The 572,894-nt window shown below is 43.6% G+C and overlaps 7 protein-coding genes and 2 pseudogenes across 30 annotated transcripts; 7 read left to right on the forward strand and 2 right to left on the reverse strand.

The window, feature by feature from the left end:
• Positions 1–10,836: 10,836 nt before the first annotated feature.
• On the forward strand, positions 10,837–137,551 carry LATS2 (large tumor suppressor kinase 2). 5 transcript variants are annotated; one of them, XM_081045709.1, is made up of 8 exons: positions 10,837–10,943; positions 68,594–69,114; positions 125,608–125,740; positions 126,788–128,121; positions 129,034–129,616; positions 130,410–130,592; positions 132,171–132,277; positions 134,830–137,551. In XM_081045709.1, the coding sequence occupies exons 2-8, from the start codon at positions 68,794–68,796 to the stop codon at positions 135,322–135,324; spliced, it is 3,156 nt and encodes a 1,051-aa protein (XP_080901835.1). In that variant the 5' UTR covers positions 10,837–10,943; positions 68,594–68,793; the 3' UTR covers positions 135,325–137,551. The 5 variants fall into 5 exon arrangements, with proteins under 5 accessions (XP_080901835.1, XP_080901834.1, XP_080901833.1 ...); XM_081045708.1 differs by lacking the exon at positions 10,837–10,943 and adding an exon at positions 56,540–56,767; XM_081045707.1 differs by lacking the exon at positions 10,837–10,943 and adding an exon at positions 56,540–56,751.
• Positions 137,552–160,585: 23,034 nt separating this feature from the next.
• LOC308496684 (large ribosomal subunit protein eL42) lies at positions 160,586–160,947 on the forward strand (the record flags this gene model as incomplete). The annotated part of the gene is made up of 1 exon (XM_081046271.1): positions 160,586–160,947. The coding sequence occupies exon 1, from the start codon at positions 160,627–160,629 to the stop codon at positions 160,945–160,947; it is 321 nt and encodes a 106-aa protein (XP_080902397.1). The 5' UTR covers positions 160,586–160,626.
• A 5,637-nt stretch (positions 160,948–166,584) lies between these two features.
• XPO4 (exportin 4) lies at positions 166,585–257,129 on the forward strand. 3 transcript variants are annotated; one of them, XM_081045892.1, is made up of 23 exons: positions 166,585–166,684; positions 181,323–181,428; positions 186,462–186,603; positions 190,219–190,357; positions 199,396–199,512; positions 200,233–200,386; positions 211,880–211,992; positions 216,177–216,334; positions 216,576–216,750; positions 232,102–232,278; positions 232,870–233,012; positions 233,498–233,643; positions 234,453–234,630; positions 239,221–239,380; positions 239,865–240,034; positions 240,887–241,061; positions 243,773–244,066; positions 245,059–245,239; positions 247,301–247,419; positions 248,821–248,951; positions 249,505–249,622; positions 249,947–250,039; positions 251,819–257,129. In XM_081045892.1, the coding sequence occupies exons 1-23, from the start codon at positions 166,616–166,618 to the stop codon at positions 252,014–252,016; spliced, it is 3,456 nt and encodes a 1,151-aa protein (XP_080902018.1). In that variant the 5' UTR covers positions 166,585–166,615; the 3' UTR covers positions 252,017–257,129. The 3 variants fall into 3 exon arrangements, with proteins under 3 accessions (XP_080902018.1, XP_080902019.1, XP_080902020.1); XM_081045893.1 differs by having other exon boundaries at positions 239,940–240,034; XM_081045894.1 differs by lacking the exons at positions 166,585–166,684; positions 181,323–181,428 and adding an exon at positions 186,184–186,351.
• Positions 247,432–295,297, reverse strand: IL17D (interleukin 17D). Of its 3 annotated transcripts, none has more exons than XM_081045896.1 (3): positions 293,268–295,297; positions 292,437–292,723; positions 247,432–248,175 (listed from the first exon to the last, which is right to left on the reverse strand). In XM_081045896.1, exons 1-3 carry the CDS (start codon positions 293,520–293,522, stop codon positions 247,917–247,919), a joined length of 801 nt encoding a protein of 266 aa, XP_080902022.1. In that variant the 5' UTR covers positions 293,523–295,297; the 3' UTR covers positions 247,432–247,916. The 3 variants fall into 3 exon arrangements, with proteins under 3 accessions (XP_080902022.1, XP_080902021.1, XP_080902023.1); XM_081045895.1 differs by lacking the exon at positions 247,432–248,175 and adding an exon at positions 275,515–276,611; XM_081045897.1 differs by lacking the exon at positions 247,432–248,175 and adding an exon at positions 275,515–276,611 and having other exon boundaries at positions 293,013–295,297.
• Positions 260,204–274,489, forward strand: EEF1AKMT1 (EEF1A lysine methyltransferase 1). Its single transcript, XM_081045898.1, has 5 exons — positions 260,204–260,234; positions 265,048–265,206; positions 268,762–268,844; positions 270,261–270,541; positions 271,889–274,489. Exons 2-5 carry the CDS (start codon positions 265,063–265,065, stop codon positions 272,023–272,025), a joined length of 645 nt encoding a protein of 214 aa, XP_080902024.1. The 5' UTR covers positions 260,204–260,234; positions 265,048–265,062; the 3' UTR covers positions 272,026–274,489.
• Positions 295,298–295,778: 481 nt separating the features above from the next.
• On the reverse strand, positions 295,779–391,118 carry IFT88 (intraflagellar transport 88). Of its 13 annotated transcripts, XM_081047071.1 has the most exons (26): positions 390,977–391,113; positions 387,036–387,131; positions 382,980–383,042; positions 376,210–376,266; positions 374,972–375,025; positions 374,291–374,354; positions 373,523–373,592; positions 370,581–370,671; positions 369,335–369,439; positions 367,955–368,057; positions 367,126–367,240; positions 364,908–365,139; positions 363,470–363,540; positions 357,876–357,962; positions 347,789–347,888; positions 343,561–343,647; positions 342,201–342,387; positions 340,191–340,299; positions 337,870–338,020; positions 337,271–337,386; positions 331,527–331,579; positions 329,872–329,937; positions 327,514–327,620; positions 313,007–313,073; positions 296,525–296,635; positions 295,983–296,285 (listed from the first exon to the last, which is right to left on the reverse strand). In XM_081047071.1, the coding sequence occupies exons 2-26, from the start codon at positions 387,123–387,125 to the stop codon at positions 296,164–296,166; spliced, it is 2,478 nt and encodes an 825-aa protein (XP_080903197.1). In that variant the 5' UTR covers positions 387,126–387,131; positions 390,977–391,113; the 3' UTR covers positions 295,983–296,163. The 13 variants fall into 13 exon arrangements, 10 of the variants coding, with proteins under 10 accessions (XP_080903201.1, XP_080903197.1, XP_080903199.1 ...); XM_081047075.1 differs by lacking the exon at positions 296,525–296,635 and having other exon boundaries at positions 295,779–296,285; XR_013993258.1 differs by lacking the exon at positions 313,007–313,073.
• LOC308496331 (large ribosomal subunit protein uL10-like) lies at positions 351,137–352,096 on the forward strand (annotated as a pseudogene). Its single transcript has one exon. The product of its transcript is annotated as a large ribosomal subunit protein uL10-like (transcript).
• Positions 391,119–415,930: 24,812 nt separating the features above from the next.
• Positions 415,931–524,564, forward strand: CRYL1 (crystallin lambda 1). Of its 2 annotated transcripts, none has more exons than XM_081046280.1 (8): positions 415,931–416,066; positions 423,053–423,160; positions 440,696–440,822; positions 493,649–493,810; positions 500,322–500,516; positions 517,765–517,870; positions 523,677–523,783; positions 524,018–524,564. In XM_081046280.1, the coding sequence occupies exons 1-8, from the start codon at positions 416,026–416,028 to the stop codon at positions 524,192–524,194; spliced, it is 1,023 nt and encodes a 340-aa protein (XP_080902406.1). In that variant the 5' UTR covers positions 415,931–416,025; the 3' UTR covers positions 524,195–524,564. The 2 variants fall into 2 exon arrangements, with proteins under 2 accessions (XP_080902406.1, XP_080902407.1); XM_081046281.1 differs by lacking the exon at positions 415,931–416,066 and adding an exon at positions 421,405–422,218.
• A 6,247-nt stretch (positions 524,565–530,811) lies between these two features.
• LOC308496755 (high mobility group protein B2-like) lies at positions 530,812–531,429 on the forward strand (annotated as a pseudogene). The gene has a single exon. The product of its transcript is annotated as a high mobility group protein B2-like (transcript).
• Positions 531,430–572,894: the final 41,465 nt, after the last annotated feature.

A 572,894-nucleotide genomic window follows, 5' to 3' on the forward strand; every position in this document is an offset into this window, starting at 1 on the left:
AGTACTAGAAATGTGCTCTTTCTCACTAGGGGTGGGGGTAGTTTTTCATTTTCACATTGTAGCTGTACATTTTAGATACTCGTGTGATTTAGATCACTGTTAAAATTTTTTAACTATTTAGGTATAGGACCTTACATGCAGTCAATATCCAGTTGTTTACAAAAGATGATACTTAAATTTCCTTCCACTTCTATGATTCTAATATTAAACCTTTTTCAAAACCTCTATAGTATAAAAATACAGACACTTGAGGGCACTCTAACCAATAAACTAAAGGGAAACATTGAAACTGAAAATGAACCTCATGACCTCTTAGTGGTGACTGGGAGGTTTAGTTGCTTAGATAAAAGCTTTTATAATGGATCTTTCTGAGTGAGAGGCTCTCATCAAAATGGGAGTCCCGATGCCTGTGGCAGTGCAGCTGCAACTGTATTTCAGAACAATTCAGGCTGACTTTCAGCATCCCTCAGTCTACCTACTTGGCTTTCTAGGTTCAGCACTGAGCACAAACTGTAAAATTTAAGCATATGCATCCTTTCTCTTTATAGAATTTACGAACGAGAATTACACTTCTCGGTTGTTCTGAGAGCCATCTCCTTACCAGTACTTTTTAAGCCAGTGGAACAGAATGGGGGTTGCAGTTGCTTGTCATGGAGTTGAATCTCTCACATTACCCCCTATTTTAAGCATTTGAATGATTAGATTGAAATAGTTTTTAAACCAACATTTTCTTCCTCAAGAGTCTGTAGTGTCAACATATGTACACCAGAAGCAAGTTGCAGAGGGTGACTCAAAGGCGTAATCAGTGGTTAAAGTTTAGTCTTTGAAGTTAGAGAGATCTTACATTTAAACGTTAGCAAATTAACCAGCTTCTAGCTGGTTGATCTTCAATCACTTAACTGCTCTCAGTCACAGATCCCTGTTCCCTAAGCTGTCATAATAAAATACCAAATAGCCTGTTATGAGGAATAAATGCATCTAAAGTTGTTGGTTCAGGTTCTCTATATATTAAGCACTCAAATGTGAGCCATTCAAATCATCACCATCATTGTCATGTAGAGTCTGTCTTCTTTTGCAGTGAGACAAGGGGGGTAAATTAAGAGGCTAATTGCCAAAGGATTGCTGATTCCATGAAAACTATATGGGGAAAAAATAGCATTGCTATTATAATGAATTATAAATCTTTGCCAATTCATTGTCATGCACATTCAAATAAATAGGGATGTACTGATTATTTTCAGTCAGTACAAAATATTGAGAGCATGTTTATTCAATTGAAAAAAAAAGCAGCCATAGGAATAATTTGATTAGATATTTAACCATCAAATCTGTATGGGGTGCTTTTTTAGGAGACTTAAGTCACTCATGCTCTGATTCTAAGGTTGCACATGAAGAAATATCTCCAAAAACTTATTAGTTCTTTGGGATTAGGAAATGTATTTGAATAGATGTCCACCATGACATAAATAAAACTGAAGGCCCTGCTTTATACATACCTGACGCTAAAATATGTGTTAAATGATTAACAATATTTTGAAGCACCTTTCAGGCGTATATGGCATAATAATAACAGTTAATATTTATCACTGTATCATTATCTTTTTATTGCTGTGTAACTACCACCTAAAAACAGAGAAATCAAAGACACTGTTTTATTTGGGCTGGGCTCTGCTGGGCTCTTCTGGTCCACCCGCTCCCCTCCTGCAACTGTAGTTATCTGACAGCTCACCTTGGGTGTCAGGGGTGAGATGGTATATGATAACTTTACCTCCCTGTCTAATGATGGTACTGGCCATTGGCTGGACCATGTGTCTGTCACAGGCTAACCCAGGCTTCATCACATTGCAGTCGCAGAGTTCCAGGAGAGTGACAGCAAAAGCTTCAAAGCACGTTGTGAACCTGGCTCATTAGCTACACAGCTTCCCCTTTGACACCTGTGATTGGTCACAGCAAGCCAAGAAACCATGCCAAGAGTCCAGGAAGTGGAGAAGTAGACGTCACTTCTTGATCAGGATTGCAACTAATGCACACTGTGAAGGGCATGCCCACAGGGTATGGGGTTTGTAGCCATTTTTTATAATCTACATGCTAGGCACTTTGCTACATGTTTTGCTTGCATTATTTCATTTAATTCATACAATTCACCTATGAGATGTGTATATTATTTAACCTATTTACAAATGAGAAAATGGAAACACAGATGTTAAGTTAGGTAACTCAACATTTCTAATAAGGGAAATGTTTATTAAGTGTTCTTAATAAGTAAAACTATGGTAATAGGATGTTAAGTTTAAACGAAGGATAACATATTATAAATAAAGCAATTCAATTATGGTTTTTAAATATGTGTACATATACACAAAAACATTCTGGAAGGAAATATTCAAATTCCTCTGAGTTGGAAGATAATGGATAATTGTAGTTTCCATCTTTTTTGTATTTTCCACATTTTTCATAATGAGCATAAATTTACATTTAGAAATTAAAAAGTAAATCTACCAAAAGTCACACACACACAAAATATATATGATCTGAATAGACCTATATCTATTAAAGGAATTGAATCAATAATTAACCTTCCAAAACAGGAAGTACCAGGCCCACATTGGGTTCACTGCTGAATTCTACCAAACATTTAAGGAAGAAATTATACCAATTCTCTACAGTCTCTTCCAGAAAATAGAAACAGAGAGAATACTTCTTAATTCATTTTGAGGCCAAGATTACCCTAATTCCCAAACCAGACAAAGATATTACAAGAAAGGAAAACTACAGACCAATATTTCTCACGAATGTAGATGTAAATATCCTGAACAAATACTAGCAAATCAAATCTAAGAATGTATAAAAAAAAGTTCTACACCATGACTAAGTTGGATTTATTCCAATTAGGCAAGGCTGGTTTAGCAATAGAAAATTAATTAATGTAATCCATCATATCAACAGGCTAAAGAAGAAAGATAGCATGATCATATCAATAGATGCAGTAAAAGCATTTGCCAAAATCCAATAGCCACTCATGATAAAAACCCTTAGCAAAGGAGGAATAGAGGGCAAATTCCTCAATTTGATAAGGAAAATGTACAAAAAGCTACAGCTAACATCATACTTAATGGTGAGAAACTCAAAGCTTTCCCACTGAGATCAGGAATGCGGCAAGGATGTCCCCTCTCACCACTCTTATTCAACACCGTACTGGGAGTTTTAGCTAATACAATAAAACAAGAAAAGGAAATGGTAGGAATACAGGTTGAGAAGGAAGAAATAAACTGTCCTAATTTGTAGATGACATGATTGTTTATGTAGATAAATCTGAACACTGACAACAAATGCTGGCAACGACGTGGCGCAACAAGAACTCTCACTCACTGCTGGTGGGGATGCAAATGGTGCAGCCACTTGGGAAGACAGTTTTAACAGTTTCTTACAAAACTAAACATACTCTCATCATATAATGCAGCATTCGTGCTCCTTGGTATTTAAGTTGAAAACTTATGTTCTCACAAAAACCTGCACAGGTATGTTTATAGCAGCTTTATTCATAATCATCAAAACTTGGAAGCAACCAAGATGTCCTTCAGTAAGTGATGGATAAACAAACTGGTCCATCCAGATAAAGGAGTATTATTCAGCACTAAAAACAAATGACCTATTAAACCATGAAAAGCCATGGAAGAAACTTAAATGCATATTAACTGAATGAAAGAAGCCAAACTGAAAAAGCTACATATTGTATGATTTCAACTATATCCCATTCTGGAAAAGCAAAATTATGGAGACAGAAAACATTCAATGGTTACCAGGGGTTGAGAGGAGGAAGCAATGAAGAGAGATCACAAAGGATAGTCTTTCTTGGGAAGGCCTCCAGCATTCCTGTGAGCAGGTTTGCTCAGTGAGCACCAAAAATGCCCTTCATGCCCACCAGCCAAGGTGTAGGAAGATCCAAGGTCAAGGGGCAGCATGCTTTGGCCCCCAAATGTCACTGCAGTACAAGGGAGGCCAGTCCTTGTGCCCCAATTGTTCCCTTGTACTTGGTGGAACAGCTGCTTCATTTTTACTTTTCAGTCCCTCCTGGTCCCCCCACCTCCCGCCCCAAAATAAAAATGAGTCCAGGGACTGAGCTACTGTCGGACGGCTAGGAGGGGTGTCAGTCACACTGCCCTCAGGTAACCAAGACTTTCTTTTGTATTTCACCAAATCTAAGACCTATCAGATGTGAGACACATGGTTGGTCTATGTATCAGTAAAAGGGAAAACCTTGCCAACTGTAATTGTAAGATGTCATCATTTATAAGACACATCCTGACCTAGGAGTGTTAAAATGAGAAGGAAAACAAGGGTGTCTTAGAATGGGTACAGAATAGTAAATCAAGCTGCTTGAGCCTGGCACCTCTCAGAATTTCTATTTCCCAGGACATACCTTCTTTCTCACAGAAATCATCCAGCACATTCCTCCAGCTCACAAGGCGTGCCCAGACATAGCAGATTTCTGCTTCTATCAACAAGGAAGCCCTGATTTTAAAGCTTTAAAAACATGGGTAACTGTCTGTGGTCATCTTAAGCTGGAAAAATCTATAATATGGCATATAAAATACTTTATCAAAAGTATAAGAAAATGCATGGAGAAAACTGGAGACAAAAGTTCTAAGAAAAAGATAACATTGACAAAGGGTTAATATCTTAAATATGTAAAGAATTCATGAGAAAAAGATGAAAATTCCAGTAGAAAAAAACCAAAAAAAAATTAAGTTCATCTAGTCAATAAAAATGTATTGAACATTTATTGTGCTTCAGGCTCTGCGTAGGTTTTGGGAGTATTTAGTAAACCAGAAAAAAAAATTTCTGGCCCAATGAAGTTTAAAGTCTTCTGAAGGAAGACAGGCAATGTACAAGTAAATAATATATTACGTTAGAAAGTGGTCATTGCTATGCAAAAAAGTAAAACAGAGTGAAGGGATTGGTATGCTTGGGTAGGTGTGAGTGTTGCTGTTTTCCATGAGTAGATGAAAGGGAGAAGAGGGAGTGAGCCATGTGGTATCTGGAGAAGGACATTCCCAGCAGAGACAAAGGGTGGAAGGTGGAATAATGGTCCCCCAAAGGTGCCCTTGACCTCATCCCTGGATCCTGTGAATATATTATGTTACGTGGCAACAGAGACTTTTGTAGATGTAATTAAGTAAAGTCAAAAAAGAAACGACAAACCAGGAAAAAATAGTGGAAACTATACCACAGACACAGGGCTCTCTAACTTATAAAAAAATTTCTAGAAATATATAAGGGAAGGAGAATCCAAAAGAAAATTGGCAAATGACATGGACAGTTTGCAGAAGAAGAAATGCAAATGGCCTGTAAGCAAAAAAACAGGATGCCCAGCCTCTCATATAAGAAAAAAGCAAGTTAAAACTCGGTCCAAATACTACTTTTTACCTATGGGTTGGCAAAAATCCAAATGTTGAGGAACTAGGCGTTCTCATGCATGCTGGTGGGATTGCAAAATGATAAACTCTAATCTAAGGGCGCTTTTTCAATACTGTATGTGATCCAATTAACATGCATTGACTTTCAACCCCATCTCTGACTGCTGACCACTAAGATACACATGTATGCATACAAAATACTGTGTTTGTAAGATTGTAAGAAAAGACTATAAATCAAAAACCCAAAAATGATCAGTGAGGATCTGGTTAAATAAACTATGACCCATTCACAAATGGAATGTTATACAGCAGTGAAAAATGATGGCACTATTATTGTCCAGGATATATTGTTAAATGAAAGAAGATAGTCTGCACTCTGTGTGTAAAAGCAGAGGAGGGGGAGGGAGTAGGCAGGCACATTTGTATGAAAGAAAGACCCAGAGGAACTATTAAAAGTTCCCTGTGGAGACTGTATACCTTATTTTATATATTTACAGCACGAAAGCAAACAGTACACACTGAGTAAAGTGAGATTACCCTTGGGGTTTAGCTCACATTTTTTTATAGTTTGTGCTCATAAATCACCTTACACCTGAAGGGCTCCTGTGTGTTGGAGGAAAGAAAAGGACCAGAATGCATGGAGGAAACACAAAATTAGGAAAGAGAAGCCAATGCCTGCATTTGTTGGTGTCAGTTGAGTGCCTACTTCTGCAGGACACTTCACCCCCTTCCACATGTGCCCACGGAGTCTTGAATGAGCACTTTCCGAACTTTTCAAATTCTATTTCAATTATTTGTTACCACATCTGTCTATTTTTTTAATTTTAATTTTTCAATTACAGTTGACATTCAGTATTATATTAGTTTCAGGTGTACAGCATAGTGGCTAGACATTTATATAACTTACAAAGTGATCCCCCCAGTAAGTCTAGTACCCGCCTTGCACTATACATAGTTATTGCAATATTATTGACTGCATTCCCTGTGCTGTACTTTACATCCCGTGACTATTTTGTAATTGCCAGTTTGTATACATCTGGCTTTCTAACCCAATGCCGGGCACAGAGGTAACTGGCCCTTATTGCATGTTTTTTTCCTTTCTTTCTCTTGGACAGTAAAGGTCTATATTATTTTCCTTGTGTCTCAGGGTCTAGCTTATGTCTGAGATCTAACATTCAACAAATATTGGTTGAAACTGTATAAATGAGTGAGTAACTGATTGACAAATTGGTCCTACCTAATACATTTGTGAACATATGGAAAAATAAATATCAGGCAAAGGTAGTTATTTTAGGTACATCTTGAATTAGTCTTATACTAGAAAGCAAGGTAGAAAATTCCTAAAACTTTGTCCACATTACAAATTACATATACACAGAATATCATTGCTAAGGCCATGATATCATCATAACCTTATAAATCAAATGACCTCTAGTGGGAATCTCTAAGAGAGTCCATTTCAGATTTGAATTTGAATTTGAAAACACAAGTTTCTTGGACAGTGCTTGAAAGGGTAGTTACAGGAACAAGCAGTAATTACAGATATTCAGTATCACTAGACTGTCTTGACTTCAGTCCAGCGTGGCTCCCAGTGGCCTGCTGTGGAGAAAAGGCAAAGCTGAAATTCCCTGGCTGAAAATATGGCAAGGCTTAGTCACCAGGGAGCTGGGTGGGAGGGGCACTGCTTCCCAAACAGGAAGTTCGGGGGCTTGGCAGTGACAGGAAGTGCTGAGCATGGAGTTTTTCAGATCCTTAGTCTATGAATTCCCATGCTTTCATTTTCCAAATCCAAGTAATGCAAACACAAGATTTTTAGGCATTTAAATTTTGCTCCCATTCTCCATTCTTCCCAGACCATTGTGTTGACTAATAGAAACTTGAAAATATGTATCTGCTTATGATGCCTATGTAAAGGTCATTTCAGACTCTTGGTTATGTTCATTATGTGAAAATGAAAAGACATTAGTGAAAATGGAAAAAAGAAATCAGCAATGGTGATAAACACCATCATTTCTGAGTTTGCTGTGGACATCAGGTCACACCTTCCTTGTTTCTCACCTGGATAAAAAGACACAGGAGAAAGTTTCGGGTGTGACATTCAGTGGCCCTGGATTGGTACTGCGTCTTCATCACTGAGTGCTTGTATAACTTTGGGCAAATTACATGCCATCTTTGAAATAGTTTCTCTACCTATATACTGGGATTGTACAAACTCACAAAATTGTTGGGAAGATGAAAGGGAGTGAGATTTGTGACAATAGTTGTCACAAATGGTGTTGGTGTCAGCAGAGGTTATTCATCCAGAAAGTTTGCTTCCTGTCCTCTCCTTAGCTCCCCTTCCTCACTAGGACTGTATGGCATCCCAGCCTCCTCCTGGGGCTTAAATCTAGCTACTCTCCAAACAGTGTCCTTCATCTTTGAATGGTAATGTGTGTGAATCTCCTGGCGGGTTTTGTTAAAATGCAGATGTGCTTCCATGGATCTGGAGTGGAGGCTGAGGTTCCTCGAGCCCCAGGCAGTGCTGCTGTGGCTGCTGGCCACGGAGTCGCATGCCCCACTGACCTGGGCAGTGACCTGAGCGAATGCGTTTTCTTTCTAGTAACCTGTGGGGTCTGTAAGCTGCAGCACTCCACCCTGCCATACACACCCAGAGAGCATCTCCAACACAGCCCTGCTGTGGTATTCCTGCATAGGTCCCTCTGTTCTGGAGCTTTGTATTAATATCAGAGCTGGATGTTCCTTATCTCGTTTTCACCTGGCCTCAGATTTTCCTGTGATGCTTCACGTATTTCCCCCAATTTCAACCTTGGCTCTCGTTAACAATGGCTTTGGCTCAGGTACTGTCCCCAAGCCTACGCAAGTAGGAAAGGGCATTTTCTGAAGGGGATCCAGTCAGTTGCTTCAGACCACAATGTGGGCCATGGGCTGCTATCCTGTGGACACTCGTGATTGTGTCAGGACAGTGACCCATCCTGCGTCCAGGGCTGCGTGAGCACGCTACTAGGAACGCTCTGCGTTGACTGCAGCTCCACGGTGCTGTGTGTCGTTGGTTTTGTGTACATCTCCACCTGGTGAGCGTTCTTCTGGATATGAGGAAGCATACTGTAGTGACTGAGAGTGGAGGCTGAGGCCAGCCACCTGGCTTTGCTCCTGCTTCTGCCACTGACTGGCGGGTGGCCTTTGCCTTGGAAGTTGCTTAGCCTCTGTCAGCCCCCGAGTCCTCATCTGTGCCAGACAAATGTGCCAGCCTCGGGAAATGCTAAGAGGACTAACTTCAGGGAGTGGGTATTTGTAGAGCACTTACAACACAGCCTCGCCCTCAGTGAGTGTGTGTGAGTGGCCTGCGTGGCCTGGTAGCAGTGGGGAAGGACTCTCGGTGCTCATGTGAGAGCAATTTTGTGGGGGATGTTCTGGGGAGCTTGGTTTTGATTGTTTATCAGCCTTACCTGTTTGTTGATAAAAAAGATCTGCTAGCTTGCATGTTGTCCCTCTGCCTGCATAGCAGGGTTTGGGGGTCTCGGGAAGATTAATCACAGAGTAAAAACTTCCCAGACAGCAGAAAAGCCACTGCTCACAGCTGTGCACAGCAGCTCTGCACTGTTCTGTGAGCTCCATTCTCACCGTGGTGGTCTGTAACAGTACCTGAAGGTGACAGTTTTTTTGCAAGGGGCAGGAAGATGCCTGGAGAAAGGCACTTTTCTGATGAGGCTGGTGAGGGCCTTGCTGTGCTTGGGGTGTGCAGAGGCCTGACTGCCTCTGTGCCATGGCCCTGACTGCCCTCCCAGCTCCCGCCATCTTGGCAGCCCGCTGGCCACAAGGCTCAGTCCCCATGCGTACTTTGAATAAATAGGGAAGTTTACAGGAAACTTCGTCTCTCCTGTGATCTGTCACTCTGATGATCCACAGAGCAGCCCATTACAGCCATCACTGTCCCCAAGAGTAATCTGAGGTTGGGTTGGTCTCACATTCTTGCACTTTATTGCTTTTGTCAGCCTCCTCTTACAAGGGTGCTTTCTTCAGGACTCCAGTTAAAACGTATCCGCTCCATTCTGTACCCTTCACACATCTGTCATCATTAGATTTGGGTTGTTGGCTTTTTATAACGTAACAAGAATAAACCATGCCCAATGTCACATTTCTTTATGTCCTACATTCAATTAGAAACACCATATTTTGTAATTTCTAAATCGTATCAAAAATATCACATTTCTTTATTTTCTAAGCAAAAATATATCCTTAGAAATGTCCAGAATTGTATTCAGAGAGAAATTTAGAGCCTTAGTTGCATCTGTTACTAAGCATTTTGCTATACTTGCCAAACTAGCAAAAGAAATAATATTTCTTATTAACTTATTATAAAGTGTAACTGTCAGAAACTACAAAAGCATCGTACTTAATGGCAAAACAGTACAAATATTCTCATCAAAGTCAATAAGCGCAACAGGAAAACGAACAAAAGATTTTGATAAACACTGTTCAGAAGCTGTCATAAGCACATGGGAAGAGGCTCAGCATTGTTAGTCATCAAGGAAGGCAAATAAAAATGCGCACACACGTGCCCTACCACACAGCAGAGTGGTGGGATTAAAAAGACCCGACCCGAAGGACTGGCGAGGACGTGGACTGCTGGAAGGGGGATGAAATGACAACCACTTTGGAGAGCAACTTGGCAGCCTTTTATCAAGTTTGTTTATAAGAATCTCACTATTAGGTATGTACCTGAGAGAAGTGACAACATATGTCCACACAAGACTCATCCATAGAGGTTCATAACCCTAAATTATAAAGACCCCAAATATTTATTGACAGGTGAAGACGAGCTGGTAGCTGATGGAGTGTACTCAGATGCACGAAAGAACATGGATGAGTATTTTACAGAATGAAGAAACCAGGAACCAAAGAGTACATGTCGTTTAACTGATTCATAATAAATTCTAAAACAAGGTATTCGTAACCTCTAATGACAGAACACAGGTCGGTGGCTGTGGGGCTGGGGGAATGGAGAGGTCAGCTGACAGGGAGTCACGAAGACCTTTGAGGTGTGGGAGAAACGCTCCTGACTGATTGGAGTGTACACTTAAATGGGTGCATGTCATTGCATGTAAGTCATATCTCAAAAAAGTGGACTCTAAAAAGTGTCCTAGGCTTTTAGATTGGATTTTCAGTCCTTTGCGTTTTCTTTGACTTTTTACTTTTGCCAAGGAGGAAGGCGTTCAGCCTGTCAGTGAATCGTGAGGCTGCTGCAGGTCCGTCTGTGGGCCTCTGCCTGCCTGGCCTCAGTTCCGTCCAGCAGGGTCTCAGCTGCATCCTGTGTCAGGGTGGCCTCTGTACTAGGTGTCATGTTCGCTTCTTCTGGGTGAACCCAGCGCTCCCTCGGCAAGTTTATCCATACACTTTGGGCTTTTCTCTGTTTGCCTAGGTGGGGAGGATCCCTGCTCCGGCAGCTAGGAAGCCAGCCCTGCTCTGGTTTGCTTAGCCCCGAGGAGGCCCAGCCAGCAGTCCCGGGAGGAACAGAATGTCCACCAGGTAGGGTGGGCTCTGCTCGTGCTGGCTGCATGTGGCAAGGTCTGGAAGCCAGGGAGGGCTTCACTGCCTGGGGAGTGTGTTCACAGTGGTACCTGAAGGGGCTGGTTGTGTATGTCCTGTGTCACACTCAGTCCTGAGCTCACCACCTCCCTTAGCCCTGCCGTGCAGCCCGCTGAGTGAAGGGAGAGCCGGCTTCTGCTCTAGCTGTTCTTGCTCTTTGTACTGAACTGCAGCCTCAGCCTCAGGCACAGCTGCTGTCACCCACACTCAGTGGAAGAAGGGCCCAGGTCCACCCCCAGTGGACTGCACGCAGTGAGGACCCGCAGTCCTGACTTGCTGGTGCCCTGAAAAGCACAGCGAGCGGACTGGTGTTGGTGTCAGAAAGCTGGGTCGCGGGGTGAAGGAGGCGCCGTGATAGCTGGGATTGCTTTAGTCTTGGGTGCATCCCAGGAGCGGGACTGTCCTGGCATCCCAAGGGGGAGGCCAGGGCCAGACTGCCAAGTTCCCTGAATAGAGCGGACAACTGAAACAGTGCAGGGGGGTGGGCATGGAAGGGTGGGGAGGGGCGAGGTGTGTCTGCGCTCATGAAATCAGAGGATGTTAGCGCAGGAGAGGGTTGGTAGAGATGACGATGTGGTGCGGCTGTTCCGTTTGATAGGTGGACAGATGTGGCCCGAGGAATCTGAGAGCTCCCCAGTCTCACTGGTTAGTAACTGACTGAAGAAGAATTCTGGTGTCCTCCCGGTGAGCTTAGTCATTTCCACCATCAGACCAGGCTGCCAACTTGTGTTCATTTTTATCCTTAGCTTCTTGATTGCTTTTACAGACTCATGTATCTGTCTGATCCCACCCGAATGCAAGCTGACCTCCTCAACAACTTCTAAAATAAATTGTCAAGGAATATGCTTCTGTAAAAACACTATGTCTGATTCAAACTGCAATTAACTAATTGAAGAAATTGGAAGGAAATGCATGTGAAGAAATGCAATAAACCAAATATAGCCAGGCTCCCCATAGAAAACAAGGTCCTACTATGGTACCACAGCATAACACAGGACAGTGGGGGCTACTGTGCCACTGACTCAAAAAGGGACACATTTGTACAGCTTCATCCTGCCTTCTTTTTCTATCCTTTAAGAACTGCCCCTCTGCCCAGCTCTTCCTGTTGAAGCCTAGGACGCGGATACTATTGTGTGGACATTGTTGTTTGTAGCTGTACCAAGAGGCACTGGGATATTTTGTCAGTTGGCAAATCATACTCCATCTCTTTCCATATGAGTGATACTAATTGAGAACAACTTTATAATTTAAAGTGAAAGTCTTGAAAAACTAAGAACATTGCTGTGTTTTTCAAAGCTGCTGAAATAGTAACTTTCACTCCAATTCATTATTTTGAATTTCTATGCTATATTTGATTGTTTTTTAAAAAAATACAAAGTTTGAGATTTCATGTAAACAGCAGAGAAAGAGAGATAACATAAACAGTAACTGAACTTCTTCACCAAGTGCACAACTGAGGGAGCATTATGATGGTGACTAGACTGGCTCGGTCATCTATTCTGGAAATTTCAGACAGCCCTGGCTGTGAGAGGGTGGAGGAACTAATATTAGCTCAAGTATGATTATTAATTAGTCCACAAGGGAATTAAGAATTAATAATTAGGTATCTGGGTTTTTCTTTTAATTGTAAAAAAAGAAACCGCACTTAACATACAATTTACCATCTTAACCATTTTTAAGTGTACAGTTTCAATACTATGAAGTACAGTAACATGGTTGTGCAACATATCTCCACCAATTTTTTATCTTGCAAAACTGAAACTGTCCCCATTAAATAACTCCTCATGCCCCTCCCCCAGCTCCATCCCCCACACCCACTCTGTCCCTATTATCTGACTGTTCCAGGGCCTCATACAAGTAGGATCACACAGCGCTTGTCCTGTGACTGACTATTTCACTGAGCATAATGTCCTCAGGGTTCACGGATGACGTAGGGTGTGTCAGGATTCCTACCCTCTTAAGGCTGAATGACATCCACTGTATGGATGGACTTTTGTTTATCCATCATCCATCCATGGATCTTTGGGTTGTTTCTATCTTTTGACTGTTGTGAACAGTGCTGCACAGAACATGAGGGTACAACTATCTGAGTCTCTGCTGTCAGTTATTTTGGGTCTGTCCCCAGAAGTAGAGTTGCTGGGTCAGATATAGTTGTATTTTTAACTTTTGGAGAAACTACCAGACTGTTTGCCACAGTGACTGCACCTTTTACCCTCATCCCAGCGGTGTGCAGGCTTCCAGGTCTTCACATCCTCACCATGCTTGTCATTTTCTGGGATATTTTTCTGTGTGTGTGTGTGTGTGTGTGTGTGTGTGTGTGTGTGTTTGGGAAATGGTTGGATCCTCTCCCTCGAAGTGTGTGTGTGTGTGTTTACATATAGTACATATATGCATACTAATTGAACGTTACTATTTTATCAAAGTATTTATGAGTATTATTATTATTATTTACCTTTTGACCCTCTTCACCTATTTCTCCCACCCTATTGTCCCCCCCTCTGGCAACCACTAATCTGTCCTCTGTGATGCTGCTGCCAGCTTTAGTGGGTTTTTGAGAAAATGGAGTATGTGTGTAAGGCAGTTTGTGAACTGCAAGAAAGCAATATACTGGCACTGTCAGTCCTTCTACTTGGGAGGGTCTGCAGCGTGTCCCCATCCAAAACGCCCTTCCACCAGTGCCCGTGTTCATTTCTCCTTCTTAAGTTGCCTGGCAGCTTCTCCAAATGCTCTCTCTAAAGGGCTCTCAAACCTCATTCCTAAAGTACATTCGCTTGGACCAGTGAAAATACGGCTGCGGAAGGTGAATTGCTAGAATGGGCACAGGCATTGAAACCTGTCAAGAGGGCGACTCTGGGCGGACTCTCTGAATGGCCATTATGGAGTATTTATAAAACATGACAAACTGGGAAGAATTTTAATACAAAACTAGTTAAGTAAATTATGGAACATCCATAAAATGGAATACTGTCCAAAAAAATATAAATAAATTTGTAAGTCTACAAGGTGTGATCAAACAATACAGTGACTGTTTAAATAAAAAAAAAACATATATTACAGCAAAAGACACATTGCCATTAACCTCCATCAAAATACTCCCCCTCACTTTGAACACACTTATCCCATCGTTCTTGCCACTTTCTGAAGCAGTTCTGGAAGTCCTCTTTTCTGAATGTCTTTTGTTGTGCTGTCATGGCTGCCTCGATGTCCTGAATCATTTTGACTTTGGGGAAGAGCCAGAAGTCGCACAGTGCCAGATCCAGTGAATAAGATGGCCAAGGACACACTGTAATGTTTTTATTTGACAGAAATTGCCGTACCAGAAGCGATGTGTGACACGGAGCATTGTCATGATGGAGGAGGATTTACGGCACACTTTAAAACACACCTTCTCTCAACCGTAGCTCACACCCGACTGACTGCACCAAACAAGTTGAAACTTGTCACACACTGTTACTAAGGTTCGACGCATTGCTTCCCATATTGAAGATCCTGCCTTTCCGTTGGATGACACTCGGCAGCAGCATTCACCGCATTTTGTGATCACAACAGAAAGGCTCCATGTCATACATTGCTTCTGGTACTGCAACTTCTGTCAGATAAAAACATGACAGTGTGTCCTCATCCACCTTATTCACCATCTGGCACGATGCGACTTCTAGCCCTTCCCCAAAGTCAAAATGGTTCAGGACATCGAGGCAGCCATGACAGCACAACTAAAGACGCTCATGAAAGAGGACTTCAAATCACCTCAAAAAGTGGCAAGAATGATGGGATAAGTGTATTTAAAGCAAGGGGGAGTATTTTGAGGGGGATTAATGACAATGTATCTTTTACTGTAATAAATTTTTTTATTTAAACATTCACCGTATTTTTTATCACAACTTGTATATTGATTGACATAGAGACATATTCCTAAATTTATTTGTTTTTATTATTGGGGAAGGAGAACAGGACTTTATTGGGGAACAGTGGGTACTTCGAGGCCTTTTTTCCAAGTCAATTGTTGTCCTTTCAATCTTAGTTGTGGAGAGTGCCGTTCAGCTTCAAGTTGTTGTCCTTTCAGTCTTAGTTGTGGAGGACGCAACTCAGCTCCAGGACTAGTTGCCGTTGTTAGTTGCAGGGGGCGCAGCCCACCATTCCTTTCGGGCGTCTAACCGGCAACCTTGTGGTTGAGAGGACCGCTGCAACCAACTGAACCACCTGGGAGCTTAGTGGCAGCTCAGCTCAGGGTGCTGTGTTCAATCTTAGTTGCAGGGGGCAGAGCCCACCATCCCTTACGGGACTCGAGGAATTGAACTGGCAGCGGTTGAGAACCCACTGGCCCATGTGGGGATCGAACCGGCAGCCTTCAGGGTTAGGAGCATGGAGCTCTAACCGCCTGAGCCACCAGGCCGGCCCCATATTCCTAAATTTAAACTAAAAGAAACAGCAGGCCAAAATGGAGTCACTTTTGCTAAGTCACATCACCAAACAAAAATTTACTACCAAAACTGATTGAAGTTTTGGCCCCTCCCAGGAGTAGAATTTTAAGCCAATAGGTCTGGAATTCCCTGGTCAGCACTAGTGAGGTCATCTGTCTGATGAGCCCCCCTGCCTTCCCCCAAGGGGTGGTGACCTTCTTGAAATAATGCACTCTTTCTTGTCCCACCCTCTCTCTGCCTACAAAAACCTTTCATTTTTACAACCCAGAGCGCCCTTCTAGCTTTGATGTGGGATGCTGCCCGATTCATGAATTGCTTAATAAAGCCAATTAGATCTGCAAATTTACTGAGTGGAATTTTGTTCTTTATCAAAACAGAAAAGTGGGGAAGGAACAGGAAGGAATTGGCTCCTGCTAGAAATATGGAATGCCTTGATCTGGTGACTGAATACACGTAAAACTTCATTAAGTTGCACACTCAAGATTTAGGTGCTTTACTGTGTATACGTTTTACCTTAATAAATGAGAGAGAGAGAGAGAGAGAGAGAGAGAGAGAGAGAGAGAGAGAGAGAAAAGGTCATCAGAAGCAAGTGCAGGCTCACCAAAATAAAAAACAAACCGTGTAACAAAAATATGCACTTCTAGGACACTATTGCACTTCTAGGACACTATTTGTTTACCAAACATTAAAGTAGTAAGGGTGCCCCCCACTAAACACATTATCACGCTTTGCCTGTGTGTGAACGTTGCGGGCATCTCATCTGGATTATTACAAGAGCTCTCGGCAGGACTCGGGGCCCCCATATCCCTTCCAGTCTGTTCTCTACAAGCAGCCACAGAGAACCTTGGCAGCTGGGACCCCTCAGTCCATTTGTCACACGCTAGTGATGTCCCATCTCACACACAGTAACTTGTGACCCGTCTTTGTCTCTCCCCTCCCTCTGTTCTTCCCAGCCAGGAGCTCTGCTGTTCTTTTACCAGGCCCGGCATGTCTTCACACTTGGGGTTTTCTCTAATAGTCACATGGTTCATCCTCTCCTCCCCTTCACATTTCTCCTTTCAAATATTAGTTCCTCAGAGAAACCTTTCCAAACTTCTGGCACTGAGCCCTCCTGCCCTTATCCCACCACTTGCTCCATCCGTGCCTCACTTGCCGCCCAGCCTTCCCTGTCCCTGGCTTTGACTGCTCTCCTGCCTACTCCTCCCCAGTCCCCGAGTGCCTAGCACAGCACCTGCTGTGTCAGCGAGGACAGTGAGTAAATGAAGGAAGACAGGAAAACGGGACAAATCTCTGCTGCTAGGGTCCCTATAGACATTGATTTTCCTTCCTGGTACCTTGTTCATCTTCTGAAGTGTTTTACCATGGGCATATGTTACCACTACAATTAAGAAAAAAACTGTAAGTTTGTGTTAGTTTCCTAGGGCTGCGGTAACAAAATGGCATCGTCACAAACAGGGTGGCTTAAACAACAGAAGTGTGTCGTCTCCCAGGTCTGGAGGCTGGACGTCTGAGGTCCAGGTCTCGGCTGCTGGTTCTCCCTGAGGCTGCGGGGGAGCCTTGCCAGCCTCCGCCCAGCTTCTGGTGGTCTGCGGGCGGCTTCCATGTTCCTCCTTGTCATCACCCCATCTCTGCCTTCATCTTGACGGGACATTCTCCACGTCTGTGTCCAAATGTCCCCTTTGTAAGGGCACCAGTCACACTGGAATAGGGATGTATCCTAATGACCTCTTTGTCACCTCGGTAATGACCCTGTTTCCTAGTTAGTCACATCCTGAGGTCCTGTGGGGACACAGTAACACATAACAAAAGTATTTCCTTAAACAAAGAAAAAAATGATTAATTTCTGAAATTTGAATGTCAGAAATGTGTGGAGTTTTAAGCCTCCTGTCCAGTGCCAGCATCATGATGTCCCACAGGCTGAATCTGCGCCACATCCTCCTGACAGTGTAGGAGGAGGGCCTCCCTTGGATGTGCTGTTTGATCTCATTAATGCTTTGGAGAGTCTTTTTCCTTCTTTAAGGCTTATTTTTTGTGTCCTGCTGTTAAATGAAATGCAGCCTCCCTCTCTGCATGGCAGAAGGGTTTGTTTTTTTCATCAGCAAACCTAGACTCTTTCTGGCAATTAGCTGGACATGGCTTAGTTCTTCTCACACAGTTCTCTCCTGTTCTCAGGCTTGTTTTGTCCTGAGCTAATTCCAGGCCTTGGCACCACGTGGGGTGCAGGTGGGCTGGGCTTAGCCAGCTCCTGGCTGTGAGAGGAGTGTGGGGGTTCCCCGTTCTCTGCGCCCAGCTCTGTTGCCCCCCCCCACTGCCTGCCCTGCCCAGGGGGCCAATGCGGCCTGGAAGCATGAGCCCTTTGCCCATCTTCATTCTAACCTGCAGGCGAATCCTGCCAAAGAGGACGGGGCACGAAACAGAGCAAAGCTAGACTGAGGGTGGATGCGAGAGCCTGCTGGGCAGCTCTGCAGGCTACTGAGCCGGGTTTCATTGCGAGCCTCGGAGGAGAGGGGGCGGGAAGCTGCGGGGACAGAGCCCAGGTGTGGGCTGCCTGCTCACACTCTCTCCCACCCAATGTGTTCACACATCTCTGTTTTATTCATTTGTTCACCAGTAACAGCTTTCCGCAGCAGTCCCAGAACCATTAAGCACAGCGTGGAGTTTTCTCTGAGGTGTCATGCCCACAAAACTTCGCCACGCAGGACCACTGTGCTTCCCTTTTTTCAGGCGAGGAGACTGGCCAGGCTGACTCCTCCGTGGGGCACAGGGTAACAGAGCACAGGGCCCGGCTGTCGCCCTGGGGCATGGCTTCACTAGGAACCTTTGGCAACGCAGCCCCTCACGCAGCGGGGCCCCGGGGGCTCACCGACCAGGCCATGCTGAACCCCCAAGGCGTGTGTATTAGGCACTTGCCAGAAGCCAGAGCCACCCTAAAACACTCTTTCCTTTGGCCTTTAAAAGATGCTTTCACTTTCTAGACAATACACCCCCACCGACGCCCCCACCACATACCCAGATGTTCCCTCAACTTGCCCATCTGTGCACCTTAGCTCTGTCCACCTAAACAGAGAAAACGGGTCTGCGAGCAGATCCAGCTCTTCATTAATCAACACTTTGCTTGCATCACCCCTCAGGTTTTAGATGTGCTCTCGGCATCCCTGGGTTTTCATGTCAGATAAACTGGAGGTGGCTCCCACTCACTTACTTACCTGTGGCCCCTGCAGGCTCCACGTGAAGCCTCGGTGCCTCCCTCACAGCAAAGTGCCTGTCTTCTGCTCAGTGCCAGGGGACAGAGCTCCCTGAAGGCACTCCCTGACCCAACTTCCCCATTCACAGCAGTCGTGCTGGGGTACTAAGCACGAATGGGGTTCATGTGTACCCCAAGTGGGAAACCTCCCAAATGTCATTTCCCAAGACCTCATGTAGAGAATGAAACGATTACTAGTTGGACTTAACTTTCAAGACCTCTCCTTATGATTAATTATTTACTTATTAATACAACATACATCAGTTGTACGAAATGCAGAAAAAAACATCAAGGTAAAAGAAGAGAATTTTGAATTATCTATAACCCAGTTAGGCTGTGATTACCACTGTGAATATTTTGGTGTTTTTCAGTCATTTTATGAGGATACATATAAATACGTGTAGAGGTGGAATGACATTTGTTTGGTGGACAGAGGCTTCCTTTTGAAAACTTTTCATTGAAGTATAACATACTACAGAAAAAATACCCAAGTCTAATCACCTCCTTGTTCATGCATCTAGAACAACCCCCCATGTTACTAAATCCTCTGCAGCTCAGTACCCCACTGTATGACCAGGCCACCCCCTGAGACTACCTGAGTGCAAACAACTTTCTGACGTGACTTTCAGCTTGTGAGCAGGACTCTTACTTAAGGGCCTGCATGTTCTTCTAGACCATCTGTGGGAACTCGTGGACCATAAGGCCACCTGTATCCTCATGTCCTGGGGCTCTGGATAAAATCCTTGCATTCCCACTGCAGCCTTACTGAAAAGACTGTCAGGGTTTGGGGCCCAGACATCTTCTTGTTAAATAATGCCATCTGGGAAATTCTCTGCGAGTCACTGTCCAGAAGGACTGAGGAGGCAACCGCTTGCTTTCATGTTCCTCATGACACCTAGATTGTAGGGTCTCTGCTTTGTGGGCGGTTGTGTGGGATGACATGCCGATGGGGGCCAGGCCAGGCTGCTGTACCACCTCCTCACTGAGTGTTGCTGGGCAAGCCACTTGCACCACGAGGAGCCTTCATTTTCTCATTGTGGAATGATGGTGGTGAAAATAATTGTCTCAGAGTGCTGCTACAGGGCTGCATGAGATAATGTCTGTGGAAGTGTTTGCAAACCCAAACCTGCTGTAACATATTATTGTTATTATTACTGTTATTATCCTGAATTCTTTCCCCTCTCAGCCACAGGGTCCTAGTTAATGGTTACTTCTGTATCTATGATGTCCAATACAGTAGCTGCTTGCCACACAGATGGACAGGTGGATGGTTGATGGATGGATGATGGATGGATGGATGGATGGATACGATGGATAGATGGAAGGATGAGTGGATGGATGGATGGAAGGATGGATAGATGGATAGAAGGAAGGATGCATAGATGGATGCATAGATGGATGGATGGATGGAGGAATGGATGGATGATGGATAGATGAATGGATGGATAGATATGTGATAAGGTAAATATAGCAAAATACTAATGGTAGAACCAAGGTCTGTGGTTTTTTCAAGTGAGGTGCAGGAACCAGCAATATCAGCACCACCTAGAAACTTGTTTGAAATGCACATTTTCAGGCCAGATCCTGGAATTAGAAACTATGGGTGTGAAGCCCACACGTGTTTGAACAGGTCCAGGTGGTGATTCTGATACACTCTGAAACAGAGCAATCTGTGGAGATGTACGCATATATGGGTGTCATTGTACAGTTCTGTCAAGTTTGCTGTATGTCTGAACATTTTCATAGTAAAATGTTGCAGCAGAGTGAGTGGTCAGCGAGCATTCTATCAGGATGGCTGTCATGGTCCTGCTGCGACCCGTGTCTCCTTCAACACTTGAGGCTTTTCTGGTGAGCATACTGGCTATTGCAAGGGGCTTTGACTGGTAAAAGTTGTGTCTTGTTATTTAGCATGATAAATGTCCTAGATGGGGTCCTGTTGGTAAAATTAAAGGCACTCGTGTATGAATTGGCTAAAACAGCTTAGGCAAGAGCAAGGTCTGAGAATTTGGAGGGTTCCAGCCTGTGACCTCCAGGTTGGGCCCCTTGGGCCATGGCATCTTAAGAATGCTGCATCCATGGTGTCTGAAAGACCGCTGGGACTTCTTTGAGCTTCCAGAACTGATTGTCTGAGCTGTTTTGTGCTTGCTCTGCTAATAAATGTCTTAAGAAATGCCTGTGTGTATCTGGATTCGGCCTGAGGCCCGCTTTCCTTATACTCTGGGGGGGAGCCATGGAGGGCAGCTCACCTGACCATTTCTATGCAAGTTACCATTCCCTGGCCAGGTAAAAACTGAGGAGTTGTACCTGATAACTTAACTCAGGTCACTTAGAGCAGCAGTGAAATCGTAGGGTTCTCTGCTTTTTCTGTCTGACTTATTTCGCTTAGCATTATACTCTCAAGATCCATCCATGTTGTCACAAATGTTCCTATATCATCTTTCCTTAACGCCGAATAGTATTCCATTCTGTATATATACCACAACTTCTTTATCCATTCATCTATCGAAGGACATTTTGGTTGTTTCCATGTCTTGGCCACCGTAAACAAAGCTGCAATGAACATTGGAGCACACGTGTCTTTATGTATAAATGATTTCAAATTCTTTGGGTAGATACCCAGGAGAGGGATTGCTGGGTCATATGGTAACTCTATTCTTAATTTTTTCAGGAACCTCCACACTGCCTTCCATAGCGGCTGCACCAGTCTGCATTCCCACCAACAGTGTATAAGAGTTCCTTTTTCTCCACAGCCTCTCCAACACTTGTTACTATTTGTCTTATTGATGATAGCCATTCTGACTGGGGTGAGGTGATATCTCATTGTGGTTTTTATTTGCATTTCTCTGATGATTAGTGATGTTGAGCATTTTTTCATATGTCTATTTGCCATTTGTAAGTCCTCTTTGGAGAAATGTCTCTTCAGGTCCTCTGTCCATTTTTCAATTGGGTTGTTTGTTTTTTTGTTGTTGAGTTGCATGAGTTCCTTATATATTTTGGATATTAGACCCTTATCGGAGGAACTGTTTGCAAAAATCTTCTCCCATTCGGGTGGTTGCCTCTTTATTTTGTCGATGGTTTCTTTTGCTGTGCAGAAACTTTTAAGTTTCATATACTCCCATTTGTTTATTTTAGCTTTTACTTCCATTGTTTTTGGAGTCAAATTCATAAAATGCTCTTTGAACCCAAGGTCCATAAGTTTAGTACCTATGTTTTCTTCTATGCAGTTTATTGTGTCAGGTCTTATGCTTAAGTCTTTGATCCATTTTGAATTAATTTTGGTACATGGTGACAGATAGCAGTCCAGTTTCATTCTTTTGCACGTGGCTATCCAATTCTGCCAGCACCATTTATTGAAGAGGCTGTCTTTCCTCCATTGTATGTTTTTAGCTTCTTTGTCAAAAATTATCTGTCCATATTTATGTGGTTTTATTTCTGGGTTCTCAATTCTATTCCATTGGTCTATATGTCTGTTTTTCTGCCAATACCATGCTGTTTTGATTATTGTAGCCCTGTAGTACAAGCTAAAGTCAGGGAGTGTGATACCTCCAGTATTGTTCTTTTTTCTTAGGATTGCTTTGGCTATTCAGGGTCTTTTCTGGTTCCAAACAAATCTGATGATATTTTCTTCTATTTCTTTTAAAAATGCCATTGGGATTTTGATGGGGATTGCATTAAATCTGTATATTGCTTTGGGTCATATGGCCATTTTAACTATGTTGATTCTTCCAATCCATGAGCATGGAATGTGTTTCCATTTCTTTGTGTCTTCTTCAATTTCTTTCAAAAATGTCTTATAGTTTTCAGCATATAAATCCTTCACATCCTTGGTTAAGTTTATTCTTAGGTATTTTATTCTTTTTGCTGCAATTGCAAAGAGAATTGTTTTTTGTATTTCTTTTTCTGAGATTTCATTGTTAGTATATAGGAATGCAATGGACTTTTGTACGTTGATTTTGTAGCCAGCAACTTTACTGTATTCATTGATTGTTTCTAACAGCTTTTTGGTGGAGTAGTTAAGGTTTTCTATATATAGCATCATGTCATCTGTAAAGAGTGACATTTTAACTTCTTCATTCCCAGTTTGGATGCCTTTTATTTCTTTCACTTCCCTGATAGCGCTGGCAAGGACTTCCAACACTATGTTGAAAAGCAGAGGTGATAGGGAACAGCCCTGTCGTGTTCCTGAATGTAGAGCAAAGGGCTTCAGTTTTTCACCATTAATTATGAGATTAGCTGAGGGCTTGTCATAGATGGCCTTTATTATTTTCCTTCTATACCTATTTAATTAAGTGTTTTAATCATAAATGGATGTTGTATCTTGTCAAATGCTTTTTCTGCACCAATTGATATAATCATCTGATTTTTGTCCTTATTTTGTTTATGTGATGTATCAATCACATTGATGAATTTGTGGATGTTGAACCATCCTTGTTCCCCAGGGATGAACCCAACTTAGTCATGATGAATAATCTTTTTAAAGCATTGTTGTATTCAGTTTGCTAAAATTTTGTTTAGGATTTTTGCATCAGTATTCATCAGAGATATAGGTCTGTAGTTTTCTTTTTTTTGTGTTGTCCTTACCAGGTTTTGGTATCAGGGTAATGTTGACCTCATAAAATGAGTTAGGGAGTACTGACTCTTCTTCAATTTTTTAGAAGAGTTTGAGTAGGATTGGTATTAGATCCTCTTTGAAGGTTTGGTAGAATTCACTAGTAAAGAAGTCAGATCCCAGACTTTTGATTTTGGGAAGGTTTTGGATGACTGATTCAATTTCTTTACTGGTGATTGGTCTGTTTAGATTTTCCAGTTCTTCATGGTTCAGCCTTGGAAGGCTATATGTTTCTAAGAACTTGTCCATTTCTTCTAGGTTATTGAATTTGGTGGCATATAGTCCTTCATAGTATTCTTGAAAGATCCTTTGTGTTTCTGTGGTGTCCGTGATAACTTCCCCTTTTTCATTTCTGATTTTGTTAATTAGTGTCCTCTCTCTTTTTATCTTAGTGAGTCTAGCCAAGGGTTTGTCGATTTTATTAATTTTTTCAAAGAACCAGTTCTTTGTCACATTAATATTTTCTATTATCTTTTTGTTCTCTATTTCATTGAGCTCTGCTCTGATTTTTGTTATTTCCTTTCTTCTGCTGACCTTCGGTTTCACTTGTTCTTCTTTTTCTAGTTCTTTGAGGTGTACCATGAGGTTATTTATTTGGGATTTTTCTTGTTTCTTGAGATAGCCCTGTAATGATATAAGTTTCTCTCTTAAAACTGCTTTCGCGGCATCACAAAAATTTTGGTAGGATGTATTTTCATTGGCATTTGTTTCTATGTATCTTTTGATCTCTCCTCTAATTTCTTCTTTGACCCAGTCGTTCTTTAAAAGTATGTTGTCTAATCTTCATGTATTTCTGTTTTTTCCTGCTTTTTTTCGCAGTTGATATCCAATTTCAAAGCCTTGTGATCAGAGAATATGCTTGGTATGATTTCAATCTTCTTAAATTTGCTGAGGCTGCTTTTATGCCCCAATAAATGGTCTATCCTTGAGAATCTTCCATGTACACTTGAAAAGCATGTGTAGTCTGATGTTTTAGGATGAAGTGCTCTATATATATCAATGATGTCCATTTCATCTAATGTGTCATTTAGGGCTGCTATTTTTTTATTTATTTTCTGTTTGGATCATCTATCCATAGCTGTCAATGATGTATTTAAGTTCCCTAGTATAATTGTGTTTTGGTCAATTTCTCCTTTTAGTTCTGTTAGTAGTTGCTTGGTATATTTTGGTGCTCCCTGATTGGGGGCATAAATATTGATGACTGTTATGTCTTCTTGTTGTATAGTCCCCTTTACCATTATGAAATGTCCATCTTTGTCTCTTGTTATCTTTTTCACCCTGAAGTCTGTTTCATCTGATATCATTATGGCTACACCTGATTTTCTCTGGGTACCATTTGCTTGGAGTGCCAATTTCCACCCTTTCACTTTGAGTCTATGCTTGTCCTTGTAGCTGAGATGTGTCTCTTGGAAACAGCATGTGGTTGGGTTTAATTTTTGATCCAATCTCTACTCTGTGCCTTTTTATTGGTGAGTTCGGTCCATTTACATTTAAAGTGATTATTGATATGTGAGGATTTCCTATCATTCTATCTTTAGTTTTCTGGTAAGGCTGTGTCTCCATTGTTTCTTTGCCCTTTTGTTGTTGTCTGTTATTTCTGTGTGGTAGTATTCCATGATGTTTCCCTCTGTTTCTTCTTTTATTACAGTATATATTTCAGTTCTGGATTTTCTTTTTGAGTGGTTACCCTTAAGATTATGTAGAAGAAAGTTTGATATTTAGAGTATTCCATTTTCTTCAGCACGCTTACTTTCTCCATTCCCAAATTCCAGTTCAGGACTTTACGCTCCCCCTTTTTATGTTTCGGTTGCCACAAATTGTCCCTGTTGATGGTGGTCGAATAGCCTCCTTTAGTATTTCATGTAGTGCAGGTCGTGTATTAGAAAATTCCCTCAGCTTCTGTATGTCTGGAAAGGTCTTTATTCGTCCTTCATATCAAAGGGATATCTTTGCTGGATATATTATTCTTGGCTCATGATTTCTCTTTTTCAGTAGTTTGAATATTTGGTTTCAGTCCCTCCTGGCTTGTAGAGTTTCTGCTGAAAAAATCAAGATAATCTAATGGGCTTTCTTTTGTAGGTTACCGTCTTCTTTTCCTTGGCTGCCTTGAGGATTCTTTCTTTGGTGTTAATTTTAGACAGCTTCAATACAATGTGCCTTGGAGAAGGCCTTGTAGGATTGGGGTAATGAGGTGTTCTATTTGCTTCTTAGATTCGAGGATCCAGTTCTGTCCACAAATTTGGGAAGTTCTCATTAACAATTTCTTTGAATATATTCTCTGTTCCCTCCCTCTTTCTTCTCCTTCTGGTATGCCCATTATTCTTATATTGCTCTTTCTGATGGAGTCAGAAAGTTCTTGTAGAGTTCTTTCATTTCTTTTAAGTCTCAAGTCTCTTTCTTCTTCCATCTGTGTAATTTCCAGGTTTCTATCTTCGATGTCACTGATTCTTTCCTCCATCTTGTCAACTCTACTACCTAAGCTGGTTATTTCATTCTTAATTTCTTCTATTGAGTTCTTAATCTCCAGGAATTCCATTTGGTTCTTTTTTAAAATTTCGATCTCTTTCGTAAAATGCTCATGTTGTTCTTTGATTGCTTTTCTGAGTTCATTAAATTGCCTTTCTGTGTTTTCTTGCATCTCTTTGAGGGTTTTCAGAACTGCAATCTTGAACTCTCTATCATTTAAGTCACATATTTCCATATCTTTAAGTTCCATTTCTGGAGACTTTTCACTTTCTTTCTGAGCTGTCTTGTTGCCTTGGTTATTCATGGCAATTACGATTTATTATTTCTCTTCCTAGACACCTACAGGAGTGGCTTCTGCAACAGGTTGATAGGAAGAGGTCTTTCTTTTGTTTTCCAATACTTGTTGGTTGAATGTTTTATTTTCTCTCTACTGCAGCCTTTTTTTTCTCTCTCTGACACAGTAGTGCTATGTTTTCTCTGCACTATTCCAGCTTCTCACACAATGGGGGGATTCCCTGGGAGACGGGCCTCTCCTCTGTTAACAGTTTGCCTGGGTCATAGGGCGCCATGTCCCTGTGGGGATGCGGAGAGCTTTTGAAGTTCCAAAGCTCTTTCTGCACCAGATTCAGAGCCCGTATGTTTCAGCAGTTCTGTTTACTCCTGCAGGGATCTGCCCAGATAGGTGGGTCCAGGGGCGGGGTGAGTTGTGAGAGGTGGCCCAGAGCAATGGCGGCGACTACCACCACAGCTGGTCCTGCTTCCACAGCTCCCACCCCTTTGCCCGAACTAGTTGGGCTGCGAATCTGTGTCTGCGGTCCACAGTTCTCAGAACAGCAAATATCCTGTCGTTTTGATCTGACACTGCTACTTTATCGCTTCTAGCGCTGGGCAGTTGGGGGCGGGGCGAGCTCTGGGAGGTTAGGGAGGGGGCGGCTAGTCTCAGTGCCTAAGGCTTCCATTCTTGCTCAGCAGTGAGGGCTTAAACCACCGTTTTCAGCCTTCTTCCCTCAGTCTTTTCTCCGAGGTCTTTGCCGTGAGCATTGGGTGCAGCCGTGTTATATGCTGCCCCCTCAGCCCTATGGGCCATTAGCGGAGCCCTAGCAGTCCGAGTTCTTCCCTCTCCTGCAGCTGCGGTAGTTCCGGGATGCAGCGAGCTTGGAGCACTGAGCCAGGTCTGCGTCCTGTGCCTGTGAGGCTCCGTTCCACAGTTCTCCCTTCCCGCCTTCCCCACTCGCGCGATTCACCCACCTGGAGGTGAATTGAGTAGTGGGCCTCTTCGTCTTGCCTGTCTGCTGTGCAGGGAGTCCTTTGTGGAGTTATTGTTGTCCGATTGGTTGTAAATTCCAGGGGAGCTTTACAGAGGCTCACCTCACACCGCCATTTTGATCGTAGCATAATCATACATATTTTATGCATTAGAAAATATTCTGAGAACGGGTACACAGGCATCCCCCAACTGTTAAAGAGATTCATGGCTTGAAAAAGATTAAAAAACCCTCCTTAGCGAGTCTGAGGGCGGTTCCACCAAAACTCCGAAGGGTTGGAAGCCCCCAGGGGCTCTGCCAGCCAGACCTCAGCAACTGGTCTGAATTTGGAGGGCTGGAACGAGGCCAGCGGAAAGGGCACTTGCTGAGGACGCAGGCTGGGAAGGGGGCTGCCTCAAGCCCTTTTCTGTGCCTCCCCTCCAGGACCCGTGTTCCCCTCCCCCCCCCTGGACCCAGGACTGTCTTGTATGCTGTCATTACGGTGACAGCCTTTGCTATTACAAAGAGTCATCCTCAGATTCCTCACTTTTGGTGTGAGCCTCAGTGTTTGCAGTGGATTTATTGCAAATGTATCACATAGTTTTCAGTGAAGCTCAGCCTTGGCCCGATGCACAGAAATGCCTGATAACTGCCCCTGCTCTGCCGGCTGGAACCCAACTGGAAGCTGTTCCAAGCTCTGGACGAACACAGTATGTTTAATAAAAGGGGGGCGGGGCGGGGAGAGACCCTGTGCCTTTATTAGAGCCACCGGCCTGAAAGGTGCTTGCTGACTGGCGTCCTCTGGTCTGTGTTAATGGCGATGGAATTGCAGCTCACTTAGCGAATGGTAGCAATGGAGTTAGATCTGGGTCTGAAACCTGGTTTAGCTACTTACCAGCTATGAGACTGCAGGCAAATTAAAGTCTGAGCCTCATTTTCTTCACTGTGAAAGAGACTTTGTCAGAGTAGCTCTCTCGTGGGGTTTCTCGGAGGGTCTGATGAAAGCAGCTCTGGAAAGGGTTCAGCCCAGGGCTCACCAGAGGTGAGCACGTCTCAACCAGGCTCCCTGCTGGCTGCAGGGAGAGACACCGGCTCCCCTGCTCTTATGTTATTTTGATGAAATTTACATCACATTCTCCATTGTACCATTTTTAGGCGCACAGTTCAGTGGATGAAGCACATTGACATTGTTGTCCCACCATCACCACCTCCATCTCCAGAGCTTTTTCATCTTCCTAACAGAAACTCTGTCCCCTTAAATCACTAACTCTCCCCTGGGAGTTTCCAGATAATGTCTGGCCCCAGCCCAGACTCAGTGAAGCAGGCCTCTGCGCAAGGACCCAGCGCTGGCGTTTTAAAGAGCCGCAGCCACAGTGCGAGCCACCAGACTTGTTTGCTGTCTACCATCACTAACCTAAAAATAAAGCCCTTCAAAGTGAGAGGCAAGAGCCCTTATTTGAGATCAAAGAATAGCTACTGGGACACACTGGTTCAGGCAGAAGCCTAAGTAGTGATCCGAGCAGGAGACAAAGGCAATGGTATTTATGTGAAGGGGAAGGGCGACAGTGACATCAACAGAAGGGAGGCACTGCTATTGGTGCAGATAACGTGACACAGTGATGCTAATTCTAAACAACGTTTTCACCTTGCAGTCTGGCAGTCATAATATCTGCTTTCTTGTTACGTTTGCAAACAGTTCTTTGGGACACATGCATGCTGCCTTAGGCCCAGTGCTGAGGTCACTTTGCCCTGTTTTAACATCAAGGTTTGAGGCCTAAGATATGCCAGGCCGTTCCTCTGGGATGGCAATGCCAGCTCCATTTTAAACTGGCTTCATTTATATATATTTTTGACACCATTAAACATACAAGGTCCCACTCAAGTGGTTTTGCAGTTCTCCAGCCCTTTCCTGCCACCACCACTTCTGTGAACGTATTAGGATGGCTGAGGATGAGGACAATCAGCCTAGATGTCACAACTGGGCCCACGCAGCCCTCCAGCCTGAACTGCCAGCCCCTTCACGTGGCCTTTTCCAGTTTTCCAAAACAAGAGTTTATTGTTGTTTTATGATCATATAAGCATCATTAAAATATCAGGGAAGCAAAAAATAAAAATTCAGTTACCATTTTAAAAACATTCCTATTGCATTTCCTGATTCCTTAGCCCCCGGAGCGCTTCCTGCCAACTGGCTGCCATCTGCTCGTATTTCCCGAGTCCAGACTGCACCGTCCTCTGTGGCTCTTAGCCTGTGTGCACTGCTTCTTGGAACAGTTTTTACAGAGCTGAGGGTTTCTTTCCTGTCTCATTGATTTCACATACTGCACCTGGCTTTCCTCTTTCTTATTTAATTTACTTCAGCAACATGAATGCAGTGTCTGTATACATACATGGTGAAAGGTACTGCTGACTGGATCATTTTAGCTGTTTTCAGAGAAAAATTTGATTGGCTTAGATGCTTTTTATAATGAACGCACTTCCTTACAAAGGGCAAAGCAAAAATCAGTAGTGATCACAAAGCTGGAGTTAAGAACTGTGGGGTTCCTCCCCTGGGGATGGTCTGATTAGGGGCAGGGGGAAGGGGTGGTCATGATCCTTCAGGAACACCAAGGTGCTAGCTCCTGTTCTTGTGAGGGAGGAGGAAGTAGGGCTGAGTCTAGGGAGGGTTGTTTGAGCCAGTGCCTCGAAATACAATGGAATTTTTTACATTGCTCTGTTATCCTTTTCCTTAGCTGAACAAACTTACTAGATCTAATAATGTGTGTGTGTGTGTGTGTGTGTGTGTGTATTTTTTAGGTTTTCTATATTTAAGACCATCTCATTTACAAAACGTAGGTAATTGTACTTCTTCCTTTCTAATCTGAATGCCTTTTACTGTTTTTCAAGTGTCTTTATCTTTCAGAGGTAAATACTGAAATATTTACAGAAAACAATTATGTATGGGATTTGCTTCAGAACACCATGGGCAGGGGCAGGGGGGTATAGGTAAAAAAACACAGGCCTTGACTTGAAGCTGATAGTAATCTCTTTACTTTTATAAACATTTTGAAATTTCCAAAATAAGAACCAAAATGAATATGCTTGGAGCTCTTGCAGACTTTTGGACTCAGAACCTCCGGGAAAAGTGAGTAGGACTGTGCTGTTTAGCAATCTCCCTGGATTGGGCCTGTGGGCAACACTGTGGGAGGGTTTCTGCCCCAGCCTGTGGATTAGAAATGCGCTCAGTGGCTCTCCGGAGCCAGGGCCACTCCAGCTTTCAATCTTGTTGGTGCTTTGCCAACGAGGGTCTGCGTCGAGAAGCCACAACGAAGGATGGCCCGTCACTGTCACAAAACCGTGAATTACTGCCATGTCATTTATAGTATATTGACCGTGTATGTTGTGCTTGAGAATGTTGAATTTCATTATGTACCACTCAGATAGACCACTTCCAGCAAAAGAAGGACTGTGAAGCCAAGCATAAATGGTTGAAGCCTACTTTGTTTGTTTATTAATTTATTGGGGTGACATTTGTTAGTAAAATTACACAGATTTCAGGTGTACAATTCTGTATTACATCATCTATAAACCCCATTGTGTGTTCACCACCCAGTGTCAGTTCTCCTTCCATCACCATATATTTGATCCCCCTTACCCTCATCTCCCTCCCCCGACCCCCTTACCCTCTGGTAACCACTAAACTATTGTCTGTGTCTATGAGTTTTTGTTTCTTATTTGTTTGTCTTGTTCTTTTGTTGCTTTTGGTTTATATACCACATATCAGTGAAATCATAGGGTTCTCTGCTTTTTCTGTCTGACTTATTTCGCTTAACATCATACTCTCAAGATCCATCCATGTTGTCACAAATGCTCCTATATCATCTTTCCTTAACGCCGAATAGTATTCCATTGTGGATATGTACCACAACTTCTTTATCCATTCATCTATCGAAGGACTTTTTGGTTGTTTCCATGTCTTGGCCACCGTAAACAAAGCTGCAATGAACATTGGAGTACACGTGTCTCTATAGAGAAATGCTTTCAGATTTTTTGGGTAGATACCCAGGAGAGCGATTGCTGGGTCGTATGGTAATTCTATTCGTAATTTCTTGAGGAACCTCCACACTGCCTTCCATAGTGGCTGCACCAGTCTGCATTCCCACCAACAGTGTATGAGAGTTCCTTTTTCTCCACAGCCTCTCCAACACTTGTTACTATTTGTCTTGTTGATGAAAGCCATTCTGACTGGGGTGAGGTGATATCTCATTGTGGTTTTCATTTGCATTTCTCTGATGATTAGCTATGTTGAGCATTTTTTCATATGTCTATTTGCCATTTGTAAGTCCTCTTTGGAGAAATGTCTCTTCAGGTCCTCTGTCCATTTTTCAATTGGGTTGTTTGTTTTTTTGTTGTTGAGTTTCATGAGTTCCTTGTATATTTTGGATATTAGCCCCTTATCAGAGGAACTGTTTGCGAAAATCTTCTCCCATTCAGTTGGTTGCCTCATTATTTTGTCAATAGTTTCTTTTGCTGTGCAGAAGCTTTTCAGTTTCATATAATCCCATTCGTTTATTTCAGTTTTTACTTCCATTGCTTTTGGAGTCAAATTCATAAAATGCTCTTTGAACCGAAGGTCCATAAGTTTAGTACCTATGTTTTCTTCAATGCAGTTTATTGTGTCAGGTCTTATGCTTAAGTCTTTGATCCATTTTGAATTAATTTTGGAAGACGGTGACAGATAGTAGTCCAGTTTCATTCTTTTGCACGTAGCCACCCAATTCTGCCAGCACCATTGTATATTTTTAGCTTCTTTGTCAACAAATTATCTGTCCATATTTATGTGGTTTTATTTCTGGGTTATCAATTCTATTCCATTGGTCTATGTGTCTGTTTTTCCGCCAATACCAAGCTGTTTTGATTATTGTAGCCCTGTAGTACAACCAAAAATCAGGGAGTGTGATACCTCTAGTACGGTTCTTTTTTTTTAATATTGCTTTGGCTATTCGGGGTCTTTTGTGGTTCCAAACAAATCTGATGATTTTTTGTTCTATTTCTTTAAAAAATGCCATTGGGATTTTGATGGGGATTGCATTAAATCTGTATATGGCTTTGGGTAATATGGCCATTTTAACTATGTTGATTCTTCCAATCCATGAGCACGGAATGTCTTTCCATTTCTTTGTGTCTTCTTCAATTTCTTTCAAAAATTTCTTATAGTTTTCAGCATATAAATCCTTCACATCCTTGGTTAAGTTTATTCCTAGATATTTTATTCTTTTTGCTGCAATTGCAAAAGGAATTGTTTTTTCTATCTCTTTTTCTGAGATTTCATTGTTGGTATATAGGAAAGCAATGGACTTGGGTACGTTGATTTTGTAGCCAGCAACTTTACTGTATTCATTGATTGTTTCTAATAGCTTTTTGGTGGAGTCTTTAGGGTTTTCTATGTATAGCATCATGTCATCTGCAAAGAGTGACAATTTAACTTCTTCATTCCCAATTTGGATGCCTTTTATTTCTTTCACTTCCCTGATAGCGCTGGCAAGGACTTCCAACACTATGTTGAAAAGCAGAGGTGATAGGGGACAACCTTGTCGTGTTCCTGAACGTAGAGCAAAGGGCTTCAGCTTTTCACCATTAATTATGAGATTAGCTGAGGGCTTGTCGTATATGGCCTTTATTATGTTGACGTATTTTCCTTCTATACCAATTTTAGTAAGTGTTTTAATCATAAATGGATGTTGCATCTTATCAAATGCTTTTTCTGTATCAATTGATAGAATCGTATGATTTTTGTCCTTTATTTTGTTTATGTGATGTATCACATTGATGGATTTGCGAATGTTGAACCATCCTTGTGCCCCGGGGATGAACCCCACTTGGTCGTGATGTATAATCTTTTTAATGCATTGTTGTATTCAGTTTGCTAAAATTTTGTTTAGGATTTTAGCATCTGTATTCATCAGAGATGTAGGTCTGTAGTTTTCTTTTTTTGTGTTGTCCTTACCAGGTTTTGGTATCAGGGTAATGTTGGCCTCGTAATATGAGTTAGGGAGTACTGACTCTTCTTCAATTTTTTGGAAGAGTTTGAGCAGGATTGGTATTAGATCCTCTTTAAAGGTTTGGTAGAATTCACTGGTGAAGCCATCTGGTCCAGGACTTTTGATTTTGGGAAGGTTTTTGATGACTGATTCAATTTCGTTATTGGTGATCGGCCTGTTTAGATTTTCCAGTTCTTCATGATTCAGCCTTGGAAGGCTATATGTTTCTAAGAACTTGTCCGTTTCTTCTAAGTTATTAAATTTGGTGGCATATAGTCCTTCATAGTATTCTTGGATAATCCTTTGTATTTCTGTGTTGTCCGTGATAACTTCCCCTTTTTCATTTCTGATTTTGTTAATTAATGTCTTCTCTTTTTTTATCTTAGTTAGTCTAGCCAAGGGTTTGTCAATTTTGTTAATCTTTTCAAGAACCAGCTCTTTGTCACATTAATTTTTTCTATTGTCTTTTTGTTCTCTATTTCATTGAGCTCTGCTCTGATTTTTGTTACTTCCTTTCTTCTGCTGACCTTGGGTTTTGCTTGTTCTTGTTTTTCTAGTTCTTTGATGTGTAACGTGAGGTTATTTATTTGGGGTTTTTCTTGTTTCTTGAGATAAGCCTGTAATGATATAAATTTCCCTCTTAAAACTGCTTTCGCGGCATCCCAAAAATTTTGGTAGTATGTATTTTCAGAGTCATTTGTTTCTATGTATCTTTTGAGCTCTCCTCTAATTTCTTCTTTAACCCAGTCTTTTTTTAAAAGTACATTGTTTAATCTCCATGTATTTGTGTTTTTTCCTGTTTTCTTTTTGCAGTTGATATCCAATTTCAAAGCTTTGTGATCACAGAATATGCTTGGTATGATTTCAATCTTCTTAAATTTGCTGAGGCTGATTTTATGTCCCAATATATGGTCTATCCTTGAGAATGTTTCATGTACACTAGAAAAGAATGTATAGTCTGATGTTTTAGGATGAAGTGCTCTATATATGTCAATTATGTCCATTTCATCTAATGTGTCATTTAGGGCTGCTATTTCGTTATTTATCTTCTGTTTGGATGATCTATCCATAGCTGTCGATGATGTATTTAAGTTCCCTAGTATAATTGTGTTTTGGCAATTTACTACAAATCTAAAAATGGCAATAACTATGTACCTATCAATAATCACTTTAAATGTAAATGGATTAAACGCTCCAATCAAGAGACATAGGGTGGCTGAGTGGATAAGGAAACAAGACCCTTGTATATGCTGTATACAAGAGACTCATTTCAGATCAAAAGACACACACAGGCTGAAAGTGAAGGGTTGTAGTAACATATTTCATGCAAATGGAAGCAAAAAAAAAGCTGGAGTTGCAATACTTATATCTGACAAAATAGACTTTAAAATGAAAAACATATTAAAAGACAAAGATGGGCACTATATAATAATAAAGGGATCAATCCGACAAGAGGACATAACCCTAGTAAACATCTATGCACCTAACATAGGAGCACCTAAATATATAAAACAGGTACTGATGGACATAAAGACAGAGATCAACAGCAACACTATCATAGTAGGGGACTTCAACACACCTCTGACAACAAGGGACAGGTCCTCCAGACAGAAAATCAATATGGAAACAACAGCCTTAAATGATACTTTGGAGCAGTTGGATTTAATTGATATTTTCAGAGCATTTCACCCCAATGCTGCAGAATACACGTTCTTCTCAAGTGCACATGGAACATTTTCTAAGATAGATCATATGTTAGGACACAAGACAAGCCTCGATAAATTTAAGAAAATTGAAATCATACCAACTGTCTTCTCTGACCACAGTGCTATGAAATTAGAAATGAACTACAGGGGAAAAAAACCAGGAAGATACACCAATTCATGGAGGCTGAATAACATGTTGCTAAATAATGAATGGGTCAAGCAGCAGATCAAAGAAGAAATCAAAAGATATCTTGAGACAAATGAGAATGAGAACACGATGACCCAAAATCTATGGGATGCTGCGAAAGCAGTCCTAAGAGGGAAGTTCATAGCACTGCAGGCCTACCTAAAGAAACAAGAAACATCACTAATTGACAGTTTATCTTCACACTTAAGGGATCTGGAAAAAGAACAGCAAAATAAACCCAAAGGGAGCACAAGGAAGGAGATAATAAGGATCAGAGCAGAAATAAATGAAATAGAAACCAGAAAAACAATACAAAAGATCAATGAATCCAAGAGTTGGTTCTTAGAGAAGATAAACAAAATTGACAAACCTTTAGCCAGACTCATTAAAAAAAGGAGAGAGAGGACCCAAATTAATAAAATCAGAAATGAAAGAGGAGAAGTGACAACAGACACCACAGAAATACAAAAAATTGTAAGAAATTACTATGAGCAACTATATGCCAACAAATTTGACAACCTTGAAGAAATGGACAATTTTCTAGAGGCGCACAACCTTCCAAGGCTAACTCAAGAAGAAACAGAAAGCCTGAACAGTCTGATTACCACCAGGAAAATGAATCAGTAATCAATAATCTCCCAACAAACAAAAGCCCTGGACCAGATGGCTTTACAGGTGAATTTTTCAAAACGTTCAAAAAAGAATTATCACCTATTCTCCTCAAGCTCTTCCAAAAAATCCAGAAGGAAGGAAGACTCCCAAACACTTTTTACGAAGCCACTATCACCCTGATCCCAAAACCAGACAAAGACACCACAAAGAAAGAAAACTACAGGCAGATATCTCTAATGAACATAGATGCAAAAATTCTCAACAAATTATTAGCAAACAGAATTCAGCAATACATTAAAAAGATCATACACCATGATCAAGTGGGATTCATCCCTGGTATGCAGGGGTGGTTCAACATCCGCAAATCAATTAATGTGATACACCACATTAACAAAATGAAAAATAAAAATCACATGATCGTATCAATAGATGCAGAAAAAGCATTTGATAAAATACAGCAACCTTTTATGATAAAAACCCTTAAGAAAGTGGGAATAGAGGGATCATAACTTAACATAATAAAGGCCATATATGACAAACCCACAGCTAACATCATACTCAATGGGGAAAAGCTAAAACCATTCCCCCTAAGATCAGGAACAAGACAAGGTTGCCCACTTTCTCCACTTCTATTCAACATAGTACTGGAAGTTCTAGCCACAGCAATCAGACAAGAGAAAGAAATAAAAGGCATCCAAATTGGTAAGGAGGAAGTAAAATTATCATTATATGCAGATGATATGATACTATATATAGAGAACCCTAAAGACTCCACCAAGAAACTATTAGAACTGATAGATGAATTTAGTAAAGTAGCAGGATATAAAATTAATATTCGGAAATCAGTTGCATTTGTATATACCAATGATAAAATAGCAGAAGGAGAAATTAAAAAAACAATTCCATTTACAATTGCTCCAAAGACTATAAAATATCTGGGAATAAATCTAACCAAAGATGTAAAGGATCTGTACTCAGAAAATTATACAACACTGAAGAAAGAAATGAAAGAAGACATAAATAGATGGAAACACATTCCATGTTCATGGATAGGAAGAATTAATATAGTTAAAATGTCCATACTGCCTAAGGCAATATACATATTCAACGCAATTCCTATCAAACTGCCAACGACGTTTTTCACAGAAATAGAACATATAATCCTAAAATTTATATGGGACCATAAAAGACCCCGGATAGCCTCAGCAATCTTGAGAAATAAGAACAAAGTGGGAGGTATAACAATACCTGATTTCAAACTATACTACAAGGCTACAGTAATCAAAACAACATGGTACTGGCATAAAAATAGATACATAGATCAATGGAACAGAATAGAGAGTCCAGACGTAAATCCATGCCTATATGCCCATCTAATCTACGACAATGGAAGCAAGAATGTACGATGGGGTAAAGACAGTCTGTTCAATAAGTGGTGTTGGGAAACCTGGACAGACACATGCAAGAAAATGAAGCTGGACCACCTCCTTACACCATATACAAAAACAAATTCAAAATGGCTTAAAGACTTAAATGTAAGATCTGAAACCATAAAATATCTAGAAGAAAATATAGGAAGAAACTTCATGGACATTACCCGGAGTAAGATTTTCACTGATATATCCCCTCGCGCGAGGGAAGTAAGAGAAAAAATAAACATGTGGGATTACATCAAACTAAAAAGTTTCTTCACAGCAAAGGAAACCATCAATAAAACAAAAAGGGATCCTACTGTATGGGAAAAGATATTTGCCAATGATATATCTGATAAGGGATTAATATCACAAATCTATAAAAAACTTACTTAACTCAACTCCAAAAAAACAAACAACCCAATTAAAAAATGGGCAGAGGACTTGGGGAGACATTTCTCTAAAAAGGACATACAGAAGGCAAGAAGACATATGAAGAAATGCTCAACCTCACTAACCATCAGAGAAATGCAAATAAAAACCACAATGAGATACCACCTCACTCCAGTCAAAATGGCTATTATCAATAAATCAACAAACAACAAATGCTGGCGCGGATGTGGAGAAAAGGGAAAGCTAGTGCACTGTTGGTGGGACTGCAGATTAGTGCAGCCACTATGGGAAACAATATGGAGGTATCTCAGGAATCTGAAAATGGAACTACCCTATGATCCAGTAATTCCACTCCTAGGCATCTACCCGGAGAATTCCAAAACTCCAATTCAAAAATCTGTATGCACTCCTATGTTTATTGCAGCACTTTACACAATAGCCAAGATATGGAAACAACCGAAATGCCCATCGGTAGATGACTGGATTAAGAAGCTGTGGTACATTTATACAATGGAGTATTACGCAGCCATAAAGAAGAAAGAAATCTTATCATTTGCAGCAACATGGATGGATCTAGAGAACATTATGTTAAGTGAAATAAGTCAGAAAGAGAAAGACAAGTACCATATGATCTCACTTATATATGGAATCTAAAGAAAAGACTATGTGAATGAACTAATCAGAGACAGTTTTGGGGACGCAGAGAAAAAACCGAGAGTTGTTAGATGGGTGTGTGGGAGGGGGTTGGGGATAAGGGGAAAGGTGAAGGGATTTGGAAGCAGCTGGTAACCACAAGATGGCCTCAGGGTTTTTTTGAAAATTAATTTGGGGAAGGTATTCTGTAATGTTGTAAAGATTTTGTTGGGTATCCGATGGACATGCGTCCTATTTGGGAGACCACCTCAGGGATACTGTGGATACCTGATCATGGCATTGTACACCAGAAGCTAAACATTAATGAATGCCAACTATAATTTTATATATATAATGTGATGGTTCAGTGTGAGGTCGGAGGGATAGTGGATGGGGGGAGGGGGTTCACAGTATGAGGGATATAAATGATGAACGTCTAAGTATTACCTTGTTTTGTACACCTGAAACTAATAAATAAATTAATTAATTAAAAAATAAAAATAAAAATAAATAAAAAAAAAATAATAATTGTGTTTTGGTCAATTTCTCCCTTTAGTTCTGTTAGTAGTTGCTTGGTATATTTCGGTGCTCCCTGATTGGGGGTATAAATATTGATGACTGTTATGTCTTCTTGTTGTATAGTCCCCTTTACCATTATGAAATGTCCATCTTTGTCTCTTGTTATCTTTTTCACCCTGAAGTCTGTTTCATCTGATATCATTATGGCTACACCTGATTTTTCTGGTACCATTTGCTTGGAGTGCCAATTTCCACCCTTTCACTTTGAGTCTATGCTTGTCCTTGTAGCTGAGATGTGTCTCTTGGAAACAGCATATGGTTGGGTTTAATTTTTTGATCCAATCTTCTACTCTGTGCCTTTTTATTGGTGAGTTCAGTCCATTTACATTTAGGGTGATTATTGATACGTGAGGATTTCCTATCATTCTATCTTTAGTTTTCTGGTAAGGCTGTGTCTCCATTGTTTCTTTGCCCTTTTGTTGTTGTCTGTTATTTCTGTGTGGTAGTATTCTATGATGTTTCCCTCTGTTTCTTCTTTTATTACAGTATATATTTCAGTTCTGGATTTTCTTTTTTAGTGGTTACCCTTAAGTTTATGTAAAAGAAAGTTTGATATTTAGAGTTTACATTTTCTTCAGCACGCTTACTTTCTCCATTCCCAAATTCCAGTTCACGCCTTTACTCTCCCTCTTTTTATGTTGCCACAAATTGTCCCTGTTGATGGTGGTCGAATAGCCTCCTTTAGTATTTCATGTAGTGCAGGTCGTGTATTAGAAAATTTCCTCAGCTTCTGTATGTCTGGAAAGGTCTTTATTCGTCCTTCATATCAAAAGGATATATTTGCTGGATATATTATTCTTGGCTCATGATTTCTCTTTTTCAGTAGTTTGAATATTTGGTTCCAGTCCCTCCTGGCTTGTAGAGTATCTGGTGAAAAATCTGATGATAATCTAATGGGCTTTCCTTTGTAGGTTACCGTCTTCTTTTCCCTGGCTGCCTTGAGGATTCTTTCTTTGTCGTTGATTTCAGACAGCTTCAATACAATGTGCCTTGGAGAAGGCCTTGTAGGATTGGGGTAATGAGGTGTTCTATTTGCTTCTTAGATTCGAGGATCCAGTTCTGTCCACAAATTTGGGAAGTTCTCATCCACAATTTGAATATATTATCTGTTCCCTTCTCTCTTTCTTCTCCTTCTGGTATGCCCATTATTCTTATGTTGCTCTTTCTGTTAGAGTCAGAAAGTTCTTGTAGAGTTCTTTCATTTCTTTTAAGTCTCAAGTCTCTTTCTTCTTCCATCTGTGTAATTTCCAGGTTTCTATCTTCGATGTCACTGATTCTTTCCTCCATCTTGTCAACTCTACTACCTAAGCTGGTTATTTCATTCTTAATTTCTTCTATTGAGTTCTTAATCTCCAGAAATTCCATTATGGTTCCTTTTTAAAAATTTCGATCTCTTTCGTAAAATGCTCATGTTGTTCTTTGATTGCATTTCTGAGTTCATTAAATTGCCTTTCTGTGTTTCTTGCATCTTGTTGAGTTTTTTCAGAACAACAATCTTGAATTCTCTGTCATTTAAGTCACATATTTCCATACCTTTATGTTCCTTTTCTGGAGACTTTTCACTTTCTTTCTGAGCTGTCTTGTTGCCTTGGTTGTTCATGGCAATTACTGATTTATTATTTCTCTTCCTAGACATCTACAGGAGTGGCTTCTGCAACAGGTTGATAGGAAGAGGTCTTTCTTTTATTTTCCAATACTTGTTCGTAGAATGTTTTATTTTCTCTTCGACTGCAGCCTTTTTTTTTCTTTCTCACACAGTAGTCCTATGTTTTCTCTGCACTATTCCAGTTTCTCACACAATGGGGGGATTCCCTGGGAAAGGGGTTTCTCCTCTGTTAGCAGTTCGCCTGGGTCATAGGGCGCCACGTCCCTGTGGGCTGCAGAGAGCTTTTGAAGTTCCAAAGCTCTTTCTGCACCAGATTCCGAGCCCATATGTTTCAGCAGTTCTGTTTACTCCCACAGGGATCCGCCCAGATAGGTAGGGCTAGGGGTGGGATGAGTTGTGAGAAGTGGCCCAGAGCAAAGGCGACGACCACCACAGCCTGTCCTGCTTCCACAGCTCCCTCCCCTTTGTGGGAACTAGTTGGGCTGCGAATCTGTGTCTGCAGTCCACAGTTCTCAGAACAGCAAATATTCTGGTTTTTTTGATCTGACACTTCTACCGTTCTGCTTCTAGCACCAGGAAGGTGGGGGCATGGCGAGCTCTGGGAAGGTAGGGTTGAGGCGGCTAGTCTCAGTGCCTAAGGCTTCCTTTCTCTGCTTGGCAGTGAGGGCTTCAACCATCGTTTTCAGCCTTCTTCCCTCAGTCTTTTCTCCGAGGTCTCTGCCATGAGCGTTGGGTTCAGCCATGTTATATGCTGCCCCCTCAGCCCTGTGGGCCACAAGTGGAGCCCTAGCAGTCCGAGTCCTTCCCTCTCCTGCAGCTGCGGAAGTTCCGGGATGCAGCGAGCTCGGAGCACTGAGCCAGGTCTGCGTCCTGTGCCCGCGCAGCTCCGTCCCCGCACTTCTCCCTTCCCTCCTCCCCCGCTCGCGTGATTCACCCACCTGGAGGTGAATTCATTAGTGGGCCTCTTCGTCTTGCCTGTCTGCTGTGCAGGGAGTCCTTTGTGGAGTTATTGTTGTTCAATTAGTTGTAAATTCCAGGGGAGCTTTACAGAAGCTCACCTCATGCTGCCATTTTGATGACATCTGGAATCCAAGTATTTAAATTAATGTTCCACTGGTCTATTCCTTTTGTCTTATCACTGTCAAGCACCACAGGTTTCAGTGTAAATTGTCTTCAAACCAATTGTCCATTAACTGTGCAGAATCCGCAATTGATTTTCTGATTTTCGCATGAGAATGATTAGCAGTTCAGTAGAAGCAGACAGCTTTTTTTTCTTTTAGATACATTAAAACAAACGAAAAATTAACTCTGCCTTCTAGATTTTGGGGGTGAGATGATGCCTTCTGAGCCTAATGTGGGACACTATTTTAAAATCCCGTTTAAGGCCACAGACTGTGAAGCACACAGGCCGCCCCAGAGCTGCCCCCTGGGAGCCTCATCTATGCGTCCCATGGTGCCCTCACTGGGATTCTAGCTGAGCCAGAGTTTCTGTTTGATCCCTCTGAGCACTGCGGCCCTGGTTTTGCAGTGTGTCACTTGGACCTTTTGATGTCGCTCCACAGAAAGCAACCTGTCTTTTCTCTTCTGTGTGGCGTCTCTCTACAGTCCTTTCTGTTCATTCTCTTCACGGTCCCAGGCACAGAAGTGCTCCCTGGGAGTTGCCACTGACACCTGGTCCTCTCCCCTCAGAGCAGTGCGCATTGCAGGGACGGGCATTTCGGAGAATGTGGTGCGTGTACTCCACCCACACAGATGGGTCTGTGCTCAGCACTGAGCAGCGCAGTGACGACACACCTTCCAACGTGACATGTTTTCAGCAGACAAGGACTCATTTGTCACACACATCAGTGTTGTACCAGTTGTGCTTTTGTGTGGGACTTACATGTAATGACTTCCTTGCAAATTCACAGCCTGCCCTGCCAGGAATGTCAGGGCTGAGCCCCTCGCCTGGCGCTTGTCCTCCATTTGTCCTCGGTCGACCCTCTTGGCATTTGACACAGTGCCCATCAGATAGGGGACATGTTTCCTGGAAGTGACAGAGCAAATTCCTGCAAGCACTCTTCACAGTGTGAGTGGCTGCTTCTCTCAAGGAAGGAACTGGAATCACATGACCATCACCCTTCACCCATAGTCTCAATTTCCTGATACCTGAAGGCTTTGCAGTGACACTTTCCTCTGGGTGTGTGGACTGACCAAACAGGGTTGCCTCAGAGTGTGCTGGCGGTAGCTGCTCGTCTGTGACTGTCACCCTTGTTTCCAGACGAGACGAAGGGCATCTGTGTGTGGGGTGTGTGTGTGTGCATGCGCGTGTGTGTAGTTTGTGTGTGCCTGTGTTTTTGTACATCCATGTATATGTGTGTGTTTGCATTTGTGCGTGTGTTTGTGTTTTCTTGACAAAGGATAGGGCTTTACTTTGATCAATTCAGCTAATTATGTGATGAATATAAAAACAAACGTTTAGAAAATGGTGAAGTGGTGACATGACACCATGGGATGTGAACAAGTTCAAAGTCATCTTTGTATATTTCCAGTCTAACCTGTAAATCCTATGTTTCTTCTCTGTATAATAGCATGAAAGGAAACTAGGATTATCCCTGAACCAGAAGTCCAAATGTCAGATCCTGCAAAACACATGGCTCTGCTCTTGCCAAACAAAATACTTGTCAGGCCTTAAAATGGCTTAGCATTAATTCCACAGCTGGCAGTTATGATCTCCGACTTGTGGCATTCCTTCCTAAGGTTAGGGAAATTCCATTCAAGGTCCCCAAGTTCTTTTAGTGTTTTCAGCATGTGCAGCATGTAGAATTTAATAGAGCTAAATAATTTTATAGAAAGCAATTCAGTGTCCACAGGAAGTTGGTCACAACTGTGCCTTACTTAAGAATCATCATAAATGGCTTTTTCAGATTTTCTGTTCATGAGTCCTAAGAATGCACAGCTCTGGGCTGTAATTGGTAGCCTATGGTACTATTACCTTTTGTAGAAATTCATTGTCGTTAATAATGTGATTCAGTAGCTTTTGCCTCACGGGGCAAAAGTCACGGGGCCATGACTAGCTTTTGCCTCCCTTCTAGGATGTTCTGTTCACTCTTTTGATAACTTTGTAAGCCCCGCTCTTCACAATGTCTCCTTGGATAAAAACTTTATTTACTCAACAAACATCTACCATGTGCTAGAAACCTCACATGCGTGGTCTCATTTGATCCTCATGACACTATGAGACAGATATAAAGCCCTGCTTCATAAGTGAGGAAACCAGGACTCTGAAAAGTTTTAAGAAACTTGGTCAAGATCTCATAACTAACCAGATCTGTTGGCTCCAAAGGCTGGGTCTTTCCAGCACACTTAGCTACCTCCGAGAGCAGAGGTCCCCGGTCAATGAAAGCCTCTGGAGGTGGTGGCAGGTTGGGGGGCTGTTTTAAGATGAGAGATGGGGGTTTTCAGAGCAGTGAGCTGGGAAAAGTATTAAGGCTCAAACCCATATGGAAGATAAATAGAAATACAGCATATTGCAGCCTTCCCGGGCACCTGAAATCACACGTTAGAAAGGAAGTGGTTTCAGTCGTCCTGTCACATCTGTCCATCATTTTCTATGTACCAGTTTTTATTCCAGGTGCTGAGCGCGGAGCTATGGCTGAAGTAATCCCCGTCATAGCACTGTTGGCCTCAGTGGGATAAGGCCTCTCCTTCCGTCCCACCTCTACTTCTAGTTCACTCATACCTCCCTCTTCCTGGACCCTCAGAAGAGTTCCATGAGACCAGGCTGAAGCCTGGAGCGACCCGGCAGCAGGGCTGTGCATGTGTGTCGGCGCCCACGGGGTCTGTCAGTCTGGAGCCTGGTTTCCAGCTCAGCCGGGCAGAGGCACACACAGGCAGGCAGAGGCTGAGTGTTGCTGGGAGACAGCCCACATACCTCTGCATGGCCTCCAGGTCCCTTTGTCTGAGCCTATGTTCAGCCTGGTGGTGTGGTCCTCGCCTGGCCTTCCTTACGCCAGCACCTGCAGCCCTGCTGCACTTACCTCACCAGCATGAGCCCCCTCAGCTCCTGTCCGTCTCCCTCAGCTCACCCAGGCCACTGCGGGCCAAGTCCGCTAGCCCTGTGTAGGATGGAGGCAGAAGTGGGCCTGGGGAGGGAGGGACTCAGAGGAGGTCCCTGGCAAGTGCTGAGGGTGAAAAACGGGGTCCCAGTGTCATGGGACCCAGAGGTGGACAACTGACTGGGCTTTCACCCACGTGCTGCTCTATCTCTCTCCACCTTTCTCCCCACTGGCTTCCACCATCAGCCTCCTAAGTCAGTAGGAGTTGTGAATCAGAAGGTTGGCCTGACTTTGGTTTCCAGCTGTGTGTTGTTTCACCAGCAAAGTGTTCTCAGAAAAACTGACTTAGTCAACTTTTAGGCAAGGCACGCCTCCCTCCCCTGCCCAGATTGTCTTTGTTTTGTATGTGGGTCCACACTCACGTTCATCTTACTCGCCTGGTTGGTCCCCGTAGGCATTTGCAGGTCGTGGGCTTTATGGTAGTTGAGGGGGCCTAGAAGCTGCAGCCACTGGCATCTCCCTTTTGGCAGCCCTGCCCGACCTGACACTCTGCTCTGGTGCTCGCCTCCTGCCAGCATCAGCTTTGCCTCACCCGCTGCTGAGGCTTAAGAGCCAGCGTCGGGCGAGCTCCTGTGAAGGCCCAGCTGTGAGGTGGGCAGAAGCAGCCCTGGAGACAGTCGGTGAGGCTGGTGGCTGTGTACAAGGAGGGCTGTGTTCACAGACACTGACATATACACGCATATGACTGTCCCGAAGCATAAATTCTATTGTTCTGATTTTGTCCCCAACCCTTAAAAAATGTAAACATCATTCCTAGCTCACGGACCACAAAAAACAGGTGGTAGGCCAGATGTGGTCCATGAGCCACACAAGTTTGCTGACCCCTTGTTGTGGATTGCGTCAAGTCCCTGAAAAATTGATGTGACAGAGTCCTAACCCCCACCTGAGAATGTGACCTGACTTGGAGAGGAGTCAAGTTGAAATAAGGTCGTTAGGGTGGGTCCTAACGCAGGATAGTTATGTGTCCTCAAAAAAAGAGGAAGTTTGAATACAGACACATCAGAGGAAGATGGTCTGAAACTATGGAGAGCACGGCCACCAATGAGGCAGCAGTGGGGCACCCGGAGTGAGGGAAGAAGCCTGGACCAGAGTCTCCCTCACAGCCCGCAGAAGGAACCAGCCCTGCCCACCTTGACCTTGGATTTCTTCCTCCAGAATTGGGAGACAGTCAGTTTCTGCTTGTGGTATGTTGTGAGGCAGCCCCAGCAAATTCATACCACCTTGCCCCGACAGGGCTCTATCACCTCTTGTCCCACTTCTGTGCTGGCCCTCTCCCACCGGCCCCACCGTCCACACTCCACAGCGGCCAGCATGGTCTTTTTGAAATCAGGTCCCCCCTCAGCTTAGAACTTCTCAGTGACTTCCGATTGCTCTGCAGTCATCCTCCTCTTATTTTTGACCCCCTCGTAGGGCCACTAGTAAAAAGGACCTGGGTTTGGGAATCTATGTGATCCTACACTATTTTTATTTTCCTTAGTCGTTATAAATTAATCTGGACAAGAGAACTGAGAAATCTGCCAAGAACAGCTCTGTAGCCCCAGGGTGGGCACTGGCCTGTGGCAGGAGCACCAGCGCTCGGAGTATTTGTGCTGGAGCCCAGCTCCCTTTCACAGCCTGTCCTGTCTCCTGAGCCTCTGCGCCAGCTGCACTGCTTGTCTCTTGCTCTGTTTTCCTGCCACTTTCTCCCTCCCAGCCAGATTTTATCTAAAGTTTCTCTAGATTTCTGTAGCTGACTGCCCTACGGCTGAGTACTTGCACATTTGTTACAGAGGCCTTCAGCTCACATTCATTGTGAAAAATAAGCAGTGCTAAGTGAAAGGCATACTGAGTGGGTGCGTGGAAGCTGAGGACCAGCAAGAGCCCTGGAGAAACAAACCCATCATCCTGCCCTCTCTGTTGGAAATCAGTCCATTAGCTCTGCTCTGGGTTATGATTTTTAGTGTAGTTTCAGCTATTTAAAATGTGTTTGCCTTTGGTCTTGACTTCTTAAATTTCTAATCCTGGAGTCTGGGAAATTCATTCCTCCATAGTCAGGGGAGCAATGGTGTCTAATGTTTGAATCTTGCTTTCTGCTTTCACAGGGATTATGTGAACACTGTAGCTTTAGGTCTCTGGGTTTTAGTGCATAATTGTACTGTCCGTCTTGCTATTATCACTATGACATTTGTTCAGTAGCGATGGACATAAGTAATCCTCTTGATTTGGGGGAATCTCATTTTTTTTCTCTTTCTAAGTCTAAATACAACTTCTCTTCACCATTGTTTTTTTACCTCTATCACAATTCCATCCTGGGAGAGAAACATTCAAATACAGACTCAGTCTTCTTGAATAAGCCAAGTCCTGTTTGTTGTAAATGTAACTTATTAAGAAAAATACCTTGGTTGTCAGCAAACATTTACAGATAAAAGTGTCTTTTTATCCATTTTTATTTATTATTACTCCCCTAATGTCCCAAGGGCCACTTCTGAGGAAAGGCTTGAAATGTAACTGATTAAAATTGATTATGCAACAAGGATACTATTTCCTTGTTCCTTGACAGGAAACATTTCAGCGGTTTTATCATCTTTCATGATGGTAGTGAAGGAATAGCTTCTAATTGCAAAGTGAGGATAATGATACCCACTCTGAGGGGAAAGAGAAGAGAAAAGGCGTGCGTACTTTGGGCATTGTGTTTCTGCCATCTTTGTGGGGACTTCGTTTGTTCATTCTATTATGTAAAAACTAACTGGGCATCCACGTGCTAGGCAGGGGCCTGACACTGTGGCAGCTGCCACCCACCTAAGCCTACGCCCTGACGTCGAGGAGCCAAAGTCTGACAGGAGAAGGACAAGTCTGCAAGGTGGTGACATCAGGCCACCTCTGCAGGCGTTGCTGCTGGGGGAGCGTTGTGGAGACACTGCGTGAGAGCCAGGCCGCGGAGGGGGGTGTAGTGTCTCCTGTTGCTGCCATAACAAATTCCACAAACTCAGTGACTCAAAGCAACACAGATTTATCAACGTACAGTTCTGCAGGCCGGAAGTCCCACACGGATGTCACTGGGCCAAAGCTAAGATGCTGGCAGGGCTGCCTTCCTCTCTGGAGACTTGAAGGGAGAGTTGGCTTCCTGCCCCTTTGGGTGTCAGTGGAATTTAGCTCTTTGGGATTGTAAGAATGGGGTCCCTGTTTTCTTGCTGCTTGTAAATTGAGGGCTTTTCAAAGTTTCGAGAGGCTACTACATTTCTTGAATTGTGGCCCATTCTTCCATCTTCAAGTCAGCAGCAGGTCAGGTCCTTCTCAAGATGTCATCTGTCTAGCCTCCCCTTCTGTCGTCTTCTCCCCTTTAAAGGACCCTTTAGACCACATTAAGCCTCACCTGAATAATACAAAACAGTTTCCCCATCTTAATGTCTGTAACCTGAATCACATCTGCAGTATCCCTTTTACCCTTTGAAGTCACATATCTGCAGGCTCCAGGCGTTAAGGCGTGGATGTCGGGGAGGCCGGCGTTCTGCCCACCGCATGTGAGTAGTATTCCAGCCAGCAGAGAAGTTAGGGAGAGGACGCCCATGCCTGGAAAGGCATGAGCAGGATGTGAGGACAGATCCCACGCAGGAAACAGTCGTTTCGTGTGACTGGGAGGCTGGGACACACACGCCTCCACAGAGCGCAAGAAAATGCCAGAAAAACATCTTTCCCACTTATATGGAGGATGTCGGCTGTCCTCAGAGGCCGTGGGGAGTCCTGAAGGTTCTAGCCGGGTGTGCATCTGGAAAATGAGCCTGGCTTAGGGTTGTATTGAATGGGTGGGAAAGGAGGAACTGAAAGAGGGGGCCAGTCTGAAAATGAAAGGGGTTGTGATCCTGTGGCCTCCTGTCCAAGGCCAGCTCTTCTGGTCGATGGTGTCTTCTGCCCCTCAGGGTGTGGGGGAGGAAACGCAGGTATCCTTCAGTCATGGTTTCTGTGGTAATTTGTCTCAGCAATGATAGAATGACATCACCCACTGAAAACGAGGCCTCTGACCCCTCACTCTCCTCTTGCTGCAACGTCACCGATTCCCTCCCCTTTCCAACTACATCTCAGTCTTTTTGTTTTTTTGTGACCTTATTCATCACAAAGCTGTCTCATCTGTTAGCTTCCATTCTTTGCTAAGGTTCCAGTGACTGCCAGGTTTTGAAGTCCAGCTGATGCTTTCCAGCTACCACTTGACTTTTCAGCACTATGTCTCTTTGTTGGCCCCTCTCTCCTTGCAGCACTGTGTTTCTGTGAAGCCACGTTGTCCCCTGGCTCCTGTGCAGCTCACCCTCCTCTACCTTGTCATTAAATGCTGCATTTCTTCAGCGTTGAGGCCCACTGCCCGTTCCTCTGCTCTGTCCACCCTGGCAGGTTCCTCCACAGCCTCAGCACCAGTGCTTATGCACAGCATGGCAGGTGTAGCTCCTGAGCTACCATCGTGCTTGCAGGTGTTCCCGACTGCCTTTGAGCACTCCATCGCCTGCACTCCATCTCAGAGGGCACCGCCAAACACAGACTGATGACCTCAGTCCAGCAGATGGCACCCTCACAACGTACGGAGCAGAAACCCTGGGGCCCTTCCTTCCCCCTGGGCCATACAGCTAGCCTGTCCCATCGCTGGGGTCTGAGTTTTACCACTGCTGTCTCCCCATTTCATCTTCTCTCCATGCCCGTCACCACCACCCTGGCCCCAGGTGCATCGCCTCTCTCCTCAATACTACAATATTCTGGTCGCCATCTTTCCTCCCTCCTGTCAGCTCCCACTCACTCGCCACATAGCAGCCAAAGTCATCGTTTGGAAACACATCAGGTGGTGTCATTCCTCTATTTATGACCCTTCCTGGACTTCCCATGTTCCAAGTGGAGACACTACCATGTTTACAATGAACCCTGAGGCCGTCTCTGGCCTCACCCCCTCTTTCTCCATCCCCATCACAGTGATCTCTTTTAGTGTCTGAAACGGGTCCTGCCCCAGAGCCTTTCACACGGACTTCTCACACTTGTAATACTCCCCTCTTCGTCTTATTAATTTCTTCTCATCTTTTAAGCATCTCAGCTCAAATGCTTCTTTGTTTCATAGATTAGGTCACATCCCCTCTTGTATCAGCTTTCACGGACAGTGTGTCTTTCCTTTATAGTATTATTCCATCCAGAATTTCTGTTGGTTTATGGCACTCTCTAACTATGACTTACGTCTCCCACTAGACTCGTAAGCTCCATTTTCACTATTTTGTCCCCAGTGTCTGGGTGCCTGATGTGTAGAATAGATTAGGCCCTGATGGAGAGGCTGACATGCCGGGCACATAGTAAGTGCTCAGTAAATATTTATTGAGTGAATGTGTGCATTCCATTGTCGGTCATCTTGACTTTGAAAGATTGTCAAGACACAATAAAAGTAAAAATGTCTAGTGAGCGGTTGGAAGTGTGGAAATGAAAATACAGGATTTTGTGATGCAAATTATAACTTTCATTACCTGTGAACACACCAAAAATTCCTGTTCATACACAATACCAGAGAAAAGGGGTAGGCTGACCAAGGCAAACTCGAGCTTGTTTTTGCTTTGGGTCGCCTTTCAGGGGAGAAACAGCCGTGCCCCATCCTGTCCTGTGAACTCTGAGCACTCGGGTGCTTCTAAGCACAGCGCGGTCCTCGCTCCTGGCTCTACGCCAGATCGCTTAAATTTTCTCTCGCTTTCTGTAACATCTCCCACATACTTTCCAGTTCTTCTGTTCCTCGAGTATTAATGGGAAGTACACAGTCACAGAGCTGTTCCATCTCCTCTGCCCAACTCCGCTGTTTCTTCCACGTGCCATTTCTCTGACATCCTCCAGCAGGCCTGAAATACCAGCCTTCCACCCTTCCAAGTATCTTCACTTCAAACTTGGGTTCTTCTCTCACTTCTGTCTTTCTGAAGGCTCTTAGCTCTTCGGCATTTTCCAAGTTCCAACCTCAAACCCAGAAACTCTTCTTGTCCTGGGGTTACCGATTATCAGCTGTGATCTGCTTGACTGCTTCCTGACTTTTATAGATTTCCCTTTGCTCTTTGACATTTGGCAGGCTTTCTGCCGCTGGCCTCTTTCCACTTCTACATGTGAAATCGCCTTATCGTAATCTCATCATGGTTTTCCTTATCAAAACCCACTTATCATGCTTCTGAATATGACACACTCATTTTTTTCAGAGGTGGTTGATAAAGCAAAATACGTGGTCTGAAAAGCAAGTGTTCAGTAACAACCAAAACAACAGTAAGCAGTTTAATTTTAAATTAAGTTAAAAATAGACTGTGGAAGTGTTTCTTTTACAGTCAGACAGTGAAATATTATCAATTTAAATTAGCTCAGATGTTTTCCTTTGGAAATTTTTTTTATTAAAGATTTTTTTATTGGGGAAGGGGAACAGGACTTTATTGGGGAACAGTGTGTACTTCCAGGACTTTTTTTCCAAGTCAAGTTATTGTCCTTTCAATCTTAGCTGTGGAGGGCGCAGCTCAGCTCCAGGTCCAGTTGCCATTGTCAGTTGCAGGGGCACAGCCCACCATCCTTTGTGGGAGTTGAACCGGCAACCTTGTGATTGAGAACCAGGGCTCCAACCAACTGAGCCATCTGGGAGCTCAGTGGCAGCTCAGCTCAAGGTGCCGTGTTCAATCTTAGTTGCAGGGGGCGCTGCCCACCATCCCTTACGGGAGTCGAGGAGTCTCAACCTTGTGGTTGAGAGGATGCGCTCTAACCAACTGAGCCATCTGGGAGCTCAGCGGCAGCTCACTGACTTCAGTCTAGTTGCAGGGGGCACAGCTCACTGGGCCATGTGGGAATCGAACCGGCAGCCCCGTTGCTCAGAGCTCATGCTCTAACCAACTGAGCCACCGGTCTGCCCCAGCCACCCGTCCGCCCCTCCTTTGGAAATTTTAATTTTGTTATAGAAATTGATTTTCTTGAGACAAGAGTTCAAGCCTTACCCTTTTTGTTCTTCCTAAAGCAAGTTTTACCAATTTTAACTGCAAAAGATTAGATTAAATCTTTGAATGAAAGATTTTAGAGCATGTAGGAGCATATAGACCTTTATGGTGAAATTTTTCTTTCAGTTACAGACACAACAACATCCCGCTCATGTCTACAAATGAAATAGCAGTTGTAGCCAAATATAAATGTAATGAGAAATAAGTAAACAGTTTGGTGTTGCTGTCATAGCTCACTCAGCATAAAAAGTAAGCTAACAGAGGATGTGGTAAGAAAAGAAAATTTATTTTAGCAATTCATCTCTTAATAATGTAAAGTGTCAACATAAAATTCTTTAAATGTAGAATGTGATCTTTATCTTGACAGGGTTTCTTTGAGGTCTTCTGGGAACAAATCTTCTTAAATTATTGAGCAACTCTGACTTATGCAATCACATGCTTCATTACTCATCTCAGAGGCAGAGTAGCTATTCAGAGAATGAAACCGAGCTGTTGGAGGTGGCTGGAAGGGCAGGTCTGCAGAGCCGACAAGGTGGCCGCCCCTTAAGGCTTGCTGGAGCCGGGGCCTTCCCCTAAAAGTGCACCAGAAGCTTTTACCAAAATTTCTAGGAGGTTCTATTTTACAAATGGCTAAAAGCAAAGCAAGTAGAAATAAATTGAAATCAGCGGAAAGTTTACTCTGTCATGCTTTTAATTTTAGAAAACACAATAAATATAAGAATTGAAATTTAATACTGGGGACCTTTTCCCTCTGGTATCAAAATTGTTTTCCTTATTATAAAAAATTAGTGTACATTTAAAGATGGTTAAGATGGTAAATTTTATGTTATGTGTATTTTACCACAATTAAAAAGTGAAATAAAATAATTTTTAGAAGAATCCTAGTGGTGGAACCTATTAAATAAAAGCTTTTAAAAAGTACAAGATATAAAACGTTTCTGTTTATTCATCTATTAATCTATTACTCTCTGAAAAACAACACTAAACCACTTTTCCCTAAGTCTGACCTCCAGTAATATGAACTTTTTGGGAAATGTCCAGGAACCAAAGAAGCAAAGGGTCTTTTACTGGTTGGAATCAGCGGTGCTGGTGAGCAGGTCCCCTGGGGCGGCCCAGCCTGTGCTCTGCTCTGGCTGATGTTCCAGACAGTCTCTGAGCCTCCCTCTTCCTCACCTTACTTTCCTTATTTATAAGTACATTATAATCATGAGTTTTTAAGATTCCTGAAGAATGCTTAGTAATTCAGTGTTTCAAAGCTCTGGAGTTTTGTAGACCAGGGTTCAAACCCCAGCTCTTTGATCTGGGAGTGGCAGTGTTTCAAGGTCCTTTTCTATAAAACGGGATTAATCATACTGGAGGATTAAGTGAGATCATACACAAGTTTGGGGCAACACCTGGGATGGGGTAAGAACACACACACACACACAAACATACACACACACACACACAAACACACCACTTGGGATAGAATAAGGACACACACACACACACACACACCTGTGATGGAGTAAGGAGACACACACACACTTGCGATGGAGTAAGGGCATACAGAACACACACACACACATACAGACAACAGCTGTGATGGAGTAAGGACACATACAAACACACAACACTTGGATTGGAGTAAAGACACACAGGACACACACACACACGCAAAACACCTGGGATGGAGTAAGGACACACACACACATACACACACCACCTGGAATGGAGTAAAAACACAGAACACATGCACAGACACACACATTCAACACCTGCGATGGAGTGAGGACACACACAACACCTGGGATCGAGTAAGGACACACACACACACACACCATGTGGGATAAAGTAAGGACACACAGAACACACACATACACCTGCAATGGGTAAAGACACAAACACACACACATATAACACTTGAGATGGAGTAAGGATGTACAGAACACACACAGACATACACATAAGATCTGGGATGGAGTAAGGACACACACACACACACACATACAACACCTGTTCATTCCAGAGCAACCCTGGAGTGTGAGATATTGAAATACACCGCAGATTCCGTAAAAGCAATCCCCCCGTTAAGAAAGTGTCATGACCTCACGGGTCATGAGGGACTCGTGCTCATGATAAAGTAGCCAAGCGATAGAGATTTTTGTTAAAGTCCATCATCCCAACCCATTATTGACAGACGGTAGAAGGCAAAGGTGGGATAGAGGGGAAGTGGGGATAAAGGGTGGGATGACTGGTGAAGCCGACATTCCAAAATCCTTTTTCTTGGTTTTATTCCACTTATTCCATCAAGGTTTTAAATATCTGTGTACTGGGCTGCAAACAGGACATCCAAGGTGATTGGGGTTGAGTCTAGGTTTACTTATTTAAATGGCATTGGTTCTGCCTGCAGCCTTTCACCCACAGCTGCCGATATCGGGATCCATCTTCTCTCGTCGTGGGAAATATTTCAGAGGAGCTCACAGGATTCTGTCCGCTGAGCGCCTTCATGTCCCAGGCGTCCATTTGTACCCAGAGAAATGAGCTGTACCCCGTGTTGGGAGCCGGGATCACCCCCTTCTTTCCCTGGGACCCTCACAGACATTACTCCGCCGTCATTAAAATTTCAGGAGACAGGTCCCCTTGCTTTCTTCCACTGATCGAGTAACAATACACACACAGACACACACACAACACTTAGGATGGATAAGGACACACAGAACATACACACACACACACACACACACACACACAGAGACATACAACACCTGCGATGGAGTAAGGACACATAAACACACACAACACCTGTGATGGAGTAAGGACACACACACACACCACCTGGGATGGAGTAAGGACACACACACACACCACCTGGGATGGAGTAAGGACACACACACACACCACCTGGGATGGAGTAAGGACACACACACACACACAGCACCTGGGATGGAGTAAGGACACGCACACACACACACACACCACCTGAAATGGAGTAAGGACACACACACACACACACACACCACCTGGGATGGAGTAAGGACACACACACATACACACCACCTGGGATGGAGTAAGGACATGCACACACACACCCACACACGTGTGCGTGCATTCATGAAGTGTTAATTTATACACTGCAACATTGCCCCTACTGTAGGCTGTGGGCTCAGCTGCCCTTGTGTTATCTCTTTTTTCTTCCCTTCTTAGCTGGCTTATATGGATGTACTTATTTAGCTGATTATTTATTTAAACATAAACTTTGTTAATTATTGTGTGGTAGAAGTATCAGGAATTATAAGACAAAAATCACCCAGAATTACCACATTCAGAGGCTATCATTTTTAACCTTAGCCTGCAGATTTTTCTGGACTGAAAAATACATATGCATTATATATATGTGTATATGTATACATGTATGCTTGTACACAAAATTAGATACTGCCACTTGTTTTTTTCTTGAACACATCTACAGGACTGTGAGCTCTACCAGGGGCTAAATCATATGTGCTTTTACAATATGGTTTAGCTCATGGCTCACAGCAGGTACTCAAAAATTAAAAACCAAAAGTCCAAAGGAATGAATGCCTCCATGTCAATAAACACATACCAACAGCCTCATTAATCATAATTTTCTCTATATAGGTGTGTCACAGTTTCTCCAAGCAAGCCTCTATTTGGAAACTAACTTGTTTCCAATTTGTTTCATGTATACATTTGACAATTTTAAGGGTTTTTTTCTAAAGGCACAAAGAATAACGCAGCACTGGTTATTAAATCACCCAGAATCAACAAATTTTAAGATTTTTGACAGTTTTGCTTCACTTTTTGTTAATAAAAGAAAGCATTGCAGATAAAGTTGAAGTCTGCATTTTTCTCTCAGTCTAATTTACCTCCTTCCTTCTACCTGGACAATGCATTTGGTGTGTACTCTTTCAGTCCGTGATGATACTTTCATAAATACATGGTTCGTATAGGTTCTGCAGGATTTTGTTTATAAATATAGTGTGTATATAGTTCTGCCATTTGCTTTTTTCCACTCTACAGTGATTTTGAATTCTATCTACAATCATTTATCCTTTGAAAAGAGTTATTTTATATATTTCATCATTTGAACATCTACTTTTTATTTTCTTACTCTTCCCTATTGATGGACATTTAGGTTCTTCCTGATTTTTCTCTATTGCAAACCATGCTACAATGCTTATTGTAATTACATTTTATTCAGTGTTTTACACATAAATTGTAAAATCTATTAAGTTCCTTTTATTTACAATATTTCATTTGACAATTGTTTTTAAAAATTATGTTTACATCTTGAAGACAGAACAAGGGCAGGACATTTAAACACACACAAAGGAAGGCTGGCAGCGGCCCCGTGGCCTATGGCCTAGGTGGAGACAGGATGCTCAGTGTGTGAGTGAAAATGTACACAGGTGAGTGCAAGGGGCGCTCCTTCACAGAATATTCCCTGGAGGCTGCTTCTGCTCCCAGTAGGGTGCCGAATGCGTGGGTCCAGTACAAGAAAAGACTGGAAAATGAAATTGAGTTCCCAGCTGCACAATAGAAGTCTAATAATCAGCTCCCAGGAGAGAGAACACAGAGGGAGGGGTGAGGAGGCTCCCGGGAAGAGCTAAGGCAGAGGCAGGGCTGAAAGCCCAGCTGGGGCTCAGCTAGGAAGGGGGACAGGGTGGCATATCGAGCTGGAAATGGTGTTAAAGTCATCTAGAGACGACCTTCATTATTGTTTCTTTGGAGATTAAAACTTGAAAATTTCATGAGAGTTGATTAATGGGCCATAGACAGTAGGTGGTAGGAAGTATGACACAGGAGAGCCAGCAGTAGGTGGAGCATTTGGCTGCCAGTGTTACTTCTGCTCTACATGGCAGCACAGTCCCTGCACATGTCCTGGTACCAAATCCATGGCCCCAAATGCAGAGAGTGTGCAGCGGCGGACAAGTCACTTGCTGGCAAATATCAGTACACTGTATGTATATCACACAACACTCTACACACCACGTACACAACACTGGGTGTGAGTCCATCTGGGTGTATCTGACATCCTTCTCTGTGACTTGATTCCATGGCCAGCCAGCCGTGTGTCCGTCTCTGCCCTCACTTTTGGTGGCTGACACCGACCTGGTAACTTAAGGGTCCTCCAGGCCTGTTAACTTACTGTCTGCACACAGGCTGGCGTGAGCCGTCCGAGAAAAGATGGTTTTAGGAACCGTGAACAACTTGCAATGAGTGCCATGGGGGCAGCGTGCAGCGGGGCGGTGACAGCAGCCCGGGCCGCAGGTGGCGGCGGGACCAGGAAGCGGCGGGAGGGGCGGGCCGAGCGCCGGGCGGGTCGGCGGCCGAGCGTGACGCGGCGGCGGTCACGTGATACCCGTGGAATGCCAACAATGTAGCGAATGTCCCACTTGGGTCTGCGCGTCGGAGCGGCGGCGCGAGCGCCCGGGAAGATGGAGCCGCCGCCGTCCGCGCCGCCGCCCGGGACGCCCCAGTCCCCGCGGGGCCAGCAACCACTGCCACCACCGGCGCCCGGTCCCCCGGTGCGCGAGGCCCCGGAGCCGCGGGCCAGGGCGGCCCCAAGGCGGTAAGACGGCGCCGAGGTGAGGAGGGCGGGTCGGAGACTGGCCGGGAAGTTGGTACGCAGGGGCCCGCTCGCAGCCGCCGAGTCGGAGGCGTCGTGGTCGCAGTCCCGGGCCGTGAGTCGGTGACGGGTGGGGAGGTCGGGCGGGCGGCGCCGCTTTGTTGCGCGGGGCGGCGGGCGGGCGGCTTCGGCGGGTGGGCAGGGGCGCCGCGGGCCGGGCCGGGCCGGGGGCGGGGATCTCGCGGGGCCCCGCCTCCCCTGGAGCCCCGGAGGGTCCCGCTCAGGGCCCCGCCGTCGCATGTCCCCTCTCTCCTCAGGGCCCCGCCGTCGCATGTCCCGTCTCTCCTCAGGGCCCCGCCGTCGCATGTCCCGTCTCTCCTCAGGGCCCCGCCGTCGCATGTCCCCCCTCTCCTCAGGGCCCCGCCGTCGCATGTCCCCTCTCTCCTCAGGGCCCCGCCGTCGCATGTCCCGTCTCTCCTCAGGGCCCCGCCGTCGCATGTCCCGTCTCACCTCAGGACCGTGCCGTCGTATGTCCCGTCTCTCCTCAGGGCCCCGCCGTCGCATGTCCCCCCTCTCCTCAGGGCCCCGCCGTCGCATGTCCCGTCTCTCCTCAGGGCCCCGCCGTCGCATGTCCCGTTTCACCTCAGGGCCCCGCCGTCGCATGTCCCCTCTCTCCTCAGGGCCCCGCCGTCGCATGTCCCCCCTCTCCTCTGGACCGCGCCGTCACATGTCCCGTCTCTCCTCAGGGCCCCGCCGTCGCATGTCCCCCCTCTCCTCTGGACCGCGCCGTCACATGTCCCGTCTCTCCTCAGGGCCCCGCCGTCGCATGTCCCCTCTCTCCTCAGGACCGTGCCGTCACATGTCCCGTCTCTCCTCAGGGCCCCCCGTCGCATGTCCCGTCTCTCCTCAGGGCCCCGCCGTCGCATGTCCCGTCTCTCCTCAGGGCCCCGCCGTCGCATGTCCCCCCTCTCCTCAGGGCCCCGCGGTCTCATGTCCCGTCTCACCTCAGGACCGCGCCGTCACATGTCCCGTCTCTCCTCAGGGCCCCCCGTCGCATGTCCCGTCTCTCCTCAGGACCGCGCCGTCACATGTCCCCTTTCTCCTCAGGACCGCGCCGTCGCATGTCCCGTCTCACCTCAGGGCCCCGCCGTCGCATGTCCCCTCTCTCCTCAGGGCCCCGCCGTCGCATGTCCCCCCTCTCCTCTGGACCGCGCCGTCACATGTCCCGTCTCTCCTCAGGGCCCCGCCGTCGCATGTCCCCCCTCTCCTCTGGACCGCGCCGTCACATGTCCCGTCTCTCCTCAGGGCCCCGCCGTCGCATGTCCCGTCTCTCCTCAGGGCCCCGCCGTCGCATGTCCCCTCTCTCCTCAGGACCGTGCCGTCACATGTCCCGTCTCTCCTCAGGGCCCCCCGTCGCATGTCCCGTCTCTCCTCAGGGCCCCGCCGTCGCATGTCCCGTCTCTCCTCAGGACCGCGCCGTCACATGTCCCCTTTCTCCTCAGGACCGCGCCGTCGCATGTCCCGTCTCTCCTCAGGGCCCCGCCGTCGCATGTCCCCTCTCTCCTCAGGACCGCGCCGTCGCATGTCCCGTCTCTCCTCAGGGCCCCGCCGTCGCATGTCCCCTCTCTCCTCAGGACCGCGCCGTCGCATGTCCCGTCTCTCCTCAGGACCGCGCCGTCGCATGTCCCGTCTCTCCTCAGGACCGCGCCGTCGCATGTCCCGTCTCTCCTCAGGACCGCGCCGTCGCATGTCCCCTCTCTCCTCAGGACCGCGCCGTCGCATGTCCCCTCTCTCCTCAGGACCGCGCCGTCGCATGTCCCGTCTCTCCTCAGGACCGCGCCGTCGCATGTCCCCTCTCTCAGGACCGCGCCGTCGCATGTCCCCTCTCTCCTCAGGACCGCGCCGTCGCATGTCCCCTCTCTCCTCAGGACCGCGCCGTCGCATGTCCCCTCTCTCCTCAGGACCGCGCCGTCGCATGTCCCGTCTCTCCTCAGGACCGCGCCGTCGCATGTCCCCTCTCTCAGGACCGCGCCGTCGCATGTCCCCTCTCTCCTCAGGACCGCGCCGTCGCATGTCCCCCCTCTCTCCTCAGGACCGCGCCGTCGCATGTCCCCCACCCAGGACCCCGCCGTCGCACGGCCCCTAGTACCGCGTGGAGCCTTCGCGCGTTGTGGTTCTCACGGCCTCCCCCTCTCGGTCCCGGGACTGGGCGGGCTGCGCCCCCGCAGTGCTCGCGCCTTCCCCGCTGCCCGCGAGGGCCTGGCCTGCCTGCTGGTCCCGGGCCCTGGTGCTCAGGCCTGCCGCTGCGCTCCCAGCCCTCTTTTGCGGGTACACTTTATGGGCAGATTTGCTCATGTTGACACGATTGTAAGCGAGAACTTGGACATTTACGCATTCCTGCGGGGTAAGTGAGGTGTTTTAAGTGTGCGGGCGACCTAGACCTAAGTGACAGCCGCCAGGGCTCTTCGCAGACTGCTCTGCCAAATACATGCACAATGTCGGGGAAGTCAGCCCACGCCTTAACCAGGAGCTTGAGTGTGCCGGAAGGAGAGTGGGAAGTCACAGGACGTGCGTGACCTCGGTACAAGTGTCCTGTTGAAGTTTCCCTCAGTAGCTGAGGGGTCCCCTTTGGTAATGGAGAAGGTAACTGGTGCCTGCTTATTCAGGAATTTGTACCAAGTAGACCTGGCTCCACACTGCAGTGGGACCTCACCTTGATCCCTGCTGATGGCTCACTGTTTTTGATGCCACATTAGGAGACTAGGCTGCTTTGTATCGTGTACTTTTTTTTTTCTTTAGCAAGAAAGATCCTTACCATCCTTATTGGTGTAATAAGGTAGTAATAGAAAAATCTTCCAAAGTAAGAACGCAGAGACTGTTTAAGAAAGTCTGTTTTAAATTATAATTAACAAGACACTATGTTATTCAGCTTCTCATAAAATTTAGTCTCATTATCCAGGCGTATAGGATACACCAGCGTTCCTTTGAAATTAAAATTGCTGAGTATTTAATCTTAAAATGTCAAGCAATTTAAAGTGGTATCTGAGCAGAAGACGTCAAGCAAAATGATAATGGTGAGTTAGTAGAATCAGAGCATTGTAGAACCGGGAAGGATTCTTACAGCTTCTGCATCCAGTTTGAAATAGTTTTCACTTAAGGGTAAGCTGGAACTGTACATACTTCTTTCTCAGCAAATCACAGGGCTGGTGGGAGGGACTTTCTTCTGATGGGAGGGGACTGTTTTTACAATGAGATGCCTTGTTTTAAATGCTGTGTTGTAAGTAGCCAGCCCTAGGCTCCTAGATCCCACTGTGTGCGTGGAGGTGGGGGAAGTGCTGATGCTGATAAATGCGCAGTAAACACACAGGCAGGGTTTGGGGAAGCTTTGGGGTGTGTTCTGCTCTGTGCTGGAAAACCAGACATACACTGTTTTTGAAAAGCTGCTTTTATATCTTATTTCATGGTTACAATAATGTGAAACTTTGAAAAAAATTCCTTACGGACTTTTTAAAAACAGGCTTGAAAAACAGAAGATGAATTCTGTGAATTTATTTGGTCTTGACTGTAAATCTGCTCTAACGAGGAGCAAAATATCCTGAACAACAGAATGAAGTGACTGACTTCTAGCTCCAGAAGTTCTCTGAATCTCTTTCCTTTTTAAAAAGCTTCAGAGAAAAGCTTAGCTGTTTCACTCAACAGAACTGGGCCTCCAAATTGAACCAGTCCTGGGGTTACCATTCCCACTGTGGGCTGGATGCCTCTCTGAAGTGGGGCTGTGTTACGCAGAGCACCTTTAAGTGGCTCCCTGCTCGGGCCCTGAGTTTCACTCCTAGTCAGCTTTAAGGGCAGTGTTATCTGATGGATAGGTTCATTCTGGAAGTATTATTAAAACGAGGTGATGTTGGAAATAATGGTTATCATGCTAAAGTTAGGATGGAAATTTGGCATTGCTTATTGCTTGCCATTCACTGAATGAAAACTTTGTCGCATGCCATCTACATCATGTTGACCTAAGTGTGACAAGCAGCTTCTTTTAAGTTAATTAAATACTTTTTGTTTCTGTGCCAATGTTTGACATTCATGGGAATTTTTCTGGAGGAAAATGAAAAATCTCATAGTTAGTAGCAGTGGTTTGTATGGACTGTTATGGCTGTTGCAGTACTGAGGCCCCTAGATTAGCTGGGATGGGAAGGGTCTTCTTAAACTGTAAGTCTGCTTTCGAAGGCAGTGGGCCTCCATGTGGAGTAGCGGCCTCACCACCTCCAGGTGGTTACCTGGAGCAGGCATGTTAGGGACAGCCTGTTCCTTCAGTAATTAACTCCGCTCTGTCTCCTGAGTCTCCAGTGTTTTCGTTAAATGCACCCAGAGAGGACCTGCCCCTCCCCAACACTGTCTGCCTGTTCATCTTTCCCCTCTACGTTTGAGTCTTTTCACAGGAAGTTCCAGACTCCAAGAATAGCTTCACACTTCCTCCATCAAATCACATCCCTTAGCCTTTCCAACTTTGGTGGGACACTCCTTTCACTGGGAGGTTTTCTCCAAACAGGCACGAGCACTGGGATTCTTTGGCCACCACAGATATACCTCTGTGCGTAGCAGTGACTTCTCATGTGGACTGGGCATTCTGACTCCTGGGTTGGGGTACACCCGGAACTTGGAGGGAAGGAGGTGGGGCAGAGGAGTCTGGGCTTTCTGAAAGATTGAAACCCCTGCTGGGGTATGAACTTGAATTTAATCTCGTGTAATCCCGCCCTATATCCTGTATCACACAGCTATCATGTACCAAGCTAATAGAGAATGTGCTGGTTTCCTTTTCTCCTAGATTGTAGGTGTTATTTAGGGGTGACACCCTGTTTCGCCTGGGTGAGACCATATAAGGTCCAGCTCAGTATTTGGCACACTTGTAGCACCTTTAACCGCATTGAAACCTTGTGTCGATGCTGTTGATTGGAGAGTGTTCCTGGACCGCCAGAGGGAGGTAATCACTAGGTCCTTGGACACCCTCATTCTGAGGAGTAGCCCCTGCCCTGTGGGTCCCTGGACAGCGCTGGGAGGCATGTCAGCCTGGCGGGCTATTGTGACTCTGACACTCCGGCATCTGGCTGGAGGCCTGGCCCATCTGCCTGGTTTAGTTTCATCTTTGCTAGTTAATTATAGTAAGTATATGATTTGAATAATAACTGGAATTTTAGGTCCAAGAAATTCTGTTTTTAAAAATGCCATCATGTGTTATTAGTGGAGGCCCCACGAGACGTGGGTTTGGTGGGTTCTTTGGTTGGTGCTTGATGTGTGTTTGGCAGCCAGTCTAGGTTCATGAAGCACTAGGAGAAATTAGAATAAAAATTCTTGAACATCTGATAGTGTTTTCCAGGATTGGATCAAGAATTGGAATTGGGTTTGGTACAGCCAAATTAAGCAGTGCTTACAAGATTGCTCTCACGTTAAGTTTTTACACGAGCCACCCATACTGAGTGTAGGATTTAGTACCTATCTCAGCTCCAGATTTGGAAATGAGCTGTTTTTGTTTTGCGAGTTGTTAGTTTTAAAATTGCAGTGCCTTGTAGTTTCTTTTAACGTATATTTAAGATAACTGATGATGCCAAAGAAACTTACAAAGGTAGATTTATTTTGCTTGTGTCCCCATTTTTTAAAGTTCACATCCATGAGGCCTTACGTCTTATTTATAAAACTCATGATGAAAGAACATTTCTCATATGTTAACTTATTAAAATGATATAGTAGTGTGTCAGGATACCTCATTTCCAGCTGCAATCTTAATTTGACTGATGAGTATTCTCATGAAAAATTCTTTCAGAACTTCATACTTTGACCATGAAATCTGTCTTTAAAGTAAAGCCTAAAATACAAACTCTCAAGCTGAGAAAATACAGAGGGTGCCAAAAAACTGTATATACATTTTAAGAAAGGAAAACTTTTAAAATTGTAATACTCAATATATACCCATAACAAAAGAGGAATACAAGTCACGTTTGACTTCTGCAATTACAAGAGGTGCTCAAAGTGGTTCCCATCAGCGTCCAGACACTTCTGATTACTGCGAATTACTGCTTGAGCAACATTGACCAAAGTGTCTACTTGTATACATGTTTTTGGCACTCCTGGTACTTTCATTCTTTATGAGACTGAAGGAAAGTTTGATCCTTTCCAGATTATTCAGGAAGAGCATAGTTTGCCCATAGGTGCTATTTTACATACTCACTTAAGACAGGGACAGTACCTCTGGTGATCCTAGGGCCAGTGCTTCCTGGGAGACTGGAGTGGGATGGAAGCAAGTGACCACTGTGAGAAGTGGCTTTGTGGAGACAGAGCCAGGAGAGCAGTTTCCAGGCTCTCGGCCTCACGTGGAAAGGTGCTGGCTCGGGTAGTAGATGGTCATCAGCTGTGACTGGTTGGCCGTCGCTGTAACCGGTTAGCCATTGGCCACTAATATAACTGCCATGGCTACGCTAGGGGGTTGGCTGGTTGGCAGAGAAGCGGATGGCAGATTGAGGCTAGCAAGTGAGGTTAGCAAGCGGATTACATTGCGGATCGTGTGGATCCTACTTCCTGTGTCTCGCCCGGCCGCCAGCGAGACTGGGGTGCAGGAAGACCCCTCACTGGGGTACCGGCGGATGTTTGCTTTTGTGTCTCGACCAGCCACCAGCGAGAATGTAGTGGTGTGACTTCCCTACCTACGGCTCCGTGGGTGTTCCTTTTTGGCCTCATCATGTCCTGTGTTCTTGTGTGGGGAGCGGGAGCTGAGACCCACATGACAGGCCTCTTTCTCCCTCCATACCAGGGAGCCCTCCTGGTGGTGGGGTTTGGGGTGTCACTGAATAATTCTTTCAATCTTTTTGTATGTTAGAAAATTTTCATAATAAACTGTTGAGGGGAATAAAGAAAAAAAGGAAAGCAGGACCTGTGGACTGGAGTCTGTGTGCGTGCATCTCCTTGGTATTTCTTAGCTCAGCATAAACGCAGACGTGAGAACAGGAAGACCTGCCTGGTGTCCATGGCCCTGGCGGCTTTATAACTGGAACATTTTGGGACACACAGGTGCTTAAAACTCACAGTATCTCCGCGAGTGGGCCCAGAGGAAACCGCTCCCCACTGTGTGTTCCAGTGTCCCTGGCAGGGAGGTGACAGTGCGCCTGCTGCTCAGGCTGCATTCGGCCAGGGGACTTTGCTCTGCCAGCACCCAGCCCCAAGGTCAAGTCTGTTTATTGTGTAGCTATGGTTAGAAAGGGGCCCGTTGTCCAAACACTGGGTAGCTAGAGGGGAATAGTTAGGTGACCTTTTCCCCATTTTTTAATCAAGGTGAAATGTACATGATGCTTATCTTTTAACCACTCACACGTGTGCAGTTCATGGACCGACATACACTCGTATTGTGCTGTCATCGGCCACACACTACACTCAGAACTCGCATCATCCGAGACACAAGCTCTGTACCCAGAAACAGTGCTCCCCATGCCGCAGCCCTGGCGCCGCCTGCTCCGCCTTCGCCTCTGCCTCTGCCTGCTCCAGCTGCCTCACAGAAGTGGTGTCTCGCTGAGCTCAGTGTCCTCCAGGTCCCCATGTTGTAGCATCCTGGCTCAGAGACTTTATAATAGTATCTGTAAGCTTCACTCGGGGACATTTTGCTGGCGCCTGAATTTACAGGTCCGGAGAGAGCACCCTGCCACCTACCCGTGCCCGCACGTGCACAGCCTGCGGCTCTCCCAATGGCCTGCCTTACTCCGCCCGCACTCCTGCCCGTGCCCTGCTTGCGGTTCCGGAGACTGACGAGGAGCCAGGCACGTCAGCCCCCCACACTGTCGGTGCTGCGGCCCAGAGGTGACGTGGTGGCCTCGGGAACTCTCCTTGGTGGGGAATTCCAGGTGGGGAAGTGACTTGCCCGGGAGGACATTTGTCGTGGTGCATAGAGTGGCCTTGCCAAGTTCCAGAGGTCAGGGCGAATACGGTGCCTTGACTAGCCCAGGGTCGCCCAGATGGGAGCTGGTTCGGTCGTCTGGGAGGCAGGCAGCTCAGTGAAGCTCAGGCCTGCTGGGAATGGAGCACCTTCAGACTGCACTGCTCGTGACTTCAGCTTTCCTCTGTGCTTTTCTCTCTTTCAAGTTAAAAGAAGGTACTTGAACTTTTTAAGTGTGGTTATCAAGTACTCACATAAGAGGGGTCACTTGGAGTGAGTGTGAAATCCTGTTTGTGCATTCACTTTGGTGCCTTCCCACTGAGCACACCTGCGTTTTGCCCCGGTCTTGTCTCCTGATGTGATTGAAGCCTTTGGTCTGATCTGAGTCCTGAACTTACTGGGAATCCTAATCATTGGCCAGTGCGCCATGTGTTACAGATGGCAGTGGTCTCACACATAGTGTCACCCTAGCACATAGCCAGAGCAAGGCTTCTTGGCAGGCGGGAAACGGGGGCTCGGAGAGGTGCAGTGCCAGCCAGGCCCCTTCCGCTGCTTCAGGTTTTGCACAGACACAGCCTTCCCAGCCTCGTCCTTGCCTCCCCACAGCTGCCTCCTCCCTCACACAGGCTGCTCTCTCAACTGGCCCCACTGTCCAGGTGGCTGTCCTGGCTCCGAGAAGTCGCCGCCATCGGCTCTGGTTCCTAAACCGCGGGCTCCATCTTGCAGCAGCCTGTCTAGTGCACGTGACCGGCTGCTGTGGGCCCTGCTTGTAGGCACCACTGACTCCACCTTCTTCTCTGTCCTCCAGCTACTACTCTGTTTCAGATCCCTTAATTCTTAGGGGAAACTTTTATTGTCACATGTATTATAACGTATTTCAATGGTTAGTGATGGCTGCTCCTCTGAGGGACGCCACTTGGGAGGGGCAGGAGCTGGCCTCCCTCCACCTGACCCCTCTGTCTTGTGGCTGCGTAGGAAGGTCAAGCTGGGTAAATGTCTCACTGCTGCTGGCTCTCCATCTCTGTCGGGCCAAGGTGTGACTAGCTCCTAAAAGCACTGGGGTTGCTGCATCTCACCCAGGTTTTCTCATCCAGCTGGAATGCTGAGTTGTCCCTTCCAGGCCACCTTCCAGTGGCTTCCAGATTGAACTCCCTAAAGGGCACTGGCCATGTCACTCTAGGTCAGGGGTGTCCAAACTTTTTTGAACGTTTTTCACCAAGGGCCATATGCGGTAAAATATACAAACAGCCGGGCCACTCACTCGAGGTGAAGTACGTATCGTCTCACCTGGTTTGTTTAAGTAAACTAAATATGTTTTTGGAATTTGCTGCGGGCCAATTAAGAATGGATCATGGGCCGTAGTTTGGACAGCCCTGCTCTAGGTCAACTGCATACTGCGGCTCCTCATCCTCTTCACTGAGTCAGACAGGCAGGGTGGCCTTGGACGGTCTTCCCAGTCCCGTGCCTGTGAGCCTCTGCATCTCACCCATGCCCTCCAGGAAGAGCCTGCCCATCTGCTCCTGCATGTGCTGCTCCCTCTGCCTGGAAACCCATCCCTCCATACCCCCAGTTTTGCTTATCTCTACTTCACAGCTTTTGCTGACTTTCTCCTTTATTCTCTCATCTGTTAGGTGACTTTCACCTCCTCTTGGAAGTCTCTTTTTCTTTAAAGCTGTTTATTTTCAGGCATCCTCACCTCTCACTTGACTGTGAACTTGCTGAAGGCAGGGTCTGGCTCTTTTTTGTGTATCCTAGCGGTGCCTGAGACTGACGCATTTGATAAATGTTTGCAAGGTGGACATGTGGGTGGGGGAGAGGGGGAATGAATACAGTTTGACAAGCAATCCTCCCTGCATATTGTCAGGCCCTCCTCATTGTTTACTGTGAAGATAGTATGATTTCTCTCTTCACGATTGGAAACAGGTGATTCGTGTGAGCCCCTAGGAGAAGCCGCACTTTCTGCCTCAGTCCTCAGACAGCCACTCATGATCCTCATGCGTGAAGCATGTCCTTCAGAACGTCTCCGTCTTGTTGGAATGTGAACTCACGGTTCAGAGAGTGAGGTATTTCACACACATGCTGAGGGCATGAAGCCACCGAGAATGAGTGTGGTTGCAGTGTGCCCCACTGTTCAGCAGTGGGGCTGAGCGCCAGGCTCCCGGGCTACAGCAGGCAGCCTGCCACGTCCGCACAGCCTTCCCAAGTCCTTTCCGCACCTTCAGTGCAGTTGAGGGGCACTGAAATATGATTGCATGTGGAGAAATTTAGTCTGGTTCTTTATTTCTAAATGCAGTCTTCTCTCAGGTAGAGAAAGCGCATGGTCATGACCCTGCATCCTCCCACCTCTAAGAAAAGAATACTACCGTGTTTCCCCGAAAATAAGACCTAGCCGGACCATCAGCTCTAATGCGTCTTTTGGAGCAAAAATTAATGTAAGAGTCCTGGTCTTACATCTTACATTAATTTTTGCTCCAAAAGACGCATTAGAGCTGATGGTCCGGCTAGGTCTTATTTTCGGGGAAACATGGTAGTATTAACATCATCCTTTGGGCTTGCTCTTTTTTATGCTTACATGATACATCTATGTAAGTTAATTCATACAACACTCTTGCAGCAAGCCTGGCATGTAGTAAATACTGGCTGTCTGGTATCTATCCTTTCCCACCCGAGGATGTCTATGAAGCAGAGTTCCCTGTCACTTTCTGAAGTCCCTTACTGAAACAAAGCCCAGCCCCTTTTGTCCACCCCCTGGAAAGGACGCTCTTTGATGGGTCCGTTTTCTACAGAGGCTGGGCAGGCCCTTGCCTTCTCCACCAGTGGGCCTCAGTGCTGGACTTTGGCAGCTGATTATGTAAATGATAATGACCTTGTCCCAAGGTTAAGTCCTTGTCCCAAGGACTGCTGAGCACTGTCTCATTCCATATTCCCCACCACCCTGTTACCAAGTGTTGTCATCTGCTCTACAAAGGGCGGGTGTGGGAAGGCAGATGACTGGCCCAAGGTCACCCAGATAAGTGACTTGCACTAGATACCTCACTGGCTGCTAAGGGCACTGTCAGATTTCGTTTTTTTGAGCTTCATTTCATTTCTGGATGCAAGAATAACAGAGTATCCAAGCATAGCCTGGAGTAGGTCTAATCACTGTTGGAAAATGCTGAGGTCCTAGCTGGTCTATGCAGATAACTTACCTTGTCACAGTGTTCTCTAAGAAACACGTCACCCACATACCTGACAGTCCCCTTCCATGGAAGTGTCAGTCTGTACAAGAAAGATATTTTTATTTTGGTAGTTAGGTCAAAATGCTGATAAGTTGACCAGTTTACAAAAGATCAAGGAAGCAGTTGCCTTGAACGTCTCCTGATGCACTGGGACTACTTTCAGTTGCAATATAGGACACCTTCAGTGTGACGTGTTTTGTGGTAGCTGTTAGGAAATTTAGGAGGGTTTTATGAGGAAAAATTTCCAAAGAGATGGAAGAAGCATAGCGTCAGGTCGGGGAGAGGTGGGTGAGGCCCCAGATAAGGGACAGCGGAGAGGATCAGGAGCTGGTTTATTAGGAACAACCAGAAACCCGAGACCCCGTGCGAGAAAGTTCGGCTCTGAATACTCCAGCTGTGGATTTCAAAATAAAACTGTTCAAACAAAGTACCTTCCATGAGCCGTCAGTGGTTAACACTGCTGTTCTCGCCTGCGTTGACTTTGAAGCCACTCTCAGCAGCTGTGGAGATGTGCTCTGCCGCGCGTCACTCCGTATGGGTGGGAAACATCTTCGGACAGTCGTGGATGTCATGTATTCATGTCATTTCTGAGAGGTGACGTGTTCTTTCCTAATCTTTCCAAGTGGAATATTTTCAAGATCACTGTCCAGTTCTGAAAAGTGTTCTGAACTGTGTGTGCAAACCACCAATGAACGCTTCTTCCCATCTTTTTCAGGTACTGATGATCTTCAAAATGAAGGCTCTGGAAAATTTCGGGTTTTCTATAGGAACTACGAAAATTGAAGGAAAGAAAACTTTTAAAATGAGATTGTTTTGAAAGTATGTTTACAACTAACTGATACTGTTGCCAGTTTTTTAAAGCAATAAAACCCTTGAAGAAGGTTGTATTTATGGTGAGAGGGAACTGGACCCACCATGAGGCCAAAGACCTTTCCCGCCACCACTTACTCTGGAAATAGCCGGCAGCGCCTGCAGGAGATCCGCGAGGGGCTGAAGCAGCCACCCAAGTTTCCCACTCAGGGCCCACCCGTGGGACCAAAGGACGCCTCCCTGGGGGGCAAGGATGCTGCACGGCCGCAGCAGCTGAGAGCCGCCCCGAAGTTCGGGCCGTACCAGAAAGCCCTGAGGGAGATCCGGTACTCCCTGCTGCCCTTCGCCAACGAGTCGGGCACGCAGGCCGCAGCCGAAGTGAACCGGCAGATGCTGCAGGAGCTGGTGAGCGCAGGCTGCGACCAGGTGGGTGAGCGCCCCGCCCACATGGCGGCCTCCCGGGGAGTCCTGCAACGCGGCTTCTGAGTGGGTTACTGCTCAGAGAAGGCGTCGAGGTTAACAAGCCCCGGCCCTTCCCGTGGGTCAATGCCCTCTTCTCCACCTTCTCTCCAAAAGGGTCTTTTTAGCTTCTTTTCTGCTGGCCACATCCAGGAGTGTCTCAGTGCCCCTGAATTGTGCCACCTGTACGTCTTGTCCTTGTGAAGGTCTCTCACACGAGTCCTTTCCAGAGGGTTTAGTTGGGCTTACTCTGACCTGTCATAGGACAGACTGGCTTCCCTTATCTTGTTTTTGGTTTGTGCATTTTTTACTTAGTTAAGGGGAAGGTTAACACCAATGGCTCTTCCTTGACTGTTTTCTTTCTCCTATTAAAAAAAAAAGTCAGGGGGATCAAATATATGGTGATGGAAGGAGAACTGTCTCTGGGTGGTGAACACACAGTGGGATTTATAGATGATGTAATACAGAATTGTACACCTGAAATTATGTAATTTTACTAACGATTGTCACCCCAATAAATTTAAAAAAAAAGTCGATATGCTGTTATAGGAGATGTAAATATATTAAGGAAATGAGAGAGACTAGAAAAATCATCAAAATGTTGGCAACAGTCTACCTTCTCAATTGCTCAAGAATAAAGGGCACATTAATGGAAGTGGCACTAATCATACATAAATACACAATGTGTGGCTATGCCTTGATGGTCCCATAGCTATTCACAAAGCTGAATAAAATCCAGGTTGGGGCAGGGCCATATAAAACGGAAACCATGGAACTAGTGTCCAGCCAAGGTAAAAATGTGATTAGTAAAATATACGTTGCCTTATCAAATGACCTCTGAAAGCCAGTGTTTTGTTACCAGCTATCATCTTAAAAGTCACAATTGCATGAAAATGGAAATGTGAAGTATTTTTACTGCCTTGGAAAATTAGTAAGATTTCATGCTCAAAGCACATCAGGATGGCTTGAGCACTTTTAATTTCTTAGAAATAACCTAACTGTGCACTCCTGGCGTCATGGTCACAGAAAAGGCTAACTGTGCCCTCCTTTCTCTCCCTCTTGTTTGTTAGCACAGAACTTAAGTGGAGAATTTACATGCCTCGGATGAGATATTTGTAGGGCCTTCCTTGCTGCTGTGGGACATACAGGGACTGACTCGTGTGTAGTGAACATTGCTTAGGAAGCCCAGGGCCATGAATGAGGCGGCATGGAGTGTTCCAGCAGTGGAAGCTGACAGCACAGCCATGGCCTTTCTCAGCGTGGGCATATGAGGTCGAGTGTGGTGCCAGGTGCTGCCAGCCTGGCAGAGCTGGATGGTCTGAACATAGGAAGGGGCCGTCCTGGGGAAACGCTGCAGTGACACTGCTGAGCCTCGCAGCCCAGCAGCAAAGCTAACAATCCCTGTAAATCACTTTGCCAACAAAAGAGGTCATCAGAGCCAGAGTGTTGTTTGCGTTTGTGTTTCAGCTGTGACAGAAAGAAACAAATCAAGCAGATGATCCAAAATACAGGTGGGGTCTCGTTATGGTAAAATCCATTCGTGATAATTATAGTGCTTGGAACAGGTGCTGTTTCTGATACAGTATAATGCAGGATGACGACACCAAGAGAGTTCTCATCAATATTTATTTATGTTAATTGCTAGCAGAAAGGACTCCATTTGCCATAGTTAATACTCCTGAAACAATTGAGTCAGGTTGGTGTACAGCGTTCCTTTCTGACTTACAACAGCTCTGCCTTCCGCCTTCACCCTCCAACTCAGATGTTTCTGGGCTGAATAAAGGGTATGTTTGCTTTCAGAGAATTCTATTCAGAAAGTCACTATGTGAGTCCCGATAATGTGTGAGAAAAAGATCAGCCGTACCTATAATAGGTGTATGTGTCTTGAGTAAAGCAGATTATTCGAATTACAATAAAATAGCTGGAGAGAATTCCTATTTTTGCAGGTTTTCCCCCTTTGTTTTCTATTGTATTGCCCTTTAATTTAGGTTCAATTCTGTTCTCTTATGTTTTGAGGCTAATCGCCCTTTTTAACCCTATATTCATCAGAATGGCACTATACTCCATGTTTTCCTGAGGTCTTACAGGAGCTTAGTGGTGACCCCCTTTTATATGCACTGTTTTATCGTACGTGCACACACACGCTTTTTCCATTTTATTTGGATTAAGACTCATTGAAAATATTTACTTGAATGTTTGTAAATGAATGAGTGCTTATTTTAAACTTTTTGTTAAAATAAAATTCATAAAAGAAAAGTACGTAATTCCTAAATGTACAGCTCAGTGACTTTTACCCAAGGAATTTTACCCATGTAACTAGCACATATGGGTATGTTTTTAATTAAAATAGTTTGAAATAGAAATTTCTGGAAAAGTAAAGGACTTTAAGTATTTTCTCCGTAATGATATAATGTATATGTCAAATGATACGATGTTCATAAATTTTTGCACATAAATTACTAAAGACATGAAAATGCCTATAGGAAAAAAACAAGGCCAAAATATTACTATTCCTTAAGGAAGGAGCTGTTCTTTAAATATAGATGTAAGGAATTGGGAAGGTCGGTGTTTTGGTTATGAGTGTCATATTTTGTATCACTGGATATTCTTATTACTGGAATAAGTAATAATTTAAATTTAGCTTTTACTATTTATAACGTTTGGCTTCACTTTTTCTTTTAATCTTTATGGTTTCAAATACCCATACTTCCAGGTTTTCCCTCTTTTTCTTCCTGATAGTGTTTTAGAAACCACTCATTTGGTTTTGCAGTGACATTGATAGGTATGACATTTCTGCTTCTCAGAAGCATGTGACTCGTCTTCTCACCGGTCGAGGTGGGCTGATGGGTACAGATGCTTGCTGGGGACCTGGGAGAGCCCACAACTGATTGCAGCAGCCCCCAGACCCTTAGAATAACGAAGCACTTTCCTGTGTGTCCTAGAGGAAGACAGGTGACAAATCTCCTTCAGATGTGGTACTAGGAGGTGTTTGTGCTTCCCTTTGAGCAGCTGGCACCCTGCCCTCTGCTGAGGGAGCCAGGTGTGTGGCAGCTTTGCAGACACTTCAGGACTCCGGACTGGCGTGCTACGTTCCTCTGGTCCTGAATTTCCCTGTTAGTGTGACTTTCCTAATCCTGATTTAAGCCTGTTTTTCCTAGCCTTATTGTATGTGTTTAAGTGAAATCAATCTTTAATGGAATGAGGGTAGGAAGGAATGTAAACAGACAAATCGACGTATTATGCCACGCTCAGCATAAGAAGAAAGCCAGCAGTCGGGCTGTGTATTCACAGGCAGGCTTCCTGAGAAAATGATGGCAGCACCGAATACGTCAAGCGTGAACTGGTTAATAGGAAAAGGGAATGAATTCTTTGCATTCGCAAGCCAAAAAGTGCAAGAACTCAAGTTTCTCAACCCATCCTACATGTTACGCCCCCCACCCAGGTTCCTTTGCCAAACGAGAGCCCGCTGGGGCCCGTGGATGCCCTGGGGATGCCCCGGGGAGGACACCTGTGGTTCACAGCGGCCCACAGCCAGGTACTGCCCCAGTGTACCTGGTGGCCGCAGTGTCACTGAAACATTACAGCAGTCATTTGAGATGGACCCCAGTGGTTTTCCCTGTGTTGTAGAAGAAGCTGTGGCTTCGGTATCATGCAGGTGGTTGGAGCCCCCCCCCCCCGCAGCTCTTACAGCAGGTATGAGGTAGACATGCTTGTCACACGCATGTAAGAGGAAGGACGGCAGTGCTCCCTCAGTGTGGCCCGAGGGTGCTGGTTGTGTCCTCAGGCTGTGGCCACTGTCCCCTCTGGGTTTGCTGATAATGTGTCTTGTCCTGTGACTTCCTCCTGTTCTCTCCCCCATGTCCAGCGAGGAGCCATCCCATGTCCTCTCACTTCTGTGGGCAGCACTTGCTCAGCTTGTCCAGCCCTCGTGCCCCACTCACAGCTGGCCCTCTGCAGGTCACCATGCTGGCCGTCCTGGGAGCTCCATCCTTCTTCTGTGTGCGACCGGTTCCCCCCCCCCCACCGCCTCAGATTGTGTGTGGCCTGCTCCCAGACACCTCTCCCCCCGGTCTGTGTGGGGCTCTTTCCACGTTTCGTTGTGCTGCCTGGTAATGTCGTGTCCAGTGTCCTGTGTCTGGACTTTGGCATCTGGGTTCAGCGTGAATTCTTTTTTTACCACAGGACCTTCCTGATCCTTCCAGCTGCCCGTGAGCTTGCTCCTGTTCAGACTCCCACGGTCATTTATTTCTAACTCCTCGGGTACTGGGTGCACTGGGCCTGTGCCAAGTGGCAGACTGCGGTGCCCTTCCCGCATCCCCCATTGCAAGGCCTGCCTCCCGCAGGGCATGCGGGAGGGTGTGCCCAGGGGGAGGGGAAGAGGGGACCAGCTCCTTGTCACAGGCCGGGAAACAACTCTGCCTCACGCTATTCATGTTCAGCCCTAACAAGGTGCACCATCAGGAAAGCTGTAGAGACACCCAGACAAATGCTGACACCAAGCTGCTGTCCCTCGTTTCAGTGGCGAGGTCCTGCCTCAGGATTATTTACTGTAATAGAGGCATTTTGCTAACAAAAAAGATAAAAGGAATTTAGATAACATGTACATTTCCTCCTCCCTTCCTCTGAAAAGGAAAGACTTCTCTGTGTTATTGGGCACTGAGAATGGCCCTGAAATATTAATAAGATGAGAAAGAAAAAACGAAACACTTAGCTTTAGGAATGTCAGTAATGTTACAGGATATGGTATTACAATGGATTTCCGGTGTAGCAGTTCCTTGCCTCCCCCCACCCCCTTTTCTTTTTCTTTTTGACTTTCAAATTAAATTTGGCCCTGCCACAAGATAAACTGTGTACGTTTTTAAAGTAGGTTTACTTTAAAATACTTTGACAAGAAACATGCAAATCATACCTTTGTGTCATCCCCCCGGCTCCCCTCTAGTTATTTCCAAACTTATACAGTGAATACATATGTGTTCACTGTATAAATTTGGAAAACATAGAAAAGTATAAAAAGAAAATAGAAATTGCCTATAATTCTATTAGCTCAGATATGACCACTCCGAACATTTTGGTAAAAGTGTCCAGAATTTTTCAAATTAAAGGAAATGAAGGAAAGCGAGGAGGGACGTGCCAAGGGTGACAGGTGGAAGAGTCGATACTGTATATACAGTATGATTCCAATTCTGTTTCCAAGTACCTGTGTGTGTGGTGTGTCGTCCCGTGCCCCCCCCCCCCCCCCCCCCCCCCCCCGCTCTGCTTTGCTTATCTCAGGCACCGCCCGGCCGCTCAGCCTGTTCTCGGCCCCTCCCTCTGCCCCACCCCCAGCCTCACCTTGGCTCACCGGATTGGAGTGTTTCCTGACTGCTCCTCCTGTTCCCTGCACAGAGCAGTCTGAGTGATTCTGAAATGGAAAAGATTCTGTCATTTCCCTTCTGGAAACTTTTCCCACTGTACTTGGGATGGAGTTCTTGGCCTCGTAGGCAGGGCCCACCCTGCGGCCTCCGGTCACCGCTTTTCCTGCTGGTGCTCTGGCCGGCCAGCTTTCTGGCCTTTTCCCAGACTTCCTGACACTGGCCCCTGCCTGGGTAGAGCCCACTCCTGCTGGAAGGCCTGCCTGGTGTCTTGTGGTGGATTGAGAAAGCCTTTCTGAGCCTTTGGTCTAAATCACATCCCTCTGTTTTCTTCTCTCTCAATACATTGTAAGCTCCCTGCATAGATAGCCTTTATCAGTTTGTTACTAAGTAGTTGTGTGTCTTATTTAATATTCTTCTCTTCGTTTAGATTTCAAGCTCCAAGAGACAGTGGCTTTGTTCTCACCCTTTTCTAGGACCTAGAACTGTGCAAACTCTCAAAAATATCTGATGAATAAGTGAAGAGATAAACATTTTATTACACACATTCTCATTTTTCACGTCTGTATTGTATCCAATGTTCAAGTAGGTGTTCTATACTTTATTGACAATAACCAGTGTTAAAAGGTAAACTGGGACATACTGATTTTAAGAATTTATTTGAGCAAAAATTGATTAGAATTGGGCAGCACCAAACGGGAAGCTCCGACAGGAGCTGGAGAGAGACTTATAGAGAAGAGGTGGAAGCAAGGCAAGAGGATCATCTGATTGGCTGTAGCTTAAGCCATTGCCTTATTTGGGAAAGCCAAGTCAGCTGTGATTGGTTGTCCTTAGGTTTTGATGTCTTAACCGTGAGGCATTTATATGCTTAGGTTTGAGTTTGCTTACATACGCTCCTAAGGCATTAGAACCACCTCATTCTAATGGCCTTCTCTTTTAATTTAACACTCGTAATGAACAGCTTTCTACATAAATCTGTATGGATATCACTGATTTCCTTAGAATAAATTTTAGAAATGGAATTACTAGAGCAAATGATAAGAACATTTTTACAGTTTTTATTTGTATCACCAAGTTTCTTTTTAAAAATTATTAAATTGCCCTTATATTTCCAACCCTGCCAACAATGAATACTACTACTACTAAAAAATAAAAATAAACCAAAAGAACAAAAAAGCAAGTGTTTGTCAATTTTTTCCTGTATTTTTTAAAAATTGTATAATTGACAAAAAACATATTAGTTTCAGCTGTACAACGTAATGATGCCATATTTGTATATATTGTGAAATGGTGACCACAGTAAGTCTGTTAACATCCACCACCTCACCTAGTTACACAATTTTTTTCCTTGTGATGAGAACTTTTAAGGTCTACTCTCAGCAACTTTCAAATGTGCAGTACAGCTTTAACTGTAGTCACCGTGCTGTACATTACGTCCCCAGGACTCATTTATTTTATAGCAGTAAGTTTGTACCTTCTGACCCCCTTCAACCATTTCACCCCGCCCCCGACCCCCAATCTGTTCTCTGTATCTATGGGCTTGGGTGCATGTGTGTGTGTATCACATTTTCTTTATCCAGTCATCCATTGATGGACACTTAGGTTGCTTCCATATCTTGGCTATTGTAAGTAGCGGTGCAGTGAAAATGGGGGCACAGATATCTTTTCGAATTAGTGTTTTCATTTTCTTCGGATAAATGTCCAGAAGTGGAATTGCTGGGTCATAAGGTCGTTCTATTTTTATTTTTTTGAGGAACCTCCACACTGTTTTCCATAGTGGCTGCATCAATTTACATTCCAACCAACAGGAAACTAGGGTTCTCTTTTCTCCACATTCTCACCAATGCTTATTATCTCTTGTCTTTTTGATGATAGTCATTTTGACAGGTGTGAAGTGATAGCTCATGGTGGTTTTGATTTGCATTTCCCTAGTGACATTGAGCATCTTTTCATAAGTCTGTTGCCCGTCTGTGTGTCCTCTTTGGAGAAATGTCTGTTCAGGTCCTCTGCCCATTTTTTAATTGGATTTTTTTCTTTGCTGTTGAGTTGTATGAGTTCTTTATACATTTGGGATATTATCCCCTTATCAGATGTATGATTTGCCAATATATTCCCCCATTCTGTAGATTGCTTTTTCATTTTGCTGATGATTTGTTCTGTATTCTTAATTGTGGTGATTGGTATGTGATAGTAAAAAGAAAATGGTAATCGTTCTTTAATTTAAGTAGCAGAAAACTCATATTGTGAGGGGGCTCTTACTATATGTCTGAGATTGGCTCCATTTTCCTGTTGAAATGAGATGTAAAGTCTAGGACATTGAGACCAAAACACATCTTTTGAGGAAATATCTTTTCTGAGTGACTGACACTTGCATGTGGTACAGGTCCTAGGCTGACTCAGGAGTCTGCCATCCTGGTGGATATGCCAGGGACAGGGCACTGGCAGACCATGGGCAAGGCCTGCTCCTGGGGAGAAGGACAGGCGGCGGGAAGCGGGAGCAGCGTCTGACAGCCTGCTGGGCTTGCTGCAGCAGACTGTTCTGTGCGCGCAGCACCACTTCCGGGGTGGTGTTTAGGAATAATGGGCACAGGTTTGCGAACGAGTTGGGCCCTGCTGTCGTGGGGAGTTGGGTCCCCGCCTCCACCCCCTGCCTTTATGCTGGCATACAGCATTTCCTCCAAGTGCCAAACGTGAAAACTGTTGGGAGATCACCAGTATTATTTGCTTACCACCAGCTGTATGTCATGCCAAGCAGTTTCCTACATGGAAGATTGTTTATGTTATGTGGTCATGGCCCATTTGATGGGTCCTGTCGTCCTCGTGGGTGATGGATGGTCATTTTCTTCTGTAGCATCGTGATTTAGGCCTTACCAAGTGCTGCACAGGCAGACATTGTAATGGTGGTGCGTAGTGTTGCACAGGCCACCACCCCAGGGACTGAATGCAGTCAGTGAGGTGTGGGCCCCGGGAGGGGGGGATTCTGACATATGGCCTGAACCTTGCTCTGTGTCGAATGGACTGGGTCCAGGGTGAGAGGCTCCGAGTCCTGCGTCTCCTGTTCGCACTCAGCTGTTTGGAGCCCCTTCTTACGCGCCTTCATACATTGCCAATCCATTTATGAGTGTGAAGAGACTGGGAAAAACCCAATAAGGAAATTCCATTTTTAAATGTCATTTAATAATAATCTCTTTTAGAACTATTTTTAATAGTGTAATTGAATTTCAGACTTAAGAACAAAAAGAAGCCACACCCATTATAGTCACTACCAGCTTCTCCTTATTTTGTTAAAATCCACTTACCCACTCGGGTGGGTGGCGCACACCTGGAGTCCCAGTTCCTCCGGGGCTGAGGCTGGAGGACGGCTTGAGTCCACTTCTGTGCTGCAGGACGCTGTGCTGATCGGGTGTCCGGACGCTGAGTCCGGCCTCAGTGTGGTGACCACCACGTTGCCTGAGGAGGGGTGAGGTGGCCCAGGTGGGAAACAGCAGTGAAAGTTCCCGTGCAGGTCAGTAATGGGGTTGCATCTGGGAAGGCCACTGCACTCTGGCCTGGGCAGCAGAGCGAGAGGTCCCTTTTGAACCCCTCCCTGATTGATCAGAATCCTGTGTCTCTCAAATAAATAATAAAAGTCTGCCCCTTTCCAGATTTATTTTTTTAATCCAGTTACCAGAAGTTCACGTTTATCAAGTTTAAAGTGAACTACATTCACTATGCAATTTTTATATGTTAGGTTTTACCCATCTTGGATTTCCTTATTTTTCTTATTTTTTAAAATTATTTTATAATTCATTATTTTGAAGGGAGATGGCTTTCATAATTATACTTTTCCAATTTGTAATTTTACATAATTAACTTCTTCAGTGCGACAATTTGAATCTTTATGTGTTCTTGATATTGCTCCCATAGTCGTTGGAAACTACAGGAACCTTCTCTGCCTTTAGTCCCACTCTCCCACCCCTCACCGTTACCCCCAGCATAGACCTGGGTCAAGAGTGCTCAGCAGGTGACAGATCAGACAGAATCTGTACTTAGATTCTCACTGAGCTTGCTCTGAGTGTGATTTGGATTGAATTAAGCTGCTGGTAGCAGGTCCCCATACCTACATGTGGAGTGAAAAGGAAGGTGTGAGGCTGGCAAGGTGTGGCCAGCAGGTGGTTCTGTGGTGTCGCCAAGGCCCCAAGCTCCTCCTCTTCCTCTCTGCCAGCCTCAGGAGAGGCTTCCACCTTCTGGTGGTACCTGTGCCATCAGCATTCCAGGCCAGAGGCGAGGAGGGGGAGCCAGAATGGGCTGTCCTCTTCCTTCAGGAGCCCACACCTCACTGGGCAGAACGAGTCACTTGGTCACAGTAAGGGAAAGCAGCGTTGGAAATGTGCACTTTCGTTGGGCACACTGCTGCCCCTAACAATACCGGGCTCTGTTAGAAAGGAAGAAAGGGAAGGTGGGTCTTGGTTACGAGATTGGCTGTGTCACGGGGGGCTAACAGTTGACCTTCCTGAGCCTCCAGGTTCTTCATCTCCTGTGCATTTAGATAACAACTACTCAGCCTCATGGGTAGTGCTGCAGACCAGAAAGAATGTTTCTAAGTGCCTGGCACAGGGCAGACATGAAAGGGATGGTGGTTAAACCACAGTGCTATGTATCATCTGTCTCGAAAATTTGTGAGTGGCTAGAGAGCTGGGCTTCAGGTGCTTCATGGTGAGATTGTCACCTCTCTGCAGTCTCGTAGCTGCAGGTCCTCTTTCCCCAGTAACCACATGGAAGAGATTCACTCTAACCCATGCAGTGTGTTCCTGTACTTGGCTGGTTATGACATTAGAAGAGTTGTTCATCATGTGGCAGAAATAAAGGCTGTTTTGTACAAAAGTAAATGATTAACCGTGACAAAAGCTCCCCAGCCAACAAGAAAACGTGCAATGTGAATTGAAAGCAATTTCATTTGCTTTATAAAAACTTTTATTCAGCAGAGCCATTGTGAAGCTGGTGGCATTTGGCATCTTGGATGCCCAAGAATGTGGCCGAGCACACTGGAGCTAATCAGCCTCTGTGCCAGCTGTCACCCTCAAGAAGAAGCTGCATGCATGTGTCCGTCCTGTCACTTCCCCTTTCCGCTTCATGCCTAATGGCTTCATTCAACTCTGCTGTTTTGGCATTCTCACTGTCTTTTGGTGTTTTGTGCTAGAAATGTTAGCACAGGAGGCCCTAACCTGTAGCTGGGGATCTGTTAGTAAATTTCCATATGCTTGTATTCAATGTGCCATATTTGTGTCACTTCTTTTTGGGCTAAGGTTTCTGAGATCCCCAGGAGAAGGATTGAGGCAGCTGAGGCTCTGCCTACCCCTCAGGATTTCACTGGTAGGTTCAGACTTCACCGACCCTTCAGGATTTCATTGGTAGGTTCAGAGTTCGCCCACCCTTGTTTCAGGATTTCACTGGGTAGGTTCAGAAGTCCTTTGTGCAACATGAAGGTGTATGCTCTCTGACTCTCTAGCTCTCCCTTTCCTCTCTCTAACTCTCTGTCTCAAGAAAGGCTGAGAGCAGTTCCCCAGAAAAGGTTGAGACCTCTGTCTTAGACTTGTCTTTGACTATAGTCTCTACGTAAGTCATTATAATGAGGACTTTCCTCAGTAACTGCTATTTTTTTCTCCTAAGTAGCTTTCAAATCTATGTCTTTTCAATGCTAACACCCTCTACACCCGGATTCTTCTTTGTAGTCTCCCTGACTCAGTATTACTTCCTGTGAACTTTTCCTAGAATGTGACCATCAGCCACTCTCTTGGTAACCACTGACCTTCTGCTATCATCTGCTCCCCACTTATCATACTTCATTATTTCTCTCTTTACTAGTCCAGCCCTTTGGCTCCAGCTGTATCTATCTCTTCACACACCATCTGCCATCAAGCTGTGTCACTTTCTCCACACTGGCTTCACTCATGCTATTTACCCTACCTGGAATGTACCCCCCCAGCCTGCCACATTCCACCCACTCGAGGCCCACTTCTTCCATGATTCATTCTGTGGCCTTCTCCAGCTATTCATTCCAGCACAAGCTGAATTCTTCCTTTTCTGAATTCCTGTTTTCATCACAATCATCCAGGCAACTGTGGTTGGCCTACACAGGGTCTTTTCACAAGTGAAATACCTGAGACCCAGCAAGACGATGTGGTCAGTTTGAGACCATACAGCAAGTGTGTGTGGGGTGGCGGGCAGAGCTGAAGCTACAGGCCACTCAGTCTGCTCCATGAGACTTGAAAGAGAGAGAAAGAGAAACAGTTGTTCCCCATTTATAAAAATAAGATATTTTCTTACAGTAAAATTATCCATCAACTGACTGATCTGGAGATAATCACTGTTATTTGGCCATACATATATTTGTTTTTGTTAACTTTCTAGTTTGGAAAATTTTTTAAAAAGCAAACCAGCCCAGAGAAAACCCCACGTATCCATCAACATTGATCAGCATTCTTCCTTGTTTCATCTGTTTCTGAAGTAATTTTTAAAATAAACATTTAATTGAAGTGTAATATCTAGGATATTTTGAAAACAAATACCAGGCATCATATCATTTATCACCCATATATACTTCAATATATTTCTAACAGACAACAAAAGATTAAAAAAACACAAAAGACAAAATAAAAACATAATCACAATACTGTTATCACATTCAATAAAATAGACATATATATAATTTCAATATAATTTAATAACTACTTGGTTGACATTTTACAACTTACTATGTAAATGCAATAATTATTTTTTTGAACAATCGCTATGGGACTGTCATTCTCCCAAGAAGCCCATGAAGAAAGTTCTACCATTGTCAACATTTTACAGATGAAAAAACCGAATCATAGGTTAACTTACTCAAGGTAAATAGTGTAGGTAGTGGAACTAAGTAGTGGAACTAAAAATCAGATCCAGACCTGGCTGTTTCTTGTTTTGTATCCTGCATTCTTTTTCCTCAAATTAATAATATACAGAGCTGTCAGGCAGGGTCTCTGGTCCCACTCCCCTAACAAGAACGCAGGACATGGTGAGGCCAAAAAGGAACACCCACGGAGCCATAGGTAGGGGAATCATACCATGATAGTCTTGCTGGCAGCTGGGTTGGAGACACAGGAAGCAGGAGCCACATGATCTGCAACCCGTCGTCCACTTCTCTGCGCACCAACCAACTCCCTAGCTTAACCACAGCAGTTATATCAGTGGCCAATGGCTAACCGGTTACAGCTGATGGCCAACTAGTCACAGGTGATGACCATCAACTACCCGAGCCAGCACCTTTCCATGTGAGGCCGAGAGCCTGGAAACTGCTCTCTGGAATTCTGTCCCCACAAGAGCATTTCTTCATATCCATTAAAACATTATTCTAAAATGTGTTACGTTCTGTGGGAACAGAGTCCCAGAGAGCAGTTTCTAGGCTCTCGGCCTCACGTGGAAGGGTGCTGGCTCAGGTAGTAGATGGCCATCAGCTGTGACTAGTTGGCCGTCAGCTGTAACCGGTTAGCCATTGGCCACTGATATAACTGCCATGGTTACGCTGGTTGGTTGGTTGGTTGGCAGAGACAGCAGATTGTGGCTAGCAAGTGGGGTTAGCAAGCGTGGATGGTGGATTGCGGATCGTGTGGATCCTACTTCCTGTGTCTCACCCGGCCGCCAGCGAGACTGGGGTGCAGGAAGACCATTGTTGGGGTACTGGTGGATGTTTGCTTTTGTGTCTCGCCTGGCCTCCAGCGAGAACATAGTCGTATGACTCCCCTACTTATGGCTCCGTGGGTGTTCCTTTTTGGCCTCACCACATCCTGCGTTCTTATGTGGGAAGCGAGACCAGAGACCCCGCATGACACGTGTCATCATGGTAGTCCATCTGCCAGAATTTAACAGTTCTCCTATTTTTAGACAATGAGCTTGTTTCCAGTTTTGTACTATATAAACAATGCTACAGTGAACATGTTTGTTCATAAGTTTTGGAAGACATTATTACTTTCCTTAGGTCAGATTTTTGGAAGTAAAATTACTCCAGGAACCTCATTCTGTAATTGTGTTGTGCAAGTTTTGCCTAGAGGTTGAGTAACCTTGAATAGTAGTAGATCACGCATGCAGCAGTCAGTGATTGGTGAAGCAGGAGTAAACCCAAGTCATATTTTTGTCATTCTTGCAGCTTGTGTTTATTGAACACCTACTAGGTGCGTGTACTATGCTAAACACTGAGGATACAGAGATGGCTGAGGCCAGACAACCTTCCTTTTGATGCCTGGTTGGTTCCGACTCTTTCTCATTTACCAGTTAAACTCTCCTGGAAGTGTTTCCACTAATACTAGGGAAGTTAAGTGGTGGCAGGCACCCTCATTCTATAGCAGTTATAAACACTGGATTTTAAAAGTTAAACATTTAACAACACTGGAAATTATCCAAAAACAGACACACTACAGGAGAGGTTTAATCTCCAAAAACTAATGGGAAACGGTAACAACTGGGAATTTGTGCCTTTCCAGCCCAAAGGTCTCGTCTAACGCTGCAGAAAAGGGGACAGAGGAGGAAGTAAACGTCAGCCTTCCTGATTGGATGCAGAGACCACAATCCAGGCAGAGTCCCCAGAATGTAAAGGGGACATCTAGGCAGTGGGGAAGTACCGAGGGCTGAGCTCAGATTCTGAGTGCAAACTCTCCCAGACCCCTGGCAGCAGTTCACCTGTCCATGTGTGGGGACAGTCCAGAGGAGCAGTCAGAAAGCAAGTAAAGACCAGGAAGGAATACATCCTGGGAGAGGAGCTGTGTACGGTCACTGTCATGAGCTTGCTGCATTTTTAAACCAAGTGCATCCCTCAGCCACGTGCTGTGTAGGTGGTGGAAAGTCAACCATTCTAGGCCAGAAGCTTCAGAGCACAGAGCAGCTGGAAATTAGTGGTGAGGGGATGGAATTCCCAGAAGCAAGAAAATCACAGACAGGCTGAGCCTCAGCTCTCCCCATAGCCTTTGCTGACAACCAAATGACGTGGGCACAGCAGAGCCCCCCCACAAGGGTGACAGGTTAAAACATTGGGGGAACACAAGAACAGAGCAGAGATACCAGTTTCTGTGTGCTGCAGATTGAATCCAGTCAAGCTGCTGCCTATGACAACAAAACCACTAACCTCAGAACCCAGCAGATGCAGTATTGCTGTGAGCTATTACCCAGTGTCCAGTTTTTAACATGCAAACAAAACAAAACAAAACAAAAAAACAAAATAACAGGAAGTGAGACCCTTACTCAGGAAGTAAGGCAGTCAATAGTAACTGATTTCAGGTGAAACGAGATGTCGGCTTTAGCAGAAAACTTTTTAAGAGCTGTTTTTAAATGGTTAAAATGGCATTTTATGTGCTTTTAAAACCACAGTTTTTTAAAAAGCTATTAAAAATATGTCCAAAGAATGAAGGGAAAACATCAGAATTAATGTAGTATTAATAAATGCACAGACAGAAAATCTCCACTGAAAAATGGAAACCACAAAAACAAATCCTCATCTGCAAAGTAAAATGAATAAAATTTAAAAATTGACTAAATAGGCTCAACATAAGATTAGGTACAGCAATAGAAAGAATCAGTGAACTCAGTTAGATGTATAAATCTGTAGACATCTCCCAGCCAAACATATAGAAAAAGTTGAAGAGGCAGTAGTTTGCAGTAGTTTCCAGCAGACTCTGCCCAGCCGACATTCTTCTTACTTTAATAAGTCTTCCTTCTATATTAAAAAAAAGAAGAAGAAGAAAAAGAAAACGTTGAAGAGAAGTAAACAGAATCTCAGAGACCTGGGGTCTCTGTCAGGTGGTCCAGTATGTGTGAAATTGGAACCACTAAAGGAGAAGAACAATGGGAAGGGGTAGAAAAATGTTTGAAGCAGTAATAGCTGAAAACTACCCAAATTGTGGAAAAACTTCTAGGTACTTCAAGAAGCTCAGTGAACCCAAAGCAGGATGAACACAGAGAAAACAGTTCCTAGACTTACCATATTTAAACTGGTGAAAGCCAAAGATAAAGTCAAAATCTTGAAAGCCCCCAGAGAAAAACTATGTGTTCCTCACAGAGTAATGTATATAGGTTAACAACTGACTTCTCCTCAAAAAGTATAAAAGCTGAACATATTGGAATGACAAGTTCAGAGTGCTGAATGGGGAAAGAAATCTATCCACTGAGAAGTCTATGTCTAGCAAACTGTCCTTCGGAAATGAAAGTGAAGATATTTCCAGAGAAACAGAAATCTACGAAAATTTGTCACCAGGGAACCAGTAGGAAAAGAAATGCTGAAGGATATACAGGAAGGGATGAAGGGCACTAGGATGGTATGTATCAGTGAATATGAAAGATGGATTTATTCCTTTCTCTTAATTTCTTTAAAAGATATGTCAGTATTTAAAGCAAAACAACACTCTATTAATGGGTTTATCATGCGGATAGATGGCACACAGAATACTAAGGATAGGGGGTTAAATGGAGTTATATGCAAAGTTCCTATATTTTCTGACATAATTAGTAATTAGCATTTAAGTAGATTATGATAAGTTAAAAATGTATATTGCAGTCTTTAAAGCAACCATTAAGATGTAATTTGTAGAGCTAGAGCTGGAAAGCCAACTGAGGAATTAAAATGGAATATTAAGAAAAATTGATTGACATGAAAGGAGGCAGGGAACGGGGAGATCAAAGGAACGAAAATCAGATGAGATCAATAGGAACGGCAGACCTAAATAAAACCATATCAATAATTACATTCGCTGTGAAGGGATTAGCACTCCACTCAAAAGACAGATTGTCATACTGAGTAAAAAAAGCAAGTTCCAACTGTGTTCTGTCTACAGGACACACTTCTGAAATACAAGGACACAGACAGACTGAAAGTCAAAGTCTGGAAACAGATATGTCATGCAAACAGTAAACATAAAATAGACGCACTGGCGTCTATTAATATCAGACTACTCTTCATGATGAGAGCTACTTGAGACAAAGAGGGACACTTCATAATGGAAGGGTCAGCACACCGGAAGATGTTGTCATGAGGATACCCCTAAAAACACAACTTCCAACTACGTGAAGTGAAGCATGTGAGAGGCAAGAGTTAAGAGGAGAAACGGTAAACCCATGGTCACACGCGGAGACTGTAGCTGCCTCTCAATAACTGATGGAACAATAGGCCACAATATGTGTAAGGGACAGGAGATTTGAACATTCCCAACCACTTCAACTTAATTGGCATCCATAAACACCCCACTCAGTAACTGCAGGGTACACATTCTTCCCCACCGATGTTCATAAAGCTAGGCCATCTGTTAAGACAGAGTCTTAGTAGCTTTTCAAAGACTGAAATCTTACAGAATGTGTTCTGTAACCAGGAAATTAAATTAGAAAAATTAAATTAGAAAAAAAGTGAAAATCTTTAAAAGCCCCACATACCTGGATCTTAAACAACTAACTTCTAAACAACTCATGACTCACAAAAGAAATCATAAAGGAAATTATTAAATATTTGATCTGAATAATAATTATAAAACAATATATCAAAATTTGTGAGATTTTACTAAAGCAATACCTAGAGGGAAGTTTATAGTTTTAAGTGTTTATTTTAGAAAAGAAGAAAAGTCTAAGATCAATTATCTAAGTTTCTCCCTTGGGAGGCTAGAAAAACACAAACTGAAGTTAAGTCAAAGAAAGGAAACAATAAAGAGGACAAACAATAGGAACAGAAAGTACAGAAAACCAATGAAGGCAAAAGCTGGTTCTTTAAAAAGATTAATAAGATTGATAAGTCTCCAGCTAAACTTACCCCAAAATGTAAATAAAGAACTAGATAAATGAGAAATTTAAAAGGCATAGACAAAACAAATGACGAATTTCGGGAGTGAATGAAGGCATACTGCTATGGCTCCTATAGACATTAAAAAGACTTAAGGAAATATATAAATAATAAATGTGTTATCTGATGAATGTGACTTAGATGAAATGGATAGACTAATTTTTTAAAAGACAAAATACCCAAATTGACACAAGAAGTAGAAAAATCTGAATAGCTCAATATCTATTAAAGAAATTCATAATTAGGGGCTGGCCCGGTGGCTCAGGCGGTTAGAGCTCCATGCTCCTAACTCCGAAGGCTGCCGGTTCGATTCCCACATGGGCCAGTGGGCTCTCAACCACAAGGTTGCCGGTTCAATTCCTCGAGTCCCACAAGGCATGGTGGGCTGTGCCCCCTGCAACTAAAGATTGAACACGGCACCTTGAGCTGAGCTGCCACTGAGCTCCCAGATGGCTCAGTTGGTTGGAGCGTGTCCTCTCAACCACAAAGGTTGCCGGTTCGACTCCCGCAAGGGATAGTGGGCTGCGCCCCCTGCAACTAGAAAAATGGCAACTGGACCTGGAGCTGAACTGCGCCCTCCACAACTAAGACTAAAAGGACAACAACTTGAAGATGAATGGCACCCTCCACCACTAAGATTGAAAGGACAACAACTTGACTTGGAAAAAAAGGCCTAGAAGTACACACTGTTCCCCAATAAAGTCCTGTTCCCCTTCCCCAATAAAATCTTTTTTAAAAAATTATAAAAAAAAAAAAGAAATTCATAATTAAAATCCTTCCTACGAAGAAAACTGCAGGCTCAGATGCTTTACTGGTGGTGAGTGCTATTAAACAATTAAGGAAGAAATAACAGTCCTAGCTTAATTCTTTCAGAAAATAAAGGAGAGAATAGTCCCCCACTAATTTTAGAGACCAGTATCACTCTGATATCCAAACTTGACAAAGCCACTGTAGGCATAGAAAACTACAGACCAATATTCCAATATCTGTTATAAATGCTATTTAAATCCGAACATCCTAATTGAAACAGTAGCAGGTGGATACAGTAAGAAGATAATATGTCAGGACCAAGTGGAATCTATCCCAGACATGCAGGGTTGGTTTGACATTAATCAATATATTCACCCTATCAATACGGTGAAGAGGAAAGCCACGCAAATAAGAGTAAAGCTCTTATCAATAGATGCAGAAAAAGAATTTTACAAAATTCAGCAGCCATTCATAACAAAAACTCTCACCAAACTGAGCAAAAAAGGGAAGCTGCCTCAATTTGCTGAAGGGCGTCTGTGTAAAATCTGCAGTTAACATCACATTTAATGGTGAAAAACTGAATACTTTGCCTCTAAGATTGGTAGTAAAGCATGGATGTCCATTTTCATTTTCTGTGGAGGTCCTGGCCAGTGCATTCAGGAGAGTAAAAGAAATAGAAGTACACATTGGGAAAGAAGTACAATTGTCTTTATTTGCATTTGACATGTTCTTTTTTGTAAAAAAATCCTACAGAATCTATTAAAAAGCTACCAGAACTAGTTATTTCCTATATAACAATTTAGCACGGTCAACATGCAGAAATCAATAGTTTTTCTATATACTAGTAATGACCACTTAGAAACTGAAATTTAAAATGTGATTTCACTTACAATAGCACTTAAAAATATGAAATACTTAGTGATATGTTTAGCAATATCTGTATACTTAAAACTACAAAACATTACGGAATGAGTTAAAGAGATCTAAATAAGTGGGACAATATACTGTGTTCATGGATTGGAAGACTTAAGATGGCATTTCTCCCCAAACTCATCTATAGATTCAACACAATCCCAATAAAGCTACAGCAGGCTTTTTTAAAAAAAAAAATTGAAATTAACAAACTGATTCTAAATTCATATGTTACTGCAAAGGACCTAGAATAGCAAAAGGAATTTTTAAAAGAACACAGGTGGAATACTTAAATTACCTAATTTCAAGACTTATACTAATCAAAACTTTAGGCTATAATTGAGTAGACTCTAGAGCTGCAGTAATCAAGATAGTGTGGTATTGGCATAGGATAGACACACAGATAAGTGGGATGGAACACAGATTGCAGAAATAGCCTCCATTTATACAGTCAATTGATTTTCATCAAGGTATAAAGGAAATTCAATTTGGAAGGTTAGGGTTTTTTGTTTGTTTTTGTTTTTTTTAGCAAATGGTGCTGGGATAACTGGATATCCTGATGGACAGAAATTGACATTTACTCTTACACCATTCACAATAATTAAGTCAAAATGGATTATGGACCTAAATACAAAACTATAAAAACGTTGAGAGTAAAGCATAGGAGAAAATCTTTGTGATCACAACAAAGGCAGATATTTTTTTTAAGATTTTTAAATTAAAATACAGTTACCATACAATATATTAGTTTCAGGTGTACATCATAGTTATTCAACAGTACCCACCTGGCACTATACAGTGTTATTACCACATTATTGATTTTATTCCCTATGCTAAAGAAGTGATCACCATAAGTCCAGCAACCATCTGACACTGTAACACGCTATCACAATATTATTGATCTTTTCCCCCCATTTTAAAATTTTCAATTACAGTTGACATTGAATATTATTTTATATTAGTTTCAAGTGTACAGCATAGTGGTTGGACATTTATATAATTTAGGAAGTGATTCCCCTAACTAGTACTACCTGGCACTATATATAGTTATTACCATATTGGTTATATTCTTTATACTTTACATCCCCATAACTATTTTATAACTACCAATTTGTATTTCTTAATACCTTTTTCACCTTGCCCCCAACCCCATTCCCATCTATCACCCTGATCTAATACTTATCTGGTACCATACATAATTATTATAATATTATTGACTATATTCCTTATGCTATATCCTACATCCCCATGACTACTGTGTAACAACCAATTTGTACTTCTTAATCCTTTCTCCCTTTCACCCATCCCTAACCCCCCTCCCATCTTAAAGAAGTCCCTCTAAGATTCCTTATAATACTGGTTTGGTGATAATGAATTCCTTTAGCTCTTTCTTCTCTGGGAAGCTCTTTATCTGTCCTTCAATTCAAAATGATACCTTCACTGGGTAGAGTAATCTTGGTTGTAGGTCCTTGCTTTGCATCACTTTGAGTATTTCCTGCCACTCCCTTCTGGCCTGCAAAGTTTCTGTTGAGAAATCAGCTGACAGTCTTATGGGAGCTCCCTTGTAGCTTACTAACTGCATTTTTCTCTTTCTACTTTTAAGATTCTCAATTTGTTTTTAACCTTTGGCATTTTAATTATGATGTGTTTTGGTGGGACATCTTTGGGTTCATCTTGTTTGGGACTCTCTGTGCTTCCTGGGCTTGTATATCTATTTCCTTCACCAGGTTTGGGAAGTTTTCTGTCATTATTTCTCTAATAGGTTTTCAATTCCTTGCTGTCTCTCTTCTCCTTCTGGTACCCCTATAATGTGAATGTTGGTACACTTGAGATTGTCCCGAAGTCCCATTAAACTCTCCTCAATTTTTTGGATCCTTTTTTCTTTTTGCTGTTTTGGTTGAGTGTTTTCTGCTACCTTATTTATTTTTCTTTTAATTTATTGGGATGACAATTGTTAGTGAAAATTACATAGATTGCAGGTGTACAATTCTTTATTACATCATCTATATATCCCTCTGTGTGTTCACCACCCAGAGTCAGTTCTCCTTCCATCACCATATATTTGATTCCCCTTACCCTCATCTCCCTCTAACCACTAAACTATTGTCTGTGTCTATGAGTTTTTGTTTCTCATTTGTTTGTCTTGTTCTTTTGTTGTTTTTGGTTATGTACCACATGTCAGTGAAATCATAGGGTTCTCTGCTTTCTCTGTCTGACTTATTTCGCTTAGCATTCTACTCTCAAGATCCATCTATGTTGTCACAAATGTGCCTATATCATCTTTTCTTACCGCCGAATAGTATTCCATTGTGTATATGTACCACAACTTCTTTATCCATTCATCTATCGAAGGACTTTTTGGTTGTTTCCATGTCTTGGCCACCATAAACAAAGCTGCAATGAACATTGGAGCACACGTGTCTTTATGTATAAATGTTTTCAAATTTTTGGGGTAAATACCCAGGAGAGGGATTGCTGGGTCATATGGTAATTCTATTCGTAATTTTTTGAGGAAACTCCCCAGTGCCTTCCACAACGGCTGCACCAGTCTGCATTCCCACCAAGAGTGTGTGAGGGTTCCTTTTTCTCTACAGCCTCTCCAACACTTGGTACTATTTGTCTTCTTGATGATAGCCATTCTGACTGGGGGGAGGTGATATCTCATTGTGGTTTTTATTTGCATTTCTCTGATGATTAGTGATGTTGAGCATTTTGTCATATGTTATTTGCCATTTGTATGTCCTCTTTCGAGAAATGTCTCTTCAGGCCCTCTGCCCATTTTTTCACTTGGGTTGCTTGTTTCTTTGTTGTTGAGCTTCATGAGTTCCTTGTATATTTTGGATATTAGCTGCTTATCGGAGGCACTGTTTGCAAAAATCTTCTCCCATTCAGTTGGTTGCCTCTTTATTTTGTCGATGGTTTCTTTTGCTGTATAGTAGCTTTTAAGTTTCATATAGTCCCATTTGTTTATTTTAGCTTTTACTTCCATTGCCTTTGGAGTCAAATTCATAAAATGCTCTTTGAACCCAAGGTCTATAAGTTTAGTACCTATGTTTTCTTCTATGCAGTTTATTGTTTCAGTTCTTATGCTTAAGTCTTTGATCCATTTTGAATTAATTTTGGTACATGGTGACAGATAGCAGTCCAGTTTCATTCTTTTGCACGTGGCTATCCAATTCTGCCAGCACCATTTATTGAAGAGGCTGTCTTTCCTCCATTGTATGTTTTTAGCTTCTTTGTCAAAAATTATCTGTCCATATTTATGTGGTTTTATTTCTGGGTTCTCAATTCTATTCCATTGGTCTATGTGTCTGTTTTTCTGCCAATACCATGCTGTTTTGATTATTGTAGCCCTGTAGTACATGCTAAAGTCAGGGAGTGCGATACCTCCAGTATTGTTCTTTTTTCTTAAGATTGCTTTGGTTATTCGGGGTCTTTTGTGCTTCCAAACAAATCTGGTGATTTTTTGTTCTGTTTGTTTAAAAAATGCCATTGGGATTTTGATGGGGATTGCATTAAATCTGCATGTTGCTTTGGGTAGTATGGCCATTTTAACTATGTTGATTAACATGAGGTTATTTATTTGGGATTTTTCTTGTTTCTTGAGATAGCCCTGTAATGATATAAATTTCCCTCTTAAAACTGCTTTCGCTGCATCCCAAAAATTTTGGTAGGATGTATTTTCATTGTCATTTGTTTCTATGTATCTTTTGATCTCTCCTCTAATTTCTTCTTTGACCCAGTTGTTCTTTAAAAGTATGTTGTTTAATCTCCATGTATTTCTGTTTTTTCCTGTTTTCTTTTCGCAGTTGATATCCAATTTCAAAGCCTTGTGATCAGAGAATAGGCTTGGTATGATTTCAATCTTCTTAAATTTGCTGAGGCTGATTTTATGTCCCAATATATGGTCTATCCTTGAGAATGATCCATGTACACTCGAAAAGAATGTATAGTTTGATGTTTTAGGATGAAGTGCTCTATATATGTCAATTATGTCCATTTCATCTAATGTGTCATTTAGGGCTGCTATTTTCGTTATTTATTTTCTGTTTGGATGATCTATCGATGGCTGTCAATGATGTATTTAAGTCCCCCAGTATAATTGTGTTTTGGTCAATTTCTCCCTTTAGTTCTGTTAGTAGTTGCTTGGTATATTTTGGTGCTCCCTGATTGGGGGCATAAATATTGATGACTGTTATGTCTTCTTGTTGTATAGTCCCCTTTACCATTATGAAATGTCCATCTTTGTCTCTTGTTATCTTTTTCACCCTGAAGTCTGTTTCATCTGATATCATTATGGCTACACCTGATTTTCTCTGGTACCATTTGCTTGGAGTGTCTATTTCCACCCTTTCACTTTGAGTCTATGCTTGTCCTTGTAGCTGACATGTGTCTCTTGGAGACAGCATATGGTTGGGTTTAGTTTTTTGATCCAATCTGCTACTCTGTGCCTTTTTATTGATGATTTCAGTCCATTTACATTTAGGGTGATTATTGATACGTGAGGATTTCCTGTCATTCTATCTTTAGTTTTCTGGTAAGGCTGTGTCTCCATTGTTTCTTTGCCCTTTTGTTGTTGTCTGTTATTTCTGTGTGGTAGTATTCCATGATGTTTCCCTCTGTTTCTTCTTTTATTACAGTATATATTTCAGTTCTGGATTTTCTTTTTTAGTGGTTACCCTTAAGTTTATGTAAAATAAAGTTTGATATTTAGAGTATTCCACTTTCTTCAGCACGCTTACTTTCTCCATTCCTATATTCCAGTTCAGGCCATTACTCTCCCCCTTTTTATGTTGCCAGAAATTGTCCCTGTTGATGGTGGTCGAATAGCCTCCTTTAGTATTTCTTGTAGTGCAGGTTGTGTATTAGAAAATTCCCTCAGCTTCCGTATGTCTGGAAAGGTCTTTATTCGTCCTTCATATCTAAAGGATATCTTTGCTGGATATATTATTCTTGGCTCATAATTTCTCTCTTTCAATAGTTTGAATATTTGGTTCCAGTACCTCCTGGCTTGTAGAGTATCTGCTGAAAAATCTGATGATAATCTAATGGGCTTTCCTTTGTAGGTTACCGTCTTCTTTTCCCTGGCTGCCTTGAGGATTCTTTCTTTGTCGTTGATTTTAGACAGCTTCAATACAATGTGCCTTGGAGAAGGCCTGCTGGGATTGAGGTACTTAGGTGTTCTATTTGCTTCTTGGATTCAAGGATCCAGTTCTGTCCACAAGTTTGGGAAGTTCTCATCGACAGTTTGTTTGAATATATTCCCTTCTCTCTTTTTTCTCCTTCTGGTATGCCCATTATTCTTATGTTGCTCTTTCTGATGGAGTCAGAAAGTTCTTGTAGAGTTCTTTCATTTCTTTTAAGTCTCAAGTCTCTTTCTTCTTCCATCTGTGTAATTTCCAGGTTTCTATCTTCGATGTCACTGATTCTTTCCTCCGTATGGTCAACTCTACTACCTAAGCTGGTTATTTCATTCTTAATTTCTTCTGTTGAGTTCTTAATCTCCAGAAATTCCATTTCGTTCCTTTTTAAAATTTTGATCTCTTTCGTAAAACGCTCATGTTGTTCTTTGATTGCGTTTCTGAGTTCATTAAATTGCCTTTCTGTGTGTCTTGCATCTCTTTGAGTTTTTTCAAAACAACAAACTTGAATTCTCTGTCATTTAAGTGACATATTTCTATATCTTTAAGTTTTATTTCTGGAGACTTTTCACTTTCTTTCTGAGCTGTCTTGTTGCCTTGGTTATTCATGGCAATTACTGATTTATTATTTCTCTTCCTAGACATCTACAGGAGTGGCTTCTGCAACAGGTTGATAGGAAGAGGTCTTTCTTTTATTTTCCAATACTTGTTGGTAGAATGTTTTATTTTCTCTCTGACTGCAGCCTTTTTTTGCCTCACACAGTAGTGCTATGTTTTCTCTGCACTATTCCAGCTTCTCACATAATGGGGGGATTCCCTGGGAAACGGGCTTCTCCTCTGTTAACAGTTCGCCTGGGTCGTATGGTGCCACGTCCCTGTGGGGATGCAGAGAGCTTTTGAAGTTCCAAAGCTCTTTCTGCACCAGATTAAGAGCCTGTATGTTTCAGCAGTTTTGTTTACTCCTGCAGGGATCTGCCCAGATAGGTGGGGCCAGGGGCGGGGTGAGTTGTGAGAATTGGCCCAGAGCAAAGGCAGCAACCACCACAGCCTGTCCAGCTTCCACAGCTCCCTCCCTTTTGCCAGAACTAGTTGGGCTGCAAATCTTTGTCTGCAGTCCACAGTTCTCAGAACAGCAAATATTCTGTTCTTTTGATCTGACACTGCTACTCTTCTGTTTCTAGCACTGGGCAGGTGGGGTCGGGGCGAGCTCTGGGAGGGTAAAGGGGGGGCGGCTAGTCTCCGTGCCTAAGGCTTTCGTTCTCTGCTCGGCAGTGAGGGCTTAAACCACTGTTTTCAGCCTTCTTCCCTCAGTCTTTGCTCCGAGGTCTCTGCCGTGAGCGTTGGGTTCAGCCGTGTTATATGCTGCCCTCTGAGCCCTGTGGGCCGTAAGCGGAGCCCTAGCAGTCCGAGTCCTTCCCTCTCCCGCAGCTGTGGAAGATCCGGGAGCAGCGGGCTCCGATCACTGAGCTAGGTCTGTGTCCTGCGCCCGCGTGGCTCCGTCTCCGCACTTCTCCTCTCCCTCCTCCCCCGCTCACGCGATTCACCCACCTGGAGGTGAATTCAGTAGTCGGCCTCTTCGTCTTGCCTGTCTGCTGTGCAGGGAGTCCTTTGTGGAGTTATTGTTGTCGATTCGTTGTAAATTCCAGGGGAGCGTTAGAGAGGCTCACCTCACGCCGCCATTTTGATGACGTCTCGCTACCTTATTTTCTACATCACTGGTTTGATCTTCAGATTCATCTAATCTATTGTTGATTCCCTGTACTGTATTCTTCACTTCTTTTATTGTATTTTTTTTTACTTCTGACTGGTTCTTTTTTATGTTTTCTATCTCCATTTTTATGTTTCCTATCTCTTTGTTGAAGTTCTCCCTGAGATCATTGAGCATCCTTATAACCAGTGCTTGGAACTCTGCTTCTGATAGATTGCTTGCCTCCATTTTATTTAGTTCTTTTTTGTAGCTTTGTTCTGTTCTTTTATTTGAGACATGTGTCTTTGTCTCCCTATTTGGCTGCCTCCCTGTGTTTGTTTCTATGTATTAAGTAGGGCTGCTATGTCTTCTGGTCTTAGTAGTGTGGTGTTAGATAGTAGGTGTCCTGGGATGGGGAGAAGCGGCTCAGTAGCACAGTCTTTCTGATCACCTGAGCCACTCCAGGTATGTTCCTTGTGTGGGTTGTGTGTGCCCTCTTGTTGTAGTTGAGCCTTGGTTGATAATTGTACTTCAATGGGAGGGACTGATCCTTGGCCTCACTGGTTGTGAGGACTGGCCTTGACTACAGTGGAAGAGTTGTTGTTCAGGGGCTGACCCTACAGAGCAGGATCTGCCTCAGCAGGGCTCTGGTGTCTGCCCAGAGTGCCCCATGGGTGTGTTGTACTTGGAGGCAGCTGGGTGATGCCCTAGCTCCTTTTGAAGCTGGCCACTGGGGACGCAAGCCCCAGAACCATCTTGGAGAGAATCCACTATAGGTCAAGTTCAGCCACAGCCCGTGCCCCACCCAGGCCACCATGCAGGAGCCACAAAGAAACCCATGGTTGGCTGTCATCTGTGCTGTGCTTGGAAGCACCTTGAGGGGCCAAACCGTGAACTAAGGCCGGCTGCTGCTAGTGCGGGCTTAGGGCTGCTCAGCCAGAGGCACAGGACACGCTCAAGTCAAATGCTGCTTGTCTGGGTTCTGCAAATCTTTGAGAGACACAAGGAAAGTCTGCAGTGTGAGCTAAGGCAGGTGGTTTGTATGAAAAAACCACTGGAAGTGGCTTGGGTGTGACCGAAAGTTGGGCAGGGCCAGGTCTCAAATCGCCAGGGCATGGCGAATGAACTGGGGAGACTCAGATATGGCGGCCACCTGCATCTGCATGCAGGGGAGAGGGAGGACTCAGTGAAGAAATAATGGCCTCCCCCAGATCCCCATCCAGGAGAAAGCCACCTCTCCAGCGCCCATCCCAAGCCAGATAACTCAGTTCCCCACCACATGTCCCTGCCGCCTTTCCAGCTGCTGCCCCAGCGCTGGAGCCCAGAGCGATTCCGTTGGTGGGTAAGTCCATGTGCTGTCCCTTTAAGAGGAGCACCTGTGAGTGCAGCCGCCCTCAGTCTCAGTCACAATCTTTCCTGGTTTCACAGCCAGAAATTATGGGGACTTCTCTTCCTGGCATTGGAAGCCTGGGCTGGGGTGAGGCTGGGACCTCTCACTCCCCTGGGGGGTAAAGGGGACCTCCACAGCTGAAATATCCCTCCTAATTTTTAATGGTCACAAGTGGGTGTGGGACTAGCCCATTATGCATCTCTGCCCCTCCTACCAGTCTTGAGGTAGCTTCTTCTGCATGTCTATAGTTGTAGAGCTTTGGTTCAGCAAGATTTTAAGTGATTCTCAATGACAGTTGTTCTGTAGTTTAGTTGTAATTTTGATGTGGTCGTGAGAGAAGGTAAGCACAGTGTTTACCTACTGCACCATCTTAGTGTCTCCCAAGGCAGAGATTTCTTAGATTCAGCATAATATGCATTGACCATAAAAGTAAAGTTGATAAATTTGACTTTTCCAAACTTAAAAAAACTTTGCTCTTCAAAAGACATCATTAAAACAACAAAAAGTCAATCCATGGAATAAGAAAAAAATATTCCCAATACATGCATTGGACAACAGACTTGTTTCTTGAATACATAAAGAATTTCTACAATTCGGTAGTAAAATGACAAACATTTTAAAAGGGTAGAAGTTTTGAGCCGACACTTCACAAAAGAATATATAAGAATGGCTAATAAGCACATACATGAAAAATTATTGAACATCACTAGTCATCAGGGAAATGCAAATTAAAACCACAGTGGGGCGGCGCAAGCAGTTGGAGCTCCATGCTCCTAACTCCAAAGGTTGCCGGTTCTATTCCCACATGGTCCAGTGGGCTCTCAACCACAAGGTTGCCGGTTCAATTCCTCGAGTCCCGCAAGGCATGGTGGGCTGCGCCCCCTGCAACTAGCAACAGCAACTAGACCTGGAGCTGAGCTGCGTCCTCCACAACTAAGACTGAAAGGACAACAATTTGAAGCTGAACGGCGCCCTCCACAACTAAAATCGAAAGGACAACAACTTGACTTGGAAAAAAGGCCTGGAAGTACACACTGTTCTCCAATAAAGTCCTGTTCCTCTTCCCCAATAAAATCTTTAAAAAAAAAATCACAGTGAGATACCACTACATACTTATTAGAAAGGATAAAATTTTAAAGTCTGGTAATACCAAGTGTTGGTGAGGATGTGTAGCAACTAGAATTTTCTTACCCTTCTGGTGGAAATGTAAAACAGCTTCTTAAGTTAAATGTGTGCTAACTGTACATCTCAGTCCTTCTTTTCCTATGTATTTATCAAAGAGAAATGAAAACGTACTCTACAAAGCACTTGTGCATAAACATTCATGGCAGATTTACTTGTAATAGCCCAAACTAGAACCTCTCCAGTGTCCATCAACGGGTGAATGATAAGTAAACCTTGGCACAGCCATACAATGGCATACTACTCACCCATTAAAAGGAACAGCACAGATGAATTTCAGAATCACGCTGCATGCAAAATGCTAAACACAAAGTAGCATTACGTAGGATTTTCATTGTATAATATTTTAGAAAGTGTAAACTAACTTCAAGTGACAGAAAATAGATCAGTGGTTGACAGGTGGGTATAGGAGGGAGTGTTGCAGAGGGGCACTAAGAAAATTTCGGGAGTGATGCGAACCCTATCTTTTGTGATGGTGGTTTACTCGTGTACCTGCCCATCACACTCCTTGAGCTCTCTCATTAAGTGAATGCAAATAGTTTGTTTCCATCTCCCCCTCCTATGACCTAGAGGAGGATGGCACATCAGGTGAAGTTCCAGAGACTGTTACTGACCTCACGGGCAACGCTTCCTATGGCCAGTTCTTTCAGAAGTGGCTTAGGGATGAGCTGGCCAGATCTTGGTGGGGGGCGGGTTGGGAAGAGAGATAATCTCTTCCAAACTGTCAGACAAAATCAAAGCCAAAAGCAAGCTGTACTTGAAGAAGTCAAATGACGGGGCCCTAAACTGGTCTTTGTCAGAACGCCAAGATTCATCTCCAGGCCACATGGCCATCAGTGCCTGTGTCCACAGCCTGCATCGCTCTAGCCTGGAGCATTACGTGAGGGGTCATGGTGGAAACTGCACTTCTTCCTCTGTCCGGGGCTGGGAGACCCCACCATCTGTGAGTCATCTATGGACCATTCTAGATGATGATGTGGATATCATCTGGGTCAGTAATTTCGAGCTCATGGAAAGCAGACAGTTTCGTGTGATGCCAGCTCACATGTCATGAACAGAGATAAACACCTACATAATCCTTTCTGCAGGAAGACACTGGAAGTAGAGTTACTGTACACCTACATAATCCTCTCAAGAAACCCTCCACAGGTGCTCCTGCAAATGTGTGCTACCCATGCCTCCACAGAGGCCAACCAGAACCTCTCCATCAATGCGCAGAAGTGACACGTCACTAAAAGTGTAAAACTCCCTCGGAGTAGAAGATAGTGGGTTAGACATTCGGGAATGTCAGTGTAATTGGTGATAACTGGTCATGACCAAATCGGACAGACTGTTATGTGGGAAACCCATGTCTGCTGGCTCTGTGCAAGTGTGAGTGGCTCAAGGGCACGTCAGTGTTCTCTGGGCCACACTGCTCCACCCAAGCCACCGTGGGAGTTGTCTGAGTTGAGGTGTGTTCTGGGGGTCCATAAGCTACACCTGGTCTGGGAGAGTCCATGCACAAAAGAGAACATAAACTATCTCAGTGTTTTTAATATCAGTTACATGTTGAAAAGATATATTGGGTTAAATAATACAGAAGGTGCTAAAAAAATGTATACACATTTTAAGAAAGGAAAAAAGTATTAAAATTCTAACACTATATACCAATAACAAAAGTCATGCTTGACTTCTGCAATTACAAGAGGTGCTCAAAATGGTTCCCATCAGTGTCCAGACACTTCTGATATGGTGAACTACTGCTTGAGCAACGTTGACCAAAGTGTCCACTTGTATACATTGTTTTGGGACCCCCGGTATATACAGAGGGTGCCAAAAAATGCATACACATTTTAAGAAAGGAAAAAAACTATTAAAATTGTAATACAGTGAATAACGCTAGCATTCATTTAACACCATCTTTTGAGCCAACATCATATGACACACTGCTACGGTAATTCAATTCAACTTTGAAAAGTAATACATAGATAACATCTCTTAAAACGTGCACATTTTTTGGCACCCCCAGTTTTAACATTAGTTCCACTTTTTCTTTTCTTGAATGTGGCTAAAGGAAATTGGAAATTATTGAGGCTCATGTTATGTTTGTATGAGAAGGTGCTGTCCTCACCGGTGGTCACAGGAAAGCTGAGAGCAGCAGGCTGTCTCCTGCTCAGGCAGAGCTCCCGCTGGCACTGAAACTTCCTCACTAAAGGTGTCACCAGCTAGGGTAATTTTTGTCATTTCATTGTTCCTTATTATTGTTACTTTTAAATGGTAATGTGTACTCATTGTAGAAAACTTGAGGCAGTGCAGATGAAGAAAACATGCATTTGACCTCTGAAAGAAAACCGCTAGTAAGATTACATTTTTTAACATTCATATTTTAATAAGTATACCTTCAGCCTTTTGCCTTTTTGTATATATGCATTGTATAAGAAAACAAACTAGGGGCCGGCCCGGTGGCTCAGGCGGTTAGAGCTCCGTGCTCCTAACTCCGAAGGCTGCCGGTTCGATTCCCACATGGGCCAGTGGGCTCTCAACCAAAAAAAAAAAAAAAAAGAAAACAAACTAGAATCACACTTTTGTAATCTCACCAGCTTTCTGATTTTTACTAAAGGTTTTATAAAGGTTTATCATTTTATGAATTTCTTATTTCCTTATTGCACGTCTTTTTTCTTGTGTTTAAACCCATTCATGTTGTTTTTCAAATTGATGTTTTATTTCACAGTTAAATATTTTACTTTTCTCTGTGAAGCGCTATAAACTGTCTGTGGGGACCGCCTGCACAGGAGGCCAGGAGGCCAGCTTTATGTTTTCCCAAAGCCCCCTGATGTTTTTCTTACCCAGAGCACGAAGTGTGTCATTAATTGGGCCTCCTTGCTATCTTTCTGGAATTCTGAGATCTCGTGTCCCTGCTGACCCTGGGTCTCAGAAGCGGGAACCTGGGCGTTGCGGTGACGGACGCGGGGCCCCCTCCGCGCCCCCCACCCCACCCCGCGGAGCGGCCACACCAGGCCCGCGCCTCTGTTTCTCCTCAGCTCCGTTTTCTTCTGCCCCACACGTGTCCCAACTTGGAAAAGCCAGGACTTTTCACCTTAAAATTTGGGGTTTTACTTCCCCTTGGAAAGTAGAAGCCGTGGGCCTTCGCCGGCTTCCTGTCGTCCTTGTCGCCGCTGCTGCCCAGGCTGCGGCCGGAGCGCCCGTGGTCGCCGTCGCCGTCGGCCTCCCGTCCCCGGGGTCCGCAGCGCCGCCCGCCCAGAGCCGTGTCCTCGTCCCCCGGCACTGTGCGCGTCGTGGGCGTCGCGCAGCCCCCGTGATGCGGCCGGCGGGGGTCCTGGGTGACGGAGAGTCCCCGCGGGTGGCTCGGACCCGCCCCGCCAGCCGCCCAGCTGCCCAGCGTCCCGGGAGTCAGCAGCCTGGCACCTCAGTCAAAGACTCCAAAGTAGACGTGAACGGTTTCAACCAGTTGAACAGTCACAACGAAAAGCAGCTGGGGACGATGCTCAGTGTGCGCTGGACACACGACGGTCCTGCAGGGCCCGAAGGGGCAGCCACTCTCGTAGCTGCGTGCCCCCGTGTGCCCAGAGCGTCCCGGGGAGGCGGGGAGCAGGGCCCGGCAGCCTCCGCTCCTCTGTCCTGGTCTGGGTGTGTGGACAGGTTCCTGACCTTCCCAGGAAGGCAGACCAGGCCGGAGGCCGGCGCACATGTCTGGGTAACTAAGCAGCCCACAGACAACAGCTGAACTCTGGCTTCCCCAGTCACTTTGCTGTGCAAAAACACCCCACCAAAAACATCTTTGTTTGTTTTCATCCCAAATCAAATATCAGCTCACCCACAGCTGCCTGTCTGGGAAGCGTGGGCTCAGTGCTGTTCATGTTCTTACCTGTGTCCGTCTGTGGTACAGTGAGTTTGGGGGTGGCGTCTTCAAAACCAGCAGAGAAAGATAAACAAGGACCTGCTGTCCCCCTCCCCCTGAGCTGTTTGTCCTTGGGAACAGAGTCCTTTGCACCCCTCTGGTAGCACCACCCTGTGACACTGTTTTGAGGTCCTTCCCCTCCATCCTTTGGGAGGAATGTCTTGTCTTTGGTGTCATCTTCCCATCCCTTTACATTTGAATTCTCCCTGAGCAGGGAGTGGCGGGTAAGCAGCTGTGCTTCACTCCTGTTCCTGCCTGGCTGCTTGCAGCCCTCTTGTGCTCTGAGCACCCAGGGGACCTCACTGCTCCCAGAGCAGGTCTGTGCCAAGTGATGGGGCACTTGGGACGAGGCTGATCCCGGTATTCAGTGTATGGTCCTGAAAATGAGCATGGGAGAGCATTGAACTATTTGAGTGCCCAGTCTCGGTGACCATTGTTTTTCAGTCCCATGAGCATTGTGACATTTGTTGTCTCAGATTGCAGTGTTTTATGTTTTGAGTTTAAAGTTGACTTTCAGAATACTCTTAGAAAAGAACTAAATTTTTTTCGTTTGTGGATCTGCTTTTTTTGGCGACTGACGTAAATAAGCATAGGCTTAAAATGTGTTACTCCCCATTTTCTTACCTTTCTTCCTCCCCTCCCCACCCTCTGTTGGCCCTCCTGCCTCCGGTCCTCCCTCCGCCCCTCCCTCCGCCCCTCCCTCTCTACTTCCGTTTTCTCTGCCAGGCCGTTTTTTCAAATATACATTAAAGATACCCAGGTGTTGGTATCTGATAATCTCTGTCACTTCTCTTATCTGAGGAGTGACCTTTTATTTTTAAGATGACTACAGACCTATTTTTAGACATGTTTTCAGTAAATTTTGAACAGCAACTTTTTAATCACACATCTTCCAGTGTTAGGAAGGCAAGGAATGTCCATAGGCGAGCCTACTGTTCCATGTCACCATCCTTTATCTCCTGTGGTCCCTCATGAGCTTTCATTCTCCCTCTAGTTTGGGTGTGCATGTTCAGCATTTGTAGTGGGTGGTTTGTAAAACTGGGCCATTCTTCTTGCCCTGGGTTATTCATGAAAGCCTCCTTCTTCTCCCTTCCGCTTTGCCCAGTCATCCCCCTTCCTCCCCAGCTGCTCTCCTGACTATGGACTGGCACAGTAATCCCGGAGGAGCCACTCCTCTCTTAGGAAGACTAATGCCTCGGTCCCCTCCTGGAAAGACAAGTAAAGTGGCCACTGGTGTCCTTGGAGTTCTGGTTGCATTTGGTGCCTTGAGCCCTCTTTCTGAGGGTCACATCCCAAGGTGGGAGGAACCGGCTAGTTAGCAGAGAAAGCAAGCTGTTTTCCTTTTGAACTCTCAAAAGACCCTGATTGCAAACACATTTTAGACAAAAGAGAGAAAGGATGTCTTAGGACCTTTGTTGTGTTTTGTGCTACAAAATGTGAATAGTTCAGAGTGAAACCTTTTGTGATGGTTAGTGTCGCTCAGGAATAAGCCAGACTTCCAAGGTTTGGAGATGCTTTCAGTCTGAAAAATTGATGATCAGAAATGGATATTTTGTTCTGTTTTAATTAAACCCCACATTTTGCTTTAGAAAAAAAATAGAAGCCATGACTTCGTGACTCGTCCCTCTCGCCTAGAAGTGGTCGCAGGGCTCCTGGGTGACTTCTGAGCCCCCTGTTGCCACCGTGGTCGGTGCTGACACAGGAGAAGCATGGGCTGGGGGACTGAACACCAGCCCAGAGAAGGGAGGAGGGCTGGCTCGGGACACTGGCTGGAGGGGCCCCGAACCTCGTCCCCTCCGGAAACTGCCTGCTCCTTCCTCTGCGTGGCTAGGAGTGAATCCTGGCGCCCTGCTCCTGCCTTTGCTACAGAAGAAGATCAAGTGCTTAGGCCCAGGGTATAAGACACCAGCCACTGGGAAAGTGGCGAGCCAAAGAGGGGACAGGAGGATGTTTAGTGTTTGCCTGCCTACGGTCAAGGTGATAGCCGTGTCCCAAAAAGGTGATTATTTCTATGAAAGCAGGGCATTGTGGCTTTTTTCTCCCCCAGAGATTATCTGGAAAATCCCTTTGTGAGCATAATAAGAATCTTTTATTCTCTCTCAGGGCGAATAGCTCTGTTTACATCAGCTTCAGTTTCTCAAAAACACATAACTGAACCCTCCACTTCATGTCTATATGACTTTGTGTTCGTTTCTGATGCCCTTCGTCTCCATCCTGCTTGCTTGACTTTTCAGTTTCTCTGACTCACGTGGTAAACACAGGATTCCTAAAATCTCCTTGACAACGAAATCAAAAGCTTGACTGTGACTTTCATGTAGCTCACTCCGTCCTTTCAGACATTTGGAAAGGGGACCAGATTTACTCTGTATGGTTAGAACTCCGGCGATGGGAGCAAGGTCCGTGTGGGCCCACCTACAAATGACACAGCAAGAGCTTTCTGAAGAGACGTCAGGGAGGTTGGGCTCCACGGCCAGTGGGGGTGAGGGTTGTCAGGGCTGTGCTGAGGACATCTAATGAGTCAGGTCACGTGCAGGCCTGAGCACACATTAGACTCAGCGAGGGGCTCTGGAACATCAGTGAGCAAACGTGCACATTCACACACATACATGCACTCACATACACGCATTCACACACACACACACACACACACACATACACTCACCATACTCACACTCATACACACACATACATCCACACACTCATGTGACTCATACGCACACATACATACACTTTCATACAAACACACCACACTCACACGTGCACTTACACAACTTGCATGCACAAGCCTGGGCACCAGCCCCCGAGGCTCCGATTTCGTTGGTCTTGATGGGCTCTTCTGGTACCTAACAGCCTCCTCAGCAGGCGTGAGCACCCCTGACTGGTCTCATCTCTGCCTCTTTCCTTTTTGCTCGGGCTGCCACCCGTTACCGCATGCACTTTTGTGTCACAAATGACGTCGGCTCTTGTGATTTGAGGGTGAGAGTATAGAGCAGTCCAAGTGCAGGTTTCTGCTATTGCTTGTCACGGGTTTGTAGAAGTGGGGAGGCTGAGGAGTTTCACTTGGCTGCTTGATGACACTAGTCTCCTGATTCTGCAGAAGGCGCGCTGGAGCTCTGTCAGAGGAGGCCAAGTGACAGATGTGCCAGAGCGTGTGCAGTGACGGCCTGAGCAGCCTGCACCCACAGCAGAGCGCCAGGGCTCCTGGGACAGGCGGGGAGTTTCAGTGAGTACAACAGGAAAACTGCACATCAGAACGGTGTTAAAGTGAAGTACGTGGAAGGCAGGGCTTGGAAAGGGTTTTGTTTTCTCTGGAACCTTAAATGTGCAAATCAGAAATGCCTCTGAAAGCACTTTTCGTTATGGAAAACTTAACATGTCAGAAGTAGACAGAATGAAATAAGGAGCCCTTTTGTACTCATTGCCCAGCTTTAACGATGACCTGTCCCCTCGCCGCACCTCCTCCCAGACTCCCTGCAAAGAAATCCTGGACATCACACCTAGAAGTACCTTTCTATGGGTGTGGACAACCAAGGACATCTCCCCAACATTGTTGTGTAGCTTGAAGAGAGAACACACAAGCTAAGTGACTTGCATGCTGTGGGCTAGCGGACTGTGCACACTGGTATGACACCTGTGGTGTTCATGCTGGTGACAGGAATGCGGGATGGCGTGTCTGTGGAAGGTGTGCCTGTGCCAAAGGATGTGGTGTGGTGCAGACACTTCTCCTGGCGGACAGAGGAGAAGTGCCGACGGTGGCAGGAATGTCACTGGGCCTGTCAGTGCCAGTCAGATGTGCCTGTTCCATGCAGGGGGACAGCAAGCCAGGTCTGTGAGTACCCCTAGTACTCTGTTGTAAGCAGGAGCAAGGTCTTGTGAACTGGAAATGCCATTTTATGTCTGGAGCATGGCTTCCACACATGCATTTCCTGAGGCACTGCCTGGGCAAATGGCCTGGGCCCAGAAGCCAAGCCTGAGCACTCAGTTTTCCTTGTGCTGAAGACTTGGGTGGCAGCTCGGAGACAAGCAGCCAGGCCCAGAGCTGACAGTCACTGGGTGCAGACACAGCAGGCAGTGGGAGTGCTATAGGAATACGAGCTCTGATAATTAAGTTTGTGAACTCGTCCTAGAAAAAGTGCTACATACCTCATTGCTGAATATCACTCTGGTCACCTTCGAAGTCCTCCCCTTGGGAAGCTATGCACCGAAGCCAGCACCTACTCCACCCTTCAAAGCAGTTTTGGAACTCTTTTTCTGGAATGGCCATCAAAGCTGTCATCATATTACCCTTGATGTCCTGAATGTCATCAAAATGTCTTCCTTTCAATATTTCCTTTATCTTTGGGTAAAGAAAGAAGTCATCGGGGCCAGATCAGGTGAGTAGGGAGGGTGTTCGAATACAGTTATCTGTTTCCTGGCTAAAATCTCCCTCATAGACAGTGCCGTGTGAGCTGGTGCATTGTCGTGATGCAAGAGCCATGAATTGTTGGCCAAAAGTTCAGGTTGTCTAACTTTTTCATGCAGCCTTTTCAGCACTTGCAAACTGTTTGTCCAGTTGGCACAAATTCATAATGAATAATCCCTCTGAAATCCAAAAAGATTAGCAAAATCATTTTGACTCTTGATTTGGACGGAACTTTTTTGGTTGTGGAGAACTGGCTGACCTCCACTGTGCACTTTGATGCTTTATTTCAGGGTCGTATTGGTACACCCATGTTTCATCACCAGTGATAACACGGCCCAAAACATCGTCTTGCCTCTCCAAAAGGTCTTGGTAAACTTTGACTCTCCTTTGCTTTTGTTCATCGGTGAGCTCCTTCAGGACCATTTTGTACACCATTTTGTATCTTTCTCAGGCCAAGATTTTCAGTTAAGATTTTCCTAACTGCTTCTCTATCGATGTTTACTTGTCTGCTATGCTTCTCACAGTCAGTCGATGATTTTGACACACAATTTGACAAATTTTTGCACTGTTATCATCAGTTCTGCTCGTTACTGGCCACCCTGACCTTTCTTCATCAGTGATACGTTCTCTTCCCTTAGAAAAACATTTACTCCATTTGTACACTGCCATTTTTTTCATGTCATTATCCCCATAAGCTTAGACTAACATGTCCATGATTTCACTTCCACTCTTGCCAAGTTTAACAAAAAATTTAATGTTTGTTCGTTGCTCTAACTCAAGCTCAGACATTCTCACAACAGCACACAAAAACACGCAACAACAATAATGAACGCCACTCAGCAAGACACCGCCACATGTAGACACGAACACAGCTGTGAGACACTGATATACCAGAGTTATGAGACCTTACCGAGCTGCTTGTACAGCGCTGCCAGTGTAAGAGCATGGGGGCAAGTTCAGGAACTTCATTGTCAGTCCTCGTATAGAGGTAGGTGTGACTTACACCTGAGAGACTGAGGAAGGCCCTTTACACTCTCAGACGGCCTCAGGCTCATCCGTGGTTCAAACCTGGCATGTCTGGCCCCTGCTTACACAACCTGCCACTTTACAGACCTGGCTGGGTAAGAGGGTGGCTGTGGAAGAAAAATAAGCCAGAAAAAGGGACTCCGTGCCTCTCTGGGAGTGTTGGTGTGGAACAGCCTGTCCGTCTTGGGCTCTGGTGACAGTATCAGAACAGTCTTCCTGGCCTGCTACTTGCTGCCCAGGGTGATTCCTGCCCTTCGGTCACGGAAGCCCAGGTGGTCCTGCTGCAGCCGTCCAGTCCCCTGTGAGCCCTCGCCCCCGCACGGCCTTCGTCTGCCCTGTGCCACAGTTTTGCTGTTGGTGACACCGCCTTATCGCCTCACAGCAGTCAATTCCTGCAGTATCATTGCACACCTACCCCGATGCCCACGCGAAACAAATGCTATGGGTAGGATCGTCCCAATCAGGAAGGAATTTGTTTCCTTAAATAGTATTTTTAAAATAAATCTTTACTGTCTCGTTGAACCCTAAATACACATGCCTGAGGGAATGTGTTCAGGTTTAATGACCTTTTTGACTGAACCGTCATTTACATATCTATTATGAACTAGCTGGTGAGCCTCTGAGTAGGAAAAAGGATCTGAGGACTGAAGCTAATAAGTTACAACTTCCCCGTCTCCATGGCACCTTCAAATACAAAGGGTCTAAAGAGGCTCGTGGCACCTAATTGAAGGAACAAATGAGTTACCTGTTTGGGGAAGGTGTTGGTTGCTGACAGCTCCCACCCTTCCAGCAGTGTTTTTCCCACACGGCAGACTGAACTCCTGGACTGGATCCAATGATCTGTTCGGGTTGTGAGTAACAATGCAGAGTCACATCACATGTAAATAGGATAACTGCTGTTTTTATAAATTGTGAGTCAGTATAAACAAAACAGTGACACACAGCTCCAGATAGAGGGATTTTCCTGCACGGGAGGACACCGGCATTGTGCTGGTCGCATTGGAGTACCAGGCACTTTGCTACAGCTGATGGTGTCATCACCTGTCACTATTTGTGAGGCATCACGTTCATTAGAAACTTGGCAGGTGCAATGAAACGAGGATGGATTTGTTTCCAGTTTTCTGTATTTTCCTCTGTAAGACAAGTTCTTTGTCAGGTGTAATTTGGTGCCTGACTAGTCTTCCTTCCATCCAAGAACAAACACAGGGCCGAGGCTTGTGCACAGCGTTCCCCTTCGTCCTGATCTCCCTCAATGCAGGGAGCTGGACCTGACAAGATGGGCGGTCATGGCCTCTGCCATGGCGGTGGTGCGGTGCTTTCCGTCAGGAGGAGCTCTGTGAGTGACAGGCTCCTGCCAGTTTCTCCCTGTGGAATTAGCAAACTAGTCGCTTGTTGGCCATGTAGAGAAGCACTTGGTTTTCACTCCATCACATACGAGGCAGCATTCAGTGGTATTTGCAATACGTTGAGGATGTTTCCAGAGTGTAGGACAAGGGTGAAAGGCAAAGATTTTTCCCCTACTTTTAAAGGAATAAACTGGCATAAAAAGGGAAATGGAGCCTTTTTTTTTTTTTAAAGGGTCAGTTTTTTTTTTGGTTTTTTTTTTAAATTGGGGAAGGGCAACAGGACTTTATTGGGGAACAGTGTGTACTTCCAGGACTTTTTTTTCCAAGTCAAGTTGTTGTCCTTTCAGTCTTAGTTGTGGAGGACGCAGCTCAGCTCCAGGTCCAGTTGCCGTTGCTAGTTGCAGGGGGCACAGCCCACCATTCCTTGCAGGAGTCGAACCGACAATGTTGTGGTTGAGAGCCCACTGGCCCATGTGGGAATGGAACCGGCAGCCTTCGGAGTTAGGAACATGGAGCTCCAACCGCCTGAGCCACCGGGCCAGCCCCTAGCTTCTTGCAAACTGCTGGTTATAGAACATTAATTTCACAATGCTTGAATTCTCTTTATTAACACCTATCTGGTAAAATTTTAAAAGTTGAGCATTAGTGAAGCCAAAGATATTTTTCTTATTACAGAAGGTGGGAGTAAGTTGTATTGGGGTTTTAGATGAGTTAATGTGTGTAGTATGGCTTAATACAATATATACTGTTACTTACGTTAGATATTTTTAGTTATGTGTGGATGTTACTTTCAACACATCTGAGAAATTGTACCCAGAAGGGTACAACTTCTAACCCTGCCCGAGTCTTGGCCTCGTGGGATCTGAGCCACGCGCTTCTCGGCAGGCCCCGGGCAGGAACAAGACAGCAGAAAGCAAAACCCCAGCCGACTTGAGCAGGAGCTTCCGCTGCCTCGGCCAGTCCTCTGCTTGGCTGTCCCTTTACCTGTTCGGCCAGCAGCTGGTGTCTGAATTCCTCAGAGTGACGGATTTGGTTTGGAAGAAGAAAAGTGTTACTAAACCATTCTTGCCAAAGTGCAGTACAGTTGACCTTGAGCAACACGGTGTGAACTGCACGGGTCTACACTTACACAAGTGTTTGCAGTAATATGTAAGTGTATTTTCTCTTCCTTATGATTTTCTTAATAACATTTTCTTTTCTCTAGCTAACTTTATTGTAAGAATACAGTATGTAATACATGTAACATACAAAATATGTGTGAATCAACTATTTATGTTATCAGTGAGGCTTCTGGTCAACAGTAGGCCGTTAGTAGTTAAGTTTTGGGGTGTCAGAAGTTATATGTGGATTTTTGACTGCCCGAGGGAGTCAGCATCCCCAACCCCTGCATTGTTCAAGGGTCAACTGTAAGCTCATTTGAGTAGTCATCTGAATATTACTGGACCAGGAGAGTTTGCAGTTTGACCTGGAACACCATACATTTGTCACTCAAAGGAATTCTGAGTGGCATTGACTCAGCACACACATTACGGGGTGCCAGCTGTGTGCCAGGTTCCGTGTTAGACCCGGAGGCGCAATAACGAACATAAGGCCCTGATGGACCCTCTTGGACTTTACAACCAGCCAGCAAATACACTTCAGTACCTTTTCTCTAAACTAACTTGTCATAAAACAGACATCTTAAGACTAGTTTAGATTACCCCGCTGAAAAAAGAATTATTACGTGTTATTTGTGAATTTCTGAGAAAGGAGTTTCACTTAGTTGAATCTGTAAAGTTAAACCACTCAACTTATTTTTTTTAATCATTTTTCTTTTTTCCTTGGCCCTGTGATATTTATTGTTATTGCTCAAATTGGACTTCACGGCTGATAGCAGTGTGCTGGCTGCAGGAACAGAGTTTTTACCCAGTTCCTGAGATCAGCAAAACTGAGTTGCTAAGCTGATGGCCTTTCTGACTCAGTGACTAAGGCCTCCATGTGCTGTGTCATCACCCCCACGCACCACCGTCTTGGCACCTGCAGACCTCCTGGGCACTATTCTCAGAGCCTCCTTCACGCTCCCACCCCGCCCCCATGTGATTGGTAAACAAGCAGCATGCCCTCCCGGGTCAGAAATCCCTCCTTCACAGCTGGCCTCAGAACAGGTGTGCTGTCTGCACGCGGTGCTCCCCTAAACCATCTTGTCTGCAGAAACCTGGACTCTTTCAGGGATTCTAGAATTAGAAAGAAAGCACTGGTTTTTGTTTTTATCAGGTATAATAATGTGTTCCCTCAATCACATTGCTCAGTCTAAGAAATGTGGGTCATTAAGCATCAAGCCAGGACAGCTGTCCAGGTGCCACTGGCACTGATGCCGTGAGCTGGCGAGCAGTGCTGGTCACCCGGAAAGCAGCCGGCGGGGTTGACAGACAGAGGGACGCGCAGGGGGCACTGTTACTGCAGGAGCACGCTGTGCCTCTAGAGCAGGGGTGTCCAAACTGCGGCCCGCGGGCAAACTGCGGTCCGCAATCCATTGTTAATTGGCTCGCAGCAAATTCCAAAAATATATTTTGTTTACCAGGTGAGGTAAACGTGCTTAATAAACCAGGTGAGGCAATACGTGCTTCACCTCGAGTGAGTGGCCCGGCTGTTTGTGTATTTTACCGCATATGGCCCTTGGTGAAAACCGTTGAAAAAAGTTTGGACACCCCTGCTCTAGAGTGTGGCCCCCACACAGAGGAACTGTCTGCTTCTGTCACTGCTGCGTCCCCAGTACTGGGAACAGGGCCTCACACTGTTTGATTGTGTAGTGACTGGAGTGCATGAGCGACTGCAAGTGAGAGCACACATTCCTGACTTGAACAAGGTCTTTGTCAGCGAACTAGTTGCTTTGTCATGGAGACAACCACGGTCATCTCCTGTCCTTACCCTGCCCCCCTCCGTCCATGTCATCTTTGGGACTTTGGGTAAATTGCCAACTTGCCCTGGTCTCAGTTCTTCCATCTTTGAAACGTGGCTGGTAAGGCTTGTTTCATAGGGTGAGTGTGGATTGACAGCAGACGATTTAGGTCAAGAGCCTGGCACAGCATTAGGCTCCTTATCACACTGTTCCTTCCATTGTCCTCTCAGACGTCCTGTTTCCTTTACACATCCGCCTGCAGCTGACCTTTGTGGCCTATCCGATGGCGGCGTGGTGGCACTTTCTGAGAACATAATCCTAAGGTGGGCACCCACTCAGTAGGGTATATTTGACTAGAAAGCTTCCTAGTGGAGGAGTTGAAGCTTTTGGCAAATAGTAATGAATGAAACATTGTGTCATTCTGGAAATCTGTGGACTCCCCAACAGCCAGCTGGCATTTTGGCCCCAGATTTTCCAGAGTTGAGCAAGAAGCACGACAGATTATTTATTTCCAGGACTGAGGCAGGGGCCCCACAGCCGCGGGTGGGAGCACGGTTCGCCCTCTTCTCGGAGAACAGTAAGGGTCCCGCCGAGCTATACAGCGTGAGTTCTGATTTTCAGTTGATGGGCTCTCTGCCCCTCCTGGGGTCGGTGACCAGGTTACAAGCACAGGTCACCACATCATGAGAAGCACTCGTCCAGCCAGTCATGTGCAGAAAGTGTCAGAGTGCTTACTCCTCGGTGTCTGGGACCCGGGGAGGGTGCAGAGCGATATAGATTCTGACTCTGCACTGAAGTTGACGCTTACCATTCTAGAAGCTCCAGTCTTTGGTAAGGCCAAGGGAAGGGAAACTTTTCCAGCTGGCAGGCAAAGAAGGAGTGGGAGGAGTTGAGAGGGGCCGTGGGTTGTGGCGTAGAGGACCTGCTGGTGACGAGGTGTGCGTTTCTAGAACACGGCCATGCCCTCCTGTGAGGTAGCCACCAGGAACACATTGGGAGACGCTGTGCTTGAATTGGACAAAGGCAGGGCATATTGTGTGAACTGTTCGGCTTGTTGCTTTTGGCTTTGTGTTGGAAAACACTCTCAAGCATCAGTGCATTTTGGCCGTTGGTGCATATGTGGGAGTGATATACCTAAATGCAGGTTGAAAGGACTGTGGGTGGGGCCTGTGGATTGGGGTGTCGTGGTAGGGTGGGTGATCAGGTGGCCAGGCAGACCCACAGATTGTCCACATCTGCAGGCTTGTGTCAAGGGCCCTTTGGTTTTCCAAAGGATTCTCAATTCTGGGGGGGGCAGTGCAGTCGCAGAGAGCAGAGCCAGAGGGCCTATGGTCGAACAGCATGGCCACTCGCATCTAGGCCCTGTGCCTTACTGCTCTTCTTCCTGTTTGCCCCCTCGCAGTGCCACGTCCCTGATGCCAGACTTGTGGTTCAGTGTCGCCAGGGGAGGGGACTGGGCAGGGTAGGGACCTACCAAGCCAGGTGCTTGGCCACAGACCTTCAGTCAGGCGCCCTCTTCCGGCCCAGTCCATCCTCTGCCCTGCGGGCTCACAGCACCCCGAGGGTGTCATTCTCTGTGCTAAGGGGCAGCAGCTGCCCCTCCATCTGTTTCATGTTCTGAAAGGCACTGAGCTCCCTTCTCACCGTGATGTCATGTAAGAGCTATGGTGACATGGTAAGCAGAGTAACGAGATAGGATTAGGAGTGGCTAGTGCACACGTATGAGCCAAAGTCCCACACGGTGCAAGTTAATGAGACCCACTTTGCTCACTGGTTTTTACTTAACAGTATATTGTAAACATCTCCCCGTGCCATTCACTTGTATTCTCTAGCACAGTTGTTTAGAAAACAGTGTTGAGTTCCACTGAATGGATGAGATAGACCTTAGTTTACGTTGGGAATCAGGTCTGCAGTTTTTCACTCAGAAACCACACCCAGGTGGATATAAATTCCTTGCTGGGCATGACTCGCTAGCCAGAGTTGGCAGAGAGTTGGCACTGTTTGACACCAATTGTCCGACAGAGGATTTGAACCAATTGCAAGAGGGGTTTTTGGGTAGTTGCCTGAGAGGGGAAGGTGGGGAGACAGGAGCAGGTGCAAAGGAAGAAGGTCTCCAGGGCACCGAATCTGATGTGAAATGGTGCTGTTCCTGCCTTCTGAGAGCTTAAGGGGTGGAGGGGAAACTGAGGCATGAGGGGGCTGTGCTCTTGCGCATTTGCTCACTGTTTGTTCGTTGCTCACGAGCATGACCCAGCAGCTCCAGTTGGCCAGGCACAGGGGACCAGATGTGAGCACAACTCAGCCCCCTGCCCAGCGCGCTTCCAGGACAGGAGGCAAGCTGTGAGGAAAGGGCAGGGGCCAGGGGACCCACAGAACCCGGGCCTGGTTTTACTGTTAAATATGTGTGGTGCTGATTGCTGATGTCCTATTTCAACATTTGTAAAAGTAGAGAGAATAATGTAGCATTTTCCACATTTGTTTCGGAGAAATACTGTGTTGCACACTGTTCCTGCACCTCCCTGCCTCACTCCCTCCTGAGCGGCAGCCACTATCCTAGTAATTTTGTCACCTCCATTTACATTGTATACTTTTACTGCTGTCCCATACATACGAAAAGGACACAACATGACTTTGTAACTTGCTTTTTTCATTGGACATTATGTTGCTGAGATTTATCCCTGTTGATAGATGAGCTCTATTTCTTTTTAACTGCTGAGTTATATTGTGTTGTATCATTATAGCGCCACTTACCGGTTCCTTATCCTGTTCAGGGCGTTTCGATTGTTTCAGTTCCTTTGCAGATAGATGGCAGCGGCAGCGGGGCTTCTGCATGAGCTCTTGTGGATGTGGGAGTCTCTCTCGAGTGTATTCCTAGAAGTGGAATTTCAGGATCATAGAATTTGAGCATCTTTACGTGACTGGATATTGTCCAAGTGTTGCCCATGTGGTGAGAGCAGCTTCCGCCTGTCCTCAGTTTATCCTTGCCAACTGGGTGTGTCAGACATTTTCCGTATCTGTCAGTGTAATGAGGGCAATGGTCCCTTGTTTTAAAATGCACTTCTGTGAGTAAGGAGGACTTCTTTGGCTTCTCTGTGTCTTAGATTCTGACTTCCTGCTCACTGTGTGAACTTGGGGAATGAGTCCTCATGCTGAGCCTGTCTCCTGATATCCATAAGCCACGATACCTACATTTAGTTCTTATGAGAACCAGAGACCCTTGCATGTTCCTGGTCACTTGTGTCTCGGTCTCCAGTCATTCTACCAGCAGTACCCGGAACGCTGCCCCTGCCCCATGGAGAAGACCCCCTTCCCCGTCCAGCCATGGTCTCGCACCCACAGCTGGCTGTGTGCTGTGGGGAAGGGTTCTGCAGTGTCCACAGAACAGCCACATCACGTCGTGTGCTCCAGACCCTCCAGGGGCTTCCTGTTTCACTAAGGGGAAGCACCCATCATGGTCCCCTCGATTACTTTTCCCACTGTGCTTTGTCACCCATTTAAATCCTGAAATCAGTTGACAAACCAGGAAGTGAAGTAGGGTAGGCCAGGGCGGCACTGAGCAAGTATCGGGTAGTTGGCTGAGTTCTGTGCGTGGGCACAGTCTCCCATGTCCTACAGCCACACGAGCGGCCCCTTACCCCCACCCATCCAAGCTGCTCAGCCAGGGAAGTCCCTCAGTCCCTGGGACACTGCGGGCTTTTGCAGCTGCTACTCGCACCCCTGTACAAATTTTCCGGGCTCAGCCCCTCCCTTCCTCCAGGTGGCTGCTCATGTGTTCTGCTTTCAAATGTCCTTTACAAAATAGCAAGCCCGGGCCCAACACACACACACCCCATCACCCTGATTTGACTTTCTTCTTCATAACACCTGTCGCCATCTCAACATCCTAGGTATTTATTTCGTTTTTGTTTGTTACGAGCCCTGTGAAAATATGAGCTCCTCAGTTTCATTCACCCCTGCCATCCGCCAGCACACGTGGGCCCTCAGTAATGCATCTGTTTGTAAATGTTACCACCGCCCGCAGGAAGATAGTACGTAAACCAGTAAGTACCACACAGTGGCGTGAGTTCACTGATGGTGTGAATGCCAAGTGCAGTGTCAGTTCTGCTGGGTTGCTTGCTGGGTGTGGATGGGGCGTCAGGAAAGGCTCATTGGTGGACATAAGGCTGGCGTTGACTACTGAAGTGTGGCATTGGTCACACAGGAGCTAGGAGTGGGTCGACATCCAGCCTAGGAAGCAGTGTGGGCAGAGGCGCTAGGATGTGAAGCCACACGACAGATTCTATGATGCATTTCAGAGAGGCTGCCATTCAGTGCAGCCCAGTGGTAGGGTACAGCTGGAGCTGCAGAGGCCACAAAAGGCAACACTGTGGAGGTGGCCATGTGGGGGGCTCTAAACAGTCAGAAAGCCCAGGAAAAGAGGGGCAGACCTGAATTCCGGCAGTAGCGGACTGGAGTGTTTGTGTATATGCATGATGCATTTTTACTGAGGCTTCATTTTCTGCACATAGGAGCAATGCAAACTCATTATAGATTTGGAAAACATGGGGAAAGTGTAAGAATATAAAATTCCCATGTAATCCTACCACGCAGCGATGATGGCAGTGCTAGCATCTCAGGCTATTTCCTTCACTGCCTGTTGCATTCTTAGTCCTCATTAATAACAATCATTTTTTTTCCAATTATGAAGTTTGTCAGATGTTAGGTTGGGAGCCCTGTAGGAACTGAGAGCTCTTCGTGACAGTTGCTGGCATGGAGAATGCTGGCCACAGAGCCCCACATTCTTGACTCTTATTGTAAGTTCAGCCTTTTCCCAAATAAGGAAATTACATAGATTTGGGGCCTCTTATTTCTGAGCCCATGACCAGTTTGTCTCCGCCTCCCCACCTCTCCCGCACACCTACACGCACACCCCGTCCCCTGTCCAGGGCGGCTGGGCTGGGCCTGGCCTGCAGAGGGGCGTCACATGCCTGGGGTCGCTCCCTGCACTCTCAGAAATGGCATTGATAACTTTCTCCTTCCTGGGAAAACTTCAGGGCAGAGAGCGGTGTGTTTACCACCTCAATTTGGCAAAAGCTGTTATTGTCCTGTTGGGCACACCCACATTTAAATGTGGTGTCCCACGTAATAGTAAATATATTAAAATAAATGCACACGGATTTTTTTCACATAAAATTCATACCCCTGGCAGTGCATGTTCTGAGATTTCACCGTCAGCAACATAGAATTAAAAACCGTTTCCAACTGGTCTTCACAGCCAAGTATCAAACAATTGGATTTTAAAGCACTGTTAGAAAATGGAAACTGTTACAGAGATTCTGAGCCTTGTGTGATACGAATTAAAAGTTAAACCCCCATATGTATCCCTTTCAAAGTTACATGGTAACTTTTTCTGAAAAATACATAAAAATGTAACTAATAGCCAGGGAATTTCAGTTTTCACTACCATGTTTTATAAGTACAATGTTTACATGTGAATAAATTCCGTTGCTTAATAATAAAGTACCCTGTATCTTTCAAGGGTACCACTGAAAGTGCGGAGCAGATTTCTGTCTTCCTTCGTAGATGAGCCTCTAGATTCCAAGATTGTCCTATTAACTTGATAACATTTGACAAATAACCGCAGGGGAGAGAGGTCTGTGTGATCTGCATCCAAGTATTCCCTCCCTTTGATGCGATGGGTCGGCTTTCCCCAGCAGAGTGAGACAGAGGTTGCACTGAGAGCCACAGAACACAGGAAAACCACACTGCCGCTCAACAAAATTCAAAGGAGAAAGTTTGGGGACTGGGACAGACCTCACTTGAGTGACGTAGGCCCGTGTGCAGTTTGGGGTGGGGGTGTTCATGGTCCAGCCTGCAGGCTCATTTGTCTGGAAGGAAGAGCAGCTAGCCTTCCCACACATTCAGCCCGCTCGGTTTCGGGAGCCAGGCTTGGCTGGTAGCCCAACAGGACACATCTGTTCTTCCAGAAGCTCGTCCACGCTGTCCGTACTTGACAACTCTGGTTCGTCCTTTCGCGGTCTAGTGCTCAGTCACAGCACAGGTTTGCCCCTTGGAAACTCAGTCTCATCGCAGCTCGCGGCCGAGGTGTGAACGGCCTTCATAGAGCTGACCCGTGTCCTCGTGCCCTTTTCCAGGATGTGCACACCTGGGGTCATGGGGACCAGGCTTGGGCACCTTTGCCTTCCACGGCCACGCACACACCTCCGGTCAGAGTTCTGCTCACCAACGGCAGGTTGCCCTGCCTCGCTCACCCTTGGCCTGTCACCTTTCTTGCTACGATTTTTCATTCTCAAGCATCATGGACTGAGGCAGAAACTGAGTCCTGTCCTTTATGAAGCCCTTTTCCTCTGAAGGTAGCATTTCCAACAAGAGTGAATTCAAGTTCCAAATTTATTTCCTTCTTCATTCGGCTCCTTACCTCCAGGCACTGGAAGACAAGGGCAGTGGCCTTTTGTCTTACCTTACCTTTCCTAGTTTGTCTCTGTCCCTGTCAGGACAGCATTGGAAGTGCAGAATTAAGTTTGCAGCACGCCCAAGCTTGGCAAGCCCTACCGTCTGGACATGTCCTGACCTCTGAACCTCCTTGAAAGAGAGAGAAAGTCAGTGCTGTCCTGGCCAGCCTGCGCCCTGTCCCTGGGGAGCAAAGGCTGACTGTGGGTCTCTTGGCCTCTGGCCAGTGTAGCCCACACGCTGTCAAGATCAGTTGTGTTCTTTCTGAGCTTTCTCTGTCTGCAGTCTTTCCTTATCTACCAGAAAGTCTGTTGAGCTGTCTTCTGAATCCTGCCCACCCCCAACGCCACTCTCCTACAGCATCCCTTAGTTCAGTCTCTCAAAGTCCCAGTCTTTCTAACGTAGTATTTGATTTTCTTCTGTGTTGGGAAAACGTGGACCTCTGCCTACTCGTGACGTCACCCCGTCTGGCGGGTGCTTCCCTAGAGTTGTCTTTTCTGTGGAACCAGCGTCACCCCTTCCTGAGCCCTGCCCCGCCAGCGCACCACTCCTGTGCTGTCTGCTGAAGGCACCCCACCTCCTGGAGTGAACGCGCAGAGCACGGTATGTCTGCCTCCAGGAGTGACCATCTGGATTTCCTAGTGACTTTTTTAAGACCTTGTGAAAGGGAGGCACATGAGAACTCCACATGCTTTTGTGTGCTTATTTTCCTGGTGAATTGTACAACCCCAATTTTAGAGCACCTGCTGTCCTGCTTAAAAATAGGAGGGATGTCCTGGTGGGGGAGCTGCCTTGGGGGGCCAGAGCAGACTGTCTGTGAAGCGCGTGTGCAGTCTTCCTTGGGTCAGGCTGCTGCCGGATGGTCTTCTGGTGCAGTGGGAGCCGCAGGCTGCCTGCAGGTTGGAGGCTGGGCTGGGGAAGCAGTGCAGTGAGCCCCAGCAGTTGGCTGACTGTGTGCACGTGCAAATTCATGCCTACACACAGGTACTCAGGACACTGGACAGCACCTTCCCCTCCATCCCCGAAGAAGTGTAAAGTGTTTTTGTATGTTATATTCTATTTTCCTATTGATTTTTGTGATTTCTCAAAAAGAAATTGGACCCAAGTCATCATGATGATAGCCATACCCAAGAGTTTAGTATTTCTTTAAGAGCGAAAACATTTAAAGATATAATAATAATTTTTTAGTCAGATGTTAACCTAACCAAATTTTATTTGAGGGTCTGCAAAGTTGCAAGACTGTCAGAAGGCAGTGCTTACCGCTGAACATGCAGCCAAATTATGATAAGTAAATGCAAAGTGGGTGTTTTATTATTGGGGTCATAATAGGAAAACAAGAACAGCTTAATGGAATATACTGGAATAAAAATGTTTGTTTAGGTTCTCAAACATCACTAATCATAGCACAGTCACTGTTGGAATAATCTTCCAATTTTCTGATGAAATACTTTTTCTTGGCAGTCTCACAGATTCAGAGAACAAACTGATGGTTGCCAGATGGGAGGGGGATTGGGGGACAGGGTGAGAAAGGGGAAGGGTGTAAGAAGTACAAATTGGCAGTTGCAGAAATAATCATGGGAATGTAAAGTACAGCATAGAGAATATAGTCAATAATATTGTACTAACTGTGTGTGGTGCCAGGTAGAGACTAGACTACGTGTAATCGGGGGGTGGGGGTCACTTCATAAATGATATCAGTGTCTGACCACTACGCTGCACAGCTAAACTGGTATAATAGTGAATGTCAATCAGAACTGAAAAATAAAAGTAGTTCAATTATTTTTAAAAATTAGATACCCTTGAACAGTGACTACTATTAAATGCTAGCTCACTACAATTTATTTCACTTAGTTTTTGGTAACATTTTGTTTTTCTGAATAAAAATGTGAACTATAGAAAATAGCATAAAGTAAAATATTAGTTATCCCTTATCCTGTAAACATAACCTTATTAAAATCCTTTGATTTCCCCCCTCTGTATGTGTCTAGATATAAAGACTGGGATCGTATATGCACAAGGTTTTGTCATGTGTTTTTTTATTCACCCAACAGTATATGATGAGCATTTTCCTATGTCATTAAATATATTCACAACATCAAAATATTCCATTACATGAATGTACCATTTTTAATTTACTAATACTTATTGAGAGACATTAGATTGTTCCTAAATCTTGCTCTTATATCTAAATAATTCTGAGATGAACTTCCCTGTATACAAATAAGACAAATGTAAATATTTCTTAAAGATTGACTTCTGGAACTTGAATTACTAGGTCAAAGGATGTGAATGTGTTTATGTTTTGTGATACACAACAACAAACTGATCACTAAAAATGTCACCATCAAAGAGCTCCCACCTGGACCTTGTAAAGTTACAAGGATGACATTTTCTTTAAGGAGCAAGGCTGCTGCCAACCTACGCTCTCCTCATCAGGGTGTCTTCTTGAGCGTACAGTAGGCCCAATTAAAAGGCTCGCTCTTTTCATTTGACAGTGCATCTTTGTGAGCCTTGTGACCTTGAAATGGTAAATATGTCCAGAATTAGCTCAGGGTCCCTCAGAAGGTACACAAGTGCGTCCCCTGGCCTCTCAAGGAAATAAGAGAAGTTTTAGTCGTTCTGTCTTCTACTTTTCTGTAAAAACGTGTGTAAAATTCTGTCCAAACTTCGCACTTTTTTCTTGTAGTGCTACCTTACATGCATGCAAGTCTGATAATTACCCAATATTAAAATTACATTCACTCTTTCTTAAAAAATAAGAAAAGAAAGATTGTTTCTTGGCATTTTATTAAACCTAATAATAGTAATAATCTTACATATCTGTAAATGTATTCAGAAAACTTTCTGATCTTTACAGAAATTGGGTATATTTGGGCAAAAGTTTTGGAGATCAAACTGTTCAAAGTGTAACATTAAACAAACAGGTAGACATACTTTCCAGATTATATATTGCAAAAAAACAAGAAGAGTTAATTATCAATGATCTATTGTGTAACAAACCATCCCAGGACTTTTAGTGGCTGAAAAGTAACAATTTATTACGTATTACGACCCTCTGGGTTGGCTGGGCTCCACTGGGCGATTCTTCTGCTCCATGTGGTCTCTGCTGGGGTTCTGGGTGGACCATTGCACCGTGACTCAGCTGGCTGTGAACATCCAGCACACACAGCATCACTCACATGTCAGAAGAGCAGCGGGCCTGGGGTCTGTCTCAGAGCTGGCTGGGTCTCTCTTTTGGCCACTCAGGGATCCTCGAGGAAAAGTGAAAGCAGCCAGGTCTCTTGAGGGCTGGGCTCAGGACAGCACAAGTCAGTCTGCTCACATTGCACTGGAGCAAGTCCCAGGCCAGCTGTGATTCAGGGGAGAGGAGACGGATGCCATGTCCCAACGGGAGCTGCAGCCCATGCAGATGGGGATGGAGTTGGCGGTGCTCATTGTTGGACACAGTTAGGGACACAGGGATTGACATACAGGATCCAGGACCCCTGAAAGTGTGTGTGTGTGTGTGTGTGTGTGTGTGTGTGTGTCTGTGTCAGAGAAAACTAATAGGGATTTTGGTATATTAAGTTCCATCGAGTGTGTCATACCTCTGTTCACTTGTCTTGATAGTGGCCAAAGTAAAATCTCTAAACTTTTGTCAAACATCCCTGAAAACCATGGAACTTTAGGGTTGGCAAGAACTTTGGGATGACCTTGTGAAACCTTGCTCTGTCACTGGAGTCAGCTGTGACCTGGAGAATTTTTGTCATCTGTCCACAATTCTGTAACGAGACAATATAGGCAGTTTTATTATTATGGAATTTGACACATGTGTAAGTATTCTTGTCTTACCCTCTTTAATAAAATCATTGTGTATTTCAACATTAAACCAAATTAAGTCAAATTTTATATTTCTCATGTTCCACTGAAACCCTTGTTCATAGATATGATTAATTTGTACACAGCTTTGATACTAAGAGACATAAATTTTATACATGAGTATTTTTCATGTTTACACTGTTGAAAGTTGCATGTTTTGTTCACGGCTGCATACTCAGTGTCGAGAACAGTAGTAGGTGCTCAGAAAATATTTGTCAGGTAAAGAATTGTGGCCATAAATGCAATGTTCTGGCTGCATCAAGTGCAGTGAAGTGTAATTCATTATAATTTACATAACCATTCTGTCATCGGATATTTAAGCTCTTCCTAACTCCACCTCTCCCGTTTATATTTGAGGGACAGATTTACTATGCCTAATTCTGAAGACATCCTTATACAAATTGACTTTGAAATGGAATTTACTTACACCCTGAGAATAAGTTTCAAGGAGTAAAATTAATGACTCAGGGCCCACATTTAATTACTTTTAATACTTATTAACAAATATTCGCCTCAGAAGAGTTTTATGATTTATGTTGGCACCAAAAATACGAGACTGAAGAGTTTCATTAGCCCGTTTATCTTTAAATGATTTATTTTATTTTGGTGCTAACAGTAGTTATAAAAGGTTGCTTTATTAGAGTGTCTTTGATCATAGGCAAGGTTGAAATTTTTTCGTTTAATTTTAGGCCAAATTTCTTCTTCACTCCCTATGTTTATTCATATATTTTATATGTAAATATATGTAATATATATTTATCTACTTTACATATATGTATATGTATATATCTTATGTATAATTATATACATAAGTCACATATTTTATATACACCTATATGCATATGTATACCTATCCGCCCGCAGTGCCCCGCCGCTGGCTGTGTAGTCCTGTAGGATGGAGGGCTGCAACCAGGGTTGAAGTCCCCGTAGGCGCACTGCTGGGAAGCAGTGGTTTCTTTTCTTTTCGTGTACACATTTACAATTCAAATGGGACTTCGTTTTTCCTTCGCTTTATTTTCCCACCATCGTTTGAGCACACACAGGACAAGGCGCCTGAAGAAGTCCAGGTGGACCTCCGCGTGTGCCTTTTGGGAAGCGCAGCCCGCGCTGCTGCCTGCGGCCTCCGTGCCCGCGCGCCGCGGGGCGGGGGGGGGGGTGCCGTACGTGCGCGCGCCGCGAGGGGGCCGTACGTGCGCGCGCCGCGGGGGGGTGCCGTACGTGCGCGCGCCGCGAGGGGGCCGTACGTGCGCGCGCCGCGGGGGGGTGCCGTACGTGCGCGCGCCGCGGGGGGGTCGTACGTGCGCGCGCCGCGGGGGGCCGTACGTGCGCGCGCCGCGGGCAACCCGGCTCCCTCGCTCGCAGTGTCCTCTGTCCTCAACAACCTAGGCTCGGGGGTCAGATTCCTTTCTAAGGAGAAGACAGGAGGACCACCCCGGTGTCCGAGCCGCCTGTGCCGCCTGCCTTGTCCTTGACGAGCGGAGGATGTGCCCGTTTCTTTGGGGTTTCTTTGGGGGCACAGCGTGCGAGGGCCTCAGAAGCTACTGAAACTATTACCCCCCAGGACAGCAGCGCCCAGCTGGCCATGGCGTCGCAGCCTCTTCAGCGAGCCATGGCCAGCGACGCCTTTCCTCCACTTAAACTTTGCGCGTGACTGGGTAGCGTGGTGAGGAAGATGGGCCCGCAGACCCAACAAGGCTGACGACGCTCATCTCCTTTTCTGGCCCAGACTCCTCGCTGGAATGTTAAAATGGTGGCACACAACTTTGCTCACATTTGAAAAACGCTTCCTTACCCGGAAGGTGGGGCAGGGGGGCGGAGCTCTGTAGGAAATTCTTTTCTTCGTTCATAATAGCTTCTCACTGAATACTTGAGCTGCAGGGTGTGTGAACCCACTGTCTTCCTGTGAGTGAGGGTCAAAATGGTGGAACGTGGCAGGTTCCCCACAGCTCTTACCTGTTCTCGGGTGACACGTCGGGGGCGCACACCTGGCCAGCCGGCAACCTTTACGTCCCTCTGCTGGCCGCGGACTGCCTGCTCTGAGCGGCTGGTGAGGCAGGCCTGTTGGACCCGCGGCAGCTGGGCAGCTGGGCGCTGCTCAAGGCTGCTGGGCACATGCTCGCCGACGGCAGAACTTACTGTTGTGTGTCACGTGCCCTGGACCCCGTCATGCTTTAGACGTGCGCCCGCAGGGTCTGCTGACCTCGCTGGAGGCCACCGCCCACCATACCCCTCACTTTGCACCTCTCTGAGCGCGGTCACCTTCTTATGGTGACACCCCAAGCTGCTGGCTTGGTGACAGAGCCTGAGTGTGGCACAGCCACACACAGGAAGCAGGTTGTGCCGTTCGATGGGGTCAGGGCTCAGTGACATGTGGCTCCAGCCACGAGTAGCCACGGCAGCCAGTGAGCTACACATGCCGGGTGCATTTGGGCGGCTTCTGCCCTCCCTTCAGCTTTGGCAGCATGGCTGTGAGTACATGTACAGGGGGCCCCTGAGGTTTCACACTCTAACTCCCTTTGCTCAGTGAGGGCAGTGACAGACCAGGCCAGAGCTAGCACACTCAACGTGTTCAAAGGTTTTATCTGATCAAAAACGTTGAAGTGCTGAGGTTTATGGTTTGAAACGTCCCTGTGAGCACGAGTCATTATTTGTGGTAGCCTCATGTTGATTCTTGCCTAAATTCCTAGACTTGCAGCACAGCAAATGTACAAGTCCTGAAGGGAGCCCGGTTATCAGGGAGAGAGTTGACCCATCCATGCACACTTGGCTTAGCGAACACCTGGCGCGGAGCAGGTCTGGAGTTATAACATGCCTGGCAGTTCACGCTGCACACAGGCCGTGGCCACGTTTCACACGGAGCAGCACGGGCAATTTGTCTAGTTGAAGGGTTTGTGGTTAGGGTCCACTCCTAATGGCACATTTTACAAATGGGCACCAGGAGCTCCAGGGTGACCCTGGTGAGAGGTGGTCTCCCACGTCTTTCTCCAAGCGGTGGAGACGCCTTTGCAGACGCAACCCATCGCATCACAGAGCATGAAGCAGGGTGGGGGCTGTACTCTGCTCTCTCTCAGCAGCTCTTCCAGATTTTCCAGATTTTGTACACTTGCCCTTTCTGTCGATCCAAATGCTGCTTTTGAAACACAGCTCTGTCTTTATGACCACCTCCCAGTCTGCCTAGTAAACTGTCACCCCGTCCCCTCTCCCTCCCTGTCCCTGCAGCCCCTCCTATCCCGTCATCACCCCCTTGCTCCTTGCTCACCAGCTGGCCCCTGGACCTCAGGACGCTCCAGGTTCTCTTCCGTGGAACCTAGAACGCCTCTGCCTGCTCCATGCCTGCACCCAGTAGGCCAGCCTGTGTGGTCATCCTGCCCTCTCCCTGTCTTTCCTGTTGGCCCACAGCTCTGCAGAGCTGACCCTAAGGCTCCAGGGCCACAGCCCTCACAGCCCTGTCCTCTCCTGCCTGCTTGATCTTCCCCACCAGACAGCGCCCCCAGCTGGCCAGTCATCCCTCTGCCCAAGATCAGTCTTCTCTTTGACCCACAGCGCTGTTGAAAGCTTCTGCAACTGCCTTCAATCAGGGCAAAGTCCCGGGGCCCTCCGCTGAGGGCAGTACCCCCGCCTCCCCACCAGGCCACTGCTCTGACTGTTCCAAGAATACCTTTTCTTTACTGGGCTCCCACCTGCCCAAATTTTGTCTGTGCTGGAGGAGCCAGCTGCGCGCCACTTCCTCCATGGGCAGTCCCTAGGGCCCCTCCCTGTCTGCTGTGACCCTCATCCACGCTACCTGCATCTTCCCGGGTACGCACCAGTGTCTGTGACGTAGCTGTTCTGAGGGCCTGTCCTGGGCCGGGCATGGCTCCGCAGGCTCCTTAGCCTGTGCTTGCCCTGTCCCGCTAGACCAGGACCCTTAGCGCAAGTCCCCTGCTGCTATAGGCAGCACAAGGCATTGGAAACAGTAGGCCTTCGGGATGCTTTTTATAAATGACTCTTTGACAAAACCTCCACCCCTTGGGGCAGGTCACCTGCGCCCCACACCCCTCTCAGATTGAGCCTGGGTGTGAACTGGGTCAAAGCAAGGTCTTCCTGGCACACTGTTCTATTTTCAGGTTTTCCCCCAAACCAGAACATACCAGCTGGACCACACACATTTTCTATGAAGCGGAAACTCAGGTCCCTTCAGGTCTCCCACCCAAATTTCTGTATGTTCTTGACACTCGCTGAACAGACTGTGGTTTAGTGTGGGTCAGACTCTGTCATTCTGAGACTCCAGCCAGCACAGAGAGGCGAGTATCACAGCAGTCCGGTGCGGGCGATGGGAGTCCCTGGTGGCTTTGTTGATGATGGCACGTGTGCTTCCCACAGGAGATGGCTGGCCGAGCGCTCAAGCAGACGGGCAGCAGGAGCATCGAGGCCGCGCTGGACTACATCAGCAAGATGGGCTACCTGGACCCCAGGAACGAGCAGATCGTGCGTGTCATCAAGCAGACCTCCCCAGGTGAGTGCAGACCTGCCCTGGGAGCCAGGACACTGGCAATTTTCACAACGCACAAGGGAGGCCCAGCGAGGCCATCCTCACATCCGCTCTCGGCACTCTGCCACGTACTGTACCTGTCGTGGGTGAGCCGGGCCAGCCCTGCTCTGACATTCAGGACCGAAGGCGGTCACAGCTGGGACTTTCCTGGGTGCCTCCCTTCTGAAATGATCTGTGCTACTTCCTACCTGGGGAAAGTGCTTGTTTTGTTTTATGAAAGATACAAAAATTCACTGGACACCAAAATTAGGCAACCCAACAGATTGAGAATAAAAACGTTTGACTTTCTCTTGGGCCTGTGGAGGGGTCTTTGAAAAGGGAGGCTTATTTCCTGGGTTCTAGAACACTCCTGTTCTCCCACTGTAGCCTGTAGGAAGGCCAGGGGTCCAGCACCTAACACTGCCCCACTGGCTGCCGACAGTGAACGGTGTCCTTCGAGGACGGAGCCGACTGCACTATCGTCTGGTGCCTGAGACCCCTGCGTGTGACAAGGGACTCAGGATACTTAGCAAAAGGCGTCCTGCGCCTTGTGGAAGGCCTCGGAGAAACCCACACCATTGTTGTGGGGATTGCACGGGCTGTTTGTTCAGAGGAGAGCCTGTTTTCCTCTTGGCAGTGCCCGGGCCTTGCCCGGCTCCCACGGCTCCCAGGCCGCAGGCCTGTGCTCTGCCACATTCTCTTCTGCGTTTGCCTGTGCTGTGTGCTCAGTGCTACATCTTCTGAGTTGAGGACAGTGATGTTTGGCTGTGACTTCTGCCTGGCGTGGTGGCTGTAGGGGGTCTCGGCTCTGCCAGGCATCCCTGAGAGGGGTGTCTGTGGGCAGGGCAGAGCCTGCGGACTGCGCAGGCAGCCTGGATGTGCCCATAGCAGGGTCCTGCCCTGCCAGAGGCCTTCAGCCGTGGAGCGGGTCAGCATGCTGAGGTGAGCGGGAGCCTGAAAGTGCCAGAACCCACTGCACAGAGGTGAAGTGCCAGACCCCTCTAATGGCGCGTCCTTTCCTTTCCTCTGCAGGAAAGGGCCTCGCGCCCACCTCTTTGCCTCGGAGGCCCAGCTTCGAGGGAGCAGGCGACCCTTTCCCCCCCTACCATCAGATGAGCGTTGCCTATGAGGGCTGCGGCACGCTGGAGGAGGTGCCCCGGCAGTACGTGGAGTTCCTCTTCGCCGGGGCCAGCCCCCACGGCGCGCCGGGCGGCCCCCAGCACCAGCCCAAAGGCTATTCCTCGAGCATGGAGGCGGCCGGGCTGACTTTCCCAGGGGTCGGACCTGGGGGCCACAGCCTCCCGCTGCAGGCCCCGCACTACAGGACGCACCTGCTGGTGTCCGGGGAGCCCCTGGGCTACGGCGTCCAGCGCAGCCCCTCCTTCCAGAACAAGGCGCCGCCAGACGCGGGTGGGTACGCCAACCTAGCTGCCAAGGGCCCGTCCGGGCAGCCCGGGGTCGGCCACGCGTTTCAGCCCGCGGGAGCCGCGGCGGCGGGGCTGTACGTGCCGCACCCGCACCACAAACAGGCCCCCCAGGCGCACGTGATGGGCCCCCAGCAGAGCCTGCTGGCGCCCTCCAGGACCAGCCTCGGTGCGGACCTGTACGAGGCGGGCAGCACGCCGGTGCAGCCCTGGCCGGCGCCCGGCCTGGCCCGCCGGGACTCTCTGCAGAAGCCGGGCCTGGAGGCGCCGACGCGCCCGCACGTGGCCTTCCTGCCGGAGGGCCCGGTGCCCAGCAGAACCAGCTCCTTTAACAGCCACCAGCAGCAAGTGGCGGTGGCCTCCCCCAACACTATCACGGCCGTCACGGCCGCGCACATCCTGCACCCGGTGAAGAGTGTGCGCGTGCTCAGGCCCGAGCCCCAGACTGCCGTGGGGCCCTCCCACCCGGCCTGGGTGCCGCCCCCCGCCCCCAGCCCGGAGGGGCCCGAGTCCGCCGACGAGCACCCCCCACCCTTAGGAGGCGCCGGCACCTTCCCTCGGGAGGTGGACGTGAGGTGCCCGCCCCCACCGTACCCCCAGCACCTGCTGTTGCGGGGCGCAGCCGAGCAGGTGGACGTGGACAGCCTGTGCACCGAGGTGGAGCAGCGGCTGCGGGGTGCACAGGCCCAGACCCCGGACCGGGCCGACCAGGGCCCCAAAGGCGCCAAGGCCAACCGAGCCGGGAAAGATAAGAAGCAGATCCAGACGTCTCCCGTCCCGGTCCGCAAAAACAGCAGAGACGAGGAGAAAAGAGAGTCTCGGATCAAGAGCTACTCGCCCTACGCGTTCAAGTTCTTCATGGAGCAGCACGTGGAGAATGTCATCAAGACCTACCAGCAGAAGGTCACCCGCAGGCTGCAGCTGGAGCAGGAGATGGCCAGAGTAATGTCTCGTTTCCTTCCTACCGCTGTCCGTGCCCGCTGCCCGCCGTAACGGGTGGATGGCAGCAGATGCCTTCCGCTTCCGCTTCTCGTCCCCTTAGGTGCAAACCCCTCATCTCCCGGCGGTGGCCTGGGCATAGCGGAGGGACCTGGAGCAGTGACAGGTGTCGCAGCCACCCTTCCCCTGTCACCCTGACGACAGGGTGCCAACAGGAAAACTACCAAATGGATTGTTAGGATGTGTCCTCATTCCTTAACAAAATTCATCAGATTTTACTAACTAGTAGTAAAACAGTTTGGGAAAAGTAGGAGTTAAGTTTGAGGTTTTAATGAATTGAAATTGTGGAATATATAAAGAAAAATATAGTAGCGATTCATTTATTTTTTCTTTAAGTGGATACTTAACAAGTAATGTTTTAAATATACTTTACTTGACACTAAACATCTAGAGAAGATAATTGATGAAATTATTTAAATGAAATGTTAATATAAATTGAAATCACATAACCAATAATTTCAAATTCTAAAAATTTGTGGGTTTTGTGCTCTCCCATTTTCATTGACTTTTTCTTTTCTGTTTTCCTATTTTCCGTGAGCTATTAAAATAGTAGATTGCTCTTAGAGTTCCAGGAATTTTATGGTCCCCTTTCCCACAGATTTTTATTAGTAGGCATTTCCTTTAGTTTTTAGAGCTTAAAGCCACCTCGAGAGAGAGCTGTCTACTTTGTCTTCATTTAGGTTTCAGGTTTGTGTCTGCCTGTGGTACAAAGAACAGAACCGAGTGTTCTCTTACTTGGGGCCTGTCGGACCCATTCTTGCCTCCTGTCATTCCTGTAGATCCAGGCGGGGTCCGGTCAGTCCTAGGGCGTTTCTCCAGGGCCCCTGTGACGTGACTTTGTCTTCTTCCGCGCAGGCGGGGCTCTGCGAGGCTGAGCAGGAGCAGATGCGGAAGATCCTCTACCAGAAGGAGTCCAACTACAACAGGCTGAAGAGGGCCAAGATGGACAAGTCCATGTTTGTGAAAATCAAAACCCTGGGCATCGGCGCCTTTGGGGAGGTGTGCCTGGCGTGCAAGGTGGACACTCATGCCCTGTACGCCATGAAGACCCTGAGGAAAAAGGACGTCCTGAACCGGAACCAGGTGGCACATGTCAAGGCCGAGCGGGACATCCTGGCCGAGGCGGACAACGAGTGGGTGGTGAAGCTGTACTACTCCTTCCAGGACAAGGACAGCCTGTACTTCGTGATGGACTACATCCCGGGCGGGGACATGATGAGCCTGCTGATCCGCATGGAGGTGTTCCCCGAACACCTGGCCCGCTTCTACGTCGCCGAGCTGACCTTGGCCATCGAGAGTGTCCACAAGATGGGCTTCATCCACCGGGACATCAAGCCGGACAACATTTTGATAGATCTTGATGGTCACATCAAACTGACAGACTTTGGCCTCTGCACTGGCTTCAGGTGGACCCACAACTCCAAGTACTACCAGAAAGGTACTGTCGCAGGCCCGGGCACCCACCCCGCCCTGAAGGGCAGCTGCGGCTCACCCTGGCAGCTGCTCAGCCTGGCGAAATTGTCTGTCACTCCATTATTTTAGTTTGGTGTGACGTCCTTTCCTCCCTACAGACAAAGTGACATGTGTGGGGGTTTTTAAGTTGGTGGATTTCAGTTTTACTCTGATATTTTTGGGATAGTAGGCAATGGGGTGTCGTGGGCCTTTGTGAGAAACCATCACTCTGTCCTACTAAAACAAGCCTTAAAAAGGAAGTGTCAGGACCCCGAGGAACCGTCTGTGCGGCCAGCTGAGTCTCCTGCAGTGTCTGGGTGTACGTGTAGATGCAGCGTGGTGTCATCCATGTCCTATAGTTGTGCCGTACGGGGAGGTCAAAAACAGCAGGCCCTTATCTTGTTCATGGCTCTTATTTTGACACCATAGCTTAGGCTTTCCTAAGTCATTCCCATTTTATGGCACTTAAGTCAGTTTCGGCCTTTTTCAGTCCTCTGACGCTTTTCCATGGTCACCTTAAAACACGTCTTGCATGCTCATTGCGGTGGCACATGTGCAGAGCGCGTCTTGCCGTGGGGGTGGGCTCTCGGGGCTGGCCTGCAGGTCCCTCAGGTCCCTCAGGTGCTCCCTGCGGCCCCACGCAGTGTCTCTGCTCCGGGCCACCTGTCAGGGTGCCAGCAACTGGGCCGTGTGAGCTGTCGTCTGTTGTGATGTTCAATGCTGACAATTCACTTCGTTTTGTATTCTCTTCTTTCGCTGCCATGATTCCTGGGTGGAAGGGAGCCACATCAGGCAGGACAGCATGGAGCCCAGTGACCTCTGGGATGACGTGTCGAATTGTCGGTGTGGAGACAGACTGAAGACCTTGGAGCAGAGAGCCAGGAAGCAGCACCAGAGGTGCCTGGCCCACTCCCTGGTTGGGACCCCAAATTACATCGCGCCTGAAGTGCTGCTCCGGAAAGGTGGGTACCTGGCTGCTCGCGTCCAGTGTCCACACTCCTGCCGCCCAGCGGGGGGCGGTCTTCACGCAAGTCCTTTCACTGTCTTCCTGGCTCCAGCTTGCTAAGACCCACCCCACCACGTTCCCATTGGAAGCGTGCGTCACTTCTGTTCGGGGATGGAAGTCACCACTGGGCAGTCTCTGCTCACTCCTTCCTTTGGGTGGGGTGCGTGCTTCCTCCTGTGACCCGAGGGGGTCCCTCGACAACGGTTCTGCCAGCCATGTGAGGAAGACAACTCTGAAGGTCACCGGGACACTACTCAGCCTGCCGTCTCCAGCTGGTCATTGAGTGTGACAGTCCAAACGTTTCCCCTGGTTTCCCTGCTAGTCCTTACAGGAGAGGTTTGGGGACAGTAGTGTGCAGAGAATTACTAGTGCTCAGTTTGGAGGGGTGTCCAGATGTGACATCTGACTGACACCCAGAGGAGCCCGTCAGGGACCCGTCACGTGGCCCTCGCAGCACTGGTGTGTTGCGTTAGTTTGTGCAGTGGTCCGGCGTGGATGGCCTTCTCTGCTCGTGTGCTGTTCCGAGTCGTTGCAGCAGCCAGCTTCGGATCAGGTGTCAGTTTCCTTTGTTCGCTGTCAGAGCCACGTCTGACAGGAACCACGCTGAGAGGCGTTGGGAATAGTAACCTTAGAGTAGGCGGAGGGGGCCCGGGCTGTCCCCCAGCACCCCACCCTGTGCACAGGCCCACAACCGGGGGGTGGAATTATTCTGTGACCTGCAGTGCCACCTGGGCAGGAGCTAGACTGGCAGTCCTGCCAGCAGGTCTTATGTCCCAGGTCACACCTAGCCAGGGTTACGTGACATCAAGACTGGAGCCTGGCTCGGACTGGACCTTAGGGCTCTGGAGGAGAAGTGGGAGAGTGTCAGAGAGAAACGTGTGCCCTGTCTTCAGCCTCTGGAGCCCCTGATCCAGCCGCGGTGACCCACCTCGGCTCTGTCTGGGAGCTCTGTGACCAAGAGCCAGCTAGCTAGTTCCTCGCATAGACGCTGTCTTTGGTGACACTTGTGCCCTTTATCAAAGTGCCCCCTTCTCTCCTCCCCTCCTCCATTTCCATCAACTTCCTCCAGACCCTCCCAGAAAAGCCTCTCCGGGAAGCACCCGTCACTGCACACACCTGTCTATTGACATGTCTTAGCACTTTCTGTGTTGTGCTTTCTACTGTTTTAATTTGTGTCTGTTGCTATGTCCTTAAAGAACTTAACACTCTGGTTGGCATTGTCACTAACAACAAGTAATCTTTTCACACTAAGAAGCCTTTTCCTATTGCAAAAGCATCCTGTGTTTATCACAGACTAATGACTGAAAATAAGAAAAGGCAAGTGACCATCCTCTTCCCCACATGAAGACTGTCACCGGCCCACAGGTGCCCTTTCCAGCCTTTATTCTGAGCTACTCGTGCAAGGAGACACGTTGGTGTAGGTCGGTTTTCTTCTGCATAACACGCATGCTCCTGGGCCGTGCTTCCCGCGGGGCCGTCGGTGAGTCCCTACGGCTTCGGGCAGGTCTCTGAGGGGTGCATGCCTGTCTTCCAGGGTACACTCAGCTCTGTGACTGGTGGAGCGTCGGCGTGATTCTCTTCGAGATGCTCGTGGGGCAGCCCCCCTTCTTGGCCCCCACCCCCACAGAGACCCAGCTGAAGGTAACGGAAGAGGAAACGTGTCTGTTTGCGGCAAACACACATGGTCTTGTGACCTGTAATTCTTAATGTAGGAATATCAGTTGTATATATTGGGTTTTTTCAAGCATTATTGTTATTACCTATTTTGAAAATTTTTATTTTAATAAGTAAAGCCACAGAGTTGGACCTGAAAGTTAATATATACGCGTGTATGCAATTTTCCTTGAATCCTTGGTCACCTGCCATCTTGGTGTTCCCAAGTGAGAGCAGTGAGAAGCAGTGCTCAGGTCTGGGCTCTGCTGCCACCGTGCCTGCTGCTTATAAACAGACAGAAAACTCTAAGTAACCTAAAGAAATCACTTGGTGTATTTGGAGGTTATATCGTTCCTGTCTGAAAACTATCAGCTGTATCAGGCTGGTTGCGCATACTTCTAATATTACTTTGAAGTAATTAAATAATTATTTTATCAATCATTTAATGCTAACTAATTAGTTTTAGAATGATGGCCATTTAATCTGGAATAAATGATTTGGTTACTTGAGAAGGATTGAATTGAGAATCTGATGAAATCTTTGGAACTCCTCAGAAGAGTGCACTCACCCACTGACACACGTGCTCACCAGCAATTCTGGGGAGTATTCATGTGCCCCGAAGTTCGTGGTAGATCCTAAATTAATAGCCCCTTAATCAGAGGAACCCTACGTTAAGGCCAGGCTTCACTCCAGTGACGGTGAATTAGAATTCAGCATCCTCTATGTCCTAGTTGAGTAGCTAAACCACTCACTAATTTGTCTAAGTGATGATGACCCTGTATCCGGTGGGATAAACTTGACCATTTTAACCTTTGTCAACTACAGTTCGGTGGCAGTAAGTACATTCACAGGGTGCGCACCTGTCATCACTGTCTATTTCCAAACACTTCCATCGTCCCAAACAGAAAGTGTCCCAGGTAAACACTCAGTCCCCATTCTTCCCTCCCTCCAGCCCCTGCGACCTCTCTTCCACTCTCGGTCCCTGTGATCTGTCTGCTCCGGGGCCTCATATGAGTGGCATCACACAGTGCTTGTCCTCCGGTGATTTATTTCACTCAGCAGATGAAATAAATCTTCAGGGCCCACCCATGTGTTGTCACAGGGGACAGGATTTCCTTCCTTTTTAAGGCGGAATAATATTCCCGTGTATGTGTGTGTCACGTTGTGTTTGCCCACCATCTGGCAAGTGGACACATGAGTTGTCCCCACCTTACGTGCCCCCAACTTACGCTATTGTGAATGGCACTGCTGTGAGCATGTGCACACAGGTGTGCACACAGGTTCGAGCCCCACTTTCCATTCTTCTCAGTGTGTCCCCACAAGTGGGATCGCTGGGTCACGTGGTAGTTCTGTATTTATTCTTTTGATGACCCTCCACACTGTTTCCCACAGTGGCTGCACCAATCTGCAATCCAGCAGTGCACGAGGGTTCCTTTTTCTCCACATCCTCACCAACACTTATTTTACTCCTTTTTTAAATAGCAGCCATCCCAGTGGTGACTTCATCCCAGTGAGCTGGTGTCTCACTTGGTTCTGATTGCGTTTCCCTGATGATGAGTGATGTTGAGTCTCTTTTCTTTCGTGTGCTTACTGGACATTGGTGTCTTCTTTGGAGAAAGGTCTGCTCAAGTCCTTTGCCCATTTTAAATCAGGTTGTTTGTTTTGTTGTTGAGTTACAGTTCTTTGTATATTCTGGATGTTAACCCCTTATCAGATGGATGTTTTGCAAATATGTTATCCCATTCTGTGGGTTACCTTTTATTCTGTCAATAGTGCCCTTTGGTGACCAGAAGTTTTAAATTTTGATGCAGTCCAATGGTACATTTTTCTTTTGTTGCCTATGCTTTTGGTATCATGTCCAAGAAGTCATTGCCAAATCCAATGTTATGAAGATTCTGCCCATGTTTTCTTCTATGAGTTTTATAGCTCTAAAAACAACTGCTCAGGTTCAAAGCAGCCGTCCACCCACACCCCGCCTGCCTCCTCTGAGGCCCATCTCCCCGCCCGCAGCCAGTTACGCTGCCGTGTTCTCTCCTTATTTGAAGTACGAACATTGAAGTCCTTAGGTTTTCTCCTCACGGTGGGCACATGTGACATACGTATTTACTGGTCATGCAGACGGCTGGTCTGTGTGGTTCAGCATCAGGAATACGAGGTCAAGGTGGTAGGTCAGTCAGCTTTATTCTTGGTTCAACAGAAATCTGTTGCCATAGCTAAAGAAATAAATGACTCACAGAGGACCAGTCTCTTCATTTTGTGGAGAGCGCAAAATTCTTTTGCCTAAACAGCCTCTAATGGAAGACAGTCGTCGCTTGGTCTGTGTGTGGCCTCAGCACCCAGAACTCAGGCCGTGTGTCCCCTTCTAGACCCCCACTGACCTATCGCTGCCAGGTTCTCAACTGTGGCTTCTGTGTCTGTCCTGACTTTCCTTCCATCATGCAGTAAAATTGCGTAAATCACATCATCACGTACTGTCCCAGAGCTGCCCATATTGGCCTTGGGATGTGGAGAAACTAAAACTGGTTCTGTTGTGTCTTGAGGTGATAAACTGGGAGAACACGCTGCACATCCCAGCCCAGGCCCAGCTGAGCACCGAGGCCCGGGACCTCATCACCAAACTGTGCTGTGCCGCAGACCAGCGCCTCGGCAGGAACGGCGCCAATGACCTGAAGGCCCACCCGTTCTTCTCCGCCATGGATTTCTCCAGTGACATCCGGAGGCAGCCCGCCCCCTATGTCCCCCAAATCAGCCACCCCATGGACACCTCAAACTTCGACCCCGTAGATGAAGAAAGCCCTTGGGGCGATGCCAGTGAGGATAGCAGCAGGGCCTGGGACACGCTCGCCTCCCCAAACAACAGGCATCCTGAACACGCCTTCTACGAGTTCACCTTCCGCAGGTTCTTTGACGACAATGGCTACCCCTTCCGGCGCCCAAAGCCTTCAGGGCCCGAGGCTCCGCGGGCCGGCACCCCTGTGCTGGAAAGCGCTGACCTGGTGGGGCAGGCTGAAGGCTGCCAGCCAGTGTACGTGTAGGCAGGGACCGGCCCCCACCCGCTGCCTCGGGCCTGGCGTGCGCGTAGCTGCTCCGTCACAGGCCTGAGGGAAAGTTCGGGTCGGCTTTGTGTTCTGTTCCACCAATGATTAATTCACTTGAAATTCTGGTCTTCACCAAAATTACACCAAACAAACAAAAAAGCTTTTTAAAAAAGGACTCAAGTGTAGCATATCTTCATTTCTAGATTCTGGTTGAGTGGGATGGGTGTCGACATTGCTTTGAACTAGCTTTTGAGAAACATCCTGCATTAAAACATTATTTCTGAAAATTTAGTACAGTTTAAAAAGAGCACTTATTTTGTTTATAGCCATTTTTCCTACTAAATTATAGGGATTAACTTTGACAAATCTTGCTGCTGTTATTTTATACCTTTGTATTTTGTCCACAGCACTTACTCACACTTAGGAAAAGACAGTACAACTGAAGAACATGTAATAAGAAATCTCTGTGCAATAACATAAGAAGAAAGATAACACTGTTCTGATGTTACTAATACCATTTTATTCACACAATGTTTTTTGTTTCATATTTTCCCCACATTTCAAAATTGTGATATAATGTTAAAAGCTGCTTTTTTTTTTTTTTTTTTGCTTTTTGCTTTTTGCATATTATAGTATCATAGAAAGTGTGAGCAAGGTGACTGGGTGTGATTTCCGATATCTGGTGTGTACAGAGGACCGCATGAGCAGGGTTTTCTATTATAAAATGACCGTATCTTGCCATTCACAGCGGGTTCTGTGAAGACGTTTTTACCGAGAATCTATAAAAGAGACGCTCTAGACAGTGCGCGATGACGTGTCGTGTGGGTGATTTGGCTGTGACTGTGCCCTGACTGTTCTGGTGGAGAGATGTCGGTGTGTAACTGACAGGACTTTCTGTGTGTGTCTTGGGTATGATTGGGTTCTTTGGGGGGTAAACGTAAGCATTTGTCATATACTAAACTTGTGTGCATCAAAAGGGATTAAGTTAGCTATGCCAAAAAGTTCTAAGTTAATCGTAGAACTCTGTCCATGGCACTGGTCAGTCTGCTCTCTCGTTCCTGGAGTAGCTGACGTGTGGAATCTAAACGCCACCGTGCTGCCAACAGAAGGCCACTGAGAGGCCTGCCCCAGGCCATGCTTGTCTGAGGCAGCGGCGGTGTGACGGGCTGGAGTTCAGTAACCGAGGCAGGCGCCCGCTCACATTTTGTTCTCGGTGTGCTTTGAAGTATCAATCTTAACTTGGTTTTAAAAATACATGTTTCTCGTCTTTGTAAAACAGCAAGGATTACTCAAAGTGACATTGAAATACAAAAAAAGTAAGCCATACATATTTTATTAGAAGTGTAGATGTATATATAACTACATAGCTAAACATACAAAATATTCCTTATTTCAAATTAGTATGATTCCTATTTAAAGTGATTTATATTTGAGTAAAAAGTTCAATTTTGTTTTGCTTTTTAAAAACCTGATGCATCGTGTTTTTCATTACATTATTCCACGTATTTTTCCTTGAAGTTTTTAGCATAATGTATTCATTATTTAGTATATATCTAGGCAGCAACATTTAAGCATTTATCAATGTCTAAACTAAAAACAAAAAATGATTCCCGTGTACTGGTTTACATTGTGTATGAATGGCCGATTCTGAAGTCTGCTGTGCTTGTATCGTGACTGTCAGTATTTTCGCTATTTTTCAGTAATGCCATGTTGTTATTTACAACGCTCTGACACACTTTTATGTGGTAGGTTCTTTCTCAGGAACTCAATTTAACTATTATTTATTGATATATCATTGCCTTTGAAGAGCTTCTACTGGCACAATTTATTATTAAAATTTTGAATCCAAACTCCTTGGTGTCATGTTTTTTTGGAATTTGTAAGTTCTTGCTTTTGTCAGTGAGTCGTATGAGACAGTTAAAATTAGTTTTTTGTGTATCCTTAGAGAAATGAAACTTTATGCATGTACAGCACAAGAAAATATGTATACTTTTTTGCCTCTTTGACACAAGTAGGAGAATTATGCATATTTTTCTGCATCTGTTTTCTTTACTTGGAAGTGTATACCAGCACATAAATTCTTCATGCTTTATTATTACCGTGTAACAGTCCATCATGAGGGTCTGTTATAATCAGACCAATCCTGTATCAGTGGATATTTCACTTGTTTCTGGACTTTTTCTCCTATAAACCATGTTGGAATAAATAACCTCTTATGGTCATCATTTTGTGCCTGTGCAAGTAAATGTGTAGGATAGATTCCTAGAGGTGGTATTTCTAGGCCAAAAGTTCAGTGTATGTGCGATTTTTATTGCAAAATAGCTCTGAGTGATGTTGGGAGGGAGCCCTGCATGGTTGTGTCCTACACGTCCTGCCAGCTGGCCAAGAAGGCACAGCCCTGACCACTTCTCAACACTGAGTTTGCTGTGGGCACTTTTAGGGGTGCGGCAGTGTCTTCTTCCAGGATAAAAACAGCCAGCTTGCTTACTGCTTGCTGTAACAGGGCTGATCTTCCTCCAGCTCAGGGAGCCTCCGCAGAACCCATCTGGGCCCCCTGTGCTTCATCCAGAGACTTGGGGCAGCGAGAACTCGTGCAGACACGCTGGTGCCGTGCTGTGCTAACAAAGTCCTTTGTCTCTGATCCAGGAATCTCTTGTCTGAGTCCAGCATTTATGAGGGAGTAACAGGCTCACGTATTTCCTTGCAAGTGGGGTAAAGTCAACTCTTCCACCTGACATAATACAACAGGTATTGTGTCGATATATACATTCCCAGTAGAGTGTTTACTTAGTCTTGCCAGACACACAGTGTAGTAACCTTTCCAATCTTTGCCCCTGACTGAAAAACAATCTTGGTGTACTTGTACTTGGCATTCCTCTTACTTTGAAAGGAGTTGAGCATCTCTGTAGGCTTGATCATCTGTTTGAATACCCTTACAATGTGGTGCTCCTGATTTTATGCATTATTTGAGTTTGGTGCCTGCGGCCTTCCTCAAAGACTCCCAAACTATTCCCATTCCCTTCTCACTTCTCGTCTCCTCTTCCTGCCCAGCTGAAGAGAATAGTTTAACTGGGCTAGTGGCCAGACAACAGGCTATGGAGAAGAGACTCTGTCCGTGTTTTTGACAGATCCCATAGGAGATGAATGCCTGCCCAGAGGCTGGGCAGGCACAGCCTGGCTTCCCTGGGATTTGGTCATTGTTGGGTGTGATTGGAGTTTGTGGAGGGAGGAAAAAGCTTATTGTGTTCTTTCCAAGTTTCCTTCTTCACACTTGCATGTTACGTGTCCCCTGATGTAGCTAAATGCAAATTATGAAATGCAAATAGTCGCCAGCACAACCAGCGTGCCCTGAGCCTCCTGGGGTCCAGGCCATTTTTCAGTTACAAACTTTTGAAATGGAGTTTGCTTCTTCCAGATCTGGCTTATAAACCAAGTTTAGAGCCCCCGAACTTCACTAATATTTTATTGCCACTGGTGAAACTCAGCATAACCAAGATGATCTTTGCTATGTGTGCGTATTTATAGGTAGTACTATGCACACGTTATTAACTCTTACATCCTTTCCCATCAGTAAAGAACCTCTTCCTTACAGGAGAATTTTCCATTTTAAAAAGTGGCAGCTTAAATTTAGTGGATAAAATGTGCTTATTCACTGTAGAAAGGGAGAAAAATTTTATGGTTATTGGATGCTGGAATAAAATACATACGGCCTAGATGAGAAAAAGTAGTCCAATGGCAACATTATTCTTTTGAAATTCACATCAGACAGTGTTAAAATTTTTGTTTCAACCAACAAACATACTTTAGAAAATTCAAGAGGGAAAGGAATGCCTATTGTATTTACTGATAGTTTTGCTGTGTTCTTTCTTCCTGAGGGTCTAAGGCTTTTTTTTTTTTTTTTACTTTTTTTTTTTTGCCTTTGTGTGTGTGTGTGTGTATGTGTGTGTTGAGAGCCCACTGGCCCATGTGGGAATCGAACCGGCAGCCCTCGGAGCCAGGAGCATGGAGCTCCAACCTCCTGAGCCACCGGGCCGGCCCTCTTTCCTTCTTTTTAGAAGACGTCCTTTAGCCATTCTTTTAGCAGAGGTCAACTGGGGATAAATTATCTTCATTATCCTTCTTCTAAAAATGTCTTCATTTCCTCTATGTCTTGACAGATATTTTAGGTGTACTGTTTGGGGTAGAGGGCTCTGGGTTGACTTTTCTTTCTGTGGTTGAAGCAATACTGTGCCACTTCCTTCTAGCCTCCATGGTCTCTGATGAGAATCTGCCATCATTCTCATTGTTCCCACCCCCACCCCCAAGGTAAGGTGTTATGTTTCTCTGGCTTTCAAGGTTTCTTCTTTGATTACTTTTTAGAAGTGTAGTTATCGTATGGATTGGATTTCTTGGCTTGGATTTCTTTGGGTCCTACCCTATTTGTGGTTCACTCAGCTTCTTGAATCTATAGGTTTATTTCTTTTGCTAAATCTCGCCTCCTGTGAAGGCCTCAACTCTCACGTATTTCTTTCCACTTCCCCCAGTTCCCATACCAATGTGATCAAATTTTGAGAAAATTTGAAAATTTGATCAAATTTTCTGAAAAGTTTTCAGAAAACCACAAGTTTCCTGTGCTAAAACTGAATTGGCATTAACTGATACATCTGTCCCTTTTTAAATTCCTGAAGTAGGAGTCCTGGGCAGGAATTCAGGGGCCTTGATTGTAAGCCCAGCTTTGTATAGTTTAGGGTATGAACTTCTGTTAGATTGATTAGTTGTCCCTTCCCGCCCGAGGAGGGTTGTGGGGAGCGAGGAGGGCAGTGCAGGGTTAAGAAAAGACAGTAGCCATGAATAGTGTTTAAGGGGGTGGGGGGCAAGGGACGTGCAACCTCAAGGACTGAGCACAACTAATCAGCCTAGCATTTAGCTTTTATTAGGTGGGAATAAGCTTGTCAATCTCAAGATCTGTGAATTCCATACACCATAATAGGAAACTGATTCAAGCCAATCACCCTTGCCTGCAGGCAGCTGGACTGTAAATCTCAGGATGTTTGTACTTCCCCAAGGGACAAAACCTACATGTATATGAATAGATAGAGAGCACATCATTGAATCTCTTCCCCTGCAGGTTGTGGGAAGGAATGCAGCCACAGAGGCAGAGGCTTTCCTTAGCCTGGGGAAGGTGGGGGGCTGTGCCCACCTCTATCAACCCCATGGGTTCTCCTGTTGGTCCCCACTCCACTGCGCCTGGGTTGGGTTGTCGCGCCCCGCCCCCTGCCCCCCCCCACCTGGGGTATCTTAGTCGTCATTGGCTGACCAGCCATCTTTTTGGGACCAAACAGGGAGACATAAGGTGCAAACACAAAGGTGAAGCAAAGTCCCTGAAAGGATCCGTCTCACAGACTCTCCTTTCTTAGGGGCAGGTACAAGGAGACAGACGGGTAGGCTGCTGGGGAGCGACATTTAGTTATGTGTGTCATAGAGAGTTTGAATCAGCAGTTTTTAAATTATTCTTCAGAATTAGTGCCTTCTGCCCTCTCCATCCATCAGATTAGCTGTGCTTTTAGTCTGCTGAATAATTTGGGGGGAAAAAAAGCATTCTAACAAAAAAACTTGAAGACCACTGGGTTTTTAAATTTTATCTATTTACTTAAAATGTATCTTTCAATTACAGTTGACATACAATATTATATTAGTTTCAGGTATACAACATAGTGATTAAACATTTGTATACCTTACAAAGTTACAACCACTAGTTTAATTGTTGATAATGTCTTTTTAAGCTAATTTTTAATTTTATAAGCGTAATAAATGTACCTAGTTTTTGAAGAGTTATATTAATAAAAAAAAAGTAGTCGCTGTCCACTTCCTGCTACTTCCTGCTTCCCAAGCACAACCACTCTCGTGCTTTCTAAGTTATCTCTCTGGCATTTCCATTATAATTACTAATAGCTTTTCATGATATTTCTGACTTTAAATATTTTCTATCAGCTACATATTATGGTAATTCTCGTATATTCCCCTCCCCAACCTCTGTTTCCCAATATACTTCTATCACAATTTTCAGTTAAATAAGTTGTCCGTGTAAATATTATTAAGATTACCCTATGTGGTCTTTGAGGCAAATAGTATATTGTGGCTGTTCCCTTTCTTGCGCAACTTTTTTTCCTCTTGGACTTAGTAATTTACTTATTTTTTCATTTGTTTTCTTCGAGCCTGCGAGTACCTCCCTCCTTCCTTTGTTCCTACCTTCCTCCCCAGTTGCTGCAGTGGATCCAGCAAATGGCAACCTATCGTCCTGGAGCACAGAGGCTTTGTGTACCTCCCCGTGCAGTCTGGACGGGCTGTTCTCCCAGCCTGCCAAACAGGTGTCATCTTGGGAATGCCTTTTGTCACTTTCCTGTATGAATCTCATTTCTGCCACATACCTGAAAGCGTCATTTTTTACTGATTGAAAATATGGGTAGACACAAAATTCTAGGATGAAAAGTGACTTTGAAGGCATAAGTCCTTTGTTCCCCTGCTTCTGGTGTCACTGTTTGCAGTCTAAGGGCATTCTGATACTCAGACCTGTATGGTGGGTCTGTCTGCCTCTCTAGAAGGATTTAGGATAGTGTCTGTATGCCCAGGGTCCTGCATTTCATGATTGTGTTTCTTGATAAAGGGTGAACACTCTTGGTACTTTCAACTTAGAGACTTGTGCCCTTCAGCTCTGGGAAATTTTATTGCATTATCTCTTTGAGCTTTATTCCCTCTGTTCTCTAACTCATCTAGATTGGATCTCCTCAATTGATTCTCTGATTTTCTTATGTTTATGTCCTGTGATCCATGTCTTTTTTTATTCCACTTTCTGGAAGATCTCATTGACTTTATCTTTCAGATTTTATATTAAAACATTTTTGAGGACAGACATCTTTTTAACTCCTATGAGCTCATTCTTATTCTCTAATCAGTATTATCATTTTATATTTTTAATCTTTGTGTTTATTATTTCTCTTATTATGTCAAGGGTCTGATTTTTCTCTACTTCTCCAAGTGTCCTTGTGTCCTCAGAGGTCCTGTTTGTTGTCATTTTGCTATTTGTTTCTTTGCTTTGTCTTTTCTCTTTCATGTTGGAGACTTTTACTTTAAAAACTCTGATCACCTTTTTTTGTTTTAAAGGTAGATTTATCGAGATATAATTCACATAAATCCACAGTATTCACGCATTTAAAGTGTACTATTCAACAGTTTTTAGTATATTCTCAGAATTGCACAAATATCACCACCATCAATTTTGGAACATTTTCATCACCCCAGAAGAAGCCCTCTCTTCCCTTTGGCAGTCGGTCCCATTTCTTATCCCCACCTCAACTTCCCACCTTAGACAACCATTACTCTACTTTCTGTCTATCTGAGTTCCACTGCGTGTTGCAGACATTTCATATAAATGGAATCATACAATATGTGACCTTTGGTGACTGGCTTTTTTCATAATGTTTTAAAGGTTTATCCGTGTTGTAGCATATAGCAGTATGTCATTACTTCTTATTGTCAAATAATGTCGCATGATGTAGACTTACCCCAATTTATTTAATAATATAGGCCTACTCGGATCGTCTTTTACTTCTTGTGTGAGTTTTGGCAGATTGTGTCTCAAAGAACTGGTACATTTCATCTAGATCATCAAATTTGTGGATGTAGAGTTGTTCACAGTATTCCTTGATTATTCTTTTAGTGTCCATGTGGTAATCCCTCTTTCATTTCTGATACCATCAATTTATCTTCTCCCTCTTCCCCCGTCCCCCCCCCTTATTAGTCTGGTTGGAAGTGTATTGATTTTATTGATCTTTTCAAAGAACCGCTTTGCTTTTGATTTTTTCTTCTAATTTTCCATTTACAGTTTCAATGATTTCTGCTCTAATGTTCATCGTTTCTTTTCTTCTGCTGACTTTGAATTTAATTGCTCTTCTTTTTCTAGCTTCCTAAGGTGGAAGGAAGGTTAGATTAATGATTTTATGTTTTTCTCCTTTTCTAATATATGCATCCATACTATACATTTCCCTCTAAGCACTGCTTTTGCTGCATTCTACAAATTTTCATAAGTTGTTTTTTCATCTTCATTTAGTTCAAAATATTAACATTTCTTGAGATTTCTCCTTTGACCTAGTGTTACGTGGAAGTCTGTTGCTTAGTATTTTGGCATTTTCCAGCTACCTTCCTAAGAGCTATGATTTCTAGTCTCTTAAATGTATAAAAATGTATATAGAATGTGTTCTATCTGGATTGGTGCTCTATGCTGAAAAGGATTGGTTGAAAGTCTGGCTTAGAAGTTACCCAGATCATCTTCCCAACTCTGGCCAGACAAGTGGCTGCCCTTCCTCCAACTGGAAAAAAATAGGAAAGTTATTTGCTGAGGATGATAAACTAGAGGGTTGCTGAAGTTGTGAGGCCTGTTTTGGAGAGAACTATGGGAATATCAGAAAGGATGGCGTGAATATGCACACTGAATCTGTTGCGGAAAAACGACGAGGACCGAGAGACTCAAGCTGCACGCAGAGATCAGGGACAACACAGCTTTATTACACCCGCGGGATCAGCAGGATTGTTCCCAAAGACTGAGCACTTACTGGGGTATGACCCTGTTTTGTAGGGTTAGGCATCCGGGTTGGGGGGAAATCTGGCCGGGGTGTTTTTTTTCCTGCGGAACCCGGTCGGAGTTCCATCCCGCTCCTCCTCCGATACCTTATTATCGGAGCTGTCTGTCTGGGGGGGGGGGCCGCTAGCACCTGCATCCCCCCCTCCGCCTCCTCCGAAACCTTATTAGAGGGGCTGTCTTTGGGGGGCCCCTTTAGGAGCTCCATTCCCCTGCTCCTCCGATACCTTATTATCGGAGCTGTCTGTCTGGGGGGGGGGGCCGCTAGCACCTGCATCCCCCCCTCCGCCTCCTCCGATACCTTATTAGAGGGGCTGTCTTTGGGGGGCCCCTTTAGGAGCTCCATTCCCCTGCTCCTCCGATACCTTATTATCAGGACTGTCTGGGGGGGGGGCGCTAGGAGCTCCATCCCCCTCCTCTTCCTCCTCTGATACCTTAATATAGGTGCTGTGACAGGGTGGGGGGCCGCTAGGAGCTCCATCCCCCTCCTCCTCCGATAACTTATCGGGGCTGTGGGGGGGGGGCCCTAGGAGCTCCATCCCCCTCCTCCTCCGATAACTTATCGGGGCTGTTTGGGGGGGGACGTTAGGAGCTCCATCCCCCTCCTCCTGGGATATCTTATTATCGGGGCTGTCTGTGGGGGGCCGCTAGGAGTTCCATTTCCTCCTCCTGGGATACCTTATTATCAGGGCTGTCTGGGGGGGGGGGCGCTAGGAGCTCCATGCCCCTCCTCCTCCTCCTCCGATACTTTGTTTCAGGGGCTGTCTCCGGGGGGCATCATAGTTAGAGGCCTCCCGGTCAAAACAATGTTGGGTGACCACAGCTGCTAGGGAAGGAGCTCCCCGGCACCCCGGCCAGATTTCCCCCCACCCGGGGGCCTAATCCTATAAAACAAATCGCCGGACCCCAGTAAGTGCTCAGTCTTTGGGAACAAGCCCACTGAGCCCTCCCGCGTAAGAAACCTGTGTTCTCCCTGATCTCTGCGGGCCGCTTGAGTCTCTCGGTCCTCGGGGTTTTCCGCAACACATCCTTTAGCCGTTTTCCCACTCGGCTCTCAGAATACCAGCCACAGGCTGTCGTGCCCGGGGCAGGAGGCTGGTGGTCTTCTCAGGGGCCTCTGAAGCGTCTGGGAGGACAGACTTGGAGACACTGACCTCAGGGCTCAGCAGCCAGAGGACCCCGTACAGGGAGACTTCCCACACACTCAGTCTCCATTGGGCACTGCAGTGTCCAGCTCTCAGTTGGGAACCTCCGAAGTCTAGATGAACCTGCGGAAAGCCTCTAACATGCAAGGTGCAGACAAAAACACAGACAATGAGCCGCCTAAGTGAACCTGGCTGTGCCAGGAGAGGATAGCTTCAACAAACCACTGTTCATGTTTCGGGGATGATGAGGTGTCAACACCTTGAAACAAGAACAGGACACTGTGAAAAAGATATTCTGAGAATAAGAGAGATCTTGGAAATTAAAAAACAAAAAAATCACAATAGCAAAAATGAAATACTTAGTAGAAAGTTTAGGCAGTAAAGTTACGGAACTCTCTCAGGGGGCATAAAAAGCCAAAACATGAAGAAATGGAAAATAAGAGAGAGAGACATAAGGAAATTATGAGATAAGTCTATGTCTTCTGTCTGAATCATAGACGTCTCAAAGGAAAAAATGTTTGAATGGAGTTGAAATCCTCAATGCAATAATTCAGGAAAATTGTTCAGCTAAAGGGTGTATTTCTAAATCAAAAGGGCCTGCAGTGCCCAGAACACTGGATAAAAGAGACCATATACAAAATTTCAGAATATTTGGAACAAAGAAAATCCTGCAAGCTTCCAGAGGAATAAAACAGTTCATATATACGTTGTTTCCAACTTAAAGTCTTTACCCAGACACGTCATTAATCGAGTGTGAGGGTAGAATAAAGGCATCAGAGAATCAAGAATTCAGAGTATCCTGTTTTCCCGAAAATACGACCTAGCTGGACAATCAGTTCTAATGCGTCTTTTGGAGCAAAATTTAATACTGTACCTGGTCTTATATATATATTATGTAAGACCTGGTCTTATAGTAAAATAAGACCCAGTATCTTATATTATATTGTATTGTATTATATATTATATATTACATTATATTATATTATATTATAAATATATATTATAGTAAAATAAGATAGGCCTTATATTAATTTTTGCTCCAAAAGATGCATTGGAGCTGATTGTCCGGCTAGGTCTTATTTTCAGGGAAACACGGTATTTCTTTTCCATACTCTTCCTTAGGAAGCTCTCAAGAGATGCACTCCACCAAAAGAAGCGAGAGGAGGATGTGGAGTCCAGAAGACCCACAAAGGAGGGCAGAGAAGGGTGTCGTGGGGACGTTGCTGAGGCACCGGACAACTGTGGTGCTGCACGTCACCTGGGACAGGTCAGGCCTCTGGGACTGAGTCCAGGGGAGTCTCACCTGTTTTGAAAGGAACTGGAGTACTTAGTGGAGAGTTTGGGATTGGATCCAAGAGCATGGACAACTAGCCAGTGGTGGATTGATTCTAGGGAAAACTAACGGTTGTGTAGGAAAGTAAAAGTGGTTATTGTTTCCCTACGGTTTCTTCAGAGAAGGCATTGACATAGTTGGAATAATAAGATGCTAAATCCTTCACCAAAGTTACGACAGTACTATGTCAGGAAGATGGGGGGGACTGGAAGGGCATGCACGGGTGCCAGGGGCAGAGGTCTTAAAAAGACTTAAATTCTCATCTTCCATGCTGGGAAATTATGACATCCTGCTAACATGGAAAGCTCAGGATGTTGTCTTATAAGGAGGCCATTTGGATACATTTGTTTTTTCTTTAGTCGTGGGTACATATTGAGGATGCTTACCCCATTTCCATAATGGGGTCTGTTAAAGAGCACAAGGTTTTAATTTTAATGAAGCCCTATTTACTATTTTTCCTTTTATGGTTAGTGCTTTTAGAGTTTTGTTGAAGAAATCTTTTCCTTCCCCAACATCATGATGACATTCTCCTATGTTTTCTTCTGGAAGTTTTTAAAGTTTAGCTTTTACAGATCTAGGATCCATGTCAAAGCATTTTTTATGTTGAGTGATTTTAGTTAAAGATGTCTCACTCCCCCATCGACTTGCTGTGCGTAGCACACAGTAGGCACTCATGTTTTTTGTTAAATGCACATATTCACCTATAAGCTCCTTCAGAGCAGGGCCTGTATGTGACAGTCATTTGTTTTCTGCTTACTCTATACTGTCACCCGGAGCTCGACACACTGTTTCCAGGATATTAACACTCAGTAACTGGGAGTCCACAGGAGCTGTGCTTCCGCTGTGCCCACAGAGCTGGGACTGGGGCTGGCAAGTGTGTCCCCGCAGACAAAGGGAAGCGACTGGGCACACTGCACGCTGGCAGCTGGGGGGCATGGACGGGCCCCTCTGGTCCTACCTTCCTGGGGTTTTGCCTTCTGCCCAGGTACGTGTGGCTAGGCTTTGGTTTGCTGGCGCTGGATTTTAAAGACAGGCCATTTCTCTTCGCCCTGGGAACTCTTTGATCTTATACCTTATCTCATGGAAGCATGACATCTTTTCAAAACAAACCACCGGCTTTGGGAGTACACACAGCCAGTGTTAGTACATTGATGACGCTTAGATACCCACAGTGTTTTACTTTCATCTACCCGAATACAAGGTGAAAAATCAACCACGTGACACAGCCAGCTGCTTCCTGCTGTGAAGAACCCGTGTCCACAGGCTCAGTCTCAGCACTGCAGGGACGGGGTTGGAGGGACGCTGGAGGACGACAGGAGACAGGTGGTACCATCCCCTGATCTCCTGTGACACTGGCAGCCTCGAATTCGGGCGGGGCTTCCAAACCACACGGTGTTCTTGTTTGGTTTCTCTTCTTTTTCTCCTGCAAGGAGTGACGTGAGGAGCCCAGGGTGTGAGGGCTGAGGGAGGCCCTGGGTGGTGCGCCCACCTCCCCACCGCCTGGGTACCCCAGAAGTCAGTTCCTGTGCCCCCCCGGGGTGCCTGATATGGTTAGATCATCTGCCTAATAAAACAGCTTCCCTGGGTCCACTGCTGATGAGGTCCAGCGGTGGTCCAGCGTTGGCGGCTCTCGGCACCACTCTAGGTCCCTCCCTGGTGGCAGGATGGGACCCTCGGAAGCTTTGGTGTCAGGCAGACCTGAATTTAAGCTCCTCGCCTGTCTGAAGCTGTGCACTTTTCTTAACACCTCTGAGGCAAAATGTGCTTGATTCCTTGATGTAAAATGAAGATCGTGGGTGGCACTGGGAGATCTAACTGCAAGGCCCACAACGGACTCGCGCCTGCGTACACGCTCCCCGCGCAGGGACTCAGTCCCCTCCCTCTGGCTCCCCGCCCTTCTCCACTCACCTGTGGCGCCTCTCACGGGTCCTGGAAGGCACATGGGCCTCCGGGCTTCCGCTGCCTCTGCGTACATGTCCCTCACGTGCAGTGCTGTTCCCGCCAGGCTTTCACCTGAAAACCCCCCAGCTCCAGGGCCGTGTCCACGATAATGGCCCCGTCCACCCCGGACATTGTTCTCTGCTCCAGACCCCACAGCACGTGTGCAGACCGCCATCACGCTGACTGCGGACATTTGTTTACGAGCGCTGCTCTCAGGCTCCGGGAGCTTGGGACCAAGTCCTAATCCGTCCCAATCATCTGCCTGCCTAGGGCCTGGCACCGTGTAGCGGAGACTTGAGACATGTTTGCTGAATAAATGAATGAAAATGCATCATTGTTCATCGAGCTTCTGCCCTAGAGTCAGAGGACTGTAGCCCCCGTCAGACGTGCCCGCAATCTCTCTGCATCTCAGCTTTGTTATCTGCAAATGGCAGTAATACCGGTGTCTATTTCACAGCTGTAGTGGTGAAGAGGAAAGAAGCACTGTAGGGCGCGTACCCAGCCAAGTATCTGGCTCTGGCTCGTTCTTCTCCTTCTTCAGGATTAGTGACCGTGAGCAGGAAGTCATGCGGCCTTGGGTAAGTCAGAACTGCCTTCACCCCAGAGCACAGTCTGTAAAAGCGCAGAGCAGGGCCCAGTTATTTCTAAAGCTGTTGTACCTCTCAAGCACTCCTGTTGTAAGATCCTGTAACAACCCCCTCCTCAATCAAAGTTAATGTCAAACGTGCTCATGGGATTCTGAAAGGGTTTATCTGCAATGAGCCCCTTTTCACAGTAAGAAATCTACCACTCAGGGTCATGGGAACATGGGGTAGTGTCACAGTCTGTCTTAGTAAAAAATAAATACATCCGAGAAGTGATTTTTAGGGAATCTTTTTTATAAAAGCTACATATTAAATGTTTACATAAAATAGAAAAACTGCTTTCCAGCTATGGACCTGACCTGACTGTTGACCAGTGTTTCTTGCAGGAAACTCGAAACCTGCATGTATTGTGACGTGAACACCACAAGACCCTACTTCCCATGGGTCACGAGAGTTGGTCACAAAAACAGTAGTGGTTTACTCGAGATGGTGCTTTTCAGCTTAAGAATATTTTCATGCCCATGATCTCACTTAATGTTTGCCACAAATGTAAAGATGGCAATTCATTTTGCAAGGATTATCTCACAGAACTAACACTTGTCGCCTGTGTCCTCAGAACCAAACCTTCAGATTTCTGGGTCCTTGTTAAAAATTTTGTTCAGAAAAGGCAAATAAATGCATTGTTGTTCAAAGTCAATAATCCTGAGATGGTTGGTTTTGTGTGTCAGTGGGACTGCCCCCTGGGCACTCAGATTAAACATGATCCCATCCCAGGAATGTCTGTGAGGGTGTTTCTGGAGGTCAGCTTTGACTCAGTGCGTGCCTCATCTAGTCCATGGAGGGTACGAGTAGAGCAAAAGGTGGAGGAAGAAGAAACGTGCCCCTTTTCTCCTTCCACTGCTCAAGCTGAGACTTCTGTCTCCTCTCCTGCCCTTGGCTCTCAGGCCTGCACACTCGCAGTGAACAAAAACCCAGGCTCTTGGGGACAGGTCGTGGGACTTCTCAGCTGCCATAACCCGGTGAGCCAACTCCTCATGCTAAATCTCTCTTTTTCCATACATATGAGAACAGATCTAATTGGCTTTGTTAAGCAATTCACGAATCGGGCAGCATCCCACCTCAAAGCTAGAAGGCGCTCTGGGTTGTAAAAATGAAAGGTTTTTGTAGGCAAAGAGAGGGCGGGACAAGAAAGAGTGCATTATTTCAAGAAGGTCAACACCCCTTGGGGGAAGGCAGGGGGGCTCATCAGACAGATGACCTCACTAGTGCTGACCAGGGAATTCCAGACCTGTTGGCTTAAAATTCTACTCCTGGGAGGGGCCAAAACTTCAATCAGTTTTGGTAGTAAGTTTTGGTTTGGTGATGTGACTCAGCAAAAGTGACTCCATTTTAGCCTGCTGTTTCTTTTTTAGAAATACATAGTTTATTGGTTCTGTTTCTCTGGAGAACAGTAACTAATATAAATCCTTTGCTCACAGCAGCATTATTCACAAAAACCAAAAAGTGCAAGCAACTCAAATGTCCATCAGTGTATGAAGGGGTGAACACAATGGGGTCCAACCATATACTGGACCATTACCCAGCCCTAAAAAGGAAGGAAATCTTGTCACCTGCTAAGTCATGGGTGAAACTGGAGGACATTGTATTCAGTGAGATAAGCCAGACACCAAAAAACATACTGTATGATTCCACTTACATGAGGCCCTCAGAGTTTTCAAACTTAAAGAGACAGACAGTAGAATAGTGGGTGCTGGGGCTGGGAAGAGGCAGGGGGAGTTAGTGCAAAATGGGGACAGTTTCTTTCCCATGACGAAAAGCTCTGGAGACGGGTGGCAGAGACAGCCGACAGCAATGTGAGTGTATTTCACAGCACTGAACTGTACACCTACAAATAGTCAAGAAATGGGAACTTTTAAGTTACGTGTTGTTTGCCACAATTAGAAATAAAATGAATAAGTAATCCCCTGGGGGGCCCTGGGGTGGGGGGGCGGCCTGCAGTCTGCGGAGGAGGCATCATGGTGGCCTGTTGTGGGCTGCAGGCCACAGGATCCTTCAGGGAGAACCCACTACCTGGGCTTTGCTGTCAGCGTTGCCGGATGCCAACGTGCAGCACCGGAGGTGTCTGTCTGGCTTGCCCTGTTGTGTACCAGGCCCTGCAGAAGCCGCGGATGGCGTTTGTGCAGCAGCAGCGTAGGGGGCCCTCCCAGTAGCACTAAGGGGACGAGCTGTCCAGTCTCACTGGTGTTCCCTGATAGCAGGAGGCGGAGCAGGCTGACCAGACGTCCGAGGCCCGCGCGCGCCTCACACTCACGCGGAGGGGAGCCGGCCTGGGCGTCTTCCTGGGTGGCCGCTGCCCGGAGGCCTCCCTTCGTCCTCATTTGGATCTTGTTAGAATCTCCTGTTCAGCTCCCCTTCCTCGTCTTTCTGTATCCTCGAGGGTGGACCTCTCTGTCTGTAGCAGTCTGTGCTGTGGGTGTTGGGAGACAAGTTACTGAGGCTGTGCCTGGTGGAGAAGAGGGCATTCCCTCTTCCAAACACTATTATTGTGAGCCGTGGGAATCAGGACAGGTCAGTTCAAAGTTCAAATCTGAGACCTTTAGACAGGTCACCCCATTATCAAATTGCTATTAGCATCTTTATTTTGTTGAGCTTTCTGCTCAGTTCACCAAGTGTTTAATGAACGCCTGCTGTGTGACTGGCACTATCCAAGGGAACGTGTTCTCCCTTCTTTCCCTCACGCGTCCAGTAATGTGTGCGTGTGCGTGTGTGTGTGTGTGTACATGCGTGCACGCGCGTCTGCCTGCTGTGTGGCGATATCCCTGAAGAAGGCAGACACACTTTCTGTCTCCTAGGACTCTCAGCGCAGCGGGACAGCACCACACAGTCGGCTAACGGGTGTGCTGGGGAAGCGGAGGTGAGGGCAGCACCTCAGCGCGTCCCCGCCTGACTGGAGAGGTCAGAGAGGGCAGCCCAGAGGCAGTGACACTGCTCGGAGTCCAGTGACAGATCAGCTTGCAGCCTGGGGGCTTCTGGGGACTGCAGGAGACAGAAGGCTGGACCAAGAAGGGCCTCATGAGTCATGTTGAGGAAACTGGGCAAGGTTCACCGTGGTTGGTTTCTGCCATTGGCAACCAAGGAACTCTACCAGACTCAAGTCGCATCCTAGGTTCTTCCACCTCAAATTTGGGCAGAAGCGTCAGCCATGATCTGACTTGGAACTAAGCCTTGGACAGAGAAGGTATACTTAGCCCTATTTTATAGATGAAATGGCTCACTCAGGCTGAGGGAACACAGGAGACCATCCAGTGTCACAATGAGTAAAGCAAGACTCAGGCCTCCTGTCTGTCGGGATGGAGTGGCTTGCCCACGGCCACCACGTGCTGACCACACGTGCTTGCTGGTAGAGTGCCTCACATTGGGGGGGATCATTTTAGTAGTGATGGGAACATAGAATTTAAGCACATCAGTTAAAGGCAGTAAGGGAAGGAGAAAGCCTCATTAGCTGGTAAGAGAGCAAAAGTGCCAAATGGTGCTTCTCCCTGTGTTTGGGACAACTCTTCGGAATTTAACCCCCATGTTTAAATATAGTTTAAATCTTTCTTGACTTCCTTTTCCTGAATTAATTGTCCCCTCACCCAACTGACTGGTCTTGTGGTGAAAGAAACCAAGTCGCCCCTGGTGACCTCCGCAGCTTGTGCCCCCTAGGAATGAGGAGCCCTGGACCAATCCATCTGGAAAAGGCCGGGGGTGGGGGGCACGTGGAATGGCTGTGCAGGTCAGGATGCTGGAGGAGGCCAGTGCCTTTGCTTTGGAGAAGGAACAGGCTGTGTGGCTGAAGTATTTTTCAAAGTAATAACATGCAAATGTGACTTATAGCAACTCCCAGGAAACCCTTTTCAAAGTTTGTGTCTGGTCTCTGTGCAGCGCCAACCTGACAGCTTCCAGCTGAGCACTGCCCGTAGGATTGCAGAGACCTCGGCTCAGTCCGGAGAAGCAGTTCTCAAAATTCTCAAAGTGTGTCCCGCAAACTTTAGGGGCCACGAGGTCCCCTTTCCCAACCACACACGTGGGCGAAGCTGGACTCTCTCCACCCTCTTCAACCAAAACAAGTCTCAACACACTGAATATGGAGGCAGAAATGGGAAACCGGAAATTCTAGAGATTCAGCCTATTCCATCATCACAACCTGTGTTTTGTTCTGGAAAAGAGTTATTTTGCATAAAACATGTATGTGAACAGGTAACAATCTGATTAAATTTGTTCAATAAATAAGTATATTTAAATTTTCTTAGTTTTAATTTCTAATATGGTAAGTATTGATAGGTATAATCCTTTTCCACCCCTTCACTCCTCACACACAAAGTTCCTTGGGATCCTCGATAATTTTTAAGACTGTAAAGCGTTCCTGAGTTCAAGGTGTGAGACCCTCCAGCCTAGATCAGTGTCATCACGAGTGTTCAAAACTCCACAGAACAGGGACACCCCGCGTGGGTGCTCTGCGCCTCTGCGTCCCTGGCAGGGTCCCGTGTGACGATGGAGAGTCGCTGTCTCCACAGCCTCCGCTCTAAGGCCCACGTCCCCACTCGCATTGTTGCCCGAGTGACACCCCATGTGCTGCTCCAGGCCCCAGGTCTTGCCCGTCACTGTGTCTGGCGCCCTTGTCAATCAAAATTAATTTTAGACTGTAATGAAAAATAAAAAGCATTTATTTGAGCAAAAGGAGTTGCAACCAAGGGGGTGGGGGGTGGGTGATGAGGGTAAAGGGGATCAAATATATGGTGATGGAAGGAGAACTGACTCTGGGTGGTGAACACACAATGGGATTTATAGACGATGTAATACAGAATTGTACACCTGAAATCTATGTAAATTTACTAACAATTGTCACCCCAATAAAATTAATTAAAAAAAAAAAAAAAGGAGTTGCAACCCAGGAGAAGCAGATTTTGGTAGCAACTGAACTGTATGCTAGAGAAACCAAAGGAAGCAGAGTGTCTGAAGGCCAGAGCCATGCACAGAACTACTAATTCTAGCACATTCATGGCAGGATTTTAAAAACAATGACACTCCCAATGATATGAGACAATTAAAAGCATTATGGTATAACTATGCTGTAGTGCCCTTTCGTAAATCTTTAGAAATCACTATATAATGTTAGGTTGAAAAGTGGAGGGTACAAACTATGTATAGTATGATCTCAATTATGGAATGTAGAGCAAAGATCAAATTATTAAATATCTGGAAAAAAAAGTGTTAAAAGTAATGGTTGCCTCTTCTGGGTGGAACGATTATGGGTGATTTTTTTTTTTTCCTCCATCATATTTTCTACTATGAAACTGTGACCTTTTATATAATAATTATAGGAGGAAAAAGCAGGGTTGGGCTCTAGAATCTCCAGGGCCACCTTTAAGTCTACAATTCTACATGATTCACAGTACATTTGTATCACTAGGGTTTGGGACCCTTCACTGATAATGGCAGGATGCAAGACAGCTGTGCTAATAGCAGTGCTGCTTTGACGTGTTGACGTAGGATCTGCCCGCAGTTCCTGAGTGTGGGCCGGGAGCGTGTCTCAGGAAGCCAAAGAATGGAAACACGGACCAGGGAGAGGCAAAAAGTTTTAAAAAGAGGATAGTTTATTAGAGGCAGAAGAGGTTGCAGCTCCCGAGCGGGAGGGGGTCCTGAATGGGGGGTGTCCCATGACTGACGCAAAAGCTCTTACTTTTATACCTTTCCTTGCCAGCTTGGGGAAGGGGAGTTGTTTGGAGAAGGGAACTTGTTTGGAGAAGGAAACTTGTTTGAAGAAGGGAACTGGCGCCTTCTAATGAAATTCGTCTACCAGGTTTGTTCTGCTTGCTCATCCCGAAGGAATCAGCAAAGCAACCCACTCTTATCTATCAGATCTGTTCCGTTTGTCAGGCCAACATGAATTTTATGATTCACCTCAAGGCCTTGTTACGTTATGTCCTGGAGCAAAGGAGTGATTTCAAAACCTGAAGTTTTGGGATATGGCTGTCTTTGTTTATTCCACCAGGGACCTCCCTGTCTACCTAGCGACACGCTAATTCTCCTGTATCAATCCCCCCCTGAAGATGAAACCCTAACTACTGTTAGGGGATAGGGGCCTGGACCGCTCTGGCTGCTTCAGGCTGAGGCGGGACGTAGAGACCAGCAGCTAGGGCTTGCCCAGAGGTCTCTCTAAGGGTCCCCGGTAGATGAGCACATCCAGATGAGAAGTTTGTTGCTTTGGAGGCCGTCGTAGCCAGCTAGTGAGTGGTCCACAAGCAGAGGTACACCGTAGGCAGCAGCAAGAGATGATTCCTATAATCATGAATAACAGAAATATGAGAACGACTTCTTTAAGTCCTGTTACGCTAGGAAGCCAGGAAGTAAGGAAGGATAACTCTAAGAGCCTGTGACTCTTATTAGCATTTAAAAGCCCTTGAATGTGGTGTGAGGCAAAAAACGAAAATGGTTAAGTCTAGACCCATTGAGAGCTTGGTGGCTTTGGGAACTAGGACGGCAGCTGTAAGCTATGGCCTGGAGGCAAGCTGGTCAGCCGCGTGCTAAGATGTCTAGTTTCTTACTAAATAGTTTTCGAGTCCTTTTTAAGTTTAATTTTGTTTATTTTATATTTTCTTTAAGGTATAGCCCAATGATAAGAAACAGGCTGAGTAAAATGAGCCCAAATCTGGGGGCTGTCTTTCTGTTTAAAACCAAAGCAGTTTTCAGAGGAAAAACGTCCAGAGTGAGCAGTTGAGACAAAATAAATGGCTTCTGTATCAATTAGGAAATTAATAGGCTTACCGCGTCCGTGTCACCCACAGTTTTACCCCCTGTGATGAGAACAGCTTAGGAGCCACTGGGACCTTCAGGCCCAACAGTGATGACAGCCATTTTTGGGGAAGGAGCTGGTCCTTGCTCCCTTCAGAACAAGGCATACTCTCTCGTGTAGTGCCCTTTAGTCTGTACAGGGGGAACGGCTGTTTTGGAGGATTAGGAATCCAGTGATCTGGGCTTATATATCCAGAGTAGGTTCTTTTATCTGGACCTTTTTCTCTGGGGCTTTTGGAGTGCCCTGAGGTGGCTTCAGCCCTGGGTTGTCTATAACTGTGGCCAGAAGTCTGGCCTGTCTCTGGTCTTATGCTCTGGTCTCACTGTTCTTTTATTCCTCGTTCTTCTGTCTTGGCTGTTAAAGACAAGATCTGAGCCTCTTAATCAGGGATGTAACGGTGGGTCAGAACCACTAGAATTCCCTGCCAGTTAGGGCAAAACATAAGGCTAAGCTTCCTTATGTTGGCCTATAGCTGATACTGAGGAAAGTACATGAACTTTAGCAGTTTTACAATATAAAAGTTTACTTAACTATTAGCAAAACTTAGATTTTAGATTTAATTTAGAGTAACCAAGGATCTGAGAAAATATAAAACATAGAAAATTATTGTGGTGACATGTGTACTGACAACTGAAAGCAAGCAATTAGCACTTCTACTGGCAAACCCAGGAATATATATGGCAACCTGTAGAAGCATAGGTTTTAGTAATAAAACATAAGATACATTTATTAACAGATCTTAATTTCTCTCTTAACATTCGTGTGACAAGAAGTTAGAAATAGATGAACTTATGATGTACCTAATAATTAACACATCAGTATTTTGTTATTTTGAAATACCTAGATATTTAAGCTATTTTCTTGACAAATTCTGTGACAGAGATATCATGACTTTAGTATTCTGGGACTCCAATCTAAAGGCTATTTCCCTTATAATGAATCTCACTGTGGGTGGTCGCTGTAGGACTTAGAGCAGCAGAGTAAGGGCACTGGCTTGAGGTTTGGTTTTTAAAAGTGCCACTTTTTTCCTTCAGTTACTTCAGCCTCAGGCATTCCTGTTTATAGGTGGGTGAGGAGATGGGTGTTTGTTGAAGGGTCCTCCTCAGGAGAGGAGGATCCCGCGGGAGTTCTCTTGGAGGAGTCTCTTCAGGAGGGGTCTCCCTAGGGAGAGTCTCCTTAGAAGGAGTCCCCCTGGCGGGAGTCCCCCAGGAGGAGTCCCTCGGAGGAGTCCCCTTAAAAAGGGACTCATTGGGGGAAGGGAGGCAAGAGATCGCAGCCAAAACAGCCAGGTCAACTTTACATTTTTTACAGAGACCTGGGTTATCCCTCAGGGCAAAAAAGGCCTGAACAAATGTAACTTCTGACCATTTGCCCTCTTTTCTGCAAAACAGGTCTAGTTGCATTATAGTATTATAATTAATACTTCCCTCAGAAGGCCAAGTCTCCCCATCTTCTAATGGGTATTTAGGCTAAACCTCTGAACAAAAGAAAATCAGGCGCTGTTTCTTCAAAGTCTGAGGGTCAAATTTGTCCCAATATTTCAAGATGCAGTTCAGGGGGGTGTAGGAGATGCAATTCAGGGGGGTGTAGGCACATGAGGGCTAATTGCCCATCGGAAAGGGAGGAAGAAGAGAAAGGCGTCCCTTCGCAATTCATCTCCCACAATCTGCTCTGAGGCGTCCCCCAGAAGCGTGGGCCACGAACATCACGCGACCGGTTCTGAGGCGGGTGGGGAGACACTGTGCGCCAGGATTATTCACGCTTACGCTTATCTGAGTGGCCTGGCCTGTGCCTCCAGGTGGGCTCCCACCCTGGCCCCCCTGAATGTTGGGCATTGGCCTACAGGCCAATAAAGGCTATAGCCTATAATGGGATGCTTTAAAGTAGTGGGGTGTATACGCGACTCTGGGCATCACAGAAATTGACTGCACGATTAACATAATTGTGGCCTTCTAAATAAAGGTGTTTAAGGACAGAGTACATACTCAAGGCTTGGAGCTTGGGTATGTAGCCCGTGCAGAAAGGCAAGTGGGGACGTTCTGATTCCCAACGGGTAAGAGAGTGCAAAAAGAGAAAACGGAAGCCCCAAAAACCTTCAGATAAAGTTTCCTCCTTAAGGTAAAGTGAGTCTGGAATATGTTGGTCCTCCTTAAAAACTTTTCCTGGCAGTGGCTGAGGTGGCCTGGCGGGTGGTGCTCTGGAGGAGCTGCCCTTTTGTGGCCTTTCCCCCTCTGGGCTGTTGCTGCAGCCCAGCTGAGCTGGGGGCGGAGCCAGGCAGCAGAGATGCTGCTTTGGTCCCCGGAGTACAGTGAGATCACGGAAGAGCAGGGGATGATTTGAGAGGGAGTGTTAAATGCCAGTAAATCTTATCCCGAGTGACAAGAGAAGTCCTATACAGGCAGAGGTTCACGTTCTTACCTTAAGATGTCTTGGTGTCTGCAGGGAGTGTTGAGAAGGTCCCGCAGGGAAGGGACCCTAGACCAGAGTCTCAAAAGTTGAGGTGAGATAGTGACAGGATGAAAAAACAGCAAAGACAAAGGAGTCGTCTTGCTAGCGCCCTTACGGGCAGTCGGGCTGGGAGGGAACCTCAGGAACCTTTGGAAATTTGCCTCAGAGTGGCCATGGCCGAAATTCTCTCAGTTGTCAGCAAAGGCCCACAGTGCTGGCTGAGTGCCAGTATTCAGTCTCCTCATGGAAAGAGAGATGAGAAAGCAGTAGGGAGGGGGAGCGACGCTCCGAACGGCTCCCTTACAGGCAGTCGGGCTGAGGGAAGACTCATGGAGCCTTTGGGACACATCACAGAGTCCCCACGATCAGAGTCCCGCAAATGCTGCCAAGGGCATTCACCTCAACCACGCGCCGTCTTTGGGCTTTACTCCACCGGAGAGAGAAAGCAAGAGAGAAGGCAATTAGACTGTGGCCGACATTCCTCAGTTCTGTGCCTGAGGGGATCAATCAGAGTCCTTCGGCAAGACCTGCCCTCCTACTCTTAAGAGTAGCAGCTGCGCTTTTCGCATTCAAATGACTGATGGAGACCTACTGTTGCATGATAGAGTAAAGGAGACAAAAAAATGATGAAGGCCCGTAGGGTGGGCAAGTAGAAAGGCACAGATAATATTTCCCTCTCCTTCAATCCAGAGCAAGCCCCCAAATGATGGAGGTGATGTTGGATCTGCTAGCAGTTTCTGGGTGTGGGCCGGAATCTTGTCTCATGAAGCTGAAGAATGGAAATACGGACCAGGGAGAGGCAAAAAGTTTTAAAAAGAGGATAGTTTAGTAGAGGCAGGAGAAGAGGTTCCCGCATCTGGCAGCTCCCGAGCGGGAGGGGGTCCTGAATGGGGGGTGTCCCATGACTGAGGCAAAAGCTCCTACTTTTATACCTTCCCTTGCCAGCTTGGGGAAGGGGAGTTGTTTGGAGAAGGGAACTTGTTTGAAGAAGGGAACTGGCACCTTCTAATGAAATTCGTCTACCAGGTTTGTTCTGCTTGCCCATCCTAAAGGAATCAGCAAAGCAACCCACTCTTATCTATCAGATCTGTTCCGTTTGTCAGGCCAACATGAATTTTATGATTAATCTCAAAGCCTTATTACATTATGTCCTGGAGCAAAGGAGTGATTTCAAAACCTGAAGTTTTGGGATATGGCTGTCTTTGTTTATTCCACCAGGGATCTCCCTGTCTACCTAGGGGCATGTTAACTCTCCTGTATCAGTGTCACTGCCTGAGATTTCTAAATCTTGGACAAGACTTCAGTGTCGTCTGTAGAACTTAAGTGCATGGCTGTGATTATTCACGGTTTGTCAATGCTGCCCCAAGACTGAAGGTCAACACAAGGATGCAGATAGACGATAAAAAGTGTAACTTGTAGGCACACAACAGCCTAGCCAACTGTCCCTTCATGTCTTTCCTTAAGGAAAGAAGAGTTTGTGAGATTGTGCCTTTCTGGGACTCTGTTCCATCCTTGTGTTTACACCTTATGTCTCTCTGTCTGGTCCCCAAAAGATGGTTTGCAGCCAAAGACAGGTAAGATTAGGTTGTATCTCACAGGAGATACAACCTAAGCCAGGTGGAACCGAGTGGGGACCCCTAATGAGCTGCCTTAGACAAATATGGGAAAAGGCCTTGCCTCCCCTTCCCCCTGCTTGGGAAAGTCTGTTGCCAGCTCTGGCTTTTCCCTTGCACCTGTTTCCACTTCTCTCAACGGAGTTGTTACAATGTGAAAGACTTGATCTTGAAAAGGTACATACTTTAAGTAAAAACATCCTGGGACCTTGTGCTTCAGCTGTTTACAGACAAAGGGTGATTGGAATAAACATTTTTCTGTTATGAAGTCTAAGCCTCACAGGCCGCGTAAGAAACATGTTACTTTCTTGTAGTTGCAGACCTATTAATAAAAGCCTCCAGCCTGCTTTGTTCTGGGCCCCAGTCCTGTGAGACTGAGACCCCTGGCCTTCGGAGAGAGTTAACTGCATTAAGTCTCTGTTGGTTTCTTTCTTAAAAACTTAACCCAAACCGCCCCTTCTCGCATCCTCACTGCCCTTGTTGCACGGGACGTGACAGTAACTTGTAAATGTGACGTTTTTATTTTGCTGCATTGTTGTAACACTTCTACTAGTTTCTTTAAGACAAGGAGATAAGCCCAGTATACCCGGAATGGTAACAAAACAGATATAAAGTGATGCGTTTGAGAGTATGGCCTCATGCCTGCCACTCCCAAGTTTTTGTCCTTTGTCCCCGCTGGGAAGAATGTGAGCAGAGCTTTTCCTGTTAGGCGCGAGCGGAGATAGGCGAGGAACGTGTACGCTGTTTCCCGCCAGTTTCCATCGTGTGGACATCTCTACCGTAAAGATGGTCAATGTGCCCAAAACCCGAAGGACCTTCTGTAAGAAGTGCGGAAAGCATCAGCCTCACAAAGTGACCCAGTATAAGAAGGGCAAGGATTCCCTGTATGCCCAGGGAAAGAGGCGCTATGATCGGAAGCAGAGTGGCTACGGTGGGCAGACAAAGCCGATTTTCCGAAAGAAGGCTAAAACCACAAAGAAGATCGTGCTGAGGCTTGAATGTGTTGAGCCGAACTGCCGATCCAAGAGGATGCTGGCCATTAAGAGATGCAAGCATTTTGAACTGGGAGGAGATAAGAAGAGAAAGGGCCAAGTGATCCAGTTCTAAGCTTTGAGATTGTTATTTTTGAGAAATATGTTGAAGGTTTAGAAAAACACCTGTACGAAAATAAATGCAGTGATATTCTTAAAAAAAAAAAAAAAAAAAAGAATGTGAGCAGAAGTGGGCATGGAGTGTGTCATGCAGGGTGTCATGCGGGATCTCTGGTCCCGCTCCCCACGTAAGAACACAGGACATGGTGAGGCCAAAAAGGAACACCCACGGAGCCATAGATAGGGGAGTCAGACCACTGTATTCTCGCTGGCGGCTGGGTTGGAGACACAGGAAACAGGAGCCACACGATGCGCAATCCGCCATCCGCTTCTCTGCCAACCTACTAACCAACCCCTTGCTAACTGCAATCTACTGCGCTAACTGCAATCCCCACTTGCCAGCCACCATCCACTGCTAGCATAGCCACGGCAGTTATGTTAGTGGCCAATGGCTCACTGGTTACAGCTGACGGCCAACTAGCCACAGCTGATGGCCATTCAATCACAGTTGATGGCCATTTACTACCTGAGCCAGCACCTTTCCATATGAGTCCGAGAGCCTGGAAACTGCACTCCTGGCTCTGTCCCCACAGGGTGTCTTAGGCCCGGGCCTCCAGGCTGCTCGACAGATGGGGTAGGAAGTCCCCACAGCTGCCCAGGGGTCTGTGCTGGCAGCCCCTGGCAGCCAGCTACAGAGTGGGCTTGGCCTTCTTTGAGCCACTGTGGGAGGAAGAATGCCCAGGCTGCCCTTAGCCTAGCTCTTGCCCAAGTCAAAGCCAGCCATTCAGCCCCTGATGTGTTTCAGGCCCCAAACCCCTTGGGTTCACTGACTATTGCCCCACCCCGTGGTGGGGCAGTGCAGGCCCTTGTGGGACAACTCTCCTGGATTAGTTCCCAGGTCTTTGGTAACCCAACCCAGTGATTCCTGACTTGCTGCTCCTCTATCTGCCCCAACTTTGTCCCTGTACCCAAAGCCCCTTTCTCTTCTCTTCTTCCCCAACAGACCTTAGAGAATCTCTTAAAACCTGAACCCAAATCTTTAGCTCTCTGTCGTGAGGGAGACCCTGCTCGCTGCACCATTTGTCATGCAAGGCGGCCTGTGGGGCCTTTGCTCCCGCTCCCCACATAAGAATGCAGGATGTGGCTAGGCCAAAAAGGAACACCCACGGAGCCATAGATGGGGCAGTCATACCACTATAGTCTCACTGGAGGCTGGATCTACACAATCTGCAACCTGCTGTCTGCTTCTCTGCGTGCCAACCAACCGACTAACTCCCCGACCAATGCAGCCACAGCAGTGATATCGGTGGCCAGTAGCTTACTGGTCACAGCTGACGGCCAACTAGTCACAGCTGATGACCATTCACTACCTGAGCCAGCACCTTTCCACGTGAGGCCAAGAGCCTGGAAACTGCTCTCTGGGACTCTGTCCCCACACTGTCCAACCCCCTAAAATTGTTCCTCTCTCCTGAGCAAGGAGGACGCTGTCTGGTGGGTGCGTCACTTCCTTTGTCATGGGTTGGTGCTTACAGCTACTCAACCCAAGGTCACAGGCTGGTATGAAGGTGAGCAGTTGTCCTTGTGCCCAGTCAGCCACACCCACTGCTCAGGCCACTGAGGGGCGGGGCACAGCCACTGCGTGGTCGTAAGCTGTTCTTCCACAGACTGTTAACAGAACAAGGAAGTAAGTTTGATGGGAAATAAACAGTTTCTAAAAAAAGTGCACATCTTTGTACACAAATCTTTTTCTGCTTCTCTAATTACATCCTTAAGAGCATTTTTAAGCCTCTTGTTACATTTTTCTAAATTGATTTCCTGGAAGGCTTTTGCCAATTCATACCCCCACGAGAGCATTAATTTCATAATACTTGTGAATGTTGTCTTTATTCTTTAAATATTGCACTTCTGTGTTTAGAGTAAATGTGTAACATGGCTTTTCTTTCATTCCAGAATCATGGCTGAGGCCCAAAGCCAGGGATCAAAGATGTTAAGAATTCACATTCTGGGAACCCTTGGGCTTACCTAGGAATGCGGGGGTGGGGGGGAGAACAGCCCACTCCATCCTGCTGCTCTCTAAGCCCTCTTACCTCTCCTGTCGCTAATCAGGAACCAAGTGCCACCAAGCAAGGGAAGAAAACTGGGAAAAGTCGGCTTGAGAGAGGGGAGGTGGGGAGCGCACAGTTGATTGTTTGGCTGGGCTGCTCCCCTGAAGTAAGATTGTGTCTCTTGAGTGGACTCTGTGAGTGATAACTGGACCCGAGGCAGCCAACTCAGAAGGCTGCCCCACTGGGCCGGGGTGGGGGTCTGCGGGACCAACGGAGGCAGAGGCTGTGCAAGAGGGCACACTGGGGCCAGACCCCTCATCTTGGCGGACTGTGCAGATTCACCCCTCATGGAGCCTCCACAGGCCCCTTCCCGAGGGAAGCTCCAGGTTTGGGGCCGCCTCACAAAACCCAGTCAGCATTAGCCAAAGGGGCAGGGATGACTGACAAGAGTGGGAGCCTATCATGAGGTAATGAAGTTGAAGCCCCAGAGCCCCTCACCCGCACGAGCCCATTTCCATTTTAATACTCCTCCTGAACAGTTTATCAATTTTTGTAGCTTCAGGTCTGGATCTGCACCTGATAGATGGTCACATAGGCGATCTCTGTCTCCCACACTCTTCTTTCTCTGATGCCAAAGATGCCTGAGGCTCACGTTCAAGAATCTGCCTAAAATGTCTGTAAGGAACTGGCCACCCAGTGGGAAAGGGCAGTTTGATTTGGGAAAAAGTTATTGGGGGATATTTATACTTTATGTTATGTTTCAATGGATTGACTCAACTAGATTCAAAAGTTACAAAAAGGTATACAGCTGTGGCTCCCAAACCGTATGCTGAGAAGCCTGGCACTCAGCACCTCACAGGGCTGACGGGCATTTCCGACTTCCCAGGACAGAATGCCGTCTGTCAGCACTCTAGCTACTCACTCAAGGCAGCTCAGCTTCAGCATTAGATCATACCACACTGTCTGCGAAGACACAGATTTTTGCAAAGCTGGGGTTCTGTGGGTGTGTGGTAAAAAGCAAGTAAGCACCGTGTGTATTTTCATTTCAAAAGTATTAAGATTCCATAACCTCCAAGTTCTCTTCTAATTTTAAAATATTATCTGTGATCCACAATTGGCTTTTTCTATGCACCAGTGGAGATAATCAGTAACTATACTTTTGCTTAACAAATATTTCCCGAGAGCCACTAACTTAGAAAAGACAAAATTTAGTAAAGTTGACTATAAAACAGACCCCACCAAAAAAAGAAAAAAAAATATCAGAAAGCACCCAGAAAACAAACTTTTGTGTCCAAGAAAAAGTACATTGCATAGTCACTTTTGGTGAAGGATAAGTAGGAATAATTTTGAAGCCCACGACATTGTTAAATAAAAACCTTCACAGCCCAAAGCTTTTTCCAAAGGAAGCATTTATGGAGCCATGTGCTAGCCAGAAAGGCTGGTCCTGGGGTGTGCAGTCTAAGCTACCAGCCACAGGGCTGGATAGAAAAGACCAACACGTCTGCAGTCCTGGGCGCTTTCATATATTATGTTTCAGGGAAGAAAGGTGTTAGTTTTGTTGAAAGAATTTACATTGGCTACACACAAGGGGGCTGGGAATAGGTGAAGGGCCTGTGGCAGTTGTGGGGACAGGGCCAGGAGTGCAGTTTCCAGGCTCTCGCCCTCAGGTGGAAAGGGGCTCACTCGGGTAGTAAATGGCCGTCCACTGTGATTGGATGGCCGTCAGCTGTGGCTAGTTGGCCGTCAGCTGTAAGCAGTGAGCATTTGGCCACTAATATAACTGCTGTGACTATGGTAGCAGAAAATGGGGGCTAGCAAGAAGATGGTGGCTGGGCTGGCAAGCGGCGGAGTGCGGGTTGTAGACAGTGTGGCTCCTGTGTCTCCAACCTAGCCGCCAGCGAGACTACAGTGGTATGACTCCCCTACCTATGGCTCCGTGGGTGTTCCTTTTTGGCCTCAGCATGTCCTGCGTTCTTATGTGGGGCATGAGAGCCAGACCCTGCATGACCCCCTGCGTGACAGCAGTTTTATAATAAGTGGGCGGTCTGAAAGGGAGAAACATTTACTACTTTTGACTGGTTATAGGCAACAGTCCTGTAAGTTCATGCACAAGAGGAACGAGGTGGCCTCTGGTGGTCTTTAACCCAAGCTCCAGCAGGCATCCAGGAATTGTGAGCAACCTATTGTTGCAGTGACATAAAAAAATAATAAAACCTCAAAAGTGTGACTTACTTATAACCAGGAAGAGGAAATGAATACAAAGATTTCAACAGCGGAAACTTAAAAACACTGAAATGAATTTGACTTCCTGTTGTTAAGCAAACTCAAAAAGTCTGGGGGCTTTGCTAGGAATAAATGACGAGGATTTATTCAAGGGTTCTAGGGTTTGCAAACCTGGTACACAGCTAGGCAAAAAACCAGAGTGTTTCAAAGGAAAAACTTGAGTTCTGATAGTACAAAGTCATTGTTGAGAATTATCTGTCCTGCTTTCTAAGCCCTAGGATGGGTCTAGGACGGTTCTCAGTCAGATGTGAGGCGCCTGAACGAGGGGCACCCGGAGGTCTGGTCAGGTCTAGTGGTCTGGACGATGGATGTCAGATAGGCTGGATGCGAGTCCTTCGGGGGGGAAGCGGGGTTATCTGGAGGTCTGGTTATGTTCGGCATTGACACAGGGCGGGAAAGTTCGAAAAGTTGAAGTTCCCGGAATACTTAAGAGAAACAGGGTCTTTCCTCATGCCACAACCTTCATGTTAATGTTGATAACTTTAAGCCGTTAAATGATAAAAATGTTAATGACTTCAGCAGCCTGGTTAAAGGGACTCCATTTTATGCACTCTCTTCACTTTCCTCACTGTGTAGTCCCAGGAAGCTGAGTAACACCGAAAGGCAGACGTTACAGGAGTGGGTGTCGGCTCACAACGAAACACACGTCTCATCCACACAAATGTGTCGAGTTAGAGCCCGAGTGAGCGCTGCGACGACGGCTGCGCAGGGCCACCTGCCCGCACGGGGAGTCACGAGGGGAGGCACTCGGCCGGCCGGCCGGCCCACACGGGCCCACCCGCGCTCCACCACGCAGCCGGCAGCCTCGCGGGCTCGCTGGTCAAGGGCCGCCCCGTTTCCCCGGTGGGAGGCAGCCTTGGCAAGGGAACATTGGCCTTCCCGCCGGGGTCGCAGGGCCTGCTGTCCCAGTCCGCCTGGCCACCTCTCGCAGGAAAAGGAGCGTTCCATTCGGAATGCGCTCTTTTGTGGCCAAGAGGGACGGAGGCTGGGACGCAAGACGCAAGCCTTCTGGAAGGCCGATCCGAGGACTCGCTCGCAAGGTGGTCCCCCACGCGGGGCGGAGCGTGGATCCCATAACGGAGGACAGCTCCGGCGTCCGGGTGGGGCCGGGGCGCATGGTCACCCGCCCCCGAAAACCCCAGGCCGGCAGCACGCATGCGCAGTCCTCGCCGCCAACCCGCCCGCTCCCTCCCTCCGGGTCCCCCGCACCACGCCGCCCAACGCCCCTCCCCGGCCCCGCCCCCACGCCGACCGCCAGAGCCACTCGGGAGCGCGTTGGCCTTCCAGGCGCGCTGATTGGCCGGCCGAGGCGCCTCTCCCAGAATGCAGCGCATGGCGCGTCATTGAAGAGAGACCATGATGGCGGCGGCGCTGGGCCCCCCTGAAGTGATCGCTCAGCTGGAGAACGCGGCCAAAGTTCTGATGGTGAGCGCGCCGCACCCTCTCCTGCCTCCGCGGCCTCCCGGCCCCGCCGTGCTCACCTCGCCGCCCGCTGGGCCTCCCCGGAGCCGCCGAGGAGAGGCGGCGCTGTGGCGCGGGGGTCTCCATCCTGCTCTCTTGCCGCGTCCTCTTCCTGGGGCTGCGCCTTCCGTGCTTGTGCGGCTGGGGGCACAGGGTCTCCTGGGCCGCCGTGTCCACCCGCATCTGCCCGCAGCCTGGGTATAGAGCCGGGGGCGGGCGCGGGGCCCTGCGCGTGCCGCTGGACCAGGTGCCCGGAGCGAGGGCCGGCCCGGCGGGAGCTGTGAGCAGCCTTCAAGTCCCCAAGCGCTTTCACCGGCTTCGGGGTCACCGCGGCGGCGGCACGTGGAGGGACAGCAGCCGGAGGGAGGGCAGTCTTTGGGACCAAGGTCATTGGGGCCACCCTTTGTCCGGTACTCCCCGTGGTCTCGCGTTCACTTCATTCTGGCCCCAACAGCTCTGAGAGGAGGTTCTTGACGCAGGGAGTTCGGGAAGGATGGAGGATAAAAGGCTTCCTCGCAGGGGCTGCCGTCGGGATAGGCTGGACTCAGCTACTTGTGAACTGTGTGTGTTTTCTGGCTCGGTTTTGCAGTTTGAATTGACTTCCGTATTTGTAGATTCTTTTTTTGGGGATTTCGAGGCTCATGTGAGTCCTTGAATTGATCCAGTCTTTGTAAGAATTGAATGCAGCCAGGTTTGTTACCTTTTTGGACTTTTTTCTTTACCTTTTGGTTCGAACATCACACTTGAAAATATTTGAACTGATTCTAGCACAGCTTGTAGTTCATTTATCTGGTGTTTTCCCACACAACACCAGACAGGCCATGAAATTCAGCTCATGGAATTGACGTGGCTAATAAAAAGGATTTAGGAGCGGCTGCATGGCTCAGTTGGTTAGATGGCTCAGTTGGTTAGAGCGGGAGCTCTGAACAACAAGGTTGCCCGTTCGATTACCACATGGGCCAGTGAGCTGCGCCCTCCACAACTAAATTGAAGACAAGCTGGATGGCACAGTTGGTTAGAGTGTGAGCTCTCAGCGACAAGGTTGAGGGTTCAATTCCCACATGGGATGGTGGGCTGTGCCCCCTGCAACTAAGACTGAAAATGGTGACTGGGCTTGGAGCTGTGCTGCGCCAGCCGTCCACAACTAGATTGAGGGACAACGACTTGGAGTTGATGGGCCCTGGAGAGACACACAGTTTCCCAATATTCTGCAATAATTTTTTTTTTAAAGGGGGTATTAAAAAAAAAAGGATTTACTTGCTTCATTATAACCAAAGTTAAGTGAAACATTTTGTCACAAAACTGAATAGACAAGTTTTCAGTCTTGCAAATTAAGTCCACAAAAAACTGTGTAGCTAGTATCCCCCTTAATACAAAGTTCTTAAGATCCCTGGCAGGGCATTTCCTGAAATACCTGAAAATTTTCTAGGAGCCCCATTTTCATTAGACTCTGGAAGGAGTATGTGACCCAAACCGCACTGCTTTAGTTCTTACATTGATAAGAGAAAATCAGTGTCCATTATTGGCCTGAATATTACGATTTATGCTTGCCAGTGCCTCCTTCTTCCCTGGGAAAGCTAATTTTATCATCTGTAAGGGAATAGCTGAGAGGAATAGGAGTAAATACTGTTTATTGAGTGCATACTGTACGCCAGACCTTGTGCTTGGTGCTTTGCATACTTTAGTACTCCTTGCAACAGCTTACAAGTTTGAGAGAGAGAATTTAAATCACCTGAGTGGCTGAATTAGGTCTAGAACTCAGATCTGCCTGGCCTTTTAAAGCTGGATCACTTTCAATCTCGTCTCACCACCGCTCAAATATGTTGTGTAGGTATCTGTTTACAACTTTCAAATCTTTCCAGAGAAGAGTATTGGGAAAGATGTAATGTTATTAAACATAGGAAATTCTTATTTTTAGAAATTACTACTTAACATTTAAAAATGTTTACCAAAACTGTGTAAGAGGAGCAGTTACTGCATCATTTCCCAGTATGAAATCTGCATTCCAATTTGTTAGTGATGATCGCTTGCTGATTAAGTGCTGACTTTCTGAGAGGCACTGTACCTCTTTAATCCTCTGACTGTGAGGCCTCCATTCTCATTTGATAGGCTAAGGGATGGAGAGGCTAAGTAATTAACCCAAATTTTCCAGGAAACTGGCATAGTGGGGTCTCCAAGTCAGGTCTGTGTGTTACCAGTCTGTCATCCCTAATCTATAGAGTAGGGGACTAGGAAGCAGGAAAATGAATTCATTTGGGGTAGTTACAATTGTTAAATCTTCTTTACTTATGAAGCATTAAAATATTTTTTTAAAAATGGGTGATTTTATCATAAATCCATCTGTGGGTCATATGGCTGTCCATCTGATGGAAATTTTGTTTATAGAAAATTGCTATATATTTTAACTGTGAACATGTTTTGGGATTCAGAGTAATTAGTGATGTTCAGAATTATTTTTTGCTTAGTTTTTCCATTTGGTAGTCCATATATTTCATGAAACTAAGCACAAGAGTTTTAGTGTATACAACAATCTCAGAGATCTTTTAGTACAGATTTTAGGGAGTCCATGATGGATGTCAGAGGGAAATTGAAAGCAAATTTTGGGGTGGAAACATACGTTTTTTGGTAATGGGGCCTATAGCTTTTTATCAGGTTCTCTCAGGAAATAGCCTGAAAAATAAGAACCTAGTCTAAGCATTCTCCCTTCCATTCTACACATGGGGAAGCTGAAGTTTAGAAAGGTCAGAGTGACTTGTCAAAGGTAGGTCACAGAGATAAGTTAGAGATAAGAGAGATAAGTTAGAGATAAGACTGTATCAGATTTCCATTTCAGAATCATGTTGCTTCTCAGAGTCCACATATTATAATACTGTAAATGTTACATTTTTTACACTGATAGGAAGTTTTGAAATGTGTTTTCAGATGTTGCAGTTGCTTCACTGTGGACATGTTCACAGTGAAATAACATAAATTCAATGTTATTTAGGTTATCGGATGAGCTGTGAAATAAAGTAGTATGTCAGCCCTTTAGAATATTTATGGGTTTTATAGGTCTCCGCATAGTGACCCCCCTCTCCCAAGTAGTAAGGGAATATATTCTGTAGGTGCCTGTAAATACTGCTTAACTTTCTGATTCAAGACAGTGAGGTTACTTGCTAGAAAATAAATTTGAAGGAGAACAGACTAGAATGAAGAAGGACTTTTATAAATTAATAATGTATGCAGTGAAATGATCTAGTCTGAAAACATTGTGTAAATAGAGCATTTTAAAAATGCAGCCTGAAAATTTCGTTTCCAAAAAGATTCAGTTGTTGGCTTTTGCTTAAGATGCCTCACCCTACATTTTTGAGAGGATGTTACACATACCAGTCAGTCAAGCTGGCCGCACATCTGTGCTAACATTCTCAGCAGTGAGACCCTCTGTGAGAACGTAGCGGGTTACATTTACAGACCTGAAAATTTGTAGATACATTTTGTGCTATTTAAAAAATCGTAACAGCAATACTAGAACATGTTATTTATGTTTTAAAAATTTATTGGGGTGACAATTGTTAGTAAAATTACATCGATTTCAGAGGTACAATTCTGTATTACATCATCTATAAATCCCACTGTGTGTTCACCACCCAGAGTCAGTTCTCCTTCCATCACCATATATTTGATCCTCCTTACCTTCATCTTCCACCCCCCACACCGGAACATGTTATTTTAAAGCATGTCAATAACACAAATATACAGAATAAAAAGTGAGTCTCCCCCATCTCCCTTTCCCTTCTTCCTCAGTAATTCATACTGAATTTGAATATACTTCAACCTTTTTTTCTATGCTTTTACAATATATATGATTTTCTTTTTGCATAAATGACATACTATAAATATTATCCTTGATTTAAGAAAAACAATCTTAGAGATTCTTTTCTGAATAGTAAGAAATTTAGGCTGTGCAGAAAGGTGTATAGGGGAAAGTAAAAGTTTCCTGAGCTCCGATTCCCTCCTAAGAGGTGACTTTGTTCCGTATCCATATTAAGAATCTCTAAGCACCCATACATGATGTTTTCAAATGTACTTTTTTACATAAATGAGGTTTATGTAAAAGATCCATGTCGTCCTGTACTTTTCTTTGCTCACCTTATTGTGGGTGAATTTTGAAGGAAGCTTGTTTTCATTTTTTTTTTTTTTTGGTGACTAGAATGTAGGATGTGTTTTGATTTTAGAGACACCATGATGGCAAAGTTTGGTATTCCTCCAGTATTAATATTGCATCCGTTTAAACTGTAAACCCAAAAGGTGCTCTATTTCTTTGCCTTGAGTTTCCTTGGTTTTGTTTCCCTGGTACCCGTGGGCTGTTCGGGATTGCCCTCAGTGAGTGATGATAGAAGATAGTGCAGAGCACATCTGTTAACTAATACTTTGTAGGAAAGTAATTGCATGTATTGGTTTTAAAACTGGAATGGACTGGTTTTCATGGTTTTTACTGTAGTGGAATTTGGTTAATGTTTTGAAAGCACCTGCAAAGCTGTAGTGCTGTACAAAAATTCTTACCGCTTTTTTTGATTCTCACACCAGTCCTGTGAAGTAAGTAGGAGAAATATTCTTAAACTTTGTAAATGAGAAAATCTGAAAGTCAGAGATGGTTAGAGATTTGCATGTGGTTATATAGCTGGTTTGGATCTGGAATTCAGTCTTTGGCCATTCCTTCATTCTAGAGCATTTCTTCTGTATGTGTATGGGAGGTACACAGCTGTGTATGCTGAGACAAGAGAAAGACCTTGTTTGCAAGGAGGGAGAAAGGCGAAACTGTATGCAATTGTTAGGTAAAGTTTAGAAGAGAAGTATATCTTGGTGTTCTGTGAGAGTGCAGAGGTGGGACGTCTATCTCAGGATGAGGTGGGCAATTAGAAAGGGCTTGAAACAGGTGAGCCTTGAGCTGAGAGCCAGGAAGGACAAATTGGAGCTTTCCAGTTGGATGGGGTATCGCGGCAACGGGCCCTGTCGGTACCAAGACCTAGGAGAGCCAGTGTGTTTGGGAACATTGGAGCATTTACTTAGTAGGTATTTACTGAGCTCCTCTATGTATGAGGTACAATGCTTTCATTTTTTTTGTAATCAGCAATGCACATGTCATAAAATTAAGAGTTTTGATTATAGCATTTACTTATTGGAAAAACGCATTATATTCAGTAAGCATTTTTATTTCAACGTTGTCTTTTAGTCTCTGCTGTAACACTGGATATTAGAAAACTGGCACTAACAGAATTCTTTTTCTCAAAAAACTAATTAGCGGGAAGTTTCTATTTAAAATTCAATTATGTGTATTCTGCAGTTGATCTTGTGTCAAACTCAGCTAATTGGAACATAGCCAGTGGTCCAGAGAAGAAATGTGAAAAGACCTTTGAAATCATCCATAGTTACCTAAACGGCAGTTCATAAAATTTAACAGCACTTTGTGATTAAAAATTCAGTAAACTAGGAATTGATAAAAATACAAAGAAACCCCAAAAAACACCAGTTCTTCGAAACCACTAGTAAGTGGTGATATTCTTGAGTAAAGGAAGTCCTAATGTAAGGATTATTTAACACCTCTGGAGGTCCTAGCTTATAACAGCAAGAAAAGAAAAAGGAGTAAGTGCAAATATTGGAAAGAAAAGTAACAAAAGATGTTTCTTTGCAGGTGATATTCAGAAAACAAGTCAAGGGAAATTAACAAAAACTTTCAGAACCAACAGTTGTTTGGTAAGGTGGCTGAATAAACCATTTGCAAAATTTCCTTTATTCCAATAATGATCAGTTTAAGAATGGAAAAGAGCTCTCAACATTAGGAATAAAATCTGTTAGGAATAAATTATAGGACCCTATTGAATAAGGAACATTTTTTTTTTAAAGAAAACTAGCCAGTTAACAAAGAAAAACAACAACAAATAAAAACCAAAAGAGAAAAACAACAGTCCAGCTTATTTGAAGAATATAGAAGATCAGAATTAAATGAAGTCCATGTTTCTTTGTCCAAAGATTCAGTCTGGTTAAGGTGGCAGTTCCACCCTCATTAATGTAGAGATTGAATGTGACATCATTCAGAATTCCTCTTACCTTCTCACCCTTTTTTTTTTTTTCTTCTCACCCTTTTTTGAGGTGGGAAAAAAACTTGACTAATTAATTAGAAAATATATCTGGAAGAATAATTGGATGAGAATAACAAAATTAAAAAGAAAAATGAAGGGTTTGGAGGACTTGGTGTACCAATTATTGAAATGTACTCAAAGGCTACAGTAGTTGAAACATTGTAGTACTGTCATTGGAAAAGAATAGAAAGCTGGAACAGAATAATCCAGAAACTGATTAAAATGATGTTTCAAACTGTAAAGGTGTGGGGAAACAGACGGTGCTAGTGGAAGTATACAAAGGTGCAAGTTTTTGTTCGGTAGTTTGGCACTAAATTACCAAAACCTTAAAAATCTCCATGTCTTTGGTCCCATCTGTTTGTTTCACCTCTTGCCTTACTCAGTCTCTGGAAATACTTGCACGTACACTAAAATGTTTACTGTAGTATATATGCCTTCCAGTAGCAAAGAACTGAAACAATGTGAATATCTAGTTGGAAGAAATTTTTAAATTGTGGTATTATGAAATTTTATGGAACTCTCAAGAAGTGTGGATCGAATATGGAGTAGTATTTTTTCCTAATAGAAAGATCTGAATGGACATAGAATGATGCTCAAAATAAATGAGGAAAAAGTACAGGATGCACGATCTGTTGTTTTCCAAATTAAAAGAAAAATCTCGTATATATTTGTATATGCATAGAAACATAATGGGAAGATATAGTATACTAAACTTTTAAGAATAGCTGTATAGGGATTGGAAGTGGCAAGAGTCCTCAATTTTAAAGTTTTAATATAGTTTGAATTTTTCACAATACAAAACATTGAATCACAAATAACAAAATTTTGATAAAATTGAATGTTACATGTGTTTTTAAAATCTATGGCTACTTTCTTGAATGCTATAATTTTTATCTCAAAGAAAATGAAAAGCTGTATCATAGCTCAGACTGAGTAAAGACTAGATTTGTGGTTTTGTGTTTGAGTTAGGTTGTTCTTTATTCTACAAATCGTTTCATCACTGCTAGTTAGGCACAACCTTGCTAGCAAAGAAAGGGAAAAAAAATGTCTTTTGAGAAGGAGCTACTATGTTTCCCTGAAAATAAGACCTAGCTGGACAATCAGCTCTAATGCATCTTTTGGAGCAAAAATTAATATAAGACCCGGTCTTATTTTACTATATAGTATAATATAAGACCAGGTATAATTAATATGATATATTATGACATAATATGACATAATATAATGTAATACGGATCTTATATTAATTTTTGCTCCAAAAGACTCATTAGAGCTGATTGTCTGGCTAGGTCTTATTTTTGGGGAAACAGGGTATTAGAAAACCAGTAAACTTTATTCTGAAGAAGAGATGGCCAAGCTTTATTCACTTATAATTGTGGGAAAAATTAGGCCCACTATAAAGTGACAAAGAGATTATTCGAGAGTAGGGGCATAATCGTTCTTGGTGGTTGTTATAACTGCAGACTCCTCTGTCCTAACTAATGGTTCTGACTTACTAGGCCGAGTCTCACCTCACTCTGACAGCTTTCTGATTTTCTAGGGAGGTTCTGAGAGCTCAGCAGAGTTCCTGGCTGCACCCCAAAGTCCAGCCCGCGGGGTTCTTATTGCTGTCTCTGTGTCCCAGCCAGGCTGGCCACATAATTTGCAGTGCCCCTTATTCAAAAAGCAGGAAAAGTTTCAGAGGTTTTAAAGTAGAAAGCTTTTTCCTTAAAAATTTCCTTAAAAATATTTTATTACTTACAATATTAATAGGAGTAATATGCTTTCTAAGTAACAAACTTACCAATTTCAAAAGTAATATTTTGGTATCATAATTTTGTACAACACAAAAATAATGCCTTGTGTGATGTATTGATTGATTGGAAGATATTTTTGGCTTGCTTTTATACAAATGCATTAGGCCATGAAAATTTTTACTTGTAGCAAGTTTATTCTCAGTGTAATTAGCAGTGATGTCAGTTGCTCTTGGCAAACGCAAGACTGCGCATTGTTTCTGGTACTTTTTTATTTGGAGGAGGGTCTTCCTTGGATGCAGCTGTTACTAACTAGAGCAGCTGTATTTTATAGGCTGGGAAGATGTTGGGATACATTTTTGATCGATTATTTACAAATAGAAATTTTAGTACATTTAGAGCTGATGATTCTTTCAGAACATTTTTTTTCTAAAAAGATTTAACTCTTGTATGAGTTTGAATTTAATTTTAGGTGTATATTTATTGCTTCTGAGAACTCTTGTTACTTGGACAAGTCATACAGGAAACCCAAAGTAGCTTAAATGATTTGCATGTCATTAGAAATGCCTGCTTATGTTGTTGACATCCTGCCATTGCATCAATTATAAGAAAAAAGTAAAATTGTCTTCCTTGTTAATAAATGGCACGTCCAGAGCTTTATATTAAAATAGCATTCTTTTTCATAGAATGTGACGACCTTTCAATTTAAGTTCTATTTCTACGCCTGTAGATACTTGCTTTGCTGTAGCAGCTTTGGAAACCAGAGACTCTCAACTCCTTGAAGAATTCTAACTTCCTGAAATACTTTATCGTGCTGCCCCGGGCGCACTTCTTGTTTTTAATTTTCGGACAGAGTTGACTGCTTGAGTTCCTGTCAGGCTGGACTTAGTCCTTGTTCAGGAACCTCGGGGACCTACTGCATGGGGACATGCCAGCTGCTCCCACTGTGGGTCCTGGTGGCTGCCAGTGCGGCCCCACTGTCACCTTGGAGGTCAGTGCACCTGCGCCTGGCCACCAGCCTGTCTTCACGGCTTCCACAGGCTCCATTGTTCCATTGGGCTTCACTTACAAATCACAAGTGCAAGGGGAAAATCATTGAGAATTTCAGGGTGGGACAGCAGAGTGTGAGACCAAGCATGGGGCCTTCTAAGAGCTGGGCCTGATGCAGCTGCACAGGCCACACTGATGAATGGCTGGCCGTGGGCTCTGGTCTGTCGCATTTGGTCCCCTCCTGCAGAACCTTACAGGCAGGGATTCCCTTGGCTCGGAACACACTGCTCCCTGTTTGGCCTAGTTAACATTTAAGTCTTCAGATCGCAATGCTGTGGTTCACTTCGTCAAAAAAAAAAAAAAAAAAAAAAAGCCCGACCACTCTGAACTAGGTAATTCTTTTTCATAGCACCATTGGCTTTGGTACCTGCATGACACCTGCACCTTTGTGCTGTTTGTTTGATTCTGTGATTGACTCCTCTGCTGGGTAGTAAGCCCTGAGGACAGGGCTTCTGTTTGTTTCTGCTTGTTGACTCACTGTGTGTCTGCAGCGTGGAGCACATTGCCGGCACATGGGGAGCCTTTGATAGTAATTTGTGGGCCCCAGTGTCTGAGCAGACTGCCGCGGGGGACGCATATAGTGCGGTGGTGGGTTCAGAGACCCATCCCCGGGTCTGAGTCGGGGTTCTGGGACTGCTTTTGTGGTGAGGCTGTGGGTAAGTGTTTATCTTTCCAGTGTGTTAGAACCTTCCGCAGTCACCTTTTCTCTGCGTCAGCCGCACCGTCTCTCATCCCTCCCCTGTGCTGTCACAGGGCCCTGCACGTGCTAGGCCCTCTGCCTGCAGTGCCCTTCGTCACGTTCACCTAACCCTCTGGGAAGCCTGCACATGTGCCCTGAAAGGTGAAACTCACCTGTCCTGCACTTAGAGGGCTATGTGGCTGTCACCTACCACATTTGGAATTTTACTTTTATTTGTGTGATTATTTAATGGGTCCTGGTCTCCCTTGCTAGACTCTAATGTGTATTAGTTAAGGATCTTGTTTGCACGTAGTAGTTCCTCAGTGATATTTGTTGACTGAAAAAAAATGAATAAATGAGGAAGGCAGGGGTATGAGATGAGCCTAGGGCGACATGCAGGCTGCCTTATCCTAAGGCCTCAGGTGCTGTGATAATCATCTGGATTCCCCCAGTAGTGTAACTGGTCAGACCTGCGCTTTCCGCGTGACAGCAGCAGGGGGAAAACCTGATCCAGGGGAAGCAAAATCAGTTAGGAGGCTCTTGACCTGGTTCAAAAGGAGATGATGAAGTTCTGAATAAAGCCAGGGTAGGAGGGCATATCTTAATATTCTCAAACAATTTTTAATGCCAAAGTGACTCTTATAGTAGAGGGAATACATATATGTGGGGGAAGCTGGGGAGTCCCCCCAACAGCTTGTATAAGCTCAGAATTTCCCAACTTCTGTCATAAAAAATAATAGAAATTTCATTCTAATCTATAATATATCCATGTTTTAATATAAGATTATTTGGCCCCAATCCAAATAAGATTAATAATTTTGGAAAGCTGGTCTGTCTTATTTTGTGGTTTGGGGGCAGGGGTTAGAGAACAAGTCTGTGGAGTGACAGTGACCTAATCAGATGTGATACTAGAACACTCACCCTGTTGGCTGCGCTAGGAAGCGCACGTGGAGAGTGGAAAGAAATGTCAGGCCTGAAAGGCAGTGCTCCACGGAGGGTCTGGAGCCAGCCGGCCTGCGACTGGCCGGGTAGCATTTGGCAGGTCATTTAACCTGCGTGTCTGTTTCTTCCTCTCTAAAATAGGAAGATACAGTTAATGTGAAGATTAAATGATTTCATTTACGTTGAAAGGGAAGTGTTTAGTATAATGCCTGGCACAAAGTAAATACTCTATAAATGCTGTTGTTTTGTACTTTAATGTATCTGGGAACATTGCATCAAAGCCTGTAAATTAAGGTAACCTTATAGTAAGCGCTCACCAACTACTTGTTGTGTTAAGCAAATGTCGCCTAGAGGAGTAGCTGACAGAGCTTCTGCGGAGAGGGAGCTTTCTGTGTCTTCACTCTCCATCGTGGTAGCCAGGAGCCACATCTCACTGAAGCATTGGAAATGTGGTGTGAGCACTGGAGGAGCTCCCCACTGCAGCCACAGGTGGGGAGTGGCGGCCACACTGGGCAGCACAGCTCAGAGTGTGACTGCCTGTCTCTGCGTTCATCTTCAGGTTTGTAAATAATGATTCCAGATTTCAAGTCATCCTCGTAGCTTCTGTCATTCCTTCTGCTTGGTGCTTTCCCACTGTCAAAATGAATACTGATCCGAGATAGCAGACGCACCTTTAGGAGCTTCTTTCTTATTGTGCTGATTCCGTTCCTTGCATTAGAATCATCACAAGACAATACTTTTGAAAACATTGATGACACATATATTGATGAAAATAGCCATATTTTTTGCTTCATAATTATGTCATTTTTATTTTTAGATTTATAAATTCTAAATAGAATGATTAAAACAATGAATTTTTCATCACCTTCATATATACACCTACCTTTAACATTTGTCCACTTATGAACTGTATCATCAAAGTGTGTTACAGACATAAAGGAATACAGAATACTGTCAAATGTCCTTTTAGCAAAACAAGTTGGATCAGGTTCTTGTCACAGAATACAGTAGTACCTTGGCTTTCGGATGTCTCCGTTGACGAACATTTCAGTTTATGAATGCAGTAAATCCGAAAGTAAGTGCTTTGGGTTTTCGAACACACCTCACGCGGCTTCCACTGAGTGCAAGATCCTGAGGCCTAGGCTGTTTTCGAACGTTTCAGATCTCCAACGGTCTTCCGAATGGCTTATGTTCGAAAACCGAGGTACCATTGTAGTGGGTAATGAATAATGAAGTATCTCTCCCCCCGCCCTGCCCCCTTTCCTCCCCTCCCCCTCCCCCCTTTCCCCTCCCGCTCCCCTCCCCCCTTTTCCCCTCCCGCTCCCCTCCCCCCTTTTCCCCTCCGGCTCCCCTCCCCTCCTTTCCCCTCCCGCTTCCCTCCCCCCTTTTCCCCTCCCGCTCCCCTCCCCCCTTTCCCCTCCCGCTCCCCTCCCCCCCTTTCCCCTCCCGCTCCCCCCCTTTCCCCTCCCGCTCCCCTCCCCCCCTTTCCCCTCCCGCTCCCCTCCCCCTGAACTCCAGTTCAAGCCATCGTTTCTCAGTCTGGTGGTGTAGGACCCAGCTCCCTGACTCATTCTGGTATTATGAGCCTTGCACCCCCCTCTGGCTGAGGCTGTCCATCGCCTGTCATCTGCTCACAGCAGCACAAGGAATCTCTCCCCAACCTCCGGCTGCTCACGGCAGCCCAGCTCCAGGGAGAGCTGCTGTTCACAGTCTTAACTGTAGAGGGCGCAGCTCACTGGCCCGTGTGGGAATCCAACCGGCGATCTTGGCGTTAGGAGCACGGTGCTCCAAAGACCTGAGCCACCGGGCTGGACCCATGAAGTAATTCTTGTGTAATGATCCCAATTTGTTTTTTTCTTAAATAGTTTGCCCTTAACACTGAGGGTCCCAGATTTATGTGGAGGGACGCCCGCCTTAGGGCCCGGCTATATCTCCTGCACTGTGGGCAGCTGTCATGATGGAGACCCCAGGTCACTCAGGGTTCACAGGTATCTTAGGGTGTATGCCTGTGTGCTTGCTTTCATCTTGGGATGCCTTCTTTTGCTTCCCGTTTAGGTTCTGAGGATTCCTTAATTTCTTGTAAGCTCAGCAAAGCATTAACTTTTTTTTGAAATATTCACTATTTTTATTTGGTTTTAGCAGAAGAGTTGTTCAAGGTGTCTAGTCAGCAGTACCACTGGCATTGGAAGGCCCACTCATTTAAAAAGTAACGCAGTGTATCCTTCAGCATTTACATTTAGATAGGAGCTCCAGAGGTTTAAGGAGAGGTTATAGATAGAAAACTGAAAATTGAGCAAAATCTTATTATTAACTTAAAATATTTCATGAATGAATCAGACTATCAGTAAACATGTTTTCGGCTGGTACAAGTTTCCTCATCTGTAGAATGGGTATTACAGTCTCTACCCCATAGGGTTGTTGTGAGGGGTAGTGAGATCCTTTCTTTTCTTTCTCTCTATGTATCTGTCTTTTACATTATACCTCATTGTTTATGAAATCTGATATTTTATAAATGGACTACCACTCTTTGTTATATCAAAATTATGTTCAGAGCCGTACTTTATTAAGTGTGTGCATATCAGGGTGTCCAAAGACAGTTTGCTTTAGGGACTATTTTGTATAAGTAGCATATTAGTTTGCAAAATTCTGCCTGTGTAGTGCTTTTCACGGGTGGTGAGAGGAAAGAATGTGTAACTCAGAAATTCCCTGGGTAGCCAGTAGCTGATTTGCATTCCCAGCAGTGTTACCTGAGGTAGTGTTTACTAGCATGTGGTGTGTTCAGGTATAGTCAACAGGTATTTGTGACAAAATATCTTGTAGAAACACAAACGTGAGTTGTTGAATTAGAGGAAATGGTGGGAATGAAGAATTTGCATGGAAGGATAAGTATATTTGTATTTAGCATAGTTAGCTGTTCACAGTATGTTATTAATAAAGCCTTTAAAATATTCAGTAACAATTCTTTTTTGGAAATGTTTGTATTTTTATCTAGAGAGCTGTAGAGGGCGCTCTATCATTAAGAATAGTACTGTGAACTGGCTTTAACTAATGAGAATTCCTTTAGGCCAGAGCATCAAAGTTAGTTAATTTCTCTTGGATGCACATCTTTCTTTTGCTATTTTAAAAGAAATTAGAATGACTAATGTTGCATAATTGACATAGTTTATAATGAATATTGATCTAATGTACTTGGTTGCAAATGTTTTTCATCTTCCAGATTCTTCGAATATAGTTGAAATTATGATTTTCCTACTTTATTTTGGTTACAATCACAAAGGTTTATTTTCCTCCCATCTGCCTTCTCTCTCCCCTCCCAAACTGAGAATTTTGATATTTTGATTGGTAGGCTTTACCAGCAGCCTCTTCTCTTCAGGTAGGTCAAAGACAACCGAGCCACGTTAGGGGACTGTGTACAAAGGTAGGTCTAGTTCGGAGGGCGTTCTCTCTAGAGGGAAGATCGTTAGAACAGAATGGAATTTAAAAACCTGACCAGACTTCAGAAGTTGTTTTGTTAAGACATGTCTGGCCTTTTTACTGATTATTATTCAGAGAGGAGTTCTGTAAAGTCCAGGCTTTACTGTTCACTAATTTTTCTGGTTTAGTGGTGATTTTAGAAAACTTGAGAAGAATTATCTGATAATACTTCTATCTTAAAAGGACTGCTTTTAGAAATCAATTTTTAGTAACTTTGGATTCACCAGTGCTAAATAATTTCAAAATTATTTGAACCAGTCAAGTTAGATGGAGTGGTATATTTTAGAATAAAAGACAGTAAATTAGCTGTGTTTTTCAAAAGTACAAAAAATAGTTAGGGAAGTATCATTTCTAAAATGTAGGCAACTGAAGAGGATTCTGACCCAAACCTTGCCAGGAATTTCTTCCTTTTTCCTGAAACTGTTTTTATATTTGTGATGAAGTTTTATATTATAGTTCCTAAAAAAATGTAAGTAAGAATTTCTCCCGTTGCCCCCCAAAAGTGCCGGTATTTTCTCTTGTGGGTAGAAGGATTGCTGCTGTTCATGCTTTCTCATTAAACAAGTGTGCTCTGTTCTTTTGTTTGTTTCGTTTTAACTGTCAAGGCACCACCTTCCATGGTCAACAATGAGCAGCGTCAACACGCAGAGCACATATTCTTATCGTTTAGGAAATCAAAATCGCCATTTGCCGTTTGCAAGCATATTTTGGGTAAGTATTCACTTTACAGACATTTCTGTGTAATCAAACCTAGTTTTTCTGTCTTTAAAGTTAGATATTTTAAATTTCTTTTAAAGTAAGCAGGTTTGTACAGTTACAAGTTTTCATTAATGATCATTCTCCTGAAGTGGCTTTAAAGATAGTCCATATAGCCAGACAGAAAACTTTTCCTTTGGATTTTCCTCCCCTGAATATAATATCCAATAACTTGTTTTATTATTAACTGTAGCATGAAAGCTGTTAAGAATGGAGAAAAAAAATCTGATGTTTTTTCAGTTGTTTTCAAGTGTGATATCATTTATTTTAGGAAATTTACTGTATCTCATCCCACTATTTTAAAATTAAGATTGTTTTTGGAAATTTCTACATTTTCTTTTTTTTTCAATTGTTTTCCTTCTCCCCATAGATTTTCTTTTTTTTAACCATACAGTTTGTACTCAACTTGCTCAGTAAATATTCGTTTTATGTAGGTTATCACTGTATATCCTAAAATGAAGCATTGCTTTTTACTTTTGTAAAAAATGTTTTATAAGTACCTTATATGTGACATACGTACAGAAATGATCTCTTTCCAAAGATGGTATTTTCTAAGATACACATATATATAGTCTCCTGCCTTTAGATATTTTTCAATAATAAAAGTGAGAGAGATTCCATTGGTTATTGTTGTTTTATAACCTGATTATTATTGGCTGTTTTTCTTAATTGGAGCCATTTTTTTGTAACCCTATTTAAGGCTCTGAATGGCTGAGGTCTCCATGACCACAGAATTGGTTAGTTGAGTATTAGGAACTAAAACATCTGCCCTTTTATTCTTGTGCTTTTATTAAAACTTACCAGTACTCGGTTTGGTCTCCAGTTTGAGATTACCTACACTTCAAGTTGTCTGTTACAAATGCTCTGTGGAAGGGCTTGTCAGTGAGAATTCTCAGGTGGAGTTGCAGGAGCTGTTGTAGGGACTGTGACATTGGCTTAGGTTCCTCTTCTCACCTGTGAGGTGGGAATAATGATGCCATTGTCCATAATGGCTTCAGTTGTTGTGAGGTGCAAATGTAGGAACAAATAAACCACTTTGTAAACAGTCAGGTGAATGCCATGACCCCATTACGTCATTTCTCATGGTCTTTTAAAACTATGATAAGCTTCAAAACATGCTGTTTTCTGTTATCAAGAAGCTAGCAGTGGTGCAGAGCAGTCTGCCTCACTCAGGAGTTAGATCTCACCTTTAGAGGAACAGTTTCAATAACCACCTTTTAAATTCTAAATGAGGATTTAAAAAAATTTTTTTTTTGAGTGGTCAGTTTTTATACTTGGGTGAATTTGTTTCTGGCATTAAGAAAATTTGTTACATTGTGGAGAATACTTAACTTAGCATTAAATTAAGACAAGTAAAACTAAACATTAGGAACCTCAGTGTTACGGATTTAGGGAGGCTTGCTTCATCCTTACTGCCTGGAAATTGCTCAGCAAATAGATTTAGAAAACCATTGTGTTAAACTAGTCACTTAGTCTGGTTTTCATGGCGTTTGTTAAGTTCATTAGCTAGCGTTCCCGTCCGACTGTCTATTGTAATTCAGTTGTCACCCTGTACTAGTTGGGAAGTAGTCGACCTAAGTTATAAATACTGTAGAGTGTATTTGTATTCAGAGTGTATTTGTTTATGCCACTCTTTCCTTTTTTGAGTGTATACATTTTGTGAAGTACTGTTGCTTTGTTATGATTTGAGCTTGTTTGGAAAACTTGTTTTCTTGATAAAATTTCAAAAACCAGTATTGCTGGTTCCAGCCATGTGTTTGAAATTAGTTGGGTTTCGAAACACTAACTGTGTAAGAGGTTGAGGGCATGTGTTATGAGCATAATGGTTGATGTACTGCCCAGCCTGTGTTATGCTGATGCTGATTCTGAACTTCACAGACAATCTCTTACCTCCGTGCTCAGTTGCCACCAGCACAGAAGGTTGATTCCTCTAAGAAGACTTCTCATGCAGGTGGCAGTCAATCGCAATTCAGAATTTTCACATTCTTAGCCAGGGATTATATGTCATTTTCTAGAATGTCTGGGTAATGCATTCTAGCAAAGGGGAGACTTTCTCTCTGATGCTTCCCTTTCCTGGTCTTACATGTCTTCCTCCCTCACTTCTTTCTCTTCTTATCCTTTTGTTTTCCTTCTGGCTTTACTCTTTCCTGTGTGCACTTTTGTCACCAGAGCACTTTTGGACCCTTCACTTCCGACGTCTTTGGCACTTGCGGACATTCTCAGTTGGCAGGGTCAGCTGCGTCCCCCTCTCATTAAGGAGCTGCTGCCCTGCCATGAGGGCCGGTTTGGCTCTCAGAACTAGCTTCATGGCATTCTTTTGCCTTTCTCTCAGGGAGAGACAGGTTTCTTTCACTTCCTGTTTCAGAAGTAGATCACGCCGATGAAACAGGAGCTACCCTGGAGGTGGTGTGACTGCAGCCGTCACTAGGCGGCTCTGGGGCTTCTGGCACCTGTGTGTAATGCAGAGGGGGGACTCCTCGCTCACAGGGGGGCTTGCCTGCGGGGGCTTTGTTTTTCTATTAAAAGTTTTTTCTGATCAGAACGCAGTGAGTGCTTTTCCTTTCTTACTTCACTTTAACTCTTGTTTTCATGGCTCTGTGTAGTTTCAGATGGCTGACAAGATAGAAATGAATTTTATTTACATGATTATTAAAGAAGTTGCTATGGTAGGAAGTGAAAACATCCTGCTAAAGTGGTCATCTAGACTGTGCCCCAGTCCGTGGAAAATCATCCTGAAAGCATTAGAAATTCTGCATGAGTGGAATCCTCTGAAGACCTGACCATTTCTAGCATTCCTACCGCTGGGAGCAAGAGTAAGTCTCACGTGTGCTGCCAGGCCTGTCTCCTGCTGGTGGGCTGCTAGAGGTCCTTCAAGCATCTTTTGCACATTCATATTATGTGTGCGTGCAGTTGAAGGATAAGAGCAGTTTTCATGAAGCAGTGTAATTTATTAGGTTAGGAAAATCCCTTGTTTTAAATTTGGAATTTGGCTTTCTTTTTTCCAGATTCCTCCATTCGTAGAGACAGGTTCTTATGGGAGCAGTAGTATAGACATCTTCATTTGACACCAAACAGAGGTATCTAAGGAAGAGAGTTACCTGGAAAACTATGGAATGTCATTCACCTTCTGTAATTGCCCCCCGTAGCACAGACAGAAGTGAGCATGTCCACTGGCCCTGAAAGCCTGAGGTACTTGTTTAGTCCTCTGGGCTGTGCTTGCTATGCACTCGGGGGTAGATAAGTACCTGCTCAAAGGGCATGGTCAGGGGCACGGCAGCCATGGCAGCGTGACTGTTTTACTCTCTTGCTGCACCAGTTCCTTCAACTATAAAATGCAGGAATTGAATTACATGATATTTGGAGTTCTGTTTCTAAAATTCTTTGAGTCCCTAAGATTTTGTTTCCTTGTTAAAAGACCATGGTTAGAGATTTCAGGTTTCTTGTCCTGGAAATTTTTACTGTTGTAATAGAATATGAAGATAGGCAAACAGCCATCATTTTCTTTCAACAAGAGATTTCTAATAAGAGATTATTTGAATTACCTTTATGAGAATTACCTTTATGATTCAGGACCATATTTCTCCTTAAGTGATCTAAATAGATACAGCTGGTTTCTGTTTCAAATACTCTTTGAATAAAACACTTATTTGTTTTTCTCTTGGAACTTTAATTAATAAGTTCACATTTTTGGAAGCTGTTGCTTTATTTACTGATTATATTTTAAAGTTTCTAAATTTTTATGAATTTTGATGATCATCTCAATTAGAATTCATGTTAAGGTAGCATGGAATAATAAAACTTAAGAAAGGTCCAAATTGGTTCCTCTTACTTGTTTTTGGTATTTTCAAAACTCCTATATAGCGGTCTAATGTAATAGGAATTTATGTAGGGTGTACCTTTTATGTAGGGTATAGCTAATTGTGTCAGGAGCATTTGTAAGATTTTTAAATGACCCGAGCTTGACTAGGAGAGAGAATGATGTGCCTGAGTGTCTTCACGCTCTTCGGATAAATTCTTGAAGGCGCCATTCTGTGCCCAGAGTGAGTCTCATGGCTTTCAGATTCCCCAGTCTAGTGATCTTGGCAAATAACCTGCACTGTGATCATACATTTTTTCATGGATTTCACATGATGGTTACTTTTAGAGCTTCAGAAAATTCCCACCTTTTCTTGACTTCATTTTGACTGTCTCTCTCCCTTCTGATAATGCTGTTTGGAAACCGATTGGTTTTGGTGAACAAAAGAAAAATAGAAAATTAATATCAAATAGTCTTAGGTATGTTAATTTTCTATTTTTCCCCCCCTCCTGATTCAGTTTTTAGTTTCAGATATGGTAACTTGCAAGTTAAGGCAGGATCTTTCTAAGTGTAGTTTTGGGATTTACTCAGTTTAATCAGTACTGCAATCAGAAAATTCACGAGAACTTCTCACCTTGTGTAAATGTGACTCTTTTTTTAAAAACGTTTTGAAGACGATAACCTAGATGTGTTTGTGATGATTTCTGAACTTGCTACTGGAGATGGGTCATCCTGTTGAAAGCTTCACCCCTCGACAGACTGCAGCGTTTTAACAGCACGGCTCATCACACGTAGCAACGTTCCAGCGCAGGTTTAGCAAGGTGTCCTGAGGGCGCCGCGTTGTTTTGCACAGGGTGAGGATCTCTTAGACATTTTCTGATTGCTTTATATTTTTATTTTTATTTTTTTTAAAGCTGTGTTATTTTTTAGTTCTTCATGCTTTGGAAGTAACAGTTGAAGAGAGGTGAGGAAAGTTTGTGAAAATTGTGATCGGTGATTAGCTGCCACCTGCCTGAGGTGTCTCCTGAGAGGAACTAACCTTTTTGTGGTGCTAGAGCGAGGTCACTGGATAAAAAGAGCAGGTAACCACTTTCCTCCTTGTCCGCGGAGTTCTGTTTCAAAATTAATACGTGCAGAGTGCTCAGGGGATGGTGAGCCGCAGTCTAAAGAACGTGTCCCCTTCCATCCGCAGAGACCAGCAAGGTGGACTACGTCCTGTTCCAGGCGGCCACAGCCATCATGGAGGCCGTGGTGCGCGAGTGGGTCCTCCTGGAGAAGGGCAGCATAGAGTCCCTGCGCACGTTCCTGCTGACCTACGTCCTGCAGAGGCCCAAGTGAGTCCGCGGGCAGCGGGCGCGGGTGCGCCGGGCGCCTCCTGCTGGATGGAGTCTGCTCCTGCCTGCTCCAGTTTTAATGCGCAGCCTTCATGGCCAAGCCCGCTGTGGGCTCGTCTTTGAAAATCCCATACGTGCTTGACGGCCGGCTTGCTGCTTCATGGAATAATGCTTTTTATTTGAGCTGGTGGTCTGGGTTTTGTTTCGTTGAAGAGATTGCTAGAGGTTAGGTCTTTTGTCATCGTGGTTTTGTTCCGATGATTGGGCTTGTAAATAAAAGGTGATCTTGGACTTATTTGAGAACCTTTCTCCTCGTCCTTCCTTGTGCTTGGTAAGTATCAGGAGATGTTGGTGAATGTCCCGAAAAGCAGTGTGGACAAACCGGGTGTCATAGAAGTGCACGTGAAGTCAGAGGTTGTAGAGAAAAAACAGCAAATTGCTCCTCTGGCTTGAGGAGCCAAAGGGTGGGAGTGAAGGTCTTTGTATGTCATACACACTGTGATACTCAGACATTTTACAGGATGTGTACATTTATTGCTTTATGATTTTTTTTATAAATGTGAGGAAAATTATCAGCCACACAACTTTTGGGAGAAATTCATTTCCTATTTTTCATTTTTAACGCTCCCCCGCGCCCCAAATTCCAGGTGTTCTCCTAGGAGGAGGCAGCACACATTCCACGTGTGCTGTTTATCTAGGTGGATACTTTCACAAGATGTTCCTTTCCACACTCAACGAAGGAAGTGTAATGAATCTGAAATGCTGGTGCTTAGGAATGGTGATTTATAAACATGCATAAAGCTTTAAAACGATTTGGAGCATACTGTCATACCTTGTTCCTACTGACTGTTCACCACAGTCTCTGAATTTCTGACATTTAATAATGACCAGCCTGATTTTGGCACTCAGTGAAGTCCAACTGCTTTCCCTTCAGGAAACACTGTAGTTAGCACTGCAGGGGTGATGGGTAATGAGCTCTAGATGAGTGCGTGTCATGTGTGAGCAGAGGGAAAGCTGTTTTATTCTGGGTGTAACAGAAGGAGAAAAAATTGCCCCAGTTTCCAACCTTTCTCTTCTCTTCATTCTGATTTTCTTTCTTTTTTTTTGAAAAAGATTTTCTTGGGGAATGGGAACAGGACTTTATTGGGGAACAGTGTGTACTTCCAGGCCTTTTTTTCCAAGTCAAGTTGTTGTCCTTTCAATCTTAGTTGTGGAGGGTGCCATTTAGCTTCAAGTTGTCCTTTCAGTCTTAGTTGTGAGGGCACAGCTCAGCTCCAGGTCCAGTTGCCATTTCTAGTTGCAGGGGGCACAGCCCACCATCCCTTGCAGGAGTCGAACCAGCAACCTTGTGGTTGAGAGGACACATTCCAACCAACTGAGCCATCTAGGAGTCAGCTCAGCTCAAGGTGCCGTGTTCAATTTTAGTTGCAAGGGGCGTTGCCCACTGTCCGGGACTCGAGGAATTGAACTGGCAACCCACATTGTGGTTGAGAGGACACGCTCCAACCAATTGAGCCATCCGGGAGCTCAGCGGCAGCTCAGTTCAAGGTGCCGTGTTCAATCTTAGTTGCAGTGGGTGCTGCCCACCATCCCTTGCGGTACTTGAGGAGTTCAACTGGCAACCTTGTGGTTGAGAGCCCACTGGCCCATGTGGGAATCAAACCGGCGGCCTTCGGAGTTAGGAGCACGGAGCTCCAACTGCCTAAGCCACCGGGCCGGCCCAACACAGACTTTTTTATCTTGTAGAATGTCCTACAGTGTGAATTAGAATAAAGTGACAGTTTTTGGTGTATCGCGTAGGTCAAATGCTACAGTTACATACTGTACACGCCACATGTAATGTTGTGTACTCCCATTTTGTTTCTTTTCTGAGTTTTCCTAAAGAGAGCAGAATTTGCGCACACACTGTTGTAAAGAGGCAGGCCGTATAGCAGTGGGAAAGGGACGGTGAGCCCTACCTGTGCCATTATTAACTATGACCTTGGGCAAATTATTTAACCGCTTTATGAATTAATTTGCTAATTGTTAGAGTGAATAATATTACTTTACTCCAAAGATTGTTGTGAGGATTAAATGTATTCATTTTTGTGAGGTTAGTTTATGTAAAATCTTACGTAGCATAAGCACTCAATAAATGTTTGCCCTTATTATTTATTTTCCTAGTAATTTATAATCCTTGTCCGGAGAGAGATTTAAAACCAGCCATCTGTACATTCTTGGTGGTAGTGTTCAGCTTTCTCTGTGTTTTCTGGTCCTCAATGTGTCCCTAAAGTACAGGAATCCCCTCCGGCCAGCCCCTGCTGCCTGTAGCAGGTTTCTGTATTTGTTCGCTTAGTGTATGTTTCAGATCTGTGTGGTGAAGCAGTGCTTTTCACTTTAGCTTGACACAGGGACATGTGTGCGTTCTGCATAAATGTCTGATAAACGCCTGTTAGGTGGCCGGCAGTGTCCTTGACCTTGGTACTGCTGTGTCGGCCAGTCTGGGAGATAAAGTGTAACCCAGGTGACAGATGCCTGTGCTCTACCTGTGAGGTGGTGACCAGCTGTGTGTCAGGGGCCGTTCAGGGCCTGCTGTCTGGACAGAGTGGCAGCACGGTCTTGGCAGAGGGCACAGCAGTTCCGGAGCCTGGAAGTGCATGAGCATCGTGCTAGCAGCTGAAGGAATGTCAGGGTATCTGCAGGTCTGAGTGTACATGGGAGGGGTGAAGTCGGAGAGGGGACCTTAGAAATGGGTCACCATATCATTTATGTCCAGATGTGTCTGGACACTTTTCAGAGTAAAAGAAAGCACTGTTAATAATTATGTTGGACAGCAGTGTCCCAGGAAAGCTGGGATGGGTCCCACTGCTTCTAAGGCATGTGGAGGAATGTGGGTTTTACCCAAGGGCCCGTGCTGGTTGTATCCTTGCAGTATTCTAGAGGCTGGATTGAAGTTCAGAGCTCTATTTTCTAAACCTTCCCTCTGAGAAGTGGTGTGAACAGGCATTGTGGTCTCTGTGCCCTGTGGTTGAATGGGCTTCGTAGAATGCCTCCGCTTAGGACCACGCTTTTGCCACCGCACTGAGGAACAGAGCTTCAGTGCGACATTTTAGACGGATGTTTTAGAATTTGCGTGTTTCCGTAATGTTGTACGTTGGATGGCTTGCATGTTGTCTTTCCACATTAAAGGGAATGGGTTTAACATTATACTGCTGGCTGGAGACTGATAGTAGATCAGAATTTTTCTCTCAGTTGATCGAACCTTGATCTGCTTCTTAGTGAGCTAACTTTCATCTACTGAACACTGCCCGGAGCAGCTAACATTTATACAGCATGTAGTGTGCACTGGGCACAGCTTTAAGAACTTTTAATCCTTGTAACAACCCTGCTACCCCATTTCACAGGCGAGAAAACTGAGGTTCTGAGTGTTAACTTTCTCAGAAGCTCAGAACCCAGTACATAACAGGGTGTGGGTTTGTACCCAGCTCTCTCGGCCTTGAGTCTGTGCCACACGGGGCCGCACTGCCCTCAGAGGTAAGCGGTGTTATTAGGAGTAGCAGGCATAGTGAGAAATTTGGGAGTGCTTTTATATTAGATTTCTATAAAAATTTTTACTTTGATTTTTATGTTTTACAGCCTCCAAAAGTATGTCCGGGAACAGATTCTATTAGCAGTAGCAGTAATTGTAAAACGGGGATCACTGGATAAATCGATTGACTGCAAGAGCATATTTCATGAAGTCGGCCAGCTAATCAGCAGTGGCAATCCCGCGGTGGTAAGTGCTCACTGTTTGTGTTTGTAAATCCTTCATGTTCGGTCGTACACAAGGACCATTGCAGAAGCAGCAGTGGGGAGGTATGCGAGAGGGAGGGTCGTGTCCTCTCGTCCTTGTCACATGTGCACACACTGTACACGTAGTGTCCTCTGCTTTCCATGTGCCTCTTGTTTCCCATGTTGCCATGGTGTTCGTAATCATCATTTCAGGGTGTAAAATATTAGGAGCTAATAAGCCGCAATATTCTTAGCCATTTCCCATCTGTTGCACATTTTCCTCCCTTTTCAATAAGTTTTTGACAGCTACTAGTGATAATAGAAATGTTTGGATCAAATATAAAATGCTATCTGACGTGACAGATTATTAAATGTTGCTGTGCCAACAGATGTGCTCTGTATAGTACACTGTGACTTCCAGGTGTTCCTGTCACCTGGCCAAATTGGAGAGCCTTGTTCTTCACTGAATTACGCTGAGGAGCCGATTGTTTTCTCTCCTCTCAGTATCCCTCCAGGAACTCTTCGTTCCTGCAGAGTGACTGTTCGGTTGTCACGACTCTGTCACAGGCAGGAGGAATGGGAGTTGGTGTTAGTGAGCAGCTGTGAAGCTTGGTTAGAACTGTTGACTTATCAGCTGTGTCTAACTCATGTGGAATTGGGATGGGTAAAAATCCCAATGATTCCAATGTGAACCATTAGAAAGCTGCCTGGGTGAGGCTTGCGCCTTATAGCCCTTTATGATAAATCCCACGGCTGAGCGGGCTTTAGTCATTTTGCCTATGGCCTGAGGTTAGGAAGTGGCGGTTCCCTTCAGGAGAGCCACACGCTGCCCCTCCCCTCCCAGTGTCCTGTGTCTCTTCTCCTCCCCGCCCCCAACTGTGCCCAGGTGAGGGCTCACCCCCGTCTGCCCCACCATGTCCTCTGCAGGGTCTCGGCTGAAGGAGGATTGAAGCAGCTGTCAGGATGGGGAGCTCCCTGTACACACCGGAGGGATTTGGGTTTTCCTTGGCGCCCACTAGTGGTCCTGGGTTTGTTGTTTGGAAGTGGAGGCGGGCGTTACTGCACCCACTTGCAGTGTGCGCTTGGCTGAGCTGTGACGCTCGTGTGCACCCGTGAACTGCCACCAGTCGGGACTCACAGCACTTGTCCTTGTGTCCTGATTTCTGTGCCATGTTGACGGCATGTTCTCGAGGTACAGACTCACGTGTCGTGTGTCTGGGCTCCTGCGCGGCCACAGGTTTCTGCTGAGCATTTGAGATGTGGCTGGGTGTGACTGAGGAACTCAGTTTTCAGTCTGAGTTAATCGTCGTTCATTTACATGCAGATAGCCACCTGTAGCTAGCTAGTGACAGCCGCACTGAACAGTGTAGTTCTAGAGACTGATGATTCAAAGCTCGGATGATACGTCCTCTCACTGAATCTTAGTATTATAACATGTATTTGTTTACGTAAAACCAGTAACTTCAAAAGTGTGCATGTTTGAATCACTACATTCTGTGAGTCATTTGGCTTATTTTATGTGGTGAGAAGCTTTCTTGCGATTAGTCCTCAGCGAAGGTTCCATTGACTATTTCTGAGGTAAAGGAATTGGTCATGGCACTCTGGGGGCTTCTCCCAGACGTGTGCCCCACTCTGAGAAGGGCTGTGCTCTGGATTGCCGCTGCGGTCCCTCAGGGTTGCCCCCCTTTGTTGTGTAGCCAGGATCTTGTTACTTGGCGGGGAGCTCGTTCTGATGGCCTGTGTGCAGTCCGGGGGGTGGCCATCCCTGAGGGTCTCGGGAAAAACCAGGGGTGGAGCTAACTAGCCAGAGCTCCCAGGGGACAGGTTTGGAACTGAGGCTGCTGCTTGGGGATGTTATCCTAGCCCCTCCGCTCTGCGTCTCGCACCCCCGTGTTCCAGATTCTACTTGAGGACGTGTTGTTTCACAGGACAGTCACAGTGGAGTCCAGTACTGGAGACTGACCAGGATTTAAACTTGAGGAGCGTAGCCACTAACCCTGGCATCCGGATGCTTATGACTATAATGCCTGTCCCGCGTTAGGTTGGCCAGCACGTCGGCTGGAATTTCATTGTGAAGTTTGAATTTCTGTGCCCGTCCTCACCCCTCACATAGCTTCTACGCACCTTGTGTCTCTGCGGAATGAGCACTCATCAGGAGTTGTGCCCTCACTTCCTCTCCCCTGGGGCCGTCTGACCCACCACAGGAAGTCCCAGTGCAGCCGGCAGTTGGCCTTTTGTGAGTCCCTGAAATAACCGATGTTCCGAGAACGATTGGAACACATGTAGCCATTAGGGAAGATTTAGCTGTATTCACAGTGCATACGCTTTGAGGATAGTGGATACATTTAATATCCTCTTGAAATACTCTAAAAGAAAGATTTTTTTTTTTGAAGTTGAATTTCTACTAACAGAGTTAAGAACTTTTTACAGCAGTAGGAAGTCAATGGTGGGAGGTAGAATTTAATCTCAAGATTGCAGGATGAATTTATTCTGGCAACCACACTGAAAACATTAATTAAGCTTAAAAAGTCCTACATTTATGTAGCAAAGTCGGTGGCCACCGCAGGGCCGTCCCTGTTGGCCCTTGCCTGGCAGGTCAGAAACATGAGCTTGCAGACCAGTAAAGCATTTCAGTACATCTTCCTTTCTCTCCCTCTCGGACTGTTAAGAGTTTGTGAGAACGGTTTAAGAATTTACTTAAGGTTTTCTTAGTCTCAGAGGCATGCTCAGCAGTGGAAGAGAGGTTTAAACTTTGGTAAGAAAGTAGAGTGATAAAAGGAGAACATTGGTACAGAGACTAGCAACTGCCTTTGTAAGGTTGAGTGTAAGAGCTATTTGAAAAGAAGAGATAATTGATGGTTTTCTGTGGATGGGAAGAAAGTGTTGACCTCGTAAGTTAAGTTAGGTGACTAAGCTCCATGGGCCGGAGCTGCATGGAGACTGGCTTTCCCTCTTCCCTCTCTGTGGTGGCCTTTCCCCTTGTACCAGTCTAATACCCATGCTTAGATGAATATCGGGGCAGTAGGATCGTACAATGTGGGTTTTGGTTGTGGAGTCACACGTAGGGCTGCCCGGCAAAAGACAGCAGCGCTCAGAGCCTTCACTGGGCCTCAGCACATGTCCTGCCCGGCGGGCCCCACCCCTCGTCCAATCTGGGGCATGAGCGCTGTTAAATCATCCCCTTTTCTATCCAATAATATTTTAAGTATTGAAAGCAGGTAAGAAGTAATTATGCTATTATCCATGAGTGATAACTGGTTGTGTATTAAGGAAAAGAAAACAGGAGACTAACATATCAACTCTCCTTTAAATGCCTTAAAGGATTATTTTATAGTCTTCGTTCTCTGCAGATGGTTCTTTGGGAAAATGTCTAGTTCATACATATTTGCTAAGAAGATGATGTTTCTTAGACACAGTACCGTTGCCCGTGTACTGTAACAGACTCTTAGAGTAGTTAATCTCATACAGTCAGCGAATGCTGTGCTGCTTGTTGTCAGTCTTTGTGGGTGGGCTGTTTTCCTCTTGTGGCTACAAAGGTTGCTGACTAACTTCATCCCAGTTTGCAAGTGTCAGAAGTACTATCTGCTCACTCGGAAGGAATAGATATGGAGACTTTATCTCCTACAGAGAGCAGCTCCATTTTTTAGATTGTAAATTAACGTTTAAGCTCACTTTTTCATCCATGTTTGTTTTACTTTCTCTGGAAGTGGTAGGTATACATGAAATTGCTTTTAAAGCTGCTTCGTTTATCATTTACGCCTTCTTCCTTCCTCTCTGCTGCTTGAGAGAGAGAGAAGTGGGTGAGAAGTTCACCGTCCACAACAGTGCCGCCCTGGGCCTGCTGGCCAGCTTAATCTCTTTTCTCACAGGTCTCATTGATGTTTGCTGAGGGGCAGCTGAGCGTCTGCTTTATATACAGCGACCTTTCATAAAGTTTATTCTTGGTAATAAAGCTCCCGGGGTAAGAGCCAGGCTATTATGAGACAAGCCTCTCTTTGGACACGAGTGTTTTATTTTGTCAGCTGGAGTTAGTGCTTCAGTATCTCGTGCTTGTGACAGTGAGCTGGTGAGTAGGGCAGCTATATCTGAGGGGTTTTCACTGTCATGAAATCAATTGCTTTTTCTAGAAGTGAGAGTGCTGCCATAAGACTTGAATGCAAAGACACAATTACTTGGTTGTTGGAGGGTTACCTTGTGAATTTTCAATACTTCAGTGAAAGAACAGATTAGATGATTTCATAAACCTTGAGGTCTCATTGAATTTCTTCTGCTTGTTTCACACGTTTACGTTTTCTTTTTGAAATTTATCAGCTGTGAAGAACATAGGAAGTGCATTGTGTGTTCATTTTCCACTTGCCCTTGTGTTGCTACAGTGTTAGGTGTAGAAGTAACATTGACCCATTAATCTAGGTAACATTTACCGAGCATCTGCTTTGTACGTCAGTGATGCTTCACTTCTGGCTTTCTTTTATTAACCGATAACTTACCTTGTGATTTTAATTTGGTGGAATGTAGATAACAATCAAGAACCAGGAAAGCCAAAGTGGGTGGTCAATTTTTGTGATGCTCATGAAAAGTACTGTTGCCACGGATCCTTAGTGGGGCCTGCCACATCTGCAGGGTACTTTACCTGCATGTTGTAATTGGAACCTTCACACAGTCATGGGCGCTATGCAGGGCAGAGGGTGGTAACCCTTTTTGTAGATGAGAAAACTGAGGCCAAGACAGCTGAAATGATTTGGCCTCCGTTACTTGAAGTTGTGAATCTTGGACTGTTAGAACCCAGATTTTTCTGGCTTCTTTGTCTAAACAGTGAGATTCTTGTACTGGACTCTGGAAAGAGTCCCATAGTGTTTTTATTTAGAATTTATTTTGGTTACAGTTTTAATACATTTTATTATTTGGTTTCTAACTTGTTGGAAATGAAAATGATCACTTTAGAACGGCTCATTAGTACTGGCTACGTTGCCAAGCAGAGTGTGACACCGACCAAGGATGCCTGAGGGAAGTCGGGGCAGCTCAGATCAGAGTGCTCAAGGTGCGTCCAGCCCGCACGCACACTGTGCGAGGTTCAGGCACTCACGTCGCACGGCCCACGGCGATTGCCATAGAAACTTTTCCTGGGGAAACACTTACATGAAGGCAGTTTCATGAAAACTATCTGCTGCACATGGGCAGGTGTTCACTTAGTTCTTCATGACCATGGACAATGAAGCACTGCTGTGAGTCTCAGATTTTACTGATGGTGCTTTACACCAGTCATCCCTTCCACCAGTGTGGTGGCCCCTCCGTCTCCTGCCTGCAGTCCGTCAGCTTTGATGTGGTTTCACTGAAACTCACCACTGACTTACGCACAGCAGCGCTTGTTTCTGACCCTCTCGAGTATCAGTCACTACCTCTAGTAGGGAAATGACACCTGCCCTGACTGTGACAGGCACAGAGTCAGTGCCTGAAGGTACTGGTTGTGAGGGTCAGAGGGCAGCACTTGGGGTGACCATCGAGACCTGAAAGTCTGCAGCAAGCCCCCAGGAGCCTTGTACGGGGTGAGAAAAGCAGGAACTTGCGCTGTCTCAGAGGCAGACCTGGGGCCTCCCCTGGCTCTCCTTCTGTCCCGAGAAGGAGCTGTCCTCTTGTCTCTCAGCATTGCAGTTTTGGCTCGCTGCCCAGCTGCCTTTCGTGTAAGCAGTGCACTTCCCGGGAGAGGAATCTGATTTTAGTGAGGTTTAATTGATAATTAGATACTGAACATGAGTGAACACATTAGGAAATGGGGCCTAGACGCATTGCGATGTGTTGAACTCTTACGGAGAGAGACTCTAGGTATATGCAGAGGTGCTTGTCTCTCTTAATGTACAATCACTAAATTATTCATTATTCTCCAGGAGTTCTATGAATTTGGCACCTTTGAACCATCTCAGTGTGTGGAGTGTAGTTAATGCTTACGGTGCTCTTCTCAGGTCTGCACATGGCTTCCACCATAAGGAGCAGCTAAACCAGGCGGCATCTTTTAGTGATGAAAATATCACACTGACTTTGTTCTTTGAGAGCTGGTAATTCTAGGTACGTTAAAACCAGGTTATTTCTGGTACTACCTCTAACCATGCTGCATAATTTATTTTTATGTATCTTTGAAGTCTTTGAATGCTAAATTTGAGAAGAATACACTTTCTTTAAAAAGTTTGTGGTTTTATTTCGTAAGTGTAAAGCGGAAAAAGGACAATACAAACCAATACCATGTTTCCCCAAAAATAAGACCTTGCCATACAATCAGCTCTAATGCGTCTTTTGGAGCAAAATTAATATAAGACTTGGTATCATATCATATCATATATTATATCATATCATATCGTATCGTATCGTACCATATCATATTATATAAGACCAGGTGTTATTTTACTATAAGACTCAGTCTTATAGTAAAATAAGACTGGGTCTTATATTAATTTTTGCTCCAAAAGACGCATTAGGGCTGATGGTCTGGCGAGGTTAGGTCTTATTTTGGGGGAAACGGTACATCTGGGTTGATGGTAGATGGTAACGGTGTGTAAATAATGACACCTGTGTGCTAACAATTTGGGAAGCTGGGAACAAATGTTACAGTAATAGTCTCTGGATGGTAGGACAATGCAGTTTGATTTCCTTTGTGCTTTTCTGTATCTACTAGTTGTTTTTTTAAAGATAAAGATGTTATTTTCGTAAGAAGAAAACGTTTTTTAAAAGCAAGATATTCTTACATTCAAAGAGCTACGTCTATAATGGGAATGTGTTCTGTTTCAGTGTCCTGTGCTAGAAATGTACTTTCCTTTCTGGGTGAATTAGCACTTCCTTAGTGTGAAAGGCTGCTGTTCTGCAGGGATGTCTTCACTGCTGCGTCTCCAAAGCAATCCCGTTCCACTGAGGGCTCCTTGTGTGTCTGATGAAGCTTTGGTGCAAGGAGACACTTTCTGTAAATCTCTTCCCTTTTCTGAGCAATCTTAAACTCAGAACAGTTCTTGCTGTCATTGCTCCTGCCTCTTCCCTTCACTCGTCTTTTAGGGTCTTGACCACAAACACATGCATGTAATCTTAGGAAATGTTTATTTCACACAAAAGTAAAAGTTTATTGTGAATACTTGTTTCCATCATTAGAATTGTGTTACTAAAAGTTTGAATATGGTCATAGTTTAAAAATCATGCCATTTTGTGGTGAATATAGTTTGGCACTATTTGTGCAAGTTGTAAATTACTTGTGCAAAACTATAATTTCATTTGTAAGAGTGATACGTTTGTGTTTAATGGGTACTTCTGGGTTCATAATGTTCCATTCAGGGAGGTCTTACTTAGAAAGGAGAAAAGCTAAGGCTAAAAGATGTAAAAATAGAGGATACTGAAAATTGTTTTCACAATCATAGGATCTTTTGTTAGAATCTTGTGAGTTAACTTTTCCCTTTGAATTTTATTAATTTGAATGTAATGCCTACTTTCCCCACCAAAGCCTAGCTGTATTTAAAAACTATGTTCCTAGTTGATCCCAGTGTTACTTAAATAAATTTGTGAAGTTTTGGTTGCTGGCACTTTGACCATAAAAGTAAGCCATTTTTTACTACATTTTTGTTAACTGAGAAAATGAAGGCATTGAACTTGATGAGTTTCCGAGACCCCTTTCAACTGTGAAACGGAGGGAGCTATGTACTCCAGAAGAGGGTTGTCTGCGCCTGCGTCCTTACACCAGTGTCTTCCTCAGGCCGTGCAAAGGCCATTGAATATGTACACTTTTCTGGATGATTTGGGAAAAGGGACAGTTTTATTTAAAAATGTGTATTTTGAGGTGGATTGCAAAGTGTGTGTGTATTTAAGCTAGCCCCGGCGCAGTCATAGAACTCGCATCCTTGTTGAAGCAGCTGGTCTGAACCCCAGGTTCCTGGGCAGTGTTCCTGTATCCTTTGCTGTTGGGGCTTCTTGTGGAGGGAAAGGCCCAGAATCTGCTCTAATGTACGTGCTCGTGTGCTGTCTATAAATATCAGCTATACAGCATGCTTACTTTAGTTGAGATGAAGAGGCAAGTAGGAATTTAATTCTTTTTTTATATTTTTTAGAGGAAAATTTCAGACATATGCAAAAATAGACAAATAGCATATTGGTCACCCATGTGATCATCATTCAGCTTCAACAAATGCCAACAACTCATGCCAATCTTTAGAAATTTAATTTTATGTATATTGGCTAAGATTTGCCAAGATAAGCATCTGTAAGGTCAAGGTACTGACATCAGAAGCATTTCTAACAAAGATATGGCAGTTGGTGGGTGGGATGACTGTTCAGCTGTTGTATAAGCTCGCATAAATAGTATCGTCTTGACTTTAATCTTTGGTTGTGCAGAGGTGGTGAGCAGATTTCTGTTTAACCCCTGGAATGGGGCCAGAATAATTTGTAACCCTCCATCTTGGCACCTTGACTCAAAACGGCCTGTGAATAAAGCAGCGGCTTGGTGCTAGGAGCCTGCTGGAGAGAGCCATGGAGAAGGAAACTCCCTTTTCAATTGAAACAGCTTTCGTGTATTACCTGCGTAGTGTTTCAGAGACTATAAACTCTTTCACTTTTCATCTGTTTGGAAATACATTTTATGGTCATCAAAACAGAGAATCGGGCAAACTGGGTTCATCTCTGCTGGCCTTAAGTACTTAAGGTCTCTGACTCTCACCTCTTTCAGTCAGGTGGGGCTGTGAATTATTAATAAATGAGATCATACATTCAACACTAATTACCTTAAAATATCACTTGCACTCTGCGATCACGTTAGGAGTATATCCTGAGTTCCAGGCTTACACGGATTTGGGTAATTGGAGTGGAGGAAGTGCTATAAGCAATTACTGGGCCACTTAGAAAGGAGAGCCAATCGCTATTTTGTCATAGCTGAGTTTTTGATTGATATGTACCAGATCTAAAAATATAATGGAAGATCTAAAGATTGAAACTGTTTCATTATGTTAGAAACAAATGTAGTATTGAAACAAAGCATTGGAAAAAAATGCCTCACTATTATTTCTTCTCCAATAATTACAGCAAACTCTGGCCTGTTCTATTCTAACTGCACTATTGAGTGAATTCTCAAGTTCAAGTAAAACTAGCAACATTGGACTGAGTATGGAATTCCATGGTAACTGCAAAAGAGTTTTTCAGGTATTGGCATTTTTGTTCTTATGTTTTAAGTATTAGATGGTTCACTTTTTATACAATCTGTCCCTAAGGCAATGAGGACATTTAGTTTATCTGGTTGAATGATAGCGCGCCTGAAGATCTGTGCTGTGATTTTGTAGGAAATAACAAAGTGACAGGTTTTGTGAACATAGTTGACGATTTAAAATAACTTGTTTAATTCTAGTCTTCAAGCAAAACAAAAGGGAAATACCACTCTAAAGATCCTTAGTTTATTTATTTTGTTCTTACCGTGTTTAGATGTAACACTTCAATTGGTGGGACTCTGCTGTCCTTAAAAATAGGCCTGGCAGCGTGCCCACAAGGGCTGTGTATTTCAGTGTTATTGCAGATGGTGTGGGCTCTTTGTCTTGTATGTATTGTTTGGCTTTGAAGTGAAGTTATGTGAAGGCACTGGCTTAAATCTGAGGGCCCTGCACTAAAGCAACTGAGCCCTCCAGCTCTGCGTAGTCGTCAGTCTTCTCCACGAGTGGCGTTTCTGTGACAGTGAGTGTATTCAAAGCGATGCCTCTCGGAAGCTCCCTGTGATGTCATTATGAGCAGGCCTGAAAATGGAAAACATTCCTGAAGAAATAGTGTTTTCCATTGGAAGTGTTAAGGTGCTTGTTGTTTTGTTATGGTTCTCAATGGGAACACATTTTTAATAAGCTTTTGACCCAGAAGTCTCTGGTCCACTTCCTGCAGGAGGAAGACCTTCGCCAGATCTTCGTGCTCACGGTCGGGGTCCTGCAGGAGTTCAGCAGGCGGGACAACCTCAGCGCTCAGATGTCGTCTGTATTTCAGCGTTACCTCGCGCTTGCCAACCAGGTCCTCAGCTGGAACTTTCTTCCTCCAAATTATATCCTTTGACAACTTAAATAGCGTCTGTGGTAATTTTCATAATGACTTAATTAAGCTGAAAGTACTTTATCTCTGAGGTTTGTAAAACACTGTTGAAAGAAAATACGTCTCTTGGAAATGGCATTTAACTTCTATATAAGATAGCACCATGGACTACTTAGAAGATTTGAAATTGTGCAGAACTTTGTAGGGGAGGGCTAGGTGAATGGAAACAAAGGGTTTCGGGGAGGTGGTCCTGGGACTGGCTCACTGAGGAGCAGCCACAATCCTTAGGAAGGAGAAGGACAGAGGTGGGAAGTGCATTTCCATCAGCTGCTGGATTGCGTTCTCCTGGTAGTGGAAATAATTGGATTTCTGGACTGCTTTTCCTCATGGCTGGTTTGGCGTCCTCTCACTCTCTTGCTCTCCATGGATGACGATATGTTCAGGTGTCGGTAACTAGGTAGTACAGAAATAAAAAAGTATGAAATAAAAATACGAAAATTGCATTTCTAGCAGATTATTTATTAGTAATACAGAAGGATTTAAATGGATTATACTATAGCTACAAATACCTGCTTTTCTAGCATTGGCTACAGTGCAGAAACTTTGTTTTAGAAAGCAGCTCCTTAAAGTTCCTGATTTGCTCTCCTAGGCCCTTGGCTGCCTGTGATAGACTGAATGCAGCACCATGTCTAATGGCCCCTGTGTCACGTTGTGCCCCACTTGTCTGGGTTGGAGGCTCAGGATCCTAGGCATACCACTTCACCTCTCTGGGTTGCACTTTTCCAAATGGAGAATGGGGTGTGGATTGTTACATGGGTTACATAAATGAAACAATAATTCAAAACTCTCAGGAGTTACCTACTATTTGTTGAGCGCTTACTAGTCTCCTTGAGTAAAGAAATAGATCAGCTAGCTACCTGGATATACTCTTGTTCTTGATCTGACATACTCCTCACAGCACAGGAAGTTATAGGGAATTTATCCTGTTCTAGATGTCTTTAATCAACCCTTCCTTGGGGGTCTGGTGTGGGGGAGTCTATTTAGGTTTAGAAAAAGACAGATGATAAACAAACAGGAAGTAGCTCTTCAGCCGTCCCAGAGATTTAGGAGGGACTCACCTTTATTCCAGCAGGGCCAAGAGCTGCTGTGTTAGGTGTGTAGAAATGAGCAAATCATTTGTGGCTGGTACAATTGTAGGATTTTAAGGGGGCGGCATGTAATGTTTTCTTCTGTCTTCAAGTTAATGCATTTATGTAATAGAAACTTAACTGTAAAATATTGGATCATTGGTAAGTCTCTTACTCAAACTCCGAATTCTCTGGTCATGGTGAGCTGCTGCTTTGTGGGGCAAAGCTTTCCGGAGGCCAATAACTTGCTCCTTTTATCCCTATTCTCTAAGCTTTCCTCTAACAATCAATTCTGTATCTCATATATATATATATATATATATATATATATATATATATATATATATATATATATATATATAGGATTGTTAAGAAACGCATGTTTTCTTAGGCGTGCTTTAAAAAAAATTCCCTTTTAAGTGTTGCAGTATAATTTTTGCTCTAGTTTTTGTTAGTTTAAAAAAAATATATGTTGAAAAACTTTGAGACAGATTTAAAAAGTAGCAGGCCATATGGAGCTATCAAAATGAATTATATATGTAAGGAAAATCAAAAGCCACACTGCATATATATTGTAGCCAATTTTAAAGTCTGTTTTAGGGGAAAATGTTCTTGGCTGAAGTGACTATTTTGTAAATGGAAGCAGTGCTCTGGGAGTGTAGAAACAAAGTTTGTTTAAAGATACACATTCATAAAATATTTTTACAAAGTATTTAGATAAGCTTTGGAAAACTTGTCATCTCAGAATGATGAGCCTGGCCACAATGTTGCCAAAGGAAATAACTCCACGTTTAAAGAAAAGTAGCTCTTGACCTTGACTTGCGGATATTCTGCTTCATGGCAGACAGTGAGTTCCTGTGTGACTAGGGTTGTGTAGGGTTGTGTAGCAGCTGTTTATTGGGTCACCAAACTATACTTCCTTAAGTGGAAAGAACATGGCAGTGGAATTAAACTAAGCCTCATTTTCAGGGCCAATTAAGGAAATTAGTCTCAAAAATCCCAGTTTTGACATTTCTGATTTTGGCAATTACTTGAGATCTGTTCAATCAGTGGGGAGATAATTGAATAATTATTTAGCTTTATAGCTTGAAAAGGGTCTAATGATGAAATTTAACTTAGTTAAGATATATTAAGGTGATGGCTTTTTAAAAAATGATTTGCCTTTTAGGATAGATGAATAGCAAGTAGACCTTATAAAATGTTATCAATCCTTATTCATAGTTTTTGTAATTTGTCTTATATATTTTTATTTTGATGTCTTTTTAAACACACAGAAATACAAGAGTAGTTCATAGAATTGCCATATATATACCCTTACCAAGATTCATCAGTATTTTACATTTTGTCCCATTTATTTTTTTTTCTTCTCCTATATACGTGCACGCACACATGTACATGTGTCATTTTCATACTTGTAGGTATATATTTAAATGCATTCTTCTTGCTGAACCATTTGTGAGCAGTTGCAGACATTGTCCCCGTTTCCTTCCTAATATTTCCCTGTGTGTTTTCCTGTGATCAAGAATTTAGAAATGGCGCTGTGGTTCTCATGAGAATGTCTTACAGAACTATAGTACAGAAATTTGATGTGGATCCAGTATTATCTGATCGTAGTCCATATTCAAGTTTTGTCAGTTGACCCAACAATAGCCTGTGTAGCTCCTTTCAGTTCGTTGTACTTAGTCGTCCTAAGTCATCTTTGATCTGCAGCAGCTCCTCAGCTTTTCTTTGTCTTTCATGAATTTGACATATTTGAAGTGTATACGTTAATACCTTTTAAAATGTCCCTAAATTTGGGTCTGTGTGGTGTTTTCCTCGTGATTAGATTTACGACTCACGTTTTATAGGAATACCCTAGTGGTGACATGTGCTGTACAACAGGGGGCACTTGGTGTCAGCCTGTGCCACTGGGGAGCCTTCACGCTGACCATGCGGTTAAGGTGGGGACTGCTGAGTGTTTCCAGTTAAAGTTGCTGTTTCTTTTAATAATTGTAAGGAATTATACTTTAAGAGCCTGGACATATCCTGATCCTCCTAAAAGTTTCACCCATTAGTTTTAGTATCCCTTGGTGGTTGTTGCTGGAGGCAGTTGTTATTATGATAGTTGCAAAGTGGTGACTTTCTAATGCAGCGTGTCCTTTTGTTATTTTGCTGCACTCTGCCATAGGAAGAACTTCTCCCCTTCTGCTCTGTTACTTATTTATTCATTTGTATCAATAGTGGCGGAGGGTCTCTCCTTCTGTTGAATGGATTAGTCTCTGTTGCTTTATTTCCTTTGATGCCCAAATTGTTCTCACTTTGGCTCCTGCCACCTGACTTCGGTGCCCTTTGTCCCACTATTCTAAGTTTTACCTGAAATAAGTTTAAGTTCTTAGGAATGAGTGATTTTAGATGTTCTATGAAGGATCCATTCCAATTATTTATTTAAAAGTTTTCTTTTAAATGTTTAAAAATTGAGCTCCTTAAAAAAAGTTTTCTTTGCATGAAGCCCTTTGCACCCTTGCTTGGAGCAGCTGGTGCTGCAGGGTGTTGTAACAGTGTTGTTGGGGTGTATTTCACACACTGTCATGCAGACACCCAAAGTGTCCATTCCAGTAGCTGTCAGTGCAGCGACGGGAGTTGTGCAGCCATCACTGTCACTGATTTTAGAACATTTCCATCACCCAGTAAAGCAGCCCTGTATCTCTCAGCAGTGCTGGACATCTCACGTGGATAGAGCCACATACTGTGGTGTCATCCCGTGCGGTCGTCTGTGCCCGGCTAATTTCACGCAGCCTCGGGGTGCATGTGGTAGCGCGCCAGCACTTCATCCCTGCCTCGGCCACGTAACACTCTGGTCAGGATGCACCGCCTTCCTTGGTGTCCTTTCATCTCTTGATTGACAGTTGGGTTGTTTCAACTTTTTGGCTCTTATGACAACACTGCCATGAGCACTCGTGTGTGTTTGTGTGGACTCACATTTTCATTTGCCTTGGGTGTACCCAGGAGTGCAGTTCCTGGACCATAAGGAAACTGTGTGTAACCTTTTGAGGACCTGCCAGGCTTTTTTCTGGCCTGGCTGACCCATTCCACATCCCCCCAGCAGTGCAGGGGCTCTAGCTCTTCACATCCTGGCCAGCATTTCTGTCTGTCTGTCTGAGTGTGGCCAGCCCATTTCACAGGAAGTCGTATTGCACTGGTTTTGATTTGCATCACCCATGTTAACCTAGTAAACATCTTTTTATGGGGTTATGGGCCATTTGTGTATCTTCTTTGGAGAAGTGTCTGTTAAAATGCTTTGCCCATTGGGTTGTTTGTCTTTATAAAATTTTTGCATTGTAAGACTTCTGTATGCATTATAGATATGTGAAGGAAACCCCTGAACAGATACATGACTTTCAAATATTTTTTCCCATTTTGTGGGATGTGTTTTCACTTTCTTGATGATGTCCTTTGAAACAGAAACTTTTAATTTTGATGTCCAATTTATTTTTTCTTTTATTGCTTGTCGTTTTGAGATATTTAAAATGGCTTCACATAATCCAAGGTAACACTGATTTTTTAGAGCATTTTTATGTTCTTAGCAATGTTTCAGCAGAAGGTACAGAGATTTCCTAGATGTCTCCTTCCCTGACACACGTACCGTCTCCCCCCATTATCAACATCCCCAACCCGAGGGTACATTGGTTACAATTGATGAACCTATGTTGACAACGTTGTCATCACTCAAAGTCCATAGTTTACATGAGGGTTCACTCTGGGTGTCGTATATTCTGTGGGTTTGGACAAATGTATAATGACGTGTCCACCTTTTCAGTGTCACACAGAGTAGTTTCACTGAAAATCCTGTGCTCTGCCTATTTATATGGTCCTCTCCCCCAAACCGTTGTCATCCACTGATCTTTTTACTGTCTGCATAGTTTTGCGTTTTCAAGAATGACTAGAGTTGAAATCAGACAGTATGTAGCCCTTTCAGATTGGCTTCTTCCACTTAGTTACACGCGTGTAAGGTTCCTCCATATGTTTTCATGGCCGATAGCTCATTTCTTTTTAGCGCTGAGTAATACTCCACTGTCAGGACGACAGTTTACTTATTCATCACCTACTGAAGGACATCTGGATGCTTCCAAGCTTTGGCAATTATGAAGAAATGTCCATGTGTAGGTTTTTGTGTGGATGTAAATGTTCAACACCTTCAGGTAAATAAATACCAAGGAGCATAGTTGCTGGTAAGAGTATGTTAGTGTTTGAGAAACCGCCAAACTGTCCTCCAGAGTGGCCTGCACCCCCACCAGCAGTGACTGAGAGTTCCTGTGGCTCCACGTCCTCGCCAGCATTTAGTGCTCTTGGTGTTCGGATTTTGATGAGTCTGGTAGGAGTGTATTTATATCTCACTGTTGATTTGATTTGCATTTTCCTGATGATATATGGCATGTGCTTTTTCTTTTCATGTGCTTATTTGCATCTCTGTGTCTTCTTTGGTGAGGTGTGTGTTAAGGCCTTTGGCCCATTTTTTAGTTGGTTGTTTTCTTATTGTTGAATTTTAAGAGTTCTTTGCATATTTTGCGTAATAGTCTTTTCTCAGAAATATCTTCTGCAAACATTTTCTCCCAGTCTGTAATTTATCTCATTCTCTTGACACTGTCTTTCACAGAGCAGAAGTTTTTAATTTTAATGCAGTTCATCTTACTGATGCTTTCTTTCATGGATCATGCCTTTTGTATTATATCTGAAAAGTCGTTGCCAAACACTGGGACAGATAGATTTTCTCCTGTGTTATCTTCTAGGAGTTCTGTTCTTTTGACTTAATTTCTGTTAAGGCCGTGAGGTCTGTGTCTGCATCATTCTTTTACAGGTGGATGTCCTGTTATTGCAGCTCCGTTTGTTGAAAAGACCGTCTTTACTCCATTGTGTGACCTTTGCTCCTTTGTCAAAGGTCACTTGAATGTGTTTATGGGGGTCTCTTTCTGGGCTCTCTCTGTTCCATGGGTATGTGTGTCCTTTCACCAGTGCCACACTTTCTTGGTCACTGAAACTTTGTGGTAAGTTTTGAAATCCGCAAGTGTGAGTCCTCCTACTTTGTGCTTTTTAAACTTATTGTGTTTTCTCTGTGTCCTTTGCATTTCCACATGAAATTTAGGATCAACTTATCTATTTCTGCAAAAAAGGCAGCTGGTATTTGAACAGGGATTGTATTGAGTATGTAGGTCAACCTGGGGGGGTGTTGCCATGTTAACCATGCTATGTTTTCTGATCCATGAACATGGGATGTCTTTCCATTTATTTAGATGTTTAATTTCTTTGGACACTGCTTTATAGCTTTCGGAGTAGAAATTTTGGATTTCCTTTGTTAAATTTATTCCTATTTTATTAATTCAGTTGTAGGTAGAATTGATTTTTAAGTTATTTTCATAATTATTCATTGCTAATGTATAGAAATAAAAATAATTGAATGTTGATCTTGTACTATGTCGCCTTGCCAAACTTGTTTATTAGCTCGAATAGTATTTTTAGTGGATTTAAAAGTTTTTCTAGAACAGGATGCCATCTCCAAACCCAAACCATCTTGTTGAAGATTATTATATGTAGGTTTTATATGTGCAAAAGGTGATTTATGGAAGTGCCCTTCCCTCCAGGCCTGAGTGGTACAAAGTCTGCAGTTCCTAGGATTTCGGGCATGTCCAAAAGCACCCGGTCCAGCAAGCTGAGTCCTCAGCTATGGTGCCCAGTCTTAGAGTCCACCCGCTTTTCATGCTGTTTTCCATCACTGCTGTCCTGAGACAGGGTCCTGGCCGTATAGTCTCTGTTGCCTGGCATCCCCTTTTAAACATGGGCTCTGGGATCCTGGGTGGTCTGACCTCTGCCTCCCTCTGAGAACCGTCCTCCGTGCTCTTTTTATTGGCAGCCCAGGTTTGTGTGCCCTGGCGCCTTGGCTCCTGGACCGTCTCTGCCAGTCACCTGCTGACCATGCCTCACTGGTACCCTGGACCAGGCTGGTTTCTTTTTGCTATGGCCTGTCATATGTGTGTTACATACAATTTACTCCCGGCTCACTTCTCTGTGGTAAATTTTCATTTTTAACTCACGTGAGTAATACCTATTCACCCACTGGTTTGGAAGCTCACGAAGGCCTGGGCCATGCTTTTGTTCACTGTGCTGTTAGCACCTGCACTGTCTGGCGTGTCATCAGACGTGCTTAACAAACATGCATTATTTCACTAGTGAGGCTCGGAGGCTCGGAAGGATTACTTCAGGTCTTGGACGTTTGTTTGTGCTGCTGATACTGCTTATCCATAGTTTACCTGACATCCATAAATGCCTAAGAGTCTGGCAGAGTGCATCATAAAGGACAGTATCGTTTTGTGATCAGAACGTGCGCCAAGTGTGTTTGGCATGCCGCCTTCGTAATGCATCCTTCTTCAGTTGGGTTACAATGTTCTTTATTGTTACTGTTTTTGTGGATCTGATTTGGTTTTGGTAAAAAAACAAACAAACAAAAAACCAAAAAAAATTAACTCAGATCTCTTGAAGCAAGCTAACTGGATCATAAAATAGTAATTGCCTTCACCTAAGTTAAGATTTCCAGTAAAGCCAGCATTACTGTTTGGAGGTAGGGCTTGGGAAGACATCCAGGTAAGGTCAGTTCTCCTTTGTTTCCCAGGACTTCTGGTTACTAAGTGCTATCTGTAAGGCTAGGCTCAGGGCATTTGTGTTACGCTGGAAGAGAAATAGCTTCCCTTGATTCGGAAACTTTGTTTTTTCTAATGAGGTGGCATAAAAAGAATAGGGGAAGATGGAGAAATTATTTGTTACTTGTGTAAAATGTCCATTGTGGCTATAAGCCTACATTGTAAAGTACTTCCTATAAGGAGAGGTGATAAGAAAATTTCAGACTCTGCATATTTGCTTGAGGATAATTTGTAGCTATTGTGTGGCTCATTCCTGTCTTTTTACTGTCAGTTACACCTGACTGAAGGTGTTAATGGAGGAAGAGGAGCTTATTGCATATGTAAGAACACCTGTACTTCCAAAGATGATGTTTCCCTTTGTGCGAAGAGTTGTGTACTTGTGATACTATGATTTGTGTGCCAGACCTCACAACTTGTTTGAGACAGACTTGGTGTGGCTTAGCCGGTGCAGTCAGTAGCAGCCTGCGGCTGAGCCCTGCTCTCCTGGCTCTCAGCCTGAGTGTGTGGTCTCTCTCTCTCTCTCTCTCTCTCTCTCCCTCTCTCTCAGCCTGGTGTGTGTGTGTCTCTCTCTCTCTATCAGCCTGGTGTGTGTGTGTGTGTGTGTGTGTGTGTGGCTTGTCTGTGATACAGTGACAGAAAAATCTCCATCTGTAATGTTTTTGAATTTGGTGCAAATGTGTGAAGGTGAAGTAAGATTAGATGTGGATGGACAAGTTTTGAAACAGACATGGATTATTAAAAGACAGAAAGCAGCTCTGTATGGCTGTCTTGTAGATTGAGTTTTATTTTATTTGGTTGCAAGTGAATTATTCTGATATAATACATAAATTACCTGAGTTCAGTATTCATTTTAGAAAAATGGAAAGCCATAGCCCAAGAAAATTCTTTTTTTTTTTTTTTTTAAAGATTTTATTAGGGAAGGGGAACAGGACTTTATTGGGGAACAGTGTGTACTTCCAGGACTTTTTTCCAAGTCAAGTTGTTGTCCTTTCAGTCTTAGTTGTGGAGGGCGCAGCTCAGCTCCAGGTCCAATTGCCAGTTCTAGTTGCAGTAGGCAGGGCCCACCATCCCTTGCGGGAGTCGAACTGGCAACCCTGTGATTGATTGAGAGCCCACTGGCCCATGTGGGAATGGAACCGGCAGCCTTCGGAGTTAGGAGCATGGAGCTCCAACCGCCTGAGCCACCCGGCTGGCCCAAGAAAATTCTTGATTTAAAATCTGAGTTGAATTTTGATAAATGACAGCTATTTAACTAGTTTTGATCTGTTGTGACTCATACGTGTCCTAAAATCTGACAAGCATATAATACGTATAATAAATGAATAATTAATAAGTAATTACTTCACTTTAGACTTCTCTTATTGATGACATATTTGGATAAAAAAGATAAAATTACAACGTCCAGATATTGTGACATGTGAAAGTAATAATAATGAAACTTTTGAAAGCTTTGAAAAAGAAACTATTGTTTTATTTAAAACAGTTGTTTTTAAAAGAAACTTGGCTGTATTCAAACTCTAAATCATTTTTTAAAATATTGTCTTAAAAATAGAAGTGTTAGATTCCTGAGTTGTAGTGGTAGCCTTTTTGTTTTGTTTTTAAAGTATTCTACATTAAGAATGATCTGGGCGGGTGGGTGTGGGGGGATGCTGAGTGGTATTTTGGGCTCTCCTACACACACACACAGAGTCAATTAATTGGTAACACCACCTGAAAATTTGAATTACCCTAATTCTTTACATTATTTTGAATGTATAACTATGGTCCAGATCTGTATGTGAGTATTCTGTTCACAGTGTGACATGCTTCTAACTAGTTTTTTACATTGAAAAGTAATACATGCACATTCATAATGACAGTATTTCAGGTAACAGAAGCCTCTTCCTAGTCCTTTGTTCAAAGGCCAATCCACAGTCTCGCTGTGTAATCTGCTAACTAGACATGTCTAGTTGGAATAGCACTGTTCTTAGTCTGTTCTGTTCATTATTATACTCTTCTTTTTGTTGTTTTTATGTTTAAGTTTTTATTAAAATGCTTTTGGGATATTTACCTGTTCTTTTAGTAGAGAGATATTTGTAATCAAGTTATATGGTTGCATCTCATACGAACTAGTGTCTATATGCATTTTTATTATGAAAAACTGGTATTGGTGGTGCTCATTCTAGGCTGACCGGTAAAGGGAAGGTAAGTGCAGAGTTGCAGATGAATTCTTCACAAAACAGTCTTCATGAGCTTTCTTGAGAGAAGGCAAACATTGTGTCCAGATGAAAATCCCTTGCAGGTTTGGGTTGGAAATCAAAACCACATGAAGAGGAATGGTGTTCATTCAGGGTATTATGTGGTATCCTGTACGTGAGTGAGGGTCGGGCACTAACAGCCTGAGACCACAGAGGTGCCCAGGGAGAACACAACCACTTCTGGAGCTCACGCACACTGACAACAAAGCTCAGTATTCACTGATTTCTTTTCTCTTTCTACTCCTAAGTTCAGGCTCGCTTTCCTTTGGCCTTAGACTCTTTCCCTGCACCTCCACGAGGGGGCAGACCAGGCCTGGGAAAGGGAAACCTAGGAGAACCTGATCTGAGCCTCACTTTCATTCATCCATCACGTGGACTGGCTTTTCAGAAACCAGCGAGCCCACTTCTCTTCTAAAACAACTGCAGTGCCTCTCACTGCTGTTCAGACATAGAATAAAGTTGGATAATTAAAAAGGGGGTTAAGCACTGACCTTTAAGCACTGGTTTCCAAAGCAATGTCACAGCCTTTTACTTTATCTGTTAATAATTTGGGCTTTAATGGAAATACAGCATGTGAACTTATACCAGCTGGGTTTTACAAGCTGTAGTTTTGGATCCTTGTTACTCAGTTTCTCGTGGAGTGAGAGGTATAGCCTGGCACTTGGCTGTGTTTCGGCCGGGCTTTTGGGAACCACTGGGAAAGCCCGGTTCCTGTGTAGATGCCCCAGAGCTTTCCCAGTTCATAAAGACCCCAGTTACTAGGTTTCTGCGTGATCTGTGCTCTTACTTGCCGGCAAATGTGTGGCAGGGACAGCACCTTATGAGAAGCGTGTTTGCTGTGGAACACCTGAGCACCACGAAAGTGGACTTTCAGTCTGTGGGAATTTTAAATGAGCACCCATAGGCTTTTAAGACTTTTATGTAAGCCAATTATTTCTATGTGTGGAATTGGTCTTTGGTGACTGCTCTGTGGGTGTTTTTCTTTTTTAGTGTGATACACATTTACTCTTGAATATATATCTTTTGTGAAAATGCCATTTTTTAATTAGACTATATGAGACTTTGTTTTGTATATGTGGTTTTAGCTGTTGTATAGGGGAGAAATGATGGAATACTCTTGCAGAAACTTGATTTTCCTTTTTTTTGTACCTGTATATATTTTGGCAATCTGTTTTGCATTAGTGTTTTTCCTTCTGTTGCCAGCGTTAAGATCTCTGATCACCCAGGTTTCTAGAGTCCTGCAGCAAGCCATATCATTGTGATGAAACTGTTATCTTACATTCCTGTAGCATTCTTTTTCTCAGCACTTAATGCCTTTTATTCCTTCGCTTCACGCATGAATTATGTAGCATATGTGAAGAGGCTTAAACTGTTTCCATTCCATTCTTTCGGATGGCTCCTGTTATATTTAGGGTCTACTTACACTTTAGCCACAGTAAGAATGCTATTGTTGTTGACCTTGACACCAGATCACTGGGCAGACATTATATAGCCATGTTTGAATCCTCACAAAATGTGCTGCTGAAGCCGACGGAGTCCTGGCGGGAGACCCTTCTGGACAGGAGAGTCATGGAGCTTTTCTTCACTGTGAGTGTCGCCTTCCTCTCTGGTGGGAGGACCTGGAAGGCCCGGGAAGGGGCGCGTGCTTTTGTGGTTTTCTTAGTAAAAGTGGACAAATGTCCTGTCTCCTCTAAAGCCTTCTCTTCTGATCAGTGTTTGTACTTAAACAAATTATATAGAAATGTTCTTGTTAATTTATAAAAAGCTCATAAAATTATGAAGGACTTAATATCCTAGAACCAAAGTTCTCCAACTTTGTGTTCTCAGGACCCCTTTACACTCTTAAAAATTATTGGGGACCCCAAGAGCTTTTGTTCATGGGGGTTATGGCTGTTATTATTTGCCATATTAAAAATTCAAACTGAGAACCTAAAAAGTAATTTATTCTTTTAAAACTAGCAGCACCAAACTATGACATATTAACATAACTAACATTATAATGAACAAAGCTATATTTTTGAAAACAGAAAAAGCAGTTGAGTGAGGAGAGTGTCGTTGTACATTTTATGGCGCTCTAATGTCAGGCCTCGTAGCAGGCACCAACCTCATGTGCTGCTGCGTTCGGCCAGCTGCGGTACACACATATACATACCCCATAGCCTTGGGCACCCCTGCACACGTGTGTGACAGTAAGAAGGGAGAAGGCAAAGACTAGCTTAGTGTTTTCTGGAAAAATTTTGCCTGTAGAAACAGCCTGGCAAGGCCCTAGGAACCTTTCGGGACCCCTGAACCACACTTTGAGAACTGCGTTACAGGTAACTGGAACAGGTTATTTTCATCCTCGGGTGTGTACTGTACATAAAGGGGTTTTCTGTGGATGTGTCCAGATTGAGCATTACCTTCATTTTTTCTTCAAATCAGAGAAATGGTGACTAAACACACTGTTTAGTATCAGAGAGGTAATTGTAATAAAATTGAAAAATTCTGTTCCTGCCTCATCTGGCAGACATTGTTTTGCTATGTGTCCAAGTTCAGGTGTCTGTGCTACTCACTGGGTGAAAGCAGACCCCGCTCCAGCAGTGTGTGAGAAGCTGTGGGGAACGAGCCGGTGGTGCTGGAGACAGCTGTCCAGACAAACGCAGCTGCGCCTGTCAGCTGGGACCGCCACATGCAAATAGCTTTGAATCTGAAAGTTAACCCCTTTCACTTGTTATTTTAACAGTTTTGTGTTTGTGGCCTGTGACTTTCATTGAAGCAGTTTATAAGCAATTTTAAATTTGTTACAATAATGCCAGTCACTAATCTTATTTCATTCTGTTTTTGTTAAATTTTTCTAATTATATGAATTTGTTACCTAATGTCCAGCAGTTTTCCACGTGCGGTCACTATTTCTCCAGATTTGAGTAGATAAGCATAAGTACACCACTGCATGGACTGTGACGGCTTGAAATATGCTGACACCTCTGAACTTAGGAATGCTTCAGGTTGCGTTCTACCCAGACTTCTCACTGTCTCCCTCTTCCTTAAGGTGTCGGAAAAACCAATCTCATTAATGTTTCCTCCTACCTGTCGACAGAGTGTTCTTCCTCTCCTTTATGGTCCCTTGTTTCTCCACTGTTGGCATAAATAGTTGTGTTCCTATGCCAGTGCTCTACTGTGCTGAGTGCGTGCGCTCTCCGTGAGCTGTCTCGCCACAGAGGAGCGCGGCGCAGCCCTGCACCGATGACTCCTAGCTCTATAGTCAGCACGTGCTGCTCCGAGTCCGCAGCCTGTAACCCCGGCGCTTACGGGGGTTTCATTGGCAAGGCCGCAGACAACTCCGATTCAGCACGTCCTCAGAGCCGTCACCTACCTGCTGCCCTCTCCCCTCGTCTTCGTCCTTGTCCTGCCTCCCCAGGCGGCCACCAGGTCGGCCTTTGAACCCCTCTCTGCTTCTTTCCCTATTCAGGGGATCAGTTCAGTTTTTAATTTATATGATACAATTCAGATATGGTGTAACTCCTTTGTAATTCTGACATTGGAAGAAGGGCAGGAATCTACAATATCATAAGAATTAATCATTGATTTATCATGAATTTTATGTGGCTCATATTTCAGAGAACAATTAAATTTAAACAGTACAGGCAGGCCCTGAGCAGTTTTTTATTTTTATTTTATTACATAATCAATGTTAGTTACTTAATTGAAAGAATTCTGTCTTTTGATTTATTACTCCTAGACCAGAACCAAACAACCGTATGTGTTTGTGGGCAGAGAAGAAACCTTCTGTTGTCCCAGATTGCTTCGCTTCCATTGGTAGAATGCATCCATGGGTGGCGTACTTAAATGCTGATTAAAGGGCACAATGACAAATGTAGTCCTCGTTTTCGGATAAGGAATTGCAAAATGAGTTGTGTTCAGCAGTTCATGGATTAGACAATGTGAACGTAGGAATTTGTGTATTGTCCTTTAAATTTACTACATCTGACTTAAAATATAGTAGAATGTATTTTGAAAACCATTTCTGTGTGAGACCAGGGATTGGCAGGCTTTCTCTGTAAAGGCCAGGCAGTAAACGTTAGGCAGTGCAGTCTCCTCTTCCCCGAGGCTCTGCTTAAGCTCTGCCATGTACACCCCCTCTGTCGGCCGCTCGCAGTCAGACTTGATCAACTGCTGTAAAAAGGCAGATACTTTTCACATGGCTTGAAACCGTCTTTGATTTTCGCCCCCCCCAGCCATATAAAAATGTAAAAACCATTCTGCAGACCATACAAAACAGACGGGAGGCCAGTGTGACTCGTGGGCCATGGTTTGCCAACCCGTTCTAGACCAAAGAGGGTGACATATTTTAAGCATGTCAGTAGATCAGTTAACTTGTGACTTTCTTTTTTCCTTTTACTAAAGTTTATTGGGGTGACAACTGTTAGTAAAGTTATACATATTTCAGGTGTACAATTCTGTACTACATCATCTCTATATCCCATTGTGTGCTCACCACCCAAGGTCAGCTCTTTTTCCATCACCATATATTTGATCCCCCTTACCCTCATCTCCCACCCCTTTTGCCCCTCACCCTCTGGTAGCCACTAAACTATTGTCTGTGGCTATGAGGTTTTGTTTCTCATTTGTTTGTCTTGTTCTAACTTGGTGACGTTTTAGTATTTTAAATTTCTTAGAACTCTAAGAAGTTAAGGGATTGAAGATTAATGGAATCAGTTGGTGAATAGGATTTATGAGTGTCTCTGTTCACTGTGTCCCATCACTGTAGCAGTGACGCCCTAAAAGAAACATTCTACCATCAAGTAATTTATTAGTTGTTTGCAGAGTCAAAATGAACATACCCTGAAACAAATAGAGAATAAATATTTAAAATTGTGTGACATTCAGAAAGCAGAGAGATTTGTATAGGAAAAGAAGAGCTAAAGAAGTCAAATGGCTCGTGGAAGTAGAAAATGGTCACAGTAAACGCTGTAGAATTATTTAACTAAGATAAATAATTACCTATAATTTTTTTACTATTTCCTCTGGCTGTTTTCATCATGTCAGATCACAGAAATGAAGTCTATAAAACCCAAAAATATCAGTGACACTGTAAGGCTCGAGGGGGTGCTGTGGGGGCACCTCCTTCCGACAGAGCATGTCAGACAGGTGTTTCCCAGCAGTAGTGCACCAGTGAAGTAAGATCTAGATGTGGTTTAAAGTGCATTTAAGTACCAATTTTTTATTTGACAAATGTCAGCATTGATTAATAACAATCTGGGATACACTGAGACTCAGGCAAACCGTCGGCGTCTCAGTTCCCGAGAGAGGTGCCTGTACGGTGGTGGATGAGCATGGAGGGACTGAGCCCTTCTGATTTTCTCCATGTGCAACTGTTTCCTTCCAGCAAGGCCGCCTCTGCATGCTCCTGGGGGACTCGCCTGCTAACTTTAGCCAGGAGCTGCGGCGAGGCATAGCTAGCATAGTGCGGATGCCTGTCGTCGTTGCTGTTTTTAGAAGAGGCAGCATGTCTGACTGGCTGGCATCTGTTTCTCTTTTTGTCATAACATGCTGGAGACAGTTCAGTTTTCAAAATGTAGGTGGTGCTCAGTTAAAAATCAATTGATATGTTTAAAATCATGGCCTACCATGTAAAGTGGACTGAGGGGCAATTTTCAAATTTAGTTTAATTCAGGAATTAATTTTCTAGAAACAACCAGTGAATTTTTCCTCTTACCTCATTCGGTATTAGAGACACATGACCCTTACAAAAGGAGAATTTATTTTGATGGATTAGTGATTCTTCCTCACAGGTACACCGAAAAATCAGAGAAGATTCAGACATGGCCCAGGACTCGCTGCAGTGCCTCGCCCAGCTGGCCTGTCTGCATGGGCCCATCTTTCCCGATGAAGGGGCGCAGGTCGACTACCTGGCACACTTCATCGAGGGGCTCCTGAGCACCATTAACGGGTAGGCACTGGAGAGGGCACGTCCAGGTTTTCCTTTCTGTTTAACAGTGGAGGGAAAGAAGTGAGTGGTGCTGCTTTCCTTGCCAATATTTTGAAGTGTAATTATATGGGTAACTTGAAACTAAGACGGAGACATGTCTTTGAAAATGAATGAATAGGTTGTCATTTTCGTGTGTTTGGAGATGAGTCATTGTAACTTGTCTTCCACTACCACCTTGTAACACTCGTTACCTGATTTGTAGAATTGAAATAGAAGATTCTGAAGCGGTGGGGATCTCCAGCATTATCAGCAACCTGATAACTGTGTTCCCTCGAACCGTCTTAACCGCTATTCCCAGCGAGCTGTTCTCGTCCTTCGTGAACTGCCTCACACACCTCACTTGTTCCTTCGGGCGGAGTGCTGCACTGGAGGAAGTGGTGAGTGACTGTTCTGAAGCCAGTGGTGTCCGCAGGTCACCGCGGACCTCTGCCTGGGCTCTCACGCAGGGAGTAACTTTAAGTGAGTGCTAGCAATGGTTACCCTGCGTTTTTGTTTGTGTGAATTACTTGGCAACCTGTGTTGGGAAACATGCCTTTTAAAAATTTGTGGATTAAAATCACTGTAGTAGATTAAATTTGTCGATCTCAAGTTTTTAATTTCGAGATTAGTACCTAAATGTAGGAAATGGAATGAAACATTTATATTAACAATTATGTTGAAAGCCCATTTTAATGTTTGAAGGGTGGTGCTAACTTTGTGGTGTGGCTGTGATTGTGCATAACTATATGTTTGAGATTTTTTTTACATTTTGGACTTACCTGGGAATTATGTAAATAAATGTGGTTCAAATAGTTGTAATTAAGCTTATTTTATTTAGACTGTGCTCTTTAATTTTTTTGGTGCTGTGGTTTAATAGTATATTTGGTAGAATTTAATCTACATTAAAGTTAAGACCAATAACAGTACTGAAGATGTTTTGGCAGATTTTCAGTTTCAAATGTATATTTTCCAAATTTTATATTTAGGAAACGTATTGAAAGCCCTTGACAACACAGCTCTGTTTGTAATAGCTCTGTGAATAACTGCATTAATCATGGGAAGTAATTGGTTATTTTCCTACAAAGTAGTTACTAAATTGTGGAACTAATTTTTCTCTATGAATCAAAATGTGGATCATTTGCAAAGATTGTAAGGGTAAGAAGAATATAGGTATCTGTTAGAATTTCCTGCTAAATCTTCACTGTGTTGTGGAGTTGGGAGCGTGGCCATGTGCGTGTGAGTTTTGCATGCCCCTTCGGAGGGCTTCCGAGGGCAGCGAGCTCGGGAGTGGCTGTATGTGTGGGCAGGCAATGGAGTGCTTTCACGAGGACGGGAGTCAGGTGAGGCAGATACGAGTTCGGTGGGAAAAATGTAGGTAGTGGAGGAAGGGAAGTTTAAAGGCATCATATGTGAGAGTTGAATTTCTCTGGGGGGAAAATTACATTATAAGCATGGAAATACAGGAAATTTTCAGTATTTAAACTTTATTGAAACCCCTTTGAGATTATCACAAGTCCTGACTCAGTCAAGCTTCATGTAACACGGTCTCGTTGTCCTTGGTTCCCCTTCTGAGTTTGTGTGCTCTCTCTTCTAAGCCGGGTGGATTAAATAGCACGTCAGTCTCCTGTTTAGAAACACAGCTACCTTTTGGTTTCTGTTTGTGGGTTAAAGATGTTCCTAAACATTTTACAGAAGAATTGCTGAAAGATGTATAACATTCTTGGTTTGAAGAGTGTAAGGTTACAGTGTATTTATTTTGACCAGGAGACTGACAGAGAATTGGCAAACACATATTCTCTCAAGGGCCGACACAGAAATACAGGAATCCAGAAAGCTGGACCCTGTCAGAGAAGCCTTCTTGTCTTGTGAGGAGGCGTGCTCTGGTCATGGCGTACCAGAGAGGTTTCACTGAAGAAAAGTGTTATTTCTTTCCATTAGTTAATTTCTTTTACTTAATCTATTTATGATATTTAAAAAATGTTTTAACAATAATTGGTTATCTGTTGAATAAGGCAGAGGGAAAAGACTTGTGTAAAGCTTTGCATGACTCACAGTTGCCAATGGGTGAGGTTTGGTGAAATCATGGGCTAAAAGGGAGCCTCTGCACCATGAGCTGCCACGAGACTGAAGGACACCTTGTCTCCCCCTAGTCATCTCAGCCTCCTGTGGTTTTTACTGGATCTCGGTGTTCTGGGGGTGTGGGGGGGAGGCCTGGGACTTTCAGCCAACCAGAGTACACAGACAGATGGAGCCAAACCTGTGAGTGGACTCTGGGGCCCAGGGCACGCCATCTGTAGTCCCCGAGTTACATTATGATTGTGGTGCTAACACATAATACACAGTTGTTGAACTGAGGTGGAAAAATATATAAAGAAATTATCTTTGAAGTTAAAATCGAAAAGTTGAGGGCTATAAAAAAAGGTCAGCGTGGAACAGAATGATGATGAACTTTGGAGGGAGACAGCATAGTCACAAGCCACGTAACCCCAACTGCCAGGACCTGGGCAGTCGCTACCTTCTGGGAGCGTGTTTCCCTGTCAGTGTAGTGAGGAGGATCATTTCTTCTGATGGATTAACTGTATGAAAGTGCCTGTACGGTGTGCCCAATTAAATGGAGAATAATAATAACTCTGTATTATGTGTACTGTCTTACCAAGTAAGACCAACTCTTGAGTTTTGTTTTGTGCAAACCAATAATTTTAATAGTAGTTTTCTTTATCATTCTAATTTTATGAAACATTTTCTGTTTTCTGATTTTGTTTGTTTTTTCACTATTGAAGGAGTTTCTTTTCCCAATAGGAAAACAGATTCAGCATATCCACTTGTTTTATTGTGACACTATTTTTCAGAACTGTATTTAGGAACACATATAGATTGTCTCCCTTTTTAGAAATGCATGTGCTGAGGGTGATTATGTTGCTTTAGCAAGGAAAAAAGACATCTTGATGGGAAGAGAGCTTCCTGATGCTCATGCGTGTCCATTGAACGTGTCCTGGCTTGGTGGCCTCAGCCTGTGTGTGAAGAGACCCTCACCTTTCAGTGAACTGAAGGTCTGTGTTCAAAAGATCGGTCCCAGCCTGCAGCCATGTTGTTCTTGGCTGTTAAAATTCCTTGCTATTACTTATTACTTGAGGCTTGTGAAAGCCAATAATTTTTTCATTGCACCCCAGAAATCAGATTTCTGTCTGTCGCCGGACTGAAGAGGTGAGAATGATCGTAGAAATGAAAATACTGCCTTAAAAATTAAAGTCCTAACAAAGTAATTGTTCCTATTATTATTTCAAGTTTGTATAAAATGTTTATACTATGAATACATGCATTTGAATTGATTCGGTGAAATTTGAAGAGAATAGGACTTGACAGTGCTTCTTGGTTTCCTTGTCAGTAGAGAATTTTAAGTTCAGCCCGCAGTAGCTTCATCAGACAGAAGCCATGTAACGCATTGAGTTAATGGAACAGAGCAGCCACCGCTCTGCTTCAACGTGGAAGTGTGTGCGTGCGTGGGTTTGCCCTGGTGTGTGTGGGTGTGCAAGGCTGTGTAAGGGAGGTGGCGGCTGATAAGCTTTATAAAGGAAGAACTTGACATTTAATTTTATAGTACTTTGTAGCCCAGTCTCAAGACCAGCAGGAGAAGATGGTGAAGAAAAAGAAACTCGATGAAGTTGTTAGAAGTTCATTAATGAGTATAACGCAGGAAAATCATTTTGCAGTTTGGTGGGTGATGGGTCCATTTCAAGTTGAGCATTCTTAATTCAAAGTCTGATTGCTCGAGCTCCATGGACAGTTACTTTGTGGAGAGGAGAGGTGGTGAAAAGGAATACATCGAGGCTAGATTACAAACTGAGAAGTGGGAAGCAAAAGTTTGGGGTATTTCAGTGCGAAGAGGGAAAGCCCCAGCTGACTTTCTGGAATGGAGATGTCAGTAGAGTACAGCTTAAGTCCTGAGAGGACGAGCCTGTTTGGGAAGCCACCTAACGCTCTGGTAGCCGGCAAAGAAGAAGTGGGTGGGACTGGAGAGCAGATGGTGGTCCAGCCCCTCTGTGGGCCTCATTCCCTCTCCTTGAAAGGTCAGAGCATTAAGTGAGGTGCACGAGTATTTTTACGCCTCGCACATAAACATGGACTTCTTTTTCCTGCTAACAGTAGCTTTAGCTTTGGTAGGATATTTGGAAGAAAACTGCAGAATTTGATCCGTGCCGACTTGTCTACGAGTCAGCTCTGATTTTTCAATCTGCTGTGCCAGTCCTAGCACAGAAGCAGGGCTTATGTTGCCCAGAATTCTGGCACGTGAGACAGTGTAGTGGAGTCAGAGTAATGCTCACGTACTGTCATAACCCTTGTTCTGTGTGGTATCCTTCTTATTGTTTATAAGAACAACCTTAGAAACAACGAGATCTAATGGGCCAGGGGTTCAAAATGAATGTGGAATGTGAGGTGGGGGAAAGGGATTACCTTTCTACCCATGTAAGCAGGGCGCGTCCCTGAGATGTCAGCTCCATGGGAGTCCCACTGGATTGATTCACTTCCATGAACACTCACTGAACACCCACTGTGTGCAAGGCACATTCTTCAGCGTGAAGAATTTGGAAATTCATATGCATTTCCAAAAGCAGAAAGTATGTTAATCTAGGAGTGTACCATTAACAACTTTCTGTCCGTCACACTTGGACCCTCGGTGTTCGGTGGAGCAGGGTTTTTGCGTGCTCTATCTGTAGGACTCGCCTAAGCTGCCCTTCGTGTGCACTGCAGCGGTTCCTCGGGGGTACTGTCGGCACAGGTACTCTACGGGACCTAAAAGGAACCCGAGAGGGAATTATTTTATATTGCGCCTGACATTCAAGTCTTCTAAATTCTTACTTTTTTTTAAAATGGAGAGTTCATAAAGTTTTATCTGTGACATTTCTATGGTTTTTTTTCTCTGTTTATATTTGAAATGATTACAGCTCCATGGAAAGAATCTGAATGCTTGCTGCAGATGAGTGCCAGTGAACACTGAGACAGCTCTTCTGGTCTTGTCGCCTTGTCCTGTCTTGTGAATGTTTTGTGCTGAGTAGGACACGTGTTATTCGATCTGTCATTGGGCTTGGGGGTTGTGCCAGTGCCCGTAAATTATCACCTGGCTGTGAAATATTTCATTCTTATAAAGTAAAAATGTTATATAAAATTAACAATTGTGTATAACTATCTAGATTAAGAAATAGTATACTGAAGGGTGGCCAGTTAGCTCAGTTGATTAGAGCGTGGTGCTGGTAGCACCAAGGTTGCTGGTTCGATCCCTGCATGGGCCACTGTGAGCTGTGCACTCCTTAAAAAAAAAAAAAAAGAAAAGAAAAAGAAAAAGGAAAGAAAAGAAATAGTGTATTGATAGAACCTATTCTTCCCTTACATTCACCTGGAGTTTTTTTCTCCTGCTTCTGTTATTGCAAGCATGGTTTTTATGACATTATTAAAGTTATTTCTGCCAAATGGTTTTTTCATCGTGTTTTGCAAATGAATGCTGCGAGTGAACTTTCTTTCTACCAGTGTTCTTGGTACTTTTTTTCCAGCCGCTATGATGTATAATTTGTTTTCATCCCCAAATCCTTAGAACAGCCGTGCAGTATGTCAGCAGCCTCGGCTGGAAACACGGAACGAACACAGAGGAGGTCTTGGAATTTCTTAAAGGTTATTCCTTAGAATAAACTTTTCCAAGTGAGAATTATTCACCCACTCCCATCTCACTGCATTTTTTATGTCCATGAATCATACATAGGCTTTTTAAAAGTAGCTCATGTAATGTATGTTTATATATGAAGGTAATACTGATGGCCAAGGAAAGGGTTTTCCAACTTCACGGAGAAGATTTGGAGTTGTTGTGTGCTTACTTGTGTGTGTAGAAAAAACTGCTGTGGTGGGATCCTATACCAAACACGAGCTAGGAACTGAGTGCCATGGGGAGAGATGGTGGGAGCCAGGCTGTGCTGCTGTGCTGCGCGAGCTTTGTGTCTGTGCCCCACTTACCTGGTGACGTCTACAGAATCTGTTAGGTACACACACACACACACACACAATATTTTTGAGAGCAGTTTGAGAGTCACAGTAAACTTGAGTGAAAACACAGAGTTCCCGTATATCTGCCCCCCAGCACACAGACACAGCCGCCCGCTCTGACGCTACATTTAGGACAGTTGATGAACCAGCATCTGTACATACATATCACCTAGTCCATAGGTTGCATTAGGTCCGCTCTGGGTGTCGTGCGTTCTGTGGGTCTGGACAATGCATAAGGACGCATAGCGCTGTTACAGTACCACACAGAGTAGCTCGCTGCCCCGACTGCCCTCTGCGCTCCACCCAGTCACCCCTCCCCCGCCTCCCCCCACAACCACAGACCTTTTTAGTGTCTCCGTACTTTTGCCTTTTCCAGAAGATCATACAGTTGGAATCATACAGTAGTGTTAGATTTTAATTTCTGAAGTTTAATTCAGTGTCAAAAAGGGAATTAGATTTACATAATGAAAGTTTTCTTTCCAAAGCTTCCTTTGGCAGCTTTGTCATGAAATGACCGTATTTTGCCATGTGTAATGCATACTTTTTTGCCCAAATTGGTGAGGGAAAAATAACGGTGCACATTATATACGGGTAGTACTAATTCTGTATCTATATAAATGTTTTTAATTCTTCTGTTTATGCTTATGAGTTAAAAGTTAACTCTAGAAATCAATAATGATATCCTTATGCAAAATAATACCTTGGAATACGATAATCTGTTTTGTTGAATTAACGACAAACTTGCAATGACGTTGAGTTCTTGACCTTCTGTGATGCGTAAATATTGTCAATTTATTACCGGTACATAAAATTCCTTGTACCTTGTATCTGTTCTTGTGTTTTATAAGTGTGACATAAACTTTCTTGTACCATAATATGTTAAAAAATAAGTGCTCAAATTCCTTTATAATACGTACAAAAAACAAGTACCTAAATGTAAACAAATAAAAAATTTGAATTAAAAAAGTAAATCAAAAGAGTTTTTTCCCTGAAAGTTGGGGCTAAAAACGTGGGTGTGCATTATACATGGCAAAATAGAGTAATCCCTGTTCTCTGGCTCCACTTAGTTAACACAGAGGCGGCTTCTTCCTGTGGCTGACGAGCACATTCACTCCTGCTCCTTCCGAGTTAATTGTGGGCGGGCGCTGAGATGTAAGTGTTCTGCTTGCTTCTCACCCTGCAGTGCCCACGCGGAGTAAAGTGGGGTCAAGTAGTCTGACGCGCTCTAAGCCCCTCTGCAAAGCCGTGCTGGCAGCAGGCCTGACCGCACTGGGCGTGAGCACATGCTGCCAGCTCGGCCCCTCCGGCATCGCTGTGCACGTGCTCTGGCTGGGCTCCTGGGCCTTGGCCAGAGCAGCCATGGAGTGGGGCCAAGGTTTCAGGAGAAAGCACTCGGTCAGGTTTCAGGCCTCCGCGATGACACCGAAAGATCTGGTTGCCAATTGTCATCAACCAAATCTCTCACACTTTGCCTGATGAGTTACTTGTGTGGGTGTCCAAAAGGAGGCAGAAGGTTCTTGAGGAGTTTTCAGTTCCTATTTTACATCGCCATCCAGTGAATGGGGGCTCTTGCAGTCTTCTGGGATCTGCTGTTTCACTTAATTTCAGGGCTTTCTAAAGGGTTGGTGAACACTCTGTCTCTCATAGAAAGGCTACTGGGAGTTTCGCTTTTTATTTGAACTTTTCCATGTTTGAATACGTGAACTCCGACAGCGTACATTATACACTCGTAGGTACTAAAGAACACGAAGGGGGCCCTGATGAACTGTCGTACAGAGGATGTTTCTCCCAGGTCGCCCCAAGATATATTGGCAGCCTGTTTATTTCAGCAAAATAGACTGTGAAGACTTAACAAAGATGTCTGCAGAGCACGTGCTTTGTTAAGTATGTAAACAGTCTGCAGATGTTTCTATAGGAAGATTCGTCTGTACTGCAGTGCTTAGCTCTTAGCATTCAGTAGATGTTTGTTGGAGTAAAACCACCTTCTGCTGCTGCTGCTAATAACAAATTCAGAAGTATGTCTGATGGTTTTATGATGCCTGTAGTGCATCATATTTGATAGAGGCCACCAGTGAAACAGGTGTGCTGTTCTGACACACAGTGAACCCACGACCTGCCACAGCTGTGTCGCCACTGCTCCCTCCATTGCTCCCAGTCTCCATCCTCGTGGCTTTTGCCAAACCCATGGTATAAACATGGCCTGAATGTGCTTTCCCAAGCACAGTGGCTTGACCATCTTCATATATGTAAGTGCATAACTCCATCGTTATACTTGTGAAATGCTTGCTCCTTCCAGTGCCCATTTTCCTTTCAGGTTATTTTCTTACCGATTGGTAGAAATTATATACTCTGTACAATAATTTTTTATTGGTTATTGGTGTTGCGGATCTATTCTCCCAGTTTTGTGACTCCTCTTTTCACTTTATGGTCTCTCTCTCTGTCTCTCTCACTATTAATTTGGAATCATTTTAGATCTACAGAAAAGTTCCAAAGATAGTACAGTTTCCATATGCCTTTCATCTGGCTTCTTCTAATAGCGTGTTTCCCCAAAAATAAGACCTAGCCGGACAATCAGCTACAATGCGTCTTTTGGAGCAAAAATTAATATCAGACCCCGTCTTATATTATGTTAGATGAGACCCTATACTGTAGTAAAATAAGACCGGGATAGTAAAATAAGACCCAGTCTTACATTATTTTTTGCTCCAAAAGATGCATTAGAGCTGATTGTCCGGCTAGGTCTTATTTTCGGGGAAACACGATACTACCATGTGATATAACCATGGTGTATTTGCCAAACCTAATCAATGAACAGATTTACATTATAATGAAGTAAAATGCAGGCCTTATTTGGGCTTCACCAGTTTTCCTCCACGTCCTTTTCCAGCCCAGGACCCAGTCCCGGGTACCATACTGCATTTAGACTTTATAGTATCTTGGCATGAATGTGTTTTTCATCTTAGTTGGACTTACTGTCATTGCTTTTATGATTTACACTATTAGCTCCTTATTTCAGGTACCTAGCCTTCCTCTGTTTACTTCTAAATGCTTTCAGAGTTTGCCTTTCATGACTTTGCCACCTTAGAATTTAATTTTGAATATGGTACCAAGATCTAATTTCATTGTTTTCCATGTGGCTAACCGATTTTTCCAGCAACATTCATTCATGCGTTCATTTACATCTATAATTCCTTTTTTTCCTCAGTTATATTGAGAAATAATTGACATACATCATTGTATAAGTTTAAGGCATAAAGCATGAAGCTTTGACTTACATACATGAGTATTGTCAAATGATAACCACGGTAGGTTTAATTAACATCCATTATCTCATACAGATACAATCAAAGGGAAAAAAAATTCTCCTTGTGATGGGAACTCTTAGGATCTGCTCTGAACAACTTTCCTACATATCATACAGTAGTGTTAGCTGTAGTCATGTTGTATGATGTGTGTACAGCGCCAGTCCTTATTATCTGAACTGGAGGTTTGTACCTCTGACCACCTTTTGCCTGTTCTCTCACACCCCTTTGTCTCTGGTGACCACAAATTCAAAAGTCTGATCTCTTTTTCTATGAATTTGGTGGGTGTTTTTTTTTTTTAGATTTCACATGTGAGATCATACAGTATTTGTCTTTCTCTGATTTATTTCATGTAACATAATGCCTTCAAGGTCTGTCCATGATATCGGAAATGGTAGAATTTCCTCGTTTTTTATAGCTGAATAGTATCCCATTTTGTGTGTGTGTGTGTGTGTGTGTGTGTGTGTGTACCACATCTGCTTTATCCATTCACCCATCGATGGACACTTAGGTTATTTCCATATTTTGGCTGTTGTAAATAATGCTGCAGTGAACATGGGGATGCAGGTATCTTTTCAAGTTGTTTTTGTTTTCTTCAGATCATACGCACAAATGGAATTGCTGGATCATAGGTGGCTCTGTTTTTAATTTTTTGAGGAACCTCCACACTGTTTTACATTCCCACCAGCAGTGCGCGAGGGGTCCCTTTTCTCCACGTCCTCACCAACACGTTTGTTGATTTATTGATGGCAGCCATTCTGATGGCAGATGTGAGATGATATCTCATTGTGGTTTTGATTTGCATTTCTCTGATGATTGGTGATGTTGAGCATTTTTTCGTGTGCTTGTCGGCCATCTGTATCTTGGACAAATGTCTGTTCAGGTCCTTTGCCCCTTTGCCCACATTTTAATTGGATTACTTTATTTGCTACTGAGTTGTATGAATTCTTTATATACTTTGGATATTAACCCCTTGTCTGATGTGTGGTTTGCACATATTTTCTCCCATTCCATAGGTGGTTGTTTCACTTGGTTGCTGCTTTCTTTCGCTGCCAGCAACATTTGTTGAATAGCCCTTCATTTCTAAATGATTTGCAGGACTCTTGCTGTCATATATCTGGTTTTCACATATAAGTGGATCTTTCCTGAACTCTTGATCACTTCAACTGGTCAATATGTCTATTTCTGCACCTATATTTTACTTTGTTCTAAAGGGATATCTAGATATGTGATAGGACAAATACCCGCCCCCCAATCCTGCAGTTCTTCAGAAGGGTCTTAGATGTATTTGCTTTCCAATCTTCCACATAAATGTTCTGTTTGTCAATTTGGATTGTGGTTGGGATCATAGGGAAACTTTAGTGATGAGTGGACTCACTACTATACCAACTCTATCCATAAATGTGCTATTTCTCTATATTAATTTCGGTCTAATTCATTGTCTTTCAATAAAGGAATAACTTTAGTACTGTATATTTTTGTTGTTATTGTAAGTAGTATCTTTTTTAAACGTCATTTATCAGATTGCTGCTGGCATAGAAAAATGTAGTTGGTGTTTGTGTGTTGATCTGATATATATTAACCTTTCAAAATTATTATTGATTGTAATAATTTGACTTTAGAATCTTTTTAATCTTCTGTGGATAATTATATGATCTGCGAATAATGGCAGTTTTGCTTCTTTTCAGTCTTGACAATTTTTATTGTTCTTATTGTGCAGTGTTGAATGCTGATTGTGAAATATTTCATTCATACAACGTAAAATTAATTCAAACAGCACAAAAAGTTAAAATTCTCCAAAAATCCCATTACCTGTCACTTTCTTGTCATCTCTTTATTCACACATAGAGCTATATAATACCTTTTCCCCCCAACTATGGACATTTTATACTTACTGGTTTTTTTGTTTTGTTTTGAAAAAGCAAAAAATTAGAAGTAAACCAAATCACTTGTAGTTTTACCTTCTGAAACCTGTTCCTATTAACGTTTTGATGTATTTTTCCCCAGATTTTAAGGCATACCAATTAGACTTAAAAGCAAAACCATTACCTTTTATTTGTGTTGTATTTTCTGAAGTCATCAATTGTTGCTAGAAATCAGTTTTTAATGTAAAAGGTTAAGGGAATGGTTCAATAAATTATCTGCACTTTTTAAATAATGCTGCAGCAAACATTCTTATAGATAAATATCACCATGTGATTCCTGTTAGTAGACATTCTTAAGTTAGTTTCATTTTCAATTAGCCCTTCGAATGGTGTTTTATTACATGTAAGGCCACTCTTCATAGCTGTTCTTTCATGAACCAGGCAGGTTTAAGAAATGGGGGCACGTCCTAGAGAGAAAGAGGAAAGGTAATGAGTGTAGCAGTTGAAACTGTTTAGGGATTATTTTATTTGTTCATAATCTTCTTTGTTTCATACAAGATTTCTGGTGGCTTATAAAAACATTTAAAATGAAATAATTGTTTAAAACTTGGAAAAGAATCAGAATTAAATAAGAGTAGAAAGTCAAAACTAGAGAAAAAGAACAATCTTGGCATGCGAGCTATAAGCTTATCTGTATAAAAGACTTTGTAAATTCACATTTGAAGGTCTTGGGGTGGGGTGGGAGATGCAGTTCCTTAAGAAGATCTGGTGCAAAAAGAGGGAGCGGGAGCACACCTGCTCCTCAGGAGTTTTTCCTTAGTAAGTAAAAATAAAACCAAAATAGAATGAAATAGAAAAAAAAAATCTGTTGCAAAGCTTCATGTAGGAGACAGAATGATAGGGAATCTTGAATCCTGTGAGGACAGACGCTGCTTGACCAGATTTCATTTGACTGTTTGTCACAACATTCTTGCCTGAGTGTACCTCCAGGCGCTTGCTTTTGAATTTCTCTTTTGAACAGTTCTATTTTAAACATTGATTTTTCATGACTTTTATTCTTTCTTGGAGTCCTTAGAACAAAAAGAGTATTTACTATTTTGTTACCTGATGGATACATCAGACTCTTCTGTAAGTCTAAAATACATTATGGGCCTTAGAGATCTGATTTCTTCTGTATCTTGAAACATTTGGTATTTCATGACCTCATGAGATATTTCTCATCAAATTCCACTTGTAATAATAATTTTTAGAAAGGCTAGAATAATAAGAAAATGGAGGAATGATGGGATCACCTACAAGGATGACATAATAGTGAAATGCATCTCTACAAATAAAGTAAATAGCTACTATTGATTAATTTTCAGCTTTCATGCACTTTCCAGTATGGCATGATCTTTCAAGAAGCTATAAAAGAAGTCTGGAGATACCATCCTTTAAGTCTTTTTCTTTTTTTCTTTTTAAGTTTCATTAGATACTGTTTGGAATTCAGAATTTTTCATTTTCTGCCCATAGTAATAAGAGAAGAAAATTGCCAGAATAAGACATTTCACAGTGAGAAAGCAAATTTGAAGGTGACTGTAAAGAGACAGCAGCACTCTATGCTTTAATACTGATGGTGAAATTGATAAGTGAAATTGGAGACTGCGTTGTATAAATTTTCTCAAACAATACACAAGCAAACATTGTATTGCCAAAGACAGAGAAAATATGGCACTCTCATTGCCCAGGGAAACCTCAGCCAATATTTTGTGACAAGTTTGGACCATCATCACATTCTGCTAAAGGATGTTGACAGTGTTCATCTTCTTTGACGTTCGTGCAACAAAGTCAACTTCGTGTGGTTTGTGATTGCATTAATGCTGAAAGCGGTGTGTATGTAGGTGGTCGGAAGGAAATAAATGATGTAGAAATGAAAAACTTGGTTGATGTGCTCGTTTTCATTGTTATTTATAAAGTAAGTGAGCATATTACTGCATTTATGGAGCCAAGAACATGGCTGTCCTTCAATAAAATCACAAGCCATCGAAGTTTTCAAAATGTAGTGCATTTGCTGATACACAAGCAGGAAGAGCCAGCGTTAGTGAATCGGAACCTGTTAGAGACCGATTGTGCAAGTACAGCCAGTCCTCCTCCTCCGCGGATTCCATATTTGCAAGTCCGTCCCTCACTGAAATCTATTTGTAACCCCATTATCAGCACTTGCGGCACATTGAGTCATTCCCGACAGGTGCCTGCAAAGAGTGACAACAGTCTGTCTCTCCCTGCATGCTCGTTTCCAGCTGAGGTCCAACAAGCAGATACACTGCCTTCGTACTGTAAACAAGTGTCCCTTTCCCATCTCCAGGGCGACCTTTTCTGCATTTTTGTGAAATGGGATATTCCAAACTTTTGTCACGGAACGCTGAAGTTGTTCTTGTGCAGTGACCGAATGGGTGACGTCACTGTTTGAAATGCCCCGAGCGTTGGGCTGCTTGCCTGCTGTCTGGTGGTGCTCCTGCCATGGCAGTGATGTCCCCTCGGGAGCAAATGGCGTGAGTGCTGGTGGCCATAGGTTCCTTGGCGATCAATCACAAATGTACATTGAACAAGGTGTCTATGAACAAATACGTAAAACACGGTCATGTATTGATGTGGTCACCTGTCCATGGTGACAGTGTAGTGACCAGACAAGGGACCTAACCCCGCAGTTGTGAATTGGGAACAGAAATACCACACGTGACAAGAACTGTTTACAAGAGGACTGTGTCCCAGGCACTTACCTTTAAATAAAGATCATCCGTTTTCGGTGCACAGCAGGCCCTCCAGTGACATGGTTTCTGTCAGTACGGTTTCCGTGCAATTGTTGGTGAGATAGTAAGAATGTAACTTGTTTCTATCAATTCGCCTGGTTTGTAACACTGGTTTCTTTAAACCTGGTTTCACTTAAAATTCCAGAATCTACTAATGACATTATGTGAAGACTTACTGTATGTACTTTCAAGGCCAGGACAATATGGAATAGAAGTTGGGTTTGCTGTCTTTAAATTCTTATTAAAATTACCTAATGAAGTTCCTTTAAGTTTTCCTTCATTCTTAGTAAGTTTTTCACAAAAGGACTTAAAAATATTAAAAAGGTCTTGTAAGGTTTGACCCAGAAAGCGACTATTTGCATGTGTATTTTGTGGGTTTATAAAAGCTGAAAGAAGGCTTAAGAAAACGAGTCACTGGAAGCAGTTCACGCAGGTACTTAGGTGTCATGAGCTGTGGCCCGGTTGAATCTGGAACACTTGCCATAGCTTTTCCTGTGCCTTTCTTTTTTGTTCTTGATAAATTGCTAGAATACCAGTTTGACCTGGCTCTCTGAGGACAACCCCAGAGTTCTGCATTTGTAGTCAGAGCTGTCTGTCTGCAAGTTACAGATTAGACCTGTACACCTTCCTTGTGCCTGGGTCACTACCTAGTGACTGAGTGTCAGAAACTGTGTGTTGTGCCACCACCGTTGTAAGAGTGAAGACATAATTCAGAGACTCTGCTACTTTGTTTGTAACAAAGTATTTATGGGACATGCGTTAGTTGAAAACCGACCCTGAAATGTATGTCTATAGCCTTTAGTGTAATTTTTTGTTGGCTTCTCATTCTTCCCCACTGGACTGAGCTCGAAAGTATGAATGGTACATTATTGTGTTACTACACTAAGCATAGTGCTTGACACTAGGCATTCTGAGTTCCAATGAATAGTGTAGTGAACTTGTGGATGAAGAAATTGATACACAGATGAAATGATGTGTCCAGGTTACCAATTAATGGCAGAATTAGGATATAGATTCTTATTTGAGGGTGAGAAAGTTAAGTGACATGAGGAACACTTTGAGCCCTTAGCATGTCCTTTAACCCCTGTGCGGGGCCCTTCCCTTCAGTAGACAGAATGCTGGGAAGTGAGATTTGGACACAACCTGCACTTGGTGAGACCCGTACTGTCCAGACCTGCGCAACTGGTAGTTTCCTTGCGTCTGTGTTGTTCGCTGGCTCCTGGTGTCCTCCTGCCGTCCTCAGACTCCTGCGTAGGCTCTGTTCCTGCTTCTTCAAAACGTGATCAAATGATAAGGAGTGCATTCTTAAATAATGCTGGTCAGGCTAGTCTATTTTCACCATTCTCTTGTCTTTCGAAAGTCATTAAAAGTGTATAGTAAGTACACATTTTTAAAATTCTAACAGTTCTCTTTTTGACTATAGAAAAACATGTGAATATTGTTTTTATTTGAAAAATACATGTTCCACAAAGCACTGAACAGCTAGTCTTCTTAAAAAAAATGAACATTAATTCCTGTTTGCCTAAGCATTACTTAGATGAAGTTAGAAAGGTTTTAGAAAGTTTAATAAAAAGCCTACCCGTTTTTATTGCAATGTTTGAATTGATCAGTTAATTTTACAACAAACTCAGCTCGATTGTTGAATAACTGGGGACATTTGTTAAAGGAAAAACTTATTAAATGTATGCGTAGCTACGTGACTCTTGTTGTCATGCCCATCTTCTTTCTATGTCCATCGCTTTATGAATCTTCCTTTCTCTTAGCTTGATAAGGATGACATGGTGTACATGGAAGCATATGACAAATTGCTGGAGTCCTGGCTCACTTTGGTCCAAGATGACAAACATTTTCATAAAGGCTTTTTTACCCAGCATGCAGTTCAAGTCTTCAACTCCTACATTCAGTGCCACCTGGCTGCTCCAGACGGCACAAGGAATTTGGTAAGTTTTAGGCCGGATTGTAAGGACGTTTGTCTCATCATAGGCTCTGTCTTGTCTATTTTACCCTGTTGTATATTGTATAATGCTGGAAATGTAGGACGGGCTTCCTGAGAGGATTTGCTGAGAGCATTGGACGGACAGCAGAAGTCGTCCCCTTGTCTAAATGCACCCTATTGTGACTGGTAGTTGCCTCCTTTCTCTCCCGTTTTCAGTTACTGCCTCTGTCTTCCTGGTCGTCAAGTGGTATGAGTGACTTCTTGTGCCTCAGAGTCATGGATCTCAACCACGTCAGCTCTTTTCAGTGACAGAAGTCCAGTTGTCCGGTGTGAGCGAGTGAGTGAGTGTGTGTGTGACTGGTTTATCACGTGTGCTGTGGGGCGATACTCTTCACTTCTTTCTCTTCTGTTTTCCCCTTTCTGGTGCCTCCGGGCTATCGGCATAGTTAGAGAGGGGGCCTAGATAGCTGCCCTGAAGGTTGGCTCTGGCCAGCTCCTTTCTCTTGTGGCGGGCCCAGGTTAGTTCACAATGGAAACGCGTGGCTGTGGGACACAAGAGTGCAGCTCCTCACTCTGTCTCTCTCATCTGGAACAGACTGCAAATGGTGTGGCCTCTCGTGAGGAAGAAGAAATTAGTGAGCTTCAAGAGGATGATCGAGACCAGTTTTCAGATCAACTAGCCAGCGTAGGGATGCTGGGAAGAATCGCTGCTGAGCACTGCATGCCTCTTCTGACAAGGTACACGCCGCCACAGAGCCCCATGGAGCAAACACTGTCCACTCTCCCGGGAGAACGCTTAAGTGCTAAAGACTTTAAATACCCACCCCCCTTACCCAGCACACTGGAGCAGACGGACAGACACACTCATGGTTGCATTTCTTGGCTTGTACATTGGAGCCCAGGCACTACAGCATAGATGGCAGACAGATTATGGAAAACATGGTATGACACACGATTTGACCCGTGTAATAAACACTTGGAATAACCAGTTTTCAAATGCCTGTTGTAAGCCTTCATTATTTATAAAGCACTGTTTTAATTCTGTGTCAAATGATAAATGACGGTTCCTGTAGTGCTTTGAGAAGAGTTGTGAACTATAGTAAAGACTCGTATTTGTGTGTTCGCTAACATCTTAACTTATGTGGTCTAACACATGGAAGTTATAGGTTGTTCTAGTGTTGCTTACTGAACTTTCTGACGCTGTTGCTTTTATCCTCCTCTAGTTTATTAGAAGAAAGGGTGACAAGGCTCCATGGCCAGTTGCAGCGCCATCAGCAGCACCTACTGGCTTCCCCTGGCTCCGGCACCATTGACAACAAAATGCTTGATGATCTGTACGAAGACATTCACTGGCTTATTTTAGTTACAGGTTGGTTGGTTATTTCTTTTTAAAATGTGATTGCCAGCTGAGCAGTTTAAGCCTTAAAAGAAGCTTCATGTATTAAAAACAATAGTCCATACCGAGTATTGGAGGAAATATGGAGCCAGCTGTTGTATGTTACAGCTACAGATGTGTTCTTTTAAAAATAGTGTTTAACATGTAATCAGTGCCTGTTGCATACCAAGTGTTTTATGTGGAGCTCCTGATAGTCCACGGAGCTAGTACTGTTATTAGATATTATTGTTGTCATTGTTACTGTCCCATCTTATAAATGGAGTGGCTGAGACTTAGTTGTAAGTAACCAGCCCGTGGTGTCCCGTGGTAAGGTGGGACCAGATGCGCATCTCGGCAGTGTGGTTTTTAGAGTCTTCTTCTGTAGCCATACTGCCGGTGTTTCTGTATTGTAAATAATCAGGAAAGAAGTACTAAGTTTTGAGAAAGCATTCCCAAATACTGACTTTTCATATAGATAATCATAAAATTCCTACTAACTTTACAGAATATATTACTGAAAATTATTAAAAGGTAGTATATGGAAAAGCCGACATGTCAGTATGAATTATAAAGTTGTTGACTAAAACATTTGTCCTTTGTCCTTTCCTGTTTTTTGAGAGTTAATTATTTAAGAAATAGAACGTCTTCTCATCAAACTTGGAATAAATATATTAAATTTATAATTTACTTTTACATCAATTTATCTGATGTATATAAATCACGTAAGACTGAAAACATTTATAGTGCAATTTGGTAACTGGAGATTTGTTAAGTGTTCGTTTTTAATTTTTTTTAAACTGAAGGCTACCTCTTAGCTGATGATACTCAGGGAGAGACTCCGCTAATACCTCCAGAAATAATGGAATATTCCATTAAGCACTCATCTGAAGTTGACATTAATACAACACTTCAAATTTTGGGATCTCCAGGAGAAAAAGCTTCTTCCATCCCAGGGTACAACAGAACAGATTCTGTGATTAGGTAATATGACCTCTATAGCTGTGCTCTTATAATTTATACTGTTTTATAAATTCTGAGTTGATGGGTAGATGACTTGAGTGATAGGCACGTTCAGTCTCATTTGTGAAAGAAAACTTGGAGAAGCCTTGACATAAATCAGGACGGCCAGGACCCAGTGTATGTAAGCAGCACCCCTCTGGTGAGCCTGACAGCCATGCCCAGTCCTGAGGGGGACAGACATCCGGGATGCTGAACACAGTGAGCCTCTGAAGGGACATCACCCCAATGGACTGTGCTCTGACCTTCTCCCTCATCCGTCTGTCAGCAGGCCGTGCTAAGGTGGGCCGGGCACACTGAGTGCGAGAAACGGAACATGGGTGGGTCTCAGCAGCCGGACGCATGCTGACAAGCCTGTGGTACACAAAGCCGAAGCTGTGTGTCAGTGTCTTCACTTAAGGAAAACTGTGATCCTGTCTTACACAGTGGAAATATTTACCCTGGTGAATATGTGAAACTGAGAGCCTGTCAGTAAAGTTATGAGACTGTGTGCCTCCCATACGAGAATGCCCTTGATCTTCCTAATGGCAACGGCCACTTTCTTATTAATTCTTAATTGGGACGTTAAGGAGAGGTTAACTCCGACTGAACATCCTCCTAAAAGTAAATTTGAAAACAGTACTTTAAATTTCAGTGCTCTAACTTTAGGTGGCAGGCAGAGATGTCAGTAATGAAATACCACTGGTTGTTGTCAATTGCAAAATCAGTAACTCAAGCAGGGTGGGTGTTGTCCCTGTCACTCTTTTTATTTTAACGACAAAATACATGAGTGTCATTTAAACCTGTGCAGTAGAAAATACGATTTTCAAAAAAACTGAACTGTTAAGCCAATAGTAAGGCAATGTTGGGGGATTTATTCCTTTATTGCTGCATTCTCTTGTTTGACATAAAATACCAGTGCTGTTGGAATAGTCTCCTCCCTTCCTTGGGAGACAGTAGCCATTAGATTGAGTGTCTGGAAACCATTGCTCTGCTTTGCTTTGATTCGTGGTGAATGATTGTTCTGGGTTTTGTCACATGATACTCTGTGTCATAGTTCTTGCTGGGCAGTGTCATCAGCAGTGCTTTCCTTGTATTTTCAGTGCGTTTTCAATGTTTGCCAGTCCCAGGTATGATTGCGGTAGCAAAATATTGTGGTATGTGAGAACAGAGACTATGGAAAGCTGCGGTGAACACCTACCAAGAACATCGCCCCTTGTTTTTGTTTTGTTTGTTTTAGTCCAAAGAATTAATGTGAAGCTGAATGGGATGTGGGAGAAAAGTCCTTGTTCGAGCTAAAAGTAGCTCACGTTGCAGAAGTGGTGGTTTAACAGCGGTTGAGCACGTCCTATGGAGCGGGCTCTGTCCCAGGATTTGTGATATGCCAGTGACACAACAGACCCAAATCGCTCCCCTTTGCAGCTCGTTGTAGGAGAGCGATGCTAAATAAGTTCATTATGTAGCATGTTGGGGACTATGTGTGGGAAGAAGATGAGTGGGGTGTCAGGAGTGTGACTACAGGGTGATCAGGTCTGGTGAGCAAAGGCCGGAGGTGGGCGAAGGCCCTGGAGGCCAGGGAATAGCTGTGCCAAGGCCGCTGTGGGTACAGCAGCATGAGGCAGGCTGGGTAGGCGGTGGGGATGGTGGGATGTGTGCCGGCTCTCTCAGGCCTTCGTAGTCTCTGCTCTGAACATGTGGGGTGTGAGCTGGGAAGCTTACTCTGCTGCATTGAGAGAGAAGTATTGGGCAGAGGGGGGAGCAGGGTGTCGATGCAGTCACCCAGAGAAGATGCTGGCCCGGCCAGAGTGATGGTGAGCCTGCGAGAGTCAGGGGAAGCTGGTGCGCTGGGCTGAGTGGGGGGCTGTGAAATGCAAGGTGATCCAGGGTTTCCCATAAAGCCAAGATGGGATGTGGGACCCTGACTGCTGTCTGAGATACAGAATACATTCACATAGCAGCTGAAGAAACTGAATAGGACCAGGTGTTCATCTTGGGACAGCAGCCACTAACACAGTAGTGTGCCGTCGTCATCGGCTCGTTCGTCAGCCGCCCGAGGTGCCAGGATCTGAGGGTACCGCAGAAGTGTGGTGAGGGTGCTGGAGAAGCGTCGGGGCATCTCGGCTGTGGCAGGGCTCCTGGAAGAGATGGCAGGCGGAAGGTGCCTGGGCACTGACAGGAGGGTGGGGGAAGGCCTGAAGGGAGCGTCTGATGGGCATGGAGAAGTAGGAGGGGCGCTGTGGAGCTGCTAACCGAGGGGCGAGAAGGGTGAAAGGCTCTGAGATGGGAGGGAACTGGTCAGATTGCTCTGGGAGGGTTATAGTGTCGAGGATAGATTAGAGGACGACAGACAGGTAAGTGAGGCAGCGTCCGCCTTAGTGGCAGAGTGAAGGTAGAAGGACAGATGGCTGTGTGCGGGCAGCTCGAGGACACTGCTGCTTGCGAGTGTGGTGACAAGGAGAGGGAGGAGTGAACACAGGTGCCCAGGGAGGGAGCCGCAGATTTACCTGCCTGAGGTGCTTGTCCTCTTACCTTGTTTCCATTTTACACAGAAGGCCACAGCTCTCCCTCATGCGGAATCTCCCTGTGGTGGGTTGGCGGGTGTGTAAAACCTGCAGTGTGCCTAATAAGAGGACAGTTCCCAGTAGGCAGTGGGGAGGGACTGAGGAAGGAGAGCCAGGCACTTTGGAAGTCGGGGTTTTCAGTCCTTTGCAGTAAATAACACTGCAGAGGGACCTAATCCCGTTGTCAGCTACCAGGTTATTACAGTTTATTTCTGACGGTAGATCTCTGTGACTTTTGACATATAACTTGGAAGTTCAAATAATTGAGGAACCCTGCTGTTTTAAAAATGCTTTCCACTTAGTTATGTGAGCAAATTTTCTCGGTGCATATAGTTATCAAAATATGAAAACAGGAATCAAATTATATTCAGCTACCTCCTTTTAGCAGTAAGTAATATTTTTTCACAGATACATGAGCTAATTTGGAAAAAATAAAACCTTGCTACATTAATCTCATTCAGAGATGCATAAAATTTTATACTTATGTTTAATTATTTAAATTTCTTATATTTTGCTCAGTTGTACACTAATATGTATTATAATGATAGCTGAATCTAGAAGACATTTATAAAAGTCTTATGATCATTGGAAATTTTTAAAAATCATATTTCAGTATCTGGACATTTATTTCAGAGAAGTATGTGATGTGATCAATAAAATGTGTATAAAAATTTATTATATTAGAATAATATTCTATGGGGGAATGAAATTAAATTAAAAATTTAAAGAAACAATGTAAAATTTCCAACTTGTTTACTTTTCATATGGATGATGGTGGGTATCACAACACTATGTTAATTGTATCCCAGTGCATAAATTTAAATGGTGACTGTAACTATTTCAAATTCTGTTAGGCTGCAGATTGTGCCATTTAAAACTATTCTCATGGGAAAAAATCTGATACTTCAACTTAAATGTGTTGTGAGGCTGTTAGGGTATTTTTGTTCACATACACGCTAAAATAATTTTCTAAAGTGAGCACTAGTGGTACAGGGAGTATGTATAGTGAAAAAAGGGTTTCGCGAGCAGAACCTTACAAACCACCTGTGTGAAGAGGTCAGAGGAGGAGGAGGAAGATGTCAGTCTGGGATAGAGTGAGAAACAGAGTGGGGACTCAGGAGTACGGTGCCAGGGGCCATCTCAGAAGGGCAGTGTGGTCAGCAGTCTCTGGCCGTGTGAAATGGCCAGGTGGATAAAAAGCTGAAGCCTGCCCGAGAGATTCCATCACACGGAGACCATGTCAATCAACTTGATGGCAGCAGACCTCAGGGGATGACAGACCCCTTGGATCTGATACTCACAGTAATCATGTGATAATGGTTCTTTCCAATCAGTCCTTTCTGCTGGGCCTTTTAGCTGAAGTCAAGTTAAATGTGCCCCACTTCTGCTATGCGCTTCCCTACTCCCACCCCAGAACAGAGACTGACTTATCTGTGCATTGTGCTGTTGTTAACACCACACAGCCATGAGTTACACGACTTAGGGAAGGACATTGTGTGCAAGATTTTTATTTTTAAATTAATCCTTAAGAATCAAGTTTGTCAGGAAATAAATGGGAATATCAGATTTAGAGACAAGACTCTGTATATAGAACATTGTGGGACAGTCAGTTACCAGAGCCTGCACCTTAAAACCAATCTATGAGACAGTGCCAGCCATGGCAGAGGGAGGTAGTGTGGTGGGCTGAGAGCTTTAGTGTTTGCTCTGAACTTTTGATTTTCTGTACTTCTCCGTCTTAAACCTGAAAAATCTCCTAAGATGGTAATGCAGCTACAGCTTCAACAGATGTTAAGTCTGGCCATGACTCCTCTCCCTTGCTTTGTTTCATTTCCTACTTTCCAAAGGGTCAGCAGTAGTGGGGCATTTGTCTACAACCTTAGTGAGGAAAATGTCAACTGTAGCCTGGCCTGAATCCAGGGAGTTGAGATACAAAAAGGAACTTTTATGAAGACAGTATGGTTAGACAGCCAACAAATAGATCAGAGAATAAATGACTTCTCTTTTATACCTGCAGGCTGTTATCTGCCATTCTGAGAGTTTCAGAAGTTGAGTCTCGGGCAATAAGAGCAGACCTCACTCACCTGCTGAGCCCTCAGATGGGGAAAGACATTGTCTGGTTCCTGAAACGCTGGGCCAAGACTTATTTGCTGGTGGATGAGAAGCTGTATGATCAGGTCAGAATGCGAAGCTGTTGATCTTCGCTTGCATTCGTGATGATGGCAGATGTAGAAATGAGGACATTTTTCTTGGTGATTTTCTTGCCAAAGTGTGACTAAGCGCTGAATGGACATTCTCTCCGTTGAAGAGAGCTGTATGATATTTTAATAACTCCTCTTGGAGCATATCGTTTGAGCTTATTTTAACCAATTTTTAGTTATACATTGCTATCTGAGAATGGGTCTATTGTATGTGGTATAAAAACCATGTTAGCATGTTAATAACAGAATGATTAAAGCTGACAGGAAAATCACATTGGAAAACGTAAGTGGATCGAGGATGTCTCTTTTGGACTTAATGGAAGTCAATTCATTTCTGAAATTGACGTGAAGTAAGCAGTAGTTCATATTTAGATGCTCATTTTAGTCTGATTTTTCTGCAGATTTTCTTTTTCAGTTGATCTTTTCTTCTGGCTTAAAAAAAATTGTTTTCTCTCTTAAGATAAGTCTGCCATTCAGCACAGCATTCGGAGCAGACACTGAGGGTTCTCAGTGGATTATTGGCTACCTCTTACAGAAAGTCATCAGCAACCTCTCGGTGTGGAGCAGCGAGCAGGACCTCGCGAACGACACCGTGCAGCTGCTTGTCACGTTGGTGGAAAGAAGAGAGAGGTAAGCTGACTGGTTGCAAGAGGCAGCCTCCGTGTGTGTGCATGTGTGTGTGTTGTGTGTGTTTGTAACTTCAGTTTGCATTTTTGTGTGGTATTTTCAAGTGGCAAACCGTTACAAGTTCCTAAGGTCCAGGTAGACTCTGCATGTTTGGAGCAGTGTGTTTAACAAACAATGTCATATTGTTACAAATGCAGGTAGGGCCTTCCCTGTTACAAGTGAGGATGGCCTCAACTGTTTAGGATTTGGCATCAGAGTATCTTATGAGTAACGTATGTTTAGTTTAGTAATTTATTTAGAAATTAAAAGTGTTAAAAGCACTTTAATATAGAATAGTCTCATTTCATTATTCACGTATCCTAATAGTATTACCGCATTTTAAAGATGAGAAAAACTGATACTTTAATAATTACATTTAATTTAATTTTGCAAAGTAAAATTTTTAGTGGCTTCTATAGCAAATTCTGGAAATGTTTTTATTTTTCTTACCGCATCGGTATATGATTACTGTTATTACTATTGTCATTTGGCTACTGTTTATTAAATTCTTATAATTTACTAGACTCTGTTCCAAGCATTTCCTGTAGAGTATCTTATTTAATCACGTCAATCTCCGCCATGAGATTTGGGGCTGTCATTGCTATCGTTATCCCTACTTTACAGATCAGAGAGATTAAGTACATTTTATATTGTCGGATTACCAGTGAGATTTGAGTGCAAGATGTGAGATTCCAAAGTCTATGCCAAGTTTACTGCACTTTAAAAATATTTAAATCTAACCTCTCCCATTTTGGTTTACTTAGTCTACGTACAATGTAAGTAGTGCATCTTGTATTTTGTTGTTTCTTCTCACAGGGCCAACTTGGTAATTCAGTGTGAAAACTGGTGGAATTTAGCTAAGCAGTTTGCCAGCCGAAGCCCACCTCTGAATTTCCTGTCCAGTCCTGTGCAGAGGTCGCTGATGAAAGCTCTTGTCTTGGGAGGTTTCGCACATATGGACACAGAGACCAAACAGCAGTATTGGACGGAGGTGACAGTCCCTGTTTACGTTGCCCCCTCTTGTGCAATTACTTGTTTTGTGTATGTGTTGCCAGAAAATGGTTTGTGGAGACATAACCGTGTTAGTCATGGCTGTTCTGACATTTTTCGCTCCTAATGAGTAGGCTGGCGCTTATTATTTCACAAATATCTTCTTACGACTTGTCCACACCTGCTGATATGATGACATTGACTATTATTAAGTTTCCGTACTTCAGGCACATTTTCCCCAACTCAGATGAAAGCCTGAACTAGTGTGTTAATTCTTCATCAACGATCAGTGAGATGTAGCTTGTCTTGAACAAGAAGATATGAATTAACCACTGTATGAGTTTGCCAGGCTGCTACAACAGAATACCGCCAATGTGTGGCTTAAACAACAGAAGTGTGTCGTCTCCCAGGTCTGGAGGCTGGACGTCTGAGGTCCAGGTCTCGGCTGCTGGTTCTCCCTGAGGCTGCGGGGGAGCCTTGCCAGCCTCCGCCCATCTTCTGGTGGTCTGCGGGCGGCTTCCATGTTCCTCCTTGTCATCACCCCATCTCTGCCTTCATCTTGATGGGACATTCTCCACGTCTGTGTCCAAATGTCCCCTTTGTAAGGGCACCAGTCACACAGGATTTACGGGCCACCCGAATGACCCCATCTTAATTTAACCAATTACATCTGAAACAACCCTATTTTCACATTAGGGCATGTTCTGAGGTACTAGGCGTTTGGACTTCACGTACCAACTTTGGGGTAACATAATTCAACCCCTGACAACCAGCAGGGATGTTGTTTCATATAATAAGCTTTAAATTGGGAACCAGCCATTACCAGTATATGCAGCTTGCCACCCTTAGTCCTTGCTTGAGAAGGGGCAGACATTAGGCAGGTGTAACCTCGGGAGCAGAGGGAAAACCAGGCTGACCATGTATTTCTAGTTTAAATCATTGTATTATGATAGTACAGCTTCATGAATATGCCTGTTCATTCATACCCAGCGCAGCACTGGTTATCTGAAGTTACGTTCTATGTAAGAGGAGTTGGAAAGGGAAAAACTGGCAAGAGCTTATGTTGGGCTTGACCTTGTAGAACAGAGGTTGGCAAACTATAGCCCACAGACCAAATCCGACCTGCTGTCTGCTTTTATAAATAAAGTTTTATTGAAACCTGTCCACGTTCAATTGTTACATCTTGTCTGTGGCTGCTTTTGCACTACAGTGCAGTTATAACTGAGTAGCTTGGCCAGAGGTAGTGTGTCCTGCCAAGTCTAAAGTAGGTACCCTCTGGCCCATTACAGAAAACAGTTTGCCAGTCTCTACTGTGGAGGCTTATTTTATTGGAAAGAGATGAAGATAGTGGCAGAATTCTGTGAATGGTGTTGAGGAAGTTGTATTTTGTGATTTGTGGTTTCTTTCTCTCTCTCTCTCTCTCTCTCTCCCTCTCTCTCCCTCTGTCTCCCTCCCTCTCTCTTTCCCTCCCTCCCTTTCAACGAAATTACTTAAGGAAGTGAGATAAAAGGATGCACTTATGCTTTTCCAGAAATAATTTTTTAATTGAGATGTAATCGACATGCAGGATATGGGTTTGACTTACATATATTGTGAAATGATTACATATATTGTGAAATGATTACTCAATAAGTTATCATCCATCATGTCATATTGACACAATAAAAATAAAAGGCAAAAAATTAAAACAATTTTTTTCCTTGTGACGATGACTCTTAGGATTTCTGCTCTTAACTTTCCTATACACCATACAACAGTATTAGCTGTCATCGCCATGTTGTGTAACACATCCCTAGTGTGTGCGTGTTTGATAACTGGAAGTTTGTACCTTTTGACCATCTTTCTCCAATTCTCCCTCTCCCCACTTCCACCTCTGAAACCCAAACTTTTTCTATGAGTTTGTTGAGATTTTTTTTTTAATAGATTCCCCATACAAGTGAGGTCATATGGCATCTGTCTTTCTCTGTCTGACTTACTTCACTGAGCACAATACCCTCTAGATCCATCCATGTGGTCTCAACAGCAGGATGTCCTTGTTTTCTTATGGCTGGATTAGTATTCCTGTGTGTGTGTGCGCACGCGCGCGCGCACCATCTGCATTTAAAATATATAGACACATACACCACAACTTCTGTATCCAGTCATCCATCGACGAGCACTCAGGTTGTTTCCATGTCTGGGCCACCATGAATAGCACTGCTGTGGACATGGGGTGCAGGTATCTTCTAATTAGCCTTTTCATCTCCTCAGAATATATTCCAAGTGGAATTGCTGGGTCATAAGGTACTTCTAGTTTTAAATTTTTGAGGAACCGCTCGCTATCCTGTTTTCCACAGAAGCTGCACCATTTTACCTTCTTACCAGCAGCGCACAAGATTCCCTTTTCTCCACAGCCTCGCCAGCACGTGTTATCTCATCTTTTTGATCATGGCCATACTGACAGGTGTGAGGTGATATCTCATGGTGGCTTTAATTTTTGAGCATCTCTTCATGTATTGTGTGTTGTTTCTCTTTCTGCCAGAAGGTTTGATGACTCTCAAAATGGGGAATATAATGTATGGTTCAAATATTCTTTGTTTTCTATGCTTTCTCTACCTCCAGCAATTAGAACTATTTTGGAAACTGACCGTCCAAGTTGAGGACATGAAGTTGAAGAGATCAATGAAGTATGTAAATTGACCTTTTAAGAAAATTCGTCTTTCATTTTTGTAGGTTCTTCAGCCACTTCAGCAGCGATTCTTAAGAGTGATAAATCAAGAGAACTTCCAGCAGATGTGTCAGCAGGAGGAAGTCAAGCAGGAAATCACTACGACGCTCGAGGCCCTATGTGGCATTGCAGAAGCCACCCAGATTGACAACGTAGCAATCCTTTTTAATTTTTTAATGGACTTTCTTACCAACTGCATTGGGCTGATGGAAGTTTACAAAAACACCCCAGAGACTGTCAATCTCATCATAGAAGTTTTTGTTGAAGTTGCACATAAACAGATATGCTATCTTGGAGAGGTGAGCACTTCCTACTTTATCCTCAGGATGAAGACTCCCTAAAACTCTAACACAATAGGAAATGCCTTACTTCAGATTTAATGAACATTATCTGAAGTATTTTCACGCCTCCAAAAGATTTTTCTAAAAGACTATTTTCAAAAGAACTCATTATTCAAAGGAAGGCATATTGAATGAATATAAATTCTTGCCCTAAAAATTTGTTAATGTCTTTGGGCTAATATGTTATTAAATCAAATTCATCCAAATGAGGAATATTTGATAAAACAAATGGATTATGGTAGAAAATTTTAACCAGTTTCTCTGGTAGAACCCTAAGGCTTAAAATTTCAAATGGTAATTTGTGTCTTATGTTTTGTAAATCAGATGCGTGTTGAGACACACTAACTTCTTCTATATTCAATAAACAAAGATGTATTTTTTGTCCCATTAAGTTATTTAGAAAGCTGTTTTAAAACAGTCTTAAAAATATATTTGTATTTATTAGCAGATTAGTGTAAATCTTGTCCCAAATCATTTAATATAGGCTCCTGATTTGTAATTGTTTTTGTCAGGTCAAACGTGAGGTTATATTTTAAGTAGTATATATGTAATCACAGATGCATTACTGAGAGAGCAGGCTAGTTCCATTTCTAATGTTTGTGACTTCTGTTTGGTGCTCTGTGCTTTTGCAAGTCATAAGTTTTAAATCTTAAAATTATCAGCATTATGTAAGAAGTAAAAGCAGTTCTGTTGCTTAAATCTTATTATCTAGTATTACCTCTTTAGTCAAATGAACAAAAACATGGCTGTCAAATTTTATTGTTAGAAAATTGCTAGTATTTTAAACATAACTCTTATTCAGTAGATGCCTTTTTGTTTTTGTTTTAATATAGTTTGAAGCAATTTTCTAGTAGGATTTAGAGTCAATTTACTAGATTATATTTTTAAATGTCTTTATTGTTTCGATTAGGTCCTACCCAGGAGCATAACCTGTGTGTGCTTTCTTGCAGTCCAAAGCCATGAACCTGTACGAGGCCTGCCTTACTCTGTTGCAAGTATACTCTAAGAATAACCTGGGGCGCCAACGGATAGACGTCACGGCGGAGGAGGAGCAGTACCAAGACCTCCTGCTCATCATGGAGCTGCTCACCAACCTTCTGAGCAAGGAGTTCATAGACTTCAGCGACACGGGTAGGGGGCCGGCCGCGAGGGCAGACTTTGTTGTTTCTATTAAAGCAAAGGAGGATTTTCCTTCCATGAAATCCTTTGAGAAAGTTCCATCCATGTACAGAGCAGATGCAGGTGTCATCTGTGCGGGTAAAGTGAGGCTGGGCCCCCCTCCGATAATAATAGTATCTCTGTTGATTAGGTCCTTCCTGAATGCCAAGCACTGCTCATAGCACCGTGGCGTGAAGTCGGCGCCACTGTCACACGAATTTGACAGATGAGCAGAGGGGCACAAGGAGGTTGTCATGTCACTGGCACACAGACACCAGGAAGTTGCAGGGCCCCTGCGCCACCGCCCTGGGAAATCCCGGCGCTCCCAGCGTGTGGCATGAGGGCCGTTGTCGGGGTGGGACGCACTGGACTCGAGCTCTCAGGCCCCCCCTGCGGAGACCTCACAGGGGCGCACCGACAGCACAGCCCTGGGGACTCGGCCAGCCTTCCGTGCCAGTGCTGTGGGGATGCCTTCCAGAGTGCCATCCGCATCAGCTGTGAAGCCTGTCTGGTGCCTGGCTCTGTGGCCGGCAGCCAGCAGGCAAGAGGGGACTGTTGCTTCCAGTGACGGCGTCACCCATGGTGGAGACCTTGTTTATTTGCGGTGCCCTCACCGCGGTCTCACCCTGCTGCCCACCTTGCCTTAACACGAAATGCCGCTTTGTAAGAGAAGAACGAATCCTGTCTGGCCTCTCCTGGCACATGTTGTGCAGACATTGGCCGTTGTGGCCACCCCTTCCTTATGAGAGACCTTCCACTTTCCCGTGTCTTCTGGACTTGATGTGGTTCTCTCTCTGTCTCCTTACTCACTGCATAAGGTCCTTTCCAGGGTCTGCACTGGGCCAGGCACTGTGCACTGCAATCTAGAAGATTGACTCCTTTGCAGTCAGCTGGGGTGCCCAGGTGAAATGACTTGTCCCACACCCTCAGTGAGTCCTCTTTGTACCAAAGCGCAGCTGCCACTCAGCCAGGCCCACCTCTCACCAAGATGCCACCCCTGTGTTTCCTGATTCCTTCGGGTTGGTGTTTCTTAACCCAGGAGTTCTTGACCTTTTCTAGGTCAAGTGCCTTCAAAACCTGGAGTGGTTACTGAGCCCTTCCCTGGAAAGGTGCGTGTTGCACCAGCCAGCAGTTTCATACCTTGTCAGTTGCCTCTGGGGGTGTAGGCACCGAGGTCAGAGCCAGGCCCCTGAGGGACCTGACTCAGAGTCAAGAGCTAATACTGAAAGGCATTTAGAGGGAGATGCCCCGCAGCCTCCCAGGTTGATGGTACAGGTTGCACGTCCTGCCCATGTTCTGAGGATAAATGGTAGAGCACATACAGGTGCTAGGAGGTGTTCACAATAAGAAAGCAAAAAGATTAAAATCACAATAAAACATTAAGAAAAGAAGTTCGGGCTAAAACACTCAGGATTAAAAAAAGTATGAAATATGGGTAAAAAGAATAAGGGTAGAGTTGAAGTTTAGAAGAAAGAAAAACGGAGACTTAAAATAAAAAATGATGAACAGTATTAGCTGATAAAATACATGGTAAAGGGAAGATCATATTTTTAAGTAATTATTTTAAAAATAAAGTTAATAGGTGAGATAAAATATTTCAAATATTGTAAAGTAAAATGAACATCCTAGGCAGCCTGTCAATAGTGTACCTGGAGAGGGAGCTGGCAGCCAGAGCTGGGTCCCCTAAGAGGTATCACTGTGGAAATTATCTAACTCACAGTATGGCCAGCATGCCGTGGAGTAGATTCTACTTTTCAAAAATATTGATTGAGCATTAGTAGAATATGCTAATTCTACAATATGTGTAATGTAGAGCACAGAATGTCTTTTGTATCGAGTACTCAGAGACGCTAAAAAGTGAAATTCAAAAGGGTGACCCTGGGCCACTTACCAGCTATGTCACCGTGCGCTTTGCGGGTTCTGTGCTTTGGGGTTGAGTGTGTTTCACAACCGTGAGGGCGGAATGTGTCCAGCTTTGTGGACGTTGTACTGCTCCAGCTGTCAGACTGAATGCACTCTTTCTGTCTTCACCAGATGAAGTGTTCAGAGGACATGAGCCGGGACAAGCGGCGGGCAGGTCCGTGTCGGCAGCCGACGTGGTTCTGTACGGGGTGAACCTCATTCTGCCCTTGATGTCACAAGACCTCTTGAAGGTAATTGAGGAGGGTGGGTGTGAGCATTGAAATGCGTGAGCTCCAGGCCCCAGGAGAGTTTAGACAAGAACGTGCCTCCAATTTAACTGGGTGTCTGCGTTCCCGCTTATCTAAGTACATGTGAACGTGGAGCGTCTGCATCCCTGCTCTGTGTCGTTCATACTCGTGCCTGCAGCTCAGGACACAGGCCCCCTTCAGTCCTGCCCGGAGTCCCGCGTTCATGAGGCACTAGTGACAGGAACAGTGCTTCCTCTCGAGGCTGCGTCCTCACGTCAGCAGTCTCGACTCCCTCCCTGCTTGTCATTAAGCAGATGAAGTAAGTTAGGCGTGTAGGTGCACACGTGCTCTGATCCTTCTGAGCACCGTTCTCAGGTTGAGGGATTAAGCAGGGAAGGAATTACAGGTCACTCCATGTGGAAATCGGGTGGTAGGGACCCACGATCACACAGCTTTTCCTTTCTGTACCTTCTGACTACGTTGTGCCGTGGTCTCACTGCTCAGAATTGAGGGGCTGGTGGTGAGGTGCCCTTTCTCACAAGTCTCGCCAGACGGTGAGGGTGGGGACAGGACATGGGTGCGTGCACAGTGGTGGGACGCAGGCAAGCAGGACAGAGAGACTGAGATGCACTTGGAAGGTGAGTGTCCGAGTGGGAGGCTGCAGACTTCCAGCCTGGTGGGCGGTCACCACATGCTCTCGTGATAGACGTCTCTGTTGGGAAGAATTCTGGTGACCCATGAGCCACGTTCATACACAGCCTGTAGGATGGAGCAGTTCAATCAGCTTGGGTAGTGATTGGCTTGTAGGGCTTTTTGATTTTTTCAAATAAAGCATTAAACATTTAGACTTGTATTTTCTTAAGTGAGGTTAAATTAGATCGCCTACTTTTTACCTCAGTTCTGCAGGTCTGTCAGATCAGAAATCAGATTTGGGGAGTGTGAAGGGCTGACTACTATGTTCTATGAATACTTGAAACAGTTGGTCTTACCTTCTCGTGTTTTCCAACATGCTTGAATGCAGATAAACACATTTGCGGAACAGTTTATTTACGGGGCGTTTAATAATTTGAGATGTGGCTGCTTTGTTTACTTTTTCCAGGTAAACACATAGAATTCTCAGGAATTGGTTGTAGCTTTTATTATTCATTAAACAGAAGATAATTGTTTCTACTATGCATTATTTTCCTATTAGTTACAAAAATATTCCCTTTAACTTATTTTTATATTTAATTAGGTCTTTGTGTTTTCTATATTTTGTATCTAATTAGGTATTTGGGTTTCTATATTTTGTATGTGTTTTAAAGAAATCATTATACTTAGAGGCTTATCTGTTATTACTTTACTTTTTAATGACAATAGAAAAGATACCATTAAGCATCTAAATATTTAACTTTTCTTTTTCAGTTTCCAACCCTTTGTAATCAATACTACAAATTAATCACATTTATCTGTGAGATTTTTCCTGAAAAAATACCACAGCTTCCAGAAGATCTTTTTAAAAGTCTGATGTACTCCCTAGAACTAGGAATGACGTCATATCCTTTAAATGAACATCATTGTCACTTGTCACTTGAGGGAGAGAGCCTACCTGAAGAAAAGTCTTTAAAATTCGTGTGTTTCTTTCTTCTTTTGTGGTTCAGTTTTATTTCTTTAAAAAGTCGCCATCTTTATAACTGCCCTAATTGTTTGGGGTTTTTTGTTAGTTTGTCTCATCTTGTCCTTTCACAGATCCCGGAGGCATTGGGCCCCTGGTCCCTAAGTCACTGTTTTATTAAGTGCCCCAGTTAATGTCATGCAACGTCGCTGAGCATATCATGTTGGCTCCCTGAAAGAAGGGAGAGCCAGGGCTTTTTATCAGGTGTGCCTCACGATCAGAAATGCTGTGAGTCGCCAGCCCCAGACCACAGACACTCAGGGATCAGCTCCACACCTTGGGGGTCTTCTCTTCTCACATAGCTCAGTGAAGACTTCGCACTGATATACTTACTCCCTGTATTCACGTCTGGAAACTCAGCCATCTGATAGTAGCTCTAAGTCAGGTATGTCCGCTCTGGTTTGTCTGGTTTGTTCTTTGACCTTCATGATCAGGATGAGTTCGGAGGTTTGCCAGCTGTGCCTGGAGGCTCTGACACCGCTGGCTGAGCAATGTGCCAAGGCCCAGGAGACAGACTCCCCACTGTTCCTCGCCACACGGCACTTCCTGAAGGTAAGGCGCTTGGGTGGTATGTGGACCAGCCGCTTGGATGGCTACATCACTGCCCATAAATCTCTCAAATGAGGACGCGCTCACCTTGTCATGGCCAAGGACATAATTACTCTGACATACAACCCCACTTCTGTTCTGTGCTCTTGAAAACAGATGTGAATACCACAGGGAGTTTGATAACTTGATTGTTATACCACAGCGAGTAATTGCATCTGTATCCTCTCCTTGGCTTTAAAACACCATTTTTTCTAATTTTCAGATTTATTTGATAATAAGTATGGAATGGGGCAGGGTCTTACTTAGAGGTCCCCTGTGTCCTTTCAGCTGGCGTTTGATATGCTGGTTCTGCAAAAGCACAACACGGAGATGACGACGGCGGCTGGCGAGGCCTTCTACACGCTGGTGTGCTTGCATCAGGTACCGCTCCGAGGGGCGCTCCCTTGCCTGGTGGCCTGCGGCCCGGGCTGCAGCGCTGGCCCGGGAGGCCCTGCTGCCTCACGCCCCGTTTGTAGCCTGCACCGCTGGGAGCCATCCTTTGCATGGTCACAGCCCTAAGTATGTCCTGCCACGGCAGTGCTAGGAACCAGGCATCAATGTCAGGGAATGACTGCGACGTGCTTTCTGTCCCTGAAGAACTCAGTTCTGTTAGGAAAACAAGATGAGTGAGCTTGGGGACACAGAGGACGCTGCCTTCAAAGAGTCTGGAGAGTACAGTGTGGTACTGCCGATTACAGTTTGGGGAACAGTGTCTTTTCTTTCCTCTCTTTTTTTGAGCTTTTAGAGACTCAAGCACTCACTGATACTGGGTTAAGGTTATCCTGGGTCACCTGTGTCCCTTCCCTGTCCCAGGAGAGTAAGGATCCATCAACTGTACGAGAAGAATCGCATTTGGTCATCAGCTGCCTCAGTTTCCCAGAACCTCCCCCAGCCCCCCCACATGTCCCAGCATGACTAAGTGATTGGCTAGAGAAGCCTTGACATTAGTTTTTAAGTGTAGAGACCAAAGCATTTGCTGTGACTGGTGCTCAGGGTTTCATTTTATTTCCCCTTTTAAAAAGATAGGATTTCGGGGTGGTCTTCATACCACCTGAAGACCCCCACTGGGTGGGCTTCCTGGACCATCTGCCCCAAGCTGCAGGTCCTCGGGATTTCACTCAAGACCTTTCTCTGTCACTGATTTCCAGCTGCTTCCTGGGAAGAGGGGCTTCCCGTCCCCACATACATAAGCCGTACATTGTGGTTACGTTGTAAAAGCTTCACACCTTGTAAGGTAGAGCAGGCCTGGGGTGGGTGAGGGCAGTGTCCTACTGGTCTGGCCCACAGCTCAGCTGTTTCTGGCCCTTTCTGTTTTCTTGCCCGTGAGCAGGCCTGTACCTTGGGGGCAGTTAGGGCAGCTGCTCTGGCTCTAGGCTGTGGGTGCGGGTGGGGTGCTGCGCCTTGCTTGTCTCTTTCCCAAATGTAGTTGATGTTTGGTTTCACCACAAGAAGCTAATGAAAAATGGTGTCAGACCAGCCTTTTTTAAAGAGAGCTTATCTTGGACAGCTGTGCTGGTTGAATCTACCTTAGCCCTAGTCCCGCCCTCTGTTTAAGGCCTTATTATGGGGGCACTGAAAACAAAGGCTCCGTGCACAGCCTGTGGCCCGAGCTCCTGTGCCCTCCCAGAGCCACTGGCACAGTGCTGGTTGGCAGCTGCGTGCGCAGTCATTCAGGCATTGTCCTTCCACTTGGAAAGCGGACCGACGTACACCCTCCCACTCTGCCACCGGCTCCCAATAGCTGCTGCCATATTTGTGTGCAGCGTCTGGGAAACGAAGTCAGGCTGCAGACTTAGGTTTGCTATAAAATGCAAAACACAGGGGTCATGTGGTTTGAAAACAGAGGTGGTAACACAACGAAACTGGTGATCACATGGCTTCTGCAGCCAAACAGCCTGGATTCTCACTCAGGGGCCTGACTAATCTCACTGTGTGAGAACTGCCACCTGTCGCCTGAAAGCAGGAGCATCCACAGAGCCTGGTACCTCGTAGGGTTGTTCTGACAGGTGAGCAGTCTGTTGTGTGTGGCAAGCTTTCAGTAAGTGCTGACCTGTAGGAAGAACTGCCGACCTGGCCTCTGAGAGGTGCCCGGGGCGTGACTCCAGGAACTACCCATGTTTGAGGAAGGCTGTTCTTACGTGCTCTTTCTCTCTTCAATAGGCTGAGTATTCTGAATTGGTCGAAACATTACTGTCAAGTCAACAAGACCCCATCATTTACCAGAGACTGGCAGATGCCTTCAACAAGCTCACTGCAAGCAGCACGCCCCCCACGCTGGACCGGAAGCAAAAGATGGCCTTCCTGAAGAGTTTAGAGGAGTTTATGGCAAATGTTGGTGGGCTCCTGTGTGTAAAATAAAGAACAAAACTATGCCTAATTCAGACCCTTTCTGCAAAGTGCCCTGACTTGTTAACAGGTGACTGAGTCTTGTCCTGCCCCCAGTTCCTTGGCCACTTGGGATTTCGGAGAGCCTGGCGGTGTGATCGTACTGTGGTGACATGGGAGAGGTCAGCCTTGAGCCAGTGTCGCTGTTAGGGGCCTGCCATCGCTCATATGTGTCTTGTAGGTTTTGAAGGGTGACTTAACATTTTCAAAATGAGATTCCATACATGTGCAGACGGGTGGGCACCAGGAGATCCCAGTCAGTGCCTTTTGCCTTTGTCAAGCGTTAGGTGGCTAGCCAAAGCCTAGAGTTTCTGCTATGAAGTATTAGGTGGCCGCATGCTCGGCAGGTTCTCAGACATTGTCCGTGGACCACCTGTGTCACTGGGGCGCTGGGCCAGCGGACACCTGCGGAGTCAGAGCTCCGGTTGGCGGACCCTGGCTATCTCAGCGGCCAAAGCTCCTCCTTCGGCCACCCCACAAGTTTTGAATCGAGGCAGAGGACGTTGAAACCTCAAGAGGTTTTGTGCTTTCGTGCTTTTTCTTCCCTTTGAGGGTTCGAAGGAACTGCCAGCAGGTGTCTGTGGTTGTAGGGACGCCCGGAACCACTCTTTCATAACATCTGCTGGTGTTGCAGGTTTTGTGTTAACAGGTCTCGGAGCATTCTTGGATGCCTGAACTTGAGGAAAATACATGTATATTTTTGTTCCATAAAAAGAACTTTAGGAACTGTAGCTATTTGATTGCCTTAATTTTGAGAAGAAAGTACACAAAAAGAGCAGATTTGTTTTAGTCAGACATCCAGTCTTGCTGCTTCCGAGTGGTGAGGCTGTGAAGCGGTGAGCCTGGTGCCCTGTGGATGGTGTGTCCTGTGGGTCTGTGCCACCAGAGGTTTGCGCGTGTGGTCTCACTGAGTGTGTTTCTGCCCAGCCTCGCAGCTCTGCTCTGAACGGCTTGTTGAGCAGTAACCACTGCAAAGGATGGGAATGACTGCTTCCCGCGGACTGTTATACATCAAGGCATTAGGGGCAGTGATGATTCCAGGGGGGGTGTTTCCTCACTTCACAGGAGCCATGTAAACTTAATTTAAGAGGTAAACGCATCCTCTAGTTTGCTTTTCTAATCAGGAGTTTTGTACTGCTGCCACACTCCTGTTGGATTGTGGGAATGAAAGCTAGTGTGTAAACTGTAGGCATATGGAGCTGCCTGCTGCTATGTGGCACTGCTGGGAGGGCGGGTGTCCTGCTGTGTCCTTGGCGCCCACGTGCTCGGCTGGCCCTGGAGCATGGGGTTGCTGCCTGATGGCAGAGTGTGCTCCTTCATACGTGACACTGTGCATGTGTGTGTGACTGCCGCTGACAGCTCCAGCTGCCAGAACTGGAGCGTGGGAGCTAGACCCAGCCTGCACGTGTGACGCCAGACATGCGCGGGTGCAAAGCCTAGAACCCTAACTTTGAGGAACATTTCTTTTAATTTGATCACCATTGGATAACAACTGAGGTAGAGCAAAAACGTCTTAAAAGACAACTAGGAAACAACCAAGTATCACGTCATGAAATACACATATTTTAAAAACACTTTGAACACTTTGAGGTTTCTTCTCTTTCCTGTAAAGAACTTGAAGTCATGAGCACCAGGAATCACTTTGATTGGCACTGTCTCACTGTCTGTGTCCCAGCTCCCGCGGGTAGTGTGAGCCTTGTGTGTCTGTGTGATAAGTGCAACCGCTTTGCCAGAGGGCCCTGAAACTGACTGGGCAGGTCCGCTGGCCATGGCAACTGTAACCAGGTTACTATAGGGCACAAACAAGGAGTAGGAAAGAAATGCCTTGGTCCATGGAAAGGCATCTGTATTTAACAACTTTTATCTATATGGAAATGTGTTTACAAAATTTGCCCAGATGCGATTATAATATTGCAGTTTCATTAGACTGCTTTTAATTAACTGCTTTTAATTAAAACAAGATTTACTTCAGACTGGACCAAATAATGCTTAAGATATCACCAGAATGTTGAGTAGTGGCAAACTGGAAAACAATGTCATCACCATTTTTAGGTAATGGGGATGCCACTTAATTGCAACAGCTAGACTCCTCAAGTGTTTGTTTGTGTGTGTGTGTGTGTGTGTGTGTGTGTGTGTGTTCCTAATTGGATATTTGTTTACTTTGGGTCTTGTGTTTTATTTTGTCCAATTTTGTCTTTAGCTGTGTTTATTGGCTTTTCAGGTTATTTTTGGATTTTGTTTCAATGCTCTTGGCCCAGTGGATGTCAAGAATACTGGCTTGAATTCTGACAAATTGCCTTTTTAAAAAAAAAAAAAAAATTAAACTGACTGTTGTCAAAAGAGTTTTAAAAACAAAAACATTATTTGTGCCTCCTTTTTATATATATGTTAAAGGGACACTGTCGAGTATTTGATTTTTAAAAAATTTTATGTTATATGAAATTTCTGTTGTTCATGTATAGTAGTAACCTTTAACCTCTAGTTTTCAATTCATTTTTTGATTTTATTTTCCTTGGCCCATTTGTTTCCCAAGGCACAATCACTAAGGACAATGTGTACCTTCACAATTTGTATTCATGTTACAGCACCTGTAACTATATTCTTGTAGCCTTGTTAAAAGGATTGGCTTCTTTTTATCGTCCTTCTGGATGGGTGGCTGCCTGGGTAGCTAAATTACTAGACAGTACTTGACAGTGTCCTTTTCAGCACCGTTATGTGGGTCTTTTTGCCTCACTGTCTTTTAATTGTTGGAAGGCAGGGAGTGACATGTTAACATCACTGCATTGAGTTTTTGTCTAGTATAAAGTGTGGCATTTTATGTAAAACAAACAAAAACTGCAGTCTTTCAAACTAATTTTAAGAATTTAGTCTTATTTCATTGTAAGCCATGTATCTAATTTTATTATATTATTCTGTTCAGATGAGATGGTCACTACCTTTTTTTCACAATTTTTGTTTCAAAACGCAGCATCTCTAATTCCCCCCTCAATCTGACATGACACTCTCCTTATTGTCTTTGATTGAACATTCTCTTTTAGCAAAAATGTTGACTCTGTATTTCTAATGTCACCATGTTTCCCATTTCTGTTAATACTTGTGTGAACCCCTCAAGTATTGAAGGGAATGAACTCTTGATTTCAAGGATTTCAAGTCTGAGTACCCTAGTATACAGTGTTGATTGAATCCTTAAAATATGATTTTTGTCTGTTACAGTTTACTTGTTTCTGTTTGTCACCTCTGTCACTGCAGGTGGTTGTCATTAGACCCACTAAGTTAGCTGTCTGTGACAGATAGTTGTCATTATTGGTTCCTGAACAAAATATTAACTGTACGACAGAAGGAACCTCAATACTTCTTAGGGTATTTTTATTTGTTTGTTTTTTAAACCAGAGAATAAGGAACTGATTTGGATATGAGTTTTTAACATTATAATTTCCTGGAAATGCTTCTACAAGACAACATAGCTGATTTGAGGATATAATAATGTTTTAAATTATTTTAAAATGTAAGTGGATATTCTCTGACTTGGTAACTATGTCCTGAAAACACTGCATTTAAGAATTCTTTAAAAATAGATTTCGTAAACTTAAAAATGTCCACGTTAGGTATATTGCTGAGCTCAAATTGAAGTGCCATGGTTCAAGTTGAACTGAAACATTTAATTTAGATGTAGAAATGTAAAGTCATCCTAATGGTTATGATGGGAGCCCATGACATATGTAGCCAAAGAGTAGATTTGGTTCAGGTAAAGATAGGAGCTGAACAACAGGGCCTCCCTTCTGTCCTGAGAGGATGGATAGCGTGACCGGTCTCTGCCCCTGGCTCCCAGTCCAAGTCTTTGTGAAGACTGAACTGTCTATGATGCTTGGGTGCTGATGGGAGGCTGGCCTGCACATCTGTGTCCCAGGGTCTATGCCCTCCTCCCCCACGGGGTTTGCTCCTACCTGTTCCCAGGCTTTCCCAGCAGTGGAGAGGTTTTTTCCTCCTTTTCTGTCTATATTCTTAGGCCTCAGTTATTAGGAGCTGTCAGGTATGTACTAATAGCTAACCTTCTGAGCCTGAAATTAAATATTGCACCTGACCTAGGTACCTAACGGATCTCAAGTGTGTTCTGAGTCCAGGCTTCCGGTGTAGTGTCTTCTACCACATAAAATGATGACATTGCAAAGACTGGAGGTGTGGTTTGCTGTCTGCACACAGAAGCTCTATGCAGTGACTTTGGTTTCATCGTCACAAAATGTTACCACTGCTACAATTGAGCACATGTAAAATTTTTTAAATTTATAAATATTAAAAATTTAAACTTACACTAAGACTTTTCAGTTTTTTGAAGAGACCCAGGGATAAGTTTACTCTTTTAACTATTTACCTTTATTAACATTACTAATGAAGTTATAAAGTTACATTTAATTTTTCAAAAGATGCTACAGTACAATTTTAGGAAATAAATCAAGGTTATGTATTGAGCCAGTTATAAGATGAATATCAAGTTGATAAAATTTTATTTGTATTTTTTAAATCCATAAATGGGAGTTAAAATGTGTCTTTTCACTAAATATTTTTATTACATTTTTGTTTTGACCGTGTGTGATTTGTCCATGGGTATTTAGCTAGACTGTTTTGAAACTGATTGAAATGGTGCTAGTTCATTTACCATCATAGGATGATTGACACTGGGGTCATTACACAGTCATAAAATAATTAAAAATAAAAACATGATGACATATATCTGTATAGATAAAGACTTGCATTACCTTCTGGGAGAACACCCAACCTTAACAGATTATCCAGGATTCAGAAGAAAATGTTTTGTTTAATTCTGTAATACTGAGCATATTTATTTTTATCTCAGCTCACAGTCTTAGAAACAATTTTAGAGTTAGTCATTAAATCATTGGATTTGGGGCATATTTGTAGTAAATAAATATTTTTAGTGGTTTCGGTCGTTGTGTTTGGCCTTTCAGGCAAAGTGGAAAATTACATTCTGTGTGTTAGATTGTCCCTTCTTTATCTAATCTTAAATCTTGTAAACATATGCAGTGAAAAGTTAATTTTTTAAGAAAAAATATATTTATTTTAAACTTGATTTTGCTTTGAATATTCATTGATTTATAATGATATTTGTTAGATTACATTGAGATTTGAGTCCACTCCGAGGGTGTATAAAGAAAATTCAGGTTTAAGAGGACAAAGCAGAGTAAATGTTTGACTTTTTGTTTTCCCTCTTTAATAAGGATGGTACCCTGGGCAAAGGCTAATCATCTGTCATTTGGGAGAGCCATAGATGATTTTAAAGGTCCCAAATATAGAAATATGATACTGTTTCTTAAAAGACATCTCTAAAAATACAGTTGTTTTATATTGAGTGGTTTATATTGAGTGGTTTATGAATGATGCCTTCTGAATATGAGATTATGATTTTTTTTAAACATGGGATCTCAGATTGGGTCTTTATAATCTCAAATGGCATTTCAGTTTTAGTCTTTTAAAACTAAGTGGAAGTAGAGGGCATATTTGGTGATGTTAATGAGAACATCTCTTGCTCAGAAACTCCATACAGCACTGATGTCAGCATACTGTCAAAATTCTAGCACATATATCAGAACTCTGCTGAACTCTTTCAATATAAATTATTCTTCCCAAAGAAAAAATTTAAGACACTGATGGATAAAATATAGTAATAGATGCTTGATAAATTCCATTACATTTAAAGTCTAAGAACACATTTGGCTCCATTAGATAACTACCCTAACACAAAGTCTAATGCCTGCTGGTCATTATTTTTAAATACTGTGATATCTTCACACCAGTACAGTGTGCCCTTAGAGCCCCAGTCACAATCACTATGATGCTATTGTTATCGAGTTCACTATAGTTACTGTATTATTTTAAACAAAATTTATTTGAGCATTTCAGTTTCTGCTGAATATGCTCATTATTCCTACAACAACAACATCCTGATTGCCGAAGTGAGTTTCATGCATCACTAATTCTTTATAACTTAGCTGTTACCACATAAATTGGAGAAATAACACAAGTTTCTTTGTTGTGTCAAGTTAAAGGCTTTACCACACTAATGCCCATTGTGAAGATCTTAATCAGATTTTCCTCATCTTACTGTGTTTCCCCGAAAATAAGACCTTGTTAAGATCATCAGCCAGATGGACGCATTTAATATGTTATGACAATGTTCCAGAAGATGACATGACTATTTGAATAAATGTAGATTATTGTACATGAAAAAATAAGACATCCCCTGAAAATAAGCCCTAATGGATTAAAAATTAATATAAGACCCGGTCTTATTTTGGGGGAAACACGGTATTTTTCTCTTCTCAACGCATATTATGGGACTAGAATTCTAGGGATCATCCTTTACAACATGCTTAGGTTTATTTGAGTAATTTGATGATAAAGCACTTAAAGAAAGGAAGAAAAACACCTGAATCTGTGTTCTCATAATTATAGGTCATTGGTTATTTTTATAAAGAAAAACAGTCTAGCTTCATTTTAAGAGATCTTTCCCGAGTAATCTCCATTTCTCTTATGCACCGTTTCTGAAGAGTAGCAAGATGAACAAAAATCATTTCTGAGTACACAAAAGGAATAATTCCTGAATTGAAATTGATTTGAAATGTTCATTCAAGTCCAGTTTAACTTGACAAGTACTTTTCCCTTTACATCAACGTCAATCAAATTGCCTTTGATATTTTTAATTTTTTATGATTTGTAAACACTATTAAATTACAATGCAAATGTTTCACCAGGAAAATGTTAATCTCATGTATTACTGGCAAGCTGAGCAGTCATCAGTGTTGGTGGAGGTATAACTGTTTGAACTTCCTGACGTCACTTCAATTATAAAAATAATACACCTTACATAAAGATAACTATTGTGTCTCACATGCTATGACAGCAACTGAAACTTTGAAAGCTTAAAAAGATCTGTTTCAAACCAAAAATAATTTGCTTTAACATTAACTTGTTAAGTTTTAAGCCAAGGCAGTCTCTTGTATGTATGAAACACTACCTCTGTAAAAACACACTACCATAAAATTTGGTTCTTGTTTCTTGGTTCATGTTATTGATTTTAGTTTGTTTTATATATTTTCTTTCCTACTCCTTTGTTGAGTTAGACCTGGTTTTGAAATATTTGGTTTAACAGATTTGTCATCGGTTCATAGCGACCCAAGTAAAAATAAAACATAAATTACTACTATAGACCTAGAAACAGTATTTTAAATAGAAATTATGGTTAACTCCCAAAGTTGTAAACCTTTTTTTATGAACTATTGAATGGTATTATTTGGCAGCTGAGCCATTCATTCATATCCTCATCTTATGCTAGAAAGGATTTAAAGCAATTCAGCAGAATATATAGAATTGAGCACGATAATGAAATTGGTAAAGGAAATGAAGGCAGGAACGTACTACAGGTTGAGTGCCTTGGGGAATGGAAAATAGATACATCCCTTACGATTTGGTAACTGCCAGCGTGGAAGGGAACCTTTTTAGTAAGTGCCCGTTTGCTAGATGTTTAATACATACTGAAGGATGCACTCAAAAAGTGAAACACTAACAGCTTTGAAGAGTCAGCACAGCAAGCCAGCGCACCAAAAAGGGACCTATATTTGGAATCATTTTAATAAACGATGTTGTTGGCTGACAGATGATTCGGCGAATCAGTAGCTGGTCTGTCTTCGGGCTGACGACGGTTTCACCAACCAGATGTCGCATTCTTCGCAGCCAACCCCGAAATATGAAGTGCGGGCGGCAGGACTTCCAGTAGCCACGTTTAAGTTTGGGGAGGCAAAGTGTACCGACGAGAAATGTGATTGTAGTGCAGGGTTTAAAGGGGTTTTTTTCTAATAATAATTGATGTCCTTATTTAATGTCTTGATTTCTCGATTATAAGAGTAGACAGATGAATCCTTGATGGATGTTTGTGAAATGTACATCCCTCAAGTGCAAAATGGAATCCATTTAGTTTGAAGGGGGTCTAATTAAAACCTTGCCTTTTCGTACCGCCGCCTTTCCTGAGGCACGAGGGGGAGCGGAGCCGCCGCGCGCGCTGCTGGCGGGGCCGGGACTGACGCACGCCCGGCTCGGGCGCGGCTTGCGCGTGCGCAGGCTCACGCGCGGCTCAGCGGGCCCCGCCTACCCTCCCGGCAGTCCCAGCGCACGCGTGGCGGTGAGTGGACGGGCGGCGCGGCTGTGGGGTGGGCGGCGGGGCTTCGCTCCTCACCGCTTTCCTGTGCGGTCGGGAAGGACGGGTCCAGTCAATGGCGTGTGGGCGCGGCCAGCGAGCTGGGGGAGCTCAGAGGGGGCCTGGACCTTCCCCGAGACGGTGGGGGTCCGCGCGGCCGCTGGGCCGTCCCGGCGCCAAGGACAGCGGGACGGAGTCTGAGGGTCCCGGGAGGGCTTGGGCGGGGTCCCCGCCCCTGGACAGGGGTTGTGGTTACACGGGATCCAGAGGACCGGACTGGACGTCACTTCTAACTCGATTTCTTCAAGTTATTTTAAAAACAACAGCGTACGTCGCTTGGAAAGCGGGGTAGCTGCACACGCGGAGACGAGGACAGGGTGGCAGGTCGTGGCCCTTCCCGGACCGCGGGGGAGCGCGCTGCTGACGCCGGCGGGGGGTCCGGGGAATCGGGGTTCGTGGGTTAGTGCGGTTCCCACGCACCGCGCTGCCTTCTCGGAGTTACCTGCAGGGAGCGCGCGTGGCCCGTGCGACATGAGGTGGGGGCGGTCTTGTGAAATGGGTACGTGGGAATCCCAGGCTCTGGACGTTCTTTTTAGGCTACGTTAGTTGAGCGCAGTTTAAAGAAATACAAAGGAACCGCACAGCGCGTTAGGAGTCCACTCCCCCCTGCTGAGGCTGCGCGTGGACGAGCCGTACTGTTCTTGTGTCATCCTCATGCTCCATCCTGCCTTCTCCCTCAAGGCCAGCTTAAGCCACCAGTGGTTTCACTGCGATCCTCTGCCTGCACGTGCTCTTGACTGATCTGCAGCAGGAAATGCAGCTCCTGCAGCAGAGGGCTCACCACATGGTCACAATTGTGCCTTTCTGCCTAGAGCAGGGTTCCTCAATCCTAGCACTGCTGACGTTTGGGGTCCCATAGTTCTGTGGTGGAGGGTTGTCCTTGTACAGAGTTTACCAGCTTCCCTGGCCTCTCCCCACTAGGTAGAGGCCATACACCCTCTCCAGTTGTGACAAACAAAAATGCCTCCAGACTTTCCCAGATGTTCCCCTGGGGTGGGGGGCAGGCAAATCTTACCTGGCTCTCCTTTGAGAGCTGTTGATCTGCAGTGTGGACCAGGTAATAAGGCTCAACGTCATAAAAACAACACAGCACCTCCCAACTCTTCTGGACTTGAAAATCTCCCACAGCGATTTCACAAACCCACTTAGAAAATTATTACATGATGACTTATGCAAAACAACATTAGTACATTAAAGCTAAGGTTCATTTAATTTAGTCTTTAGTAAGGTCTATTATGTCGTCGTTTCACTTTCCCCCCTTAGGTGATGTGCCCCTGAAGTTCGCCTTAGTAATGTAGGAAAGCCAGAACGCTGAAGTCACAGAACCCGACACTTCACAGGTGCCTCCATTGATCTTGTCATCGTTCAACATACATTTTTATTTCTACCGTTTGTCCTCTATCCTTGCCTAAGCTCCCAGGCGGCGGGCACTTTGACTCCCATCACCCAGAATGGTGCTTAGTCCAAAGTAGTGCCTCAGCGAATGATTATCAAGTGAATGCATTTCATCAGCTTTAAAATAAACTTTCTTTAAAATAATTTTTGAGTGCTCGCTTCGGCAGCACATATACTAAAATTGGAACGATACAGAGAAGATTAGCATGGCCCCTGCGCAAGGATGACACGCAAATTCGTGAAGCGTTCCATATTTTTGTCACCCCAATAAATTTAATAATAAAAAAAATAATTTTTGAAATTTTAAAATAACATTTTTATTTCTTTTAAAATAAAATTCTACCAAAATAGAGATTGAAATTTCTTTCTTTTCAGAGCCGTGAGTTTTCTTAAACTGCTCTTTAGAATTCTTTTTTTGTACTTAAAGTCACCTGGTTTGTTTTTATGGTTTTCATGTTTTTATTTCTAAGTGATTTGCTAACAGGTTTTAAGCTGCAATTTGAAGCACTTCTCCCCAGATGCAGCTATGGAAAGTGCTTAGTATTAATAAATAAAAATTCAAATATTCCTGTCTATAGCAAGGATATACGTCTGTGAGTTTGGACACACACACTTTTTTTTGTCCATCAACTCTTCTAGACATGGTCACGCACCTTTGATCAGGGCTGGATGTATACTTCACCTCTGCCAGGGGACATGGATTGTGATAGTTGTCCGATTTTTTTTCGAGTGAAAGGAACTTTCAATCCTGAATACCCAACCAAAATGGAACCTCCTGGTAATTTGCAGAGCAATTTTCTTTGTGTTCGAGCTGCTGGAAGCCATTTCAGGCACTTTTTACCACAGAATCAAATGCACAGGTCTGCTGATATGTAATAGACATTTAAGAAATTATGTGTATTCTTCTCCAATCCTTTCTCATGTCCGGGGGAACCACTGACTTTAATCTTGTGATTTTCTTTCACTTGCTTTCATCTACGTTTTCCTGAGCTTCATTTAACTGGAATCATCTGCATTTTCCTTCTTTTGTGTCGTTCTTGAGATTCCTGAAAGTACACTGGTATGTTAGTAGTTGGTACATTCAAGGTTTTGTTATTGTTATGAGGTTCTCAGGTGGAATGGCTGGCTCTTTATTTTGAAAAGGAGAACAAAGCATCTGGGCGCATTTCTCATTTAAGTGGCGACTCCCGGTCTTTTGAACACTACCACGGCCTGCAGAACTAGTGTTAGCCTTGCTATTCCAGCTGCCCTTGGTGGCCCTGGCCTGAGGCTAAGGCTTTGGAGCTGATAAACCCACACAGGCCTTGCAGTAGGAAGAGAGCAAGTGCCGAAGCTCTTGAATAATTTCTGCTTTCAGCACATCACTTGCTGTAAAACTGAGACATATTTCAAAAAGCAAGTATCGTGTTTCCCCAAATTAAGACCTCGCCGGCCAGTCAGCTCTAATGTGTCTTTTGGAGCAAAAATTAATCTAAGACCCGATCTTATAATATTAAGGGTAGGAGCTGTTTTTGTGCTCTTAGATAACGATTTAGAAATGTGTTTGGTTCCTGTGTAGTAAGGAATCGGACCTCACCCAAGAGAGGTTGGCCTTTGACAGGTAACCTGTGAACACTTTCCCAAGTAATAGGAATGTCATTCATGGAGGATCCTCAGGTCATATCAGCCCCAGTCAGGGACCTGGAGCTGGAGACGGACTTCATCCAGGTGGGTAGTGATGGAGTTAGTCATGCCAATGCCACGAAGGCTCAATACAGACTAGACACTGACGCTCAGCCGAGCCTCCAGTTGGCAGGACTCTATGCATATTGTCACCTGCCAGGAGGGTGATGCTTCCTGAGGCCGTGGAAGCTTCCTGTTTGGGACTCTCCCAGACTCTGCCCTATGTATCTCTTCCTTGGCTGGTTCTCCTTTGTACCCTTTCCGTGTAACAAATGTGAGTATAATTGTTTTCAGTGAGTCCCGTGAATCTTTCGAGCAATTTATTGAACATAAGGGTGGTTTGGGGAAGCCCCTGACCTTGCAGTTGTCTGGGGTCTTGGGCAGAGTTGGCTGAAGGAGGGCTGTGCCTTAATCTTGCAGTTTGGCTGACTCCGGTACCCAAGAAGTAATTGTGCCTGGCCATCAGTTCTACAGAAACACCTTTCTTTTCTCTCTTTTACTTTTTCTCTTCGTCACCCCTTTTATTTTTCACATCTTTATATGCTCCTCTTTAATCAATCCTTGTTTTATCAGTAACACCCAGGAGCCTTAGATCACCTGGACAGTGACTGTCAAGTATAAAAAGATCTCTGATTCAGAGACTCTACTGTGAAATTTCTGCATATGGCCTTTGGGGTACTAGGAGAAATCAAAATATCTTCAGATATTTATGGTGAAAATTTTGTTCTGCAAGGAATCAAAATGAAAATCTTATTTGTTAAAGCCGAGTGCACATGTTAAACCTGACAAGCTCAAGAGTGAAAATAACCACATAGGGTGGCGTGAGCATAAAAAATTCCTAACTAAGGTGGGCCATGGTGGCAAGTCACATCCTTGGTCTATAGCTTCCTTGACAAAGGTCAGTCTTTACCTTAAGTGAGCCTGTCTGTTGTCTTTTTGCATCTAAGATAACAGACCCTTGGAATGTCAGAGGAATCTCTTTCCGGACCCCCCCACTTGCCCCAGGAGGCACAACCCACCACACCAGAGCAGGAAACTACAAAATCCCTCATTGTTCTCTTGTTCCCCAAATACCATCTCTATGTGCTGTAAAATGCTATTAACTGTCCTGTACCCACCAATGTAAAAGAAGTGTGTGTCTCCATTTTTCTTTTTATTCAATCCTAGAGATTTCCCGCTTTGTTTTCTCCCACTCCCTTAATCTGCAATCAGTGGATTTCATGTAACCTTCCTCCTTTGATTCTACTGTATAAAATGCTGTGTTTCCCCGAAAATAAGACCTAGCCGGACAATCAGCTCTAATGCGTCTTTTGCAGCAAAAGAGCTGATTGTCCGGCTAGGTCTTATTTTCGGGGAAACAGGATAAGTTGCAAAATGGCCATTTGCTGGAGCATTTTCTGAATCCGTTGAGACTGCTTCCCGGCAATTGTCCTCAGTTTGGCTGAAATAAACTTACAAGCTTTCTCTTAGGCTGAATGTATTTTTCGTTGACAAGAAATACTGGAAAATTCTGCATTTGTTAAACTGGTAGTTCTGTGGACAACCTCTGTAGATATTTAATCTCATTTAAATATGTATGTTTCCCTTAGAAAACACACCTTCAGTTTAGATCCTTGCTGTGAGGTAAAATTGTTTTATTATTTGATGGGAAGGAAAAAAACTCACAGCTCTTTATCTGCAGGTCACAATTTGTGAGATGAGTGACTCAGACGATGACGATGTCCTCCAGCTTTCTTCCCACACCTTAGCAGCTCTCCAGGAATTTTATGCTGAGCAGAAGCAACACCCTGACCCAAGTGGGGATGACAAATACAACATTGGAGTAATAGAAGAGAACTGGGTATGTGAATGCGTCTGGATCTCTCAGGAAGTACTGGTGTGAAACCTGTTCTGGAGCCAGTCCAGTGTGTGTCTATGCCCTGCAAACACCCAAATCTATGTCACCTGTCCTTTGGGACCTGATAACCTATTTGGGGAGCTGAACCAGCAAGCAGTGTGTGAATATTTTAAGACGGCATAAATGCAGACTAGCTGGTTCTGCTCTCAGGCTGGTTGATGATCAGAGGAGGGGACTTTTCCACAGGGGATGGCATGTCATTATGTCCAGTGCAAAGGCGTGCCTCCTTCCTGTGTGCAGCTGCAGGCTGCTGCTCTGTGGAGCCCAGCAACCCTGTGGGAAGGGAAAATGTGTCCCTGCAGCAGTGGGTTGCTGGGCTTCCATATGTGATGAAACATTGATGAAAGGGAGTTTTCCAGAAGGTATGAATAGCATGATGTGTATTTTAACTATTTTTAGGTACAATTAAAAATAGAAGTTAAAAGAAAGAAAAAAGTGAGTTCAGGGAAACTCCTAACCTGAGCTGGAACATACAAATTTGAATTTTCAAAGGCAATAGTTGAGAAGTTAGATGAGGCTTGAATTGTCTTGACTGTCCTGGGTGATACTGTGTCTTTCTCCATCCCTTTGCAACTGAGAGAAAGCTTTCATGTGCTTGTTGGTTTCCTTTTTCTTACAGTCTTTTACATTCTGTCAAGTTTGGATTTCTTAAGTTATGTAAAATTTTCCTATTTACCATCTGTGTGAAACTGAATATGATAAAAATGTTTCTTTCCATTACTCTCAGTGTTACTCCGACCCAGAAGCCTCTTTCTCACTACTCCCCTTCTTTCTGTTTTTCCAGCTTGACTCTTCTGTAGGTGGTTAATACTAGAAACTTGAAGACCTGCATTATTCTTGAGTAGCCCATCTCTTTCTCTTTTCTTTCTGCTTAATTTTTAAAATACTATGTGCTTTGTTCTGATTCTAAAAGTAATCTATAGAAAGTATATGAAAATATAAAGTAGCCCTAATCCCATTACTTAGAATTAACTATTTTTATAATTTTGACACTTTTTTAATTAAAAAAATTTTAGGTTTTCAATTACAGTTGATATTCATTATTATATTAGTCAGGTGTACACCATAGTTATTCAACCTTTATACACCTAAAGCAGTGATCACCGTGGTAAGTCCAGCAACCATCTGACACCGTACTGCGTTGTCACAATATTATTGACTGTATTCCCTGTGCTGTATTTTACACCCCTGTGACTTTTTATAACTGCAAATTTGTACTTTTAAAAAAATGTTTTGAATTTTTGTAAGAGTTTACTTGGGCCAAACTGACGACATATGTTGGGATCTCAAATGCTCTTGCGAATTTGTATTTCTTAATCCTTTCCCCTTTTTTCACCCTGCCCCCCAACCTCCTCCCATCAAAATGTTCTCTGTATGTATGAGTCTGCTCCTGTTTTGTTTGTTCGTTTACTTTGTTTTTTTAGATTCCACATATAAGTGACATCATATGGCACTTGTCTTACTGACTCCACTCAGCAAATACCCTCTAGTTCCATCCATGTTGTTACAAATGGAAAGATATTCTTTTTTATGGCCGAGTAATATTCTGTTGTATACAATTTATCCAGTTGTCTATCAACGGACACATAGGTTGCTTCCATATCTTGGCTGTTGTAAATAATGCAACGTGCCTATGTCTTTTTGAATTAATGTAATACATAAAGAGTAAGATTTTTATATTTTAAAATATGAGTAGAGCCAAAACCTGTCCTGTGCCCTGACAGTGTGGCACGCCCAGTGAGGGAGAAGGGCAGCTCGCTAGCCATCAGAAAAGGGCCTCCGCCCAAATCTTGTGAAGCAGAAGCCCCTCCATGCTATGTCCCCAGGGTTTACTCTAAGCAGAGAGACGGTGTCAACGTGCGTCTTTCCTGTAGCTGAGAATGGTTAGACAGACATGCAGACATAGGTACAGACAGAGACGTGACTTCATATGTACATATATCAAATTAACATCGGTCTTCAGAAATACTTTTTCCTTGGTATTTTCTAGGGAAACGATCATAACATGCAAATATTACAGTTTCACTCCTTTTTTTCTTCTTTTCATGTTCTAATGCAGTGGCTAGGTCTCGCAGTAAAGTGTTGAATAAGACATTGAAAGCAGACATTCTTGCCTTGTTCCTAATCTCATGGGGGAAAAGATTGTTACTATGAGTATGATATTGGCTGTCATTTTTTAATTTTTATTTTATTTTATTTTTTTAAAGATTTTATTGGGGCAGGGGAACAGGACTTAATTGGGGAACAGTGTGTACTTCCAGGTCTTTTTTCCAAGTCAAGTTGTCCTTTCAGTCTTAGTTGTGGAGGGCGCAGCTCAGCTCCAGTTCCAGTTGCCATCTTCTAGTTGCAGGGGGCGCAGCCCACCATCCCTTGCAGGAGTCGAACTAGCAACCTTGTGGTTGAGAGGATGCGCTCCAACCAACTGGGCCATCCGGGAGCTCAGCGGCAGCTCAGTTCAAGGTGCCGTGTTCAATCTTACTTGCAGGGGGCGCTGCCCACCATCCCTTGCAGGAGTCGAGAATTGAGCTGGCAACCCTGTGGTTGAGAGCCCACTGGCCCATGTGGGAATCGAACCGGCAGCCTTTGGAGTTAGGAGCATGAAGCTCTACCGCCTGAGCCACCGGGGCCGGGCCGGCTGTCATTCTTTTAGATGCCCGTGATCAGTTTAAAGAAGTTCCCTACAATTCCTAATTTGCTAAGAGTTTGTTTTAAATTATGGAGGGGTGTTGAATTTTATGAAATGCTTTCTTCTTGCATGTATTGAAAAATCATATGTTCTTTTGTAAACATTTAAAACCTGCATTTCTGAGCTGTCAGCACACGACTTGCCCTGGCGCTGCCATTCAAGGGAGAAGTGGGCCTAATGCATTGCCGAAGAATCCACTTTTTCTATTAAAGTCATCCTTAATGTATAAATGTGAGTGGATAATTAAGGGTAACTAGAAATTTGAAAAGAAATCGTCAGCCAGCATGAATAGAAGGAGCAAGATGAAAACCAAACATCTCACCCTTGAGGGGAAAACAGTAATTCAGGAAGCCTAGGTCAGATGCAGACAGGAGGCCACCTGAGAGGGGCGCCCTGGGTGTGGGCTAACACCTGTGAGTTGGTGGTTCAATCTGGAGCTTAATCAGATTCAGGTGCAGTTTTTTTGGCAGGACTCCTACAAAGGAGAGTACACTCTTCATCTGGAAAAGCTGTTGTCTCCTTTGGTGATGTTAGCAGTCCTTGATGATCCGGGCATACACGCCATTAATTATTAGGTTGGTGCAAAAGTAATTGCGGTTTTCACTTTTTTTTAACCTTTTAAACCGCAATTACTTTTGCACCAACCTAATAGTTAGGGCCTGCTATTAATTTAAGGTAATTAAAAAATCTACAGTTAAAAAAATTTAGTATATGTGCTGCCGAAGAGAACACAAAAAAAATTTAAATACATACAGATTCAAAACAATATTTATGCCAATTCTAAAACGATTTCAACTCATCCCTTGTCACAGCAATTGAGCCAGTTTTGGTACAGCCAGGAGACAGCTCTGCGACTTGCCAAGGAAGCCATCGCGGCTGCTGGGGAAGGTGGCAGGTGAGCTAGAAACTGTTCCTCTTTTGTCTTAATCTACAATAATGCTTTAAATGTCCTTCCTAGCCGAAATGGTGCGTAAGCAGTCTGGGCTGTCACCTGCAAACACTGTGGATGGCGGTCTGTGATCACGAGGGGGAAGAGGGCTCCCAGACAGCGTTGGACACCTTAGAATCTGTTCAGTGTGGGGCGTCTCATCTCTGTCCTCTGAGGTTTGCTAGGCTGCTGCTTTCTTCACTGCCCCTTGAGTTTGTGTTAAAGGAAAAAATCCTAATGTTTGACCTTTCTGAAGTTTTAACAATGTAGGTTTTCTTTTTCGTTAACTTGTTTAGATGTTACATACGTATATTTTAAAGTCATGGTCCTAAAGGCTTGTTCAAAAAACTACCCATTGCTTATGTTCCCCTTGTCCACCTCCGCGTTTTGTCAGCTCCCTTTCAATATTCTTTGGTATTTACACCTATATTTCTACATAACATGTTTATATTGGCACTTCTGGATTTGTAACCTGTGACATTGCAGCACAGGGAACAAGTAGCCGCATGTCCCCCTGCCCCCAGGCTAGGTGGTCCCTGCCACCCCACACTGGCACGTCACGTTTCCCACAGAAGCTAGGAGCCGGGGCCGGCGTGCGGATGCTCTTCCGGGTGTGTTTGGGCTGAGAAGCCTGTCCAGCAGCCTGGGCACCTAGCCCGGACATGTGACGCTGTAACTGGTGACAAATGCGTCTCACAGGGTTAAATCTGAGTTTAATTTTTAAGGGAAGTATTCTTTTATGCATGAGAAACACCTAAAAGTTACAAAGGATTGAGAAAAGTCAGTGTCCTTCCACACTGTCCTGTGCGACGACCGTGACGGTGCACCTGACCTCCTCTTGTGCTCCGGGAGTGTCCTGGGGCGGGCGGAGCCACAGTACCCCGTGACAGGTGGGCCACAGTCCACTAATTCTATGTTGTAGCTCCTTGTAGCTTGTTTGCAGTCGGTTTTACAAGTGAACTCTTGGAACAGCTGCACCCAGGCCACCCACTCAGAACCTGCAGCTGCCGCTGTTTCTTTGCGCAGCTTGTCTGCACTGGGACCTAGTTTTAATGTATCTTTTTGGAAAGTTGGAGTTACTGAGGCAGTTATTTGGGGTTCTTTCAAGATGATGAATATTACAAAATAACTTCAAAGTGTTTAGTTTGACTAAAAGTGTTCGAAATGTTAAAGGAATGTGAAAATAATAGGTAATGTGTCTCTAATGTTTACATTGTTTTTGTTGTGAAAAGCACATTTATCCCTTTCATACCTTAAAATTACGAGTTGCAGATTCTAAATACCAGATTCCTCAAAAGTGAGGGCATGAAGTTTCCTCTGAAACGTCCGGCGCCGGGAGCCGAGCGCCGACGCCGCTCCCTGTGCTTCTCGCACTCTCCTCAGGGTGGCGTGCGTGAGCACGCCCAGCGTTTACCAGAAGCTGAGGGAGCTGAGCAGCGAGCTCGCTTCCGTCTGCTTGTTTGAGTTTGACCGGAGGTTCGCCGTGTACGGGGAGGACTTCATCTTCTACGATTACAGCCGCCCCCTGGACTTACCTGAGGACGTCGCTGCGCACAGCTTTGACGTCGTGATAGCAGATCCCCCCTACCTCTCTGTGGACTGTCTCAAGAAAACGGCCGAGACTGTGCGGTACCTGACTCGGGGCAAGATTCTGCTGTGCACAGGTGAGTGCGGCTCGTAAGCTCGGTGCCAGGAGCTGTGGGAGACATTCGGCCTCACACCCTGAGCCTCCCGCTCACCGTGGCCTTCGGGGTTCCGTCCTCTCTGCCCAGTTCCCTCACTGCAAACGGGGACTGACAACACTGCCCGCCGACGCGCATACGGGCCATGAGCACCGTGAGGTTCTGTCACCAGCATCCTCATTGGTGGCCGCCCAGCCTCTGCACTCGGTGGGGCCTGTGGAGGCGGTGACAGCCAAGGGTCAGCTCAGCGAGAGAGTAGGCTTATTAAAGCACAAGTGTCCTTCCTGGGGACACTCAGGTAGCGGCTGCTTAAGAAGGATGTGCTGAAATTTGACCGAGAACTAAAACGGTGGCTTGTCCTCTGGTCTGGGCAGCCTGGTGTCAGGGCCTTTGGTGCTGTCACCTGGTCCCCGGGCTGAGCAGTGGGGCCGTCACTCCGTTGTGGAATTGTGTGACCCAACTCCAATCGTCTTCATTTACGGTTGTTCATTGGATGGCTGAGCCCAGCTTCTCAGCTGGTACCTGATGACCTCGTGCAGCATACACTTGGTGTTAGGGGTTAGGTTAAAAAATGCAACAAAACACAGAAGAAATGAATTCCTAATCCTGGTAAGTGACGAAGGAATCGGAACAGCGGGCTGTGCTTCAGCTCCCCCGGGTGCTCTGTGCGAGCAGCAGCGTGCAGCGGTGACCTCGGGGCCCCGGGGACCCAGGTGCTGGGCGGAGTTCGGATTTCCTCTTAAAGTGCCCCGCCCCAAAGGGACAGGATCCAGTTCGTCTAAAGCACTATGCTTTAGACAAGGGACTGTGGGCAGACGGGCTGGCACAGCGTGTGGAGCTGGAAGTGGGGGGAGGGAAGATGCCCTCCGACGAGGCTGGAAGCAAAAGCGCTGGGCTGTGCACACGGGGAGTGGCAGGGAACGTGTCCGGGTCAGTGTGGGCCTCCCGCCCGTGCGTGGTGTCCACAGCAGTGGCTGGGGACGGGCTGAGGGACCTGGGATTGGTCAGCCAAGGGCGGGGGGTGAATGTGCCCACGGGTTTGCAAGACCGCACATTACTGGAAAGGGTTTTTGATCTAAGTTGGAAAAGAGCTGTTTTTGGTACTTTTGCTGTCGTCATGTTGCTTTGTGGAATAAAATGTTTCGAAAGCTGAAAAGCATCAGCTTTTCAGATGTAGGAAAAATTATTTATTAAATAAAAAGGGTACTCTGCAAGTGTGTGGCAGAAAATAAAGGGGACCAGAGGTTAACTCCTGCGTTTGCTGAGTGCGGGATCGCTGCCCGGCGCCCCAGCAGGCTGCCTGTTTCAGCCCATCTGGTGTGTCCTCAGGTGCTGTCATGGAGGAGGAGGCAGCCAGGCTCCTGGGAGTGACACCCTGCAGCTTCCTCCCGACACACCGCCGAGTGTTGGCCAATGAGTTCCGCTGTTATGCGAACTACGACTCTGGGCTGGGTCACCATGTCTGAGTGTCGGAAAGGATGCCATGTCACAGCGCCGAGACCTCTGCGCACAGCAGCTCACAAGGTGGGGGCAGGGGCTTCCCCGGGCTTCGCCGAGCGCCTCAGAGCTCAGGCTTTGTTCAGCTTGAATCTGTGGGATGTAGTTGGAAGAAATCTCAGACCCATCTGGCTGCTGTCCTCACTTAGTGTTGGTGACAGAAGTATGGACAGCTTGGTGGCTCGGCCAGCACCTGGTTCGGAGAGACTACGGCCTCTGCCTTGGGCCCTCTGTCCCCAGTGGACTCCTTCTGGCTGCACACCACCCTCCTGGAGGACCCAGCCCCCCTTGGGGACACACGACTCGCCTGGGGCACTGGTGTCCCAGAACCTGTGGGACTGTCACCTCGGCCACAGCAAAGGTTCCGACTCTCCTGAAAACATGGAAGCACTATCTGCAAACCCAACGCCAAAGCAGATGGATGTGGGGCGTGTGCTGGACCCCAGTACTGTTCGAAACATCCTCCCTCCACCTTAGCAACCCCGGACCCGCTGCTGGTACCCGCATGTGGGTGGATGGCGGGGCCCAGACTGCGTTTCCATTTACAGAAGAGCACTGTCGCACGGAGGACAGATCAGTGGGCGGCAGAGGCTGGGACGGGCTGGGGGGACTTGGTGGTGCTGGGACTCTCGATGGTGACACAAGTCCATACACGTGACAACTCCGCACAATCGCGTGTGTGGACAGCTGGTGGACTGTGCGGCCTTGGACGGTGCCCGCACCCATCTGTTGTTGTGACGTAGTAGTTATGTGAGGTGGCACTGCTGGGGGAGACAGGGTGAAGGCTAAACAGACCTCTGGTATTTTTGCAGTTTTCTGTGACATGAGGTTGAAAATCAGAGACTGGGGCATTGTTTTCACGGCAGTCCCAGCAAAACCCAGCATATCCCAGAGAGCGTGTGCTGGGGCCTGCATGCGGCCTATGTGGGGCTAGTCCTGTTCTTTCTCAGACCTCAGTTGTCATGCTGTGGGAGAGTGTCAAGTATAAGTGTTCTTTAAAAATAATCCCTAGCATATCATTTCCTATGAAGCAGTTTCTAAAATGTACCTAATGCAGTAACACATTTTCCTAACGAATCGTGTAGAAATGTAACTTAGGAATTGTGGACCAACAGCAGCCTAGGAATAACAGATTTTAGTCGTTCTGTAGACCTAGCATTTAGATGAGGAGAGAAATCTTATTTCTCAGGGGGTGGGAGAGGAGGGGCAAAGCCTGACACATAAACTGAAATTATATTTTGTTTAATAAGCAGCCAACATGTGTTTCACTGCTTTGGACACTTTTCCATGACTCTGGTTCCAAGCTGCCCATATCTGTCTCCCGTCTGCTCCTTTGCCCAGCAGCCTCCGGCAGTGAGGACCACTCCTGGTCACTCCCTGCCTGTCTCACCCTCGGCAGACACAGTGCACAGGGCCACCAGTTTGGGGACCGAGGAGGCTGGGCCATGCCCTCACGTGGGACTGCCTGCGTGCCAAACTTCTCCACAGGTGACCTTGTCGCACCCCTCACACAGGACCATAAAACCCAAGGTATTGTGTGACATCTTTGTAAGCTTAGACCAGGTATGTGTGTGAGCACGCACATGGAGGGCCGTAACTGCAGTTTGGCCAGCAACTCCAAGGTTTCTGGTAAGTGACACTCAGCTGTGTGCCGGGGTGTTGGACAAGAGCAAACGGAAGCTCCTGAGCACCGTTTCAGATGGCCCCGTACTGGCTCCACTGCACCCCTCCTCAGTCAGAGCAGGGACCAGTTCCTGAAACCGACCCCTTTCCCTTTGCTGTGATAGAAGAGATGCAATCCAACCAGAAGTGTGGGCCACTTGTCCCGAAAGTGGAATGGCTGGCATGTGCCAATGTCTTTGGACTGCTATTCCCAAATGATTCTGGTTTTCCAAAACAAGCATACGATAAAAATACTGTCGGTTTGTTGGACAAATTTCTGCAATAACCACAGTCCCGGCATTCTGAGGGTTGCCATGAAACCCTCAAGACAGAACCACTTGAAGGAACAGGCACTGTGGCCCTTTGTGAGAAGGAAGAAGGTACAAAACTTAAATAGTGAGTTGCTACTCTGCAACGCCTGGAAACACAGCGCCTGCTTGCGTCAGTGACACGAGCCTGGTAACGTGTGTGAACTTTGGCTGGTGTGATTTCTCTGGCTGTAAATTTCCCTATTAGTCTGCTAGAACACCACAACCCCTCCATCTCAAAACAAACCTCTAATTTTAACGAGAACCAAATTCTGTCCAATAAACTCATTATTCATTGACACATTCATTATCTCCCCTACTGGGTCACTGCCCTCTGAGTCCAGCATATTGCATCCAGTCGCTGCTGCTTAGGGACTTCGTTTTAAACTTACCTTTTACACCAAGAAACGCAGGCACTTGGAAGTGACAAACTGCTGGAGCAATAAACAGACCGTGGAGAATGAACAGCTTGCTATTTATTGTCACCGTAGCTCATGGATCACTGGGACAGTGCTGGAGCTGCGCCAGGTGCTTGTGGGTGTGTGGGCGTCACGGTGCCAGAGGAGCAGCAATCTGCTCGCCGGGGCAGCGCAGCCAGCTGACAGCCAGCGCAGGTCCCAGTTCCAGCCAATGCGACGTGTGGTCAGAGCTGGCCGAGGGCAAGTGCTCAACAGAAGTGATTAAGTGGGTGAGGGCGCCATTCAGAGAAAAAGCACAAATAGTGGTACCTGGGTATGTCTTAGGGTTCAGGCCGGTTTCTTCCACTGGGAATGTGCTTCCTTTTAAACTAAGTTTAAACTAATAATACACTTAATAAAAGCGACATTTTTCTCCATGCAAACAGTGTACTCTCCTGATGTTTGCACTATGTGTATTTGAGGAGTGGCTGGTGATTGAAGCCACCACCAAGTCACCAGTGTGAAAGACAATTTGTAATTTACAGATCTTTGTTGTTGCTGATCCAAACTGCCAACAGAAAATCGCTCTGACTCTTGTTTCTGGATGAGATGTATTCCAGATATATCTGCTAAGTATACCTCTTTTTTTAAAGAGCTTGAACAGTTTGGCAAAATTTTCCAAACTGTACACAACTATCCACAGCTATCACCTTCAATTTTAGTTTTTTTTATTTAGGCAATCTGGATTTGCTCAGCAGTGTGTGTTTCATGCACAACTTCTGTCAACAGTTAGTACCGTCCTACCAGGTCACACTAAGGGACAGTAAAGTGGGTGGCCAAAGCTGCATCATGTCTGTGGCAGCTGAAGCTTGGGGTGAAGGACGTAAAGGGCACTTGTCAGCTTGGTTTGGTGTCACAGGAGCAAAGAGCTGATTTACTTCATGTGACTAGTAGATCTTTCTAAGACCAAAGCAAATCTTAAACTTCCACCATAAAATGACAATAACGTGAAGACCTTAATTAACACACATGTCCCCTAAGACTCAGTAGAGCTCATCAGAGCTGAGCCCAGAGATGCACAAAAGCAGCATACCTTCATAGTCGTTTTAATGATTTAAAAAGAACTCACTTTTACAAATCACCGTGTTCAGGGACAGACTTGAGCCAAAAGAAGAGTCAGGATTCATCTCACATTGCAATACAGACAGAAAGTTGGCCCCCTTTCTCCTCGTGGCGAGTTCCCAAGTCCTTAAAATGAGTCCTGACTTGGGTTCTTCCTAGGTCTAGCAAACACATCACAACCCACCTCACACGTGGTCTCATCCACAAATTGGCCCCACTGACTTTCAAGTGAAGAAACAATTGTATAAATCTGTGGCATTGACATACTAGGGGAAACCAAATGAATTCCTGGGATGTGTGTGGGGTGACCCGAGGCTCCTGCGCTCCCTTTTATGCCTGGAGCAGCTGGTGGAGACTGGGAGAGGCTGGGACAAGTCTAGCCCTGGGCCTCGAGTTGTGCCAGCAGCTGGGGACAGGCTGGCTTCAGGGTCGCAGATAGCAGCGCCAGCTAAAAGGCTTTATCTGAGGACTAAAATCCTAGCAGACGAAGTGAAGACTGAATGTTTATAAAATGTCACAAAATTTTAATGGAATAGCTCAAAATTGCTGATAAAAATAGCTTCTGTCCCTATTGGAAACAGGTACACATTCTCTTAAATGACTTAAAAAGCACCCGTCCATCACCGCCTTGGGAGTGGAGGCTGGGACCTGCGCATCCCGGCAGCGTGTCCCTTGCGCACGACGCAGTGGGGACGCGGGCCTGTCCCGTGCGCCTGGCGGCCAGCGCCGTCCTCCCCACGGCTGCGGGCCGGCTTCCGCTAGAAGGAGCCGGGGGCGCGGGCGGGGTCCCGCTGCGGCCCCCGAGGCCGCTCCTGGACGTCCGGGTCGTCGCCGCCGGGCGCGGGCACGCAGGTGCAGCCCACGGGGACGGCCACGTACTCCTCGGCGTAGACGGCGCGGCCGCGCGCGCAGCCCGGCGTGCGGCGCAGCACGACGGTGGGCAGCAGCACGGGCGCGCTGCGCAGGCGCAGGTCCTCCTCGCCGCGCGGCCCCGTCAGGCAGCCGCGGCACAGGCAGTAGGCCTCCGGCAGCAGCCGCGGGAAGCGCGCGGGGTCGTAGGAGACCCTGCGGGGAGAGGGCGTCAGCGGCGGCCGCCGGTCTGCGGGCGGGTCCCGGCCTCCCAGCGTCCCCTCCGGTGCTTTCCGATCTGCGTTCACGTCCACGGGAAAGTCAGCCCTCCGCTGCGCGCCCGCACCCAGGGACCACGCCCGGCGATGTGATGGGAGGCCCCCCTGTGCCGAGGCTACCCCCGCAGGCCTGCCAGGGAGCTGCCCATACTGGGCCCCAGGACGGGCGACTGCGCGCGGCCAGGTGGCCTGGGTGCCAGACCGTGCACGCACCAGCCACCTGGCCGTTGGCAGAGAGAGACTCTTGTCCAGGAGGCCACGAGGTGTGCCCTGAGTCCGTCTGTCAGGGTCCCCGTACTCTCCTCTGCGAAGGGGACAGGAGGCCTAACTAGCCTGTGACATTTGAAAAATTAGTCATCCTCCTGTCTAGGTCTCCGTTTGTCAGATGCCAAGGACCAAGTGTAAAGTCCTCCAAACAGCCTGTGGACACCCTGCGAGGGGTCTGGAGGCCACTAACGGGGACCTAAGACTCCTCCCTACTGTCCCCCTGCACAGGGAGCGACTGTCCTCGTTTCTCATGGGATCACCATGACTCCAACTTCTCATTTACATTAACCTGCTTGTTTAAAACGTGTATAATCCTCTTACAAATGTTTCTCTTACTCCTGGAGCCGAGTCCTGGGGACCCTAAAACCTCAGAGTCACAGTCCCGCCTTCTCCAACCTCTCAAGCAACACACATGGCAGAGCCAACACGCGCCACCATCCTGCAAACCCAGCGGAGCGGTGACACAAGAACAACGAGATGTCCTATGCCCAGGACTTGAGGGTGTGTGCTGCCCCCCCCCCCCGCAGGATGGCTTCCTAGAAGAGTCGAGAAATGGTATCTTCACACCACACGTTTCCTCAACACCAACTGTGTGCCATGTACACCGTGGGAAAGAGCTACAATGAGGGGAGCTGTGGGTAACATCAGGCACACATGGAAGGAGAGGGGGCGAGGGAGGCAGGAGCTGGTGGGATGCCCAGAAGAGGGTGGGTCATGCCTCAAGTAGGGGACAACGCCCCACTTGCCAAGAAGGACATTTCCAAGTACTTGGTCCCTGTCTAAATGGGGGATGAGGTCAGCAGTGATTCCAGGACTTCTGGCCTGGTGAACGGAAGCATGGGGGCAGTGGAGGGGGCGGCAGGGAGGCCTCAGGGTAGCGCTTAGCGCGGCGCCCCCATGCCTCACTGAGCTACACCACAGGCAGTCAGGTGTGAATGCTGAGAAATCTGCTGTGTGCCAACAGGAGGGCTAATGGGGCCATCTGCAAAATCCAAGTGGCTCTGCCACCAACTCCCTTAAATTCACAGACTCCACCCATTCCCATCCCATCCCAACATGTACACAAGTGGCTGAAAACACTAAGCTGCTCACCACTGCTGTCCCCTGGGTTCTGCCACCGGGCTTTTGCAGCACTGAGTTTTAGCCTTGCAAGGACTGACAGAGCTGCCCACCCTCAGCTGTCCAACTTGCCTCTTCTGCAAAGCCTCCTTCCTGTCCCCACAACTGGGCTGTGCTGAGGCACAGAGCCTGCCCCCGGAACCATTCGTGCTGTGGGCTCGGGTCAGGAACAACCCAAACTCCCCTACTTCGCCTTCAGAGGCTCCGCGGCATGGCCCTCACTGGGACGATCCCGCTTTCCATCACCGGCTTCCCTCAGCATCGCACAGCCATTATCCCGATTGTGCTGCGCCAGGCTTGGCTCAGCATACCCCCTCCCAAACCAGCAGCAACTCAGTGCAGACCCGCCATATTTAAGAGTTTTTGAATTTCGTTGGTCCAATTTCACCTCCTCTTTCCCCATATTCTCATAACACTTCTGCCTCTTGGAGGGAAGTGCACATTTTCTGTCTTACGCAGGAAGGAAAAGAAGGGCTGTGTTCTTCTCGTGCCCCAGTAAACCGATCCCAGTGCTTTGCAAGAGGAAAAGTGCAGTAGACAGTGCCATGGAGACGGGTTCCTGTCCTTCATAGCTGAAGGGCAATAGAAGACCCTAACTTAACGTTCCAAGGAAAGGGAATTTCTAATATGTCCAATCACATTTAGTCCACAAATATCTGAGTGCCAGTGACATTTTAGGTGTGGGCTTCCGATGAAACACACATTTGCTATTCTAGCGTTCACCACGTGGGGATAAATGCTGAACTGACCCAGCTGTGGCAGCGAGGGGAGGCTTCCTGGCACAGGTGCTTCCCAGGCAGATCAGCCAAATGGACAAGGGAGAACAGGCATTTAGGGCAGAGGACAAAGTCACAGGAACAACACAGGACAATGACAAGATGGGGCTGGTGCCACCCGTGAAGGCCAGACCACAGAGGTCTGGGGTGGTCCCATAGCAGGGAACTTGGGTGCACCCCTGAAGGTGACAGGAAGGGTGTTAAAGAGGGAAGTGACCAATCAGATGGAATTTTAGTGGCTCCTTCAGGCATGGGTGGGAGATGGCCTGGGGCTACAGAGAGCAGTCTGGCAGAAGGTGGAGACTTTCAAATTATTAGCATATTGTAGAGGGTGGTTAAATAAGACTTTTCAGGGGAGTGTGTGGAGAGCCAAGTAAAAGGCAGGAAAACCAACTTTTAAGGGAGAAGTCTAACTGTGGAGACTGCCAGAGGCAGGAGTGACTTCCCAGGGGGCCAGGAAAGGCAGAGGTTTGAGAGGAGGCTGGTGCAAAACCAAACTGGGATGTGACAGCCAGGTTACTGGAAATACAGGGGTGGGGAAGGCACAGTACTGAGGAAATGACCAACAACATACAGAATGGGAAACTCAGGAGACATTTCATTGCAAGGGGGAAAAGAGGCTGAGGAACCTACACATGAAAGAGTCTTGAGAAAATGTCAGCAAAATGAAGACAACCTACGCAATGGGATAAAATATTGGCAAATTGCACATCTTGTTAAGGGGCTAATATCCAAAAATATATAAAGCGCTTATAACTCAATAGCAAAAAACAATGTAATTAAAAAATGGTCAGAAGACCTGAATAGATACTTCTCCAAAGAGGACACACAGATGGGCAGCAGACCTATGAAAAGATGCGTCATGTCACTAACCATCAGTGAAATGCAAAAACCACAATGAGATACCACCTCACACCTCTCAGAATGGCTATTATCAAAGCCAAGAGATAACAAGTGTTGGCAAGGATGTGGAAAAAAGGGAATCCTTGTGCGCTGTTGGTTTGCAAATTGGTGCAGCCACTATGGAGGTGGCTCAAAAAAAAGCAGTGTGGAGGTGCCTCAAAAAATTAAAAACAAAATGACCTTATGACCCAGCAATTCTACTCCTGGGTATTTATCCAAAGAAATCCAAAACACTAAGTTGAAAATATATATGCACCCCTGTGTTTACTGCAGCGCTATTCCCACAGCCAAGATATGGAAGCTACATAAGTGTCTACTGATTGGACAAAGAAGAAGTGGTATATTTATATAATGGAGTATTAGCCAAAAAAAAGAATGAAATTTTGCCATCTGCAATAACATGGATGGACCTAGAGAGTACTGTGCAGTGAAATAAGTCAGACCGAGACAAGGAATGTACCTGTATGTGAAATCTAAACACACACATACACACACACATGCACCCAAGCCCATAGATACAGAGAACAGATTGGGGGTCGGGGGCGGGGTGAAATGGTTGAAGGGGGTCAGAAGGTACAAACTTACTGCTATAAAATAAATGAGTCCTGGGGACGTAATGTACAGCACGGTGACTACAGTTAAAGCTGTACTGCACATTTGAAAGTTTCTGAGAGTAGACCTTAAAAGTTCTCATCACAAGGAAAAAAATTGTGTAACTAGGTGAGGTGGTGGATGTTAACAGACTTACTGTGGTCACCATTTCACAATATATACAAATATGGCATCATTACGTTGTACAGCTGAAACCACTTTAATGCAGGTCAATCACACGTCAGTAATAAAAAGAACCTTGAGCAGAGGGTCAGAACTGGGCATCACTGCACTTAGGAATCGAGACCCCTTTACTCCCAGGTATCTCCGTCTGGGTGAAAAATTGTGTGGTTGCTTAAAAACCACATCAGACCAAACTGAAGCATATCCTACAAAGTAACTGACCAGTCTCTTCCAAAGGTCAGTCCTACAAGATGAAGAACTGCCAAAGACGGAGGGTGACCGAGGGCTCTGGCCCCCAGAGGCTGTGTGTGCGGGGCTGTGGCTGACAGAAGGGGCCTTAGTAGGACACTCAGTAGAGGCCAGAGGTCAGGCGACAGGCCTGTGCCCACTTCCTGACCTTGACAATTTTGCTCAGCTATGATGCTCACCTTTGGACAATCTGGGTAAAATGGTACAGGGAATTCCTTATACTAAATGCACAAGTTTTTTCATTACAGTGGTACCTCGGTTTTCAAACGTAATCCGTTCCAAACGTCCGTTCGAGTTCTGGAACATTTGAAAACCGAGGCACAGTTTTCCCATAGAAAGTAATGTAAAATGGATTAATCTGTTCCAGACCTTTAACATCAACCCCTAAAACTGCAAATTTAGCATGAATTTTACTATCTAATGATACCATAGATCCCTAAAATTCACAGCGTTCGTAAACCAAAATGTTCGTCAACGGAGACGTTTGAAAACCGAGGTACTACTGTAGTTTGAAATTTCAAAACAGAGTTAAATGATAAAACAAAAAAACAGGAAATAAAATTGTAAAGTTTTAAAGAACCACTGATGAGACAGTTGGGAGTCTGAACCCGACTGAGTCTGTGAAGATGTGGAATATTGCCTTCCGAGTGTGTTAATGGTCTGTCGTTTAGATGCACACCAAATGTGTGCGCGGGCACACACGCGGCCAACAGTGCCGATGCAGGGAAATGAATGCCCTCTGGTCTCACGGGCCGTCCCTCAGCAGACTGGCAGCTCCTGAGGAGGGCCCTGGATGAGACTATGGCCTCTGCACAAACGCAGCGCCAAGGGCACTTGCCCGTGCATGTGGGGTGGCCCCAGGGGAATGCCAGCGAGGTCTGAGGGGATGCCAGAGGACAAGGAGGGTGCAGCCTGCAAAGCTGGGGTGGGGAGGGCTTGGCAAAGAGGCTGGGAGACTGCCTGGCGTGACTGTGGCTGGTGGGGTGTGTGCGCAATGCAACGAGCTGGTGAGGCGTGGGAGCGGCGCACAAGGGCCGGAAGACCAGAGGAAGGCCTGCATTTCCCTTCACAGGCTGTGCAAAGCCACCGAGGGCTCCGGGCAGTGCCGACTAGAGGACACGTGGGGGCTGGGAAGACCGGTGCAGCCTTTGCAGACTCTGCTTCCTCGTCTGTCACACAGGTGTGACCTATGGCCAAAGCCCGCAGTCTACGCACGTGGGTCCCTTGTCCCCTGTGGTGTGCAGGCACCCACCCACCGTCACCTGTTAGCTGTACGGGCACAGCCAGGTGCCTGGATGCCGCCAGTTAGAGGCTCATCTGACTGAAAATACCCACTCGTTACACTATCACAGTGACACCTCTGGGCTAGGACATCACAACAGAACAGACACCTGCCTGGCCCCGCCTCTGCCTGGGACCTGGGACATAAGAAGAATGCATAAGATTCAGTGGTTTTTCAGACGGGGTTTTATGACCAGGAGGTACTCTTAAAATAGAAATGCGCTGCCAAGGGCAGGGACACGAGCACACAGCACATCTGACACCCCGTACGGTGCCACCGGTTCCCAAAGAAAAAGACACGTGGAAGGTCACTGGTTGGTTGGGGCGTGGAGAAGAGACCAGGAGAGGAGGTCTGAAGCTTCAGTACGGCCAGGGGACAGACACATGCTAAGGCCCATCAGCCCAGTGTCCGGCCTTGAGATTCTGGGAAAGCGACTGGCTAGGGCGCTTTTTGGTTAAAGAAAGTGGCCACAAAAATAAAACATGAAGAAACTCCAACGGGGCCCTTCTCTGACCAAACGTGGTGATGGGACCAAGCAGATTCTGGCCCGGCTGTGGCCTCCTCGCACGCAATGATTCTTTTGTCCTCCCATTTTCTGCATGCGGCTCTGTGGAAGCTTGGCACAGGCAGGACTAGAAACACATCAAGTTTCCCCTCTAGCGGGATCCCAGAAGTGTCCCTGGGCCCGTGCGTGGCGCTTGGCTTGAGTGAGGGACAGCTGGCTAGGCTTAATCCAAGAACAAAGGACAGTCCTCCCGGGATGACTGGAAGTGATGGAAACTGAGAAGGGAGAGGAATGTGAGTGACAGCAGTGACAGAAAAAGAGCACGCCCCACCCTGGGCCCTGAACTTGGTAGGAAACAATCCGGAGTGTTCCAGGAGCAGTGCCACTTGGGGAACAATGAGGACACCCAGGCAGACGCGTGGCTCCTGAGTGCCCACCTTGTACTCACTGCACGGACTCACAATGTGGCTCACCCTCAAACATCCCCAAAACGAAACGGCAGAGGCTGAGGCTGGCTGTGTCCACAGCAACCCCAGGACCCCAAGCCCGGAATGGGGTGAGGGGGAGAAAGACACCTTCCCCAACCTGGACTGGAACCCACGAGCACTGAACACGTAAGTGGGAACAAAGCCACCTCGACAGTCATGGTTCTGAAGGTCGATGAGTTCAACCCAGAACTGAACCTAAAAATCCTGTCCCACTCAGTTACTGACCAGTAACACCGGGCAGTCGTTGCCCGGCCTGGTTCTCTGCCAAGTGAAGGGGATGAGGTGATGCCCAGGCTACTTTCCCCAGCTGCTTGGGGGCAGGGCTGATGATGTCACTTTTTTTTTTTATCAGTGTTTTCTTCTTAGAAAAGACACCTGCAATCCAGAGTGTCCAAGACACTGAAGAGTCCCCCAAACTAATCCAAACTCAGAGCAACTGTAACCAAACCCCGGGAGGTATCTCTCAGACCCTGGCAAGTGGCCTGTAGGCCTGTAAGCAGAGAAAAGGCCAACAAGTCAAGGCCACTGTGAAGAGCGAGGCGCTGGCCCACCAGACATGAAGCTGCTATGGAATTACCACGAAGGGACATCTGGGAGGCGGAGGGAGCAGGCACCCCTCCCGAGAGGTGAGGTTCCCTGACAGACGCCGGTCTGGGATGCCGGGTGAGTCACAGACAAGCCCTCCATCACGTGCTTTCCTGCCCCTGCATCGCAGCCATTCTCACTCAGCGAGCCAGCTGCCCGACAACCGTCCTCTTGGTTAAACTGTGCACCACGGGCAGCTGCAGTCACCCCAGACAGGGTGGTCTCTACGAGGTGTGTGGCCCCGCACACTGCAGCTGGCGGGACCCAAAGGGAGGGCTGCATTTTCCCAAACACACCCGACTTCAAGATCCTATCAGCCCAGGACCCTGAGGCCGCGGGGACTAATTACCGCAGGTCACTGCTCACTCAGCAAGCACCTAGCATCGCAGGCGAGATGGCCCTGGGGTGTCAGGCCCCTCACTGAGGCACAGGGGGCCTGCTCCCCGACCCACATGCACAAGCACGCTCTGGGTGGCCAGGGTGCTGGCACCGCTTAAAAGCTCCCCAACGATTCTACGGTAGCATAGGGTCAGGTGGTTTGTGTTAACCGCCACCTCTCCCCTTGGAACTGTCCCTTGGTGGCAAAGGACAGGTCATGAGACCCCTGGGAAAAAAGGGAAGGACGAGGCTGGAGCTGCCGGTCAGGGACTAACTGGGGACATGAAGACCACAAACAATTTCCCTCTGTGGCCAGTGTGCCAGCAGCCCAGCCTGAGGGAGCCACGGCCTTGGGCACACGCCGCCAGGTGCTCTGAGCCCCACAAGAAGACACTGGTGGTGCCATGTCCCATGAAAGGGAACATGGACAATCGGTCTGGGAGAGCGGCGAGTACGACCGGACACAGCCACGTGCAGTCAGGCCCCCGCGGGCTCCACTTGGCCCTCTCCGCTGGCCAAGGAGAGCGAGGGATCAGCCCTACGCCCCTGTGGGGACTAAGGGTGACTTGGCTGTCATCCTGAACTTGGCACCAAGGTCAGCTCTCAGGATCTTGTGCCAACGGGGTCTGCTCTGAGCTGCAAGGAGCTAGGAGAGCCCAGCCTGCCTGCCTCTCCCTGCACTCAGGAGGAAACTGAGGCACTGAGGGGGAGGGGCATGTCCAGAGTCTTCCATCAGCTGCTGAACAGCGAGCTGTGCAGCCCGTGGGTATTAGCGGAGGCCCAGGTTCCACATAAAATCTGGTCACTTGGGAGGTCAGGGGTGAGGAGAGAGACATGACGGCTTGCAAAGCATTTGGAAGAGGATTCAGGAAAGGGCTTTAGAGGGAAAGAGAGGAGGGCGATGAGGAGAGCCAGAATTCCTCACAGGGCCATGTTGCTTTGTCATGGCAAATGCCACAGTTGCTGTAGCTGGGCACTGTCTCTTCAAAGGAAAAAACAGCAGGGGCTCAGAGACACCCTCCCTCCATGAGCCTGACCTTGGGACAAGAGGGGCCTCCCTTGATCCCAGATGAACTAGCTGTGTGGTGCACACTTATGAGAAGAGTTAATTCCTGGACTTACCCGAAACCTTATCAGTATTAAGTACAAGCATTGTATTCAGGTGAGGACACTTGAAAGAGGCGACAGTGGGATGAAATGTCACCATCCCTGGCTACCACAAGAATGCGAGAGTAAAACCCAGGCAGAGAAACTAACTCTCCAAGTAAAAGGAACGTCCCTACTTTCAGAACGAAGGAGAGGCCCTTACTCCCATGGCAACGCTCGGGACAGTGCTTTTATCTGCGCTCTGTGCAAGTGCTGGCGGCAGGAGACACTGCTGTATTCTGAGCAGCGGAGGGGAAACAATCTGTGCAGTGCTTTGGCCAATTAAAGGTCACTTAGCCATAAAAACAATTTGGGGGGGTATAGTCCCAACATTTCTTAAACAAACTGCTGTGGATGGTGAGTGTCCTTTCCACCACCACCTGTGATGGGCAGTCCTGCACTCACATTACAGGTAGTAACTGGGGGTTTCCCCGCCAGGCAGGCGGCCACTGCTGCTCTCTCCTCTCTCTTCTTGTCCCTGTCTCCAATCCTGCCTGTCTTTCTTAACACATCGTAAGATGGCACAGACAGGACAGACAGTACCTGTGCCATATGGACACTCCCTGCTCGTTTATTTTTAAGTCATTAGACTAACCCATAGGTTGGAAGCTGGGACCCAGGAAAATCTAAACTTGCTAAGAAAGGCCTCCCCACCTTCAGAAATGGTCTCTGCGATCCCAGTGGGGGTGGTGGGTGGCGCAGTGCTGCCTCCTGGCAGAGTGCAGCCCCTTTCCTGGGAGAGGAGCCACAGGGCTCATCGTGGGGACCTTTGTTCCCGGGGCGCAGACACAAACAGGAAAGTGCCCGGGGAATGGGAGGCACATTTGGAAAAAAGGTAAGTGGGAATATTAAAAGGGGGATCACTGCAGTGGGATGGCTTTCTCTAACACCAACCCCAAACTTCTCTAACTTTCTCTAATTAATGTTACAGTCCATTTACAATTTAAAACAGTATGATGGAGGAAAAGTGGTGTCATCTAGGAGAATTGCGTCAGGGTTGGTGCTGGATGGGTGGTGTAACCATCCCGCATGGTAAATGGAAGAAGTGACAGTCGCCTCCAGGGGAAGCAAAATGCTTGTGTTAGAGGAGGTTTAGGCAAAAACAGCCTTTTACTTCAACCACTCCTGATGAAAAGCGTTCTCAAATGCACTGTAGCTAAACGTCTGCTGAGAGGGATTTCTGGGACCGTGAAGGTCATCATGGGGAATGGGCGCCGCGGGCCTGGGCCAGTGCTGACCTCACCTAACAGGCACAGGGCAGGGAGCTGCTGCCTCGCCCCTCCTATTCCTCACCTGCCCAAAGCTCTGCGACTAGAGCCCCCATAGGCAGATACCAGCTTCCTGCTGCTTACTAGCAGCCAATCCCACCCCTGGGCAGGTCCTGGTGTCCTCGGGTGGCCTCCTGCCGAGACAACCTGGCTGCAGGCACATCTGCTTGGGGACAATTTGCCCACTGAGGGTCCCACTGCCTCTGCAACTTCCCGTTGCCTCTATTTTTAAGTCACTTGACCACCCCCACCTTGCCCTCCCTCCTCTCTTCCTGTCCTGTTTCTCTCCTTTTATTCCCCTGCTATTACTGCTATCCATGGAGTTGTTTACAGCAGAGTAAATGGGTGAGGTCTCTTAAATTCTCTGTAGGAAGTTAGGTGGAAAAGTAATAGCCTAAAAATAAACAGCTGTGCATTAGAAGAAAACTGTCCTTAGACTACTCCCCAGAATTGAAACATAGAATTAAAAACTATCTACAGTGCTGGAAGGTGTTTATCTTGGGGGTTTCAACATAAGTGAGCGATGGGTCTTTAAACCCTAACAAACCTCAGTGTTCCCATAATGTATTTCCTACTGTGTCACTGTGGCTTCAAAAAGCTTGTTAAGCAATGACACTGATTTTATTTTGGGCATTTTTGTTTGTAAAGCTCAAGAGAAACAAACAAGATGCCACAAAGTAAATGAGAAAATACTTTTATATCCTGGAAGTTGAATGTCGCTTTTCTAACAGCACACTGGTCTTCTATGGAAGCAGAATCCACCCTTTACTCTCCGTCTCCACCCAGTTCCAGCTCACCGGGCCAGGTCCCTCACCTGCCAACAGCCTGGCAGCCCAGCCCTGGGGTCACAAGGGGCTCTGACACCTCTACCAAGATGCTAGCACGGCCTCTGCTGTCAGCTCTATGTCCCCTAAGAGGACACGAGCCCTTCGCTCGGTGCTCGTGGCAAATCAGGCCACTGCCAACCGCTGAAGCTTCGTTTCCTTGGCATCCATTTTGACCTCATGGCTGCTGAAGTTCCCCTGCTGCTCTCCATTTAAAAGCTAAGATGGTTTTGAAAGGAGTAACACACGCACAAGGCAGGAAATGCAGACGATACAAGCAGGAAGTAAGACTGCTTCCTGCTCCTGCCCCAGCCTGCCAGGTGCCCTGCAGAGGCACTGGGATAACCGGTTCCAAAGATGCCCTTCAGCGCGTACGTGTGTGCGTGTGCGCGTGCATGTGTGATTTAGAACAGCACACACACGCGGCCTACGTGAGCGCTCCTCTCGGAGCCGTGGTGGCAGTGTGCCTGCAGCGAGCATTTGCTGCATCCCATGGCGCCGGTGACGGGCTGTGTTCAGCACCTTCACAGCTGCTTCTGGGGCACCGTGACCGCACTGGCCGCCTCCCGCTGGATGTTCTGATGGCTTCCATCCCCCGCTACGACAATGAACACCGGTGTGAAGATGGCCAGTGTGGGGTCCGAGTCACGTCTTTGCTGGGTCAGAGAGCGGATCAATTTAAAATGCTGATGTGCCCAACTGCTCTCCATAAAATTGCACCGATGCACAGTGCTCTACTGTACAAGTATGCTTTTTCCTGCATCTCTGCCAAAAAAAAGGCTTCCCAGCGTAGTTTTAATAAGCGCTTCACTTATTGTCCTGAAGTCCAGCATCTCTTTATATGCCAGCTGTTTGTGTCATGTGTCGTCCTGCCTGGGGACTCCCCATGGTCTCTGCTCACTGTTCCATGAGGTCTTTCTCTCACTGGTTTGTAGGAGCTCTTTAGGAAAGGAGCCCTTTGGGACTTGGGCTGCAAGTGCTTCTCCCAGTTTGATGTTGTTTTTCTATTATTTTAAATTTTGCTAAGAAAAAATGGCATATGATGAAGTAACTGAATTGATCAATCTTGTCTCTTATGACTTTGGGGGTCTGTGACCTATTAAGGCCTTTTCCACTCCAAGATTATAAACGGCTGTGTTTTTATCTGTCTTCCAGTTTCATTTTTTACACTTGAATTTATTTGCATATAGGAATGAGATCCAATTGTATTTCTTCCACCTGGTTACTCAGCCATCCCACCACCACCTACCGAGCGCCCCTCTGCCTCTGAAGATACGACAAGCCACCTGCCATTCGGACCTGTATTTTGAAGCATGTCTTACACACCGAGAGTGGTCCCTCTGTGCCTTTCAGTATTTCTGACTTGCAGCCCATTTCCACCATTCTCTGACTTTTGCTTGAAATACACTTCAGATTTCCAGCCTCAGGCCTCCCAGGGGACACACCGGGAACCCCATCTGGCAGAGAGGCAGCCTCCTGGCAGCAAAGAGGAGGACCAGCTTTAGCATCCAGCCACCTGCATCCTGGCCCAGGGCCTGTCCCTAGAAAACTGCCCTTCCTTCAGAGGTGGCAAGTTTCCCGGGGAGCAATTTCATCAGTATCACAAAATAATATGACAATGCAGATGAGACCGTCGGCCGCCTGACACAGATGCAGCTCCCACGCAGCACAGAGGCTCCCCGGCAGGCGGAGCAGCCCAGACTGGGCCACTCAGTGCTGTGTGCTGTTCCTGCCTGGAACGCCCGAGCTGTGCCCGCTCCCCCCGCGCCCTGCCCCTCTGGGATCGCTCCTGGGGAGGCCCAGGTATCAGCCCCCAGGAAAGGAGGCAAGGGCAGCTCGGTTTAACTTACTATGTGTAGAATTCTAGATAGAATTCTGTGTACCTGTTAGGCACGTGAAACTCAATGGGTACAGTTCTGAATTCATTTCCTTCCAAAAACGTTGTTCCTTGTTCTGTCTCCCCATTGTGCTTAAATACCACCAAAAACCCAAGCCAGAAACAGGGAGACATGGCCAAAGGGAGACCTTGAAAACACTCGGCTTGCTCTCCCTCCTTTTGGCCCCCAGGCCCTCAGCCTAGTCTGGTGGCCATCTGTTTGCCTGGAGAGGTTAGATGTGGTCATAGAAAAATGCAGAAGGGGCAGCTTCTGTCCAGAGAAGCGAAGCTATTGCTCTGAGAGATTTTCCAAGTTTCTTTAATGCTGCTGAGCTGATCAAAAGTATAATATGAGGTTGCAGAAAGGATTATCTAACTAACAGTCTACGCCTTCGGTCCTGGGATGGTGGGAAGAAGGAAAAGCAAGAGCACGAAGCCACCAGAACGCATGTTTGGACACGGGCATTCTGAGGGCATCAGATGAATGAGGAGCAGGAGAGCTAAAGGAGGCGGCCCACAGTGACCTTGGTCCTTTGCAGAGCAGCGGGGAGGGGGAGGCCCACTGGCCAGGGCACCTAGACTGGCTTGACAAAACTGTTGGGTTTTCTCTACACAGCTCCACAGTTGTGTGGCCTGAAGCCTTGACCCACCACACATTCTACATCCCCTCCTCTCCCTCATTCATTCGTATAATCATCGTCCATGAAGTCCTGTCACTTCTACCTCTTTACACAATCTTTCAAAGGGATCGCAGCCTCACCTGTCACTCAGTTCAGGCCCTATGTGCTTTTTGCTAGAAGCACTGCACTGCGTTGATCCAGGATCTCCCTTCTAACCTGTCCCGCATTGGGGATACCTTCCTAAAACACAAAGGGGCTACGTGGCTTCCCTGATCAACAACATCCAGCAGGATCAATTTCAGGCTTGTCCCGCTCCTGCTCCCTGTGCACTCTCCGCATGCCCTGTGACCACAGACGCTGCTGGGCTCTATGCTGCCAGTCTTCTCCCTCCCTCTCCCCGCTGCCAACCGCTGCCCCTTCTCTATGGGCCACCCCATCCTAGCTCTTTCTCTGCAACCCTTTCTGACACTTGTGGCAGTGTGAGGGCTCTTCCTATGCAGCTAGACTGAGCCCCTCGAGGTGGTGACACTCAGCAGTACAGCACAGGAGGGAACTAAGTGTGTGCTGAGGGCACTCTAGCTACTGCATATGCCCCATAATGCCCTAGCCTCTCCTTTCCGCATGCTGCTGCTGTTACATAGGACAAGTGTCTCAAGCTATGGGAGGTTCTTACTAAATGCTAATCTTCCGACTGAGTTTCCCTGAAAATAAGACCTAGCCAGACCATCAGCTCTAATGTGTCTTTTGGAGCAAAAATTAATATAAGACCCGGTATTATATTAGATTAGACCTGGTATTGTATTATATCATAGCTGGTATATTATATTATACATTTGTTATATTATATTACATTATATTTCACCCGGTTTTATGTTATATTACATAAGACCCAGTCTTACATTAATATTTGCTCCAAAAGACGCATTAGAGCTGATGGTCCGGTAGGTCTTATTTTCGGGGAAACACAGTAAATGTCAAAATGCAGCACAGCATTTTGCAGCCACAGCTGTAACCAGATGAGCTTGATCAGGAACCCAACCCAGTAACATTAGCCAGGTTCAAAGAAGAAATCAACATGTAATGAACCAAATAGTGTATATAAGCAATGGCTAAGCCTCCCTTCCAGGAGACAAAACTTTGGATGTGAATCCCATCTCCTCCGTTTGCTGCAGGTAAATAAAATTACCTAATGACAGCCAGATCTTGTCCTTGAATAGAACATTCCAAGTGGCAAACCCCTTGAGTTCAGTAACACCCCTTCCTTCTGAGATGAGGTCTTTATCAATATTGGAATTACGCCCACTCTCCAAAGTGCATTTCGAGTGCCATTTTGTTCCTCCAAAATCCTCTCCCACCTGCCACTTTAAACTGTCACATGGTCACCCTTGCATGTCAAATCGCGTTCTGTCTTGTATATGGTTTATTTCCCTATTAACTTTCCACTCCTCCCTTGCACTGTAAGCTAAAGGGCTCAGAGGGCTTCTGGGGTCCAAAGCCCAGCAGCACCTGGACCACCACAGGCACTGAAGCAATGTCTGCAGATTTCCATTGGACCCTGTACAAAGGGTGTGGTCCTTTGTGGAACCAGGCTCTGTGCTTGGCAGAGAACAGGTACTCAAGAAACAGCTGTTGCCTATGAAATAACGGGAAGGTAAATACAGTCACTTAATGTCATTTAATGTTGGGGGACACGTCCTGAGAAGCGTGTCCTTTGGTGATTCCGTCGTGTGAACATCACAGAGGCACTTGCACACACAGCCACTGCACACCTGGGCTGCGTGGCAGAGCCTGGTGCTCCTGGGCTGCCAGCCTGCACAGCCTGTCACTACAAAACACCACGAGATTAAATTAAGAGATGGGTAAACACGACATGTCTGACGGGTCCGAAGCTGCTGCCCGCGTGACACGCGTGTCACGGCGCACTGGTCTACAGCAAACTCTTTCATGTAAGTAGAAAGTGTACATTCTAAAAGTGATAAAAAGTATAGTCCAGTAAGTAATAAACAGATAACATGGTTGTTTATTATCCAGTACCATGCACTGTACGTAATTGTACATGCTGTACTTTTACACAACCAACAGCACAGTGGGTCCATTTACACCAGCATCACCACAGTGAGGAATGGGTCGAGCTACAGAATTAGAACAGCTGTGATGTCACTAAGCAATAGGACATTTGTAGGCAATACCTCCATTGCAATCTTATAGAACCACAGTCCTCCACACATGGCCCCACCCCGTGGGTCCCACCCAGACGTCATGTGGCACAGGGCTGTAAGGGCTGCAGGTTTCCCTCAAGGGAGGTGATGGGCCTCTGTGGAACTGAACTGACCCCCACCCTGTCGCCTCCCTTCCCACCTCCCCGCCCAGTTCCCTCAACCTACCTGCCCGAACGCCCCGTCCTCCTCCTCCGTCCTCCCCACTTGGCCGCCTGCCCTCCCCATTTCGCTCCCGCGCCCCCGCCCCGCCCCGCCCCCGCCCGCGCCTCGGCGCCCCGCCCCGCCCCGCCCCCGGCGCCCCGCCCCCGCCCCACCCTCCACCCCCGCCCCCGGCGCCCCGCCCCGCCCCACCCCCCGCCCCCGGGGCCCCGCCCCCGCCCCCCCCGCGCCTCGCCCCCCACCCCCCGCCCCGCCCGCGCCCCGCCCCCCGCCCCCGGCGCCCCGCCCCCCGCCCCCGGCGCCCCGCCCCCGGCGCCCCGCTCACCTGTAGGCCCAGGGCGACACACTGCGCAGCGGGGTGGGCGGCCGGAAGCGGCGGTCGGGCCGCCCCCCCGGGCAGCTGGCGTTGCGCGCCTGCTCGCGCGGGCCGGGCTGCAGCGTGTGCTGGAAGGCGCCGAGCACGCCGGCCGCCAGCCGCCCGTACAGCTGCTCCAGGAGCTCCTCGGGCCGGTCCGCGCAGCCCCGCGGCCGCGCCGGCCGCCTGCTGGTCCTCGGGGCGCCCGCCCGGCCCGGCGACAGCGCCAGCAGCACGCCGGCCGCCAGCGCCCAGACCTGCGGAGCCGAACGGACGATGGGCGCCGACCACGCGGGCCCCCGCGCGCCGCCCCCGCGCGCCCCGCGCCCGCGCCCCGCGCCGCCCCCGCGCGCCCCGCAGCCCGCCCGCGCCGAGGCCCGCGCCAAGCCCGCGTGTGGCGTGCGCGTGCGCGTGTGCGTGTGCCGGCCAGGCTGCTGCGCCGCGGGCTGCGAGTGCCTGTGACGCCCCGCGGCCGGCCGACGGCGCCCGCCGCGGGGCCCGGGGACCTGCCGGGCGGGGGGCTCGCCGCCCGCGGCGGGTACTCACGAGTGACCGCATGGCCCCGAGGCGCCGTCCCGTCCGCCACGCAGAGCCGCGCGCCGAGGGCTGGGCCGGGGGCTGGCCGGGCGGGGGAGGGGCCTCGGCCCGGGGCTGGCGCCGCCCCCACCTCCGGGCGCCGCGGGGGCCGGCCGACTGCCGCCCGGCCTGCCCAGTGCGGGGACAGTGGGCTCAGGGCGACACCCCTCTCGCAGCGAAAGCTCTGCGACGACACAGCGGGCCACCTGGCGGACGTGGACTCACCGCCTGAGGACGCCCCCGCGGGACGGCGTCCCGCCCGCGGCGCCGCGCTCGAAGCAGCACATCACGTTCTGGTTCCAGGCTCTCCAGCGGGTGACAGGACGCCGCTCTCCTTCCCCTGACGCCCAGCGAAGCGCCGCGCGTCACTAGCGACTCGGAAACCAACGTGCTAACCCCCAGCCGCACTTGCGCGGCCGTGCGTGCGCGTGGCTCGGTCTGCCCTGAGGTTGGCTGTCCCTCCATTGTAAATGCAGTCATGTCAAAGAAGCCTGGGCGCCTGTGAGCAAATGAGACGAAATAGACTTAAATAAAGGAACCATGCGTGGTATACTTCAAGAACACAAGAAAACTTGCTCGTTTGTTCATTCTGCAAATTAAGCCGATTGCCTTTTAAATGGTACACTCGTGAATATGGCCATTTTACAGCAGTCATACTTAAAAAAATAAAATCAAAAGAGTGATACCCGCTGAAGGGTTTTCGAAAGCGTAGAAAACACCTGCTAAGGCTCCCCGAATGGTCTGCAGCTTTGGTGTTTGACTACCTTGGAAACCATTGGTTAAGCTACCTTTGTTATGGTGGGCAGAAAAGCACACTTTTATACTCCTTAAATATCCTACAGCTGAAGGATTTGGCGTTTGTTATTTACTGCTGAAAACCGCACTTTAAATCTCCAATTTAAGAGAGTTACAGCTCTTGGTGAGTGAACATTTCTACTAGTCCTTTTTCTGACTAGTAGATAAATTGTTAATGTTCTTTGTTTCCTTTCTGGTGAAATGGAAATAAAGATATCAATACTCAATTCTGCTTACTTTTTATTTGATAAAAAATTAGTGTGGGAGTCCTTTAGGAGAGACCGCCATCACCTTTCAGAGGAACACTCATAAGTGTCCTTAAAGCACCCTTTCGTGTGTAAGGTGACATAGTGCCTGGCTCTTAATTCTGCATATTATTCAACAAAATGCCTTCCACTGTCTGATGACATGGTGACTTCTCTCTTCTCCCTTCATGACCTTGAAAGTGGAAAATATTTACTTTCCAATAGTTTTTATTGTAATAAGATCACTACTGAAAATGCTCACCTATTTGATAGAATGTAAAATTCATCTTTGTAAGTCTGAACAGAGTTGAGAAAGTGTCTTATGCATAGGTGCGAAGTGTTTTAGTTGTCCAATTCAGTTACCCTCAAATATAAACGTACTTATGCACATGTGAAATCAACACAATAATTAAATCCAAATTTGAAATATACAAGTGAGAAAAAGGCAACAAAACACTCAAAACCAAGCTTGTCATTTTCCCTTGGAAACGAATGCCTGTCTAGTGTTCTTGACTGAAGCTGTCACCATCCTCGTAGTCACATAAATTTAAGTCGCCTTCAGTCCCTCCCTCTCACCCTCTGGTCACTCAGCCCCCGGAACAGCAGACACGGCTGTGGAGCATGTGAAAGTCTCAGGAATTTCTGGGGTACTGATGCACACATCAACCCACCCTCCCCAGGCCTTTAAAGGACTGAACGATTTCCCCACCATAGTTCCTGTTATTGACGTTCTCTTCTTGGTTAACACCTTGGCCTACCACCACTGCTGTCAGCCGTCCTAGCACCTTTACCCCCACACAGACCAGTCTCTCACACTGGCCGCTGAATGACTAGACGAGCTCCACTCGTCTTTCCTCCTGTCACCTCTCAACTGTCAGATCATAGGCTCAGACCTCAGACCCCGATCTCCAAAAACCGCGCCACATCCAAACACAGCTTCAAACCTCCCGCTCCGAGTCACTTAGCCTTCATACTCACTGTCTATCACCCCACTCCATTTTATTTTCTTAACTGCACTGAGCAATCCCTAAAGCCCTTGAAAAATACACTTACTGTCTGCTTCCTAACAGACTTTCAGCGCTTTAAGGACGGGGCCTTGCTCTGTGCCCCCAGAATCTTGCGCATACTGGATGTGAGTGCATTTGTTGACTGCCTACCCCGGCGCTCCTCACTGCTCCTGGGACCAGGGAAGGTGATCTGATTATGGTTTTCCGTCTCCTGTACCAAAGCGCGCACGCTGGACAATGTTAGATAAGGCGGAGGGGCCGTCCTCCCTAATGAAGGGTTCATGATGAGCCACTTCTGACCGCCCGTCACTGCGATTCCTCTAGTGTCCACCAGCCGGACACAGCGCTAAGAAGAAACGCATTTGGTCCTGGCCCCGTCCCACACCCTAAGTCACACGTGGGAAACGCAGTCTTAGAGTTATCACTGCTCAGTGCTATCGGAACACGCCACTGGGCTGACCGTAGGAAGGAACTACAGAAAAGAGCAATGGGGGCATGGCTTCATAGTTTCTCTTACTATACTTTGTACTGCCTCTAAAACGTGCCATTTTAATATAAATATTATAATCCACTTTAGGCAAAACTTCCGGAGACTTAAAGATTCCAGACTTGAAGTAATTTAACTTGAATAAAGATTCATCAGTGATGTGTCCTAGCATAGTATTTTCCAAGCTGCAAACCATGAAATCAACCTAGTGTTCTCATCATACTTTTAAAAATGAAATTATAGAAAATATCAGTACACACTGCGGTAATAGGGGTACATTTTTGTGAATACTCACATGTACTTATACGTACATGTGTAGGTACTAGGTCATGTGATAAAACTTAGTTCTTACTGGGGGACAATGTTTTCAAAGGGTAAGGATGTCACTGGCCTAAATTATTATTTTCACGTGTTTTTATTCCATTAAAAACAAAACGAAATTTAAACCCATACTCAGAGAATAGAATACTTATTTAAAGCTTTCACAGTATACAAAATTAAAGTTTGTACATTTAACCCAAAGTTTAACATGAATATTAACTGTAGGGCAATTCCTTCCCTTTAACACATAACATATAATGTCCATGTTATTCTGGAAGCAAATAATCTCCTAAATCTTCATCAGCAAAATCCTCCTCCTCGGCTCTTTTTTTGGCTGCAGTTTTTGGTCTTTCTGTTTGGGGGCCAAGTGGGTCCACATACGAGGCATCTAGGTTTCAAAAGAGATTGTTGCATTAGAGTAATATAACAAGCAAACCAAACGTGACACCAATTAGTCTTGTAAACAAAACTGAACCACTCAGAGTGAACAGAAATGCTCTCCCAAGTCATCCAAGATGTAGTCCGTCCACACAAAATTCTTATGCCAAGTACATGGTTCTGCCATCTCACCAGTCTTCTTCAGACCTGCCGTGCCTGTGGGGACTGGGTGGGGGCACCGGCACTTGCCTATTTCTTTGTTACTGCTACTTTCATAAGGTTCATTTGTCCCAGGTAAAGCTCTGAGTTTGGCACTTAGTCGTTCACCTTTACTACTGGTACTACAGTTCTGGCCACTATCTGAAAACACAAAAATAAAAATGCATTTGTTTAACACGTTGCGAAAACATAACACTACATTACGAAGCTAAAGCACACTTATTTGCCAAGAAACAGGTAGGTTGTTTCCTGTGCAAGCCAACTTCCGAGGGATGTATTTTCCTGTTTTCTGAAATGTAGAAGAAATATGCTGGGAAACACCACTTAAGAGTAGTGTGTATATGTATTCTTTTCTGAATGTGCTGGTTACAGCCTTCAGTTTTGTAAGCTCACTTGTGAGAAGTAAGAGGCCACTCTGATGAGTATAATCTAGCAAAGAATGAAGAGCCAGTGAAGAAAGAACAAACAGGAAGTGAGAGGGTCAGTCCGAGTGTATCAGCAGCCTCAGGTCAAGGCTGCTGAGCGGCCCTAAAAGCCCAGAGAAGAGGCTGTGTCAGCTCAGCCCAGCTAGGAGGACCCAGGTCACATGATCAACTTTCTTCAGACAGTAGAAGGATATCCATGTGGAAGAGGATGAGAGTTGCCCTGGATAGTACAGTGGGCTCAGTAGAAAGAAAAACTTGAAAAGGACTATAGTGTCCGACATGGAATGGCTGCCGTGGGAAATAATACAGCCCACATCACTGAAAATTTTCACAGAGAGCTGAACATTCACATTAGTAGGAAATATAAGTGGTACTTTTAACCCTAAATTTCTATTATATTTTCTAAAAGAACCACTCCTCTACCCTCCAGTTTTCATTTCTCCCCCTTAAGATTCCTATAATGTTATTTTTTTCTATTATGAAAGCTTCACTTTAATGAGAGTATTTGGTTGAAATGCACTGATAATTTCTGAGTACAATTTATATTTTAGCTTATTGATAATGTCTCTGGGAATAAATCAAAACAAGATGGTTTTTAAAACCCCCACATTTGAAGGTTCAAAATTATTGAACCTTCAAAACTATTGAATCAGGCCAACTGATTCAAAATTAGAAGTACTCTCTAGATTATTATAAAAAACATTACTATTTACCCCCATTGTTGATATTATTGCAAATAAAATGCCTTAGTTTAATGCATTTGCATTAAATGTGTCTAAACATTTTATGTTTTTTGTGTTAATTTGTTCCTCTCTAATTTTTTGGTACAATTAAGTCAAATTTTTTCTGTCTAAAAGTATAAATGGGTGCCCGAGTGAGCTCAGGTCAAGAAAGTTTGAAAACTATTGCTCTAGGCAACATTTCTTTACTTCTCTTTTCACAAAGGTATAAGTTACCACATGAATGTAACAAAACCCTGACAATCCCCCTCAGCACCCAAGGCCCTTCTGAATTCTTTGTATGTAATTCCCAGGCTGAAGGATTCCAGTGCTGTGGGAAAAGCAAACCTTTAAAAAATGAAAACTGCCTCCTCCTCCTCAGAAAACTTCAATAGCCCAATTGAAAAGTGATGAATACAATTTTTAACCATTTTCTATTATAAAGACTACTGAGGGTATATTGTGAACAGCCTTGTTTCCTCATTTTCAATCAACTAACACTGCCACATGGGCAGATGCAAAGGGATCAGTAAGCATTTGTAAGCCTGGGAGGGTTTTATGCCTAAATAATAAAACAAGTTATTATAACCTTTTCATTATAGCACAAACAACAATTACTATTTTCTAGAAGAAAGTTAAATAATAAATAGGTTCAGAAAATAAAATCGGGAGATCAATTTATCTGAGTTATCAACCAATTAACACTTAAACTTCCAAGTGATACTTTTATTTTGTAAGAGAAAAATCTTAAACTCAGATAATTTAAAGTAAAAAGGAATCTTGAAACTTACCTATAACAGAAAAAAAGAATACCCCTGTAAAATGGACAATGTATACAAAGACATAATTTCCAAAGTAAACATTATGAATGGACAATAAACATATAAAAATGGTTAACCTTACTTAACCCTAGGAACATATTAAGTGAAAAAAAGCAAGCCAGAACACTATATACGGAATGATACCATTTTTAGAAAGCTTAAACACAACCAAAATTAAATTTATTGTTTGCATACATGATAAAATTGTATATGAAAAGACAAGACACTGAAAAATGTAAACCTAAATATATGTAAAATATAAAACTCAGAGTGATTATGTGTGGGGGAGGCAGGAGACAGAACGGGAAAAGGCACACAGGTAGGTAAGCATAACAGTAATGTTCTGGTTCTCATGCTTTGTGATGGATTCATTCATTTTAATTTATTAATATGCTTCACAACAGCGCTGCATAGATGCTTTTGTAGGTATCAAATATTACATAAAATTCACATAATTCTAAATGTAAGATTCCACATCACCTATTAAAATGGCCAAGATTTTAACAATATCAGATTAGCAAGTGAATGAACAAATTTTCTGAGATTAACTTGGTAAATATGTCAAAAGACCTAAAATTTTGCAGTCAGCAAGGTAGCAGAATAAGAAGCCCCAAACCTTGTTCCCTTACAAAGATACTAACTTAAAAATATGTGGTCCAAGAAGCCTTTATGAGAACTCCAGAAAGCAGTCAGGAAGTAGCAGTCCCCCAGGCAAGCTCAAAGCCAAGAACAACTTCATTGAAAAGGTGAGAGAAGCCATTTCATTTCAACTGTGTTAGCCCCTATCCCCAAGCTGGCATACCTACAATTTGGGAGGAAAAGTTCAACTTGCAGGTTCTCCCGTGGGAGGGAAAGAGAAGAGCTTAACATACATCTAGCGTTTAGGTTTCTCAGAGAACTGCCTGAGAGGCTGGTTTCTGTCTTGCCTGACCTGGTGTGCTCAAAGATGCCCGAGAGCTGCTAGGAACAGAAGAGGGCTCTGTGGCTATGGCAGTACCAGAGTACCTCCCACTGCACACAGAAGCCTACACAGCCTGCTGTGATCAGGAGAATATGTCCAGCCTGTGGCTTCTTCCTCAGTAGGGAATGATCAGAGTGGAATGTACATCCTACATGCCAGCTTTTTTGGGGGGCTGCCTGAGGGTCTGGTTTCTGTCTCAGCAGACTCAGAGTACTAATGGGGAATTGGCATATCTTGGAAGCCTGGGGGCTGCAGAGAACAAAACAGAACTCAGTAGCTTGTTGCCAGAGATACTTGGTTCTACCGTGTTTCCCCCAAAATAAGACCTAGCCGGACAATCAGCTTTCATGTGTCTTTTGGGCAAAAACTAATGTAAGATCTGGTCTTATTTTACTATAAGACTGGGTCTTTAATAATATATGATATAATATAGTATACAATACAATATAATATATAATATAATATAATACTGGGCCTTATATTAATTTTTGCTTCAAAGGATGCATTAGAGCTGATTGTCTGGCTAGGTCTTATTTTTGGGGAAACACAGTAGTATAGACACCAGAGGAACAAAAGATTACAAATCCTGAAAAAGAAACCATCAAACCTCTCTAACCGGGACGTTACATACATGTAGAAACAGAGAGAAGATGCATTCCATAAAAATTTTGAGAAACTCCCGTAATCTCTAGTGGGGCTGACTGGGTAAGGTCTTGCCCTTGTACAGAGCCAGTACAGAAAAACTGTGACAAGTGGCTGTTTTTTCAAATGAAGAAAACACAACAAAAAGTAACAAGACACACAAAGAAACAGAAACACGGCCCAAAGCAACAAGATAAATCTCCAGAAGTTGACGCTAAAGAAATGGAGACCTATGGCTTAACTGACAAAAAGTTCAACATAATTGTCTTAAATGAGCTCAGTGTTCTACAAGAGAACATAGGCAATAAATGAAATCAGAAAAATGAAGCATAAAGAAAATGAGACTATCAACACAAAACTGTAACAAATAACCAAATAGAAATTCTGGAGCTGAAGATTATAGTAATACAATAACTGAACTGAAAAATTCACTAGAAGGGTTCAAAAACAGATGTGATCAAACATAATAAAGAATCTATGAACTAAAAAATAGGTCATTTGAAATTACAGAATCAGAGGAACAAAAGAAAACAAAATGAAGAGAAGTGAAGAAAGCCTGAGACTTATAGGACACTATAAACAGATCACTACAGGTGTAATTGAAGAAATAGTGAACAAAAACTTCCCAAATATGAGAAAGGGAATAAACACCCAAGTTTAATAAGCTCAAAGGATTCCAACTGGACAGACCCAAAAAGACCCACACTGAGACAAATTACAACCAACTGAAAAGTCGAAGACAGAGAGAATCTTAAAACCAGCAAGAGAAAAGTGACTAATCAGGTACAAGGGAACTGGCATGTGACTGTCAGCAGATTCTGTGCAGAAACATTATAGGCCAGAAGGCAGTGGGGTAATATATTCAAAGTGATGAAAGAAAAAGTTGCCAATACTATATCTGGCAAACAGACCTTCCCAGATAAACAAAAGCTGAGGGAGTTTATCACTGGTCTTGCAAAAACTGCCAAAGGCAGTCTTTCAAGTTGAAATAAAAGGACACTAAACAGCAACACAAAAACATGAAAATACGCTCCCTAGTAAAGGTAAACAGACAAATGCAGCATCCTGTAACACTGTTGTGTAGTGCTGCATAAATCACTTTTAATTCAAGTATAGAATATAAATGATAACAACATAAAAATAACTACAAAACTATGTCAATGAATAAAGAATATAAAAAGATGTAATTTGAAACACTGATAATATAAAGTGGGGAAGAGAGATGGAAAAAGTAGAGATTTTGTATTCAATTGAAGTTGTTATTAGTTTAAAATAGATTGTTATGGGGTAGCCAGTTGGCTCAGTTGGTGCTCTTAACAACAAGGTTGCCGGTTGGATCCCCACCACTGTGAGCTGCGCCCTCCACAACTAGATTGAAACCACTACTTGACTTGGAGCTGACGGGTCCTGGAAAAACATACTTAAAAAAAAAAAAAAGATTGTTACAACTATGGGATGTTTAGGTAATCCCCATGGTAACCACAAAGAAAATATCAAAGAAGATGCACAAAAGAAAATGAGAAAGGAAGCAAAGCATGTCACAACGGAAAAAAAGAATAACACAAAGGCAGACAGCAAGAGGAAAAGGACAAAATGACTATAAGACATACAAAAAAATAAGAAAATGGCAATAGTAAGTACTTCTCTAGCTGTAATTATTTTAAATATAAATGGATTAAACTCCCCAATCAAAAGACACAGAGTGGCTGAAAGATGTTTAAAAAAATATCCAGGGGCCAGCCCGGTGGCTCAGGTGGTTAGAGCTCCGTGCTCCTAACTCCAAAGGCTGCCGGTTCGATTCCCACTTGGGCCAGTGGGCTCTCAACCACAAGGTTGCCAGTTCAACTCCTCAAGTCCCGCAAGGGGTGGTGGGCTGCGCCCCCTGCAACTAGAAACGGCAACTGGACCTGGAGCTGAGCTGCACCCTCCACAACTAAGACTGAAAGGACAACAACTTGACTTGGAAAAAAGGCCTGGAAGTACACACTGTTCCCCAATAAAGTCCTGTTCCCCTTCCCCAATAAAATCTTTAAAAAAAGAAATCCGACTTTATACTGTAGTTTTCTGACTCCTGCTTTAAATCATCAATTGTGTTTCTAATTTCAATTATATTTTTCATTTTCATAAGTTCAATTTGCTTCTTTTCCTAGTCTGCCTAGTAACTTTTATGTTCTTTTACATAAAAGAATACATAAGTATTCCCCACTGTCTGAATCTGATTCCTGAGGTTGCATGGTGAGAATCTGGACTGTAAGAGACACTGTTATCTGACTCCTACATTTCAGATAGCAAGTGTTCAGATAGCAGAGGGTAACAACCCTGTCTCAAAAAGGTATCTGAATCTATTCAGCTCTAAAGTTCAGAGAACAAGGGATATCTGTAGTCTTGCTTTTAAAATCTAGACTTGATCTGATCACAATATTTGTAGTCTTTGAAGATTAGATTCTATAGCTTCGATTGCAGGAGGCTTATTTCCTCATGCACTCAGGCTTTCTTCAGAGTTATAGGTTCTTGCTTTTTGGAACTTTATCTGAAGGAATTCTCTGAGATTTATTTTCCCAGGGAGGATGAAGCATGTTTCTTCTAGGCCCCTGGGAGCACCATCAATTCAATTCCGCTCTAGACCAAATTTCCAGCTTTGGGGTTCTTCAAGCCACACAGATAAATCATACGTTCTCGTTCTAAAACTATGTGACTGAGGGCTGATGGTTAGGCATTTTCAAGGGTGCTTTTCCTGCTCATTCCAACAGAGCCAAAGTGGGTGAATCCTTGTGGGTGAATTCTTTTCTAGTTGACCCACTGAGGGGTCCTGGCTTTATGAAGGGGATTCTTTGATCTGACCTCTGACTTTTTGTGGGCTCCAGGCTTTATCTCTCGGTCCCCATGAGAAGACTATAAACCCAGGCTCTAGGCCACTAGGAATTAGGGCTCCTGCCCTTACTTATGTCTTTGCATTTAAATTTTCTGCTCATTTTCGGTCTGCAGAGAATTCCTTTTTTTTCTTTCTTTTTATTTTATTTTATTTTTTTCCACCTCAGCTGTGCATTTAAGAAGTGTTTTTCATTTTCTCGTTTTCTTGTTTTCAATACTCCGCCCTCTATGTTTGGGAATGCTCTACGAAAGGGAGAGTGCTGCATTCAGTCCACCTTACTGCTGGAAACAGAAGTCTGCAATAATTTCACAGTTGGCAGAAACACAAAAACATCACTAAAAAGGCTAAGTCTAATCTCTTTCAGATGAGAAAGCAGGCCTAGGAAGGTGAAGTCACTTGCTTAAGAGTTCAGTGCATGGCAAGGCCAACACCCAAATCCAGGTTTCCTGACTGCCAGCTTGGTTCTTGCCGCTTGTATAATCATGTTTCTTTTGGCAAAGGACCCATGGAAAGGGCAGCACTTTTCATAGAGATGTGGAAAGTTTACATGAATAGTGGGGCCTTCCCACACTCATATTCCTGCCACATGGCTGGCTGTCTGAATAATGACAGTAAAACATCCAGACAAGGAAACTCACCATCACTTTTGCAGTCCTGCACTGGACCCTCCTGCTGTCCCCAGAGCAACCCCGACCCCTTTCTGTCTCATAACTCAAGTCTGCAATCCTGAGACAGTGGGGAGCCAAGAAAAGCCTGCATCCTCCCAGTGCTTTTACAAGGCAACTCATACTCAGAAGGCAACCTATTTGTAACTTTAGAATGTTACAGTTCTTAAATAGGAGTTCTTTTTTTGTGTGTGAGAAAGTAAGTTTTATAATATAGCCTCTATTCCTGGAACAAATTAGGTAAAGAGGCTGACTACACAAACTTCCACCTCATGTTCTCTTCATATAAAAATGAAGTCACTTTCCATGGAAAGATAGTCTTTACTTGTTTACAAAGAATATGGTTTACTGCATGAAAATTGTTTATAGTTGTAGATAAACTGAAAGCAGAAAAAAGCTGTAAAGAGGAAATGGAAAGCAATGTACTGTATTTTGCCGTGTATAACGCACACTTTTTTGCCCAAATTTGTGAGGGAAAAATAAGAAGGCACATTATACATGGGCAGTACTAACTCAGTATGTATATAAATGTGTTTAATTCTTTTGTTTATGCTTGTGAGTTAAAAGTGTAACTCTAGAAATCAATAATGATATCTGTATGCAAAATAATACCCTGGAATACGATAATCGGTTTTGTTGCACTTACAACGGCCAGTTCTTGGCCTTCTCTGATGGGTAAATATTGTACATTTGTTACCAGTACATAAAATTTCTTGTACCTTGTATCTGTTCTTGTGTTTTGTAATTGTTACATAAAATTTCTTATACCATATGTTAAAAAATAAATGCTAAAACTCCTTTATAATACAAAAAAAACCCAAATACCTAAATGTGAAAAAACAAAATTTGAATTAAAAAATTAAAACGAGATTCCCCCCCACCCCAAAAGTTTGGGCCAAAAGTGTGGGTCTGAATTATACATGGCAAAATACAGTACTTCATTTTTCTTAACTCTATAATGGCCAAGATTTTATCAGATTTAAATTCAATGATTTTACTAAACTGAGTACATAATCCATTTACACTAGCAATGAAAATAAGAAAAATGCACAGATTTCTTTATCCTTAATACCATCAATGATATTTTAAAATTCTGATGAGCACTGATTGTGATCCCATTTGGTACACATGGTCAAGGGAAGGAGACACAGCCACAACCCCCCACCACCCCCAGCCCTCTATGGTCGGTAGCTGACTTTTACCTGAAACATTGACTATGAATAATTTCCACGATGCCACACTTATACCACATTTTAAAAATCCAACAAAAACATGATTTTCCTCGTTGTTTCTCATTTTTTTCATTTCAGTATGCTTTTAAGTGAACATTATTTTGTTTACAGAAAAGCAAGACGGAACCACACTGGATAATTACCATGTTTTCCCGAAAATAAGATCTACCCCCAAAATAAGCCCCAGTTAAGATCTCAGCCAGATGGACGCATGTTCCAGAAGAAGATGACATGACTGTATTTGAATAAATGTAGATTGTTGTACATGAAAAAATAAGACATCCCCTGGAAATAAGCCTTAATGGAATAAAAATTAATATAAGACCTGGTCTTATTTTTCGGGAAACATGGTACAATTTGTCACTGCATTCTGGCTGCAAATGAGACTGCTTGTTGGGAGCTGTGTCACCTCCTCAGGCTGGGAAGCAGGATGTAGGTCCCAGGCAAGAGATGGGTCTGCAGTACCTGTCCGGGTGACACAACTGTACAGAACACAACTAATCCTGGAATTATTTCCCGCTGGACACTGAGTTTTTTGTCAGTGTTTTCTGTCATAAAAGTATGACCAACACGTGTGTGTATAACTGCCTGCCTGAGTCTAAGGTGCGGGCCTTTTAAAGGTCGTGACGAGCATCACCGAGCATTACCAAATGCCCGAATACACTCGCAGAAGCATGCATTTATCGGGAAAGCCCACCGCGCCTCCTCCCTATGTCCTGGACAGTCCTTCAGAACCCCGCCGCTTCAGAAGAGCTTCTCTCCTCCGCCACCTTCCTGCATTGCACGTACTCCTCACGTCATGGAAACTGGGCTTTTGCCTCCAACCATGTGCTGAGACTGCTGCCTTTAGGCTTCCAGCACTGTCTCAGTGGAGAATCCAATAGCCCCCATTTTAGTCTTCAAGGCTGTTCATCAATACGTCTGATAATTCTTCAACCTCCCCGCACCACTTCCCTAAGTTGGGAAGCCTGTCAACTGTGCCCTACCAGTTTCTTTGTTTTTGAAAGTGCTGTCCATAATGAAACCTTCTAAAAAACTCTTCTTGGTCCACTGAGTGTTACCAACACAGCACCCTTAGTCTTTCAACTCTCTTCTTAAATGATTCTCTTTTGGTGAACTATAACCTCTGATCTATCCATTACACATTCAAAGTTGTTTTGGTCTCTCTCTGTCTCTCTCTCTTCCATCCCCAAGATGGTACTCAATTCAGCACCCACTAAGACGCAGTCACACTACCCTCATTCGGTAGATGTGAGGAAGTTTCATTTGTAGCTAGAAATACTGGAGACCTTCCTCCTGAACTGACTGTCCAGCTTCCTTCTGGGTACTTTGCAGTCCCACTTGCAGAAAGCCTGCCCTTTTGTTATAAGCGAGCTTTTCTTCCTTTGCCCCACCCCTTTCGCAAGTTCAGGGGCAGCGAACTTTCACCCCCACCCCCACCATCTATGTAGAAAGTCACACCCACACAGATGACACAACGCTCACATCATCTCACAGGCCCACTGCTATGGCAGGACCCTGTTCATTTCTGTGCTGTCCCAGCTGCCATTCTCAGCCTAATGTTGCCGCTCATGTCACCCCCCCCATCTTCTAATTGTGTCATTACGCAGCAGGACAGCTAGTGGGTACGCAGAAGAGGCAGGAGGTGGCTCTGACAGCTACTGTGAGGGACCTTGGAGGCAGCGGGGGGCCTGTGGAGGGGCAGTTAGGATGCCAGCACAGCAGGTCATGAATCACTCCAGTTTAATTACACTTTGCGTCTTAAAGGCTTAACTCTGTACTTGGCATAAAAAGAGGATATAGGAGGAGGAGCTGGAAGGAAATTGGTATTTACTGAGTACCCATGATTGTCAGGCACATGATAAATGCTTATTTGTTGATAAAAAGGCAGGAAAAGGAAGGGAAAGAACAATTGTCTGTATAAAACCTGCACGTGCGCATATGTTTTACAGATATATGAGACATACATATTTTACATATTTTATGAGATTTAAATACATGTATTACACATATCCGTAAAATCTTCAGACTGGATTTCTTCTCCTTTCTGTAGTTAGCCTCTGATGGAAGTTCCAGGAGAATTTTGACGAATGTATCAATTAACAGCAGCATTACTGGAATAAATATCCTGCTTTCCAAATAAGTAAACCTCAAAAACCAACACTCATTTGTAGATGTCATTTCTAGTACTCTTGTTAAAATCTCTTTTATAAACAGTAAGACAGGGGTCCGTTTGCGGACTTTTACCTTCACGCCTAGGTACCTGGGAGCCCGCAAAGTCAGGAAAAACAAAACACGGAGAACAACAAATGCGAAGGTCATGGGTCAAGCAGAGGTAGCTTGCGGCCCCTCGATATAGCCAGATGTGGATACTGGGACCCCGGGGCCGGCTCCAAGGGCTCCTGTGCATGAACTCAGCTCCCCTTCTCAACAACCCCTCAGGTCGGTCGCAGGCTCACTCCCATTTGATGGATAAGGAAACTGTGACAAAGCGATTAGGGAACTTGCCCAAGGTCACATATGATGAGGTGACTTGAAAAGGGGGCCCACGGATGCTGAATGAACACCGGGACCAAGGAACTGATGACAGAGACCTCAAAGGCATTTGTAAGAGCCAGAGGAAAGGAGCTCGTTCTGTAGACACAAAGTCTCATCACTCTGACGGACGGACTTGGGGTGGCTGAGCTAAAAGGCTGAGACTGTCTTAAGAGGCAAAGCTCAGTGACAGAGTCCCCTGGGCTAGGAAGCTGTAACCAGTGCTCTGACCAAAAGGACATTCCCAGGACCCCGTCATAACCAAGACCATTCATGGAGACTCTGGCAAAGGGTGGGCCCTCCCTGTTTTTGTGCAGTGACTGAGTTAAGAATGGCTCAGACATGTTTAAATGGCTGGGGAAAGCAAAAGAATAATTTTGCGACCCATGAAGTTATAGAACGTTTGAACTTCAGGGTCCCCAGATGCAGTGCCACATGCACACTGTCCTTGCAGAGGCCTCAAGCCTACACCATCCACTGTCTGGGCTTGCATGGAAAAAGGCATCAACACCCGGCTAGTGACTGTGCCAGGGCACAGGTGACAGGCTGTGGATTAGACTAGCAGGGCGGCCTGACGCGACACATTTCTTCAGGACGCACATGCAGCACAGATGCTGCCGTCTTCTAACGTTTGTCACTAATAAAGCCCCAGCTGTGGGCCTCCTGGCCTCACAGAGCACAGACTCGTGTCCAGCAGCTCCTCTTTAGGTGTCTGGGGGGTGGGGATGGTCCTGGAGCTGGAGCGAACTGCACGACACCCAGAACTGAGCCGCCTCAGCCCTGTCGGCTTCTGAAGGCTTTTTCCAGCCGCACAGACTCACTCTCCTTCTCCCAGGAGATCAGCAATCTTCTGCTGATTTGGTTCTTTGAATTTGGCCGTATCCACATAGATTTCTATCTCCCCTCCTTGGACGGTGATGTTTTGTTTCTGAATATGTGGTGGGCACTAAGTATGAGCTCTCCCCTCTTTTCTGTGACACCACTGGGGCCCCATGGAGCTGTGCAGAGGTATTCTAGTCAAGGAACTTGCTTACCCTGGGACTATAATCCTTTTTTTTTTTTTTTTTTTCAGTTTGAATTACTCCATTATTTTATTTCAAACTTAGTTGGTAAATCATTTTTAAAGTTCATATTTCAGGATTGTAGCTTCATTTAATTTTTTTCTTATTTCTATAATCTTAAAATAAACCTTTAAATTCTTAAAATTAAAAGAACACATGGTTACAATGTACTTTATAAAAGACATGTTCCTCAGAAAGTGGACCTTAAAGCGAATTTCTGTTCACTGAGTCAGTCATGTTACCCCCCGATTTTCATAATAAAATTTTCAGTGCAAAATTAAGAGATACGTTTTTGTAGGAAAAATTCACACCAAGACATAAAAAGTATACTAAAAAAATGCAGGAAGCCACTAAATATCACATAAACAAAACATAATCTTAAAATGGAACCAGTACTCAAACAACACCTACTCCAAATAAGGCACGAGTGCCACCATCATTCTAAAGGGAACATGCCACGTAGGACGCATGCACGTGACAAGCAGTGGTATTCTTCGTCTCCTGGCCTTTTAAATGCAGCCTGTGGTCACTTCTACTTTATCCACATGGGCTACACAAACGCTGACCACCAGGACCTGAACTCCCATGATGCAGCTATACTGTCCTGTGAGGGACTTGATTTTTCTTTTGAGCTGACAGATGTTTTGGCACTGAGCTGCTAAAACCTTAACACCAAATTTTGCATTTAAAAGAGAAAGGCATTTTTACATGGAGTAGTTAAAACAAATTCATTTCATTTTAAGTTAATTCTGTATAAGCAAATAAAGGTACGGAAAAGCTGGGCATGGATATTGGAAATTCCCCAGCAAGCACAACTGCTTTCCAATGTAATTCATATCAAGTAATGAGAGTAACAGCCACCAGGCCCTCAGCACCCAGGTGGCCCTCCTGGAGGCTGTGCGCATGACACTCACATCGCCTGTGTATGACAGCCAGGGCGGGTGACAACACATAACACATATTGTGGATTTGAAGTTGGTGGCAATGGTAGCAGTGACCTTCCTACACACCCTGTCACATTTAATCCTGTATTCTCTCATTCGAGATACAGCAGTTCTCCAAGTGTGGCCCCAGGACGAGCTCCATCTGCTGGGACCTTGACAGAAAGGTGCATGCCCCGCTGTCACAACAGACTGGCTCAGGGTACCTCGGCGGTGTGTCACAGGCCTTCCAGGTGATTCTGGTAACACCTGAGAACTGCTGACAAGGGAGGGAGCTGAGGTTCATGAAAAATTAACAGCAAAAATAAGGCTGCGTGAGACTAGTCGGGCCCATAAAAAAAGAACAATTTTCAGAAGCCTTGAGCTGGTCAGAAATAGCATTTATGTAAACTAATGATCTGGGACTCCCCTGGTGCTGGCTCCTAGGCAAGCCCTCCAAACCAGTGTGTGGGCACAGCACTCAGACCAGCTGAAAGCTGGCCTCATTTAGATTCATGTAAAGAAGTGTCCCTTCTAGCTGAACCGCGGATCTAATCCAGACACAAGGGCCGAGTATTTCCACGCTAGAGCACAAACGTGCATGAGCAGGCTTTATGGGACAGAGGGGGGTGGGGTGCTCGGAGCGACTTTTACATAGGGCTCGTACTGGGCATTGCCCAACGGGTGGGTGGGCGGCTGGGCAGGTGACTGCCATGAAGGGTGACCAGTGCAGGTGAAGAATGGGGGTGCACCCAGTGTGCCCAGGGTGCTCTGGGGGTCCCCACAAGGCAAAAGGATAGAGGCAGAGAGAGAGGGGTCCACAGCATGGCTTATGCAGACTTCAAAGCCAGGGACAGCCGTGCCCTGTGGCCTGGGCCAAGAAGTAGAGATAGGAGGCAGCAAACACAGCCCCGCCACCCAAAGGGACACTTCAACTAGGGCTGCAGGATGAAGTGACGAAACAAGGGACAAAAAAGCAAAAGGCAGGGAAAGCTGGCAAGTCCCTGGGAGGAGCTGTTGAGTGCTTTACGCCACAAGAAGCAGGAACATGAGCCCGGCTTGTGAAAACGCCTCAGTAACCCCGTTTCCACTCTCAAATGCCGTCGTGTGAGAAGAAAGCACATTTATCCACTAGAACTATTTGTGCTGGACTGAGATGGACTGACTGGATCAGAGAAACATATTAAAGAAAAGAAAAAGCAGTAGCCGGGAAGGCGGGGGCGGGAGGCGGAAGTCTTACAGAAAAGTGTTGTCCTTGCACAGGCCCAGGTCCATCAGTGACCTCACCTGAGGCAGGAGGCCCAGCCGTGCTGTTCTGGGCGCGGTTCCAGGACTGGGGAAGGTCACCTAGGGAGGCTGAGCAGTTCTTTGCGTCAGAGCACCTGGTAGCTGGTGGCCTGAGGCACACCTTGACCCACCCTGGAGGTGGAGTCCTCCTGGGGTTCCCGTGGAGAGCTAACCTGGGGCCTGGGCCCAGTCCTGGGGCCTGCCTGAGTATCTAGGGGGCCTGGTGTTTCTGAAGCCAATTTCCAGTGAAGCTATCCGGGTCGCTCAGGCTGAGGCTCAGGGGTTAACAGTGGGACGTGTTACAGGCTGTCAGCAATTCCTGGAAGGTGGCTGCGGTTGTTTTGCGAGCGCAACTTACGGTGCTTAGAGGACGTGTGGGATCCCTGGAGGCGGTGAGTCTGGTGTGGAGCTGTAGTCAGTGATCGGTAATTCCCTAGGGGCTGCACACGACAGTCACCCCTGGATGGGACGCAGTTTACACAGGCTTGTACCCGGAGCCCCCGGCTGCCAGCCTGCCGACCTGCAGTTTGTCTCGCCCTGGCGGGCGCCTTGTCATCTGACTCCTTGGCCGTAAGGATGTTTCCGGTCCACGCAGGCCCACGACCCCTCCCTTACCGTTCCAAACCCCAAAGATGTCTGAAAGCCAAGTGTTCAGGCGGCAGTATGTAAACTTCTTGGGCTTAAAACCTGACTTGCCACGAAGCTGTTGTTAGTCGTTATTTATCTGGAGTGTGACTATTCATGTTTCATGGAATTAATACTTCATTCCATGAAGAGGTGCTCCCCATGGGGATTACATGCCATGTGGCTCATGCACCGTATTACTTTCTCTAACCTCCAGAAAATGCTGACTTCTACAGCACACTTGGCCCCAGAGGCTTTGATAGGGGCTGTGGGCCCGGCTCACGTCTCCAACCCAGACCCAGGACGCAGCTCCAGCCAACTCCGGGCAGTCAGCCAATGCATTAGAACAGCAGCTGGGGCAGGGGTGGCAGAAGTGAGGGCCATCCAAGGGCTGGCACTGAGACATCAGTGTCCATCGTGACCAGGAGGCTGATGAGACAGGAGACGCTGCTCCTTGAGGTGGAAACCCACCTTTGGCACTCCAGGGATGCAGGCTCAGTGCTGCTCCTACGAATCTGTCAGGCTCTGGGCAATGCCTCCCTCACCAGAGGGTCCACGGGTCAGGGCTGTGAGGTTCAGTGGGAGGAGCTGGACCTGTCCTTGGAGAATCGGGCTCAGGCTGTGTCACCAGAACTAGAAGCACAGGTGACTGTCACTGCATCACATGTTGGCAAGGCAGAGCTCTGTCATCTGGAAGAGCCCTTGTCCCAGCTGCAGTTTCTAGCTGCCTGATTCAGCCTTTCCAGTTAGACTCTCCTTTCCCGACGTGGCACAGGGTGCACGTCATACTCGTTCCGACGTCCTGAGCACTTAGCACGTGTCTGACACCCAGTATGCATCCAATGAACGGTAGAGAATGGATGAGAGAAAGGCCGGCCTAGGCTAAAGGCCATGTCTTCCTTGGTCCAGACTCCTGAACACAGACATGACGGAACGCAGCCGGGGTGACATGGACCACATCACATGTGCGACACAGTGCTCAGTATAGATGGGGGAGCATGGAGCTATGTTTATAGGTCCCCACTCGGCATTTATTTTTCCAATTAATTTCTTTACAACCACCACATTTCTACTAAGTTTAACTTCTACTGTCCCCCAAGTCAGAGGGAGAAGGTAGATTTTGTTGATGGAGGAAAAGGGAAGGAAGGCTTAACGGACCTAATTAAGTAATGATGTCACAAGCAGTCACAGAGCCAAGGAATTTAAAGGTGCAGAGAACTTCAGAAACCACCTAGATCCTACAGCATTTACCTGGTTGCTCCAAAGACATGGCTGTCGTGATCAAGACTGGGATGGGAACTGTGCCCCCACCTCCTGTTCCCAGACTGGTGCTGCTTCTATACTAATGTGAAACTAAAGGTTGGAACTGCCACATGCTGTAAGACCATCTTACTTCTCATGGTACTTCCTGAAATTGTGAATGTTACAGTATAATACCGTAAAACCTCATTAGTATGGGCATCTATGATAACTTATCCAACTTGAACTTGTTTGTAAATCAATTAACAGAAAAGAGTATGGTTATTGAATAACTAAAATCCGCCAACATCATTGAAGAACTAAAATCCGCCAACATTACAAACACTCAATTACATGTCAGACTGACCTCTACAAAATTAATTAAAATGAGTGACGTTTTACTGTGTATAAAACAAACAAACAGATCGAGGATGTGTCTGGGCTGTTTCAAACTGTTTCCAGAAGCCCATGTACTAACCCAGAATCCTGAGGTGACAGGAAACACTCACCATGGCCAGCGCTCCCCTCTCTCTTGCTGCGGGAACCCCCACTGCCATCTCTGCTAGACTTTATGCGCTGGAACAAGAAGAAGAGGAATTTAAAAGAATGCTTGCTATTCCTTTAAAGTTGAATATAACTTGATTTTTAAGTGAACATTACTGTGTGATGCTGAGAACTTACTGCCCCTACTTTCCGACACACTGGGTTAGAGTTGGTTCTACAGGAAGGAAGACTGAGCTGTTAGTTCAAAGCTGGGGCTCAAGGCCAGTGCACCTCACTGCAGCTGCACTCACAATGCACAGTGCAGTGCGACCTCTGCGTATGGCCATCCTAAAAATCAAATACCTTTTCAGGCCTGCAACAAAGCAGATGTGAAGCTCAGGCCTTCAACACAGCGGTTTAAGGAGAAGCAGGGAGTGTACAAAGGGCTGTCCTACTCTGTGATGGCTGGACCCAAACTGTTTCGGGGGGGGGGGGTAACGCAACTGGCTTTTGATTCAACTTCTCCAATCAAGGCAATATAAAAAATTTCACAAAGTGCCCAGTCTGTTCAAAGCGTACTTTCTTCAATACAAACTCACCCTTAAAACACAAGAAGTATCTCCAAACTGTGACATTAGTAGATTTCCTTTTCCATTTTGTTGTTTTTTTGTGTTTTGCCTAAGTGTTAGAATTTTTGTATAAACACTGAAACTGCCTCCGATCATGCATTCTCATACGTAAATGGTAGTGAGTGATAAAATGTAGTTAGTGAAGAGATACAGACTGCTTTTGATAAATATTTACTGTACAAATGAATTGAAACTTCTCAACATAAGTTGATATCTTATTTAGATCTTCCATAATATAAACATAATTTCAGTTAATTCAAAAGACAAATTATTTACTCTCTCAACCTTGACAACTCCCCAAATATTTGTAAATCACCTTGACAACTCCCCAAATATTTATAAATTAATAACCCGGATGAGGTTATTGACATTGTGGTCTGATAGAAAGAAGAAAAGAGTTGGAAAAAAAATGGCGGTGTGAGGTGAGCCTCTGTAGCGCTCCCCTGGAATTTACAACGAATCGAACAACAATAACTCCACAAAGGACTCCCTGCACAGCAGACAGGCAAGACGAAGAGGCCGACTACTGAATTCACCTCCAGGTGGGTGAATCGCGTGAGCGGGGGAGGAGGGAGAGGAGAAGTGCGGAGACGGAGCCGCGTGGGCGCAGGACACAGACCTAGTTCAGTGCTCGGAGCCCGCTGCTCCCGGATCTTCCGCAGCTGCGGGAGAGGGAAAGACTCGGACTGCTAGGGCTCCGCTTACGGCCCACAGGGCTGAGGGGGCAGCATATAGCACGGCTGAACCCAACGCTCACGGCAGCAAAGACTGAGGGAAGAAGGCTGAAATCGGTGGTTTAAGCCCTCACTGCCGAGCGGAGAACGGAAGCCTTAGGCACAGAGACTCCCTACCCTCCAGAGCTCGCCCCGCCCCCACCTGCCCGGTACTAGAAGCGATAAAGTAGCAGTGTCGGATCAAAGGACAGAATATTTGCTGCTCTGAGAACTGTGGACTGCAGACACAGATTCGCAGCTCAACTAGTTCTGGCAAAGGGGAGGGAGCTGTGGAAGCAGGACTGGCTGTGGTGGTGGTCGCCGCCATTGCTCTGGGCCACCTCTCACAACTGACCCCGCCCCTGGCCTCACCTATCTGGGCGGATCCCTGCGGGAGTAAACAGAACTGCTGAAACATACCGGCTCTGAATCTGGTGCAGAAAGAGCCTTGGAACTCCAAAACCTCTTCGCATACCTATCAACCTGTTGCAGAAGCTACTCCTGTAGATGTCTAGGAAGAGAAATAGTAAATCAGTGATTGCCATGAATAACCAAGGCAACAAGATAGCTCAGAAAGAAAGTGAAAAGTCTCCAGAAAAGGAACTTAGAGATATGGACCTTTGTGATTTAAATGACAGAGAATTCAAGATTGCAATTCTGAAAAAACTGAACGAGATGCAAGAAAACACAGAAAGGCAGTTTAATGAACTCAGAAACACAATCAAAGAACACCATGAGCATTTTACAAAAGATATTGAAATCTTGAAAAAGAACCAAATGGAATTTCTGGAGATTAAGAACTCAATAGAAGAAATTAACAATAAAATATCCAGCTTAGGTAGTAGAGTTGACCAGATGGAGGAAAGAATCAGTGACATCGAAGATAGGAACCTGGAATTTACACAGATGGAAGAAGAAAGAGACTTGAGACTTAAAAGAAATGAAAGAACTCTATAAGAACTTTCTGACTCCATCAGAAAGAGGAATATAAGAATAATGGGCATACCAGAAGGAGAAGAAAGAGGGAAGAGAACAGAGAATATATTCAAACAAATCGTCGATGAGAACTTCCCAAACTTGTGGAAAGAACTGGATCCTCGAATCCAAGAAGCAAATAGAACACCTAATTACCTCAATCCCAACAGGCCTTCACCAAGGCACATTGTATTGAAGATGTCTAAAATCAATGACAAAGAAAGAATCCTCAAGGCAGCCAGGGAAAAGAAGACGGTAACTTACAAAAAAAAGCCCATTAGATTATCATCAGATTTTTCAGCAGAAACTCTACAAGCTAGGAAGGAATGGAACCAAATATTCAAACTATTGAAAGAGAGAAATCATGAGCCAAGAATAATATATCCAGCAAAGATCTCCTTTAGATATGAAGGAGGAATAAAGACCTTTCCAGACATCCAGAAGCTGAGGGAATTTTCTAATAATGACCTGCACTACAAGAAATACTAAAGGAGGCTATCAGACCACCATCAACAGGGACAACTTGTGGCAACCGAAACATAAAAAGGGGTAGCATAAAGGCCTGAACATGGAATATGGGAATAGAGAAAGTAAGCGTACTGAAGAAACTGGAATACTCTAAATATCAAACTTTCTTTTACATAAACTCAAGGGTAACCACTCAAAAAACATCCAAATCTGAAATATGTACTGTAATAAAAGAAGAAACAGAGGGAAACATCATAGAATACCACCACACAGAAATAACAGACAACAACAAAAAGGCAAAGAAACAATGGAGACACAGCCTTACCAGAAAACTAAAGACAGAATGACAGGAAATCCTCACATATCAATAATCACCCTAAATGTAAATGGACTGAACTCACCAATAAAGAGACACAGAGTAGCAGATTGGATCAAAAAACTAAACCCAACCATATGCTGCCTACAAGAGACACATCTCAGCTACAAGGACAAGCATAGACTCAAAGTGAAAGGGTGGAAATTGACACTCCAAGCAAATGGTACCCAGAGAAAATCAGGTGTAGCCATAATGATATCAGATGAAACAGACTTTAGGTTGAAAAAGATAACAAGAGACAAAGATGGACAACATCCATTTGTGATTAAAACACTTAATAAAATAGGTATAGAAGGAAAATACCTTAACTTAATAAAGGCCATATATGACGAGCCCTCAGGTAATCTCATAATTAATGGTGAAAAATTGAAGCCCTTTTTTCTTCGTTCAGGAACACGACAGGGCTGTCCGCTATCACCTCTGCTTTTCAAAATAGTGTTGGAAGTCCTCGCCAGAGCTATCAGGCAAGAGAAAGAAATAAAAGGCATCCAAATTGGGAATGAAGAAGTTAAATTGTCACTCTTTGCAGATGACATGATGCTATATATAGAAAACCCTAAAGACTCCACCAAAAAGCTATTAGAAACAATCAATGAATACAGTAAAGCTGCTGGCTACAAAATCAACGTACAAAAGTCCACTGCTTTCCTATATACCAACAATGAAATCTCAGAAAAAGAGATAGAAAAAACAATTCCTTTTGCAATTGCAGCAAAAAGAATAAAATACCTAGGAATAAACTTAACCAAGGATGTGAAGGATTTATATGCTGAAAACTATAAGACATTTTTGAAAGAAACTGAAGAAGACACAAAGAAATGGAAAGACATTCCGTGCTCATGGATTGGAAGAATCAACATAGTTAAAATGGCCATATTACCCAAAGCCATATACAGATTTAATGCAATCCCCATTAAAATCCCAATGGCATTTTTTAAAGAAATAGAACAAAAAATCATCAGATTTGTTTGGAACCACAAAAGACCCCGAATAGCCAAAGCAATATTAAAAAAAAAAGAACAATACTGGAGGTATCACACTCCCTGATTTTTCCTTGTACTACAGGGCTACAATAATCAAAACAGCTTGGTATTGGCGGAAAAACAGACACATAGACCAATGGAATAGAATTGAGAACCCAGAAATAAAACCACATAAATATGGACAGATAATTTTTGACAAAGAAGCTAAAAACATACAATGGAGGAAAGACAGCCTCTTCAATAAATGGTGCTGGCAGAATTGGATAGCTACGTGCAAAAGAATGAAACTGGACTGCTATCTGTCACCATGTACCAAAATTAATTCAAAATGGATCAAAGACTTAAGCATAAGACCTGACACAATAAACTGCATTGAAGAAAACATAGGTACTAAACTTATGGACCTTGGGTTCAAAGAGCATTTTATGAATTTGACTCCAAAGGCAATGGAAGTAAAAACTAAAATAAACAAATGGGATTATATGAAACTGAAAAGCTTCTGCACAGCAAAAGAAACTATTGACAAAATAATGAGGCAACCAACTGAATGGGAGAAGATTTTCGCAAACAGTTCCTCTGATAAGGGGCTAATATCCAAAATATACAAGGAACTCATGAAACTCAACAACAAAAAAACAAACAACCCAATTGAAAAATGGACAGAGGACCTGAAGAGACATTTCTCCAAAGAGGATATACAAATGGCAAATAGACATATGAAAAAATGCTCAACATCGCTAATCATCAGAGAAATGCAAATGAAAACCACAATGAGATATCACCTCACCCTAGTCAGAATGGCTATCATCAAGAAGACAAATAGCAACAAGTGTTGGAGAGGCTGTGGAGAAAAAGGAACCCTCATACACTGTTGGTGGGAATGCAGACTGGTGCAGCCGCTATGGAAGGCAGTGTGGAGGTTCCTCAAGAAATTACAAATAGAATTACCATATGACCCAGCAATCGCTCTCCTGGGTATCTACCCCAAAAATATAAAAGTATTTCTCTATAGAGACACGTGTACGCCAATGTTCATTGCAGCTTTGTTTACGGTGGCCAAGACATGGAAACAACCAAAATGTCCTTCGATAGATGAATGGATAAAGAAGTTGTGGTACATATACACAATGGAATACTATTCGGCGTTAAGGAAAGATGATATAGGAGCATTTGTGACAAGATGGATGGATCTTGAGAGTATAATGCTAAGTGAAATAAGTCAGACAGAAAAAGCAGAGAACCCTATAATTTCACTGATATGTGGTATATAAACCAAAAAGAACAAGACAAACAAATGAGAAACAAAAACTCATAGACACAGACAATAATTTAGTGGTTACCAGAGGGTAAGGGGGTGGGGGGTGGGTGATGAGGGTAAAGGGGTCAAATATATGGTGATGGAAGGAGAACTGACTCTGGGTGGTGAACACACAATGGGATTTATAGACGATGTAATACAGAATTGTACACCTGAAATCTATGTAAATTCACTAACAATTGTCACCCCAATAAATTTAATAAAAAAAAAATAAAAAAGAAAGAAGAAAAATTTCTCTTCAATAATTCAAGGCTCGTTTCTATAAAATGAAACTCTACTAAAACATAGGACTTTCAAATATAGGTAAACATGCTCAAGTTTTTTCTGTTAAAAAGAAAAAGAAACCTCCCTTGAAAACCCATCTCTCCCTTTGTCTTCATAAATGAAGAAAATCTAAAAATTAAGAACAAAACAAAAACTTAAACATCTATAATCATTTTATTCCAAAACCTGGTTTCTACCTGTCCAGATTAATCATCACCAGCATATTGAAAAAAGTGCCAAAATACTGACGCTTTTAAACACGAGTGCCCTTACAGGTGGACATTTTTCTGACCCAATGTGAGCACACACTGCTCAAGGAACCAGTTAGGATAAAGCAATGTCGGAAGGCGAACGTTTGTGACCACTGCACTCTTGACCTGGCCCATCTGTTCCTTGCCCTCATCCAGAACGTTCCAACATCTTGGGTCTCATCCATCTCCCCCATCAATCCTTCTGAGTCCTTAATTCTTCCAGCCTGGAACCACCCTCCCACTCTGAGTACACCCACATCAGAACCCCCAAGGCCCTGGTTTGGCTTCCTGTCTTTCTGCTGCACTCGCCAAGAGAAACCTAAAGCCTGGTTGATTCAATGACTTCCCTTCTCCCTCTTGCTCACCCAGGCGGCTGTGCCCTCCTGGGGACAAGTCACGTCAGCATGTGATGGTGTCACCTCCCAGCTGCTGCCCGCAGCTGGCTCAGGGTCACCTAGCCCCGGCCCCATGCGAGCCAGCCTCACTTCAAGCACCCGACTTAATCAGATGCCTGCCTGTCCCCACGCAGGTATGCTGGGGCCTCACTCCAGGAGCTCCCTGCATCTCCTCTCCCAGCGGGGCGCTCCCCACACTGGTGTCCTTGTCCCTCACCCTCTCCTGTGGGAAGAGAATGTGGTTTTCCATCGTCGTCCCATGAACACTGTTTGCCTCTGAAAGGCAGTGAATTCAGCACAATGGACCTTGTGAATCGACAGCTACAGGAGCTGTGGCAAGGATCTCCTGGGAAGCTTACAGAAATGGCCATGCCAAAAGGAAACCCAAAACATTCATCAAAACATTACTTTAGAAGGCTCCAAATTCAAAGAAGCATGAACTGTCAAGGGCTCAGTTCACTCACACCCCTCACACCATCTGAATGGTTGAGTTTCTTCCACGGCAGACGCAAAGGCAGACACTTGAGGCGCTGGGGCGTGGAGCTGGCAGCAGCCCGGGAGCAGGCCTGCCCTGCAGGCCAGCGGTGGGACATAACGCAGGCCTACGTGGGGCCCCTAGGACTAAGGAGACCAGGTGAGGGACGAGCACAAAGGGAACAGGACAGGGCCGTCAATCAAGGAGGCAGCTCAGCCTCACAGAGGGGTTTGAGCCCCACACATGGAGGGGCAGTGCTGGACTGATGACAAGCGTGCGGGAGGTGAGGGAAAGGCCAAGAGGTAAGCCAGTGCAGACCTTTAGCAGGTTGGAAAGAAAATGACAGCAAGTGGAGCGGACCCCAGATTTTGCAGGGCCCGAGCTTTGCTTGAGAAAGAACATAAAACTATGAAAATAAAATAGGCAATACAATAAAAAATATTGATAGGGGCCAGTACAAACGGGGGCCAGAAGCTTAAGCTCCACCCTCTGCAGTCTGTGCACTGCCATGGTGGCTGGTGTCGTCCCCAGGCACGCAGGGCAGACGGCTTGCTGTGGCTCTCTGGCCACTGAACCCAGGCTCCTGGAGGACCCTGCCTCACATGACACAGCTGATACAGGTCCCACTTTAGACCTAGCACATTCCAGGCATGCTAACTGTTTGTTACAGTCACACTACTGTTGTCATGTGGTGGGTGCGGGTGTCAAACAGGAGGGATGCTCGTTCACCTTCTCAGAGTCTTAACACTTCATAAAGTTCACGGGAATTCACGCTCACTTTGGAGCGCCGTGCAGCAAGGCCTGAGGGCAGGTGAGACAGACCACACTGACGTAATAACTGACAAAAATGGTTCTCATCACAACTAGACTAAAATATGAGGGGAGCAGCCACACACGGAAAACAGAACAAAAAGTGACAGAGATGGAAAGCTCTCCATGTTATTTTGTTAAATGTGGGGGGAAAGCCAGTTATAAAACAGTACTTTTGTAAAAATTCAATTTTTGAAACAAAGTCCCACTGAAAAATACACATAATCGGTCTATGCTTGTAGATCTTTGAAACGCCTGGGAAGATACATCCAAAACGTTGACAGTGACTTCAGAGTATTAGGATGGGATATTCCACTTCTTTCTTTATACATTTTTGAGTTAAAATATTACTTATGAAAATAACCTACCTGAATTTTTAAAAGAACATTTACTTTTTTAACAATATGGGAAAAAGATGGCATTCCTATTCTGAAAAAAATGATACCATTCCATTTTGGAAAAAAAAATGAGAGAGGATACAGAGAAGAGCAAAGTAGGTACAAAGGAAATAATGGGACAAATGAGATAAACAAGCGTTGGGAGCAAGAAACATTTTCCCTTTATACCAGCATCCATCTGAACACATTCCCACAAGTGGTCTGCACTCCTCTACTGTTGGTGTCTCCTCATCCATCACGTAGAGCAGGACCACTCGGCGTGGGCCCAAAACATACCAGCCCACGCACCGTCGGCAGCCCTGCCCCAAATGTGGTGAGACAGAGCTCCAGGGCGAGGGTTGATAAAGCTCTCGCTTTCCAAGTACATGATCATTTTCCTAGTGATGTCAATGACAGATCAGGACAAAAATTAATGTCACCACAGACAGTTTGAGAAGTACTCATCTAAACACCACCTCCACTTTCCAGCTAATGAGAACAAGGCCCACAAAGGATAAATGTCCCTTCCAGGTCACAGAGCGGGGCAGTGATCAAGCTGCTCAAGCTGGGAGAGAAGGACAGGGTCCCGCCCACCATACTTGCTTTTATTCTGTAAGACAGAGTTTTGTCCAAAAGAATTGGGAGCAGTTACTTGTTATCTAGTTATGGATTCTTAAGAAGATTGGCCCTGACTTCAAATTCAAGAGAGAACAGAACTTAAGACGCTTCTTTGTGACTCCAACTCCAGGGTCCAGGGACATGGCTACAGCTTCCTGCCAGCAGACCTCTAAGCACACCTCTCCCCAGGGTTTCCACACCAAACTGCAAACGCCAGCGCCTCCGCATGACCTGAGCCCTCGCAGGCCACACGCCTCTGACCTGCGTGACAGAGATGCTGGTGTTCACCTCAGGCTCCTGTGCTACCAGCCCCGTGAGCATGGGGCCAACTCACACCTCCGCGTATTCCTTCCACAGCGCACAGCAGACAGTTGTAATGCTTCCTGACAGCAGGAGTGAGGGCTGGTACAAGGCAGTGCAGAACGCAGGACGTCCATGTCCTTGAACAAAGGAAGTGCCTGGGACTCTTTACCCTGGGTGTGCACCCAATGCCCAAATTACAAAGGGTTTCATATTGACGATATATTTTTTCTGCAGCATTTTTGTTAAACTTTGTAAATGTGATAGTACATACAATGTGCAAGACATTCTTAAAACTTTCATTACATACATGAACTTGTAAAATTTTGCATTTTTTCTGTAAGTCAGTTTTAAAGCTATACCTTTATGCGATCTTACTACTGAATCTTTTCCTTTTAAGAAATATAACCAAAAGGGTTTCTGCTCTAATAGATTGTATACTTATTTTCACGGTTTTTTTTTTTTTTTTGGTAATAACTCGAAGTTTGAGGATAAATACCAACTACATTTTATATTAATTTTGAATGTCACATATTTTGTGAAATTTGGACAAAAGAAAACATTTCTTGAAATTGGATGCTGATTTCTTTTGGGGGGAGAATAGCAAATGTAGGACAGAATTTATCTATGTGAGTATTTTAGAAATTTTATTTAGAAAATGAATGATTAATACCCTTCCATTTTTGGACTAGCAATTAAAACTTCCTGTATTTTGTAAATTATTTCCTTACCCATTTTTTTCTTTTTTCTTTTTTTTGCCCCCTAATACTTTTCTTTTGCTCTCTAATCCTCTTTGGAATCTTGGCTGATATTTTTCTCTTTTCATATTTACCATACTCAGTCTTCAATTCCTGCTCTTCTCATTTTGCTCTTCTGCAGACATACAGTCAAGTTTGATGGAAAGGCAAAACATCTCTTGAAAGCAGCACTGCCCCAGGTCTCCCTCCCAGTGTCCACAGTGACTCTTGCCTGGAGTGGCTTCATGTGGCACAGTGCACACGTATATGCAGGCTTGCTTGCTTCTCACTCGGAATGTGGTCCCCAAATGTGAAGGAGAGAAGAGTCTTCTGTTCCATCAGAGCTCCAGAAGATGACAGGTTTCCCTGAGAAATCACTCCATATGAACAAACTTGTAGCTTCAACACCTTAAAGCAGGGGTGTCCAAACTGTGGCCTGCGGGCCAACTGCGGCCCATGATCCATTGTTAATTGTCTCGCAGCAAATTCCAAAAATATATTTAGTTTACTTAAATAAACCAGGTGAGGCAATACGTACTTCACCTCGAGTGAGTGGCCCGGCTGTTTGTGTATTTTACCACATATGGCCCTTGGTGAAAAACGTTGAAAAAAGTTTGGATACCCCTGGGTTAGAGGCTCAGGGAGACACATTATCCTGAACCACATTAACCTAAATCAATCTTTCTTTCTTAGGTCTACATAAATCCTTTTCCATTTTTAAACTTTTTTTTTTGAAATCCATGGCCTGATTTATTTTGTCTACTTTCCCCCTAAAATCAGATTTCACATCCTCAGCTGGCATTTCATCATTTGTAAGGTGACACTATGGAACCATAAACTGTGCATTAGCACTTTTCAGACTTGAGTGAATATGAAAATTACCAAGAGAACTCGTTTAGAAAACTCATACACAAGTTCTTGGACTCCACACACAGAAGTTTAATTCTGGGACATGGCTTGGGTTCGTCCGGGGTGGGGCCCAAGCGTCTATAATCCTAAGACGTGCCAGGAGACTGTGAAGCTCTGCTGGCCCACAGGCCACACCTGATAGCACTGTTTTGAGACCCTAACTCTTAACCAAATTATGGTGAGCTGATGACAAGGTGCATTTTCACCTAATTCATGGTACGAGTTACCAGCTTGCTGGTAACAAGTAAGAACTGTGTACATCTGAAAATGATTACTCGCACTGCCCTCTGCCTCTACTGCTATTCCTGAGTGTTAGAAGCCTGGGCTTGATCCAGGTCTGTCCCCACGGGCTGTGTGACCTGCAGAGTTTCTTTGCCATGATGAGGTTCAGTCTTCTCCCCAGTAAAACCCAGTACTAACCCCACCACACCACAGCAGAGGACTACTGCAATAATCACCGTGTGTACTCACATGAAGTGCTCAGAACAGCGCCTGCACTTACATGCAAGCAGTAATGTCAGCCATTGTCAGTCACGTCTAGTTAAGCAGGTGCACTAAAGTGGAATTAAAGGGAAAACTAGCCAGAAACATGAAGACTGCTGACCGCATTCAGGAGGTTATCAGGCTCTTTCCTTCTGTCCCTTCCTGCCGCCAAAGTGCTGCCACTGTCAGCACCTTCCACAGGGAAGAAAAGGGTAACAACGGGACGTCAACCCTGCATCCTCTTAGCAGCTCCAGGTAAAGGCTCACTGGGATTACCTGCGACACCCCTGGTTTTACTCATACGAATGTTTCACAAGACTTCTCATTCAGCCACATGAAAGAGCTCCCCCACAAATAATCACAGAAGCCAGCAGTGCTTCAGCAAGAGACACCCCAAAATTTGATATATAAAGTTACCAACTATAGAAAAGACACTTGATTGTCTAACAAAGTGGAAATATTTGAAGAAATAAAAATACATCGGTACAGCAAGGATCATGTAGGCATTACCAATGATTTATGAAGAAATTCTAATTACATAGAAAAAATGTTAAGTCTGTATTGGGACGGATTCTAAACAAGAAACACAGCAAAGTAACAAGAAATTTGAAGTTCAAACTTAGAAAAGGAGAGCATCTTAATTCAGAAGTTCCTTTATTATATCTTGTGTTGTAACTAGTAGAGTTTTCTGCGTCCCACAAGCCAGGAGTGCCCTGCCTCATGGGCTCACAATCTAAGGAGACAAATGGACATGGATGTGACAATTACTGAGAACTTGGCTCTCAGATTTATGAGATTCGTTCTCTTTACCCTCTTTTCTTCTTCCTAGGGCCTTTCTTCTCCACTAACTTTCCCCCTCCATTTTGTGTTTATAAGCAAAACATAAGAGATAAAACATCAGGAAAACGTTTCACTGATGTAAGATGTAATGAGAAGGACTGAAGAATAATAAGAAAATTGATTTCAAGGAAATTGAAAAGACAGTGCTTTGTGGACAAGGACTGTGACTCTAACGCTAAAGATTAAGGAATAACAATGTTGGAAGGAAAGATATTAAGGAGAAGCTATGACAAAAGAGGACACCTAAATGACATCGGGTTTACACAGATTCCAATGAGACTAGTGGTAACATGCCACATGCCACCCAGAAGCACTGCTCACGCACAGGAGACATTACTAATTTGGGTGAATAGGTAAGATAAACACTGCATAATCTGAATGTGTCAGTTCTTAAGCCATTGGGGAATTATTTGCCTACATACAATATAAGGATTAGAGGTCAGGTCTATGAGAGAAATAGGCAAAAGTTGACAATATTCAATGAATATATCAATATTTTGATGGAAGGGGAACAAAGTGGCTGAGTAATAATTAGAAAGAAAAAGCAGTTTCAATGCCATTCATAGATCCATTTATAATAGTAAATTCAGTAGTCCATATGAATATTAGTCCACAGTAGTCAGTCAGATGAAAAAAAAGAATTTAACACCATAGACAGAAAGAAATAAAGTGGAAAGGGCAGAGGAAGCAAATGTAAAGGTGAGGTCTTGTAATGATCAAAGAGAGAGGATGGTATCAATAATAGCCCAACTAAAACACCACTCTGTAAATGGGAAAATTAAGTGGTCAACTACAAGAAAACTGTGTGTCAGTCATTCTGAATCTCTGTAAAGGGGAAATATTATGGCCTTTGCCCTTCAAGTTCATTTCCCAGGAGTCCCTGGGAAAGCTTGAATTCAGATCCCTGTGAACCAGCTGTGAGGAAATCCCCAAGGATTGTTCAGAAAGATCAACACTGGACATCTACTAAAGCAGAGGGGGCGATGCTCATACCAATTTTTCTGTTTACGATTATAAGTCGCAATAAGTGTATCACATACAATTCACAATTTCTATTAGTTTTGTGTTCACTGTTGAATAATTTACTTAGAGTACTGATGCTTAAACTTATGAAGTCTTAAAGAATTTAACTCTTTTCATAGAATCCATGATTCTATACTAGGTAACTTCACATACACATAACAACGAATCTTGAGTTCTAAAGGATGTTTTATATATATATATATATATATATGTATATATATATATATATATATAATACATATATATTAAGTTGGTGCAAAAGTAATTGCAGTTTAAAAGGTTAAAAATAACTGCAAAAACCACAATTACTTTGCATCAACCTAATATTTATATATAAATAATACCGTGAGTGCCAAAAAAATGTATACAAGTGGACACTTTAGTCAACATTGCTCATGCAGTAGTTCGCCGTAATCAGAAGTGTCTGGATGCTGATGGGAACCACTTTGAGCACCTCTTGCAATTGCAGAAATCAAATGTGACTTGTATTCATCTTTTATTATTGGTATACATTGAGTATTACAATTTTAATACAATTTTTCTTTCTTAAAATGTGTATACATTTTTTGGCACCCTCTGTATATACTATCTTTCAATTCTTCTTAATTCTTCTTAATGAAACAAATTTAATAGTGATTATGATAACAATTATGATGATTTGAACTTCCATTTATACCTGTTTATATTTTAAAAGCTTTCTCATGGGTTACATAATTTAATTAGCAATTGGTATATGATATTAAATTGGTCTTCATAGCAGGTTTTAACTATATACCCCTAGCATGGCATTTCAATACCAACTTGATAACTTAAGGATTTTTGAGGTAAAAATCTATGTCATGATACTTTAAAAAAGACTAAACAATCAGATCACATCTTCAAATCAAAAACAAGAAAACCACATTTAAAAAGCAAATATGGAATTTAGATTTAATTACCCAAGATAATTAAATTCTTGAAATAGTCTAAGCTAAAAGAATATATTTTCTATGAACGGCAGACACTGAAACATAGTGCTAAACTTTTAAATATTCTAGGCTCACACTTAGAAGAAATTATTCTTTTAAATAAATAAAAATAAGAACAGTTATTCTACATACTGTATGGAACACAGAAATAAACTTAAAATGCTTCCATGTATATTAATATGATTCTCAGAGCCATGCTCTACTATAGAATAAAAAAGTACTATGTTGTATACAAGTAATTGCCTTTTAGTTTCCATGGGCCATAGTTCTCTCCAATTAAAATTAAGTTTATAAGTTAACCTATTCATTAAGTCTAAAAGTTAAAACTATAACATAAAAAATTATTTTGTATTGTGGACAATTACAATTATTTGTCTATTAGTACTATCCACTAAAGGCTACCCTGAATCTATTGCACTTTCTCCTATTTATTGTTAACTTGCTTTTGACAGAATTTTATCCTAAAACTAGGATGTTAGTTATTCTTTTTCCTTTTATGCCAGATCAGAAAAAGCTTTCCACTTCATTTTACTGACAGAAGTCCTGACATTTCACAGCTGAGCTACAGAAGGCTGATATTTTGGAAATTAACAGATAGTACGTTTGACCCATATGCGATACCTGTTCCCTTATTTCTTTCATTTTTTCCAATCTCTTGAGTTTTGTTGCATACTCTTGAACTTCTTTTAACCCAATATCTGTGCAGAGACGAACCAAGAAACGCAGACCTAAAGTGTGAAGAACATATTCAGAAAAGTATTTGTGCATAATGTTTAAAGTACAACAAATCAATAACCTCTCTCTTCAGGGACAAAGGTAGGAACGATGCTCACTGATCACTGATAGTGTTTGTTTCACTCCTGAAAACGACTACGGCTTGTAATCTCCTGCCCGGGGAGGACAGACATCCTAGTAAGCGTTTCAAGGGACTCATCTACTGCCCAGCCCACATGAGAGACCACACCACCTGTAATCAGAGCCCTTCCCATATTCTTTATCTCCGTGTCTGCTTTTCCTCTGACATAGTCAGTATTTGTGTGTTGAGGTTGAATAAGGATTTTCCTGTTTTGTTTTCTGCTGCATCCAAAGTGCTAAAAAAGTGCTGTGTAACAATACAGTAGTCACACCATACGAATTTGTAAATAAATGACCTATTCATGACCATTAAGGTATTGCAAAGTAACAGTAGTAAAATAACTTCAAATGTCACACATTAGCATATAAATTGCCTATGTATACATTAATAATTTATAATAAGAAGGTAACTATAATTTCTACAAACAATATACAACTATTCCTCTTACCTACCCATCTTCAGAAAGAGTGGCTTAGGAATATTTAACGTAAAATAAAAATCATTGTCTTTGCTAGATGTCCTCTGAAATTTAGTATGTCATCTGTAACTCCACAAAGCAGGTCAATTTTTGATACATGAAGAATATTTTTAAGACTAAATTCTTCTGTTGGGTTCACCAGAAAAACACCCTGCTCAAAACAAGCCCTTCCATGGGTGCCAATATTTTTCCTAAGACCATAGTGAAGGTGGACTACTGATGACACTTGTTTAGAAAGGATCCAGGCCAGAGTCATCTTGGACAGTCCCAGTGGCACAGTAATAGTTCATTTCATTTTTATAATGAATCTTAAACTCTTTAGAAACAAAGAAATTTAGCCTTGTTTGGGAGAGCTACAGCAGCAATTCTCCCAGACAGCAATTCTGCCCCGGGGACACCTGGCAGCCCCTGGGACGTTTCTGTTCTTCAGAACGTAGGATGCTGCTAACACACCTGTAGCCCACAGGCCGGCCTCCTACAGCCGCGTGGCCCAGTCCCAGCGTCGGTGGAGTGGGCTTTTGCCTCGCTGAGTTTTGGGTTGCTCCATTTTCACAAAAAGATGTCATTGCTTTATCTCATTTATCTCATTTAATCTCTAAAGCACCAGTTCCCAAATGTGACTGACGTTAAGAATCAAATAAAAAGCTTTCAAAGAAGAAACAGGAAAAATTAGATATCTGGGTCTACTGCAAACCTAATGAGAACCTCTGTAGGCATGGCTAGAAATCTGTGCTTTAAAAGGTTGACAGACTCCCCAAGGAGCCTGTTTCCTGACAGGCACTGGGACACTCCCTGCTCCTCAGCCACCTGGCTCTGAGCCACCTGCTGTGGAGCTTTTACAGAGGAAACAGCCCCGGAGGGAAGACGCAGCACCTCCGGTGACGGGCTAGGCCCCTGGGAACTCGGCTCTGGAAAGACCACCTTTGTGGAGCTGCAACGTGCGTTGGGTTCACTGTCACCAAAGGACAGACTACACACAGTTTCTTCACACGTTGTTTTATTTGCTGTAAGGATGCTGTTAAGGAAGCAGCTGCTGCACCTCCCAGTGACCTTCCCTCCCAGTGGCCTTCCCTCCCAGTGACCTTCCCTACCAGCATGTGACCTTCCCTACTAGCATCTCAACGTGAATGACTCCAAAGCTGAAAAACGGGTTTCTTCTTCCCAAGGCACTGCTTCAACGTCCTCATAAACAGTCAAGACTACACTGCGGACTTTATTTTCTCTTTGCTTTAGCCACAGGGCTATTCAGGGCCAAATATTCTGTTTAGTGGCATATGAATATGGCTATGTTGTGTTTTTCTTGATCTTGATTTGTCGTCATTGTTGTAACACTTCATATTCCTACTTTAAACTGCATCAAATCCACTGTGAGATGGGGAATACAGACTGTTTTCCACTGAATACAGAAGAGAATTCAATAGTATGCTGAAATCTATCAATAGTTAAACTCTATAAAAATTCTATAAAAATTTGACTTGTATAGTCAAATTCTCTGATCCTATAAACTCATATTTAAACACATGTCCCACAAATTATAGGCTGTCATCTATGTATACAATCATTGTAGCAAATGTAATTATTATATATTAGGCCATGAAATGTGAGAACCTGTACTTTTAAAGTTACAAAGTGTAATCTTACTTACATTCGACATTTTCTGGAAATTTTCTGTGAATGTCTTTATAAGTATCTAATGCTTTTTGGTAGTTACCTACAAATAAAAGAGAGGGAAAAAACACACTAGCAGGTTATAGAAATTAATAGGATTCAGCAAAATATTAATTTTAATTAAATGGTGCCAATATACTGGCATCATTTAATTGGTTTAGCAGGAAGATTCATGTTTGCCACAAGCATATACAACAATTCTTAATTAACTTCTGGAAGAAAATGTAGAGATAAAATAAATCTGAAAAGAGTTAGAGGAGAAAAAAATGGGTGATGGTTAAGATTTAGTTTTACTTCTTAAATATGTTAGTGGCAAAAAATTAAGATCCGTCAATAATAATTTTAATGTCATTCACTTAGTTGGAAAAGACAAAAAATAACTTTTTTGTAGTTTTCATTTTGAAACATTAAAATGTTTATACAAAATATTTTGTCTTGTAATAAAATAATTTAGTTTCATGCAGCAGCAAAGAATAGGAAAAAAGAATTTGGGGTCAATGAGCTTGGCTAAAATCTCAGTGAACAAATTATGAATCTGTTGGGGCCTCATTAGGTGTGACTATGCTAACCTCAGAGTCGCTGTGAGAATTAAGAAATGGAGATAGGAAGCAGCTAGCACACAGCAGGTTCTCCATAGACGTTAGCTTCTCTTCCAACTCACCCTTCAATAACTCAAAATGGTTTATGTGTTTAAATTATTCAGAACACCTCGTACATGTTCACTCTACATGTGACTGACATTAACTGAACAGGCAATTCAGAACTCCACTAAGAGAAATAATGTATACAGTACAGCTACGTTGGACATTATCTGATAGGACATACAGTCACACTAAACATCAACCCTCTCAATGATTTCAGGACAACACTGAGTGTGTATTCTGACACCATTCTGAGGGGGCTCATAGAGGTCAAGAAAGAACTGCCACTGGACAAGAACACAGTTAACACTTTCACATCTGTGCTGCCTTAGATTGAAGAATTGCTTTCCGTGCATCATTTGTATGCTCTACAAAAGAGATAACACATTAGATAACACTTATCTCCCTGCTTAATCTCTAGTATTTTAACAGCGTTCACTTCCGTTAGACCAAAACTATTAACGACACTACCCTTCAGGACGGGTGGCAGCAGTGCAGGACGTAAGAAAAGCGGTTGCTGAAAACACAAACAAACATGTCTAGTGACATTTAGGTATCAAAGCAGCCCCAGCTGTTCCAGTCCTGGACTTTCCTCAGGCTTCACAGGTTGGGACAGGCTCATTAATATGGCAGAACACACAAGGACATTTAGAATGAGGTGATAGAAAACAGAAATATAAATTGATGTGTACAGGATGCCTATTTTCTGTGGCTAACTTTAAAAATGATTACATGTTAACTTTGAGAAATAATAAATCCATTTTTAACCATGGTGTGAGAACACATGACTAAGATTTGCTTTCTAAGCATAACTTTTTCCTGTCGTAGTAATTACTATGTTTTTCATACATACTTCAAATATGTATGCATAGTTATCAAGTTAATGTTTTAATAAACAAATATATGAAATTGAAACACATTCTATGCACAATTACCTAAAAGACGGAAAGAAGCAAAATATATTAAAAATTAATAAAATGAAAGTATTTACCACTTCTTCTAAAACAACTAGCTACCATCAGCTGCCATTTCACCTGCGTGGGCCTATAAAAGAAATAAATGACATGAAATTAGAGATTAGACAAATGATCTGTGACAGTGGGTTTTATAAAGTTACAGATCTATACTATCTTCCAACTACTTCTTACCTTTGATTAGGTCATCTGCATTATTGAAAATAGCATTTGTACAATTTCCTTCATTACTACGGTATCTGTCATATTTAGATTAGGAAATTTAAATTTAAAAGTCCTTCAATCTAGTTCATGCCTTCATTTAGATATTTTTATGAGAACCACTTAAACTGTTTGGTTAAAGACGACTGCATTCTATTTTAAACATTATCATCACCTTAGCCATAATCTTATACTTAGGCTTAGAACCTAAGGCTTAGAAATCAGGCTTAAGCTTGCAAATTCAGCACCCAATTTTTGACCTTGTATTTGAACAATTAGGCTTCAACTAAAGAGAGGGTAAAAATAATTCTCTTCATCCTTTTTTTTCCCCTTAAAAATGAATTTATTTTCTAAAATAAATAACCATCCAGCAGGATTTCTAAAGACTGCTATTAAAAATATCTAAGAGGGGCATCCAGATGGCTCAGTTGGTTAGAGCGCGTGCTCTCAACAGCAAGGTTGCTGGTTCAATTTCTGCATGGGATGGTGGGCTGCGCTCCCCGCAACTAAAGATTGAAAATGGTGACTGGACTTGGAGCTGAGCTGTGCTCTCCACAACTAGATTGAAGGACAATTACTTGGAGCTGATGGGCCGTGGAGAAACACACTTCCCTTAAAATTAAAAAATATATATATCTAAGAAAAACAATATCTGAAGAAATAAAAGAGTAGGGAATAATTTAATGCTCGTCTCACATCTTTCTAGAATCTCGCATCTATTTACTTGATGGCTTCAAAGACAGGAGTCTTGGTTCCTACTCAGTTTGATGCCAAGCTTACCAACTTCAGAATCAGATAGCTCTGGGTTTAAATCAGAGCCCTGCAACTTGGGCAAGTTACTTAAGCACAAGTGCACTGCTTACCCAGACATGCGCTGTGACCTACATAACATATGTATCTAACCATATTATTTCCCTCCTTAACAGCCATCACCTGCCCTCCCACTGCATGGCCATCCTAATGCAGCTCATCACCTTTGGGGGTTTTCTGCCTCTCCCACATGTCTTCTACCATGCCCTGCCTGAAAGTTCCTGCCACCGCAAATCCAGACAGGAGCACGGTCCCCCACACGCCACACATCTAGACACCAATCTCTGTACCTGCCACCACCTCTTGTGCAGATGGGGACTATCCATGGGCTGGCCTTGCACGGCATTGTCTCCAGCACTGCACTCTCCATACTGCAGTGTTACTTAGGTTTCTTGTGAAACTGTGAATTCCTGAGCAGCACCGTCTTTGTACCCGGGCCTGGCGTGACGCCTGGTATACATTGGGTGACCCTCACTCACTAACTACATCTCCTGTGCATATTCAAGCACATATCATCATTATTTTCTTCCTTCAGGTTAAGAGTGCGATTTTTAGTTTGGAAATCTATTAGTTCTGTGAACGTGAAAGTTATTTAAACTTATGCCTCTGTTTCCTCATGTATAAAATGGAGATGATAGTACCTATTGAGAGGGTTGTTGTAAGGATTAATAAACACAACATAGGTAAACAATAAACATTAGTTACTATTATAACCACTTCGTTTTTCTTCTTCCAGAAAGCCTCAATTCATGAATGCTACCTACTGGGAAATTCAGATACTAGCCACTGGAACAGCTGTCAAGTAGTGTGTGCGTGTGTGTGTTCACGCGGCTTCCTGGGGAAAACGGATTAATCTTTGTGACCACTGCAGTGGCCCAGTGACTTGATGGTAATAAAAGATTGGGTGACATTGTGGATTATGAATCCCATTGCTCATAAGTACGGATGAGCCGTGACACTGCTTACTTCCATTGGCACTTATGTGGCCCGTGCCATCATCAACTATTATACGCACTAGAACAGCTGATAAGCTTCCATGTCTAATAAAGGTAACACAGGAACAACTGAGGACACAAGCTAAACGTATTTTATTAGTCTTCACAATTAAACTCCTGTGCCTACTGCTACCCTTAGGAACTGGGGAGAGCTCAGGACAGGAGCGTTCTGCATAAAAGCAGAAAACAAGGCTAACTGTTCTAGCTTGTCTCTTTTATTTTGGGTTTACCATCAGAACCTCGTTTAGAAATAGCAAACCAAATTTATTTCTTGGATGAATGCCTACTTTCTCCTGAATCCTCACAGCAAAGGAAAATAGCACTGTTTTACAGATAGCATATATAAGACATATGATCTAATATAATGCACCAAAACAATCCCAGCCAATTGGTTAGAAGGTGCTGAGCACAGTCTAATGAATATAGAGCTGTACGAAAGGCTTTAAGGGTTTTAAATCTGCAGTGACTTGGATTTAAGTTAGAGAACAATGGAATTTTAGAAACAGATGTGGCCTCAGGTAGTATTTCATTCCACCCATTCACCTTAAATGAAAAGGAAACTGAAACCAGGAAAGGTTAAGAGCTATGTCTCTAGTTACAACCCCATAGAATGTGCCAGTACCAGACCCTGTAGAAATCCCTTATTTTACACTTCCACAAAGCAATGAGGGTGCAATTTGAAAACTGTCCCCGGGAAGAATTATCTCTGTATTTGGAATAAGCACCTGAAAGACAAGCAAGCTTGGTTTCAGGATGGCAGAGTCAAGACCTTTCACCTACAATGTCTTTTCTGGAAATGAACTCCCAAAAACAAGGAGAAGAAAAGCAAAATCAAATTCCATCTCAGATGAAACACGAACCGTACAAAACCACATACAAACGACAGGTGATGGAGGAAGCAGATGTGAGCTGCCTTCAGTCAGGCAGGGCAGGTAAGCCTCCAGGGCTCCAGAGGGTATACTGAGGGGCAGCACACCTGTCCCTGAAAATAACCAGCAATGCTCGGGAACTGGAGTCACCAGGGGTGAGGCGGCTTGGCAAAGGACGGCAGACTGGGACCTGAGAAGCAGCTGTGCCCTCGCCCCCAGAGGTCGCCCAGGGGTCCGAGGGGTAAAATGAAACTGCAGGATGAAGTGAGGAGTGGCTTCTGGAACAATGAGGTCCTCACCGCAGCCCGTTCCAGCTACCTGAATGGCATCAGCCAGGTTGGCACTCTTCGCTAAACAGCCTCAGAGAAAGGACTGCAGAGTTTTCAGATGACTTCTCAGTGACAAAACCATACTAGTAACATGTTCTAATGCAGTGTTTGGTGAAAGGTGCTACCGGCATTTTGGGTGACACTGGTCACTGTGCAAGTCCTTGACACATTACTGAATGTTCCATCCTGGGTGGCTGCCGCCTGGTACCCACAGCGCATCCCTATCCATCATAACGACCATAAAATGCCCCTGCTCCCACATTTCCAAAGGCTCCCTGGGGCCGGGGGGAGCACAGCCTTTCTTTGCTCATATTGTCTGTTTTCTTTGACTTTGAAATCTTTAATTATGAAGTATAACACATGGAGAAGTACACAAAACAAAGCTCCACAGCTCCATAAATTCTCATGAAGTGAATACTTGGTCACCGCCCTGCAGTCCCAGAAAGGGGACGCCGTCAACCCCAGAAGCCTCCTACACAGCTCGCGCACCGCTCCTGGCTCACCTGTGCAGGAGACCACCCTCCTCACTATTACCTGTCCACCTAGCCTGTTTCTGGGCATGAGCGCAGAGCATGGACCATTTGATAGTGTCTTTGGAGATATAATTCATGTAACAAATTCACCCGTTAAAGTACGGGATTCAAAAGTTTATGGTACATGACATTAATAATTTTAAAATTATGATAAAAGTAGATAGAACAAAAAGTCTTCCACATTAACCATTTTCAGGTATACGATTCAGTGGCATTAATTACATCCATAAAGTTGTATAACCGTCACCACCACCTATTTCAGAACTTGCTTCCGAGGCCAGACGAAACAAACAACCCCCCCATCACCTCCACGGAGCTTACACTTCTATCGTGTAAGACTTACACAATAAACAGAAGTCTTAGCATAGAAAAAAAGAGAAAAGTAGACATTAAGATGTATCGTACAGAAAATAAATGCTCCGGAAGTGAACAGGTAATTGACGCATATTCAATGTCTCTGTCATTCAGACAGAAGGTGGCAAAACCAGGTTCATGTGAAAGCAATTTCTAAAAAAGCAAGGGCAGGGAGATGTTACAAGAGTTCCTAGAAAAGGCTCTATCTCCTGGGAAACTGGAGTGAAAAACTGAGGGGATCTGTGAGGGAAATAGAGGAGGTTATTTAGAAATACTTTAGACTGATGATAAGTGTTCACATAACACACTCGTGTTGGTCTCAGACCATCTGGTCACATCATCTACGCCCAAGGGATCTTCCCAGGCTGAGTACAGGAGCCCAAGGAAGGGTTGGATTAACCCATGACATTTTGGGGGACGGATGGGGTAGCAAAGCAAGAGGGGGAAAAAAAGCAACCAAGGACATTGGCAAGAAAGAGCACAGCTGTGATCGATTAAGGAGCCTGAAAGGGACAGGCTCAAAACCAACGCCAGGAGAGACTGCGAGAGAAAAGCAGGTCAAGAGACTGGAGTCTCCGTCTTATGAAAGAGAGGCACACTGCAGAGGAGGGGTGTGGAAGAGGGAAGGTTAGGTTCAGACTGCTGGGTGTTACACTGGAAGATTTTACTGGTAAAAATGTGCTGGTGATAATCAGGGTCAGGTGAGATTTGGGAGCTAACCTGCAGAGGACATAAAAGTCAGTTAAGTTGGGGAGTTCGAGACTTGTAAGGCTAGACTACTGGTGGCACAGAGAGAAAGGGCACCAACTAGACCACGTCGCACGTGACATCACATGTAGGAGTTACGTTTGGAACAAGCAGATGGTACCTGAGCTAACGGCTAGGCTTAACATTAGTACCAAGTGTAATAGAAAGGTTCCAGTGTGTTACCTATGTAGCTTTAGTCTCAAGCACATAATTAAACTAAAAACCACTCCCCTTATGCTTGTTAGTTTTATAATTCTCAAAATATTTATGTGAAGCAACTGTCATAAAAATTAATTGCCTAATACAAATTCTACACAGAGGTCACTCAAATTATTAAGCATTCCTTTACCATTCAAATGACTCAAAGTCATATTTAATGTTAAAATTAAATCTGGCCAAATACAAAGCAGAATACTTTATATTCCAATTATTTTTGAATCATACGTGCACAAACCATTCTGATAGGAAACTAAAGACATCTTTAAAAGTTTAATTTTTAATATATAGTATATATCAACTATAAATTGAAACTTATTTCAGAAATAAAACTTTGTCCTAGGACTGAGATAGTCATTTTCTGATTCATAAAGAAACAATACTTGTTTGCTGAGACGTGAATAAGAAAAAAAAAGTACCTTAAAGAAGGTATTTTAAAAACTTTTGAAATGATAAACGTCTAAGTATTACTTTGTCTTGTGCACCTGAAACTAATAAAACAAATGAAAAAAACTTTTTCATACAAAGGAAACATATTTGTCACAATAAAGATCAAGAAAAAAGGAATATAATACTAGAAAATGGAATGTTCACAAATATTTGCTCACGAACAAATATTTGCTCATGTGTCTGTCAGAGTCTAACAGTACGGATCATAAACCCCGACAGGACACGTTTAGTTCGACACAGCCCTAACAGCCACTTACTGTATGAGAGAAGCTCTTTCGAAGTACTGAATGGCCTTCTCACAAAACTGGGTGTCAATGTAGTAGGCTCCAAGCCACTCAATGACGTCGATGTTAGAAGGGAAATACCTGTACGACTGCAAAACACAGAACGCGACAGTACAATTTCAGTGGCAACGTGTAGTGGACTCCCTGAACATATTACCCATTGAATGGATTAGTTTATCCGATGTGAAATTTGTTAATAAAGAAGCATGAGCTGTCATAAGCACTTTACAAGATTTTTATACTATACAAGATTTAGAAAACTTTAGATTTGACACATTTTTCAACTCCTGTAATTATCTTTTGGATGCAGTCTGAATCAAATTAAATATGTAATAGAATCAAAAAGGGATGAAAATCATGCTTCAAGAGAAAAATGAATTTGTACTTTTTATTTCATTTTTATTAAAATTAATCAAAAATGAACTTTATATTCCACAAATGCTTTATTTTAAATCAATACTTGTTTAAAAGCTCATAAGCATTTCTAAGTTTTATAAATTAGAAGGTCTGCTGCCTTTTTTATAACAATTCATAAAAGCTAGAAAGTAGAAGGGAAGTGAGATTGCACCCACCTCGTAGTAATATTGAAAGGCCTGGGACTTGTCCCCCTCGCTGTCGTACAATTCTCCTAGCTTAGACAGAGCTCGAGAGTCCGTGGGGACAACGCTGATCAGCTGCATTAACCACTCAATAGCTTGATTGGGATCTTCCATTAATTCATATCTTGGACAATTTCAGTTAAGGGTAACACAATTTTTCTGAAATAAGCAAACCTAATAAAAACATTCCTTAGCCTATAGTCGTGAGCTATTTAATACTACCCACCCCAGTCTCCCCAGGCTGACGACGAGCAGCACTGTGAACTCTTTTGTTCCGTACGTACACTCAACCTTTCCTTTCGCTGCATTACTGTCCACTATGATCAACTTCCAGATTTCCAGTAGGGTTATCAGTCTGCCATTTTGTTCAGAGCACTGGCCAAAATGTGTCCTTAATAAAAGTGACTGAATGTTGTATTCATTATCCTACCTTGTTAACATGCTCAACATATTCAGGGGACAGTTTGTATTTTCCTGTGAGTTTTCCCTAATTCAATTATAAGCCCCAAATAGGGAGTTTTTTTTTTTTATAGCTTTTATGCCTAGTAGGTCTTCTGCATACACTCAGAAAACTTGTTCACACCAATACTTATTGACCATTTACTATTTATTTTTATGTTAGATGTCTCAATGAAATAAAAAATATTCCAATCCAAAGTTTTATTGAAAAAGAGTTATGTTTTTATTGATGAAAAATGTGATATCATACTGAAAACATAAAAATAAGGAAATGTATTAAATACACTTAAACATATTATTTACTTCACTTGATCCAAACCCATCATGAACTGGGCACTATCATATCATGACACTGGCAATTTCAGGGAAATTAAATGGACAAAACAAAAAGGCTACCAGGAATAACTATGAAGCCACCTGTTCTAAAACTAAAAATTTTTATAGAAAACTTTTTATCTATTCTACTAAAAGTATAACAGCTAGTACTTAAAAATATTAATGGGACACTTCATAATATCCTTTTGTCCAAACATATTTGTATAAAATATTTATCAAGATAACTTAAAAACCTACATAAGATTTTAATTCCTCCCAATGTTGTCAAAGCTTATTATTTTTAAAATAAGGAGAAAAATTAAAGCGTTTTTCAAATAGTGTCAAAGGCATTAAAAACATGAACAGATTTTTGCTCTTCCAACCAAGGGGGGGGGGAACAACTAAAGAAAGCTAAGAGCTGAAGAAGACATGACACAAAAACAACGCTTTATATTTCAGCAGTCCCCAGAGTCCTAAGCAAAATACAGTCCATGAACTATTGAGGGGACAGAACGCATGAGGCACTTCACACAAACTACTGCACAACTATGGAGGGGAAAGGCCTTCGGAGAGTTCTGTCCCCTAAATCTGTATGTCAGCTGCAACAAATAAAACAAATCATCTAAATTCAATCAGTAGTACTAATCAGTAATAAACAATATCTTCCTTTTAATTAATAAGTAACTACTTCAAAAATACCCTACAAGACTCAGAGTTAATACATTCTAAAGCAACTAATTCACGTTCAGTGAATAGCTTATGTGTACCCAACATGTCATACTCAATTACTTCCATGATTATTCCCAAAAATTCATAAGTAGTTTTAACCTTTAAACAATTCCTCTAACAATGCAAATAATCTTTTAAAACAGAATCACTCATCAGCGTAAAAAAGAATGGAATCTCACCATCCGTGACCACGTGGATGGATCTGGAGGGGATTGTGCTGAGTGGAGTATGTCAGACAGAGAAAGACAGATGCAATTTGAGTTTGGTTATATGCGGAATCTAAAGAACAGAATAAGCGAACAAACAAAACAGAAACAAACTCATAGATACAGAGAACAAACTGATGGTTGCCAGAGGGGACGGGGGTTTGGGGGCTGGGTGAGAAAGGGGAAGGGATTAAGAAGTACAATTGATAGTTACAAAATAGTTATGAGGATGTAAAGTACAGCATAGGGAATTATTGTAACACTATGTATGGTGCTAGGTAGGTCCTAGACTTATTAAGGGAATCACTTCGTAAATTATATAAATGTCTAACCACTATGCGGTATACCTGAAACTAATATAAAATAATACTGAAAGTCAACTGTAATCGAAAATAAACAATTTTTTTTAAAAAAGAAGGAAAACAGGATCACTCAAATATTTTCATCACATGGTAATTAATCTGATAGCTGGGTTTTAAAATGTTAGCCTCATCAATTACTTCAGTGGTTAAGCTCACTTAATAATGGCACTTGGCCACCAACTGAGTGAATTAGCAGTGGCCCAAACTTGGCACATTAAGATACATGTTGGCTATCTGGTACAGAACTTGGGCACTGTTCCTCAGGATTGCATGGAGCTTTAGGAAGCAGTCCAAAGCCTCATCAAGCCGGTTTAGCTTCTTATAGGTAAGGCCTTAAAAAGGAGAGAAAAAAAGAAAAGGAATAAGTATTTTCTTAAAGTAACAGAGTGAACCTTTAAAAGGACATAAATAGTCACCCAAAAGAGAAAACAAAGATGAACAGAATTTCTTAAAAGAACAACAAGGCGGGGGCAGGGATGTTGCACTAATATTTGGCAGGCACCAAAATATGCTATAAATATAAAACTTCAGTGATTTTTGAACATAGTGGGGAGGTGAACAGACAAACAGATTAATACAACAGAATAAACAGTATCAAAATTGACTCAAAGAATTTAGTTAATGGGCATTGGAAATCAGTAAGGACTAAGGGCCTAGTAGTAAATGGTGCTAGGAAAACTGTCTATGCATAAACAAAAATGTAGGGGTGACCGATGGCTCAGTTGGTTAGAGCGTGAGCTGTGAACAACAAGGTTGCCGGTTCAATTCCCACATGGGATGGTGGGCTGCGTCCCCTGCAACTAAAGATTGAAAACGACGACTGGACTTGGAGCTGAGCTGCGCCCTCCACAACTAGATTGAAGGACAACGACTTGGAGCTGATGGGCCCTGGAGAAACACATTGTTCCCCAATATTCTGCAATTCAAAAAAAAATTAAAAGAAAAAAATGTAGATTCCTATTTTGAATTTATTGCTGAAATTTATTTTAAAACTAAATTAAAAAACACAAAGCTGTAAAACTATGAAAAAATATAGGAAAAATCATGGGTTAAGGAAGGGCTTCATGAAGCAATAAACAAATGACGCCACAAATTTTCAAAAAGCCAAATTTGATTATATAAAAAAATTGAAAAATTCTGCTTGACATAAGAAATTATAAAGTCAAAAGTCAGGCAACGGACTAGGACAAGTACTTAAAACACACAAAGAGGATAAAGACATGTGTAGGCACCTCCTGCGTGAAGGCCTTTTCTGCCCAGTTCTCGCTGTCAGTCACACTCTTTTCCCAGACACCCAATGGTCCTACCCTCCCACCCTGCACTATGGCGGTAAGGGGGTCCTTAGGGAGGCCCTCCTTGACTGCACCTAAAATCGCTAATCTGTCACCTCTTCCCCCAGCCCAGCCAGAGCTTCCTTTTTCCTGCTGGCAGGAGAGGAGAGGTGCACCTGCCCGATGGGCAGTTCTCCTACAGGACAGATGAGATGGTCCTGCGCAGGGTGCCCGCCCATCAGCCTCACCCATGCCTCGGAACCCCAACTCAGCGTTCGCTGCACACTCCTGAATATGAGGACACAACTGCATGCACAGATATCAGAGGAAAGGTCATAACGCAAAGGAGAATAAAATAAACATGCAAACCAAAACGCAGGGAGAAGAAAACTGGAAAACAAACTTCATTAATAATCCAAGACGAGACACTGCATTGACTCAAGCTGTGTTTGGAACACGGCAAACTCAGGGACAAGGAGGAATGGCACCATTTCAGGTGGCCTCTGAGGGGCAGGGAAGAGAAAGCAGTGCTAAGCCTTCAGGTCTTACAACATTTTGTTTATTAAAACCAATCTGAAGTAAATATGACAAAATGTTAGAATGTGTTAAATATGGGTAGTAGGTACATAGGTGTTTATTTTTTCTGTATGCTTTCTTATGTTTGAAATTCTTCATAATTAAAAAAGGAAGAAAATGAGTTTTTCTCCACCCATCAGTTTGGCAAAAGTTCAATTACAATATCCAAATCAGTCAGTCTCACACACACACCATGGTGGAAACAGAAATTGGAAAAGTTTCTTTAGAAGGCAATACGACAACATCTGTGCAAATTTTACACAGATTAAAAAGTTTAAAAATAATCTACAATCCAAGTCTTCCTTTCCACTTTTCATTACAAGGAAGTCAACTCCTCTTCCTAAGGAGTTAGAGCTCTGTAAAGCAATTTTTCCCGTTTTACTTACCAATATTATAAAGTGCTTCGGTACAAGAAGAATCATTTCTTAGAGCCTCTTTATAGAATTCAGCTGCCTTCTCATAGTCACCATTTGCAAACACTGTATTCCCTTTGTTAGTGAGAGCTGATGGGTTATATCTATCAGAGTTCACAGCCAAATCTGCATAGCTGCTGGCTTGTGCAAATTCATTTTCCTAAATAAAGTACAAAATATATACATATTCTTTAAAGTTCATCAAATATTTTTTCTGACCGTTCTGAGATTACAGATATGAAAAGCAGAAACAAATATTTTACATATCTTAGTCTTGATTGGCTTATTCTACGAAAGACTTGTACTCATCCAGTGCTTTCAGCAACCCAAATTTCCTATGACTGACCTCGAGTCCATGGTTTGCGTCACTATTTACAGGTATGCGGCTCCATTCCGAACACCCAGACTCCATGTCATTACTTACTGAACACGGCACTCCCCACGCCCCACGCACTGAAATGGCTGCAAAGGCAACACTCTCTGACTATCCCATCAGACAGGCGGCAGCACCCATGACGCCTTGCATTTCCAGCTACCGCTCATCTTTGCCCCGTCTCGCTGCCATCATTCATGTGCAACACACGGACCTCACCAGTCTCAGGTGGTGGGTCCGCCTGTGCCTTGTCAGCTCAGCTAGGCCAGGACCCGCATTTCCGAGACTCCAATTCCCTGTGTGGCTGTCAGAGCTGGTGGAAAGGACGTTATGGGACGTACGGAATGCAGACGTGAAGCAGGGGCCTCGCTCTCCGTAGGCCTCGCTCTGGCCATCAGATGCAGGCCTGATGCAAAATCCCGGGGTCCCAGGCTGTCTTCGCTCACGTCACTTCACACCGGGGTCACTTCACACCCGGCTCGTCCTCAGATTGCCCCGGGCGAGGTACGTGGGGCCTGGCGGTGGACCCACAGAGGAGGCAGCTGCTGTGTGAAGTCCCTCTTCTAGTGGCCACAGGACATGCCTGCCACCCAGTCACTGAGTGCTGAGCGCTGCAAAGGTCCTGGCATCTCCCCGCCAGCTCCTCTATCACTGTGCACATGTTATCTCTACACCCTGTCCCATAACACTCAGTGACTGCTTCCTGGCCGAACTTCTAAACAACAGATAAACTTACATATCACAGAACTGACCCTTCAAAAGTATACTATTTGGTGGCATTTAATGCCTTTAGTCTCCAGTTTCTCTCGGAGGCAAAGGATTCTCAAAGTAAGAAATGGCTGCAGGGTGGGAGTCAAATCAGGGTGTGGCTGGGGCACCCTGGAGCCTCTCCTCAGGTGGGAATTTAGCAACAGAAAAATACCATAGTATCAACTCTTACTTGTAAAAAATAAAACTTACCAAATAATACAGGAATGACAGGTTGGTTGCAGCTGCACTTTTCACTCTACTGTCTTTTTTTTCAAACATTTTTAAGGTCTCTACAGCCTAGAAATAAAACATCTGAAAGTTATCACTACTGTAATATGACAGTATTCAGGCTTAGGCTGGGAAAAAACTCAGTATCTGAGTGTAAGGTGGGGGAGGGCACAAGACAGGTGGATTAATATGTTTAAGGAAACAGATGACAAGGTGAGACTTTCACTTGAGAATTAACAAATTCCTAAAAAGAATAAAATGACACTAAAAGTATAATAACTGACAACCACAGTAGATGGGCTTAACGGCAGATCAGACATCTGACGAGAGCCTGTCAGCCCTGTGACACAGCATAAGGTTTCCCTGTACAATGGCTGGGCAGTGAGGTTTTACCTCAAAGACATGATCCAATTTGCCCTTTACAAAGTAATTCTAGAATTTCTGCTTCTGGCAATCAGAGACCAGCCTATAGAAAGAAGACCATTTTCCTACAGAGAACAATCAGAGAAGATGGGTCAAACACTAGAAATATTTTTTGAAGGTCAAACTGGAGAGCTACTGAGGAAACCAGGATTTGAAGGTCAAGGTCCTAGGAAATGTTGACTAAATAAGTGTAGCAAAAGAAAAGGTGAAAAGAACATTCTTCGGAAAGAACATAAGAGACACACAGGAACATGGTGAGAACGTCTCACATAAACACAACCAGAATCCCAGAAAGGGAAGAAAGACTCGAGGCTGAGAATTTTCCAAAATTGATGACAGAAAGAAAATAGTTCTGGGAGTATTATAAACATGGTCTGATTATATAATTACATTTTCAAGTCATGAGAAACCAAAGTACGTTTTAGCCACCTGGAGGGCTGAGATAATCCTAAGCAAACAGGATATCTGCAGTGGTCAGCCAGCTTGCCTGAAAGGTGAACGAGTACTCAGCCTGGAAATTACTGAGAAATTTCAGGAAAAAAAAAAAGTACAGAAAGACCGGCTTGCCTTCCTTCCTTTGAAATACATTTACTGAGGAAACTGCTTGGCCTCGTGATGTCTCCTGCTTCTGGAGAAAACCCTACTTCAGCTCTTCCAGTAGTGGCCATGAGCTGTCGCGGTCGGAAATAGCTGACGAAGTCAAACCTGGGTGCTGTGCTGTGTCTGGTTGCGTGGGAAGCACCACTGAACGTGCGGACTCACTTTGTTTTAATGGCAGGAGATCGATAAAGTTTGGTGATGATATGAGTAAATAATTACTTTTTCACAGCGTTTTTGAAGAAAACTTTAAAGAAAACTGTTGGGATTTTCTAGGTCAGCAATTTATAATTCCACAAAGTAAACTCTGGAAGAAAAAACCCAAACATTTGAGATTCTCTTTCCCACTTAGGTTCTTGGAAGGGTCTTCTCTAAAACTGCCAAAGAAGCTCCTAAATGTGACCTGGGAAGTGACTGTGGCTTGTTGTCCTGCTCACCCTGAGCAAGTGACTTCACTGGCTCCCTCAGCATCTGCACCACGCACGGAAAAGCCACAGTGAGTCTCTACCTCTATCAGCTGCATTTCACTTTGAATAAGAGTTGAGATGTTTCCACCTTCACTTTTGAATGGTGTCACAAATGTATGTGCAAGTTTAAAACATAAGGCACGTGAACAGGAATAACTCACACATCCATTAACCTCTCTGGAGCCAAGTGACGTGAAACAAAGCTGCTCTATAGTATTTATAACAGCCATTAAGCAGAGCACCAAGCAAGCTAACAGACAACAATTTAAAAAGCTCAACAGTAGTCTCTATCATTCCCCTTAGAAACAGCTATTCATATTGGATTCAAGGAAATGTGTTGGGTTTTATAATTCTGATATTTGCTAATTTGTGGCTCATTAGTAACAATATGTTAAGACTGCACTGAACACCAAGTTATTTTCCCCAAAAGGTTACTATAAAAAGCAATGTAATACAAAGCCATTACTTAAAAGAAGTACCAAAAGTATTCTGAATTTAAAACATCCATTTAAGAACATACGACAGAATAAAAACATAGTTCATATTTTAAGTTTCTAAACTATAAACTATTTTTAAAGTCTATTTAATTATTCTAATAAAAGGAATATTCTCAGCTATTTTTGACTGTGAAATGGGCTATTTTCATAACTGTTCTTTATTAGTTCAATTAATGAGTCTCCAACATTTGTCTCATGTATAAATGAAGCTGATAAAAGTCCACTTAACAAAGTTGAATTTTGTTGTAAATGGCAAAACAAATAATCAAAATAAACATTTTGGTTTGGGTTGTTGTTTTCAAAACCCATGAGGTAAATAGATAGATCTTCGTGTCATTTTTCTTTCCTGGCAGATGCCATCCATCCAGCCACTGTTTCAACATTCCACCACGTCTGCCCCCACACTACCAGTGACCTTCAGACCACACTGGTACTTCATCCCCCACCTCTGGCTTTTTAGCAAACGTCTTTCTCATTATAAAGGTGACTACACAACAGCCCTATCATCACAAAGAATCCCACTCTGAGACTTCAGCATCTTTCCTTAAAAAGTGTTTAGAGTTTACTATAGAGTTATATCCTTATGTATGAAAGCATACATTTTTCTCTTTTACTTTGAATTGTAAATAGTCTTTATTAAATGATCATTATGAGTTATGTCAGCCCAATACTTTTTAACCTAATAGTGTTCCTTTCCAACTAAGATTCTATCATACCCATCTCATCACACATACAATATACAAGCAAAAGAAACACAAAGAAAGCAGCAATGATGAAAAGAAAATAGAAATTACATTTTTAAAACATAATTGGTATCAAACTCTGGAAAATGCAAATAAAAGATATTTTGAATGAGGCTAGCTAGGAAAGCAACAAACAATAAAATTTGGGTTAAAATGAATTTTAATATGGAAAAATTAGAGTTTATTCCTTAATGGATATAGTTTTAAACATGAACTATGGTAATACAGTGTTACATCTTTCTAAAAAGGCCATTTAAAAATAAAGTATCAAGAGAAAATTGGCAAACACAGTTTTCCCTATTTTGTCACCTATAACAGTACTTCTTGCACACACACATTATTTTTTGTTCCACAGGTGACTTCAGAAGGATAACAAGGACCAATTTATCCCACTTTACCTGTCCCAATTTATCCCAATTTACCTGTCACTGAAAAAGCCTGACAGCAGCATCAGAGAGCTGTCAGTGGCATTTTTAATGAGCAAGGGTTTGATGATCAAATGACCGAACAGATATAAACACTCTTTGAAAAGTCTTTTTAGTGCTTTACGGATGCTGAGACAATTTTAAGCATCAAAATTCATCTACACAACAGAACCAGCCCAGAGGGCTGCAATACGGCAATAACACAGTCACAGCACGGACACCGAGGCAGCCTTGCCTTACTGTCACGTCTTGGAGTAGAGGCGTCTGTCATTTCTAGTGTCCCCTAGACAGAAGGCAGGTCCTTCACTGGAAGAAAGGCTGAAAATGCAGACTTGGAATAGGACATTGGAAAGACACAGTGGCTTTCTGTGGCCCTTGCTCTCTGGGTCTAAACCTGGAGGAGCTGAGTTTTCTAGTGGCCAGTACATGTGACACTAACCGATGGTTTTATAAACTAGGATATCTAATTTCATTCTGTTTATTCTCTTTTGTCGCCCCTCCCCTTTATTCTTCTGGTTTTGTCACAACTATGTCTCACCGGTCCCACCTCCACCTGAGGTAACAGGTAGCAAGGCAGCAGTGAGAACTCCTGGCCGGTTCTGAAACTGTGATTAGCAATGGGACCCTTTTACGCCCAGTGGGTGTCAATGAGTAAACCAAACAGACCAGACAACAGGACAGCTGCCCTGGTGGAAACAGTGGGTGGAAGCCTCGGCTGTTATTCAGGCTCCTGGCCTTCCCTCTCCTTTACATCGTACCTGATTCTGAAACACCTCAGAGCTTCAGCGAACAGCTAGAAAGCCTCTAAGAGAAAGGTGACCTCTGGACTAGAATATGCTGGAGAAATATAGCAACCAACCATGCTTTACATGGAAAGCATTTATACTTTTAAAGAAAGAGGACAAGCAGGTTAAAATTCAAAGTAATACAACACTAATGGAATTAGGTTAAATCACTCAACCTCAGAATAACCAGGTAACATTATTCTAGAGAGGAGTTTCCTATATTATTGCTTTGACCAATTACCATGAAAGTTCATCTAATTTTTTAAAACTTACCTCGTTAAAGTCCTTCTGTCTCAGGTACGTAATTGCCTTGTTTATCTCCAGGTCATTTGCTAGCTCTACGTACTGGGAGGCTTTCACAACTTCAACACACCTATAATATAAAGTGAGGAAAAAAAGGTTACTTTACTCTGTTTTAGCATACTTATGCTGTTGGTGGTTGTCTTAAATGTGACTTTTCAAAAAAAATTTTAAGTGCCCCTCGTGTTAATGTAAGGCTAAGCATTTGATTTCTTCCAATATAGGCATTAAGTTACTGAATTCTTCTGCTCTAAACTAATTTTCTCATCCAATTTTTCATTAGCCTGCTGTCACTTCTAATTATTTATGGTATTTTTAATAAAACTGGATTGCTATCTATATTCTGATTTTGGGATTTATTAAAATAATTTCAATTCCTAACAGGTAAAATTGTCTCTATATTTTTTCATCTTAAATGCTCTGATGGTGAGAAAAACCACAGAACTTATAGAATGTATTTAATTGTTTTGTGTCCAGACTTGAGCAGGCTATGGTAGATTTGTTCCCCAAAGCACAAAGAATATCTGTTTTTAACTGTATGTCAGGCACTGGGCCATTTCCTTTATAGTCATGACCACATTTAATCCTTACCACAACCCGAAAGACAGGCAGTGTGTCTACTTTACAGATAGGAGTATGGAGGACCTGAGATCACACAGGTAGAAACTGTCAAGTAAGAATCAGAACCCTGCCATTCCGGTGGCTTAGGCAATTGGAGCGCCTTACTCCAAACTCCGAAGGTCACTGGCTTGTTTCCCACATGGGCCAGTGAGCTGCGCCCTCTACAGCTAAGATTACGAACAACAGCTCTCCCTGGAGCTGGGCTGCCATGAGCGGCTGGAGGTGCCAAGGCCTGCCATGTGCCGCTGCAGGCTGCTGTGTGCCGCCATGGGTGGCCAGCGTGAGTGGGCAGCAGCCGAGGAGAGCTGCTGTGAGCGGCTGTGAGAGGCTGACCAATGACTGGCGAGGACTGCCTGGGGGTGTGGTGGGCAAGTGGGGGGGGTTAGTAGGGGGAGGGGGGAGGGGCAGCACTAGGCTCATAATACCAGCATGGGCCAGTGAGCTGTGTCCTACACAACTAGACTGAGAAACTACGGCTTGAACTGGGGTGGGGGGGCAGGCAGAAGAAAAGGGACAAAGAATCAGAACCCAATTTCTGCTGATACCAAAACCCATTGCACCAAGACTAATGTTCTTAAAATTGAGGTCAGTTCAAATCAATTTAGGATTAACTGGATTAACAGGATGAATTTTAAATAAGGAGCATGAGCCTTATTTTAAAAAAACAGAATAGAAAAAAATATCAATGGGCATGGTACATAATAAGGGCAAGCACTGTTTCGTGACACTTGTTTCAGTAAACAGTGTAAAACACATTTCTTACTGAAGGTTGGGTTAAAAAATGTTTCAAAGCTACTGGCCTAGACCAATAATTTAAGACTATTAAAACAGAAGATCCCTTGCTTCAAGCAGAATCCTTTTTTAACTACGACTTCTAAAAGAGACCCTCTGCTTGCGGTGGGAGAGAGGACTCCAAGCCCTGACTGCTCAGTGCCCCTTCAGTGAGCCTCTGTCGACCCCACCAGCAAAGAAGCCTGTAGACACAGTAATGGAACCTCAAGGCTCCAAGAAAAGAATGTGGAAACACTGATGCGGTAATGCATCTAGCAAACATTCACTGAATGTCTACGGTATGTCAGACATTATGTTTGGGACGGGGGCTGTAAGGATAAACGAGATATTGTCTGTGCCCTTGTGGGGGAAGCAAGGCTGTGAACTGAGTTCTGTGTGCTGTTAGAAAGGAATGCAAGTATACAGGCGGGGAGACCCTAAAGAGTTCCAGAGATACCTGAGCTCAGTTTGAAGAACGAGAACTGACCTGATACAAAGGGGAATGGCACTCCAGGAAGAGGGACCGCATGTGCACAAATGTGGGAGGCCGGGGAGAAGGAAGCTGGTCAGGAAACGCATCCCTCCACCACAGTGCCGTTAACAAACCAAGGGCGCGAAGACAAACGCAGCCTGCTCTCCTCCTGCCTTTCTCAGATGGATTTCTGAAAGGAATGCGGCTCTACAGAAAAGGATTTGCATCCCTTTCCTCAGTGTTCCTAAGGACAGGACCTAGCACCCACCATTCTAGATGCACAGGATGTCTTAGAACCTCAAGGCTTAATCATCTTGAGGAATCTCTATGAGAAGGGCTGCCAGCACTTGGACCCTTGAGAACACTCTTCTCTCTACTTAGAATGGCACCCTCCCCACCTTATCCTTACTACTCCTTTACTTTCGGCAAGTTCCACGTACCTCTTGGACATTTGAATGTATTACCCCAGGACCCCAGCGTACCCGAGCACCAGGCCGGCCCCCACTGCCCCAACTAAAGGCCAGCTCCGTGGACCTAGGCTCCTGGTGCACCTACGTGCTATAACGACCCCTACAGACCCAAACTCCAAGCCAGCCTGTGAGGCCCCAGACCACAGGCCAGACTCCAGGCTTGCTCCAGTGCCAGGTTGGCTCCCATGGCCCTAAACTACAGCAACTAGGAACTAGGTTCCTGGTCTGTCCCAGTACCAGACCAGCCTCTGGGGACCTAGATGCTGAGCCCGCCCCAATAGCCCCCAGTGCCTGATTGGCCCCGAGGACTCAGAATCCTGGTCTGTCCACACAGACTGTGGTCCCAGCCCCATCACCAGATTCAAGCACAGGGCCCACCCCAGTGGACCCAGGCACCATACTGATTTCTGTGTATCCAGCATTAAGCCTGCCCACATGCTGACCCAGGCACCAGACCTACCCACGCAAGTACTCCAGTAGCAAGCCTGCCCACGGACAACACCAGATGGTCCACCCAGAATCTCTGGACAGGCTGACTGGTGAGGGGCTTTGCTCAATAAGCCAGTATGTAAAGACTGGAAGAGGTGCCTACTTCCTTAAATGAGCAGACACCAACACAAGGACCAATGATCTATATAATCCATGAAATACATCACTACCAAAAGAAACTAAGGAACCCCAATGCCTAATGCTAAAAAATGGAAATCTTTGAACTGACAAAGAATTCAAAATAATCCTCTTAAAGAAATCCAGTGAGCTATAAGAAAACAGATAGACAACTAAATGAAATTAGAAATACAATACATGAATAAAGAGCAAAATTAAAAAAAAAAAAAGAAACCATTAAAAAAACACACCCAGAAATCCTAGAGTTGAAGAATAAATGACTGAACTAAAGAATTCATGCTCTTGCCAGGCATCCTCATGAGAGTGCCATCATCTTAACCCCCTGCATGGCAATCCCTGATGCACACTGTGTTGCCCAGGGAAGACAGGGCAAACCGGAAGTCCAACTACTTCCTTAAGATCACCCAACTTCTGGATGATTATCCAAAATGTTGCACTGTGAGAGCAGACATGGTGGGGCTCCAAGCAGATGCAGCAGATCCACATGTTCCTGCAGGGGAAGGTGGTAGTGCTAATGGGCAAGAACACAGTGATGCACAAGGCCATCTGAGGGCATCTGGAAAACAACCCAGCCTTGGATAAACTGTTGCCTCACATCTGGGGAAATGTAGAGTTCACCAAGGAGGACCTCACTGAGGTCAGGGACATGCTGTTGGCCAATATGGTGCCAACTGCTGCCCACGCTGGTCCATCGTTCCTTGTGAAGTCACTGTGCCATCCCAGAACACTGGTCTGGGGCCCAGGAAGACCTCCTTCTTCCAGGCTTTAAGCATCACCACTAAAATCTCCAGGGGCACCACTGAAATTCTGAGTGATGTGCAGCTGATTAAGACTGGAGACAAAGTTGGAGACAGTGAAGTCACAGTGCTGAACATACTGAACATCTCCCCCTTCTCCTTTGGGCTGATCATCCAGCAGGTGTTTGAAAATGACAGCATCTACAACCAGGAAGTGCTTGACATCACAGAGGAAACTGCATTCCCGTTTCCTGGAGGGTGTCCACAATGTTCAGTACCCCATTCCATCATCAATGGGTGTAAGTGGGTATTGGCTTTGTCTGTGGAGACTGATTGCACCTTCCTACTTGCTGAAAAGGTCAAGACCTTCTTGGCTGATGCCTCTGCATTTGTAGCTGCTGCCCCTGTGGCCGTTACCACCACTGCTGCTGCTGCTGCAGCCCCAGCCAAGTTTGAAGCAAAGGAAGAGTTGGAGGAGTCAGACAAGGATATGGGACTTGGTCTCTTTGACAAATTCCCCAAAAGCAACCGCACAGCCAACTTTATTTGTGAAACAAGGAAAATGAAGGCTTACTTCTCTTAAAAAATAAAATAAAATAATTCATAAAAAGCTTCAATAGAAAACTTTCAGAAAATTAGTGAACTAGAAGACAGGTCATTTATATCATCTAATCAGAAGTGCAAAAGAATGAAAAAGAGTAAAAAAAAGCCTACATGACTTATGGGATACCATTAAAAGAAACAATCTATGCATTAGTGGAGCCTCAGGAGGAGACGAGGAGAAAGCTTATTTAAAAAATAATGGTAAGACCTTGCCAAAACTGGGAAGAGATTTGGACATCCAAGTTCATGATGCTAATAGGTAACTCCCAAATTCCAAACCCAAAAAATCTTCTCCAAGACATATAGTAAAACTCTCTAAAATCAAAGACAAAGAGGGAATTTTAAAATCAGCAAGGGAGAAATATAAGGGAACCATCATAAGGCGATCAGCAAATATCTTAACAGAAACCTTGCAGACCAAGAGACAGTAGAATGATATATTCAAAGTGCTGAAATAAAAAAGATTCCAAACCAAAATACGTTAGCTCGCAAAGTTTTCTTTCAGAAATGAGATAAACTTACACAAATGAACACAAGCTGAGGGAATTCATCACAACTAGACCTGCTTTACAAGAAATGCTGAAAGAAATTCTTCAAGATGAAATAAAAGAACACTAAGTAATAAAATGAAAACATGAAAATACAAAACATACTGGAAAAGGTAACTATATAGCTAAATTCAGAATACTCTAATATTGTAAAATGGTGGTGTGTTAATCACTTAACTCTAGAATAAAGATCAAAAGACAAAAGTATTAAAAATAACTATAGCTACAATAATTTATTAATGGATACACAATATAAAAAGAGGTAAATTGTGACATCAAAAAAATTATGGGGGTACAGTTTTTATACCGATCCAAATTGTTATTAGCTTAAAATAGACTATTACATAGGATCTCTTACATAAGCAAAAACCTACCAAAAAAAATACACAAAAAACAGAAAGGAAGCAAACAATACCACTATGGAAAATTATCAATTCACAAAGAAAGACAGTAAAACAGAATGGAGAAAGAAGGAACAAGGCAATTACAAAACAGCCAGAATACAATATGATATACCTCTCAAAAATTACTAATTAATAATTATGCATCAATATCCTTACCTATCAAAAATTACTATAAGTGTAAATGGATTAAATTCTCCAAATAAAAAGCAAATTGTCTGAATGGATTAAAAAACAAGTGCCCAGTATATTTTGCCTGCAAGAGACTCATTTCAGCTTTAAGGACACATGCAGGCTCAAGGTAGAGGGAAAAAAAAATACTGTATGTAATAGAAAAACCAAAGGAGAGCCAGAGTAGCTATACTTGTATCAGGCAAATAGACTTTAAGTCAAAAACAGTAACAGAAAACAAAGAAGGTCAATATAGAACAATAAAAAGGTCTATTCATCAAGAAGATGTAACAATCATAAGCATACATGTATTCAACATCACAATACCGAAACATGTTAAGCAAATCTGAAGAAATAGACAACAATACAATAATAGTAGGACATTTCAATATCCCATTTTCAACAATGGATAGATCATCCAAACAAAATCAGTAAGGAAACATTGGACTTGAACTATGCCATAAGCCAAATTGACCTAACAGAGATATTCAAAACATTCCTTCCAACAACAACTGAACACACATTCTTCTCAAGTGCACACAAAACATTCTCCAGAAAATATCGTACGTTAGGTCATAAAACAAACCTTAGCAAACGTAAGAAGACTCAAATCATATCAAGTAACTTTTCTGACCATAATGGTATGAAACTGCTGTGTTTCCCCCAAAATAAGATCTAACTGGAAAATAAGACCTAGCATGATTTTTAATAAGACATTCCCTGAAAATAAGCCCCAAGGCATTTTCTGGAGCAAAACTTAATATAAGACCCAGTCTTATTTTGGGGGAAACAATACTGTATTAAATACTTTAAAATTGTTAAGAGTAAATCTTAAATCTTAGCACACACAAAAAAGGTAATTATGTGAGGGGATTGAGGTGCTAACTAATCTTATTGTGGTAACCATTTTGCAACATATACATGTATCAAATCATCACATTGGATACCATAAACTTACATATATTATATGCTGATAATACCTCAATTAACCTAAAAAAAATAAAGGGGAAAATGTTGGGCTGGGGTAAAACAATATGTCAGGGTAAATCTGGAACATCAGTGAAAGAGTGCGTCTCCTACTTAGATTCCTTCTTTCATTTTATCACATCCATATAAAAAAATCTCCTGAAATCTATTTTTTTAAATAAATGCTAATATGTTAATTTCATATGTCATGGTGGGTGTTTGTCAACATTTCTTAAGTGACCCTATCATTTTTCTTTATGCAATAGAAACTTATTCAAGTGAAAACACATGCTTAAGAAAAAAGTGAATGATACATGAATAGAAACATCTAGTCCCGCCTGATCTTAAGTCTAACATGACAAAAGCAATTAATTTTGGTAAGTTAAAATGTTAATTTAATGTTAATGTTAAATGTTAATTTAAGTGGAAGGTGTCAATTAATCTGGTTGGCATTTTGATAAGTGCTCAAAATTTCACTTATATCCCAACTGCTAGGTAGCAATGACAAGTACAATCACATTTTTAAAAGGTAAAAACATTAAAAAGTTAAGTATGCATACATAGCAAACATTAAGAGCCAGGTTTGAGTCTGTAATAGCAGAACAGATAATACACGCTTTTCAGCGTGACCAAAGACGAGCAGAGCTCACGTACTGCGAGGTGCCCTTCCTCACAGCCAAGCAGGTCTGGGGTACAGGCTCAGCGTGGTAGCCACAAAACAGGACACAGTGATCCCGGCGTGCTAGGCCTTGCTCAGACCCACGTGGGTACTATGTGCAGACATGGGAACATTAGAAGGGGCTCGTTTATAAATCAGGCAGGCAACCAGTCAGGTAGAAAACACACTGTATCTGAAATGAGTGAAGAAACTGGAATTTTATGTGAAAAGAAAAACACTTAGAAGGAAGCCATTACATCACTATTACCAATGATTGGCAAAACTTCAGATTCAAAACAGTACCAGCCATGTGCATTTTTCTCCCATTTCCACCTCCATGAGCAATACAATTTCCAGAAGAGTGAAAGAGTGCTGGCATATAGAGCAGAGAAAAGGAAGATACACTGAGAAAGCTGCGGCCGAGGAGAGGATTTACTGCCCATGGAACCCAGACGACACCGAGCACTCAGAGACGCAGTGTGAGGGAGAGGTGTGACGCTGACTGGGTCTGCTACGGGACCACTGGCTCCATGTCTGTGTGCTGTGCAGCCTGCAGGTCTATCCTCACCCCCAACCATGACCAAAGAAAGACCAGAGAAAATGACAGTGCACTTGGCAACACAAAGTTACAACGCAAAAATACAATAATTAAGTGGAGGGGTTGGATGAGAAAGTCTCAAGAAAGCAAAGCAAAACCTGAGATGGAAACTCTAAGAGGAAGGTAAGTGACAAAACAGTTTAAATCCACTGATAAAATTTAAAACTAGAGAAGAAGGAAGTAAATCATCAAACAATAATATAATAATATTTCCCTAAATTGAAAGGAAACATAAGACTACAAATTGAGAGGCCTAGTGAGTGTGCAGGAGGAATACAGAAAAAAGGACAAACTTAAAACACTTCTACATGAAACATCACAATAACAAAACTACAAAGAAAAGTATAAAAATTATCAGAAAGAAAATGCAGATCACCTACAGATAAGGATGAGACTAGCAGTAGGCTTCTAATCAGCAACAATGCTAGTTAACAATAAAGAAATGTTTTCAAAGTCCTAAAAGAAAACAAGTTACAACTTAGAATTTTATACCTGATGAAATAAATGATCAGTCAAGAATGAGGATAGAATTAGACATTTACAGATATTCATAGACAAATCTTAGGGAGTTAATTCACGATGAACTCAAGGGAAAAATAAAGTGTTAAATAAGAAAGAGGATGGAAACTGGGAAAGAAATGAAGGTAAGCCCCAGGATGACATTTAACAGCAGACCAAGACAGGGATCGGTTTACAGAAATTAGAGGAGAGAGAAAAATTCTGGGAGGAAAAACTCCAAGAAAAATCTGATTCGATAGTAGAAGCAAAGAATGCAAAAAAAGAAAAGCTAAGCAACCAGTAAAACCAAAACGTCATGGACCAAGTATAATGCCTCCAGTAGAAATTAAAACCAGAGACACAATGGATCCCAAGGAACAGAGAGAATGCGTAAGACTCTGAAGGGTAATAATAATATGGTAAAGAGGCATAAGTGACTTCTACCAAGAACTAACATGAAAAGTAATTAGAAAACTGGGAAGAAGAAAAAAAAAACAACCCATGCACACAGGTACAGAGAATAGATTGGTGGTTGCCAGAGGTGGGAAGTAGGGGGTGGGGAAAATGGATAAAGTGAGGCAAAAGGTACAAACTTGCAGTTATGTTTCCCTGAAAATAAGACCCAGCCGGACAATCAGCTCTAATGCGTCTTGTGGAGCAAAAATTAATATAAGACCCAGTACTATATTATATTATATGTATTATATTATATCATATCATACCCGGTCTTATAGTAAAATAAAACTGGGTCTTATATTAATTTTTGTTCCAAAAGACGCATTAGAGCTGATGGTCTGGCTAGGTCTTATTTTAAAGGAAACACGGTATAAAATAAGTAAGTCATAGGGATGCAATGTACAGTATTGTGACCATATAGCTAATGCTGTTTTGTACATTTGAAGGTTGCTGAGAGATCTTAAAAGTTGTCATCACAAGAAAAAAATTTGTAACTACGTATAGTGATGGATGTTAACTAGACTTATCATGATCCTTTTACAATATATACAAATATCAAATCATTATGTTGTATACCTGAAACAAATACAGTATTTCAATTTTATCTCAATAAGAAAAGAAGGGAGGGAGGGGAAGGGGGAGGGAAGAAAACTAAGACTGTAATTCTTCTGTACGTACTTGATTTTCTAACCATGCACATGTGTCTTGGGTTTTTAAACTTCTGGTGAGGTACATATAGAGGAGGTCATAGACTCACTCTATGTTTGCTCGAAAGAGCACAGAAAAGTTTCATGAGGGGCAAATTTGGATTCAATATAAAGAATAATTTTCTAACCCTAAAGGTATTTCGAAGTAAAGCAAATGAATTGAACACCGGGAGAATCCAAGCAGAGACTGAATGGCCGCCCAGATGGGATGCTATAAAAGGGATTCTTGTACTGAGTGGAAGTAAGCAACACATTCAACTATTCATTCAACAAATGAGCTAAGGGGTTTCCAACTCTGATACACCTCTTTGCTCCCACGTAGGATCCATTCCATTAGCAGACAATAACCTCTTTAGGTGTGAGAGATATTACTCACAATAGAAAGTTTAGTACTGGTGGCAGGCTTAAGGTAGAAAAAGAAGAAAATGAGAAAAGATAAAGTGAAATGAAAGAAGGGTTGGAATTTATACAGTGGGAGCGATTATGTATCCTCACGTCAAATGGCCTCAGTACTTAACTGACTGTAAGCAACAAGAAAAGTATATTGGAATGGCCTATGATAGTTATACTTTAAAATATTCAAATATTTCAGAATGGCCTATATTAATCTTACCATATGCTATTATTTGCTTGGTAAGTAGAAATCAATATTCACAATTAGAATATTTAAAATTTCTAATAGAATTTTAAATCCGTAAAAGTATAAACTATGAAAGAAGAGCAGCGTGCCCACGCTACACTGGATTCCTCTCTTACCAGTCATAACCGACAGCAAAGGATGACTCAATCACAGGAGCAATGAGTTTTGCAGCTGTCATGATGTATTTTTCTGCCATGGCTTTCCTATACCAAACAAACAAAAGAATTATTTAGGAACATGGCATAACATTCTTTTTCTTAAGATTTAAGTGTGAACATTTTCTATCAAATGAAAGCTTACGGTATGGTGGACAGTTCTACTAGAAATCTATTATAAGTCAGGTTCAAAGCCATGACTGCCGTCCAGATCAATGGTTCATTTTTTCCCTACCTTATATGATGCTTGCTGGCAAACTAAAGAAAGAGACACTGGAGAGAAAAAGGCTCTGCAGCTGACGTTACATATGTGCACTGTCTGTGGACGTGAAGGGGAAGGGTGAGAACGGCCACACAAGAAACTGTGTGGTAAGTAAAACCGAATACCACATGACTATAGATTCACTTCATTCATTTCATACAAACGGAACCACAGAATACATGGTCTTTGTGTCTGGCTTTCATTTATCATAATGTTTTCATAGTTAATGTGTATTGTAGCATTGTGTATCACTACTTCATTCCTTTTCATGGCTAATAAGTATTCCATCGAATAGACCATATGTTACTTATCTGTTCATTGGTTGTGGACATTTGGGTTGTTTCCACTTTTTGGATATTATAATGCTGTTATGAACATTCGTGTATAAGTTATTGTGGCCATATGCTCTAATTTCTTTTGGATGTATACCTAGGAGAGAAGTTACTAGATTATATGGTAAGTCTATGTTGAACCTTCTGACAGACTCCTAGACTGTTTTCCAAAGTGGCTGTACCACTTTACATTTCCACCATCAGCATAAGATTTCAATTTCTCCACACGCTCGCCAACACATTACATCTGTCATTTTGACTAGTCACACCAGTGCTGTGATAAAGAGGTCCAACTTGACTCTTTTCCCTGAGGATACCCATTGTCCCAGCGTTGTTGAAAAGACTGTCCTTTCCCCAGTGAATCATCCTGGCACATTTATTGACTATAAATGTAAGAGTTTATTCTGGACTCTCAATTCCATCCCAATATAGGTCAATCTTTATGTCTTGACTGTTGTAGCTTTGTAGTTCGAGTCCATCAACTTTGTCTTCTTTTTCAAGATTGTCTTGTCTATTCTGGATCCCTTACATTTCCCTATGAACTTTAGGATCAACTTGTCACTTTCCTGAAAAACACTGCTGGGATTTACATTGAATGTATAAATGGAATACATTGACTCTAAAAAGTAATTTGGGGAGCATCGCCATCTTAACAATATTAAGTGTCTATCCATAAATGTGATGTTTCATAATTTTCAGAGTATAAGTTTTGCATTTCATTTAAATTTATTCCTGTTTTTATGCCATTGTAAATGTAATTGTTAATTTCATTTTGTATAGTTCATTGTATAGTATATTTCTATAGTATACACATTGACCTCTTACTCTGCAGCCTTGCTGTAACTTTTTAGATTCTAAAATATTATGTATGATATTCTACATTCAAGATCATGTGTTCTGTAAACAGGTAGTTTTACTTCTTTCTATCCAGTCTGGATCTCTTACTCCCTTTCCTGACTAATTTTCATAGCTAGAACCTCCAGCACATGGTGAATAGACCTGGTGAGAGTAGATACCCTTCTGTTGTTCTCAATCTAAGGGGAGAAACATTCAGTCTTCCACCATTGAGTGTGATGTCAAACTGTGGGTTTTCATAGATGTCCTACACCAGACTGTGGCACCTCCTTTCTACTCCTAGCTTGTTAAGGTTTTTTGGTTTGTTTAGCATGAAAGCATATTGAATTTTGTACCAAAAAAAGTATGTTTGGGTTTATACCAAATGACCATGTTGTTTTTGTCGTCATTCTATTGACACCCTGTGTTATATTGATTTTTAGATGGCAAACCAATGTTGCATTCCTAGGAAAATCCCACTTGGTCATAGTGCATAATCCTTTTTATTTTGACAGTACTTCGGTTTGCTAATCTTTTCTTAAGGATTTTGCATCTATATCCATAAGATATTGATCTATAGTCCCTCCTCCCCTTTTTTTGTACTGTCTTTGTCTTATTTTGGTATTAGCATGATACTACCGTGTTTCCCCCAAAATAAGATCTAGCCGGACAATCAGCTCTAATGCATCTTTTGGAGCAAAAATTAATATAAGACCTGGCATTACATTATTTATATTATATTATATCATATTATATTAAAGACCCAATCTTATATTATAGTAAAATAAGACCGGGTCTTATATTAATTTTTGCTCCAAAAGACGCATTAGAGCTGATTGTCCGGCTAGGTCTTATTTTCGGTGAAACACAGTAGCTTCATAAAATGAACTATTTTCTGGAAGAGATTGTGTAGAAATGTTGTTAATTCTTCTTTAAACATTTACTAGAATTCTCTAGTAAAACCACATGGGCCTAGAGATATCTTTTTTGGGAGTTTTTAAGTTATAAATCCAATTTCTCTAATATTTATAGGGTTCTTCAAATGAGCTATTTCGCATTAGGTGAGTTGTGGTAGCTTGTTTTCAAAAAAGTGGTCTATTTAATCAAAATTGTCAAATTTATGTGTATAGGGATGTTTGCAGTATTCCCTATTATTCTTGTGATGTCTGCAGGGTCAGCAGTGAGAGCCTCTGTATTGTTCCTGATGTTGGTAATTGCGTCTTCTCTCTGTTTTCTTTGTTAGTTTTATTAAAAGTATTTCACTGATGTTCTATGTTGTTTCTCTCTTTCCAGTGTGAATGATTTCTATTCTTTATTATTTCTTTCCTTCTGCTTCCTTTGGGTTGATTTTGCTCTTCTTTTTGTAGGTTCTTGAGCTAGGAGCCTAGGTTACTGATTTAAAACTTTTCCATTGTCATGCTAATTGCTTTCCCTGTACGTGTTGTTTTTTTCTGCCTCATTTCAAAGCTTGGTCTTTAATTTTCAGAGTTTCATCATCATATATCTTTACTTGGATTTCCTCGGATTTGTCCTCTTTGGGATTCCCTTAGTTTCTTGTATTGTAGGTTTATTTTTCTTGCCAAATTTGGGGCATAATTAGCCATTCTTCCGTTAGCCTAATCTCTTCTCCTCTCCTTACCAGACAATGATGACACAAATGTTAGATCTTTTGTTAGAGTCCCAGAAGTCCCTGCGGCTCTGTTCATTTTTGTTTTTTCGTCTCTTTTCCCTCTGTTGGCTAATTTCCATTTCCTATCTTCCAACTCACTGAACCTTTCCTCTGTCCCCTTCGTTCTTCTGTTGAGTCTGTCCATTGAACTTTTTATTTCAGTTATTGTATTTTTCAGTTCTAAAATTTCCATTTGGCTCTTCTTTATATCTTTCATTTATTTGCTGAAACTATTTCTTTTCTGAGGGTTCCTATTTTTTAATTTGTTTTAAGCATGTTCATAATTGCTTGTTGAAGTCTTTTTTATCACAGTTGCTTTCACATTTACCAGATAATTCTAACATGTCTATCATCTCAACGTTGGCATCTATTGATTGTCTTTTTTCATTCAGTTTGAGATCTTCCTGGTTCTTGGTATGATGAGTGATTTTTGATAAAAACTTGGACATTTCTGCATTATGACACTGAATTTTATTTAAGTCTTCTGTTTTGGCTGGATTTCTTGATATTAATCCAGCAGGGGAAGAAGAGACATCACTTCATTATTGTTAGATAAAAGAAGTCTGTTTCTCCACATGGCCTCCTTTGACACCCAAGGTGGGAGGGTTCCTTATTTCTGCTGGGTGGGGTAGGGGGTTCCTACTCCTGCCACAGTTCCATGGTGGGGTTACCGTTGATGATTCCTAACTCTCCCCAGGAGAGAAGGGGAGAAGTGCCTCATTACTGCTCGGTGGGGTGCAATTCGAGGCTCCCCATATGCTGTCACTGACACCACAGACGCGTGGGACTCATTAAGGGCCTTTGGGGATTAAACTCCTGGCTCCCTATTTGGCCTTTTGGGGTATTGGATGTCTCCTAGCCTTGTGAGGGTGGAAGTCTAGGCTCCCACCTGGCATTTGCTGGTATGCATGGGGGTGGGGTCAGGTTTTTGTTTTTTTTCTGTGTGAAAACTTTTTTCTAAAAGTTTTCTGTCTTGCTAGCCGACCCCTTTCCTTATCCTTTGGCTACAGAAAGCATGCTTTTTGTTAATTTGTTTGTTTAATGTACCCACCAGAATTTTCTGATAACCAGCTCTGTCAGCTCCAAGTCTGGAACAAGAGAGGAACTCACTGCCATGTTATTCGTCATGTTATTTGTCAGGTCCTGAGGTCCCTCGCTGATCTGCCCTCTTCTCTCCACCTTTTTTGTTATATATATTTGTTTTATATACAATTTCCAGGGTTTCTATTTGTACTCACTGGGAAGAACAGCAAAAAGTACATCTACTCCCAAAAATCCACATCTCTATTTTATTTTTAATGTTAAACTAATTCCTAAAGACTGAGGGCCACCCACACATATGATGGAACATTATTCAGCCTTAAAAAGGAACTCCTGTCACATGTTGCAACATGGAAGAACCTTGAGGACATTGTGCTAAAGGCAGTAAGCCAGTCACTGAAGAACAAACACTGTGATTCCACATATATGAGGCCCAGACCAGTGAAATGCAGAGAGACAGAATGGAGAATGGCAGTTGCCAGGGCCTAGGGGAGGGGGCTGGGGAGCTGTTGTTCAGTGGGCACAAAGTTCTGGAGACTGGTTACAAGTCAAGGCAATGTATCTAACACTACTGACCATGAAGAATGATGCACTGTGGCTAAGATGGAAAATTTTATGTTATGTGTATTTTACCACAACTGAAAAGAAATTAAGGGCCCTCTATCATATGATCTATTCCTAATATACCTGCTGCATATTCAATAAATATTAGAACTTTTAAAACATACTTGGCAGAGACTAGGTACCATACTGGAGAAAGAAAGAAATGAAATAAATAGAAACTATTTTGTCTTTGGGAGTTGAAATTTAATTAGGAGGCTGGACAAAACTACATAAAGATACACTTTTTAAAAATAAAAGTACCATGTTTCCCTCAAAATAAGACCTAGCTGGACCATCAACTCTAATGCATCCTTTGGAGCAAAAATTAATGTAAGACCCAGTCTTATTTTATTATAAGACCAGGTCTTTATAATATAATATAATATAATAATATAATATAATATAATATAATATAATATAATATAATATAATATAATATAATATATAATATAATACCGGGTCTTATATTAATTTTTCCTACAAAAGACGCATTAGAGCTGATGGTTCGGCTAGGTCTTATTTTCGGGGAAACACGGTAATATAAACAAAATTCCAACACTGCACTAGATGCAGAGGGAAAGTGAATTACAAAGAAATAGTAAGAGTAACTGAGTATGAATCACTAGGATCAGCATGAGGACTGAGATTATTTTGAAGGAGAAAAAGAGAATCCAGTATAGAAATGATGAAACAATAGGACTATTCAAGAAATATACTGCACACAGCAAGTGTCAAAAGAAATAATCAGACAGCACATTCAACCGTTTTTGTAAAAATTTAACCTACATTTAGTTTTAAGTGCCCAAAATATTACCTTTCACGTTCCATTTGCCTTAGATGATCATTTTTTATAGCTTCAATTACTAGATTAGTATGTGTATCATCCTAGGAAAATAAAATTAGGGGGAAAACACGAATAATTCAGAAATAAACACCAAGAACATAGATTTCTAATCGACCTCACAACTAACTAGTTGTACAAACTGAAGAGTAAATTAATCTTTTTATACTACTTTTCCTTAAGTAAAGTAGAACTTTTTCTTATTTCTGATTATCTATCACATTGCCCAGGGAACTGCGCAGATTCTGAGCAGCTGATAAAAGGGCATGCTGGAAAGAATAGGACCAAGTACACAGAAGCTGTGTGATATAAATTCTAAACTCAAATATAAATGCTTTAATGATCATAAGTTACTTGGTCTGAGACATAGGTCTATTTCCTATTAAAAACACAGATGATTTTTTTCACAACATATATTCTTTTTTCTCACTATGAAAGTAATATATAATAGTTAATGTTTACCCAGCGCTAACTATATTCCAGGTACTGTTTTAAGCATTTTGCAAGCATTACCTCATTTAGTCCTCACAATCCTGTAAGGTAGGTTATTATAATTAGTCCTATTTTACTTATAAGGGAACGAAGACACAAGGAGAGTGAGTACTAAGTAGTGGAGCCAACCACTGAACTGCAATACCCTGACAGTTTATTTAAAAAATCTGTTAAATTCAACTTATGAAATTGAAATTATCGTACCATTTTGATCTATAAATACAGGCAATTTCATGTGGTTTCACTTTATATGAAATAATATAGTAGTCTACCAATAATTTATGTGTAAAAATCTGAAAAGTATTTTAAGAGCATTAAGAATATTAATCTCATTGCTCAGAAACCACTGTTTCTATTTTGGTGTATTTCTTTCCAGTTTATGTTCATGTATGAATGTATATCTGTATTTTTTCACTTAACATTGTGTAATATTTCCTCGTGTCTTTGAAAATATGACTTTTGTATTATGCTGCACTCTATTATTAAGGATGAGGAATTACTTCTTTTCATTCTTGATGTAGTTAGTACATATGGTTTTAATTTCCTCTGCTCAGCAATGACTAAAGAAAAAAATCTTTGGGGTTCCTTGGTCAAGATACTACTCTTAAAGAATGGCATGTAATCTTATTTTTCCTAAGATTCTCCTTTTTTTTCCTCACTAAAATTGTACAGTCAGTCTGTACTATAATCTGTCAGTTTTAACCATAACCTCTAGCCCTATTATAATGGTATCCTATTCTCAACCTAATAAATAACAAACGAAAATGATGAAACACATTAATTAAATTTATTTCATTAAAACACATTAATACAAGGCTGCGAGAAATCTAAGAAGTCACCCATTCCAACCTTTTCATTTCTGGAAACAGAAAAGCATAGATCACGAAGAGCTGGCTACATAAGTCTTCCTCATACTCACACTTGGTGAAATGTATTTATCATCGTCATCGATTTCTAATGGAACAGCAATCAATTTCTGAAATGCCTTCTTCATTTTTTCTCGATCTCCAACAGCAAAGTAGCTGAGAATGAGGTTGAAGCCTGCCTTCAGATTTGGTGCCATACTCATTATGTGCTCAAATGAATTAATGGCATCAGAATACTGGCCAGTTTTAATAAATGCAACCCCAATATTCTGCATGATTTTAATCCTGAAGAGAGAGAAACATGGATCAGTTTCAAAAGTTTGAATTCTTCAGCATGGTAGTCAAGGAGTTCCACAAATAATTTCTTTCTTTTCTTTCCCACTTTACTTCTTATTTCTTTGGTTTTGTTAAAGCTTTACTGAGGCTTAATTCACATATCATAAAATGCTTTAGTATCTGGCTCCATGATTATTGCTATATTCGCACAGCTGTGGAACTGTAACCACGTTCTTACTTTAAGTCATTTCCGTCACCCGAAAAAGAGAACCTGTGCTCATCAGGAGTCACTCTCCATCCTCACCTCCAGCCCCGGGCAACACTAATCTCCTTTCTGTCTGGTTGTGCCTTTTCTAGACACTGCACATAAATGGAGTCATACAATACGTGATGTGTTTTGTGTGTGCTTCTCTCAACCAGCACAATCTTTTGAAGGCTCCCCCACATTGCAGCACTCCATTCCTTTTATATTGCCAAATTGTATTCCATAGTCTGGATATGCCACACTTTATTCAATCTAATGCCTACATGATGCACATTGTTTCGCTTTTGGCAATTATGAATAATGCTGCTATGTACACTCACATACAATCCTTTGCAACAACATGTTTTCATTTATCTTGGGTATATACCTGGGAATGGGACTGCTAGTCAGATGGTAAGTCTGTTTCACTTTTTTTTTTTTAAATTTATTGGGGTGACAATTGTCAGTGAAATTACATAGATTTCAGGTGTACAATTCTGTATTACATCATCTATAAATCCCACTGTGTGTTCACCACCCAGAGTCAGTTCTCCTTCCATCACCATATATTTGATCCCCCAAGTCTGTTTCACTTTTGAAGTAACTGTCTAATTAAATAATTCCAAAGTTGTCTGCACCATTTCACATCCCCAATGTTCTCTACATCCTCTTCAATACTTGCTATTGTCTGGCTTTCGATTATAGACATTCTAAAGGTTGTGATCCCACCTTATTTTTAACCACTCCCCAACATAATCCCCCAGTTTCAACTAAATGTGTTTCTTCATAATTCTCTGATCGGATCGTGAACACCAATTTGCCTGACTCTTTTCACGGTGTCCCCCGCCTTCTTTCTTCCTCACTTTAGTAACCCATCTCAAGTACACCTCTTTCATAAAGCCTTTCTTGACCATTCTTGTTCTCAATAATTATTCCTTTGATTACTATAGCACCTATTATTGATTATCAAGCACTTAACATATACTGTCTAATATTATTAATTTTTCCTAAAATGCTCAAAAATTCTTGGCCTTACCACAGTTAAAAGTACCTCCAGGGCACTGTGTTCTATAAGCCAGATATTTACCGATGATAATAAGATATTGTGCATAAGTCAGAAACAAAAGATCACTGAAGGTGGTATTTATAATTAAATTAACTTTCAGAGAGAAATTGTACTGTACCTAGGGAAAATTATGACCAGTAAATATCCTGGAAACCTTCTGTGTTCCCAAGGTTATTACCTGGCCATAAGGTAATTTACTGTGTCTGCCCTTGAAATATTGTAGGAATGGAAAATATCCCAGCTCCTTCCCCCTCCCCCACTTTTCTGAGATTCAGAAGCAATCACTTCCTCTCATGATTTCACTCTCAACTGATAGCAAGAATGTCAGAGGGTCTAAATTTCTATCCTTGCATTCTGGGGTCTGGTATGTTCTAAAGGACTGTTGTTTTGACTTTGTGTTTGCAGTAAGCTGTATTTACTGGTTATTCCCTATATTAGCCAATTAGCTTAGTTTTATTTCAACTGATCATACATTATGCCTTTAACCTTTAACTTGTCATTCTATAAATGTGTGCAAGTAGCCATAAGAGGACAGAACAAAATACGACAGACATCACATAAATCTAATACCTCTCATGTACAAACACCTCAAAATGTTCAGTCTACTGACAACAAGTCAGAAAAGTTACCTCGTTCCTGAAAAGGAACACTTACATTTTACGAAGTTATAATTACATAAACTCACCTCATTTCTTTATGGACACTTGGAATTTGATCTAATGCCATCCGGTAGAATTTAATGGCTTTGGAATAATTTCTTTGCTTTAAATAAATATTTCCCATATTCACTTTCAATCTTCCTAATTAAAAAAAAAGAATGTATAATATTCTATACTTTTCACTTTTTCTATATTTTAAATCACTTTAATTCACATTATTTGAAGCTTTTCTCAAGTTATGAAGGCTCACACACTACCAAAAATTCTCCCTTTAAAATAATTATACGATTTTCATGTATCCACACACCAGTTCTATGGAACTTAGGAAATGGAACTTAAGACAGATGGATTCCTAAAAATACCACTAGAAAACATTTATTTACATTATAAAACTAGAGCTGTGTTCTTCTAAGAAAAATGCAGGATTTAAAAATTAGACTTCATAATGCCACACTCATTTTAATATGATATTAAAAGAAAATGATATTGATAAACTTTACTATTGCTGCCAAAAAATTACACGCTATAAACGCTAGATATAAACTATAGCCTCTTGGTGGTAAATTCTACGAGGGGAAACATGTTCAATGGAGTTGTTATGCTTCATTCTACTTGGATGACAGAGTATCTTTTTGGTTTACTATTAGGTAATATACCTCATACCAACTGTATGTCCTCATTGGTACTTGTGTGGGTTTTCAAATAAATAGTATCTTTAAGCAGGACACCTCTATATAAATACAAATTTATTTAGAATGTAGATAGTGTCATTGTAAGAAACCAGAAAGTAAGGAAATGTAAATGAACACAACAAAAGAACTATACTTATTACAAAAACCGGTTATATACACCTACCTGCATTGCTAAATATCTTATTTTTCACTATAACTTGATATGTGTTTAGTGCTTCAGCATACATGTCATTAGCTGAATATTGACTGGCCAAGTTGAAAAGAACCTAAGGAAAAAAATATTGCAAAAAGACATGTAATGACCATTTTAGGCCCCTTTTGCCTGTACGCTTTCTAGAGATTAAAATCCTATAACAAAGTTAGCTGCTTATATCAAGACACCCAACCAATTAGAAAATGAAGTAGACAGAAAATCTCACATTCCAAATGAACCAGAACATTGAGACAGGTAAGGCTGTCCTCTGAATTTCACCTTAACTTTCTATGTATTCTTTCTGATTTAGGTAGTTTTTGCCATCCATTAGTCTCAGGAAGACCCACAAAGAATAAATGTGTATTGTTAATGTTGCTGATGATAAAACAAATAAGAACAGTATTGGGGATATTCTCTCATAAATACCGGGGGTGCCAAAAAAAATATATGCAAGTGGACACTTAGGTCAACGCTGCTCAAACAGTAGTTGCCGTAATCAGAAGTGTCTGGATGCTGATGGTAACCACTCTGAAGTCAAATGTCATCGGTATATAGTGAGTATTACAATTTTAATATAGTTTTCCTTTCTCAAAATGTGTATACTTTTTTTTTTGGCACCCTCTGTATAAATTAAACATGTGGTAATATCTTAAACCTTTATCTGAATAGTATTTCTCCATATGCAAAATTATAATTTAAGTCATTAAGTTATAGCAAATTATATTCCTAGAGGTAAAAAAAATTGTTATTATAAATTATTCCCTATTCTAAAGATGCCATGGAACTTAAAAATATTAGCTGTAAGTAGTAAATATCTAAACATTCTTCTTATTCAAAGTTTCAGAGATCCTTTTTTCCCATCTGTTTGGCATATGAAGTCTTTTCCCACTGAAAATACACCCTTTTAAACAGCAATATAAACATCAAGGAACTGTCTTTTCAGAATTAAAGACATTTTGCTAGAAATTAGCATTGTTTTTACTACCTTCACAGGACATTGTCTTATTAGTCTAGTTTGAAGTCCTCGAAAATCACACACCAAAAAATCCACATTAGAATCTCATTAAAGTAATCATACTGAATACAGCATAAATATTAGCAATCTTCAAGAAACAGTCACTGGCTGGTAGGTTTGTGAGTTCTTATTAAGTTATTAAAAATAACTAATTAACTAACTAAATTTAAAAAAGATCTTTGCACAGACCAAAGATGAGATTGCCTCATAAACTAAATTTAATTCTGGGAATCTGAGTTATTTTAAAAGTAAGAAAAAACAAGAAAGAAAAAAGATAAGAGACTTCTGGAATCTATAAATCCTAGCCAAAATAACTTTGTTCATATCACACTTACTGAGTAAGTTAAATCCAGGTTGATGTTTTCTGGAGTTGTCACTTGCTCTCGCTGCCTCACCAGCACTCTCTCCTTTCTTCCTGCGTCTTTCGCCTTTTCTAAGGCCTGAAATCAAGTTTACACTCTGAGCATTAGTTACAAGCATCTGTGCATTTGGGAAACACCCAAGGGCAGCTGGGCCGGGGCCCAGTGGTACACTACCACACACTCCGCTTGAAAGCAGAAGAATCCAGATAATAACACAGACTGTCTGTTTAAACTGGAGGTCACCATCAGAAAAATGTCATGTGCTTTCTCTGGGAAAGAAGAGGAAGTCTGAGGGATAAAATGGAGAGTAGATTTGCCCAAATCGAGTGTCTCTATCACTGCACCTTCCTCCACCACTGTTAGGTTTGACCATGCCCATTATTTCTTTTTCCTCCAACTCCTGAATCTTTGGATATTTTAATTCCATCTTGTGAGATAGGGATTTAGATGGATTTGTTTGGTTTCTGGGCTGCTCAAAATACAAACAAGTCAAAGGATAACTGCACTCAGTATTACAACATGCTTAGCTTGGCTTTATATCCTACTCAGGTTGCCAGGAAATTTCTGTTGATTTCCACTGAGAGAATGACCATCGACGGATTAATTCAACATGAGATTTTTTTCAGAACTAGATAAAAAAGCACCAGTTTTATGAGCAATAAAAATAGCTTCTCATACTGAACAATTCTTTCTAATGGTATTCATTAACTCTATAACTAATTCAATTTGCTAACTTGAACGAAAGCAAATTAAGAGAAAATACTTAATCACTAAAAAAAAGCAGAATGGGATTCCCAAAAAGCAAATCATGACCTCATAGTTTCCTTAGGAAGCAACATCCCAGGGCAGCGAGGCTGAAGTCAGAACCCACTGTGTGTGGACCATGGTCGCTGTGCTGTGCCTTCCAACAGGCTGAGTCAAACCCCACAGCCCACCAGGCCACAGAATTTAATCAACCGATGCCTTCGAACTTTTCTCCCCACCAAAATGACCAGTGTCAGAAACTACAAAATCAGCCAAGCTCTGATGTTTTGACATCAGCTTATGAAGCAGAGTTACAACTGCAAGATCTCCAAATAATTGCTTCCATGAAAACTCCAAGGTCAGTCAAGAGCAAAACAAAAGTCTTTACTATACATACGCTTGTCTGCGTGCATATGTAAAACCAGGTGCACAAACACACTTCACAATCCTGAATCCTATTAGTTTATGAACTTACCAACTTTAAGTCTCCACAGCTGTTGGCAATACAGCTTTCTTCTACCAACTCATTTACTTTCTTCTCTAATTGTCTAATCTTTTCTTCTGGACTATTAAAATAGGAAAGTAGGTGTACTTTGAGTCATTCAGTCACTAATAAAGTATCCTGAAATTTAATTTACTTGTAACATTTCCGTTATAAGTGCTTTTGAACTTTAAGAATAGGTCATAGGTAAGACACATGAATAAATGGCATTAAAGAGCAAATGTACTACTGTTCTTAATAATCACGTTATATAATTATTCATAAGAATAGTGAAAATAGCTAACACTTATTTCACATGAGTATAATTTCACATTGTGCTACATGCTTTACCCTAATTATGTCATTTATTCCTCATGATAACATTTGATACAAGCACTATCATTCTTTTTACTGGTAGGGAAACTGAGGTTTAGAGTGTTCAGTGTTACACCCAAGATCACACAGCCAGTAAGGTAGTATGTCAAGATGTAACCCAGAAGGTAACTCCAGGACCCACGCTATTATATTATCATCCCCAAAAGAAAGCAGATTCTTTTTTCAGATGTTATGGAAAATGAAAACTTTATCTTATGGTTAGGAAAATTGAAGCCCCATGTGGGGACAGAGCCAGGAGGGCAGTTTCCAGGCTCTGGGCCTCACGTGGAAAGGTGCTGGCTCGGGTAGTAAATGGCCATCAACTGTGATTAGATGGCCATCAGCTGTGGATACTTGGCCGTCAGCTGTAACCAGGGAGCCATTGGCCACTAATATAACTGCCGTGGCTACGCTAGCAGCAAATGGGGGCTAGCAAGAAGGTGGTGGCTGAGCTAGCAAGTGTGGATTGCGAGAGGCGGATGTCGCCAGCGAGAATGTAGTGGTATGACTACCCCATCTATGGCTCCATGGGTGTTCCTTTTTAGCCTCACCATGTCCTGCGTTCTTATGTGGGGAGCGGGAGCTGAGACCCCGCAGGCCGCTCTGCATGACACCCCATAAAAAAGATAATTGTTATTATTATTTACTACCAGATGGATACTGAAGAGAAGGTTTCTAACAAGATGAGAGGTTTAAACCCGGACTCCATTAGTAACAAACATAACACCCTCAAATCAGTCTGTGGGGACGGAGCCAGGAGCGCAGTTTCCAGGCTCTCAGCCTCATGTGGAAAGGTGCTGGCTCAGGTGGTAGATGGCCATCGGCTGTGATGGTTAGCCATTGGCCCCTGATATAACTAACGTGGCTACGCTGGCAAGAGAGAGGTGGGTTGGCAGAGAAGCGGATGGTGGATTGCGGCTAGCAAGTGCGATTAGCAAGCGGACTGTGGATTGCAGATCGTGATGATCCTACTTCCTGTGTCTTGCTCAGCTGCCAGCAAGACTGGGGTGCAGGAAGACCCCTTGTTGGGGTACTGGCGGATGTTTGCTTTTGTGTCTCGACCAGCCGCCATCGAGAATATAGTGGTGTGACTCCCCTACTTATGGCTCCTTTGTTGTTCCTTTGGGGCCTCACTCTATCCTGTGTCCACCAGCCGAGAGCGGAACCAGAGTTCCTGCATGACACAGTCAGCTTTCAAATATGACATTACTGTCGCTTTGCTCCCACTTTCTTCCAGCAAAGTACCACAACACTCTGAACACACATCAGTGCCTAAATAAAATTTTACTACAAGTATATTGGAATTCATCGCAGTTCTCTTAATCCTCCACAAGTGGGACTTTTAAAAAGAACAGAGGAATAAATTTAACAGTATAGCTTTGTCTATGGAATCATATTCTTTAGTGGAACCTGACTACAAGTTTAGTCAGGTGGGATACAAATTTTATTAATTTACAAAGATCTGCAAAATTCTAACTGAGAAATGGTCACAACAGGGGGTGGTTTTATAAAGGTTACAATGAAATACAGAATTCTATTTCCCAGTTGTCTGAAATAGTCTAATAAATTAACGATCCTACACCTGCCTTTGCTCCAGACTTCCTATTTTGTAAGAGAATAAACGTTCTTCTTGTGTGTGTTTCTGATGTGTCTTCTGTTAGTAGCTGAAAGGATCCAGAATGACATAATATTTAAATAAAACAGCACACTTTTATTAGCAGACATGCTGTCATTAACTAGGATACAAAGTAAACTGATCTTCTATAGAGGTTCCTTGTTAGTCGAAAAGGGAAATTATGTAATTTATACTCGTACAATAGCCCAAACACTGGCTTTAAAATTACAAATTAAAAACAGCTATTTTATAGAAGCAAAAGAGTATAGTGGTTAATAGCGCGAGCTCTGGAAACAGACAGCCTGGGTTCAGATCTCTGTCCTGCCACTTATTAGTGCCACCAAGTAAAGCCCTCTGTGCTTTACCTTCTTTCTCCAAGAACTAGTGATAGTAACAGCTCAGTCTTCTCCTAGCACAGTGCCTGGCACACACAGTATGCAGTAATGTTGGCTTCTAAAACTATGTGTGAAGTGTATGCATCAGTGGTACCCAGATAGCAGTAAATGTATACAGCTGAATTTATACCACAGCTTTTTGACTACTCTCTAGCCACTAGCACAAAACTGTTATTAATAATTCAATAAAAATAAAATTTCTCATTATTGACATGAAAACTAACTTCTCACATGTTCTCTTAATTTTTTCTTTGAAGTATCCTTTTCGAATAAGCATATCTTATTACCTTTCAGCGCCATTTGGCCTTCAAGACAATCAACATTGGCACGCATAAAAATTAGACATATCTTAAAGTCAAATAATGTTACAATAAAACTGCGCAGAACACACATGGTTATTTTTCTATCTTGAGTCTTGTTAGTTCCAAGAACTAGGGATGATGTTTTGATTACAATTCTGCTGACATGAACTTTTAAAATATCTAAGAATTATGTATTTGGAAAATAAAAATATGCAATAAGAACAAAACAACAGGAAAGGACTTACGTACCTATCTTCGTTTTTGGTTTCCAAAGGCGGAGCAGGGCCCCTTGACTGACCCAGCGGGTCAAATGCAGAGCCTGAGACACAATGCAAGAGTTCAGATTAGTTTGGACCAGCGTAAGTGAAGAAAATGGGAAACCTTGCATGTTATTTAGTTATTTCTTAAATCGCTTAGATTACCTATTTATTAACTAGGCAGGACAATTATTATATCTACATAAACATTTTCTATATTGAGAAACTGGTGGAGTTTTTTATATAAAACTATGTAAATAAAATTTGTGTATTAACATATAAAAACAAAAACAAGATACTCTCTCAATATTGCTTCTCCCCCACAGTAATCAATGCCTATTATGAACTCTAATCAATTATGTAATAACCTGGTATTGGCTTCTTAACTGTCTATATTGGTAAAACATACATTAATTTTTGTCAAATAATTTTATTTTTAAATTATTTGTTACTATATATTTAAATACTACTTTACCTTTAGTTTTTTAAATTGAGCTCTAACTTATATAAAATAAGATGCACACATTTTTAATGTATAAGTCAGTATATCCTGACAAATTACATGCCTGTGTAACTACCACCCCAATTGAGATGCAGAATATTTTCATTACACCTTTCTTTTCTTAATGGTACCTAAAATAAACACTTTATAATCAATGGCATGTTAGATTTTATTTTAAATGATAATAATATTTGCAAACACAAAAACAGTAAGAAATATTAACAGATCTGAAAACAATAATAGAGATATATGACAAACCTCTGAAAGCTGCTTTGGTGAAACCAGCTGCTCTCACTGCTGTCATGGGTCTAGTAACTCCATCCTTAAAAGAATAAGGATCACTTACAAGTATTCTTAAATCAGACCTAGCTCTTACTTACAGTTCCGCACATGACATACCTCACTGTAGCCCACTTTTAACACTGATTTTTAATCACTACCTGCTTATTCTGTACTTGTGCCTCCTCTGTGTCAAGTCCTGTCTCTACTTCCCTTTTACCCCTGTACAATTTCAATTCCTTGATCTAACTCGGCTTACTCTCAGTTTGTAAAGAAAACAACTCACGGATTTTTACACAGTGCCTTATACAGTTTACACAGCTGGCTGGCTGGCTACTCCCCTGCTTCTGCCTGGTCTCCGCTGTACCCATGAGAGAAACCACAGAAACTATGGTAAACGACAGCATGGGAAGAATGTGTCCCAGAGGGCACCGAGCAAGCAGTCAGTCCTTGTGTCCACTGCCCAGCAGGCTTTTGTCTGAGACCTCAGTGCGTAAATCCGAAGGCTTCAAACAGACCCACCTTCAGCCACAATGTAAGAATCGGGTCTCCATATCGGTAACATCTCTAACATTTTACTATAATAAATACAAGAAAACTCAGGTGATAACATTCTAAGTCACAAGAGAGGCCCCAAATGAACAGCCACATGACAGCTACCTGGATGGCCCCTGTCATTGGTCTTCCCATCGATGATGCCAGGGATGTCTTGGACTAGTAAAGAGAAAACTAAGTTAAAATAATTCCCCCAAAAATCTATGTTTAATTTTTATAAACCAAGCTGGAGAAGTTTTTTTCATAACATTTTTCTCCATTTGTTTTCCATTTATCACCTGAGGATATAGGATTAAACAATAAAACTCTAAAGCAGGTGTCAGCAAACTATATAGGTTGGTGCAAAAGTAATTGTGGTTTTTGCAATTGTTTTTAACCTTTTAAACTGCAATTATTTTTGCACCAACCTAATTGAAACCTCAGCCTTTATAAATAAAGTTTTATTGGAACACAGGCATGCCACTTTCTATGGTGCTCCTGTGCTACAAACGCAGGGCTGGGTGCCTGCAACAGAGGCTGTCTGACTCGGGAATCCTAAACTGTCTGGCCCTTCACAGAAAATGTTTGCTGTCTCCTGCTCTGAAACATCACCAAAAACCACATTTATGAGTAATACATGCGTAGGCTGATTAATAAAAGCATGTTTCATATGACACACAGTTATATTACATATAAGGTTACTTTCTTCATTCACATAAAGGGACAGCTCGAAGGCAAGTGCCATGGACTGCTAGGTTCTGAAACCGTCCTTCTGACCCCTAACAAGTATGTTAGAAGGACAAGGAAACACCACCTCATTCTCGCATTTTTCTCCCACACCTCTATTATTTCACATAAGCTAAAACATCCAAATTTGGACAAGATTTTCCTGTATGGATTTTTATATAGCATTTTTCCTCCAAAGATCTCAAATCAAAGCAAGATCTAAATATACGCCTTTGAAATTTTTCTTAAATTTTACTTTCCATGTATTAATCAGTACGTTTTTTAAACTCATAGACATCATTACATTTATGTAACATCTAATTTCACATAAAATGTATGAATGGAACACGCATGAGACTTGGTGATGTTATACAGAAAAGGAAATGAGGTCAATCAACAAGCACGAGGTTTATGAACAGAAAAAAGTAAGAAAATGCTTTCTGATATATCCACAATCAAAATGACTAGACTATTCAAAGCTATTAATCACATGAGACTTTATAATGTTCATAATTATCCATAATGGAAAACGTATCTGGCTCATGGATGGAGAGATAGCCACAATTGTTTAGAACTGCCTACAGTGAACTTATGTATGAGAAATAGCATCTTAATAGTTTCAGCTTAAGAAAACCTACCCCATATCCAGTAGCTACAGGTCTAGTAACTGCTGTGCTTGGTATTTTAGCAGTTATCTTGGAGAGGGAAAAAAAACATAGTTAATAGAATTCAGATTAAGCCATGTAATAGAAAACTGGAAAAGAAGTGGAAAATATAGACTCATCAATAGAGAAATGTTTATATAGTACTTAGAATAACTTTTTTTAAATTGTCCTAAATATTGAGGAGCTCGGGTATTTTAAGTATCGAGAAGGAGACTTATTCTGGAATTCACTTTAAAGGAGAAAAGGTACTTTAGATCTGAGGTACAAACAGGAAAGGTCAGTTTGCACGGCTGCTTCTATCGTTCATCACACTTATTACTGCCAGCCACTAGGTTTCACAATAGACACAGGATCTGAAGTCAGAGAATCTGGGTTTGAATCTCAGCTCTCCCTCTGCTAGCTGAGTTTATTTAATCTCTCTGAACCCAAAGTTTCTCACCTTTGAAATAATGATGCAAGGAATGCCGATCACAAAATTGTAGCTGGACTCAAACAAGACCACGCAGGTGAGACCGACCTAAGTGTGACAGTCAGTCGGCATATTTGTTTGAAACGTTTGGTGAAAACATCAGTAGAGAGTTCTGCTTCTGGCTATGATGGGTTACTGTTTTAAACAACTTTGCCACTAAGAACTAAAAAGCTAGGGACAAAAATATGCTTGAAAAAATCAGTTTGAATACACTAAAGAACAAAAGCTGAAGAATTACAGGTTCTCCAGATAAGGAAAAGGGGAGGCTGGAGAGGTGAGCCTGCAGGTGGCCTGCTTCTCTTCCAGAAGCATCTGTTCATTGCAAAGGCATGGCCAAGAAGCTGAACACGGCCTTTTGCTGACTCACAGATCTGAGGAGATCCATGTTGGAGCTGGGGGCCTGTGGCCACCCGGATAATTCTCCCGGCTTTAGATGTGATATCAAAAGGCTACACTCTAAGACTGAAAAGTAAGTTAGAAGTATACCAGCCCTCATAAGGACTGAAGTCCAATTCAGAATCATCTCAAACTCAGCTGAGTTACGGGGACCCAGAATTCCTAGCGCCTGTAGGGCCCTAAGCAGAAGTGAATTCTCTCTAGCGACAGATGAGATCACCTAGAAGCAGTGACAGAAAAGTTCTCCGTCTGCCCTATCTGATAAGATAGCCACTAGCCACATGTGGACACGTGGCTGTTGAGCATTTGGAATGTGGCTGATGCAACAAGGACCTGAATTTTAAATATTATTTAATTTTAAATAATTTTAAATAAATAAATGTAAATAGACACATGTGATATACAGGAGGCAAGACTATCTAACCAAAAGCCAAGAGAAATAAAAGAATGAAAAGAAATCTAGAAGGTGATACATAAAATGAAAATGTCAGACACAGACTTTAACATAACTACATTTAGTATGTTCAATTAATTAAAAGACAAGATTTGACCATTTCAGCTGAGAAAAGGAAACTATTTAAAAGAAAAAGAAAAAATGGAAATTCTGCAACTGAAAATAATGTAAAATTCTAGCATTGTCCAGGAAGTGGTAAAATACTAATACATTCTAGATTTTAATAAGCTAAAGATGAATATTGTAATCTTTAGGAAAACACACAAAGAATAGTTAAAGATACAAACTCCCAAGATAACAGAGAGGGGAAATGGAATAATATAAAACAATCAAACAAAAGAAGGCAAGAAAGAAAATGAAACATAAAAGAGGCTGGAAAAACAAAAAGCAAATAGTTAGACAATAAATTTAAACCAAATCAGTAATTTCATTACATGTAAATAAACCAAATACTTCACTAAAATAGGATAATTAGACTGGATTGAAAAAACAAAACTCAATTGCATGTTGCTAATAAGAAATATATCGTAAATAAATGGATAGGGAAAAGTTGGAAGTAAAAAGATGGCAAAGACATATTATGCAAACACTAGACAAAAAAGAGCTGGTATAGCCATACCAATATACTAGTACCTGACAAAATAGACAAATAGCATTATTAGAGATACAGTAGAAGGACATTTCATAACAACAAAAAGCTCAATTTACCATGAAAATATAACATTTCTAAGTATTTTTGCTCAAAATATGTAAAGCAAAAAAGTAAAAAAAAAAGAAAGAAATCCACAATCACAGAGTAAAATTGACTATATCTTTCTCATTAATAGTAGAAATAGTAGCCTCCCCCCCACCAAATCATTACAAATACAGAACATTAAAAAAAAAAAATTAACAAACTTGACCTAATTGACAGATAACAGGTCTTAGCAAAACCTGAAAAAGAAGGAAAGGGTCTTAGCACTTTTTCCATGAATACAAACTGAAGGAAAGAGACCATTATTCTTTTTAGCTACTTACAATGACTAAATCTGTTTTGTATTGTTTTGTTTTAGCATTTGACAGATCTCTTAGACAAATTGGATTCTATAGCATCTCTTCCCTTATTCACCTTACACCCTCACCTATCATACCTTTCCTCCAATATCTCATGGTCAGTCTTAACTACATACCCTTTCACATTCAACTGTAAATTTGTGTCCTAAGCAGCCTCTTCTGATTGTCCCAGCTAGTGATAAATACACTTTCTTTATGGCCCCCTAACTACTCTTTCTACACTTGTTACATTATGCTTTGTAATATCTGAGCCCATTTTATTTCCCCTCTGAAGATGGTCCTTAGGAGCTAGCACGTTATCTCTCTTAAGTGAGCCCAGTACCTTTCGTATGAAAGTGACACTATTTTCCCATTTAATGTAATAAGCAGGGCATGATGACAGTACTATTCAGCAGGGGCCAGGAGACCGAAGCTCTCCCCAGTTACAGACAGCTGTGAGACCTCTGGCTCTCAGGGCTTCAGTCTCCTCAGCAATAAAATGAGGGTCTCCGAGGTCAAGGTCACGTCTGAAGATTGCTGAAAGGCCAGCCTGGTGAAATTATCACCTGACATCTGATGCCTGAAACCACTAACGTGAAGACACTGTTTGCTTACGTATTCTAAGTCACGCGGTGTGATCTATGAAGCACCTACATATGCAAAGGAAAGACCAATGACTACCGCAGTCTGCCGCTGCAAAACTGAGAGTCTAGTGCTCAGCCTAGAGGAAGAACTCACCCTGTGGTCTCTCTGCATAATGAAGGTAACTCAGAATTAAAGTACAGATTGTGGAATGTGTACTCAAGCACTAGCTTTACCCAGAGGCCTGGCTCTGCCCTGTCACTGGGAGGTGATCTCTGGGTCTCCGAAAGTCCTGGGGCTTCGCCCACCAGGCAGTCTGCATGTGGTTTGCAATGGCAGCTCTGGGACACACTATCCCAGCTCCAGCTTCCAGAGGCATTAGCCTTAACCGCCAGGAGGGCTGGAAGCTCACAGTCAGCCACCCAGATGCAGACTGTGCCATGCCCCACTCAGATCTCCGGATACCATGGTCATGGGTGCGCTTCCCGGGTTGGCAATCCATAAATCCTGCCACCACATGCAGTGGCTGGGAGCAGCTAATGCCACCCAGCGTCCACAGGGAAAGGCCATCAGAAGTTCCAGGTTTGAACCCCAAACTTTGCCCTGTGTCTCTCCCCTTAGTAGTTTAACCTGCAAACTTCCCGTCTAAACCATGAGTGTAATTTTATAGCTTTCAGTGAGTTCTGTTAGCCCTTTCAGAGAATCATGGAAGCAAGGGTGGTGTGGGGAAGCCCGGCGCCTGCCACTGGTGGCAGAAGTGAGGACTTCTCGTGGAGGAATTGTCCTCCTGATGCAGGTACCACACTAAATTCACTTACACAAAGGAGACGGTGTAATCGACTCCACGATCCTCCGCGTCTTACGTGCTTTAACACTGCTCGTTTAGATTTGCTAATACGTGTGACAGGGAGGAAAGGGAGAAGGTGACCAAGTGAGGGACACGGAAGCAGGAGGACACTTCCTGGGACACACAGGAGTTGCTGTATATCAGTTTCTTGACTTTGGCACCATCGACCTTTTGCCAGATAATTCTTTATGGGGGTGGGGCTGCCCTGTGCCTGTTTGGTGTTTAGCAGCAACTCTGCCTGCGACCCTGAGATGCCAGTGGCACCTACCCAAGTTGTGACAACCAGAATACCTCCAGGCCAAATGTCCCCGGGGGCAGGCGTAGGGGACTGAGAACCATTGCTGCGCAGTAGAGGGCACATGGGGAGAATTGGTTTAAAAGGAACGTTAGGGACAGAACTGTCTATACTCGACTGCTGCACTTAGTGCCAATCTTGTTTAGTTTCAGCCAAGAAAGAATCTTGGCAGAGTCTATGCACTGTGCAAGTCAGGTGTGTGTACAAAAATTCTAATAATACTGAAAAATCACTCCAGCAATTTATATACTGCTGGAAGATTAATTAATGGAGGACCGTTTATCCAAGGAAGGAGTAATTTGTAAATAAAGCCCCAACGTTTAGAAGTATTTATATAACTTTAAAAATTAGAAAGACAGGCGGCAGGACGGCTCAGTTGGTTAGAGCGCAAGCTCTGAACGACAAGGTTGCCGGTTCAATTCCCACATGGGATGGTGGGCTGCACCCCCTGCAACTAAAGATTGAAAACGGTGACTGGACTTGGAGCTGAGCTGCGCCCCCCACAGCTAGATTGAAGGACAACGACTTGGAGCTGATGGGCCCTGGAGAAGCACACTGTTCCCCAATATTCCCTAATAAAAAATAAAAAATTAGAGAGGCAAATATGTTTTAAGCAGTGAGTGTTTTAGATAAACATATTCCATCCAGTTCCTTATGTAAATAATAATGTTTATATTCTCAAAAGCATAAAAAACTCTTTGATCTAAAATGCTTTAAAATTCACTTGCTGAATACAGTGAAAACTATAAAACATTGCTGAGAAAAATTTGAAAAATCCAAGTACAGTAGTACCTCAGTTTTCAAACGTCTCCGTTGACGAACATTTCAGTTTACGAACGCTGTAAATCTTATGGATCTATGGTATCATTAGATAGTAAAATTCATGCTAGATTTGCAGTTTTAGGGGTTGATGTTAAAGGTCTGGAACGGATTAATCCATTTTGCATTACTTTCTATGGGGAAACAGTGCCTCGGTTTTTTAACGTTTCAGAACTCAAATGGTCTTTGGAAACGGATTACTTTAGAAAACCAAGGTACCACTGTAAATGCAAAGACCTACATGTTCAGGGATTGAAAAACTTAAGATGACAAGATGTCTATACAACCCAAAGCAATCTATAGATTCAATGTAATCCCTATAAAAATCCCAATGATAGTTTTTGAAGAATTAGAAAAATTCATCCTAAAATTCATTTGGAATTTCAAGGGACCCTGAAAAGCAAAACAATTTTTAAAAAGAAGAACAAAGTTGGGGAACTTGCACTTTCTGATTTCAAAACAGATTACAAAGCTCTGGTAATGAGAAACCGTTACTGGCACAAAGACAGAAAAATAGGCCAACGGAACAGAATAAAGAGCCCAGAAATCAACCCTGATATATATGGACAAATGATCTTCAACAAGAGTGCCGATGGGGAAAGGACAATCTTTTGAACAAATGGTGTTGGGAAAACTGGATATCCAGATGCAAAAGAATGAAGTTAGACCCTTATCTTACACCATACACAAAAGTTAACTCAAAATGGATTAAAGACCTAAAACTGTAAAACTGTTACTAGAAGAAAACAAGGGAAAATTTTCATGATTTTGGACTTAGCAATGATTTCTAGCATATGACACCAAAAGCACAGACAACAGAAAGTAGACAAATGGGATTACATCAAACTTTAAAACTTTTGTGCATCACGAGACACAATCAACAGAGTAAAAAGGCAACCTCCAGAATGAGAAAATATATTTACAAATCATATATCTGATAAGGGGTTAATATCCAGAATATATAAAAAAACTCCTAGAATTCAACAATAAAAAAATCAAGTAAAAGCGTTAGAAAATGTGCAAAGAACTTGAATAGATATTTCTTCAAAGATAATATACAAACAGCCACCAAGCACATGACAAGATATCACTAATCATCAGAGAAATGCAAATCAAAACCACAATGAAATGTGGCAAATCAAAACCTCATATCCATTAAAATTGTTACTTTCAAAGAAAATAGAAAATAGTAAGTGTTAGCGAGGATGTGGAGAAATTGGAACTTCTGTGCATTGCTGGTGGGAGTGTATCGTGGAGCAGCCACTATGGAAAACAGTGTGGAGGTTCCTCAAAAAGTTAAAAATAGAATCACCATAGGAGGTAGCAATCCCACTTCTGGGCAGGTAAGTGTCCAAAGGACTGAACAGGGTCTCAAAAAGATATTTGCATCTCTGTGTTCATAGCAGCATGGTTCACAATAGCCAAGAGGTGGCAGCAACCCAAGTATCCACAGAACAAACTGTGGTCTATCCAGACAATGAAATATTATTTAGCCTTAAAAAGGAAGGAAATCCTGTCACATGCTATGTCATTGCAGACATTGTGCTCGGTGAGATAAGCCAGTCACAGGAGGGCGAACACTTTGTGATTCCACTCATATGAGGCATTGAAAGTCATCAAATTCATAGAGACAGAAAGTAGAATGTGGTCTCCAGGGGTTGGGGAGAGACTGGGGAGTTGCTGAATGGCTACAGTTTCAGTTTGGGAAGATGAAGAAGTTCTGGAGATCGGTTTCACAACAATGACAAGGATTATATTTAACACTTACTGATCTGTACAGTTAAAAATGGTTAAGATGGTAAATTTTATTTTAGGTATTTTTTACCACAATTAAGAAAAATTCACTTACTGGAGGTCTTCTGCCATGACTAGTTCTCACAGCTTGCTGAAAAGCTGTGTCATTCTCCAATTCCTAAAATGAAAAGACAAATTTAACATTCAACTTGAAGTGAGAATTAAAAAGAAAATGTTGAACCTCTTCTGTTTGGTATTCATGATCCTCTATCATTCATTTTACCCCATCTGCTGACATCTGGTAGGGGCTCAAGGGCCCCTGTCCTCAAATCTCCCCCCTTCACTGCCCAAAACATCAAGGCTGCTTCTTTCCCCAGGAAGAGGAGCACTGATAATGTTGTTCAATCCTAAGGACATTTTACTGGCCACTGTTTGAATGGGCGGCATCATTACGCCTGGTTAAAAGATCAGGAACACTAGGGTGCAGCCTTTCCTCCAAGGAGCTAGACAGGAAAAACAGAATCACATCATTTTCTCCCTCCTCACACACCTCATCTTCGTCCACAGGGTGTGACCATCACTACCAGCCCTGCCTGAGAAAGACTTGGGACACAAAAGCCATATTCTCTACAAGCAATGGGGCAAACACTTCCTCTTGTTCCATTTCCGTTTGTCTAAGTAAAAATGACTTTTCATCTCCCTGGAGAGGTGATGTCTGAAATTCACACTAGAGTTAACCGGGGCAAAAAGAGGGCTCCATGGCGTCCAGGCTGCAAAGCCACTGGGAACCAAGCCTCAGTTGAAATACACGTAAAATGTTACTATGCTCCGCTTATTCCTGTACTCATATACACCCACAGGAAATTTGAGAAAAGGAACGTAAGTCAAGGACAAGATACAAGTATTCCTGGGTTTCCTGGACAAAATGCCATTTTCAGGCTCTCGAAAGCACCCTGTCTTAACAACTGCCAATTTCCAACCAGCGTGTACTTCCTACTCCTTCACCAACACACACTCTGGCTCTAACTCTCATACACATCTTGTAAACAATTCCCACACTAGCCTCTGATTTATTTCAATATACAGTCCCCCCTTTTCCGAGGTTTTGCTTTCCTCGGTTTCAGTTACCGGAGGTCAACCATGGTCGGAAAACATGAACCACCCCTTCGTCCCACATCTCCACGCTATACACGCTCCCTGCGGCTAGTCACTCAGTAGCTGTCGTGGTCATCTGACTGCTTCTCAGACTGACTGCTGGGGTATGTAAGCACTTGTGTTCAGGTAACACTTATTTTACTTAATAACGTCTCACTCACCTCCCTTCCTCTCATCTCGTAGACAATTATCATCTCACATCATCACAAGAAGGGTGAGCATAGGACAATAAGAGATTTTGAGAGCCAGGCCACATTCACATAACTTTTCCTAGAGTATAATGTTAAAATTGTCCTATTTTATTATTAATTGTTAATCTCTTACTGTGCCTAATATATATATTAAACTTTATCATAGGTGTGTATGTATAGGAAAAAACGTATTTACAGGGTTCAGTACTATCCCAGTTTCATGCATCCACTGGGGGTCTGGGAAAATATCCTCCATGGATAAGGGGGACTACTGTACTTCCCACAAAAATATACTTGATTATTAAAAAATAAATATAAATAATACATAAAAAAAGAGTCAACATCAATTAACTTTTTAAAACTCTGCAGACAATTAAAGTAAAATGTTTATATAACCAGGAGATAATACAGTACACTTTAAACATTTTATTATGTACAAGCATTCTACTTTAATTTTCACTTTAAATAATCTTTATAACCTTCCATATCAACTACATAAAATTAAATAAATATATAATTCTCAGTTAGCCATAGAAACCAGGCAACTTTCTCATGAAGTATTAAACCAAAGGCAACCTCCAGCATACATAATTAATTATACTACTTCAGCAGATTTTTTAGGACAAGGAAGTCTTCTAATATTCCTAAACTATTAGTAAAATTTGATTAATCAGCTCAACAAATTCTAACTGACAAACTAAAAATTGTCAACAAATTCTCTAATTACAAATACCAACTAACTCAACTTTTGTAATTTTTTCTTTGTTCATTATTTGATTAACCATTTGTATAATCTAGGGACCATCTTAGCAACTGTTTCAAGTAATTCAGTTATATATTAAACTTCTTATTATTCCAATTAATGAAGATAAAAGAAATCATGAGTAAACCAAATATCATTTTTATTTTACTGTATGATTTATTTTTGTGTCTGATAGTCTAAATATTCACTTGAAATGAAATAAGCCAGACTGTGACGACCTAAAGAGTTAGGAAGTTTTCTCTGGTGCTTTAAAAACAATCATATTCATGATCTAATTCCAGCTCTGAGACTCTATCCAAGAAAATGTTTGATCAAAATACACGAAGTTATTTATGCATAAAACTGTTCACTGCATTGTTGTCATTTACAACAACAGAAAACTCAAATATCCTATGATCAGAAAATACTTGCAATAAACTGTATATATTATGTAGCCATGAAAATTATATTTATTTCAATTTTTAGTGTCATGAACCTTTGCTTATGAGGTAGCTGAATGTAAAAAAGCAAACAGAAAAATAAATGCTAGTTCAATTCAAATCTGTTAAAACTATTAGTATGCATGAAGGAAAGACAAAGCAATAAAACGTTGATAGTATTTAGTTATGAGTGATTGAATTATGGGTAATTTTGTTTACCAACAATGAGCATGTATATTTTTTATACATTTAACTTTTATAACTGGGAGAAATGGGGAGATATGAATGGTTTTCTTAATTTATATTAACTTAGGAAAATACCTAGGCTTTCATACAAATTTTTTTTTCTCCCCCTTTCTTCCGCCCATACAAATTTTTAGAAGAGTTTATACAATCCTACCTATGTGAGTGTGAGTGTGAGTGTGTGTGTGTGTGTGTGTGTGTGTGTGTGTGTGTATGCAGGTAGAGAAACACCTGCGTAGTAAAATACAAGAGAATACAACAAAACATCAGGTATATATCTAATACAGGTAATCTCTAGGTGAAAGGATTTAGGTCATTTTATTTTTTTCTCCAATCTTCTGTATTTTTCAAATTTTCTACAATGATCAGTATCTCCTAGATTTTTATTTCGTATAGAGTAAGTGAATGGTTTCCATTTACTTTCCCTGTTTTCTTTCTCGGTCTTAAATTTACAGACCACTATTTTTCTCCAGAGGAAAAATAATTTAAAAATGACTAAAAGCTATATGAAAAACTCTAGAATAGAATGAGACTTTCTAAATTCAAGTCCTATAAATGCTAATATTTGATGCTTATATACTAGCAAGTAAATTAACTCCCACCTCTCTCATTCTCTTTTTTCATACACCAATTCAAGATGAGTTTCTAAAGAGGATTTTTCGTTTTTGCTTATGTACAAGTTGGAAACTCTAACTCTCACAACAATGTGAAAAGATTTAACATATTCAAATATTTGTCTTAGTAACAATTTTATCTTTTAAATTACTATACCAGTAAATATTAAGCAAATATAGATTTGTTGACATAAATGGATATTAATAAAAGAGAAAAAGCAGGTTACAAACCAGAACATGATGCAGTACGACACCATTTTATCCCAAACTTATAGAGATATATATGTATTTGCATAGGGAAATGTTTGGCTAGATAAGCACTGTAAGTTAGCTAATGGTTATCTCTTGGTGTTAATAGTTTCTATGATTTTAATTTTTCTTTATATCTATTTCTATTTCCTAATTTTCCTATAACATACTTGTGTAATTTAGTTAAAAAAAATAAAATAACCCTACATGACATTTCAAATTTAGAACCTTAGAAAAAACAACTGATTTTAGGTACTCTGAGTGACCGACGTTTTCTAACTTACACGCTCAGATGCCAGTGCTGAAGAATACAAGTAGTGACTGATCCAGTTTTGTCCCCATAACCTTCCTCATAATTTTTTCCTTCTGCTGCTATTATTATTTGGTGTAAGTTAACAGAGTCTTTAATAATAGCACTTTTCTAGGCTTTTAATCAGCTTATTTAAAGCATAATAAAGCATAACCCTCAAATCCAAGCTTTTCACGAACCAGCTGCTTAACAAAGACCAATGTAAAAAGCAACCAGATTCCGTTTACCTCGGTGTCATAGGTTGGGTTGTAGTCATTATAACCAGAATAGAGATCGTCTTCATCTGTCTCTGGGGCCAGGTGTACATTTTCCATCATCTGTACCTGTGAAAAATCGGCAGTGTAAATATGTTCTTGGGATAAGAAATAATTCTCAATTGAAATAAAGTATTTAACAACCTCTCTGGTCAAATTTACCTCTACACATTTTTATGGCTTCAATTTTTTTTCATGTCAAATTCTCAAAACTAGGTGTCAAAACATTCATTTGTTGACCTCGTTTCACATTTATTCCAAGCCTAGTATGAAAGGATAGTGCCAGGCACTAGAGAGGGGTACAGTTCATGGTCCTGGTTTTCAAGGAGCTTAGTGTCAAGTGCAGAAAAAAAGCTATGTAATAGTCAATTACAGTGCAAGGCAGAAACCACTGCACACAGACCAGAATGGCTAAATTAAAAACGTCAGCAAAGATAGCAAGCAACTGGAATACTCATTTATTGTTGGTAGGAGTGTAAAATGGTACAATTTTGGAAAAAAGTCTGGCAGTTTCATAAAAATAACATATATCTCTTATGACCCAGAAATTTCATTCCGAAGTATTTACCCAAGAGAAATGAAACGTGCCTACAAAGAGATTTGTAGAAGAATGTTCATAGGAGCTTTACACATAATAGCCCCAAATGAGAAACAGACCAGTTGCTCATCAATACAATGGATAAGTAAAATGTGGCATATTTACAAGTGGATACTATTCAGCAATAAAAAGTAATGCATTCAGATGCCACGTAGAGTAATATGGCAGAATCTCACTTATGCTGAGTGAAAGAAGTCTCACGCAAAGCAGGACACTATGTGTTGTTTCATTGATATGAAGTTCTGGAACATGCATAACTAAGGTGGAAAACACAACAATAGTTGTTTCTTAGGTAGGGGTGGGATGGAATGGGGCATGATAGAATTTTTTGGGATGGTAAATGTTCTGCATCTTGACTGGGGTTTGGGTTACACAAACCACATTGTTTGCTTTTCATTGTTTGTAAATTCTTTCTTGAAAGAAAAAACAAAAAAACATAATTAATATGCATACTTAAATATTTAAAGGAAAGCTGAATATCTATAATTGAGTTTGAAATGCATAAAAATAATATAGATAAATGAACAGATATGTGAGAAAGCAAGTATAGAAAAATGTTAATGGTAGAATCTATGTAGCAAGCGTGAAGTTCACTATAAAATTCTTTAAACTCTGCTGTACATTTGAAATTTTTCATAGTAAAATGTCGGGCAAAAATGCAAGACAGAATAAAACAGATGTCAAAGCAAAGTAAAATAGAAGCATGGGAAATATGTAATTATTGTGTGTATATATACCGTAAATGTAAAAATTGCTAGAGAATCTGGGAAGACTTTCTAGGAGAAATCATTCAAGTTCAGTCAATATTTTAGGTAATTTGGGGACGGGGGAGGCTAGATACCCAAGAAATGTAGCACTGAGCTATGCTGTCCATGTTAAAATACATATTTTCTTGAAAGACTGTACAATTTTAAGTGCACTAGTAAATTCCTACCAAAATTTTAGCTTAATCTTATTGCTCAGTATAATGCCATATATATGTGGTTACTCATAACCTTTTAAAATTTATGTTTATGTGAAGTAATAAATTGTTAATTTTTGAGATATAATCCCCATACCATAAAATTTACCCATTTCTGATGTACAAGCCAGTGGTTTTTAGTATATTCACAAGGTTGTGTAATAATCACCACTGTTTCATTTCAGAACCTTTTCATCCACCATAAAGAAATCTGGGACCCTTTAGCATTCACTCCCCAGTCCTCCCACCTAATCTGCTTCTGTCTCTGTGGATTTGCACGTTCTGGATATTTCACCTAGATGGAATCACACGACACGTGCCCTTTCTCTCACTGAGCATCATGTTTCAAGGTTCATCCATGTTGCAGCCCATCTCAGTGCTTCATTCCCTTTAATGGGTGAATAACATTCCATCATATCGATAAGCAACATCTTATCTATTCATTAATTAATGGACATTTGGATTGATTCTACTTTGTAGCTATTATGAATAGTTCTGCTATGAACATTCCCATACAAGTTTAAGCGTGGACATACGTTTTCAATTATACGAGTATATACCTGGGAATGGAACTGCTGGGTCACATGGCAACTCTATGTTTAACTTTTGGAGACAGTGCTAGACTTTTCCAAAGTGGCTGCACCATATTACATCCCACCAGAAGGTATGAAGGTTCCAGCTTCTCCATGTCCTAGCCAACATGTTATTGTCCCTCTTTTTGATTATAGCCATTCCAGTTCCTGTGAAATGGTATTTCATGGTGGTTTTGATTTGCATCTCCCTGATGACTAATGATGTAGCACATTTTTTCATCTGTTTATTGACCATTGTAGGTCTCTAAGAAAATGTTTATTCAGATGCTTTGCCCATTTAAATAAATTAGGTTATTTGTCTTACCTGATTTATAAGAATTCTTTATTTATTCTGGATACTAGATGTTATCAGATATATGATTTGCAAATATTTTTTCCCATTCTTGATAGCATCCTCTAACGCACAAAAGTTTTTAATTTTGATGATGACAATTTATCCATTTTTCCTTTGGTTTGTTACACTTTGGGCATCACATCTAAGAAACTACTGCCTAATCCAAGGTCAAGAAGATTTACACTTGTTTTCTTCTAAAACAACTTTAAGAGTTTTATGGTTTTACCTCTTACATTTAGGTCTTTTGAGTTAATTTCTCATTATTTTTTGGAGATGAAAATTCACCACTATGAGTGCAATGTCAATCAAATAGAAACATTCACTCCAAAATACCTCCATAAGGTGTTAAAAGTCACTGACAGAAGATATACAAACCATTGTAACTTACAAGCTTTAGCTCAGGTAATGCTAAAACAGTTCTCAAACTTGAGCTTGCCTCAGAAACCTAAGGGCTTCTGATACAGATCCCTGCAATACACATGGCTACTCCCCCAGCACCAGAGCTTCTGGCTCAGGGAGTCCTGCGTGGGAGTCATCCCCACGCCTCCGCCCCTGGAACGAGTATCTCTAACAATTCCCAAGCGCTGCCGTCTGGGGACTGACACAAGAACTGCCTGACCAGCGGCCCTCTTTAAGTCAGCTTGGCTTACAGGGATGCCATAAAAACAAGCACCTTTTACAACTAGAGATCCTTTCCACTGGGTTGCTGCCATATTGAAAATAGTTTGTTTGGGGTGAACATAACTTTAAAGGTGTGGAAAGATAGGTGGGAAAAGGTGCATGCAGTACCCACGCTAAAAGCTCGGGTGGCAGAACAAAGGTAACAACTCAGGTTTGCCGCCGTTTCCAAGCCATGCCAAACGTAGTTTCTGCACATCATGAGCCTGTCATGTTGAAATAATCTGGGGATGATGCCCCCTGAATGTCAATGAAATGCCAGTAAAACCTTTCTTGAAACGTGAGTTATTTTTGTCGTACTCTTCTACTGCCCGTGCTGGACAGACTCCATCCAAGACGCCCCCTGTGTGTAGGTCCTCAAACGCTCACAGCCAGGAGAAGCGCCGGGTAAAAGAAAAAGTGGAGACGGAGGCCCAGGAGGAGCGCCGGCCTGTTTCGGTCCCGGGGAGCGACAGCACGCGCTGTCTGCTCTCTGCCGTGTGCAGGCACCTCTCACGGGCGCCACCCGTCAGGGGACAGCTCCAAAAGCTTCACGTGACCCAAACACTAAGGTGTGCTGTGAAAGGTCTACCTGGGAGCCGACCTTCCTGGTCCCTGAACTACACGGTCAGCCGAGGCGGGAGGGAGGGCCGTGCGCCCGGGCAGGCAGACGGAGGCCCCTCGCGGACCTCACGAGCCGGGCCGAGTGCCCAGGACAGCGGCGAGCGCGCGCCGGCCCGAGGCGCCCCCGCCCCCGGGCCCTTCTCCTACCTCGCGGTGAGGGGAGCTGGGCGGCCGCGCGTCCAGCCCGGGGCGAGCCGGCGTGGGGCAGGACCTAAGGCCCCGCGAAGGCCGAGGGGCACCAGGCCGTTGCCACACGCGGATCCAAGGAAGCCGCTCCCACAGTGCTCTGCGCCAGGGGCGGGGCCTGGAGGGCGGGGCCCAAACGGAGGGAGCAGGGCGGGGCCGCGGAGGACGCGGACCGCGGAGGATGCGACCCCGGAGGGTCTTGGCGGGCATCCTTTATGGGGAGCGGGAAGGGAGGGAAGTCAAGGTCTTCAAAGTCCTGATGAAATCAGCCAGAAAGCAGATGAACAAAGGATGACACCAGGTTACTTTGAACCACCTCCCGTAAAGTACACTAATCTGTGAGCCTTTCCCCGCTTCCCGCGCGGCCGGTCCGGGAGCCTCAGCTCCTCTGCCCCCTCTCCCCGCCCGCACAGCCCCTTCCCCCAGCACCCTGTGCACACCTTTATCAGAGCGCTTCAGGTATTCTTGTCTGGTAAGTGCCTTAGACGGCAGGGACTGAAACTTTGTGCCCGAAGCTCCTAGAACCAGCTTCGTAGTAAAACTTAAGAAATGCAATATGGGGGCGGCTGGTTGGCTCAGTTGGTTAGAGAGAGTTGCTCTCAATAGGGTTCCCCGTTCCATCCCCACGTGGGCCACTGTGAGCTGCGTCTTCCACAACTAGATATAAACAACTACTTGGCTTGGAACTGAGGGGTCTTGGGAAAAAACACCTAAATAAATAAAAGTTTTAAAAAATGCAATTTGGGGGGGCGGCAGGTTAACTCAGTTGGTTAGAGCAGGATGCTCTTAACAACAAGGTTGCCAGTTCGATCCCCACCCACATGGGCCACTGAGCTGCGCCCTCCACAACTAGATTGAAACAACTACTTGACTTAGAGCTACCTGATGGGTCCTGGAAAAACACATTCAAATACATAAAAGTTAAAAAAAAATGCAATATGGATGAGGAATTAAATTCATAATTGTTTAATCAAGTTAAAGTTTGAATATTTAAAGATAAGTGACCGGTAGGGGGTTACAGGGAGTCTAAAGACAGCAGTAATGAATGAGTTTTAAACATTAAGTACATGTTGGGAGACAATTCTCCATGAATCTTGCTTTTGTTCTGAACTACCGTGTTTCCCCGAAAATAAGACCTAGCTGGACAACCAGCTCAAATGCGTCTTTTGGAGCAAAAATTATAAGACCCAGTCTTATTTTAAAATGATATAAGACCGGGTCTTATAATATAATATAATACAATATAATATAATACTGGGTATAATATAATATAATATAATACCAGGTCTTACATTAATTTTTGCTCCAAAAGACACATTGGAGCTGATGGTCTGGCTAGGTCTTAATTTCAGGGAAACATGAACTTATGGTGGTTAATTTTTTTTTAATTAAAGTTTATTGGGGTGACAATTGTTAGTAAAGTTACATAGATTTCAGGTGTACAATTCTGTATTACATCATCTATAAATCACATTTTGTGTTCACCTTCCGGTCTGTTCTCCTTCCATCACCTTGTATTTGATCCCCTTTACCCTCATAGACCACCCCCGTCCTCCCTTATCCTCTGGTAACCACTAAACTATTGTCTATGTCTATGAGTTTTTGTTTCTTATTTGTTTGTCTTGTTCTTTTGTTGTTTTTGATTCATATACCACATATCAGTGAAATCATACGGTTCTCTGCTTTTTCTGTCTGACTTATTTCACTTAGCATTATACTCTCAAGATCCATCCATGTTGTCACAAATGTTCCTATATCATCTTTCCTTAACGCCGAATAGTATTCCATTGTGTATATATACCACAACTTCTTTATCCATTCATCTATTGAAGGACATTTTGGTTGTTTCCATGTCTTGGCCACCGTAAACAAAGCTGCAATGAACATTGGAGCACACTTGTCTTTATGGATAAATGTTTTCAAATTTTTGGGTAGATACCCAGGAGAGGGATTGTTGGGTCATATGGTAATTCTATTCATAATTTTTTGAGGAACCTCCACACTGCCTTCCATAGCGGCGGCACCAGTCTGCATTCCCACCAACAGTGTATGAAGGTTCCTTTTTCTCCACAGCCTCTCCAACACTTGTTGCTATTTGTTTTGTTGATGATAGCCATTCTGACTGGGGTGAGGTGATATTTCATTGTGGTTTTTATTTGCATTTCTCTGATGATTAATGATGTTGAGCATTTTTTCGTATGTCTATTTGCCATTTGTATGTCCTCTTTGGAGAAATGTCTCTTCAGGTCCTCTGCCCATTTTTCAATTGGGTTGTTTGCTTTTTTAAAATTTATTGGGGTGACAATTATTAGTAAAATTACATAGATTTCAGGTGTACAATTCTGTATTACATCATCTATAAATCCCATTGTGTGTTCACCAGCCAGAATCAGTTCTTGTTCCATCATGGTGGTTAATTTAATGTGTCAACTGGACTAGCTCATGGTACATGGTTTTCTGTCACACACCAGTCTGGATGTTGCTGTAAAGACATTTTTAAAGCTGTGATTAGCAGTTAAAACAGTCAACTTTGAGTAAAGCAGAGTACTCTCCATAATGTGGGTGGGCCTCATCCAATCAGTTGAAGGACTTCAGAGCAAAGACTGATGTCCCCCAAGGGGGAGGGCATGCTACTGCTACCTGCAGACTTGAGCTGCAACATCAGCTCTTTCCTGGCCTGCCATGTCCATTGTGGACTTGCAGCCCCCACAACTGCATGAGCCAATTCCTTAAAATGAATCTCTCTCTCTCTCTCTCTCTCTCTCTCTCTCTCTCTCTCTCTCTATATATATATATATATATATATATATGTATGTATGTATATGCGCATCCTTTGGGTTCTGTATGGAGGACCCTGGCTACTACAACTATTTTTTCAATGATGTTTGTACAGGGACCAGCTCTGGAAGACTGAGATATTGTCTCCTTCCAGTGCGGAAGGCAGGTTTGTGGCTGTCCAGTAGATTAAAGCTAGTCTCTCCAGGACAAAGGCTGAGCACTATGGCTTGCCACCCAATATAAAAGATTGAGGTTTTCTAAGTTTATGGCTCCTCAGCTGTGACACAAACCCATTGCATGTGCAGCAGCCCAATGGCACTTGGGAGGCAAGAACTGAAGGGAATATGATACTCATGCTGCTGGCTGTGAATAATCAAGTCCTTTGTCTCTGACCCAGTACTTTCTACCATCGTCCATGAAACTGTGCTAGCTTGTTAGCTTGGAAATAGGGTAAAATCATACACAATCCTTGATAGTATCTAGCTACGGTGTCTAGCTCAAAGCAGATGTTCACTACATATTTGTTGAATTAATTAGTGAACACTGTAGAGTCCTTCCTTCATGTCACTGCACTTCAATATAGATAGACAATTTTCATTATCTCCTTAGGTATTCAGGCTATAAATTGCCAGCTTCCTCAAAAATTTTTTTTATTGGAAATAAATTCAATTTCCTTTACGCTTGGTTGTTGTTTAAGCATGATCCACACAGTTCCGTGGCCAGGGAGTGATCAGCTATCTCCTTCATTTTAAGTATTGTAACCCAGCTGTTATGTATTGAGCCCACCTATATTGCCTGACAAAATGTTAGGGCCACATAGCTTGTATCACTAAAATATAAGTTCCACAGGGAACAGAGATTTTTGTCTCTTTCGTTCTAGACTATGTCCCCAGTGCCTAGAAGAGATCTTGAAATAGTTGGCTCTTGATAATTATTTATTGAGTAAAGTGTCATGGCTTGTAATGCATCACATATAGAGGTGGGGGTAAAAAAAAGCAAGGAAGAAGCATGAACTCCAGTTTGGCATAAGCAGTGGGATGAAAGCTAGTGCCATTTACGAGCATAGAGAACACTAGTGGAGAAGCAAGTTTGGGAGAGAAAATTAGTTTAGTTTTAAACATGTTGCATTTCGGGGGCCTGTAAAATATGTAAATAGAGATGCCAAGTAGACAAATGTATAGAAAGATGTGAAGCTGAGAGAAGCGGTTCCATCTGGAGACAGGCACTTGCGGTTCACTGGCTCCTAAAATCAATGGCCTTGAAAGGGGAGGAGGAGGTAAAAGCACAAGAAAAGGCAGCTCAGAACTGAACCTCAGGAGGCCAGGGTCTTGGGAAGGGTGGGACCAGGGCAGGGCTGCTGACTGAATTAGTGCTGTCTGGGCGGTGGTGACCAAGGAGACAGGGATGTGAGAGGGTGTGGATTCAGACCTGTCAGCCTCTGGGAGGATTTGGGCACCTAGTTCTAACAGAATTCTGCTATAGCTGGAAGAGGGACTCAGTGGCTGTGGTAAGAGACACAGTATTTCCTTTCTTCGTGGTCAGCTGTCAGTAGCAGTGACAGGTAACCGCAGGGGCTGGCAGCCAGGAGCCAGTGCGCGCCAATCTTATGGACATTTATTCTGTGGAAGGTGGTGGAGGGCATGCCCCGTCTGGTTTCCTGCATTGGGTTGATGCTCTCATGGTCTCAGAGTCAGTGCTCTTGAAGGTCCCAGTTGTCTATCGTTCATCAGTAATTCTATCAGCCTCTCTCCATCCCCCACCTCTCAGAGCATCTGGGCAGCCGTCTTCTCCTGCCTGTCTGGTTACTATACTTTCCTAACTTTTCTCACTGCTTCCTCTCTTCGCCTCCATCTTCCATTCCATTTGTTCTCCACGCTGTAGCCAAAGTGATCATCCTTAAATGAAAACCTGATCGCATCATTCTCTGCTCAGTCTTTTGTGCCCTCTCTCCCTATTCTGCCTTGACCTCTGGACAGTCTAAACTCCGTAATGTATCTCAGTACCCTTTGCAGTTTGAGTACTCAGCAATTTGTTGCAGCCAAGAAGAACCAATTCTTGCTAACTTAAGCAGAAAAGGAACTTTTGTTGAAAGCTGTCTGGTAACTGAGAATTGTCAGAGAAGCTAAGAAATAAGGCTTGGAAAAACAGATGGTCAGAGCCAAAAACATCCCACAGGAACTATCTGCCTAATGTGTGGGGGCCCACCTTCCCAATTTGCTTGGGATTCAGGGAGTTTCTAGGATGTGGGATGCACTTGTAAAACCAGGATACTCCTGGGTGAACAAGGACAAGTTGGTCACTCTACTTAGCCTGCTGCTGCAGGCACCTGCCATCTTGATACCTTGATACCTACCATCCACTTGATTGAAACCTGCCATCGTGCCATTGGACACTTGTTGTCACACAACAAGTTGCGTGTGGCATTTTCTGCTTTACCACTAGGCAGTGGATTCCATCATAGCCACTGTGAACCATTTTTACCATCCTGCCCTTCATGTCCCTCCCTCCTGAGTCCCAGTCCCAGATGGGAGCATGAGCCAGCTGAGTTTAAGTCAAATGCCATATTCTGGCTTCCAGGGAGCTCAGAGTCGGTGTCTGCTCCCCTAAGCTTCCTCTCATTTCTTTTTTATCCTCCTAAAATGCAAAGGGTGTTCAGATGTTGGGCAGCCAGAAATGACAAATGTCTGGGACCCCTCCCTTCCTTCCCCCTCCTCAGCTGCACCTTGTGCTCCAGCCAAACTTCTTTCAAGTTGCTGGAAGGTGTCAGGACCTCACTCACCCCTCAGCTTTCACATACACTGTTCTCCTTTCCTGAAATGGCCTTTCCTTCAGTTCTCTTAGTCCAGCCAGTCTTTTCTCCAGAAGGCCTTCCCTAATTCCTGGTATATTCGTTTACCAGGGCTGCTGTAACAGACTGGGGGGCTCATACAGCCTCAATTCTGGAGGCTGCGAGTCTGAGATCCAGTGCCGGCGGGTTGGTTTCTTCTGAGGCTTCTCCCCTTGGCTTGCAGATAGCAGCTTTCTTGCTGCCTCTTCACATGATCCACCCTCTGTATGTGACACCCCTGGTATCTCTCTGTGTCCTAATCTCTTCTTATAAGGACACCAGTGAGATTAGATTGATGCCCACCCTAATGGCCTCATTTTGCCTTAATCACCTCTTTAAAGACTTCATCTCCAAATACAGTCACATTCTGAGGTTCTGGGGGTTAACACTAGAACATGTGGGTCTGGGGGGACATGGTTCAGTCCATAACATCTGGTTTATGTTAGGTCCTGTGTTTATGTTAGGTACAGCACGTGCATCTTCCGCTATCAGAGCGTAGCACAGTTGTATAGTTAGTATCTACACACACGTTTGCCCAAGTAGACCACACGTGGCTGCTCACCTCTGGGTTCCCACCACAGCAGGGCAAAACTTGGCTTATCTAACAAGTAATTCATCAGGCACTGTGAAAACCTTTCACTTATTCTGCCCAGAAAAATACCACAAAATGCAGTGATTGCCTCATAAATCTTTAAAATTATCAAGACCTTTTGTTACCCTAAATGTTAAAAGCGAACAAGCCTGAAAATGCTGAGTGAAAATATTTATTCCTTCTCTTTCAAACAACCGAGACCAGTTTTATCCTGTGGCTAATGACACGATGGTAAAACCTATCATTTTTTTAATACTTATTAGGAAGATAATCCCACTCAATGTCATGAAAACACAATCACTGAAGTTCCAGACCCCTTTTTCCTGTTACTGTTCATGTAACACAGCAGCAACCTGTCATCTTAGCTGAATGTTTAATCAGTGGCTCTCTGTGTGGAAATGTGCAAGAAAAAGAATGAGGCCAATTTTGCATATTCCGAATCAGATGTATGGGCCTCTCTCTCCCTTCACTCATCTGACTGAGATTTAGATTCCTTAACATGAAAAGTGCAGCTTTTCCAACTGGCACAAATCAAGTGCAGAGAAACCATCCTCATGGCCGTTGCCCGGGATCCTTAGGTCCTGAATTGTGGGTACACGGGGCAGTCACCATTTAACCAAAGTCTCACACTTTGTGGTCAGGCTGGCAAGATTTCTTACTTGCAAGTTACAAATTAACTTTAGCCTGCCAATAATTTCAATCTGTGCTAAAATAAATGGACATTGAACTGTAAATTACCCTAATGCAAGGGTCCTATGTCCATTCACACCACAAAAACCAGTCATTAACAAGTTGAGATTAATACGTAATACCAGAGGAGATGTGAGGCTCTTCAGTTTGTGCCCGCACCACCACATGCCCCCACCGTAGCATGTGAAACAAACAAAGCACAGTTCAACCGAGGAATCCTAATTTATAACTAGGGAGTACACACTAAAATCCAACCATTAATATAATATACTGTTTGCCAAAAAAGAATTAGCCAAAACAGGTGAAGACTAAGCATTATCATTACTTTTAAAGGATGAGAAAGGCAAGCTCTTGGCCTTAAAGTAACCTAACTCAAAGGTACACATAAAAATAAAATCAACATTATTGGCTACAAAACCACTCCGGTGTGCTGGTCACGTAGTCAGTACAAAACGTGCGGTTGCTTTTGCTTCTTCTTTGTCTTTTGGCTCTTTTTGTATCCTGGATCATTCTCTCCACTTTGCATCTAGTTCTAAAATGCCACAGTCATCCTCCTAACCTCATTATTACCAAAAATTCTTAATATGTACAACAAAAAGCATCTAATAATTGAATCAATTTGTGTAAATATCTAGAATTACCTATATGTTTATCACAATTCTTCAATTTTCTTTTTATTATCCATCCCCAAATGATAGTTTTTCAGTAAAAACAAAGAAAAGCCTCAATTAACTGGGGATTTCAGAAGGGTTTTTAATAATTGTGTTGCATTTACCACTTTCCAAGTATAAGGAAAACTTCATTTTCTATTCCTATCACAACGTCCATGACTTTGCAGACATTTAAGCAGCCCGCTTTCAAAGCTGTCCACATGCTGGCTCTTGCCTACCTTTCTAATTTCATTTTCTTCTGGTAAGGTGAAATAAAGATTCTGGGAACAAAGACAAAGTTCTGAGCAAAGATTCATGCTCAAGCAAGGACCCTGATCCAATCAGGAATGAGACCCTGGGGATCAGGTCCCCTGTTGGAAAAGCAGTTCTGGAGCCGCTGGGGCTAAGGGGCTGGGTGTCGTGTAAGCATATTTCTGTGTTTTGTCAGAAGGCAGTGTTTACTATGGACGGACGTGCTCATTTCAGGGTAATGGTGCCTCAGCTGTCCTTCCTGACTCAGGATCATGGAACCCCTGTGGTCCTTTTTTTTTTTTTTTTTTTTGTTGAGAGCCCACTGGCCCATGTGGGAATCGAACCCGCAGCCTTCGGAGTTAGGAGCACGGAGCTCTAACCGCCTGCGCCACCGGGCCGGCCCCCCAGTGGTCCTTTTAGAGGGGAAGCAAGTCTGCGCTGCCTCCGCCTCTCAGGGGACATGGTCATCATCACCACCGTCATTGCTAATACCATCACTGTAAGACTGGACATGGGACCATGACTTATAATTTTAGCCATCCTTGATGGATGTGCAGAATACATTTTTTTTCTTGCCTTTGCTTTTTCAACTATAAAAATATTGGAAGTTTTAAAAAATACTCAAATAAAAAAATTTACTTGCAAGGGATTGCAGACACCTTCAACAAAATGTTTGGACCTGTACATTCTTTTGTCCAACTCGTAAAGCTTATTTATCTGAGTCCAAACTACATTTAATAATTCAGCTTCACTTATATTGAGTATAAGAGCTAGCTATAACCATAACATTAGTGATTAAAAATTGCATGTAAGAATATGTGATTTATCATTAACAATTAATATCATGTAATTCTTATGATAATAACCAATTTAACTTAATAATTAAAGCATATCTATTCTTAGTTCAAATTATGTTTTTAAGATTTTTATTAAAATATAGCTAACATACAATATTATATTAGTTTCAGGTATACACAATAGTTATTCAACATTTATATACTTAAAGAAGTCATCACCATTATAAGTCCAGCAACCACCTGACACCATGCCACACACTATCACAATATTATTGACTATATTCCCTATGTTGTACATTACATCCCCTTATTTGACTTATTTGTTTTATACCTGGAAATTTGAACCTCTTATTCCCCTTCACTTTCCCCCACTTTTCAATTTTTCAATTACAGTTGACATTACATATTTTATATTAATTTCAGGTGTACAGCATAGTGGTTAGACATTTATATAATTTAAGAAGTGATGCCCCTGACTAGTCTAGTACCCATCTAGCACACTATACGTAGTTATTACCATATTATTGACTATATTCTGTATGCTCTACTTTATATCCCATGACTATTTTATAACTACCGATTTGTACTTCTTAATGCCTTCACTTTTTTCACCCTGTCTCCCAAAACCCCTCCCATCTATCAACCCCAATAAATCTAGTATGCATCTGACACTAAACATAGTTATTACAATATTATAGACTATATTCCTCATGCTATACCCTATAGCCTATGACTACTTTGTAACAGCAAAGTTCTTCTTTGTTCTTCTTTGTACTTCTTATTCCCTTCCCCTTTTTCACCTATTCCCAACCTCCCTCCCATCTGGCAACCATTAAAATGCTCTCTGTACCTATGAGTTTGTTTCTGTTTTGTTTGTTTACTTATTTTGTTCTTTAGATTTCACATGCAAGTGAAATCACATCGCATCTGTCTTTCTCTGTCTGACATACTCCACTCAGCACAATACCCTCCAGGTCCATCCAAGCTGCCGCAGATGACAAGAACCCATTCCCTTTCCTAGCCGATCAATATTCCATTGTACTCATATATCTATGTACCACCTCCTCTTTATCCATCCATCCATTGACATGTACCCAGGCTGCCTCCACATCTTGGCCATTGTAAACAATGCTTCAATTAACATATGGATGCACATGTCCCCTCAAAATCACATTTTGGGTTTCTTTGGATAAATATCCAAAGAAATGGGAATGGGATTACTGGCTCCTTCTTTGTCACTTGTTATAGCCTTTGTTTTAAAGTCTATTTTGACTGGTATAAGTATTGCTACCATAGTTTGTTTGTTTGTTTTTCATTCCTATTTTCATGAAATATCTTTTTCCCACATCTTTACTTTCATTCTGCGTATGTCTTTTGATCTGAAGTGAATCTCCTGTAGGCAGCATATGTAAGGGTCTTGTTTTCTTATCCATTCAGCCATCCTATGTCTTTAAAGAAGTCCCTCTAACATTCCTTGTAATACTGGTTTGGTGTTGATGAACTCTTTTAGCTTTTTATTGTTTGGGAAGCTCTTTGTCCTTTGATTCTAAATGATAGTTTTGCTGGGTAGAGTAATATTGGTTGTAGGTCCTTTCTTTTCATTACTTTGAATATTTCATGCAAATCACTTATGGCCTGTAAAGTTTCTGCTAGGAAGTCAGCCGACAGTCTTATGGGGGCTCCCTTGTAGGTAACTAACTGCTTTTCTCTTGCTGCTTTTAAGATTCTCTCTTTGTTTTAATCTTTGGCATTTTAATTATGATGTGTCTTGGTGTGGGCCTCTTCAGTTTCATCTTGTTTAACACTTTTCTTGCTTCCTGGGCTTGTATATCTATTTCCTTCACCAGGTTAGGGAAGTTTTCTGTCATTATTTCCTCAAATAGGTTTTCAATTCTTTGCTCTCTTTCTCCTCTTTTTGGTACCCCTATAATGCAAAGATTTGTACTCTGGATATTGTCCCAGAGGCCCCTTAAACTATCCTCATTTTTTAGATTCTCTTTTCTTTTTGCTGTTTTCATTGGGTGTTTTCTGCTACCATATCTTCTAAATTGCTGATTCGATTCTCTGCTTCATCTAATCTACTGTTGATTCCCTCTAATGTATTCTTCATTTCAGTTATTGTAGTCTTTATTTCTGAATTTTTTAAATGTTTTCTATCTCCCATTTTTTTTCCTATCCCTTTGTTGAAGTTCTCCCTGAGCTCACTGAGCATCCTTATAACCAGGGTTTGGAACTCTGCATCTGGTAGCTTGCTTGTCTCCATTTTGTTTAGTTCTTTTTATGGATCTTTGTTCTATTATTTTATTTGGGAAATGTTTCTTTTTCTCCCCATTTTGGCTGCCTCCCTGTGTTTGTTTCTATATAGAGCTGCTATGCCTTCTGGTCTTAGTAGAATGGACTTATGTAGTAGGTGTCCTGTGGCACCCAGCGATACAGTCTCCCTAGTCACCAAAGTTGAGTGCACCAGGTGTGTTCCTTATGTGGGTTGTGTGTGCCTTCCTGTTGTACTTGACACTTGATTGCTATTTGCAAGTCAATGGGAGGGCTTGACCCTCAGGCCGATTTGTTGTGAGGACTGGCTGTGAGTACAGTGGAGGAGCTGCTATGCAGGGGCTGACCCTACAAAGCAGGGTTGACTTTAGCAAGGCTCTGGTGCCTGCCCAGTCTTCCCTTCAGGTGTGTCATTCTTGGAGGTGGCCACATGATGCTTTGGCCAGTCTGAAGCTGGCCACTGGGTCTGCCAGCCCTGGGGCCTCCTGGGAGGTGACCTGCTGCAGGCCAAGTTCAGCTGCAGTCTGTGCCCTACCTGGCATGAGCTGCAAAGCAATCCAGAGATGGTTGCCACCCACATTGGCCTTGGCGGTGCCTTGAGAGGCCAAGCTGAGAACAAAAGCTGGCTATATCTAATGATGGACTTAGGGCTGCTCAGCCAGACATACAGGATATGCTGCAGCCAGATGCTGCTTATTTGGATTTAGTGAAACTTGGAGAGATTTTAGCAAAGTCCACAGCATGAGCCAAAGCCCACAGCATGAGCCAAGGCAGGCCATTTATATAGAAAAGCCACTGATAGTGGCTTTGGTGTGCCTAAAAGTTGGATGGGGTGGGACCTCAGGGAATCACTGGGGCGGGGCAGACAAAAGGTGACAGCCAGTGTGATGGAGACTCAGATATGGTGCCTACTGACCCCTGTCTGCATGCAGGGAGGAGGAGGGCTCGACAAAGAAAAAATGGCTTCCACCAGCTCCTCCATCCAGGAGAAAGCTGTCTCTCCAGCCCTCACTCTGAAACAAGACAACTCAGTTCCTCCCCTATGTCCCTGGCACTTTTTTTTATTAGTTTCAGGTGTACAAAACAATGTAATAGTTAAACACTGATACCCCTCATAAAATGATAGCTGCCTTCCCCCAATCGCTACCCCGCTGACATTGTAAATAGCTGTTACAATTCCACTTACTCTATTCCCTATGTTGTATTCCACATCCTGTGACTATATATACATACATACATATATATATATATATATGTATGTATATAAAATTGTAGTTGACATTCATTATTATTTAATTCAGCTTCAGCTATACACTACAGTGGTCTGGCATGTACACCATCCATGAAGATGCCTGACCACTGTAGTGTATAGCTGCTGCCCCAGCACTGGAGCTCAGAATGAGTGATTCTGGCAGTGAGTAAGTCCATACATGGGCCCCTTAAGCGGAGCACCTGGGACTCCAGCCGTCCTCATCTCACGTAGCCACAATCTCCGCTGGTTTTCACAACTAGAAATCATGCGGACTTCTCCCCCTGGCACTGAAACCCTGGGTTGGGGAGGGCCTGGGATCTCTCACTCCTTAGGAGAGGATCTCCACAGCTGAAATATCCCTCCCAATTTTTAATGGTCACAAGCAGGTGTGGGACCAGCCTGTTCTGAGTCTCTGCCCCTCCTACCAGTCTAGAAGTAGTTTCTTCTGTGTGTTCATAGTTTTAGAGCTTTGGCTCAGCTAGACTTCAGGTGATTCTCAATAATGGTTGTTCTGTAGTTTAGTTGTTATTGATGTAGTCCTGCGAGGAGGTGAGCACAGCATTTACCTACTCCGCCACCTTGATCAGAAATCCCAAATTATATTTAATAATTCAACTTTCTCTCCCCAAGTTCATCTCCAGCTTACCAGAAAATTTACAAATCAAATGACCTTATTTTAGCCTAGAATTGTGCCCTGTTCCTCTTATCACTAGGTTAAGAAAACAGAAGTTCAAGATGACAATAAACAAAGACTATGACTTCATTCCACAAGCAAAAATACTATTTTTAAGCCTAATTTGAAAAGACACTATCAAGAAAAGGTAGCAATAATGCAATCTGGTGTTTCAGCCTACTGCCTGATTTCTGCCAAGTTCCATGGATAAATGTTCTTCTCAGATGCACTCAGGAACTTCTGCCGTTGTGCTTGGGGTATACAGGAAAATGCATTTTTCTGAAGCATCCATTATACTTAACTACATTTTGGGGGGAAAATTTAAGTCACTTAAATTGGTAAATAATTTCAAATATTATGGTATATGAACACAAATACAGATATATTACAGAGTAGAATGTAAATTACTACACATTCTTAAGAAAACACTAAACTCCAGTGTGATGTACGTTTGGAAGAGTCAAGTGTGTTCTGTGGCCTGAGCAGGGCAGTGAGATCACCCTCTTCTGTCACTGGGATTGTCGGGTTGGAGAAACAGAAACGCTGGCCATGGAAGGCTGATCTTCTAAGAGTCTGGATTCTGGGTTCTACCTCCAGCATTGCCACTGAGTCATTATGTCCCTTCTTTCCCTAGTACCGTGACTTGTCACCTGTAAAAGGAAGGTCATCTTTGACCCCTTGCAGCTCTACCTGTTCCTGAGGCCCGTCTCATTCGACTTCTTATTTGTCAGAAGGATGATTTTCCCCCAGCTCCTTACAGCTTTCTAGTTCCAGTGATGTTCACAGCGAAAGCAATTTTAACTATAGTTAAGGGAATTTCCTGAGTACTAATACATACTTTAGTTCAGGTTCAAAAGTGAGAGTCCCCTTTCCACACACCTCTCACTTTAACAAACCAGCAGAGGGCCCTAGATTGAAGGTAATAAGTCTGTAAGCATTCAGTGCGAAAGGAGATGGCTGATTCAAACAGGGGAGACGGGCAAAATGGAAGAACAGTAGTAAATATTCAAACAACTTTTACAGATGGGAACTGGGGAAAGGAGGCCTGTGGCACTCTGGAGTTGCTGCCTGCCATCCTGCTCGAGCTTGGAGCCAAGCAGGGAGCGTGTGAAACATTTTCTCCAAGAAGCAGCACACTCAGGCCCTTTTACGAGCCGCACACACAGCACTGCTGTCCCAGCCACACTTTCAAAGCTGATTTCTAAAAGGGTAGTTTGTGCAAAGTGAACTTCCATTGCTTTGCCTTTCCTTTTTCTGCTTTCAGAAGAGGTTGCTTATTAAAAAAAAAAACTTATTCCCTACTACAATGTAACATTTTTTTCTGCTTGCCTGAATCGGTAATTCATACTAACAGATGTGAATGTAGCTTTTGAATTCGAAAGTAGGATCAGTGAAGGCTGGAATGTGGTTTGGAAAAAACCCAGTAACTTTTCTCCAATGCAAAGTAAACTCCTACTTGTTCATCATCCAAAATCACATACACACAAAAAAAACAAGAACGCCCAAATAACCAAAACTCTTAGAATATTGTACAAAGATATTTGATGACACAAAACAGTGAAATTAAGTGCATTTTTCTGTCAGCATTAAATATTTTTATTGGTCTGTGTCAGGTATATATAGTGTTAAACAGTAACATGTTCATTCATCATTCATTCATTCATTCATTCATTCATAGGAGTTCCACAAATGGATAAGCTAGAAATAAGGCATTCTTGGCAGAGGGAAGAACATGTATAAGCCACACTGCCTAAAGTGGTAACCATTAGCCACAGATGACTATTTAAAATGAAATTTAAATTAATTCAAATAAAATCAAATTAAAAATCCAGTTGCTTAGTCTAATTATGCACTTTCCAAGTCACTTAGGCTCCAGAGCCACCCATGACTGGTGACTACTGTGTTGGAGAGGACACATACTGCACATTTCCATCACCATAGAAAGTTCTACTGGACAGGGCTGAGAGGATGGAGAGAATATTAAAATCCCCTGACTACACCATTTAAAAACAACTTTAAATAAACTACATTTGTTTGTAAGCCCCCACAGCATGGTTCAAAGAATCATTAGTGACCTGATAGTATTTTTTAAAGATGTGTGAGGTAAACTCTTTAAATAGCTATAATAATACAATATAGACTGTTGGGAGATGAATTAATGTTATATTTCCATGTGCTCTTCAAAATTCTCCTCATGAAGAACTAGATGTCACTTCACTGAAACATCACTAGTCTTCCCCTTCCTTTGGTTTGTGACTGTGCGAGTCTGCTTAATGCTAGGGGAAAGTGGGAGTGGTTTGGGAAGGTGAGCGGTTTTTGTCTTTTTGTGCTTGCTTGTATGTAGAATTGTTCAACTGTGTCAAAATGTAAGGAAAATGTTGCTTTTTTTCATCGCCAATGTCTCTCTATCCAATAATGACTTTGAAAAGGACATCTAAGTACTTTCTCTAAAACCCTAGTAAAGAAAGTCAAGGGTCACTTGGGATGAAATCTTAATTGTCCCGTTTGCTTAAGGAAGACTTCATGCTTGCTGATTTAGCCTCTCACATTTTATCCTGATAATTCAAATTGAGGATCTCCATCTCTCATTCCCTTGCTCCTCCTCCAGCCTCCCCCAGAATCCTGAGCCTAGACAAAGACAAAATCCATGTGGGACATCTTCTCTAAGTGAATTCAGAAATCACTGGGAAAGAAGCTACAGGAATTATAATGGTTATGAAATCTTAAGTTTCTGACAAGGAGCGCCCCTCTCTCCAGACATAGTTACACTCAAGCACATGAATTTCCCTAGACAACATTATATTCATCACAGCCTCTGGCACATATGGTTGTGTAGGTTGTGTACTGCACAAGGGGGGGACACACCTAAGGAAGTGTTACTCACATAATAGATAGCATAAATTTAGTACTTCTAACAATAATAAAAACAATTGTCCAGAAAATAGCAGTACCTTGTTCTAAAAAATCAGTGTAGTGTGACGATTTACTGTAGATGAAACAGTTTCTGATTTATACACAGTCATGAAATGGGTTATCACTTGCTCTAAGTCCTGTAAATCATCAAACTCCTATTGTTAGTGGAAGGGAACTGAGGCAAGTGAATACGTGAAGATTAGTCCTTCAGTAAGCTCAACAGCTCAGAGAAGAGTGGTCACCAATCACAGGGTGAAGTAGTCATAGCCTCAGGGGGAAGTCGGGCCTGGCTATTTAAAAGAAGAGGAAATTATAAATAATCTGTGATCAAGAGAGCAGAGGATTTGGGGTTTTGTTACAGGTCTGTATAGTCATTTGAATATTCCAAACCTCCTCTGCCAGGGGAGGCCTTTCCTTAACATTGATTTCAAAAACCACCTCCCTCCCCTCACGGTTCTCAGTCTCCTCAACCTGCTTTATTTCCTACATAGCACTTATCCCGACCTGCATTTTTCTTTCCTTGTAGATTATGCCATTTTTGTCTACTTGTTCATTTTTCTGTGAGTTTCACTAGGGTATAAATTCCAAGAGACTAGAGGTCTTTATCTGTCTCACTCACCACTCTGTCCCCCATATGTAGAACTGACGACCACGGCTACGTGCAGCTGTTTAATGTAAGTCAGAATTAACTAAAATGAAAACACTAAAATTGGTTGCCTTGGCCACATTAGCTGTATTTCAAGTGCTTTCTCACCTGTAAGATGAGAACAATAGTTAAAAGACTGGGAGGATTAAATGAGACAAGGAAGTGCAATAACCTTATACACTAGGAGAATGTGCGTGGTTGGTACGTAATTAGAGCTGCCTTGGCTTCCTGGAACCTTGAGTACAAATGTGATTATGTAAATAGAAAAACTCAAATTGCCCTTGCCTACAGAACACACACGCTTCTCTCATGAGGCCCCTCCAGATGGTAGAGCCCCTGCTGGCCACTCCTGCCAGAGATTAGCTTGACAAAGTTGTTAACTGGGCCATGGATCTGTCTCCAGGAGTATTCAGATTCACAATTCAAAAGAAAAAAGTCTACAAGTCAAAAAAAACAAATTTGTGGGCTACATTTAACCAACATCAAAGTGTTTGTGATCTAGGAGCCCACGGAGCCATGCTTGATTATCCAGTCTTCGTGGAGTCTTGCACCTTCCACACCAGCTGGAAGGCTCTTCCTCTCCTCAAGTCTTCTCCTTCTCATCTTTGCCATGTGGGCCCCAAAGCAGCAGGTAGCCTTCTGTCCTGTGAGGTCCTTAGGAGCACAGCTCTGCCAACTTCTGCTTGCAGCCTTTTCTGTCACAACTCTGCCAATGCGGAGGAGAATGGTCACCAGGCTGAGTCCTTCGTGCCCTACCTCTGGGCCCTCATACTAATTCCATGATGTCCTCTTCTAGCTGTGCAAATTATCCACAGAAACGGGTATGTACAGGCTATAGACCCACTCAGTTCATCGGACACAGCCAGGCCAATAGGCTTCAGTAACAGTGCCTCTCACCAGATGTCCACTGCATTGACTGTGCGGGGCAATATTTCCAGTCCTTTGGCCAAGACCTCTATCCTCACTCACAAATAGCTTCTCCGAGGGACAGAAGTAGACAGCTGTTAACTCATGTCTTCAGATCATCTTGGGCTCCATTCCCAGGTGTGCTGGTTTGCCTGCACTGAGCATGTGGGGAGGCAGCCCAGACCCTGGTTCAAGGTCTCCACTTTGTCTACAAGGTCTCGACACTTTTCTGCCCAGCTCTGTTTTCTTTAGGCAGGCACTTCTTTTTTCTTTAAGCACTTATGGTCAAGGAGATTTGCATTCATCTTTATCTCAAAGGTTAGCCTGGGACTTGAGGTCTTCCTCACATTCTGGAGGAATCCTAGTTTCCCACCATTGGTAGGAGTTTTTGTTGATAGGTTGTTTTAGTACATAGGAAAGATGATTCAGAAGTTTACTTTTTATTTAAATGATTAATATTCAAGTTATTAAAGTTACAATGTTAGAATTCAAAGAATTCAAAAAAGAGATTGCTTCTCTTTTCTAAAATACATCAAAAATTTCATCAATCACTTTTAAGGGCCTTTTTAATTTACTAAGTTACTTAAATACCTTCCCAGCATTTAAAAACTGCATTTGTAAATTTACTGTACAGCAGGTCCTCGAATAATGTCATTTGGTTCAGTGCCATTTCATTATAACAGGTGATCAGAAAAAATACTCAGTTTCCGGTTGGGGCCACTGTCTGTGGAGTTTGTACATCCGCCCCGGGTCTGTGTGTGTTTTCTCCAGGGACTGGTTTCCTCTTACATCCCAAAGGTGTGCACATGAGGTGAACTGGCATGTCTACACTGTTCCTGAGTGGGTGTGGGTATGTGTGAGTGACCTTGAGATGGAAGGGTGTCCTGTCCAGGGTGGGTCCTGCCTGGCACCCTGAGCTGCCGGGAGAGTCTCCGACCACCTGCCACCTTGAACTGGATTAAGTGGGATGGAAAATTATAATCTCACTTGTTTTAAAAGATGAAGGGCTCTTTGTTGTTTTTTTTTTATATTAGTTTCAGGTGTACAAAACAATGCAATAGACATTTCACCCCTCTCAAAGTGATAACCCGCTCCCTCAGTCTATTGCCCCTCTGACATCGTATACATCTATTACAATTCCATTGACTCTAATCCTATGCTGTACTCCATATCCGGTGACTATACATATTAAATTCTAGTTGACATACAATATTATTCAGCTTCAGCTTCTGGTGTAGACTGCAGTGGTCAGGCATCTACACCATCCATGAAGTGGTCTCCCTACTATGACATGTGCCCATCTGACATCCTACAAAATCTATGAATAGCTATTTAACATGTATGTATGGCTCATATTTATTTCAGTGTTTAATGTTAGAAGTGTTTGAGTCTTTATTTAGAAGTTTGGTGATGTTTTTGTGGCAGGAAATATGCCATAGGAACATAAATCATGTTTATGTCAATTAGCCTGTGGTAAAATTGGTTTTGTGATACATTGTTTTGCTTGAAGTTACAGTTTCCAAGAACCTATCCACAATGTTAAGTAGGGACTTACAGTATTTGATTTCCTTTTGTATATTTCAACTGTCTGACTTAATAAAAGTTCCCCAAATGCTGCATGATTCTAACATTCTCTCAGATGTTCCAAAGCCATGTATAAATTAGGAAGATTTCATCTTAAAAATTGTCTAAATTTCTCTATTGTACATTTTTGATAGCACTTACAAGGCTGTCCACTGTTGAATTTCTCAAACAGTGAACATGACCGTATGTGCACAGATTCTTTCTTAACTCAAAAACATAAATAATATAGTCTTTATTCTCTTAAACCTTTGTATACTTAGTTCTTGAAAAAAAAGTATTTTAATAACCTAATTCTTACAAGTAAATTGAGGTGACTAAAGAGCAGAGCATTTGACCAGATCCTCAATGAGTCCATCATTGATAACTCATTGCTATGCTGGAGGCAGAGCCCTAGGTCCCCAAGATGTCATCCCACTGATTTCTGAAGATTTCCTGCCTCTGGGCACCCAAGTATCTCAGACCAACCTGGGACCCTTCCTGCTTCAAACATGGACCGACGACTTCTCCAAAGAGTCCTGGCTCTTTTTAGTGAAAAATGGCATTAGAGACCCAAGTTTACCTGTGTGTTTTTTTTTTTTTTTTGAAGGTGTGCGTTCTTACTGATGTTTTTAATTCAACTCTAACATCATAGCATTCCTCTTTAAACTCTTTGTTTCTATAATTATATCTTATTTTCTCTTATGGTGATATCTTCATGCCAAACAAAATCAGCATGTTTACTTGATTTATCTAAAAAAGTAGTTAAAAGTATCAGTATGATAATGGTATGAAAAATAAAACTACAAAATGACATTCAAGTTATTTTCTGTAGTTCTTTTTGTCCTTAGAATATGTCCCAGTAAGTGTGCTTTCTAGAGTCACTTGCAATTCCTATTTTGTATGATTATATAAGGACATTTCAGTCTTAAGTGTTGGCATTCCAATGGCAGCTAGTACTTAAAATCTGGCAACTTTTAAATACTGACCTATTCTTGGTGGTGTTATTGAGCTCCTAAGGCAGTATAGAATTAATCCTGACTTTATGAAATGAGTGGACAAACATATGGAGCTCACCTCTGAAGTCTGTGCCAAGTTTAATGTAGCCATCACCTGGCCCATTTTCAACAGCTTGAATACTTGGTTATAAGTGCAAGATTTGTGATAAGGAAATTTTGGCTGTGCAAACCCATTCTGCCTAGTAATATTCAATTTCTAATTAGATCGGCATCTACATGTTTTCAGGTGCTTAATTCAACATTAACTTTTCAAGTTCAAATCTTCCTTTTCTGATCTTTCATGATCTTTCCTCTCATTCCTGAGTCTCATATTACACAAATTCAACTTCCAAAGGCTAGAATCTCAGAAATATATAACAAAGGTATATGAAGACCAAGTTCAATTAAGTGAATTAAAAGAAAAGAACACATGTCAGAGTTTACACATTTAAACTTTCACCAGGAAGTTCATGTGAAAACCTCTCTATAAATTCATAGGAATTTCAGACTACCTGGTTCCATTAAAATCAATTCATAAACCCCAGCTTTTAACATTTACAGAAATCAAAAGTCCAGTTTGGAAAACAGAAACCACATTAGATATTGCAACAGAGAATGTAACTGGATGGTTCTCTAAGAACCATCCAGTTCAATGGTTCTTAGAGAACTGGAAAGCGAAGAGAACATTGAGGTAACATGGTAGCATCAGGAGGTGGCACTGCCCCCAGGACTCAGGGAAGGCAGGAAGACTTGGGGGATATTAGAACTGGAGGCTCACAGGGGGTCCTGCTGGAGCTGGGCGCACCTCTGATGGTATGTGACAGTGTCAGGCAGGGCCCCAGAGCTGGACACAGAACCAGTGGCGCTCACTAGTGCGATTGCTAAGGTGACACTAACAGCATCAGCCAGCAGACATTGTCTCCTCCTCCCGCCTTCCCGTTTTTCTCCAGTGCTCATATTGGTAGGCTCTAACGGGACACCTGCGTCAGCATCACAAACCAGACTACAGAAGAGTGGATATGGAGCAGAGAGCCAATACTCCAATAATAACGGGCACAGTTCTTCTACACACACCCTCTGTCTGTGACACAACAGTAAGGACAATGCTTTCTCCTAAGAAGATGCAACTCTCCTCCTACAGAGATGCTCTCATACTCTCCTCCCAAAGGGCAGATGGAACAAGTGCTAGCAGTCAGTGTATCCATCTCAGGGCATCGGTGTCTAATCCAGTCTACCTCTCACCTGAGTATTCTGCAACCTACAGACTAAATTATAAACTTAAGCACTGCCAACAATTTTTACATAAAATAAGAAAGGAAAAGAAGGAGGGAGGAAAAGAAATTATATAACATACACACACATATAAATACATAGATAAAAATAAGGGAAAAACACGTGGCTGCTACAGTCTTCACTTCCGTTACTGGTGAGAACAACTTAATGTTTACTACTTCCTTTTCTAGCTCCTTCAAGTTCACCCTCATCCAGCATCTCAGCTGATAAAAGTTTTGTTTGTGTGTTTTTATTCCCCTTGGTTTAGGTGGGGTGGGGGTGGGGGTGGAATAAACCAAACTTTTATTTTTGAAGAATATAAATTATCCAATATTCTACCTTTAAAAACAACAACATACAGAGGTAGAACTTACATATAATGTAATGCTTTTATTTAAGTGTATATTTCAATGAGTTTTGGCAATTTATATACCTGTAATTTATACATATACTTCTATCACCCCCCAAATTTTCCCCGCACCCCTAGCCCCAGAGAGCCTCTTTTCTAGAGTCTCATGTAAACTGAATCATAGATGCACTCTCTTGTGTTTGGCTTCTTTTGCTGAACATAATGTTATTAGGAATCATTTATGTTGTCCCAGGCATCACTACTTTGTTCTTGCTTATTGCTGAGAAGTACTGCATTGTATGAATATATAAAAATTTGTTATTCTGTTACTTATTTGAGTTGTTTCTAGTTTTTAGCTATTATGAATAAAGCTGCTAAGAACATCACTGTGCACATCTTTGTGTGCACACTTGTATTGATTTCCTAGGAGTGGAATTGCAGAATCATACGTTAAATGTATGTTTCACTTCAGAGGAAACCGCCAAATTAATTTCCCAAGTGATTCTTCCACTTTGCATTCTTACCAGCAAATACGAGAATTCCATTGTTCGACATCCTTACCAACACAGGTATTTTCAGTGTTTTTAATTTTAATCCTACTGGGGGAGTCTCACTGTGGCTTTAATTCACATTTTCTGATGACTAATGATGTTTGGCATTGTCGTGCAGGATGGGCTGCAGGGTCTCTGCTCCCGCTCCCCACATAAGACTGCAGGACATGGTGAGGCCAAAAAGGAACACCCACGGAGCCATAGGTAGGGGAGTCACACCACTACATTCTCGCTGGCGGCTGGGTTGGAGCCAAACTGTTCGCCACCCTCACTGCACCGCTTGCAGGGTCAGCCGCCATCTTCTTGCTGGCCCCCATTTTTCTGCTAGCGTAGCCATGGCAGTTATGTTAGTGCCCAATGGCTCACTGGTTACAGCTGATGGCCAACTAGCCACTGCTGATGTCCAGCCAATCACAGTTGATGGCCATTTACTACCTGAGCCAGCACCTTTCCATGTGAGGCCGAGAGCCTGGAAACTGCTCTCTGGGGCTCTGTCCCCACAGGCATCTTTTCATTGCTTATTAGCCATTAATGTATCTTCTTTGGTGAACTGTCTCTTCAAATCTTTTCAGTAATTTCTAATCAGTTATGTCTCTCCTTATAGAGTTGTGAGATTTCTCTGTATGTCCTGAACTTGAGCTTTTAACCAGGTATGTCGTTTTGCCAGTAGTTTCTCCCAGTGTGTGGCTGGTATTTTTATTTTTCTTAACAATGTCTTTGGAAGAGCATCTTTGCCACATGAAGAAATCCTTCGTACCATAATCCTTAAAACTGTTTCTTCTTTATAGATATTCATTATGTTTTCAATATTTTTCTATTAAAAAACTATATTGAATTAAACAACTTAATCTATTTTGGTGTCCACCTGTATTTCTGTAGGATTAGAATTGCAAAACCAAAGGGTATATACATTTAAAATTTTGATGTGTCAATCACTGTCTGGTGAATTTGAGATTTTTCACCTTATTGCAAACGAACAATTAGCATGTTACAATTTTGTGGAAGTTGACAGAAGACATGAGACTCCTGGGTTAGAGATAAAAGACCTTATTATTCACAGCAATAGCAATAGCCAGAGTGTCAGCATATGCCATGTGGGGACTCTGGTCCCCCTCCTGCTTAAGAACGCAGGATATGGTGAGGCCAAAAAAGAACACCCACGGAGCCATAGGTAGGGGAGTCACACCACTATAGTCTCACTGGCGGCTGGGTTGGAGACACAGGAAGCAGGAGCCACATGATCTGCAGCCGGCCTTCCACTTCTCTGCCAAACAACCCCACGTGCTAACTGCAATCCACGCTTGCTAGCTTAGCCACGGCAGTTCTATCAGTGGCTAATGGCTAACCGGTAACAGCTGATGGGCAGTTAGTCACAGCTGATGGTCATCTACGACCCCAGCCAGCATCTTTCCACATAAGGCCGAGAGCCTGGAAACTGCTCTCTGGGACTTTGTCCCCACAGCATATATACACTAGTTCTTGGAGCCCCAGTTCCCATGGGATTACATGGAGGGCTGGACGGCTCTGGCATTTGCAATGGGCCAAGGTACCAGCACTTTTTTTAATTAAAAAATTTTTTAAAAAATTTTTTAGCAGAGCCAACATTGTTGTGAGCAGCAAAGAAGCCAGTCCCCTTCCACCCAGGAGTGAGCAGTTATAGAATAATCACTCTGAGAGTGCCCCGACCTCTTTAGCTGCCTGTGTGAGAAGCTACAGAAACTGCTCGGTATAAGGAGACGGATAAACCTTGCTGTGTGGTACACTCAGCAAGAATGTGCATGGATGCTCAGGGCTCCTGGTGACAGCTCTTCCAACAAAATACTGTAACATTTCTCTCCAGAAAGCCTGTGCCAGTTTAAGTCTGTCTTCGATTATGTACAAAAAGGTCTTGGTTGCCAATATGGGAATACTATCAATCTTGATAATTTTAGCCAATTAGATGGGTGAAGGATGACTCACCTTTGTGTTACTTTTCATTTCTCTTAAGTGAGTGGAGCACATTTTCAAAGGTTTATTGATAATTTGTGAAATGTTTCCTTAAAGCTTAGCCTTCCGTCTAACATACCTCTTTCCGTGTTCCTGATTGGGGAAAACCAACAAAGGAAGAGCTCCATTTGGCATCAGAGTCTGTGGGTGTTGGAGACGTTTTCTGCTCAAGTACTAATCATCTTGAACTGGATGACGGTGGTACTTCCCCTCAGCGTGTGCTGTGTGGACACAAACCGCTGTCATTCGTCTTGGTCTGTTTGTTCCTAGGCTCCAAAAAGAGCCAGGCGTCAGGCAGCGTCACATTTCCTTTTTCTCACACATAAGCCCCTTCTGCCTCTGGAGGAGAAAGTGCAGTTCAGATGGCTCCCACTGCTCACATCCCCTTAGTTCCTGCAGTGGAATCAAACCAGCTTTCCCTTCCCACAGATTCACGCATCTGGAGCTTTCCCTTCTGCTGTCCCACCGTTCCCGGGCCTCCGTTCTCATCCATGGAGAAGGCGGCAGGCATCTTCCTAGAAATGCATTATCACCGTAAACTCATAACCGCCCTCAGTTTAAAGGCCCGAGCTGGGGAGTACGGAAGAGGGGCTAACCATCTAGTGATAGTTTTCTTGGGCTCCTTTGGAGGTTGAGTCTTGTGCCAGCCTGAAGGCGTCCCCACTCTCTACACCGATTTTAGGGGGCACGGTTGGAAACTGAAAAATAAACAATGAATTCCTGGAGTCCCAGCGTCGGGTCCTGGCGCTCCCCTTGGGCGTTGCCTCCGCGGGCGCCAGCGGGCGCTCGGGGGCGGAGGCTCCTCTCGCGGCCACGCCCAGTGGGGGGACCTGGCCAGCGCGCCCGCCCCCGCCCTGCCCAAGCCAGTCCGGAGCCAATCCAGAGCCAATCCGGAACCAATCGGGGCCGGCGCCCCGCCCCAGCTCCGAGCGCAGCCAATGGGCGCGGGGCACGGCCCCCCCCACGCGGGACCCTGCGCAGCGCGGCGCTGTGAGTCCCAACCCGCTCTTCGCGCCCGTGGCGCCCCCTGGCCAGCCCCGCGCCAGCATGGCCTCCCCAGCGGCCGGCCTGGTGGTTATCGTTGGCAGGTAAGCGGCCTGCGCGGGTGGGCGCGCAGGTGGCAGTCGCTGGAGCGGGTGGGGGCGCGCCGGCCCGGCCCTGCGCGGGTGCCCTGCGCGGCACAAGCACACTGTGGAGCGCGGTTGCTGGGTCTTTCCGCGCGGGCGTCGCCGCGGTGCAGACAGTCGACCGCTCCGGCCGCGCGCAGAGACGGTGTAAGGGACTCGTGGGTGATGCGGCTTGCGAGCGAGTCCAAGGAGACGTGCCAGGCATTCCGTGTGGGCGACATGAGGTCTCTTTGCAGAAGTGTATTAATCTTTCCCATGTTACGGATAGGAAAACCGAAATTAAGCAGTTTCCCCAGGGTCACAGCCTGTCGGTGATCGAGGCGGCAGCAGTCCAGCAGGGAGGCGGATGCACTCCCCGGAGCAGGCTGCCTGCGGAGCCGAGGAGCGCCCGTCCTGGTCCCTGCGTGTCGCCGTGGGCGGGCACAGGTGCTTGGCGAACACATCTGCCAAGCCTAATTCTTGGAGTAGACGCCTTTTCCAGAAGGGAACGCTGGAGCCCAGTCTGCTAGGGTGTCAGTCAAACAGCCGAAATTCCATGCACAGGTTTCTGCTTGGTGCTCCCACCCCCTGCTATTTTCAGTTTAAAAAGGCATTTATGTGTACCTGTCCACTGGTAAGCTATCAGCAATCCACATGTTAATACCTGCTATTGGTAGTTGGAAGCACCTGTTTGGGGTCGGCTTTGTGTCGGCTTTATGCCGCTGAGGTGTTGGCTACCTGATTTCCGTGCCAGTTTACAACCCTGTCAGAAGAACAATTCCAATGTCACGGTTTTTTATTCAGAATCCATCGAAGGAAGGCGTCAGGATGCCTTTTGTCGGCTTTCTTTTGCTCAGAGCAGTGGCATGAACTGTGCCTTTGACCTTTCTAGGCACATGGGTGTGTATGGCTGCCTAGAGAAGAAATACAAAGAAAATGTGTAAAAGTGTACTTTGTACCAGGTACGGTGACTATGCTTGCCTTGCATTTTTGATGTCTAGCGTCAAGGGCTAGAGCATTGTAAGTCTCCCACTTGCCTCTGAGTGGTGCCCTGCCTGCACCTAATCGTGACAGAAGGATCACCGTCTCTCGAGAAGGAGCTGAGATTCGCGAGTCAGTCTTTTCTGATTTATTTGACAGAGGGTGACAAGGAGTTCAGTGGGGCTGGCAAGCTATAATGACCACAGGATTCAGCACAGGATTGGTAGTCCTGTCCACCCCTACACCCTTAGCACCTCGACAGACACCCTTTCTGGGGTAGCAGTGCTTCCCTTCCCTTTACCTTTTTTTCCCCCCTCCATCCCCTCTCTTCCCCAGCTTTCTTTTTCTCTTTCAGTCCCACAGGTGATTCCAAGGACCATCCACTTAAATTCGCTAAAACCTGGTTGAATTTCATTCTGGGATTTCAACAGACCAAAAAGTACACATTTCTATTTCAGGCACCTATTAGGCCATTGTTTTTACATCTTATCAATAACAGACTGCCTGTTAAAAGTACTTGCAGAAAATACACTCTGTTTAAATTCTTTTCCACTGCTCTTTTCATAAAGGCCACTCTTTCTCAGGGCCACTGAGCCTTCCTGTGAGCATCCTAGCCAGATCCCTTTAGAATGGTGGGCTTGAGAGAGTAAGAGTGTGTTTTGAAGAATTAAGAAAGGAGAGAAAACCCTCTTGGGCCTAGGGCTGCAGGAACATAGAGGGAAAATCTGGTAATGACAACTTTAAAAAATGGGAGTAGAAATGAGTAACCAGCAGACAAATTTGCATTTGAGTGGTGTTCCCAGGCTTTCATTTCTGTTGGCTTCACACATCTACAGAGGAACTTACCCGGTATATAACACGGTGTTTCTGGATAACTGAAGATTATCAAACAGAAGCCTCATGTAAATGGGAGTGGGGAGGGCCTGTAGGGGGAGCTCCTACCCCCTACCACTCATCGTGAATTACCCCAAACAAGAGGAGATACTCTCCATGTCCAAAAGGAAGATGTTTTTCTACTCTACTCACTACAAAAGGAAGAAGGAGGATCTTCTCACCTGGCAACCGCTCTGCTAATGAAAGACTGTTACAACTCAGCCAATGAAAAGTCACTATACCTCGAACTTCCAGTTTCCACCGCCGGGCTCTGTTTACAACAGCACCTCCAAACTCACTTTTTTCATTATAAAAGAATGTTCCTTCCTGTCCTTTGTTCTCTGGTCTTATGCTGTGGTTTGCCATTAAACCATGTGTCCAGAATTGCAATTCTTTGTTGTTCCCAAATAAACCCATTTTGCTGGAGATATCTGGCTAATTGTTTAAGGTCAACAACTGATATTTGTATATTCGTTATATATATATGTATTATATAACATATAATACATATATATATTACATAATACATATATTATATATTACATAACACATATATTATATATAATACATATAATATGCAATATATATTATGCAATATGTATATTATATTTAATATGTGATATATAATATATACAATATGTATTATATATATATATATATAATATGTATCATTGTGTTTACCCAAATTTTAGACCTTGAGCTTGTTTTAAAAATTGGAACCTGTATGGGGGGGAACACCAACCTTGTCATGTTCCTGGTCCCCCTTTTCGCTGGGCATACTCCTTCAGGTCTGAGCCCAGTAGCCATTTACTCCAGGAAAAGTTCTGTTTCTGGGACCTTCTCTTGGGGTAGAAACTGTATCCGGACTGGTTGTGTATCCACCATGCCTGGTCCCAGTAGCCAGATGTTTGAGTGTTTATAACAGAGATTGCATTTTTAAAAAACTGATGTGCAATGTAAAGGACTTGCTAGGATGTTGTTTACCACGCTGGAGCCGGAAGCGCGTGAACCTGTCCCTTTGTCCCGAGCGGTTGGGATCCCGTCCCCAGCGGGAGCCAGCAGGCGCAAAAGACACGTCCTTCAGACGAAATCGGCTGGGGTCCAGTCCCCGGTTGGAGGCGCCGGGCGGGGGACCGTTCCCTCCTCCCATAGCGGCTGGCTGGTGTTCGGTCCCTTGCTGGAGCTAGCGGGCGAGAACTGTCCCTCTGCAAGGAGCGCCTGGGCTTTCGTCCCCCCAGTGGAGCCAGCAGGCACGGGGACCAGTCTCTCGACCAAGATAGGTTGAGATCCTGTCCGTCGCTGGAACAGGATGGAACAGGGACCAGTCCTTCTGCCAGGAGCTTCTGGGATCCCTGCCCTCACTCTGGCGAGAGGGCACAGGGACCCGTTCTTGGAAAAAAAAAAGATTAGCTAGTTTATTTGGCAACCCATATTCAAATATGAGGACCATGGTGGCTTGGAGTATTGTAAAAATGTCTTTGTTGGAAAGGTTGATGCTACTGTTTTAATGTGAATATCCCCCTGCTCCCACTGTATTTATAGATGAAGAACTACACATCCGCCTTGGAGATGTGGCTTACTTCTGTATGATTCTAGCGTAGAAGAATAGTTGGGGGCAGAACTAGGTGTCTTGATATCGAACTAATTCCTGAGATAAATGATTGAATTATAACACTAGCTAATCATTTAAGTGACCACTATCCTTTAGAAAAGTAATGTGAGCTAAAAATGCAAGCCACATACATAAAGTTTTCTATGAGTTATAATAAAAAAGTGAAAAGAAAAGGTGAAAATTTTAATATATTTTATTTAGCATATTTTCAAAGTGTTATTTCAACATGTGATTTAAATAACATTATTATTATTGAAATAGTTTATGGTATTTTGGGGTATTTTCTTCAAAATCCAACATGTATTTTACACTTGTAGTGCATCTCACTTCAAAATGGTATTGACCTTAAACAAATAGACAGCCACATATTTCTCCAGCAAAAGAAGTTTATTTGGGAACAACAAAGACTTGGAATTCAGGACATGTGGTCTAAAGGTGAACTGCAGGCAAGTCCAGAGAAACAAAGGAAAGGAACACTCTTTTATAGAGAAGAGGAAGTTGGGAGAGCTGTAATTAACAGAGTTCTTCCTGTTAGTCCGGAGAGCCACTTAGGGTGTGAGAGTGCCCCCTTCTGGCCTCCCAACTTCATTTTAACTGAGGTTTCTGTTTATGAATTTTGTCACCAGCCACTTTTCCAGCGCTTAACAGCCCCATGTAGCTGGTGGCTACTGTACTGGGCAATGCGGATTTAAGTGATGATGTACGCTTTGTTAATCAAGAAAGCAGATCTTCAGAAAGCTGCCTTCTCCCCCTTTTCTGTGTGGCTGGCCCCGCAATGCAGTCTCATTTGAGAGGTGCTTACGCTTATTTTGAAAAAGCAAGTCAAGTTGTGGGAGGAGGTTTACCTAATAAGATGAATCTGTTGTGTTCTCCTTTGTGGAAAGTCTTTTCTGTAAAAGCAGCTGTTGCACTTGGGGCTTTTATACAAAGACCAAATGAGGCACCTCACCCTTCTATTGTGCGGCCCACCAGCCCTTTCTGTTCCCCGACCATGGCATTGGCACTTCCCTCGTCCTCTGCACTGGTTCTCTGAGTTTCATTGTGTGGCAGGCACAGGATGTCAAGGGATCCAGTAGATGGAGGGTCTGATGCTAAGTGGAGTGTCATCCCTGAGGGAGTAAGTCAGCTTGACAAGGTTAGGCACCTCATCAGCATGGGGGCGCGGGTTTTACATGAACACATGCGTCATTTTGTAGGGCTGTGGGATTTTCTTAAACCATAAAATGGCAAAGAAAAGAATTCTCTTTTTAGAAAGTATTTTTATGACTCATGTCTTACATACAGCAAAGTGCAGAAATCATGTGTACAGGTCGATGATTCTTACAGAGTGAACACACCACTGTAACCCCCACTGTGAAAATATTCTTCATCCTAGAGTTACTGAATCAAGGGCTTCTTCTATGCTTAAATAAGTCACTGTATGTTTCAAACATTATGATAATGGCAACAGGAAGAAAAATGTTCAAAGTTAATGGCTGGTCAGTTGGAATGACCAGCGTGAGTGTTAATTGGCCTTCTAACCGCTTTGCAGGTCTGGAGTGTGGGTGTGTGTGTGTTTGAAGAAGAGAAAGAAGTCTCCATGCAGGGAGTATCTCTTTCAAACTCTGGCTTTCTTTTTTCTTCAGATGGTATAGAACAGCTCTGTTCAATAGACCCTTCTGCAAAAATAGCAGTGTTCTCTATATACACTTGCTATAGATGATAGCCACGATCACTTGTGGCTGTTGAATGCTTGAAATGTGTGTAGTACTGTTGATGAACTGCATTTTAAAGTGTATTTAATTTTAACTAATTTAAATGGCTGCACGTGGGCAGTGCAGATAGCGCACTGAGCGTTTAATCAACACTTTATATGTACGTGATATATAAATTTTACATTAATTGCAAAAGATTTTAATATTGCACAAGAATATGGAGTAAAATCTACTGTACAGTTCCGTTCCCTTCTCCGGAAGTTGAGTAGAGGTGATTTCAGTTATTTTTACTCTGTTTTTTCCTATAAATGGCTTCACATAAGATACTTGTAACAAGATGGTGCTTCCTTGTATGATTTAAAGGCTTTGCTCAAGTGAGCGTCGTGTGAGCTTGGAAGCTTGGATAGCATAGAAGTACTATTCTCGTAGCAGGGTTTTCAAGTCAATAGGAGGCATGCCAAGCTTTTTCCTTTAATCGTTTGGGCCCAAAAGCTATGACAGAAGCCATGGGGATTGTAAATGTCTCTGGTGTGAGAGGCTTCCTGTGCTCAGAACCTGAACTGTGGATTAGCTGAATTAGCAAGGACAGGGGAAGGGGAGATGGAGTGGGGAAAGTGCTTCTTGCAGACCACCCTGTGATTGCTATTCTAGCCTCCACTCCTCCAAAGTGGCCCCTTTAGTTACAGTGAAATAATATACTGAGATAAGCTAGCCCTACTGTACATTCAGGCTACCTGAAAGCTAGTGACTTTGCCTGAATGCTGGCAGAGAACATGAGACTGTGGGGTCAGAGACAAAGGACTTTATTAATTAGAGCAGAGAAGGCAGCATGAACATTATGTTTGTATTGGTTCCCCTTCTCCCTGAGTCCCAGGAGGGGCAAGTGGAGGGCGAGGTGGACACCTGCATATTCAATGAAGGTGTTCTGGAGAGGAACACTGAACTTGAGGAAGCCACAGTTTTTATAGCAAGAGGTAAGCATGTTTGCTGTTTGTCCTTGAGGGATAGATTTCCTCTTCCCTCAACATCACTCTGCAAATGTAAATGAGAAATGGTCTGGGCACTGACAGTTTACTTGTTGAAGAACATGGGTCATTTGTCTTGTAAAATTTCCCACATTCTGGGCATTGTGGAATGTATCCCTATAGTGTCATTTAATATGTTCCTCAGCCCCTTTATTTCCAGTAAATCTGAAACAGTGGGCAGAATGTAACAGTAAGAACTCGAGTCAGACTGCTTGGGTTCATCTCAGCTTGGTATTCAGATGTCTGTGTCATCTTAACCTGCCTGTGCCTCAGTTTTCCCATACATAAAATGGAAATGATAATAGTGCCGACCTTGTAGGGTTGTTGTGAAGATTAACAGAGGTGAGACACGTAACACGTTTAATGTTATCTGGCATCTAGTACATTCTCAGATGCCGGTGGTGGTTGCAGGAATTATGTATTTGAAGAGGACAGAAAATCCTATCTGTTCTCTAAGGACAATGGTCAGATGGAGGTTTACAGAGGTTTCACCCTGTTTCACGACACCCTGCCACCTCCCTTCTATAAATTTGTTTCATTGTGTGAGCACGTGTTAACTACTTGACACCTGGTGGTGCAGTATTAACGCTGCACTGGAGTCCAGGATTCAGGAGCTCAGATAACATTTTAAATCAATACAGCTATTAAAATGTGTGATTTTAAGATATTAGATATTTTAAGAATAGGATGCTGTATAATTTTTAAAAATGTATTCTGTGTTAGGAATGAAAACCTTTTCTGTTAAGTTAACCGGAAATCTTTCTTAATTTTCTGTCCCTTTAGTGGACTCATTGGGCGAAGCTGGGCTATGTTGTTTGCCAGTGGAGGCTTCAAGGTGAAACTCTATGATATTGAGCAACAGCAGATAACAAATGCCCTGGAAAACATCAGGTAAGTCAGCTGGCACCTCTGGGAGGAACAGAATTCGCTGGTGCTCTCCATGGGTCTTGTTTATCACATTCTCAAGGCCACAAACATCTGTGATTTCACTCTTTCCATTCACAGCTATTTACAGTACCAAGGAGCTGGTAAAGGCCAGACAGACCTACAGGAGTTGAGACATGAACTAAGACTGAAGGAGGAGTTTACAAACTTAGGGTTGTAAAGATGTGTGATGGGAGTGGGAGAACTGAGTGTGAGTCTCAGGCTTCCGGCCTGAATGAGTTTGTAAACTCTTGCTGTGTCCCCAGGGCTGCAGGTCTGGGTTTCCTGCATTCTCTCTGGGCAGGCAAGAGAGCTACAGGGGCGTTACATCTTAGGAACCGAGCTCCTGACTTGTGTTTTGACCTGTTGATGGAATGATGGCAGAACCCAGATTAACTGTGATAACTGTAATAGTTAAAGGTGTGCAAGTAGATAAGCTTATCAAAAGCTGACAGCTGAGATTGAGGGATAACTTCAGAGGGTAGAAGAATAGGAACCAAAAGAGAAAGGAAAGAATCGGGAGGTCAGAGATAAAAGAGCCACGCTAATGCAACATGCCGGAAGGCAAGGCGCCCTGATCCCACCCACCTGAGATGACATTCACTGAACAGTTTGACCATCTCAGATGTTATTTTGTTCAAGTGGTTATTCTTCTTTGAGAGATATTCCGTGAATGTGTAACTTGAAGTTGCATTTTTGTGTAACAGAAATATGCTTTATCATTTATTTTCTTAATAGACTAATATATAGGGTATGATATCAGGCTATGGGGATCCAGAAATTATATACTTTAGTCCAGTTTTGTTGTGTAACAGATTAAGAACCCGAAACCCGGCAAAGTCAAGTTATTTCTTACATATAGCTGATGCCAAGATAAAATGTCAGTCTGTAAAACAGAAACAAAACAAACGAAAAACCCAAAACTGAAACAACCTCTCTAAAACTAAACACACACACCCTTATTGCTTTATGCTGTTACAGACGGAAGAGGAATTGACCTAAGTATCGACTACGTTCCACGCATGTGCTGTTTGGTCACTAGGGATACACAGGGGAACAAGACAGATGTAGTCCTGTCCACTGTGGATTTTACAGTCTAGCAATCCTACCATATTAATTCTCAGAGTAAACCCTGTAAGGCAGATACTATTGCCCTTAATTTATGAGAAAAGTCAGGTCTCTGAGTGGTCAGTCACCTGCTCAAAGACTCAGTAAGACACAAGATTCTAGCCCTGGTCTGTCTGACCTGTTAAGGTGGCCTGAGCATCCACAGCACCCATCTATACTAAGTGTTTTATAGCGATCCTGCAAATACTACTTTTAGTATAATATTTGATATACACAAAAGAATAGACTTTATGCTAATTTATGAAGAACAGGATAAAATGAACATTCATGAATCTACAACCCACCTTGAGATCTCGAACATTGTCGATACGCTGTATGCACTTGGTGGGTCTGATCCCCCTGCCTTCCCACCCGAAGTAACAACTATCCTTTGTTTTGTATTTACCATTACTTTGCCTAAAAGTGTATCCCCAAACAGTACGTGGTTGAGTGTTGCTCACACGTACTTTGGAGCTTCACCCTGTTTCTGCTTGTAGCTGTAGTACATCTGTTTTCATTGCTATGTAATAGTCTACTGTGTGTCTTTGCTATAATTTACTTTTCTCTTATCCTTTCGATGAACTGCACAGCTATTTCCCGTGTGGGGCATATGTCCCCCAGTGCATAAGTGCAAGAATGTCTACAGGGTGCGTACCAAAGAGTGAGAATGCTGGGCCCGTTCTTCCTTCTGAGATTCTGATTACATGCGTTTTCAACCAACTCATTCCAGCCTTCATATCTTTTCACCTCTATTTCATATTTTCTCTCTCTTTGTCTCTTTGGAATGCATTCTGGATGCACCTTTTAGATCTTTCTTCCAGTTCACTAATTCTAGTTTTAGCTGTGTCTAATCTGTTTCAAACATCCACTGAGCTTATTTCAATAATTAACTTTTCATTTTAAAAGTCCCATTTGCTTCTTTCCCAAATATGCCTGTTCATTTTTAATAGTTTCTCATTGTTTGCTCATTCTTTGTGGTACCATTTTCAAACCTTTGAGCACGTAGGGCACAATTGTCTTATATTATATGTCTGATAATTCCAGTACCTGAATTACTCCCGTACCTGAGGTTGTCTTAGATCAGGACCCTCAGAATCAGGTCCTGAGGTGAGGATTCCTGGGCCCGTGGTTGGTTAAGGAAGTGCTCCCAGGAGAAGCCAGTGGGGGAGTGAGGGGACAGGGTAAGGAAGACCAAGAAGCCAACTGAGGGCATGATTTCAGAAGTGCCAGGCTCATCAAGATTCCAGGGGAGTTCTGAAGTGTAAAGTACTCTGCAAAGTCTGTCACCCCTGAAGGCAGGAGAGCTGAGCTTTCATATTCCTGCATCAGTCACTGCCTGGGGCCATCCTGGGCGGTTGTGAACTCCCAGGCACTTCCAGGTCTCTGGTCTGGGTCCAGGGTCATACCCTGAGGGAAAGGGCAGGTATGAGCCTTTTGCAGGAAAGACTTCAAAAGCTGGGGGGTGGACACTCAATGCTGGCAAAAGGGATTCAAAGAGATCTGGGTGGAGCACCAGTGGCCTCCACCATAGAAATCATTGGGGAGCTTTAAATAAAACAATCCCCTCCCATTGAAAGTCTTCCTACTTTCATTCATTAAACATCACTGGTTGAGCATCTCCTGTGTGCCATCTTAACCCTGAGACTCTGTGGTAACATAGCAGACTAAGATCTCCGACCTGGAAGACTCACATTCTACAGGGACAGGGATTTGTGAGAAGTAGGGCATCCAAGATGAGTTAGTGAAGTACGTGTTGTGCCAGATGGGGGTCTGCAGACCCCACCAGCTGGCCAAGCCCAGCCTGCAGCTGGTTTTGTGTAACCTGTGAGCTAAGATTGGCATTTTTTAAGGATTATAAAATAAAAAAAGAAGACTATGTAACAGAGACCTTATGAGGCCACAAAGCCTAAAATATTACTATGTGGGCCTTTACAGAAAAAGTTTCTCATGTTAAATAGTTGAAATTCTGACTCCAATTCTGATGTGTGAGTTTTTTTCCTACACCACCAAGCAATTCTGCGACACCAGCTGGGCGTCCTGTAATAAACTCAATTCTGACTATCTACCTGGAGATAGCGTAAGATTGCACAGGTTAAGGGCTCTGTCCCACAAGACCATCCTCCACTTTGGTTGCCAGGTTGTGCTTCTGACCAACTGGCTATAAGTCAGAAGTTCCCATGATTTCCCTGCTTGGTTTGGATTAATTTGCTAGAGCAGCTCACAGAACTCAGGAAACCAGTTTACTCATAAGATTACTGGTTTATTACAAAGCATATTATGGGATACGAGTCAATAGCAAGATAAAGATGCATAGGGCCAGTTGTATTGGAAGGGGTGTGGGGCTTCCCTGCTGTTTTGAAGTGCCAGTCTCCCCACATCTCCACGTGTTCAGGAACCCAGAAGCTCTCTAACGCCTGTCCTTTTGGGTTTTTATGGAGGCTTCATTAATAGGCTTGATCAATTAAGTCATTGGCCACTGGTGATTGAACTTACCCTCCAGCTTATCTCCCCTCCCGTTTCGTAGCTTGATGCCATGTTTCCCTGAAAATGAGACCTAGCTGGACTGGACCATCAGCTCTAATGAGTCTTTTGGAGCAAAAATTAATATAAGACCCAGTCTTATTTTAATATAAGACTGGGTCTTATATAATATACTATAAGACTGGGTGTTATATAATATAATATAAATAATATATAATGATATATAATGATATATAATAATATATATTATATATATTATATATTATTATGTATAATAATATGTATATAATTATATATAATATAATTATATATAATAATATATAATGGGTCTTATATTAATTTTTGCTCCAAAACGTGCATTAGAGCTTATGGTCTGGCTAGGTCTTATTTTCGGGGAAACACACGGTAGCTCATTTCCTTTTAGCACTGAATAATATACAGTTGTCTGGGTGGACAACAGTTATCCATTCCCTACTGAAGGACATCTTGGTTGCTTTCAAATTTTGACAATTATGAATAAAGCTATAAACATCTCTGTGTAAGTTTTGATGTGGACAAAAGTCTCAACTTTTGGGTACCAAGGAGCTATACTGCTAGATAATTTGGTAAGAGTATGTTTAGTTTTGTAAGAAACTGCAAATTGTCTGCCAAAATGGCTGCACTCTTTGCAACCCCACCAGCAGTGAGTGAGAGTTCCTGTTGCTCCACATCCTTGCCAGCAGTTGGTGTTGTCAATGGTCCGAATTATGGCCATTTTAATAGGTATGAAGTGGTACCTTGTTGTTTTAATTTGAATTTCTCTGATAACATCTGATGTGGAACATCCTTTCATATGCTTATTTGCCATTTGTATATCTTCTTTGAGTTCTTTTTCTATTTTTGCCTTTGTTGATTAAAGGTGGAGCCTTGAAAACTTTTCTTACTTGCTGTACTTGTGAATCCCTGATACATAAACATTATCCTTATGCAGGATTCTGTGATTTTATAAACAGGCTCCTTAGAGATTCTGGTCCACGATAGTGTTGGAAGTCAGTCTTCAAAAGTCTTTAAGTATACTTTAAGCTCCAGTAAAAACGGATAAAAGCCGTATGTTCTACTATTGTAATGCAGGAGAAAATACAGTTGACCCCTGACCAACATGGGCTTGAACTGCATGGGTCCACTTACATATTTTTTCAGTAAATACCTGTACTGTTTTCAATCCACGGTTGTGAGTCTGAGGATGCGAAGGGCTAACTTCGTTGCGTTGATCTATGCCACGTTATATAGGGGACTTGAGCATCTGAAGACTTTGGTATCTGCAGGGGAACTAATCTCCGATGGTGACTTAGGGAAAATTTAAATTTTAGGGCAGTCAAAAGTTATATGTGGATTTTTGACTGTGGAGGGGAGGCAGTGTCACAGGAAGTAATTTGTTGATAATAAAAAAACCATAAGGGGAATATAGTTATAAAGAACTTTAAGGATTATGGTATATCTAATAAGTAAAATTACATCTACTTAGTATCTTTTCCCTTTATTCCCCCATTAAGTGGTTTGTGTAAGTGTGAGCACAGCAAGCCCCGTTTGGGAAATGGTAGCTGATAGTAATGCTGGCCTCATACCCGCAGGTGGCGATACTGACTTTTCAGCAGGCGTGGGCTTTTTCATTGGTTTTTCTGGTGGTAGTTGTTCTGGTCGGTGGGTTTGGAGCTGAGAGGTACCAGCTCAACAACTGGCCCAGTGTTAGAGGAGAGCACAGCATGGAAAGAGGAGCGCCCTGAAGCTCTGATTCAGTCACGCACTGAGCCCGCCCGCCTTGTTCTGTAAAGTCCAGGCGGTAAATGTTTCAGGCTTTTCAGGTCTCTGTAGCAACTCCTTGTGGAGTGAAAGCAGCTACAGACAATCTGTAGACACGTGGGCATGGCAAAAGAATTTAATGGATTAACACAGAACTTTGGACTTCATATAATTTTCACACGTCAGGAAGTGTTATTATTCTATTGATTTTTTTTTCAACCGTTTCAACATGTAAAAACTATCTCACAGGCCACATAATGGGCACCAGAGCATGTTTGTGCCAAAAAAAAATGTACACACATTTTAAGGGATGTTATCTATGTATTACTTTTCGAAGTTGAATTGAATTATTGTGGCAATGTGTAGTATGACATTTGCCCAAAAGTTGTTTTTGGGAATGATCAATTTTACTTCCAACAAGATGGCGCCCCACTGCACTTGCACCGAAATGTGAGCGCTTACGTCGATGAGAATTTGCCAGGACAATGGATAGGATGAAGAGGTGCGGTTGAGTTTCCCCCACGTTCTTCTGACTTAACACCCCTTGACTTCTATCTTTGGGGGACCTTAAAGGATGTGGTGTACCATAGAAAGCTGGCTACACTGATGGTACTTTGGGAAGAAATTGAAATGGCATATGCAGCAATACAAATGGACACTTTGGTCAGTGTTGCTCAAGCAGTAGTTCGCCGTAATCAGAAGTGTCTGGACACTGATAGTAACCACCTTGAGTACCTCTTATAATTGCAGAAGTCAAACGTGACTTATATTCATCTTTTGTTATCGGTATACGAGGTCTGACAATTTAAGTTCATGAACTTGTTGCAATGATGTTGCTAACCTTTTTTGATATCAGAGGGATTATTCTTTATGAATTTGTACCAACTGGACAAACAGTTAACCAAGTTTACTATTTGGAAGTGCTGAAAAGGCTGAGTAAAAAAGTTAGACAACCTGAACTTTTCGCCAACAATTCCTGGCTCTTGCATCACGACAATGCACCAGCTCACACGGCACTGTCTGTGAGGGAGTTTTTAGCCAGTAAACATATAACTGCATTGGAACACCCTCCCTACTCACCTGGTCTGGTCCCCAATGACTTCTTTCTTAACTGAAGATAAAGGAAATATTGAAAGGAAGACATTTTGATGACATTCAGGACATCGATGGTAATAGGATGACAGCTCTGATGGCCATTCCAGAAAGAGTTCTAAAATTGCTTTGAAGGGTGGACTAGGCGCTGGTGTCGGTGCATAGCTTCCCAAGGGAAGTATTTCAAAGGTGACCATAGTGATATTCAGCAGTGAGGTGTGTAGCACTTTTTCTAGGATGAGTTTGCAAACTGCTCTGACCTCATATATTGAGTAGTACAATTTTAATACAGTTTTTTCTTTTCTTAAAATGTGTATACATGGTTTTGGCATCCTCTGTATATAGCGTGCTGATTTCTACGCTATACTTTTCAGCTCTATTATCATTTCATCTTTTATTTTGAAAAGCCAATTCCAACTCACTTGTTACCAAGAGCAAACTAAGATTCCTAACTGAAAAGTTCTTTGGTCTATTTCTTGAGGTATATGTATTTTAGGCCTAACTTTTTAGATGTATCATTGAAGGTTTTGGCCACTTTTAAAGCTGTTTCAGGCATCAGGGAGTACATGGGGAAATTGTGGGTAAGATTTGGTTTTCTTATTTTTTAGGCCACATTAAAGGTTTTCCTGTTAAGCTACTACTTTGCTAAATGAGAAGCTAATATTTCTGAATATTAATGGTGCCTGATTGAAGTTTTAGGTATCAGCCTGTAAGACTGTTGAACCAAAAAATCCTAAATGACTTATTACTGTTAGCAGCCTTATTGTAGAGAAAGCAAACATGCTGGATTCTTATGTGTCTCAGACTTAAAAAGAGCCCTCACAGCTCTTTCCTCAGTAGCAGTGACTGAAGTTTTACAACTCACTCACATTTAAGCTGGGTTAACTTAAGCATGCAGAACTGGTTGTACTTCTTTAGCCGGAAGTAGGGATCTTACAACGCCTTGTGACCGACTGCCTCTTTCTTCTCAAATTATTGTGGGCAAAGAGTTTCAGGACAATCAGGTTTAGCCGTGTCATGTTGCCTTCCTGGAGAGCACTAGGTTTTTGGTCTTGTGACTCACCTGCTTTCCTTTCTTAAATCATAAGATTTTCAAATGTGCCATTCCTATACAGAGAGACCAGGCTAAGAGGATTGAGTCCAAACCTTGTTTTTGTAATTATTTTGGTCAATAAGATCAGTTCTGAGTTTCAACATTTTTTCAGCCAGGAAAGAATGTTGTTGCTTCTTTCAGTCAGTCAGCTGTCGACCTGCAGGTTACCAGTGACGTTGGCTCATGTCAACACTGTGTATTGGCCATAGAACGTAGTGTTCAGGGCCCAAGATTAAAATGTCCCCGACCACGTGTCCAGCATAAGTTATACGGAGAACCTTTGGTCAAGAAGTATGAACAATGTATCTTCCTGATTGAGTTGAATTGACTGAGGGTCAAACCAGCTATGCCCAGTGGGTGTCCTTTTATGGAACCCTGCTTTGTGCTCTTCATCCATCACAATAGGCTGTGAACTTCACGAGGACTCTCAGTGCCCCTCGGTATGCAAATGTTGTGTCACCTCTGTGTGAGCCCTGTGGGCACAGAAATAGCCGCATGCAGTTTCTTGTCCCCAGATCCTGGAACTTCATAGGCACCAGCTTAGTAACTGTTTTAACTGAGTCATGGGAACCTCTTCTAGAGTCTCAACAGGCAGTTCTGCTGGCCATATTTTTTAGTCTTTTCCTGACATGGGTCCCACCCTCCCAGTTTGGTTCAGTTCCCACATTCACGTTCTTCTGAACATTCTGTAATGTGAAGTAAAATGTTGGAGTTCATTACCTCTGCATGAAGATGCTGTGTGTGTTAGACCTATTAAACACTAATCTTAAATGAGTAGAAATGGTACATCTTGACTCTGAACTTGTAAAAGTGAACTTAAACTGGGTGAGGTTGATTTTTTAAAAAAACATTAAAACATTAGAAGAGTAAGGAAATTATTATCACAACTCATACCCTGCCAAGAGATCTTAGTGAATTAAAAAAAAATGAAACAAAAAAGCTGTCATCCAGGACTAATCTTTTTCTAACAGGGTGGCAAAATGAGTAACTTAAAACTTAACATATTTAAATCTCATAATAGAAAGGTAGCTTGACCTTGGGAAACCTCATTAGTGAAATTTGAACATAGACTTTGTTGGTAAAATTGCAAGGCTGGGGAAAATACATGTCAGATGGGAAAAAAAATCAATCATATTTCTGTACATATGTGGTTAGAAAACACAATTGAAAATTTGCTACAATTATCAAACAAATGTACGCAACCTAGGAATAAATATAAGAAAAATGTGTAAGACATTCATGGAGACACTTTTTTTCAGTTTTATTGAAGGACAATAAAGAAGACTCAGATCAATGGTAACTGTTCCGGCAGGAACCTGATGTTAGAAGTTTAATTCAAGTGCTCCTGGAAGCAGGGTGCAGGGAAGTGGTTTACTAACCCTAACTGGACTGAAGTTCAGAAGTGACCACAAGTCTGTTACTAAAAGTTCACACCCATGGGCCAAGGGTTCAACTGGGTCATTCCACCTGACTTATCTATGAGTTCACAGATCATGCTGTCATTTGGCTGTCATTAGGACAGCTCAAATGATTGCTTCATTTCACTTATCTATCTTTCCCAGACAGAAATAGTTTTGCTTTATGTGATTTGTAAAAGTTGCATATGCTAATTGTACATTTAAACAACTGAGGTACCATCAGATTCCTTTGTATCTGGATGGTCGGATGAAGAGTGACTGTTGACCATTTTAACGGTACGTGGTATATCATGTGTGCCTGTACATGTGGGCACACTAACAGTGAAGGTGGGCTGTGAGGCTTACCTGCTGGGAAGGGTGTGGACTCAGCAGTGGTGTGGGTTGTCTCCCATTGTTTCTGACAAGGACAGATAGGAGTCAGAGTGCACTTCTATTAAGTGGGCTAATGCCTGATTCTCCAGTGAAAACAATGGTGAAGTTGATGGGCATGAGACCTAAACAGGCCCTCCACTCCCTGAGTATCTCCTTGCTCCGCCAAGTAAATAGTGGGGTAGACAAGAGGCATGCCCTTGGGGAACTGGAGACGTCTTTGGTGGGAGGCAGTCAAGATTTTAACAACACTGAAGTCACACAAACATAGTCGGGGGCTACTCTTTTTAATCAAATGTTTGGTACTCTGTCCCCCTTTTCCTCCCCACTTCAGAAACACTGAAAATGATAAAAGTGCAATGAATAAATGAGAAAAAAAATGCTCCATGGTAGGAGACACACCGCGCTGGTGGACGGTCCTGCCCTTTCTCATTGCAGGCACTGAATTCCGGATTTTGTGGAGCATGAACTTAGTCCGTCCTGTGTGCAGCTGGCGTGTGTGGTCGAAGCCCTGTGGCTCTCAGAGGCGTATGCTTGGGCCTTGGTAGCAATGACAGAGCCAGGTCAGGGAACTGGACAGTGCAGCATCACCGTGCAGCAGGTGACATACGGGGCACTCCGCCCAGAAGAGATCCTGGCCTCCTGTTCTCCTAACTGGTCCCTGCTGAAGTGGGGAGCACATGGGGGCCCCGAGCACTGCTCTGCCAAGGGCTGGAAGGGAAGAGGTCACATGAAATTGTCGACCGGCAAAAAATAACTCTCCAGATAAACCCACAAGAAAACCTTTTTATTCTGGAAAAGGAAAAAGAAACACAAACCACCACTGCAGTGCAGGAACACATACCTCTAACCCGGGCTCCAACTGGCTAACCATGTGAAGAAGGAAAAATAATGCCACTGGTTCCAAGATAGCTATTCTATATATCCTCATCCCTCCCCTGGTAGTTACCACAAAGTCCAACAGAAAATCAGGACCAGAGAGTCAACAAGGGGGCCCAGCTCCACCCATAGTCCTCCCAGCTCTATGGTTAAGCATGTTAAAATGCCAGTTCACTTTTATTAAAATTATCGATTGCATATTAAAGCTGCTCTGAAATAGCTAAGGGCCTAGTTCTTATATTTCACAAATTCTCATTGAAGCAATACACACACACAGACAGCTGTTACCGCCAGATTTGTAGCCTAGACCCGCAGTTCCTGTCCCAGTCCCCTACACTTAGACTTGATACCTGTTCCAGAAATATATTCCTCTGTTTGGGAAATATTTTTGTATTATTTCTTAGCTAATTTCCTCCCTACCCCTTTTCCTCTGTCCTCTCCTGGGCCAAAGGTTCAGCAGGGTTGTTCAACTTGACTTAACTGTGTGTTCACAGATCATGCTGTCACTTGGCTGTCATTAGGACAGTTCTAACGATGGCTTTATTCCAGTTACCTTTCTTCCCCAACAGCTCTTTCTAGAACTCCTACTAGTCAGATACTGGAACACGTAGAAAAGTCCTTTAATTTTCTTATGTGCTCTTTCCTATTGGCCATCTCTTTGTCTTGCCATTCTTCCTCAGACTTCCAGATTTACCCTCCATCCCTTTCATTAAAACTTCAATTTTTAACCACCATGTATTTCATTTCCAGTTTCGTTCTCTCTGTCTCTTTCTTCCTCTGTCTTATCACTGAGTCCTGGATGTAACACCTGGTCCAGTTTTTGAGAGGATACCACAGTTTCTGACTTTCTTTCACTCCTGGCATCGCTTTGGTGTCCTCACAGGTTGATACTATGTTTCTATACATTTTGTTTTGGTCTCCCTCTAATGTTAGAGGCTGTCTGGTGACAGGTAATGCTGTATTATACTTAAGAAGGAGGCACTCCTTGGGACCTGCTGCATGGCCCAGGCAAACAGCTGCTGGGCATCTTTCAGTGGTTGGCCGGGGTCTAGCTTTCTCACTATCTCCGAGTATCAGTACTTGTGTCTCTTCTCCTTGACGCCTCAATGTCAAAGAACCTGCCAATCTCCGTCCAACATTATTGTCCCTCATCTAAGGAAAGTGCCTGGAGGTGTGTGTGTGTTCTCACCATTCAGTGTGGAACTTGATCTTGACCCTGTCTCAGACAGTGCGTCATGCCCTCACCTGTGTCTGGTGTGTGCTGGTTAGATTTCTGTCAGAGTGGGGATGGAGAGATTCATGGCTTCCTGCTCTTCCTGTCCTACGCCATGTCATGTCACTCACACAGTGTCATGTCTGGTGTCTGCAGATTCTGACCTTTGCCAGGTCCATTGGGAGACACTTTGCCCTGCTTCTCCCTGGCATTTTCCTTTCCTGATATGTTAATCTGAGCTTTTTCCACTCTACTTAGTCATTTACGTTACCGCTTTTCCACCTTCCAGAAAATATTTCACCTTGTGTGCCTATATTTTTAATTTTTTATTTAAGTATTATTGACATATGACATACTAGTTTCAGGTGTACAATATAATGATTCCATATTTGTATATATTGTGAGATGATCACCATAATAAGTCTAGTTAAGATGATTCCTTTAGTGCGGCTTTATTGAGGTTTCTGGAGGAAGCGGAGGTAAATATGTGTTTTATCCACCACATGTAATTAGAAGTTCAAAGCCTACATTATTACATGAGTTAAATGGAATGATAATGAGCTAAGGCGATTTTCTAACTCATTTTACAAAATCTATAAGGTGGTCCCTAAATCAATTTATTTCTGAATTCCAGTTCATAAGGAGTTTTGATTTTGCTTGACTTCTCTCCTCATTTACCTTCTAGAAGATTCAAGTTTAAATAAAATTTAATGTTCGTTAAAGCAACCACTCCTTTAATAAAGTAAATATATTGTCTTTTTCCTTTTTAATTGTAAAAAACACATAACATAAAATTTACCTTCCTTAAGTGTACAGTTCAGCAACATTAAGTACACTCACACTGTTTTGCGGCTATCACCAACGTCATCTCCAGAACTTCCCATCTTCCCAAACTGAAACTCTGTACCATCAAACGCCAACCCTTTATGCCCTTCCCCCAAGCCCCCAGCAACCCCTATTCCACTTTCTCTCTCTGTGAGTCTGATTCTAAGTATTCCATACAAGTGGAATCACACAGTTTTTGTATTATTTTTGTGTCTGGCTTATTTCACGTAGCATAATGACCTGAAGGTCCATCCATCTTCCAGCAGGTGTCAGAGCTTCCTTCATTTTTAAGGCTGAATGTATTTTATTGTTTATGTTTATACCACATTTCGTTTATCCATTCATCCATTGATGGACATTTGAGTTGCTTCTGCCTTTTGGCAATTGTGAATACTGCTGCTGTGAATATGGATATAGAAATATCTGTTCAAGTCCCTGCTTTCATTTTTTGGATATACACTCAGAAGTAGGGTTGCTGGGTTATATGGTGATTCCATTTCTATTTTTTTGAAGAAGTGGCATACCGTTTTCCACAGCACCTACATCATTTACAGCCCCACCAATAATGCCAGGGTTCCCCTTTCTCTGTAGTCTGTATCTTTTTAAATTAATCAATGCTCCTTTTGAATAAGATTTCAAAAACAGAAATATAAAAACACTACCCATATCCTACCCTACACTGATAATTGTTAACACTTCCTTTTCTCTAACTTGAAATAAAACTTGAAATAGCAATCTGCAGGTACTATTTTGCATCCTAGTGCTCAGCTGACCTCTAGAGGTAGGACTGGTGTGCTGCAGCCACTTACCACAGGGCTTTCAACTAGAGGGTTCTTCACTGTCAGAAGGCGGGGGCTGCAGCTTTGCGGCTTGCGTGGGCGTGCGGAAAGGTGGTTGAGAGTCCTGTGTTTTCCACGTGTTCATGTACATCTTCTGCAAAGCTTGAGGCAGAAGTTCCTGCAAAATACTCCATGAAAAATATTGGAACGAGGTAACTGGAACAAAGCATTGCCAAGTGTCTGGGTTTGATTTGTGGCCTGTGGGTTTGTTCTGTGTTTCCCTCGGGATACCTCACAGCAGGGCCTCTGTGTGCAGCCGCCCATCTGGCTCCTGGCCATGGTGGTCCCTCTGCCTGTGACCTGCCCTCGGGAAAGGGTCTTGAGGCCAAATTGCTTTTGTAGATTCTTCACTTCAGTCTAGCTTGCAAGAATCATTGGTTGTGGCTGTTCAGTACTGCTCTCTGTCCCCATGTGGCCTCCTCCTTGCTGGCTGTAGAGGGACGTCCCTGGGAAAGTCTCAAACAGTAGGTCATCTAAGGAACAAGAGGCTCCCTGTACTCCCATTTATTTGACCTCGTGTGACTCAGGACTTTTGGAAGAAAGTCCAAAATTTTGCCTTGACCTACTAAAACTTAAAGCAGGTATGTCTGAGCACATTAGCTCCTCAAGACAAATGGTTAATCATTATTATGGTTTGCCAATAACCAAGTCATTGGTTTGGGCATTAAAAACCCTGTCTGAGTTCAGCAGAAAATAGTTGTGTGATGTTGGTGGCTAAAGGAACTTTTTTTAAAAAAATTAAAATAAAAATGACCAGAAGCAAATATGTTATGATTGGTTGTTAATTCTTGATGGTAGAAATATGGGGATGTTTATTCTTTCTCCATTTTTTTATTTTACAAGAAAATAGTTCTAGAAAAGGAACAGGGGCACTCTATTAAATTTCTTACTTATTCCTCTGTGGTAGCAAATATTTATCAATTGAACTGAAGTGATTTCTTTTGTTTGGTCGCTACAAACAACTCTGCAGAGATTTGAGCATTTTTATTCTGGTTATTTTTATGGGCAATGTAGTTCACTCTTAACCAGTCTCACTGACTCCCAGCCTTAGCCGTGGCTGCAGGTCTAATTTATATAAATCATGTTGTGCAAAACCAAGCCGTTTAGATGTATTGTAATTTCCTTCAGCCCACAGGTCCATCGACTCTCCGAGCAAAGTAGATGGTAGGCCCTGTCAGGTGGTCAAGGGTGGAGGTACTCAGATTAAACCCGTCGTTGGGGACTGAGTGTGAGATGAGGGAGGAAAGAGTCCAGGAAGCCATCTCTGTCGCAGAAGCAGGACATTGGTCAGGGGACACCCGAGCCTCTGATGGTCAGACAGCAGCTCTGGTAACTCGCTTGTGTCATAGCAGGTCCTTGTCTGAGGCCCTGCCTTTCTAAGGTCCACCACTGTGGACTCTGCCACTGGCTGTCCATCTCTTCTTCGTCCTGCCCTTGACCGGTCCACTTTCTGTGTCTTCATTTCAAACTGTCCAAGAGGGATGAGCTGACTGGTTGGCCAGGTGCCATTAGCACAGGCTCCCACTGGGCTGCCCTCGGGAGCCAGGTTGTAGGTCCTTGTGTGCAAAGCGGTCTCCGGTTCAGTCTCCCACCTCACATGCAGTCCGAAGCCACAGGATGGGCTGCTGTGGGACCCAGCCTGACATACCTGCTGGTAATGAAACCCTGAAAGGAGATGGAGGGTTTGCTCGTGCACTGGGGCTCCCCGAAGGGAACACGGGAGCCCTGCAGTCTGAGTTCAAGCACAGGGAGTTGGGACTCAGGTGTCAGCAGCATTTGTGAGGGAGGAAATACACGCTCTGTTCCTCTCTGTTCTCTTCAGTATATTGGATGCCTTGAATCTCCAGGTTTTAAGCCAATAAATTGTACCAAGTAGTCCTCTGAATATATTTTGTTTTTTAAATAAGAGAGCCATGGTGTTTTCATAGGAAGAGTCAGGAAGAGGAAGCAGTTCCTATTCAATGGGTTAAGGAGAGTCCGAAGATGGTTTTGGTCCCATCCTGCTTCCTACAGCTTTATGTCCGTGGGCGAGTCTAAACAATTTGGGCCTTAATTTCTGTATCACCAGAGGGAACAAGCTAGACTAAGTAAAAAAACAAAGATTCTTTGTGTTTTGATGCATTTCATTTAAATATCTCTCATTTATTTTTAAGGCTAAGTGTTAGTGGATTCAAGTATTATTTATATATCTTTTTTCCAAATGGGCAAAACTGGGAAACAAAAGACTAGGCCTTAGTGGTAATAACCCTAAAGTCTGTAATTTTTTTTCCTGTACATATGAACAAGAACCATAATGTAATCACTTAATAATTGTGCATTACAAATTTATTTGTATCGTAGAGCTCATATTCACATTGAATAACTTATAATCATTACAAAAATGAAGACAGTGAATATTTCCCTTTTCTCATGAAATATAAAATACCCGTAGTATCTCGGAATGTTAGACTTCAAAGAAACAGTCTAGAGTTTAGTTTCTGGCAATATGGCAAAGTAAGTATCCTGAAAAATCCTTCCTACTTCAAATACGTAAAAATATTGAGTAAATAAATGTATAGTTCAGAGGTTCTTTATAATGCATAGGTGCACTGGCAAGAAAATAATGTAAATTCTCAGAGACCAATCTGGGAGCATGGATGGGAGCATGATCCCAAGAGACACGTGAAATGTACAACTGCTCTAGGAGGATTTGCCAGCGTTGGTAACCTAGAGCTTTGGTCCTAACAACAAGCCTTAGTGTGTGCAAGATGGCAGATCAAAGGGGACATCACTGAATGAAGCTGGGACTCCAAAGTCTGCATTGGTGGTGAAATGGAGAACTAGGAAAAATATAACTCACCCATACGTTGAGGCCTGTCTAGCTTCGCCTTGAGTCTGGGTTGGGGGGAGAAACCAGTCCTCTTAGAGTTTTGAAGCCCAAATTCATCCTACATGCGTGGCCTTAAAAGCTCCAAGCCAAGAGTTCAGATTGGCCACTTGGTTACTGGTGTCTCCAAGTGCCTGTTAGAAGCAAAATGCATATTGTCCCCAGACTAATGGACCCCAAACCCAAGGCTCAAAGAATTCCCACAGATAAAAGTTCAACTCACAACCGAAAATGACAAAACAGGTGAGAGACCAGGTATCATGGGCATAGTGGACTGATCTGAAGTTTGATCTGAAGACACTACTTGGGGAATTGAAGCGATGTATTCTTGGGCTGAAGGACTTTGGCAGCTTAACGATAAAAACCGTGATGAGAAAGGATGTAAAAATTATTTGACTCACTGGCAAAAAATCCACAGAACTTTTTGGAAAGCATGATAGTTGCTGTGTAGGCAACTGTGTGTGTTTATATATACACTTGGCTTTGTTATTTGTCATGAATTTTCAGCAGGACTGACTACTTAATTGGTGAGGCCGAATGCAAATGAAAATGTGGGATCTTTTGCTCAATATTCATTAAGAATTTTAATGACAGCAGAGCGTTAAACCCAGCACAGGGCCCTCCGAGCTTGGAACCCCGTGTGACTGTACAGGTCACACCGGGAATCCGGCTCATCCTGATTAGAAGATACCTTCTTTCAACCTCTCCCCAGGGATTGACTGAAGGGTGAGGATGAAGAAGTACTGCTTTCTAGTTTTATGTCCCATGGGCCTTGTTTCATCTTTCAAAAAATTTTTTAAATTGTAAAATGCACATAAAATTTACTATTGTAATAAATACAAATGCACAGTTTGGTGATGTTAAGTACGTTTACATTGTTGTACAACCATCCATCTCCATAATTCTTTTCATTTTATGAAACTGAAATTCTGGGCCCATTAGACAATAATTCCCCTCCAGGGCCTCATACAAGTGGGATCACACAGCGCTTGTCCTGTGACTGACGTATTTCACTGAGCATAATGTCCTCAGGGTTCACGGATGACGTAGGGTGTGTCAGGATTCCTACCCTCTTAAGGCTGAATGACATCCACTGTATGGATGGACTTTTGTTTATCCATCATCCATCCATGGATCTTTGGGTTGTTTCTATCTTTTGACTGTTGTGAACAGTGCTGCACAGAACATGAGGGTACAACTATCTGAGTCTCTGCTGTCAGTTATTTTGGGTCTGTCCTCAGAAGTAGAGTTGCTGGGTCAGATATAGTTGTATTTTTAACTTTTGGAGAAACTACCAGACTGTTTGCCACAGTGACTGCACCTTTTACCCTCATCCCAGCGGTGTGCAGGCTTCCAGGTCTTCACATCCCCACCATGCTTGTCATTTTCTGTTCTTTTGACAGTAGCCATTAATGGGTGTGAAAGTGGCATATCATTGTAGTTTTGATGGGCATTTCCCTACCGATACTAAGTGATGTTAACCTTTTTTTTTAAAGTTTGTTTTTGAATACTCACAGTGATCACACTTTTCTTCTTTCTAGAAAAGAGATAAAGTTGCTGGAGCAGTTGGGTGCTCTGAAAGGCACTTTGAGTGCTGAACAGCAGCTGTCACTCATCACTGGTTGTTCGAACATTCAGGAAGCAATAGAGGGCGCCATGCACATTCAGGTGAGTTAAGGGTGCCAGCTGGAGTCTGTAAAGGCTGGAAGAGAGGGTCTTCGACCTCTGTGGCAGGACAGAGGGGATAGCAGGCAGTTAAAACGTGTGTACATCTATATGGGCTCTCTTCAAACCACTGTGATACTATCTTTCAGAGGTGGTAGGATTTTGAGCAAAAATAGATTTTCTGGACATCTACACTTTTGTTTCATCTTCCTATTGAATGAGAGATTGTATTCTTGTTCTCATATGTAATTGAGTAAATGCTTAAGTAAATCACCAAAAAAGATTTATAGTATAAATTTGTTTAATTTATACCACAAGGTTTAAGTAAATTTACCTAAAACAAAAAGGAGCCTCCCTCCTTCCTCATAACCCCCACCCCCTGCCAACGTTTTGTGTCCTGACGCTTGCACATTCCCGTTTGTTCCGTGTTGCACATCTCTTTTGGTTACTGTGAGGCTATTCTAGCTGAGAATCTGGGCGCAAACCAGGAAGACTGAGAACTCGTCGTGTGCGTGTGTTATGGTGGCTGCTGCTTAGAGATTCTGGCCAAATATAGGAAACCTAGGCTGGCGTTCATTTACGGTAACAAATGTGCCTCAGTCAGCACATGAAGGGAACTGGTTTTCTAGGGAACTGCTCTCTTTCTAGTATTTTCATTTCTATCTTATGTGGTGAAGATTGTATAAAATTGAGGCATCTTCTAAGGGGTCGAAAGGGCTTCTTTAATTAGCTTTCGCAGGCCACCTATTTCAACCCTTACGGAAAGGGGCTGTGGAGGGCAGAAAGCTTTCCAGCCTGGTCCCACATGCGTGGTGTTTAAGGAAGTATATGCTTCCTCTGCTGAGCCCGTTGGCCGACGAAACAGTTTAGATGTTGCTCCTGACATCCGTGAAGACGCAGGAGCCTCCGGCGTGGAGAGGCGGTGGTGGCTAATACGGACCCTGTCGAGTGCTTTGCACTGAGCGGCTGTCTGAATTTCACAAGTTTTTCAATGTCTGAGCTGCACTTCCTCATCTGTGAAATGGGCATGATACCCCACCCACCGGCTATGCTCACATCTAAGGGGACCCTAACGTAAGGCAAAGCCCTGTTTTTCCAATAAGAATATCAAAAACATTCCTTTTTGGGGTCCATTTGATATATGATATCTACTTGATAGAAATGAAATGTTATAATGACATGCGATCTGAAATACGAATATGTAACATATTACTGTAATATTTTTGCTTTTCATGTTTCACACAGACATTTTTGTTCAAACTCTTAACAGGCATCTGTGTTTGTGCTCATTAGAGTGGCTTTTTGAGTCTCTTTTCTAAGCAGTTTTCCAGAGCACATCTTTGCTATCCTCTGAGATGGTTGCTGCAGAGTTTGTTTTAAATCCATATATGATGATGGCATTAGAAGTTTTACCTCCAGCCTCAATTACGAATTCTCAGATCTTTAGGTATTTTTTTCTCCCTGCAGTTGTGTACTTATGGTTTGTGGTTTCACAACATAACAATTTGTTGTTACTTTTTCTTTTAAGAGATATTTATAAAGCTTACTTACAAATTTTCCAGCAGTAGCATTGTAAAATCATGCCCCAGGAATCATTATTATGTCCATGTTAACATTTTTTTGTCTCTTGGTCCCATTTTTTAAAAAAGATTCCATCAGACGGTTTCTATACTAGCATGATTGAATCAATTGAGGCTAATGTTTCTTCCTCAAACAGCAAATTATTTTTCAAAAAAATGGAGAACGCTCCACAATGTGAGAACCTTATAATGACTTGAGTATAAGACTAGTCTTTCTATGGGACAATTTCTGGGATAAATTCTAACTTCCAGTGCGTGTAAAGTGCTCAGCACAGTACTTGGCACAGAGAACATGCTTACTAAGTTTATAAAATAAATTATTTTATAGTGTGGCCATTTATGTACAATTTGGATAGTAAACAAATGATATGGGACAATGTACGTTCTATGCGTGTAGGTGCTGAAGACTGCTCTTTAATGTCGGTCTTTATTTTCTGGATTAAATGGATGTATTTACTTGACATTTCCGTGCTGAGCAGCTTCTGTTATGCAGGACGGCACTGAGTCAGGCGGGGAGAGGAGAGGAGAGGAGAGAAAGACCGTGTAAACTCTACCAGGTTTAATTCCCGGAAGAGATTATGTTCTTCAGAGCAGCACCAAGAGTTCCGGGGTGGGGCGGAGTTCTGACCAGAAGGATTTGGGAAGGGTTAATGAGCACAGGCTTGGAGCTTGCCTTGGCTTTGACAAGTGGATTTGGGGGGTGGGGCTGGGGCAGAGGTGAGCAGAGGACAAGGGCTGCCTGTGAATGTGTTCCAGGCCACACGTGTAGAATGGTAGTTACAGAGGGGGAAAAGGCTGGAGGTAACGTGGAACCAAGTCAGGAATGCTAAGTGCCAACCTGAAGAGTTGCTTAGATGAAATGAGTTAATATTTATAAAGTTCTTGGAGTGGTCCCTGGCACATAGCTGTACTATTCAAGTGTTCTCTTAAAGAAAGAAGTTTGGGTTTCATTCTATATCCTGTTAGAATTCTCCAAGGGAGGTGTTTGGTAGGAGAGTGAAAGTAATCAGCCAGAAAAATGAGTATGAAAACAAAGTCGAGATTTTATTTTTGTCCGTGACTGTGACTGATTTTCTTGGGCGTGTTCACATATTTCTTTATACAACGTGTGGTAGACTTGATTTTCCCAGTTTTGTGACTTGGAAAATTTATTTCACCTTGTTTACCAAACAAACAAGTAAATACCCCTCCCCACCCCCCAGATCAAAGCCTGCCTAATATTGTACGATGTGTCTGTTAAAATATATTAGGTTTCTAACACTCTGGGGATGTTAAAAATATATTTTAGAGAGAAATTAAGTTTGGGGAAATATTGCTTAGGTCCTTTATTACAAAAACGTTTTAAGATATTTGTGTGTTTGTACTTCTTTCCATCTCTCTTACGTATTTTCTCTTTTTTTCTAACATACTTGCTTTTATACTATAAATAGGATGTATCATGGTGTTTATTCAAAACTTAGAACATTTCTTACAGTGTAATTTGCCCAGGACTTTGTCAGATAAAGAAGTATGGTTTTTGGACTTCTCATAAAACAATTGTTATGTTTACTATGTGGTATTTAACTGGAAAGAACCCTCCATCTCAGAATGACGCTGAAGCTGAAGGCCCACAAGGCCAGCCACCTTCCTCAGCCTAGTGCCAGTCGTGCCCTTTGAGCAACTCTTAAAACTCCTTCTTCCAATTTCTAAAAGGAAAAAGATCACATTGTAGAAAAATTAATCTAGGCTCTTTGGAGACATGTTTCTTCTGAAAAGAAAATGATCATTACTTTAGGGAATTGTTCAAGAGCAGGAGGCAGAGCTTGTGAATTAACAAGTGAACAAAACCACATTGCTGGTCACCATTGTTCAACTATAAACAATCCAATTACAGGATTTGCTGTGTCCTGGCCCCTGAAGGTAGAGGGTGGAGGCCCCAGAAATGTGAGTGTAAGTCTCCACAGGGGTTTGTTTTCTCCCCAAACCCCAGAGGGCGGGAGCACTGGTCTGAGTTTCCTAACACTCTTGCTGAAATGTAGGCACATACAGGAGTGAAATCCGAAGTGCTAGAACTTATTGCAATTCTGAAATCAAATCCTGTCTGGCAAGAAAATCTACTACTCTGGAAAAGTTTATTCTGCAAAGCCTGTTGAAAGCATTGACTCTTAAAGAGCATTAAGGCTCATTAGCTGTGATACAGAGGCTTTGTCTAATCTCTGGAATTTAAGGCTTGAGGCTGCCATAGCTAGGAGGAGCCATGGGGATGGTTTATAGAATTACGAAGTCTAAGTGGAGTTTCTTTACACAAAATCAGGACAACAGCTGAGAGCTAGAGCCAAAAATTATATTATCCATGGACATGATCAGAATTTGCATCTGCACTTTACCTTTAAAATTTAGAAAATGCTAGACATTTTCGTAAGGACTTTTAGACTTTATCAGGAATTACAGGAAGCAGTATTCAAAAATACTAACATTGTTTTAACATTTCTGTGTTTCCTTAAAGGGTAGAAGTTTGGTGGACTTTGGTCTTGGTTTCCCCAGGCTCAGCATAATCCTTCTTTTGGATGGGGGTATGGGGGTTCAAGTAATAAAGGGCATGTCAGACACCAGCACTGAGAATTACAGGAGTATACATTGAAAATGAATTTTATTTTTCCTATTCCATGTGTTTCAAAAAATCAGATTTACTGAGGTGTAATTTACATACAATAAAATTCACCAGTTTTAGTGTTCAGTTCTATTGAGTTCAGTTCTTCTGGTTTGGCAATTTCTGTCAAACAAAGACATTACAGTGTGTCCTCACCCACCTCATTCACTGGATCTGGCACCGTGCGACTTCTGGCTCTTCCCCAAAGTCAGAATGATTCAGGAAACCGAAGCAGCCATGACAGCGCCACTAAAGACCCTCACGAAAGAGGACTTCCAGAACTGCTTCAGAGAGTGGCGAGAACAATGGGATAAATGTGTTCGAAGTGAGGGGCAGTACTTTGAGGGGGATGTGTCTTTTACTGTAATTAAACATTCACCATGGTTTTTTTTATCACATCTCATATATGTTGCGGTTATCAGTAATCGGTTTCTTTTTATTGATGCGTAGTATTCCACAGTTTGTCCATTCACCAGCTGAAGAACATTTAGGTTGTTCCCAATTTTTAGCATTATGAACAAAGCTGGTGTAAACATTTGTGTACACGTTTTTATATGAACATTTGTTTTTATTTCTTTGGGGTAAATACCAGGAGTGGAATTGCTAGGCCTATGGCAAGTATATATGTATCTTTGTAAGAAACTACAGAACTAGTATTTTCCAAAGTGGCTCTACTATTTTGCATTCTCGTTTGCAATATAGGAGTGTGTCATTAGCTCTATGTCCTGGTAGTATTAGTGTGGGGTTTTTCCTCATTCTCATATGTGTGTAGTGGTATCTTATGATGGACTTAGTTTGCATTTCACTAATGACTAATGATACCAAGTATTTTTTTCTCTGTTTATCATTCATATAATCTTTGTGTAGTGTCTGTTCAAAGCTTTTTCTAATGTTTTAAAAAAATTGGGTGGTTTTGTTTTATATTACTTTTTTTTTTATATTATTTTGAGATTTTCTTATGTATGTATTCTGGACAGAAATCCTCTAAGATATGGGTTTTGCAAACATTATTCTCTTAATGTTTTTGTTTTCTTGACAGTGACTTTTGAAAAGCAGCAGTTTTCAATTTTGATGGTGTCCATTTTCAAATTTTTTTTCTGTTATGGATTATATTTTTTCTGTTCTAGTTTTAGGATCTTTGTCTAATCCAAGGTCACAGACTTTTCTGCTATATTTTCTTCTAGAGGCTTTATAGTTTTCTATTTACATTTCTGTCTAGGATCCATTTTGAGTTACTTTTCATATAGGGTAAAAGGTCATTCAGTTGTTTTTACATCATTTTTTGAGAAGGCTATCATTTCTCCATTGAATTGCCTTTGAACTTTGGTTAAAAATAAATTGACCATATATGTGAAAGATTACTTCTGGACTCTATTGCACAGATCTATGGGTCTGTGACACTTTTTTTTAGTACAGTTTAAAATCAGGTAGTGTGAATGCTCCAATTTTTCTTTCCCAGTTGTTTTGGTTAGTCTTAGTTCCTTTGCTTTACATTTTAGAATTAGCTTGTCAGTTTCTAAAAAAAAAATCTTGCTGAGGTTACAGTGGATCTATAGATCAATTTGTAGAATTGACTCTTGAAAAAAATATAATTTTCCAATCCATGATGACAGTATATCTCTCCACTTACTTAGTCTTTAAAAAAGAAATCCCTCTCATGTATATTTTATAATTTTCAACATATAGGTCTTGCACATTATGTTAGATTTATACATAAATATTTCATGATTTTGGTGCTATTGTAAATGGTACTTTAAAAAATTTTCAACTTCCAATTATCACTAGTATATATTATAATAATATAGTTAATTTTTGTATATTGATCTTGTATCCTGTGACCTCGCTAAACTAATTATTTCTAGTAGCTCTTTTGTAGATTCTTCAGGATTTTCTATGTAGACGGTTATATCTGTGAATAGACTTTTATTTTTTCCTTTCCAGTTGATTTGGCTTTTACTTATTTTTCTTAACTTATTGTATTGGCTAAGCCCTCCCTAGTAGGATGCTGAATAGGAGTGGTAAGAGTGTACATCTTTGTCTTCTTTCTGATTTTGAGGTAAAGCATTCAGTCTTTCATCACTAATTATGATGTTAGGGTCTTTTTCATGCCTTTTATCGGGTAGAGGAAATTTCCTTTACTTCCCAATTTGTTGAGAGTTGGTATCATGAATGGGTGTTGAATTTTTAATTTTGTCAAATAAGGTTTTTCTGCAACTACTGAGATGATCATATGTTTTTTTCTTTTTTAATCTGTTGTTATGGTGAATTTTATTGGTTTATTTTAGAATGGTGAACCAACCTTGCATGGCCAGAATAAACCTCACTTTGTCCTGAGATATTATTCTTTTTATGTTTTTCAGGATTTAATTTGCTAATGTTTGTTGAGAGGGGTCTCACATTTATGTTTATAAGGGATATTCATCTGAAGTTTTATTTTCTTCATCTGGTTTTTATATTGGGATAATACTGGCCTCATAAAATAAGTTAGGAAATGTTCCCCCCTCTTATATCTTCCGGAAAAGTTTGTATAGGAGTGATCTTATGTCTTTTTCAATGTTTTGTAGAATTCCCCAGTGAAACTATCTAGAAACTATCTAAAACTATCTAAAATCTTCCCTAATTGGAAGATTTTAAACAGTGACTTCAGTTTCTTTAGTAGATATAGGACTATTAGGGTTATCTATTTCTATATGAGTGAACTTTGGAAATTTGTGTGTCTTGAGGAATTTGTCCATGTCATTTGTCACAAGGCAGGCTCATGTCATATTTTCTACTTTATAAAAATAAAGTTAGTTATAGCATTCCTTTATTTTTTTTTTATTTTTTTTTTTTACCATCTGGGATTTTTATTGATGTGTCATCTTTATTTGTGATATTGAAAATTTATGCTATTTCCCTATTTTCTTTAATTGGCTTAACTATTATTGGTTTATTAATTTTATTAATATTTTCAAAGAACCAGCTTTTGATTTTATGGATTATTTTCTCTAGTGATTATTGTCTTATATTTTACTAATTTATGCTGTTAGCTTCATTTCTTTTTTTTTTTTTTTTTTTAAATTAATTTTATTGGGGTGACAATTGTTAGTAAATTTACATAGATTTCAGGTAGCTTCATTTCTTTACTTCTGCTTACATTGGATTTAATTTATACTTCTCTTTCTATCTGAAGCTATAACCTTAGATAATTTGTTTGGGACCTATATTTTCTAATACAAGCATTTAATGCCATACATTTCTACTGCTTTAGCTGTATGCCATTGTGTTTTCTGTATGTCTTATACTTACTTTGTTCCTCTTCTCTCTTGTTGTCTTCATTTGTGTTTCATTGATTTTCTGTTTTTTGTTTTTAGTAGTGACATGCTTTGATTGCTTTCTCATTTCCTTATGAGCATCTTCTGTATAGGTATTTTCTTTGTGGTTACCATGGGGGTTACATAAAATAGCTTATAGCAATTTATTTTAAACTGTAACAACTTACTTCAATCACATACAACTCTACTCTTTTACATCCCCCCTTTATGTTACTAATATCACAAATTAAATATGTTTGTATTTTGTTCACATTAACATAATTTGCAGTTACTTTTTATGTTTTCATAGTTATTTTATGTTTTTATAGTTTTGTTTATGTTTTCATCTTTTAGATTATATACCAGAATTAAAAATAATATATGTATCCCCAGTTAAAGTGTTCCAGGATTCTGTATTTATCTATATATTTACCTCTACCAGAGCTATATATTTTCATATGCGTTTGTGTTGCTGTCTAGCATTTCAACTTGGAGGACTGCCTCTAGTAGTTCTTGCAAGGCAGGTGATAAACTCCCTCACCTTTTGTTTTTCTGGGAAGGTCTTCTCCTTTTTTTTTTTTTTTTTTTTCTCCTTCATTTTTAAAGGATAGTTTTGCCAGATAATAGTATTCTTGGTTGGCAGCTTTTTCTTTCAGCACTTTGAATATATCATCCCAATGCCTTCTGGCCTATAATGTTTCTGCTGAGAAATCTAACAGTCACATTCCAGTTCCTTGTATGTGATGAATCACTTTTCTCTTGCTACTTTAAAGGTTCTTTTTCTGTCTTTGACTTTTGACAATTTGATTATAATGTGTCTTGGTGTAGGCTTCTTTTTGCTCACCCTGTTTATAGTCTTTTAAACTTCTTGAACTTGGACGTACATTTCCTTCCTCATATTTGGGAAGGGCCTTTATTTCTTCACATAAGCTCTCTGCCCCATTCGCTCTCTATTTTCTCCTTCCAAGACTCTTACAAGGCATCTATCGACTCACTTAATGGTGCCCCACAAGTCACTTTTTTTCTTTTTATTCTTCTGACTTAATAATTTTAAATGGCTTGTGTTCGAGTTTGATGATTCTTTGTTTTGCTTGGTCAAGTCTGCTCTTGATTCTCTCTAGTGAATTGTTCAGTTCAGTTATTGTATTTTTCAGCTCCAGAATTTGTTTCTGTCTCTTTATTGATATTCTCATTTTGTTCATGCATTGTTTTTCCGATTTTGTTCAGTTGTCTGTCTGTTTTCTTGTAGTATATTGAGCTTCATAAGATGATTGTTTTGAATTCTTTGTGAGGTAATTCATAGATCTTCGTTTCTTTAGAACCAGTTTCTGGAAACTTATTTTGTTTCTTTAATTGGCTTGTGTTTCCCTGTTTCTTTATGTGCCTTGTTATTTTTTTACTGTGATTTGTGCGTTAAAAAACAACAACAGCAACAACAACAAAACAGCCCCCTATCCCAATCCTTATGGACTGGTTTCATACAGGGAAAGACTCTCACTAATCAGCCTGGCTAGAGATTCTGCAAGCCTTTTAATCCTTTTCTGGGGATGTGTCTTCTCTGGGCTTGTGCATGTAATTTCACAATTCGAGAGATTTCCCCATTTTCTTTTCAGGAGCTTGTCATCTCTTGCTCCCTCTTGTGTCTGTCTGTGGTACTTCAGGTTCTCTGGCACTGCAGTAAGCTGCTGAGCCCCCTTTTTCCCAAGTTGCTCCAACCATCCAAATATGCCAGTTCCCTATCAGTGCTTTGAGTCAGGTGAGACAAAAACCAGTCCCTTTGGCAGTTCCCCCCAAAAGCTGAAATGTTGGATATACATTCCACTTTTCTCCTTCCCTCCCAACGGAGAAGGTGTGAGTTGGGCATTTTCTCTTGATTGCACCAAACTGTACTGGCTCAGAGGAAGGGCTACTGAGATGAAATGCAGTGGCTTTTCTTACCCATTTCATTGCGCTTGCTCTTGGCTTTATGCTCATCTGGGATGCTCACCGGGGGGCCTGCAGCTTCCTCGCTGGTTTCTGGAGTTGTCATAAAGTCTTTTGGGACCATATATTGTTAAGTATTTGCCTCTGGGGGGAACAAGGTCTGGGATTTCCTATTCCATCATCTTGATGATGTCACTCTATACATTTTACAACAAAACAATTAAATGTGGATATCAGAGGGCACCCTGTTCTGCAGCTCTAGATGAATCCGTTTGTCCACACCCACCTTCATGGTCTTTCTCTGCACAGGCCCTGAGCTGGCAGAATTCTATCTAAATCTAGTGTCATTTAGCAAACAGTGATCATACTGCTACTCCCACACTTTGCTGTCAGAAATGAAACTTGATTGACCATACCTGTATATCATTCTTACATATTTTAATTGCCTTTTTAAGGGTAATTCATTAAAATGGAATTAGTAGGTATCAACTGCTTTCTGGCTCTTGGTGACATATTGCTGAAGTGACAATATAAATCTTCCTTGTCCTTTTAAGAGCAACCTATGAAGACAGTTTGATTCTAAGCTTGCCAGTATTGGGTCTATAGAGCTTTAAAATGCTTATTAAATTGATAAATGAAAACAGATACTTCATTATTCAAATTTGTAACAACAAACATCATCTCAACACTGGCATTCTTAATTTGGTTTCTAAAATTACTGTAAAACTGAATGAGCAACCCTACTTTCCTCTAAACTTAAAAAAGAGAAGCTCAAATCTCTGTTTAAAAGGGTACTGCTCAGCTTTTTGGAAAGATGGAGTATTATAATAAAAACTGGAGAATTGGCATCATGTTGATTATATATAATATTGATAGAGAAACCTCTCTCTCCCTCTCTCTCTATATATAAATATATATCTATGTGTGTGTACATATACATATATATATACACACATATACATATACACGTATATGTGTGTGTACATATATATATGTATATATATATATATATATATATATATGGTGCCAAAAACGTATATACATTTTAAGAAAGGAAAAAACTATTCATTGTAATACTCAAAATATGCCAGTAACAAAAGATGAATACAAGTCACGTTTGACTTCTCCAATTACAAGAGGTGTTCAAAGTGGTTACCATCAGTGTCCATACACTTTTGATTATTGTGAATTATTGCTTAAGCATAGGTAACATCTCTTAAAATGTATATACAGTTTTTTGGCACCCCTGGATTGTGTGTGTATAGCTCCCCCCAAAAAGTGTATGCATTTTAAGAAAGGAAAAAACTGAATTAAAATTGTGATACAATTAATGACACTAGCATTCGTTTGATTAACTCCATCTTTTGAGTGAATGTCATACTACATATTGCTATCGTAATTCAATTCAACTTCAAAAAGTAATAAGAGGTCAGACAATTAAAAGTTTGTGAACTCATCCTAGAAAAAGTGCAACCTACCTCATTGCTGAATATTAGTATGGTCACCTCGATGTCCTCCCCTTGGGAAGCTATGCACTAAAGCCAGCGCCTAGTCCACCCTTTAAAGCAATTTTGGAACTTTTTTCTGGAATGGCCATCAGAGCTGTCATCATATTACCTTTGATGTCCTGAATGTCATCAAAATATCTTCCTTTTAGTATTTCCTTTATCTTCGAGTAAAGAAAGAAGCCATTGGGGGCCAGCTCAGGTGAGCAGGGAGCGTGTTCCAATACACTTATTTGTTTACTGGCTAAAAACTCCCTCACAGACAGTGCCGTGTGAGCTGGTGCATTGTCGTGATGCAAGAGCCATGAATTGTTGGCGAAAAGTTCAGCTTGTCTTTTTCACGTAGCCTTTTCAGCACTTCCAAAGAGTAAACTTGGTTAACTGTTTGTCCAGTTGGTACAAATTCATAATGAATAATCCCTCTGATATCAAAAAAGGTTAGCAACATCGTTGCAACAAGTTTGCGAACTTTATTGTTAGACCGTGTGTGTGTATGTGTGTGTGTGTGTATGTGTGTATGCCTTAGAAGTTACAGGCTGTTAAATTAATGTGAAAATAAGCAAGTTTCTAGTATAAACATTGTTATTGTATTAAATCTGTTAAATGGAATATAAGATACCAACAAAGGAAATAATTTTTTGATGTTATCATTCAATTAAACACATGGTAAGTCCATTTGAAAGTAGCCAGTGCATGCATGTCTGATGCTTGGAAAATAGTACTTTAGCAATTATAGTGCTAGCCTCTAGTTCTTTCCCCAAAGTGTTTTCACTTTTAGGTGTTGTTGGTGGGTGGTCATTATTTACCAAGAATATTATATACCTCAGAAGATACAGAGCACATCATAGAGTCTTGCTTTTGTAAGAGGTATATTCTAGGGCATATGAGGTAACCTGTCTGGGAATTTGTTTCTTTTATTTTTTATTTTTTTAAATTATTTTTATTTTTATTTTTATTGGGGAACAGTGTGTTTCTTCAGGGCCCATCAGCTCTAAGTTGTTGTCCTTCAATCTAGTTGTGGAGGGCGCAGCTCAGCTCCAAGTCCAGTTGCTATTTTCAACCTTTAGCTGCAGGGGGCACAGCTCACCATCTCATGCGGAAATTGAGCTGGCAGTGTTGTTGAGAGCTCACATTCTAACCAACTGAGCCATCCGGCCGCCCCACTGGGTGCTCAGAGGCAGCCCGTCTTCAATCTAGTTGTGGAGGGTGCAGCTCACTGGCCCATATGGGAATCGAACCGGCAACCCTGTTGCTCAGAGCTTGTGCTCCAACCAACTGAGCCATCCAGCCATCCCACCTGTCTGGGAATTTAATATTGATAAGAAATAAGGAACACCAGGGGTAAAACTCCATGCGGGTAAAAGTGCAGGGACCCCAGCATTGGGGAGTGAGGGGTGTGGAAAGCATCGCCTTTTGTTTGTTTGTTTTTCTCGAGCCCTCTGTCCTCCTGCTGCTCGCTCAGTGGCACAGCATCCTGCGATTCCTATCTGCTGACTCCAAACCACCATGGCTGTGTTTATTTTCATTTGAAAGTCAATATTCAAAGACTTGTTGCCCAGTATATCTGTTTGAACAACTGGGGGGAAAAATGAAAAGGCTTCTTTCAAGCTGGTGACTTTCACCTTTTAGGAGTTGGGCTGTGCTGTCAGTCCCCGTGGGCCTGGGGAGAGCTTCCTGACACTCAGAAGCCCTGGTCATTAGCAAGCACTGAACTGCCCGCTGTGTGAGGCATCGTGTCTTGGGCACTTGGGTAACTGTCCGTGTAGTTTTGGCGGAGAAGGCAACTACCACCTGTTTCGTCTGCCTGACGGTGCGTGTGGGTGATCAGGAGGGAAGGACGACGTGCTCGCCCTCTGCTTGCCAGCCTCAGCATTTGCGGCGTGTGTGCGTGGGACGGCGGCTCCACCGGGATGCAGTGTGACCTTCCCTGAGAAGGCCTGTTTGCGTATACGTCTCACACTTGCTGAGAGAGTCTGCATGAGCGGTTCCTGAACTGATGTCTTCCTGCTGGTTATTAATACCTCACATGGTTGTCTCAGGACCTTTTACATGGTCTTGCTTTGTGTACAAGTTTAATGAAGGACCACCTGTTTTTGGTAGGTGGTGGTGGGACTATACCCCCTCCAAGGGTCCTTGGTTTCTCCCCATGACTCTGAGCATTGCCCGAGCAAGCCCTCCTACACTGAGTGACCCTATATTCCCAGGGTCCCCCAAGGCCAGCATGGGCCTTCTTTTCTCTTGGCCAATGACCCAGCTACTTTATGCATAATGATCCCCATTCAGTCCCCACGATGACCCTGAGGGGTGGGTGCTATTATTTATTCTTCTCTGTCCCCCCGTTATTGTAACCTCCCTATCTCAAGGGTATTTGTTTTGTTAACCGCTGTGTTTCCAGCACTAACAGTGCGTGGCACAGGGGTGAACTTGATACTAACGGTTTCTGACGGCGGAATGGATGATGTATTTGCAGATGAGACGTTAAAGACCTCATCCAAGAGCCCGCAGACTGTGAGTGGTACGGGCAGCACTTGATCCAGGTCCCTGTGACCTTCCTGCTCTGCACCCCTTCCAGGGGTGCAGCCGGGCCTGGCGTATGTGGAAAGCCTTTTTCTGGCACCCCAGACATTCACCCCGGCCTCTGCCTTCTCCTAGTCTTGGTTTCTGCCCCTCCCCCACGCCTTAGCCCAGCTCAGGCCATCTTGTCGGCTAGACAGAACTTTTACTTGCCATTGGAAATAGGTGCCCCCTGCACCTTTATTGTGGCCTGGGAGAAGGGATGGCACTTCGGGGTGAAGGAGGAGGCTGAGTAGCGGGCTGATTGTACAGGGGTCCAGATTGTTAGAGCTGGAGAAGACGGGCCAGGGGTTCTGAGCGGGTTTGACCCTGTTAGGCAAGCTGGCATTATCTTGGATCCTTCAGGAGCTGAATGAGAAAACCCCAAGTTGACAAGCCACCTCTTCCCTTTACTGAGAGTAAAGGAGGCCAGGGCGAGCCTAGGCAGGAACCTGCTGGATGAGCAGGAATGGCAGGAAAGGATTTCTCCAGAAAATCTTTCGGGGCTGGGGTATTGCTGTGAGGGACTTGGGAGGGTGGAGTCTCAGTATCCCCAAGGGCACCGTGGAGCAGCTGCTCCCCGTGGTCTCAGCAGCAGGATTTATTTCTTCCCACTTTTTCCTCTCATCCTTTGCTCTAGCTGGCCCTGAAATGGTTGGTTTGCCTATGGGAAAATATTACTAAGGACAGTCACTTACATGTATGGCATTCCATGCAGGAATTTTGTGTATCATCAAATATGGACTGGGCTAGCTTTTGGGTTTTTGATTACAGCACAAAAGTTTTCATGTGTTTTTAGTTTATTAATGCATTGCTTGGGAAATATGGCCTTCTCTTCCTGTCTCAGAAATTAGAGGGATGATTACATCCCATTTCCTGGGCAACCTAGGGAGGGGGCAGGGCAGGTGGGTACCATGAGGTCACTTGCTACCAGAACCAGTGTGGGACTTGAGGCATTGAGGTATGCTCCAAAGAACTTTAAAGTCCACCGTTACGGCTGAAAGTATAAGAAAATATGAAGAATACATGGTCTCTACCTTAAAACTCCCACTGTCGTGTACACTTAAATGGAGCAATTTCAGTAGCTGTGGTTGAGGTCTAGCTGCTGTTCTCTGTAGAACTCAGGTCCGCACATCTACCTTCTCTACTTGTACCCAGATGTGTTATTAAATGTCTGTTGCCTCCCTAACTGTAAGTCAGTAGGGAAGTCCCTTCTCTGGAGATCGAGAAGTGGAAACTGATACCTTTTATTAATAGCATCATGGATAATCCACAACTAAATCACCCTGTTACTTATATCCAATTAACTTGGTATGTTTTAGGTACTTTCCAGACATGTTAGAATAGGTGAGAGTCACTGTTTTATTATATAAACAGTGGTAGAAATGAGAAATGAAAGATGAGATATCTGGAGTCCTGTTATCTGCCTTTGTCTTTTCTGTTGTCTTTGACCTTATAGAATTTTGTGTATGACTTTATATTGTGCTTCCCCACCCACCTTAATGGCAGGTTTTGTTCTACATTATGTTCATAGTTCTGTAATAGAAACCATGTTATGTGTAGTGGCTGGGAAGGTGGGCTGTGTAGGCCCGGGTACAGACCTTGGGTTTGGGCTTCGTCCCATGCTACATGGTCCCCCACCCCACGTTCCCAGGCCGGGTCCTGTGAGGTGACAAGGCCTCTCCAGGTCATTCTAGCTTGAGGCCAGTTCAGAGGCCTCAGGATTTTACCCAATGGATGAATCTGGCCACATGCAGTTTTAAAAATAATTTTTTTGTTTGCTTCAATGACTCACTGATGTTTAAAAGTCAGGAAATTTTCACATAAAATGTACGAGGTATGATCAAACAATATGGTGAATGTTTAAATAAAAAAAATTCACTACAGTAAAAGACACATTGCCATTAACCCCCCTTAAAATACTCCCCCTTGCCCCTTCAAACACACTTATCCCATCGTTCTTGCCACTTTCTGAAGCAGTTCTGGAAGACCTCTTTTCTCAATGTCTTTTGTTGTGCTGTCATAGCTGCCTCGATGTCCTGAATCATTTTGACTTTGGGGAAGAGCCAGAAGTCGCACAGTGCCAGATCCAGTGAATAAGATGGACAAGGACACACTGTAATGTTTTTATTTGACAGAAATTGCCGTACCAGAAGCAATGTGTGACATGGAGAGTTGTCATGGAGAGGAGGATTTACAGCACACTTTAAAACACACCTTCTCTCAACCGTAGCTCACACCCGACTGACTGCACCGAACAAGTTGAAACTTGTCACACACTGTTACTAAGGTTCGACGCATCGCTTCCCATATTGAAGATCCTGCCTTTCCATTGGATGACACTCGGCAGCAGCATTCACCACATTTTGTGATCACAACAGAAAGGCCCCATGTCACACCTCACTTCTGGTATGGCAATGTCTGTCAAATAAAAACGTGACGTGTGTCCTCATCCACCTTATTCACCATCTGGCACCGTGCAACTTCTAGCCCTTCCCCAAAGTCAAAATGATTCAGGACACCGAGGCAGCCATGACAGCACAACTAAAGACACCCATGAAAGAGGACTTCCAGAACTGCTTCAGAAAGTGGCAAGAATGACGGGATAAGTGTGTTCAAAGTGAGGGCGGAGTATTTAGGAGGATTAATGGCAATGTGTCTTTTACTGTAATAATTTTTTTTGAATTTAAACATTCTCTGTATTTTTTGATCACACCACATAGATTTCTAACAGCTCGCTAGAATCAGATTATTTGGCCACAGTGAGCTGGTCTGGCAACTGTGTGACTCTGCCTGGGTTCCCATCACTCTCTTGTGTTTCTTTAATGCTGAGGTCAAGTGGCCAGTTGCCAGATGTCATATTGCTTGCACTGTTCCTCTTAGAATGGAGAGGGAAGTGTAATCAATATTTCTTATATGTGAATCTCAATCAAAAGTGGGAAAGCGAAAGTTAAAGTGAAGACTGAATTTTACATCACCTCATATACCTCCTTTGTTACCAGTCTGAGCGGTGGAGGCCTTGACTTTGCTTCACACCCCCTCTCTCCCCCAGGCCTAGATCTTGGCCCTCCAAATCCTAATGTTCTAACACAAGAAGAGGCGCAGAAGTGAGTCCACAGAAGGCGGCCACCTCTCAGGGGCTGAGAGCACAGTCGGCTTCCCTCCTCACCCTCTGCCCGGCCCCACCCAAGTCCTAGGATGTCCTAGGATGCCTCCTCCCTCCAGCAACTCAAGATCCACATGTGGCACTGACTGTTTGGGAATTGGGAGCATCGCACGGAGGCCCCGGGCAGGAGTGCACTTCGTTTTCCTTGAGAGGGTTGCGACATGGCCCAGCGCCACCCTGGGAAGGATGCCTACGCTGTGCCCACCAGTGGAGCACCCACATGGGAGAGCACCCATGCTGTGCCCACGCAGCCCAGCACCCCGCGGAGGAGGACTCCCATGCTGTCCCCTGCCCGTCGGAATTATCTTTTTAGAGGTGAAGGTGGTGGTCGGAGAATCTTTGACCCTAAGTAGCCATCCCCTTACCCCCACTGGTGGCCAACAATTTTATAGGAAGTTTAGGAAACAGAAGCTTTCTCATCTATAAAAGGGAGGTAATGATAGGAACTACTCACTAGGACTCTGGTGAGGAGGAGGCGGGCTGAGGCAGGTACGGGGCTTAGGAGAGTGCCGGGGTACTTGTGGTTGTCATTTTAGGGGGTGGGAAGGTGCACTTGTAACCGTACCTCCCTAATTGTAAGCGTTCCTGTCAGTTTGGGATTTCCTTGTCTTTCTCATCGTGTATTTTGTTTGTTCTAGGACCTGGTTGTCGCTAAAGTGAACAGATTGTTTCTTACATGTTTCATGTGTGTTGACACTAACACACTGATCCAGTGTTGCTGTACACTTGGTTTGAGATCATTTCACCATGAGGACACTGTTGATGCCTGAGACAGCTTCTGTGTTGAGGGTAATTTTGTTGAGGATGTTTAGGAGATACGTACTCTTATTGAAAAATAAAATGGCTTTAGAGTTCGTTGACTTTTAGAAGGGTGTGTGTGTGATGGTTTCATTGTTGTCTTGAGACCCGAATTTGGGGTTCAATGTAGCGGTTCAAAGGCTCTTCTTCCTTTCTCTTCTTGTCTGTTGTTACGAGAACAATGGGTTGGTTTCTGGTTGTTGTTCATTCCCTGGAGAAATAGGAACTCCCCAGACATCAGACATGTCCCTGTCCCCATGCTGAGCACCCTGGAGACCGTGCACCGCCCCGGCCAGGCTGGTCCTGGCTGCCCCAGCCATGGCTCAGTCACAGCTCACAGCAGTACACTGCAGCCCCCTGGGAACAGGATGCCACTCCAGACTGAGCTGTACTTGCCACTGGCCATGTGCTGGGCACAGGTGAGTTTTCCGGGGGCCGGAGGGGTCCTGGTGTCTCTCCGGAAGCTGTTTGTCTTCCCATGTATGGCTACTGCGCCGTTGCACGTGGGGGCTGCTGAGTGAGAATGCCAAATATTGTTGGGCTATTTGAGGCCAAAGCCTGTTATGTCGGGAAGGTAGATTTAGCTTTACATCCAAACTCCAGGTGTGTGGCCTTTTTGAGGACCATTGGGTATCACAGACAGTAATCACTCCAGCTCCTGTGATGTGTAATGCATATTGTGACTGTCCCCTCAACTCCCACGCTGCCTCTCTGTTACTTACAGCATTTGGCATGACGGAGTGTCTCAGCTGTAGGTGTCAACCAGCCGTGGGCTCAGGCATCAGGTCCGAACGACAGCACAGTGCTCCTGCTGCCCAGGCATAGGTGCAGGACGGAGGGAGTGGCTCAGCTGAGACCTTGAGAAGTTCCCTGGACTTTGGGCTCTTTCTTCTAAGAAAGCCACAGGAGGAAATTCAACGTTGCCGTGCTTGGCTGTGAGGACAAGGGATACTGCAGTTGTCCTGCCACCAGCCTGAGGATAAAACACATACAAGGGGTGTGTAGCTAAGAGATTTCTAGAGAAAGAAATGTCTTAGCCATGTGTTAATTGAACCCCGAGTCCTTCCCGACCTTCGGGCTTTCTGTGGTGTGAGCCAATCAGTTTCTCTATTTTTCAGGGCATTTTGAATTCGGTTTTCAATTTCTTGTAGCTGAAAGCATCCTGCCTGGTAAATATGATAAATTACTTGCTGACCCAGACTTGAACTTCTGAAAGGCTTCCAGGTTGCTTTACAGTCTAGTGGAGGTTTCGGCATGTGAAACGTTACTGTTTTTGTCTGCAGATTCACGTAGGGAGGGTTAGAGTAAGTTGGTATTTACAAGGGGCTGCGGGCCTGGATTCGAATTACAGTGATAAAGGAATTGAAAAGAAAGCACCTGAATTTAAACTTGCTTTTTACCCTTGACACCTTCACGTATGGCCCCCCTCCTGAAGGAAGTGGCATATGTTTTAAGACTCCCACACCTTATTTTAAGCATATGGCCTAAGCCCACCCCGCTTCAGGAAGTGAGTGAGTGCTGTGTCGCTGGCGGACACTGAACACTTTTGAGAAAGCTCTGATGTGAGTGGAGTTACAGTGGGGATGGCAGCCACAAAAGCGAAGCTGAAAACCAGCACTGTCTCGTTTTCTTCCTTCATATTAATGTTTCTGGAAGCATGGGGTAGAGTTCTGTGGCTCATAGCTCTACAGAATGGAAAAGAAGGTACAGGGAATATTTGTGTCTCTAAAAAGAAGCCTGAGGAGCCAGCTGCTTATTTGGTTGTTGGCTAGTGCAGTGACTCTTACCAGTGGTCACTGGTTTATACTGGACATTGTTGGAGGGGGATATGTGAATCACAGAAGAGTGTTCACCGATTACAAAACTGGAAAATTCTAGGCATTTTTAACTCCTTTTTATATGTAATTAAATATAGACCTGTTTTGTATAGCCAGTGCAGTGCCGGTGTTCCGCACACACACAGAGTCTGCCACAACACAGTAATTGCTTAAGGATGGGACACGTTCTGAGAAACGCGTCCTTAGGCGATTCTGCTGTGTGAACATCACAGAGGCACTTCAGCACACTTAGATAGTCTAGCCCGTTGTTCCTGGGCGACAAGCCTGCACAGCACGTTGCTGTACTTTCTGTAGGCAGTTGCAACACAGCAGTATTTTGCATCTAAACAAAGCTAAGCATAGGAAAGGTGCAGTAAGGTACTTTTCTAGAACTGTCAGTGTGGTAGGTTTGCATTGTACTGCGACATCACAAGGTGATGGGAATGTTTCACCTCCATGAGAATCTTACGGGACCACAGTGATGCAGGCGACCCATCAGTGACTGAAACGTTATGCAGTGCATAACTGCATACTAATTTATTTTCTCTTCAGAAATATCTGCGAGATATTTAATTTATTGCCAGTGCAAAAAATTGTGTGCAATGTTTTAATTTCCATTCCCCTAATTCCTTGAGAGATGGGATATTTGAGCTTGTTCTTCCCCCACCTCTTCTCATTTATTATTTTTGTGTGTGTGTGTGAAGTGCCTATTGTATGCTTTTTCCATCTACACAAAAATCCTTTAACTTTTCTTTATGGATTTGTAGCAATTATTTTAAAACTTTAGGTACAAAATCCTTTGTTTTAAGATTTAATCACAGTTTGCAATCTGCCTTGCTTTGTTTAAAGTGTCTCTTTATGCACATAAGTGTTTTTTTTTAAATTTCAATGTGGTCAAATTTACCATTTTTTCCCTTAATGCCTTATGCTTTTTAAGTCTTGTTTAAGAATCCTTATCCCCCTTTTGGCAGAGCAGGGCATTTGGAGGGCTGCTAGGCTCTGTCTGTAGGGAGGCGTGTCATTTCGTTGCTGTCAGCATTCTCGTATACTTTGTTAGTGAATGCCAGGCCTTTGCTGAGAAGACGAGGCCGCCCTCCTGGGAACTGCAAAGCCACCTGTGACCTGGGCCTGCCTCTGTCGCTCTTAGTCTTGCTCCAGGGATTGATTGTTGGGTCTTCTTTCTGATACAGGACTTTTTCCTTCTGTAAGGGAGCAGATAAAGCCTGAGCTCACATTACTCCTGACAGTGTCCTGGGGACGTTTATCCGGGTCCTCCCCTGGAAAACCTTTGACATCGCTGTGTTTTGGTTCATTGTTGGAATAACTCTGGGCTTGTTTCTGCGATGTTCAGACGAACAGGAAGGTCAGGTGACTTGCCCAGAACCTCACAGCGGTCAGTGGGGAGTGGGGAGTGGCTGTGGGTTTCTGTGACGCCCAGTTTAGTTTTTTGTTTAGTCCTAAACTGTTTCCTGCTGTGAAACTGTGTTTATCTGGCCGGTAGGTCACTTTTGGATAGTGAACAGTTGGGATGTTTAAAAGTCTGGTCTCCCGTAAGCTGTAGATGTGGTCCAGCCTTAAAATGTGCATAAAGGATGGCTAAAGCAATTCCCGTGCTCCTCTGCACGGACTGCTGTACGTTTGGTGTGTCTTTGCTAACAGTCAGAGCCAACCTAGGGAAATTGATTAGGGAATTCCTATCAAGGGACTTCCTGGCCAGGAAGCATGATCAAACCTGCTTTGAAAACGGTGAGGAGGTTTTCTTTCGGGACTGTGGTGAAGGCGGCTGTGTGGGGAACGTTTTTGTCCTCAGGGAGTATTTTTATGTTCTTGGCAGTCGTAAAGGCTTTCCTAAGCCTGAAGTGGAATCTAAAGCCAAAGTGACAAATCGACATTAGATTAAAACACTTCTGTGAGGCTAATCAATTAACAAAATCAGACAGCACCTGGCTGATTGGGAGAATGTCTGTGGCACTAAAAAATGTTTTTAAAAGGCTGATACACAAAGAACTGCCAGGAATCAAAAAAGATACCAGAAACCCTGTGTTAAAATAGTCAAATATTATGAATTGCTGATTCACACACAAAAATATATACAAAGGCAAAAAAGTGAAAATCTAATTCTCTTTTCTCATCAAATTGGGAAAGTCAAAGACTGACAAAGCAGTGTGGGAGTACATGCTTGTCCACTCCGGGTGGATTTGGGGGTGGGGGTAGTGGTGATTTCCTAGGGCTGCCATCACACATCACCATGAAGCTGATGACTCATTCTCCCCCGGCTTTGGAGGCCAGTACTCTGCCATCACCATGCCGCCAGGGCTGTGCTCCCCTGCAGGCTCTGGGACACCTTTCCTCACTCTTCCAGCTTCCGCAGTGGCTGCTTCCCTCGGTCTCTGCCTCCATCGCCACGCGGCCTACTGCCCCGTGTGTCTCCTCTGAGTCTGTCCAAATTGTCCTCTCCTGTGTGTTGTAAGGACACCAGTCATTGCATTTAGGGTCCATGCTAATCCATCCAGTAGGACCTCATCTTAACATATTTCTGTCTTTAAAGGCCCTATTTCCAAAGAAAGTCACATTCACAGGAACCAGGGCTAAGGACATCAGCATATCTTTTTTTTGGGGGGGGGCACAGTTCAACCACAGTGCCCCATTTGTTCTAAATGGGCACATGCTATCATCTCACCCCTAGGATTCTGCCCTATAAAAACAGTCTCCAGCTGCACAAAAGTATGCATTCAAGACTGTTCATCACAGCATTGTTTCTAATAATAGAAAACTAAAAACCTAAAACGTCTTTCAAAGGGAGAGTAGAAAACCACGGGTATTTATGTAATAGCACATTATGCAGCTTTTAAGGAGGCGGTAGCCCCCTCTATACTGACCTAGGAAGCTGTCACTGAAGTCCAGTGACAAGTACAAATCTCCACCTCCATCTCCCTCCCTGTCTTTAGGTCTGTCACTTCGCCTGTTCCTGTTTTTAAGGAAGGACTAATTGCATGCGTATGCGACACGTCTGTATTAGTTTTGAGCACAGAAAAAATTATGGAAAAATCTTACTTTACACTATTGGCAATAGTTTTCCAAAAACAGGTTGAGAAATGAGGGGGTCTCTGTTTTCATAGCATGAACAGGCGTTTCTTGTGGCGTCCTCGACAGGCAGTCCCAGTCAGGTTGCTTTCGTTTAGAAGTTTTCTATTTTTCTTTCTCTGCTCTGAAATACTGATATGTTTGGGGAATTATGTGTTCTTGAAGGTATATTGGGACTCACTGACAAACACTCTATCCTGCTGTCTTACTTTTTCATTAATTATGAAAAGAATTTAAAAATGAAAAAGTATGGAGAATGATGTAACTTAACCCTCTCCTACCTCCTTGAACTAACCAATACCCAACATTGTTGTTTGCTCACTAATCTTTTCCTCACTTCTTTGAAACAAAACTTGTAAATATAATTGAAGCTCCCCTGAGGACTTCTCCCTGACACCATTTGTCCTCCTTCTTCCTTAACGGCAGCCATGACCGTGAATTTTATGCATATCCTTTGTATTCACTCTTTTGTACTGTTAGGACACATTTCTGACAAGAAACAAGTATTGTGTACTTTAAAACTGTATTTAAATGTTACATGTAATTTGCATAATGCATACAATCATATATACAGAAGTGTATTTTTACAACTTTTTTACTCAGTCTTAATGTTTTTTTGAGATCTATTCTTATTGACACACTAACTCTTCATTCATTTGAATTTTATTCATTTTAATTTCAGTTAATATGAATATGCCATAATTGTTGCCATCTGCATTTGATGGACACATACATTGTTTTAACTTCTTGCTTGTAGATGTGATGGTACCACATAGAGCTTTGTGGGTGCGTGAGAGAGTTCTTTGTACATATACTCAGAGGTGGCATTTCTGGCTTGTAGAATTTGTGTGTTTCCAGCTCTACTAGACGTTGTCATATATCATATGTCATATTATCCTAATGTCCAAAATGGCTGTATCGTTTTACACATTTCCAACTGTATTGTTTTCATTCCTCGATCTTCTTCACCACTTGGTATCATCACACTGTTTAGTTTTGCCAGTTGGTTAAGTGTGAAATGATAGGTCATGGTTTTCATTTGCATTAACATAGTTAACAGTAAAATTTAGCAACTTTTAACGTATGTTTAAACATGTTAAAAGCCCGTTAATGACCTGTTCCCGTCTTCTTCCTCTGCCCATTTTTCTATTGGGCCATTAGTCCTTTTCTGATTGATGAGTGCTTTTGTAGAGGTTGATCTTCGTTTCTTTTCCATTAACCCCTCTCCCTGGTGGTTATAGTACTGATTTTGGTAACTTTTTTTTGATAGATTTTTGTATTTTGGGTAGATTTTTAAATTCCTCGCCTCAGGTTACACATAATACCAAAACAAATGTTCTAATCTGAAGTTACATTCCCTTTGTCATTTCCTGTTGCCAACAGTGTGAAACCCGAGCCAGCCAGCTACGTGTGTCCCTCGCTGACTCCTTTCAGAGTGAGGAGGTCTACACACTTGGACAAGTAGAGCTTGTTTGGGACAGTCTATGTGTGCAGAGCCCTTGTAGGATGAGAAGTGTGCTCAGAGATTGAGGGGTGCTTCCCCCCTCTCAGCTGGGTAGGATACAGCTATTGGGTATTGGTGAAGCTTTTAGAGGAAAGCCGGGGGTTTCCATCTCTGGGACATTACTCTCAGATTAGGAAGAATGTGGTGAAGTCACTCTGGAAAATCTCCTCTCTGAGCTAACTGCTTGTCCTACCTGTCGCTCTCCATGTCCCGTCTGTCCTTGTTCAAGAAAATGCTCAATTTGGCAAGTATGTTGGGTTGCTTTTGACTTTGAGGAGCCTCCACCTCACTTGGGAAGTAAGTGAGATTTGAAGTAAATTTAACACATAGCTCAGAAAGGATGGTACCGTTTCTCCAGCTGTTGGAAGACGAGGGCAATAGCTCATAAGGCATGTCGTTGAGATCTTTGTAATAGCTTCCCTCAGAGTCACATACAAGCAGCAAGAGGAGTCTGCTTACATTTTCTTCTTGCGTAAAATCGAACACAATGTGTCTTAACTAGACTTCACCTGGCATGAGCTTTTCAAGTAGCGGATTGCAAACCAGTTTGTACAGTGGTGTAATTTTTCAGGGAAAATTTTTCAGGGAACGTGTCAATAATGATTATCGCTTGGAGGTGGCGTTTGAATGAGGTTTGTCTTCTCCCTTGATCATGTTTTCTAAATTTTCAACAATGAACATGTTACTTCTGTAGTAATAAAAATATGCTTGTTTATTTAAAAGGCCTCACACGTGGGGTCCTCTAGTAGATTTGACTACTAGTCCTCTAGTAGTCCTCTAGTAGTGCACAGGTCACTGTTGTGCTTGCTTCGTTAATGGGGAGCTGAGTGTGACTAGTCAAGACCTGGGCTTTGGAGATGCAGAGACGTGGGTTCAGGTCCCATTCCTGTTTCTTGCTAGTTATGTGAGCTTTGGCAAGTTATTTTACCTCTGTGTGGAACAGATTTCTCATTTACAAAACATGGGTAATATAAATATATGATTATTCTGAGAATTAAGTGAAAAAGTGTATAATGTGCTTAGCACATATCAGGTATTGTTTGAAATGCTCCGTAAATATTAGTATGATAATGACTTTTAGAGTTTCTTATGCCAATAGTTGTACCTATGTTTTTTTTTTTCTTTTAGGTGTTTCTTTTTCTATTATAGGAGAAGACAAACAGGAAAGAAAAACAGGAATTAATTCCCCTAACGTGTAATCATGTGTTTCTGTTTCTCAGGGCCTTGGTTACAGTGAAGGGGTGAATGACAGTTTTGTGTGTGTGTGTGTGGGGGGGGGGCGGTGGGTATTTTTTATCTATTTTATTTTTCTAATTAAAAATTTTTTTCAATTACAGTTGTTATTCAATATTATAATAGTTTCAGGTGTACAACATAGTAATTGGACATTTATATAACTTATGATCACCCCGATAAATCTAGTAGCCACCTGGCACCACACATAATTATTACAATATTATTCACTATATTTCTTATACTTTACATCCCCATGACTGTTTTTAAACTGCCAATTTTTTACATCTTAAGACTGTTTTTTTAAATTGAGATACAGTTGATATACAACATTATAAACATTAGTTTCAGGTGTACAACATAATGATTCAATATGCGTATATATTGAGAACTGCTCATTACAATAAGTCCAGTTAACACCCATCACACAGTTACAAAATTTTTTTTCTTGTGATAAGTACGTATGCTTTTTTATATTAAAGGTCAATTTAGCCAATTTTGGCTGTATTTCTGGTTATAAAGGCTGTGTGAATGCACATTTCCTGCAAGGATTGGAAAAATGGCATCAATTGCATATTGCTTTAGGAAGGAAGAAACTCAGTAGGCTCCTACCCCATAGTTGACCAGAATTAGGTGAACCGCTAAACTTGGCTCCACTCAGCCTTCCCTCGCCCGAGAGCCCTGGCTTACAGGCCTGCACAAGGCCAGGTGGGTGAAACTCGTGGTCTCTCCTTGCAAATATGGCCCAGAGTGAAACGATTGCTTAGTTATTATTTTAAATGTAGGCTGCAGAATGGCTTACATTGGTATGTAATGGATCCCAGGTAATGGAGGCTGCCAAGAAAATATTCACATTGGCAAGTCAATGAAAATAGCATTCTCTTCCTAAGAGGCCTGGCTGGATTCCAGAACCTTCTTTTGGGTAGTGCTCAAACCTGTCATAGTTTATTTTGTTGGTCTGTTTTCACAAAACAGATTTGGTCATTGCTTTCACTGTATGAGTGGTGAAAGGATGTTCTAATATCCACCTACTCGAAAGAGAGTCATCTGCATCATGATTCTCTAGAGATTTCCGCTGGCACCACCATCTGTCAGTTCATCCAAACCAGAAGACTGGAGCCATCCTCTTCCTGTCCACCTACTCCCAGACCCCCCACATCCAACAAATGATTGTGCTTCTTGGAATAATCGTGGAATTCATCTCTTCTTTTCCTCTCTTGCCATTGCTTTAGAGTATTTATAAATGGCATTTCTGATCAGTATTCCCCCGTTTCAAACCCTTCTTTCACTTTTTCCTGTTGACAGGATATAGCTGAGCCTCTTGGCATGGTCCCTCTGTGACATGTTCCCTGCTTATGTCTCATCTCTTCCACCCTCTCCCCCACCAAACTGAGCTCTTTGAAGGTCCACAAACACACCTGTGCTTTGGGGAAAGTCCTGCTCTGATTTCAAGACTTACTGTGAGGCCTTCTCAAGTGTGACTCCTTTCTCTTCCTCTCCTCCCCTGCTCCCAGCAGAATCTGTCAGGTTGTATTCTGCTGAGCCATGTACATGGTCTTTTTTGGGGATGAATCCTGCTACATTGTGATGATTTGTTTATTTGGGTGTTTCTCTACTTGGTTATGAACTGTTTGAAGTCAAAACTCTGTCAGCGTGATGTTTGTGACCTCAGCATTTTCCCTAGTGCTCAAGCCTGTTGTCTGGAACCACCATCTTTTTAATAAAGATGATCAAAATTTACGATTATGTAATTTCATTTATTGCAGGTTGAAATTCATTTTGGGCTCCCTTTCCACATCCTGGTTTTTTTTTTTTTTTTTAAAGTTGCGTAATGTAATATGTAGACTGGTATATTTCCTTTAGCAAAAATGTGTTTGTTTCATTCGTATGGTTGTGTGAGTCAGTAGCTTGTTTTTTTTTTTTTTTTTTTTTTATTGATGAGGAGCAATCCATTGTCACATGTACCGTTTTGTTTATCCACTCATCAGTAGAAAAACAGCTGGATTGTTTCTGTATCTGGGTGAGTTTTAATAAAGATGCTCCAAACACTCACATATAGGTTTTCATATACATATCTATTTTTATTTCTATTAGCTAAGGGGTAAGATTGCGCTTGTATGTTTAGCTTCGTAAGAAACTGCAAAACTATTTTCCAAAGTGACTGTGCCATTTTGCATTCCTATCAGCAATGAATGGGAGTTTCTGTTGTTCTGCCTCCTTATCAGCATTTGGTGTCATCATTTTTCTTTTCCATTCTAATCGAAATGTAGTGGTGTATCATTGTGGTTTTAATTTGCATTAGCCTAATCACTGATGGTTTCAGTGATCTTTCACATACTTGTCTGCTATCTAAATCTATTTTTGATAAAGTACCTATTTAGGTCTTTGACCTGTTTAAAAAAATAGGTTGTTTGTTTTCTTATTGTTGAGCTTTGAGAGTTCTTTATGTATTATGAATACAAGTTCTATGTCAGAAATATGATTTTCAGATATTTTAGTAGACTGGATGCAGCTGAGGGAAGAATCTCAGAGCTAGAGGGTATCAGTAGAATCTTTGAAAAACTGGAAAGCGAAAGGAAGAAAGACTGAAAAAAAAAAACAGAACAAAATATCAAGGACTATGGGAAAACTACAAAAGGTATGACATACATATAATGGAAACACCAGAGGACAAGAAAGAGAGAAAGGAAAAGAAGAAATACTTGAAACAATAATGATTGAGAATTTCCTCAAATTAATGCAGACACCAAACTATAGACCCAGGAAGCTCAGAGAACTCCAGACAGTATAAATGACAAAACAAACAAACAAACAAAAATACCCAACCCTACACCTTGGTATATCATTTATAGAAAATCAAAGATAATGAAAAAATCCTGAAAGAAGAGGGAAAAAAATGCCTTACTTATAGAAGAACAAAGATAAGAATCACATCTGACTTTTCAGTAACCATGCAAACAAGAAGAGAGTGGAGTGAAATATGTAAAGTATTGAGAAAAAAATCCACCAACCTAGAATTTTGTACCCTGCAAAATTATCCCTTAAAAGTAAAGGAGAAATAAAGACTTTCTCAGACAAAAATTGAGGTAATTTGTTGCCAGTAGACCTGCATTGCAAAAAATATTAAAAGATGTTCTTTAGGGAGAAGGAAAATAATATAGGTCATAAATTCAGATCTACATAAAGAAAGATCATAAAGGAAGGAAAGGGAATAAGTGAAGGTGAAATAAAGATGTTTCTTTTTCTCATTCTTAATTGATGTAGTAGGTGAAAATGTATTCAATTATATATGCTTATGTATGTGTCATATATGTTGGTTATGTACGCTTATATATAAGCGAAATGAATGGCTACTATGATATGAGGGCCAGGAGGAAGGAACTGGGATTATTTTGTTATTTTAAGGTCCTCATACTGTCCATGAAGTGGTATCCCATTATTTGAAAGTGGATTTCCATTAGGTGTATATTGCAAACTCCAGGGCAACCACTAAAAAAAAGTTTTAAAAGTATAACTGATATGCTAAGAAAGGAGAGAAAATGGAATCATATAAAATGCCCAATTAAGCCATAAATGCAGAAAGAGTGGAAGACAAAAATAGGAACAAAAAACAAAGACAACAAATAAAAAATAGTAATTAATATGGTAGATATTAATCCAGTTATACCAGTAATTACTTTGAATGTCAGTGGTCTAAATGCACTAATTAAAGGAGAGATTGTCAGAGTGAATCAAAGAAACAGGATGCAACTAGATGTTGTCTACAAGAAACCCACTTTAAATATAAAGACATACATAGAGTAAAAGTAAATGGAGGTAGAAAAATATACTATGCTAATACTAATCAAAGGAAAGCAGGAGAGCTATATTAATTTCAGACAGAGCAGACTTCACAGCAAGGAAGGTTACCAGGGATAAAGAAGGGTGTTACATATGATAAAGGGGTCAATTTTCCAAGAAGACATAACAGTTCTTAATGTGTATGTACCTAACAACAAAGTGTCAAACTACGTGATAGATGTAGATGATAGATGAATCCACCATCATAGTTTGAGACTTCAACACCCCTCTGTCAGCAACCAGGAAATCAATAAGGACATAATGGAACTCAACAACATCAATCAAGTCAATACAATTGACATCTATGGGCTACTTATTCCAACAACAGCAGAATACACATTTCTCAAGCTTACATAGAACATTTATCAAGATTGATCACATTCTGGGCCATGCAGCACACTTTAACAAATTTAAAAGAATAGAAATTATGCAATATTTGCTCTCAGACCACAGTGAAATTAAACTAGAAATCAATAACAGAAAAATAACTGGGATTCCGGATCAAAATGGCGGCGTGAGGTGAGCCTCTGTAAAGCTCTCCTGGAATTTACAACTAATTGGACAACAATAACTCCACAAAGGACTCCCTGCATAGCAGACAAGCAAGACGAAGAGGTCCACTACTGAATTCACCTCCAGGTGGGCGAATCGCGCAAGCGGGGGAGGAGGGAAGGGAGAAGTGCGGGGACTGAGCCTTGCGGGCGCAGGACGCAGCCCTAGCTCAGTGCTCTGAGCTCGCTGCATCCCGGAACTACCGCAGCTGCGGGAGAGGGAAGGACTCAGACTGCTAGGGCTCCACTTACGGCCCACAGGGCTGAGGGGGCAGCATATAGCACGGCTGAACCCAACGCTCGCGGCAGACACCTCAGAGCAAAGACTGAGGGAAGAAGGCTGAAAACTGTGGTTTAAGCCCTCACTGCCGAGCGGAGAACAGAAGCCTTAGGCACTGAGACTAGCTGCCCCTCCCTCCCCTCCCAGAGCTCGCCCCACCCTCACCTGCCCAGTGCTAGAAGCGATAAAGTAGCAGTCAGATCAAAAGGACAGGAGTTTTGCTGTTCTGAGAACTGTGGACCGCAGAAACAGATTCGCAGCCGAACTAGTTCCGGCAAAGGGGAGGGAGCTGTGGAAGCAGGACCCGCTGTGGTGGTGGTCGCCGCCATTGCTCTGGGCCACCTCTCACAACTCACCCCACCCCTGGCCCCACCTATCTGGGCGGATCCCTGCAGGAGTAAACAGAACTGCTGAAACATACGGGCTCTGAATCGGGTGCAGAAAGAGGTTTGGAACTTCAAAAGCTCTCCACATCCCCACAGGGACGTAGCGCCCTATGACCCAGGTGAACTGTTAACAGAGGAGAGACCCGTCTCCCAGGGAATCCCCCCATTGTGTGAGAAGCTGGAAAAGTGCAGAGAAAATATAGCACTACTGTGTCAGAGAGAAAAAAAAAAAAGGCTGCAGTCAGAGAGAAAACAAAACATTCTTCCAACAAGTATTGGAAAACAAAAGAAAGACCTCTTCCTATCAACCTATTGCAGAAGCCACTCCTGTAGATGTCTAGGAAGAAAAATAATAAATCAGTAATTGCCATGAATAACCAAGGCAACAAGACAGCTCAGAGAGAAAGTGAAAAGTCTCCAGAAAAGGAACTTAAAGATATGGAAATATGTGACTTAAATGATAGAGAATTCAAGATTGCAGTTCTGAAAAACCTCAAAGAGATGCAAGAAAACACAGAAAGGCAATTTAATGAACTCAGAAACGCAATCAAAGAAGAACATGAGCATTTTACGAAAGAGATTGAAATTTTAAAAAAGAACCAAATGGAATTTCTGGAGATTAAGAACTCAATAGAAGAAATTAAGAATGAAATGACCAGCTTAGGTAGTAGAGTTGACCAGATGGAGGGAAAAATCAGTGACATCGAAGATAGAAACCTGGAAATTACACAGATGGAAGAAGAAAGAGACTTGAGACTTAAAAGAAATGAAAGAACTCTACAGGAACTTTCTTACTCCATCAGAAAGAGCAATATTAGAATAATGGGCATACCAGAAAGAGAAGAAAGAGAGAAGGGAACAGACAATATACTCAAAGAAATTGTTAATGAGAACTTCCCAAATTTGTGGACAGAACTGGATCCTCGAATCCAAGAAGCAAATAGAACACCTAATTACCTCAATCCCAACAGGCCTTCTCCAAGGCACATTGTATTGAAGCTGTCTAAAATTAACACCAAAGAAAGAATCCTCAAGGCAGCCAGGGAAAAGAAGACGGTAACCTACAAAGGAAAGCCCATTAGATTATCATCCGATTTTTCAGCAGAAACTCTACAAGCCAGGAGGGAGTGGAACCAAATATTCAAACTATTGAAAGAGAGAAATCATGAGCCAAGAATAATATATCCAGCAAAGATATCCTTTAGATATGAAGGAGGGAATTTTCTAATACACGACCTGCACTACAAGAAATACTAAAGGAGGCTATTCGACCACCATCAACAGGGACAATTTGTGGCAACAGAAACATAAAAAGGGGGAGTGTAAAGGCCTGAACCGGAATATGGGAATGGAGAAAGTAAGCGTGCTGAAGAAAATGGAATACTCTAAATATCAAACTTTCTTTTACATAATCTTTAGGGTAACCACTCAAAAAAAATCCAGAACTGAAATATATACAGTAATAAAAAAAGAAACAGAGGGAAACATCATAGAATACCACCATACAGAAATAATAGACAACAACAAAAAAGCAAAGAAACAATGGAGTCACAGCCTTACCAGAAAACTAAAGATAGAATGACGGGAAATCTTCACATATCAATAATCACCCTAAATGTAAATGGACTGAACTCGCCAATAAAAAGGCACAGAGCAGCAGATTGGATCAAAAAACTAAATTTAACCATATGCTGTCTCCAAGAGACACATCTCAGCTACAAGGACAAGCATAGACTCAAAGTGAAAGGGTGGAAATTGGCACTCCAAGCAAATGGTACCCAGAGAAAATCAGGTGTAGCCATAATGATTTCTGATGAAACAGACTTCAGGGTGAAAAAGATAACAAGAGACAAAGATGGACATTTCATAATGGTAAAGGGGACTATACAACAAGAAGACATAACAGTCATCAATATTTATGCCCCCAATCAGGGAGCACCAAAATATACCAAGCAACTACTAACAGGAGAGAACTAAAGGGAGAAATTGACCAAAACACAATTATACTAGGGGACTTAAATACATCATTGACAGCTATGGATAGATCATCCAAACAGAAAATAAATAACAAAATAGCAGCCCTAAATGACACATTAGATGAAATGGACATCATTGACATATATAGAGCACTTCATCCTAAAACATCAGACTATACGTTCTTTTCGAGTGTACATGGAACATTCTCAAGGATAGACCATATATTGGGGCATAAAAGCAGCCTCAGCAAATTTAAGAAGATTGAAATCATACCAAGCATATTCTCTGATCACAAGGCTTTGAAATTGGATATCAACTGCGAAAAGAAAGCAGGAAAAAACACAAATACATGGAGATTAAACAACATACTTTTAAAGAACGACTGGGTCAAAGAAGAAATTAGAGGACAGATCAAAAGATACATAGAAACAAATGACAATGAAAATACATCCTACCAAAATTTTTGGGATGCGGCGAAAGCAGTTTTAAGAGGGAAATTTATATCATTACAGGCCTATCTCAAGAAACAAGAAAAATCCCAAATAAATAATCTCATGTTACACCTCAAAGAACTAGAAAAAGAAGAACAAGCGAAACCCAAGGTCAGCAGAAGAAAGGAAATAACAAAAATCAGAGCAGAGCTTAATGAAATAGAGAACAGAAAGACAATAGAAAAAATTAATGTGACAAAAAGCTGGTTCTTTGAAAAGATTAACAAAATCGACAAACCCTTGGCTAGACTCACTAAGATAAAAAGAGAGAAGACACTAATTAACAAAATCAGAACTGAGAAAGGGGAAGTTATCACGGACACCGCACAAATACAAAGGATCATTCAAGAATACTATGAAGGACTATATGCCACCAAATTCAATAACCTAGAAGAAATGGACAAGTTTTTAGAAACATATAGCCTTCCAAAGCTGAGCCATGAAGAACTGGAAAATCTAAACAGACCAATCACCAGTAAAGAAATTGAATCAATCATCCAAAATCTTCCCAAAAGCAAAAGTCCGGGACCAGATGGCTTCACTAGTGAATTCTAGCAAACCTTCAAACAGGATCTAATACCAATCCTGCTCAAACTCTTCCAAAAAATTGAAGAAGAGTCAGTACTCTTTAACTCATTTTATGAGGCCAACATTACCCTGATACCAAAACCTGGTAAGGACAACACAAAAAAAGAAAACTGCAGACCTATATCTCTGATGAATACTGATGCAAAAATCCTAAACAAAATTTTAGCAAATCGAATACAACAATGCATTAAAAAGATTATTCATCACGACCAAGTGGGGTTCATACCTGGGGCACTTGGATGGTTCAACATCCGCAAATCCATCAATGTGATACAGCACATAAACAAAATAAAGGACAAAAATCATATGATTATATCAATTGATGCAGAAAAAGCATTTGACAAGATACAACATCCATTTATGATTAAAACACTCAATAAAATAGGTATAGAAGGAAAATACCTTAACATAATAAAGGCCATCTATGACAAGCCCTCAGCTAATCTCATAATTAATGGTGAAAAACTGAAGCCCTTTGCTCTACATTCAGGAACATGACAGGGCTGTCCCCTATCACCTCTGCTTTTCAACATAGTGTTGGAAGTCCTTGCCAGAGCCATCAGGCAAGAGAAAGAAATAAAAGGCATCCAAATTGGGAATGAAGAAGTTAAAATATCACTCTTTGCAGATGACATGATGCTATATATAGAAAACCCTAAAGACTCCACCAAAAAGCTATTAGAAACAATCAATGAATACAGTAAAGTTGCGGGCTACAAAATCAACGTACAAAAGTCCATTGCATTCCTATATACTAACAATGAAATCTCAGAAAAAGAAATACAAAAAACAATTCCCTTTGCAATTGCAGCGAAAAGAATAAAATACCTAAGAATAAACTTAACCAAGGATGTGAAGGATTTATATGCTGAAAACTATACGACATTTTTGAAAGAAATTGAAGAAGACACAAAGAAATGGAAAGACATTCCGTGCTCATGGATTGGAAGAATCAACATAGTTAAAATGGCCATATTACCCAAAGCAATATACAGATTTAATGCAATCCCCATGAAAATCCCAATGGCATTTTTTAAAGAAATAGAACAAAAAATCATCAGATTTGTTTGGAACCACAAAAGACCCCGAATAGCCAAAGCAATCTTAAGAAAAAAGAACAATGCTGGAGGTATCACACTGCCTGACTTTAGCTTGTACTACAGGGCTACAATAATCAAAACAGTATGGTATTGGCAGAAAAACAGACACATAGACCAATGGAATAGAATTGAGAACCCAGAAATAAAACCACATAAACATGGACAGATAATTTTTGACAAAGAAGCTAAAAGCATACAATGGAGGAAAGACAGCCTCTTCAATAAATGGTGCTGGGAGAATTGGATAGCCACGTGCAAAAGAATGAAACTGTACTGTTATCTGTCACTATGTACCAAAATTAATTCAAAATGGATCAAAGATTTAAGCATAAGACCTGACACAATAAACTGCATAGAAGAAAACATAGGTACTAAACTTATGGACCTTGGGTTCAAAGAGCATTTTATGAATCTGACTCCAAAGGCAATGGAAGTAAAAGCTAAAATAAACAAATGGGAGTATATGAAACTTTAAAGTTTCTGCACAGCAAAAGAAACCATCGACAAAATAAAGAGGCAACCGACTGAATGGGAGAAGATTTTTGCAAACAGTTCCTCCGATAAGGGTTTAATATCCAAAATATACAAGGAACTCATGAAACTCAACAACAAAAAAACAAACAACCCAATTGAAAAATGGGCAGAGGACCTGAAGAGACATTTCTCCAAAGAGGACTTACAAATGGCAAATAGACATATGAAAAAATTCTCAACATCACTAATCATCAGAGAAATGCAAATAAAAACCACAATGAGATATCACCTCACCCCAGTCAGAATGGCTATCATCAACAAGACAAATAGCAACAAGTGTTGGAGAGGCTGTGGAGAAAAAGGAACCCTCATACACTGTTGGCGGGAATGCAGACTGGTGCAGCCGCTATGGAAGGCAGTGTGGAGGTTCCTCAAGAAATTACGAATAGAATTACCATACGACCCAGCAATCGCTCTCCTGGGTATCTGCCCCAAAAATTTAAAAGCATTTCTCTATAGAGACACGTGTACTCCAATGTTCATTGCAGCTTTGTTTACGGTGGCCAAGACATGGAAACAACCAAAATGTCCTTCGATAGACAAATGGATAAAGAAGTTGTGGTATATATACACAATGGTATACTATTCGGCATTAAGGAAAGATGACATAGGAACATTTGTGACAACATGGATGGATCTTGAGAGTATAATGCTAAGCGAAATAAGTCAGACAGAAAAAGCAGAGAACCCTATGATTTCACTGATATGTGGTATATAAACCAAAAACAAGACAAACAAATGAGAAACAAAAACTCAGAGACACAGACAATAGTTTAGTGGTTACCAGAGGGTAAGGGGGTTGGGGGGAGGGAGATGAGGGTAAAGGGGATCAAATATATGGTGATGGAAGGAGAACTGACTCTGGGTGGTGAACACACAATGGGATTTATAGTTGATGTAATACAGAATTGTACACCTGAAATTATGTAATTTCATTAACAATTGTCACCCCAATAAATAAATTTAAATTTAAAAAAAATTAAAAAAAAAAAGAAAAATAACTGGGAAATCCCCACATATGTGGAGAATAAATAAGACACTTCTAAAAAACTCGTGGATCCAAGAAGAGTAATTTAAAAACTATTTTGAAGTATTTGAAAATGAAGACACAACATTTCAAAATTTGTGGGATGCAGCAAATGCAGGGCTTAGAGGAAAATGTATAGCCTTGAATGCATATGTTAGAAAAGAAGAAAGATCTGAAATTAATAATATGAGTTTCTACCTTAGGAAATTAGAAAAGGAAGAGCAAATTAAGTCCAAAGTAAGCAGAATAAAATTAGATTTAGGAGGTCTGATAATTAAGTTTGCAAACTAATCCTAGAAAAAGTGTGACATACCTCATTGCTGAATATCACTATGGTCACCTTCAACGTATTCCCCTTGGGACGCTAGGCACCAAGGCAAGGGCCTAGTCCACCTTTCAAAGCAATTTTGGAACTCTTTCTAGAATGGCCATTAGAGCTGTCATCGTACCTTGATGTCCTGAATGTCATCAAAATGTCTTCCTTTCAGTATTTCCTTTCTCTTGGGGTAAAGAAAGAAGTCATTGGGGGTCAGATCAGGTGAGTAGGGAGGGTGTTCCAATACAGTTATTTGTTTACTGGCTAAAAACTCCCTCACAGACAGTGCCATGTGAGCTGGTGCATTGTCATGATGGAAGAGCTCTTTTGGGACCATTTTTTCTCATGCCAAGATTTTCAGTTAAGATTTTTCTGTTTCTTGGTCAATGTTTACTGGCTGTGCTCTGCTTCTTACAGTCAGCCGATGATTTTGATGCACAATTCGATTAATTTTTGCAATGTTTTCATCAGTTCTGCTCGTTACTGGCTGCCCTGACATCTCTTCATTAGTGATGCATTCTCTCCTTTCAGAAAAACGTTTAATCCATTTGTACACTGCCGTTTTCTTCATGTCATTATCCCTATAAACTTGAACTAACATGTCCCTGATTTCATTTCCACTCTTGCCAAGTTTAACAAAAAATTTAATGTTTGTTCATTTCTCTAATTCAAGCTCAGACATTTTTGTGACGGCACACAAAAACACGCAATAACAATGATTAACACCACTCAGAAAGACACTGCTGCACATAGGCCCACGCACAACTGTCAGGCACTGATATACCAAGGTTAAGAAACCGTGCTGAGCTGTTTGTACAGTGCTGCCAGTGTAAGCTCACGGTGGCAAGTTCGCGAACTTAATTGCCAGACTTCGTAGAACGTAAATCAGTGAAATAAAAAACAGGAAATCCATAGAGAAAATCAGTGAAATCAAAAGCTGGTTCTTTGAAAAGATCAGTAAAGTTGACAGGGCTGCTAACTAAGGCAAAAAGAGGACACGAATTACTAATATCAGAAACAAAAGGAGGGATAGCTCTACAGATCATATGAATACTAAAAGGATAATGAAGGAATACTATGAATGACTTTGTGCCCCAGACTTGATAACTTAGATGAAATGGACCAATTCCTTGGAAGACAGAATCTGCCGAAACTCACACAAGAAGAAATAGATGTTAATAGTCCTGTATCTATTAGAGAAATTGAATTGATAATTAATAACCTTCCTAAAAAGAAAGCACTGGGCCCACATGGGTTCAGTGGTGAATTTTAACCAACCGTTTATGGAAGAAAATATATTAATTTTCTACAATCTCAGAAGACAGACGCAGAGGGAATACTTCCTAACTCATTCTATGAGGCCAACATTGCCATAATATCAAAAACAGACAAAGACATTATAAGAAAAGAAAACTACAGACCAGTATCTCTCATGAACACAGATGCAAAAATCGTCAACATAATAATAGCAAATTGAATCTAAAAAAGGTATAAAAAGAATACTACACCGTGACCAAGTGGGATTTATCTCATGTATAAAGCCTTGTTTAACATTTGAAAATCAGTTAATGTAAACCATTACAATGCATTGCTACTATTTTCAGTTTGGATATTCAGTTATATTTTAAAGCAATTGAAAACATTTATCTTCACTTATCCATTTCCAGTATTTTTCACTTCTTCATGTAGATTCAATTTTCTATCTGGTATCATTTTTTCCTTCTGTCTGCAGACTTTTTAAAAAATTTCCTATGGATTAATTAGGTGTCATGGAAATGTATTCCTTAAATTGCGTTTCTCAGAGAACTATTTTTTTCTTCTTCATTTTTTAAACAGATTTTTACTGAGTATAGAATTCGGGTTGACGTTTTGTTTTTTCTTTCAGCACTTAAAGCTGTTACTCCATTATCTTCTATCTTGCATGATCTTATCCAGAAAGTCTTTTGTTCTCCTATGTATTATGTGAGGTTTTTCTGTTGATTGCCTTCAATATTTCTTTTTGTCTTTAACAGTTCCAGCAAGTTGAATATCATATACCTTGATGTGTGTGGATTTGGGGGGTGGGGGAAGGGTATTTATCCTGTGTTGTGTTCTCTGAGCTTCTTTGTGACTTTCATTACTTTTGGAATATTCTCAGCCTTTATTTCTTTAAAATTTTCTTCCCCATTTTATGTCCCTTCTACTTTTGGGATTCCAATGACATGTGTTAGGTCATTTGATATTTTTCCTACAAGACTTGGATGCTCTGTATGTTCTTCTCCACCTTTTTGCTTTTTGTTTCTTCATTCTGGATAATTCTCATTGAGTAATCTTTAAGTTCATTGATTCTTTCCTCAGTGTTTTGAGTCTGCTGATGAACCAGTCAAAGGTATTCTTTTTTTTTTTAATTAAATTTATTGGGGTGACAATTGTTAGTAAATTTACATGGATTTCAAGTGTACAATTCTGTATTACATCGTCTATAAATCCCATTGTGTGCTCACCACCCAGAGTCAGTTCTCCTTCCATCACCATATATTGTTCCCCCTTACCCTCATCTAACACCCCCCACAAAGGTATTCTTTATCTCTGTTCCTTTGTTTTTTTCATTTTGGGCATTCTCTTTAATACCTTCTTATACTTTCTATGGTGAAATTGCTCATATGATTTTGCATGTCGTCCACATTTTTTACTAGTCTTTGGCCTATTAATTATAGTTATGTTAAATTCACTGTCAGATTGTGGCACCATCTGAATCACATCTTGGTCTAGTTCTGATAACCACTTTGTCACTTGGGTGTGTGCCTCACAATTTATTATTTTTGAAAGCCAGATGTCTTGAGTAGGACAGTAGGTACAGACATAAACAGTGTGTATGCCTGGGATTTGGCACACCTTTCCTGCTGCTAGGCCTTTGTGGGGATTTGACTTCATCTAGTTAGAAGTTGGGCAAGATTTAAGGTTTGTGAATTGCTATGGTTACCCTTGGTGCACGACAGGTTTCAGATTGCTCTGGCAATGCCTTGTGTTTAAGACGAGGACTGGTTGGTCATAGGGCTTTTTTCCCCCTCAGTGTCTGCTCCACCCTCAGCTTTCTGTCTTTTCTTTGCACTGCTCTCAGAGAGGATCTCCTTCCATATTCTCATTCTGCCCTCTCCCAGAAGTATTCTTCTGTTACTTGTTACTTAATATTTGATAGCCTGATGATGGGGAGCAGTGGCAGGGGCTTTCCTTGTGCTTCTGATTAAGCCTACTCTTAAGTCGGGTACTGTCCCCCTGTGGCGTGGGGGTGTGGCCCCCTCAGTGCTCCTGGCTCTCTCCTAGGTGGGGGCATATCCCTGCTCCCCCCAAGGATAAGGATTTTTATTTCAGTTCCCTTCCCACAAGTACAGTGGGTTTTCAGTAATATTTTTTAGTATTTGTGCTATTGTATTGTGTTGTGCTGTTTAGTATTTGTGCTAATAGTATTTGTGCTATTGTCTCTAGTCACTTCAGAGAATTAAAACATGTTTGTATCATATATTGCTTTCAGTGTTGAACCACAGTTACTTCCCAATTATTTCCCTTAGATTTTTCCTGTGGACATTTGACCTTTGAGATCTTTATGTCTACTGACAGTAGTCCTGAGGAACTGGAAAATTCGTGGGTCTTGCAGCATTGTCTGTCAGCCGTCCTGCACTGGGTGTACTCTTGCTGATCTGTTCTTAGCACCGGAAGTTGTTGCAACATGGAACAGAAAATTTCAGCTACTGATTAAATCTTTTTGGTATAAATGTACACTTAAAAGAAATGATTGCTAAAAAAAGTTTAAACTAGATTATAAAATGATTCACAAAGGAAGGACTTATATCTTCTTAGTACTTAGTAAGCATTATTTAGCTGGCTTATCACAGGAGTACCAAAGAATTTTCCTGACATCACTGTTGGATTAAATAATGGGCAGCTGTGAGGACATTATTAACCAGGCCAGTTGGTCCTATCTTTGAGCTGGCTTCTTAACAGTGTTTAGTCAAGAATCCTGCTCGAGTTAATACAGTGATGAGATACACGAAACTCTATGTTACATTGCCTTGCAGCTGTGTACATGTACAAGGTGAGCATGGGTGCTACTTCACCGCTTCTTACACCAAACGTGGTTTTCAGTAAATCTTTTCTTTGAGCCCTAGTGGACTAGTTTGAATGACATAGACAGCTGGGTAAAATGAGGGGCAAGGCCCCCACTCATTGGTGGTCTGACTATCCCTCACATGCAGTTGAATAAAGAGGGGGTCTTCTCTGTTGATGGAAGTGGCCTCCCCAGTGAGTAGAAAGGGTAAAACTAGCCAGACCAGCGAATCAACTCGCGACCAATAGGGTGACAAAAGCTGCCCACAGCTCATCCTCATGCCCAGGCTGTGAATTCTTAAAACAGGATTCATCCCCTTTTAATTTAAGTCTGTGACTCATGGCCTCAGATTATTTTCAACCAGAAAAGATCGCAATTTTGTTCATTTAGAAGCTCTCACTAAAAACATACCTGTTGGTAGAGTGTATGTTCTCATTAACTGCTTTGCCAAAATGAGTTTCGCACTGATTAGAGCCTTTGATTTGGGGTTCATTAGTGCTAGAGAAACCCTTCAAAATTTTTGGTGGGAAGGGAACTTTTCCTTTTTTAGACTAGAGGTTTAGGGCTGGTATAGAATTTTAGATTCTTCTTAAATTCATCCTTGGGCCAACACTCTTTAGCATGTATTGTGAGACTCATTATCATTTTTTCTTTTCAGTGCACATGGGAAAAAGAGACCGGAGAACACTTTTTCTCAGTTGCATGGGGATCTCACTGCGGGGAGACAATTCCCTGTGGGTCTTGTGTTTCTGAATGTCTCGTGAGGAGAGGCATTGATTACCATTTTGTGGATTAGCTTTTCAGGGAAGTTGGCATAAGTGACAGCGTTGGAAGACAGAAAGAGCCTATCCCCTCTGGAGCAAATGGCAGTTTTATTTGTTGTCACACTCTGAGGCATATGTCAGGTAGGTTGGCTTGTAGTAGGCTGTGAAGGATTTGTGGTCCCTAAGCTCAGAGTTCCTCAGTTGGAACACAAACCCAGAATTCACCTGGCTTCATTCACGTCACCCCCATGAGACTCTGAGATAAGGAGAACCAATGTGAACATGAAGCTCATGCTGTTTGATATCCTGTGAGTACTGTCTCTGATCCAAGAGTCTCATGGCTTCTACAAGCATCTATGAAAATGTGGCAGGCTAACTTTGTAGCTTGCAAATAGGACAGAATCTCAAATTCTTGCTTGTTCTTGACAGTCGTTAAACATTGCCCTGCCTTAAAGTTAATGTAAAAAACTCAAAAAGTAGAAAAAAAATCACTTTTAATCCCATCACTCAAAGATTATAGTCTTCGTAGTATTTTTATGTACATGTTTCCATTCTTTTCAAATACATATTTTTGCATAATTTTAATCTTATTGTAATATAAAATCATATCCTGCTTTTAATAATCAACATTCTTCTGATTGTACAAGTAATTCATGGTAATAATAGAACATTTTTAAAAGAATAAAGAAAATTATTAGTATGCTTATTGCCCAATGATGGAGTCCCTATTACTATTTTGTGTATTTCCTTCCAATATTTTATGTACATTTATTATAAAGTTATAGGGAAGACTATTATGTTTTTATTTACCTATCAGGTTTTGTGTGCTTTCCTATTTCATTAAATATAGGAAAATAGGCTCGCTTGCTTTAATGATTACAGTATCTCATTCTTTGGATGTCCACATTCTCATAAACACTTTACAATAATTCTTTAATCGATTTTGGAATTGATTATGTTCTAATGTATTGCTTCTAACCTTCCCCCACCTCTGTTTCTTTCTCTCTCCCCCACTCCACTTCTTTCTGGTACTGCACTTCCCTGTATGTTACAACTTTTCAGCATTTCTGTGCTTTTGCTAAGCTCTTTTCTGTATCTTCCATTTCTTTATCTCTCCATGCTTCAGTCTGGATATTTTATCCTGATATATCTTCCAAATATTAATTATTTCTTCAAGTAAGTTTCATCTGCTTTTAAATCCATCTTTAAAATGTCTTAATTATATTTTCAGTTGTTGAATTTCCATTTGATTCTTTTTATAGTTTCTAGTTATACACTAAAATTATTCACTGTCTTTTAGTTTCTTAAAAATATTAATTGTAGTAAAAATTTGTTGCTTAGTTAGTGTTAGACTACTGAAAATTAACATTGCTAATTATAAATAATTTATCACATAAATTTGGTGTTTTAGGAATATTTAAAAAATAATGAGACTATTGTTTTTGTAGGCAGGGGACTGTAATTATAATGTTACTGTCCTATAGGTCATTAGATTCATAGAGTATTTAAGGTTGTTTTTATACTGGCAAATTTATATTGCCAGCTGGCACTAGGAGTGGGTACCAAATTAGATAAATTTGAGGTGCCTGTGAAACATCCATATGAAGATGGCCTGAGAAGGAGAAATAAATGTGTGGGTCGAGTACATAGATCAGTGATTTAGGCTGTGAGCTTGATTGAAATTTTCTATGGAGAGAATACTGGCATACCTCATTTTATCGCGCTTCACTTTATTGCACTTCGTATATATTGCATTTTTTACAAATCAAAGGCAAGACCCTCTACCAGCAAAATGGTTATGACTCACTGAAGGCTCGGATGACAAGTAGCATTTTTTAGCAATATTTTTTAATTAAGGTATGTACATTTTTTTTTAGATATAATGCTATTATTGCACATTATTTTTAATAGGCTAAAGTATATTGTAAACATAACTTATATATGCACTGGGAAACCAAAATATTCATATGACTTTATTGTGCTATTTACTCAGGTGGTCTGGAACTGAACCCACAGTATCTTCAAGGTCTGCCTGTATAGGGTGAGAAAAGAAAAGCGCCTGGGACTGAGTTTTGAGGACTCTAGTTCTTAGCTACTGGGTAGAAGATACTTCTCCAGAGGTTTGCCAATGTATAAGTCTTTTTAAAGAACTAATTTTAATACTGATTCTTTGTATTTCACCCATATTCTATTTTTTAATTTCCGTTATCTTTATTATCGTCTTTTTATTTTGTTTAGATTTTTTCTGTTCTATTTCTGACTTCTTAAATTAGATGCTTGGGTTGTTAATATTTTAGGCTTTCTTTAAAAATTTTGAAAAAGTAAATCTTTAAGAACTGTTTTAATTGCACCACACAAATTTTTATATGCAATATTTCATTATTGTTCTGTTCTAAGTATACTTTAATTTCCATAAGGATTTCATTTTGTCCCATGAACTATTTACAAGTTTATTTTCGATTTTCTAAGTGCATGGGGTAACTTTTCGTTTGTGATTTCTGTCTTAATTTCATTGTAGTTAGATAAGATGGCTTATATGATATGAGTCCTTTGGAATTATTGAAACCTGCATTATAATTTAATACACAGGCACCTTTTATAAATGTTCCATGTGTGCTTGAAAATAATGTATATTTTTCAGTAGTTGGATGCAAGACTCTATATTTGCCCAGTAAATTAAGATTATTAAGTATATTATTTATTTATTCCCTGTGCATATTGAATTTTTGTATCAATAATTGAGAGAGAGGTGTTAAAATGTTACACTACAATGGTAGGTTTGTCTGATTCTCTTTGATGACGTGGCAATCTTTGTTTTACAGATTTTTGTTTTTCTCTATGACATTCTGGATAATTTCCTTAACTCTGTCTTCTAATTCATTAATTCTCTCTTCAGAGGTGTTTATCCTATTGCTTAACATATTTAGTAATTTTATTTTTAATTCCAATTTCTAGATGTTCTAGTTAATGCTTTTAAAAAATCTAGCTGGTCTTTCTGGATTTGATTCTTATACTTTTAATTAATTTAAATATACTTATTTTACTAGATTCTCCTATTTCTCAGATATGTAAAGATTTGGTCTTTGTTTTCTGATCCTGGTCGTAGTTCTGACTAGAGATTTCACATGTTTCAAAAGTTTAGGTTGTGCATTGTCTTCAGTGGGGCTCTACATTTGTGAACCCAAAGAAAGCTGAGGTCTTTTTAAGCAAGTATCCTTCCAGGGGGGGGGGGTGTGTGTGTGTGTGTGTGTGTGTGTGTGTGTGTGTGTGTGTGTGTGTGTGTGTGTGTGTGTGTGTAGTTTGTCTACCAGGCTTATTACTAGCCTGGGAATAATTTTTAATGTTAGTTTCTTAACTTGGGAGTGTCCAGAGCACATGTTTAGTATCATTTTGAACCCCAACCTGGATGAAATTCAGGCTTATGAATATGAATTCACAGATTAGTCTATCTCTCCCTCCACTTTATGTCATCAAATGGAGCCCTGGTCAACACAAGCTTCCCTGTCTTCTCCCTCAGCAGATGGGCTGTTTTTTTATTTAAACTAGCCCAGCAGTTCACTCAAAATATACCCTTGATTCCAACTTCCTGAATCTTGTAGCCCATGGTTTCATCTCATCCTGAAGGCATTTGAACCCTCTTCCCAGACTACTGAAGCTTTCTCCCTGTCCGAGATGGGCAGATCACGTCATCATCTTAATGCTGCTGCAGTGGGTTTGAGCCTCCTTGTTTACTTCACCTGATAATTTTCCTTACTTTCCTGGGAGCTCAGCTATTCATTTAAATGGATGATTTGTTTTATATAGAATTAGCCAGGATTTGTGGAGGGAAGACTGTTAGGTTTCCGAGTCCATCGTATTGCCAGAACCAGGAGTCTGTATCAGTTTTCTGGGAGAAATTTTTATTAACATACGCACTCTTTCTTTTAACTTCTTAAAAATGTGATATGAATTTGCGTATCCACCTTTGATTTCAGGATTATATACATTTACTTTTTTTTTGTTTTTAACAGCTGTTGGGGAAATCTGATGAGGGCTGTTTTTAGCTAAAGTCTATTGTAGACCAAAGGTCTGTTTTCAATAAACAAACATAAAGACAAACCAATAAATAAACAAATACATATATACACTTATATTAACTGTCTTTCTTAATTTATCTGTTGTCTTTTCTGAGTGGGAAGTGAAATATCAGGACTTCTGTTAAAGGGCCACACCTGAGCACCTTAGTTTTCATGGCCTGGTAATGCAAGTCATTGAAGTAGTGGTCCCACCATGCCTTCCCTTGACTCTGATGCTTGTGGGGTAGAGAGGACTGATATTCCAGGATCTAGGGGTGGTAGGGCATGCCTCTTCATACAGTGTGTGGCAAGGAGCACACAGCTTGGTGGCTTCTGAATGTTTAGTAGAATAAGATGGGACAAACCTAATATTCCCAGTAATTGAGTGTATACTCATATTGTACTGCCATGGGCCAGAGTCATGTTAGAAATTGAGGGCTGGGTTACTACAAGTGTTCTATTAAGCAACTACTGATACAGATACACTCAAATAAGGACCATTAAAGAAAAAGCGACTTGATGTCATTTTTTAAAAGAAAAAAAATTAAAATTAAGTGAAATGAATGTTTATTATTACAGATAGAATTATAAACCTCGTATTAAAAAAAGAGCAAGATTGTGGTTCTCTTCAGTGACATAGATAAGGAAGAGAGATTGAGTGGGTAAGAAAGGAATCAGGAAGAGATGACTATAACGTCTGATTGTCAAAGCTAAATAAAACAAATGTATTTAAAAGATAATCATTTGTATTTTTAATATAATAAAAATAGCCTGACTTTCTTCTAAAAAATGTTATAAAATTCCCATCTGAAGTTTATAAGCCCAGCTAATGTTGAAAACCTCTATTCTTAGTTTTTTTCTTTACTGCAAATGTCTTGTTCCAACAAGAGTGTATCACTTTGAGATGAAAAAACCTACCTTTTAGACTACTTAACACAAATTTTTTAAAGCTATGTTGCACTTATGCAACGGTAGGCATAAATCTTTTCACTTTTTGGTTTCTCCTATGGACAGATAGAGTCAAGATATGGATAGCTGTTGCCTTGACAATACTAATACTGTTGAAAATACGCTGAAGTTATTTTATAGTTAAACATACACATGGTCTCAAGTGAAACTAGTTGTATGATGTTATAAAACTAAACTAAATTTTCAAAACTGAGAACGTTTTCATGAAACAGTGGCTGTTATCCAACAAAATATATTGAATGCATACTGCTGTTTCACTCATAGCAATCACAGTGCTTTGGCTAAAACTATCTAAATTATTCTCAACAAGAGGAGAGTACCTTATTTCCATGTTTTACCCCTGAACCTCACAAGTAGGCTCTGTCTCCCTCTGTTCTCCGCTGCTTTGAGAATTGCTACGTTAGAAGCAGAGAGGTCACAGATGGAAATGCATTGCACATGGTCCAATACAGAACCAAAAAACTTATGTAGTAGTATTTTACATAAGTAAAAATAACTTATGTAGTTCTCTCAGTCTCATTTGTTAACTGGAATTTAAAGATATTCCTCACTAATAATAAATATTCTTAGTGATCGATGTGATGTGATGTCCTTCATGTTAACTTTTTTATTTTCTATTTTCGTCTTCAAAATTCATTCGTCATGCCTTACTTAAAGAATCTTTTCCATTTTGTGTTTCATGCTATTCCAGCACTTTGTTAAATAAAAAACTTTGTATTTAAAAATCTTACTTCTCATGACAAATATTATTTAGAAATGCCATAAAACTATTTGCTAATTGCAGGCTTAACTGCAGTATCTTTAATTGTATTATTTTTTTCACGTCAAGCATTGTAACCCAATTCTAAATAAATGATTTCATAAAAGGTACAAATAAAAATCATTGGAATGAGGATGGAATAGACACATCAACAGGACAGCAGTTGACACGTGGTCCCCTGAGAAAGGACTGCTGTTTAAAGCAGACCACAATAATCTTACTAACCATGACACCTAATCCCCAGGAAGTAACGTCTTTGAGTCCTGTTTGTACTAATTTTTACTTTGGAAAGTTCTCTCTTGATTGGGTATGATTTGTTCTGTATTGTTGTAGGACTTTGTTTAGGATTAGAATAAGTGCTTTTTAAAACAATTTTAATTTGATTTTTAAGGAAAAAAAAGAACCTCTGGTCAAGGAATAGTGCAGTTTATTTTCTGTAATACTGAAACCTTGTACCATTTCCCTTCCTTTTTTGTTAACACAATCTTTTAGAGAAGGATTCTCCCTCTTTCTCTCTCTCTCTCTTTCTGTAGTTATGATGTTCACTTCTTGAGAAGTCTAGTCATAGTCTATTAATGTGATAGATTTATAAGATTGTGCTTTTGGAAGAAAGAGTGAAGAGAAACTAGTGGCAACAATGAGACAGAAGGAAGAGATTTAATTAATACTAACAGACAGACTTTACAATGTAGATCACTTCCAGCTTCAACATGAGAATGAATTGCCTTCTGCTACGATTACAACAGGATTTGTGATCATTCTTTTCTTGCCTTGTCTTTCCCCCTAAAATTGGCTACTAATTTGCATGTAAAATGCCTTAAGTACCAAAGCCTTCTTTAGTTTTTCTTTCTTTCTTTCCTGAAAGCACATTGAAGGTTGTGCCCAGATAGTTTGCATTAGCAAATGGAGATTTTGTAACCACAGGACGCCTATCTAAAATGCCTGAGTTGATTTTTTAAAATATCAATGAAATTTCATTTTCCCCATGAAAATATTTGTTTTGGAAAATGCGTACTGTTGCACAGCAAGTGGGTAAACTTCAGACTCGAATTCTTATCCAGCACTTCCTTCCCGAGAATATCCAGGGTGCTAACTTGCTGTGGCCACACTGCTTCTCGAGAACAGCCCTAATGAGATGAGGTCTGTCATAGGTACGCTTTGTTACAGGTACGCATTTATAAACAGAAGTTTATAAATGATTTACTTTTTGAAACATAGGTGAGTTAGATAGAATTAAATTTATACCTGTAATACCATCATTCAGTTTCCTCCTGAAACTGAATTTGATGGTATTATGAGGAAGGGAAAAAGTAGCTTTTCAGATTACCCCCACTTTTAACCATGTGATGCTGCCTGAGATGTGTGACCCCCTTTTGATGTACCATCAATGGTTGTGATACCTGGGAACTTACACGATGTTTTCCTTGTCCCCAAAGTTTCGTTTGGTTTGTCAAAGTAAGAGCAGGCCGCCATCATGGTTGTGCCTGAGAATATCGTTTCCCTCCCACCTCAAAGCATACAAAACACAAGCAAATAACAGTGGTGGCTTTGAAAATGCTGTCAGAGTTTGCAAGTCCAGCCAATGACCTCCATAGTGATAGAGTTTTTGCTAGCACTTCACATTGGTGGCTTTCTCTAGAAAGGACCCCTGAAGGACACCCTAGAGTTGAGAATGCATGGGGTGGGTTCTCGCTGTGGTTTAGAGAGTGGCTGCTTTGCAGTTAGGTTCTCAGCTGTCTCATTGTTTGATACTCTCCCTGCCTTTCATCCCAGCCCCTGTAGGGCAAAGAGAATAACTGTAGCCTCTCTTAGCTTTGTAATCAACCGCCAGTGATGAAGGTCCTGATTAACAGTGTTTCAGACTCCCTTTCTCAGACAAGGGCCATGGGCTCCAGGATGAATAGCGAGGAAATGAACTCAAGGCTTGACATGGGCAAGGCATTATAACCCTGGCCCAGCAAATCGAGCACAAATGTGTTCCTATTCAAAACAACAACAACAACAACAACAACAACAACAACAACAACAACAAAACTTCAAGCAAATATGCCATTAAAAATCCCTTACATAACTCACTGTGGCAGGTTTGGGTTTCCTCTGGTTCAAGTTTTCTTGCCTCTTTGATAATCAAACGATCTGAAGAAAGGCATAGAATTTCAGGGGACAGTCTGCATGACAGGCTCACAATAGGGCTATTCACGAGGGCTCTTTTATTACCTTAAATAGTATCCGCATCATTCTTAGTCTCTGGCTTTCCTACAAGGCTCCATTTAAACTTAACCCAACTCGCAGACTTAACTGATCCAGCAATTACTCAATATGACCAGCCAGCTACTGTCGCTTTTTTCCCCTTTTGATAAGGGGATTTAACACAATGGGCTTTACAGTTCTTAAATGACGGCATTTTCCCTTCTGTCTTTCAGATGTGGTGCTTATATGACCTTTTGTTCTTAATAAAATTTCACATGGTTTGATTATATTTTTTAAAAGTATAAACAAACACAATATTGAATCCTACCCGTCAAGCAAAATTTTCAAATCTTGTAGGTGATATAGAAATGGAATTCATAAAAAAAAAAAAAAAAAAAAAGTGAGTGAGTCAAAAAAAAAAAAAAAAAAAAAGAAATGGAATTCATTTCATAATATTCATTTCACTTCTGATTTCAAATATTAGATATTATTATTAACAATTAGATATTATTAAATTAGTCCTGAAAATATTTTCTTTATTTTTGAGGGGTGATTTTGGTAGTACAAACATTCCTAGTAGTACTTCAACTTCTGCACCTTCTGGGTGCTTGCTGGTGTAGATACTATTCCCGATACCGAAGTGCTAATAATACATTAATCATCTTGGTTCCTTGGGTTGGAGTAGAAGGGCTAGGGGAGGAGAGAGCCCTGAGGATGTATTTGGTAGCACACCACACTTTGGACCTACATCTTAGAATAGTGGCTTTCAAACTTTAGTAGGAACAAAAATCATCAGAATGTTTGTTAAAAACGCACATGCCTAGACCCCCAGCTCCAGAGGCTCTGATCTGGTTCTGTGATGGGGCCTGAGAATTTGCATTTTTCACAAGCACCTCATTGATTCTGATGCTGATGGTTATCGGACCATACTGAGAACCACGATCCTAAATCCATCAGGGAACGTTGGGAGTTGTAATGCCTCCCCTGCAGGGTCTACCCCCTTGGATGCAGTGGCCCGAGGCGTGATTTCCCAGAGCTGGTGGTGGCTGGAGGGCAAGGCTGCCTGTAGGATTGGCAGGGTAGGAGCAGTGAGTACTCACCACAGGCATCACATTCCCAGGGACACACCTCACCTGGGGCTGGGGCTGGGTGTTTGACAGTGTCACCTCACTCCCACCCCAACTTCACACAGGAGAATTTCAGCGCAGTTTTTGTCTGCAGTATTTAATCCAAATTGGCTTCTCTATCCTCCTCCCCAACCTCTATTCAAGTAATTTTACATTTTTAGAAACAAAGTTATTTTTCCCAAAGATTTCCAATGAGAAATGAATGCTCAAGAAACCTTTTGAGAATTATGGCTGTAATATGTTTATTTCCCAAAGATGAAAATTTTCCTTGATGAATGGGATTTATAGACGATGTAATACAGAATTGTACACCTGAAATCTATGTAAATTTACTAACAATTGTCACCCCAATAAATTTAATTAAAAAAAAAAAGAAAAAAAAATTTTCCTTGATGATAACTTGATCTGATGGTCAGAACAGACAAGGGGAAAGGTGGCGATGACACTGCTGATGTTCACAGCACTGTCTGAGGTGCTGAGTATATTCTGTCTGTAGACTCCACCCCCATGTAGTTGGACGGCTTTTTTATTATAAGAATTTTCATTTTCTCAAAATTTATTTTTCAATTACAGTTGATTTACAATATTAGATTAGTTTCAGGTGTACAACCTAGTTGCTTAGACATTTACATACCTTATGAAGCACTCTCCCTGATAAGTTTTGTACCCACCGGGACCATATGTAGTGTTATTACCATGTTATGGACTATGTTCCCTATGCTATATTTTGCACCCCCCATGACTATGTTGTAACTATCAATTTGTACTTCTTAATCCCTTCACCTTTCTCACCCAGCCCCCCAACCTACCTCCCATCTGGCATCTTATCAATTTGTTTTCTGTATCTATGAGTTTGTTTCTGTTTTATTTGTTTGTTTTGTTCTTTAGATTTCACATATAAATGAAATCATATGGTATTTGTCTTTCTCTGTCTGGCTTACCTCACTTAGCATAATTTCCTCTAGGTCCATCCATGTTGTTGCAAATGGCAAGATTTCATTCTTTTTTATGGCTGAGTAATACAGTGTATATATGTACCACCTCTTCTTTATCTAGTTGTCTATTGACGAACACCTAGCTTGCTTCCATATCTTGGTGATTGTAAATAATGTTGCAATGAACACGGGTGCATACGAGGGCAGACAGTTAAGTTCACAAATTCATCCTAGAAAAATTGCTACATACCTTATTTCTGAATATCACTACGGTCACCTTCGAAGTCCTCCCCTTGGGAAGCCATGCAGCGACGCCAGTACGTAGTCCACCCTTCAAAGCAATTTTGGAACTCTTTTTCTGGAATGGCCATCAGAGCTGTCATTGTATTACCCTTGATGTCCTGAATGTCATCAAAATGTCTTCCTTTCAATATTTCCTTTATCTTCAGGTAAAGAAAGAAGTCATTGGGGGCAAGATCAGGTGAGTAGGGAGGGTGTTCCAATACACTTGTTTACTGGCTAAAGACTCCTTCAGAGACAGTACCGTGTGAGCTGGTGCATTGTCGTGATGCAGGAGCCATGAATTGTTGGCAAAAACCTCAGGTCACCTAACTTTTCACGCAGCCTTTTCAGCACTTGCAAATAGTAAACTTGGTTAACTGTCCAGTTGGTCCAAATTCATAAAGAATAATTCCTCTGACATCATAAAAGGTTAGCAACATCGAGTTGTCTCTTGATTTAGACTGACAGAACTTTTTTGGTTGTGGAGAACTGGCTGACATCCACTGTGCACTTTGATGCTTTGTTTCAGGGTCGTATTGGTACACCCATGTTTCATCACCAGTGATAACACGGCCCAAAACATCGTCTTGCCTCTCCAAAAGGTCTTGGCAAACTTTGACTCTCCTTTGCTTTTGTTCATCTGTGAGCTCCTTTAGGACTATTTTTGCACACATTTTTTTCTCATGCCAAGATTTTCAGTTAAGATTTTCCTAACTGTTTTCTCTGTCGATGTTTACTTGCTCTGCTGTGCTTCTCACAATCAGTCGACGATTTTGACACACAATTCGACGAAGTTTTGCAATGTTTTCGTCAGTTCTGCTCGTTACTGGCCACCTTGACCGTTCTTCATCAGTGATACGTTCTCTTCCCTCAGAAAAACGTTTAATCCGTTTGTACACTGCTGTTTTCTTCATGGCATTATCCCCATAAACTTGGACTAACATGTCCCTGATTTCACTTCCACTCTTGCCAAGTTTAACAAAAAATTTAATGTTTGTTCGTTGCTCTAACTCAAGCTCAGACATTCTCACAACAGCACACAAAAACACGCAACAACAATAATGAACGCCACTCAGCAAGACACCGCCACATGTAGACACGAACACAGCTGTGAGACACTGATATACCAGAGTTATGAGACCTTACCGAGCTGCTTGTACAGCGCTGCCAGTGTAAGAGCATGGGGGCAAGTTCACGAATTAAATTGTCAGACCTTGTATGTCTTTAAAAATTAATGTTTTGGATTTCTTTGGATAAATACCCAGATGCGGTATTTCTGGGTCACAGAACTAGAAAACACAACTCGCCTATGTGCATTGCCCAGTTTCCAGAGTTAACAAGAGTTATAATTTGGGGCAGCTTTTTGTTTTTTCCTCAAATTTTGTTGGCGGTTTTCTGATTGGTTCGTTTTAGGAGTGAATCAAACATAAGCTGCTTTGCTCGAGGTTTGAGTGCAGTGATCATGTGATTTGAATTTGTCCTTCCCAGGAATGTGTTCCGGAAAACCTCGAAGTGAAGAAGGAGATTTTTGCTCAGTTAGATGGAATCGTGGGTGATGATGTGGTCCTCAGCAGTTCCACCTCATGCCTCCTGCCTTCCAGGCTGTTCTCTGGGCTGGCACACGTGAAGCAGTGTGTTGTGGCTCATCCGGTAAGTATGTTCAACCTGCAGAACCAATCACATCTCATTCTGGTTTCTGGGAGCAATGCATTTTGATTAATCAATTCACTGGTATATTTTTAAGAGCTTTGTTGAGATGTAATTCACGTACCACACAATTCAAATTGTACAGTGTAATGGTTTTTAGTGTATTTAGAGAGTTGTACAGTACTGGCAGTTTTCAAAAGAATTTTATCCAAAAAGTTTTGGATTGTCTCTATATACCTAATGCATAATGACACAGCAATCTTACAGACTTTCGCCATCAAGTAGCTGTTTAGCTGAGAAAAGAGAGAATACTAAACAAATAATTCCTCTATTGAGGAAAAAGTGCTACATTAAAAAAATATGTATACCTAGTTGGATTTTGTAGATCTGTCACTTGTACTGTGTACTTTACTTAGTAGGGTGAGTTTTGCTAAAATGCAGATTCTGAGTCCCACTCTTGAGATCCTCCTTTTTCTCGTCTGTCTACCGTCCATTGTAGTTAAGTGGGCAGACTCATTCATTAGGCATGCATTGTGAGGCGTATTTGACAATGAGTTTAGAACTGGCATGCAAGCTCTCAGTAAATCTTCTTGAGATGACTGCGTTAATGTGAGGAAAGGGGAATTAGAAAGGAGAAGAATTAGAGTCAGGGATTACTGGGTGGACTCTTGAGGACCAACTGTGGGCTCAGCCTGCCCTTGCAGAACTGGGATGCCCTGTTGGAACAGAAAAGCTGGCTTAGCTCAAGTCATCATAAGTCTGACAGTATGTGGTGATGACCACACCCTTAGCACCACCAGGCCATCGGTGGTTAAGGCTGGGGAGAGGCTACACCAAGAAGCTGGGCAGACTGGATAGGATCTGGTTGGGCTGTTCAGGAGGAAAGTGTTTGAGGATGGGAAAGAGTATGAGAAAGTCCCTGGGCCAAGAACAAGCATGGGGTATGAAGAACCGTGAGGGGACCAGCCGCACTGAAAGAGCACACATACTTGCCGAGCAGGAAGGGAAAGCCGGAAGGCTTGGTAAGAGTTGGGTTGTAGAGAATCAGAGTTACTCTAAAGAATTGAGACTGGCTGAGGTATAGAGCATCTTGGTGATGCGGAGGAAATTCTGCCTTTGGAGGGTAGTCTGAAGGTGGCTCAGGGGGAAGGGCAGCTTCTCCACAGAACGTGGGGCGGGAGTCCAGGCGTAAATGACCAGGGCCCAGGTGAGGCGGGGGGCCCTAGAACAGAGAGCAGGGAACTTCCTCTTTCTGAGCAAGAGTAATTTGGAGTCAGGAGGTCCCAGCTTGCTCAAGGAGGTGAAGGAAAAGGGCGAGCCATGGATACTGTCTAGATTTTATGTTCTGTAAGGAGGGACAGCTTGGACTTACACAACTCTGTAGTTCTGGATGTCTGGGTATCCTCATACTGAAGTATAATGGAAAGTGTGAAGGAAGGTTATGAAATAAGGCAACTTCAACCCATAGAACATAGAAGAAAGCCAGTCATGTTTGGTTACCCCTCAAATATTCAAATACAAGTGAAATTAGCACCAAGAGTTCTAACCTTAATTGAAGCACTCAAAGACTGTATCCTATGCAGCATGTTATGTCTTTGCTTCTGTGATATTTATATGCCCATAAAAAGGGCTCTTAGAAATGGTAAACTACTTACTAGATTGTTACTCAATTGCTTCAATGAAGGTGGAAGCCTCTTGCTTGAAAGCTTCCAACTTCTAACCACTGTTTTTACTTCTAAGGCTATTTAGAAAACAACTAAATCAAATTGTTCAGAAAATACCTCCTAAATCCTTTGATAAGACTTTGCTCTCAGGGAAATGCAAATCAAAACCACCTCACACCAGTCAGAATCATCAAAAAGTGAACGAACAACTAGTATTGGCAAGAGTATGAAGAAAAGAGAACCCTGTGCACTGTTGGTGGAATTGTAAATTGGTGCAACCACTATGGAAAACAGTGTGGAGTTTCCTCAAAAAATTAAAAATAGAACTACCTTATGGCCCAGCAATTTCACTTCTGGGTATTTATCTAAAGAAAACAGAAACACTAATACAAAAAGATACATGGATCCCTATGTCCGTTGCAGCATTATTTACAATAGCCATGATATGGAAGTAACCTAAGTGTTCATCAATAGACAATTGGATAAAGAAGAGGTGGTGCATATATACAGTGGAATACCACTGAATCATAAAAAAGAATGAAATCTTGCCATCTCCAACAACGTGGATGGACTTACAGGGTATTATGCTAAATGACATAAGTCAGAAAGACAAATACCATATGATTTTACTTATTCGTGGAATCTAAAAAACTAAATGAATGAAAAAATGAAACAAACAAATTCATAGATACAGAGAAGAAACCAGTGGTTGCCAGAGGAGATGGAGAGTGGAGGGTTGGATGAAAACGGTGATGGGGTGTATAGTCAATAATACTGTGATAAATGTGCACGTGACAGATGGTTACTAGACTTAGGGGGTGATCACATTGTAAGGTATAAAAATGTGGAATCACTATGTTATGCATCTGAAACTAATATAATATTGTACATCTGAAATTAATATAATATTGTACATCTGAAATTAATATAATATTGTATACCAACTATAATTACATTAATTATTTAAGAAAAGACGTTTACCACATCTCTTCAATTTTAAACTATCTAATGGGCAAGACCACACCTTTCATATCCTTCTGTGTCGCACAAGCACTCTGACTAGTAGCTCGGTCAGTAACAGTTGAGTAACAGTGACATTTCTCTCCCTCATACCCATACAGTACTGCTCCCTTTTACTTACCTAATCAATGACAAACAGCATAGGTAAAGTCAGTCCAGATCTTATTGTAAAAATTAACATCTCATTACTTTTATAAATTACTTTAAACCCAAACTGACGTTAAGCAAATCATCCAGGTTGAATGTTTTTGGAATTTTATCCCTTCTTTCTTCTGTCACCTACCTTTTGATCATTCCACTGACCTCTGGAAAGGACAAAAAGCATCTTGGACAATTCATTCTGAGCTGAATGGGCAGTCACTGTGTAATCCAGAGCCGCTGGTAATCTTTGAGGAGCTGCAGGGTTTTCTGTTCAGACCTGCAGGCCAGACAGGAGAGGCTTAGCACATCAGCTCATATGTCACTGCCCTCAGGTTGGTGCCCAGTCACCAGGATCCTCTGCCTGGACAGGAAATAGGATAAAGGAAAAGGTAGCCGATTAGTACCCTCAGTTTGCCATGTCCACCCCTGCACAGAAATGCCACTGGCCAGTGTGTTTTGGTGGCACACATGTTCTCTTGGGCACCTTTCCAGTCGACACTGGTGGGTGGGTGTGCTCTCTCAGCACCCTGGAAGTTGAAATGGAATTTGAGAGTGGGCTTCATACACTAAAGCCAGGAAAAGTGACAGGCGCAGCAAGAGAGGTGGTGATACAGCCATTCTCTGCGTGTCCAACATTCTTCCTCTCAGACGTTTTGTATGCTGAATGTCCTCTTCTGCCTGTCTCTCTACAGAGGTGTAGAGGGCTTGGGGACAGCCATTTGGCAGTGGGGTCGTATTTGCAGTGACTGTCTGAAGGTCAAGTTTGGTGCAGTCTCTTGGTGCATAGACTCTGTCAACAGTACATGGAAACCACACAGATTTCCACTGGTGCTTTCAGCTGGTACCTTACAAAGGTGTTCCCCTCTCCTTCCTTTCCACCCGGTGTGTGGCGGTCCAGTGGAGCTGATGGGACCTCTTTAGCATATCCCCTGCTCTTGGTGCCTCCTTGCCTCTTACCGATGCTCCGGAGGTAAGGCTGCTGGGGAAGGATGCAGGTCTTCCACAGGGATTTCACCCAGAGTGGACGCAGCTCTGACATAGGCACCACTGGGCCGTGGACCTTGACCGCTGCTGGGAGTAAGTCAGGCTGGCTTGCATGAGGCCCAGAGTGTTCTGGCCCAGCCCACCCTGCTGAGCATGCCCCTCTGTGCCACGCTCTGCCACCTGGCCTGACACCACATGCCCTCTTGTGGCTAGTCATTTGAATGGTCCATTTCTGGGTTTGCTGTGTCTGTAAAGTGCACACATCTGTGTGACGCCCCCACTGCACAGCGCTGCCTGTTCCAGAGTGCCAGCTCCCCACTCAGAGGGGCTGCTTTTATTTTCCTCTCTGTGGAAGGCAAGTTCAGAAGGTGGGGGCTTGTCATCGATGAAAGGACTTTACTGTGGAAATGATAAAAATACTGAGAGATGAAATCCTCTGAGCCAGCCGTACGGCCATGTCCACCCGGACAGGAGTGCCCCCAGCCCCAGGCTGGGAGTGGACTGCGGCTCACTGCAGCATCTTCTGGAGAAGGAGCAGTCTGCCTTTCCTCTGTGAGGTCAGCTTCCTTTCATCTGCTGCAGAAAGAATAAACGGCCTCTGTGTCGGGGCTGTGTATCTCCTGATCACATGCCTCTGCTCCGTTCCAGATTCGGGCAGGCTTTTCACGAGGTGAATGGAGAAGGCCCCCTGTGCCGCCCAGCTCAACCTGAGCTCTCAAAGAGCTGGGGCCTCACTCCCCTCTTGTGCCTCCAGCACGGCTCAGCCCCCTCCCCGCACAGCCTGGGACCAGCGCTTAACCTTTAAATAAATTGTCTCCTTCTCTCCTTTGTTTTCCCCATTTTTTGCAGACCTGTTTCTCTATCTTCCTCATAGACCAACAGCAGAAGATCCATCCTGTGTCCTTGTCACAAAGGGGAGAGCATTTCAGGAAACAGCCATTCTTCCCTCTTTAGTAGAGCCTCTCTCCTTCACCTTTTCTCATCTCTCTGCCAGTTAACTTTAAGAGACAGCTGCCATGATCGTCTGGACCCTCTCTGAGCCTGGAATAGGGATTGATTTCCTGGTCACAGGATGAGGCACTATGGTGGAGGACCCCATCCATGCCTTCAGGCACTTGGAAGTCCCTTCCCAGCAGCCTATCGCTTTGAGCTCATGGACACAGGAATGTGAAAACTCATCTGTGTTAGGAAGTGCAAGGCACCAAATCATGCAGCTGTGCCTTTTAGAGTGGCTGGGAGGTTGCTACAGGGCTCCGAGCTAGAGGTGGTGTGATCAGTGTCCTCTTGTCAATTTTTTAACAAATATCTAATTGTGATAAAATACACACAACATTTACCATGTTAACCGTTTTTAAGTGTAGAGTTCAGTGACATTAAATACATACTGATGTACAACTATCACCACGTAGGTCTCCAGAACTCTTTTCATCTTGCAAAACTGAAACTCCTTCCCCATTAAACAACAGCTCCCTAGTCCCCTCCCCCAATTCTTGGCTTCCACCATCCTCCTTTCTGTCTCTGTGGATTTGACATCTCTGCCTTACAAAGGGTCACCCTGGCAGTGGCAGAGAGGGTGAGCATGCAGGGAGAGGCCAGTGAGGAGAGTGCAGAACCCAAGTTGGAAGTGATGGCCTGAGCTAAGCATGTGGCAGAGGGAATGGGTTTTTTGAGAGATGTGAATATAATTGATAGGACTTTGGTCACTGATGGGAAGTTGGGGAGGTGAGGGAGAGGCAGGGACCAAGCATGCTTCTCGTGGTACTACATTTGGTATTCTCATCAAGATGGGGTGCTAGGAAGAGGAACGCATGTTGGGGTGGGACAGATGTGACTTTCATGTATGACAGGTTGCGGGCGTGCCTGTGGGATGTCCGAGGGAAAGTGTCCAGGGCACATTTATGAATGTGGGCTTGCCATGGGAGGTGCGCTCCATGCAAGGTCTCAGCCTCTTGGCAGCGCTAGTGCTGTGGGAGCTGATGAGCCCTCTTGGGGAGTCTGGGCACAGAGGGAGGCAGAGGGTGCAGCCTGGAGCACCATCACTCAGAGAGCCTTCGAGGAAGACGGAGACAGGGAACTAGCAATTTGTACATGAAAATGCTTTCTGTCTGTCTGCATCTGTGTTTTGCTACCCACGAAGCTTATAGGGGAGAGACCCTGAGCCAAGCTTCCTGTATAGTGAGACGGAGTTCATCTGAGACAGACACGCTTCCATTTCCTGTTATTCTGATCTTTAAAAAGGCCAGCAGTGAAACATTTTTAGAAGAATTCAATGATTAAGGCAGGAGATAACTGATTCATTGATTTATAATTTATTAGAAAACAGGTGCCATCCTTTCTTGCTTTCTAAGAGGATGGTGAGAGGGATACAACAGGCCAAGAGGAGGCGGAGCCTCTGAAACGCAGCTGTGTGAGGACCTGCCGCCTCTCTTGCAGTGTCCCAGGAGAAATACGTTTTCTTGTCCTTTTCTGTAGGAGTCATTTTAAAATGGATGCTTCTTCTGGTTATTTAGTAACCATGAGGTCCTACCAACTTTCACCCATGTATGGAAGAAAAACAGTCTCCAGGCTGCATTTGGGGAAAGGTTAACTGAAGCGCGTGAGGCCAGTTGGGTTGTGCCAAGGGCACTGTGTGTGGACATCCGATAATGGTCTCTGGTAATCTCCAGCTATCTGCTGACTCTCTGTCCTCCTGTCTGTCTCATAAGGTAAATCCACCTTATTATGTTCCATTGGTTGAGCTGGTCCCACACCCAGAGACAGCTCCTGCGACGGTGGACAGGACCCATGCCCTGATGCAGAAGATCGGACAGTCCCCTGTCAGGGTCCTGAAGGAAATTGATGGTTTCGCCCTGAATCGCTTGCAGTATGCGGTCATCAGCGAGGCCTGGAGGCTGGTGCAGGTGCGTGGGCTGCACCGTCAGGGTGGGGCAAGTCTGAGGGGAGGCAGGAAGTGGGGTGATTGGAGAGCGGAAGTGGGATGAGGGGAAGCAGGAAGTGGGGTGATTGGAGGGCGGAAGTGGGATGAGGGGAGGCAGGAAGTGGGGTGATTGGAGGGCGGAAGTGGGATGAGGGGAAGCAGGAAGTGGGGTGATTGGAGGGCGGAAGTGGGATGAGGGGAAGCAGGAAGTGGGGTGATTGGATGCGGAAGTGGGATGAGGGGAGGCAGGAAGTGGGGTGATTGGAGGGCGGAAGTGGGATGAGGGGAAGCAGGAAGTGGGGTGATTGGAGGGCGGAAGTGGGATGAGGGGAAGCAGGAAGTGGGGTGATTGGAGGGCGGAAGTGGGATGAGGGGAGGCAGGAAGTGGGGTGATTGGAGGCGGAAGTGGGGCCTGTCTGAGCAAAGGGTGGAAGCAGGGAATGAGCAGAGGCGGAATCTGGAGCCCTCTGAGAGGAGGGCGGCAGCCGGGAGGAGTAAAGGCAGAAGCAGCTTTCTGGGGTACCATGCAGGTAAGCGCGGGGTCCTCCTCGCTCTTTCTGGAGACTGAAGACAAGTTTTTCTCTCAGGTTCAGTGAAAATGCAATGAAAATAAAATGTCACCATAGCAATTCTCTGTTTCAGACATACTTTGCTACAGGGGTTCATCTGATACCAACATGAAGGTAGACTGTTTCCAGCGCTTATGTATCATAGTCACGTAATTATTTCCGGGTGACACGCTATATTTTCCCACAGCCTTGGATTTGCCTTTTCCTCAGTATTAAAATTTTTCAGGAGGGAGAAAAGTTATATTTTGAGTAAAGTACACTTGTATCTTGTATAAGGAACCCAATTTATTTCAAGATCTTGAGGAATACACAATGGATAACCCTTAAACTTGTTAGTAATAGGCTTGCCTTATATATAAACAGGGTATCATTTATAGATGTGTTTTTAACCACATCCTTTAATTAAAGGATTTGATCCATGACCTAAAACGTTGCCTTGCTGTACGCACTGCCGTCTGCATTTGTGCGAGTCCTGGTGGCGGGGAGGGTTGAGATCTGGGGCTCCAGTGGGGGACAGCTCTATCACACTCATGTTTCAGAAGGCAGGGAGGTGGAGCCCAGCTGACTCATCTGCATGTGCCATGGGCCCACATCTGACGCTGAGTGCAGGTCCCATCCTGAGACAGGAACAAGGAAGCCGGCCTGTGGGCGTTGCTTCGCAGCTCCCCAGTACAGGATGTATGTGACCCTACTGCTTCCCAGTTCTGGCATTTGGTCACAGCCCTGTGAGGTTCATCATCTGACCTGACTGCCCAGCGCATTTGCCACATGACAGATGCAACTCTGTGTTCTCTTCATTTAAAACCCAGTTAATGCTCTTATATCTCAAGGCAGTGCTAGGATTTCCACAAAGGTTGCAGTTTTTATTTCTAGTAATTGTAGACTGTTTTTGAACATTAGGCAGTGGTAGGGTATTTGAAATAAACACTGAACTAAAAGCACCCCCTTGGCGATCATTTAAAATATTTCCACTTGTCCAGAGTAGGGGAACAAGGAATCTTCAGTATTGTAGTACAATGTTGTAGGAGGTTTTAAGGCAGTTTTTACTTTTATTTGTAAGATACCTTTTTGTCCCCAAGGTAGAAAGGAAAGCTGAGTTAAATCTTGCTCTCTCCAATCTGAAAGATTTGAGACAACTGTAGAAAAAACTTGGAGAGTCTGGTTAAAGTAACTGGGTGGAAGTCATGCACAAAGAATTCTCTTTATTTTGACACAAAGTGGGACTGGCTACAGTTTGGAAGCTCCAAGCTGGGAAGAACTACGTAAGGTTCTGGTGTCTTTGCTGGTTGGGGAAGTGGGAAAGTGTAGCCATCGTGGAATTTGGCTACCTTGGAAGTTCTTATTGCTGCATTTTGCCCACCCTTCTTTCGACTGTCCTGACTGGCAGACTGAGTATGATCATGTTATTGGCTGTCAGAATATTGTCATTCCTGGTTCGCAGGGATGACACACCTGAGAAAGAGAATCCTGCATGTGTCTCTACACTAGCTGCTTTGGAACTCACATGCCTGGAGTCCCCATGTGAACCAAGTGCTAAGATCCATCAGGATACAGTATGAATGTGACCAAATGAGAAGAGACTACAGAAATGAGAAACAAGATTAAGTTATGACTAGAACCCAAAGAACTGCCTTTGCTGAAAGTCTAGAAGATAATTCCCTTTAAAAAATAAAGATGATCTACAGACAGTAAGAATGAAGACAGGTCTAGAAACCTGTCCATAGGTCCATCTGTCCAGGTTGGGGTGAGGGTGGGATGGGAAGAGCCATGGGGCATCCTTGAGCTCTGCTGGGGAGACTTGCAGTGACAGCGAGAGTTTCCCTGATGGGGGCCGGGCCTCACACAGAGAATATGGAAGGAGGGTGGGGCTGCTAGTATTGTGCCTGATTTTACCATCACTGTCAGAGGCTACCCAGACACTGGAGGGTCCCTAGCACACCGGATATGTGTCTGTTCCCAAAGTAGTTGCTTCCCATGGCAGAGAAGCCACTGGTGTGGGCCTCTGAATGTTGCCACACAGGCCCTGATTTCCTTAGGCTCTGGGACGAGGTGGCAGAGCCACAGCCATCCTCTGAGAGAAGCCTTCCCCTTGTGCACTCCCACTGGGCCTGTGGCCAATATGGACCCCAGCAGAGACACAAAAGGCACGTTTCCCTACCAGCCCCCGCCTCCCCCTGGCTGGTTTAACAATTCCGGACTTTACTGCATGAGTTTCTTGAAAGAAAATCTCTTCTGCTTGGAGTCTGTTTCCACTTTAGGTATCGAGAGTCAGGAAAGGTGAGACCGCCTCTCCTTGGTCTGTGCAGACCTGCACGCGTGTGCTGAACCAGCCAGGGCTAAGCTTAGGTGACACCCCCCTGATTCACAATTTCAGAGCCAGTTGAACTTGATTAGATTTGGGGGTGTTCCAAGTTGACCTCAAAGCATTTAAGGGCAGCTTCATTGTAAAAAGGAGCTGAATCGGGAAGTTTTACAGTAAAACTGAAGACTTTTATACATTTTAAGTGAAAAAGATGCAAAGTTTCTTTTTCTGGGTAGCTTTCACATGTGCAGAAGCCCCTGAGACTCCACCTGGACGTGGTGAGCAGAGTGAGCTGAGATGAGCGGGAGTTGCCCTACTCAAGGACTCACATGGGTGCTGGTTCATTACTTTCTGGACTCACAAAGCACACTGAAATTTGGCAGAGCCTTTTTCTGTGACCCAAGCTACTGCTGATGTGCTTTCAGGGTACGAGAGGTGCAAAGTGACTTGGTTCCAGAGTGCTAAGAGCTCTTGTGAGGACAAGGGCCTGCATCCCTCTGTCCTGGCTTTCAGAGTGGTGGCTTAGATTTGTGCAAAGCTGTCTACACAGACAACAGGGAATAGCACAAATCTAATCCAAGCATGGGTTTCCAGGGGTCCCACCTCCATGTTGGGGTATGAGCTGGAGTGGGACCAGCAGGGGCCGGGCCAGAGTGATGGCCTGCGTTCCCACCCAGCCCTGGCTGTGTCCTGATGTGGGTGTCAGAAGCAGAGGAAGCTGTGGTGCCACTTGTAGCTCTGTTGATGGGGAGGACACTTTGGATGACATTCCCGTGTTGAACCAGCCTGGCATGCCTGGCTGTGGTGTGCCATTCTTTTCAGGCGTTGTTGGATTTGATTTGCTTATGTTGAGAATCTTTTGCATCTAAGTTCAGAAGAGATACTTGTCTGTAGTCCTTCTCCCTTCTTTCCTTCCTTCTTTCCTTCCTCCCTCCCTCCCTCCCTCTCTCCCTCCTTCGCTCCTTCCCTCTCTTCCTCCCTCCCTGTCATTGTTTGATTTTGATATCAAAGTAATAACATGTAAAATGAGTTGGGAAATTTTCCTGCCCCTTCTGTTTTCTGGATGAAATTGTAAGATTTTTGTTAATTCTTTGTTTGCTAGAATTCTCCAGTGAAACTACCTGGACTTATTTTTCAGGAGGTTTTTAATTACAAATTCCACTTCTTTAATGGCTTTAAAACCAATTAGGTTGTCTGTTTCATCTTGGTTGAGTTTTGGTGGTTTGTCATTTTTGAGAAATTGGTCTGTTTCCTCTGACTTGGCAAATTTATGAACATAAAGTTGTTGGTGGTACTCCTTTATTATCCTTTCAGTGGCTGCAGCGTCTGTAGTGATGACCCTGGTTTCATTCCTGATGTGGGTGATTTGTGTCTGTTGTCTCTTTATCTTTATCAGTCTTCCTAGAAGTTTATCAATTTTATTGACGTTTTTTAAGAAGCAACTTTTTGTTTCATTAATTTGCTCTGTGGTTTTCCTGTTTTCACATTTACTCACTAAAGGGCATATTTTATACTCTCAGCCAAGCATGAAAGAGAAATTCTAAGAAAGGTAGGGTGTGGAGGCTCGTGTGCTGGCCTGTCAACTGTGGGGCTTGAGAGGGGAGCCAAGCCACAGGCTTCATTTCTGGGTCAGAGAGGGAAAGAGCCGGGAATAAGAAGCACCTTATCTTCACTGCATCCTATACTGTGACACACTGTTTTGTCACTACCTGTGAACCTGTTCATCCCCACACAGCCCTGTAAGCTCTGCAAGAGCTGGGCACCCAGACATCTGAGGGAACATGGGTGTTGGGTTCTAGTGTATTGTGTCACTCCGTTTTTTCCCCTCCCTTGACATCAGAATCGGGATGGAGCAGACCTCGTAGGCTTGGAAATGCCAGATGGACAAGTCTGGCCACAGCCTAGCAGCCTGAGGCTGCGTCACTGGGTGACAGGATCCTGTTGGCCAGGATTTTGTGTCAATATTCTTAAGCTAATGAGCACCATCAGGGAAGCTGTGTTGTGGTGATAAAAACTCTTGCCCAGACATTAGCAGAGCTTGCATTGCCCATAAAGCCTTGCCCTATGAAGACTGGTGGGCGGACATGAGCAGACATGAGTCATGGAGCCACGAGCAGGTTCTCAGCCTGTCGGATACACTGGTGACAAGCTCTGCAAAGTGCTGAGCTCAGGTCTTACTCACCCTTCTGAGCAGTGTGATCACTAAGCAGGATTTCTGTTCCATGGGCCCTGAGCTGCAGAAGTTCAGTTCTGGTTTCTCGTCAGGAAGAGTGTGGCCTGTGGGACCCAGATTGGACCTTTTGAGATTCCAGAACTTTGTCTTTGAGCTTTATTTCAGACACAAATGCCAGCTGTTATAAGGAATTTTTTCAATTAATAAAGTGAATCCCAAAGATCATGTAATAAAATGAACAGATGAAGCTCTTTGTGGAAAACCCATTCAGGGTTTCTGTCGAGCGTATTTTGTGACAGTGACATGGGAATCAGGACTCAGCACCAGGAGCCACCAGGAGTTCCTGGCTCATCAGTGACGTCAGCCTGTACAGTATCTCAGAGGTTATGGAATACTGTCCTTTACCTTTCTCAGGATTTTCACATCTTTTCCAACCATCCAATCTTAGAACGAAGAGTGACAGACTGCTCTGTGTGCCTATACAAATGAAGACACTAGCCTAGGAGGTTAGGTGGTCGGATTCATACTCCACAGACTGGCAGGGAGTCAAACCTGTGTCACCCCTGTGCTTCTGTGTCTGCATTTGTAAGTGGGGGTGACGATGGAGCTGTTTCTTACCAGGATGTGCTGAGGATTGGACGAGGTTATGTATGTAAAGGGCAGAGAATGTGCCTGGCATGTCATAGTGGTATAGTAAATGTTGTGGATTCTAATGTGATGATGACCACGATGTTTTTCTGAGTCCTGGAATCCAGTATTCTTTTCAGTATGCAACAGCTGTCAGCTGTGAGTTAGCTCTGAGCCAAAGTGCTCACATTCTAGCCATACGTGAGAGGCCCGAGGCATGGCCTCCCCTGGGAGATTGTTAGCAATGCCGCGTCTCAGGTCCCACTCGGGCCCACAGAATCGGAGTCTGCATCTTCACGAGCAACCCAGGAGTTTCATGTGCACATTAAAGTCAGAGAAGAAATGGCTCACTGCCCAGGGAGACCTTGGCCTCTTAAGTCTTCATGTATTATATTTCATGTGTTCTAAGATAAACTTTTTTTCTTTTTTTACATTTCAACATCTTAGTTTTATTGGCAGCGTTTTTCTTCCTAATTTAACTTTCAACTGATGGAGTCTTAATCTTAATTTCAATGCGATACTGTATGTTTTACCGCCTTTTGTTCGTCTTTTCTGCTTCCAGGTTTTTCTGTCTCTCTGGGTCTCTCATTTCTGACTTTTTATTTCGGTCTCAGGCCCATAAATAAATCTGCAGCTCTAACCAGCTTCTGCTTAGTGGAGAGACTCGCACATGATCACTTTAGAGCCATGATCTCCAGTCCGAGTTTTATGACACTGAACACCTCTGGTTTTCCTAAAAGAGATGTGAACTTAATTTAAAAAAGATTTAATTCACTTTTGATTAAAACAAATGCATCAGAACAAACGAATGCAAGGTGGGCACTGCCCAGAGGATGTGAGTCGCTAATCTAAACCAGAGCTGGCCTCACTGCGTCCTTTGGACTTGTCTTGAAATGGATAACCAGAGGCCCGGCACCTGCCTTGTCATGCGGGCTGCGTGCGTGTCAGCCACCCTCATCTAGCCTTGTGATCCTGGAGCACGGCTGCAAATTGTGGCCAGGTCTCCTCTTGTTAGTTATGGGGCCTGTGTGACAGAAGCAGGTCCCTCTCGGGTAAGACGGGAAGCAGGCAGTCTCCTTACCCTCGTGAGGTCATGCGTCCCCCTTGCAAGGCTACCTTCAGGTGCACTCATGGCCAGTGAATGACAACGTGCACATTATGAACTGCTACCCTAAGTTAGAGTGTGCAGTGAGCTTTGTTACAGAAGGGAAGGTGACACGAAGGGGACTGACTGATAGGGGCAAGCATATTTTAGGGAAGAAAGTTGACCTAAACTTATAAATTTAGTGCTATCACGACCTCTTGCATTTCTGTCACACATGCTGCAGCCACACGAAGCTAGGTGGTCCTTGGGTTTTTTTCCTCTCATTTCATCAACCAGTATTGGCATGGGTCCAGTTCTCTAAGTTCACCTCCATCCCCAGGAAGTTTGCTTCTGGCACAGCTTTGACAGTCTGCTGCCTTCACAGCCCATCCTTTTCTGACAGTCGGAGGGGGCCCTGTCATTTCACTCGTGGTGTTTCTTCATCAATGTCATCGTGAGTAGGTGCCCATGACTGAGTCAATACGTTACCTGCCAATGACTCGGACTTTTACTCTCGGAAAGAAAAACAGTACAAAATGAAAAGAAGAAGCTAGGACAGACCAGGCTCCGTGACTCACTTCACAGTCTTTGGGATCAAGGAGGCAGCAGCAGTCTGTGGCTTCAGCGTCTGGACCAGAGGACAATGGTAACGGCAGTGGCAACAGGCAGATGGCAGGTGGGTCGTGTTAGAAGGAAGATGTTGGAGACACTAAACACTCCTTCAGGCTCCGGCCACCCTGGAGTGTGTCCAGCAGGAAGAAGCTGAGGCCTGCGTGAATGTTACAGCACAGACACTGGCGAATCCGCGTACTCGGCGAGAAGAGTCACGTAGTGGGACGGGCCAGGACGTTAAGTTAAAGGAGCCAAGAAAGCTGCAAGCTCCTGCCTCCAACCACACCCTCAGCTGCAGGACTTTCTACATGTTACGGATTTTTACATTTAAACTTAAGTGTTTAGTGCTTGTCTTTTATTGAAGAAATGATGTATAAAGTGTCTGAGTGAGTCTCCTCGTGGTTGAAAAGAGCTGGCGTCTCATAGTCCTGCCCACTGACTCTGGGGACATCTGAGCACCTTTGCCTCATCCTGTCCTGAGCGTCACGTCCTCCCAGAAGTGACGCCACCTCTGCTCCCCTGTGGCATTCCTGGCTCGGGCCTCCCTTTACAGACCAGCCTAGACACCTCAAGGAACACTATTGGTTCAAAACTTGGTTATATCATGTCTTAAAAAATCACCAGATGAGGAGAGCCTCGCTGGAGTGGGGGTGAGGAATCCTCTTTATTAAAAAACTTCTAGCTTCTACTTCCTTTGCTTAAAATCTAAGAGTTGCCACAATCAACCAACATACACTCGTGGCCTGGCACATACTTTGCACCCGCATGCTAAGAGTAAATGCCCAGCTTGGGAGAGAGTGGTGTGTGTAAGACTGCCGTCCATGAATAAGAAGCAAATGCAAGATGGTTAATAAAGTGCTCAATTACTGTGGCACAGAGTTTATGTATGATTAAAGGTTTGGGGTGTATCAGTCAGGGTCCTATCACAGAGGCAGGACCAGTAGGTTATACAAAGCTCTGACAACTAAGTTTGCGAACTCATCCTAGAAAAAGTGTTACCTACCTCATTGCTGAATATCACTACGGTCACCTTTGAAGTCCTCCCCTTGGGAAGCTATGCACTGACGCCAGCGCCTAGCCCACCCTTCAAGGCAATTTTGGAACTCTTTTCCTGGAATGGCCATCAGAGCTGTCATTATATTACCCTTGAGGTCCTGAATGTCATCAAAATGTCTTCTTTTCAATATTTCCTTTATCTTCATGTAAAGAAAGAAGTCATTGAGGGCCAGATCAGGTGAGTGGGGAAGGTGTTCCAATACAGTTGTTTGTTTACTGGCTAAAAACTCCCTCACAGACAGTGCCGTGTGAGCTGGTGCATTGTCGTGATGCAAGAGCCATGAATTGTTGGCAAAAACTTCAGGTCGTCTAACGTTTTCACGCAGCCTTTTCAGCACTTCCAAATAGTAAACTCGGTTAACTGTCCAGTTGGTACAAATTCATAATGAATAATCCCTCTGAGATCAAAAAAATGTTAGCAACATCATTGCAACAAGTTGGTGAACTTAATTGTCAGACCTCGTATGTATATAAAATAAGATTTATTCCAAGGAATTGGTCTATGCGTTTGGGAGGACTAGCAAGTCTGAAATCGGATGGGAGCTGATGGTGGAAACCTCAGTTCTGCTCCTAAGGCCTCTCAACTGTTTGGATGCAGCTTGCCTAGATTATGGAGAATAATCCACTTTACTTACATGCTACTGATTATAGATGTAGTCACAGCCCCAAAATACCTTTACAACAACATGTAGCTTATGTTTAACGGAAAACTAGGCGCTCGAGCCTAGCCAAACCGACCCTCACAGGGGATAGAGCAGAAGTTCAAAGCATGGCCTTCCCCTTTGGCTCTTGGATCTAGCCCTTTGTGGGGCGGGGAGAGGAGAGAAGACACATCTCATGACTAACAATAGGCAAAAGGTTGATGGATTCAGTGGTACTTGATCTGGTCCTTCGAACAGACATGGAGAAGGGGAGAGGTGCAGGGGTCCTGCATCAGGGATGCAGTATTTGATAAATGAGTCTTCCATGACTGTTTCTCTATTGATTACCAGCTACACAGAATTATATTTCCTTCTGTCTAATCATCCCATTCTCATATTAAATTTTCTTATTCAATTCACATATTTTTTTTGCCCGCCCTCACTTTTATTTACTGTCCTCATGTTTCTTCATGCCATCTTTCCTTGTCCTGGTCTTTTTTACTAATCCCAGCTTTTGATCTTCTTCTAGTTCTATTTTGCTCTACTTTTCAACGCACTTGTTCCTGAATTTTCAAGTTTTTCTTGTACAAATACTGCTTTAATGTTGCCACTGCCATCACCACCAGGAACACAGACTGGCAACTCAGGAAAGGACTAGGTCATGTACCAGTCCTTCTGCCCCTCCCGCACCAGAGCCGTTTGGGCTCAGACCATTGTCTTCACTAGGAAATGGGAGCCACAAAAAGTTCTGTCTCGGGTAAATGTCAGGTAATGAAATGCAGTGTATGAAGGCATGGAGCAGGCACTGGGTTTGTTTAGTGTCACCCCAAGTCAGAGGGCAAGGAGAAGGGGCTACAGAAAGGGAGCCCACTTCAATCTCTAGTTAGAGCAAGGATAGAATAAACTTAAACTTGAGCAAGCTCCCCGTCTCCAAAGATGCTTTGAGGATCGGCTGGGTGAGAATAACCACTGGTGTGGGAAAAAATCGAAATATGAGTGATAGGTGCTGGACTCTCGTTTAGAGACACCTCGTCCTGGCGTCCGTGTGAATGGCACAGCGAGGAGCATAGTTACAGATCTTGAAGTTAAATTAAGAACTATCATAATGATTCATGGTTTTTCTCATGAGAAACTAACTAGAGCCTTGAGCTGGCTCCTCCATTTACATAGATTTGCATGTCTTTGCTTCCTGCACTCTTCGCCAAGACTTACTTCTACAGGCGACGTGAAACTGACTCCCAGCCAGAGAGGAAAGACCTGATGCAACCGACAGGCCCACACTCCCTTCCAGGGAAGGTGCAAGTTCAAGACTTCAGAAAGCAGAAAAGACTAAGTGCTGCCCACTGTTATGCAAAGGCTGTGGTTGGGTTGGACAGCTGCTCAGCCTCTTGCCAACACCTGCAAGTTTTCCTGGAAGCAGGGCACCAAACATTCCTGCAGAATGACTCAGGCAAATTTTGCAAAGTTGTACAAGAGTGGATTGAACATCTCATTTACCTGATGCAATAGGACACTGAGTCAGCTGTAAAACACCCGCTGTTCAGAGCCCCCATGGAGGCCGCTCAGGACAGAGCAGATGGAAATGGGAGGTGGACGGGTCATCAGGCTGCGGGAGCAGCCCACGCACATCGCTGATGGCCAAAGCTGTGCCTTGAAGCCTTTGGAGGCATTTTGGCCACAGCTATCAAGTCGCAGAAATGTCGCTCCTCTCCCACCTGGACACCCACGACTAGGAATTCTTCTGAGACTCCAGAGTGACTGCTCGTGCAGAGGGGTGCATGGGAGTGCTGTCATGGCAGAAAACTGGAAGCTATCTGAAAACAAAATACGACTTTTTTAAGAAGATCGACTGAATGAAATACCATGAAGCCATTAAAAATGAAGATTTGTGAAAAGCATTCTTAATAGAGACTAGACAGGAACACAGAAATGAGAGTCATTTGACTTAGGATCAGGCAAACAGGTGATATTTTTCCCTTGAATATTCTTTAAAATAAAGTTTTTTAATGGAAACAAATGAAAAAAGGAAAGGGAAAGAGAGGACTTTGTGCTGATGCCAGGGACGTTCCAGAGCTCTTTAGGCCCCAGTGGTCATAGCCGGGTGTGTTTTTTCTTGCTATGCTGTACTTGTAACAGTGCTTTCAGGGAGAAAAACAACAGTATCATAGAGTCTGAAAGAACGGTAAAGGTCTTGACCTTAAAAACACAGCAAAAGGAATCCATCCTTTTGTGCAAACGTGAAGAAGTGTCCCATTGTTCAGCAAGCTCAGCAGTCTCTTCACCGGGTGGGGTGGGGCATCCTCTGGGAATAAAGTGTTTTACCAAGAGGTCTGAGCAGAGCGTGGGCCCCCAGTGCCAGCCCAGAAGAATGGCACAGCCCTGTCTGCCTGCCCCTCCCTCAGAGTTCCAACTGGGCGGGCGCTGTGCCTCCGTGCTCCCAGGTCACAAGCTGGGGACAGCAAAGAAGGCTGGGCTGCAAGGCTGCACAGTGTCACTGTCGCTTGCAGCCGCCTGTCTCTGCCTTTTCTCTTGGGGACTCCCCTGCTGTCCTTCTGTCCTCTAGTTCAGGGGCCCATTCCCTCCTGCCTCTTAATTTTCCAACTCACTGAAACCCTTCCTTTATACTCACTGATCAGTTACCTGCTGGTGATGGTTAGCAGGCAGGTGTTAGCATAGTAGCATTTCCAATTAGTTTTTTTAGTTACAATACTAGCATAGAAGCTCTTACTTTAACACCACTAAGCAATCCCAGGCACACTAAGTAGGTTTTTAAAATTTTGAGTTATGTGTGTGATGTTTTTATTATGTTTGTCTGCTAATGGGGCTGGAGGTGTCTCAGTAAATCAGCAGCTCCTTCCTGTCAATTTGTTGCCCACCAATGTGGCTGCTCAGAAAGTAACCTTCCATAAAGTAATGAGTAAATCATGAAAGTGGTCTCCTTGAAGACAATTGCTGTCAGAAGGAGTCCTGATAAACTGCTGGCAGCCCCAGTTTGCAGTGTGTGCAGTGCTCACACCCTCGCTGCTCTGGCTGGAAGGAAGTCATCACACTGTGGGACCCTCGGGAGAGCCCTGCGCCGCCCTCCCCACACAGCCCCGCATCATGATGTGCCTCACGTCCTCCAGATGGGTCTTCCCCCAGATGGCAGACTCTACATTGCACGTGCATGGCCTCAAGACTTAGCTGGCCCTCTCCCCGTGGTCAGCACGGAGCCGTAGGTGTGGGATCTGAGACAGTTCTGGGACTTCCTAAAGTGCCAAGACCCGTAGGGTCCATGCAGTGCTGCCCTCTGCATCTCCCTCTCTCTGAACAGAAGGCCCCTGCTAGGAAGCTGTCTGAATTTAAAGCCCATGAGAAAGCAGGTCTCAACCGATTTGGTGGAGGTCCTGGTGCAGATGGTCTGCTCCAAAGGCCCGGCAATTCCCACAGGTGTCCTGGTTCAGGTGGCGCCCAATAAAGTGATGGAGCTAAGGAGAACAACAGTCATGATGGGTCCATGGTGGCTTAGGGAAACTTGATGGGGTGAGAGAGTGGGAGGAGTTGGAGCCATGAGGACTCCTTAACGTCCTCTGCGATGAGCTTGCTGCCACAGACAAACCGATCCTGGGCTTTGGAAGGCAAAAAAGACAGAGGCCAGGTGGCACAGGAACAGTGGACCCCAGAGGTGTGCACGAGGTGGCAGGAGAGTGCGCTCCGCGCAGTAGGGCATGGGAGACAGTTCCTTCTCTCTCATCAGTACCATGTCTGCGCGTATTTCCAGGAGGTAGAATAAATAATGCAGAAATGGCAGGAAAACGTCTTAGGAAAAGCTTTGCGGGGTGAATTTTGACCTGGTGAGAAAGGAAAAAGAAAGGTACTGTCGGCTAGGGTGCGTGGATATGGCCATGGGAAGACTGTACACTGTACCTGAACTTGAGCAGACGAACACAAAAGAAGGAACGACAGACCTTGGGGCAGGCAAGGATGTGGCCGGACCCACAGGGGACACTTGGGGAATGGGAAGTGAGAGGAAATGGCTTTCTTGCAGAGCACGGGGTGAAGCAGGAGGAAGTGTCCAGGCTGGTCTGTAAAGGGAGGCCCGAGCCAGGAATGCCACGGGGGAGCAGAGGTGGCGTCACTTCTGGGAGGACGTGACGCTCAGGACAGGATGAGGCAAAGGTGCTCAGATGTCCCCAGAGTCAGTGGGCAGGGCTGCGAGAGGCCAGCTCTTTTCAACCACGAGGAGACTCACTCAGACACTTTATACATCATTTCTTCAATAAAAGACAAGCCCTAAACACTTATGTTTAAATGTAAAAATCCGTAACATGTAGAAAGTCCTGCAGCTGAGGGTGTGGTTGGAGGCAGGAGCTTGCAGCTTTCTTGGCTCCTTTAACTTAACGTCCTGGCCCGTCCCACTACGTGACTCTTCTCGCCGAGTACGCGGATTCGCCAGTGTCTGTGCTGTAACATTCACGCAGGCCTCAGCTTCTTCCTGCTGGACACACTCAGGGTGGCCGGAGCCTGAAGCAGTGTTTAGTGTCTCAACATCTTCCCTCCAAAGAAAAATTTCTGGGCATTTGAGTTTATTTGACATTCTGGACTAAGGACAGGAAAGCCGGGGTCTGGGACTTCAAAGGGAGAGGAGAAAGAGCAAACGTGTGGTCAGCAAAATCTTGCCGGGCCCCAAAAACAGTCTGACGCAGAGAGGAGTCCAGCAAATGCTTCTGCAGGTTCCTCTGCCACTTAATTCACAGGTGCTAAGGTGAAAAGTCAGAGTCCCCTTCCTGAAGCAGGTGTGTCTATCTGAAGTCACTTAGCAGGTGGAGGGGGATGGTCAAGGGCTATTTCTGAGTATTTTGTTTCTTAAAAATAATCAGTACCCCAAAGGCACACTTGGGGCTGCCAAACTCCACTCCCCTCAGTGGAATTGAACTCAGTAGCAAAATGAATCATCTCGAGCTTAGAATATACTAATCACGAACCTTTAGTTCAGTGCTGAGTGCAGCAGGAATAAAGCCGACTGTTTGCTTCAGTGACGTGAAATCCTGATCAGCAAGCATCTCAGCCATAAGTGTACGGCTGTTTCTTTTCTCTGGATTTAGCTTCTGGATCAAAACTCACGCTTTCAAAAGTCTGCTTCAGAAAACCCAAATGAGGCAGAAAGGAGGAGTTAGGAAGAGAAGATACTACGTTTTCCCCTTTTAACCTGTTCAGCTAATGAACAGTCGCTGAGAAAGCAGGCAGCCCTTCCATGGAGGAACAGGAGGGAGAGGACAACATTCGGGAACTGGGAGGCGGCGTGTGGCACGGCCCGGACAGTCCCTCTGAGGCTTTATGTAGCCGAGGTCACTGTCAGCTCACACGATGCCTACAAATCAGAAGCCCTGGGGTGGCTCCCTTTCTGGCTATTTTGAAATCCTTTTGAAGTCAGCCCTAAAAGTACTAAACACAGTTATAAAAGAGCCAAGGCAAACAGTGTCGCAAGTGGAGGATGGCTTCCATATGTGCACCCCTCACAGTTTGAGCACTGTCATGAAAACTGCAGGCTCTGGAATGTTGGCCTGGAGGTCAGGGAGGAGGGAGAGCCTGCAGGGCCCCTGCCTGGCTGCCTTTCCAAGCATTCCGGAGCCCGTGGGGGTGCAGGGTGCCACAGGAGATGCCTGGAGGCAGCCTGGAGAGGGAACCAGAAACCACCCTTCCTGCCCTGAGAGCCTGGTGAAGAGGGTGAGGAGGGTGGGGCTGCCCTGTGCTTCAGAGTTGCTTTCTTGGATTCTGGGCACTGCCTTGAGCTTTGTGTATTATTTCCGCCTGTTGCTGCCCCTCCCCCTGTCAGTTTTGCTATCAGAAGTGAAAGAAGGTGAAACTTGTCAGCATTCAAGTAAACTGAATAATTTGCTGAATAAATGAACGCATGGTAGGATGATTTAGAACTAATAAGAAACCCAGGGACATACCATGATAGCCTTACAGATTGGCCAGTTTGTAAGCAGGAGGCTGCCAAGTTTTGGCGAGTATGTGGGGTGATTGGAACACACAGGCTGTGGGAGGCAGTGCATGTGTGTACAGCCACTTCGGGAAGCAGCTCAGTGTTAGCGCACAGGCTGGAGAAGCCAGAGCTCAGGACAGCAGCTCTGCTCTTGGCCAGGCTCCCTGGGAGCCATGAGCAAGAATGTTCTCTGCAGCCCTGTTCACAGTAGCTGCAAACTAGCAAGAACCCAGATGTTCATGCGCAGTAGGATGGATGGAGCTCTGGTTTTCACACATTGGTGAGAATGGACAGACCACAGCTCTGCACAACACAGGTGGACCCTGAAGGCATAGGACCAAGTCACAGAAGGGTGCACAGTGTGGGTCCATTTCAAGAGGATGGAAATAGGTAAAAAGCAACCTCTGTTGTTTAGGAATATAAATATAGATGGCAAGTCTTACGAGAAGTGGTTATTACAGAAGTCAGGTGTTCGTCTTTGGGAAGGATGTGATCAGGAAGGTGGGCACGGGGGTGGTTGGGAGTGTCGCTCTGTAATTATTCTCTATACCATATGTTCCTGGTTTGTGGACGTCTTAGTTTCTCTCTCTGACATACAAACACCACTAGATGGAAAGTGGTTCCCTCATCCCACTACTTCACACTTGCCCCTCGTGTGTACCTTTCTTTGTCTTCTTGGTTCTTGGACTCCAGCCCCTCCCCAAACCCCCGCCCCCAGGTCACCACGGGAAGTACAGACACCCAGACAGCTCTGAGAGGGCTAGTGTTTCTCCCTCCACAGCTGGGCTGCAGGTAATGCAGTCAGAGGGTCTAAATCCCCTTTCTCTCCACCTCTTGGGTGACTTTGAAGTCTGGGACAGAGAGAAGTCACCAGGGCGGGAGGAGGCCGGACAGCAGGGGGAGCTCAGTCTCCAGTTCCTGAGCTGGAAGGGCCTGGCCCAGCTACCCCCAACTCCACACCAGGGTCAACTGGGGGGCAAAGCGTTCCTCCCTGTTGGCCACGGCCATGGTGCATCTGCGATTACAGCCCCCCACACAGACACCCTCAGCCCTCAGACAGAACAGGTAAAGGCTTTGCTCTGTAACCCACAGTAACAGGTAGTGCTGGGTGGACCACGTGCCTGAGCCTGTTCTTGGGACCTGGATGGGTGCTGTGTGTGTGTGTGCCCTGGGGGTAGGGGCAGAGCTGAGATGTCCACAGCTGAGGCCTATCGGTGGCAGAGGTGTCAGCCACAGCAGCACATTTAGTGGCCTCTTACGGAGGGACTGTGCTGTCTCTACCCCAGGGTGCTCTATTTGTAAAGGAAACCATGCAGAAAAGAAGATCTGGAGATGTCACAATAATTCTGCCATCTGACCAGTGAGGACTTAGGGGGAAATATGACGGCGTGCCCACATTTGTCTTCCTGACAGCTGATGGCCAAGGTGACAGTATCCTCAGATGGAAAATGCACTGTCAGTGAAGGGGCCAGTCATGCAAGCATTTCTGAAGCACCCCTGCTGCTTCCACAAGGACGTGATGAGGAGGCTGCCTGACAGACAGGCCAGGCCATGCAAATGGCCAATTTGACATGCAACCTAAACACATAATAACTTGCCTCTTGCTTTACAGTTCACATTTGCAGAAGAGTCTAGGGCCCCACCTTTGCAAACAACACCCAGTTCTAAGCTGCATTTCATCAGAGAATATCATTCTTTACAAACTCATTAAAAGCTGAACAAGGCCAGGCTTGCAGGCAGGCCCAGCCTGGAAGAAAGTTTGCAGTTCTTTTGATGATTCCAGTCTTCCTGCCTCAGATCTTAGCAGGAGTGTAGAAAACCTTTGTTGCCCTTTTCTTTCAGTACCCCGTTTATTTCTTCCCTTCTCTAGGCCTGTCCCTGGGCTCCAAAGCTGCGAGGGGGACATGGGTTGTGGGTGGAGAAGGGATGACAGTGGAAGTGGGCAGAGTATGGGAGAAGGCTTTCCTTCAAGCTCAGGTTGATTAAAGCTATGGAAAAAGCAGATTGGTATTTGACATTTCACAAAATAGTGTCTTTTCAGGATCCATTCCTATATTGTCATTTTGTCAGGCAAAATTTGATGAAAACACAGAGTGCTTGGAGAGTATTTTGGAATCCTGCTGCGATTAATGAAAGTGACAGTAACAAAATGGTCTTTCCAAAGGCCTCATCTGTGTGCTGCCTCTTTTCTCCATTTAGGATGGAATAGTGTCTCCGAGCGACCTGGATCTTGTCATGTCAGATGGCCTGGGCCTGCGGTATGCCTTCATGGGTCCCCTGGAAACTATGCATCTCAATGCAGAAGGTAGGCTTTGGTCCACAGGGGCTCGGGTGAGAATTCTGTGCTATCCACTGTTTTCATGGGTTTGTAAACAGTCAGATGTCACCTTTTCTTACAACTGAATAGAAACGGTATCGGGCACAGGAGACAGTGGCCAGCCCTGGTTGCTCACAGGTAGGACAGGTGGGGGCTGGGACAACCGCTCTGTCCTAGGATGTAAGTCACACAGCATCCACGGACTTCAGGGCTCCGTGTGGAGCAGCACACAGGTGAAGGCCAGGAGGAGAGGTAGGTGAGGTTATGGAGACCTTGCTCCATGTCAGCAGCCTGAGAGGAGATAAGGTGGTATATTTCTGAGAAAGATGCTGAAATTAGTTACAAAGACAAGAAAACCAAGGTAGGGAGATAACCATGTGAGCCTCTGCTGGACGTTCCTTCTGCCTAAACCCGGGCAGCTTCCCAGTGTGGTTTGCTGAGCTGAAGGCCGGGAGGGAGGGGCTTCTGCAGGATGGGGAGCCTGGTCCAGCCAGCGGCCTGGGAGCCACTTCAAAGGGCGAGGGATGTAGGCACAGGCCCAGGACCTGGTGATTGAGAGAAGGATCATTTGAGAAGGGTGATAAGCTTCCAAGAATGAAACTGTCCGCCAGATTTTAAGTGATTCAAATAGAAGACGTCATTTGAAAAACAAGCAATAAAACCTACACCAAATAAAAACAAAATAAATTTTAAAAAACCACGTATGACAATCTGGGGAAATGTCACCTGCATAGTGTTACAATGGCTGTCACTTGGTATTGAAATTATAAGTCACTTTTATTACCTTTTTACTTTTCTGTGTTGTCATCAATTTCCACAATTGTATAATATTTTGGTAATTTTATTATTAACTTGTAAAACATATGCAGAAAGAGAAAAGAAATATTGTAGTCAGCTCCGTAGTCTATATTTAACAAAACCATCAAGAAACGAGCTGACCCAGAAGTGACCAGAATAGTGTGTGTGTGTCTTCTGTCTGTCCAGGTGTTTTGTGGGGGTGGAACCAGAATGAAAGACGGAATGACAGGCAGGTGTGAGGTCAGGAAGAACTTTCTAGTACCTGGAGCTGCTATGGCTGGAGAGGCCATGCTGGGAGTGGGTCACTGAGCCGCTGGAGGTTGGAGGTTTGGCTGTTGATAGGAGACTCCCAGTGAAGTCGGAGTAGGAGACCTCTGGGGGTCTGCCTTCGATTTTATAATCCCATGAGGTAGCACTCAGTCTATTTTCACCCCAGTAATTAATGAAAAATAATTTCCACTGGGTGATTGCAGGCAGTCTTACTAGATGTGTTCTTGCGCTCCGTGCACGCTTGGGGCCTTGACTGGGTTGGGTGTGTGTCGTGCAGATGTGGTTCAGTAAGTGACTTGATCCTTCTTCACACTGAGCTGAGGGCATCGGCAGGGAGCGGGGACTGCCACCTGGCACCCGCATGGCAGGGTACAGTTGAGCACAGGAGGACAATGCAATGAAAGACACCCTCGTAAAAGGGAAACAGGAGTTGTGAGGGACCGTTAAAATAATGTCTAGGGTAATTTCACATATTTTTTCCAATCAGGACCTTAAAAGTGATGAATATATCTAAGCATTTGAAATGTTGGAGTTATGTAGACACTGCTGGATAACCACCATGTTTTTCTTTTTCTTCATTTCTTTTTTTTCCTTGAGAAAACTAAGATAATTCAGGTATCACCAGAAATCGATAGGGAGAGAGCTGAGAACCACTTTGACTTGGAAACAAATAGAAACAGAAGCCGATGATACCAGAAACTCAGGAATCAAATAGGGGCAGACAGGAAGGAGGCTCATGACAAATTTTCAAACAAAGTAGATATGATAAGAAAACCTAATTGGCTCCATATGATAATGGTGGACGGATGTAGTTTTCAACTTCAGAGCATTCCAAGGAGCAGCATGAGACAGTTTTAAGATCAGGCCCAGCACCAATGGAAATGCTCACTGTGCTCCAGTGTCACCCAGAATATATCAACACTGGAGCTGGGACTTCATCTCGTTTCTGATGTTGTTTTCATAAAGTTAGCATCTCAGCTTAAGGCTACTTATTTGTCTTCAAAGCTACAGTTTATCTAGAAGTGGTAAAGATATTTTATGATCTGTTTTAATCTAATAAAATAGCACCTGAAAAACCAGGAGGCCAGCGTGCTTACTTCACCTTCCGGCTACTTTACAAAAGCAACACCCACGAAGGACAAGTTTTCAGAAGGGCAGATCTGGGCAGTGGAGCCAGTTGGCCTGGCTCCCTACCTGACTTACAGGCTAAATAGCCCCATGACAGTTGGTTCTGTGCACCTCAGCTTCCCCACCTGTAAAATGGGGTAGCCATAGTAACTACCTTATGGGGAGTGTGACAATTAAACCAGATGGAGACACCTAGCTGGATGGCGGACACACATTACGTCTGTAATAAATGTTATATTTATACAGATTTTTGTCTTGTTTAATTCCCTAGGCTCCTAGTTTATTTTTTAATTCTCCCCCCAATATATACAAGTACATAAGAGAGAAATACAGAACAAATACAGATTAGGACATTCTTGCTGTGGAATAGTGAAATCTGAATACTTTACCTCTTTGGTTTATTTCCTTGCTAAGCTTTTAGACTAGTCGGTCAGAAAAGAGGACAGGTCCCTGATACGCTGGCAGCCTCCTGGGTTCAGTCTGACCTGGGAAATGACTGTGTCTGAGACCCTGGGAATCACGTCCAGTTGAGAGAATGTCCACCACCTGGCCTCTCAGAATTTCCTGTGTGTAGATGTTTGTCTTCTTCTTTTTAAATTGGGATGCCTACTTGGCGGGTCTGGTTCATTTATGTGGAGCTCTGATTTGCAGTGAAACAGGTGAGCTGATGGGGCTGGTCCTGTCGTTTCCTGTCTCCACCTGCATCCCTGTCCAGTGAGCTCTAGCTCTGGTGGGAATTAGATCATGTCTCCCTGTGCTTTGGGGCCTAATAAGTTCTGTGAAACCCTGTCTCTTAAAAGCAGGTGGATTCCCACAGGTGTGGGTTCACATGCTTGTGAAAACGAGTCTCCTATGGTGTGGGTGGCATTTAGGTCTCTCCAAGAAACAACACCCGGGCGCACCCCAGCAGCTGCTCCCATGGGTGACAGCGGGCCGTGTGCTGGGTGCCTGCTCAATAAATGCAAATAGGGGGGATGGATCCCTGTGGACCCATAGCCTTCGGTTGGGCTGACAAGAAAGCACTCTCACCTCCAGGGTCTTAAGCTGAAGAATGACAAATCAGCAGAAGCTAAAGCTGTTCTCATGAAAGCCAGCTCTTTCTTCCATGTTTTCTTATTCCGTATAAGCTATCTCTTAAGAAACTAGGTTGAGTCTTCTGAAAAGCTAAGCTCTCTGAAAGTACTTGGAAATACCTGGTTGAACAGAATAGAAGGTGTGGGAGCATAGAAGAAAGATGGGAGGCCCACTTCCACAGTAACGCACAGGACAGACAGGCTACTGGGATTAAAGGTAAAGTGAGCTTTTCTTCTCATTCCCACTGAAATGGGTATTCTAGAACAATGCCCACTCAATCCCCTTTTATACTGCTGTAATGGAAGGGGGCATGCTGCAAATAACAATAACTGTAATGAATTTGCTGGGACATTGCTAAGTCACTGTGAGCTTGGACTTTGAGCTATTGGGAGAGCTGTCCTGAGGGTGTCAGGTTCTCTACCGGTGAGGTGGTGGGGTCTCCACATGCTGGCTGTGTGGCTTCTTACTGTCAACACACACACGGGGCTGGTCACCCCAGGAGCCTGAGTGCATGATATACTGCAAAGACTGAAGTTTTAATTGGCTTCCTGAATAAATGGGGGGGACGGACATTACAAATGGTATTATAAAGGGTTTCACCGTGTTTTATTCTATCTTGAGGAAATAAATGCCCTTTTAAAGCTGCACATTGTATAAAAGGCAATAGGGGAAAAAGTTACAGAAAGCCCCTGGGAGATTCACGTGGCTTCACAGGGACAGTGAAAGGTGAACGTTTGTTCAGAAAAGGTGAAGTCATGCAGAGGTGAACCTGGTCCGTGAATCGCGTCCATGGCTCGTGGCTGCTCCCCGTGGAGAGGCGTTGTGGAGCTTCTGTGTTCCCACAGGTGGGATACTGCTGAGCCGTCAGTCAGTATCTTTCCAACTTATTTGATTCTTGTGTCTCTGCTTCCCAGAAAGGAATACACTGTATTTGTGTCTAGATTTTATCGCCTTTTGTTTGAATAAATACACACATAGATAAAGTGAAGGAAATATTTCATTTCCAGAAGGAAATCAATGTGTAGGTTGTTTTCTGTGCTCTGGAAATGCTGAGCTGTATAAGGGAGCTAGCCAGTGCTGGAACTGTTAGGGAGCCTTCCAGAATCCTGAACTGTCAGGTTATACTTGTGTTAAATGAGTGAAACCCCTTATTTTAAAAAGAGAGTGCCCACCACTTAAATTGTAGGTGCTAGTGTCAGACAAGTTGGTATATTTGAATTTTTTACCCTTCAAAACCATTCCTCTCCTGAGAGCAAATTGGATTAGCACACTGAAAGAAGACAGGAGGCAAATCAAATTGCAGTTCAGGGAATTTAGGCTTTTACATCCGTGTGGCTCCACCAAAACCAAACCCCAAAAGTGTTTTGTTTCTTTTTAAAGACTACCTGGTGGTGATGATCTGTATTTTAATAATCACAGGCAGTATTTGGGGTCGGGGGTGAGAGCCAAGCTCAGGGATCTGCGCGAACCCTGCCATCCATTTGTTCCCGTGTTACCTTTTCGCCTGACCGTCCAGCCTCCGAGTCTTTCTGGTCATGACCAGTGCTGGAACTGGGCCAAAGTAGGCACAGCACGCTGCTCAGCCTGTATCGTTGGTGGGCCCAAGACTTAGAGACTGCTCTCCTGCGTGCACCCAGGGCCGGCCTCTGATCTGACTTGTCTCCGAGCACGCCTGCCCTGGCCCAGCCTCACTGCCTCCCAGGGGGGGAGGGATGAGAGGGGAGTGGGTCCTGGCCGGCCTGCCCCCCGGCCGGGGTTGACGCATCCTGGAGGAGAAAGCCAACTGCGTTCCTCTGTGCATGTCTGATGCTCAGCCAGGATCTCAGCTTCAGCCCATGCCCCACAGTTGCTCTGGTCACTGTGACTGTGCTTCTCCCTCCCCTCTCCCGTCAGGATGAGCCTCTACGTCATGGGTTTCTCCATTAAAATCCCAAGGCCTGATCTCAGCATCCGACAAAGGGGTTGGGTTCCCCAGGGCCCAGAAGCCTTCAGAGAGCAGTGCAGCTGGGGCTTGGGTGACGGGGCTATCCTCGGCTGGCCAGACTCCAAACGTGCATTAAAGAACCTGCCGCCTTGTAGACACCCTATCAAGTGGTAACTGGAAGTCAGGGAACAAGAGATTTCAGTGAACTGTGATACTGTGCTTCTTAGAAAATGCACTTAAGCCATTTACACAAGTAGCTCACAGGTACAGTGTCGTAGGTAACTTTTTGGGGACAGTGGGACTTAAATGTGTGAGTGTCCCTTGAGATGCGCTGAGGAGGTGGAATGGCAGACCTGAGGGACCCCTGCCGTTCGGGATGCTGAGAGCTGAGAGAAGCTGGACGAGTGACTGGTAGTGAGGACCCTCAGTCCCCAGGGCCAGCCAACTGGGTGCACTGCCCACCTCCACCCTCTCTCCACCCACAGGGAGAAAAGGATTTTAGTTCATCTGACCCAGGGCACGCCCCTGAACGGATGCCTCAGCGGGGAGCTGTGTCACATCCTTGCTGACATTGTGACCCTTGTGTTCATGTGGTTTCAGGTATGCTAAACTACTGCAGCAGATATGGTGAAGGCATGAAACGTGTCCTCCAGACTTTCGGACCCATTCCAGAGTTTTCCGGGGCCACGGTTGAAAAGGTTCACCAGGTACGTGGATTCCCACAGAGAGCTGTGTGGGCCGAGCGGGCGCTCTGTGCGAGGGATGTTACTTTGCAGCCGGCACCTGTTGTCTTTGGCCCCTCTCGTCTGACTTGCCGTCCGTGGTTCTGTCTGGTCCTAGAACTCTTGACTTGTCTCTGAGGACCTGTTGTCTCTGAATTCACTTCCTGCTTCTTCTCTGTTCTTCTCATCTCTTCTGTTCTCTGCTCCCCATGTTCCCAGGCCATGTGTGCGACAGTCCCAGACGACCCTGAGCACTTAGCTGCCAGAAGGCAGTGGAGGGACGCGTGCCTCATGAGACTCGCCAGACTGAAAGGTCAGATGCTGTCCCAGGGACGTGCCTGTGATGCTGTCACTCCCCTTTCGGGAAGTCTTCGTAGGCGGGATACGAGAATGTAAGCGTGTCGCTGTAAGCAGGGGGGGCCACACAGGTGCATGCGCGTCCTGAGCTTGGTCCCCTCCCGTTAGCAGTGGCCTCGCCACTTCTGACCGTGCCCGTGTCATGGGTGTCGCCATGGCTCTCGGGGTCTCTGGGCAGATTTCCTGCCCCCGGGCAAGCAAATCTTGTGAAGAGTTTCACCTGTTATCTTCAGTGCGATTACACAGCCTCCATTGTATAGCCAATAACTGTCATTTCAAATCATTTTAATCTGTAGTAAAATATTTTTATAATTATTTTCTAATCCCTTTCTGAGTACTTTGTGGTCCTGCATTTATGAGGCAATTACCTTCATTATGCTTATTCTGAATAAAAGTTTTTGATTCCATAAAGACATCTTTTTCTTCTGATCTCTCTGAGAATGACAGGGCTTGATCCTGACGATTGATATAATTTAGAGTGACCATGATGGATGAGTAATGAGCAAATACTGTGTTCTGGGTCCTTCATCTGTCATTCAGTAAAAACGCACCCATTTGGCCCAGTGTTTCTCTAAGCAGGTTGCACAGTGGCTCTGTGTTTGGGGAACTCCACGGAACGCCTGCCCTTGGCCATTCACATCTGTAGGAACCGAAGGCTCCAAGTTCTGCAGTAAAGATAGCTGTTTAACTTTACCCAACACCCCATCTCTTCTTTGATGTGGAGTCTGTTCTGAGAACTAGTTCCCCAAATACTTGGGGAACTAGCGGGGAAGTTGCTCCGCCCCGAAGGGCCAGCACATCACAGTAACCGATCAGTGCCGCTGTGGAGCCCCTGACAACTCCCAGCCCCATGACACTCCAGCCTTTCGATTTTAGGTAACCAGCGCCCCAACCTCATCCTCAGGGCCGAGGCTGCGCTGGTATGGAAGCAGGGGAAGTAGCAATTCCAGTGAAGTGTCACATACGCTCACCTGCCACGTGTTTTATATTCCAACATCCACTCAGCTGCCATGACGCCCTCAGGCATCTCCCACGTGGCCCCTGCCTTTCAGAAGTTTACTGTAAGACAACAAAATGTTCAAGTAGGGCAGTGCTCCAGAGGGTCACATCCACAGGCGGTCACAACGGCCTGTCCCTGGGTGTGCTTGGAAGACCTCACAGGCTCCTGCTGTGACTAGTCAGCCAGCCCTCCTGGCTGAGGGAGCAGAGCAGGGAAAGGTGCCGGGCGCCCTGACAGGCCGGGCTTCCTGCGGCCTGAAAGAGGGCGCTGTGGAGGGGAGGCTGGAGCTGGGGCAGACCCAGACGGAGAGCCTGACAGGTCTCGGTCATGAGTGCCAGTCAGATTAGGATTGCAGAATGTCCCTTCTGACACGGGACTGAGTGGGACACAGAGCCAGCTGTGGTGACATGGGGCTGGTGCGTGAGCGCAGCAAGCATCCTGCGTGCAGGACGCAGTCATCAGGTGGCCCCAGTCATCCAGTGGCCTGAGGAGGGCAATATCAGAGCCACCAGAGTGTCAGCGGAGGAAACAGCCCAGACAGTGAGGCCATGTTACAAGATTCAGGAACTGGGACGGGGGGGGAGGGGGGGGGTGCTGGAGGCGGTTACAAGTCCCAGATACTGAACATCACTGAAAGGATAATGTGTCACCTCACAGGGAGGTTGTCAGCCCTGACAGGATCCTTCATCTGATTAAGTTTAGATGATCCTTAAACTCGGTGACTCGGTCCCTCCCTCCATGACCTGCTGACCAGCCGTTTCTCAGGGCCATAGTGAAGCCCTTGCTTTCCCCGATAGCTCCTGGCTCCTGCTTCTAACATACTCCACCTTGTCTTCTCAAAGTCACTGCACTGTGCACACTGCCTGCCTCATTCCTTCCCAGGACCCAGGCTGGGGGTCACTAATAAGATGACTGGCTGGGGGACATGGGGTATTGGTGGATGTCACACACATGTGGCCTATTGGTTCCCTGGCATCGATGAGCCACAGGGGTGCCAAAAGGAGTGGCCGCGCGAGGCTGTCAGGCCAGTGGGAGAGCAAGTCAGGCATGTCCTGGTGTCCCCTGTGGTGTGGGCAGGGAAGACAGAGTGGGGCCAGTTTGGGACCACATTCATGTATATGTTTAAATTCTGTCTCCCCACTCTTGCTGTGAGGGGTTTTTGTATGGATGTCGGGTCCATTCGGACACGTGACAGCAGAAATGCTTCTCGGTTTTGCTTGTAGCCATCACAGTGAGGCAGAGTCAGCACAAGTGATGGGCCAAGAGGGTGCCACAGGGCCAGTGTTTGGAGTCTCATCTGAAGACTAAAGAAACGAGATCTGTCATGCTGCCAACAGCAGATTGCCTATGTGTGTCTCTGGGCAGGAAGACAGTGACGGAAATCACTGGAGAGAGCGATGAGTGGGTCCAACAGGGAGGAAAAGGGAGGGCCAGGTATGTGAAGACCCCTGTGGACGCACAGTAAGCAGGCTCAGTGCGTGGGCGTGAGTCCCCACAGAAGGCTGCTGCCTTCAGTCTGGGTGAAGTGGAAGGTCCACCTTGCCTAAGAAAAGCCCCCATAGGTTATTAGTTAACCTTGAAACTGAATGATTCTCTAACACAAGCAGCTGTGAGAACTGCTTCCAACGTGACGTAGGAAAACACGAGTCCTCTGAGCTCGGCATTCTCCCAAGTGGTACTGCGCTTAATCAAAGAAAGCCTTTAGAAAAAGGCTTATTCCACTCAAATACTCTCTGCAGCTGAGCAAACTGCTCCTTTCTGAGCACTTCAGGCAAGTGGTGACATTTCGTCCAATTTCACCAGTAGTTTCATGATATATGTATAACATATTCCCTCTTGCTGTAATATATATAAATATATATATATATATAAAACTCTCTATATAATATATAACTATGTATAACATATCCTCTTTCTGTAATGTGTATAAATATATATAAAACTATTATATAACTATATATAGCATTTTCTACATATAAATATATTTTTATGTATTACATTATACTTATTTTATATTGAGTATTATATATAGATTTTTATATATTTATAAATTTATAAATATGTATAAAACTTATATATTACATATAACATTCTCTGAAATACATATACAGTGGTACCTCGGTTTTCGAACGTAATCCATGAGTTCTGAAACGTTTGAAAACAGCTGAGAGCTAGGCCTCAGGATCTTGCACTCAGGGGAAGCCGTGTGACATGTTCGACTTCCCAGGTGTGTTCAAAAACCGAGGCATTGACTTCCGGATTTACGGCGTTCATAAACCGAAATGTTTGTCAACCGAGACGTTCGAAAACCGAAGTACTACTGTATATAAATATGAATAAAACTATGGGGACAGAGCCCCAGAGAACAGTTTCCAGGCTCTCGGCCTCACGAGGAAAGATGCTGGCTCAGATAATAGATGGCCATCAGCTGTGACTAGTTGGCCGTCAGCTGTAACCAGTTAGCCATTGGCCACTGACATAACTGCCGTGGCTGAGCTAGCAAGTGCGGATTGCAGTTAGCAAGGGGTTGGTTGGTTGGTTGGCAGAGAAGCAGATTGCAGCTAGCAAGTGGGCTGGTTAGCAAGTGCCGATGGCGGATTGCGGATCGTGTGGCTCCTGCTTCCTGTGTCTCCAACCCAGCCACCAGTGAGACTATAGTGGTCTGACTCCCCTACCTACGGCTCCGTGGGTGTTCCTTTTTGGCCTCACCATGTCCTGTGTTCTTGTGCGGGGAGCGGGACCAGAGACCCTGCATGATAAAAACTATATAACATATAAGCTCTATATACTATGTAAACTAACATTATATACAGCTATGTATATTATCTCTATACATAATATACTATGCATGTAATTATATATAACACATAACATACTTTCTGTGTGTGTGTATGTGTCATCTTTTTCTTCAATAGTTTTAGAAGTACTTAGATCAAGAATCACTTTAGCTCGTTTAATCCGTCAGAGGGTGTTTGTCAGATTGAAAAAGCACAGTATTTTGATGGTGCTTCACATTTTCTACAAGAGAATTTGGGGTTTTCAAAATGCACAAATCGAGTTCTTTACATCGTATTACCAAACCGTGGTAAGTACCAGTGTTTCTAATTTAGCAGAGAGTGTTAGTTCCACTACAGCTCTAGCTTTGATCCTAAAATGCAGCTTTGTCTCCTAAGTCTTTACGTATAATCAAAAACCTACTGGGATACTCTGGAAGATATGTATCTCACCATTAACGTTCTTACTTTGAGAATAACATCTGAATTGCTGTGGCAGCGGAGATCCATTTGGTGGTAAACCTTCCCATCTCATTCGGATCCACAACACCACCAAGATCACCCTGTAGCTGAGTGTAAATTATAAACTGCTGCAGTCAGCAGAAGCTTCAAGGGTCAGGTTAGTACCCTGCGATGTCAGTGCTCTGATTTTATCGTCTATGATCTAATTTGTCTTTACCTTTATTATTCGTTCTTTACAGATGGAACTAGGATTTGCATCCCAGAGCTAGTATGTGGTAGAGTTGGGTCTAATCTCAAGTTTCCTTGCTCCCAGATGATAACATCTGCTATTTCATTGATCACCTACTATGTTCCTGACACTGTGATGTGCACTTAATATGCATTATCTTTGATCCAGAAAACAACCCTGGAAGGAAGTACTTCCATTGTCAATTTTGCAAAGGAGATCAGAACCCAGACCTGTCTGGCTTCAAAACCAATTCTTTCCCCTCTATCATCTCCTGGTTTTCCTCTACTTTTCAGAAAAGCATAAATGTGTTTCTATTATGCAGTCTGGGGAAGGGTTAACATCAAAGAGTTGGGGGACCCCCAAACGGTGTCCAATATCCCCAAGTTGTCTCCCATTTACAAATGAACTAATCGTAGGCTGGCTTCTATCAGTCAAGGCCTGTCCTTTTTTGAGTGAATTCTTTTCAGGAGCAGATACCATCACAGCCTCTATTCCCAGGCCTCACTGTCAGGAATTCAGCACTTCTTTTGCTGTAGGTGCAACTGTCTTGCCCAGATTCTTAAAATCAAGCCTTGTTAAGTAAAAGACAATGAAGCTGGGAAGCACTGAGTGAGGTGGCACAGAGTGTGTTCCAACGTAGCTACTTCAGGGAGGACTGCTAGTCGATTTGAATCTTTGCTGTGAAATTTTTAAAAACCACCTTAAGGATAAATGTGTGGAATTCATGTTGCTGCCCTGGGAACTTCCCGCTGCCTTGTGTTACTAGGAGCCTGCACCTCAGCTCCCATCAGTGCAAAGATTTAAAAGGCGACAATCTCACCATCGTGGGGAGAACAGTTGGGAAGATGAATTCGATCAGAGATTACAAACCTGGGAAGCACTGCTCATCAGAAGATAACTAGGATTGCAGCTTTCTTGGGGACCAGGGCATCATCGTGACTCTAAGGATGAACAGTGTGACTTAGGGGGCAAAGCCACAGAGGAAGTTACAACCACGGATGGTACCATGTGCCTCTCACTGTCGGCAGAATGTTCCCGAGAGACAGCGGGGTTTACATGGTCCTGGGCTGACTTACATGTAATTGCCACTCAGCCAAGTGACAGTGGTAGGAACTGAGCTTGGCAGCACAGCCACTCTCCACACCTCAGTGTCTGGGGAGAAACGCATAACGCTATGGTGATGAAGGATCGGAAAGCTGTTTGGCACACAAGGAAGTATGAAAAACATAAATGAAAACAGGATCACTTATAATCTCACTATCACAAAATAACCAGTGTTTATATGGTATGTTTCTTTCTGGTCTTCGTGTGTGTGTGTGTGTGTAATATATACAAATATATATGTATTTTTCTTTCAGAAACTAAAGTAGTACTGTATGTAAAATATTTATTTTTATGTTTTTTGTGTAACACATTTGAGCATATTCAGCTCATTTATTCATTCATTTATTCAGCATGACTCTTGTTGCATAGAGCTTCTCTGAGAGACACAGAGGAGGGTGACACCAGAAGTACTTGAGAGGACGCCCAGCTGGTAGGCAGACCCCTTGAGGCCACCAGATAAACTATAGGCTGTGAGCTCATCGACTTCAGACTTCAGCAGGAAACACCACAGAAGGCACTGGAATGGGACCAGGCCAGCCATGCCCCCAGAAAGCACAAAGCCAGGGCCCTGTTCCCACCGGCATACAGGTTAGTTATCTGCTGCTCTGCACTCCACATGGCATGCGTGGACAGGGACAGAAAGCCAACAGCCGATCCACCTAACTGAGTCGTCCAAGCAGAAACCGAGTTGTCTAAGGTCCAGATGGACTAAATAAAGGCCTCTGCACACCCCTCTCTCCATGGTTACCCAGAGGCAGGGCTTGTCACACGATTTGTCCAGTCTTCTCATTGTTCATGCCAGAAGGGCAAGCTGGAAAAGTGACCCCATCGTGGCTACACACAGACGTTTGCACCATTTCCACTTAACATGGTGAGTGGTGATAGGTTCAAGTTCAGTCTCCCTTCCTTCTGTGTGTTCTCCACTTGTCCTGCCTGTTTGTTCCTCCTGTCTTGCCTTCTTTGGGTTTACTTAAAAAGTCACTTTTCAAACCAGTTCACACCGGAGCCCAGCGAAGGCAGCGCCTGTGGAGTGCTGCCGTTCTTCGGAACACTGAGGAAAACCACCAGGTAGACGCCGTCTGTCACCATGGGTAAAGGAGACCCCAACAAGCCGAGTGGCAAGATGTCCTCGTATGCCTTCTTCGTGCAAACCTGCCGGGAAGAGCAGAAGAAGAAACACCCAGATTCTTCCGTCAATTTTGCCGAATTCTCCAAGAAATGTTCGGAGAAATGGAAGACCATGTCTGCAAAGGAAAAGTCAAAGTTCGAAGATATGGCAAAAAGTGACAAAGCTCGCTATGACAGGGAGATGAAAAATTGTTCCTCCCAAAGGTGATAAGAAAGGAAAGAAAAAAGATCCCAATGCTCCTAAAAGGCCTCCATCTGCCTTCTTCCTGTTTTGCTCTGAACATCACCCAAAGATCAAAAGTGAACACCCTGGCTTATCCATTGGGGATACTGCAAAAAAATTGGGTGAAATGTGGTCCGAACAGTCAGCCAAAGATAAGCAACCATATGAACAGAAAGCAGCTAAGCTTAAGGAGAAACATGAAAAGGATATTGCTGCATACGGCGCCAAGGGCAAAGGTGAAGCGGGAAAGAAGGGCCTGGCAGGCCAACAGGCTCAAAGAAGAAGGAACCAGATGAGGAGGAGGAAGAGGACGAAGATGATGATGATGAGGAAGAGGAGGAAGATGAAGAATAAATGGCTGTCCTGTAATGATGTGTGGAGTGTGTGTGTGTGTGTGCGCGCTCAGGCAATTGTTTTGCTAAGAATGTGAATTCAAGTGCAGCTCAATATTAGCTTCAGTATAAAAACTGTACAGATTTTTGTATAGCTGATAAGATTCTTTGTAGAGAAAATACTTTTTTAAAAATACGCGTTGTAGCTTTTTGAGGGGCTACTACATACAGTTAGATTTTAAGGCTTCTGATGTTAAATGTTTCTAAATATTTAATGGTTTCTTAATTTCTTGTGTATGGTAGCACAGCAAACTTATAGAAATTAGTATCAATAGTAAATTTTGGGTTTTTTAGAATGTTGCATTTTGTTTTTTAAAATGATTTTGTAATAAAATTATGTATATTAAAAAAAAGTCACTTTTAGTATTCTAATTGACTTTGAAGTTAAATGCTTTTAACATCGGTCAGAGGTTGCTACGGGTTGCACTGTACGTTCAGCTTCTCGGTCCAGCTTTAACGTTAGCCTGCATCCGAGTCAAGGACCTTGTGACATTCCAACTCCGTTCACTGTCTGCCCTTCATGCTATATCATCCTTCATTCTGTTTCTACTTTCATAGAAACCACACAACACACTTACGTCACTCTTGCATTTCACAATGTACTTTTAAAGAATTTGAGAAAGACAGCCTGTCATATGTGCCCACAGATGTACCATCTGTGGTGACTGTCATTCTTCCTTGCAGACTCCCGTACACCTTTCCCTTCAGCCTGAGGACCTCCCATTAGCACCACATGCGATGAGGGTTTCCGAACAGTTAACTCTCAGTTGTTGTTGTCTGATAATGGTTTCTTTTGCCTACGTTTTCACAGGAGATTTTTGCTCTTCATAGATTTCTAGGTTGGCTTCCCCCCCCCCCCCACAGCACTTTGAAGATGTTTTTCAGTATCTTGTAACTCCTGTTTCTTCTGTTGAGATGTCTGTCAGTCACCATGATTTGTGTCATTCCCTGCAATGTGTCTTTTTCTGGTTAGTTTTTTCCCCAAAGATTTTATTTTTATTTTTCAAAGGGTTGACACTGATATGTCCTTTGTGTTGATCATGCTGTCAGGTGGCTGAGCTTCTTGGATCTGTGGGTTGTCTTATTTCAATTTTGGTGAAAAGAAAAAAAGGCCCTTACCTCATTAAACATTTCCTTTGCCCTTTCGCTCCACCCTCCCCTTCTGAGCTCTGATCGCACGTGTGTTAGATCCATCATTTGCTGTCGTCCCTCAGGACGCTTTCTGTTTTCGTGCTTCAAAAAGTGGATAATTTCCACTGACTTATTTGCAAGTTCATGATCCTGTCTTCAGCTGTGTAATGTGTTTAGTGAAAGATATCTAATGAGATTCTAATTTCAGCACTATATTTTCAATTCTAGAATTTCCATTTGTTTTCTTTTTAAAGTTTCTATTCTCTGCTGAGATTCTTTATTTCTTTGCCCCTTCTTTCCACCTTCCTTGTGAATCTTTTAACATATTTATAATGTGCTGTTTTAAGTTGCTTATCTGCTAAATTCAGCATGTAAGTTATCTATAGACCTACTACTACCTGAGTATGGGCCACGTTTTCTGTTCTTGTTTTGTCCAGTGCCTTTTTTAAAAACATTGTTTTGAGAATTGTGAATAATGTGTTGTAAAACCCAAATTATATCACCTTTGTCTAAAATGTGTTGAGTTTTGTTATGGAAGGCATGGAATTACTGGTGGATCACCTTGATCCTGTGAAAGCTTGCTTTTTCTTTGTCATTCTCCTAGGGCATAGCCTTTAGTCTTGGGTTATGGTTCTTACTCATAAGGTGTGGTCCTTCTTGTTTTTCAGGGAAAGCCTGTGGGTTTTACTGAGCCCTGCCTAATTCAGTGGGACTTGAACTCAGAATGCTGAGCGCTAAGCACCTGCTCAGATGCAGCTCTTTGCCCCCATTGCTGCTTCCTGCGGGGCTCCTAGGAGGCTCCGCACACACATGCTCAGTTTACAAGTTACTGAGGATCTGGGGGAATTTGATGCGGATTTCGTGGTTCCTCCTCTCTTCATCCTGCCTTTTGGGACGGTTCTCTTCAATTTTCAGCTGCCATGGCAGCTCCAAACCTCAACTTTTGTCTCTTTACCTCAATATAATTGCCACTTCCTATGTGACAGCCTACTTTCATTTTAGGCAGCTGGAGGGTTCCTGAAGGGACAAGATCGTTCGATGTGGAACTCACTGGAATGCCTCTCTTCTTTCAAAGCAGAAGGTTCTGCTCCTGTGCCTTCAAACTGTTGGTGTTTACATTCTGACCAGAGTTTGTAATTGTCATTGCAGGATGGTTATTCCAATACAAGCTATTCTCCCATGACTAGAATTAGAACCCACCATAACAGAGCTGAAAAATTTGGACATTGAGTACATATCCCAGACCAATTACATCAGAACCTACAGGCATGGAACCCAAGCATCACTGTTGTTTAAAGGACCCCAGGTGACTTCTGTGTGTAACCAACATTCTCTAAATGTGTACCAAGTTAACATTTGAAATCTTTATTGAGCCCTTTCAGCACTTTTCATTAGTTATGTTTCTTAATTCTGTGGTAGCCTTATTATTTACATATAAGAAGACAATGCTCCAAAGGCAGGATGGGAGCGCAGCCGTCTGTCCTCAGACCAACCCAGGAACACTGCTTTCCCATGGTGCACTGGGGAGGACAGGTTTGGTGAGGAAGACCAAAAGCTTAGTTTTGAATGAACAGTACTCCATCATATGGCCATAATTTATTTTAGAATTTCCCCTATTGTAGGATAGTTAGGGTGCTGTCAGTATTCTTACTATTATAAATTACTCTGCATAGAATATTTTGTATATAAGCCTATGTAAGTCTCTAATATTTTATTTAGAATAAATTATTAGAAGAGGAATTGAGTGGTCAATAGAATGTTTACAAATCGTGGTACGTGTTGCCAAGATGACCAACAGGGTGCATGGATGGTGGGTATTACATAGTAGAGGGTACAGTTTTCACTGGGAAAGAAATCATGGGATTGGTTTTATTTTAGCATGGCCGTCTGGACTTGGGAATTTGATTTCTATTATATCTTTCTTGTCAAGACCTTAAATTAATTGAGCGTTATGCCTGTCCATTGGAATGTGTGTTGCCCATTTACCTGATGGGCTTCTTGTAGGATGGCAATGGCTGGAAGACAATGGAAGGGGACAACCCTGCCTACAGTGCACAAACCTGTTTGTTCTGGAGGCAAGCAGGTCCTTCTACAACGGAGGCTGGGTCACAGCCTTAAGTCTCTTAAGCCATCTAAGAATCTCTTTACTACAGTCACCTTTTCATAATTGCCTTTCTGTAATTCCTAGCCATACTTATCTTTGGAGTGATTTGTGAGACTTGGTGAAGTAACAAGATGAGTTTTAAAGAAAACATGTCACACCCTTTCTAGATTGACAGTCTTCTTGATTAATGGTAAAAGAGTAGGGAAAGAAAGGTGAACAGATAGCAGAATGAGCTTGGGTCTGGTTTGACTGGGCATAATCAAAAGAACTCATTGATACTCTTCATTCTTCCTTCTTTAAAAACATGCTCACGCCAGACCGTCAACATGACGTTTACAGATATTTTCAAAGCACTGTTTCAAATAGAAAGTACAGTGTAAGTTGAGGCAGAAGTTTCAGCACACACAGCCCCACAGTGCAATGTGCTGGATTTTGTATCTGCTTCATTATGTGCAGGTCATACTTTGGGACAGCTGAAGATTTCTATCAAATCCTTGCTTTAAGGCTGTGTCTTATTTCTACCTGCCCTGCAAGTACCAACGCTCACATATGTAAAAACCACATGAGGGTGAGGGTTAATTGCGGAGAAAAAAAGGATACGACCCAGATGAAAAATGAAAATTGCACTCCAATGGCAAGCCATCACCTTTCTCCTTCACACCAAATTCTTGAGCCCTCAGAGACGGCTGAGACTGCCACGTGACAGCCCAGAACGCAATCAATAGAGAACCACGTTGGGCACTGCATGTCCTAAAGTTCTGTAGTCATATTGCACAGACCTAAATTTTTGGTATAAAACACTTTTTTAAACCACCAAGTCCTGTATCCTTGAGGATCACTCATACCCAAACCCCAAACTGAGTGGGTCACCAAGGCTCCCTTATCAGTTCTCCAAAAATGTCGGACTCATTTCTTGGAATGGCCATCCAAAAATTGTGGACAACCACTTTCTGGTCACTGCCCATCCTTTGTATTTTAATATTCAGAGCTACCGATATGACCTTTCTGACGCGGCTGCAGGTAATCACATATGGGGCCTGGAAATAGTGGTGATATTTTCCACAAATCAGGATTTGCCTAGAAAAGGCAGGAATGAGCAAGCAATGAAAACAGATTTTTAAAAGTTGGCTGTTGTAATTAAAATTCCTGATGAATCACAACTCATCCTAGTAAATAGTAAATATGAACCAGTGATGGAGGTGGGGGAAGGGCATCCTGAAGAACCAGTGATGGAGGGTTGGGAGAGGGCTCGTGGATATGCTGCCAGGCTTGAGTTTGGAGTCGACACCGGGGCCCAGACTGAGGGGTGCAGCAACCTCAAACTTGAGTCCTCAGATCAGGCGTGCCCTCAGCGGTCCGTGGACTTCTGTCCTACATATTTCAGTTGTCCTTTCTCAATCAACCCCACATCAACTTTCCTGGAGAAGACATATTCTGTTGAAAATGCACAGCCGATTTAAAGGGTTTTGAGTTTAATTAGGGTTTATGTCGGAAGTAAGTGTACAGAACTCATCAAAACTCAGTGTGCCTTCTTTTTCTTTTCTGTAGGGCGGGTGGGGAGTGCTCTAGGGCAAATGTGTCCTCTGCTGTCTGAACCCACCAGGCAGCCATTTCATATATGGCTGAACTGTCTACACAGCTGGCCCGGAACAGAAAGTGAAAGGACCAAAGCCCCCTGGGCCCTTTGCTTCTGTGAACAGTCAGGGTCGTCCCCACCTCTGTGGCTGCCTTTGGGACCTCCCTGGAGAGGAAGAAAAGAGCTGGGCTTCCAAGTCTTCAGGGCGGGCTGCTGACCCAACTCTGTTTGTTTCAGAGAAGGGTTTGTATTTGGGCAAGCTATTATTAATTCCTGCAGTGCCACCCAAACCACATGTCAGGTGTCTCATCTCTGTCTGTTCACTGGACAGACTGTACTGTCCTACAGGGCCCACGAGACCAAAAGTAGGATGCAGGCCCCAGCTTCCTGAGCACGTTCTCGGGCTTGTTTGCAGTGTGACTGGGACTAAGTACAGATCCATGCAGCGTCAGTCAAAGGCCAAGCCATGGTGCCTTTTGCTGTCATTAACGCTTTCCATCTCAAGTCCAGCTCCACACAGAGAAGCAGAGCTGCACAACTGTCTGTTTCAGGATGTAGGATGCAGGTACCCTTAAGCTGGAAGCTCCCTGCACTCAGGCCCGTCTTCCGGCCAGAGTAGCATGAAATAGGGGTGTTGACAGAAGGAGAGGGAGCTGCCAAAGGGAGCCGCTGGGAGCATCCCCAGAGAGCAGGCGTGAACACTGAGGGGACGTTGGGGGCAAATTTCATCTTTATTTTTAAAAACTCACCTTTTCCACCTGTTTCTGTTTGTTTGCTTGCTTTTCAATGGCATTCCATGATAGGAAAATCCAACTCAGCTCACCAAACAGTAATTTCTGTTTAAGGGTTTATGTGGTGACCGCTGCCATCTGTCCTGGATGCTCTGACAGGACCCCTCCACACCCATTTGTGAGGTCACGCACCCAGAGGTGGGCTTTGCACTGTGAGCTCAGCCTGGGGTTCCTAATCTTTGCTAAGCATCGCTGAAATCCCTGGGGGTCCCTAAGCCCCTGAGGGCCCAGGGGTGGGAGCCTCTGTATCCTTAGACCCGGGGGGAGTCTATGTGCAGCAAAGCTCGAGGATTTGGCCCATGGCCCAGGCTTCCCTGAGGCCTCCTGCATGGAGTCAGAGGGGGGCCCAGGCCCGGGCTTCCTCCTCCTGGGAAGCGGCCTGTTAAAGAGGTCAGCTGGCCCCACAGCGGTGCTGGGACCTGTCACCAGAAGGGACAAGCAGACCTGTGCACACTTTGGTCAGAGCACAGAGGAAGCATGAGGGCTCCCTGGGGGACAAGGGGAGCACCGTGAAAGAAGACTCCTTTATGGGGACAGGCGCTGAATGTCAGCACCGCAGGCATTGGGCGTGGCCCATCTGTCGTCACTCGGGCTCCTCTGCGCCAACGTTGGGAGCATCCTACTGGCTACTAGGAAGCCACCGAGCTGCGCTGTCAGCGTGGCTGCCCGGTCTGCCTCTCGGGGTAGTTAAGATAATCCACAGAAAGCAAACCTCTGAATTATTTTCAAGTAATGTGCCAGGAGCAAGAGGTTCCAAAGTTAATAATAAACAGTCTAAATAGTTACAGCCCTGCAGACTCTGAGATTAGTGGGGAGATGGAACGTGGAAATGAACAGTAGTACAACATGAGAATTCCGTAAGAAAACTAGTACGTTACATGCTCAAGTACTGGTTTACTAAAGACTTCCTGTGATGACCCCAGGATGGTGCCACTCCTGGTCCTGTGTCATGGACTCTGGTCCAGCCCCCTATGCCCACTGCAGCTGAGGGGGTTGCCATTCAAAGGGTATGTAACTTTCTAAAATCTCAGTTAATGAGAAGCCCAGCTCCGCCTGCTGTTCTCCTGCAATGGCCCCATGAGAGGGAGCAAGGGAGCTAAGGGTTCATGGAAGGTTCCAGAAGGGAGGTGAGACTGGAGCCACTAGGAGGAGAATGATCTCAGGAAAAAAAGCAGTAAGGTGGAGATGGCGTCTGTCCCGTGTACTGTGAGTCCCAGCGTTGGGCATGTGGTGGACCTGGATGGGCGGTGGGTGACTGGAAGGGAAGGACGCCACCGAGGCATGGAGCAGCAGGCCCTGTTGGGAAGTGCCGGTCGCTCCGTGCAGGGGGCTTTAAGCTCGGGGGTTCTGGGCTTCAGGTGCGGCTGGAGAAACAGGTAAGTAGAGGTCGCATCATCACTGGGCTGTGTGGGCCTTAGAGTGCTAGCCTTACCCTAGAGGGTTAAAGCACAGGGGTGACATGGCCACATTAGCTGGCTCCCAGACAGATCACCCTCACGTCCGGATGGACTTAAGGAAGCGAAATGGCACACAGATGACTAATTCGAAGATACCTGGGACACAGCTGGCCTGAGCTGAGGCAGGGACGGGGTTGGGGGGACAGGGGGTGGATAGAATGGGACTTACAGAGGGGAAGGGCTTAGCTTCCCCGGTCAGTATGCCCCCAGCCAGTGCACAGCCTGCCACTCCACTCAGAGCAAGGAAGAGACCAGGACACATTTCCAGAATATGTGGCTATAGCCACACATGTGACAAGAGGGTGACATGTCCATAGCAGCGCTCCACTCGCTTAAAAAGGTGACCAGCAATTCCACACCTAAGAGAACTGACAACATGCACCCACACACAGATCTGTAGACTAATGTTCATCACAGCGTTATTTATAACAGGCAAAACACGGAAAACATCCCAGCTATCCACGAGTAGACTCATGGGAAAAGCAGCTGTGGTCTGTCCACACACCACAGTGCTGACAGACACTGCGACACAACCAACCCCCGAAATCATGGTGCTCAGTAAAGAAGACAAACACAGAAGGACACATGATGTGTGATCCCACTTACATGAAATGTCCGGACTAGGTCAATCCATAGCGACAGAAAGCTGATTGAGGTTGCTGGGCAGGGAAGGAGGAACGCTGTAGACCAGGTTTCTTTCTGAGGTGATAAAGTGTTCTGGAATTAGATAGACTGGGATGATGCTGCACAACTCAGTGAATATACTAAAAACATTGTTGCATATCTCAATAAAGCTCTTATTTGGGGGGGAAAAAGGTGAAAGCTTTGCTAGTGGTCAGAATAGTGTGAGATGATTATCTTTGGTGGCAAGTTGGGGAATGTGTTCTCAGCAACCTTTCGTGTTGCTTTCAGGGCTTGTGTTCTGGTGGCTTTAACCCCAGGCAGATGGCACAGAAGGCCAGGCCCCTGTCTGCCTCTTCTGTCATTCCAGCATCGCTGTGCTTCCCTAGACAGTGTGACACAGGACTGGGACAGGGGCAGATTGGGGGGAAGAGAGGTTTGCAATGTGACCTAAAGGATGATGGGTTTTGTGGCAATTGTGGAAGCCACAGTTCTCTGAATGGTCCTTCTCCCATAGGGAAGTGACAGAGCCTGTAAGATGCTGCAGGTCCTGTTGAGCTCATGACCGGAAGTCTGTGATCCTGGGGCTGAAGGGGACTCAGGGGTGGGAAGCGCAGCTGTGACGGCCGGGGCGGGACTGCACAAGGCCCCCAGCCCCAGTTGGCAGAGTCCTTTCGGGTTCTCCGTACCTCTCGGGGCAGAACTATTCCTTCCCAGAGGGCCCAGCACTCCTTCCTCAGGGAGGCCGAAGCATCAACTGAACTAAAGGGTGCATTGGGGTCATGGATGCCATGTGTCCTCCCTTTTGTGTGGAAAATGGGCATAGAAACTCGTCCACATGCGCTGGGCCACAGCCCGACATGCCCAGTTGGGGGCCCTGCCGGGGGCTTGCTGTTGGCTGGCAGGTATGATGTCAGGTTGTGCGTCAGCAGAGAGGTACGGAGCCCTAGGACCGTGAGGGCTATGAGGGCTTGTAGCTCTAGCACTGTGAAACTCTCTGCTCCCTCCAGTTAACTCAGTGTTCTGTATGCAGCTTTTTGTGCTAACAAATAAAAGTACATATACGCTTCAAAACATCCATGAGGCTGGAAACTTCATAGCCAGACCTCTTCTTTTCCTTGCTGATTGTTAATATCCACAATGACCTCACAACCAAATCTGGTCATTTTCTTTATTCAGAGGCATGGAAAACTCAGCTATCCATTGTTGTTTTGAACATAAAAATGGCTAAGAGGAGGCTGGAGGGTGGAGACCATACAGATTACCCTTCAGGAACGACCAGAATCACAAACTAGTAACATGTAGTGAGTGTGCTGCGGATGAAATAAAGCATGTCTGTTACTGTCTCTCGGGGGCCATCTGGAGGACCCTCCCCCTCAGACACACATACCAGCCATACCCGTATGGGCTGGGACCTTCCCCATCTACCTGCAGCCAGATGTTTGGAGATGGTAGAGCCACACCCTCCACCTGGGCCCTAGACCCCAGGCACCTGCACAATTCTCTGAGAATGTGACTCTGTACCTGGGGCTCAGCCCAGCCGTAGGCCAACATGAATTTTAATAAGACCCCAGCACCAAGGCCTCTCTCCTTCCTGGAGCCTGACTGTGATGGATGTGTGAGGAATAGAGGTATTTCAAGGAAGACATGCAGCAGGGGCCAAGGCAGCTCTGGAATGCAGCGGAGCCCAGGGCCCAGGGCCAAGTGAAACAGGAGTTCCAGGTGCCATCTGTAACTGTGCCGTGGTGGTGAGACTCCAACAAGAAGAGAATTCTATCAAGTTCAAAGACTAACCCAAATTTAGATTTTGAGACTAAAGATGCTAATAAAGATAAGAAAATGAATGCTGAAGTTAGTTTTGATCTTTAGGGACATCTGTTAAAATTAAATATCCCCTTTGGGGGAGGAGGCAGGAATGAACAGCTGGGGCACGGGACGTTAGGGCAGTAAAACTACTCTGTATAACACTGTGATGGCAGACACATGACATTATCCGTGTGTCCAAACCCATGGAATGTACGACGACAGCAGTGAACCTGACGTAACCTCTGGACCTCCGCGGATAATGAGTATTGCTATTGGCTCTTCAGTTCTAACAAAGTGACCACACGAATGCAACATGTCAGGAAAAGGTGTGCAGGAGGGGAATCTCCTGCACACAGGGGATCTCTCCGCATTTTCTGCTCGATATTTCTGTAGCCCTAAAACTGCTCTAAATAAGTCCATTAATTAAAAATATACTCTCTGACAAGATGCAGCCATTTAATGTGTTTAGGAACAATTAGCTATATAGAGTAGAATATTTGTGTAAGTACGGAGGCTGTAAAAAGGGACCTGACGCCCACTGCTTAGGCAGACCGGAGAGCCATTTTGCTGGGGAGGCGGTGACGGCACTTGGACAGGACACTAGGACAAGGAGCTGCGTTTCCCAGCAAATTCTCCTTGGGCATTTGAGTATAGTTGGCAGCCCCCTGCACTGGACGCCACGGGAATTAAAAAGTCCAAGTCCTGGGCCCTACCTAAAACTTGCCAAGCTGGGACTGGATCTCAGAAGTCTGTCTTTTCAACCAGACACCGCATTATTAATCCCTACAGGAAAGCACACAGAATGATCTAGAATTGTACAGCCTGGCTAAGTTCATTAGAGGAATCAGGGAAAATACTCAAGCCTAGGCCAACTTCCCAGAAGTCACTTATTAGAGACCATGTGGCCCGGGATGACCTCCCTCCAGAGTGAGACATTGAGGCGTCAGCTCCAAACCTGAGGTTGCGTCCAGTGCTCCAAACCAAGCTAGATTTTGGGGTGTTGGGATAATGTGCTGGCTGGAATGTTCTCAAAGTTTCTAGGATCGATCACTGTGATGAAATATTCATAAGAGAATAGTGTGGACTTGACAACAAAGGGCTCAAAGAAGAATCTAACAAAGGAGTATTAACCACAACTCATAAATTAAAACTTATTTCAGGTGTGTTTGTTTGCATACTTACTCAACAAATGTTTATTGAGCTCCTACTACATCCTAGGCGCTACAGCACACCTGGAAATAGCAAGACAAACGAGGTGTCTGTTTTCATAGAGCTTATAAAAGGGAGACAGAAACTAAACAACAAAATGAATTAGCTACTTTTGGGTAGTGATAAGTGCTATGAAGACAATGAAACAGGAATCGTGGTAGCAAGTGGAAATGCTATTTAGATAAGGTGGTCAGAGTAGTAACACCTGAACGACACAAGAAGCCAACCCTCTGAAGATCTACAGCAGCAAGTGCAAAGGCCCTGGGGCATATTCTAGGAGCAGAAAGAAGGTCAGTATGATTGGAACACAGTCAGGGGGGAAGAGAAGAGTCTAAAAGAGTTTGGAGAAGTAAGGAGTCAGGATTGTTTTCCAACTATAGTGGGAAGCGTTTTTATGCACATTTAATTTTTGCAAGAACATTCTGCTAATTCTTCAGTTGGGTAGTAGGTTCACACGTGTCACTTCATTATTTATACTTTCATAAAGAAAGTATAATGGATATAATATTGATAACATAGAATATTTTATAATTTAAAAAAAATCTCCGTTCTGTATAGAGAATAGTTCGTAGAGGTGTAAGAGGGACATCAGGAGACCTGCAGAGGGATCAGTTAGAGAAATTAAGGAAGGCTTGGACTCGGACTGCAGCAATGGAGGTGGAGAGAAACAGATTCACAAGGCGTTTGGAAGATGGCATGGCAGAACTGACTGATGGGCCGGATGAGAAAACCAGACGAGCTAAGGATGACTCAGCTTCCTGGCTTGAGCAACTGAGTGGATGGGGAAGGCATTCACCAGGTGAGGGAGACTGAGGTGGAGGAAACGTAGGGAACATATTTGGTGACAGAATTAAGACTTCTGTTTTGTCTGTGTTACGTTTCAGATGCTTGTTATTCTTCCGCAAGGACATGTGAAGTAGGGACCTGGATGTAGAAGTCCACTACACGGTGCTGACATCAGGGCTAGCGACGTAAATATGACAGGAACTGGGATACATAGGGGAAGAGTCCAGACTTAGGATTTTTGTTATTTAACTCGTGAGTTTGGTCATTTATATTTATTACCATTGATGATACATTTCGATTTATTTGTACCTTCTTATTTTGAGCTCTTTTTACTGTGTCTCTTCTTTGTCTTCTTTTCCTCTTTTATCTTCATTCTTCAGAGTTTATTTTATTCCCCTTGATTTCCCTTTTTCGGTTTGAAAATCATACATTTTATTTTTATGCTTTTAATGATTACCCTTAAATTTGTTTAAATTGTGGTAAACTATACAAAATATAAATTTACCATTTTAACCATTTAAAGTGTCCAGTTCAATGACATGAAGTACATTCATGATGCTGTGCAACCATCACTCCTATCTATCTCCAGAATGTCTTTATCATTCCAAATAGAAACTCTAGCCATTAAACAATACTCTCTGGGTAATTTCCTTTGATTTATCTTCCAGTTCAGTAATTATCTCTTCAACTGTACCTAATTCATTATTGAATTTATTTAAGTGCTTTTCATTTTAATGACAATGGTTTTAAGTTCTATGTGTTCTATTTGAGTCTTTTTCAAATCTATTTATCCTTTTTATTGAGGAGGAAACTTGTTTATTTATTTCAGTTTCAATTCCTTCATTTATATTCTTAATCATTTAAAACACAATTATTTTGAAGTCTTTCCGACTCCCAGACCAAGAAAGCTTCTTTGTCACCTTCATTTGTATAGTTTTCTAATCAACATTTTCACTGAGGATATAGTACTTTGAACATTCTCAGGTTTATCCACATAAAAGTTCTAACAGCCTGTCCCCATATGAGTATTACAGCATAAGACCCTAGATTACCAAGAAACTTCACGTACCTGCCAGCCCCACCCAGATTAGCAATGAAAGTATAAGTCATGAAGCCTTAGGAACAGCCTAGGGCAAAACCAAGGACACTCCAACATCTAGAGGTCAGACCCAGAAATGGGAAGAAAGCAAGAGGCCAAGAAGGAGTGGTCAGTGGGAGAAAAGAAAACCAGGAGGGTGTGATGGCACAGAAACAAAGAGGAAAGAGTGTGTCAAGAAAGAGAAAGCAGCAAACCATGGCAGATGCGACTAAGAGGTCAAATAAATGAGGACAGGGAAGTCGTGACTAGATGTGACAAGAGCGCACGGGGAAGAAGTCGAGGCAGTGGTTACAGGTGGTTCTTTTGAGACTATCTGTGAAGTGGATGGAGAGGAAGGTAGAGGAAATTAAGGACTGGGAGCAAGGGGAGTTAAAATAAAGGAAGAGCTGTAAGCAGGGGCATATTCAGGTGCTGCTAGGACTAATCCAAAGGACACAGCATCAATGCAGAAGAGAGGGGTACGTTTGCTTGAGGTGTGAGGCCCTTTAGGACATGGGAGGGATGGATTCTCTTCCAGGACACGGAACAGAAGGGATCAGAGTAGGGGCAGACACAGAGAGGTCGATAGATTGGAGGTGGGCACACAGGGAGTCCAGTCAGCACATGTAACTTACGGTCATGCGCTGAAAACAAGGGTAAGGATGGAGGTCTTGGAAGTGCAAGGAATGGTCATCCGTATAATGTTAGTGATCCTCAGCGACTCTCAGCACGACACTAAAATGTTCTTTGCTTCCTCCAGAATCCCAGGTCTCAGAGGAGAGTTGCTGTGTTGGGTCGTTGGTTTTCTAGGAGTGTCAGCTCTGGGCACTTGAGAGGCTGTGGTAGCCCAGAGGTCAGCTGCTCACTGATGTGGCCAGATGGCTGTGGGCTGGACATTAAAGAACCAAGGCCATGGCATCCGTCTGCTGGGTGTGAGGGCCATGGGCCATTCTCCCTATTGCCCTTTCGGCCCTCTGAGGAGAGGAGTACAGTGGTGTGACATTCTGGGACTCCACACCCTCGGTCATGTCTGACACCCCACTTCAGACCTAGTGGGTAAATCTAAGATATAATGGTCAGATATTTATATTTCACAAACTAAAAACAAGAAGTTCATTTAAAAAGGTATACCTGATTATGTTAAATGGTTGTTTTAAATGGGTGTATACAGCTAACAAAAACTGTAGAGGTTTCTTTCTTTCTTTCTTCCTTCCTTCCTTCCTTCCTTCCTTCCTTCCTTCCTTCCTTCCTTCCTTCCTTCCTTCCTTCCTTCCTTCCTTCCTTTCTTTCTTTCTTTCTTTCTTTCTTTCTTTCTTTCTGTCTTTCTGTCTTTCTGTCTTTCTCTCTCTCTCTCTCTCTCTCTCTCTCTCTCTCTCTCTCTCTCTCTCCTCTCTTTTTTTCTTTCAACAGCTTTATTGAGATGGAGTTCACATACCATAAAATGCACCCATTTAAAGTGTAAAATTCAGTGGTTCTTAGTATAGTCGCAGAGTTGGGCACCCGTCGCCACAATGCACCTTAGCACATTTTCATCACTCCATAAAGAAACCCACAGCCTCAGCAGCCACTCCCAGCCCGCACTCTGCTCCTGGCACCCACTACCGGCGTTCCTTCTCTATTCTAGACATTTCACACAAATGGAATCATACACGGTGTGGCCTTTTGTGCCTGACTTCTGGCACTTAGCATCACGTTTCCAGGGGTCACCACATTGTTGCCTGGATCAGAACTTCATTCCTTTTTATGGCCAAATGATGTTCTATTGTATGGAGGAGCCACATTTGATTTGCTCATTCGTCAGTTTATGGATATTAGAGTTGTCTCCACTTTTACACTGCAGAGATTTTTAAAGTTCAAAATACCATTTCTCAACTCACTCTTCCAGGAGGCACAGCTCAGCAGCCTCCCTTCGGATAGGACCTGGTTGGCGGCTAGTGCAGACAGGCCCGACCACACCCGCTCCTCCCTGTGACCTCATGCCACAGCAATGCCAATCACTAGGAATAATATTCAATTAAGACTACACACTGAATTGAATGGGAGCCTAGCTTTTCTTGACATGCTCGTCAATTAGGCTTTAAGAGCTACCCTGGGGGAATCCACTCAAACTGGACAGGCCACAGTCTAGCCCCCACTGCATCTGTTGCTTTAAAAAGTCATGACTCAGTGTTGCCTCATTACGCAACGTTTTTCCAATTTGATAGACAGATCTTCATTGCATGATAAGATAGTGACATGAAAATATTGATTTTGGTTACAGATTATAGTTGGATCTTGGAACCATTTTGGTACTAGGTGCAGGAGGTAACTGACGCTTGTTTATCTAACATCAGTTTAGGGCCAGTTTCCCGCACAGACTCAGTGAAGTTCATCAGCTCTACAGGCGTTCCTGTGGATCCTCGGGGCATTCTCCCGTGCTTCTGGTTTACCGCCTGCTGCTGGAGCCCAGGCAGAGAAAATCAGTGGGAAACAGGCGTTGCCTGAAGGTCAGCAGGCCAAAGGCCCGACTTTCTAGTGTGTGGGCAATGTGAAGATAAGGTTATAGCCAGGTCCAGGCTCAGTCCATGGAGGAAGGAAAACAGAAGTGATTGTGTTCTCTGGAGGGCAAGGCTCCGAGTGCACAGTGTCTCATGTTTTCAGAGTAGGAAAGTGTCCACAGCTAATATTTGGATGGGCCCACAGCGGATTCTGTCTCCCTGCTGCCTGGGCCCGTCCCATCCGAGATAAAGGGCCCTTGCTGTGCACCTTGTGGGAGGAAGGCAGGGCCAGCCGCTTCTATGCTGCTCTTGTTTTAAGCAGCGTTTTGCAAAGGGAGCGGTCTGGAAGAAAGTGAAGCCTGGAGCGCTTTGAAATGCACATGTACTCGAGAGACCCCCTGTCACAGGGCCTTCCCGGACGCTCATCCCTCATTTCTGCACCCAGGACTGCTGACCCTGCCAAGGACAACACAGGCCAGTGGAAATGAAATATTTGCTGACCCAGGAGCCTGGGCCATGTGGAACTTTCCCTGGGAGAGAAAGTGGTGGGGACGAAAAGAAAGCACTGGGTACGGCAGCCTCCCTACCGGTTGGTCTAGAGGTCTAGCCCAGGACAACAAACAGTGTGAAGGCCTCAGGACTGGGCTAAGCGCTGCGCACCTGGCAGGGAGCTCCCCACAGCAGTGGGCCTAGGGCACGCAGAGACGTGGCTGGGACCCAAGGTGCCTGCGTGGAGGAAACGCAATGGACAGGAATAGGATTGAGCAGCGTGTCAGGAAGTGGGTGCCAGGAAACGAGAGGTGGGGCTAAAGTGATGACCGGCAGGAGCAGAACTCAGCCTGTGGACAACACGGGCCAGGAGGGGGCTCGGGGCAGCGAGCAGCACCCCAAATCTAGGAAGTAGGACAGGCAAAATCGCCGGTGGCCACCGGTGATATGTGAGCATAAGTGAGCTTGCTGAGAGACTTGTGATTATTCACATGACTCGGTGATCTGGTTTGGAAATTCCTGTGGACATTTTAACACTCTCCCTATCAGCACACATCACATTTTATTAAAATTATTTTTTTAATTGTCCGTCTTATTAGTTTATAAGAGTCATGTCGATCTTGATCAACCTAAGAAGACTTGACTAAATGGAGAGACACAGTCCATGTTCCTAGGTGAAGAACTCAATTTTGTAAAAATATAAGCAGCCCAAATTAAGCTATAAATGTTTAATGTGATTCCAATCAAAATCCCAATGGGATGCATTTGTAAAGTCATTCTAGATTTAAATTCCATCTGTACAACTAAATGTAAGAATAGCAAGCCAAAGTTTTAAATGGAGAATATATTTCAATCGTATTGTACAGCTGTAATCATAAAAGAGATGGTGCTCGTGTAGGACTAGCTGGGCCAATGGATCGAAGCGGGGAATTGAGAAACAACATTGGGTGTAGGTGGAAACTCAGTTACAGTGAGGGATTAGACAGGAGATGAGGTTGGAATAACTGACTCATCATTTGGAAGACAATCCACCCAGGTGGCTTGTCAAGTGTTCGAGTCAACGGCAGTTCTCAGCACACGCAGCAAATCCACCTGTCAGTCTCCCACAGGCACAGGGGTCTTTCATGGCCAGCAGCGTCACTGTGCCAGAGGGAGTGAAGCGTGTCTTTTGAGCATGGCCCGCCCACTTGCCCTTTTAATGCGCCAAGAATCAGTGTCTCATCAGGGAAGCCCTGTGTTGTCTGTGCGGGAGTCGTGTTCTCTGAGTCTCTTTGTGAAGTACATGGGTTTAGTGGATAAATGTCCACCCTCCAACAGCTGAATGTACTTTTGGGGAGAGACTTGGTCCTCCCAAGGGAGAAAAAAGTCAACCGAGAACAGATGCAATGATTCCACCAGTGGGTTTGATTTTTTTTTTGAAAGGTTTTCAAATGAAGGATTGTGACGAATTTTATTCAGTACCTTCAACAATACAATTTTAAATTATTTCATTATGATTAGCTGAATGTCTAGAAAGGAGAAAGAAAAAGACAGGAAGCGCTGTTTAAAAGAAGCAAATGAAAAAGTCCTGGAGACAGAGGGGAAGGATGGCTGCACAGCAGTGGGAATGTACTTAGTGCCCCTGAGTTGCAGGCTCAAAATGGTAAGTTTTCTGTCATGTATATTTTACCACACTGAAAGGAAAAAGGAGCCAGGAGGAGAGAAAGCACGGGAGGTGAGCACAGTTGTGGGGACTGGCCGGCTCCTCTCTGCCAGCACTCAGCCCCTCCCTGGACTGCTTGGGGCTCCTGGTGCCCGTTCACCGGTCCCTGCTCCGGGGCTGGCTCAGGACATGGCAGTTTCAGATCTGTGCCCTGTGCTGGCAGTTCAGCTTAGTAAACACTGTTTGTTTTCTTCTTTCTCTCCTAGGCTGCTACCTCTAAGGACTTGTTTGAGTCCCTGGAAAAACATTCTTAGACACGGGACATATCCAACAAGGGGACTTCTGTCCCAATGTCTCACAACGGCTTTAGCTGTCATATCTACACTTGGTCAGTGGCGGTGTAGGGTGGTGGGAGGTGTCCTCCCACCTGAGCAATCGCTGGACTAACTTTGCGGGGTCGTCAGGGATCCTTTCTGCTCCCCTCGCTCATATTGCCTCCTCGACCTCCTCCCTGGCAACTCCAACTTGCCCTGGTCCGTGGCCTGGCCACCTATCACAGTGGGATCACAGGCGTGGAAGTGCCTGTGTCATGACTGTCCCTCCTTAAATGTGAAGCCCTGTGAGGACAGAGACCAACCTGTACCTTGCTCAGTACCAGCGTCCCTGCTGGGGCCCCTCACAGAGAGTGCCTGAGGGTTTTGCTGAGAAGGTAAGTGAAGAAGAAGCATCTTCACTGTTGTCCTGCTCCTGCTTCTGGGTCACAGGTGAGCTGTGACGGGTGCACACCTGCTGACCTGCGCATGTGCACTGGGAAACAGGGTCCTTTCTTGAGCTGTTACGTCCTATGATGGATTTAGAACGTGGCATCACTGAGCCCAAGGGGAGGGCTGCTGTGACCCCTGGCACGTATAACAGATTGCTCTCCAGACAGCACCCACCTAACTTGCAGTCCTGTGCTGTGGGAGCGCCTACCCATGGCACCCTGGCAGTTGTGTCACTCGTCACAACCTTTCTTAGACAAGGATGATTTCGTCCATGCACCTACTGAGCCTCATTTCTCTCACTCAAAAGGTCAGCTCTTCCTGAGAAGCCTTTCAGCACCACGCGTGTATAGCAGGGCTCCAGGCTTCAGACCCTCAGTTGCTTGGTCCTCAAAGGGGCTAAGAGACCAGGGCACCTGCAGCTCTAAGAGCAGAGGCAGGAGAGGCCCATGTGGACCCCAGTTCCCTCAACAAAGTGCTCGGTCACTGCAGGCAGGCTTTCTGGAAACCCACAGGACCTTCATACAGAAGATCCTCAGGGCCACTGGTCCATGCCGCCTTCACAGATGAGCAAACAGCACAGACAGACGAAGCTGCCATGAGCCAGCTGCTTCTTTCTGCCCATCCTCATGGAGCCTGGCCTCAACCCCAGACCCAGCATGACCGGGAGCTCTGTGCCCTGCTCCTCAGATGCGTGGGGTCATATGCTCAGCCCTCGCTCTTTCAGAGATGTGCCAGGGCAGATAGCCTGCAGCACAAAAGGAGCCTGGCTCTTCAGAACTGTCGTGCTGGCCCGGGTGGCCACCCTGCCTTAGGGCTCCACCCTGTCTTCCAGTTCCTGGTGACAACACGCCCTGCTTTCTTCTGTGACATCTCAGTGATGCAGTTAAAGCAGTTTCTCACAGCAGCACTGTTGGTGTTTACCACACAGGTTTATCTTTGTTAACTTATTTAACACGGGTTCTTCTTTGCGGGCTTCCCTCTGCCCTTTCACCTAGTTTCTTGGCCAGCTTCAAGTACTAGAAACTTCTATCATCACTGCAGCTAAACAGCCACACACACACAATTACGAGTGCTCCAAGTGTTTGTGACTTTGGGACTTTTTTTGGGGGGTGACATTTTGAAGTGATTATCGCATGACATGATTTTCTCTTTCAATGGAGGAGGAAATGAGCGGTTACTGGATCCCTGTGCTACACGGGCGTCAGGACGGGTCCTTTATGTAAGAGTGACTTTTCTTTTTCACAGGTGACCTCATTCTTCCCATTTCATTCAGGAGGAAACCAAGTCATGGAGCTCATGAATAGCAAAACTGGGACTGAAGTCCAGCTCACACGCCAGGCCCGTGGTCTCTCTACCGTGTGACATTGCTGCCACCTCAGAGCCTTTGCACGCTCCGAGTGTGGCTTTGCTCCAGGGGACAAATCACTGGAGCACAGCATCCATCTGACACTGGAAGTGGCTGCTCAGTATTTAGCAGCATCCTCAGCAGATGTTTCCTCTAAATTGTGGCATCAAGGAACATGGAATAGAAACTTTAGAGGCTGAGGTTTGATCCCTGGAGCTCCCGAGCAGAAACTGTCGATGGCGTGAGAGTCACGGGGGAGAGGGACAAACACAGCTTTTAGTGGGACAACAATGAACCCGGTCCCACGGCCAGGACCACAGTCCACCTGGTGAGGTGGGCTCGTGTCCTGGATCCACTGGAGCTCGTTTCACTAGGAGGAAAGCACGAGCGACTGACATGACCTAAATATGTGCCCAGACCTACAGACGGCCAGATAATTCCACCTTTTGTGATCCGAGTCTTCTCTTTAAAATGGGAGGGATAGTGGTATGCTGAATTACGCACTGCCCCCTTCCAGAGAGGCTGGGAGGACTTGCAGAGAGCACTCTTAACCATGAACCTCGTTACGTCCCAACATAGTGCCCCAGTTCTCTAGTTCTCACATCCCAGAACCTCAGGAAAAGAGGTTTTGGACATAAAACGCAGAAATGACACAGCTACCTGAGTCCATTCTAAAAATTCAGTTGCTTCCAAATCCAGGTGCCCTGGCTGGTCGTAGACTCACAGAACGACGAGGTCCTGGAGGTATTTCAGTGCCTTGAGCGCACGTGTCCGGCGTGCTCGCCTTTCCTGTGTGCACTCCCAGGTGGCCCCCGTCACCCTACCAGACACTCTTCCCGAGGCCTGGACACAGCTTCAGAGTCCTCACCAGCACCCCAGCAGCAGCCTCCACCCGCGGACCGCATGTGACATTGGCATGGGGACCTTTTGGCCACCCCTGATCTCGTCCAAACTTTAGCCCTTATAGAATTAGAACCAGAGCCTGGAGACAGTAAGCCAGGGTCGCACAGCTACTGAGGGGCGGAGGGGCTCTACCAGATAATTCATTTTTTCAATAGATAGTTCCTGAGAACCTACTATGTATCAGGCATTATGCACAGATAAATGACTCATCCCCCTCTCATAGACCATAGGCTTTTCTTCACTCAGCATGAATTGTATCATAATTTAACTCGCTATCTATCTAGATAAATAGGCAGACAGGTGGATAGGTAGGTAGATAGATAGGTAGATAGATGATAGATAGATAGGTAGATAGATAGATGATAGATAGATAGATAGATAGATAGGTAGATAGATAGGTAGATAGATGATAGATAGATAGGTAGATAGATAGATAGATGATAGATGATAGATAGATAGATAGATAGGTAGATAGATAGATAGATAGATAGATAGATGATAGATAGATAGATGATAGATGATAGATAGATGATAGATACATAGATAGATAGATAGATGATAGATAGATAGATGATAGATAGATAGATAGATAGATAGATAGATAGATGATAGATAGATAGCTAATAGATGATGGATACAGAGATGGTAGATGAATGGATGGATAGACAGACACAAATGACGGATGGATAGATCGATGATAGATGATAAGTAGATAGATAAATACATAGGTCAATAGATAAGCTAAGCTATTGCTTGCCCAGGGACTTTAGAAATATTTCTCAAAAAGAAGCTTACAAAGTTCACAATAATCAGATAATTAGTTATTACCCCCACTACTAGCTGTCTTGTGCTTTCTGTTTTCCTCTGGGCCTGTCCCTGGGCGTTGTGCTATAAGAATCTCTATGTATGAGACAGTAAATAGTCTAGTGGTTACCAGAGGGTAAGGGGGTGGGAGGTGTTAGATGAGGGTAAAGGGGGATCAAATATATGGTGATGGGAGGAGAACTGACTCTGGGTGGTGAACACACAATGGGATTTATAGATGATGTAATACAGAATTGCTCACCTGAAATCTATGTAATTTTACTAACAATTATCACCCCAATAAATTTAAAAAGAAAAAGAATGTCTTTGTAGAACAAGACTGTATATAGTTTCCAAGGAAAAATTACCATGGGAGGAAATTGAGCACATTGCTCCAAGTCTATGCCAAGGTTTAGGAGAGAAAAAAAGATGTAGTCATCCTATCTCTTGATTACATTTAAATTATCAATCAGAAATAAAATCAAGGGTCAGTAGAGGGTGGACTCCATTCTCTCCCTGGTTGTATTATAAGAGAATAGTACACCACCCAGGTATCAGGAGATCCGAGACTTAGTTGTGTCCTTCCCCCAGGCAGCTTCTAACAGCAGGGGAATCACTTCCGGATCACAAGCCTTTCTTCTCATTTATAAAGTCACTTTGTGCCTTGCCTGTCTGGCAAGGTCTTTATTAGGATTAGTAATGATAACACGAGCTCCCACCAGTTTTGTGACGTGCGCTTTGCAACATTCACCACAACCCCAAGAGGCGGGCAGGGCAGTTATAATTACCACCAATTAACGATGAGAAACCCAAGGCTCAGAGAAGTGAAGCAACTCGCTCAAGGCCACCGAGCTAGAGAGTGGTGGGTGTGGGAGTGAGGCTCTGCGTTCTGGGGACATGTTCCCCAGGGGTTCTCCAGGGCGGCGGGCGTGATTGGAAACCCTTCCCACCGCGGGTCCTGGACACACAGGGCGTCTAACTCTGGGCAGCTCGCGGCAGCCGGCAAGTACCGGTGGCTCTCGGCAAGCTTTCTGTGTGTACAGGGCAGGACGGGATGTTTTGGGGTGCAGGGTCTCTGCTGTGCACAGACTCCGGGGTCTGCTGCAGGCTGTCCCACCTCTCTACTACCAGGAAGGCCCCGCGTCCTCAGCTGTGGTCTGCGGAAAGGCGCGGCGCACACACACACACACACACACACACACACACGCACACGCACACGCACACACACCCGCACGCGCGCACACGAGCACACACGCACACACATACACACATGCGCACACGCACACTTGCACACACGCGCACACTCACACACACGCACACACGCACACTTGCACACACGCGCACACTCACGCACGCGCACACACGCACACACATACACACACGCGCACACGCACACTTGCACACACACGCACACACACATACACACACGCACACGCGCGCACGCACACACACGCGCGCACACGCACACGCGCACACACGCGCACACGTACACACACCCGCACATGCACCCGCGCGCGCACGCACACACACGCGCGCGCGCACACACACAGACACACACGCACACACGCACACGCGCGCCACGCGGCCCTGGACTGACAGTTTCCGGGCCCGGCCCTACATCTGCATCCTCAGGACTGCAAACGGCAGCCTCGCTGGGACTTGGGGAAGTCCTGTCCTATAGACAGGTCGGTGCACCCCAGTGCCCAGGACAGGAGCGGAAGAAGAAACAGAAAAGGCGCCCCAAGTTGAGCAGTCTCCTGCGCCTGGGTGTTCGGTGTGGCGAGGCAGCGCGGGACCCCACGGCCACCCCTGCCCCTCCGGAGTCTGTGCGCGAAGCCGCCCCGTCCCCAGTGCACACGCTGTCACCGGTGCCTCCAGTCGTCACTGGGGTCACCAGCCCGCGCTGGGCCCGCCAGAGGGGCACCAGCAGCCCCAGCAAACGTGTTTCTCTCCTGTCAGCTCTGAAGCCGCGGCTCGTAGACTCTAAAAAGTAGGTGGTGACAACACAACCATCCGTTTTTGCCTCGCCAACGTTTCGAACTGAGTATTGATAAAACAATATGGGTTCTATGGGAGAAACACTGCACGAGGGGACAGAACACCGGGCCACTTCCCTGTGCTTCTTCTGGGAGCGTGGTTTCAGGGGGGCATACCGGACTCGGCCACGCGTAGTTCTGGTGAGTCCCTAGTGTGGCGCTGGGACCGTTGATTCATTTGCCTGGTTTTGCATAGTTTGTGGCCATTCCGTGGAATGGGGCCTGAGTGTTTGGTTTTCTGCTGAGGAAGGCGTCAGCGGGCCGTGGTAACCGCGCCGTCCCGTTTCCTAGAACAACGCTGGGATCAGACAGGCCCTGGCCACAGTCCTCACTATTCACAAATGAGCGTGATTTGCAGTATGAACAACGCCGAGGTGGGAGAAATACAGATGTTGTTTAATAGAAGGCGTTAGCTTACCTACCCGCCGAGGTAGTGGAGGGTTTGGTTGGTTTCTTTGTTTTTAGCATTTCTGTTCAGCACCAGGGATCCCAACACGAATCCCATAGGAGCTGCTTCAATGAATCCCAGAGGAGCTGCTTCAGGACTGAGAGCCTTTGGCCTTTTAATCTTCTGGTGTTTTTAATAATCACGAACTCAGCTCTGAAACTGCCACTTGTGTTGCCTTCACAAATGACTAGCAGTTGTGACCGCAACCTCATGTGGGGCCCCAACACATTTCACTAAATAGGAGTCCTGCTCTTGAGGGCACACGGTTCCCCAGAGATGGAATGTCACCAACAGGGAGTAATCTAATGTCCCCAAAGGGCTAATTCTTAAAAAAAAAAAAAAGAAAAGAAAAGCATTATAGTGAGCTCATCACTGTAGAGACCACTATAAAGACCATGGAAAGTGACAGTGCCAACAATGGGCAACAGTTTCACTCTTTGGGGGACATCCCAGGAGTTCAAACCTTTCGACCATTGAAATATTTTTCGTTAATCCAAGTGATTTGAATGTATGAAATTCTTTCCGTGGCTTTCCCAGTTGTTCCTCAATGACTTATTCAGACATGAAGGAAGGAAGGATGCCAAGCTCAACAACTCCCTATTTGGGATAGGGGTTAGGCCTGAGACCATTTTGGTTAAAGTCTGACTCAGCCCTCAGAGGACAGCTTCGTTACCACTTTCTCCAGCGGTTCTTTCCCAAGTCCTCAGAACAGTGTTAAACTCCCCCACCCTGCCCCAAAGATCAGAGAGCCCCCCACCCCAGAACCCAGTGACCCCAGTGATTGGTCTCCTTGTCTGCACCCCTGGCCCAGGTCTGTGTGGTTCCGCCTTGAATACTCAGTACTCAGTATTCAGCTGGTACACAGAAGGCATCGATGCACTTGTTGAACATATGAGCTTTTAAATGATGTTCATAAAAATGAAATTGCCGGGAGTCAGGAGGCAGCTGGATGATATATAAATTCACATTTCACGTAAGTTCTAACTGGGAGACGATGGAGAGCCTGGAGAAGACGACCTGAAGAGGGTTATTGAAACTTGCACAGGCTCAGATTCAGGGAGATGTGAAGTGCCGTTTTTTAAAGTTGGCATTTCTATTAAATTTAAAGGGGAAGGGGAGGTTTCCCACCAGATAGTAACCAAAGCATTCAACTCAGGCAGCGTTTATTTCTAGCAAGGTTGCTTCTTTTCACTACACATTTGGAATAAACCCTCCTTTTAAAAAAATGATCGAGAAATACAAGTTCAGAAAGACAGGGCCTGGGCAAGGGATGGTGTGCACAAATCCACATGGGAGTGGCATTGACCTTGACACCAACTCACAAGTGAGGACTCTTGCCCTTGGAGAAAGTTGCTTTTCTTTTGAGCATCTTAAGCACTTCTTTTGTGGAAGAGGAGGTCACGCGAGACCTGCATTGCTTTCTATCTGGGAAAAAAAAAAATTGGAAACTAATCTTGTTTTGCTTTGGGGTGAAATGAAGAGTAGTAATTGGACCTCTTGTTTTCTTGGTCTTGATGGTCCATTTTTATAAGAAAGTGAATACCAAGCAAATACAAATGGATGTAGAAAATTCTGCCTCACTCAGCAGTATGTTTCAAAGTAAATACAGCACTAGAAACAGAAAAATCCCCAGGCACGCACACCATGCCTGCTTCATGCAGTGGGGCCAACGTCCAGTGTGCCCCAAACTCAGACACACCCCCAGGCACAGGTCACACATTACGGAGCTCATTTCTCTCACAGCTTTTTTTTTTTCTTTTCCACTATTTTTTAAAATTTATTGGGGTGACAATGGTTAGTAAAATTACATAGGTTTCAAGTGTACAATTCTGTATTACATCACCTATATTTCACATTGTGTGTTCACCACCCAGAGTTAGTTCTCCTTCTACCACCATATATTTGACCCCATTTACCCTCACATACCACCCCCCTCCAACATAAGTAAGGATAATTTGTGACAACAAAAACATAAAAAGGGAAAGAGTAAAGGTCTGAACCAACAAAGAGGAATAGAGAAAGGAAGCATACTGAAGAAAATGGAATACTGTAAATATGAAACTGTCTTTCTCATCTTTTTTTAAAAACAGCTATTTTGAGATATAATTTACATACCAAACAATTCACCCATTTAAACTGTACCATGCAGTGGTTTTTGGAATATTATTAACTTTTTAAAATTGGGATTGGGATAGATAGATAGATAGATAGATAGATAGATAGATAGATAGATTCCTATTTTAACTAGTTTTGCATATACGATTCAATGAGTGGCACTAAGTACATTCGCAGTGTTGTGCAGCCATCACCACTGTCTATTTCTAAAACATTTTCATTACCCCAAACAGAAACTCTGTCCCCATTAAACACTAAGTCCCCATCTCCCTCCCCTAGCCCCTGGCCACCACCTTCTACTTCCTGTCCCTATGAATTTGCTTATTCTAGGTCCCTCATATAAGTGGTCATACAGTAGTTGTCATTTTGTGTCTGGATTATTTCACTTGGCATATTTTCAAGGTTCATTTCTATGGTACTGTGCGTCTGAACTTCACTCCTGATTAAGGTTGAATAATGTTCCACCGTATGTCTACAGCACCGTTTGTTGATTCATTTGTAAATGGACACTGATTATAATGAGTAGTGCTACTCAGAACATTCCCATAGGTCTATCCCTGGCAGTGGAATTGCTGGATCCCATGGTCAGTCTGTGAGTAACATTCTGAGGCCCCATCATGCTGCTCTCCACAGGGCTGCACCATTTCCCATGCACACCAGCAGTGCACAAGGGTTCCAGTTTTTCCACATCCTCCCCCACCCTTGTTATTTTCCTTTTTTAAAACAAAAAACCATGGTAGTCCTAATGGGTGTGAGGTGGGTCTCTTTGTGGTTCTGATTTGCATTTCCCTAATGACTGGTGACTTGGAGCATCTTTTCACGTACTTAGCGTTTGTATATCTTCTTTGAAGAAATGTCTATTCAGGTCCTTCACCAGTTTTTTAACTGGTTTGTTGGTCTTTTTTTATTGAGTCATAGAATTTCTTTATAGATTCTATATATGAAGTCCTTTTAGATAGATGGTTTCCAAGTAGTGTCTCCTATCCAGAAGGTTGTCTTTTCACTTTCTTGATAATGTTCTCTGATGCATTTTAAGTCTTTCCATGTCAGTCAGCAGCTCAACAAATTACCAGTCCTAGCCACCACAGAGCAGGTAAAACGGAAATGTAGAGTCATTGACGTTTTGCTCTAAAATCACTGACGGATTTTAAAAACTCCTCAGTGGAGAAGTCTTGGAAGAGCCGCTTACATTTCTTATCAGCTCCTGCTTTGATGACAGTGTTCCCATCTCAGAATACAAAGGGCTTTTCTTCCTTGCCCCAAATCCACTTCTCAACCTTCGCTCCACTGGGCGCCAAGCCAGCTTTTGGGGCCCATGATAGAGGAGAACGTTTTTGATGTTTGAAAATGATAATTTAAAAGAACAAAGTGTCTTTAACCTTGTCTTTCTCTCGTATTGTTTTCTCTTGCTATTTGCTCCTAGGCTCTATCCTCCCACCTTGCTGGTGGCTTTTGTTTTCAGATTTAATTCTTGATATTAAATCTGGTATTTTTCTTCTTTCCTTATTCTCTCTTTCTCTCTCTCTCCCTCTCTTTCCTGCTGAGTTATGTCCACCAAAACTTATAAAAGTGATAGTGTTTAGAAAGATATATTCTTAGGAGAACTCGGAAGACAGGCCATTCTCGGTGCCTTCTGGCATTTGATAACAAAAGGGTGTGTGGAGCGCATGGGTCCACACAGGGAGACCTTCAGTGACCTTCCCTCAGACGGACAGTGTTGTAACAACACAGCATATTTACCTGGGGCACTTTTCTCATAGTATATCCTCAGCTGGAGCTTAAGGGTTTTCACAGCATGTCATAATCACCAAACATAAATCTCTGTGCAAGACCTGCTTTGCAGGGGTCACATGCCAACTGGCCCCAAGACCAACAGGGAACTTAGGCTTTAGAATACCTCCCCTTGTAATCAAGCCCCACCCCTGCTCATTATAGTAATTAGGCTTCACGCTGGCCTCCAACCCATGAGAACACAGTGCTCCTATCGGCACTAGCATCGAATGAGCTCATCTTGAATCAGCGGCGGCTGCCGGGTGGTGGGTGGGAGTGAATGGCTGGTTTATGACTGCCGTTCAGGGTGGTCGACCTCAATGGGTGGCCGACCTCAATGGGTGGCATGAGGGTTGCTCCCTGGCAAGTAAGATGTGTGCTGCGCCTGCGCTCTTCAGCAGGCTCTGGGGGTTGTCCACCTCTCCTATTAACGTGCTTCATGAGCAAGGAAGCCCCACTCCAACCTTTGCTCCCACAACCTCGTGTCCAGGGCAGAACAGGACAGTGATTGTGACAGACAAAAGCAGAGCAGGAAGGAATATGTGATTTCATAAAACTCGTATCCTGGACAGAGCCAAAGTCTGACTTCTGAGCCCGACAATCTTCCAATCACGTCAGGTAGCATCACCTTCTCCTGCACTGTTCTCAACCCTTTGACTGTGACCTACAGTAAGAACATTTCCTATTGTGACCACACATAGACACACACATATCTGAAATAGAAAGTATACCAAACAGTACACCACAGTAGGCCAAGCACCCTGATATTTTAACTTTATTTTATTCTAAACATTTAGAGAATTCTGTTTGTGACCCACAAAATTGCCTTCAGAGCCTACCAGTGGGCTGCATGTCATTTGGAAATCACAAGGCTGCCCTCTCCCTGCCTGATCCTTCAGTTTTCATTTTGGGCGATCTTTTGGGAAGCCATCTGACTTCCTGGGTGTCTGCAGTATTTCAGACAGGCTGCGGGTTAGAATGTGGAGCCCAGTCACTCTTGTCCAAGCAAGTCCTCTCAGGGCAGCAGTAGTGCAGAGGTCCCCCCGCCCCCCAGAGACCTGTCCTTAGCTGCCAGCGACACAGCTTGGCGAAACCAGCTGGACCTGGCTGGTGTGGCTTGTGCTAGCCCTCATATTCCAGGGATTTACAAAAATTCTTAGTAGACTTCATCTTTCAGAGCAATTTAAAGCTCACAGAAAAACTAAGCAGAAGGTACATAGATTTTCCATATGCCCCTTTCCCCACATATAATGGTCCCCTCTCCCCATTACCAACACCCCCCCGGAGGGGACATTTGTTCCAACTGATGAACCTGCACTGACACATCATCGTCACCTACTGAAGGATGTCTGGGTGGCTTCTGAGTTTTGACTATTATAAATAAAGCCGCTATAAACATTCACGTGCAGGTTTCTGTGTAGACCTGAGTTTTGAACTCCTTTGGGTAAATACCAAGGAGCATGATTGCTGGATCATATGGTAAGAATATGTTCAGCTTTATGAGAAACCACCAAACTGTCCTCCAAAGTGGCTGCACCATTTGCATCCCCACCAGCAGTGAGCAAGAGTTCCTGTGGCTCCCACATCCCTGCCAGCATTTGGTGTTGTCAGAGGTCCAGATTATTGCCATTCTAATAGAGGTGTCGTGGTATCTCGTTTTAATTTGCATTTCCCTGATGACATGGTGTGGAGCATCTTTTCATGTGCTTTCTTGTATCTGTATACCTTCTTCAGTGATGTGTCCAGTAAGGTCTTTGGCTGGGGTGGGGTACAAACCCCTTGCTCCTAAGGGGGAAACTCTGGTTATACATTTTTTTCCTTTGTTTCTTGAGGCCCTTGCAATTGTGGGCTGCTGGACCAGAGGTGGGATTTTTAGCAAGAGTGTGTCTCTGCCTCTCCTACCCATGTCGACATGGCCCTTTTGTTCTTTGCTGTGGAGCAGGTGTTGAACTAGTTCTCAGGTTCTTTTCAGGGAGTTGTTCCATAACTACTTGTACATTTGTTGTATCTGTGGGAGGAGGTGAGTTCAGGATCTTTCTACCCTGCCATCTTGAACCGCCTTCTCTTATTCCTGAGTTTTAAGAGTCCTTTGTCAGGCCAGTCCGGTGGCTCGAGCAGTTAGAGCTCCGTGCTCCTAACTCCGAAGGCTGCCTGTTCGATTCCCACATGGGCCAGTGGGCTCTCAACCACAAGGTTGATGGTTCGACTCCCGCAAGGGATGGTGGGCTGCGCCCCCTGCAACTAGAAGACGGCAACTGGACCTGGAGCTGAGCTGCGCCCTCCACAACTAAGACTGAAAGGACAACTTGACTTGGAAAAGTCCTGGAAGTACAAACTGTTCCCCAATAAAGTCCTGTTCCCCTCCCCCCCCAAAAAAGAGTCCTTTGTATAATTTGAATAATAGTCCTTTATCAGACATGTCTTTTGCAAATAGTTTCTCCCAGTCTGTGGCTTCTCTTTTTATTCTCTTGACATTGTCTATCACAGAACAGAATTTTTTGTTTTCATGAAATCTAGCTTACTTCTTTCATGGATTATGCCTTTAATGTTGTATCTAAAAGTTGTCATCAAACCCTAGGTCATCTAGATTTTTCTATGTCATCTTCTAGTAGTTTTATAATTTCACATTGTATGTTTAAGTCTGTGATCCATTTTGAGTTAATTTTTGTAAAGATTATCTGTGTCGGGATACATTTTTTTTTTTTTTGCAAGTGGGATACACTTGTTCCAGCACTGTTTGTTGAAAAAATTGTCATTTCTACATTGTGTTGCCTTTGCTCCTTTGTCAAAGATCAGTTGATTATATTTATGTTGGTCTATTTCTGGGCTCTCTATTATGTTCCACTGATCTATTTGTCTATTCTTCTACCAATGCCACACTGTATTGATTACTGTAACTTTATAGTAAGTCTTGCAATTGGGTAGAATTGATCCTTAAACACTGTGTTAGCTAGTCTGAGTCTTTTGCTTCTCCATATAAACCTTAGAACCAGCTTGTTAATGTCCACAATATAACTTGCTGGGATTTTGATTGTGATTGCATTGATCAAGTTAAGAAAAACTGACATCTTGATGATATTTAGTCTTTTATCCATGAACATGGAATCTCTTGTCATTTATTTAGGTCTTCTTTGATTTATCTCAACACCATTTTATAGTTTTCTTCATATAGGTTTTATGCATATTTTGTTAGATTTGTACCTAAAGATTTCATTTTTTGGATGCTAATAAAAATAGTATGGTGTTTTTAATTTCAAATTCCACTTGTTCATTGTTGGTATATAAGAAAGAGACTGACTTTCGTATCTTACAAATTTTGACTTTGTATCCTACAATCTTGTTATAATTGCTTATTAGTTCTAGGAAATTTTTGTTGGTTCTTTTGGATTTTATACATAGATGATCATGTAATCTGTGAACAAAGACAGTTTTATTTCTTCCTTCCCTATCTATACACCATTTATTTATTTATTTATTGTCTTATTGCACTAGTTAGGATTTTTCAGTATGGTGTTGTAAAGCAGTGGTGAGAGGGGACATGCTCTCCTTGTTCCTGATGTTAGTGGGAAAGCTTCAAGTTTCCCACCAGTAAGTATGATATGAGCTATAAGTGTTTCATAGACGCACCTTATCAAGTTGAAAAAGTTTCTCTCTATTTTTAGTTTGCTGAGGGTTTTTCTCATAAATGAGTGTTGAATTTTGGCAAATTTTTTTTCTGCATCTGTTGATACAATCACATGATTTTTTTTAATAGCTTGTTGATGCGATTAATTAAATTAATTGATTTCAAATGTTGAACCAGGATTGAGTACCTGGGATAAATGCCACTTGGTCATGGTGTATTTTTTTAATATATATACATTGTTAGATTTGATTTGCTAATATTTGTTGAAGATTTTTTCATCTGTATTCATGAGAAATATTGGTCTGTTGTTTTTTCTTCTAGTGTCTATTTGGTTTTGTTATTCGTGTAATGCTGGCTTCATAGAATGAGTTAGGAAGTGCTCTGGCTTCTGGAAGAAGTTGTAGATAATTGTATCGTTTCTTTCTTAAATGTTTGGTAGAATTACCCAGTGATCCCTCCTAAACCTCCTGGTGCTTTCAGTTTTAGTATGCTATTATATATTGATTCAATTTTGTTAATAGATATAGGCCTATTCATATTGTCTATTTCTTGTGTGAGTTTTGGCAGATTGTGTCTTTCAAGGAGTTGGTCCATTTCATGAAGGCTGTCAAATTTGTGGGCATAGAATTGCTCATTGTATTCCTTGATTATCCTTTTGATGTCATTGGGATCTTTTGTGACATCTTCTGTTTCTTTTCTGATTGTTATTATTTCCAATTTTCAGTGGTCTCTTTTTTTATGTGTGATTATTATTTCATTTCAATTATTAGTAATTCTTGTGTTTTCTCTTTTTTTCTTAGTTAACCTGGCTAGAGGTCTATTGATTTCATTGACTTTTTCAAAGAGCCAGCTTTTGGTTTTATTGATTTTTCTCTATTGATTTCCTGTTTTTAATTTTATTTATTCTTGCTCTAATTCTTATTATTTATTTTCTTCTGCCCACTTTTGATTTAATTTGCTCTTGTTTTTCTAGTGTCCTAAAAGGAAGCTTTGGTGATTGATTTTAGATCTTTCTTCTTTTGTAACACATGCAGTCATGACTATAAATTTCCCCCTAAGCACTGCTTTTGCTGCATGCCAAAAATCTTGATAAGTTGTGCCTGTGGGATCTATAACAATCTCCCATCTTTCATTCCTGTTATTGGTATTTATATCACAAGCTGACCTCTTCAACTCCACTGACCTTCATCTCACCTGTGAGCCACCCACAAGCAGTGTCACAACTTGGATCTTGTCATCACTTAGACCTGTTCCACCTCCAGAATCTTCTGTTGGAGGTGCCTCTCCTGACTAGAACTTACTTGACTTCTACCTCTCCCACACACTATACCCACTGAACCTGTTCTTCCTCCTCATTAGGAGTTCCTGTTCCTTTACTCCTCCTAATTCTCTCAGCCCCTTTTCACCGTCCTTTGAAGACAATCACCTGCTTCCCTTCTCACTCAGAATTAGGCACTATGGCTTGGTCATAATCACATTTAAATTATAATGAGTTAAACTGGACTGTAGAATTCAAGTGGTATTGTTTCTGTTTTTAACAAGTCTCATCATTTTATGCTACACCATGAACACTATAAATAAGTAAAAATGAAAAATATAAGTGAAAGGATTATTGATTGCTAATTATCCATTGAAAAGAACTACTACTGTAAAGAACTTTGAACAGAGGTGACTAAGTGCCTGTTGGTTAGTGAAAGAGTTTCAGGAGTTGGCTGAAGACCATATTTCTATGACAGACCCCCAAAGAGTCATCCTAACTGATGGAAGTTTCTAGAACATCAAGAAATTGAATGGCAGAAATTCAAGAAAGTAGGATAGGAGTGGGTTCTAACAGTGAACAGGATCAAATGCCAAAGAAAATGATCTGATTCAAGAATGCCCCAGAAGAAATGAATGTTGAAGAAGTTGGCCCATCAGGGCTGAACAGGGACTGCATTTACTACTAGCTCTAAGGCAATGGTGCTCCAACTTTTTTTTTTAAGCTGTAGAACTCTTTGTTCAAATTGAAACAAAGGCAAAACTCTGATTAAAACTGAAGTCAGGGTTCTAGAGCCCATTACCCAGTCCTACTTGCATTTGGAGGTGATTCCAAAGCCTCTCTTTAGAACCATAAAGATGGGAGGAGGCAGTCCTCTCCTCACCCAACTACCATTGATTACTGTCATAACTGGACATCAGATACAAGAACACTTATTAAAATATTTTTACTGGACTACCTGAATATGTATGTGGAGTTACAATACCTAATAAATAATGGATCTGGGCACACCTTTCCATTTGAGATGTTTCTCTAATAAACTTTCTCAAATTCTTGTATTTCAAAGTTACTATGTGCTATTGGTTATATTTTTTCTTAACTCCAGCACCCAGGCACTCAAGGTTATAAGCTTCAATGTTACCCTCTTTAGCATCTCTCTTAATTATTCATCTGTTCATTAAATACTTAATAAGTAACTACTAATTGCATGTATGTACATATGTATGTATATGATAATTGGAAAACAAATTCGAATAAGGCATAATCTCTGCCTGCAAGAAGCTTGGCATCTAATAGAGATTAAAATTGCTAGAAGTTTACACAGGATGCTATAGGAGCCTAAAGAAAGGACATCTAAATTAGCCTGATGGCAGTGAGCAGAGATCAAAGGACACTTTCCAGAGAAATGTCATTTGTCTGAGTTTTGAAGGAAAAACAGGGTTAAGATAAAATCAAATGATTTGCAACAGCGATGGGGCAAATTCTAGATTATGAAAACGTTGTGCTTTTTCCTCTTGTGTTTATATGACATTCGCAAACAGATAAAACTATAGGCATGAAGAACAGGGTAATTGCTTAGGGGTTAGAAGCAAGGAACGTGAAGGGAACTTTAATGGGGTGCTAGAACTGTTCTGTATCCTGCTTGTGGTGGTGGTCACACACATCTATTCCTCTCTTACAATTCTTAGAACTGGTTAACCCCCCCACCCCAGATCAAATTTACTGTCTGGTCAAAAATATATAGTCATCTCTCAAAAATTGGAGCTAACTGGCCCAAGGTCAACCATTCAATGCACTGGGGGTAAATGAAAGTCTTCATCCGTGCTTTTTTCCCCCTATGGTTAGTTGTCAGCTTTCTAAAGTATTCATTATATCATTAGCTTACAAAATATTGCCACACTTGGTATATATATTCCATTTTTTAGGTTTTTTTTTAAAAATAGTTTCAAGTGTACCAAACAACATAATGATTAGACATTTACACCCCTCACAAAGTGATAACCCCCCCAATCTACTATCCCCCGACATCGTACATAGCTGTTACAATACCATTGCCTATCTTCCCTATGCTGTACTTTACATCCTGTGACCATATATTATATATATTTAATTAGAGTTGACATTCAATATTATTCTACTTCAGCTTCAGGTGTACAGTGCGGTGGTCAGGCATCTATACAATCTATGAAGTGATCCCCCCGATAAGTCCAATGCCCATATATATTCCATTTTAATTGATCCCACAATAATGATGCATTAGAAAATTTGACTCCCATTTAAAAATAAGACTGATAAATCTTTATCTTTCTAAACTTTATATCATTTTGCAAAATATTATAACGTATTGATTTTTCCTTTTTAAATTTTTTATTAGTTTCAGGTGTACAAAAATAACATTGTGATTAGACTTTTATGTACCTCAAAAAATGATCACCCCAATAAGTCTATTACCAATCCAACACTGTACATAGTTATTACAATATTGTTGACTATATTCCTTATACTGTACTTTATATCCCTGTGACTATTTTTTTTAATTACGGTTGACATTCAATATTATTTTATATTAGTTTCAGGTGTACAGTGTACTGGTTAGACATCTAACATTTTAAAGGAATAACTATAAATACTTTAAGTTTTCTAGAATTGTTATAAAGTTATTTATCAGTAACTTTCAAATGTAACCTCTAAGCTAAATATTTTTAATAAGCTATATTACAGTTATGAAAAAAAATTAATTGGATTTCTTAATACCAATAACAAATATTTAAAACTGAACATTTCAAAATAGTATAAAAAATATTAATTGATTTTCATTTTTTGCAGCAGTTCTTTTCTATAAAGTCACCACAAACACGGAATTAGTGAGCACTGGACATTGCTCCTGGGGATAATAAGTCTTACTCCTGTGCATGTTGGGTCACATTTCCACCAACAGATCAGTACATAGCTTTGTTTTATGTGTTTCCATTTAAAGACGCCTGATTCATATACACTGTTGACTCACTAACATTGCCCTCACAGCCCGCAGTGCTGTGACAGTGCCAAGCACATCGACTCACATCTTTGCTCCATCAGCTGCATCCCAGCCCTCTTGTACTTAGGCATACCACACGGCACTTCAGCACTATGTTTTGGGGCATTTTAAACAGCAAAATTACTTCCCCCTCCCACCCCCAATGTGGGCAAGGTGGGCAATGTAAGCAAGACTTTGAAAAGGACATTTGTTTGCAGTGTAAGAGCTGAAACAAGAAGGCAGTGCAACACCATGTTTGATCTCCGCTGGGAATGTGGGTAACTCAATCTCTGGGCCACTCGGCTCACGACCACGAATGTCCATGAAAGCACCACATTAGCACGTAGGCATATTTGCCAATTACAGAATTCACAAACAATGAGAATTAACTGTTCTTGAGACTAGATCTAACAAAAGACATTCAAGACCTCTACACAGAGGCTGAAAACATTACTGAGAGAAAGTGAAGAAAAGATCTAAATAGAAGGATATACCATGTTCTTGATTGAAAGAGCCAGTGTTATAAAAATGTCAGTTCCCCCCACAGTAACATGATGCAATCCCAACATGTGTTTTATGGAGATTGGAATCTCCATAAATGGCTAAACAATTGTGGGAATGGCTAAACAATTGTGTTATACTCATAAAATCGAATACCATTCAGCCACTAAAAATCATACTTTAAAAATACTTCACAATATGAAAATATGTTCATCTTGTAATGTTAAAAAGCAAGAATAAAGAGCCATAAATACAGTGTAAGTCCTGATATGCACAGAAAAAAAGACTGGGAGGAAATACAACAGATACCAACACAGACGACTCAAGGATAGCACACCTTCAAGGGTGAGAGACGGGTGATACTGCCTATAAAAAGACAGCAAAGGGAGGCGACTAAGAAACAAACGCCAAACCCTCACCAGAGCGTGGCTGTGTGCCATCTGCTTGCTAGCTTGTTCCCTGGCTAACTTATTAACCTCAGTTTCCTCATATTGAGAAAAGGAGTGAACCCTTTTGTTGTAAGGATTAAATGAGAGAACATATGCAAAGCAATCATACCTCCTTACACAATAGTAGCTCTCAGTGACATAAAAATAAAATGGCGATACTAGTAACTGGCATTTATGAACTGCTCATTCACCTTCAGACACTGCATTTGGAGTATTGTTTCATTTAATCTGCAAAACCACCTTATGTGGTTATGAAATATTATCTGTGTTTTACAGAAGTTGAAGGGCACAGAAGCTCACGTAGTCGGCCAGCTCGACCTCGCACATCCCAGCCTAGCACAGACATGGGGCGTGGGAGGTCAAGCTGCAGTCACAGATTCGCATCACACCGTCAGGACTCTATGCTTCTTGAAGACCCACTGAGCGAGAACCAGTACTGGTTTGGAGCCTCAAATCCGCACATGTTTGTGTCACCAGGTTGGCAGGAGCTTGCCCGTCACCTATCATAGCTTTCTCGTCTAAAATGCAGAGGTTCAGGTGCCTCCCTTCTCCACCCGTTCCTCCCTTCTTCCCTTTATGCATGTGTGTCTGTGTGTCATATGTGTGCTAGCCATCTAACCCTGACATTCTGTGACTCTGAGGTTAAATTACTTAACATGTGAAGAAAATGTACAAGACAGAAAAGATAATAAATTTGATCCCTAAGGACCTATGGTTAAGACCAAAGGGTACTTAAATCCAGTGGCCTCACTGAAGAATTCTTTTTTTTTAATTGTGGTAAAAAAAAAAAAAGAAAACATTAACAAATTTTACTATCTTTACCATGTTAAAGTATAGTACAGTAGTGTTAAATGTATTCACATTGTTGTGCAACCAATCTCCAGAACTTTTTCATCTTGCAAAATAGAAAGTCTATACCCATTGAACAACAACTTGTTCCTCCCCTCCCCCTGCCACTGGCAACCACTATTCTAGGTTCTGTTACTATGAATTTCCCCACTTAGTGAAATTTAAGTGGAAGCACAAAGACAGTATTTGTCCTCCTGTGACTGGCTTATTGCACTGAGCATAATGTCCTCAAGGTTCACACATGATGTAGCAGGTGACAGGATTTCCTTCCTTTTTAAGACCAAATAATATTTCATTGTATGTTTTTACCACATTTTTATTTTCCCTTTATCCATCAATGGACACTTGGGTTGCTTCCACCTCTTTTCTATTGTGAATAACACTGCTATGAACTTGGGTGTGCAAACATCTCTTAGAAATCCTGCTCTCAATACTTTTGGAAATATACCAGAAGTAGGATTGCTCGGTCATGTGACAGTTCAAGTTTTAAAATTTTGAGGAACTGTTCTCCATACCGTTCTCCATAAGGACGACACCGTTTTACATTCCAATGAACAGTGCACACAGGTTTTCTGAGTTTTTTAAAAAAACGGAAATTTCCTCTGCTATAAAAAAGATATAGTGTTTACTTTCTTCCACAAGACAAAATAGTTTGATCTTCAGATTTGTAAATACCCCCAAATAGTCCAGTTTCCTTAAAGAACAAAGTTTAAAATCAAATAGCAATAAATAGAATATGAGGGCACATTAAAAGTTTGGTTTATTATAGAAATGAAAAGCTGATATATCACTGGGAAGATATAAACATAACTTACCTTACTAAAGAAAAGAAAGAATATTAACACGAAATAACTAGTATTACTTTAAAATCTATCTTGATTGGGTATACTGTAAATCAAAGGTACACTATTATATGTAATGGTAGATTATTTCCCTTAAAAATAGAAAGATGGCAAGAATAATCACCTGGTCTTTTCTATTTTTAATAGAAATAAAAAATAGTTACCTTGTCTATTAATTGCCTTTTATATTTTTCAGAGTTTTAGAAATGCTGTGAGATTCTTTTAAATTTAAAACTATGTAGTTTCAGATGTGGGGGCCATCAGTCACCCTTTTAAAGGCCAGGGTTGCTTTGACTATTATGGTGTCACCTCCTTCTTGCCCCGTTCTGCGTGCATCCCCCTCTCCCCATGCTGCGTAGTCCAAGAGGATGGCCTCCCATGGTACAGGGGGACCATTCTCAGTCAAGAGCACAGGAGTGGCTGTGCCCCTTCCGGAACCTTTACACTTGCTCTCCAGGCCTGCTTGCAGGAGAGCATGGGGCGGTCAAGCTTCAAAAGTGCAGACACGTCCACAGGAGGTGTTGCCGTTTGCGTCTGCAATTATTTTTATTAAAAAAAAAAAGTGATCGGGTGGGAAATGAGGGTAAGGGGGATCAAATATATGGTGACTCTGGGTGGTGAACACACAGTGGGATTTATAGATGATGTAATACAGATTTGTACACCTGAAATTATGTAATTTCATTAACAATTGTCACCCCAATAAATTTAAAAAAAAAAAAAAGAAATTTGCACCAATTTTCCCAAAATGAGGAATCTGAAGAAAAAAAAATTCTTTTTTTTTTTACTTGGGCATGACATGACTGTCTGGACAGAGAATCCCAACGGCATTAACCAAAAATATACTCAAAATAATCAATGTGCTCAGTAAACTGGCAGCCTAAGGTGGTACTCTGAGATCATTCCTCGAGGCTCTGAATTAGAAAGTACAGCCAAATGCTCTTTGCAGGATGACTGAAACCAGCAGGAGCCCACTGAACACCTGGGCATCCACTTACCTGGAGAGACAAGCAACAGATACCTTTGGGCTCAGGTAGCACAGTTCTCTCGTAAGAAAACCATGGCCCTTGCGGTGCGGCACACAGTTTGTGACCTATATGATTTAAAACAATTAGACCTGTGTGTGCAAGTATGAATGCAAGTGCACAGAAGGACATGTAGGAAGGTCAGGGCCAGCAGAGGCTCCCTCAGAGAGGGAGGTGGGATGAGAGGTGATGTGGCCAGAAAACGGTCCCTTATGACTTACATACCTCTTTATGATTTGAACTTGGGCTCAAATGTATTCATGTGTTGTCTATGTAACTTTTTAAAATAATAAAGAGAAGAAAACTATGGCCCAGGTCAATAAGTAACTCGAATAACACCTGATAGCCAGGTCTGGCTGTGGCCTTTTGGATGAACCGGGCTGGAATTAGAGCACACAGGTGGCTGTGTGCAGGGTCACACCAGCAGGGGGACCCTGACTCTCTGGCCAGTCAAGGCAGGAGCCCTGGAGGAGGTGGTGCTGGGCTAGGTCTTGCTGAGCCAGGTACATGGGGCAAGGGACAGCCAGTGCTCCATGAAGAGGGACTGGTACCAGGGGAATGCTATCACACAAACCATGAAGAATGCCTTTGAAAAGCAAATTGTCATGTCAAATGCCAGAGGAAGGTAAAAATTAAGGGCAGCAAGTATCCCACTGGATTGTATATCCAGGAAGGGATGGGTTGTCTTAGCAGGAGCACTTCCCATAGATGTGGGGTGGAAATCAGACTGCAGTGGGTCAGAAAGAAAGTGGGAAGAATAAGAAAACAGATGCAAAATACTCCTGCAAGGAAGGGAAGGCTGTGGGAGAAGAGGCTGTGTCGCTGCCAGAGCTGGGCAGGGGCCTCTGGGGGTTCTCACCAGCGGGTCGAGGTTGGAGGGAAAGGCTAGCAGAGTTGCTGGGGGAGAGGAGAAGGGCCGCTGGAGAGCAGGGTGCTCAGGAGACAGCACTGGCTCTGTCTTCGGGAAGCTGCTGTCCCAGGTGCAGAGGGCATTTGCCAACAAGCCCAGAGAGTTCCCACTAGTGAGTTAGGGGAGAGAGCCCTCACTGTGATTTTCAGTGTAGCCATCCAGAATAGTCTCTACCTTGAGCTGCCTGAAAATAAGGCACCACCACATCTTTTTGGGGGTCTGGTTTTGGGCTAGAGCGAATATTGAATGAACAGTCTAACAAGTGTAAGTCAGCTCTGGGGTCACAGTGAGCAGCCAGTGCCAGCCTCAGGAATGCTGCACAGTGCAGTCACCCCCACCACCGTTCACATCACCCCGGTCAGACAAGGCATTGGCCTCTTCTCCTGGGCCTCTGTCCCTTTGCCCACACTGCTCTCTTTGAAGTACCATTGGTCACTAAGCCAACAAGAAGCCGTGGATCGGGAGAGCGGGTCCAGGAACGCAAGCAGTGAAAGGTGCCTCAGTACCCCCGGTCGGCTCACAGCTTTGCTCTGTGCACGCACCGGGGACTTCTGGGGGTTCCAGGAAGGGCCTGTGCATATTCTGGGGCTCCTGTGGGCTCCCCATGTCTCTGAGCCCTTCAGAGAATATAGGAGAGCCTGGGCACACACTTCATGAAAGTGGGGGAGACTGGGCTGGACAGCTTGAGCTTCCTCCCATGTTAAGAGGTCTAAGTCTTTCTCAGCGTCCAACACTGGTCATTCTTCTGTGTTCTGTGGGCAAATTAAGAACATTTATTAAATACAATTTTAGAAAATGAATAAATTGAAAAACTGGACCCTCGTCCTTCAGTTATGGAAGTAACAGAAATTTCTTTGGTTATAGTTATTTTATGTCCTCTCCTTCTAAGTGACTTTCCGCTCATTCACATTTACAGGAAGTGACTTACGTAAAGCTATACAGATTCATTATTTGAATATGAATTATAGGAATTGGCAGCCAAGCCACTGGTACCTGTTAAATGATTTCATGACAAAAGTCCCCGTAGGGCATTTTCTTCCACAGTCTCTGACTCTTCATAGGCACACCCACATCCTTGGAAGATTTTCAGCCGAGTTTAGAGACTCGAGGTGAATCCACGTTTTCTCAATCCCACAGAGAAGTGGGGCTGGTGGTGGGAGTGTTGGCGCTTCAGACACACAACTTAAACCTCCCAGGCAGTCGCAGGCACGCACCACCCAAGCGCTGGTCCCTGTGGCTGCTGCGAGGGTGGCATCTGGGAACTGCTACGGTGGCTCTGGGGCTGTGTTATCATCACGCCGACAGCCACTTGAATCAATGTCTCCCCGACTTCTTATTACCACACAGGAGCAGTTGAGATGAGACAACCTAGAAAGTGATCATGAATACGTCGAGGGCAAATATCCCTTAAGTTTGGTCCATAATGAATGAGAGTTTTCACTGCAAAGAGGGAGAGTGCCCTAAAGGCCCTGGCTTTCTTGGCAGCCCCCAATCCGGGGCACAAAGCTTGATGGAGGCCAGCTGTGTGGATCCACCCAGTGGCTCCCGGGGGCTACACCTCACCATCCAGGCAGAGCACCCAACAGCGGCTGGAGTAGCG

Source organism: Rhinolophus hipposideros (assembly GCF_964194185.1).
Source record: "Rhinolophus hipposideros genome assembly, chromosome: 4".
NCBI classification, from domain to species: domain Eukaryota; kingdom Metazoa; phylum Chordata; class Mammalia; order Chiroptera; family Rhinolophidae; genus Rhinolophus; species Rhinolophus hipposideros.

Excerpts from the sequence above, each read along its gene's own strand:
- EEF1AKMT1 (XM_081045898.1), top strand. The coding sequence starts at position 265,063 with ATGAGTGACTCAGACGATGACGATGTCCTCCAGCTTTCTTCCCACACC. Across the intron at positions 265,207-268,761 it reads GAGTAATAGAAGAGAACTGG|CAATTGAGCCAGTTTTGGTA; the intron begins GTATGTGAATGC and ends CCCTTGTCACAG. Across the intron at positions 268,845-270,260 it reads GCTGCTGGGGAAGGTGGCAG|GGTGGCGTGCGTGAGCACGC; the intron begins GTGAGCTAGAAA and ends CACTCTCCTCAG.
- IFT88 (XM_081047069.1), bottom strand. The coding sequence starts at position 387,125 with ATGATGGAAAATGTACACCTGGCCCCAGAGACAGATGAAGACGATCTC. Across the intron at positions 343,648-347,788 it reads GACAGAAGGACTTTAACGAG|GCTGTAGAGACCTTAAAAAT; the intron begins GTAAGTTTTAAA and ends TTTTATTTCTAG. Across the intron at positions 342,388-343,560 it reads TGTCATTCCTGTATTATTTG|GAAAATGAATTTGCACAAGC; the intron begins GTAAGTTTTATT and ends TACTTTATTTAG.
- LATS2 (XM_081045709.1), top strand. The coding sequence starts at position 68,794 with ATGAGGCCAAAGACCTTTCCCGCCACCACTTACTCTGGAAATAGCCGG. Across the intron at positions 69,115-125,607 it reads TGAGCGCAGGCTGCGACCAG|GAGATGGCTGGCCGAGCGCT; the intron begins GTGGGTGAGCGC and ends TGCTTCCCACAG. Across the intron at positions 130,593-132,170 it reads TGAAGTGCTGCTCCGGAAAG|GGTACACTCAGCTCTGTGAC; the intron begins GTGGGTACCTGG and ends CCTGTCTTCCAG.
- CRYL1 (XM_081046280.1), top strand. The coding sequence starts at position 416,026 with ATGGCCTCCCCAGCGGCCGGCCTGGTGGTTATCGTTGGCAG. Across the intron at positions 517,871-523,676 it reads TATGCATCTCAATGCAGAAG|GTATGCTAAACTACTGCAGC; the intron begins GTAGGCTTTGGT and ends ATGTGGTTTCAG. Across the intron at positions 523,784-524,017 it reads CGGTTGAAAAGGTTCACCAG|GCCATGTGTGCGACAGTCCC; the intron begins GTACGTGGATTC and ends CCATGTTCCCAG.
- IL17D (XM_081045895.1), bottom strand. The coding sequence starts at position 293,522 with ATGACTGCATTTACAATGGAGGGACAGCCAACCTCAGGGCAGACCGAG. Across the intron at positions 292,724-293,267 it reads CGCGGGGGCGTCCTCAGGCG|GTCTGGGCGCTGGCGGCCGG; the intron begins GTGAGTCCACGT and ends TCGGCTCCGCAG. Across the intron at positions 276,612-292,436 it reads GTGTCGCCCTGGGCCTACAG|GGTCTCCTACGACCCCGCGC; the intron begins GTGAGCGGGGCG and ends CTCTCCCCGCAG.
- XPO4 (XM_081045892.1), top strand. The coding sequence starts at position 166,616 with ATGATGGCGGCGGCGCTGGGCCCCCCTGAAGTGATCGCTCAGCTGGAG. Across the intron at positions 233,013-233,497 it reads TGCATGCCTCTTCTGACAAG|TTTATTAGAAGAAAGGGTGA; the intron begins GTACACGCCGCC and ends ATCCTCCTCTAG. Across the intron at positions 240,035-240,886 it reads TTGGTGGAAAGAAGAGAGAG|GGCCAACTTGGTAATTCAGT; the intron begins GTAAGCTGACTG and ends TTCTTCTCACAG.